The sequence below is a fragment of the Notechis scutatus genome, chromosome 6 (genome assembly GCF_049901735.1).
Source record: "Notechis scutatus isolate UNSWTSFEM ecotype Mainland chromosome 6, rNotScu1.2, whole genome shotgun sequence".
Taxonomy (NCBI): domain Eukaryota; kingdom Metazoa; phylum Chordata; class Lepidosauria; order Squamata; family Elapidae; genus Notechis; species Notechis scutatus.
The window spans coordinates 5,699,823-6,200,419 of NC_142014.1; the positions used below are offsets into that span (position 1 = coordinate 5,699,823).

The 500,597-nt window shown below is 39.4% G+C and overlaps 3 protein-coding genes and 1 pseudogene across 7 annotated transcripts; 3 read left to right on the plus strand and 1 right to left on the minus strand.

Annotated features, from left to right (window-relative positions):
- Window positions 1–12,436: 12,436 nt before the first annotated feature.
- DOCK4 (dedicator of cytokinesis 4) lies at window positions 12,437–380,971 on the minus strand. Of its 4 annotated transcripts, XM_087969278.1 has the most exons (53): window positions 380,404–380,971; window positions 314,871–314,954; window positions 313,763–313,803; window positions 292,632–292,687; window positions 282,000–282,096; window positions 276,124–276,272; window positions 273,045–273,129; window positions 272,479–272,630; window positions 252,883–252,964; window positions 251,999–252,059; window positions 246,389–246,521; window positions 235,849–235,937; window positions 220,568–220,693; window positions 209,190–209,314; window positions 205,504–205,666; window positions 203,895–204,001; window positions 202,348–202,504; window positions 201,262–201,359; window positions 201,081–201,164; window positions 200,894–200,994; window positions 197,615–197,696; window positions 187,612–187,782; window positions 186,852–187,044; window positions 184,737–184,864; window positions 183,230–183,364; window positions 165,968–166,066; window positions 152,628–152,722; window positions 150,820–150,895; window positions 148,759–148,859; window positions 145,316–145,374; window positions 139,228–139,376; window positions 94,004–94,089; window positions 84,992–85,018; window positions 84,738–84,833; window positions 70,552–70,612; window positions 65,030–65,123; window positions 62,838–62,986; window positions 60,768–60,854; window positions 58,765–58,869; window positions 46,715–46,856; window positions 45,572–45,738; window positions 44,250–44,336; window positions 42,412–42,588; window positions 40,472–40,555; window positions 37,575–37,694; window positions 37,156–37,274; window positions 36,167–36,287; window positions 26,634–26,715; window positions 26,325–26,434; window positions 19,586–19,658; window positions 19,266–19,373; window positions 16,023–16,081; window positions 12,437–15,221 (listed from the first exon to the last, which is right to left on the minus strand). In XM_087969278.1, the coding sequence occupies exons 1-53, from the start codon at window positions 380,438–380,440 to the stop codon at window positions 14,799–14,801; spliced, it is 5,892 nt and encodes a 1,963-aa protein (XP_087825404.1). In that variant the 5' UTR covers window positions 380,441–380,971; the 3' UTR covers window positions 12,437–14,798. The 4 variants fall into 4 exon arrangements, with proteins under 4 accessions (XP_087825404.1, XP_087825405.1, XP_087825406.1 ...); XM_087969279.1 differs by lacking the exon at window positions 84,992–85,018; XM_087969280.1 differs by lacking the exons at window positions 313,763–313,803; window positions 314,871–314,954 and having other exon boundaries at window positions 380,404–380,507.
- On the plus strand, window positions 132,255–133,656 carry LOC148130106 (E3 SUMO-protein ligase KIAA1586 pseudogene; annotated as a pseudogene).
- Window positions 380,671–442,310, plus strand: ZNF277 (zinc finger protein 277). Its single transcript, XM_087969282.1, has 12 exons — window positions 380,671–381,090; window positions 396,675–396,876; window positions 402,069–402,157; window positions 403,702–403,784; window positions 410,512–410,603; window positions 411,994–412,104; window positions 418,960–419,092; window positions 428,149–428,216; window positions 435,771–435,867; window positions 439,721–439,763; window positions 440,220–440,394; window positions 441,281–442,310. The coding sequence occupies exons 1-12, from the start codon at window positions 381,048–381,050 to the stop codon at window positions 441,471–441,473; spliced, it is 1,329 nt and encodes a 442-aa protein (XP_087825408.1). The 5' UTR covers window positions 380,671–381,047; the 3' UTR covers window positions 441,474–442,310.
- A 24,001-nt stretch (window positions 442,311–466,311) lies between these two features.
- Window positions 466,312–489,236, plus strand: IFRD1 (interferon related developmental regulator 1). Of its 2 annotated transcripts, none has more exons than XM_087969284.1 (12): window positions 466,312–466,733; window positions 473,843–473,947; window positions 476,008–476,089; window positions 477,050–477,174; window positions 477,271–477,428; window positions 479,407–479,457; window positions 479,540–479,718; window positions 480,190–480,298; window positions 482,271–482,405; window positions 485,467–485,595; window positions 485,844–485,939; window positions 488,402–489,236. In XM_087969284.1, exons 1-12 carry the CDS (start codon window positions 466,682–466,684, stop codon window positions 488,489–488,491), a joined length of 1,311 nt encoding a protein of 436 aa, XP_087825410.1. In that variant the 5' UTR covers window positions 466,312–466,681; the 3' UTR covers window positions 488,492–489,236. The 2 variants fall into 2 exon arrangements, with proteins under 2 accessions (XP_087825410.1, XP_087825411.1); XM_087969285.1 differs by lacking the exon at window positions 466,312–466,733 and adding an exon at window positions 466,759–467,289.
- Window positions 489,237–500,597: the final 11,361 nt, after the last annotated feature.

Here is a 500,597-nt window from a genome sequence, read left to right on the forward strand (position 1 = left end):
AGAAAAAAGAAAGGGAGATGAAAAAGAAAAATCAAAGGGAGAGAAATAAATGAGAGAAAAAGATGGAGAGGAAAACGTGAGAGGGGAGAGAGAGAAATGAGAGCTGGAGGGAGAGAGGGGGGAAATAAAAGGGAAGAAAGGAAGAGAGGGAGGTGGTGGAAAAAGAAAAACAGAAATGGGTGGGAGGGTGAACACAGAGACCTATTTCCCACAGAAAACAGGAAGAAGAAAACCCTTGGTAGGCGTGGCTGGGGGGGTGTTATGTGAGTGGGTGGGAGCGGCGATGAGTTGGCAGTCCAGGCAGTCATTAAAGCAGAGAACCCTTTGCTAAAAAAAATTTGAAGCCCACCCTATTGTTTTCCTTTACTATTGGGCCCCATTGTTTTGTCTGAAATTGCAGAGACTTTGATTAAGATGCTATGTATGATATATATATTGGATGTCACCCATTCAATAATTGCCATTCAGTAAAAAGGCACCATTTGAAAACTTTTGAGATCAGTCATTTCTTCTCTGGAGTATAGCTGAAATTTCTAGGCCCTGATTCAAGAAAAATACCAGATTTGTAACATTTTGATCATGGTAGTGGCCTAAATTATATCCTGTAGTTCAGGGGTCTCCAACCTTGGCAACTTTAAGCTCGGAGGACTTCAACTCCCAGAATTCCCCAGCCAGGGAGTTGAAGTCCTCCAGGCTTAAAGTTGCCAAAGTTGGAAACCCCTGCTGTAGTCCCCTTCTAAGCTGGATGTCGGCAACTTGCAGACCGAGAGATGCATGCGACTCTTTTGACCCCTCTCCTCCTGTGGCTCCCTGCTGATGCGGTCGTACGATCTGCTCTCTGCCCCAAGAAGGCACGAGCTCTCCACAGAGCTGCATGGCTGAAGCGCCCCTAGCATTTTCTCCGCATTGTCTGTGACCGGCTGCTTTTTTGCGATTCCGGCCCTTTGTAGTGCTAACCGCGGTCCCTTTCATGTCATGCTCAGGAAGGAGCCGCCATGGCCGGATGCAGGGAGGGAAGAGCTCCAGCTCCCCTGAGCACATGGCTCTCCTGCGCTGCGCAGCCAGCTAACCTCACTGCGCAGTGGCAGCAGCGGGAGGAATCGCCGTCCCCATTGTGATCCCGGCCCAGGAGGGCATTTCGTTTTGTGCGCGTGCGCATACCAGAGTGAGGTGGGAAAAATCATAGAGAATGGGGAGGGGGGGAAGGGAAATGAAAAGAGATCCGATTGGAAAAAATGATAAGGCAACACATAGATTTGAAACTTGAAATATTGCTATTGGGGATGGTGCCTGAATGTTATAGCAAAGAAAAAGCATATTTAATCATTCGTGTATTAACTGCAGCTAGAATTGTATTTGTTCAAATTGGAAAAGCGAAAAAAATTCCAGTAGAGGAAAAGGCGATTGAGAAAATATTAGAATGTGCAGAGGTGAATTGTTTAACGCTGGCAATTAAAGAAAAAGAAGAAACTGAATATTATATGGTATGGGATTTGTTTTATCAATGGTTGGAAAATAAAACAAGTGAAAATCGAGTAGATGAATATATAGAGAAATAAGATTCTTATAAAAATAATAGATGTATGGGATAATGGTTTATCAAGAAAATGTGATTGCTGTTTTGGCAAGAAAAGTATTAATTATAATTGTTAGCCCTAAATATATGTACCCAGTCGACATATTGTTTGAATTAAGGATGAATTTATTGTAATATAAAATAAAAAACTTTTTTTTTTTTAAAAAAAAAAAAGGAGAATGCACTTGGGGCTTGGAGCGGTAAGCTGCATCCAGGAAAAACTGCAGCAGAGAGAAGTGGCTGGAGTCAACCCTAGCTTTGCTGTCCATTGCAGATAGGAATCTCAAATAAGGCCAAGAATGAAAGTTTGTATTGTAGCCAGCCCGAGCGCTAGATTGGCCCCCTGTGAATTCCTCATCTCTCAAGGAGCCGGCCAAGGTCTCACTCACTAATCACTGAGGCACCTGGACTCCCAGTGACAGGATGGGGTCCTTCAGGTACTTAGCTTGGCCGCCTGTTTAGTAGCTCCAGCCCCTCCCTCTGTCAACAGGAGTCTAGGCACTTCAGTGGGCAGCGAGCGAGGCCTCAGTCGGGTTCCTCGACAGACAAGGACTTCATAGGGAGCCGATCTAGCACCTGGGCTGGCTGCCACACAAACTTTCATTTTCAGCCTTATTAGCTGCAATGGTCAGCAAAGCTAGGTTTGATGCCCCTCTGTGTCAATCCAGCAGACAAAATAGATAAAGGGAGTGGAGAGAAACAGCCCAGTTGTCAAGGTACGCCAGAGTGGGAGGCCAGCGAATCGGAGAGCTTCTTTCCCATCTTTCCGGGAGCATGCAACTTCTCGCAACCGGGGCCGTTGCAATCTGTTCTGCTGCTGGAGGATAAGCTGCAGTGGTTCCAAATTGGGCCGTGCCAGTTCCTTGCAGTCACCCATGATGGGATTGCTTTGGGATCTTTTTGTGTGGGTCGGAGGGGGGGCAGAAATTCCAACTCGGGGTTTGCTTGAAGGCTGGAGGGAAGCACTGCGGGTGGCAAAGAGCCAGTGGGCTTCATTCCAGTGGGACTGCATCATGGCCTGGAACTAGCTGACCATCTCAGTCCACTGAGCTTCCAGGCGCCTGTACCTGGCCTTGCACTCCTGCAGGTCTTCCCTCTGCTTGGTGCCTATGCTCCTAGTCCTCAGCGAGGTGGTTCTGCTGAGCCTCCTCCTTGGTCAGATCCAATTTGAACTGAGGCAGCTATTTTGCCAACTCTTTCTCGTGGCTCTTAGCTCCAACAACTGCTTCCTGTAGGGGCCCTAAGGAGCCAGGATAGGGAGGCAAGGAGCGGCTGGGAGGGGAGGGGTTAGGAGAGGAGAGGATGGCAAGGCATCCCTCAACATGAGTGACATCAAGTAGGCCATGCCCACCCAGTCACATGACCACCTAGCCACACCCACCCAGCTGGTCATTAGGCAGACTATAGCCCAGCCCCCCAATAGTCTGCGGGACTGTGAATTGATCCCATTTAAAAATCTTAAGGATCCTTGTCTATCCAATGGAAAGCTTGCAAAAGTCATCCCATGCAGAAAAGACACTCCCCTGAGAAGTGGAGAGGCTGTGGAGCTTCACCGCCTAGCAAAATTGGGGGAGGGAACTCTGACCTCACCAGCAGAAGACTCTGGCCTGTTTGAAAGCAACTCTGAAGACGACCTGCTGGTAAGTGAACCAGTTGAGTCGGTCACATTGCCCCTAAGACTATTCATCCCCAGCCGGAACAAGAAAATAAAGCACTCAGCCCTTCTAGACCTGGGGTGTACCTGATGCTTAATAAGCCCAACCCTGGTGGAGTAATTGGGCATCCGCCTATGGAAGCTAAAGACTATCCCTTCCTCTAATGAAAGACATGCTCGCTCACCTCTCCAAAGGAATTTTTTTCTCAAAGCTAAATCTACTAGAGTCAGAATTAGGAAAGGGAACAAATGGAAAATGGCTTTTAACACATCATTGGGGTGTTTCCAGTTCAAAGTGCTCCCATTCAGACTACAGGGGGTCCCAGCAGTTTTTATGCAATTAATAAATGAATGCTCCATGAACACCTACACAAAGGGATTCTGGTGTACTTAGATGACATTTTAATATACATGAAATGAAAGTGGAGCATGTAAAACGTGTCCAGGCGGTCCTAAAGAAACTGTGCCGCAAAGCTGTACGCAAATCCAACTGCAAGTTCCACAAAGATAAAATAGACTACCTACAGAATTTCCCACAATGTCATAGAAATGGACCCAGAAAAAGTGTGAGCAGTGATTGAGTGGGGCCCTCCCCCCCCCCACAAACAATTGAAAAGCTTCCTGAGGTTTGCCAACTTCTATCGGCAATTTATCCTGGCATTCATGCAAATTGCACTCCCCATCACCAACCTGCTGAAAACAAAAGGGGGAAACAGCCACTAAATTGGACCATTGAATGCCAAGCGGCATTTGAGAAAGTGAAATTGTTATTTTCAGCAGAACCAGTGCTGAAGCACCCAGATCCAGAAAAACCTTTTGTCATACAGACAGATGCCAGTGACGGTGCCATCAGTGCCGTCCTCCTCCAAGCGAATGAGCAGGGCCAACTACAGCCTTGAAAAAAACTAACAGATACTGAATAGAGATGGGCTATCTGGGAGAAAGAGGCATATGCCATGCAATTGGGCCCTCCTCATAAGGAAACATTTCTTGGGGAGGAATGAAATCCCCTTCCAAATCTGGACTGACCACAAAAATATGGAGGCCCTTAAGACCCCATGGAAGCTATTCCAAAAGTACATCCGCTGGGTTCAGTATTTCAAGTGTTTTGACTTTGGGGTGAATCTACTCACATCTGGTAGCTTCCATAGGGTCCTCCTTCCTCTGGTTGCTGTGGGAGGCCGAGGTTGATGGACAAGTGTAGGAGCTAAGCACTCGGATGCTCAGTGCCCTAGTTGTAATATTTAACATGTGCTAGGTTGCTGGGCCAGTGGTGGTTCAGGAGGTTTCACCGGGGCTCGCCAACCCAGGGATCTTCTTGCCTGCTTCTCCTGGGCAGGTTTGCAGTGAGGAATGATTTCTAGATCCATTGCCATGGCCATAGTGTAACAGTCCTGCAATCAGTTTGATACTTCTTGGATGCCACACACTTTCTTGATCTCTGGGTCAATGGCCTCCTTGAAATAGTAGACAAGAATTGATTCAGGCCAGTGTCTGAAGTTCCTGCCTACCCTTCTGAACTCCCAGAAAAACTCCTTAGGGGAGCAATTGCCCTGTTTCATAGTTTTAATCAGGGTTCTCATTCCTGTGGTCTGTCTCTTCAAATCTGGCCTGGAGCAGCTGGATGAATTCATCAGCATCATCAGTAGGTCCTTCATCGCTTCACCCTCGTTCATCCCATCACCAATTGCTGAGATCAGGTCATGGTCAGACTGCTACTGGTCCCCATGTCAGTCGATGTACGCCCAAACTCGGTTGAGGAAGTTGTCAAGCATCCAGAAAGTATCCATGATATCAATCACTCCGAGACGTTATCTCTCCAATTGATTTATTAGGAACAGATCTGGCATGTTCAAAAGCAATTTCCCAAGTGAAAGTTTTTTGGTGTGTTACACAGAACCCACCTTCTCTCCTCCCACTTCTACACTTCATAAATCACAAGAACCAATTAACTGCAACTGAAATCCTTAATGTGACACACAGAATAACCTTGAACTTTTCAATTCCTCTAACTCTCTAAAAAAAATGTGGCAGCTGAATGTCAAAGCTGACAGGCGTCCTGCCTTGAAAACTCCTCCTCCTAAAAGAAAAGAAAAAACACACACATATAGGGGTTAATACATTGTCCTTAACCCCCTCTCCCCCCCTTCAGTTTGTGGGGAAAATCCTCATGGAATTGGTTAACCAATGGATCAGCATGAACATCCCAACTCTTTATCCAACTAACATCTGAGAGATGGTATCCTTTCCATAAGACCAAATATTGCAATCGGCCATGGTGTAATCGAGAATCGAGAATTTTTTGAATCTCATAATGTGTTTCCCCATGTACCATCAATGGTTTTGGGGGAGCAAGTGGTAGTGGTCTTATCATCAATGTAGTAGCTGGTTTTAGTAAACTACAATGGAACACTGGATGAATTTTCCCCAATAGTCGAGGAAGACTTAATTGGACAGTGACCAGATTGATTATCTTTGAAATTGGGAACGGACCCAAGAATTTTGGGTCCAGCTTCTTACTGGGCAGTTTCAACCTAAGATATTTGGTCAACAAATATACTGTGTCCCCTACTTTAAAAGGCGGTTGAAGGGATCTATGTTTATCCGCCTGTTTTTTATAAATTTTTGCAGCTTCGTTCAAAGCTTTCTTTGTATTTTCCCACCCTTTCTTTAATGAGTTCATCCATTCTGTCAGGGACATGGATGAGGGAGATTGTCTAGGTAACTCTGGCATCAGGACAAAATCCATTCCAGTGTTGATTTGGAATGGAGTCAATCCCGTGCTGCTATGTACTGCATTATTGTAAGCAACCTCTGCAAAAGGTAATAACTCAGCCCAATTTTCTTGTTGATAATTTACATAGCATCTAATATATTGTTTAATCATGGTGTTAGCTCTCTCTGCTGCTCCGTTACAAGCAGGATGGAAAGCTGAGGATAACCCTTGAGAGGAGCCAATGGATTTCAGAAATTCCCTCCAAAATTTTGCAGTAAATTGTACCCCTCTGTCTGATATTACTCTGAGAGGCACACCACGTAGTCTATAGATATGTTTCACGAACAGCTTTGCAAGTTTTTTCGCAGATGGAAGCCCTTTGCAGGCTATAAAATGGGCCTGTTTAGAGAATAAGTCAATTATAGTCCAAATGACCGTATTCCCTTCACTCTTAGGTAATTCAACAATAAAGTCCATTGTGATTTCTTCCCAAGGTTCGGTTGGTTCAGCAACTTGTTGCAGGAGGCCAGGGGGTTTTCCAGTTCTGTGTTTCATTGTGGCACAAATTGAACAACTTTTTACATAGTCGTTGACATCAGGTTTGATTTTTGGCCACCAGAACTGTCTTCTTAGTAAATGTAGGGTTTTTAGGATTCCGAAGTGGCTTCCCAGCCGGGAGTCATGGCTACGCTTTAGTACCAGTAGTCTAAGGGTTGTGGGTACATAAAGCTTAGTCCCTTTCCAAGCTGATCCATCATTTATTGTCAACTCGGTTTGATGGTTCAGGAACCAAGGATCGGTCAATAGGGCCGTTTTCAATTCCGCAGTCAGCTTCCAGGTATTTGGGGTTGCGGTTAGCTTGGGTTCTAGTGGTTACTTGGGCGGCCAACTGAGCGTCTGATATTAAGGCTTGTACTATTTCCTCTCGGTGGCTGTCTAACTGAGGTTTTCTGGACAGAGCACCCGCCAGTACGTTTTTCCCTCCGGGGATATATTTAATGTTGAAATTGAATTGCTTGAAATATTGAACCCAGCAGACTTGTTTGGGCGATAATCTCCTAGGGGTCTTTAGAGCCTCGAGGTTCTTATGATCAGTCCATACCTCAAAGGCCTCTGGTGCACCTTCTAGAAAATGCCTCCAAGTCAATAAAGCCCATCGTATGGTGAATGCTTCTTTCTCCCAGACTGCCCACCTCTGCTCTGCGTCTGTCAGCTTTTTGGACACATAAGTGCAAGGCATCAGTCGGCCATGAGAGTCTTTTTGCAGCAAAACGGCTGGCACCGCTACATCACTTGCATCTGTTTGAACAATAAAAGGCTTGGTCGTGTCTGGGTGCTTGAGGATGGGCTCCATTGCAAAGAGGCATTTTAATGTCTCGAAAGCTTTCTGACAGTCCATAGTCCAAGCCAGGGGTTGGCAGACCCATTTTTAATAGCTCTGTCAATGGGAGGGCAACTTCAGCAAAGGATGGAATGAATTGTCTATAGAAGTTGGCAAACCCCAAGAAACTTTGAAGTCGTTTTCAGGTTCTGGGGGGTTGACAGTCCAGCACTGTCCATTTCAATCCCCAGGTTGGATATTCGGTAGCCTAGGTAGTCTAGTGACTCTTTGTGGAATTCACATTTTGAGAGTTTCACATATAATTTGGCGGCTAGAAGTTTTTCTAGAATCTGTCGGACCAATTGAACATGTTCTTCCATGGTTTCGCTGAAGATAAGGATGTAATCCAGGTACACGAGGACCCCCCAGTAAAGGTGCAGGTGGCACCTCATTGATGAGCTGCATAAATACTGCAGGAGAGTTCGCGATGAGGCATAATTCCATCTTGATTAATTCTGTCAATTGAGTGGCTGGGGGCCCCCCAATTAAGGTTCCATCCACTTGCTCAAATCTGATTGGGCATTTTAGCAGGTTAGTCTTTATGCCCAATTGTTCAACAATGGGGAGTCCGATAAGACATCTGGAACACCCAGTATCAATGACAGCTTCTAACTCCCCAGTCTCCCCCGTGTTTGGTACCACTAACTTGACCTTGACTGTAAAAGTTATGATGGGATCACTCACCATTGGGTCGTCTTTGCAGGTCGGGTTTTCGGGGATGTGGTGTCGGTCTGGTGGTCTATTGCTCCCATCTGCACAGAGGGGGCTTTCCCAGCTGTGTTTGGTGAACCCGTCCCTGCCCAGAGATCTTCCTTGATTCTTCCGACCTCTAACAGCTATATTAGGCTTCGACTGCGGAGCTTGTGGCACAGGAGCAGGGGTTTGACAGTCTGCTGCCCTATGACCAGCTTGGCCACATCGGTAACATTTCAGCACCCTGGTGGGTCGGGTATGAGCAGGTTCAGCTGGTCCAGTCGGCGGTCTCCTCGCCACAATTCTCTTAGTCGGGGCTGCTGAAAGGGGTTTCCTGTGTAGGTTGATGCTGTGATCTAAGCTGAGGGAGGCGGTATACCATGACTGTAAGGTCTCTGGGATTCCCCTAATTTCACAGGCCTTCTTTACTTCTGGATCAATGCCTTTTTTAAAATAGTGTAAAATCATTCTTTCAGGCCAATCCATGAGGTGGCTTGCGACCCTTCTAAAGTCCCAAATGAATTCTGACAATGGTTGCTTGCCTTGCCTCATTTCCGTTAACTTCTCTTCATTCTCTGCTACCCTGTCTGGATTTTCAAATCTGAGCCTTAATACTTGAATAAATCCATTTACATCATGTAATTCGGGGGCTTGTTCGTTGTGTAGTTGGGCCACCCAGTCTGAAGCATCCCCTTCATTCATCCCATTTGTTATGGCCGTAACCAAATCACGCTCTGTGGCATATTGATCTCCAAATTGTTCTATATGGGATCGGATTCGAGTGAGAAAGTAATTGAAATATTTGTGGTGGCCATCGAACACGGCCTCAAAGGGTATTCGGTCCGGCCTGGGTTGTGGTTGCAGAGGTGGCACATGCCAGGCTTCTGCAGGTTGTACTGTATCTTTAAATTGGATTTTGAATAAATGTGCAATTGTTACAATTTTGAATTTTACTGTTACTATCTTCTTTGGTGAGTCGTGCAAACTGCTATTCTGAATAATGCTGTTTATAGGGGGTGGGGGTAGGGGTGGGGAGCACTGAGGATGAGTTTGTAGCACCAAGGGGGAGGTGGACTGAAAAGAAAAGAAAGAAAGAAAGAAAGAAAGAGAAAGGGAGGGAGGAGAAAGTGAATGAGCTATCTAGTCCAACCAGCTGGGCTAGAAGGGTGTGTGTGTGTGTGTGTGTGTGTGTGTGTGTGTGCATGGCTGTCAAAACTCCAAAAACAGGTAAGGTAGCTCTGGAGAGGCCAGTCATAAATTGCTAAGCAACCTGCCATTAAGTGAGGACCACTTGTATTTGGTCTGCCAGTCACCAAACCATGCCTACCCAGTCACGTGACCAGCAAGCCATGCCCACCCAGTCATGAGACCAGGCCACGCCCACCCAGTCACGTGACCCGCAGGCCATGCCCTCAAATTAGGCCACGCCTACAGAAATGTGAATCCCGCCCCTGGGTGGGGGGCACTGAGGATGAGTTTGTAGCACCAAGGGGGCGGTGGACTGAAAAAGTTTGGGAACCACTGCTGTAGAGGAACCAACCATACCCTCCCTTAAGGAGTGGATACACCAACTATAAAACACCTGGCCAGTGGTAAGAAAAGCTCTAAGTGAAGCTAGAGCCACTTTTAAAGCACAAGCTGATAAAAAATAACAGAACCCAAACCATTTAAAGTAGGCAATAGGGTGTATTTATCCACCAAGTTTCTACAATCCTTGCAACCCTCCCAAAAATTGAGACCAAAATTCATACGACCTTTCCCTATCACCTGAATCATAAACCTGTTGAATTACTGCTGCCAAAAACCCTCAGGCAAGTACACACCATATTTCATTGCAGCTTATTGAAACCCGAAATACCTCCCCACTCAGACCACCAATAGACATTCCGCCTCCACCTATCATGATTGAAGGTTAGCAACACTTCAAAATTAAGAAAATTCTAGACTAGCGCACACACCACAGGGTCATGCAATACCTAGTCTCTTGGAAACACCTGAACGAGTGGGTGGCTAAGAAACTTGTTAGGGCTCCCAACTTACTGACAAAATTCCATGCACAATACCCTAATAAGCCCTGATAACTCATTGCTCTGTTTCATCTTTGTGTTTTCTAGGTGGAGTTCTCCTATTCCTAGGGAGGCAGAATATCAGATTCCATCGATCACTATTGGGATGCTGCCATTTTGGTGGGGAGGGGTGTCAGGACTTGGGTGCATTCTTTAGTTTATAGCCTTTTTCCTGGTATCTATTTTTTCCTGTACTTTGATTTACCTTCATGGGAATGTAAGGAGGGAGGGCCCTCTGTTTTGTCTCTGCTCTGGAGCCTCCAGAAAGAGATGCCTGAGAACAGCTTCTTATCACCTCCTCCACCAGCGATTCTCAAAACAACTTCACACTTGTGGATTGGCTTATTCAACATCTGACTGAGGGGAGGGGTTACTGCCTTAATCTAACTGAATTGCCCAGGAATCCTCAGATTCTGCTTCCCTTTTGTCTTGCTCTTTCCCTCAATAAAAGGCTTCTTTTGAAATGCTAGGGATGCAGTGGCTCAGTGGCTAAGATGCTTAGAATGTGAATCAGAAGGTCAGCAGTTCAGTGGTTCGAATCCCTAGCGCTGCGTAATGGAGTGAGCTCCTGTTTACTTGTCCCAGCTTCTGTCAACCTTCTGTCAATGTTCAAAAGCAAGTAGAAAAATAGGGACCACTTTGGTGGGAAGGTAACAGCACTCCGTGCACCTTTGGCATTTAGTCATGCTGACCACATGACCGTGGAGATGTCTTCAGACAGCACTGGCTCTTTAGCTTAGAAACGGAGATGAATACTGCCCCTAGATCCGGAAACGACTAGCATGCATGTGTGGAGGAACCTTTACCTTTTACCTTGAAATGCTAATTGTTTCAAGAGTGGTAGTTTCTTGAATGGAGAGGAGATGCAGGCCCTTACACTAAGCTTGATTTGGGCTTCTTTCTAAGTGTACCTAGGCATCAGCACATACCTACACTGCGAAGGGGTTGATGGGCAAGATGGTTTGCTGAGACGATCTTCTGGTTGTCTGTTTGGCCTGCCCGCCCAGGCTCTAGGTGTCCTTTAGTCTCTGCTTTTTTCTCCTCAGCTGCTTTGCACAACATAGCTGAGCGCCACTCATCAGCTAGAGCAGGTGAATGCTTGCCGGACCTGGTAATTTGTAAGTAATGCGCACACACGCAAAGTGAACCAGTTTTTATGCCGGTAGGATCCCACCCCTGGATGCAATAACTTTGCATCCCTATCTGAATGACATATACTGTATGTTCCCTAACATGCAGTGACACAGTGGTCTAACATAGCCTTCAGCTGCCAGTTTCTTCTTCCCAAGATTATTGTCACTTCATTGTTCTATATAACCAAATGCTTTTCTATATTTGAAATATTCTCATCCAAATTGAATTATGGTGATGCTTCCACTTTCACAGAATATCAGCAAGAGGATCTTTAAGAGATGAAATCAGTTTTACAGGTATAATGCTGACCAATAGTTTTCTGATCTCAATTTAAAGTGCCAGACATATGTATAAATTCCTAAATCCCATGGTAACCAACCATACCAAACGATACAGCCTGTGCAGCTGGATTATCCAGAGCCTCTGCTTAAGGTTCCAGCCTGACATAAAGTGCATTTGATGAAGCAGACCTTTTCAGTTGTACCCCTTATGATACACATGATTCTCCTGCTCCTCAGATGCAATATACATATATAGGTACCATGTTTCTCATATAATAAGGCCGGGTCTTTTTTTTTTTTTTTTGAGCCCCGAAAAAATGGCTAGGCCATCTTTTCGGGGGTGACTTAATTCCCCCCCCCTTGTATCTTCGGGCGGGCGGCGACGGCTTGGATGTTGACCTCGGCGTTGGTGGGGCACTTCGTATCAGGGTCAACGCAGGCAGTACCATATCCGGGTGCGCAACAAAAGTACTTCCTAACGGCAAGCCCCACTGCCATTTCCCCCCCATTTCGCATGTTTTAATATAGGCCTTAATTTGGGGGGTAGGGGCTTAATTTCATTTCATGCCTATAAAACATGCTGGGACTTCCTATTGGGGGAGGCCGTATTGTTGGAGAAACAGGGTAGATTTTCAATTATATTATTTAGTGACAATAGAAACAGGCTACTTGATTTTATGTGGTTTTCTTGGTATTTATTGCAGTCTTGGATAGAGTTATTACCCAGTCATTTGACTAGGATATCATGAAAATGTTAATAAATAATATAAATTATGTAATTGAACTGTGTTGGAGAGAGGGAACAAAAAGATATTGGGTTTTATCTTTGTTTCTTAAAATCATATATGAAGCCTAATAAAAAATAAGAATCTATTTTAATTTCCTCACAAATAGATTTATAATGCACCACTCAGCAGAAAATAAAACTGGACAACGAATTTCAATCAATTTTATTTTGAATTTATGTTTTCTCAACAACCAATATAATTATCTGTAAACAAACTACCATACATTAAAAGGTTTTGCTGCTTACTGACATCAGTAATACGTGCACATGAGTAAAAGGTTTGCTTATTCTCCAGTAAATTTTAAAAATGGACAAGCAGCAAATAATACTGATTCAATCTAAGCTAAAGCACCAAGCAAACACAGATTTAATTCTAAATACAATATAGGAAAGGATCAAAGTAGATCTATTATCCAGTTTATGACAGTTTATTTAAATTACAATATATTTTAAAAGATAAATATGTAGCTAATGACTCAAAAAAGGTAGTTATGCAGACACAAAAAATGTTATGATCAAGCAAATTCAGAAATCTCAGGCCTCAAAATCAGCAACCTTCAAACCTAAATTTTATGTCCTTTTCCAGTTGTAAACACTTTTGCTAAACATAGGTATTTCAACATATATTAATATATTTTTGACATTCAAAGTTATAGAATCAATATGGCAGAATTATTGTTAAAAACACATATATACAAATAGTATTCCCTGTGTCCCTGTTCCCCCAATTACATAAAGTATTTGGCATAATTATTACAATCTTACTGCATACACAACCATTTGCTTTCCTCCCCCAAACATCATTGTACTTATTAAAATTAATCAATTATGTACAAAAATACTTGAACATTTATTATATAAAACTTTAGCTATCATTAACAGTATATACCTGCTGAGAGTTTCTCATTGAGGGAATATAAAAAGTGGTCAATAATGTTCCAGTTAAACTATCAACAAGATAAACTGATAAAATCAACGCAAGTTTTCCAACAAAACAGGGAGGTAACTTTAAAGGTACAATTGAAAAGTACAGACCACATGATATCAAACAAATATTACAAACAGCAAGTTTTGTGAGGGGAATGGAAAAATTGCCTGTATACTTAAGTTTAGTTTATACAGTTATAGGACTAAATGTGAGCTTTCAAAAACACAGGAGCTTTCTAGAAAAATACCAATTAAGAGCACTTTCAGAGAAAACATTTTGCAGGATTGGGGCTGAAATCTGGTTTCCTTTTAGTTGCCAGCAAATTTTCAGTCTCTACCTAAAAACCTCTCTCTTTCCACCATCTGAAATATTACCTCTTAAATTATTTTCTCCACATTTTTGGAGTGGAATATAAGAGCAACGGAATGGAAGAACTTTCATTCAGAAATGTTATATATAATAATAATAGTCTTTAAAAATTTGCTAATGCTACTTGTAAATAGCCTAATTCTTGTGAACATTTGCTTGACTTAATTGCTTTCAGTGTTTTCATCTTAAGAATCTGATAGTGGTTTTTTTCTTGATTCACATTTAAAATGACTTATTCATTTTCGCCATTAAAATAATCTGAGGAGTTAGTTTCTGTGTCTGAAATCAATGATCTTTAAAAAAAATTAACTGTACATATTGGCTACATTTTCTATAGTACAATAAGTATTAATGTTTATTATCTTCATGGAACTGTAAATTGCACCTATCTAAAATAAAATAAAATGGAGGGGGCAAATTCTACAAGCATATAAACTAACCACTGTCAGAATAGCAATAGCACTTATATGTCGCTTTATAGTGCTTTACAGCCCTCTCTAAGTAATTTTACAGAGTCAGCATATTGCCCCCAACAAATTGGGTCCTCATTTTACCAACCTCGGAAGGATGGAAGGATGAGTCAACCTTGAGCCTGGTGAGATTTGATCTGCCAAATTGCAGGCAGCTGGCTGCAGCAGAAGTAGCTTGCAGTACTGCTCTCTTAACCACTGCGGAACCACTCTAGAATGCTAGAAAAAAGATCTCTAAGACACAAGTTCCAATAGCATACATACAAATATTGAATAAAATGCAATAACATGTCAGTAGAAAGAAAACAACCCAAACATTTTTTTTCCTGGAAATTCAGTTACAACATCTTTGTAATAGGACCTTTTCCAATGCAATGTGATCACAAACCACAAGAGTTTTATTGGATTCATTAGCTTCAAATCATTTTTTATTCTGTCATAAAGTACGCTGTTACACTAATATAAGGCTTTCAAGAGAAGGTATGCTTTTGATGTTGTTTGAACAGCTAGGCTCCGGGTTCAAATTTACATGCAGAATCATATTTGCTCTATGCTATGCTAAATATAGAATTTTCAGTCTCATTGCCTCTAGGTTCTGGCTTTTTAAGCTAGTACTTAGTTAAGTACTAAAAGTTAAGCAGTTTTTAAAAATCACTGGAATGATTTGTGAAAAATATTAAAGTGCCTATATCAGATATGTTTTTCGTTTAACACATTCAAAAAATGATTTTTTTGACTTTCATTTATAACTGAGAGACTTTTCGTGGAAGAGGCCTGGGTCGAGGTACATGTTCTGTTCTCTTGCTGCTGTGCTCCAAATTGCTTGGTCTGATCAACAAAGGTTTTGGGGGTAATGCTGGTGCATCTGTAGAAATGGGGATGGAAAGGCTGTGAGGCAGTGGGACGGGACGCCTTAGAGTCTGCTCATAAACACTATAAGGTGGAGGAGTTTTGCTTTCTTTTCTTATTGGCTCTTCGGAAACGTTGCAATTAGAAAAAGGAACTGGATGTTCATTGATGTGAGTTTCAATGCCAGATGTTTCAGATGTGCTACATCGACTAAGCGAAGAAATGCCACTGCTGTAGCTTCCAGACAAGACTGGAGAGTTGGAAATGAGCCCAGACGAATGGTAGTCCATAGATGATGAAAATGATTGCACAGAACCCTGAGTTTAGAAAATAAAAAATTAGTCTGGAAATAGAAAGAAGAGACTAGGAGAGAAAAGGAAGTAGAGGAACATGCTTCTACATTAGTTTTGGGTCCCTGCTATTGTCCATGTTATAACAATACTTATTGTTATAACAGTTTTGTGGTTTGAACATCAAAAACTGAATGGTGCTTATTCACTGATACTATAAAACCTTGGATTACTGTGGTTTGTATCTACTTTTAAATTACAATCGCCCAATCTATATTTGTGTTATTTAGTATATCACATCACAGAAAGTTAATATAGTAGACAAGTGAACTATGCAATATTGGTGGTGCCTTCAAGCTAAAGAGAAAGAGATAGAAACCAAATTCAACAATCTATGAATGTTGGGAGAAATGATAACCCAGAACTTAAAAGAGTCTCCATTGCTCAACAAGGAGATCTTAATATATCTTGAACAACAATAATCCATTGTGAATGCTCCTGGAATTGCATGGATATACTGCTATGTTACAGGGTAGAATGAGAGAAATTAAGATTAAGAAATTAATCTCTTTATATTCATTCCAATTTATGACCACTGTCTCATGAATGTATTCAGCCTATTGTCTTTTATGGACCTTTACATGATCTACTCGTTTATCAGAACAAAAATGACTAAAAAGCTTAGTTCTTTATTCCCATCACACCACACAAATTGGGAAGGCATAAATACACATTTATGTTTTGAAGGTGAAAAGTCAGCCACAATTAATGTAAATGATGATAAATAATGCAGTTCTGCTTCTAAATGTATTGAAGGCAGAACAGTACCTTCATTGGAGATCTTCCAGCAGAAGGGGAAACTGAGGTTATGTGTCGAATTGGTGATGCTGTGGAGAAAATCATTTTCACATAAATTTAACATAGTTTAGAGTAAGTGAGGACTGTGACAGCTTGATGGAAATGAACAGCTTAGCAAAAATGAAGAAAAATGTGTATGAGAGGAGGGGGGAAGGAAAAAATGCATATGTATTTTACACTCAGAGAGATTTATAAAACACATATCTTATAATAAAGATACAGATTATAAAATTGAAACAGGATTAAAAACAGTCAGACAGACCTCAGATAGAAAACATAGAGCTTCCCATTAAACAATGAAAATACTTTATAATAATAGAAATTTTATTAGAAATATGAACGGAGAGTACGTAATAGAGTGAATATCTCTATTGGGGAATCTTGGTTAACCACACAAGTTTGCTCCATTCACTTCTCTCTCATATAAATTTCAAGTAAGAAATAGTATAAGGTAATAAAATGAATTATCAGACTAGGCCCAGACTGGTTTGAATTAATCCCATATTTTAAAAAATATCCTGTAGAAACTACTTCAGTACTGCAATATTTTAGAAGCTTGACAAATAGTAATCAGGGGTTATATTTCCATCTTATCATAAAACCCAAAATACATATATTTGTCTTTCCTGCAGATGAAAAGCTGGTAACAACTAAAATTAAAAGGGTCATTGGAAAATTAATCATTATAAGGTCTTCTCATTTTTCTAAAGAAATTTGGACCATCAGGCCTATTGAAAATTAAATTGTACTGGCTTTGCCACCCACTTGCTCAGATTCACAGCAAAATAATAATATCTCAAAGCACTTTTCTCAATCTACCCCTTGATTTACTCTCCATGACAGGCAAAATGAAAAGTATAGCAAAAACAATAAAATACTTATTAGGAATGCCAGATCAACTATGCCGATGACACAGCAGTGGTGGGCTTATCCAGGATGACGATGAAGATTCTTATAGGGAACAGGTGAAGGCTCTAGTGGAGTAGTGTAATAAAAATAACCTGGTTTTGAATGTTAATGAAACAAAGGAGATCAGTGTTGATTTTAGAAAGAGCCAGCTTAGTCATACCACACTTTGTATCAAGGCTGCAGCTGTGGAGATGGTCAATAGTATTAAATATCTGGGGGTGCATATAACTAACAATCTTACTTGGTCTCTTCATGTGTTATCTTTAGTGAAACAGCAAACCAGCATTTGCATTTCCTGTGTCGGATGAGGAGAACACATCTTTCTCTTTCTGTCCTCGTCACTTTTTAAAGATACACAATTGAGAGCATTTTAACAAACCACATCACTGTTTGGTTTGATGGTAGCAGTGCCTCAGTTAGAAGGTCCATACAGAGAGTGGTAAAGACAGCTGAGAAGATTATAGGAAACTCGCTTTCCATTATTCAGGATACTGCTTATAAGCACTATGTGCTTATAGCTTGAAGCATTGTTAGAGACTTCAAGGTCTGTTTCTGCTGCTTCCCTCTGGGAGAAGGTTTCAAAATATCTATAGTAGGGCTACTAGATTCTGTAATATCTTTGTTCCTTATGCCATTTGTCTTATATTTTTTTTCCACATTCGATGTTAATATTTCTCTGTGTCGATGTCAGATCCGTGTATCTGTCATTTCTTCAGTGGAAGAAGAAAGGGGGGGGGGAGGCTGATAAAGAAATCCTTTCTTGATGTAACCTGAATATATTTAATCTTATATCGAATTTGTATAACCCACACATGATACGATGGAGGGAGAAAAGCCAGATGGCCAGAACTATCACCTGAGATATCATCTGAGAGGCACAACCAGGAGATGAGAAGGTCATAAAAATTCCACAGTGAGATTGTACTTTGGGAATCTCTTGAATCATTCGTTCTAACAAGAGGGGTGGGGAGGAATTAACATACTGGCTTTTGTTTCACTAAATACACATCGAGATAAGGGGAGGGGTTCTAAACTCCCTTATCTATCCCTGTATGCCTGAGAGACCTCAGACGCTGCTTTGAACTCCTACAGGAATTGTCTCATCTCAATAAAGAATTCCTTTGTGATACGTTTGGATACGTTTTCAGAAGTTCATTCTAGTTGAGTGAATGGGAAAAGTTCTGTAGCCTGACAGTCATATACAATGGAACCTCGGGTTCTGACCAAAAAATCCACCCAATTTTTGAATTGGGTCATGATTCAAAAATCAGCTGGCGAACAAACCCGACTGCGGCAGATTCCCTTGCCATTGTGATTTCCCCTTCCACTCAGGCGCAGTCCATCTGCACATGTGCAGTCGGTCGTACTTCCAGTCACAACCAAATCGGATTGCGACCATAGTCCTGGAACGGATTACGGTCGCAACCTAAGGTTCCACTGCATGTGTATTTATGTGGGTTTATGCATAATGGCTATCTTTTGAGAGCTGAATGCAACACAATTTCATTTTACTGTATGCTGATTAGTGTATTTATTCTATTCTATTCTATATTCTATTCTATTCTATTCTATTCTATTTCTAAAATTGCACAATCTAGGGTTTCCAAATCCTTTCAAAACCTCTTCCAGATGATATCACAAAACTATAATTTTTTAATGTGGCAGAAAAGATAGATACTAAAAATCTGGGAAATAATTAAATTTATTGTACTTAATCACTGCTTGAATTTTGTTGTGATTGTTTCTATTCACTATTCACTGTTTGATTGCAAGTCTGTCCAGTGTTGTTGACAAATTTTCTGGAAGTGGCTTGGCATTTCCTGCTTCCTGGGGCTAAGATAGAGTAACTGGACCAAAGTCTCCCAGCTGGTTTTGTGCTTAAGACAAGACTAGAACTCAGTCTCCCAATTTCTAGCTTGGTAACTTAACCATTACACCAAACTATTAGGTTGTTCATGGGCATGTAGAAACATGAACTAAGGACCATTACAGATTACAGATAAAGCTCCACACCAAAAGCTGTGCCTCTATTCCAGAATTTAAGAATATAACTTTTCTTGCTTTCTTGTTTCAATATGCAACATTAGTTGTCCTCTTCAATGTTTGTTCCACTTGCAGCATTTTCTCCAAAATTAATTTTTTCTTTGACCCTCCTGGCTGGTTTACTGTTCCTGTTCTAAAATCATCTGGTATTCTTCTGGTATGTAACAGGAAGCCAAAATCACATCCAGGCAGGATCCAGCTTTAGGTATACGTGTAGAGCTAGTTGTATTAAAAAAGAAGACTAAGGAAATACAGACATACCAGTGGGACGAGGTGGCACAGGAGGAGACATGAGCTTTCCATTTTCTGACATATTTTTGACTTCCTTCCCATTGTCCAGACTCCAACTGCTGGGAGTGCTAGTTACAGCTGTTAAGCCATGACAACAGAGATATTAATTGTTAAAGCTTTTGAGAATTAACATAAATATCTGAAATATATCCAGCATATTTGAAATTACTTGCATATGTTTGGTATTTGAGATACAATATCAATAAATACTGCTTTACATTTGTTTGTTAATTGTCTTTTGTACTTTACAAAAAGATATGGTAGAATATTAAAATAAATGATATGCTTACCTTTCTCAGAGGCAGACAAACTGGGGTCACTTCGAGGCAAAGCACCATCACCATTAAGATTGAACACAATTCTCTAAAAAATCAGAATAGTGTATTTTTATGATAGTTAATTCCAGTTACAGGTATACAAACAAGAAAAGATTAGCTATTTCAGCAGAAATGTCTCTTCAGAAGTAAAGATACAAGAGAGGCTCCCATTAGACATACGAAATGAAATACTTTAAGAAGACGGATATTCATGCAAGAATACAGAGATGTTAAGATGGTACTGCTGAAAAAAAATCTCCTTTTTTCCTTTCTTCAAGAGGACTGAATCTGGATATATCCTGATTTACAAGTCATGTAACCATACATGATTCAAAGTGAAATGATTTTTTTTCTAAGTGCCCAATAAAACCTGAAGCTTCCTTTGACAGCTTACAGCAAGACTCATACTGTAGTTAATTATTTTACTACCTTCTTTTAAAATTGTTTCATAGACATATCTGAAAAACAAATTACCACTTTAGCCAAGTTTATTAAGGAAACTAAAAATTTGCATGTGTTAAAAAATAAATTTTAGCAGAAAGAAGGAAGGAAGAATGCTGAAAGAATACTATACAGTGGAGCCTCAGGTCGTGACCATAATCCATTCCAGGATTTCGGCTGCAACCTGATCTGGTCATGACCAGAAGCATGACCATCTGCGCATGTGCAGACAAAACAAAAACAAAAAATGGTGCAGAAGGGGAAATCACGGTGATTTTTAAATCATGACCTGATTCAAAAATTGGGTGGATTTTTTGTTCGCCACCCGATTTGGCCGCGAACAGAAGCATTCACAACAGGTTCCACTGTGCATTCATTGGTTGCATATGCTAAAAAAAAAGGTTGGGGACCACTGTGCTAAACTACCCACCTAGGACACTAACTGTCAATGCAATTTCTCAAGAGTTGACAATCATATGCAACATTCAGAAGAATACAATGTAACAGCTTTTCAGTGAGAAAATATATAAGACTCAGCCAAAGAACTGAAGTCAGGGATAAATGGTAGAAGCAAACCAATATGTAAAATAGTGAGATATCTGAAGCAAGAATAAAATAGAGCTGGAAGGACTCTTAGAGGTCTTCTAGTCCAGCCCACAGCTCTGACAGGAGACCCTATATCATTTCAGACAAGTGGCTGTCCAGTCTCTTCTTAAAAACCTCCAGTGATGAAGTGCCCATGATTTCTGAAAGCAATCTGTTTCACTGGTTAATTCTCCTCAGTATTAGGAAGTTTCTCCTTAATTCCAGGCTGCTTCGCTCCTTAATCAAAGAGTTTCCAATCATTGTTTCTTGTTCTTCCCTCTGGTGAAAAATTTGGAGAACAATTTGACCCCCTCTTTTTTATAGCAATTTGACCCCCTCTTCTTTATAGCAGCCCCTCAAATATTGGAATATTGCTATCATGTCACCTCTACTTCTTTTCTTTAGACAACCCAAACCCAAATCCTGCAACCATTCTTCATATGTTTTAGTCTCCATGCCTTTAATCATCTTATTTGCTCTTCTCTGAACTTTTTCCAAAGTCTCAACATCTTTTTTGCAGTGTGATGACCAAATTGGTTGTAGTATTCCAGGTGTGGACTTACTAGGACTTTATAAAGTGGTACAAATACTTCACGTGATTTTGATTCCATGCCTCTGTTTATAACAACCCAGGATTGTATTAGCTTTTTTGGCTACTGCCATACATTGCTAGCTCATATGTAAGTGATCATCCACTAGGACATCAAGGTCACAATTACTGTTTTTGAGCCAGGTCTCATCTAAATTGTACTTATACCTTTGATTCTTCCTGTCTAAATGTAAAACTTTGTTTTTTTCCACATTAAAATTCATGTTGTTGGATAGGGCCCATTGTTCAAGTCTATCATTTTGGATCCTGAGCTTGTCTTCTGGGGTGTTAGCTATTCCTGCCAGCTTAGTGTCATCTGCAAATTTGATGAGTTTCACTTCTATTTCCTCTTCAAAGTCATTTATGAAGATATTGAAGAGTACTGGGCCTAAGATGGAACACTGTGGTACCCCACTACTTACTTCCCTCCATGTAGTTGTAGTATCATTAAGGACTATTTGTTAAGTATGATTTGTCAGCCAGCTACAAATCCATGCGGTGGTCCACATTTTTCTAGTTTACCATGAAGTAGGTTGTAGTGTACTTTGTCAAATGCCTTACTGAAATCTAAGTATACTATGTCCTCAATATTTTGCTAGTCTACTAATTTAGTTACTTTATCAAAGAATGAAATAAGTGTTTTCCTATCTGCCTCTGTGCAATTGGCAAACCATACAGAGGTGCAGTATGTTGAAATGCTCTCTATAGTGCAGCGGTAGAAGGTCACCAGCAGTTTTTCATTCAGTTGTTGTTTTCTGAGAAGTCTCAGGTAGTATGATCTCTGCTGGGCCCTTTTGACCAGGGCTGCAATGTGGGCACCCCAGGTCAGGTCCTCTTTTAGGGTAACACCCAGAAACTTAAAACTGGCCACTTGCTCCACTCGGTCTCCATTGATAAGGAAGGGCTGGATGTCTGATCTGTTCCTTCTATAACCACTATAAGCTCCTTGGTCTTATTGGTGTTGAGGACCAAGTTGTTGTCTCCACACCACGAAAGCAACCAGTCCACCTCATCTTGGTAGGCAGACTCATCCCCCCAGAGATAAGTCCCACCACTGTTGTATCATCTGCAAATTTAGCAATAGTATTACTAGCATGAGTAGGAATGCAGTCATGCACATAAAGAGTATAGAGTAAGGGACTCAACACGCAACCCTGTGGTGTACCAGTGTTAAGAATAAGGGCTGAAGAGGTATGATTACCTAATCTTACCCTCTGTGAGAGGCCAGATAGGAAATCCATAATCCAAAGGCAGATTGAATTAGAAAGGCCAAGGTCCAGAAGTTTAGACACTAGTCTATGTGGAAGAATTGTGTTAAACACAGAACTAAAATCCACAAAAAGCGTCCTCACATAGGCCCCCCCCCCCACTGTTGTAGATGAGTCAGAGCAGTGTGAAGAAAGATGGCTATAGCGTCCTCTGTAGATCTATTTTTTTCTGTATGCAAACTTGTGTTTATCAAATGTAGGCGGAAGACCAGAAATGATGTTCCGGCAGACCAATTTCTCAAAGCACTTCATGATGATAGGAGTGAGTGCCACTGGTCTGTAATTGTTGAGGTTATTGATATGGAACTTCTTTGGCAGAGGAACAATGGTGGAAACCTTCAAACAAGATGGAATAGTGGACTGGGATAAAGACCGATTGAAGATCCTGGTAAAGACTCCAGCCAACTGATCAGCACAGTCTTTAAGCACTCAGCCAGAGATACTGTCAGGACTGGCAGCCTTTCTAGGGTCCACAGCCCTCAGAATGCTCCTCACCTCCTGTTCCTCCACAATGAGGTGGGGGCTACAATTGTCTGGTGGTTGTATTTTATCTGTCTCTGATGTCTCCACTTCAAAGCGAGCAAAGAAATGATTCAGTTCCTCTGCCAATGAAGCATCCCCCTCAGCAGGGATGACATTGGTCGGTTGATGGTTTGTAATTTGTTGAATCTCTCGCCACACCTCCCTCATGTTATTATGTTATTGCTATAAAAATTATCTTCAATCTTCCTCTTATACTCAGTCTTGGCCTCCCGAATACCTTTCTTCAGATTAGCTCTGGCAACACTGTATCTTGCCCCATCACCAGACCTAAAGGCCTTGGTCCTGTCATGCAAGAGGCGCTGGACTTCCTTAGTCATCCAGGGTTTCTGATTGGGATAGATCCACAGTGATAGTATCTGTGTAGTGTTTGATATAGCACAGAACAGTTGCAGTGTGCTCCTCTAGGTCAGGGTGGTAAAAGACGTCCCAATCTGTGTTCTCAAAGCAATCCTGAAGTTGTTGGGAAGCATCTTCTGGCCAAGATTTCACTGTCTTTATTATAGGCAGAGACCGTTTCCTAAGAGGGATGTACGCTGGTGCTAAAAGCAGTGACATATGGTCTGATTGTCCCAAATGTGGTAATTGTATAACCTTATAGCCATGTTTGATGTTGGTATATACTTTCTGTGATTAGCAAAACACAGCAGTTCTTGGTGAATTTAGTCTTTGCAATCTGTAGCCTTAATTCATCCATTTTGTTAGTCAGAGATTTTGTAAGAAATATACTTGGAATTGAAGGCTTGTGTAGAAACTTACTCAGCCTAAAGAAAACTCCAGTACGGCATCCTCTCTTCCTTTTCCTGTTCTTCTTTCTCCGCCTCTTCCTCCTTCCTACAGGGATAGTGATCCATGGCTCCCCCAGGGGCCTAGCTGCCTCCTTCGGTATGTTATGAGAATGTATAAAATCGTCCGTAATAGCCTTTTCACATTTCAGTCCAATTTGTAACATGGCATGCTGACTATAGATGCTCCTTGCCCCACAGGATTCAATCAAGGAAAGGATCCAAAACACACACAGAATCATACACTACCATACACTGAAAGAAGGAGCGGTTAGCCGCAGCATCCATGTGCGCAGCCATCTTGAAAACCGTTAATTAGATTAAATACAGATAATTATTAACCATAAATAATAGATAAAATAAGAATGTAATTATGCATAATTTAATATCTGTAAATAACACACAAATTATTATCATAAGAGAATCACTACAAATTGCTGTTGTTGAGTGATACATTTTCTTTTTCTCTTTTTTATGTTATTAATGTAATAAAAGTTTAATAGTGTATTTAAAAATAGTAGTAGTAGTAGTTTTCCTGATTAGCCATACTCAATAGAAACTAAATATAACATCCCAGCACATGAATTCAGAGGATAATTAATTCACACAATATAATATATGGCATCTGGGCAACTAAAGTCTATGATATGATAGCCCACTCTTACATATTTATTCTTAACAAAAGCTGTGATGTGATTTGATCCTTATTTTGTGACATAGAAAGTACAACAATAAAAGGTTCGTATGGAAAACAATGATGGATTTGATGGATATATTTCTGATCCAAATGCAAAAAAGCTGACAGGACAGATCTATGGCCTAGTTTTTAGCATTCTGGAAGGAATGACTTTTTTCCCCCCTGCAGTGATATAACCAAATTGAGTACCAGGACTCTAAGAAAACTATATTTCCAAGCAACATCTATATAATATCTCATAACATCTCTTAACAAAGATATATGCAATTTCAATAGTGTCCCTACTGTATGATAAACCAACAGACCCCATTCAAATGCTGTTTTTTTAAGAAAGGGAGTTCATCTAAACAATCCTCATCTCTTAGATTTAGTTTAAGATAGTAAGGGAAAAATGAACCATCCAAGGCTTAATTAATAATGCCTGCATGAGAAAAATATTTTTTACTATTTATCCTGTGAGGGCTACTGAGGATGTTGACAGATTGGGAAATTTTCCTGCTGAATGAAGAGCAGTGGAAGAGCAGCTTTTGGGCCTACCTGCTCCTCAGGTTCTCTTGGTGAATCTCTAATGCATTGGAGAATGAAACCTTCATTACACTTGGCAAAGAATTTGCAGGCTAGGAGCAAAAATGGCACAGACTTTGTGTGTGGTATGTCTTAAAAGCCACCATATAGAGATTTTTCTCTGCTGTTTCCTGTTCTAGCTGCTCCAGAGGATGGTAGAAAAATTCAGGAAGAATTAGGAATTAGTATCTGCCAAGACATACTGTAACCGTTACTGAGAAAAACTTACTACTGCAGGGGTGTCAAACTTGCGTCATCATGGTGTCATCATGTGATATATCGGGACTTTTTCCCCCTTCGCTAAACCGGGCATGGGTGGGGCCAGCATGTAATGCATCCAGCCCGCAGCCCACAAGTTTGACACCCCTGTACTACTGTAACAGGTCAAGACTGTAAGTAATGATGTAATAAAGTCACAAGGCCAACTATAAACCAGTATTTTCTGTCTTGAAAAATGAATTGCCAATATTTAAGTAGGTATAAGAACAGTACATATTTGTTCTAAATTAAGATCCTCTGAAAGAACAGAGTTCTATGTAAACCGACCTAGGAGTCCAGAGATCGAGAGGAAGTAGATCAAATCTGATCGAAGTCTCAGCATCAGAAATACATGGCTAATTGCATGATAATATGGAAATATGGAAAGAATTGCATAGGTCATGTATTAGATAAAAATAATGTCTTTACTTAGAGATGAGATATATAAACGAAAGATGCCCGTTCATGTCTTTATTTCATGCACACTTTGCCTACTTTAAAATAAAAGGTGATTTTATTAACAAAAGGAACAACAACTTTATCTGACATCCTTAAAGAAATGGCTCAAAAGGTTGGTGTAGGTAAGCCAGAAGTAGACAACCTGGAGTTTTTCATTTTTTTCTGGATCTGAATAGCAATCAACAATCAGGGCATCTAAACTGAGTTTCCTGAAATTGTCACTTACTCTATCTGTAAATTCAAAAACATGTACTCCTCAGAAGTTCATGGATATATGCATGTAGGGTTTTGGCAACAGTATGGAAATGGTTTGTCACTTCATTCTTCCGGAATGGCTTGTTTTTAAGTTCCTGCTGTAACCTGGTACAGCCTCAAAAGCCTCCCATCCAAGCACTAATCAGACCAGCCCCTCCTTATAAATTGAGATGATAAAACTTTAAAATAATAAGAATCAATAAGACCTAAAACATTTGTCAGTTCATTTTCAGGAATGTAGCTCTTTTACTGCACCCTGAATAATGCCTACCTGTGAAGGCTCAGCAGGATTTGGGTAAATGACACTACAGGGCCTCTCCCTTGGAGATAGGCAAGAGTTTTCTCTGGAATGTTTAAGCTTGTCTGATAACAGAGGTGAGCCTGGAATACAAGACAAACCCAGAGAATCAATGCAATCTGCAATATGATGGATTATTTGGGTGGGGGACAAATATTGGATAAAGAATTTACACAGAATTTATATCCCATGTAGAATTTCCATGTAATGTGATTTAGACCTAATAGTATAGTTTTGATCCGTAAAGATTCCATAAGGATCTTTGTATAACAAAACACTAACCTCTGGCACTGGATGGAGCAGAGCTGGTCACATTAGGGGAAGCAGAATGAGTAGAACTCAGACTTGAGGTAGACGGACTTGGCTGGAAATACATAAAAAGCCACAAACTCTCAGTATCATGTAACAATGAAAAAACAGCAGCAACATGTACTGACTAATAATATGGTACATTATGACAGCAGCTCAATGCAAAAATTCTTAGGCTCATGGAAAATGTAATATTTGAAGCAAAAATATGGTTGAATGATACATAAATGATTGAAGATGTAACCTGATGCTTATCTATTGCCTAAAAATAAAAATGGCACAGAGGAACTTGTTTGTATGACTGCAACCTAAATCTAATTCGAATTATTCCATAATGACCAGCTCAGATTTTGTCTAATTTATTTCCTTTAGTAACCATTGATTGATTGTGCCAATATTTATAAAATAACTGTAGATCTTATAAAATAACAAGGTCTTTTTATATTGTTCTAAGATTCTTTAGCAATGTTCCTCCATTGTAAGTCTTTCAGAGGAGAATTCTGTCTTCTATTTTCAATTACATTCTATCCCTAGAAACCATGCACTCACGTGAGTCAAGCTACATGTATGCACATGTGCCCTGGCCCACTGCTCGCATTGCCCAGTTCCTCTCTCCTCCCACCCCATCAGGCCAAGCCACAAAGGTTGGGGAACACTGCATTAGAGAAGCCGGTGTGAATCTCACAAAACACAAACTACAGTAGGAAAATGATTTTTAATGTATAATGAGGAATCCCAGCATTAATATATTAAAACTTTGCAGTTGTGTTTGACTGATAATCTTATATATGATATATATGCTTGGACTTGGTTTTTCTCTTGTTGATACATCATTGAAGATGACGTATCTTACTCATTTTAAAAGATGCATATTTTACATAAACAGGAATTTAAGACTGGCAACTCAGGGCAAAATTCTACACTAGATCTCCAGAGAAGCAGTCACATTCCAAAAGATTCTTGCCTTACATAGTGGTGGTATTCAGCCGGTTCGCACCGGTTCAACAGAACCGTTCGTTAAATTTCTGAGCAATTTGGAGAACCAGTTGTTGGAAGAAATCTCCTTCCAACAGCCTTTTGTTTTTCCCACTTTACAGGGCTAATCCTGTCAGATAACAGATAATCAGAGTTGGAAGGGACCTTATAGGTCATTTAGTCCAGGGGTCCCCAACCACCAGGCCCTGGACCAGTACCGGTCCGTGGATCATTTTCTACCGGGCCGCCGGTTTGCTGGGCGCCGCCATCTTGTTTCGACGAGAAAGTGCTTCTGGGTGAGCTTTTCCGGTTGGAAAGTGGCATTTGGGTCCTGAAGGAATCCTCATGCCTTAGTTTCATCGAAGGGGGGGCGGCTTCGAACAAAGAGCCGTCCCGATGGCGGAGGAGATTAAGAAAGCAGAAAAAAGCACAAAAAAGGTACAAAGGAGGAGTTGAAGGTGGCGGGGAGAAGCGGGGGACAGCTGGCTGGCCGGTCGCTCGGCTCGCCTTGCCTTGTCATGCGTGCTGATGCCGGTACCGGGCCACAGATCATTTTGTGATGCCGGTACTGGGCCGTGGCACAAAAAAGGTTGGGGGCCACTGATTTAGTCCAACCCCCCACCTAAGCAGGAGACCCTACACCATTTCTGACAAATGGCAGTCCAATCTCTTCTTTTTTTAAAATAAAGTTTTATTTGGGGTTTTACAGCGGCTTGGGCTGCTCCAGCGGCGAGTATGGATCAAAACCATGTAGACTTAGACCCATTAAGGACTACTCATTGAGTACGGTTTGTCAGCCAGTTGCAAGTCCATCTAGTGGTGGTGCTATCTATTCCACTTTTTTTCTAGCTTACTAAGAAGTAGGTTGTGGTCTACTTTGTTGAATGCCTTGCTGAAATCTAAATATATTACATCCACAGTATTTTGCTGTACTACTAATTTAGTCACTATGTTGAAGAATGAAATAAGGTTGGTTTGGCATGATCTGTTCTTAACAAACCCGTGCTGACTGCTAGTTATTACTTTACTTGTTTCTAGATGTTGGCAGATCTGTTTACTTATTATCTTTTCCAGTATCTTCACAGGTATAGATGTTAGGTTGATTGGTCTATAGTTTCCTGGGTCTGTTTTTTTTTCTTTTTTTCAAGATGGGAACCACATCAGCTCTTTTCACATCAGCTCTTTTCTCTTCCTGTCAGGAAGGCAGGAAAGAAACATTCTGGTGTGCCTCTGTGTTGTTTCTAGCTAATCCTTATCTTTATTGCCCTGCTTTAAGTGTTTTCAGAAACCGCCTCTCTGGTTAAGCTTGTTGCATTGTAACAGCAGCTAATGGTTCTCGGCAGTATGCCCAGACTAGCTGGAGCTTTTCTGGAGGGTTGTTGTTGTTTTTGCTGGTACTTTTAGGGGCTTGACTTGACCAGGCATGAAGTTTATTTATATATCTGAGTCATGTAGTAATTATTGCGATCCTTACAAGCTTGGGAGACTTGAACCTGGGTCCCCTATATACTTTGTTAATTTATTTCTTTAGCTCAATATTTTGTAGCCTAAATATGCCCACCCACTTTCTGGAGAGTTTAAATGACCTTTCTGTTAAAGGGTTTCACTTTATGGCTGGTGATAGTTATCATTGCACTTTAACTATTTTAATTCCTCAAGGTGCTCTGGCACCCTGCCTGATTTGTAACTCTGGGTTGCAAGTATTGCGGAATGGTTTAGGTTTCCATGATGGCTGTGGCTATCATTGATCTTCAGTGTGTATTCCCCCATTTCTAATCTAATGATTGGTATTTAGGGCAGCTTTTTGCAAGCAAATAAGCTTTTTGTATTTTTCTCAGGTAATCCTGGACTTACAACAGTTCATTTAGTGACCATTCAAAGTTACAATGGCACTGAAAAAAGTTACTTATGACCATTTTTCGCATGATCGTTGCAGCATCCTCACGGTCACGAGAGGCCGGGCAAGGTGAAGCGCCCTCTTGACGTGAGTGACATTGAGTTGGCCACATCCACTAGTCACATGACTACCCAGCCACACCTATCCATCTGGTCATTAGTGCAGAGAATTGGTTGTTAAATTATTTGAATCTCACCACTGCTTACATATCAACAAAATTTAAGTCCCACATGGAAACTGGTCTATTGTTATAACTCTTAGCAGTATAAAAATAACCATTTTCTTCCACCTTCATGGGCATTTTACCCATATCAAGAAATAATCATCTAATAATTACAGTAGTACAAAACCATATCACTTGTTCACATAAGACTATGACTATATGTCAGGTTTTATACAATAAAAAGTATATTTAAACTGGCATTAATAATATTATGGTATCATATTTTAAAGTTTTTGATAATTGTGAGTTTACTTAATACTCTAAGGAGTATTAAGGGCCAAGGAAAACTTCTGGCTGTACTTCTGTCATAGTCAGAACGAGGGCCACGATCGTCTGTGGCTTCACTTTGAGCTCTACGCGTTGGAGGGTCCCAACCGGGATCAGAAGAAGAAAGGGTAACTGCCTGACAGGTAGAGGAGAGCCACATCTCTCCTGCCTGGTAAGGGAAACCCCCTCCAAAGACAAGCTGTAGCAGCAGTCAAAATGGCAGCCATGAAGACAGGAGGCAGTCTGAAAACCTAAGACTGTACTAGAGCGAAGAAGCAGTGAATGGTGTGTGGGCTGGGTGAAAATACTTCGAACTACAAAAGGTAACCCCAACAAAAATAACAGGAAAGAAATCTCATAAAGAATTGGATTGGTGGTGATATTAAAAGTTAGAGAAAAATTGGGAAACGTAAATAATTTAATTTTTAAAATTCAAACAGAAGAGAAATAACTCAAAGACAAAACTTTTACAAAAAAGAACACAAAATTGTAATTGGTGATTGTACAGGATTTGGCATTGGATAGGCATTATTAAAAATGCTGAAATTGACTGTGGAAAAAAATAGCTAATATTTGAAACATTGGCAAATTTGACAAAAGTTTAAAGAAATGGGGGGGAAAAGGTGGAAAGTGAAAATTGGAATAAGAGCATCACCTGCTAGGTATTAAGAAAAAAAAATCCTGTAGATCCCTTAAACTTAAAGACCTATTTAAAGTGTGAATTTAAAAGAAAATAAAAGGAACTGTATTACAACAAGACCCCAGAAAATTGGAACATTAAAACGGTGGAGAAATATATGAAGATACTACTCCTGGATTTTTTAAAAGGAATAGACTGATTAAATTTGGGAAATAAAGATTCAAGGAGATTGGACTTATAAATTGAAGAAAAACACTGGTTTAAATAAATGCAGAACAATTGGATACTTGGACACAAAAATAAAATAAATGAGTGAAAATGAGTGAAATATGCAAAGAAATAGTGTTGGAACTTCAAAATATAAAATATAAAAGAAAGGATAAACAGATGCTTGGAAATACGGAGCATAGAAGAAAATTTTAAAATGGTGATGCAAACTACAGAAGAACAAGGAATGCAGGAGGAGGAGGAGTCAAATAAAAGATAAACTAGACAAACAGGGCAAAGGGAGCAACAAACAAAACAAAAGGACAAAAAGGAAATCAAAATTAAAATGTTAATGATGTATGTAATAAATCAAGGGGAGAATATTTTGAAGGCAAAGCAACAGGAAAGGAAATTACATTAAGAAGATTTGGAGAGGGTGGGAGTAAAATCAAATAACCGGAAAAAGAAACAGTGGAATGTAATAGAGAAAAGAGGAATGAGTAAGATAAAGGGTCAAAAAAATGATAGAAAATGGAAGGCAAGCCAGGAGAGAATAACTAATATAGTAAGGAGAGTAAGAGACGATGGGTGAAGGGAAGGATAAGGATTCCACATGAATGGGTGTATTATTAGTTAAGATATATAATTATTGACTTTGATAAATCTGAAATGAACACGTATCATAGAATTATTAATAAAGATATATAAAATATTAGAATAAAATAAGGATTAATATTGTAGTTGAAATAAATATGAAAATAAGAATTTATTATGGGATTGTTATTTAAGATATATAATTGTTTAAGGAATATATAAGAAAACTAATAAGATAGTATGGGGAAGAAAATGTCATGTGGAACCTGATGGAGAACATATATGTACAGCTGTGTGAAAAAGTCCTGCACGCTTTCAGTTTTAAGCTATATTTACATGTTTAATCAACTTTTCACTCATAGAAACCATGCAAAATTAGTACTTTGATGAAAATTTCTGTAGTCGGATTGAGATGCATAATTTTTATTAACATAACCAAAATCTTTTTAAGGTTTTGAGTGAGTTTGTGTGCAACTTCCATTTTCAAGAATGTTAGGATTGAAAGTAGCCAATCAGCAGTGAGCTTTGGATGACCAATCAAAATGCACAGAGGCTAAATCTATGAGCCTGTTGTGGTTAGCTGGCAGCAGGTGCAGACAGCTGAGGTGAGTGAGGACTCAGATGAGGGGCCAGCACCATTAGGGAGTGGACTGCTGCCTTCAGAGATTGTGGGAGCTGGCAGCAGTGATGAGGAGGTTCCTGAGGAGCCTGTGCCAAGTGCGCGTGCATGAAGGATTGCTCAGAGGAGAGAACGGTTACAACAGCGACTCAGGAGTAAGGCTGCAAAGTAATGGCCCCTTCTTCAAGAACATAAAAGCCAGCTGTGAAACTAACCTTCTTTGCAGAAGGCAAGAAGTTTTGAACTCGCCCTTGTGGACAAGTTGGCATTTGAAGACTCTTGTAAACTATTTCTTATCTGTTGTTTTTTGTCAGACTTGAAAAAACTTGGCAAGGCTCTTTCTTATTGGAGCTAATTAGTTGGAAGCAGCCTTTTATCTGTGAAGAAACAGGATTCTTAGCTAAAACATAAAAAGATTGTACTGCTGCCTTTGTCTTGTGTTTGTTCTATTGGAACTAGGTTTGGGTCAGAACAGAGCCAATCAATGTTGTCATACTCTCTGACTATAAATAGGCATGAAAAGCATCGAGAAATTTAATTTAGCTCTGGCTGTGGGCAAGGATGAAGGCCTTTGCTTTCACCGGTACTGAGCAGTGGCACTGCAACATTGTGCTTCATGAAGAGGATTACTCTTGCACGGAAATAGCCAAGAGAGTGAAATGCCTCGCACCACAGTGAGCAGAGTGGTTGAAAATTGCCAAATAACTGGTTCAGTTGATGACAGGCTCCGCTCTGGAAGACCAAGAAAGTCGACAAAATGGCAAGATCTGGCTCTGCAACGCATTTCGATGGCTGACAGGAAGCTCACCTCACCTCAGATTACAAGAATTTGGGGTGAAACATGTGATGTAAAAGTGTGCACAAGCACAGTGCATCGCAGACTGCTTGCCAGAGGGCTCAAAGGCTGCAGGGCTCAAAGTAAATCTTTGTTCACAGATGCTCACCGCTCTCATTGACATTCGTGGGCCACGAAGTATGCCAAGTGGACCAACGAACAGTGGGCCAAAGTCACCTTCAGTGACAAGAGCAATTTCTACTTGACTGGGAATCAGTGCAATAAGTATGTCAGAAGATTTCCAGATGAAGAATTTAGGCCGTACTGCCTGAATCTATCTGTGAAGCAGAGGTGGTATTCAGCAGGTTCTGACCAGTTCTGGAGAACCAGTAGCAGAAATTTTGAGTAGTTCAGGGAAACAGCAAATACCACCTCTGAATGGAGATTTTACAGTATACTTCCCCACCACGCCCACCAAGCCACGCTCACAAAACCGGTAGTAAAACATTTTGAATCCCACCACTGCTGTGAAGCATCCATTGCACGTGATGATCTGGGGCTGTGTCGCTGCTTCTGGTATTGCTCGGATACAAACCGTGCAGGGAATCATGAATTCCAAGCAGTATGTTGAAGTTCTGGAAAAGACCATGTTTCCTTCAGCTCAGCAACTTGTAGCGAAGGACTTTTACTTCCAGCATGACAACGCTTCTTGTCATCGAGCCAAGTCCTTCCAGCAGTGGATGAAGAAGCATGGTGTTCGACTCCTAGATTAGCCAGCTCAGAACCTGGATTTGTACCCAGTTGAGAACTTGTGGGCCAAGAGGGTTATAAAATAAGCAAGAAGGATCCAAAGACCAAGCAGGAGTTGATTGAATCCATTATTGCAGCCTGGCACCACATTGTCACCAAAGATCATATGCAAAGGCTTACACAGTCTATGCCGAAGCGATGACACCTGGTGATAAGCAATAAGGGCTGGCCAATTTCATATTCGTAACCATGTTTGGTTACCTAAACGGTCCTTTTCAGGGCCACAAACAATAAAAATGTTAACAAAACACTAGCATCGGCCTTAGTAATTGCAACATGTATGCATGTTGGGTATGCATCAGTTAATCTGTTTTCATAGTCATTGTAAGCATGCAAGAAAATTCACAATCCTCGTCCAAACAGTACCAAATTGCAAAAAGCTTATGCTTTTCATTTAAAAACCACCAGTATTTATTTAAATATAACAATATTTGGATAGCAATTAGCATAAAATATCATAAAATCAATGGCCTATCCAAAAAATGTCATAAACCGTAAACCGTAAAGTGTGTAGGACTTTTTCACACAGCTGTATATAGTATATGGTAATAGATAAAATTATATTGTTATTAGAATATATAATTTGTTAAATAAAAAAAGATGGAAAGTATGTGTAATCATTAGATTAGAGAGAACCTAGCATGAAAAATATAATGGTGGCAAAAGTAATATCAAAAAGGGGATAAATATGGATAATATAAATTAAGATGAATTTAGGAATGATTAATTGAATGATAAAATCTGATAAAATTTGCAAACATGATAACAAGAACATGTATAAAAATGATGATATTAAGAATATAGATCGATATAAAGTAACATGAGAATATTGAATGAAAAAATGGTAATAGGTAATAATATGAAATCAGATAAGAAAGTTAATAGTTGGAATATGGAATTATGGTCATGTTTGCTTTAAAACGTTAAAGACCTGGAACCACGCTGTTCACCCAAAGATGTATTTAAAGAAATAAAAAAGAATACTAAGAAAAAAAGGGCCAAGGAAGAGTTAGGGCTAAGTCTCTCACCCATATCTGTAGAAACAGTTTTGTTCCAGTTTTTTTGTGGCAAGCATATTTAGTAGATGAGTTTTTGCCCTTCTTTTAAACTTATATTTTTGTTTGTTAAGAGTTTTTGAAATTTTTGGTGGCAGAGTCACTGAATGTCACATATCAGTATATGCATATGATATAAGTATCATGTATATGAGCCGTGGTGGCACAGTGGTGGCACTAATTCACCTCACTGCCAAAGGAGTTCAATGTTCACTGGCTCAAGATTGACTCAGCCTTCCATCCTTCCAAGGTTGGTAAAATGAGCACCCAGATTATTGGGGGCAATATGCTGACTCTGTAAACTGTTTAGAGCAGAGGTGTCAAACTCGATTTTTCCATTGGTTGGATCAGTGTTCTATTTGTCCTCTGGAGGCCGGTGGAGGAGGAGGAGTTGGCAGGCACACGCATGTGCTGGAGTCAGTGGGCATTTGCATATGCAGGCCCTGCCCCCGTCATCCCAGCCACCTTCTGTGCGTACATGCACATGCCTGTGTGTACATGCGGCCGCTGACTCCTGATGGAATGGGCCAGGCTGAAGCTTTCTGGACGCTCTGCTGTGGAGCCCCTGCTGCCAGACATCTCCTCCCTCCCCCCCCCATGGACACACATACCCTGTGCACACATATGACTCGCAGCCTTGGAGTTGCCCTGCAGCCACCCTCTCCCCGCTGTCCCCACCGCACCAGTCCTTCATCTGGATGGCCAGCTGGAAGTTCCATTCTCCCCCTGCTGCCCCGTGATTCTTGCGCTCCCCTGCCTGCTCTGCACCTGGCAGCAGAGGCCGCTCCAGCTACAGTCTGGGGGCTGCCCTGTAGTCGCCCCCTTCTGTGCCAGCCCTTCACCTGGGTGGCGGGCCAATCCAGCGATGTCATGGGGTGCATCCGGCCCATGGGCCTTGAGTTTGACATCCCTGGTTTAGAGTTATTTAGAGTAAAGTGCTATGATGCAGTATATAAGCGCTATTGCTATAAGATATCACTGCTTCCCTTTGGATGTTTAAGAATAAGTAGTATAGTAAGTGCCTACATGCATACATGTTATGTATGTTATGTTATACATCTTATGTCAGGTTATTTAATAAAGCAACCATACACTATTCATGCTTGACAAAGATATATATTGTATCTTTGGGACTTTACCATAAAAAAGAAACCACTTTCCTCTGGGCTTAATGAAATAGAAATTAACTCCCCCCCCCCCCCGATGTATTCATTAATTAGCTTTTGATTACTAGAACTATATTTTAAAGTTGCATTGTTTTAAACATAATGCTATTATATAATGACTTACAAGTTAACGGACACTTTGCATTGTTTCAACTATCAGTAAATTCGAATCCTCGCAGTCCTTTTTGGATTTGATGCTTTCTCTCACAACTTCCCATCCTATCACAAGTCTTAGAAGATGTACATTTATCCATCTCAGATAAAGTATCATTTGGTACCTGCATGTTGAAAACTTCATCCGAGCTCTCAGATTGTCCAGTTATATTGCTGACCTCTGCCGAAGTTTGAGAGGACAATGACGAGGAAGAGTATCTGTTGATAGCTGGGTAACTTAATGGACTATTTTGCAAGCAGAAAACAGAACAAAATTCATTAATCCCGACTCTATTTTCAGTTTATCATGTCCTACTTTTAATACGGTATTTTAATTCCACAGGATCCATGTGTAAAATATACATCCACATGCAGGTAGTCCACAACTTACAACAGTTCATTTAGTGACCATTTGAAGTTAGAACGGCACTGAAAGAAGTGACTTATGACCATTTTTCACACTTACAACTATTGCAGCATCTCCATGGTCATGCGATAAACATTCAGACACTTGGCAACTGACTCATATTTATATGACATGTGGTCACTCTTTGCAACCTTCTGACAAGCAAAGTCAATGGGGAAGCCAGATTCACAACAATTGTGCTATTAACTTAATAGCTGGAGTGATTCATTTAAAAACTGCAGCAAGAAAGGTCATAAAGGGGAGCAAAAATCACTTAAAATTGTCTCAGCAACAGACATTTCGAGTTCAATAGTGCTTGTAAGTCAAGGACTACCTGTATTGATATTTTTAAATTGATTGTGAAAGATTATGTATGAATGGGTAATATCAGTTCATTTCAAAATGTTTTCTGACATGTCAAAAGAAAATAGTCTATTTCCAAATTCTGAAATACAACTATTTCTCTCCTACATTTTCCCTTCCATCAACAGGGACCTATCCAATCCTTTTACAAATACTTTATAAGTCTCTTAGCAGCTAAGTACAATTATTTTAGGAGATCTGAACTGTCTTAAGTGACAGTCTTAAGTGTTTTGAATGCTACCCCATCCCTGTTATACCCCATCCCTGTTATATATATAAAAGATGTCCCTAAATTAGAAACATGAAGCTTTTAAAAAAATTTGTTTGTTTATAGCTGTAACTTACCTACGTCTAAGAATTCTGCCCACCTCCGGACTCATGGAAATAGGGACCGAATTTCTAGAGACACGTGGGCTTCCATTTGAAAAGTGACCTGGACTAGCCTCGACGCATGCAGCAAATTCCTAAATTCAAATTCGACAATAAGAATTACTGTTTTAAAGATATTTTTTACATTTTAAATGAATATCTTATGGGAAAAGTGAAATATAGTAAACTAAAATTAGATGGTGTTTCTTAATTTGTTTTTAAATCTATTTCTCAGCTGAAGTCATAAACTTTGAAGAAAATCAATGCAGCCATGCAGCCAGAAGATGTCACTGTTTATTGCTTAATAAAAATGTTACTTCAGATGCAGACATTTCTGTATTTGGCTTCAAATGTATTCTGTATTTGGAAGACCTATCAGCATAAATCTCACATACCTGTATTCCTAAACTAGATTTCATCACGAAAAACTGATCCAACAGTTTTTTATGTAAAGGTCTCATATCCTGTGGGACAAACTTCTCGTGTACAGCTAAGCCGAATTCAAGAATCTGGGCCTTAGAACAAAATCCAAAACAAAATATTCAAATACAGAGATATTCAAATACAGAGAAAAGATACTATAGTAATACAATACTATAGTAATAGAATTCAGGAATTTGTACTATACAATGCTATATAATCAGTTCATATTGAGACAGTATGAATGACTCATGATTTAGTGATGGGATTAAAAACCAATGTCAGACATTCATTTATTAAAGATTAGTTCATCTGATCTGAACCCTAATTATATTTTTTCCTCAAGAAGGGAGCATGAAATTTTGATGAAACAACCCAGCTTCCAATGCCAATTGCTAATCAAAGCTTACTTCAAATATATGACAGGTGAAATTAACCGTAAAGCTTGTCTGATTTGGGCAAAGCAATAAGCTACGAATCAAACTGGAAACTTCCAATATAAGACTATTTAATACATTAACTCTAATATAGATAGGTTTCACTTAACAACAATTTGTTCAGTGACCGTACAAAGTTACAAGGATGCTGAATAAGTGGTAGTTATGACCAGTATTCAAAGTTATCACCGCTACACTGTTTCCCACAATCACATGATCAACGTTTAGGCTCTTGATTGTCCACCTGCATTTACAACAGCTGCAGGTACTTCAATTCCCCCACACTTGCCTCTCTCTCCTGTCTCTGCTCTTTTGGCCTTGCACCCTACTTACCATCGCTGCTTTCTTCCTCCTGCTGCTGAGAAGCAGCCTCAAAAGGCGGCGCGCGGCTTTGAAGGGGGGGGGGGGGGGGGGGGGGGGGGGGGGGGTTGGGGGGGGGGGGGGGGGGGGGGGGGGGGGGGGGGGGGGGGGGGGGGGGGGGGGGGGGGGGGGGGGGGGGGGGGGGGGGGGGGGGGGGGGGGGGGGGGGGGGTGCTGCCTTCATTATATGCCTCAAGGCGGTCTTGCAGAGTGTCCTTGAAGCTGCCCAAGGTTGCAGGAAGGATTAAGTGTACCTCAGCAGCAGCAGCAGGAAGAAGACAACAAAAGTCAGCCGGAAGTGGTGGGGAGTAGCAGGTGTAGATGGCAGTGGAGTACAGGGCAGCCTAAAGGGCAGTAAAGGTGGAAATAGCTGGGTGGGGGGAAGTTGAAACCAAAGCAAGCATTGCAAGGAAGCACGAGATCCTTGTCTAATGATGATATGGAATGGGACCTTTAGATACCATCAGCAGCCAAGTTTACTGCTGATGCCCTGCTGCCGCCACACAGCCCCACTGCAGCGCTTGCTTCCTTCCTCCTTCCAGCATCAGCACCAGCCATATGCAGGCAGCGTTTGCCTGCCTGCCTCCCTTTCTGGCTTCCGTAACCTGTTACCAATCGCATCCTTCTTCCAGCCCCCTCAATCACCCTTCAAAGCCGCCTGTCACCTGATTGGCTTGTGGCTTTTTGTCCCATGGAGTGAAACTCTGGGACAAATGGTGTCTTGGAGAAGGGGCCAAGCCAAAAGGCAAGGGGCAAAGGGCCAGAGGCCCATTGGCCAGGGAGAATCGGAGGAATAACGGAGGAGGAAAGCTGGCTGTGAATGGGCTGAGATGGGTGGCTGGAGGCAAAGGAGGTGTGATCAAGGGTGGGAGGCCTGAATGTCCTAGACCCTCACGAGAGAGTCCTGACCTAACAACCACAACTAGGAATACCAGAACTGCTGTTGCTAAGTGATGCCATCACATGTCCTTTTTCGCCTAATAAGTGATTTGCCTAATCCAGGGGTGGGATGCAAATATTTTTGCTACCAGTTCTGTGGGCGTAGCTAGGTGGGCATGTCCATGTGACTGGGTGGGCATGGCTCCTCCTCCTCCTCCTCCTCCTCCTCTTTCTTCTTCTTTTTGCAGCAACCCCCCCACGTGTTCAGTTTTTTTGCCTCCTGGGTCTCAGGGAAGCCCCCTGGGTGAAGCAGTAAGTAAGGGGGTTCCTGGCACAGCTGGTTGTTGGAACAGCTGATTGTTGGGAGGGGGAAAAATACCGTAAGGAATGACTGGGAGGGAGCGGGGGCGGGTGGAGAAGAGCAGGCCAGCCAGGGGCATGATTTGCCGGTTCTCTGAACTGCGCTGAATCGTAGCAACCGGTTCTATTGAATCAGTCTGAACCGGTAGAATCCCACCCCTAGCCACTTAGGGATTTCGCTTAATACACTTATAGATGAAAATTCTGGTCATAATTAGAGTCATTAAACAAGGACTAATTGTATTATGAGATCTAATCAGAATTCTATCTCTTTAGTTGCCTCTTTTTCAATAGCAGTGTTCAGGGAGTGCTTCTGGCTATTCTGAGCTCCATACAAAGACAATGACCACATGTGAAACCCAGCACAAATTAGCACACATAATAATAAATTCCAACAATTTTCTAGTTTAAATATTTCATGATCAATTTTAAAAGAAAAGGGGATTAAACATTTTAGGATAATATTGGGAATTACTTAAAATCACAACTTTATTTCTTCTTTCCTACCTACACTAAGGCAGATGGAATTTATTTGCTCTTTGTACATATTTCCTTACAATACATTTAGATTATTACTGCAATGAGGTATATACAGATATGAAAAGCAAAATCCTATCTGTTTAACCACCTCTTTTTAACATCAAAGAGATAGCTTTTTAAAATCTTGTTATCAGTAACTTAGTTTGCTTTTTCTTCTCTGTCTTCTTTTCTTCTAGATACTTGAAAAATCCTCAGTAGAATCTGAATGGAAAATTGCTACAATCTAATGCTTTTTCCTAGTTATATGCCAGCTCTGTTAAAATTGATTGAAAGCAGCTTGCTTGAATTTTCTTTTACCTGTTCAAGCATCAGTTCTCTTAAGCATGTGATCTTTTCTCCATCCCCTGGATGGTTCAGAACATATTCCTTCACAAAGAATGCCTGAGAAGAACACAAATATTGCACAGTCATCTGTTATTTCAAAGTTATGCATATAATATGTGTATTATACAAAAATCCTGTTTCTAACATTATCTTGACTACTATTTAGACCATTTATGGTTGCACTGAGTTCTATCAGTATATGTTTAAATTACTTGAATTATACAAAAATTTACAAATTCTTATTATATTACATGGAATCATGTTCTATGATCTATTTTGAAATCTAGGAAATCTAGCTACAGGTCTCTTGCATCAGAATTATATGTCGTGAATTGATAAAATGTACTGTACTTATTCTGAGCCTCTTAAAGAAAGAATTAAAAAGCATACATAGTTCTCATTTAATGATGAGTCAAATTAACAACTTTGAAAAGAGTGCTCTGTGGCATATAAAGCACTTCTAAGCATTGCAAAATGTTGCACCATCCCCCACAGTCACAGGAGCATGATCTCTGTGCGCGGCGATTGGTGTATACTTACGACATTGCCAAGCCTCCATACCCCGCCCCCCAATGATCTGGGACCACCATTTGCAATATCCTCTGCGGACTTCCTCAAAAAGTCAGTGGGGAAATCAGCAGGAAAGTTACAGCAGAGGGTATGAAGGTGAGTTGAAATCTTTTGAGGGATTACAGAAATGGAACTAAAATCTTTAGAATTTCAGCTCTGTTCTGACTGCCCCACAAAAGATTTCCCTCCATGCATAGGCAGGGGGGAAAATACTTGGGTGGGCTGCAGGAGTATTTGAGAGCAAAAAGCGATTTCCTTTCACTCTCAGAACTGTGTCCAAGGAGGATTTCAGCTTTGTGTGCAGTTGAAATGCTTTTTAGCAGGCAGCTCTTTCCCAACCCAGATCCGGAGTGCCAGGATTGCAATCACGGAGCAAAGCTGTCACAGGGGTATCTCACTTAATGACTGCTTCACTCAATGAATGAGATTCCAATCTCAATTACGATTGTTAAACAAAGGCTACCTGTATAATAAATATTGCAGATTTGAAGTATTTGCGGTTAATATAACAATAAATTTAAATAAAACATTAGCATTTACCTAAAATTAGTGAATTGGAAGATTAAGATAATTAAAAAAAAAAGTATCAGCAAGGATGAAGACCCATATAATACTTAATAATATAGTATTCTATAGAACCTAATGGACAACTGAAAGCTCAAGCTATAAAGCTACAACACTTTTCTACTATAGCAACTAGTATTTGGGATACTGAAACAAACCAGGTTGGGCTACTAGGGACTCGTAGGGGACTCTGCGGGGCTAGGAAAGCCCCCAATAACCTCAGAAAGACAAGTAGGAAGGGAAAGCTCTTAATAGGCTTAACTGAACTTCTCTGGGCATGCAGTCAAGAGCATTTCAAACCTCATAAAAGTGTTGCAAGCTAGATAAACAATCCACTCAGCGCTTGTGAGGGACAGCCATTGAGAAAATCAGATAACATAGCCACTAGCCTCCGAGGGGATTAATTCCCAATAATAAGAATCACATATCTCACTAGAAACTCCACTAAGACTCCAAGATCCCTCTCAAAGTCACAGCTATTAAGCCTGGTTTCACCCAGTCTTTTATTTAAGTATTAAATGCACGAAATAATAATAAAAAACTTTTTGGTATATATCTTTTTTTAGGTAATTAGGGCAAAGAAGTGATGTGGAGTTGGCCACACCCACCAAGTCACATGATCACCTAGCCATGCCCACCCGATCACATGACCACCTGATCACATGACCACCCAGCGGCGGCCACCCAGCCAGTCATTAGGACAGAGAGCCCCTTGCTAAAAAATTTGAAGCCCACCCCTGAATGCAACCTAACCCCAACACATATGGAATGACACTTACTTCTTGATACCTGGCAACACCCCCATTAACTGCTGCATCAATTACACCATTCAAACACATTGTAAGTGGATTGATATTCTGCATCTGTCGAGTCTGACACTGACTGATCAATGTCCTTAACTGCTGGTTTTTATTTTCCAATACTTCAATAGCATTCTCCAATGGGCTCATTTCCATCTACACATAATTAACAAAAATGGCAAAAATAAAAACAAAGAAGGCTGATTTGCACTGAAAGTCACAATAATGTATGCTGATTTTCAAGCTATTTCACAGTCCATCATCCTGAGATTTTCATGTTAAAAATATTAGTATTATTAAATTCTCTAAATTCTGGCATTCTTTATGGTTTTTAGAATTACTAATATAATTTATGATTACCAATTGGTATAAGTTCTTAAAACAATATATGGGGGGATTACAAATTACCAAATTATTATTTTAAAGTAGCTGATTATGCATAAATGTTACAATGAATATATTTTTTTCTAATCCAGTTCATTCAAACACGACTATTGTTTTTTTTTTCCTTTTTTGAATAAATTGTTCACAAATCAGTTCCAAAGATATCAATAAATTTTAAGTGGTAGCATATAAATCCAATTTTGGAAAAGTCCATGTTTTAGCTTCTACTTTATGTAAGCAGATGAAAATTACATACAAGTAGAAATGGGGAGATAGCTTTGAAATCTTAACTGCATTCATATATCATAGGAAGCGCACAATTCATTTTAATCTCATTTGATGAACAAGCCATTTCTTAATTTGTATTTTTATTTATAAGATTTGGCTGATTTATTTATTGACTGTACTTACTAGATTTATAAAGCCATCCAATTCAAACAAGTGACTCTGGGCAACATACCATATCCAGAAAATAAATAATAAATTAAACCCCATTCCACCCAACAACATGAATTCCATTCAACTGGCTCCAAATGTTTAAGGGAAAAGTCAAATCTCAAACTCTCAACCAAAGTTGAGGCTGTTAGGTCTGGTGCCGCATATAAACCATAACCACAAACTGAAGAATTGTTAGAGAAACCTTTCCCAAATAAGTTATCCACAACTCTCATCATTATATGGCCATATTAAAATACAGAAGTGTTTACTATTGAACATTTAACTGTAGCCAAAATTTTAAAAATAACTCTACATTTTAATTATTTAGAACCTCCAGATGTTATGAATATATTTTGTTATTTATTCATATAATATGTTTCAATAGCTTCTCATAAACATTGAATGAGCCATACTAAAAATATAATTATATCAATCCTAATTACATAGCTACAATTCAAGTGCCAGTTCATCACACTTCTAAATGAGTGTTATTTAATAAATTCCTTAAATAGGAATTCCAAAGACCAGAAAACTCTGTAAGAATGATGCACTTATTCTATGATTAAGGATGATTCTGAAAAAAGTTACTGGACAACATTAGCACTAGGGCTAGTATGAGAATATTTTGGTATTCAGATATTAGAGCAACATATTCAATATACCATCACATATTGTACTATTTATTAATCAACATAATAAAGGAGTACAATATCATGTTGCACCACAGAACACAACATCTTTAAATTTATTTCACTGTAATTATCAATTCATTTTTACACAAGTTTCAAAGCACTAATAATTCTATAAACAAATTTCTTCCTTTCCTTTCCTCTCTGACTCCTTAGACCAAGTTCAAAATCAGACTTGAGCTTTATTGCTATTTGCTATTTTTTATTCTAAAGTAAGCAATTTAAAGCAGCCTGCAAAATATATTTGGCATCCAATATTCTACGATAATAATGGAGGGTCACCTATTTTTCCCAGCTTGTACTCACAATTTCACGTTTCTCCACTTCAAACCATCGGGAAATTCCTGGCAAACTCTGCACCAAGATCAAAGTTGTTCTCTCTACCCATAAACTCTGAAATAAAAAAATAAAGTGTCATTTAGGTATTCTATTTCTGGAGTGAGGCATCATAAAGTTGAGTCCTGGAACATGTATTATAATAATTTATGTATTTAATTTTGAATGACAAAGAGGTAGAAGGAATATTTATCAGTTTATTTAAATAAAACAGGATAGTAACTTTCTTGACAGCAACTCAAAAGTGATTTGGCCCAGCATTTTTCTGAGATTTTTTCCCCAACATCTCAATATAACCTACATTATTAGCAAATTGACTCCCAGCCAAGTACTAATCAGCCCCAACACCTCTTAAATTCCAAGCTCGTTGAAAGTTCTTCAAGTGCTGCCTTCTAACATAGAAGATAGAAATAAAATTTTAAAAGATTTTGATAAGTTAAAAAAAAAACACCAAGAATAACAGAATTCAAAGAATGGCAAAGATGTTGGGGACTCATTATTTGATAAAAGCTTGAAGGAACTGGAAGTGCTTAGCATAATAAAGACTCAAGGGATGGTGAAAATTCTTGGTCTCAGAAAACTCATGATCCACTTCTAAACATGGCAAAGTTCATTTGCTTAAGTTTTAGACAACACATACTCAAGTCTCTAGATCAGAGGTCCCCAATCCCCGGTCTGTGGACTGGCACCGGTCTGTGGCATGCCAGAAACTGGGCTGTGCAAGAAGTGAAGCCCCATCCATGAGTTGCAGGCAGCACATGAAACCACACCCCCTGCAATCTGCAGAAAAACCTCTCACCACGGAACCAGTCCCTGGTGCCAAAAGGGCCATTGGGGCCATGGCTCTAAATGACTCTGCTAGTCAGTTTGACAGAACTGTGTGCCTCTGGCTTCTGTTTGGTAATTTAGCTTAAAGCCTTTCATCTTTGCTGGACCTAGGTTCCTTTTCTTTCTTAATCAGTACTATCAGTCCTCATCACTATTTCTTGTTTCCATATAAGCTTCTTTAGATATGGCACGTGGCATTATTAGGAATGATTTGTAGCCACAATATCGCCAATTTCACACCCTTTCTAATTTATGTCATGTGAATTTGGCATACATTAATTCCCTATATGATGTGGAAAAAAACCAATTTTCATTTTCTGAAATAACAGGAAAAGAAAAGTATGTATTTAACATATAACAAACCCCAGTGAGTCATCTAGTTTTACTTTTCATTTCTATGAATTCTTCTGGAAAACTATGAATGAATTAAATATTTGTTAATGAGAATTAGAATGATAACATACCTTGAATTCATTGTCTTTGTCTTTGGTCCCTTTGTGAAATGGCCTGTCATATCGGAATCGCCAAATATTATTTACTTTATAAAAACTTTTGATATTATCTGGAATGCCTTCTCTTTGCAGTACATCCTGGCTTTCAGGAATTGGTGTCACAGCATAGATTTGCAGATCTATGTATAAAATGTTAAGTACTAAGTAAACAGAAGAAGATGCATTTGCTAGACAAAAGAAAGCAAGGTAAAGTGCATAACAGATAAACAAGCAATACTTCTTTTCTGATTTGGAATTTGCCAAAGCAGAATATCTGGAAAAGAAAAATATGAGTTCGCCTATCTACATAACAGACTAGGACACCTTGTGTGAAAGAAATACTACTATTAATATGACCACAAACTAAGATCTTTAGAAGGGAACCTGCCAGACACATTATCCTGTGTCACTCCTTCATCTTAAGAGTTCTCTATGCAACCAGTTTTCTTTCTGTTTTAGAATATCCATTAGGACAATATTAAGTCATTAGCCAAGCATTTAAAGTACAATGATACTACTTTTTTGTATATATTCATTTTTTTTATTTTTTAAAGCATAAGCTACCTTGAGTTTTCATTTTAATCAAAAGGGAACTTGTAATTCAGCTAAATATTTTTGTTGCTATTATTTTCATTTTTTTCTTTTAGTCCATTTTTCTGTTAGCATGATCATGCTGATCAATGATTATGTCCCATCAAGTAATTTTCATCTCCTAGATACCACATAGATACTCTGCATGACAATCTGTCCCTAATCTGCTCTTTTAGGTTTGGTCATCCAATATTGCATACGTTTCTTCTGTAACTGTCAATTCACCTTACTCATCTGTTTCTTTCCTTTCCTTCCACCTTTCCTTGCATTAGAGCTTTTTTCTGAAAACCCATGCTGATACTACATCACTATTCATGTATCTCCATTTTCTTTGTAATATCATGACATCACTTTTGCATCTGCTATCAGTATAATTTAATTTCCTTTTTTTAATTTACCTTTAAAGTAAATCCAGATTTGTACTGATGGAGCAGATTTTAAATGTGGATTTTACACACACTGCTCCATTTAAAGTTAAACTAGTAGACATTAACATGCACAGCTTTAAAACAATAATAGGGATACACTGTGCCTCCGCTTGAAAGATGGTTTCATCCGGTTGATTGGCATGTTGCATAGCAATGGCATGTGGAAACTCATTTAACATCCGCTGTTGAAAAGCCTCCAGACGCTCATAATCATGTCCTAGGCAAACAAATTCTTTGTTCTGCATAATAAGAAAGAAAATAAAGCTCTTTCTATACATAAATGTGGACAGTTTCCTCTTGTTCTAAGATTCTCTAGCAATGTTCTTCCTTTATAAGTCTTTCAGGGGAGAATTTTGTCTTCTACTTTCAATTACATTCTATCCCTATTAAAATATAGGGTAAAAAAATGCCCCACCCTTTTATTTTGGAGGAATTGTAAGACAGAAATACCCTTGAAAAAGAATTCAAGAGAAACAAAAGATGCATTAATATTAATTCCCAAAATAAAACAATATATTAGAGTACTTGCAGATTTTTGAACTTTGTTTCTTTCAAAAATAATTTTTGTCTGTTAGTTACATGCATTACTAGGGCCAGTTAAATATTCTTTCTGTTAGACACATACCCCAAATAATGATTAATCAGATTTTTATTGAAAGAATTTTAAACTGAAAAGTACCAGTTTAGATGGAAAAGAACTAAACATTTACATTTGCCTTCATATTCAAAATCCATTGGTTGCCACAGTGGCTCCCAATTAGTCATTCCATTAGAGAAGCAGGCATGAATCTCACAAAACAGATTACAATAGCAAAATGATTTTTTAATGTAATCCTATAATGAGGAATCACAGGGTTAATATATTAAAACTGCATTTTTTTGTGTTTGACTGATAATCTCAGAAGGAAAAATAGAATAGAAACAGACAGTTCTCAACTTATGAATCAGCAATGGACTTCTGGCACTAAGCAATATTAAGTGGGTTGTGTTGAATATGGTAATGAGGAGGAAAGCCGAGGAGCGAAGGCTTCCCTCTAGTCTGCCATCTAGGCGGGAAAAGAAGTAATTTAAATTGATTGGTCCACTTTTCCAGGTGGGAAAAAGAGGTAATCTCAGTGGCTGAGCTGTCTGATAGCTCCCTTTAAAAGAGGGAGCTGTAGGACAGGCAATTCACTTCTTTGTACCAGTCTACTGAATAAAGAGCTGTTTGTCACTAGCTGAGAGTCTTGCCTCTTCCTCGACCCACACTTAATACTGGCAATGAAGGTGGGATCTGAAGACAACAAAGGAAAAAGGAGCTGAATTGAACTGGGCATCCTGGTGGCATCAGTGGCCCCCCAAGGCTGTGTGCTTTCTCCACTTCTCTTCTCGCTATATACCAATGACTGCATCTCAAACAATCCATTTGTTAAAATACTGAAGTTTTCAGATGATACAACAGTGATTGGTCTCATTCAAGACAACAACGAATCCGCATACAGACAGAAGGTTGTACAATTTTTCTCATGGTGTAACTGGAACAATCTGGAACTGAACACACTCAAAATAGTAGAAATGGTGGTAGACTTTAGGAGAAACCCTCCCATGCTACCACCTCTTATAATACTAGACAACACACTATCAACAGTAGAAACCTTCAAATTCTAGGTTCTGTCATATCACAAGACCTAAAATGGACACCTAACATCAAAAACGTCATCAAAAAAAGCACAACAAAGAATGTTCTTTCTGCGCCAACTCAGAAAGCTCAAACTGCCCAAGGAGCTGCTGATCCAGTTCTACAGAGGAATTATTGAGTCTGTCATCTGCACCTCTATAACTGTCTGGTTTGGTTCTGCAACCCAACAAGACAGACACAGATTTCAGAGAGTAATTAGGACTGCAGAAAAAACAATTACTACCAACTTGCCTTCAATCGAGGACCTTGATGAATGTATCTTTTATCTTATGTACACTGAGAGCATTTGCACCAAGACAAATTCCTTGTGTGTCCAATCACACTTGGCCAATAAAGAATGCTATTCCTATTCTATTCTATCAGCAGCAAGGCAAGAGTCTGCATCGGCCATTCCAAGATGACCACACGTCCCATCAGCTCCATACAACCCAGCTAAAGAAGATTGGCAATCATATATGGCTCAATTTTAGATGTTCATGGAAGCAAATGAACTTCTGGGACTACCAGACAATAGGAAAAGGGTGATTTTCCTAAACTACTGCGGACCAGAAATTTTCAAAATGGCTAAAGCCCTATTGGCACCAACAGACTTACAGACAGTAACTTGGACAACACTTCAGAACATGCTATGAGCACACTATGCACCCACAGCCTCAAGATTGGTTAAGCAACATGAGTTTTACCACAGGGATCAACAGGAAAGTAAGACAGTCAATGACTTTGTTGCAATGCTAAGAGAAGTCACTGCCGACTGCAAATTCCGTAATCTAGAGGAGGCAATGTGAGATAGGCTCATTTTGAGTTTGAAAGAGGTGTTTATTAGCTAAGTCTAGCCTCACGTTCCAAGCCACACCATAGGAAGCCAGGACATGAGTCCTCCAATAAGTCAGCAGCCGCCATACAGAAATCAAGCAGTGCCCATCACTTGCGTGGAGCAGTCACCATGCATCACGAGAGCACCAAGCATGAAAAATCTACAGAGGAGGAGGATGAAATTCACTGCATTCACTTCAGTAAGAAAGTTGGAAATTCGGAAGTGAGAGAGAGATCTTTCTAGTGTGCTGATTGTGGGGGAAATCACCCTAAATAGGCATATAGATTCAAAGATACCACTTGCCAAAGATGCGAACGGAAGGGGCACATAGCAAAAGCTTGCCAAGCAACCCAGCCAGCTTCCCTCCACCAGAGACAGACTGTTTCCCCAATGCGGCCATATGTTTCACAGACGGGATTCCGGAAGGTGCCGTTTCTAAAGCACCAGTGAAGAAAAGACCAAGTCACACAAACAAGAGAAACTCAGCAAACAATCATCGGGTACTCTGATGCGAATCACCCTAAGAAATTCCATGTCACAGTCCAAATTGAAGGATCTCTGTGTGACATGGAGGTGGACCCAGGGTCATATATGACCATTGTGTCCTGGCCAACTATCAAGTCCTTGTGCAGTATAATGAGACTCTACCCCTCATATTAACCTGAGATGCCTCCTTGTTTGGTATCAGAGCTGTTCTCAGCCACCGGATGCCAAATGGGAATGAGACTCCAATTGCATTTTACTCAAAAATTCTATCGGTAGCCGAATGAAACTACAGCCAGCTGGACAAGGAGGCACTGGCTGCAATGGTGGGGGTCAAGCAGTTTCATGAATACTTATACGGAAGGGACTTTGACTTAATTATGGACCATAAACTACTCCTAGGATCACGGGGGATCACCCCACCCCAAATATCACCGCGAATGAGGAGATGGACAATTTTTCTGGCGGCATACAAGTACCGGCTGATCCATTGGCCGGGCAAAGCCCTAGGACACGCCAAGGCCCTCAGCCAGTGCCCACTACCAGAATTCGTAGAGGACCCTTCCCCAGTTGCACCCATGCTATTCATTGAGGACATTGCATCTGACCCTGTCACATCAGCCAAGATAGCAAGACATTCAGCCAAAGACAAAACTTTGGCACAAGTTCTGAGCTGGGGTTGGAGGGGGTGGCCTGAGGGACCAGTGGGGGGTGATTTGAAACATTTTCAAACTCGTCAACCTGAATTATCAGCCCAAAAGGGGTGTTTGTTGTGAGAGAACCGAGTCATTGTACCACAAATATTAAGAAAACCGGTATTAGAAATGCTGCACATGGGGCACTCTGGCATTGTCAGAAGGAAGGCATTGGCCAGGAGCTACGTTTGGTGACCAAGTATGGAGAAGGACATAACGGAATGAGTTGCTGTGTGTATGCCTTGTCAGGAGTCCAGACCAGCACCACCCACTGCACCTGCATACGAATGGGAGTCCCCCAGACCACGATGGTCATGGGTGCACATTGACTTCACAGGACCCATACAAGGTCAAACATTTTTAACAATTGTAGATGCATATTCCAAATGGCTTGAGGTAATAATCAAGACCACTACAATGGCAGAACCAGTCATCAAAGTGTTACAGAGACTTTTCTCCACTCATGGCCTACTGGACATTGTGGTATCTGGCCCTTATTCACAGCAAATCAATTTGATACATTTTTAGCTGAACATGGAATCTGTCATGCTTTGTCCATGCCATTTCATCCATCAAGCAATGGTCAGGTGGAGAGAATGATGCGGTCAACCAAAGAGGAGCTAACTCAGATGGGTCCAGGGGGCTGGCAAGCCAAAATTGATAAGTTCCTTCTAGTTCAGCACATAAACCCTAGCACTGACACAAACAGGAGCCTGGCAGAACTGCTAATGGGCTGAAAGCTAAGGTCTCAACTAGATAGACTAGATCCAAATTACAATGCAGAGGTACCCACTGTTAGGGATAACATTGTTTACCCTAACTGGTTTGGGTAAAAAAATAATAAATAAGTTATCATGGTTTGTTGGTTAAAGTGTGTGTAACTTTAACTACAAGAATGTAATTAAGGGTGTGGTTGTAAAAGCACCATAAAAGAAGCAAGTCAATTGCAGCTCTCTCTCTCTGGCTTAATGGTCCCTAATTAGTGGATTGATTGATGACTGCGCTTTTCCTTACTGGAACGGAGGAGAGAAAGGAGTGTTGATTTCTCAACGGAGAGAAGAGAATACGGACCGATTTATTGTAAGTGAACTGACATTGGCTATTCAACACGGACTTTGCAAATTGAGTATCCCCGACTGGACTGACTGAAATGATACACGACTAATGGACCGTTTATTTTGACTATGCTATAATTCCTAATGGAATAAACTATATTTTTGATAGCACAAGCGTATCTGTTTTTTACTGCGTGTTAACTAAAATACAAACTTATCTCACACATTTATCTGTCTGCCTATCTGACTACGCTACACATTCTGTTTAGTTTGTTTTCCTTAACACTTGTTGGGGAATTCAGGCATAACACCCACCAATTTGACCAACCAGCACCAGTCATTTATTATAGGGGCCTTGGTGTATGCCCACAACTATACAAGAGGTGCAGCCTGGGTCCCTGCCAAGTTAATCACTATTACAGGTCCCTTATTGAGTGGAATTAGAAGACAGTAAGATATGGAGGAGGTATATTGACCAACTCCAGGGAGGCTTGTGACACTTTGTTCTAAGACAGCCAGAAGGGGAGACAGCCCTAACAACTAAAATCCCTATACACTCCAAACAATAAACATCTACACTAAGCTCAAACCCGAATCTTCAATGCATACACACACCTGAAGAACCAGGAGTCCAGCAAGAGTCCTTGGAAAATCGTTTCCAGTGGAGTCAGCCACGAGCCAAGAAAACTTCCAGGTGCTTCCATTGGCTGACTCCAGAGTGGCAGCAGGCTTGACTTCCCAGGCCGCTGCCACTGAACAAACTGAGGTTCAGTAGCAGGTCAGGTCGCACCCACCATAGCCCCGCCTACCTGCGTGACTATGTCAAGTAACTGCTGATTGAATAACACCCTTTCCAAGAGGGGATGGGTGTTGAATATGGTAATGAGGAGGGAAGCTGAGGAGCAAAGGCTTCCCTCTAGTCTGCTGTCTAAGCAGGAAAAGAAGTAATTTAAAATGATTGATCCACTTTTCCAGGTGGGAAAAAGAGGTAATCTCATTAGCTGAGCTGCCTGACAGGGAACTGTGGGACAGGCAACTCACTTCTTTGTACCGGTCTACTGAATAAAGAGCTGTTTGTCACTAACTGAAAGTCCTGCCTCTTCCTTAACCACACTTAACAGGTTGCATCCAATTTTATTATCATTTTCTCCCTGGGCTTTAAGGGAATCCCACTTCCCCCATAGACTTTGCTTGTCAAAAGCTCCTGGGAAAGGCAATCATGAAATCCCAGGCTGCTATAACCATCGTAAATACATGCTAGTTGTCAAATGCCCCAATTCTGATCACATGACTGCCGAGATGCTGCAATGGTTATGAATCAGTCTTTTCACACCAACATAACTTTGAATAGTCATTAAATAAATTGTTATAAATCAAGGACAATTTGTAGTCTGTTTTCAGGCCTCTCACCCCCAGCTCCTATGAAAAAACATAACTATGGTCTGAAAGAGATATTTTACTTACCTTAAAACTGAGAAAGCAAATCAATTAATAAAGCATAATTAATCACACAAGAAATTACCGCAAGTGATTTTGCTTGTAGCCATTGACAAGAGTATTCTGATGTTGCTAAATCCCACTTTTACTCCAATGCTGCATTATGAATTCTTTTTTTTAAAAAACAATCCAATAATATATACTTCATTTGAAGTGTAGTTTTTTATTTACCTTTTTTTCTACTCTAGGAACATCAAGTTGTGCAATTTAAATAAGATTTCCACATCTTTGATGTATTGTATTTCTTAAATTGGTCATTGTCTGGTTATCAACCATCATGAATTCATAAAGAAAAATACTAAACTTGCATGAGGAGAATTGCTTGGATGGAAGAAAGTGCGCAAGGAAATTGTTGTGGTTTGCTGGCAGCTGGTGCAGATGGCAGTGGAATCGGACAGTGGGGAAGAAAGGGGACCAGTCAGGGAGTCTGGAGAGGATTCAGATGAGGGTCCTGCATCTGATACGGGGATGGGCCAACACTATCTGGGAGTGGGTTGCTGTCTTTGGAGTCTTTGGAGTCTAGCAGCAGTGAAGCAGAGGACCCAGGGGAGCCTGTTCCCAGTGCGCGTGTGTGCAGAGCTGCTAGAAGGTAAGAGCAGCTGAACCAAAGGGGCAACTCAGGAGTAAGGCTGGGAGGAGATTGCCCTTCCCATAAGAGATAAAAGTCAGGCCTAAATGATGAAACCTTTGCAGAAAGCAAAGTAGTTCGATCAGTTTCGAGTCCTCCTTGAAGCTCTGTGTACTTTGGTTGATTTTTTTTACTGAACTTCAGTTGGTTTCTTTTATAGTTAATTGGATACTTCTGTTTTTGGCAGCATTCCACAGAAAGGTGTGTGCTTCTCTTGGGGGACTGTTTAAGATTAGTTCTGACTGGAAATGGAAACAATTCCCAGTGTTGCAATAAAATAGGTTTTGCTTTTAAAACAAGTTTGTGATTAATTATGATTTACAAAGCCTGGGTTAGAACAGAAATACTAATAGCACATATTTAGATATACTGAACATAAAAAGAAAGCGATAGATAGATAGATAGATAGATAGATAGATAGATAGATAGATAGACAGACAGACAGACACAGAAAGACAGACAGATATTATGAAGTGTCTGTGTAAATCTTTACTGAACACAGAATGAAAATAAGTTTCTTAGCATATAGAGTTACTATAGTTACTAAGTATATTATAGTTACTAAGGAGTGCCTTTGACAATGACTGTTTATAGTTAAAACACTAATGAAAAACTATAAAGAGGAAGCAAGGAAAAATCATAATGAGGTGAAAGGTGACTTTGGGGAAATGAAGTAACAGATTCAGAATATGGATGTGAGCTTAGGAAACTTTCAGCAAATGATAACAAAAAATTAACAAAGGATTCAGAAAATAGAGGACAAATCAGAAGAAGCCGAGAAAAAAATGGAGGAAATAAATAAAAAATGGACACAAGCAAATAAAAACCTGGAGGAGACAGTCATAATTCTAGAAATGGAGAAAGTGGCTCATTTCTTAAGATTCCAGAATATAGAGGAAGAAAAAGAAGAGGACCTCCTAGAAGTGATGATAGAGTTGTTGGCGGGTGCCCTAGAGATAGGGAAACAAGAGATTGCGGGGGGGGGGAGATAGATGAAATATTTAGAATCAACATGATTTATGCAAGGAGACATAAGGTCCCTAGAGAAGTGCATATGAGATTCGTTAAAAAAAATCAACAAGACATGAAATATTAAAAAGGGTAAGAGATGATCTATGCAATATAGAGGGAAAGAAATTGTGGTTCTGAAAGGAGGGTAAGAGATTCACGGAAACAGTATCAATTTTTGACTGTTAAACTGATTAAAAGAGCAGTAAATTTTAGATGATTGATACTGCAGGGAATATTAGTTAATTGGGACAATAAAAGATATAGATTGGACTTGTTAGTTAAGGCAATAGAATTTTACAATAGTTACATTGTCACAAATGAAGGAAAAGAAACAAGAGGAGAACTGGAATGTAAAAGACAGGAGGAATTAACAGGAGAAGAGAGAAACACACAAGAAGAAGGAGAAGCAGAGAAAGCAGAATGAGAAGGAGCAAGGGCAAAAGACCAGAGACAAATAAGACCAACTAGGAGAATAAGATATATATATATATATATATATATATATATATATATATATATATATATATATATATATATATATATATATATATATATAAAGTAAAAGGAGATGGATGGGGAAAATGAGATGTTGTCAATAAATAAACAAATATATGCAGATGAAGGAAGAATTTTAATGCTTGAAATAGTGATGAACCAAAACCAGATATTTTTGATAGCAATATATGCACCGAACAATAGACAAGAAGAATTGTATAAAAAACTACACAAGAAGATATTAGAAATGGAATATCAAAATATTTGTGTTATAAGAGATTTCAATGCAATTGTAGATGCAAAACTAGGCCATAGGAGCAGCAAGACAGGAAAAAAGGAAAGAAAGATACCCCCTAAGACATTTTTTAAAATGGCAGAAAAACTTGTATACAGGACACATGGAGAGAAATGAACCCCGGGGAAAAATCAATACACATTCTACTCAAATAGACATAAATCATGGTCCAGAATAGAAATGATATGGATGTCACCTGAACTAAGAACCAAATTTCAAGAGATAGAAAAGAAACCAATATATGGGCCGACCATAACCCTATAAAAGTAAGCTGGAAAGAAGAAAAGAAAAGGCTGAGATGGACATTGAACCAATCTATACTAAAAGAGAAAGAGTTATGAAAACAATAGTAAAAGAAATGGAATTCTTCCTCAAAGAAAACACAAAAAAGATACAACACTGCAAAATTTATGGGATACAACTAAAGCATATATTAGGGGATTAGCTATAATATATAGCGAGAAAGAATAAGAAAAAAGCAACATCAAAAAACATTAAGAGAACATGAAAAACTTGAATCAGAATTATAAATAGATCCACAAAAGAAAACTTTAAAAAATCAAATGGAAATCATAAAACATAAATTACATCTGATAGAAAAATAAGAATTGGCGCAACAAATTAAAAGAGCAAAACAAAACTTTTTGAAAATGCTAATAAGCTGGGAACACGGTTAGCCTATAAACTGAAAAAAAAAGAGAGAAGAAACTGATAAGTAAACTACAAGATGTGAAAGGAAACCTACAGTTTCAAAAAGATAAATAAATAAATAATTGAGGAATTTTATGAAAAATTATATGATAAAGAAAAAATCCTGGAGGAAAAGATAATACAATACTTGGGAAAAGCTAAACTACCAAAAGTGCCTGAAAACATTAAAATTATATTAAATGAAAAAATAAAGATGATGGAGCTGATGGAGGTGATGGAGGTGATAAAGAGACAAAACAAATGATAACTCCCCTGGATGGACTACCAGCAGAAATATATAAACATTTACAAGACACACTGAGTTTACAATGAAGTATTGCTAAGATGCCAAACACTTGGATAGAAGCAAATATTATCTAATCCCGAAAGAAGACTCAGACCTCACAGATAAAGAACTATTTATTTATTGAATTTATATTGATGCCTATTCTCTCATGGTGACTCAAGGCGGCTTACAGAATATAAAACCACATTTAAAACAACAAAAACTAATAAAAAGAATCAAATAAATTAATATAGTAGGATATAACAAAACCACCCCCACCCTGGTGAGAGCAGATCACATGAGCCATTTAATGGGCTCCATCCTGCTCTGGGTTCCCCAGACCTGCTGGCAGAACCAGGTCTTCAGCACCTTCTGGAAGAGTATTAGAGTATTAGCGCGGGCCCTTCTAATCTCCTGGGGAATAATGTTCCAGAGAGAAGGAGCCACCATAGAGAAGGCTCTTCTTCTGGGTCCCACCAGGTGTATCTCCCTTGGGGATGGAACCCACAACATTCGCTGCCTGCCCGCTCTAATGGATTGGGTAGATGTGACTGGCAAGACATTGTCCCTCAGATAACCTGGTCCCAAGCCATGAAGGGCTTTAAAGGTGACAACCAGCACCTTGAATCGCACCTGGAAGCAAATTGGCAACCAATGGAGCTCCCGCAGGAGAGGTGATACATGTGCACATCAGGGTCTGCACAAAACCATGTGGGTCACTGCATTTTGCACCAACTGGAGCATCCAAATGCTCTTCAAGGGCAGCCCCATGTAGAGCACATTCAGGGGTGGGATTCAACCGGTGTTACTACCAGTTCAGTGACTACATTTTGCGCTGCACACGCGTGTAAAAAACCTTAAGCTGTACCACTTGGACAGCTGAAAAGTGCTATGCGCAGGTGCGCAGCTTTTGAAAAGCCACTTTTTTCCTGCTTTTTCAACCTCAGCTGTGCCGTGCAAAACAGCTGAGGTTGAAAAAGCAGGAAATAAAGAGCCCCGGCGGCCAGGTGGGCCAAACAGCAGCAAACACAGAACCGGTTCGGTGTCTGCTGCTCTTCAGAGCTACTGGTTCTATAGAGCCAGGCAGAACTGGTAGCATCCCACCCCTGAGCGCATTGCAATAGTCAAGACGGGAAGTGACTAGGGCATGAGTGACTGTGAATAGGGACTGATGGTCCAGGAAAGGGCACAACTGGCACACAACCCACAGTTGCGCAAACTCTTCAAGCAGGAGTTGTGAGTCTAGGAAAACCCTTAGATTATCCACAGGATCTGTTTGGGGTAGTGCCATCCCATCCAAGGCCAAAGGTGTCAATTCTCCCTGAGCCAACGAACCCCAAACCCAGAGCCTCTCGGTCTTGCAAGGGTTTCGTTTCAGCCCATTGCTCCCCATCCAGCTCCCTTACAGCCTCTAGGCACTGCGAGAGGGAGGGCACAGCATTACTATAGGCCAACGTCACTATTAAATTCAGATTACAAAATATTTGCATCAAATCATGGCAGAGAGACGTAAAAGATTTTTAAATGAATTTATTCATCCAGATCAAAATGGATTCCTGCCAAAAAGACAAATTAAAAACAACGTAAGATTTATTCTAGATAAATTCTAGAATACTGTAGATATTAGAATACTAGAAGATAAAAGAGAAAGAAGACACAGGCTATTTTCAAACATGGGACTTGTTTTAACAAATGGCTAGACAACAGAGGTAGAAACTAGGATCTGGGACAATAGTACTATGTAAGCAAATTAACACAGAAACATGCCGTTCACAAAGCACATATTATGTAAAGAGAAAATGTATAAATAAATGATAATTATAATAATGAAAAGAACTTGTGAATTCTCCAGCACTGGAAGTTTATAAGAAGAGATTGGACAATCATTTGTCTGAAATGATATAGGGTTTCCTGCCTAATCCGGGGGTTGGACTAAAAGACCTCCAAGGTCCTTTCTAACTTTGTTATTCTACGAGGGCTATCCACAAAGTAGATTACGTTTTCGTCTGTAGCAAGAAGGGGTGGAGCTAGCGCGGCCATCTTTGGTCTGTGCGTCCACCGCTCAGTCTGCAAAAACATGTTTCTAATTCTATTATCAAGTTGTCAATACAATGTACAGGAAAACCAATTAAACTACCTTCTTTTCTGGAAATGGAGAACAACCTACTTGGGCAGACTTTTCAAGATTTTACAGCATGTTTTTCATTATTATCTCACCAGTTCTCAGTTTGTGGGGGAGGGTGTTAATCTCTGTGACAAATGGAAAATAGTTCCTAGCCATCTTTTTGTCATTTATGAAAACTGCATGAAACAGAATTAATCTTGAGAAGGAGCAACATCAAGCAGAATACTATAAGCAGCAGAATACCAGAAGACAGATGAAAATTTCAAAATATGTTTAAATGTTACACACAATTTTATTAAAGTGCTGTATATAGTTTTTAATCTGTAAATGTTCTAATAGTATTGGCCTAACATTGTCATGCATGTTAACTTTTGTATTAAAAATTCCATACTCACCCGTAAGAAAAATGGAAATTTCTTTCCATAAAATCCAACTCTGAAAAACTCTGGCTCCAAACGTTGCTGATCCATAATTTTATCATATAAAGAAGCTTCCATCAACTGTGTGGATTTAGATAAATAAACAAATGAGAAAGAAGGACATTTTGTGTACTTTTTATGTACTAATCAAAAGAGCAAAACAAGAAATATAATTCAACTGTGATCTATATACCTATAGATATCAAGAAATTATTTCAATCCAATGGTTATATAAAAATGGTACTAGATAGAGTTTTGGATTTATCAAAAGAAACAGCACTTGTTTGGCTCCTCCTTCATTCTCTCTTTTGATTTGTATTCTTTTTGTATTCTTTTTTTGTATTCTTTTTCAATCATACACGTATGGTATACTATGGTGTTGTGGGGATTCAAAAGTTCAACTGAAGGACTCCTTCAAAGCTATTTCACAAAGTGCTATGGCATAGCACTTCATGATGCAAAGTGTTATATCATGTTGCTTTAACTTCGTTCTGCTTTGCACAGTTACAGGAAAAATGAAGGAAGTGCTACTGTTTGCCAAAGGTTTAGCGTAGAAGCAATGATGGTTGCATCCTCTGGTATGCTTGCCAAAGGAGAAGGAAAAATGGTGCCATCACTGAAGTGTTACAGAGCTCATGTAGTCACTTCCTCCAGGTTACGCAGAAACTTTCAGCAAGTACTGCAGAAGATGTGCCATTCAGTTTCTCCAAATCATTAACTGAAATACTTTGGCGAGCATTATAGAAGACATACCACACACCTCCTCTAACATAGTTTGGATCAGTGGTGGGATTCAAAATTTTTTTTACTACCAGTTCTGTAGGTGTGGCTTGGTGGGCATGGCTTGGTGGGTGTAGCTTGGTGGGTGTGGCAGGGGAAGGATATTGTAAAATCTCCATTCCCTCCCCACTCCTGGGGGAAGGTTACTGCAAAAACCCATTCCCTCCCCCTCCCACTAACCTGCTTTCCAGCTCCATTCTCTTGTGCAGGGCAACAAAAGAAGACCCAGCCGATCAGCTGGGACTCGGGAAGTAGAGAATAGATGGGGTCGGGGCCAGGCAGAGGTGGTATTTGCCGGTTCTCCAAACTACTCAAAATTTCCACAACCGTTTCTCTAGAACTGGTCAGAACCTGCTGAATACCACCTCTGATTTGCATGAATATTTAGCAAGCTGTACCAGAAAACACATTAGTCTGCCTTTTCTGGCTTGTGTTTTGGTGCAATGCCTATAAAAACCCTCTCTTCTATTTTTGGCAAATGACAAATAGAATGTGATGAGCAATTGTTTAAATCAAAGTAACTCAGGATTGATTTTGTGACTGTGGTCTAGACCTCTCATTTCCTGGCTCTATAGTCACCGGCTATCAGATCACTTGTGTATAAAGACAAGAGTCCAGTCAATTGCTGCTCAGTTTCCTATAGACTGTATAGCAAACCACCTTGCCTCTGAAGATGCCAGCCATATTTGCTGGTGAAACATCAGAAGCTCTGTAATGGTTAATGGTTGCTAAATCCTGAAGCCCAACACTGCCCAACAGATATCAGCCACGAAAGCCTACACTCATATAACCCTAGATTCATTTGCACAATCCTAGTTTGTTTATTCATTACATTTTTAAAACCATCCAATAGCTGAAATTCATACAATAGCCATTGATACTATACCTTAAAACAAGACAGTATCACACTTACATTCTTAGTTTCACCCATAGAAGATGAATAAATTTTATATCTCTGTTTGATTATCAAGTACCTGATTCAGCTGGAACTGACAACCCAAAATTAATAAGGCAGGCGCCTTGGGCATCACACAATATTTTTGCCTTTTTAAGGTTACTATTGTCATTTTTATCTACCTTTGCTTCAAGGGATCATCTTAAATTCAGAGCTATCCTCACTGTGGGTAAAAATGTAATATAATTGTGAAAGACTGTACTGTATGAATAATATTTATATTTTAAAAATTCAATTTCATTACCCGCATCTTGCTGAGATTTCTGTAGTCATAATAGCTTTCATATTGCTCAGCAATCTTCCTACATAAAATAATACCATTTTCCCAGCACTGTAGACAAATAAGAAAGAGAAGGTTTCATCAGAGAGAAGAATCTGAAGGTTTTTATCTGTTCCAAACAAATTTTCAAGTGTCTCCTGTTAGCAGTTCAATCTCTACCTTAACAATCACTAATATTATCCAAAAGGAAGGGAACAGTGCTTATGAATATTGTCAATACATTAAATATAATTAAATTTCACTCACAGATGTTCAGAACAACTGACTTGCCAGGTACCTAGACTGTCTCATTCATATACTATTGAATTTGCCATGGGCAAAGCTGTGCACGTAGCCTTATTCAAATATTTGGTATATGTAGCATAGAGGAGAGTCAGAGAAAGTACCACTAATGCTGGTTTAAATCACTTTGCTCCTTGAAGCAGAGCTTATATATAGGCTTTCCTCTCTACTAGGGTCAAAATCTTTGCTTGATTAGTGCTTGCAACATGCTGTGTCAATGGTTCTGTCTACATTAGGTTGATTAAAATATACATGTTTAAGCAGATGAGCATAGGCTAGGTCCATATGATCAATATTTTTCACGACCCAATTCACTGCAAGGGCACAGAGTAGTTCAATTCTTCTCCACGTATATGTTTTTTAAGATATTCACTCCAAACAGAGTTTAATGTAAAAAAATAGTATTATTTTTCTAAAGAGCATACCACAATTAAAGAGAAATCACTTCTACAGTACAAAGATTCTCAAAATCCATCTCACTATCTATGCATCAGTGTAACTGTTGGGGAAACATTTACATGAAACTGCAGAATGATCCAAGAACTGGGAACTGCTGACACAGAAGACTGAGTCTTAGCTGGAAATGGGCAGAGAGAAGGGCATATGACATTGCGTGCATAATGACATTATTTGTACAAATATATACTTGAGCAGGGGTGTAAAACTCGCACCCCGCAGGCCGAATGTGTCATGTGCAGGCCATGCCCATTCCGGCTCCGCAAAGTCAAAAATCATCGCTATACGTCACAATACGTCATGTGACATGACCGAGTTTGACACCCGTGTACTTGAGTCATGTGATGCAAGTCTGTAACTCACTTATTTGCAAAATGTTGGTTTCATTGAGGCTTCTATCAGACCTCTATGCATGGAAAACTATATATGAAACTGGTATTCATTTATCAAGATATTTGTAATAAAGGCTCTACTTCTCTACCTATGTCTCCCAGTTGAAGAGGGAGGAAGAAAAACAAAGTCAAAGATTCTACAATTCTTTCTTATCCATCACACTGAAAGACGCCACTGCATAAATTTCATAAAACAAAACTAGACCCCAAGGAGAGGCTTTTAGTTACAAAAGGGGTAGGAATACCCACAGGGCTTTTCAAACAATCTTACTATGAATTGCTTGTATAGGACTATTTAGTTTCCAAAGTAATTCAAAATAAAATTGCACACCCTGGCATCCATTTTGCTCAAGAAACAAAAAGCCCAAACCCCTTGCAGAAATAGTGTGTGAATTCTTCTATCCCAATTCATCAGGGGCTTAGAATACAACAGAAATCAAACAACCAGTAGATATATATTAAATTCATAATCAAAACCTCATATTTTAGCATTACAATTGAGTGCACAAAATTTTAGCTAAAACAATCAAATTTGAAATATACTTGTTTTTTTATTGAAGTAGACCTTGTCATTTTAAGAACATCATAGAATTTAAAAATACATAATGCAGGACACAGTAGGTACAAATGTTGGATCAAAGATGAATCATCCTTGTTTTTAAAAAAACAATTTGAACAACTTGAACCTATCTGAAAAATATATATTAAATGAAATATGTGTATGGGGTACAGGTTGAGTATTTCCCTTAAACAGTCAACTTCACATTTCATATGACTATATGCAATTTAATTTGCATATCAAATATGCTGTATCTCAAACAATAGATGGCAAGCAATATTAATAATTAATTGTTCAAAAGAGTGTAGTAGCAAATAAGAAAAATAGCAACCAAAACTTTCTTACTTTTCCCCTGTCAAAATTCTGGATGATCGTGAGATGAAGAAATTCTTTGCGCTGCCATTCTGACTGCATGGGATAGCTCAGGAATTCCCGCAATGGTCTGTCTGACCATTCCAACAGTTCATCATACAGCAAGAGTGTATAGGCAGCCTCTATCAAGTTTTACAAACAAACATGAAACAATTTTAATGTACACACAGTTAACAGAAAAATATGTATTTCATAAATAATTGATACGTTACTAAATGATTTGCTCGTTGGTGTTAAGACAGCAATTGTATATAGATGTCAGGATAAAGTAACGAGAATGAAACCAGCTTTGCCTATTCAAGTTTCTCTCCTTTTCTTTTTTTCTGCAGGAGACCAGTGCTTTTGCTTCCGATTTTATTTAACTGTTATTTAGTTAAATAAAAAAACAAATATTAAATTATTATTAATCTTGACATTGGATTATGGAAGGAGAACGGTTTCATTAACGGTTTTAAGACAGCTTGTTTCAGATAAACTACAGTTAAGTTTAGCCATATTTTGCAGAGTTTGAGTAATGATCAATCAAAAATAGATATAAACATTTCTGAACTACTACTCAAAATAGGGATAACAAGAAAAGAAAGAGGAAATGGGTGAGGGAGATGGGCAGGTTTGATATATAAATAAATAAAATATAACATGCTAAATGCAGATGGAGGATAGTGTAATGGAATATAGGCCAAAGTTGCATGAGTGAGATCTCTTTCCCAGCAAGCAAAGAGATAAAGAAACTTGGAATCTTTGATATGTAGAAAAGTGGACTCCTCCTTCAAGCTGTATCTGGTAGTTATGCACATAGGTATGGCAACGTTTGTTTCTATAGGTGAGCAACAATAAGGAAACTACTCAGAAGTCACTCCTAATGTCATTCTTGGTTCCTTGGGCCTAACAGATAGACTCATCCCCCCTCCCCACCCTAGTGGTGGGATTCAAATTTTTTTTACTACCGGTTCTGTGGGCGTGGCTTGGTGGGCGTGGCAGGGGAAGGACACTGCAAAATCTCTATTCCCTGCCCACTCCACTAACCTGTTTTCCAGCTCCATTCTCCTGTTCAGGGCAACAAAAGAAGACCCAGATGATCAGCTAGGACTTGGGAGGCAGAGAATAGATGGGGGCAGGGCCAGTCAGAGGTGGTATTCTGAACTACTCAAAATTTCTGCTACTGGTTCTCTGAACTATTCAAAATTTCCACTACTGGTTCTCCAGAACTGGTCAGAACCTGCTGAATACCACCTCTACCCCACCCCCAAATTATTCTTTTCTGAGATAGTTGAATGCAACATTCATGTTTACATATTTATTTGCAGTAAGGGTTCTTAAAAATAATGTTATAGCCATCTTTTACATATCATTTATGCTTCTGGGATGGCACCACATGGCCTCCACTGTATGGGGTGGTCAAGGAACAGAGAAAAGAACCAGAGATCATATTTGGGAAGGAGAGCTGGACGCTTCACCTCTCAGCCTCCCTATATAATAGCAACCCTTTTGCACCATCCAAGAAGTGGGTGATCTTTCTGAGCAGCCACAATTCATTGCAACTGATTTCAAAACTGGCACTCACTTCCAGAATAGTGGAAGTGGTTTCTGTGTAAGAAGGCCTTGCAGTAAAAAGGTTGCTTCTTGAAAAAGATTTATTGAAAAGGTAAGTGATCAAGTGAGTGGAGAGGTGCTGCAAGTGTAGGCCTGGGCTAGAACAAGGCTTTCTAAGGTTTTCCCCTCTCTGATGCACCCATGCTCTGCTTAACGACCACAGCATGGCTCTCACCATCATAACTTGCAACCATAATGGGCAGGCTACATTACAGTCATAAGTCAACCTATATCATAATGGTCTTCAGCAGGGGTGTCAAACTCGCGATGACATGTTGTCATGTGACATATCGCAACTTTTCCCCCCTTCACTAGGGTGTGGCCAGCATATGATGCATTTGGCCCACAGGCTGCAGGTCGTGATTTTGAAATTCCTGGTTTACAGTATTCATACAGTATCTTATCCAACCAAGTTATTTTGGTACCTGAAGAATAAAATGTGCTTCTCCCACTTCCTGAGATAGAACAATACATCATCATCCAATTTTTTCTAATAACAGAGATCTAGGTAATATACATTTAGAATATTTCCAAAAATATTTTGTCCAGGTTATGTGAAAAAAAATATTTACCTGTAAAGTTTTGTGCTTTTAGGTGCAGATCATATAGTTTATGTATGTACCTAATGTACATCTCTTCTTTATTCAGTTCTGTTTTATAGAAATTCTGGAACCAAAGAAAATTATGAAATATCATTACAACAGATAATATAATTATATTCTACAATCACCCAGCTCAACTCTGCTGCTCTCTGTCCTGAAAAGGATGTGAATGTTTGTTCACAAATCTTAAGCAACTATTATATATTTTAAAAATTAAATAAAAAAGAAAGGAATACTTGTATGTGTGATGACCCAAAGTATACCAGAAATATAACAAAACCCAAAACGTAACTAAAAGTCCTTTAATGCCTTCAACTTGGCTTCACTGTTTAACTGTTCACAGTGGAGGACTAAACTATTTTCAAAATAGCATTTCAAAGGAAAGAAACACAGTTCAAATTCAAAGAGCTGATAACGAAGCAAAAAACTAAAACAAACTGCATTGAATAAAGTTCCATGACAGACCAGGATAGATAATTGCCAACTTCAGGAAGATAACCAGGGACAGTCCATTGGAAGAACGCCAACCAAGATAAACCTTCTTTAGAAATAAAACACTAATTGTCTCCAGCGGCTGTTAGCATGCAGATCCAAACTCTTATGCAAATCTCCCACCTGCAACCCATGAAGGGGATCATGGCCCTCTCCTCCCAAGTAGACCATGTTTTACCCTGATCCTCTCCTCCCTGCATGCCCTAGGATGGATAGGGGATGGGCCTGGATCCTCCTCTGACTTCTCAGCCGACCTCTGCCCTTCCCCAGCTTCCTCCACCACTTCTGGAGCCACACTTCCACCCCCTGTTGGCTGTTCCTCCTCTTCCTCAGAGTCAGTCTCCACCAGGGGCATGACAGTATGACTGACATATGTACATAACATATTAAAAATCCTAATTGATAAATAGGCTACTTTCCTAAGCTTAGGCATTTACAACCTCACAACATACCCCCACAACTACAATCACTAATTATATTATCAGAAGTAGTGGAGCTGTTGTTTGGTTGTTTTTCTTCCTTGCTTGTCACCATTTTTAAAGTGTAGAAATGGGAACAGAATAGCCTAAGGAAGGAAGGAAAGGAAAAAAACTTCTTTCAAAATCATGCCACCTAAATTCAGGAGCAGAATGGCTATTTGAATGAGAGGTCAAGGACAGACTGTCAGATGCCTCTCACTCCCTTGACCATCTTTTTAAAAGCAAAAACAATATTTAGGTTCCAAAAAAATCTGCCAAATGTGATATTCATGATTGGGAATTCAAGGGCCTGAATGCTTTGTCCAGCTTTGTAACAATTTTACTGCAGTTCTGGACTAAAGCTAATGTTACAGCTTTAAACAAATTGAATGGTATTGCAATAGACAACCTATATAGATTTTGGGGGAATTTATGTTGATTAATTATTTGAATGACGAAGCATATGTTACATGTATGTGACATAGAAAGTTCAGCAATACCTGACTATACCTACCAAAAGAACTTTTGTTGATCTTAGAAACCAGGTGTACCTTGTGGATGGATTTATTCCCATCTCTCTACTAGGTATAACTTTTATATTTGTCCTGGTAAGAAGATGGATTTTTTCAAGTAAGAGTCATATTGTAATTAGGAATGAACTCTCCTGTTTGTGGATTTTTCTAGTACTATTTCCTTTGTTTGTTTTGCATTCTGGATTAGAAACACATTTATAACTAATTCACATATGCATGCACACCAACTAACAACTGAAATCTATGTTTGTTCTATCATCACTTAATGACTGCCTAACAATACAAGAGCACACAATAGACACAAACTCAAGGTTAACCACACCAAACTTGACTGCAGAAAATACAACTTCAGCAACAGAGTGGTCAAAGTTTGGAATACTCTACCTGACTCTGTGGTTTCTTCCCCAAACCCCAAAAACTTTAACCTTAGACTGTCTATTATTGACCTCACTCCCTTCCTAAGAGGCCTGTATAAGTGCACCAATCATGCCTACCGTCCCTGTCCTATTGGTTTTTTTATTTTTCTATAAGTATCTATCTCATGGATTCAAAACTATATTTATTCTTATACCTGTATCTTGTAAGTGATTGACAAATCAAATAAATACTAAAACAATACTAAATGATTTGCATATTATGAATGAGGCTTCATAGAAAAACATATTTCTAAACAAAGTGCTACACATAACTAAATTAAAACTTTGAGCATTATAACCTTGACTCAATTTTTGGCCGTTACAAATAGCTATCTTAAATAATAATACTATTTTTAGACACAGAATTGTTCTAAAATTATATTTAAAAAACTCCTGAAGCAAAACTTAGTCTTTTTCAACTAAGTTATATAAAGAAGGAAATGTAGAAATCTGATTATAAAAGTAGACCATAAGATTCATAGTCAAATAGAATTGTTCATTGATATGTTATTTGTCCCGGTGATTATTCCAAAGATTCTGACTTTCACATCTCTTCAGCCTGTAATATTTACAGAAAATCCACATAGGATCCCTATGGGCACAAGCATCGCTGCAATGTATCAAACATATTCTTGTGGATAGTCAGAAAAGACTACATTACATAATGTAAATAAAACAGAATTGCAGAAGAATACTGCAAGCTTAATCTCATGAGCTGAAATACTGGAATAGTCTTTCAAGGGGATAAGCAGGATTGTAAGTCATGCCTATGTTCTTCTACTTCAGGAAAATCTAATCAAAGGTATCTGAGATTGAAGGTAAAGTATTTACCAAATTCTGAGTCCATTTTGAAAAGAGTAATGAAAGAAAACAGCAGTTGGAGTCCATGCCTTAGATGAAAAAATACCCTGCAATTAAAATGTCACCAAGGATTCAGACTCTGGCAAGCTCTTGCTGTTGACAACTAATTGGCTTTTGAAATAAATAGCACAAATTTGGATGTTTCTAGCCCCTTCTTGCTTTTTTCTTTTTTATGAACAAAGGCATTCCAGTTTAGCCTTAAGTCTCACTTTTCTCCCCGTTACTGTAATCAACCCTTTACAATCCCTCAACTAAGGGGTTGTAAAGGGTTTGACAACCCCACTCACCAAAGGGTCTTCGTAGCTCTCTGACTGACTGGGTTCCTCCACTAGAGGGGTCGGGGTTCCTTGCACCATAATTGTGGGAACTCAATGACCGGTGATATCTTTGGAACGCGGTGGTGACTTTGAGGGTTTCCCTCCAACCTGCTTCTCTCCCTTTTGGGTGGACATTCTCACATAGCACTCATTTGCCCGATGACCTTCCTTCCCACAATGGAAGCAGGCGGCTGAGCGCAGTGAGGCAGAGAGAGGTTTGGTTTCCTCCCTTCTCCCTTCTGGCGGGGATCTCTTCCAGGAGCGGTTTGTGTGATACTTGTTTCGAGCTTGGTCAATTTCCACTTCCTCAGCCAAGATAGACCAGCTGTGCAGGCGGACTGGGGCTCCACGGGCAATGCAGGCGTTGTACAGGTGATCATTCAAGCCATCTTTGAACCAATTCATGATTGGTTCTGGCCAATCTATGTGGCAAGTCAGATAACAAAACTCTTCTATGTACTTGGTGACTGGATGGCGTCCCTGTCTGATGTGCCTTATATCAGTGATCCCCAACCTTTTTTATGCCGCAGCCCGGTACCGGCATCAGCTGGGCGCCGCGGCCCGGTACCGGCATCAGCTGGGCGCCGCCATCTTTTTTTGATGAAAAAGATGGCGGCGCCAGCGCTTCCGGTGAGCTTTTCCGGGTAGAAATGGCTTTCTACCGGAAAAGCTCATCGAAGCGCTGAGCGCCGGCATCTTTTGATGAAAAAGTGCTTCCAGTGAGCTTTCTACCCGGAAAAGCTCACCGGAAGCACTTTTTCATCAAAAAGAGGGCGGCGCCCAGCAAACCAGCGGCCCGGTAGGACTTGTTCCGCGGACCGGTACCGGTCCGCAGACCGGTGGTTGGGGACCCCTGCCTTATATGGTCTCTAGCCTTGTGATCAGCTAGGGGGTCCTCAAATCCATCTCAGGGCTATCATGAAATGATTGAAGTTGCGGAGCTCCAGTGCATTATGAAGGCTCACCATCCAACGTGTAGCTGATCCTTCTAGAGCCAGGGTGACAACCCTGATTTTGGCACATTCTGTAGAGAGATCCTTCCCATACTCCTGCATGTAGGTCAGTATGTGGGTGAGGAAAAAATCCCAGTTGCTGGGGATTCCCATTGAATTTGACGCCAAGATGGGGTGCCTTCCATTCTAAGGGTGTAAGCCTCCTCTTGAGTCGCAAGCCTTGCTTTGCGTTGAGATGTCTCCTGGGTGGATCTTCCATGGTGGAAATGTGTTCATCAGTAGCCCCAGAGGTTTCAGCCAATGCCTTTGGAGTTGGATATCCCTTTCATTCATCAGTAGTCTACTTTTGTACTCCTAACTGGCCTGGACATCCTGGATTCGCATGCCATGGATGGTCTCCCTCATGAGGTTCATTGCTTCCCTCAGGAGTTGGTTGGGCTGGTCTGGGGCTCCTTCTAGTTCATCCTTGTCATAAAGGTCTCCTATCTCCTGCTTCCAACCAGGTCATTGGCTCCCACAAATGCGGGTGACATCTTTGGTTCTGCCACCCCAGCCTTCCATTTTCCCAACACCGATTGACCACCTCGGCTTGGTAGCGGTACTTGAGGCAATGTTCTCCTCAACCCAGGCATTGAGGGCCTCATTTGATATTTTGGAGGGTGGGGTTCTCCCGCAGTCTTCAGCTTCTTTATGGTCACTGTCCTGGGTAGACATGGTGTGCACGGTCCCCACAGTAGGGCTGTTACCTCTCCGGGTTGACCAGTTTGCAGTTCTTGCCTAATGTAAGGTCTTGCCTCTCCAATCTTCCCAAGAAAGCAGGACCCTTGAAACTGAAGTTGTTCCAAAAGGAACTTTTATTGAAAGGTTTGTGATAACAAGAGATCCAGGCAAGAACTGAAGCTTCTCACTTAAAACCAGCTATTTAAAGCAATGCTAACCAAACCCCTCCCACACTACATCATTTCAGGGAAACAGAAACTTCATATACAGATCACTCCATTCCTTCTCCCTTTCTTCCACCAAAATGCCAGCGGCTGTGTAGAAGTATCTGGGACCTGACAATTGGATTGGGAAAAGCAGTTTCAGATTCCAGCAGGGCTATCAAGTTCTCTATAAAACATTACGTTTGGCTCGTAGAATAATCTCTGTTGTTTCTGTCCTTTTGAAAAGTCTAGTAGAATATACAAGCTCTCACATATCTCTTTATCCATGGATTTGCACTTTCCTCCCCATATACTTCCAAAAACACTGACTAGGTAACTATCAATATATATTCAATGTAGCATAAATATTGTATTATTTTAAAATAGGCTTTGAATTCATTGCTGTACATTACTTGTGCAGTGGAATTTGCACTTTTAATCTGTCTGGAAAGCAGGCTGTTAAAGAATATACTTCTCAACTAAGCTTTGATATTTTTAATATGAAATAGCAACATATCCAGAATCAAAGAGATACATACCAACAAGCTGACAGTACATCCAATCTTTTTGCCATCCACTTCTCCCATTTTCATGCAGTCCCTGGACAAGGGAAAAGACATTTGAATGAAATATTATGCAGAAGATCTATTTATGGACATCAGATTAAATAATCTATCAAGATAGCTTTTATTAAGAGATTCATCCACTACATCCACTACGTATTCAAGTATATGTTTATACCATAAAATGCAAAATGAATTTAAAAACTAAAGGAATATATAGCTGCCTACTTTTCTTATATATTCCAACTTTCATTCTCTTTCTTTCTTTTGCTATTTTCTTGTCAATTTGTACATTGTACATCAAAGCAGTATTTTAGTGCCATTTTATATAAAACAATGTATACAAGGAGAACATTCATCATCCACTAAAATCAGAGAACTGTTTAATGTGTTAATAAACATATTAAAATATTTTAATATAATAGCAATCAAATACTCTCCCATTAAAATAATATTAATACTTTAATGTATTTAATAAAAATTGCTTATGCACATTTCTCCCTCAGATTTGGTCTTTTTATGACAGTATAGAGCAAGATTCAAACAACATTACATTAGGTTTTCTGCACGTTAGGACTAAATTTCTGTTCTACCTATAAAAGATAGATTTTCTTTTATAGGCAGTATAGATAATTTTCAGCAAAGGATTCTACTTAAAAGATGAAATGGACTATGCTTCAAGCACATATTCAGATATTGAACTTTAATAATTTAATTACATTCCAAACATAAGATAGTACAGAAACATTTAATCGTTATCTTACACAGATACAGTGAGAGGGTTAGAACTCATGTTATCAGAGCTCAGTTTCAATCTATAGACATAAGATTGAAACAAAACAGTTGAGAGTGATGCTGGTTCAACTGAATACAAGAATGATAGTCCAAAGTAAATGTTTAGAAGAAGTTTGCAGTCAGTATCATGCCTGGGATCCTGCCATCAAAGGTTAGGAGGGAAGGGGCAAGGGGAGAGGAGGATAAATGGGCAATAAACATGTATGGGGATGTGATGGGAAATACGGGTGGGGTTGATAACTTGATGAAGACCAGGAAACTACAGGACTAGATTGTGCCACCTCTCCAGGCCACTCATCCTGAGATTGGAAGGTTGACTATCCCAAACATCTCAACATTCTCAAAACATCTATGTGGCTCCTCAATGGCTGAAGACAAACTCGTCATGGGGGGAGGCCTGGGAAGAGGAGAAAAATCTGTAACCTTTTAATGTGGGAAATGTGGTTCTAGCCTGACTTCACTGCAGCCAGCAGCCTTTAGTAAAAGAACTTATCACTTCAACCAAATGCAATCGAAGGTCTTTATTTCTTGAGGGACCTGACTGGGGCAGGTCTGACATTAGGCTAGAACTGCAATAGCAGCCAACCTGGAGAGTCACCTCTACAATGGGGGCTATGCATAGTATATTGGCTGACAAGAGTGACCAGGAGGATGAAGTCTTAGGGGAAGAAGCATCCTCGAGACCCCGTGGTGGAATAGACCTCCCTGAATGGCTGGGAAAGATGGAAGTCTGTGGTGACCAGCCAAGACCCCAAGGTCTCTGGAGGTCAGAAAAAAAGCAAACTGGGAAGAAAAGCTATCTGAGGTGACACGCAGGAACCAGGAGAGCCACCGGAGGGAGTCACACATGGAGAGTGAGGAGGAGGCTAACCAAGGCAAGGCAGATTGGGAAGATGAGATACTGAAGTGAGCAGGGTGCAGGGTGCCTTTGGCAACCTCAAGGTATGTAAAAATCTGCTGTGGATGGCACAGCAGGCTGCCCAATCAGCACATGCCTCTGGCAGTGATAGCATGACTGTACCCACTGCCACAGCTACAGGGATGCCTGCCCCAACAGCTCAGGCACAGGGTCAAGTCCCATAACCAGTTGCTGCTTGCCACTTGTGATGAGCCGCAGTGTCTTAAAAATAACACAAAAACTAAAACATGAATCAAGGTCTTGTAATACCTTCAACTTAGCTTCACTGTTTTATTAGTCACAGTTTAAATTCAAAAAGTAGATAACGAAGCAAAAGGAAACCAAAAACAAACCGCATTGACGAGAGTTCCAAGGCAAACCAAGATAATTAATCACACATTCCAGGAAGATAACTGGGGAAAGTCTATGGGAAGAATGCCAACAAAGATAAACCTCATCCAAGGAAAGCACTACTTTGACTCCAGCATCTGTGAACAGGCAGTTCCAAACTCTTATACAGATCTCATAGCTGCAACCCATAAGGAGGATCATCGCCCTCTCCCCCGAGTAGACCTCGCTTTTCCCTGATCCTCTCCTCCCAGTGTGCCCTAGGATGGATAGGGGATGGGCCTGGATCCTCCTCTGATTGCTCAGCCGGCCTCTGCCCTTCCCCAGCCTCCACCACCACCTCTGGAGCCACACTTCCACTCCCTGTTGGCTGTTCCTCCTCTTCCTCAGAGTTAGTCTCCACCAGGGGCATGACACTATCCCCCCCACAGGGCCCCCTCCCCCAGGACCAGGCAGACGAGGATGTTGAGGAAACCAAGCATGGAAGTCATGGACTAAACGAGGAGCATGAACATCAGTGGTATCAACCCATCGTGGCATCCTCTTGTCCATAACCTTTCTATGCCACCAAATACTGAAATCGGCCCCGCAACTGGTGTGAATCTCGGATGCTCTCCACCTTGTACTCCGCCTCTCCCAGAGGGGCTACTGGGCCCTGCTGTGATGATCTATGCGGACTGTTGGCCGAGGCAGGGACTAGCAAGGACCAATGAAAAACAGGATGGATACACATGGTCCGTGGCAGGGAGAGACGAAAAGCCACAGGATTGATCATCGCCTCAATCGGAAAAGGTCCCAAGTAACGGTGACTGAGCTTTTTCGATGGCTGCGTCATTGGTAAGCATCAAGTAGAGAGCCAAACCCGATCGCCCACCACTAAAGGCAGAACATCGCGATGATGTCGGTCTCAAAACGTTTGTAGTCCTCCTTGGCTCTCTCTAGTTGATCTTGGACCATGTGGTGCACGGCTTTTAACTCTTGCAAGAATGTATCCACTGCCAGAACTGGGGAATCAGATGGGGCTAAAGGGAAAAGTTGTGGATGAAAACCATAGTTAGCAAAGAAAGGGGACACATGGGTGGATGCATGTTGAGCATTGTTATAAGTGAATTCTGCCTCCGGCAGCACTTCCACCCAATTGTCTTGTTGAGAATTGCTGAAACAGTGAAGGTACTGCTCCAAAATAGCATTCACTTTTTCTGTCCCCCCATCAGTTTTGGGGTGATGGGCGGACAACAGACACGCCTGAACCTGCAGTTTCACCAGCAGTGTCTGCCAGAAGCATGCCGTAAATTGTACCCCGATCTGATACTATTCAGTCGGGTAACCCATGCAACTGGAATACATGGGAGATAAACAATTGAGCTGTTATCTTGGCCATCGGAAGACCCGCACATGGAATAAAGTTAGTCAACATATCCACCACCACCAAAATGGTTGTAGCACCCTTTGATGGTGGCAACTCAGTGATGAAGTCCAATGAAACTGCCCCCTCCCCAAGGTCATTCTGGTGTGGGCAAGGGCTGCAAGAGACCAGGGGGCGCACCAGGAGCATACTTGGCTTGTCGACAGATCCACAGGATGCCACATATCCCAACACATCAAGTTTAGGTCTCGGCCACCAAAATGTCCTAGATATGAGGTGCAGTGTTTTGAACACCCCAAAGTGTCCCGTCACCGGACTATCATGACATTGACGTAGGAAAAGGCCATGAAGAGGAGCTCCAGGCACTTAAACGTGATCACGGAACTGCAACAGGTCCCCAATATACGCCCAAGGAGTCTCTTGTCTCCCATTCTCATCCAATTCTCAACGTCGAGCTGCCACAAATGGGTCCTGCTGCTGCACCTCCTGAATCCTCACTCGGAGGTCCACAGGTTCCTTGGTGGCCGCAAACCACTCCAACAGAATCACCGTCAAGATTTTATCCTCCCTTCGGGTATACTCAGGCTTCCAAGAATCCAACAATCAGTGAGTTGATTCCTTCCACTCGGAACATAGGTCATCCGGAAATCGAATTGAGCAAAGAACAAGGACCATCTCACCTGACGCTGCTTCAATGTCTGAGCTGTACGTAGGTGTTCCAAATTGCAATGATCCATCCGAACCTCGATTTGGTGACGAGCCCCCTCCAGTTTGTGCCGCCATGTCTCAAAAGCAACCTTAACCACCAATAGCTCAATGACCCAAGAAATCAATCATGGTTGGTGCAAACTGACACTTCCCACACTTAGCAAACAGGTGGTTATCATGCAAATGTTGCAACACCAGCCGCACATGTTGCCAGTGTTCTTGCAGGGAGTCCGAGTAAATTAAAATGTCATCTAGATAAATGACCACGAATTGATCCAACAAATCACGGAAAACATTGTGCATGAAATGCATGAACACAGCTGGAGCATTGGTTTATCCAAAAGGCATCACGGTATACTCAAAATGACCGTACCTCATCCGGAAAGTCATCTTCCACTCATCACCTGCATGAATGCGAACCAGGTTGTAGGCCCCATATAAGTCCAACTTCATGAAAATCTTAACTTGACGAAGCCACTCAATCAGTTCAGGGATGAGGGGAAGCAGGTACTGATTCCTCACTGTGATTGCATTCAACTTGCAGTAATCACAGTGCAGACGTAGCTCCCCCGATTTCTTCTTTACAAAAAGCACTGGTGCAGCCAATGGGGAGGTAGAAGACCAGATAAACCCTTTCCGGAGGTTCTTGTCAATAAAATCCCACAACACGGCCAACTCCGGTTCCAACAGGGAGTATATCTGACCCACCGGCAATGTCGCATCAGGCAACAAGATGATTGGACAGTCATACAACCAATGCAGAGGCAACTGATCCGCCTCCTTCACCCCAAACATAGCAGCAAAGTCCACCAACTCTGCAGATAGATCCAGGTCCACGGGCGTAGCCACACTCCCTGCACAGGAGCGCAAGCAATGGTTGGCACACTTCCTATCAAGGAACTGCACAGCTCCAGATGACCAGACAATCTGTGGATCATGGGCCTGTAACCACTCCAAACCTGGCACCACTGGAAAATGAGGCACTGCGGCAACGTATAACACGGCTTCCTCCACATGCTGCCCAATACGCATGCAAAGGGGTTTGGTTGCAGCAACCACAGGTCCCAAACGAAGGGGCCGACCATCAATCATCTCCACCATTACTGACGGGGACACCTGTTGCTAAGGAATGAACCACTGCTTGACAAAATGAGCATCCATGAAATTGGCTGTGGCCCCTGAGTTGACCAAGGCTTGGATCTCCACCACTTGCTGTCAGCACAAGATGCTTCACCAATGACGACTGTGGTGGAGATGTCGAAGATGTCAAAGGTGGCGAGGAGAGCAAGGTTGGTGAAGATGGCGGGCCTAAGGACTTTACAACCCAACCTACAGACCATAGGCCGAGTGATGCTCTTGTCCTGCCACCGCTGGCATCTGCTGCTGTGGATGTCTTAACAGGACACTTGACCGCAAAATGGCCTCCGTTGCCAGAATATAGACATAAACCATCACGATGACATCTATCCCTTTCTACTTGAGTCAGGCAAGGGCAGGCAGCCCCCAAGTGCATGGGCTCCTCCAAAGGCACTTCACCAGGGGTGCCGTCTTGCTGGGAACAGATGCAGTCTCCATCCGTCGTCACACCCATCGCTGCTGAAGCCTAGCATCGATACGAAGACACAGATGCATGAGCTCCTGAAGGGTGTGAGGGCATTCAGTGCACACCTACTCATCCAGGAGCTCCGACGACAAACCCTCCTGGAACTAGTCTAATAGTGCTGCCTCATTCCATTGTACATCCTGGGCAACCACCCGAAAACTAGCAATATAATCCATGAATGAACCACGCCCCTGCTTCAACTCTCTCAAATGTCTGTTTACTGTTTGGCTCCGAGCAGGGTCCTCAAACATGGCCTGGAACTGATGGCAAAACACCTGGTTGGGCTGGGTCAACAGAAACATCGCCCAACGTGCTGCAGAGCCTGACAACAAACTAATCAAAAACCCCACCTTATCTCGGTCAGTGGGGAAGTCCTTAGGCCAAAGGCTCATATAAAGCTGGCACTGCCCAAAAATGCTGGAAATTGGGCCAGGGAACCATCAAATTTATCTAGCACTGCCACCGGGCATTTGCAGCGTGGCTGGACAATTTGCATTTGTGCAACCTGTGCAATCAAAAGAGCCACCTGCTGGACTTCCAGTTTGAAGGGCTTCGGAGACAGACAGAAATCCGCGATCGTGCGCGGTTTCTGTCTGGGCTCGCTGCTGGAGCGCCCCGAGCCGGCTGTTTTCGGGGCTAAGCCACCCCGTAGAGGTGGTGAAGAGGGGGGAGACCGCCAGCAGGGTTGAGGAGAGCCGCATCTCTCCTCCTCAGCTGGCCATTACTCCCTTTCCCGAAGGTGGTTGCAGCGGTGGTCAGAAATGGTCACCACAAAGAAGAACTCGACCGGAAAAGAATGTGCAGGAGGAAGATAAGAAGTGAAAGTTTTGGCTGACCGGGTTAAACTGTAAAAGCAACAACTAAGGTACCCTGGAATTTAAACTTACAAAAAATAACATCGCTCCCAAAGAAGAGTCGGAAGCAGCGAAGGAAAGTGAAAAGGGAAAGGTTTGGCTTTTTCCCCCTTTTCTCTCCTTCCCTATACTGACAACTAAGAGACTTAAATAAGAAATCAGAAAAATCCGCTTTGACATCAATAGGCAATTAAGCTGAAAATAAAACAAAATGCCAAAGGGATAATAAAGATTTCTGGACATTAAAAATTTTCTTTTTCATAAGCAGGAAGGGAGAGAAAAAGAATAAGGGCAGGATCTGGAAGAGGGAGGAGACTGCCTGGAATTAAAAAGAATCTACAGTAAAACTTCAACAAGACTTCTAAAAGATACATTTTAACTGAAACTTTGCAACTAAATAGTAACCCCAGGAAGAGAAAGTGGAAAAAAAAGAGCAAAAAAGAAACAGCTTGCGTGTATTTGGATTATTTAGTGATCTTTGGATTCTTGGTTATTATATTTGAATGACTAAAATCAATCGGGTGGTTGTTTAAAAATTTATACAATGGCACCACTTCTGGATGAATTGAAAATGGAACTTAAAAAGTACAAAGAAGATGCACAAGAAGGGAAGGGTTCTTTTGGCTTCATTTTTCAATTCTTAGAAATGGAGATTTGGAACTATGAGAAACAACAAGAAAAGACTGCAAAACAAGAAGACTGGGACAAAGAAGAAGCCATCTTTAATGAACAAGCAATTTTATGTGGGGAACAAGCAATTTTATGTGGGGAAGAAAATTTTATGTGGGGAAGAAAAGGGGGGAAAGAGAATGGAGAATTTAAGACTTAAAAAACAACCAAAGAAAAGAAAAATAATTCGAAAAATAAGTATAATACTGGAAAGCAACAATACAGAAGAGAGAAATAGAGAGAAATAGAGGAAGAGAGACAAGGGGGTAAAAAGGGGAGAGAGATGAAGAGAGGGAAGAAGGAAAGGAAAAGAAATTACAAGGGACTGGAGCAAGATATAGAGAAACAGGACCTATTTAGAGATAATGGGTGAAAATCTAACTGAAAAAGGGATTCTGTAAAGGTACATAAGATTGTATTGTTATATTAGTAATAGAAATAACTTTAGAAAATTGGAAACAACGTATGATTAAAATGAGGGATAAAATAGTTAGTGTAATTTAGTGAAATGTTTGTGAATAAAATAAGTGAAATAAAATAAATGAGAAAATTGAATTAGGAAGGAACGGGAACATTTTAATTAGTTAATGTTTTATAAAATATAAGTGAAGGGGGGGAATTAACTATGGAAAGCTTATAATTATCATAGAATATCATAGAAGTATGATATTTAATTGAAAAATAATGTTAAAGATGTTAAGACTTTAATGAATATTAATCTTAATGATACAATTGAATTGGAATGGAATGTTGTTTTAATTATATACATTTATAATTTTTTCTTTTTTTAAGAATACAGTGTGTATTTTAAGAATGTACGAAGCAAAATCCGAATGGAAGTTATGTATTATATTGAATGTTACAACTTTAGGGAAAAGATATAAAGGCGTCATACTCCAATCAGTAACTACAGGAGAAATTTTGTTTAATGAGAAAAGATAATAGATAATTGAAACAGGACAGACAAAAAATATAAATACAATGATTTGAATTGAGATGAGATAATTAAAATAAAATTGAGAAAATTAAAAGAGGGGAGAAGCTATGCAGAAAATGTAAAATAGTAATAAGATATGGAATAGAATATAAAAATGAGCATGAACCTGAATTTGTGTCTGTACGAAGAAATGTAACCCAGGATTACGCTACTTTCAAAAAAGATGTTTTATTTGTATTTTTTTTTCTCTTTGTGAAACCTCAAATAAAATTTACAAAAAAAGAAAAAAAAGAGCCACTTGCTGGCTTAACTGGGCATTGTCTGCTCTGAGCTGATCCATGGTCACCCCACAAAAAGCAAAAATAAGTTGAAGGGGTGGCTGGAGTCAAAATATGATGTCAAAATGTGATCAAAATGTGATGAGCCGTAGTGTCTCAAAAATAACACAAAAACTAAAACATGAATCAAGATCTTGTAATACCTTCAACTTAGCTTTGCTGTTTTATTAGTCACAGTTTAAATTCAAAAAGTAGATAATGAAGCAAAAGGAAACCAAAACAAACCGCATTGATGAGAGTTCCAAGGCAAACCAAGATAATTAATCACACATTCCAGGAAGATAACCGGGGAAAGTCTATGGGAAGAATGCCAACAAAGATAAACCTCATCCAAGGAAAGCACTACTTTGACTCCAGCGTCTGTGAACAGGCAGTTCCAAACTCTTATACAGAGCTCACAGCTGCAACCCACGAGAAGGATCATGGCCCTCTCCTCCCAAGTAGATCACGCTTTCCCCTGATCCTCTCCTCCCTGTGAGCCCTAGAATGGATAGGGGATGGGCCTGGATCCTCCTCTGATTGCTCAGCCAGCCTCTGCCCTTCCTCAGCCTCCTCCACCACCTCTGGAGCCACACTTCCACTCCCTGTTGGCTGTTCCTCCTCTTCCTCAGAGTCAGTCTCCACCAGGGGCATGACACCACTCAGCCAGCAGCATCAGTTTGGGCTGTGCCACCGAGAAGGCCGAAGACCACCATCCCTTGGGGTGAAGTATGGTGGGGACCCTAAGCAATTAGGGTTCTTCCTGGCTCAAGTCTGGACCTACATGCAGGAATATGGTCCAGAAATAGCCACTAAAGGGGCAAAGGGACAGTGTGTAATCATGGCGCTGGAGGGGACCACAGCCGAGTGGATAGTTACCCTCCACAACAACGATGCCCCAGAGCTACACAACTTCGACCACTTCATGGGGGCACTCTGAAAGTGTTTTGAAGACCCCTTGGCTGGTCACGAAGCCAGAACTAGGATCAAGACCATAAGCCATGGCCGTCGATACGTAACTACTTACACCCAAGAATTCCGCAACCTGGCCTGCTGACTTACTGACTGGCTGCAAGAAATGCTGATCAAGTCTTTCTAGGATGGACTGAATGACAGTGTCTACAACACCTGCCTCTTCAAGGGATGTCTCCCTACCCTAGTATGTTTAGGCCAAAGAGATTGAGATTGACTCGACCTGTGTGTGGGGCCATCCCAGCTATGAGTGGCAGAGATCCCTCCTGGAAAAGAAAGAAACCCTGAAGCCACAAGCCTGTGAGAAGGGCCTGCACTGATGCTCCACCAGCTGTTTCAGGTGTGCGAAGGAGGTGCACTGAGCTGCTGAATGCCAAGCAATGTGTCCAGCCCAGAAGACACCCTTGAGACCCACCAAGAAGCCTGCTAAGCAAGCTCAGAGAACCCGAGAGATGGCCCTGGAGGGAGTGGAAGTCATTGAGTTCACCCCATCCCCCAAAGTTGGCAAGAATACTCCAACTATCCCAGCCGAAGGTCTGATAGACAGCAATACCAATTCTGATGATGACCCCTTGGTAAATAACCCAGTGATCCCAGTAACTATCTCCATAAAACTGGTGGTTTCATCCTCAGGGCGAAAGGGGAACTTGGTAGCCCACCTGGACTCGGGTTGCACCAGATGCCTGGTCAGCCCTGCCCTAGTGGAGAAACTAGGTCTAAGACTTAAGCAGATTAAAGTGCTTGTGGCTTTTTGCCATTTGGATGGCTCAGTAGTGGTAGAGGGCCTCCAGCAATGTTCATCACTGAGCCAATAGAATTGAGAATGGGGGCGTCCACAGAAACCTTAAGCTTTATTGTGGCACCTGGTATGGAGAGAGCCCTCATACTAGGCTTGGCATGGCTACTTACTTAAACTGGAGGAGGAGGATGTTAAACATTCAGCAAGCAGCCCAAAAGGGGGGGCTAGAAAAGAGAATTAAAATCCCTGCCACTAAGTTGCTGTGGGTGAAGCCAAGAAGGGAGGTGGGAACTGCAGTGAAGGAGCACTTCAAAGGCAGTCCCTAGATCCCTAAAGAATTTTGGGACTTATTTTTAATGAAAAGGGATCAGATGCATTCCTCCCCATTGGCCAACTTACTGCTCCATAGAAATCATACCAGGGGGCTGAGTTGCCCAAACCCAAACTGTAGTCAATGACCCCTAGAGAATTAGAGAAATTAGGGAATTGTGAGTGTTCACAGACAAAAACCTGAAGTGCGGCATCATACAACCTCCCCCCTCCCCATACCACAAGTGGCTGCTCTGGTGTTGTTCAGGAAAAAGATAGATCCCTTCATCTATGCATTGATTATCGCAGGCTAAACATTGTTTGCGTTGAAAACATCTACCCACTGCTGGTGAAGGATATGCTAGCCCATTTGGCCAAGGGGAGAATTTTTACCAAACTGTGGGAGCTGTACAACTGAGTTAGGATCAAGGAAGGCAATGAGTAAAAAACAGATTTTAATTACTCCTTGGGGTGTTTCCAGTTCCTAGTTATCCCCTTCAGACTGCAGGATGTCTCTGCTGTATTTATGCAGCTGATAAATGAAGTGCTGCATGATCAAAGAGGTTTTGGTCTAAATAGATGACATTTTAATCCATACCAAAATTATGGCAGAGCATCTAAAATTGGTCAGGGCTATGCTCAAAAAGCAGCCCAATTGTATGCCAAACTGTCTAAATGAGAATTCCACCAAAGTAGAATTGACTATCTAGGGTATCACACTTCCCTTGAAGGAATAGAAATGGACTCTGAGCAACTACAAAACTTCCTGGGATTTGCAAACTTTTACTGTCAATTCATCTCATCATTTTCCCAGATAGCCCTCCTCATCACCAACCTATTAAAGAAAAAAAGGGAAGGGAAAGCCCAAAACTAGGCAGCTGCTGAAATGGACAATGGAATGCCAAGCAGCATTTGAAAACCTCAAGTACCTGTTCACAGCAGAACCAGTGTTGAAACACCCAGACACCAGTGCCCCCTTTGTCATTCAAGCAGATGCTAATGATGTGGCAGTGGGGGCAACGCTCCTGGAGAAAAATGAATGGTGGGGGGTTCCTGCAGTCCTGTGCCTATTACTCCCAAAAGCTTATCAAAACCAAACTTAGGTGGGCGGTTTGGGAAAAGGAGTGTTCTACTTCCTGGAAAGGGGGAAAACCTCTTTCGAGATGCAGGCTGACCATAAAAACTGACCACTGCAAATCGTCATCCAAGAAAGTCTGCTGAGCTCAGTACTTTAACTGATTCAATTTCATACTGCGGTATCTCCCAGGACAGTGGCCCCCAACCTTTTTCGAACCAGGGACCGGTTTCACGATTATTTATTCTTCCACGGACCGGTACCTGAGTAACGTGAGACTCCACCGCCATCGGGACGGCTCTTCGTTCGAAGCCGCCCCCCCCCTTCGATGAAACTAAGGCGCGAGCACCCAAACGCCGCTTTCCAACTGAAAAACCGGAAGCACTTTCCAACCAAAAACCCGGAAGCAACCGAAAACCTGGAAGCGCTGTTGAAACAAGATGGCGGCGCCCAAGCTTTGCAGCCCGGTAAAAAATGATCCACAGACCGGTACCGGTCCGGGGACCGGTGGTTGGGGACCCCTGTCCCAGGAGACGGGAACTTCCTAGCAGATGCCCTATTCAAAGCCAGAAATAATTAGACCAGTTATCCTATCCTGGCAATTGGCAGTTCCAGTCACCGTCAGAGGGCAAACTAAGCTAAAAGGCCAGGTAGCCAAGGACCTAAGGGATGCCTGAAAAGAGCACTAGGGAAGGACAAGTGGTTCCAAACCTATAAGGGTGAATGTATGATGCAGGATGGCTTAGTTCAGGTGGGAAACCAAATTATACATTCCTGAAAGTCAATGATTAATGGTCCTACAGAAAAGCCATGATTCAAAAGGAGTGGGACCTTTTGACTTCATCAAAACCTTGTACTTGGTTAAGCACCAGTTTTGGTGGATGTCACTAAAGAAGGACATAGAAAGTTATATAGCTAGCTGCCCTATTTGTACTGCTGCCAAAAAACAGCAAGGAAAAACGCCAGGACTTCTCCAGCTGGTGGCAGAGCCACCCGGGAGGGCTGGAATGAGGGGGAAAATCTATAACTTTTCAATCAAATGGAGTCAAGGGTCCTTCTTTCCTAAGAGACCCGACTGAGGTAGTCTGACAGTCAGAATCTCCATGCTTATAACATTAATAGAGCTAGAATATGGCATGTACATTGTTGCCAAATGACATAGCCTAGCAATAAAGAGACTGAATTAGTAAATTCCACCTTTGGATATTGCCTCCGCCATGAAGTTGATCATCAGGAAACCATCTATTCAGCATCACCACCCACATTTACAATAGGAATATTTTTGTGACATATTACATGAATTTTTTAAAATATAGCCCATTATAATATTAACATCACTGGCAATGCAAATTAAATTCCTTATCTGTTGTTAAATGTATACCTTTCAGTGATGCCCAATAATGATTTGGAATCTCTTTTAAAAGATTACTGGTAGCAATGAAGCACAGCTTACAACAGAAAGTTGTAAGAACATAAAAATATTCCTGTTCTTAATATTTAGATTCATTGCCATTAGTCGCATGAAGAGATGAAATACAGTGCTCTTGCAAGAACAAATGGAAGCCAATAGCTTTTAGAGGTCAGCAAAGATCTTCTGCTATGCCCAGAATTTAGAGTAATCTTCTCTTTACATGGTTTCTTTGTATATGTGGTACAATGGCTTGTTCTGTTACTTATTTTAAAAAGGATAGTTCAGTGTAACTGGAGAGCATCAGGCAGGTAAAGAGTCTAAGATGATTCATTCTCTATTTATAGTTCTACCACTTGCAGAACCTTATACAGCAAGACAACACTGAATGCTTTCTTTATGTGATAAAGAATCTATGTGACATTGAATTTATCCTTGACATAGTATAGCAAGGACAATCAAGGAGAGGGGAAAACCATTTTCTTGCATAAGGTAAAAGAGTAAATATCACCTTATTCCCACTTCCTGCCAATTTCACGTTAATAGGCACTGTATCTAATGCCAATCAACTTATTTTGTCATCATAGGCAGAACGTTGCACAGACATTCTTTTTCTAACACGAAAAACATAATAATATATTAAATCACTAATTTTCTGTCCTTTCATGAGACCCCAAATCAGGTACCCCTGATTTTAATGGTACTAAAAGCAAGTCTAGCTTTGATTGAAATGCAGCTGGTATCAAACTCATCTACAGATTTTTCATTACTATAAGACTTCTAATTAGAACTGGTTATACATTATGAATAATTAGATTCCATAAATATTTCCTGAATATGCCACCCCTAAATTGGAGGGAAGGGAAGAACTTCCTGAGCACAGAAAGATTGCATGTCATTCTGATGCTGTTAGAAGTTTTCTCTGTGACATGCAAGGTTTCAACACATAAAGAGTCTAAGATATGGGGTACTGTATATATTAAGTTCATCTTTTGCATATTACATGTAGGATGATCTATATGACGACATTTTGTAATGTACAAAACCGAGTATTTGTAATGATATAATAATATGTTCTGTTTATGTTCTTCCCAAAATGATTCATTTCAGAAGAATGCAGACAATACAGTATTTCTTGCTGTAAAGCATGCATCCATTGTTTACCTGTAGTCCAGCAGCCTCTCCATAAGACGGGTTACAGTGGCGATTAATGAAACACCACTTTCTCTCCATGTTTCACGTTCAATTTTCTTCAGCAGGCTAGAAGGAATGAACCCAGAGCAAAATATCAGCATTTATTTTTACCAGTCTCCATAACAACCAATTTATACTCAAAGGTATCTAAAATGTCTTAGCAATATCTGTTCATTTTAATATCTGTTATTTTATACAAAACACAACCGCAAACATTGTCTTACCTGGGATAAGGACCAAAAAGTGGAATTCTACTCCAGGAAGCATTGACAAGGCAAATTGATTTTTTAAGGTTAGCCAACTCCAACTCAACATAGACAGAAATACGTTTATACATATGTGTGTGCCTCTATGTACGTTTGCATGCAAGTGTGCATATACAGACTCACACATGCAGAAAAAAATACAAATATCTATCTATCTATCTATCTATCTATCTATCTATCTATCTATCTATCTATCTATCTATCTATCTATCATCTGCAGAGAAAGAGAAGGAGAGTTCACACTCAAAAGAGCCAGGATTTTATTATATACCAATTACTGTACTTCACTAAACTTGCATTTTGACATCAAGAGAAAAAAATGAAAATTTTGTTACCTAGAAGACAGCATTTCTCATCTCACTGCTTCTGTTCGATGAGATTTCAAATCTTTTCAATGTAAGATTCCACCCCCCCACCCCCAACCCATATTTCAACCATCAGTAGTTTTGCACCCACTCAATTTACTGCATTGCAACTGCCACAGGAAAAGGCTTTTCCTCGGATTTTTTAAAATATACTTCCGTTGTGTTATTTATGCATATTCATTTCATTTATTTAACCATTAAATAATTGACAGGTTCTTGGTGATTATACATTATCCTAATTTCCTTATTTCCTTGTTCTCCAGAGCAAAGAATAAGTACAAAAGTCAGTAGAACCATAACCAATACATACACATTTATTCAATAATTAAATACACACATTTATTCAATAATTAAATAATAGATATCAGAATACTCTTTCCCCAAATGTTCACCCCCAAATCCATATGTATCCTGTTTACCTACTATACAGCTTGAGATAAGTACTTCTGCATATATCTTCTTAATTATTGCTTTCCATATTATAAGATATATGAATTTTTAAATTATCAGATAAAAGATGTTTTTAAGCATGAAACAGGATCGTTGACTCAACTAGCTACACTTTTTGAAGAAGTTGTGCGGAAAAGCTTTAAAATATTATACTAATAGGTACATGTTTTTCAAAAGAAATTCTAGCAGACTAGATCAGGGAGAAATGTTCATTGTCATGCTCATTTCAAGTTATATAGGTTAATAAAAAGACAAATCGTCCCACTTTCAGTTCAACTATTATAATCCAAAAAGGTTCCTTTCAAAAAGTGATAATGATAAAAGCAGGCAAAAATTCCAGACTCAGTTGCAGGGTATAAAAAGAAAAGAAAAAAATCCTGAAAAAATACTAAAGCATAGTTAGCAATGAATAAATGTCTATAGCAAAGTAGCAGAAATAAAGTTTTCTTTTCTTCAGGTCAAAATGGTAATAGATGGTAATAGATAATAGGAATTAACAACACATTACTCATACAAACTATATGATTGCAATTGGAATCATACAAAGTACACCAATGCATGAAAAGTCATCTATACGTAACAATTACTGCATGTACAATATAAATTCCATCACCATATGCTAATATACTGTAGTTCTGTATCACTGCTAACACTGCATGCAGGATGCAAGAAATATATATGACAAGTATATCAAAGTTTAATAATCACTTTGCACAGACTTTTTCAAGATACCAGATAACCAGAAGCTGCTAAATAGCTTTCAGGTGACCTATCTTGGGTTTTGTTGTATTTAATCCTGAAGTGTCAGCAACCAGAAACCTTAGTTTAATTCTAATCTAGTAAACACCAAAAGTCTGCTCCTGGGAATGAATTTCACAGTTATATGCTAAATAAAGGAGTGAAAATATTTAGGTGCGGAGCAGTAGACGTATTGTTTCCCATCCTGTAGCTAAACAATTAGGTCTGTTTCCTGGAAGAGAAGAATTAAAGACTGCACAGTTGATTGAATTCCAGGATTTGTTTAAAGAATGAAGTAGGACTATTGAAATGCTACACATTTTATATCTCAGATTATTTTCCAGGTTCCTATTTCTTTGAAGCTTGAGCTATCGAGTAATTTTTCAGGCCCAGGAACACATTTAGATTATTGAGATTATGTCACAGGTGTTCCCATCAGATTGTTATGGAGCATAGCTTAAACATGAAGGAAAGCTGTAAATTTGTTCTTTTCGTAATAAGGCTGAGTCAACCTTCAGCTGTCAAGATCGAACTCCTGGCAGCAGACAAAGTTAGCCTGCAATACTGCATTCTAACCACTGTACATCATCCTCTGGTCTCAATTTTCTTTACAAGCCCTTAATTATCTTTTTCTTCTTTATCTTAGCAAGTTGACACTGTAATTATCCATTATCTTTATTTTCAAAAAAATGCCTGAGATTATCTTCAATAGCATTACAATAGCACTTAGACTTATATAGAGAGGTGGGATTCAAATTTTTTAACAACCGGTTCTGTGGGCATGGCTTAGTTGGTGGGTGTGGCTTGTAGATCATGTGACTGGGTGGGCATGGCCAACTCGACGTCACTCACATCAAGGGGCGCTTCTCGTTGCCTGGCCTCTCATGACAGTGGGGATGCTGCAATGGTCGTAAGTGTGAAAAATGGTCATAAGTCACTTTTTTCAGTGCCATTGTAACTTTGAATGGTCACTAAATGAACTGTTGTAAGTCAAGGATTACCTGTACAAAAATACAAAAAGCTTCTTTGCTTGCAAAAAGCTGCCCTAAATACCAATCATTAGATTAAAAATACCTGCAAGCCAGAGTTACAAATCAGGCAGGGTGCCAGAGCACCTTGAGGAATTAAAATAGTTAAAATGCAATGATAACTATCAGCAGCCAACTCTTGCTCATAAAGTGAAACCCTTTAGCAGAGAGGTCATTCAAGCTTTCCAGAAAGAGCACACCTAGGAAAAGCAATCCTTAGATTCATTTGCACCACTTAAAGATACCAGCTGGTCTCACTCACAAGATATCGTAAGGAAATTATCCAGATTTAAGGAAAGGTCACATGCCCCCCCAGAAAGGCAGTAAAAATATCAGTGCCAAGCTTGTATCCTGCCTCTTGGAAGTATACCCCAAAAAGACAGTGCCAGATACCACTAAAGCAGTGAAGGAGGACCCCCTCCCTAGATAGAAAAAGAAACCATAAGGCAGGAAAAAATTCAAACACAATACAAATAATTAAATCACAACAGTAGCTGTTGCTTGTTAAACAAATTACCAGAACAAATAGACACAAGAACTAGCCAGGTTTCTCAACCCAGTTTCTTTTCAGGGACAGAGATTAATCTTTTTCCTTCCAAACAAAGCTGAATAGGGAAAATTATCCCATGAATAAACACAGGATTAAGTGTCACAGCAAGCACAGAATTAAACTTCACCAAAAACCAGTTTTAAACCAAAACTCAGAAAAGGTATGTAAACTCATGTTTGAATGTCAATCTTTCTAGCTAGCCAAGAAGTATTTCCAGGGGAGTATTTCCTCCCAACAGCAGTGTAAAAAGCTTAAAATAACCCTTCCCCTTTAAGAAAGTATCACGAAAGAAAAAAAATCCTCCTTCGGAGACAGTAAGTCTAGGCATACTGCCAAGAATGTAATAAGGGTGAAAAAAAACAAAAGGAGATTTCTTCTAACTACCAATTCTCCAAACTGTTTAGAAAGTTAACAAAGGATTCTATAGAACCAGTCAGAACTGGTAGAATCCCACCCCTGTTTATATATCACTTTATATTGCTTTACAGCACTCTAACCCTAACTCTAACCCCAACTCTAACTCTAAATCAAGTATCAAACTTGATTTCATTGAGGGCCACATCAGTGTTGTGTTTGACCTCAGGGGGCCTGAGGGCATGGCCAGCTCAGCATCACTGGCATTAGGGGCACCAGTGGTGGCACAGATGGGGCTGGGAGGATCCACTTTGCTAATAGTTTGTTTTGCTAGCATTCTAACAGCAAAAATGTAGCTCAGGGGACCCACACTCGCCCCCCTTGATTCTGTTTTAGGCTCGGGGCGGCCTCCTACAGCCCTCTGCCAGTGAAAACGGACCTTGAGGGGCTGCATTTGGCCCTCCTGAGCTCCTTTTTCACTGGCAGAGGCACTGCAGGCTGGTCCTTCGCTGTTTCCAGAGTGGCCCCACAGGCCAGATCTAAGCATCCTGTGGGTCAGATCTGGCCCACAGGCCTTGAGTTTAACACCCCTGCACTAACTAGGTTAAAGTGTCAGCATATTACCCCAACAATCTGATCCTCGTTTTTGCTTAGTTTAGTTTACTTTATTGTCATTGCACCTCGTACAACAAAATTCAACATTATCTTCAGTGTACATCATGACCATGAAAATAAACACAAACACACATCCTTCACACTCCACACATTGAACCAAAAAACCCCAACACTACACCAACAATACAGTAGAATTCAAAAGAAACACTGCCCTGGGATAGAAGCTGTTTTTCAGTCTATTTGTGCTTGTTTTTATTGTTCTGTACCATTTGCCAGATGGTAATAGTTCAAAAAAAGGGTTCCAAGGATGAGATGGATCTTTTAGAATGTTTTGAACTTTCTTAAGGCAGCGGGAGTTATAAAGCTCTTCCAAAGAGGGGAGAGGGCAACCAATGATCTTCTGGGCAATGACATTAACCCTCTGGAGTGCTTTCCTATCTGCCTTGCGTTGCAAAAAGAAGTGACTGTCAGGCTGTAGATCACCGCACTCACTTCAGAGAAGCATCATCCCAAGCAGCAGCACACTCACACAGGCACGCATATGCATCCTGCAACTTGTCCAAAGTGGCTGGAAAATATGGTTCTTGGGCACCCCCAAAGATGCTTGGCAGGAAAATATGGGGACAAAACTCCTGCCCCGCATCACCACGACAGCACCTGCTGAATCATTGCAAAGCTGGGCAAGGCGGAGAGAGTCTCCTTCCTCTGACTCTCTTTCGTTGCCTGAGTGGCGGGAAACAGCAGGCAGCGATGTCTGGCTTTGTTGGTGCTGGACACGAGAGAGAGAGAGAGAGAGAGAGAGAGAGAGAGAGAGAGAGAGGAGGAGAAGGAGGGAGGAAGGAGGAAGGAGAGAGAGAGAGAGAGAGAGGCTTAGGAGGTTGGATGGGAGAAATATTCAGACTGAATGGTGAAGACACAGATGCTGATAGAGACAAAGATCCACGAGAGGAGTATGAGAGGCAACCTAAAAAAACGAATAAGAATTGAAGTATTAAAATGAACAAGATATGATGGACAGAAAGGATTTTTTTCTTCTTTTTTCTAATATAATGATGGCCTGATTAAAAACTAGAATAGAGGTAGAATTAAGAACACACACCTTTATATAAAGCAATAAGATGGAAATATTGGAAGTTGAAAGATGATATTATTAGGTATGTTCAGTGGTGCGATTCAATTGGTGTAACAACTGGTTTGGCCTCGTATGTACATGCGTGCTTTGCGCACGTGCACAGCATTTAGAAAAGACTATTTTTAGCTATAATACTTACCTTCTGCTGCAGCCCTGGTGAGTAAACACTGCTCCGCAAATGCAGAGACGTCCATTGTAGGGTATAGAATGGAATCTCCCATATCTGACCATTGTGTCAAGTTGTTCGAATCTCATTCACATAAATATCTCCCTATGATGTTTTGGCAGTTGTAACTTTTTATAAACATATTAATTATAGCCTTACTCCAGGAGGGGTGGAAGGAGAAAGGAAGAAGGAAGGAAGACAGGCAGACAGGCAGGCAGAAAGGGAGGGAGGGAGGAAGGGAAGGAAGGAGAGAGAGTTGGTGAATGAATGAGTACATTTTCAAGAATTCATTCAAGGCATTGGCATTCATTACAGCAACCTTTCAAAGACAATACTTAAAGTAAATATGAATATTTACAAGACTAAGTCTTGTGTTTGAGAAGATCTTTTGTTATGAATAACAAAACATCTTCTCAAACACAAGACTTAGTTAATTCAGGCAATATCTAGACAGAAATCAGAGAATGGCATATTCCAGGTTTTTGCCATGCATATCATGAGGGAAAACCTCCATCACATGTTTCATTATAATATGGTTTATTCTATATTCCTCTAAACTTGTTCTGAAGATTGTTTGCTTTCTAAATACCATTCCTTGCCTTTAGCGCTAATCCTCTCAGCATTCACTGAGCACACACATAGCATATTGTACAGAAACCTACAGTTTAAATAATTAGGTGTTTATTCTCATGTTGGTACAGAAACCGAAGGATGGTTGAGTGCATGACTTTTTATTTCCCTGCTTTTAAATACATACAAATAGTAAAAAGGATGAATATTTAAGACCTTTGTATTTTAACAAGAAAATTGATATCTAGTTGTACCACTATTTGTTTGGATATAAGTTTCTGATACTGTTTTTTGTCTTTTTCTTCTTAAACTCTGTCTTCTCGATAGTGGCAGATCTCATGTATTTTGGGGTTCACCTTTGGGTACTGTACTTGCTAAGGCCTTTATGTGAACATATAATTTTGAGCCTTTTCATGTTGCTGGTCAAACAGAAAAAGGATTCATCTGAACAACTTTCCAGAAGTCTACATTTAACATTTTTATTCAGAAAATATTATCTATCAAAGTCTGTATTTAGTACCAATTGAAGGAAACTTTGTTTGGTACTTCATCAGATATATCTGATGACATTCCAGGCTCCCTAAATAAAACCTGCAAAATAACTGATAATTACAATTTTACAAGATTGCAATGCAAATTAAGTATAATTAATATCCAATTCTTTCTTTTTTAAGACCATGTATATTATATGTTTCTGAAATTAACCAATACTTTTAATGTGCATGAATGCTCTTGAATGGAATTGTTTTAAACTGCATGATTATAAAATTTGGGCAGTTAAACTAAAAAAAATGTTGACACTTATCCAGCACTTTATGTAGCTATCATCCTAAAGCATACAATTTGAGCATTACCTTAATTTACAACATAGTATTATAGAAGTTTATCTAAATAAATTCAAATTGGCTATTCACAAAGATAGTGGAATAGCAGATATTACGGGGTATGTTCCAACAGAATAACGTATCAGTGGCTTTAGGGACCAATTGTGGAGTTCTTGGTGTTCTTGGTTGTTTACTTATAGGTGTTTCATTATCCAATTAGGTAATATCATCAGTTTCATTACTCAACTAGCATTGATGAAGTTACCCAGTTAGGTAATGAAATGTTTGAGGGCAAACAAACAAGAGCTCCAAACTATAAATATGTGCTTTTTGTTTTTATTTGATTAATCTGTATATACCAAATTTTTCGGTGTATAAGACGCACTTCCCCCCCAAAAAAGTGGGCGGAAATGTCTGTGCGTCTTATACATCAAATGTTGCCGAAGCCCCACCCACCTGCTGGCCCCCACCCTTCAGCCTCTGTCTCCCAGCAATTTGCCTCCTTGCAGCAAACAGGAAACAGCCTGGTCAGCTTCAGCACAGCCTGATTTAGCATGAGCAGTTGATTGTCAGTTGGATCTGCCTCCCAGAATACCAACGATCAGCTGTTCCAGTCTGCAGGGATTGCCACCAGCTATCACCGCCTCCCTGCGCCCCATTTTACAGCTTCCATTTACCCTGTTTTCAGCTTCGGGATGTGTGGAGGCCAAAAACGGAGTATGTGGAGGCTGAAAATGGGGTGCACGGAGGCGGTGATAGGCGATGGCGATCCCTGCAGACTGGAACAGCTGATTGTCAGTATTCCGGGAGGCAGGTCTAACCGATAATCAGGCTAAACCAGCTCATGCTAAACCAGGCTGTGCTAAAGCTGACCAGGCTGTTTGCTGCAAGGAGGCAAATTGCTGGGAAGCAGAGGCAGAGGCAGAGTTTTTTTCCCCTTGTTTTCCTTCCCAAAAGGTAGGTGCGTCTTATAGTTTGAAGCAAGGGTGATATTCTACCTGGTAGGACCAGTTCTATAGAACCGGTTGTTACAATTCTGCAGAGTTTGGACAACCAGCAAATCATGCCACTGGCTGGCCCCACCCTGCCCACTCACTCCTTCCCTGGCATGCATGCCATCAAGCTTACCTGCATTTGGTAAGTTGCTATTTTTCCTTTTTTTCCCCAGGTGTTCTGCTGTGCCTGGAGATTTAGATTAGCTAGAAAGCAGGAAATCATTGGATTTCTTGCTTTCTAGCTAATCTAAAAGCAGAGCTTTTAGACTTAGGACTGAAGCTTAGGACTGAAGCTTCTATTTTTCATTGCAGACTCAGGCAGAAGATTGCAGAAAGATAGAAGTGAGTGAATCTGTGATTCTGTGAGCAACTCAATCTGCCTGCCTGCTTTGTCTGATTTTGGGTAAAAGTTGCTCTTTTTTTAAATAAAAAAATCAATATTTACATAAATATTTATAATATTTGCATACAAGCCACACCCAGCCAGTCACATGACCACCTAGCCATGCCCAGTCAGCAAACCATGCCCAGCCAGTCACATGACCACCAAGCCACACCCACAGAACCGGTTGAAGAAATTTGAATTCCATATTTTTGCAAATTCTATTCCTATTATTTTACTATTAAAGATGAGTTCTGTTAATCTTAAACCATTACAAATGAACAGATAAATGTACATGCTTAACTCCAGTGAAATCAATGTTGAATTGAATTTTTACATGTTTAAGTTTTAGACAGATTCAATACACATATCGCCCTATAAGTGTCCAACAGAAATAAATGAATTTAATTTAATCTCATTGGCTAATTTAATTATGTATAGCATTTATTTTATGCTGACATACTAATACATTTTAATGTAAGTAACAAAAAAAACATAAAAACTGATAGTGTTTGTAATTTCATTCCACTGAGAAATGTTCTGAAAATGCTGACTTGAAAACAGGCATTTCACTTTAAAATATTAGTAATTATTTAGGATCTTAATAAGTACTGTATATATTCTAGTCCTAACAATTGAAGAAATACCAAAATTACTGTTTTAAATAGAAAAAAATTCCTTACTCTCTCACAATGTAAATATTATACACAGAGAGAATTATACATCTTTACACATTTAGACAAATATTGTTTGATAAAAGAAACTAAATGAAATAATTTTTAAAATACATTTACTACTCACATACTGTTGAAGAGCTCTCTGTAAGTTTCATCACCTTTTCCTTCTGACATCAAGCTATCCAATTTGTCAATCAGTTTTGCTTCCACCTGTAATTTACACATAAAAACATTTGGAGGTTTTAAACCAAACTCAAGATAAAATCTACAGAGGGACAAGTATTTTCTAGAAGTATGTTCCCTTCATAATGGTTAGATTAAGAGTTTAAAAAGCTAAGGGAATACATTACTACATTATTTTGTCTCCTTGTATAATTGAAATAATTTCATAGTAATAATCATATAAAATGTTAGCATTTCCAATTCTTGAGACAGCTATTCATGTAGGCAAACAAATAAATAAAAACAGACTACCTAAGCCCTCTGCTTGGAATCCTCTCCACGTCTACTAATAAAAAGACACATTGTATTTGCCTCAGCATAAAAACTTTTTCAATCGCTTCGGTCGTTCTTTCTCATTATAATAACCTGTATTTCTTTCTACGCTATTTAACAGTCTGATACTATAATCTAACCCTATTCTCCAAAAAAGCTTGGTGAGAATAACAGAATAGAATAACAGAGTTGAAGGAAAGTTGGAGGTCTTCTAGTCCAACCCTGTTCGCTGCTTAATCTCTTCTGTCTTCACTTTTAACTTTACTTTGAGTCTTTTAGGGTGTTCTCTCCAAAAATAGTAAGTAGGAATTATCTCACCAAACCGACCCACTTCCTCTCCAGCTTTCTTCTGTTCTGGCGCTGTCCCAGCTTCAGCAGCTTTGATGGCTGCCTCTCCACCACCGGAAAAAAGAGCTTCTCCTGGATCTACCAGGGACTTTGCAGTGTCCCTGGGATTGACAGGTTGTGCCCTTCTCTATAACTATCTCTATGGGACTGTTTAGGTCCAAAAGGACCGTCCAGCAGAGAAGTTATTGACGGTGATCTTGGAGCTTCAAGATCATGCGTTGTGCCACCGCCATGCCAGCTCCGCCCCCCAAATGTTTGGGTTTTTTTTATTAAACAATATACAGAGTGAAATGGGATAGATGTGAAAAAAAGGGAAATTATGATAAGATTATTAACACAAGTTTAATGAATTTATAGACTACAGCTGAATTGAAATATGAGGATTGTTGTAAAGAGAATAATATCAGTCTTTATGATGAATTGAATAGATTAATTTTTCTTTTTGAAATTATAATTATTTTATAATTAATGGGGAAACTTGCAGAATCTGACTTGAAAGGTATATATGCAATGCAGTTGATAGAAGATTATTGTTATTAATTTCTTAGTTAAATAAATATTGGGATTTAAAGGGGATTAATTAAATGATATATAAACTATAGGGGCGGCACACTCTAATTGGTAATTGTGGGGGAAACTTTTTTGAAATGTTTGAATTAAAATAGACATTTTGGAATGATGAAATAAGAATATGCGATGAAATTGCAAACTTGATAGATAAAAGCATAAAGTATAATGAATATAAAGATATGAGAGTTATTTAAAGTTTAAGAAAATAGGTTAAGTAATGAATTGAAAAAATATATAAAATAAGCTGGAGGAAAGTATCTGACAAAAATAATAGAAAATATGTAAAGTAATGGTAAGATATGAAATTGGATGTGAAAGATAGTATGAAATTAAAGTCATGTTTGTATGGAAATGTGATAACCTGGAACCATGCTGTTCACTAAAATAAGAAGTTTTTCACATGTGGAAAACTGAAATAAATTTTTATTAAAAAAAAGAAAAGAAATAAAATTGCAGCCCAGAAGACCCTTTAGTGAGGTAAATTTGGGCCTCCATTGTGGTCGTGAGGCAAGGACTATAAAAGAAATATAATTTCTGCCAGAAAGACACTTTAGCCAGATAAATTTGGGCCTCCATTGCGGTCGTAAGTCGAGGACCATCTGTACTGAAGTCTAATTTTCTAACCAACAGGCCAAATCAGAGATACAATCGGGGAAGAGGAGATTTTGCTTTCAATGGCAGTCATAAGTTTGAGGACGCCCTCTATTCAGTCTGAATGCCATATTGGCATCCTGTTGGATGGCTGCCCACTCCTACCTTCTCTGCTCTCTCAAAATCTTAACAATGACTCTTTGAATAAAATGTATATTGTCTATCTTTAGAGTTCATTTCTCTCCAAACATCTCTAATCCTAAGTTTCTCCACCATCTTAAAAAAGGATTTTGGAAGTGTCTTTCTACTCTTTTTATTAAGTTTCTGTGTTTTATAGTCCAATTTTGTGTCTACTACAACATTAAAATCTTCCAACATGCAAATATTATCAATTCCAATTCTACTATCTTCTCATGCAACTTTTTGTAAAATTCTTGTTTTTCATTTGGTGCATAAAGTGCTACAAGAAGCATTTTAAAATTATTGTCCATTATTTCCACCATCAAGATTCTTCTTTCTTAGCGGCGGTCTGTAATGGCCGCCACAAAGAAGACGGCAGCTGGGTAAGACTGTGCAGGAGGAAGAGGGAGAAAGTTTGTGAAGAGAAAGTTTTTCTTGGCTGACCCAGGACTATAAGACGTACCTAACATCCTGAAAGCTATGACTTTTTGAAGGATATTCTGTTTCCAGAGGAGAATTTTAAGTGGCAAATTTGAGGTGCTGAAAGGAAAGTTTACTCTCCTTCCCTATGGAATCAAAAATTTGGCTTCTTGTGATAAGTGGGAAGGAGAGGACAAAAAAAATATTGAGATTTTGTTGGAGGAGATGCCTTGAAGATTTTGAGACTAGAAATTAATTGCAACAAGGCTTTAAAATACAGATTGGGCTTTTCTTTTCTTTTTATTGATATTACCCCAGGAAGAGAAAGTGAGAACTTTGTGCTTTGCTTGGACTGATTGATGACTTTGGGACTGTTCTAACTTTTGAAACATCTTGGTTGTTTTAAGAAGAAGGAAAAAAAAGAAAAGATTTACAATGGCTTTACTTGTTGATGAACTTAGAAAGGAATATGAAAAAATAAAGAAAGAAGGCAAGGATGCTGTGAAAGAAGCCTTTCTCTTTTTAGAAATGGCGCTTGCTATTTACCAGCAAACACAACAACAGATGGAGAAAAGAAGAAGAAGAAGAAGAAGAAGAAGAAGATGCCATCTTTAATGAATCCAAAAATTTAATTAAGAAAGAAAGGAGAAAGAGAGGAAGGAAAATGAAGGACTTAAGACTTAAAAAGCACCCAAGAAAGAGAAAAATAAGATGCAAAATCAACACAATGTTGGAAAGCAAAAAAAAAAGGAATACAACAGAGAGGGGAAGCTAGCAAGGCAGAGGTTGGGGGGGTAAAAAGGTCAGGTGGGAAAAGAAAGGAAGGGAAAAGAAAGGAAGGGAAAAGGGGAAAAGCCACAAAGGTATGAAACAAGATGGGAAAAAAGGAATTTTTAGGGACAAAGGGTAATGTATATTTTTTAAAAAAAGAAGATTCTGCAAGGTACATAAGATGGTATTGTAGTATTTGTATTAGAAATAGAAAACTAGAATGTTATAAGAATTAATAAAAGATTAAAATATTGAAATGTTTAGTAATGATAGACTTTAAAATTTAATAAAATATTAAAGGGAATGTTTAGAATATTAAGTTTAATTAAAGAGTTTAATTGACTATTGTGTTGATGTTATTATAAATTTATTACTGTAGCATTTGTTTTTGAAATAGATAATTGGAATGTCACAAGATTCAATATTTAGATTTATTATTTAATTATGTATTTAACCATTTTGGATTTATTATTATTTTTCTTTTTAAAAGTTAGTAGGTAGAATGTACTAAGCAGAATCAGATTGGGTACTAGGCATTATTTTAAATGTTAATTTAGGGGGACGATAGAAAGGCATCATACTCTGATTAGTGATTCCAGGAGAAATTCTTTTTTTTTCACTATAGGGAATGAGATAAATGGATAATTCGGGAATGGACAAAAGATACAAGTACAATGACTTAAATTAAAATGAATTAAATAAAATAGAATTAAGAAGAGTGAAAAGCGGAGAAGCTATATAGAAGATATAGAATAGTAAATAAGATAGGTAATGGTATATAAGATGAGCATGAATTTAATTGAAGTCCATATAGAGAGAGGTAATCTGGGGCCAAGTTACTTTCTTAAAAGAAGTTTTATGTTTTTGTGTTTTGTGTGTTTATGTCTGTGTGAGAATTAATAAAACCTTGGAGGAATGTTGGATGAGAATAACGGTAATCAAGTCAGAGAGAAATGAAGATGATAACTATAAATTGGATAAATATAGGAAAAAATAATAATAATGAAATTGAATAAGAGTAAAGAGAAATAATGAGAAATTTGCTAAGAGATATTTATATGTTCATATGGAAATGGTGTAAATTAGAATTATGTTGTATAAAATAATGTTTTATTTGACTTGTAAAATTTATAATGGAAAGAGGTTTTATGTATTCAATGGTTAATGATGGTTTGTTTGTCTTTAAAATTAATAAAATTTGTTTCAAAAAAAAAAAGATTCTTCTTTCTTCATCTGTATAGATTAATTTAGCCTTAATTGTATTCTTTATGTATAGTACCACTCCTCTTTTATTTTGTTGAGCCAATGAGGCATATAAATCACCAATTCTTGGATACTTCAGCATTTGGATATGTTGTTTATCTTGGTCGAGAATTGACACGATCTGGATGTCACCGGAAATAATTTCTAATATACAAGAAATTAATATTGAAGCAGTACTTGGGCGGACCACAACCCAATATGGGTCAAATGACAAGGACAAAGGAAAAGATCAAGCTGGACTTTAAATAATGTAATTTTGAAAGAAAAAGAATTCTTACAGAAAATGGAAGAAGAATTGGTGTTCTTCTTTAAAGAGAATCAAAAGGAGGAAACTTCAATGCAGAACTTATGGGACACCATGAAGGCCTATACTAGAGGTTTGATTATAGATTATACAAGAAGAAGAAATGTTAAGAAAAGACAGAATCAACAGATATGAGAGGGTGAATACTGGAAACTTGAGAAAGAATTGCAAAAATGATCATCAAAAAACAAATGGAGGTCATTAAGCACAAAATAGAGTTGACAGAAAAAGAAGAATTAGCTCAAAAAATTAGAAGTGCCAAACAAAATTTCTTTGAAAATGCAAATAAACCTGGTAGATGGTTGGCATACAAATTGAAAAGAGAGAGAGAAGCGAAAAAGATAATACAGCTGATTGATGATCAAGGTGTGAGTCACAATGGAAATGAGGGAAAGAAAGAGATAATACAGAAGTATTATGAGACATTGTATAAGCAAGAGAATATTGAAGAAGATAAAGTTAAACAATATTTACAAGAAGCAGAGTACCTTCAAATACCTGAAGATATTAAGATAATGCTAGAAGGGAAAATAACAATGATGGAACTGACAGAAGCATTACATAGACAAAATATTGGGAAGGCTCCGGGCCCGGATGGTCTCTCAGCAGAATTTTATAAGACCTTACAGAAACTTTTGAGTAATATAATGCTTGAAGTGATGAATGAAGTTTTATTGAAAGCTAAAATACCTGACTCATGGACAGAAGCATATATTACTTTGATACCAAAAGAGGACATTGATTTACAACAGATTAAAAATTATAGACCAATTTCCCTGTTAAATGCAGATTATAAAATTTTTGCTTCAATAATGGCAGAAAGATTTAAATGATACCTGAATAACTTTATACACGTTGATCAAAATGGATTTCTACCTAAGAGACAGATTAAAGACAACATCAGAATAATTTTGGACACTCTGTAATATTATGAAACTCACTCAGAGAAGCAAATGGCATTGGTATTCTTAGATGCGCAAAAAGCTTTTGATAATGTAAACTGGCAGTTTATGATACTACAAATGAGTCAGATGGGCTTTGGAGAAAGATTTATAAAAACAGTTGAGGCAATATATCAAAAACAATCTGCTAAAGTGATGATTAATGGAGATTTGAAAAAAAATATTAATATTGAAAAAGGAACTAGACAAGGATATCCTTTATTGCCATTACTGTTTGTACTGACTTTGGAGGTATTAAATAGAAATATTAGAGACAATAGGGAAATAAAGGGAATGAAAATAAAAAAGGAGGAATACAAGCTACAAGCCTTTGCGGATGACTTGGTTTTTATATTGGAGGAACCCTTGAAATCAATGCCTAAATTGTTGAAGAATATGGACAGGTGGCAGGATTGAAAATAAATAAGAATAAAACCAAGATATTAGTTAAGAATATGACAGGAAAACAAAAGGCTGTTTTGATAGAAGGACTGAACATTCAGATTATAAACAAAGTAAAATACCTAGAAATATATTTAACTGCAAGATGTGGAACTTTGAAAGAAGACAATTATGTTAAACTTAAAAAAACAGATTGCAATAGATCTAAAAAACTGACAGAATCTACAATTATCTTTGATAGGGAGAATATCTACAATTAAGATGAATATATTACCAAGGATACTATATCTGTTCCAGACTATTCCAATTAAATTAGGGAAAGAATTTATGGATTTAAATAAAATAATGTTGAAATACATATGGCAGGGGAAGAAGGCAAGAATTAAACTTAAGTTGTTACAAGATGCTAGAATAAGAGGAGGATTTGGCTTACCTAATTGGGAATTATATTGTCAGGCGGTGGCATTGATATGGGTCAAAGAATGGGTTTTGTTAAGGAATGTTAGATTATTCACATTAGAAGGTCATGATCTATTACTGGGATGGCATGCTTTTTTATGGTATAAGGAAAGTAAAACTCATGGTTATTTCAAGAGACATTATATACGAGATTCTTTATTGTTGATATGGGAAAAAATAAGAAAACAACATTATATGAAAATTCCAGTCTGGTTGTCAACTACAGAAGCATTTGCATACCCAGTTGTTTATAGAATGGAACACACGGTTAGATATGGTGAAATTGTAAATGAAAAGGGTGAACTCAAATCTAAACAAGAACTAGAGGAGCAAGAAATTAAGATGAATTGGTATACCTATATGCAAATACATTCTAGGCATGACAAAGACTATAAAACACAGGGATTTTATAATGAACTTACAGAACTGGTTGAAATTTTAACAGGTACTGATGAGAAAATGATTTAAAAATTTTATGGTTACTTACTTGGAATTAAATTGGAAGAAGAACAAGTTAAAGAAACAATGATTGCCTGAGGGAGGAATTTTGGACATGGGATAGATTTAGATAAATGGCAAAAACTATAGTCTCGAAATTAAAAATTGACAATGTTGGTAGCATATAAAGAGAATTTGTATAAGATGTTTTACAGGTGGCATTTACCCCCAGCAAGGATGTTCAAGAACAAATCAGAGAGATGTTGGAAGTGTCATCAGATACCTGGATCATATTATCATATGTGGTGGACATGTGTGGAAGCTAAGAGACACTAGACTAAGATTCATACATGGCTTGAAAAAATGATAAAACAGCATATAGACTTGAAACCAGAGATATTTTTATTGGGTATCTTGCCTGAAGGATACAGTAAAGAATTGACGTATTTGATTATAAATGTGTTAACAGCAGCTAGAATTGTATTTGCTAGAAATTGGAAGAGCAAAAAAAATCCAATAGAGGAAGAGGTGATTAAGAAAATGATGGAATGTGCAGAAATGAGTAAATTGACATTAGCAATCAGAGAGCAAGAAGATAAAGAATATTATAAAATTTGGGATTTATTTTATCAATGGCTAGATAAGAAAATAGAGAAGTAAACTATGTTATGGAAAGGAACAGTATAATCTGTAAGATAATATGATGTAATTATGTTATATAATTGAATATAAGGAAATGAATTGTATGATTCCAGGTTTGTTAAAATAGAGATTTGCTCGATAAGAAATATATACATTTTTAGTTGGGTCTGACGACAATACAATAATAACACAATATAACATAATATAATATGTATATTTGACTTATGTAATATGAATGTATGTTTGGAAGGGAAGACGGTTGATATTGTGACGTTGCACGAAAGAAATGTACCAACCGGCACACTGTATTTTGGAAGATGGTTTTATGTTTTATGTTTGTGTTTGTTAGTGTTTGTCTTCTAAAAAAGATAAAAAACTTTATTAAAAAAAATCTTAACAATGAAAGGAAATTTTCCACCCAATGCTCCTGTCTGTTTCTCTTCCCCGACCTCTGAGCATGTACCGAGTTCTCTAATACTATTGGATAGATGGCTGGCCTTGATCAGATGGGATTAATTCTATTAATGCCATATGCTTCTGATGGCCACTTGGCAGATCCCAAATTGATCCAATTCAGCCTTTCCCTACAGGTTAGTCCTCCGTTTATGACCACAAATTGAGACCAAGCTTTATGTTGTTAAGTGAACAATTTGCAAAGCGAATTTGTCCCATTTTCCGACTTCTCTCGCCACGTTTGTGAAGGATGTTAAATCAGTCATGCAGTTATTATGTGAATCGGGCTTCCCCGAAAGAGCTGATAGATGGTTCCCATCTTCAAAAAAGAAAAAAAACAGACCCAGGAAACTACAGACCAACCAGTCTAACATCAATAGCTGGTAAAAATCTGGAAAAGATAATAAAAAACAGACCTGCCAACATCTAGAACGAAGTAAAGTAATAACTAGCAGTCAGCATGGGTTTGTTAAAAACAGATCATGCCAAACCAAACTTATTTCATTCTTTGACATAGTGAGTAAACTAATAGACCAGCAAAATACTGTGCACATAATATACTTAGACTTCAGCAAGGCATTTGACAAAGTACACCACAACCTACTTCTTGGTATGGTAAAAAAAAGTGGGATAGATAGCATCACCACCAGATGGGTTATATATGGAGGGAAATAAGGAGTGGGGTGCCACAAGGTTTCATCTTAGGCCCAGTACTCTTCAATATCTTCATAAACAACTTAGATGAGGGAATAGTAGGGAAACTTGCCAAATTTGCAGATGATACTAAGCTGGCAAGAATAGCTAACACTCTAGAAATGTGATGGTGAACCTATGGCATGTGTGCTGGAAGTGGCATGCACAGCAATCTCCGCTGGCACGTGAGCCGTCGTCCCAGAGCAGGTCCACTCCACAGGTGAGCGTGCTGCCCGCCAGCTGATCGTCGAGTACCTGCTGCACATGTGCAGGGGGTGGGACATGCACAGGAGATGTGTGTACATGCACAGAAATGTACAGTGCACATGGGGGGTCACCTGTGCATGCGCAGAGACATGCATTGCATGTGTGGGGGTCGCACATGCATGCGCAGAGATGCACAGTGTATGGGGGTCACATAAGCATGCACAGAGATGTGTGGCATGCACACATGGGTCATGCGCAGGGGGCATGCCCCCCCTGTATGCATTGCCTTATGGGTGAAAAGGTTCGCCATCCCTAGAAGATAGGCTCAAGATCCAGATGGATCTTGACAGTCTTGAACACTATGCCCTATCGAACAAAATGAAATTCAATGTAGATAAAAGTAAAGTCTTACACTTAGGCAAGAAAAATCAAAAGTACACATACAGACTGCGTGAAACCATGCTTAATAGCAATAACTGCGAGAGGGATCTTGGAGTCTTAGTGGACAACCAGCTAAATAGGAGCCAGCCGTGTGCAGCCGCCGCCAAAAAAGCCAATGCAATCCTAAATTGCATTAACAGAGGGATATAATCAAGATCAAGTGAGGTACTAATACCACTCTAAAAAGCCTTAGTAAGACCACACCTAGAGTTTTGGTCACCACACTATAAAAAAGATGTGACTCTAGAAAAAGTGCAGAGAGGAGCAACCGGGATGATTAGGGCACTGGAGACTAAAACGTATGAAGAACAGTTACAGGAACTGGGCTTGGCTAGTCTAGTAAAGAGAAGGACCAGGGGAGACATGATAGCAGTGTTCCAATATTTGAGGGGCTGCCACAGAGAGGAGGGGATCAAGCTATTTTCTTTTTTCTTTTTCCCATAATTTTTTTATTTTTTCTTGTTTTTTACAAACATACCATTGTGTGAACAGTGTGGCACCGGAGTGTCTTACATTTTAAAACAAATATGACAATATTATTCAAATTTAATACAGTTGACAATCTTATAAAATTTAATATTAATACATATATTTTATTAAATTGTAATCTTTCATTCTTTGATTATTCACCATTCAGTACCTTATTTTTGTGTCAATCTCCATATTCTAAGTATTTCTCTTCTTACTAAGAATAAAATATTACTAATCATATTTGTAGTGGTAATAGATTTATAGTATTCTAATAATAATTCACCAATTTATATTGAATTATGATCTTCCATTATTTATCCCCTTTCTGATTTTTAGTTATGCTACCATTATATTTTAAAAAATCACCTTTCTAATCACATTTTGCAACTTATTTAATACAAATAAAATAATATTCATCATAGTTACGTTTAACAGGCTATATAATTCTAATAATAGTACAGTTGTTTTTATTAATTATAATCTTTCATTATTATCTTATTCAAAATTTCAATGTTATTTTTATATCAATCAAATTCTATGTATCATTCCTTTTCTTACAAATAGAATGTTAATATTCATATTTATTACATTCAACAATCTTATAGTTTAACTAATAATACACATATTTGTTAAATAGTATTCAATTGATTATTCCATATAACATATTCAAAATTACCTTCATTAAAATTCTAAATTCCCTTGTTATTAATTCACTTTATAATGTAAAAATATCTATTCCATTAATGCCCCTTTCTCTAACTTGTATTCCTTTATTATTCATCCTCTCTCATTCGCATTAAAGCTTTAATTATTCATTTCTTAGCTTGTCTCCCGTATTCCAATCTTGGATTTTTATCTCTATCTCCTACCACTTCTTGGCCCATCCTCTTATACACCTCTTCCTTCTCTACCCAGTTCCACTGCCTCATTTTCAAGTTCTCTTCTCTTACCCTTGTCTCTCTCCCAAAGAAAACTCCCTGCAGTTCCAATTCCCACTTAACTTCACTTAAAATACTCTCCCCTTAATTTATATCATCAATCATCATCATTTTTATCTCCTTGTAATTTCTTTTTTGTTTGCTTTTTTATCTGTTCTATTTTTCCAGCTGCTCTTTCAGTTAACTCCTCCTCCTCCTGACATCCTGTTTTCTCTTTGTCATTTGTGTCTTGACTTCTGGCACTACATCTATGCTCTGTATTTTATTCAGAATCTCCTCACATCTTCTTGTCAAAGTGTCCTTCATATCCTGGATTTCGGACTCAATTTCTTCCCAAATTCCATGCATCTTTATTTCTGATTATTTTATTTCTTTTTGTCCAATAATCCAACAATCTTTTATTCAAACCAAAATCACTTCTCAAATAAAGAATTCAATGTCCAATGTCCAGGAGTCTTTGTATCCCCAGGTTAATCAGTCTGTTCTTCTAGATAATCCAAAAGTGGAACCTTCATAGATCCTCCTATCAATTCAATCTATATCGAAACTTTCAAGGGTCAGACTTCTGGTGGTGATGTCGCAGCGGTGAGGAGCAAGGAGAGTGATCTCCACTCCCTTGGGTCCAATTTTTGCATGCTCGGGAGCTCTTCGGCATCATGGATCATGGAGAGAAGCATGAATTAGAGGGGAAACCTTAAGGGTAGTAAAGAGGAAAGCAACCTTCCACTACAACGAGAGGAAACCCCTTGAAACCAGTATGCAAGAAACCTGGCATCTATGGCGGGTCCAAAGCCATGACAACCAGCTGCAATCGGGAAGCAGGAAAGTGGAAATCAGTATGAGACATTGGAAAAGAAACGCTGGATTTGGACAATTTGATGAGGTGAGAGAAGAGAGTTCTGAGAAAGGTGTCTAGCAGAGGGAGTTTCTGGGGGAAGTGGACTGTGGCGGGGAATTGGCAGTGACTGCGGAGTGGAGAAAACTAATAAAGGCGAGTAGTTTTACAATCGGAAGGAGGGGAGGCTTGGAAGAACCAAACGTATAAATTTAAATCTCCTAAAAAACTTTTTGGAACTTTTTTGCATATTGAACTGATTTCAAGAAGCAAAGAGGTATTAGAGACAGTAGCTGGGAGTTCTTCGGTGTAGACGAATGGAGAAGAGAAACCATCTCGAAGGAGGGCAGTGACTATGCAAACTGAGAGAATTAGAGACTAAACAGTTAAAGACGGCTGATGCAATAGAAGTGTGGAGAGTAGTTTGACAAGTATGAAGAAAGAAGAAGTGGGAATTGACTAATATCTGCAGATTATTTAAGTATTTAAATAGTTAAACAGTATACATAAATATTTATAACAGCATTTATTCTATATCATATATTTGGTTTCCCCTATTTATACTTGATTAATTGATTTATTTATTAGATATACAATTTATATAGGATAATTTACATCAAAACTGATACACACACACACACACACACACACACATTTATACAACTGTTTTACTTACCCTACTCTATATTATATATACTAAAGTATTAAATTACAACCTTAATAATTAGATAAAATAGTTAATAGAAATACACTGACTATATTTCTTTGATATCTAATTGATAATTGGACATAAATTATACTTATATCTATATTTAGACAAATACATTTATATTTATATCTATACTTTTTATATTTACATATGCATAGTTATATTTAAGTACCTTAGACTTTACCTTCTTTATAGCATTATATAATTAAACAAAGACAAAGGGAAATATAATATATAGAATGGCATAGTAGTAAGGTTGACTTTGATAAAATGTCAGCTGGTGCTCCATTCAAAATCCAAGAAAGAAAATCTTAGACTCTTTTAATTAGAGAAAAGATATCTTTTACTGGAAATGAAGTGGTAGCAACAAGAGAATTCTGAATCTGAGGGAATAGGCGCTTAAATCACATATACAAAGTGATGGCAATGTTCCCACCCCCAATAGTTCAAATGGTTCTTCTAATTAAAAGTTGTGAATATCATCATGTGGACATCTTCAGGTGGTGATGAGGTTTCTATCCGTTGACCTTGGCATACTTTGATAAAGGTTTGCAGCTGCGCAGAGAAGAGAAAGCTAAGCAAGAAATAGAAACCTAAGCAAGAATTCACTCTCCCTCCTCATTTTATACAATGCTAGTTTATACCACCTCCAGCTCGCTTCCCAACTTGTCCCCCCTCCTCCCCCTGTTACTTATGGTAGCCGAAAGATGCAAAGCAATAGTAGACGATCTTAAAGGCTGACATTATATTTCTATGTTACTCAAATCCTTTTCAGATCTTTTAGATACTAAACAATTAATATATACCTGAATTATAGTGATTAGTTTACTTAGATTGAAAAACTGTCAGAGTTTGACACTTTCTGGAGGTCAACTGATAAAACTGATGATAATATTGAAAGACTTTTTTAGGAATTTTGGGAATTTTTGAAATCTTAAAATGTCTACTACCACAACTGTTACTAAAATTGGGAAGAAAACAGCATCCAACTCAGCACTGGCAACAGCATCACCAGCAGGACAATGCTTGATTGAGTGTATGCTGAGCTCTGAGAAGACAAATCCTGCACCAAATATGCAGACAATACAAGCAGCACTTACGACAATACAAAAAAAAACATGATGTGAACCCAAGAAATGATCATAAGAAATCATGAGGACTTTAAAAGTGAAATGGGGGAGATGAAAGGAGAAATACAGAAGATAGGAACAATGCAACAGGCAATAGACAAGACAGAACAAAAAATAAAGGTGGTAGAAACAAAGATCGAACAGATGGATAAGAAGAAGGATACGATTGAACAGAAACTAATGGGAGAAAACAGGAAATTAGAAGAAGCAATTTCCTACTTAGAGATGGAGAAAGCTGATTTTTTCCTTAGATTCCAGAATGTGGTGGAAGAAAGGGGAGAAGACCTACAAAAAACAATATCAGATCTACTGGCAGAGGCATTACAGAGGGATGGACAAGCGATCCGGAGAGAAATCAATGAGGAATACAGAATATATACCAATTATACAAGACGCTTCAAACTACCACGAGAGGCCCACATTTTCAAAGAAATTAATGAGGGATGAGATATATAAAATAAAAAGAGAATGAGCCATTGGTTTTCAAGGGAGTAAAAATTATGACGCTAAAACAAATTCTGAGAAGAATAAGAGAGCATAGAAAGAACTATCGGTTTCTGGACTCGTAGTTGAACAAGCATAACATCCTATTTAGATGGCTCATCCCAGAAGGCATGTGAATATCGTGGCAGGATAAAAAATTTAAAATAGATAGCATAGACAAGGCGAGGTAATTTTTTGACCTCTATGTAATATCAGAAGATCAAACCAGTAAAGAAGAAATTGAGAGTAGGAGTCAGGAGGAACAACAGTCAGAGGAAAGAGAAGTAGAGCATGAGGAAAGGGAACAGGAAGAAACTGGAAAAAAAAAGAGAGAGGGCGTAAGAACAAGGCAACAAAGAGAAACAAGAACAAACAAACATTAATAAATAACACATACAAAATAGGATGGAAGAAGAAATTAAATTAATCTCCATTACTGTCAACGGCTTAAACTCACCAATAAAAAGGACAAAAATACTAACTAAACTACAGAAACAAATTATAGATATTATATGCCTCCAGGAAACACATATTCAAAGACACCATAGCAAACTATTGGAATCAACAAAATTGGGGGAACTGTATGTATCTTTGCCCCCCCACACACAAAAGTGGGGATAGCGGTATATGTTATAATCCAAACAGGTATATGCAATGAGGAAGGTAGAATTCTAACGTTGGAAATATTTGTAAATTATAAGAAAGTATTAACAGTCATATATGACTGAATGAGAAACAGGAAGGATTTTATAATAAATTATATAGCAAATTATTAGAATTGGAGTATGAAAATGTTTGTCTGATAGGTGATTTCAGTGCAATAGTGGACCCCCAAAAAGATGTGAGTAACAACATAGACCAAAAAAAAGGAAAACACTGCCGAAAATATTTTATCAAATGATAAATGAATTGGGACTAAGAGACATATGGAGGGAAATGAATCCAGACAAAAAACAATATACCTACTATTCGACACCACATAAATCATGGTCATGATTGGATATGATATGGACAAATGTGGAAATAGAGCAAAACATAAAGAAAGTAGAAATTGAAACAATTGGACCACAATCCTATCAAAATAAGTTGGAAAGGATTGAAAAGGAGAAGAAGATGGATGTTAAATCAGGAAATTCTAAAAGAAAAAGAATGTGTTAAGATGATGGAAAGGGAATTAAAACATTTTTAAAGAGAAAATAGAAAACAGCAAATGTCAGCTCAAAATTTATGGGACACCACGAAGGCATACATAAGAGGTTTAGCAATTTCATATACTGTACGAAGAGGTAAAGAAAAGAAAGAAAAGCAAACTGGGTTGCAAAATACACTTACAGAATTAGAAAAAATATTACAAAAGAACCACATAATAAAGCAATAAATGAAGAAAGAGTTATGATTAGGCACAAACTGAATATGCTGATGCAGGAAGAATGGATATAAAATATGAGAAAGATTAAACAGACATCAGTTTCACATCAGTTCAGCAGGCAAGCAGAGGAAAGAAGCAGTTTCATCTTCAATAGACAGACTCAGAGCTCAACATAGCTGCAGAGCTGCAGAGCTTAACATAGCTGCAGAGTTGCAGAGCTTAATATAGAGCCATGCCTAGGCTAATTCTAGTTTCAGTTTCCAAAACGGTCCTCATTAGCTGACTTAGTTGCTATGCCTATTCATTGGCTGACCTTGTTACTAAGCTCTATTCCAGTTCATGAATATACTCTGACAAAATGGTAATGAATGTGTTAGAATATTATGAGACACATCCTGGAAAGCAAGTGGCATTGATGTTCCTGGATGCACAAAAGACATTCGATTGGCAATTCATTATAAAATTGGCAATTCATTATAAAACAACTAAAAGAGATGGATTTCAGTGATAAATTTACTAAGATGATTACAGCAACTTATTCGACTCAGATTGCTAGCATGATATAAATGGAGACAGAACAGAAACATTTAAGATGAACAAAAGAGTAAGTCAGGGATGTCCATTGTCACCCCTACTCTTTATCCTCACACTAGAAAACTTATTGACAAATATTAGGAAAAATAAAGAAATTAAAGGGGTTACAATTAGAAATGAGGAATATAAAGCACAGGCTTTTGCTGATGATATAGTATTTTTTTAGAGGAACCAGAGAAAACTGGAATGATTTTCATAAGAGAAATTGAAGAATTTGGCAATGTTGCGGGACTCAAAATAAGTTTTTTTAAAAATGAAGATATTAACTAAGAATATATAAAAAAGAATTAGAAGGGAGATTGGGAATGTAAATTGTTAAAAAAGTAAAATACCTTGGTATTTGGTTAACATCAAGGTATTCATCAATTTAAAAAAATAATTATAATAAATTCATGACACAAATAAAAAAAGAATTGGAGCTATGGGGGAAGTTACAAATTTTGCTAATGGGAAGAATTATGGCAGTTAAAATGTCTATATTACCAAAAATACTATATCTCTTTCAAGCCATACCAGTAAAATTTTTGGATAATTTTTTTGGGGGGAAATTGGATAAAACAGTAATCAAATTTGTCTGGGCGTGGAAAAAAGCTAGAATTAAATGAAATAATTGCAGGATAGGAGAGAAAGGGGTGACTTTAGACTGCCAGATTGGGAAATGTACTACCAGGAAGTAGCCATGGCATGGATTAAAGATTGGATCAACCTAGAAAATAAAAGAATACTGTTAATAGAAGGCTACAATCTGCAAAGTGGGTGGCATAGCTTCGTATGGGATGGAAAAAATAAGCAACATTCCTATTTTCAGAGACATTTAATTAGAGAAGCATTAATTCAGATATGGAGTAAAATCAAGAAGAATCATTATGTTAAAATTCCACATTGGCTGTCAATAATGGAGGCACTAATCTATCCGAATGCAATGGATTTGGCGAAAAAGAGAAACTACAAAGATCTATTAGATGAACAAGGAAGACTAAAGAGCTGCAACAACAAAATATAGATATAGACTGGTGGGCATACATGCAAGTACAGGCAAAGTACAAAAAGGACAAAGAAGATTATGGATTTTATTTGGATAAACATCAATTGGATGAAATTCTACAAGGAACAGGAAAAATGATATCTAAAATATACAATTATCTCTTAAATTTTAAGATGGAAGAGGGGGTAGTTAAGGAAACAAAGGTAGCATGGGTGAAAAATGTGGAACACAATATAGATCTGGAACATTGGGAAAGAATGTGGGGGACAAATTAAAAATTAACTCTGTCTACAGTGTATAGGGAAAATATGTACAAAATGTTTTACAGGTGGCATCCACCCCCTGCAAGATTTGCAAAAATGTGACGCAAAAACCAGAATGTTGGAAGTATAAGAGAGAAAGGGGTGCCTACTTCCATATGTGGTGGACTTGCCCAGAGGCTAAAAAATATTGGAATACAATTCAACTATGGCAGTGGTTCCCAAAGTGGGTGATACCGCCCCCTGGGGGGTATGACTTAGGGGGGTGATAAGAGACAAGGGGGGCAGCAGGGGGTTCTAAGAGGCAAGGGGGTGGCAGAAGCGTGCTGGAGATGGACCCCTTGCAGGGCACAATTCTGCCTGGGGCTCTGTCGGCCGCCAGTCAGCTGAGCACTTTTGGTTCCGGTCTGCATCACCCCATCTCCTCCTGCGCCTGTGCAACTGTACGCTGGCAGCCATGCTAAGCCTCATGCATGCTGTTCTGTTTTCCCTGGCTCAGTAAACTTTCCATATTTTTTTAAATTAAAAAAGCAGATTTCTACTACTCCCCCCACCACTGCAACTGTAACTCTTTTCAAATCAGATGTGAACACACACATATTGTAAGTATTCTGATTTTCAGAGCAGAAATGGCAGAAGCAGAACAATCAAAGAAGAAATATAGACAATATACTGTGGAATATCTGAAGTATGGATTTATACCAGCACCATCAAACCAGCAACTGTCACAGTGCCTACTATGTGAAAAAGTATTTTCTAATGAGGCAATGAAGCCTTCCAGACTGAACGAACATTTGAAAAAGGCACATCCTGACAAGGCAGACAAGAATCTAACTTTTTTTCAATCACTTTGTGACGAATTTCAAAAGCGCCCAACACTGTCACACATGTTTTACAATGCTTCCCAGCAAAACACTGATGGTTTGCGTGCATCATACAACATTTCATTGCTGATTGCTAAGTCTGGAAAGCCACATACTATTGGTGAAGAACTCATCCTACCAGCCATTAGTGAGGTTCTGAGTACTGTTTTGAGTAAGTCACCACATGATATAATTAAGACAGTTTCTCTCAGCAACAATTCAGTGCAAAGACATATAGATGAAACGGCTAAGAAGGTGGAAGATGTATTGTGCAGCATATTACAGACAACAGACTTTGCATTACAGCTGGATGAATCAACTTTGCCAGGCATTGAATCTTTGCTTCTTGCTTATGTGCGCTTTATTAAAGATGAAAGTTTGATTCAAGAGTTGTTATTTGCGAGGAAACTAAAAACAGATCCTAAAGGGGAGTCAATTTTTCATGTTGTTGAGCAGTTTTTCAAAGACAAGGAAATTCCACTTACCAACATACTTGCTTGATGGAGCACCATCAATGACTGGTCACTACCGTGGGTGTGTTGCTTACTTGAAAAAAGCAGTGCCAAATGTCTTTACCATTCACTGTGTCATTCATCGTCAACATCTGGTTGCAAAAAACCTCAGTGATCGCTTGCACAAGTCATTACACATTGTCATTACTGCAGTGAACAAAATTAAAGTACATGCTCTCAATGATCGACTGTTCCGAGAGCTCTGTGTTGAGAATGATGAAGATTTTGATCGTTTGCTGCTTCATACAGAAGTTCATTGGTTATCAAAAGGCAACTGTGTGAGATGATTTTACAAGCTTTTTGAACTGTTGTGGAGTTTTCTGAAGACAAGAATGCTTTGCTCAGTGATGAACTCAGAGAGATCAGGCATGCCATTGCTTATTTATCAGAACTATTTGCAAAGTTCAATGAAGTGAATTTGCAGTTGCAAGGAAATGAAGTCAATTTTATTAAGGCCAAATCTGTCATCTCTACATTTATTTCAAAGTTAACTCAATTCAAGCACAATATAGGCCGTCGCGAGCTATACCAATTTCTGAGCTTGTCTAAGCTAGAAGAGAAAGGTGGGATACAAGATGATGATCTGCAAATTTTTGGTGACCATTTGGACATGCTGAACAAAGATATGTCTGAACAATATCAGGATCTTCTTTTGATGGAAATTCCAGATTGGGTGATGAATCCATTTTCAGATACTGAGGAAGATGGGGTAGTGGAAGAACAACTAATAGAGCTGCAAAATGATATTGAGCTGAAGCCAAAGTTTAAGAAATCATACCAAGAGTTTTGGTTACAGAAGGAAATTTCTGATCGCTATCCTATGGACAGTGGTTAAGAAGCTCCTGTTGCATTTCCAACATCATATTTGGTGGTTTCAGTATGGTCATCCAACTTCTCTCCAAGCAAAGAAATCGACTCCAGATTACTGAACGTGGTGATTTAAGACTCCTGCGAAGTGACTTAAAACCAGACATTGGGAAATCGGTACCGCTTCATCAAGCCCATCTATCACATTAAGAATTTACTGAACAGTGAAGGAGTTACTAAATTTTACTGAGTTTACAAAGTTACTAGTTACTAAGGTTCTTGATAAATGACTATCAGACTGTGAAAACCTGGTATCACTGGATCACGTTCAACAATTTTGTGGAATTAACATTAACTAAAAAGATTTTTAAATTGGATTTTGAATAAATGTGCAATTAATTGTTACAGTTTTGAATTTTACTGTTACTATCTTCCTTAGTGGGTCATGCAAAACGTTATTCTGAATAATGCTATTTATAGGAGTGGGGGTGGGGGCACTGAGGATAAGTTTGTAGCACCAAGAGGGCGGTGGACTGAAAAAGTTTGGGAACCACTGGACTATGGTTAGAAAAAATAATAAAACAAAAGATTGAATTCCATCCAGAACTATTCTTATTAGGTATAATAAAAGGGAAATACAGTAAAAAGGATAGATATATTATGTTGCATATATTAACTGCTGCTAGGATCTCTTATGCACAATTTTGGAAACAGGGAAATATATCATCAGAGTGAGCAGTCATAAAGAAAATATACTGTGCAGAAATGGACAGGCTGACTCTAAAATTAAAAGATAAAGAGGAATCGACATATTATATAGTCTGGGACGCCTGGTATGTGTGGCTTAAGAATGGAAGAAAAGCAATGTTGTGATTAAGTAAAGAATAAGAAACTATATATATATTGAATGTAGAATAAATAGAAATGTACGATGAAAATATGTGATATAAAATTTGGAATAAGAACAATGGAAAGAATATGTAATTGTGATGATAAGATAGTATGTATAGAAGATAGATAAGAAAATGTAAATGATGTCTTGATGTTGACACAATTGTGTATATAATTTTATTTTAAGTTTTTAAAAGTTTTGAAATTTGAATAAAGTTTATTTTAAAAAAAGAGATTTTCAGAGGTCTTTTTAGTGATAAAGTTTTTCTTATTCTCCCCTTTAAATCTCCCAAAACAGGCCTTTCCAGGATTTTGGAAATATATTGTGCCTTACTTTGACAGCAGGTGGCGGTCTTACATCAATTTTCACTTTATCTTGTATTTCTTGTTCAGTTTTACTCAAATTCTCCAACTGTAGATATAATATTAGCTTTTTATGTAAATAGTTCCAGCATTTTACAATGCCTATCCAAAGCCAATGTTTGTCCAATTTAAAAGTCCAATTTTCTGTGCTTCTAGTAAATTTTGTTTTTTTTTCCCTTTTCCTTCCATTTTAGAATCTTAAGGTTTTACTCACAGTGTAAGGTCGCTGCCACTTTGAAGATAGTTCTGAGTCTTTTTCTGAATCTTCTGTTTTGGGGTTGCACTTCAAGTAAAAAGGATTATTTTCATCCAGTTCCAGATGCTGTTCACTGGCTCCGCTCCAGCACATTTCTTGGATAAGCTGTGTCCGGCTATGTGGCAGCCATCTAGGCTGCCTCTTCTTCCTTCCATGGCATAGAGGGCAAAGAAAGCCTTGAGGTTCTACAGGGGAGTTGTGTTCTCCCCTGGAACCTCACAGGACACCCATCTTTGACTTCACCACCCCTCCAAGGCAGCTGTGGCTGCTTCTGGAGTCCACAAACAAGGAGAAGCCAGTGCAGGGGCAGAGAGCTCTGTTCCCTTGCAACTGGTATTGCCACTTCCATTCAGGGTCAAGCTTTTTTCTAAAGCACCTGTAGACCAGACAAGGAACAATGGATGGAAACTGAACAAGGAGAGATTTAACCTGGAAATAAGGAGAAATTTTCTGACAGTGAGAACAACCAACCAATGGAACAGAAGTTGCCTTCGGAAGTTGTGGGAGCTTCATCACTTGAGACTTTCAAGAAGAGATTTGACATTCATTTGTCAGAAATGGTGTAGGGTCTCCTGCTTGGTGGGGGGTTGGGCTAGATGACCTACAAGGTTCCCTTCCAACTCTGTTAACATGTAATCTGTAATCTGAATCTCAGTTTCTAAGCAAGACAGTTGTTCTATGAGCTTGGACACATTTTACGAGCTTTCTTGCCATTGCTGATAAGTGAATCGTTGTTTAAGTCAGTCAGTCGTTAAGCGAAGCCAGCTTCCCAGTGACTTTGCTTGTTAGATGGCCACAAAAGGGGGATCACACAAATCCCAGGACAATACAACTGTCATAAATGTAAGTCAGCTGCTAAGCATCCAATTGTAAATCACATGACCATTGGGATACTGCAATGGTCATAAGTGTGAAAAATAGTATCAGTGGCATTGTAACTTTGAACAGTCACTATGTGAACTGTCATAAATCAAGGACTACTTGTACTGTTTTCCAATTTGATGGCAGTCCTTAACTTATGACCATCACGGTCAGCCTGGACTGATGTATGTCCATACCTAAGATCATGCTGTATGGATGATCATGTATCCTTCATACAATCTTTCTATGATGGTCACATTGTGAGACAGTTGTCAAAAAGGACCATCCAACCATTTTATGACCATTGTTGTGGTTGTTAATCGAAACCTCTAGTTTGCTATTCCCCCAACAACTGGAACTTCAGAATTGGGATGTACATTCGAGTTTTTTCCCCCCCACAGAGATTATAACTTGGAACGGTCACTAAGCGAGTAACTGTAGATTGAAGACTTCCTCTTACAAGACTTATCAAACTGGTTCAATTTCTGCACATCTGAAATCAGCTTGATACACGGTGGATAGGCAACTCTGCCACATAGTCTTTGCAGTACCTCAAGTTTTTTCCAGCCTGCACTTAATTGTAGCTTGTTTTGACTAGCCATGTTTAAACCATAAAAGTTTGGAATGAAATCTGTACATTAAGGAGCGTACACTTCCCAAATACAGGTAGTTCTCAATTTACAACAGTCCACTAAGTGACTATTCAAAGTTACAATGGAACTGGGAAAAGGGACTTATGACCGTTTTCCACACTTAACAACCATTGCAATTTTCCCATAATCAGGTGGTCTAAATTCGGATTTTTGGCAACTGACTCATATTTATGATTGTTGCAGTGTCCTGGAGTCATGTGATTTCCCCTTTGTGATCTCCTGACCAGCAAAGTCCACGGGGAAGCCGGATTCACTTAACAACCATGTGCCTTACTTAAGAGCTGCAATGATTCACTTAATAACGGTGGCAAGAAATGTCATCAAATGGGTGAAAGCTGACTGAACAGCTGTCTTGCTTAACAATGGATATTTGAAGCTCAATGGTGGACATAAGTCGAGGGGTACCCATACCCTTCCCTTACGAGTGTGTCAATCATCCGTAATCTGGCAGGGCTTTGCTCTCAAGTTCTCAGTCTGGTCCACAATGATTGACATCCAACATTGGAGGATGGATTGCATAAAAATGTGGTGAAACTCACTTAACAATGCTCTTGATTAGCAACCAAAATTTTGGGTTCAATTGTAAGTTGAGGACTATCTCTGCCTTCCTCTGCATACAGCCTTGTCCTAGTAAATTCCTTCCCTTTTCTGGGAATTTTCTTATTTGTTAGAGGCACCAAAATAACCCAGATGATATAAGGTCTCCTGCTGGAGCAGGGGCTTGGACTAGATGACCTCCAAGGTCCCTTCCAGCTCTGGAATGCTGTGCTGTTTCAAGGTGTCTTCTGAAGCCAGATCTAGTGCCAGAATTTGTAGTTTGGGCAAACAGACGGTCTTTGTCTGAATGCTGGAAAGTTGTGAGTCTTGGTAAGCAAAGTTGTTAAGGTCAGCTGTCCGATCTAGTGCTATCTTAAGGTGGGAGGTTTCCAGGATCTAGAAGGCTGGGCTGACTGAGTCGACCAACTGCCCTTGAGTTGAAATGGTACAAGGTGGAAGGAGGTCAGTAATGTCGGAAAGGCTGAGGAGGCTGGCTTTGGAGTTAAAGCTAGGAACTCTTTGGATTAGGACGTTTTTTCCTTCCTTCCTTCCTTCCTTCCTTCCTTCCTTCCTTCCTTCCTTCCTTCCTTCCTTCCTTCCTTCCTTCCTTCCTTCTTCCCTCTCTCCCTCCCTCCCTCCCTCCCAGGGGTGGGATTCTACCAGTACAAACCGGTTCTATAGAAATGGTTGTTACGATTCTGCGCAGTTTTGGGAACTGGCAAATCATGCCACTGGCTGGCCCCTCCCTTCCCCACCCTGTTCAGTTGCTTCTTACCTGACATGCACACCATCCAACTTACTGCGTTGTGCCTTCACCTAATGTTTGCTAAGTTGCTATTTTTCCTTTCCCCCCCGACAATCAGCTATTCATCTACCAGCTGTGCCGGGTGATTTACATTAGCTACAAAGCAGGAAATCATTGGATTTCTTGTGTTCTAGCTAATCTAAATCGCTGTTGTACTGCTTCACTTTCCACCCAGTCAGGTGTGGTATTCAGGGGGTTGGGAAGGGGAGGAGAAGTGGCCTGAGAGCGGAGCTGAACCTTCCTTAGGACTGAAGCTTCTATTTTTCAGTGCAAACTCAGGCAGCAGATTGCAGAAAGGTATATCTGTGAATGAAGCTGTTATTCTGCAAACAACTCAATCTGCCAGTCTGCTTTGCCTGATTTTGGGTAAAAGTTGCTCTTTTTTTTATAAAAAAACAAACCAATATTTACATACATGGTATATTGTGAGTTAATTTTGTGAGTTTCCTTGCTAGCAAATTTTATGAGTTTGCTTTGCAAGCAAATTTTATGTGACAGGCTCAGGCAGCAGATTACAGAAAGGTAGATCTGTGAGTGAATCTGCGATTCTGTGACCAATTCAATCTGCCTGCCTGTTTTGCCTGATTTTGGGTAAAAGTTGCTCTTTTTTTTATAAAAAATTCAATATTTATTGTTTACAATATTTACATACAAGCCATGCCTGCCAAGTCACATGACCACCAAGACACACCCACAAATTAGGCCACGCCCACAGAGCCAGTTGTCAAGAAATTTGAATCCCACCCGCTTCATCCCTTTCTTTCTTTTTTCTTTTTTCTTTTTTCTTTTTTCTCTTTTTTCTTTCTTTCTTTCTTTCTTTCTTTCTTTCTTTCTTTCTTTCTTTCTTTTCTTTTCTTTTCTTTTTCTTTCTTTCTTTCACTTTCCCTTCCCTCCTTTCTTTTCTTTCTTTTTTCACTTTCCTTTCCATCTTTTCTTTCTTTCTTTCTTTCTTTCTTTTTCTTTCTTTCTTGCCTCTCCCTTTTCTCTTTCTTTTTTCTTGTCTGTCCCTTTTCTCTCTCTCCTTTTTCTTTCTCTTTCTTTCTTTCTCTTTCCCTTCCCACCTTTCCTTCCTTCTTTCCTCTTTCTTTCTTTCTCCCCTTTTTTTTCTTTCTCTTTCTTTCTCCCTTTTCTTTCTTGTCTCTCCATTCTTTCTCTCTCTCCCTTTCCTTCTAAGGCTAGGATACCCACACCAAACAATTCATCCTTTGGATGAATTCGACCATTGCCAGTGATCTCATCTGGCTGACTCAACCCAACAACACCCCCTCCCGGCTCTTCCCTTCCAACCAAACCCAGCCAGCCTCACTGCGGCAGCACATGCCGGTCAGCAGAGAAGGACCTGGTGCCCATGTGGCAGCCATGAAGGAAGTCACAGCAACAAATGGAACCACACAACTTGTGTGAGGCTGAGGTGCTTCAGTTGGATGTAAAAACTTTCTTAAGCCGCCTTAAAACCACTGGGAATGTGAGCCATGAGCCTTTGCCATTTGGCTGCCACAACACCCCATGCCGGAAGCTGCTTTCTCCCGTGCCTGAGGCCGTGAACCTTATTTGGCTGCTCCACCTCCCCCGTAGCTCCATAGTCCCTGCAATCACCTATCACCCATTGCATGCTGATTGGGTGGTGGCTAATTGTCCCGTGCAGCCAAAGGCCCAGGATGAACGGTGTCTCAGCAAATGGACCGGGCCGAAGGGCACAGGGTGGAGAGCCAGGGTGAATGGCTGTGGGGGGGGGGGGTCAGCAGCGGAGGAAAGCTGGTTGTCAATGGATTGAGGTGGGAGGCTTGAGCGCGAAGGAGGCGCGACCAAGGGTTGGAGCCTGAAGATCCTAGACCCATGTTGGAGCACCCACAACTTCTGGAGGCAATATAAATTGATAAATTGTTCTTAACAGTCAGGAAATTTCTCCTTAGATCTATGTTCTTTCCTTGATTAGTTTCCATCCGTTGCTTCTTGTCCTGCCTTTAGGCCTTTTGGAGAATAGGTTGACTCACTCTTCTTTGTGGCAACCTCTTAGATATTGGAACTCTCTACCATGTCACTTCTAGTCATTCTTTTCATTAAACTAAAGGTATCCAATTCCAGCAACTGTTGTCTATATGTTTTTAGTATCCTGGCCATCTTTGTTTCTCTTCTCTGTATTATTTCCAGAGTCGCAACATCTTTTTTACATTGTGGTGACCAAGACTGGATGCAGTGTTTGAAGTGTGGTCTTACCAAGGCATTATAAACTAATATTAACACTTCACATGATCTTGATTCTTTCTGTTAATGCAGCCTAGGACTATGTTAGCTTTTTTGGATGCTGCTGCATCCTGTTGGCTCATATTTAAGTGATTGTCCACTAGGACTCCTAGATCCCTCTTGCAGTTATGACTATTGAGCCAGGTACCACTTATTCCGTACCTGTGCTTTTGATTTTTCTTGCCTAAATGTAGAACCTTACTTTTTTCTCCATTGAATTTCATTTTCTCATTGAATTTCATTCAGATATAAGATTTATTTGTTAATAAATAAATAAACCAATAAATAAAATATGGGAAATGAGAACAGCTACAGAATGTAATATTTGTAGTTTGGTAGCTGATGATAACTGGTTAAATAAGTGTATAAAAACTGTAACAAATTGTTTCTATATGACTAGTATTACCCTGGAAAATTCTTTCTCATAAAGTATTAGTACTGTAAATGTGAAACTTGGGATAAAGTTTTTTGGACTGTAATCAAACAATATATGGTATGCGAACTCTGAGTTGCTAAAGGCCAGGATAGTTTTCTCTCATCTCCTCTTAACCCACTAGAGACCATTATCTTGAGATGTCCTTGTGAAAAGCAACTGTCTGGAAAACTTTTTAGTGATCTCCAATTTTTCCTTCTCTGGAGAGGAATCATAAAGCGCCAGTCCATTCACCAGCTCTATCTCCAGTCACCAGCTTCCAACCTCAGTAGAGTCACCTTCAGTTTGCTATCACAGACTGAAGATAACAAACAAAGGTAACTATGACATGAATGACTGAGAAACTCCATAGATACTTCAGTTTGCTATTTCTTCCCCATAAGTACTTTTCTAATCACTTTCGAGAATTGGTCCTTAATTGCTTTTCAGTTAATATGAACTTTTGGAATGACACAAAAGTCCCCTTCAATTCTGCACAAAAGAAAATTTAAATATACTTTTAAGGATTTAAAAAAAAAATTAAATAGAAAAGAGTAATAAGCATTGATTTTGGAAAATTACAAATGGACTAAATGCCCAGGTTAATTTGAAATAGGATTTTGAAATTATAATTAAATAATTGTAGAGATCTTCCTTATAGAAAAATGCTATTGTTTTGAATTCTTAAAAAAACTGATAGAATGGGACTTTGAAGATTGGACACTTTTTAATATTGGCTTATAAAATAGACTTGGTAAACTTTTGAAAAATTTTGTGAGAAGGAACAAGATACTTGTTGTGATGAAGAGGGGAGTGATTTATATACGTATTTATTTTTTTCTCTTTTTGCAATAGTCTCATTTTTCTTTTCTACTTTTTATTTATTTATTTTATTTATTTATTGGAATAGAATTTGTCAAACAAAAACAAGAACAAGAATAAGAGAATAAAAATACGATGACAAGGACAATAGGCACGTTAGTGCACTTATGCATGCCCCCTCTATTAACCCCTTAAGTATGAAGTGAGGTCCATGGAAGTCAATTTGTGACTGAAACTATGAAAATTTATAGCTGAGACAACTGAATCAGGTAGGGCATTCCAGACTTTGACAACACTATTACAGAAACCATATTTTTCCAGCCAAGTTTAGAACGATTTACATTGAGTTTAAAGCGGTTGTTTGTGCGTATTAAAACAGAAAAAGTCATTTATAGGTAAAACATGACTACGTATAATTTTGTATGCAATACCTAGGTCTTATCGCAAGCGACACAGTTCTAAGTTATCCAAACCGAGATATTCGAACCAAGTAGCATAAGGAATTCTATTGTGTACAGAAGAGTGCAAGACTTTTCTCGTTGAAGTACTTCTGAACCTGCTCAATTGTACTGATGTCAGATATATGGTGGAGATTCCAAACAGTTGAACAATACTCTAAAATTGGTTTAGCATAAGTTTTATAAGCTCTAATTAGCAATACAACGTCTCCAGAAAAAAAGCTTCACAAAATTACGCTTACAACTCTTAATGCTTTTTTAGCAACGCTGTTACAGTGAGCTTTGGAGCATAAACCATCAGAGATAAGTACATCTAGGTCCTTAACAAAGTGAGGGTCATCTGCTAGATCAGAGGTCTCATTCTCGCGGCCCGCGGGCCAATTGCGGCCTGCAGGACTATATCCTGTGGCCCCCACCGTGATATGAAAGTATAATATTAGTGTATAATATAAATATAAAGTATAATATAAAGTATAATATTATGCGGCCCAGCCTCACCCAGACTCTGCCTCCAGCGGCACCCAGGTAAACTGTGTTTGAGACCCCTGTGCTAGATCAATGCCACTTAGCTTATGGTTGACATTCTGATTACATTTACCAATATGTAAGACAGAGCATTTATTAATCGAAATTTGAAGTTGCCAAATAGATGACCATTCAGATACATAGTCGAGATCACTTTGCAAAACAACAGAATTATCTGTAGAATTTAATAATTTTACACTATCTGCAGAAAGAACGCAATTGCTTTTAAGTCGATCACATAAATCATTGATCTAGAGCAAAAAAAAGCGTGGGATTTTAAAATGCTGCCTTGTGGAACACCACTGTTAACTGATGCAGGATTAGACAGCAAGTTCCCTATTTTGACTTTCTGCACTCAGACAGGAAAGCAGCTATCCATTTGTGCAAAGGTCCAGAAATGCCATGAGTTTAATTTCAATAGTTTATCATGTACTACTGTATCAAAAGCCTTACAAAACTCTATGTAAATTGCATCAACAGCTTTACCTCGATCAAGACATGTTGTGCAGATGTTTTTACAGTACAAAAGTTGTAAATTACAAGACGCGTTTTTCCTAAAGCCAAACTGTTTGCTGGATAGCAAATTATTTGTCTCTAAATGGTGAACGATGGATTGGTTTATAATTGATTCCATAACTTTGCATATAGCACAACACAAAGAAATTGGTCTATAATTTTCAACTGAACTAGGGTCATCCTTTTTAAAAATTGGTAAAACTATAGCTGATGACCATAGATCAAGCAGGGAACTAGTTTGAAACAATACTTCGAAAATTGTACACAAAGGTTCAGCTAGGATGGTAGCAAGCTTTTTCAGGAAAAAAAAGCACATAATCCATATGGTCCTGTGGATAGCGATGGCTTCAGATTACATAATGCTAATTCAACATAATCTGCTGTAAATTTAACATTCAGCAATTTTCTACAACTATTTGTGATTCGACTTGTGAATGAGGGACTGCAACCATTGCTATCCACAAAAACCGAACTAGAAAATGTATTGAAAAGATTGGCCTGACCAACATTGTCATTACAATCAACCCCATTTTGCCCTTGTAAGGGTGAAATCCAGAGGTGTCATTCAACTGGTTTGCACTGGTTCAGGAGAACCGGTAGCGGCAATTTGGCATGGGTCGCTGAACCGGTAATGACTTCTGGCTTGCCACGCCCCCACCCAAGTCACCCGGTCACTTGTTTGCCCCGCCTGCCTGATGCTCGCTTGCACCACTAGCCCCGCCCAGTCACTCCTCCCCTCCTATCCAGCACACTGGGTCCTTGTGGCTTTCCTTTCTAACCAGCAGTGCCTTCCCATGTGGTGCCTGCACCCCAACTGAGCAGCCTTGATCTGCCTGCTCTAAGGTGAGCCTGCAAGTCATGCTAGCCCCTCCCCCACCATCCCAGAACCTTGCTGGGCCTCCCCCACTGTCCCAGAACCTTGCTGGGCCTCCCTGACCATCCCCGGGCTTAGCTGGCTGGCTTGGCCACCAGTGCAGTCCCATCCCACGCGACTCTCTCCCAGCTCTCCCTAGCCGTGGCACAGCGAGGGTGGGAGGAATCATCCTGGGGCTGCACATGCGGTGTGCAATTTTCAGCAGTCCCAGGACATCCACCTGCCCTGCCCTGCCCTCCGCTGCTGCCACGGAGGTACTTTGGAAGGGCGGGAGGGTGCTCTACGGCCACGCTACTGCCACCTGCTGCCCACAGAGGTGCTTTGGGAGGGCAGGGGGGTGCTCCACAGCCACACCTCCACTGCCACTACCGCACACTGCCCCTCACTGCCACGGAGGTACTTTGAGAGGGTGGGAGGATGCTCCACGGCCACGGCACTGCTTCCCGCTGCCCATGGAGGTGCTTTGGGAGGATGGGAGGGTGCTTCATGGCAACACCACTGCTGCCCACTGCCCGCGGAGATGCTTTGGGAGGGAAGGACGGATGGTCCACATCATTGCCCACTTTCTTTCTTTTCACACCACCTGCTGCTGACTGGAGCTCGCAGGATCATTCATTTCATCCCAGACCAGGTGTGTGTATGTGTGTGTGTGTGTGAGAGAGAGAGAGAGAGAGAGAGAGAATGAGAGAGAGGTGTGTTTGTGTGTGTGTGAGAGAGAGACAAGAAAGACAAAGAAAAAGAAAGAAAGAAAGAAAGAAAGAAAGAAAGAGAGAGAGAGAGAGAGAGAGAGAGAAAGAAAGAGAGAAAGAAAAAAAGAAAAAGGAAGGAAGGGAGAGAGAGAACTGTGCTATTATTTTTAATTGTTCCATTATATATCATGTGTTAATATTTTATACTGTCCCTACACCTAGAGTGATTTTACTGCCTTTCTTTTGCCCAGGGCTACCACATATTTTTCAGGGATTTGTGTGCATTCAGTGTCTAGGCCAGAGCATAAATATTTGTGTGTTTATTTTGTACATCAGGTTGCATAAGTCCAGCTTAATAGGCTATTCCTGGTATGTGATGTTTTGTATACATACAGAGAAAGAAGCACTCTTGTGATCTTTGACTTTTAGGCTTCCTATCGAACATCAGCCATAATAATTACTGTTTTGAACAATATGCAGGTTGTGTTACACAAATGGCTATTTTATATGTGAAATCATGAAATAAATCTGAGCAGAGGTCATGGGAAAGGTGTCAGAATAACAGAATAACACTTAGAAGGACCTTGGGGGAACTCTATACCATTTCAGAGAAATGGCTGTCCAGTCTTTTCTTAAAAAACTCCAGTGATTGAGCACCCAGAACTTCTGGTGGTTAATTGTTCTCATTGTCTGGAAGTTTCTCCTTACTTTTAGGTTGCTTCTCTTTTTTGTTCAGTTTCCATCCTTCTGGTGCTTTGGAAAATACATTGTTTGCCTTCTGTTGCTTTGGGAAATACATTGTCCCCCCTTCTTTCTGGCAGCCCCTTAAAAGCCTGTTACCTATCACACTCTTGGCAAAGCATGCGAGCCATTTCCTCCTTTCAGTGGTCCATGAAAGTACATCTGTAGTACGTAGATAATAAAGTCAAAAAAAGGTGAACAACATTTTTACAGATATATAGATATGTTAAGGCTGGGTGTGACAAGGAATGGCTGGGTTGGGCCAGGTGAGGCACCCCTTGATGTGAGTGACATTGAGTTGGCCACATCCACCCAGTCATATGACCCCTTTAAGCCACGCCTACCTAGTCACATGACCAATCCATGCCCACCCAGTCACATGACTACCAAGTCGCGCCCGTCCAGTCACATGACTATCAATCCATGCCCACCAAGCAAGCCACACCAAGCAAGCCACACCATGCCCAGCAAGCAAGCCACTACAGAACCGGTAGTAAAAAAAAAATTGAATCCCACCACTGGTGGAAGTCTTTAATTTTGAGTTAATGAAGTTTTAAAAGGTTCACGTAGAGTTTGAATTTAACAGCTTTTCCTCCTGTTTACAAAAATAATTGGTGCATTCATCTTTAATTTGACGACATTGGAGTCTAAATCCGAGGGAGAAGATAAACAGCTGACAGAGAGCAGGCGAATGGCTCTGTTGGCTGTGGAGGAAACTGGGGAAGGGCAAGGTCAGACTGGCAGAGCAGAGGTAGAACAAGTGAGAGGGGGTTCAACGCCCACCCCCTCCTCATCCTAGGGTATGCAGGGAAGAAAAGAGAAGAGAGAAATGTAGGTTGTGTGGCTTATGAGGAAGCAAAGGGTCCTGATTCCCTCCACAAAGCACACCTGGGGATGGAATTTAAAGGAAAGGCAGTTGGGAGGGGCATTTGTCGGGAACAAACACTGAGTTCATCTAGTTTTGAGAGTTTTACCCTGTATTTCTGGCATTCCTTCTGACTGTTTGAATTATTACTGTGCTTCTGTGTGCTTATCTTGCCTTGCTGGAATGCAGCAAGGCAGGCAAATCTGGCTGGACCATGTGGGAGGCAGTTAGTCTAGGATTCGGGCCTTGTTCGCAGGCTCACCCAGGTATGGCAGTATCTTTCATAAAATATGTATAAGTGTTATCATACACTGTCTGGGACAGTCTGAGGTAAGTGTGAACTATCTTTTATTATTTTTATATTATTTTTCTTTTTCTTTTATATTCTCCTGCACTTTCTATTATTTCTTTTTAATCTTTTATTTTTTTTAGTTTGTATTAGCTTTTATCTTTCTCATTATAATGTTTTATAAAATTACTATAAAAGGGAAATAAATGATAGCTGCTTCCATTAATGGTAAATTATGCAGAGAGAAATCAGAATCTATGAACACTACATATAGAGAAAATAGTCCATATAAAATAACTGTGAATCTACTTGTACAGTGCTGTATATACTTAGTTCTCCTAAAATAATAGTGAATATACAGAATCTACTAATATTGTATATTCATATGGATATGAAATCTTTCTTCCCCCCCACCCCACAGGTATTTTTGCAAATTCAACTCCTTTTATTCTGCTATTTCACCTCAATATTTAAGTGCTTTTGCTTTGTTACATTTGAAACAGCAGGAAAGGGAACATGCAGAATATCTTGATGCTATACCAAGAAATAGAATACAAATTGCTACAGCAGATGGCACATTTAATACTTCCTTGCCTGGCATCTCAAAGAGAGCTTAAGTACAAAAATGAATTGGATTATGGTACAACTTGGCAAACTATTAAGGGTCAGATTTGGAAATATGAATATTGCAGCATATTATGATAGATTCTTACCAAACACTATATTTCAAACAATATGTTCCTCAAGGAGTACTTCTTATATCCCAAGTAATCCTGAATATTTATGGGGATATTTATGTACAATTATTTTTTTAAAAAATCAAAAAGAGTATTTGTTGAATAAAAGCCAAATATTTATCTCAGGTTAACTCTTTAGTTGCAGATATACGGCAATTTCTTGGTATTTACTGCTATTTGAAAGTCATCTGCTATGAGCACCTTTTCAAGAAGAAAGAAGGCAGCTTCCAATCAATAATGCAAGAAAATATTTTGAGACCAGATGAGACCATTCTCAGAAGACTATATTGGTAGCATCCGTATCCAAGGCTTAAAAAGCAAGTAGCAGAAAGTATATCCAGTTGTAAAATCCAATTGTTTTGTATAGATCTGCCTTGAAAAGATGCTGCCCTCCTTTCAGAAGGAGCAAAGAAGATTGCACTTGTGGAGAAGGGGGTTATTTAGTAATGAGATGCCCAATATGCTGAAATAAGTATTTCAAGAGATGATTCAGCTACAATCTCAAAGGGCGCAATGAAAGGAAATCCAATAAATTAATTGCAAGTGACCAAATGACCATGAAAAAGGCATCCAGTAGCCATTCAGAAAGAAGAAATCAAATGTAAATAAGATTAGATTAACAGAGTTGGAAGATACCTTATAGGGTCCCCTGCTTGGGCAGGGGGGTGGGCTAGATGTAGACCAACCCCCCACCCCACCCAAGCAGGAGACCCTACACCATCCCTGACAAATGGCAGTCCAATCTCTTCTTGAAAGACTCCAGTGATGAAGCTCCCACAATTTCCAAAGCCAAGCTGATCCATTGGTTGATTGTTCTCACTGTCAGAAAATAAGGGATGAAGCCAAGCTGGGTCTACTCTGTGAGTCGCTATGCACTCCTTTGGTCAGCTGGTGGCCATGGGAGGGTGATGAGAGAAAATACTTTTCTGCATCTACGCAGCACTCGTCCCTTTCCTGGGGTACCCTGGGACGCAGCAGCCAGCCAGCTATCACTGTCTCTGTTGAAACACATCCTTGCAGGTGAGTGGGCAGAGGGCAGCCAGGAGTTAGTGAGAAAGCAGATTATTATTATTTTAATAATAATTTTAGGTATGGGTTTTGTTTTCTTGAATGATAAAAACAGTAGACCTACTGAAAACCTGCATGCATACATAAATGGAAACAAAATGTTACATTGCTGTTATATATTGATTCTTGTTTCTGCTTTGCTTTTTCCTAAAGCAAAGGAGAAACAAACACCAAGATGAATAGTAAAATAATTTTTATTTATGTATTTATTTATTTATTTAGTATCCGTTTTGTTTTTATGATTAATAAAAACCAAAACAGATACTAAAGAAATAAATAAATACATAAATAAAAAAGCAACTTATCAAAAATGAGACAGGCAACTTTTTGTTACATTGCTGTTGTTATACATTTATAGTTATATTTCTGCTTAAATCAATATATAACAACAGCAATGTAACAAAAACCTGCATGCATACATAAATGGATTTTTTAAAAAAAAAAAAGTTTTTTTTTTTTTAAACATAAACAAAACAAACATAAATCATCTTCAGTTACATACAGTGTGTCGGTTGGTACAAATCACTTGTGCACAATCTTTGCAGTCTTTCCCTTCCAATTTGCATTAATCCTTATATTATAAATGCACTATATATATTTATATTATTACTATTATTAATTACTTACTAGACTTTACTAATATTACATCATTTTATGCGAGCAAATCACCATTTACTTAATCTACTTTATAATGTTCATTTCATCATCACCAATCTATTCTATAACAATATATCCTTACTTTACCTTATCTCTGTAATTCTATTATACTTCTATCATAAAGTATTATAAAATATTTCATAAATAATTTTTTTTTGTTACACTGCTGTTACATATTGATATTTATGTTTCTGCTTTGCTTTTTCCTATTAGGAAAAAGTATCAATAAGTATCAATAAGTAACAGCAGTGTAACAAAAATTATTTAAATTTCTTTGCATTGGCTTATTTTTAATTTTGTTAATTATATCAACATGTTTATAATTATCAACCTTCTGAATTTAATTCATACATAGCAATGATCATTCTCTGCCTAATTTCTACCTCTTATCTCTATCCATTTCTGTACATTGTAATTTTTTAATTTCATTTTCATCTATCTCTTCGTTTTTCCACTGTTGTGCAAACATAATTCTAGCCGCTGTTAAGACGTGTACCATTAAATGCATATTGTACTCCCTTTATTTATGTGGGTACCAACAAAAATATTTCTGGTTTTAAAATTTAAATCTATATGTTGCTTTACCATTTTTGCTAACCTTGACACTACATCCTCTTGAATAGCTACACTATCAGAGCCTAATACTGAATTCATATATTCCAGTTTTTTAAACTGAGGAATAAATTTCAGAAAAAGAATTCAGTATTGCTCTGTGGCTGTGCCTATCAATTCCATTCGTAATCTAACTTCTTAGATGATTCTGTACTATTATCTTTTTTTTTTTTTGTACTATATATATCTGCATAAGGCTGTAAAAAGCTTCAGTACATTTTTAAACTGCATTCTAAAAAGCTTAGGTGACCAAACATGGCTTCCCCTGGCTTCTCTCTCTCTCTGCTATAGAGAGAGCATTCCATTAGGGACTGTTGGTCCAGGTAAGTAGTCTTGGCTAGGAAAGATTTTTGTGCCACTACTGGCAAAAAATAACAAACTCCCTTGGTTTGTTAATAGTATTTCCATTTTAAGTGTTTCTTTTTCAGTTAATGAATTGTAAAATATCAGCCATTCTTTTATATACACAGTGCAACATCTTTTTTATAGACTGTCATTTTCAGTTCCATCTCAGTCTTGTCTGGTGAAACTTGTTCCTTTTCCATAACATCTTTTAAACACTAATTAGCTATAATGTCAGGGACTCTTAAAAGTAACTGAATATTACTGATCTCCGTTCCTCACCTGCTTTCTTCACTTGCCACTGTCTTCACCACTCAACTTACAACAATCAAGTCCAAACCACTACATTGTTGAATTTTTTTTTGCAGCGTAATACCAAGATGAAAAGGCAAATGAGTTTGTCTGCTTTCTTCAGCAAGAAAACAAAAGGAGATCCAAAAGAGTCACAACCACTACCATTGGAGTCTGGGGAAAGCAGTGCCAGCACATCATCCACACTACAACCTGATGGCCTGGAAGTTTCCCAGAAAAAGTTAGGAGGAAGATTTGAAGTTTTGACCAAAAAAAAAGTGTCCACGCAGCAAAGGAATGGAAAATTTTCCAAATCGAGCCATCAGGAAAGAGTAAAGAAGTGCAGCAAACTTCTCTCAGAAAAAATAAATTGAAGGAGCATTTCTCATCTAAAGCTCACAACATTTGTACGGAGAAGTTGAAGCAATGTGAGCAGGATGTGATAAGTAAAGGACTGGAGACGATGACTGAGAAATATTTGGGTAGTACATGTAGAGTGTTTACTACAGTGTACAGTCTGGCACAAACATGCAGACCATTTTCATATATACAGGTGAAACTCGAAAAATTAGAATATCGTGCAAAAGTTCATTTATTTCAGTAATGCAACTTAAAAGGTGAAACTAATATATGAGATAGACTCATTTACATGCAAAGCAAGATAGTTCAAGCTGTGATTTGTCATAATTGTGATGATTATGGCTTACAGCTCATGAAAACCCCAAATCCACAATCTCAGAAAATCAGAATATTACATGCAATCGATAAAACAAGGATTGTACATAGAACAATATCGGACCTCTGAAAAGTATAAGCATGCATATGTACTCAATACTTGGTTTGACCCCTTTTGCAGCAATTACTGCCTCAATGCGGCGTGGCATGGAAGCTATCAGCCTGTGGCACTGTTGAGGTGTTATGGAAGACCAGGATGCTTCAATAGCGGCCTTCAGCTCTTCTGCATTGTTCGGTCTCATGTCTCTCATTTTTCTCTTGGCAATGCCCAATAGATTCTCTATGGGGTTCAGGTCAGGTGAGTTTGCTGGACAATCAAGCACAGTAATCCCACGGTCATTGAACCAGGTTTTGGTGCTTTTGGCAGTGTGGGCAGGTGCCACGTCCTGCTGGAAAATGAAGTCAGCATCCCCATAAAGCTCGTCCGTGGAAGGAAGCGTGAAGTGCTCCAAAATCTCCTGGTAGATGGCTGCGTTGACCCTGGACTTAATGAAGCACAGTGGACCAACACCAGCAGATGACATGGCTCCCTAAATCAACAGAGACTGTGGAAACTTCACACTGGACTTCAAGCATCTTGCAGTGTATGCTCTCCATTCTTCCTCCAGACTCTGGGTCCTTGGTTTCCAAATGAGATGCAAAAGTTGCTCTCATCAGAAGCAACAGATCAGTTCTGTTTTTCTTTAGCCCAGGTAAGATGCTTCTGACGTTGTTTGTTGTTCAGGAGTGGCTTGACAAGAGGAATGCGACATTTGAAGCCCATGTCCAGGATCCGTCTGTGTGTAGTGGCTCTTGATGCACTGACTCCAGCCTCAGTCCACTCCTTGTGAAAGTCCCCAACACTTTTGAATGGCCTTTTCCTGACAATCCTCTCCACGCTGCAGTCATCCCTGCTGCTTGTACACCTTTTTCTTCCACACTTTTCCCTTCCTTATTAATGTGCTTTGATACAGCACTTTGGGAACATCCAACTTCTTTTGCAATTACCTTTTGAGGCTTTCCCTCTTTATGGAGGGTGTCAATGATGGTTTTCTGCACAACTGTCAGGTCAGCGGTCTTTCCCATGATTGTGCTTCCTACTGAACCAGACTGAGAGACCATTTAAAGGCTCAGGACCCCTTTGCAGGTGTTATGGCTTAATTAGTGATTAGAGTGGGACATTTTGAGCCTAGAATATTGAACCTTTTCACAATATTCTAATTTTTTGAGATTGGGGATTTGGGGGTTTTATGATAATCATCTCAATTATGACACATCACGGCTTGAACTATCTTGCTTTGCATGTCATGAGTCTATCTCATATATTAGTTTCACCTTTTAAGTTGCATTACTGAAATAAATGAACTTTTGCACAATATTCTAATTTTTCGAGTTTCACCTGTAGAAGATCTGATTGAATTGCAAATTTAAAATGGCTTAGATTTGGGCATAGTGTTGCATTCACGTAAAACTGCAGTTGCAATAGTAGATTTCATTGCAAAAGCCATTTAGGAAACATTTATTTAGCAAAATTATTGACAAAACTCACAAAATTGCTTTGATCATTGACGAAGCCTCAATGATATCTTCCAAACCAGGTCTTATACTGTACTTAAAAGTTGAAGATCCATTTTTCTCACCAACAATTTTCCTTGAACTAGTAGAATTAGATAAACAAGATGCAGAGACAATATGATGTTCCTTTATGGAAAGTTTAAATAAAGTTGGGTTTAATAAGAACTATCTGGAGAAACATTTAATTGGATTTTGCTCTGAGGGTGCCAATGTTATGCTTGGGAGAAAATCTGGGGTAAGCACTAGGATAGCAAAAGACTTTCCAAACATCATAATATGGCACTGCTTAAACCATTGTCTCCAACTTGTTTTAGATGATTCTATTAGGGAAATAAAGCAAGTAAATCATTTTCAAATCTTTATTGATAAAATATATTCTATTTTTCATCAATCCAATAAAAACCTAATTGAACTTAACAAAATTTCCGAACAACTTGAGGTTGAAATTATAAAAATTGGTGGAGTTTTTGGACCAAGATGGGCTGCCTGTAGTTTAAGGTCAACCCTAGCTGTGTGGTGTGCTTATCCAGTGCTACATCAGTTTTTTTTGTTCAAATAAAAAATACTCCAGTATGGCTGCCTGTCTTGAAAGCACATATTTTCTCACTGATTTGTCCTTGATTATTGATGTCCTAACTGAAATATCTCTTCTTTCTAATGTATTGCAAGTGAGAAACACAGATATTATAAAGGCTGAAAAACTTGTGGTAAGATCAATTAGATCATTTGAAATGCTTATAAAGGAAAAGGGTGCATATGAAAAAAAGGTTGATGGATTAATTACTTCAGAAACCTTTAAAAATATAAATTTTGTACAAAATCATCGATTTGTGGGACTTCCTCATGAAAGACTTGTAGAAAGCATTGTAACTAATCTGAAGAAAAGATTGATGGATTGTGAACAGGCTGCCAATTTAAAGACACTGATAAATTAAAATGTCTAAATTATTTGGAGCCAGATTACTGGAACATTGAGAAAGTGGTGGTTCTATGGAAAGCAGCTGAAGAACAATTGGTTGCATTTGGTGAAATTTTCAATTATGAAATCAATATTAATGATTATTGCAATTTCATAGAAAATGTATTAAAAGATTCGGAAAAATATACAATTTCTTGCAACATTAAAAAGGCTAGATATATTGTTAGGACTATTGCAGTCAGCTCAGCAGAGGCGGAAAGGGGTTTCTCACAAATGAACAGAGGGCAGAAGTCGCCTATTGGTTTCCAATATAACAAACGTCCTGATGATCAATCTAATTGGCTTACCTCTGCAAGAATGGGACCCTGTTCCTATAGTAAAGAAATGGTTACAGGCACATCACACACCTGATGATGCTCGTGTCAAACAAAAGAAAACTGTAACTCAGGACGCCAATAAAAAAGCAATTTGGCAGTACTTTAAATAAGTTTTATTGTTTTTTGTAAAGTTTTGTTATGTAATAGTTTTTGATTAATATTTTAAAATGTTGTAACAAAATCTAGTTTTGTGTCCCTTTTTTGTTATTTAAGCATTAAAGACATGAAATCATAAACTACCTTTTGTTTTGGTATATCTTTTTTTTTAATACTTAAAAAAGTCATTAGGGCAAAGAAGTGATGTTGAGTTGGCCATGCCTGACCGGTCACGTGACCACCAAGCCATGCCCAGCCAGTCACATGACTACCAAGCCACACCCACAAATTAGGCCATGCCCACAGAATCGGTTGTTAAGCAATTTGAATCCCACCCCTGTAGTTGGCATATAGACTAAGAAAGGAAAGGGAGAAGACAATGATTTAAACAATTCATGAAGGCAATAATGTAATAACTGATAATGAGCAAATTAAAAAATAGTTTTATAACTTTTACTCTAACTTGTATAAAATGAAGGAGTTAGATAAGTCAAAAATAGATGAGTATTTGTTAAGACAACTCTTGCCAAAACTTTCACAAATTCAAAGGCAACTTATAAATGACCCAATAACTATCTTTGAAATATCAGAAGCTATAAGAAAAATGAAAACAGGTAAAGCTCCTGGCCCAGAGGGGCTTATAGGTCTATATTATTAATGTTTTGAAGATGAACTTCTTCAGCCATTAAAGGATATAATGAATGATATTTTACAAGGGGGAAGGATACCTGCAACCTAGAAAGAAGCTAATATTGATTTGCTCCCAAAGGAGAGCCAGGATGTCATCATGATAAAGAATTATAGACCAATTTCATTATTAAATAAGGATTATAAATTATTTGCTGCAGTTTTGGCAGAAAGATTTTTAAATTTTTTTACAGATATATATTCATGATGATCAATCTGGATTTCTGCCAAAAAAATTATTAAGGAATAATGTGAGAACTGTCTTCAAAATTATAGAATACTCACAGTATCATAATGAACAACAGGCAGTTTTAATATTCTTAGATGCAGAGGCCTTTGGCAACTTAAATTAGGCCTTTATGTTTAAAGTGCTGGAAGAAATGGATTTTGGTAGGCATTTTATCCAGTGGGTCAAAGCTGTTTTTATTATTGGTGACTTAACTAATGCATGCGAAAACCGAAAGGGTACAAGGCAAGGGTGTTCTTTGTCTGTTGTTTATCCTGGTGTAGGAAGTTAGATGAGTAAGATGAGAGAATAAGAGGTAAGATGAGAAAATAAGAGGTATAAATATTAAGAATGAAGTTTATAAGCTGAGGGCTTTTGCTGATGATTTGGTGATATTTCTTCAAAAAAAACCCATACAATATTTGATGAGGAAATTAAAGGAGTTTGTGTCTTTAGCAGATTTCAAAATAAATAAGAAGAAAATGCCAATGTTGGTTAAGAATATGACCGCACAGGATGGGGATATACTGATTAAAAAATCTGGTTTTAGGGTTGAGGAAAAAGTGAAATGTTTGGGGGTTATGTTAACAAACACAAATCCAAAACTGTTTTGTACCTCCCTGGAATGACATATTAAGATGGGATACACCACAGCTCCAGCAACCCACAGCTCCAGAGCCACATGGGGCAAGGCTAGCCAGTGATGCATTCAACTGACAGGAAGCCACAGTAGGGTGACAAAGGAGCTTCATTTATTTGGGAGCCTGAAATGACTCTCGAATCAATATGGTAAAAAGCACCCAAAGAAGAAGAAAGAACAACAGCAAAAACAAAAACAGAAAACCCAACCCTCACCTGTTTTTGGAAATGGTTCAAGAGGGAACACACACACGCGCAAGGGGGGCGAGAGGGAGGGGGGGAGAAAGACAAAGAGAGAGAAATGAGAGAGAGGGAGAGAAAGAGAAAGAGAGACAGAAAGAGAGAGGGAGATGAGACAGAGAGGGAGACAGAGAGAAAGAGAGAGGGAGACAGAGAAATGAGATGAGAGAGGGAGGGAGGGAGAAAGAGAGAGAAAGAGAGACAGAGAAGGAGAGAGATGAGAGAAAGATGAGAGAGAAAGACGGAGAAAGAGAGAAGAGAGAGAGAAGAGAGAGAGAGAGATCTGTTTCCCAGAGAAAATACAGGGAGCTACAAAACCTGGGTAGGTGTAGCCAGGGTGTGTGTGTGTGTCATGTAACTGGGTAGTGATGTCTAGTTGGCCATGCCCAGCCTGGTGTTTTCTCTTCTGTGGGAAATGGGTCCAAATGGCTCTTTGAGTGTTTAAGGTTGCAGACCCCTGGGATAGACCTGTTCAAATGGGATAAATTGCAGTTATCACTATTGGGCAGAATCTCTGTAATTAAGACGAACGTCCTACCAAAGTTGCTTTTTTTTCTTTCAGACACTGCCAATACTTGCAACTGATATTCCATTTAAACAATGAAAGAGGGATATCTCAAAGTTTATATGGCAAGGGGAAAAAAAACCCCAAGAATTAGATACAGATTACTGCAAGATTCTAAGGAAAGAACGGGTCTGGGCCTACCAGATTTGAAATTGTATTTTAATGCCTGCTGTTTGGTCTGGTTAAAAGAATGGGTGAACCCTCAGAGTAAGAGGCTAATGGACTTAGAAGACCATGAATTAAGATTTGGTTGGCACGGTTACTTACGGCATGACAAGGTTAAAGTAAAGGTTGACTTCAACAATCATTTTGACAGACGTGCTATTTTGAGAGTTTGGAATAAATATAAAACAGTTTTCCACTAAGATGCCTCCTTGGGGTTCCCACATTTAATTTTTAGAAAATAAATGGTGATGAGGCCAAACTGGTAAACTTATGGTAAAATAATATATTTTAACTTAGGGGACGCTACCCTCTTTTTTTACTACCGGTTCTGTGGGTGTGGCTAGTAGGTGGGCATGGCTAGGTGGCCATGTGACTGGGTGGGCATGGCTAGGTGGCCATGTGACTGGGTGGGCGTGGCCAGGTGGCATATGACTGGGTGGGCATGGCCAGGTGGTCATGTGACTGGGTGGGCATGGCCAGGTGGCATATGACTGGGTGGGCATGGCCAGTTGGCATATGAATAGGTGGGTATGGCCAGGTGGCCATGTGACTGGCAAACCAAATATAAGTGGTCTTCGCTTAATAGCCAGTTGTTTAGCAAGTGTTCTAATTTACGACTGACCTCCCCAGAGCTACTTGACCTGTTTTTGGAGTTTTGACAGCCATTCACACACACATACACACACACACACCAGTTACAACTTCCCACAACTTCCCACAGTGTCATGTGACTGAGGTTTTCTATGTTTTTGTCAGTTTCCAACAATTCTTTCTGGTTTCCGGTTAAAAATGCCCATTGGGGAAAATGGACTTGTTTAACAACCACAGTGTTCGCTTAATGACCACAAGGTTCACTTAATGACCATGATGTTTGCCTAACCCAGGGGTCTGCAACCTTAAACACTCAAAGAGCCATTTTTCTATTTTCTTTTAAACAGGTATCTCCCTCTCCGTGTCTCTCTTTCTTTCTCCCACTCTCTTTCTCATCTCTCTCTTTTTCTTTCTTTCTTTTTCTTTCTCCATCTCTCTTTTTCTTTCTTTCTCATCTCTCTCTCTGTCTCTCTCTTTCCCTCCCTCTCCCTCTCTCTCTGCCTGTCCTTGGGGGGGGAAGGAACCTCTGAACTGGTACTGGGTGATGGGAATCTGACATCCAGAAGCCGATGAGCTACGTACTGAAGACCAGGTAGCTGGCAGGGAGGTGGGGCAATCCCGCAATCTCCCCCAAAATAGTGCTTTTTATGAGGAGGAAGAGAAGTGTGGTGGGAGGAGGCTTGGCGGGTGTCAGAGAGGTGGCGAGCGCTTTGTAGTTCCTGAGAGGGATGAGCCTCCCTGCCCACACCTGGCTCCTGTGCCTTCGGCCATGCTGCCCCCTCACCTTTTTCCCTGCCTCTCCCAGCCAATGGTGCTCACGAGTAAAATGCAGCTAGGAATCTCAAATACGGCCAAGAATTAATGTTTGTGTTATAGACGCTGGCTGGAACTATTAAACAGGGAGTCAAACTAAGTGCCTGAAGGACCCCACCCCGTCACTGGGAGTCCAGGCAATTCAGCAATTGGCAAGTGACTGGGATCCTCGAGAGATGACGAGTTTGCAGGGGGCTGATCTACCACTGGCTACAAGTTCACAATGTTCATTCTCATCCGTATTTGAGATTCTCAGCTGCAACAGACAGCAAAGCTAGAGTTGACCTCGGCAGGTTCTCTCCACCAGAGTGCTTCCTGGATGCGGCTTACAGCTCCGAGACCAAAGCAGTAGGAGGCCTTGGCACCACCAGTTTTGGGCTCTCAGCGGTCCGCAGAGGTCACACTCGAATTGGCACTGAGACCAGGGCCCCAGGAAGGCACAGGTGAAGACTTTTACAGCTTTCTTTCTGCCTTCCAGAAGCAGAGATGGCGGGAGACCCAAGAACACACAGCACCCCAGCGCAGTGCTCTCCTAAAGGCTACCAATCACTCACCCCTCTACCTCACTAGTCCAACCAGTGATCTCCCATGCAATTTTCTCACAGGCCAGGTTGGCTTGGGAAATGTCTGGGAAGGGCTCTGGTGCCACTATCTCCTGCACACTTCCCTGGCAGGCCAGGTCAGCTTCGGGAAACGCCCAGGAAGGGCTCCAGTGCTGCGATCTCCTGTGAGATTTCCTTGCAGGCCAGGCAGCTTTGGGAAAAGCCCAGGAAGGGCAAGACTACTTTACGCACAGAAATGGAATGTCACCTCGATCCCCACAATTGATGAATGACTGAAAAAACTTACAGAGTTAGCCAAGATGGCTAAATTGACCATTTTGATTAAAGAAAAAAGTAGAAAAAATTATTTCTACTTGGAAACCACTTTTGGACTTTGTGCTTGAGATGGAAAAAAATGAAACTTTGATTTTGGGTTTTACTGATTAGATAGATTTGTTGTTATAGAAATAGCTAATTTATATTATTATGAAAAAGTAAAAAGTTGAGGATAGATGTTAATGCCTTATTTTGCTGCACCAAAGGAGTCAGAAGTTAATGCCTTCCCCCTACTTGCTTTCCCCCACTATCCACTTCCCTCTTTTCTTCCCTAATTTCTCTAATATTTACTTTTGTATTATCTTTATATGTCACATTATAAATTAATTAAAAAACTATATTTAAAAAAAACTACAGCCAAAAAAGTCATAAAATTGGATAGGTCACGTGATGATCCATTTAATGACTGGCACAATTTATAACTGTAACTCCAGGTTCAGTTGCACTCATAATTCAAAGTCTACCTGTAAAATGAATTTAGGCCAGGGCATTTATAAAATCCACAAACACCTAGGCCATTTTGTAAAATCCGATAAATCTAGTGCTGGTAGTAAATTGTGTGTTTGATTATCCTAAATAACCTTATCCATTTGTCAAATCCATACACTTTTTTTCCTTTTTATCATTTTTAAAACTAGCACATATACTCAGGAGAATAATTGATTAGATTACAATTTTAATTAAAACAAGAAAGCAAGCATAACATAATGATATCATGTTGTCTAAGAATTATTAACTTGAAAAATTAATTTATCTTCCCCTAACGAATTGACAAAAATACCTGTTTAAAGTTGCCACTATGTCTTTGCTCCCAGTTCATCATATCATGAAAAATAGGAATTACAACATTCCGCAGGTCAGGCTGAGGTATCAATGTCACTTCTAAGAAAGGGCCAATCAGTGCTGGGATGAAGTGGATTTTGTGTTCTCCTAAAAGGTAAGAGGATACATTGAGTGGAACTATTCTCAAGAATAAAATACTAGAGGAAAAAACACTGTAGCTTTATGAAGATTTATGTTTGAAATTGTGCTAAGAATGTACAACCTGTTTTGCTCAGTAGTTTTTCCAATAGCTTTTTCTATAAATAAAAATAAAGCAAACAAATAAACAAAAAGGAAAAGTGCAAATTAGCTCAATTTACATAGTTACAATAGAAAAGTAAAAGTAAAGATTTTTTTAAATAAAAGTTTTATTTAAGTTTTCACAAAACATACAAATACAAATAAAATATCTTTTTTTGAGAACAGTATGACCCCGGGTTATCACTTCCCCCATACAGACATAAATTCAATACATATTATTTTATACATTATAATCCAAATTTTCGCAATTTTTTCAATAGCTTTTCCCTTTCATTACTTCCTATAGCCTTATTTTAAATTATCTCATTCCTTTCTTAATTCAATTACATGTCTTTTTCTAATTTTTAAAATCTTTCTAATCAATGTTTTATACTTTCATCTGACCTGTTTACAATTTCATATTATCTTTTCTCATAAAACAAATTTTCCCCTGTAATTACTAAACTGGAATGTAACATCTTTGTATCCTTTTTCAAATCTTGTTTAAAAATTTAAGTTACACCTTTACAGTTATAACGTTCATTTTTTAACCTCTATTTTATAACACATATCTATTTTCAATCGAATTCTGCTTGGTACATTATCTTAAAAATACACACTAAATTCTTAAAAGAAAAAAGTATATATGTACAGGTGAAACTCAAAAAATTAGAATATTGTGCAAAAGTTCATTTATTTCAGTAATGCAACTTAAAAGGTGAAACTAATATATGGGATAGACTCATGACATGCAAAGCAAGATAGTTCAAGCCGTGATGTGTCATAATTGAGATGATTATCATTGTGAAAGGTTCAATATTTTAGAGTCAGTGCATCAAGAGCCACTACACACAGATGGATCCTGGACATGGGCTTCAAATGTCGCATTCCTCTTGTCAAGCCACTCCTGAACAACAAACAACGTCAGAAAAACAGGGCTAAAGAAAAACAGAACTGATCTGTTGCTTCTGATGAGAGCAACTTTTGCATCTCATTTGGAAACCAAGGACCTAGAGTCTGGAGGAAGAATGGAGAGGCACACACTGCAAGATGCTTGAAGTCCAGTGTGAAGTTTCCACAGTCTGTGTTGATTTGGGGAGCCATGTCATCTGCTGGTGTTGGTCCACTGTGCTTCATTAAGTCCAGGGTCAACGCATGCCATCTACCAGGAGATTTTGGAGCACTTCATGCTTCCTTCCACAGACGAGCTTTATGGGGATGCTGACTTCATTTTCCAGCAGGACATGGCACCTGCCCACACTGCCAAAAGCACCAAAACCTGGTTCAATAACCGTGGGATTACTGTGCTTGATTGGCCAGCAAACTTGCCTGATCTGAACCCCATAGAGAATGTGTTAGGAATGTAAGTCACCTAACAGTTGGGTTAGAAATATATAAACCAGGACAGACATTTAATACTGTCTCTTTAAGGGAATGCTAAAATTGTAAATGGGTGTGGTTCCTCAAACGGCCATAAGATGGAGGCAGAAACCTGGGTTGTTAGTTCTGTTCTGTTGTTGGTAGTTGCTAGATGGTCAATGTTCTTGGTTCCTGCATTTTCCCTATTGACTGTTGCTGATTGTAGTTCTTCTTGGATTGCTGTAACACTATTTACTGAACTGTTTTTGATACTGGACTTTGTTTTTGGATTATCCCTGGATTGAATACTGACTGCCTTAACCATGTATGACTTGGACTGTTTGTTGGACTCTGCTTAACCGTTTACTGGAAGTAAAAACCTACATTTTACTATTCAGTGTATCTGTGTGCTGGTTGTGTGTTATTCAACATTAGTCTCACTATGTCTCCCTGTGTGCACTCATTCTCCTAATGGGGAATTACCTCAACAGAATCTATGGGGCATTGCCAAGAGAAAGATGAGACACATGAGACCGAATAATGCAGAAGAGCTGAAGGCCGCTATTGAAGCATCCTGGTTTTCCATAACATCTCAACAGTGCCACAGGCTGATAGCTTCAATGCCACGCCGCATTGAGGCAGTAATTGCTGCAAAAGGGGTCCAAACCAAGTACTGAGTACATATTCATGCTAATACTTTTCAGAGGTCCGATATTGTTCTATGTACAATCCTTATTTTATTGATTGCATGTAATATTCTGTTTTTCTGAGATTGTGGATTTGGGGTTTTATGAGCTGTAAGCCATAATCATCACAATTATGACAAATCACAGCTTGAACTATCTTGCTTTGCATGTAATGAGTCTATCTCATATATTAGTTTCACCTTTTAAGTTGCATTACTGAAATAAATGAACTTTTGCACAATATTCTAATTTTTTGAGTTTTACCTGTATATATATCTGTGTATATATGTATAACAATAGTAAATTTTTCTATTCAAGTACAGCTCTGCCATTAATATTAATAACAATCTTTTACATTTCTATTTCTTTTAACAAACATTACCTAGTAATATCAGTTGTCTTTCACTTTAATCATCTCATATTTTACTTATTACTGTCTTTAAATAAAAAACAAAACAATAGTTATTAACAGTACTCAATAAAATTATTATTCTTATTCAAATTCATCTTGTCAACTGATAAAAATCTTCCATGTTTTTGTTCAGATTTTTTTTAACTTTCTTTTTAAATCATTGAGAGCCTTATTCTCTTTACAAACAAATATTCCATTACACGTCAATACAATTTTTTTTTCTATCACTTTAATCATCTAAACATATTTTCTAACCCTTTTCTATTTCTAATATAACAATGCTATCCCATGCACCCTTGCAGAATCCTCTCCTTAAGTTAAATTTTAACCATTGTCTCTGTGTCTTTTAAATAGGTTTATAACTTTAATTCTTGTACGCTTTTCCTGTACCTTTATATCTTGTTTCTGTCCTTTGTAGCTTCTTTTCCTTTCCCTCTTCCCTCTCTTCTTCTCCCTCCCCTTTTTATTCCCTTTTCTATCTGATTCTCCCTTCTGCGATCCTTCCTTCTGCTTCTTCCTGATATTATGATTGCTTTTCAAATTATAGTGCTTAAGTGTTTAATTCCCTTTCCCCCTTTCCCTTTTTTACCCCACTTAAAATTGCTTGGTCATTAAACATGGCTTCTTTGTTGTCCTGCCGTTCTTCTTCTGCCAGCGTTTCTTGTTGTTTTTCATAGTTCAAAATCTCCATTTCTAAAAATTGAAATACGAAGCCAAAAGATCCTCTTCCCTCTCGTGCTTCTTCTTTTTGTTCTTTAAGACTCATTTTTAACTCTTCAAGGAGTGATGCCATTTTAAAAAATTTAAACAACCCCCAATTGATTTTATTTTGTTTCATTAAGATCCACCATCCAAAATTCCAGGAATCATCCAATAATCCAAAACTGTTTCTTGCTTCTTTTCTCACTTTCTCTTTGCAGGGGTTTTGTTATCTTGTCACAAAGTTTCAGCTACAATGTATCTTTTGCAAGCCTTGTTAAAATTCCACTATCAATTTTGTTAAGTTCCAGATGATCTCCTCCATTTTCCAGATTCCACCCTCTTTTTTCCTTTTTCCCTCCGCTTTCTTTCTTTCTTTTTTTTAAAGAAAGTTTTTAAATTATCCAAGAATCTTTATCCCTTTGACACTTTATTTTCAGCTAGAAATAGCCTATTAATATCAATTTCTTATTCGAATCTCTTCTTCTTAACGTTCCAAGTAAATTAAAACTGTCAATGTGAGAGGAAAAAAAGCCAGTTCCGTTTCCTTTCCCTTTCTCTTTCGTCGCTTAAGATCTTTTTTAGGAATAGTATTAGTCTTTAAAATTCAGGTTCCAGGTACCTTAAATAGATGTTCTCCATTCAACCCAGTCAGTCAAACTTTCTCCTTTTAACTTCCTCCTGCACAATCTTGTCCGGTAGGGTTCTTCTTTGAGGTAGCCATTTCGACCACTGCTGCAACCGCCTTTGGGAAAGGGAGTAATGGCCAGTCGAGGAGGAGACATATGGCTCTCCTCAACCCCACTGATGGCTCCCCCTTATTCACCACCTCTACGGGGTGGCTTCAGCCGCTAATCCGGGCGGCTTGGGGCGCTCCAGTGGCAAGCACGGATCAAAACCGTGCACAATCGTGGATTTTGGTCCATTGCCAAAGAAGCCCGAACCGGAAGTAAAAGTAAAGATTATTGTGTCCATATAATTTCTGGTACTTTTTGAAATTTCAAATTAATATGTTGCATTAATCTAACTATCTAACACCATCCCTTTCCCATAATGCATTTCTGTTCATTCTGGGGAATATAGGAAGTTGGGAGATGGAAGCTGGGAAAGATCCTGCACAATAATGCTTAGAGGCTGAGGGAAGCAGAACAACTAATTAGTAGGATGGACAAAATTGCTGGAACATTTCTGGAAGAGGTACAATGCATTTCTAAAATCAGGCTTTTGGGGAGCATATGCATATACATTATTAGTCAGCAAGAGTCTGATTTGACTTATTGGCACTAAACTAAATAAAATATATTTTTACAATTTCAGTAATATTAATCTAGTATTGAGCAAATATCATCAATCAAGTAATTCCTACTTCATAAAGATCTAAAACTATGTAAATAACACCAATTTATATTTCCTGAAATACATATAAGTTTATTCATTCATGGTACATCTGTACCAGGGGTGTCAAACTTGATTTCATTGAGGACCACATCAGGGTTGTGTTTGATCTTGGGGGGCCGGGATGGGCATGGCCAGTGTGGGTGTGGCCAGCTCGATGTCATTCATATCGGGGGCGCCTGTGGTGGCCCAAGCACTCTGCCAGCAAAAACGGGCTCCTGAGCTCTGCTTTCGGCTGCGACGACCCTCCTGCAACCCTCTGCCAGCGAAAAGAGCACGCGGCCCTCCCGAACTCTGTTTTCACCGGCAGAGTCACCGACCACGGGCTGGTCCTTTGCTGTTTCCAGGGCATCCCCGCAGGTCAGACAGATCTAAGTACTCCGTGGGCCGGATCTGGCCCCCGAGCCTTGAGTTTGACACCCAGACCTATACCATCACATCCTGGTATCTATACCTATGTAAGACAATACCAGTCTACCTTCATTCAGATCTATTACACCCACTTCTTGCTTTTCGTTTTACAAACAGCAAAATATCTATTTTTCTTTATTTCATTCATTAATGCATATATACTCCTCATATATTTTATATGCCATGGTTGCCAATACATGGTAATTAATACTGACCTCCACCTCCCATTACAAGTTTTTCATGTAAAACTTGTACTAACAAGTGTAAAAAGTATATTATTAAAGTACGTTATTAAAGAATGTGCTTGGTTACCAGCCTTTATTATAATCATGCAATATGCCACATTCCCATGTAAGTGCACAATACCAATCAGTTTTGGCACATTTTGCCCATTATGCCTTAAGAATCATTAAAGCCCAGTTTTTGTAAGAAAACCAGGGGAAGAATTCAAAGAACAAATTAGCTTAGAGTCTTTAAATAGGCACAAGGGGGTGAACTTTCTTTGAATGAATTTGTTGAATTTTATCTAGTTTCACCTAGGTGAAAAGATCAGTCTGAGGAGATTCTTTTATATAGGCTTGAGCAATAAAATGGCTAATTAAACTCCTCACATGTGAGTTTAGCTATTTGCACCTGACCATTTAATGCCAAACTACTGGAACTATTGCATGTAAGCTAGTATTTCTAATTCAATGGCTGCCTTGCCCACATTCCATGAACTAGGTGACTACTGACTATTTCTGGATACCAAATAAACAGTTTTGCATAAAACATTTTCTAAACACACATATTGAAAGTCAAACATTTATGCAAATTTAAAGCTTAAGCCATATACTTAATCTTACCTAAATTTTGCCACATGCTGGAGATTTCACACCCCATTGTCACCCGCATATCACCATATCTGTTACATTTTTAAAAAATCAGATTAGATCATTAATAATTTCACTTTATCACAAAACGTACTTTTTGTATGTTTGCAGCAAGTAAGCAATTTGTTATTACAGAGAAAAAAACCCAACAGAATGTTTTCACAAAATATTAAAACAGAAAATGAAAAGCAGCTAGAAAACCACAACACATCACAGAAAGAATATTTCTGAACTATTCAAACACTGTGTCTGCATCCAATAATGGACAAGCATTTGTGGAAGACAATTGCAGATATTATAGATGGTTTGATGTTGCTCCTTATGTTCTTACTACTAAAGAATCAAAGTGGTATCGGTTATAAACAACTTTTTTTCTATAACCATAGGAATCATTGACACAAAGATTTAATTACATACCTCATCATTTCTAACAAGTGCATTCTACTTATGGTTTGAATTGATATTTTCCTGCAAGTTATCTCCATTAATTTCAGTGAGCTATAACCATTAAATCAAAGTGCTGTAAACCAGGTAAGATTTATTCAAGAGCACTGTGCATGTTGTCAGGTACATCCCATTAAACATACTTAAGTAATCAAATGTACTTCAAATCAGTGGTGGGATACAAATAATTTAACATCTGGTTCTCTGCCCTAATGACCAACTGGGTAGACATGGCTGGGTGGTCATGTGACTGGGTGGTTGTGGCCAACTTGACATCACTCACATTGAGGGGAGCTTTAAATTGCCAAGCCTCTCATGACCATGGGAATGCTGCAACAGTTATAAGTGTGAAAAATGGTCATTAGTCACTTTTTTCAGTGCTATTGTAATTTTGAATGGTCACTAAATGAACTGTTGTAGGTCAAGGATTACCTGTACAAAAACACAAAAAGCTTCTTTGCTTTCAAAAAAACCTGCCCTAAATACCAATCATTAGATCACAAATGTGGGAATAAACACTGAAGATCAATGATAGCCACAGCCATCGTGGAAATCTAAACCATTCAGCAATACCTGCAACCCGGAATTACAAATCAGGCAGGGTGTCAGAGCACCTTGAGGAATTAAAATAGTTAAAGTGCAACAATAACTATCAGCAGCCAACTCTTGCTCATAAAGTGAAACCCTTTACCAGAGAGGTTTAAGCTCTCCAGAAAGTAGGTGGGCATATTTGGGCTGCAAAATGCCGAGCTAAAGAGACAAATCAACAAAGTATTATAGGGGACCCAGGTTCAAGTCTCCCAAGCTTGTCAGGATCACAATAAAACTAGTAAATGCCACAGATCTCTAAATAAACTTCAAGCCTGGTGCCATGTTACTAAGCCTTATTATCATGAGAGAAAACTAAAATGAATTGAAGGATCCACATCCCTTTTTTTTTACACCCTTTTTTTGTATCTTACTATCAGTGCCTTATCCACTCCGAAGCAATGAAAGAGACTCTTGTCTCTTTCAAAGGTGTTTTTTCAAGAGGCAACTGGACTTTCTGGAAACCAAGAAAGTGTAGATGTCTCTTGTAGAAAGTTAGCAACCTCCCTGGCAAAAAAAAAAATATTTTGAGAAATATTAAAAAGGCAGAAAATTATATTTCCCTAAATATGAAATAGAGAAACATGTCTTAAAAAGGCAGGAAACAGAATTAGTCTTTCTTAATAGCCCCAAGGAAACTGAAGAGAAACTGCATTTTAAAAATGCAGATTTGGTAATCCATTCAAGATAGAATCAAAACCCCAAGGAAGCCAGCATCTAGGATTAATTACATTAAACAAGATTAAAACCCCCAACTCATTTCCAGCCTTTGCAGGAAAACTAATTAAAATCAAATAACAAAATACACAAAACAAGCCTCTAAATTACAAAATGCTGTAGAATAAACTGTATAAAAATCCATGTACTTATCAAACCAATTGGTCAGCTGCCCAGGGCCTCAAATCCATGTGGTCCACCAAAATAAACCATCTTTCCAATCAACCTTCATGTTTCCAGTGTCTTTCTTCCCACTTGGAACTGAACAGATGGATATTTCTTCCAACGCTTTTGAAAAAAGCACTTTTGGGACAATCATGACCTGGATGAGTGGAGAATCCCCATAGACAAGAGACTCCTGTGCTCAGTGAACTAACTGAAGGGAGGCCCCCTCCCCAGATAGAGGAAGAAGACACGAGATAGCAAATAATCCAAACACAATACAAATAATTAAATCACAAATCTTTAAATCCTTTTTAACTAAAACACAAGGGAAGAAAAAAAAAACTGTCTGGCTCATTGCCAGAGTTTACAGAAGCTGCCCTTGTGAAATCAATTACCAGAACAAATAGACACAGGAACTAGCCAGATTTCTCAACCGTGCTTATTTTCAGAAACAGAGATTAACCGTTTTCCTTCCAAACAAAGCTGAATAGGGAAAATTATCCCATCAACAAACACAAGATTAAACGTTGCCAAGCACAGAATTAAACTTCACCACAAACCAGCTTTAGACCAAAAACTCAGAAAGGGTATATGAACTCATCTTTGAATGTCAATCTTTCTAGCTAGCCAAGAAGCCTTACTGAATGTCACTCATCTTGGTTCCTTGTCATTAAAAGCTTCTTTCCGGCAGTTACCATATGATTCATTATTCAATTATTTCTTCAAAGCACTGATTGTTGCGTCCTGGCTGGAAGAACTCCAACAGGGGAGTATTTCCTCCCAACATGACAAAGCACCCTATCACACCCAGGAGAAGCAATCCTTAGATCCATTTGCATCACTTAATCAGTTGATCTCACTCACCTCACAAGATATCCTAAGGAAATCCAGATTTAAGGAAAGATCATATGCCCCCAGAAAGGCAGTGAAAAAATCAGACAGAGTGCCAAGCTTGCATCCTGCCTCTTGGAAGTTACACCCCAAAAATATGCCCCAAGCAGTGTAAAAAGCTTTTTAAAAGTCAAGCCCCTAACAAAGTACCAGCAAACAACAAACAAACAAACAAAAAACTCCAGAGAAGCTGGCTAGTCTGGGTGTACTGCCAAGAACCATTAGTAGTTGTAATGTAGGAGAATCAGTTGCTGAAAATACTTAAGCAGGGCAATAAATATAAGGATTAGGCTAGAAACAATACTGAGGCACACCTTCCTGACAGGATTAGCCATGTAAAGTGAGAAAAAGAGATTTCTTCCAACAACCTGTTCGCAGAACTGCTCAGAAAGTTAACAAACGGTTCTCCTGAACCGGTGTGAACTGGCAGAATCCTATCACTGCTTCAAACGATTCTGCCTTGAAAAACAAAATTCTGTCTCTCAATAATAATCAACAGCAAATTTCACATAGTTTTGATAACTTTCAATCTTAATAACATTTTGTACAGAAAAAAATGAATGCCACACACACTGATTTTCTCTATTTTTTTAACCAACAATTATACTTACTTTTCTAGTACTTTTTTCTTCTTAGAAGGTGTGAACATTTCTAACTGTAGACACAACTGATTTATAAATATGACAGCAAGATAAAAATAAGAATCCCAAATCTGCAAATAGACAATAATTTTATCATTGCATTTCTTTTAAATATACTATTAGTGACTATTTATTAGTGTAGCTTGTTGTTGTTAGTTGCGAAGTTGTGTCTGACCCATCGTGACCCCATGGACAATGTTCCTCCAAGCCTTCCTGTCTCCCATCTTCTAGAGTCCATTTAAGCTCATGCCTACTGCTTCAGTGACTCCATCCAGCCACCTCACTCACATTCCCTTCTTCTATTGCCCTCAATCTTTCCCAGCATTAGGCTCTTCTCCAGTGAGAATATCTGCGTGGCTACACTAATATGAAACTCAAATACTTTGGCCGCTTAAGAGTAGGAAGGACTTCTCATTAGGTGGCCAAAGTATTTGAGTTTCATATTAGTGTAGCTACACAGACTTACATGCCTAAGTTCATTTTTAAGTTAAAACATAGAATCTAACCAAATTCAAATACCTAACACAAAATAATTCAGATATTTATTTTGACTAATCTATAAGTTGGTTAAATATGATTCATCAAGTGATGTCAGGCACAATCACCAATCCCCCACATGCAGAGTTTGATCTATTTTTTTATGTTTTGCCTATAATTTTGAAATTTCCCCAATCTGACTGCCTACTCCTGGTAACAGTCAACTCCTAGATAAGACTCCAAGGAACTAAAAAGGAATGTGCTTCAATCCAAGCCCTTCAATCCAAGCCCAAGTTGTTCAGGGACTCCAAACTAACTCTACACTTGATCTCTCCTCCGTGCCAGACGCGGTGCTACCCAACAAGTGAATAAGTTAAGAACTGCATAATCAAAGGGATAGCAGTTGTTAACTTACTCACTTAATGAATAGGATTTAACCAACTTATAGATAAGTCAAAATAAATATTTGAACAGAACAACTGAAATGAAGTAATTCAATAATGAGAACATCAATGAATTTATATCGATGTCATTTTGATTTTTTTTCTAATAAATGTTACTGTGTTTGAAACCTCTTGAATTACAATTTGTTATTTTTTCCTCTTTGTTTCTTTCACTTATTTGTAAATGTTACTTTATTTATGTCTCAGTGTGTTTTAAAAATGACTGGTGACTATTTATTTGTTAGAATTTTATACCACCATTATTATTTCTTATCAATAACTCAAGGCAGTGAATATAAAAATACTCCTTCCTCCTATTTCCTGCAGAAAACATCCCTGTTTGGTGTGTTGGATTGAGAGACCAAGATCATCCAGCCAGCTTTCATGCCTAAGACATGACTAAAATTAATAATGTCCTTGTTTCCAGGCCAGGACCTTTACCTCTACAGAAAACTGGCTCTCTTATTATAAACATTAAATTGTAATATTATAAAGACATGTTGTTTTGTATTGCATTGCATATGACCTATTATAAAGATTATTATATCTTATTATAAAAACAGAGCTTAGTACCAATATTGTTCCCAGTTAAAAGGAAGTAGATGCTGTGAAGATGAATTAAAATCAGTTGGGAGCTACCCAGGGTTTGGCATAAACTTTTATTTTCTCATCTGTGGTGCAGAATAGCTGTCACCGCTGACACATACACTGGGGTAAGATGGTTAAACTGGAGAAACAATTTACATTTGACAAAAAGAGCTTCATAATTGGTTGTAAGTCATCTAGAGTTTAATTTAAGAGCTGGGATGGTGGAGTAGTTAGAATGCAGTACTACACGCTGTTTCTGCTGACTGTCAGTTGCCTGCAATTTGGCAGTTCGAATCTCACCAGGCTCAATGTTGACTCAGCCTTCCATCCTTTTGAGGTGGGTAAAATGAGGACCCAGATTGTTGGGGGCAATATACTGACACTATAAACTGCTTAGAGAGCATTGTAAAAGCACTGTAAAGTGGTATATAAGTCTAAGTGCTATTGCTATTGAGATGGGAGGCTACACAATTACTTTAAATAAAAACATGCATAAAATAATGCAAACCAACTGCTAGCTTACCTTGTAATCAAAATTTTCATTTAGGAAATTTTTGCGAAGGGCATCAGAAAGATATAACACTGTTGTAATAATAACACTATTAGAAAAACAAAAGATGGATTATATATTTAATTGTTCACATAGCAATTTACACATTGTTTTATATCTTTGTTATTTTTATTAATACAAAAAACAATTTACAGAGAAAAAGATACACAAATATAAATCTTTAAAATTGTCTGAAATAGGAGTCTATAAGTTTTATAATACAGACTTTGAACCTCACTCTGTGAAGACTATGAAATATTCTCAATATATTTCTTAAACTCACAAAATGAAGAATGGAACAGAATTAGTTAATACATTAGTGTATCGCTAGGTTTGTTTTGTAGCATATTGCTAGTTTGTCCCAACTGCTTTTTTATCTTTTTGGCATGAAATTTAAATTCAAAAACTTATGTTCTCTCTAATGCAGAACCATCCCTTTTGTTCAAAATCATTGACTGCTATTAATATCATCAGGGCTTTTGAATAATTAAATTAAAGACTTAAATACCTAGGCATTCTCAGGCGAATCTATTTTTTGCAAAAAAAAAATCTTTCTTGTGTTTATCCAAATATTAACTCTGCCTTACTTCCTGGATTATTCTGCAGATACACTACTTGATCAAAATACCATAGGATTTGGGGAGATGGGATAGGGATCAGGGAGAAGTAGACGCTGAAGTCCTAATAAATATGCTTTGCTAACACATTGGAAAGACAATTAATTGCAGTGATATAATTGAACTAACATCTAATCAGCATGAAAGCATGATGAGTATTATTCAATGGTGGCCTGCAGAACATTTTTACGTTCACTTGTATAGTATTATAAAACCCAAACATTTGTACAGTATCTGTTCTCAGAGTTTTGTTTCCAGTCAGAATTAAAGCAGCCATTTTTGCTACAATCCCAAAGGTTGATCATTTCATTCAGAAAACAATGTTTTGTAACTTACATTCCAATATTGTAACTGTTGTTGATTAGAACAGTGCCTTACTGCCTGCCCCAGGCCTTAACAGAATAGCAGCAGGAATTGATTATAGCCTATTGCTAATGGGGAAAAACAATAGACATTTAAAATAATTTGACTCAGTGAAAAAAAAAGTGAAGTTGAATGACTGCTGAAGAAATTAATAACTGAAGCTGTCTAGGCATTTCCCCATCCCAACTCAAAATCTTTTCAAATTATATCAAGATCTTGATTTGAATGTGGATGTCATTTAGATCGCACCTCTTTCATCTTGAGTATTTTTTGAAATTTTGTTAGTTTGTTGTGCTGTATTTTCATAGAAGACTTAGGTAACTGTGTTAAAAAAAATTTCTAGTTTGTTGAAGACCCTGAGGAAACAGACAGGCATTTTATTCTATCTAAATAGCCAATATTCAAAGTTTTGTTTCATGAGAATGCCAACTTAGAATTTATTGATGGGACTGTTTCATGCTGATCTTAAAAACATTTTCAGTTTAATACATGTCTTTGTTATTCACTAGAGGATGGGAAATATTTAAGGTTTAATTTGAATAAAATAGATGTCTCATTTATGATCTCATTAACTACCAATCATAAACATAATAAATAATATAGATAGACAGACAGACGGACAATAAAATAGTTATATTATACTCAAATAAGATCATTAGGTTAAAAAAAGCTGTAAAGTTCCTTGGCTTGTATTATAAGGAAATGAATTTTGTTGGCATTTTGCAAACAGAAAGCAATAAGGAACAATTTCAATAAAGATAGACCCATATTATGATTATATTTGTAGTTAAGAAATCTTACTTGTTAGCAACTAAACGCATGACTGTCCAATCTTTTGGAAACATTTCTGGCCGTATCAATATTCGAAAAACAGTAAATATCTGTAACAAGAAATCCTAAGAGAAACAAAAAGCCTAAATTATTTCTTATGATAAGAAAAATATACTTTCAGCAAATTTCTTTAGCAAATACACTAGAAAAATTTCAAATCAAGGGAAAATTATATTCTAAAGGGAAAAAAGACAATCCTTTTTTCCACTCAAAAGAAAATCAAATAATGTCATAGTAATTTAGCTGCTTATAATGAGATGGCGAATGAAGAAAACGAAACAAAGTTTGATTCAAATATCTATTTAAAAAATATTTAAATTCATGGTGATTGCTCTCAAGCACTACTACTATTGTAGATTTTTTTCACCAATTAAATTATGAAAGTATAAATGATTTTAAAAGTCAACGAGGATAATTTCCATTGGATTTCCTTGCCTACTATGATTCTCATCAATTTACACCACAATGAAATTCTGAGTTATAGATTCAAATGAGAACAAGCTCCATCTGATGTAATTTGAGTAATCATCATTTCCACTTAAGCAGAATGCATAGCAGTACAGTATTGAAAATTGTTTCAGAACTGAAGAAGCTTCTTAGATGAGAAGTGAAACATCTTTAAGCAAAAACAAGGAAAGTTGCCTTGTAAATTCATATGAATGCTTCAGCATATGAGACAGGCTTCAGCATTCAGATAAGACATTCAAGGAAAAAAAAATCCCTTTTTTTCTATAAGCTGATTACTACTTTTCCTATGGCATTTGTCCATTTTTTTAAAAATGTGGGTTTTTAAAAATATTGGTAAAAAGAAATTGATGAATGTAAAAAATATTGGATTTAAATCCCATGAAAGTTTGGTAATCAATCATCTAGCAATATTAATTCCACTTTGTAAAATAAAAGCAAGAATGCTTTACTTTAAATGTTTTTTGAAAAAAGAAAATAAATTGTACCACAATACTGAGTGCTATTTACTCTTTCTTCAGCTTGCCTTTATGTGGTTTCCATTGAGCATTTCTGATGACCATATATTACATTTATCTGAATAAATATTTGTCCTGAATTTAAGATTTAATTCTCGCAAGATAGATATAAAGAAATTTTTATATAGACAAAAATGCCGTACAAGGCCTAGAGTTCTCAAATCAAGTTGAAATCAGTCCTGAAGACATTCTTTTCTCCAAATATATATAGGTAGTCCTCAATTTATGATCATAATGGAGCCCAAAATTTCTGTTGCTAGGCAAGGCTCTTGTTAAGTGAGTTGTGCCCCATTTTACAATCTTTTTTGCCACAGTTGTTAAGCGAATCATTACAGTTGTTAAATGATTCATGTGATTGTTAAATGAATCTGGCTTCCTCCATTAACTTGGTTGGTTGGAAGCCGGATGGAAAGGTTGCAAATGGTAATCACATGATCCCAGACCCAGGACAGTGCAACTTGTTATAAATACCTACCAGTTTTCAAATGCCCAATTTTTGATCATGTGACCGTGGAGATGCTGCAAGAATTGTATGTGTGAAAAACGGCCATAAATCACTTTTTCAGTGCCACTGTAACTTCAAACAATCATTAAACAAATGGTATAAATTGAGAACCACCTGTATGCATGTTATATTTGTACATTGATACACACACACAGGCATATACATAAATATATACACAAACACATTCTTGTCAAAAGGCCCATGCCAAAAAAGAGAAAAAGCAGAACAAAATCAAAAGAAAAAAAAAGCTGTAACTGTCTGTAAAATAAGGCAATCCACTTTCAACTATAATTGGATTGGCATATGCCATCTTCCCCTTATACGGATACAACAAACCATTCCCAGATGTACACAAAAACTGCCCTTCCCTTTTCCAGCAGAACGAGCAATTAAGAAAGGGACAAGGAACAAGATGGAGACGGGGGAAGAAGGAGCTGAAAGGAATAAACCTGGATGGATATGATGAATGGGAAAGAGGTCAGAGAATAGGACAAGACAGAAAAGGAAAATAAGACCTGTTCAGGTATTTAAAAGACAAGTCATCATTTCTATAACAATTCATCTTCAGTAGGATTCACTCTTGAAGTAGCTTCACTATAACGATTTGGCATATTTTCATTTTTAAAAAAGTGGATCCCAAATCACAAATTATTTAGAAGTGAAATATTTTCCTATCTAAAGAATGTGGTAGTTACCTTCTTCTAAATTAAAAATGGAGTTATTAATTATTCTATCTACCTAGAGCATAGATGTCAAACTCGCCATGTCATGTTGCCATCACATGACATTTCATGACATTTTTACCATTTGCAGAGCTGAGGTGGGAGTGGCCTTTATGTGACACATCCGGTCCATGGGCCACCAGTTTGACCGCCCCTGACCTCGAGAGAGAAGCACTAAAAAAAAGTTTGCAAACATGCTGGAAAATAATGCTATTCATTTTCCACTACACCTGGTTACAGTCCAGGCTTAACACCACCTTAGCATATGTAGATCAGAGGTGGTATTCAACCGGTTCGCACCTACTTGGGCAAACCGGTAGCGGTTAATTGGTGTGGGTTGCCGAACCGATGACGATCCCTGGCTGGCCACGCCCCCAACCCAGTCGCCCGGTCGTTCACTTGCGATCGCTCTCCTAGCTTTCCTTTCCCCACATCCTCTTTCTCCCCAGGGGAAAGGAAGAAAGGCATGAATCGAGCCGTGGAGCACTTTTGCAACGTAAAAGAAATGCATTTTGGAAGCAGGTCCTTTAAAAACTTCTCCAAGGATTCTCCATGGACGCTGCAAGTATCGCTTTCCCCTTGTGAGTCAAAGTGCTGGAGTGAGAAGGAGTGCGGTCTGACAGAGGGGGTGGGGGAATCCACTCCAGCCTTGGAGAAATTTAAAGGAGCTGCTTCCAAAATGCTTGTCTGTTAAGTGCTCTGTGTGTGTGTGTGTGTGTGTGTGTGTGTGTGTGTATGAGAGAGAGAGAGAGAGAGAGAGAGAGAGAGAGAGAGAGAGAGAGAGAAGGAAAGAGAGAAAAAAGAAAAAATAGGAAGAGATAGAGAGATAAAACTCTGTGCTATTATTTTTAATTGTTCCATTATTTATCATGTGTTAATATTTTACACTGTCCCTACACCTAGAGTGATTTTTCTGCCTTTCTTTTGCCCGGGGCTATCACATATTTTTCAGGATTTACATGCATTCAATGTCAATAGTCCAGAGCATAAAATACACATGTGTTTAACAAGAGTTGAAAGGGACCTTGGAGGTCTTCTAGTCCAACCCCCAGCTCAGGCAAGAAAACTGAGGATGCCAAACTCTGAATAGAAATCCTGGGAAAGGTGTCAGAATGATACTTAGAAGGGACCTTGGAGTGAACCCTGTACCATTTCAGAGAAATGGCTGTCCAGTCTTTTCTTAAAAACTTCCAGTGATTGAGCACCCAGAACTTCTGGAGACAGGCAGTTCCACTGGTTAATTGTTCTCACTCACAGGAAGTTTCTCCTTAGTTTTAGGTTGCTTCTCTCTGTTCAGTTTCCATCCATTGCTTCTTGTTTGCATTCTGCTTCTTTGGAAAATACATTGTCCCCCTTTCTTTGTGGCTGCCCCTTAAAAGCCTATCACACTCTTGAGTAAAGCATGTGAGCCATTTCCTCCCTTCAGTGGTCCATGAAAGTACATCTATAGTATGCAGATAATAAAGTCAAAAAAGGTGAACAACATTTTTACAGAACTATAGATAAGTTGAGGCTGGGTGACAAGGAATGGCTGGGAGGGGAGGGGCCAGGTGAGGCACCCCTTGATGTGAGTGACATTGAGTTGGCCACACCCACCCAGTCACATGACCACCAAGCCACGCAGCCAGTCACGTGACCACCAAGCCACACCCACCCAGTCACATGACCACCTAGCCACACCCACCAAATAAGCCACGCCCACAAAACCGGTAGTAAAAAAAATTGAATTCCACCACTGATGTAGACATAGCTGTTGCTTTATTTTAGGCCTGTAGAAAGAAGATAAAGTTGCATTAAACATGCATATTTTCTGGTGTCACATTGTTTTATATTAAAGGCAAAACAATATAACAGTTCAGGTAGTCCTCAACTTATGACCACAACTGAGCTCAACATTTCTATTGCTAAGCAAGGTACTTGTTAGCAAGGCACATGAATTGTGCTCCATTTTACTACCTCTTATGCTACAGTTGTTAAGTGAACCACTGCAATCATTAAAGGAATCACATGTCATTAAATGAATCACATATCATTAAGTGAATCTGGCTTCCCCCATTGTTTGTCAGAAGCTGGCTGGGAAGATTACAAATGGTCAGCACGTCACCCTGGAACAATGCAACTGTAGTTGCCAAGCAACTAAATTTTGATCATATGACCATGGGACTGCTGCAACAGTGTGAGAATTGGTTATGTGATGACCCAGGGCGTGGCACAAAGGCAACACAGTCACATAAGTAAGAAGAGTCCCTTTCATACCTCCAACTTTGCCCCCAATGTCCAGGTTACCTTTGGCTGAAGAAAAAACTCTCCCAAGAACAGTCTTTAGGTGGAGGAAATTCAGTCCAAAAACAAAGTACATATAAAATGTAAATAAAAATCCACACAAACCATGCTGCAGTAATTAACTTGACAGGGCAGGATAAGGAATTCCAGACTTGAAAGGCCAGCAAAACACATACAGTTGGGGAGACTCCAGGAACCCAGATAAGCCTCAACAATAACAGATAACTCACAATTTGTTTCCAACAAGTTGCTGTGCACAACCTCCCTTTTTAAACACTGTGTTCCCAGCTGCAGCTAATGAAGGGAATCAGGGCCCTTTCCTCCCCCATAAGCCATGCAACTCACATTGCTCCCTTCTCCATTCCTCTCTGTGTGCCCTAGGATGAAGAGGGGGCGGGCCTGGATCTTCCTCTGAATTCCCTCTGCCTTGTTCTACTTCTCCCCTGCTCTGCCCAACCGGACTTTGCTCTTCCCCAGTTTCTTCCACAGCCAATGGAGCCACACTCCCACTTCCTGTCAGCTGCTCGGCCTCCCCCTCGGAATTAGATTCTGACAGGAGCATGACAGGTTTGTCACTTTTTTCACTGCTGTTCTAACTTTGAATGGTCATTAGTTATAAATTGAGGACCACCTGTGTAAAATAACTAGCAATAAAAAATTCTTGCATAAAATGTGAATAGTTTTTTTTAATAAATGTTGTTTCTATCTTCTACTCTTTTCTGTCTGCTTTATTTCATTTGCGCTTTCTTGCAAATGATCTCTGCATGGAGCAGAGTTGTGTAAATTTGTGGTCTGCAAAGAGGCCATATGTACTAATTGAAATTAATGCTCAAAATAAAATAGATTTAGTGAAGAGAGACAGCCAGATCAGGGATGGGATTCTACCAGTTCAGAGTGGTACAGGCGTACCATTTGTTATGATTTTGTACAGTTCAGAGAACTGGCAATTCATGCCACAGGCTGGCCCCGCTCCTCCGCACCCACCCCTCTCCGCCCTGCCCAGTCACTCCTCATCTTGCCTGCTCACCCACCATTGCTACCCTGATCTCCCTGGGTGAGTGAGCTGAGCCTGAAAGCAAGCCCGGTCAAGTCCTGCCGCCACCCTCACCTACACCGCCACAAGCCCTGGTCAAGTCCAAACTGCCAGGCCAGCCTAGGCCACTGCTACTACCCTCAGTGCTTGCGGCCTAGCTAGCTGCCCCCCCATGGTCCCTGCCTGGCTTGCTTCACCACCGGTGCCATGGCTCCATCCCATGCACCGTCCCTGGCTTCCAGATTGCCTGGCTTGCTGGTGGCAGAGAGGAAGGCGAGCCAGGGCTGACCCATTGCTGCTCGGGTCCCCACTAGCCTGCATCTTGCTCCCCTCCTGGATTCTCCGTAACTGCTGGTCCTTGCTTGCCAGAGCGGGGGGCAATCAGGGAGCATGACTCTACACCGCCCCCATTGCCCCTTCTTTCTCCCGCCCATGGGCCTGCGCGCTTTAGCCAAGTGCAGGCTGCCGCCATGAGAATGGTGCGAGCCCCATGGGCTGGAAGGTAATGCTGACGGCGGGAAAGGAAGATCTACACTGGGTTTGCTGCACTCAACCACTGGGCTGCCTCACTGGGGGGGGGGGGACACGGCAAGGCTCGGCTGCCTTTTGAGCTTCGACTTCCACAGGGCCTTCCATGTGGGCATGAGAGAAAATGCCTCCCCTGAGGGTTGTCCTTTCTGCCATCTGACGACCGGGTTGGTCTGGAAGCAGCATGGCCCCTTGTCACGGACTGATGCGGGACCCGAGGCAGAGCGGAGGTTGAGCAGGCGGCAGCCCAGAGCTGGGCCTGAAAGGCAGTCAAGCCTTGCCAGAGTGGATCTTCCTTCCCCACCGTCAGCTTTATCTTCCGGCCCATGGGGTTCACACCATTCTCACAGCAGTGGCCCGCACTCTGTCAAAGTGCTTGGCCCGGTGAGGGAGGGGTGGCTGACAGAGGGGCAATGTTGGCGGCATAGCCTCGTGCTCCCTGGTCACTCCCCGTGCTCCCCAGTAGCTGCGAGAATCCGGGCAGGGGACAAGATGTGGACTAGCAGGGAGCCGAACAGTGACAGCTCAGCCCTGGCTAGCTCACCTTTCCCTATGCCACCAGCCATGAGAGGGAGGCAAGGTCGTAGGCGGTCAGGAAAGCCAAACCGCTGCCTAGGGCAGAGCTGCCAGGGGGTGGGCAAGGCTGTAGTGCGCACCTCGCTTGAAGTTCCCAGCCCTTTGTTTAAAAATCTCCCCAAAAGAAGAAGGGGAGGAAGTCCTGCCTGCATCCCCTTTGTTGGACCCATAAGTCTTTCCTGCTGACCTTTTTGGCCAATGCAGGACTGGGCGCGATCATCCATTTGTGCCTGGTCCCTGGGAGACTAGCTGGGAAGAACCTTCATCACTTTTCTCTCTGCCGCAGGGAATTCCAACGCACAGTCTAAAAAAAATGCCTGCCACTTCCAACTCCCTGTGCAAGTCCACCTCATCAACACAGCTGCCCGGAGAGAGAGGCTTGCTTGCATGGAAGATTTACCGATCCAAGTTTGCCGCCAGCACAGTGCGTGCACCCCAGTCAATCACCTGGGGTTTCCTGGGAGGAGAGTGACACTGCCAGGCACTTGGAAAGTGCTTTGGCAACCAGCCCGCCGCTAAAAGCAAACAATGAGGCAAGGCACGAGAGCTGGTTGGAAGTGTGTGTGTGTGTGTGTGTGTGTGTGTGTAAAATGGCCGGTTTCATCCAAAGGAGTTTTTGTTTCAGGTGGGTCTCTTAGTTTTAGAATAGTGGTTCCCAAACTTTTTCAGTCCACCGCCCCCTTGATGCTACAAACTCATCCTCAGTGCCCCCACCCCCACCCCTATAAATAGCATTATTCGGAATAACAGTTTGCATGACCCACTAAGGAAGATAGTAACAGTAAAATTCAAAACTGTAACAATTAATTGCACATTTATTCAAAATCCAATTTAAAAATCTTTTTAGTTAATGTTAATTCAACAAAATTGTTGAAAGTGATCCAGTGATACCAGGTTTTCAAAGTCTGATAGTCATTTATCAAGAACCTTAGTAACTAGTAACTTTGTAAACTCAGGAAAATTTAGCAACTCCTTCACTGTTCAGTAAATTCTTACTGTGATAGATGGGCTTGATGAAGTGATACCAATTTCCCAATGTCTGGTTTTAAGTCACTTAGCAGGAGTCTTAAATCACCACGTTCAGTAATCTGGAGTCGATTTCTTTGCTTGGAGAGAAGTTGGATGACCACCAAATATGATGTTGGAAATGCAACAGGAGCTTCTTAACTACTGTCCATAGGATAGCAATCAGAAATTTCCTTCTGTAACCAAAACTCTTGGCATCATTTCTTAAACTTTGGCTTCAGCTCAATATCATTTTGCAGCTCTATTAGTTGTTCTTCCACTACCCCATCTTCCTCAGTATCTGAAAATGGATTCATCACCCAATCTGGAATTTCCATCAAAAGAAGATCCTGATATTGTTCAGACATATCTTTGTTCAGCATGTCCAAATGGTCACAAAAAAATTGCAGATCATCATCTTGTATCCCACCTTTCTCTTCTAGCTCAGACAAGTTCAGAAATTGGTATAGCTTGCGATGGCCTATATTGTGCTTGAATTGAGTTAACTTTGAAATAAATGTAGAGATGACAGATTTGGCCTTAATAAAATTGACTTCATTTCCTTGCAACTGCAAATTCACTTCATTGAACTTTGCAAACAGTTCTGATAAATAAGCAATGGCATGCCTGATCTCTCTGAGTTCATCACTGAGCAAAGCATTCTTGTCTTCAGAAAACTCCACAACAGTTCAAAAAGCTTGTAAAATCATCTCTCACAGTTGCCTTTTGATAGCCAATGAACTTCTGTATGAAGCAGCAAACGATCAAAATCTTCATCATTCTCAACACAGAGCTCTCGGAACAGTCGATCATTGAGAGCATGTACTTTAATTTTGTTCACTGCAGTAATGACAGTGTGTAATGACTTGTGCAAGCGATCACTGAGGTTTTTTGCAACCAGATGTTGGCGATGAATGACACAGTGAATGGTAAAGACATTTGGCACTGCTTTTTTCAAGTAAGCAACACAACCACGGTAGCGACCAGTCATTGATGGTGCTCCATCAGTTGCACAAGCAAGTATGTTGGTAAGTGGAATTTCCTTGTCTTTGAAAAACTGCTCAACAACATGAAATATTGACGCCCCTTTAGGATCTGTTTTTAGTTGCCTCGCAAATAACAACTCTTGAATCAAACTTTCATCTTTAATAAAGCGCACATAAGCAAGAAGCAAAGATTCAATGCCTGGCAAAGTTGATTCATCCAGCTGTAATGCAAAGTCTGTTGTCCGTAATATGCTGCACAATACATCTTCCACATTCTCAGCCGTTTCATCTATGCGTCTTTGCACTGAATTGTTGCTGAGAGAAACTGTCGTAATTATATCATGTGGTGACTTACACAAAACAGTACTCAGAATCTCACTAATGGCTGGTAGGATGAGTTCTTCACCAATAGTATGTGGCTTTCCAGACTTAGCAATCAGCAATGAAATGTTGCATGATGCATGCAAACCATCAGTGTTTTGCTGGGAAGCATTGTAAAACATGTGTGACAGTGTTGGGCGCTTTTGAAATTCATCACAAAGTGATTGAAAAAAAGTTAGGTTCTTGACTGCCTTGTCAGGATGTGCCTTCTTCAAATGTTCGTTCAGTCTGGAAGGCTTCATTGCCTCATTAGAAAATACTTTTTCACATGTAGGCACTGTGGCAGTTGCTGGTTTGATGGTGCTGGTATAAATCCATACTTCAGATATTCTACAGTATATTGTCTACATTTCTTCTCTGATTTTTCTGCTTCTGCCATTTCTGCTCTGAAAATCAGAATACTTACAATATGTGTGTGTTCACATCTGATTTGAAAAGAGTTACAGTTGCAGTGGTGGGGGGAGTAGTAGAAACCTGCTTTTTTAATTAAAAAAAATAGGGAAAGTTTGCTGAGCCAGGCAAAACAGAGCAGCATCCATGAGACTGCCAGCGTACAGTACGCACAGGCGCAGGTGATGGGGCGAGTCGGGCAAGAAGCGGAAATGCTCAGCTGACTGGCGGCTGACCGAGCCCCAGGCAGAATTGCGCCCTGAGAGGTGCCCACCTCCAGCATTCCTCTGCCACCCCCTTGCCTCTTAGCGCCCCCTGCCACCACCCCCATGCGTCTTAGCGCCCCCCAGGGGGCAGTACCACTCAATTTGGGAACCACTGCTTTAGGAGGAGAGAGGGAAGGAGGAAGGGATAGAAAGAAAGAGAAAGAGAGAGAAAGAGAGAAAGAGGCAAGGGAGAGAGAAGAAAGAAAAGAAAGAGAAAACGGAAAGAAAGAAAAAGGGAGAGAGAAAGGAAGAGAAAGGAAAAAAGGAATAGACAAAGAAAGAGAGAGGGATGCCAGAAAGGGACAGAAAGAAAGAAAAAGAAAGAAAGAGAGGGAGGGAGGGAGGAGAAAGTGAATGAGATATAGAGGGATGGATGGATGGATAGATAGATGGATGGATGGAGGAAGGGAGGGAGGCACATGACCATTAGACCCAGGAGATGTCATGGATTGAGTAAAATGTGGTGAGGTACGCCCAGCACCAACAAGCATCAAGAGTGAGGGAGGAGAGGGAGGAGAGGAAGGAAGGACACAAACCCTGGCTTCAGAAGACTCTTTGAAATAGCACAGCAATCTAGGGCTGGAAGGGATCTCGGAGGTAATTTTCTGGTCCGGGTGGTCGACACCTGAGGCTCTTTGGGCCCTCGCTGTGGCTCCCTGTCCCATCACCGGCTGGCCCTGCCCCTTGCCCTCCCTCGCCTGGCCTTAGAAGGTAATGGTGACAGCGGGGGATGGAGAAGCGACTGGGGCTGGTTCTTCAGCGCATCATTCTCGCTGCTTGTTGGTGCTGGGCGTACCTCACCACATTTTACTCAATCTACGACATCTCCTGGGTCTAATGGTCATGTGCAGGGTAGGGAAGTAAATCTAAAGGCATGTGTACAGAAGTTCTAATGTACAGGAGTTATAGTTAAATGTGTGGCAGAAAGTGGACTCTGGGTGGGTTTTTCCAAATGTAGTAAGTGGGGTTAAATGTGTGGTTTTAGAAGAGCTGTGTGTGTGTTTGTGTATGTCTACATACACATACAGTATATATAGTAGATAACGTATCTTTTTTGTGTGCCTATACAAACTATACTATGCAATATGTATGTATACATATGGCATATATATGCACAGGATTAAATAGTGCATTTTGGATGTTCAATAGTAGTAAATAAATAGACAGGGAAATTGTATCTCTTTGAAGTGAGGAGAGGCAGGCAAGGCACCCCTTGACGTGAGTGACGTCAAGTTGGTCACGCCCACCCAATCACATGACCACTCAGCACGCCCACCCAGCATGCCCACCCAGCATGACCATCAAGCCATGCCCACCCAGTCACATGACCCACCAAGCCACGCCCACAGAACCGGTTGTTAAAAATCCCACCCCGAGTCAGATATATATGGTTCCTAACACTTTAGCATCCAGGAGGTTTCATTTCAATTGAGATACTGTTGTGGCCTTTCCGTCGCTGGCCCCTCCAGCAACCGAATCAGATGAGGAGGCGTGAGTGTCAGGGTCAGCATCAAGGCAACCTGAGAGCTCCAAGGGAGAAGAGGGAATGGAACTGGCAGAGAGAGAGAGAGAGACAGATGTGGAGCCTGGGCTGTCCATCAGCCCTCAGATGGAGAGTCAATAGCCCACAGGTCTCGAGTTGGCTGATGAGGAAGAGGAGGAACAGCTGGGTCCAGTGCCTGATGCGTGGATGCTTAGAAGGCAGAGGAGAGGAGAGCAGTGGAAATCTATGGGCTAGGCCTTGGGACGGAAGAGTCACCGCTGCTGTGAAGCCCCACCCTAGCTCTGGAGATAAAAGGTGGGGGACAGAGATGAATAAATGTAGCAGACAACTATTCATCTCCCTGCTGGACAGACTTGCTGTGAGAAAGAAACTTTTTTCTGGGATTGCTGGCGCTCCTAATAAACAAATCATTGATTTAAGTTCAGAGAGTTTGTTGTGTTTGGGGAGCTGGGTCAGAACACATACATTTTATAGTTCTCCACATTAATTCATACCCAAAAGATTCCTAGTTGTGGAACATATATGCCATTAGCAACAAAGACAAGGACATTTAGTATGTAATCATAAACTGAAAATGCTGCACAACATGAAGGACTATTGAAATAATGCAATTTCGAGGCAGCAAGCCATAACCAAATTATGACATTATAGTTATGAAGTCATAATAAAATGAGGTTCTGATTTGAGTTAGGCAGTAGAAGTTATGTGGGAAAATACTACCGTTTCCCCGAAAATACGACCTATCCCGAAAACAAGCGATAGCCAGATGTGCATAATATAAGCGCTATTCCAACAATAAGCCCTAGTTAAGACCTACCCATGTCTGGCTGTATGACGTGGGACAAGACACAGGTGTAAAAATCAAGCTAGGGCAGTGGTGTGGGGGGGGGTACCCACATGCCCCACATCCACTTACCTCATTGTGCCGGTGAAGCCACTTGTGGCAGAACGCCATGAGGCTCATTGAGCCAGTAATCACTCGCAGCAGAACATCCTGAGGCTCGTTGTGCCAGTGGAGCCACTCACGGCACAACACCGCAAGGCTCATTGCACCAGTGGAGCTGTTTGCAGCTGGATGCTGCGTGGTGTGTTGTGACAACACACGCACGAGCAGTGGCACCAGCAAGATGAGACTGGTAGGGTTCTGCCATGAGCAGTTCCACTGGCACAAGAAGCCTCGCAGCATTCTGACACAAGCGGCTCCACCCAGCAGGATGAGCCTTGTAGCTTTGTGCCCCAAGTGGCTCCATTGGCGCCACAAGCCTTGTGGCATTGTATCGCAAGCAGCTCCACCAGAGCGACAAACCTCGGCATGTTGTACCATGAACAGCTCTACTGGTGAGACGAGACTCATGCGCAAGTGGAGCTGCTCGTGGCAGAACTTTTCGCCCAGATGGAGAAATGATGGAGACTCCAAGCTTCATGTGCTTGCGAATGTGCTTTACAAGCAGACAAAGCTTTGTCTCCCTCTGGGCAAAAAAGTTTTTGGGCAGCTACCACTGGCCACCGGCCTGTCCGTCCCATTGTCCGCTTGCCCGTGGCCTCAATCGGGGACAAGCTCTCGGCGTGCCCTGGCTTCCACCCACCTTACCAGGAGGGCAAAGAGTCCCCACAAGGCGCTGTGGCTGAGAAGAATCCTTGCAGAAGCAGGCAGGGTGGGCGGAAGCCAGGACATGCCGAGAGATTGGCCTGTTGCAGCTGCAGACAAGCAGATTGTGGGACAGAAAGGGCGGGGCCAGGGGAGGTGAGAAATAGACCAGACAAATCAGTGCTGCATTATTCCAATGCCTGTTCCTTTATTCTGGAAGGGTAATTTTTGTTTCTTTAAATACATACCTAAATGTCTATGGAGATTCTCAGTCAACACATGTCATGATTGTCCCAAATATGCTTTTTTTTAAAGAAACAACTGGGCTTCTTTTGTTTTTCCTTGAAGTTGTTTCAGAACTTTATTTATAAAAAGCTAGTATATTATTGTTTATTATTCTTAAGAGGAACTTTCCAAACATGTTATTTGCTTCTACTAATTATTTTGACCATTATATCAAAGCTGTGCTGGTTGATATGTTATATCACTGACCCTGTGTCAAGAGGACACACAAATTATAAAATAAATAAATAAATAATCCTGGGGAGAGAAAGACTTACTCTCAGCACGTCTCTTGTCTTGAATCTGTTGAGGAGTTGCTGATAATGTCCGTCAGTCATTTGTCGCAATAATGATAAAAGACATGAAACAAACTCCCCCTAAAAGAAATTTAAAAAAACTTTACAGTCTGAAGGGATGAAAAAAGAACTTTTTTCCCTATTGTTTGCTATATATTTTTTAATAGATAAGTAGAAGAAATCCCCTTTTGAACGATTCTGCTTAAATTAATAATTTAAATTTTTTAAAGAATATTAAAATTAGTTATAAAGTGAAGAAGAGAAAAAAAAAAAAAAAAAAAAAAAAAAAAAAAAAAAAAAAAAAAAAAAAAAAAAAAAAAAAAAAAAAAAAAAAAAAAAAAAAAAAAAAAAAAAAAAAAAAAAAAAAAAAAAAAAGAAAAGAAAAAAATATAATAAATTAATTTTGGGGTGGTGGGGATTTTGGTTTTTAAGTAAAAAAAAAAGAAGAAGAAAAAAAAAAAAAAAAAAAAAAAAAAAAAATAAAAAAAAAAAAAAAAAAAAAAAAAAAAAATTTATAAGAGGGTGGGGGGGGGGGGGGGATGGGGGGGGGGGGGTTAAAAAATTTAAAAAAAAAAAAAAAAACGGGGGGGGGAAAAAAACCACACAAAAAAAAGGTAAAACATAAAGGACTACAAAAATATAAAAATTTAAAATATTTATTTATATAAGAAAAAAAAAAGCAACTGAAAATAGCCTAGCAACTATAGGAATTATTCTGGTGAGGAAAGAAACACTAGTTCATAAGTTAGAAGGAATCATTTTATTAACATATGTCAGATACTTCCAAGGCCATGAAGAGAATGTCCAAATAACTTTTGACACAGAAAAAAAGACACTATAGTGACTTGCAAAGTGTGTCATATGTTTCAGCTTATGCCTACACAAGACCCAAACTATGTATGTATCAAATGTAAACTACTTGAATTACTAAAAGAAAAAGTAAAGGGTCTAGAGGCAACTCTAGCCATTCTGAAACTTAATGAACAAAGTGAGAAAATCCAACCTAAACAAGAAGATTACACCAAAATAAAACACAATAGGGAGCAAACAGCTTCTAAAAAATGACCCCATATATGAACATAAAGAAGTAAACCGATACATCCAAACTGAACACAGTAGGGAACAAACAGCTTCAGTAAAAAAGAGTCTACATATGTACCTAAAGAACAAGACCAATGGAAACATGTCACTTTTAGAAGAAAACAACAACCAAGAGTTGCCTCTACTATCCTAACCCACTCCAATGAAGCCCCTCTGGAACTGAACAATCACTTTTGTAGCCTCCCACTGGAATGAAATATACAGACACTTATAAAAGAGCACTCATCAATAGTTTCTAAAAAAGAGGCACAATCCAGCATTCCTGTGACAGGAAGAAAAATATTCCAGACTTCCCTAGGGAAAAAATGGTGAATATTGGTGATAGGAAATTCAGTTCTTAGGGTAACAGAAAGTATAGTCTGCTGACCAGGCAGTCAATCTATGGAGATATATCGTCTCCCTGGAGCAAAAATTAAGGATGTAACTGAATACCTTACTAAAATAATCAACCCCACAGATGACTACCCCTTTCTTCTCCTACTCATGGGGACCAATGACACAACAATGAATCTGAAAACAATAACAAGATTATGAACAACTAGGGAAGACAGTTAAAGAATTAGAAGTACACGTAGTGTTTTCATCTCTACTTCCAACAAAAGGCTAACATCCAATGAGGGAGCAAATTTTAGAATTTTAGATTTTAGAAACAAATCACTGGCTTAAAACTGGTGTCATCAACAAAACTTCAGCTTGCTAGACCATGGTCTGCATTACTGTTGACTAGGAATCTAATGTTTCTATTGAAAGCCTTGAGGAGGAATATGTGCCAATGTCACTATTGCCTATGCAGACCTTCAAGGTCACAGAAAGTTCCTCAGGAAACACCCAAAGCCTCTGAGATGACACCCAATATCCTTGGACAACCTCCAAGGGTGCTGGATGGCTATTTCTGCACTTCTTTATGTTATCTAGAGCGTGCCAGCTTGTCTGGGTGGAGTGTGCCAGTGCTTCTGGGTAGAGAAGTGGACAATGTAGCAAACATATAAATATGGGTGTCAATGTGACTGCAAGGTTCTCCCTTGCTAAGGGAGGCTCGTCCCTTGCTAAGGGAGGCTGATTCAGTTAATCAGCCGAATAAACACATAAAAAAGCTTATAGAGGTAAATACCTGGATTCTGTCTATTTTTATACCAAGCCACAGCTGAAACTGGCAGAACATTTTTGGCATGCCAGCCCAGGAGAGATACTTAGTTTGGAAAGGCCAGAAAGGGAAAAGCATCAAGGTGCTCTGGGATTTCCTGGAGGTGCTTCCCTTCTTGATTCTTCATAGGTCCTAAATTTTGGAGGACCAGGGCTTTTATTGGTTGCCTCTATTTAATTCCTTTTCTACTCTGGAGGGCTGACAACAAGGTAAGCAAGATCTTTTTTTTTTCTTTCCCTCTTAATGTGTGCTTTGAGTAATCTGTGTGATGCAAGAGTATTTGTCTCCCCTAAATTATATCCCACCGTTGACCAGAGCTGGGTGGAACAGTTGGCCTCACTTGCACCTAACCCTCCATGTCTGGAGGTGCTTAGAAAATAAAAGGGGCCAACCTTGTACTCTTGTCTCTAACTGGTTGTGAATGCTTGTGTTGTGTGCCTTTTATATACTTCCTGCTGTTGACCAGGTCTAGGCCTGAAACTGATCTCAGTTGCCTGTGGCCCCCTGCTAGGCTGTTGTGCTGTTGACTTAGGGTGTTCACAATGCAAGGGAGGTCAGTGGATCTCTTGTGGCCCAACAGGATATGTAAGGGGTGTGATTGACTTAGACCCATGGGCTCATCCCAGGGAAAATTTATAATCAGGATGAGTAAGAATAAGGGATGTGCCATCAGCCCTCTTGAATGTGTTATAAGGAAATTTGGTAAGCTGAAGACAAGCTATTCCATTGGTTGATTGGTCTCATCCTTAGGTAATTTCTCCTTAGTCCTAGGTTGCTTCTCTCTTTGGTAAGTTTCCATTCATTGTTTCTTGTTGTGCCGTTTGGTGCTCGGGAAAATTAATTGACCCCCTCATTTTTATAGGAGCCCCTCAAATATTGGAACAATGCTATTTTATTGTGCTATTTTATTGTGAGTTGTGAGCGCTATTTTATTGGGGAGAAGTTTGGCAAAATTGATTAAACAGAAAAAAGGGCATGGTTGAATTTGCTTTTTAAATCTTGTCAGCACTTCTCTTTATCTAGAGAAGTGAAAGATCGTTCAAAAGATCACCAGTATTGTAGAGCTGGGGCAATTTTTGCACTGTCAGTTTGAAATAAACTCAACCTTTCCAATGGAAAGAGCACATAAAAGCAGCAGGGATGACTTTCCTTTCTGTAGTTGACTAGGTTGTGCCAGTTTGATGAAAGGTGGATATCTCAGTTCTCGTCTCCCTGAGATCCTCTGCTTTTTACACTCTAGTGCCTCCACCTTTCTGTCTTAATGTAGCTGCTTAGTGATTTCTGCTGCCGTTGCCTGTCAGTCACATGGATGTGTTTACCTGATGTTTTCCCACATAACCCTGGCATGTGAGACATAACCCTGGCATGTGAGAATTTCACAGGCTATGACATCATTGAAGAATAAACCAAAAAGTAGAGAAAAATAAAGTGGATAAAAATGAAATAAATGGGAACTTCCGGTTTTGCATGGCGGGCAGCAGGAATTCGCTTGTCCGCGATTCCTGCTGCGCTTGCTTGCCAAGGTGCCCCGATCCAAATGGGTCTGGGGGATATGGCTGCCCTGTAGAGACAGCCGACGAGAGAGGGATCCGGACAGGGGTTTGGGGTGTCGCAGACCCCTCCCCAGCCGGAAAACCCCTTTTTCCCAAGGTGGTGGAGCGGTCAGTGATGGCCGTCACAAAGAAGCCTGCAGCTGGGTAAGATTTGTGCTGGAGGAAGCTGGAAAAGTGAAAGTGCTGGCTGAGCCGAGACAATAACAACTCTTAAATACCCTGGAAACTGAACTGTTTGAATTGCCTGAGGATACATTGTTTCCCAAAGAAGATCGGAAAGCTGCGGTGAAAGCTGTTAAGGGAAAAAAATTTTTCCTTCACTCTCCTCCCCATAGAAATAGCAGACGGAGATCTGGAAAATCTACTTGGGCACAGAAGGTAACTCAATTTGAAATTTAAAGCCAAGGGATAAAGGATTTCTGGACATTGGATTTAAAAAACTTAAAATTCTTTTTTATTTTTACAAGGAGAAGGGAAGAGATAAAGACTTATTATAAGATTGTACTGAAGGAGATTGCTTTGAGTCTATAAGAACAGGATTAAAAGACATTAAGACTTCTAGAAGATCATCCTGGAAGTGTGCATTTGAATTCTACCCCAGGAGGTGAAAATATAGAAAGAAGAAAGTGCTAAATGAAACTGTTTGTTCTGATTTGGTTTGCTTTGTGACTTTGAGATTTGTGTGAAATTTTGTTTTAAAAAAAAAGGGACTAAAGACATTAGGGTTGCGTTAAAAAAGAAAAAAAGAAAAAATGGCATTATCTTTTGAAGGACTACAAATGGAATTTCAAAAACTGAAAAAGAGGATAAGGGCTCTTCTGGATCTATCTTTGCTTTTGGAAATGGTGATTTCTACCTATCAAGAAATGCGACGACAGGAAGGCTGGGATGAAGGAGAAGAAGCCATCTTTAATGGACAAACACACTTAGTGGAGGAAGAAAAGCAGAAGTGGGGCAAGGAAAAGATGAACTTAGAACTTAAAAAGCAACCAAGAAAAAGAAAAATGAGATGAAAAAGCGATATGATGTCAGAAAGCAACAGAAAAGAGAAATACAACAGAGAGGGAAGACTAAGAGAGTGAAATTGGAGAGACGGGGGGTCAAAAAGTTAGAATGGAGAAGAAAGAAAGGGGAAAAGGAAAGAGAAGTCATAAAGGCTTTAAACAAGAGATAAGGGGTGAGATAATTTTTTAAAAAAATGATTCTGCAAAAGTACATAAGAATGCATTGTAGACATTAGTATTTGAAGCTGAGTTAGAAAATTAGAATATTATATGATTTAAAAATGTATTAAAGGGAAGTCATGATTTAATTATAGAGTTTAATTTCTTATGAAATATTATCTTTATTGTTTAAGAATTAATAATAGAATTTAATTTCCTATGAAACATTGTTTTTACTATATTATAAATTTAATATTTCTTTTTTATTTGTTTTTAGTTTTATTATTATTTATCAAACTCAATATTATTTGTTTGTTTTACTATTTTGAAATGTAATACTTTGAACATACGGAGCAGAATCAGCACAGAAAATATGTATTATTTTAAGTGTTATTTAGTGGGAAGATAAAAAGTTGTCATACTTCCATCTGGGTTTACAGGAGAAATATTGTATTAGATAGAAAGGATAAGAAGGTGATTGAAAGAAAACGGACCAAAGATGCAAATATAATTATTTAATTGAGATGGAATAAATAAAATAGAATTAAAAGAATGAGTAGGAGAGAGAAAATATATGGAAAATAGAGAATGTTAAATAAGATATGAGATAGTATATTAAGTGAGTATAAATTTTGATTGATGTCTGTATAAAAGAGTTAACTCGGGGTAAGCCTTCCAAAAAGAAGTTTTATGTATTTATGTTTTGTGTAATGTTTGTTTAAGTCTGACAGGATGTGGAAGAATACTAATGAAAATATATTCAATGAGTATACATTTTTAAGGCAGAAGAAATATGATTAAATAGAAGGAAAGGGAGAAATAAAGAAAAGTTTTGAAAAGATATGAAGTTGATTAGATAAGATAAATATATATATAGAAGTGTGATAATTTGGAATTATCTTCTTTTTAAATAAGATGGTTTATTTGTTTCTTCTAGAAAAGATATTTTATGTTATCCTATGTTTTGTTTGTGTGATTAAAAAAAAATTAATAAAGTTTGTTTAAAAATAATAATGAAATAAATGCAGTCGTGTAAGGCATGTGACAAGGCAGTCAGCACCCCTTCGCCTTTAGAAGGACATCATTCTCACAAATGATTTACTTATTTTGTTAGATATTTATCCTGTCCTTATTATTTTATAAAGAACTCAAGGTGAAGAACTTATCTAATATTCCGTCCTCCTCTTAGTTTCCCCACAACCACAATGTAAGAAATGGTTTGGGTTGGGAGAGCATGATTGGTCACTCAGCCATTTTTTTCAAGCCTAAAATTGGACTAGAACTCAAGAGTCTCTCGGTTTCTAGGCCAGTGCCTTACCCACTCCTTCGTTTAAAAAGGAGGAAGGAATGTCAAAATAACTTGTAAGAACTGCATGTGAAAAGAGGGTTGGGGGAAACAAATTTGTAAAGCTTGCAAACATCACAGATAACATTTCAGAATAATCTCCCATAGAATGATGCAAAAGACAATAGATGTTTTAGCAAATTACAATCTGAGATGGACCTGTTAGTAAGAAAGGAGACTAGAATGAGCAGCAATACTTTGCAAGATGCATCAAACCTGAAGTCAAGATGTTTGTTATTTATTTGCGCAAGCCGAGCATTCTTTTTATTTGAAAACTACTCACTCCAGCGAGGTGAGCAGCTGGGCATGACAAAGAGTGGCTGAGAGGGAAGGTGAGGCTGGGCGAGGCAAGGTGTCCCTCGACATGAGTGATGTCGAGTTGGCCACACCCACCCAGTCACATGACCACCCAGCAACACCTATCCAGGGTGGTCATTCGGGCAAAGTACTAGTTGTTAAATTATTTGAATCCCGCCACTGCTTAGGAGTCCATGACACCATGGGAGACTGCTTAAAGGGCCATGAACAAAGATCATGCACCTTTTTGAACTCTTTCAAAGAAATAAAAGGATATTAAAGGATTGTTGGCTATGTTGCCCTCCGGGGCTTAAGCCTTCCATTCCTTAAGCCCCCCACTTTAGAAGGGATCTTGCTATTGGAAGCGGGGGATACCCAGAAGGTCTTAGTTCATAACTCCTTTTCCACTTCCGATCTCTATGCATGGAAGGACTGGCTTGGTTCCTGCATAGCAGCTCTGCATAAATATGCTGATCTGGTCTTGTCCATTATTCGTACTCACAACGCCAATTAGGCAAACCTGCAAGCCATGTTAGAAGTTTTTCTTACATCTGAAGAAAGACATTTAGTATTAACTGCCACAAGGAAAGTTGCTGAGGAAAGAAAGGCCCTTTTTCTGGAAACTGACCCTAAGTGGTCTATTGATAGCTATGACAGCCCACATTATGAACACTTGAAGGCATTCCAAGATCTCATTGTCACCGCCTTGAAAACTGCTGCTCTAAAACAAAAGAACTTAGAAAAAATATATGATATCCACCTGCTGCCCTCAGAAAGCCCGAGTGACTTCCTTGAGCACCTTTATCAGGCCTTTTGGAAGTACAGTGACTTGAATCCAGAAGCCTAAGAGACTTACTGTTTGGTGGATATGCTTTTTATTGGCCAGAGTGCTCCAGACATTAGATGCAAGCTGCAAAAATTTGATGGTGCCTGTCCTCTGAAACAATAGAAAAGCTTCTGGAAGTAGCCTGCAGAGTATATGTGCTAGACCCAAGACTGAAGCGAGGGGCCAAGAGAGAAGAAAAGTGCAGTGTTGTCCTTCTTGCCCAAGCTCTTGGGAAGGCACCTCTAATGGGTGGGGGAGGCAGTGATCTTTGTGGAAGAGGAGAGTAAGAAGTTGGAGGACACCTTAAAGACAAATGTCAACTTGTAAAGCATTTCTGGCCTGCTCTCAAGTTGCCATAGGCAGGAGGAGGGGAAAACTGATGGAGCAGCAGCCACAACCAGAAGCACATTCCACGCATACCTTCTTCAAGGCTGTATTGCAGGCTACCAGGATCAACTGGAGAGGCGTGGTTTCTACAGCCCACAAAAGTGCTCCGTTGGAGAATGAGATTTATGACACACCCTGGGGGGAGGGGGAAACAGGGTCATACGTGGGCCATAAATTACATCAGGGAGATCTGACTTCATCTGGGTATGTGCCGACATGTTGCTCCTAATAAATAATTGGATTTCTTTTGAAACTTTGCTTGAGGCTCATGGTTTAATTTGGGCATCCGTTGGAACCCTGACAGCAAGAATGCACTATCCAGGTTCCAGGTCACCCCAAACCAGCAGTTGCAGCCTTTTGCTTTTAGGCAAGACCATATGTAAGAAGCTTGGCCACTGGGACAGGGAATGCCCTCTGCACAGCCAATAGGTCAGGTTGCTCTGCACCCATGGTTGAGATACCAGGGGCATCAGGGGTTGGGGGACTTTTGCCTTCCTGTCCTTTCCAATACTACTCCCTCTGCACCCCAAGGAAAACTCTAAGTCGGGGGGAGACCAGTGCTCTTTTTATTCAATACCAGAGCTTCACATTCAGTGCTCAATCGTCCATTAGGATGCCCCTCCTCAGAGACTTTGCAAGCAATATGAGCTGGAGGAAAGTCGTTATTGGCAGCCATCTTAGATCCTCTGGAATGTTCTATTGGTGACCCCATCTTCCACACCAATTTCCATACCTTCCTGAATGCCCGATGCCTCTTTTGGGATGAGATTTGCTTGCTAAACTACAAACAATCATCTCCTTCCAAGAGGATCGAATAGAACTCTCAGTGCCTCCCAAACAGGCATGGCAACTAATGGCTCTTCAGATCTCCTCAGAACAGGGCACAATCCCATGTCCCAGGTTTCTGGAATATCTTATGGACCCTGATATATGGTATTCGGGAATCTCTAGACAGGCAGTAAATGCACTGTCAGTGGAAATCCCTTTGCACTCTGATGCACAACCCATCTCCATTCGCCAATACCCTATTAGTCCGGAGGCTTTGCAGGGGTTAGAGCCTATCATTACCAACTTCCTCACCTACAATCTCATTTGGGAGATTGCAAACTCATATAACATGCCGATTTGACCCGTTGAAAAATTGGATGGCTCACTGCTTTTGTCAAGACCTCCAGGCAATTAATCAAATTACGGTGAAACTGCATCAGATGGTCTCCAACCCCTACACTTTGATTAGAAGTTAGGCCCCCATCTTACCTGATATTCAGGTTGTTGGCCTTAAAGATGCCTTTTTCTGTGTTCCCTTGTCTCCTGTGAGCCAGCTGCTTTTCGTTTTCTAGTGGCAGCATAGGAAGCTTTGTTGGACTGTGTTACTCTAAGGCTTTAAAAATAGCCCTATTATTTTTGGCAACATATTGGATAAAGATTTGGTCATATGGCAGCCAGTTGGGGATAGCACTGTAGTAGTCTTGCAATATATAAATGACTTGCCTTTGGCTGCCCCTTCTGAGGGTGATTGGCTTCTAAATTTATTCTAAACTCTCTGTCACTGGGGATATAAGGTTTCTTGAGCCAAGGCACAGCTTGTCCAACAGGAGGTCTGATATTTGGGCTACATTCTGTCATAGGGGAACAGGACATTGTCACCTGAATTAATCCAGGCTGTGTGCCTGCTTAAGCCACCAGCCGTTAAATGGCAACTGTGCAGCTTCTTAGGCATGGCAGATTTTTGCCATATTTGGATCCCCAATTTTTCTCTGATGGTTAAGCCTCTGTACCTGGCAACAAAACACTTGGACAGGGATCATTTTGAATGGACGAAGGATTTACAGAAGACCTTTGAAGAAATAAAAGCTACTTTAATGCAAGCCCCAGACCTAGGGATTCCAGATGTCATGAAACCTTTTACAATGTTTGTCACAGAGAGTAGGGGGAGCAATTGGCATTCTAACGCAGATTTTTTGGTAGTTGGGAACGTCCTCTGGCTTACTTCTCAAAACAGCTTGGATCTAGTAGCCCATGGATGGCCAGCATGTCTTTGGGCCACTGCAGCTGTTGTCCTTCTATTGGAAGCTGTTGAACAATTGACCTTTGGTGCCCCTATTGTAGTAGAAACTCCTCACTCCATCCCAGATTTACTTCCATCAAAGGGAGGTTATTGGCTCACAGCCAATTGCCTTGAAAGATATCAGATAGCCCTCTTTGACAATCCCCATGTCCATTTAAAATGGAGTTGGCAGGTTCAAATCAGTCACTTTTCTTCCCCAGTTAGAACAGGACATTGACCCCAATTGTGTCCAAACCATTGCTGAGGTGTTTTCTGGCCATCCGGACTTGGGTGACCAGCCACTAGAGGATGCAGTTAAGGAGCTGTATACAGATGGCAGCAGCTTTATTTATCAGGGAGAGAAGCTGGATTTGTTATGCTGTGGACACTCCAGATCAAGTACTGGAAGCAGCAGCCCACCCTGCAGGAACTTCAGCCTAAAAGGCCAACCTTATTGCTTTGATGAAAGCCTTAAGAGTTGTCAGAAGGCACAGTTGTAAATATTTTCACAGATAGTAAGCGCCTTTGGCGGTGTGTATCCTTCTGAAAGGAGCAAGAGCTGCTGACAGCCTATGGCACCACTGTTAAATATGGCCCTGAAATAATAAGATTGTTAGATGATGTTTTGTTTCCTAGCAAGGTAGCCATTATGCATGTAAAGGCCAATGGAAAGGATAATAGTAAACATGGCAAAGGAAATGCCCTGATGACCATGCTGCAAAGTCTGAGGCAGAAGACTTCCCCTGTCCCCTTGGTATGTTTGTGAACTCAAGCCTGAGTTTAACTTGGTGGTGGAATCGTATGAATTCAGTTTGACACACTTTAGGACTGGAAGTGGGGGAGACCTGAGGTGGATGAAGCTCCCGCCAAAACAGCATAGCTGGGCGATGAGTCAGCTGCATTCCAACTGCTGCTCAGCCAGAGAAAGGAAGAGCAAAGTTGCCAGGAAACTATTTCATATCCTGGTTGGACAATGTGACTTATTGTTTTGGAAAAATGAGAACCTTTTAATTATAGTGACGTGGAAGCCTGGGAAATTTTCAATACTGGCTTCCACCAGTTAGTGTGAAGATGTGTAATTAAATAAAATAGCTCTTTGAGGAGGTGTCCCAGGCCCTAGGTATTGATTGGCAGCTTTATTTGGCTTACCACCCCCAATCTTCAGGCCATGCTGAATGCGCAAATGGCATCCTTAAACACCATCTTGACAGACTTGCTCAAAGAGATGCATCTCACTTGGGTCCAAGCACTGTCCCTCACTCTCTTGCACATGAGGATAACCCCTAGGTAACGTTTAGGCCTTTCCTCTTTTGAATTAATGTATGGCAAACTCTTTCTTTATCCATGTCCCTTCCTGCCCTGGGCTCCCTGATTATGTTCAATCTTTTGCTAAAAATGTCTCCTCCATTTCCCAAGCTGTACAGGCTCTTAACCATCTGGAGTTGGATCACCAGCTCCACTCCTTCCTTCCAGGTGATTGGGTTCTTGTCAAGTCCTGGACTGATTCAGGTCCGCTGGCTGAGCATCGGAAAGGACTGTTTATCATTTTCCTGACAACCCACAACTGCTGTCAAGGTGGCTGGTATTTGCATGTGGATTCATCATACTTGTCTCAAAGCTTCCTTGCCACCAGATGACCCTGATAACTGGACTGTAACTCTTGGTGCTAAGGATGACCTTGGGCTGAAGCTTCTGTTTAAGTGGCATTATTCCTTTAATGCATGACCAGAAACCACAGAGGTCACTCGTTCACCTCTGGCTGAATGATCCAGTGCCACAAATTCTCCACCCTCTTTCAATGAGTGACAAAGCCATTGTTGCCTCTGCTTCCTCCTTTGTTCTCTTGCTTTGCCAAGCTTTCTTTTTCTTCCCAGGTTATATTGCTCTTCTCCTAGAGCCCAATGCCACCCTTTATGTTTCTTCTCGTTTCCTCCCCTATCTTCTTCATAATTATGTCTCATAGGGACAGGGGTGGGCTGCTGGAGGCTTGGGTGATCCCCTAGCTAAGACACTGCGGGGCTCAGTGAGCCCCCAAATTCCACTCCTGACTGGCCCCGCCCCGGTCGCTAGAGCCTTAGCGCAGGAGCAAAGAGGCCCTGTAATTGCCTTTGTGCCACATTTGCACTCAAGGCAGCCCTCACCTCCTGCCGCACAAGGGAGGAGGAGAGAGATGAGAGAGAGAAAAGGGAATTCTCTTTTGTGTGCGTGCACATGCAAACACAAGGCAGCTGCTCCTCTTTCCTGAGCTGACATGAAGGGGATCGTGGCTGGTGCTGAGCTACCCGTGAAGGAAATTCCAGAGATTCCTTTCTTCCTTCGACCTCCTTAGGAACAGATCAGACATCCAGCCTTTGCTTATTAATGGAGACTGAGTGGAGCAAGTGGCCAGTTTTAAGTTTCTGGGTGTTACCATAAAAGAGGACCTGACCTGGGGTGCCCACTTTGCAGCCCTGGTCAAAAGGGCCCAGCAGAGATTATACTATCTGAGACTTCTCAGAAAATAACAACTGAAAAACTGCTGGTGACCTTCTACCGCTGCACCATAGAGAGTATCTTAACTTACTGCACCTCTGTATGGTTTTCCGATTGCACAGTGGCAGATAGGAAAGCACTCCAGAGGGTTAACTTCATTGCCCAAAATATCATTGGTTGCCCTCTCCCCTCTTTGGAGGGGAGATCTTTATAGTTCCCGCTGCCTTCAGAAAGTTCAAAACATTCTCAAAGATCCATCTCATCCTGGGAATCCTTTTTTTTTGAACTATTACCATCTGGCAGATGGTACAGAATAATAAAAACAAGGACAAATACGCTGAAAAACAGCTTCTATTCCAGTGCAGTAGCTCAACTGAATTCTGCTGTATAGTGCAGTGTTGGTGCGGTGTTGGGGGTTTCGGTTCAATGTGTGGAGTGTGAAGGATGTGTGTTTGTGTTTATTTTCAGGGTCATGATGTGCACTGAAGATGGTGTTTGATTTCGTTGTACAAGGTGCAATGACAATAAACTAAACTAAACTTAGCTTTCCCATCTCATTGCTCTCAGCCTCCCCCCTCCTGATTTGGAAGGGGGCATCCTATGAGTCCAAGAGGGGAGGGGGGCATTCATTGGAGGTGTGCATGGATTGCTTTTTTTGAAAGTGACTTGCTCAGACTGCCGACTTGCTCAGACAGTCGGATAAGCGAACCATAGAGATGCAAATGAAATCTCATTTTCCCTCACTTCCACTCTCTCTTTTAATGATTTGATTGGCACATCTAATTAAATCAGTGATACTTTGTTGCTTGGAATATTCTTTTTTTCCTTTCTCCCTGCTTTTAAAAAATAAATTTGAAGAAAGGCTTTAGTTCCACTAAAAAAAAGAAAATTAAATTGGAAGCAGCCAATGTTATTTTCTAGCATTTTCTGGGATTCTCCTCTGAGTCACTCCAGAAATAAAGGCTGCCCATTTCTATTTCTTTTTCTCTTCTGTTTGTAGTTCTGTCAGAGTATATTCATTAACTGGCAGAGACATGGTTAACAAAGTCAGCAGGTGGATAAGACTAGCCAATGGGAGCTGACAATCTGGGTGTGGTTTGGCTTTGTGTGCTTTGCTGAGAATGGAAACTGACATCTGCTCTGAGTTCCTGAGTTGCTCTTTGTAACTTCCATATTGGAAGAATCTACTACTGATACTGTAAACTTTACTTATTTTTATATAAAAAGAAGTTTAATGAATCCTGCAGAGTCAGTCATCTGTGTGTTTTCTGGACTGGAATTTCTGCTGCAAACAGATTATGGGCCCAACCAGAACCAGAACCAGAACACACATAAAGACTGCATTCTAATTTGAGCTGAGAGAGACTGACTATGTTTTAAAAGGAGAAACAAGACAGAGAAAAGCTTTGCAGGGTGGCTGAGAAAATTAAGGAGAACTCTCTGCCTCGTTTGGGTCAGAAGAATTACATTATTTGGGCTGCAAAGATGTAATGTTTGCTGAAAACTAAAGAGCTGTGGGATAGTGTGGAAAACCCAATCCAAGTGCCCTTAACTGCTGCAGATCAGAGGCAGCATAATAATGCAATGGCTTATATCATCTTAAATTTACAAGATGAAAAAGTTTATCAATGTAGCTCATTTAAAGACTGCAAAGGAGGTCTGGCAAAAATTAAGGACTGTATATGTGAGTGTATCTGCCTGCAATATTGTGCAATTATCATGAAAGTTATACAGAGCCAGTTTGCAACCAGGAGAATCCATTGAGCAGCATCTGGTGCACATGCAAATTTTGTTTGCGGAGTTAGAACAGCATGGAATGCAGATTCCTGAATCTCAGAAAGTGCTTTTGGTTTTGAACAGTCTAGATGACTCGTGGGACATTGTTTCTGCAGTGTTTGAGTGCAAACCAGAGCAGGAATTGCATTTAGAGGTGTTGAAAGCGTGTTTAATCAGGGGAAAAATAAACACCATTTGAAGAGCAGGAACTGCATTTGGAAGCTCTTAAAGCCTGTTTGCTAGATGAAGAGCAGAAATGCCATTATAGAAAAAGCCACAAGGAAGAGAAATCCCTGAGGAGGTCCAAGGAGCAGAATGGAAAATTCCACAGGCTGGCTGTCTCCAGAGAAGAGAAGAGAAGCAGGGGATATCAGATTACAACCCAGCAACAGAAGAGGTGCTTCATTTGTAGAGAAACAACTCATTTAAAGAGAGACTGTTTGCACAGAAGCAAGTTGCAAGGAAGAAACTATTTGCAAGACAAAATAAGCAGTTTGCAAGGAAGACAATTAGCTGATGGACAGGCTGCTGTTGCAAAAGTCAGCTATCGCAATAGAAGAGATCAATGGCTGATTGACAGTGGGGCTAGTCAAACAATTGTTAATAATTCTAAATTGTTTTACAGGATGGATGCAGCTGCTGGAGATGCAGTAGCCTTGGCAAATGCCAAACGAGCTAAAGTCATTGGAAGAGGCAGTGTGCAAATTCCATATCCGGAAACAAGGTTCAATGATGTTTTGTGTGTGCCTGAAATGGAGCATAATTTGCTGAGTGGCTCTAGTTTAGACAAGCAAGGATTTGAGACCACATTTGTAAATGGGAAGTGTTTCATAAAGCACAATGGCAAAATATGTGCAAAGGGCATAAAGCAATATAACCTTTATGTGTTTCAGAGACAAAATATTCAATGTGCACAAACATTTGGCAAATGTGGCAGAGCATGGTTCATGTCTAAGCCTCAAAGTTGTTCAAAAATGGAACAATATGCAGGATTTCGTGTAAAGGGATGTAAGGCATATTTCGACTCTGCAGTATGCAAATCATCAAAGTCCAAGGCATTCCTAGAGAGCAAGAGTAGCACAAGGCAGATAACAAGAACTCTAGAGCTGGTGCATGCAGATTTAGCTGGGCCAATGCAAGCCAGTTTGGGAGGAACAAAATATGCACTGGGCATTGTAGATGACTATAGTGTCAACTCATAAAACATTTTGTATACACATTTTATGGTTGACAACAATTATAGGAGGGGGAAGAGTTTCAAAGAGTAGGCAGCAGTGGGGAATCGAAAGTACATTCCATTCATATTTTCTTCAAAGACTGATTAGATGACTGAAGCTTCTGCCGCGCAAAAATCTAATTGGAGAGCATGATTGATGACTTTTGGCTACGGACGTTTTTCATTGGATGATACACCCAGAGGGGTAGGGGGGAAAAGTAGGATCAAGGGTGACAGTGAATTACGTATCTCAGAATTGGCTTAGAAGGTTAACTTCAAATAAATCTTCTTTAGTTCTGGGAGTGTGGCTCGAGGGTCATGATTTAATTGGAGTAACTGTCGGAATCCCGACAGATAGCCAACTCTCATAATTAATCACCGGGGTGCCAGCGTCCCAGCCTCTTCCATCGCTCCCTGACATCTGGGGTGCGTGGAGAGAAATTCAGGCAGCCATGGCAGAGGCTATCAGGAGAAAGCTTGGCTTCCAGCCAGAAGCAAACAGAAACTGATAGCATAAATACAGAAGGAGGACAGCTCTTCTTAAACTTCAAACAGGAAAAACCTGCTCCATTGGAAGGGGGAAAAAAACAGATAAGTACCTGATGGGGAGATCCATAGAGCAGCTGAGGGAGGGATCTGAACAGGCCACCATTCGAGATGATGGCCACCCAAAACAGAGGGGAATTTTTACAGGGCCTTTTGAAGTGCTGTAGACAAGACCACAGCATTCCTTCTCTACATACCAGAAGAAAAAAGAACCCACAGTGGCAGCCAGTGCTACCCCCATGCAGCAGGCAGTCCCTTCCTGTGTGAGCTAGAGCTGGAGAGGAAAGTCAGCCACCTCAAGTGCAGGCTTATAGAGGGAGACAGGGAGAGGAATGTGCAGAGCCCAATGAACTGCCCCTGTTCAGGAGGAAATTTAATGGGGACCCAGACCAGCTAGCTTGATTCCTTGACTCAGCTGAGATCTATCTGGAATGCTATGGGCCTCGCCCAGCCCTCCTCGTAGCTGCCCAGACCCCGCCCTGCCCTCTCCAGGGTTCCCCAGGCCTTGGAAATTGGCAAAAAACAGAAAACGTTAGTCACAAGTCTGTGTGGGATGTTGTTAGTGGTCATAAGTGTGTGTGCGTGTGCGTGTCTGTGTGTTCATCACTGTCAAAAACCAAAAACAGGTCAAGTAGCTCTGTGGAGGTCAATTGTAAATTAGAACACTTGCTAAGCAACTGGCCATTAAGCAAGGACCATTTATATTTGGTTTGCCAATCACATGGCCACCTGGCCACAACCCCTCAGTCACATGACCACCTAGCCACTCTCAGACAGCAAGTCACGCCCACCCAGTCACATGACCACCTAGTCACGCTCAGTCAGCAAGCCCTGCCCACCCAGTAACATGACCACTAAGCCACACCCACAAATTTGGCCATGCCCACAGAACCGGTTAAGAAATTTGAATCCCACCACTGCTTTTATAACATAGCAGTCCTAACTCTAACATAAAATCATAGACTGCACACTCTTGACAGATAGTAACAGCTCTATAATTTGCCAAAAAATATGTTTATTTGCATCTAATATGAGAAGTTAGCAATACACTGTACTCTTTTGGAACACTTATTATCAGTCCTTTAATCAGTGAAAATACTACATACTGGTACTATAAGTATCCTAACAGTTCAGTTCAGAATAATCACATGCCAACTGAATTTAGTTTCTGATCAATCTGCAAATTCAAATGTGGGTTCTTTCAACGTTTTAATCTAAGAGGAGCAAATGTAAACAGGAGCAACTTGTGTATACATGCACACATTTTTAGACCCAAATTTTGTTTTGTTTTTTTAAAAAAGAATACATAGTAGGAAGGAGATAAATCAATAGTTCAACATTCACGATAGGTATTTCTGCTGTAGTTCTTACTGTAACATCCTGAAACTGAAGCCGCATAGTAGAACCTGCTGCTTGCGGGCAGCTTGTGACCTCCAAGATGGTTCTGAGTAATACATCTAGTAGACTGTTCACAATTACGTCTATTTCTTCCAATACTGACTTATCCTTTGATTTAAAAAAAAAAAGAAAGACAAGATCATACAGATTAATGTACTGAAAAATAAATATAATAATCCCATTTTGTTGTAAAACAAATCATACTATTAATAGGAAGAATTAGATAGTGCATGCTGGAGTAATTTACAATATATTTATTTAAACTTTTTCTATGCAAATACTTCCATGGAGAAAATCTACATGATTGCCAGGAGTCAAAATCAACTGGATAATCAATCAGTCAATCAATGTAAGGATGATATAACTGGTTCCAAAATATTTAGAGACTTTTAGGTCTTAGGAAAAACACTAAACATTATTCGGTAATCATTTGGCAGTCATTTGAGAATGTAAGGGTTAGGGTTAGGGTTAGGCTGATACCTAATACCAAAGACTAGATACTGCATTTCGTATTAGCATTAGCTTCTGAGCCAAACAAAAGAGTAATTCCACATAACCCATGTTACAGTAACACAAGCAGATTGAAATTTAATAGATAAAAAAGTCAGATTCTCAGGAATGGATATGTTTGAAATAGATAATATGTTTGAAAAAGAAATTGAATTGTACTATAATTGATCAAAATAAATGTAATAAGACACAGCTATAAAAATGAAAGCTCTAATACAGGGGTGTCAAACATGCGGTGTCACATTGTTGTCATGTGACATATTGCAACATTTCCCCTTTGCTCAACCAGGGGTGGCCAGCATGTGACGCATCTGGCCCATGAGATGCGAGTTTGACACCCCTGCTCTAATAGCTTACATGCAAGGGAAATATATTTTCAAATTATCAGAAATAATAACTTCATAATACTTGATATTGGTCAGAATTTACTTCAAATATTATAGGAGAGCCACATTAGTTTACAGTGGCAAAAAATCAAAAGTAGTCTAGTATCATGTTTTTGGACGATTAATTTTACTAAAAGGTATTTAAGTTTTTATGAACTTCATCTCACTTCATCAGATACCTCTGATAATATGCCCAGTATTATGAAGTTGATGAACTGAAGCTGAAGCAAACTGATAAAATAAATATATTTTAAATTAATAATTTATTCTCCCTCTTCCAAAAATATTAAGCATTTTTAATATTTCTGAACCATAACTTTTTTTGAAAAAAATCAATACTATTTTATTTTTTTCAAAAAATTGATGAGATATCTAAGCCAGTATCAACCCCACAAAATATAACTTTCTAATAAAAGTATAACTGTCTAATAACCTTTCTACAAGTATTCTGCATGCACAGATACATTATAGACAACAATGAAACATACTAAAGGAGCATCTTAATAATAAACTTTGGTCTTCCTTCCCTTTGAAATAGACTTAACAATTAAAAGCCCATTTTCTGTGATGTTCCTTCTACTTACAGAACTATTTTTCTTAACGAAGGAAGATATGTTGCTAAGGATATGCGCACACATGATCAGATCTTTTTGCTCTTGCAGGTGCATATAAAGGTGATGCAGAACTACTGGAAGCAAAATATACCGAGACTCTGGAAGACAAAATATATACTGTGGATACTATCTTTTTATGATCCAGTCTTTTCAGTGGTTAAGGATGCAAACTGAGCTATCAAAGGACTACATTTAATTTTTGACATATAGGTAGTCCTTGACTTGCAACTACATCTGGGATCAGAATTTCCATTGTTAAGCAACATGGTTGGTTGTTAAGCGAGTTGCACCCAATTTTACAACCTTTTTTGCTACAATTGTTTAGCAAATTACTGCAGTTGGTAAGTGAATCACGCAGTCGTTAAGCAAACTAGCTGCTCCCATTGACTTTTCTTGTAAACTGAAAAGGGAAAAGCATTATTAATACTTTCTTCACTAATTTTAATTTCAGTAACATGTTGATAAAACACTATTCTATTTTGGTAAATTCCAGCTTAATATATTTCTTTTTAATGTGATGTACTATTTAAATATAAATATTTGAATAATAAGAGTATTGCCTGGATGAGTACATTCTTCATGTAATTACAAGACAAGTTTGACTCTTGTCTTTGGGCTTTACTATGGAATATGCTCAGTACCTTCAAAAAAGGTACATTTAAAAATATTTATAAATATTTGAGTTTGAGCATGTAGTAAATCCAGTCAAAGCTAATGGGGAGCCATAAATCAGTTTTGGCAGCAAGGCAAAGTTAACTTGATGTTGTGCCACAGAACATCAACTGTTGTGCCCTGCAACTCCACTTGTCTCTACACTTCTGGCAAAGAAAACCCCAAAACATGTTCCCCTCCCCTTCAATGCTATACAAGTCTGACTAGCAGATAAATAGCTTTAGAACAGAAAGATATTTGTCTTTCAAAGCTTTTTGATCAGTTTACAAATGTATTCATCCACATATGTGCAACATATGTGAACAACTGTAGAACATATTGGTTCTACAGTTATGTTTCTGCACTCTGTATTGAGTCTGTATTCCTGAGATGAGCATGGGAAAGGCTGTGTATGATCCACTTTAGGTCTTATGAACAGAAAAGAGGAGAAAAGCAGCTCAGAAAATGGCAGCATTCTGAGATTTGTTCCATTAGGAGTGCACAGAAAAAAAAATGCTGTACTTTTTTTATCCATAGTACCAGGCCAAACTTGATCCTTTTTTTGTGTCCTGGCTTCCCACCATACCAAATTTGGTTCCTTTCTGTTTGGAGAGTTATCTTTCTGATAGACAGACAGGAAGACAGAGTTCCATCCATCCATCCATCCATCCATCCATTCATCCAGGGGTGGGATTCTACAGGTTCGCACCTATTCGCTAGAACCGGTTGTTAACATTCTAAGCAGTTCGGAGAACCGGTTGTTAGAAGAAACTACTGGCCTAATCCCGTAAGGAAGGCAGGAAAGAAACATTCTGGTGTTGCTTACAGAAACTGCCTCTCCGTTAACCCTTATTACATTCTTGGCAGGACTAGACTTCCTGTCTCAGGAACTTCTCTGGAGTTTTTTTTTTCCTCCTTTGCTGGTACTTTGCTTGTGTGGAGTGACCATTCAAAGTTACAATGGCACTGAAAAAAGTGACTTATGACCATTTTTCACACTTACAACTGTTGTAGCATTCCCACAGTCATGAGAGGCCAGGTGAGGAGATGCGTGCCTCAATGTGAGTGATGTTGAGTTGGCCACACCCAGCCAGTCACATGACTACCAAGCCACGCCCACCAACTAAGCCACACCCACAGAACCGGTTGTCAAAAAATTTGAATCCCACCCCTGCATCCATCCATCCATCTATCATATTTGTATAGCTGCCACCTCACATGAAAGTAACTCAGGGCAGCATACAACACGTATATAATTGGACTGCTGGACTTCTGGTCCTGCAAAAAATTATTCAAGGGCTTCATGCAGATTCACCATACCAACTTTAGTATAAAGTTCAAATGTGATTACATTTTATCCGCTTTATATACAATCAGCATGTGTCAGGAGCTATTTCAATATTAGTTAATTAGCAATGGTATTTGCGTTTCTACCTGGATTGGTATACAATTGGCTTTCCACTATTTTTCCAATGCACTGAAGTTTCACTGCTTGAAGAGAATCATCCGCATTTGTAATGATTGGCAAGCTCCTTAGAGTATCACATACCAAATTTGCTACTTCCCTCACATCAAAGAGCTTTAACAATTCCGAATATATAGCTGGGAAAGAACTGAGAAATATTGCCTGGGAACAAACACAGAAAAAGTTAAGTATAGTACAAATCTTCAAACAGACAGAAAAAGGAATTAAAACTTTATTTGAATTTAATTTTAAAAAGCATACCTTTTCTAATTTTCCAAGAAAAACAGATACTTGGAATTTGCTCTTAATAGTTTTAATTTGTTCCAAGGAAAAAAAAGAGTATAAATAATATTATGAGTTAATTTGCAGTTTTAAATAAATATGAGAAATCCAAGGACTATGGTGAAAATAGAGAAAGATTAGAATTAAAAAACAAAACAAAAAATAGCTAACTGCAAATTGCTGCATCTGAATCATGGAAGACAACTGGAAACAAAACAATACTATAGCTTGTTAATTTAGCCAAAAGTTTCATACAGAAAGACAGTACTGTCAGATGTTTGATTCAACTTTTGTTACCAATACATGAATAAAATGAAATGAAATGAAAATAGATCCGAAGCATTAACATGTCACATTTAAACACTACTATGTTTTTATGTTTCAGTTACCATGCACAGAAGCCAAGTGAAGAGTAACTGTGTAAGGCACTATTTTTGCAGAACTTACTTGGGCCTGAGATAAAGCATTGGTTCCTTTAGTTTCTTGGGAAAGGAAGAATCGTACTGACATCAAAAGCTCTTGAATACAACAGCTGAATTCCTCCTCATTTTGTCCACCAGTAGCAAGAGAGAATAGCTTCCGAGACTGAACTATATATTTAAATATATATTCTTGGGCCTATAAAATAAAAATGTGTGATTGTATATCATTCCCGCTTATAAATAATAAACATTCTTCTAAATAGCACTAGTTAGATAGCGTATAGCCTAAACCTGAAAATGCATAACTCATATCACAAGAGGGCAACTTTCCATATTAACTCTTTGCTAAATTCATTGATTTTTTAAAATGTCCAGCCTTTCTAAATTAAGGGGAATTGAAAGCCAGTGTTAGCCTGGTCATCTACGCTTCACTTCAAGCTTGCTGCCAACTGCCATGGAAACAATAAGGGGGAGGGAAGCAATGGGTATTTGGGAGTTGGGAAACATGTAGGAGGTAAAACTGGAATTTCTGAGAAGTGATGGAGAGGCCTGGACTCCGAGAGGTCGGCTTGAGTTTTTATAGCTTACCAAGAAGTAGGTTATGATCTACTTTATCTAATTCCTTGCTAAAGTCTAAGTATACTATGTCCACAGCATTTTGCTGGTCTACTAATTTAGTCACTTTATCAAAGAATGAAATAGCAATAGCATTTAGACTTACATACCACTTCACAGTGCTTTACAGCCCTCCCTAAGTGGTTTACAGAGTCAGCATATTGCCCCCAACAATTTGGGTCCTCATTTTACCCACCTCGGCTAAGTCACCTTGAGCCTGGTGAGATTTGAACTACCAAATATCTGGCAGTCAGCAGAAGTAGCCTGCAGTACTGCACTCTAACCACTGTGCAACCAAACCAATAAGATTGGCTTGGCATGCTCTGTTTTTAACAAATCCATGCTGGCTACTAATTATAACTTTATTTGCTTCTAGTTGTTTTCAGATTTGTTTTTTGATTATTTTTTCCAGGATCTTCCCAATCATATTAGACTGATTGGTCTGTAGTTTCTTGCAACTGTTTTTTCCCCTTCTTGAAGATGGGAACCAAATCAGGTCTTTTCAAATTCCTGAGTGCTCCAGCTCCTTCAGAACTTTGAGGTGTGATCTGTCAGGTCCTGGTGATTTATATTAATCAAGGTCAGATAAGTGTTGTCAATTAGCTTGCTGCTTGGTGTCATAAAAAAGTGGGGAGGGATCAGTGGAGAAATTTTCATTGCAGCTTTGCAACTACGGCCTATCTCTCCAAGGTCATTTCTGTTAACTCTGGTATGCAGTAGCCTCTGGTTGTCTAGCTACAAGGGATTTGGGCTGTACAGTTTGTTTCAAGTTGCTGTTTTCACGTGCTTTGTCTCAGAGCTTGACTGGAATTTCTTGCTTTCGGTTCGTTCCTACTAAAAGTACTTTTCTCTAAATCTATGGAGCCAAGGATTTTCCTTTCCTAGAAATGGACAGATGGAGCCCTAACAGGTGTTCTCTTACCATTTTCTTGCTTATTTTAATTTTTATTTCTAGTTTGTCTTTTATAGTAGGTTTTTTTGGTAAGTTGGGCTATAATTTCAATACTTCAATGTATAATAGCAATACTTACGTTGCTATGTAAATTACCTGCAGACCAATTGGGTGGAACTCCTGCCTTTCGCAGAAGTAGCTTTTAATAACTTGGTACATAATAGCACTGGGCTCACCCTATTCAAGGTAGTCACAGGAATTGAGTTCATACTGATGCCAGAATTTATGAGGGAGCCCCCACTTCCATTGGTAATGCTAGCTGAATGAATGGACACCCTAAAATCTGCCGGGGGGAATGTGCAAAAGGCACTGAATAAAGCCAGAGAGTCACAAAAGAAACAGGAGAAGAGCTGGCTGGAAAAGAGCTCTCCAGAAGGAATTTAGGATTGGGGAAAAAGTATATCTATCTACTAAATACTTAAAGTTGAGGCAACCCTGTAAGAAACTGGGTCCCAAATACATACGGCCTTTTCCAATCATTCAGATTAGAAACCCAGTCACGGTAGAATTGTGGTTGCCAAAGGTACTTAGGCGAGTTCATCCAGGGTTCCACTGTAGTTTGTTAAAACCCTTCCTCAGTTCTAAGTTGAGACAAAGATGAAAGGGTGCCTCCACCTTCTGTTATAGTGGGAAGTGAAGAACACTATGAAATAAAAAAGTTACTAGACCCACTAGAAACAGCATCAAAATTGATAAAAAAGATAGAGACATATGGAAAGGTGGCTGGTTTGAAAATAAATAAAGATAAGACAAAGATCTTGACAAAGAATATGCTAACAAGACAAAAGGAAGAACTGGCAGACCTAATGAAAATTCAGGTCACGAATAAGATCAAGTACTTGGGGATATACTTGACAGCAAGATGCAGTACACTAAAAGAGAATAATTATATCAAACTTAAGCAGCAGATAGCGCTAGATTTGGCGAAATGGGAAAATTTACAACTGTCATTAATAGGGAGAATATCAACAATCAAGATGAATATATTACCCAGAATTTTATATTTGTTTCAAACAATTCCAATTAGGCTTGGAAAAGACTACTTTGAAGATTTAAATAAAATTGTGTTGAAATATATATGGCAGGTAAGAAAGTGAGAATAAAGTTAAAACTTTTGCAAGATGCTAGAATAAGAGGAGGATTTGGTTTGGCTAATTGGGAGTTGTATTACCAAGCTACAAATTTGATGTGGGTTAAGGAATGGATAACATTAAGAAATACTAGATTGTTGACATTAGAAGGACATGATCTGTTGTTGGGGTGGCATGCTTTTCTATGGTATAAAGAAACTAAAACACAGGGGTATTTTAGAAGATATTATATACAGGAGTCTCTGTGGTTAAACTGGGAGAAGATTAAAAGACAATGTTGTTTGAAAATTCCAGTCTGGCTATCGACTATTGAAGCATTTTCTTATCCTATAATATACAAAAAGGAACAAACAGATATGGTGAAATATTGAACGAAAAGGGTGAACTCAAATCTATACAAAAACTAGAGGAACAAGGTATAAAGATGAATTGGTTTTCATATGTGCAAATACATTCAAGGTATGATAAAGATTCTAAAACAGAAGGTTTCTATGATAAACTGACTGACTTAGATAAGATTTTGACAGGTACTGATGAAAAGGTGATTAAAAAAATTGTATGGATACTTATTAGAAATTAAACTAGAAGAAGAACAAGTTAAAGAAACTATGATTGCTTGGGGGAAGAATGTTGGATATGGGATCGATTTAGAGAAATGGCAAAAATTGTGGTCTCAAAATTATAAAATGACAATGTCAACAGCATATAAAGAAAATTTGTATAAGATGTTTTACAGGTGGCATTTTCCCCCGACAAGAATAGCAAGAATGTTCAAGAACAAATCCGAAAAATGTTGGAAATGTCATTAGACACCTGGCTCATATTACCATATGTGGTGGACTTGTGCGGATGCTAAAAAATACTGGACTAAAATCCACACATGGTTGGAAAAAAATGACAAAAAAACATATAGATTTGAAACCAGAGATATTTTTATTGGGAATTTTACCTGAAATATATAGTCAAAACTTGAAATACCTGATTGTAAATGTATTAACAGCGGCTAGGATTGTATTTGCTAAAAACTGGAAAAATGAGATAATACCATCACAGGAGGAAATCATTAAGAAAATATTGGAATGTGCTGAAATGAGTAGATTGACATTTGAAATTAGAGAACAAGATGATAAACAATTTTATAAAATTTGGGATCTATTCTATCAATGGTTAGACAATAAAATATAGTAATGAAATATGTAGACTTTTAGAAAATAATAAATATATTAAGATATATTCTTTTCTTATTATATCTACAAAATGATTCTAGGATAGATTTGGGATGATAATATGAACTGTCATAAAACAAATTAAGTAAAACATGATTATTTCATAAAACATGAATGAATAAAAGTATAGTCAAATGATTGATTAATAATGATATTAATGTATTTAATATTTGATTGAAAATACGAGATTATATACAATGTAATTGTAATTGAAGACTACGAAATGGAAGCACAAAACAATTTGTAAACCAACCGGCACACTGTATGTATATATATATGGAAGATGACTTGATGTTTTTATGTTTTGTTTGTTTATGTTTGTTTTAAAAACCAATTTTAAAAAAAAGAAATAAAAAAATTACTGGACTCAAGTTATTTTTATTTTATTTTATTGAACTTTTTTCTGTTTACACATCTCAATCATCTTTAATAGTACTGAGGTATCTTTGTTACAAATACACATATACATTTCTAATTATTCTCTCTAATTATTTATATACATTTCTATACCTTCTTCTTATCTCTACAATTCTTATTCCTATTGTCCATCCATTCATACCAATTTTCTCATACAGCATAATACTCTGAATCTTCTTTACCTTTTAACTCTAGGGTGAGTTTATCAATTTCCGCACATTCTAAAATCTTTTGGATTACTAGACCTTCTGACGATATGCTATCCTTTTTCCAGCATTGTGCAAATGCGATCCTCACTGCTGTAGTTATATGCAAGATCATATATTTTATCTTTTTATTATATTTCCCCTTAATTATCCCTAAAAGGAACAATTCTGACTTAAATTCTATTTGACAGTTTGTTATTTTGTACAACCACTTTTGTATTTTAATTCAATACTTTTTTGCTTTGGGGCATAACCACCATGAGTGAAAGAAGGTACCTTGTCCCTGTTTGCATTTCCAACAACTTGGATTCAGATTTGGGTACATTTTTGCCAACCTTGTAGGGGCCAGATGGCAATGAAAAAACATCTTATATTGATTTTCCTTATATGCAATGGATTTTGTTCTTGTATAGTATTTTTATCCAGTCCTCAAGCTCAATTTTATGTACGAAATTTCGGACTTATTTTAAAGGGGGATTACAATACTTAGTGCATACTTAGTGCAGTGGAAAGGATACCCCTCAACCGAAGCTGAGTGGGTTGCTGCCCATAATGTTAGTGCAGATGAACTAGTCAGAAAGTTCTATGCTAAATACCTGCATCATCCAAGGGGACAATTGACAGCTAAAGATTCCTGAATAAAGATGTTAATCTGTGTTTGATATTTTTCTAGGTCTAACCTTCCTCCAGAGGGTTGGTATGCCAAGATTGAATTGCATGACTTCCTCTGAGCTTCTATCGCTATTCAACTTGTCATTCAAGTGGGACGAGGGAGGGGTGGAATGGAATGCTAAAATTTTGTCTATGGACCGTGAGAGCCTGAACCCCATCAAGATTATTACTGCAGGTGTTAGATGGAGGAATGAATTGCTCCCATAACAAAAGGAAGTTTTATAAATGGACAATATGAACACTTAGACGTGGGGAGAAAGAATCTGTTGTTTAACTAAGCAGTTATTTATGCAGGAGACCCAGAACTATTTTTGCTTCTGCAGTTCCAAGAGGGTGTATCCAATATAGTTTTACTTTTGGGAATTCAAAACTCTCCAGAGCATTTACTTTTTTTTGGGTTCGCTAAGTCAGACAGAAAGCACAAAAAAATTTCTGGATTTTATAGTTGTACCAGGAATGGAGAGACCCCCCCTCCTGCTTGAACTGCCTTGGCAGTTCCAGAAATGGAAACCTTGTGTGAACTAGAGAAGAGGGCTCATCAATCATCTGATTGCATCTATATTCAAAGGTGGCCAAAAAGGGGAAAGAAATTCCAATATCCAGAGGCAAGAAAACCAAAGAACCAAAAGAGCTGGGGCAGTTGTGCAGGAGCACCCAAAAAGTGAGCCCAGAATCCCCAAGGACTACTGGAATCCATGGGATCGGCTAGACCACGGGTGGCAGGCCCAGTGTTGCTGCGGGAGAAAAAGGATGGAACTCTTCATCAGTGCATTGACTATAAGGAGCTAAATGCAGTGTGCATGGAAAATGTCTGTTGCCCATGACAAAGAACATACTTGCCAAAGGCAAAATATTCACTAAATTAGATCTGTGGGAGGCTTATTACTGAGTTCAGATCAAGGAGGGCAATGAATGGAAAACTGCCCTCTGGGATGTTTTCAATTCTGAATACTCTCTTTGGACCCCAGCTGCAGTGGGCCCCAGCTGTGTTCATATAACTGATTAATGAGACGTTGCATGACTACTTGTACAAGGGGGTATTGGTATATTTGAATGATATTTTAATATATACTGAGACTATATTGAGACTGGAAGAGCATGTGAAATTAGTGTGGGTGGTCCTAAAAAGACTCCAAGCAGCTGAATTGTATGCAAAGCTTTCTAAATGTGAATCTTCACCAAGATAAGATTGATTACATGGGTTACCTTAGGCCCCTCCCCGCACTAGGAAGCAATTACAACATTTCCTAGGTTTTGCCAATTTCCATTGGCAATTCATCACTTCATTTGCCAAAATTGCATTACCAATCACCAATCTTTTAAAAACTAAGGGCGAGGGCAAGCTGAAGCCGAGTCTGTCACTTGTGGACTATGGAGTGCCAAGAGGCATTCAAAAAACTCAAACAGCTGTTTGTGACAGAGCCTGTGCTAAAGCATCCTGATCCAACTTCTCCTTTTGTAATTCAGGCAGACGGGAGTAATATAGCTGTGGAGGCTGCACTATTACAAAAGAATGACCATGGGCTGTTACTATTCTGCACATACACCTCTAAAAGTCTTATGGGAACTCAAAGTGTCTGAGAGGGCTAATTCGGTCTTGTTACGGTACCTGAGATGCTACACTAATTACCAACAAGACAATTGGACTGACCCTTTACCTTTTGCAGAGGTGGCATAGAATAATTCAGTGCATTGTTGCACAGAGTTTATCAAATTTAAGGTGGCCTCTGGTCACTATTTTGTAGCTAAGCCAGAGCTGCCTCAAGAGAAACCTCAAATACCTTCCTTGGGAGAGTGGATAGCCCAATTTCAAAATATTTGGCCAATAGCATGTAAGGTGCTGAAAGTATATGTCAAGTACATAAGAAACAAGCTGACACTGGTTTTGGACTTCCCCGAAGATGGACTGCTGACCGTGATCATCCATGGCTTTGGTCCATGCTTCTTCGTCAGAGAAGCCCGATTGGCTAGATTTGGGCAGAAGCCACCTCATAGGGGCAGCGGAGGAAGGGGAGACCATCAGCCGGGTAGAGAGGAGTTGCAAATCCTCTCCCTGGGTTGGCAAATGCTCACTCCCGAAGACGTCTGAAGCGGTGGTCTAAAATGGCCACCCTAAAGCTGAAGAGTAAGCTGGAATAAGATTGTGCAGGAGAGAGAAATAAGCGGACAGTATGAGAAACGGGACGCTATAATTAAATGAAAGGTACCCCAGGATTAATCTTTAAGAATTTTTAAGAAAGTATTTAAAGTGGCGAAGAGGAAGGAGAAAAAAAATTGAATTGTTTCTGACAGCGGGGGGCTTTGAACCGAGAAAGGTACAAGCTGGAAGAAGAAACAATTTAACTAATTTGGATAAATATACTTTGATTTTACATAGGCACTGATAAAGCTGAATTTGAGACTGTTAAAGGGAAAACTTAATACCAATTGGATTTGACATTTTTCTTGGAAGATTGTGGTTTAAAAAGACCTGAATAGTTGAATAAAAAAAAAGGAGGGGTGAAGATTTGTTATAATAAAGAGTGCCATCTAATGGTTAAATCTATTTTTAAATCTAGTTACGGAATATGTAACTATGGTCATATTTGTATGTAAATGTGGAAACCTGTAATCATGCTGTTCACTAAAAAGAGATGTTTTTAAAATGTGGAAAACTGAAATAAACTTGTTTTAAAAAAAGAAAAGAAACAAGCTGACAAAAACATGTGAAACCAAAAGATTTTAAAGTGAGTGACAGAGTTTACCTTTGCAAAAATATCTACAGTCCACCCAACACTATAAAAACCTAGGTCCTAAATATGTTGGACCATTCCCCATCATTAAAATAATCCTGTTACACTACAATTGGAATTGCCTATGAACCTTAAATGTATTCACCCCATGTGTCACTGCTGTTTACTGAAACCTAAAACTGTTTTTCCTCTTCGCCCTACACCTAATGCCCCGCTGGTGCCCATCTTATTAATTGAACGAGAGCAGCATTTTGAACTTAAGGAGATTCTAGATCAGGCTGTCAAACTCGCGGCCCACGGGCAGATGCATCACATGCTGGCCATGCCCAGTTTAGCGAAGGGGGGGGGAGTTGCAATATGTCACATGATGCTGCTGTGATGATGCGAGTTTGACATCCCTGTTCTAGATTCTAGGAAACATAAAGGGAAAGTCCAATATCTAGTTGTATGGAAGCATTTCCTTCCTTATAGTCTGAGTGAGTAGATGCTAAACATGTCTGGGTACCTAAACTCCTCCAAACCTTTCCCTGAAAATACCTTAACAAGCTCCGGATTGAGTAGTGGTACTTGGTTTATATTGCTTTACCTATCTGTATGTTGTTTTCTTGTTTTAGGGATAACACCTCTGTTACGGGGGCCCGAAAGTCAGCCTGGTTATCTTCGCTTTCCTTCAAGCTTTCTGCCAGCTGCCATGGTGAAATGTGTGTGTGTGTGGAGGGGGGGAAACAATGGATATTTGGGAAGGAAAGTGTGCAGAAGGTGAAACTGGAATTTCTGAGATAGCGAGGCTTTGAGTCAGCTTGGATTGTGTAATATCTTCAAGGCCAACTGTCCTGGGATTGGCACGCACAAAGGAGTGATGCACCTGCACCAGATGTTCTCGAAACATCTTCCTGGCTGATGATTGAACTCTGGTTGCCTGGCTACTGGGGTGGGTGGAGGCTCTGGCAGCCCTGACAGCCAGCTTGTATCACTAAGATTTCTTTTTATTTCAGTCACTTTTTTATATCAGGTCATATAACCAATTGCATTTGTCCCAATATGAAACCATTTGCAACATCATCCAAAATATATTTTAATACAGAAAAATAGCTCATATTTGGAGATATCTCATGCTAACTACACTTTCACAATTAACCAAATAATCTTCATTAGAATAATAAATGCCAATTTCCCAAAGTGATCTCAATCTAATGAAAAATGTAGTCCAACTGTCACAATACAAATATTTTTAATATAAATCTAAACCCAAATTTTTATCATCGTAAATAGTGATTTTGTCCATCACTATAAGTAAGGCCCCTTAAATTGTGTCTTACACATGGGCTAGTCAACAGGTTAAATCTATTTTATATCAGAAGTGCTATTTGCCAAACTACTTTCACAATAATTTCCATATGCTGCTATGAGAGAGATATTAATCAAAAGTTTTGCTTTTAGTTCTTTGATATCTTTATAGTTATACAACAGACTATGATAAGTCATGGAAAAATATTAATATTTACTAGTTCCCAAAGATATGAAAAAGTTGTTTTTCTTGCTATCTTTCTATCATTATAACTTAAGCAGTAAATGCTACATACCCCAGGAATTATCTATTATCTTCTATTTGCACTTCTTCTCTATCCATTTCCAATATCAATACAATTATCTATGTGAATACGATTTTGTTCTTGTTTGTTTTGTTCTTTACACTGTAATCTACTAAACAGAACCAATCCATTTTGTGCTCATATTAAGTATCTATCATGCACCCATATAGTTCTTTCACAGTTGCAATCTTTCACTCACACAGGTTTCAGGGTGAATCACTGGGATGAGAGGTTTGAGAAAAGCTAATAAACATAATCTTGAACAGGAAAATGCAATTGACTCTACTCTGGATACATGCTATGGTAACTTCATTTGTCACGAATTAGCATTTTTATTTTTATATACAAACAATATTAACAATCATATTAAATCAACTTCTTCAATTTGCTTCTAGTCAGATGTGTCGAATAAATGGAGTTGCCCTAACTGGAAATGATAGCAATTGTAATCTAGTAAAAACCTTTGAATAGAAGCAGATTAGAAAAAACTAGATGAGATTACACCATCTCTTTCAGTTTTATTACCTTTAATACTTCCTGATTGTGTGTTTGCCTTTCTACTTCAGTAAATCGGTCAACATGCCACTTCAATACCTTTATGAGATCTCTAAAATATAAAAGAAAACTTAGTTCTACATTGAAGTCTTAATTCATTGTTAAATAGACTAATAACTGACATGAATAATAATTCATAATTTAATCAGTACATATATCTACTGAAAATTAAGCCTCAATAAGCTATTCCTAGGAAAGTGAGCAATTTTGCAGAACAATTCAAATAAAATGTAATTGGAAAGAAAACTATTTAGTGGATAATCTATATTTAAATTGCAAAATTATGAATATAGAGTATAGAACATTATTATTGGCATACATTTTCACAAATATAATAAAGTTTGGTTGCTTTTAAGGTACTAATATACCTTGCTTTCTAGGTAGGAAAGAAAGTTCATTAGCCAACCTCATTGTAGTATGTGCAAGGACACTGAATTCTTCTAAATAATGAGACACCTCCAATGAATGAAATTTTGTCTGAGTCTGGCATGATACATAACCATTTTTTTTTGCTTTCATCTCCAAATCTTAGAAACTCAGACATCGTCAATAATCTTTGCTCTCACAGTCTGAATAGGACGATTCTCCTCACTCAGTATTTTCAGTAGTATAGTATAGTATAGTATAGTATAGTATAGTATAGTATAGTATAGTATAGTATAGTATAGTATAGTACCGTACCGTACATAATTTGGCCTTGAACTGGGGGCAAACATTAAAACAGCTATATGTACTTTCATATAAAATAATACTCTATCCTGAAGCAATGTGGGCCAATAGTCTGATTTGGTATATAACAGATATTTGTTTAATGAATATACTTCATTAGCTATGAAAATGTGTACACATTCCTAGAGAGAACATTTTAATCAATACAATGTTGGGTTCAATGAAAAATCTTATATGGAAATAAAGGGAGAAATTCTCAAAATCCTTGAGAACTGCACCATATCATTAATTCTGAAGGAGGCAAATTATACCAAATAAAGCAGACCAAGTTAGGACTGGGAGTATGTATTGTTTTATGAGAATAACCAGTCCATGATTGCTTTCTATATGGACAATAAAATATATATTTCACTTCCCGTGTTAGGTATACAGGTAGTCAGGGGTGGGATTCAAATTTTTTAACAACCGGTTCTGTGGGCGTGGCTTAGTTGGTGGGTGTGGCTTGGTGGTCATGTGACTGGTTGGATGTGGTCAACTCAACATCACTCATGTCAAGGGGTGCTTCTCCTCATCTGGCCTCTCATGACAGTGGGGATGCTGCAATGGTCATATGTGTGAAAAATGGACATAAGTCACTTTTTTCAATGCCATTGTAACTTTGAATGGTCACTAAATGAACTGTTGTAAGTCAAGGATTACCTGTAGAACAATAAAAAAGCTTCTTTCCTTGAAAAAAGTTGTCCTAAATACCAATCATTAGATTAAAAATACCTGTAAGCCAGAGTTACAAATCAGGCAGGGTGCCAGAGCACCTTAAGGAATTAAGAGTTAAGATGCAGTGATAACTATCAGCAGCCAACTCTTGCTCATAAAGTGAAACCCTTTAGCAGAGAGGTCATTAAGCTCTCCAGAAAAAGCACACCCAGGAGAGCAATCCTTAGATCCATTTGCACCACTTAAAGATACCAGCTGGTCTCACTCATCTTACAAGATATCCTAAGGAAATAATCCAGATTTAAGGAAAGATCACATGCCCCTCAGAAAGACAGTAAAAAACTCAGTGCCAAGCTTGCATCCTGCCTCTTGGAATTACACCCCAAAAGGACAGTGCCAGATACCACTAAAGCAGTGAAGGAAGACCCCCTCCCCAGATAGAAAAAGAAACCATGAAGCAGGAAAAAATTCAAACACAATGCAAATAATTAAATCACAACAGTAGCTGTTGCTTGTTGAAGCTGAATAGGGAAAAATTATCCTATCAAAAGGAGATTGCTTCTAACTACCGGTTCTCCAAACTGCTTACAAAGTTAATAAGGGGTTTTATAGAACCAATCAGAACTGGTAGAATCCCACCCCTGCAGGTAGTCCTTGACATATGAACATAATGGAGACTTCCGATTATGATTCTAAGTTGCAACTGTTGTAAAGAAGATCATCATGTGACTGACCCAATGTTATGAACTTTTTTGTGGCAGTCAGAAAGCAGATATAGCAGTCATTAAATAAATCCATTGTTGCTATCAGTAGTTTTTGCCAAGTATACAAAATATGATTAAATGAACGCAGGGCGTGCATTCATAGGAACTTCGTTTCTGGGTCCTATGTAGTTTGGGAAGAGATATGTTGTAAAATGGTTACTAAATGAACAACAGTAAGTCAAGCACTACATGTAACAATCATGGCCCATTAAAGTGTACTATAAGACCATAAAAGGTCTGGTATCTATTAGTGCAGCACAGCAGTTCAAAGGCAAAAATGTCCTGCATCACACTTGGAATACAAATCCAGTACATTTCTACAACTCCTTAAAAGCAGCCACAACTTTTTCTAGCTTCAAATAGGTATTTTTCCACAGTTGCTGTATGATGCCATCCCAAATCCAAGCCTCCAAATTCAAAATGTTGCATTGGCCTACTTGATACTTCATCATTCCTTTTGTACTATCAGAATTGATTGTGCTCTAGTTTACTCATACATATTCAAACCATGTGGTTTATAAGGGCTATTAATAAATCCTTTGAGAATGAGGGGGAAACTACTTAAAACCCTAGAACCATAGGGCTAGAAGGGACTTTGACGATCTTCTACCTAGTCCAACCTCCTGCTCAAAGCTGAAGGCCTTATATGGCTATCTAATCTTTTCTTGCAAACTTCTATTCCACTGATTCATTGTTCTGAAGGACGACGTTTCTCCTTATTTTCCAGTTTGGATCTCTCTTTAACAAGCTTCCACCCATTGCTTCTTGATGTGCCCCTCAAGTGCTTTGGAAAATAAATCCACCCACCTCTCTAAGTTTGAATTTGGTTTAATATTAGTCATTTTCCCAGAAACAGCTAAAGACACGTACAGTATGAACTTAGGTTTATATAAAAGCAAAACAATTATACGTCAGATGATTGATTTAGTATCAATAACCAAATGCTCAGATCAATTTTTATAACAAAGTATAACTAATTTAAAATATCAGTTTATCAGACTTTGGTTCTAACCATGGAGACTACAACACATTTGAACTAAAGTCGATGTCAACTGCCAATCATCTGATTGCATCTATATTCAAAGCATTGAAACCTTTCTACCTGTAAGCAAGAGCTCCTGCAAAATGACTTTGAATGTAGGTATCCATAACTGGCCTAAAATGATGAAACTTGCTGTCCTGCAGCAAATTAATTATGTGAACCTAAGGGGGAAAAAAATTCATATTAGTTTATTTTAGCAAATTTCAAAAATCAAAACAAACACAAGGAATAATAAAATTTGCCTTACCAAACAGTCAAATACTTGGGAGCCATACTTTTGAGAATTTTCATCTAAAATCCCAAATAAAGTGTCTAGCGTATCTTGAAGAAACTAGGTGAAGGAAGACATATTTAAGAACTATATATTTTGGAAATGTTACTCATATTTTATCTCAGTGAGAAAAATAAACAGTGCCAGTTGTATTCACCTTCACTATTTCAGAACCATCAATTTCTTTCAGTTTCGAGAGGCAACCTGCAATTTTTTCGGGGTGAGCTCTCCATTTAAGAAGGTCAAGCATATCCCCTACAAAATAAAGTTTAGCAAAAAATACAAATGTAAGCAAACAATTTACTATATATACACATTAATTTTAGAAACAGCAAAAAGGAAAAGGTTATACAGTATATCTAAGTTTCCTTAAATCAAGCTTAAATCATGTTTTAAGCTGAAATCTGTATATGCTATCAAAAAGATTGTGGCACATGAAATTAACATTCATTTTATTCACTCACAAGTGAATAAAGAATTTAATGCATTTAACTTCTGAGTAGAGAAATAGAATTGCACTGTTCAACATGAAACAGCATTTTTGTTCCATTTATTTAAATCTGGGTCATGCATTATATTCGATGCCATATATTTAATAATATTCCTCAGAAGTCCTCATATTTCTCACTATATTTTATCATTTTGGGCAATAAACTGAAAAACACAGTAAGGGCATTTTTAAAAAATCTGACAGCATTGAATGGTAATTTAAAAAACAACAACAACCCATAGATGTGCTACTTAAAATATTGTAACATTAAAACTGCTACATTTTTAATCTGCTTACAAACAGGTCAACCAATAATTTATTTGTGTTTTGAGCCAATCAATAGTTTATTAAGTATGTTCTGCATAAATATTGCTAATATTGAATTATAAAACATATTTGTAATACTATATTATGCCTGCAAATAAGCTTATCCATGAATAAGACAACCCTCAAATTTTTAACCAAAATATCATGAAAAATGCACAAGCTGTGGATAAGCTTACTCAGTTCATGTATTTTCGTTTAAAATGTGAGGGTCTGCTTAACCACAGATAGGTTTATACATAAGTATACATGGGAAACAGAAATACTAAGAAAATATTGCTGTTTATACCATGGACAAGTCCATTTGTGGATAAGTGGAACCTGATTTGCGGTGTATTTTTGCACTTAAAATTCTTGGCTTATCAACAATATATAGTATATCATAATAATAAGCTCATCTACTATATTGTATTATGCATTATACTTTACCATTCTGTGTGAGTTTTGTTGAACACAGAAAAGACGTAATCCAGAAAGATTCCTTAGTAGATTTTATTGCTTGGTGGTTGTTTGCAAGAAGATGCCCTTTTGAAAAGGGAAATTTGAGATAGCGACTAGAATCCCGAAGGCTTGTATTTTCTTCACACTGAGAGAACAATTACATTTTAACTCACTACATCTAATTAAATAAAATGCAGCACAGAACTGTCATCTAAAGCCATTAGAAAAACAATCTCCACTGCTAATCAACTGTATTTTTTAACATTTTCTTCCTATGTACTTTCTAGGTATCTTCTTTGTTTGCTGTGCTTTAGGATATTTAACCATTGATAATATTGTACCGTGTTTCTTCAACAATACGCCCCCCCAATAGGAAGACCCAGCATGTTTTCTAGGCATAAAATGAAATTAAGCCCCTCCCCCCAAATTTAGACCTATTTTAAAACATGTGAAATGGGGGGGAGGGTGGGGGGAACTTGCCATTAGAAGCGCCCCGCAGGCAGCCACACCTCGCTACCAGCCGCTCCTAACGGCCGATCATGGCAGAGCGCGGAGGGCTCCCTACCCCCACCAAGCGCCTTTGCTACAGACCCAGGTATGGTGCTGGTTGCAGGCCGGGTCATCAGGCGGGTGGATGTCAGCCTCGGCAGGGCACTTTAAATCACGAGACCTTCAGCGCCCGCCACTGTGCTTCCTCCACCCCTGTTGCTTTCCCTTCATATTCCTCCACCGGCAGCATTTCAGCCGCTTCTTGGGTGGGGGAGCTGCTTCTGTAGCTTCCACGGTTCCTGCCGGCGCTGGCGAGAGAACAGTGGCAGTACCGGCGGGAACTGCGGAAGCTACAGAGGCGGCTCCCCCACCTGAGAAGTGGCTGAAACGCTGCTGGTAGAGGAATGTGAAGGGAAAGTAACAGCAGCGGAGGAAGCACAGTGGTGGGCACCGAAGGTCTTGTGATTTAAAGTGCCTTGCCAAGGCCGACATCCACACCGCCGCCACCCGCCCGCTGACCCGGCCTGCAACTAACACCATACCAGTCTGCAGCAAAGGCACTTAGTGGGGGTAGGGAGCCCTCTGTGCTCTGCCATGATTGGCCGTTACGAGCGGCTGGTGGCGAGGCATGGCTGCCCGCAGGGCGTTCTAGGTGAGGGTGCATGGAGGGGGGAGAAATTAATTCACCCCCAAAAAGATGGCCTAGCCGTTTTTGGGGGGCTCAAAAAAAAATAAGACCCGGGCTTATTATATGAGAAACACGGTATATCTATATCCACTTCCTATGCTCTAAAATTTCCACATCCCGCATGTCCCAAGTTTGATACACAACTGATATTCATCTTTTTCCTCATGTGTGAGAGAGCTAAACTGATTTATGCCCATGTATGCAGGTGTAATATAAAGAACCAGCAACATAAGCTGGAAAAGATATGATGGTAGGAATATTACAAAATGACAAATCTAGTATTCTTCTGACAGTTGAATCAATCTAGGATTTTTCTTTCTGAATAAGCTATTTTTTTCTGGCTTCTTTTTGAAAATACCTTGTGTACAATGAGCTCATGAATGCCATCTGGCAGGGTCCTTCCGTTTTCTTGCATCAGAGGGATGAAAGAAAAACCAAAAATCTTCTTCTCTCCCTTCTCTTTTGCTGAAACACACATACACATTACAAATACACCATATTCTAAGCTACAAGTGAAAGTTCATAAATGAAAATAATATAAAATTGCACATATATTTGGCAAGGCTAAAGGCAATAATATAATTTATAAGTTATTATAATATATAATAAGCTATATAACAATTTGATTGTTATATAATCAGTCAAATGTGCAGATATATTAATTACACAATACAGTTAAAAGATGACCAATCTGATTTCTGTTGACTTCAATTAATTCAAGATTAGAACCAGACTGGTGAACCAGACTGGTGTAGCCAGCTGGAAGACCTTAGGCCAGTCACTCTTTATCTCATCCCTAGCAAGAAAAAGGTAAGGCAAACCAATTTTTAAAATCTTGCTACAAACACTGCATGCATTTGCCAAAGCTGGAAGGATATATATCCAGATCACACAATTATACCTATAATTTAATGAATAGCAATAGCACTTAGACTTATATACCACTTCATAATGCCTTACAGCCCTCTCTAAGTGGTTTACAAAGTCAGCATATTGCCCCCAATAATCTGGGTCCTCATTTTACTGACCTTGGAAGGATGGAAAACTGAGTCAACCTTGAGCCAGTGAGAATCAAACTGCTAAACTGCTGGCAGCCAGCAGTCAGAAGAATTAGCCTGCAAACTGCACTCTTCAGGATAACTTATTTTTATGTTAGAATACATAGGAAAAGCATGCTGCTATTAAGTTAAATATGTTAATAATTATATCCACATTTTTTCATTGAAAGATACATTAAAACTACAATAGCCAACTAGAAATTACTTCAAATTTAGCTATTAGATTCACTAAAATAATTAAATGATCCAAGCGGCTTAGGGGATTCTATACAAACCCTTGTGACTTTAGGAAATAAAAGAGATTGAAAAGGAAAAGAAACCACTCCCATCCACTAAAATCAAAATGATTTTTTTTTTTTGAAGAAAAGAAGCCATAATCTTCCAACAACTCATTTTGTATAATCCTTTTGGCAACTTTTTTCTCTGTTCTGAATTAAACTGGCAAGAGATTCTAATCCAATATCAGCTACTCTTCCCTTTTTCTTTCAATCTACAACCAGCTGTAAGTGTGAACAGGTTGCCAAGCTTCCTTCATGTGATTGCCGGAAGAGACACAATGTTTTACAACAGGGCCATTGTACCACCCAACGGTCATTAAACAACCAGTCGTAAGTTTGAGATTATCTATACATTTGCCTCTTGGATCATTAGTGTTTAAAAGCATAATTCATGTTCAGTTACAGGCAACCATACATTTATTTTTGTGGAATATTCTAATACAAAGCTGTTGTTTTCAGTGCATACTTGGTTTTTTTTTTTTTCATTGTGCTGCCCTATGAGAGCCTTTCCTCTACTAACTCTCATTTATAAGGTTGCCATTTAAGGTGGCAACCAGCAGGTGTGAAGAACATTTGGGTGAAAAATGTTGATTGTAATTTAAAATAACTACCACTTCTGAATAGGTCTTACTGGAACAGTGGCGGAATTCAAACCGAAGGTGTGCTCCCCTGAATTTATCCACTGGAATAGGTAGTTTCAGCAGTTCAGCCCACCTGGGACTGTTGTTATGATACAACACAAAAGAATGGAATTCAGAGGCTGGTGGCTCTCCACAGCCGAAGGAGATAAAATCCTTAAAAAGAAAGCATTTTAAAAAACCAAATTACTTCAGTTGTAAATCAATGGTCAGTATTCTGAAGGATCTACAGTAAACAGAACAAAACATTTCGTTTTCCATAGACTTTTGGAAGGCATAAGCAGGGGCAAAGACAGATAATGAGATAAATTTAATTTACATACTAGTAAGGGCAGGAAAAATGCTTATTGTTCATTCAGGAATAAAGCATGAGGAGAATCCTTTATCATTGTCCATGGTATTATCTCATTCATCAACCTACTGTGCCCAAATGTCTATGGAGATTCTCAGTCATCCAGGTCATGGTTGTCCCAAAGGTGCTTTTTTAAGAAGCAACTGGATTTTCTGTTTTTTTCTTTGAAGATGTTTTGCTTCAGCTGAAGAAGCTTCTTGGATGAGAAGCAAAACGTCTTCAAAGAAAAACCAGAAAGTCCAGTTGTCTCATGAAAAAGCATCTTTGGAACTATTATGCCCAATATTTCCTTTGGGCATGCGCATGTGTTATATTATTTTCAGTGTTTCTCATTTTTCTCAGTTTACGTTTATTTTGTCTTAACATCAGTCTGCAACTTTAATATTAGATTTATTACAACTTATTGCATTGCTATATTTTATATGCATTTTTATGCAAAGGAATTCTGTAAAAAAATATATCAAGTTTTCCAATAGTCATGGGGAAGAATATTCATTCATTCATTCATCATTCATTTGTTCATTCAATAAATATACATAACCACCCACCTTACCCATTCACTCTATTCTGGGTATTTCTCTGAAATTCACTATACCACAATAAGTCCTTTTTTATTGATTCAAAATATCAATAAGGCAAATAAAAGACAGCAAATCCTTTCGTGTGTGCATGAGGGAGAGTAATTTGACTAATATTCTCAACTGTGTGGAACAGTTACTTAATGTTTCATTTCAGATTTTATTTAAATACTATTCGTCTCTTTGAAAAAAATCCAGAGATAGGGAAAACATCTTGTGGGTGATAAAAGGCAAGCCTGGAAGAAATAATGCGATCATCTGAACCAGTTTTTGATTCTTTTGAAATAGTCCTCAACTGACAACAGTTCATTAAGTGAGAGTTTGAAGTTACAACAGCCCTGATAAAGTGACACGACTATTTTTCATAATTACAACCACTGCAGCACCCCCACAGTCACATGAATAAAATTGAAACACTTGGCAACTGTCTCATATTTATGATGGTTGCAGTGTCCAGGGGTCATGTGATTATCTTTTGCGACCTTCTGATAAGCGAAGTAAATGGGGACTCCAGATTCACTTAACAACTATGTTACTAACTTAACTCACTTTTAACTCTTTCATTTAGCAACAGAAATTTTGGGGTCAATTATGGTCATAAGTCAAGGACTACCTGCATTTATTACTCTTCAAAAATCCAGCTTGGGAGAATGTTGCTCTAATGCAGTGGTTGAATGTGTGCAGAATTAAACTGTGCCCTGTGGAAAATGGAATTCACTTTGGGTATGCGTGACGGATTTATGCACAAGTCCACTGAGTGAATATGATCACAGACTTCTTCGTTAGCTGATAAGACTGCCAGTTCCAAAGATGTCCCTGGATAATATGATGGCAATGAGGAAGGTCACTTTCAAGGTAACATATTTACATTCACTTGGTTTATAAGTTTGAAAGGATGATTTCTAACATTTTCAGAATCAGGTGATCAGGTCCCTTAGATGGGGACATTATATGAGAAGGGACTCCAGTAGCATGTATATCTTGATTTATGGGCATTCAGAGACAGATAATCCCTCAGAGTGTGTTGGGTTATAGATGATTGACTTGACTGGAAAAAAACCCAATACTTCAGGAACAGGGACCACCAGTTTAATTTACTTCCTCCTTCTCAAGGAAAAAGCATAGGTGATATCTTAAATTTGTCTGTCAATGTTCCATGGGAAGCTAAGATGATCTGGACAAAAACTACATTATTATCTATATTGCTATTTAAATCTCCAGGTATGTAAATATAACTTGTTTAGATCTGAGGTGAAATTATGTTCCCTGGGGAGACAGTCCACTCTAACTGATAAATCAATGGCAAGTGCGCTATCTCAGAATGCTAGTATCTTCTGGAACATGGGTGTCAAACTCGATCACGTCAGGCGACATATTGCAGCAGTTTTTGCCTTTGCGGAACCAGGGTGGCATGGCCTACACATGATGCATCCAGCCCACAGGCCGCCAGTTTGACACTCCTGTTCTGGAAACATCAACATATTTTCTGCCTCTTCACCTGCCTTTTCAACTAGTCAAATTTAAAAAAGGAAATGAAAACATTGAGCTACTTGTATTTTGAGGCCATCCTTTTGATATTCACCATCCAGATTGATGATTCTGTTCTCAGGACTGATTAGCTTAAAATGAACTTTAATCTCTCCAAGAAAAACTGATAGTACTGCCATACTAATTTAGCTACTTAAAATTCAGGATTGTTCTCCAATCCCTATTCTTTTTAGGCATTATGAAGGCAATTTAGTGCACTTAAAAGATTGTCAGCCAGTGGCACCCTTTCTATGGCTTTCTCAGCTAGGAATTGGTCACTGGGTTTCAAGATCTCCTTTTGTGCACTGGTCTACATTGAAGATAGAAGGAACAAAAAAACTCAAAAACTTAAACTTGGATCCTAGAAAGGCTATTTGTCTTACCTTTGGTGGCCAGAACAGCATTCTTTTTTTTCCCCATTGTTTTGACCAGAGCCTTGGGTAAAGCCCAAAATATCTATCATTTGTGAAAGCACTGAAGGCTAGTACTGAACTGGATGGTGTCTATGTTCCAAATAATGATCCAAAAATGTATGGCTGCCTAGGCAGATCTAGCCAAAAATTGTAATTAATTTAGGCCAGAATCAGCCATGAAGGCCTCATAATTGCCAGTTAGTTAATGCTCTGGAACAGTGGATTAAGACTGGGAATCATCAACTCTGTTTGATCATAGTATCACTCTTTAGACATTAGGGATTTGCTGTCATTCTTTTGCCATGTTAAAGAGAATGCCATTAAGTTTGTTACTAGGAAATATGAGTATATCAACTCCACTTGGAAATTAGGGAGATTTCTAGGATTTCCATCAATGGTTTGTATCTTGGATACAGCTTTCATTGGTTGCAACAGACAGATCCTCAGAATAGAATGTCTGTGCATCTTTCACTAAGAAGCTGATCATTGCAATTCAAGTTATTGGGAAGACTTCAGACAGACCCAGCAGCAGTTTAACAGATCCAGTCCAATATCAACATAATTCATGATCTTTCAGTTTCATTACATTAATTATGCAGACCTAACAACAGATTGTTTGAAACTAATGTAATGGTATGTCAGTACCTAATATATAGATTTCTCGTTAGCAGAATCAGCAGAGCTTAATTCAGACATTAAAAAATCCTACAGTTAGTCATCTAGGAGCATAATTTCTGGGTTGTTCCTCATAAAAATTGTAATTTGAAATAGTATTTATAATTAAAAAGAAAAAGTTAAACAGAAATTACATTCAAAATTTGTCCACTGCAGTCCACAATGTACATTGTGACTTCCACATTTCTGGCCACACTTTTCCCTCCTTTTTCAAATTCTCCTCTTTCTATTGTGATATATAGATCATTTCTCATTTCACCTATAGGAGAAAAAATAAAACAAATCAACCAAAACAAAAATATCACTTCAGCGTATCTTTAAACATATAATGATGATGATGATGTTATAATAATAACAACAACAATAATATAAAAAACAAGTAATGACGAACAAGCTGAAGAAACTGCTAAAAAAACATAGAAAAAGACTACCTACCATTTGTGAAGTGCTTAGCAAAAGAGTGAAAGATTTGTTAACTGCCGTGAACAACATTTTAACTTACATCCCATCCAGCACACTATATGAAACCAACCAACTAATGTATAACACAGCCACTGTTATAACTGCAGAGCTGGGTTATAAAATGCCAAAAAAGAAACCACTGGAACACCAAAGTGGAAAATTTGACTTGAAAATAAAATAAAAAAACTACGAGGGGATGTCAGCAATTTAAAGTATTTGAAAGAAGGAAAACTAAAGAACAAAAAGCTGAAAAATAATTTACACAAAAAATACAACCTGGAGGAAAAAACAATAACTGAAATCATGGAAGAACTAAAACAACATGTAATAGCAACAGCAAAGAAAATTGAAAGATACGAATGACAAATAAAACAATATCGTGAAAATGTCCAGTTCAGAAGAAATGGAACTTCTTCTACCAGTCCTTTGATGAAAATCGAGTCCAAACTAATGTTCACCCATGTAAAGAAAAAACTTTGAACTTTTGGAAAGAACTGTGAGAAAACCCAGTGGAATACAACAAAACTGCCTCCTGGATCAAAGATATTCAACAATGAACAACACAAAACAAAATGGAAAATATTGTAATAACAACTGACATGGTTGCAAAACAAGCAAAGAAGGTCAAGAACTGGAGTGCACCTGGCCTGGATAAACTGCATGGATACTGGCTAAAACACCTGACCAGCCTCCATCATCGCATGGCCACTCAATTTGATGAAATGCTTCAAAATGTAACAAGCGAAGAATGGTTAACAGTTGGCCGAACATACTTGATCATGAAAGATCCAGAAAAGGGCACAGAACCAAGCAACTATTGCCCAATTATTTGTTTGCCACAACGTTCAAACTTTTTACAAGAATACTGGCAAATTCAATATTCAATGATCTGATAGAAAACAGCTTGTATCCAGTAAAACAAAAAGGAAATTATAAAAAACTGAGAGGAATAAAAGATCAGCTGCTCATTGACAAAATGGTACTAAAAAATGCAGGATGAAGAAAAATGAATTTTAATATGGCATGGATTGATTGCAAGAAGGCATTTGACTCACTACCCTACAGCTGGATTAATGCCTGTCTGGAAAACTTTGGAATCAGCAAAAAATATTTGTACATTTTTGAAAGCAAACATGCAAAAATGGAAAACAATTCTAATAACAAATGGGGAGAACACTCACTTTTGCCACTACTGTTCAACATTGCATTAATTCCACTGACAATAATCCTACAAAACACAAAACTGGGATACCAAATCTCAAACCAACATGGCAAGATAAACCAAGTACTATACACTTAAAACCGTATGCGAAAAGTCCCACAGAACTTGAATCAATACTCAGCACAGTCCAACTGTTCAGCAGTGACATCAGAATGAACTTTGGACTTGAAAAATGTGCCATATTATCCATGCAGCGAGGAAAAATGGAAAAAATAAAAGGAATACAACTGGTTGATTGTTCTCACTGTCAGAAAATTTAAATTTATTTCAACACAATTTTATTTAAATCTTTAAAGTAGTCTTTTCCAAGCCTAATTGGAATTGTTTGAAACAAATATAAAATTCTGGGTAATATATTCATCTTGATTGTTGATATTCTTCCTATTAATGACAGTTGTAAATTTTCCCATTTCACCAAATCTAGCGCTATCTGCTGTTTAAGTTTGATATAATTATTCTCTTTTAGTGTACTGCATCTCGCTGTCAAGTATATCCCCAAGTACTTGATCTTATTCGTAGCCTGAATTTTCAATAGGTCTGCCAGTTCTTCCTTTTGTCTTGATAGCATATTCTTTGTCAAGATCTTTGTCTTATCTTTATTTATTTTCAAACCAGCCACCTTTCCATATGTCTCTATCTTTTCTATCAATTTTGATGCTGTTTCTAGTGGGTCTTCTAAGATGAAAACCAAATCATCTGCAAATGCTTGCAACTTAAATCCTTCCTTTTTAATTTTCATCCCTTTTATATTCTTTTCATCTCTAATATTTCTATTTAGCATTTCCAAAGTTAACACAAACAACAGAGGTCACAGTGGGCACCCTTGTCTTGTTCCTTTTCTTATATTGATAGAGTCTGTCAGTTCTCCCTCTATCATTACCTTTGCCGTTTGCTTATGATATATAGCTTCTATTGCTTGAATAAATTTTCTAGCAAAGCCCATCTGTTCCAGCAGTAATAACATGAATCGCCAATTCACATTATCAAATGTCTTCTGTGCATCTAGAAATATCAGAGCCATTTGTTTTTCAGGATGTGCCTCATATTATTCCAAAGTGTCCAAGATTACTCTCATATTGTCTTTAATTTGTCTCTTTGACAGAAATCCATTTTGATCAGGATGAATAAAATTATTTAAATATTTTTTAAGTCTTTCTGCCAATATTGAAGAAAAGATTTTATAATCTGCGTTTAGTAGGGAAATAGGTCTATAGTTCTTGATTTGTAATGGATCAGCGTCCTCTTTTGGAACAAGTGTGATATAAGCTTCTGACCATGATTTAGGTATCCTCTTCTTTAACATAACTTCATTCATAACTTCTAGCAATGGAAGATTCAATGATTCTTGTAATGTTTTGTAAAATTCTGCAGGAAGTCCATCTGGGCCTGGTGCCTTTCCATTATTTTGCTTCTTGAGTGCTTCAGTTAACTCCATCATCGTTATATTGCTTTCTAACATTGTTTCAATCTCTTTAGGTATCTGGCATTCTGTAATTAACTCTTTCCTCATCAATATTCTCTTGTGTGTATAGTTTCCCATAATAGTCTCAAATTATTTCCTTCTTCTCTTTACTCCCATAGCAAACTTGGCCTTGGTCATCTATTAATTGCAATATTTTCCTTGATTCTTTCTCCTTTCTCAATTTATATGCTAACCATTTACCTGGTTTATTTGCATCTTCAAAGTAGTTATGTTTAGCACCTCTAATTTTTTGTGCTAATTCTTCTTTTTCTATTAGACCCATTTTATGTTTGGTTATATCCATTTTTAACTTAATGTCCTTTTTCTGTGGCATTTTCTGTAGCTCTTTTTCAAGTCCTTTATACTTATCCTCTAATGCCTTAAAGGCTAATCTTTTCATGGTATTTCTTTTCCTTGTATAGTCTATTATCAAGCCTCTGGCATATGCCTTCATTGTATCCCATACGTTCTGGATTGATGTATCTTCTTTTTTGTTTTCTCTAAAGAAAAAAGCCAGTTCTTTCTCCATCCACTGTATGAAGTCTTTTTCCTTTAAAATAGTATTATTTAACGTCCATCTAGATCTTCTTCTTTGTCCTTTCCATTTAATTGTCATTGGATTGTGATCTGCCCAAGTACTTGTTTCAATATTTATTTCTTGAATATTAGTTAACAATTCTGTTGACATCCATATCAATATCTATTCTGGACCATGATAAATGTTTATTTGAGTAGAAGGTGCATTGTTTGGTTTTAGCATTTCTTTCTCTCCATGTATCTTTTAAGTTTATTTCATCTACCATTTTAAAAAAAATATTTAGGGAGAGTCTTTCTGTTTTGCTTTATTGTTTTCTGTGCTGTATAGTCCAGTTTATTGTCTACAATTCCATTAAAATCTCCCATCATAACTATATTAGCATAGTCCAATTCAATTATTTTCATATGTAATTTTTTATAAAATTCTTCTTGATTGTCATTTGGGGCATAGATTGCAATCAGGAGTGTTTTCGTATTATTGTCCATTATTTCCATCATTAGTATTCTTCCGTCATCATCAGTATAAATCAATTTCGCTGGGATGGTCTCTTTAATATATAAAACCACTCCTCTTTTCTTACATTGTGTCAAGGAAGTAAATATTTTCTCTAATTTTGGCTGTATCAACAATTGTTCATATTGTTTTTTAATATGTACTTCTTGTAGACAGATTATATCAAATTTTAATTTCTCTAATTTATGGAAAGTTTTCCTTCTTTTAATGGCTGAATTAAGTCCATTTATATTAATTGTAATCAATTTTTTCTCTTCCATGGTTATATTTTGTAGTTAGGTTTGACAGTTCTCGTGGATCTTGGTTCACATTGTTCTTTGGCTTCCTCCTTTCCACCTACTGCACCTTCTTTTTTTTCAGTCGTCATTTGGAATTCAATTAGTGAAATTTCTTTTTCTGCCTTTTCTTCTTTCCCTCTGAAAAATTCTGTGTAAAATGATTCAGCTTTCTCAATTGAGTCAATTCTATATCTCTGTTCTTGCCATGTGAACATTAAACCTTCCAGAATCAGCCATCTATAATTCACTTCTTTTTAAAGTAGCAATTTGGTCAAGAATCAGTATTCTCTTCTCATCTCTCTCACTCTTCTGGGTACTTGTTTCAAGACCACAATCTCCTTATCTTTGTATTTCAATGTTTTGTCTCTTGCCATTTGCAGTATTTGCATTTTAATGGCTTTCTTTGTAAATCTGATGTGAACTTCCCTTGGTAAGCTATTTCTCATTGCATATCTTGTGAAGACTTGTGCGGATGCTAAAAAATACTGGACTAAAATCCACACGTGGTTGGAAAAAATGACAAAAAAACATATATATTTGAAACCAGAGATATTTTTATTGGGAATTTTATCTGGAATATATAGTAAAGACTTGAAATATCTGATTGTAAATGTATTAACAGCGGCTAGGATTGTATTTGCTAAAAACTGGAAAAATGAGAAAATACCATCACAGGAGGAAATCATTAAGAAAATATTGGAATGTGCTGAAATGAGTAGATTGACATTTGAAATTAGAGAACAAGAGGATAAACAATTTTATAAAATTTGCGATCTATTCTATCAATGGTTAGACAATAAAATACAGTTATGAAATATGTAGACTCTTATTAAATAATAAATATATAAAGATGTATTTCTTTCTTATTATATCTACAAAATTATTTTAGGATAGATTTGGGATGATAATATGAACTGTTATAAAACAAACTAAGTAAATTATGATTATCTTGTAAAACATGAATGAATAAAAGTATAGTCAAATGATTGATTAATAATGATATTAATGTATTTAATATTTGATTGAAAATACGAGATTATATACAATGTAATTGTAATTGAAGACTACAAAATGGAAGCACAAAACAATTTGTAAACCAACTGGCACACTGTCTGTACATATATGGAAGATGGCCTGATGTTTTTATGTTTTGTTTGTTTATGTTTGTTTTAAAAACCAATAAAAATTTTTTAAAAAGAAAGAAAATGATCTATCCATAACAAATGATCTTGGGTATTGGGGAATTCTAGGAAGTATCAGCTGATCACAGAAGTCTTACTTAGTACCCTTTATAGTTTAAAAACAGGTAATAATCTGGGTCAATCAGCTAGATGTATTATCACCGAAATTCATTTCATTCTACTTTGGAACAGGGCATCTCTTTTCTTAAAGAAATGATATTTATCCCCATGACGATTATGGTATGGTGGCCTTGGTTAGAATAACTTCCTAGATGTGCATTCTGCCTTTCTTTCCCAGACAGTATATCAAAGTAGAGAGTTGTGATCAGTCCTATGGATCCTTGGGAACAGGACCTACCTACTCTCCCCTTCATCCTCGTAGGTGTTCAGCTGATTCTGTTTCTCAGTAAGTAGGTATAAAACACTTTCAGAATGAGCACAATTATGATAGTAGACATACATTTTTGTTAAAATAGTAATTAAGGACTACTGGTATGAAATGAAGTTTAAGTTTCTATTTCTGATTGATACAGTGTTTTTGTGTCATTCTCATAATATTCCAGGCAGAATCAGACCACAGCAAAAGACTGCTATCAACCCTCTACTCCTATGGCATAACACCAAAAAAAGAAAGAATAGGGAAGAATCTATACAATTTATGAAAGGACTTGGTTTGGTTGTTGCAATTTTAAAAATAATTAACTATTGCTAACAGCAATAGCAATAGTATTTAGACTTATATTGATCCATAGTACTTTACATACTGCACTCTCTGAGCTGTTTACAATATTGTCCCCAACAATCTGGGTCTTCATTTCAAAGGATAAAGGATAAAGGCTGACTCCTTGAGCCTGCTAGAATCAAACTCCAGGCTGTGGGCAGTTAGCCTGCCGCATTGCATTCTAATCACTTTGCCACTCAATATCCAAATGCTTATCTTGTGGAAATAACTGGCTATGAACTATTGTCAATTTTTAAGTCCCATAGATAAAGAGGTCAGAGTTCTAGAAAGCACAAATGCCAACTACTGTCAGTCTCTGAAACCAGAATGCTTTGATGACCAATTTTTCTACTTCCTGACTGTCAGCTTGTGCTTGCTGCCATAAAATTGTGGGGGGAGGGAACTATGGAGAGTTTTAAATGGCAGTTTTGCAACTGTGCTTATGTTATCTATCTTCAAGGACAATGTAGTTGGCTCTGGGAGGCGGTGGCAGATAAGACGAGTAACCATGTCCCTGGAAGGGGCGGCGGGGGAGTGGATGGTGTCCCTCCACAATGACAATGCCCCCCAACTGTGGAACTATGATCACTTTATGGCAGCCCTTCTCCAATGATTCAAGGATCCACTGGCTGAGCACAAGGCTAGGATCCGGATAAAGACCATCACCCAAGGGCGACAGTCAGTGACCATGTACACGCAGGAATTCTGAGAATTGGCATGCCAGGTGGCCACATGGTCTGAAGGCATCCTCATTGACTGCTACAAAGATGGCCTCAATAATAACATCTACCACACCTGCATCTTGCGTGGGGCCCCACGAACCCTGCAACACTGGTATGTATTGGCAGCAGAAGTGGAGATCAACCTTGCCCAGGACCGATGCTGGAGGGCCAGAAAATGGGTTAAGTCCTTCCCTCCCACACGTAAGGAACACCCAAGGAGCCTGATGTGCCTCAAATGTGGGGAAGAGGGGCACCGAGCTGCAGCATACCAATCCAGCAGAACCAACCTCAGTGCCATGGCAACCCTGAGGGAAGAGGCAATGAAACTAGCTCAGAGGACCTGAGAGATAGCACTGAAAGGTCTGGAGGTTATAGAGTTCACCCCTCCTGGCTCTGATGAGTTAGGAACTCTGACCAACTCGAGTGAGGCTGACAGTGACGGCGATAATGGTCTCTTGGTAAGTCAATGGGTGACCCCTGTAATCCTCCTTGTGAAGTTAGTGGTACCCTTTTGGGGGCCCAAGGGAAGATGCTGGCTTTATTGGACTTGGGTTGCATTAGGTGCAGCCCTAAAGTCATCAAAAAAATGGGATTGAAATTCAAATGGCTGGGAGTGCCCATAGCATTTTGCCAGCTAGATGGAGGGGGCCCAACTCACTTTATAACTGAACCAGTAGAGATGAGAATGGGAAATCATAAAGAGACTCCAAGTTTTATAGTGGCACCAGGGATGGAGAGGCCCCTCCTACTTCGACTGTCTTGGCTGCAGAAATGGAAGTTTCACCTGAAGTGAATTGGAGGAGGGTTTTTTTTAAAGATTCTGCAGAAAGTGGCCAAGGAAGACGAAAAGATCCCAATGCCCGATGGTGAGAAAAACAAAGGGCAAAGGGAACTGGGGGCAGCAACTCAGGATCACTCAATGAGCAAATCCAAAATCCCAAAGAAGTACTGGGACTTGAGAGATGTATTTAGTGAGAAAGGCTCTAATGCGCTCCCACCCCATCGCCCCACGGATTGCAGTATTGAAATCCTTCCTGGAGCTAAACTCCCAAAGCCTAAACTTTACTTGATGACTCCATGCCAGCTAGGAGAGCTTTGCACCTTCATAGACAAGAACTGAAAACATGGATTTATCCAACCAGCAAGGCCACAGGTGACAGCCCCAGTTTTGTTCTGGGAGAAGAAAGATGGGACTCTTTGTCTATGCGTTGATTATAGTGGGCTAAATGCAGCGTGCATAGAAAATGTCTGCCCATTGCCACTGATGAAGGACATGCTGGTGCATCTCGCCAAAGGAAAAATCTTCACTAAGTTAGACTTGCTGGAAGCTTACTACTGGGTGCGAATCAAGGAGGGTAATGAATGGAAAACTGTGTTTAATTGCCCCCTAGGATGTTTCCAGTTCTAGGTGCTCCCTTTCAGCTTACAGGGCTCCCCCGCAGTGTTCATGCAACTAATCAATGAGGTGCTGCATGACTTTTTGTACAAGGGAGTATTGGTGTATTTGGTTTATATTTTAATATACACTGAAGTGAGGGAGGAACATGTGAACTTGGTGCAGGCAGTCCTTAAAAGGCTCCGAGCCGCTGAACCAGAGGTGGGATGCTACCGGTTCGGCCCAGTTCTGCCGAGCTGGTAGCTCGCAAGATCAGCTGAGACCAAACTGGTTCTCTCCAATGATCTGCTATTGGGCCCACCCGCCTGCCTGGGCTCCCATACTGACCTTTATTTCCTGCTTTTGAAGTGCAGTTGCACAGCACATTGCCACACGGTAGCTATTAAAGACACAGGGAGAGTGCAGGATTGCAGGAGGTGTCTAGATTGCCCCAATACAAAGGTGTTAAAGCTGAAGTGGTCATACCTGTTATTCCCTTGAAGCAGCTAGCAACCCCAGTAACCACTAGAGCTCAGGGGAGGGAGGAGTCTGAGATTCCAAATGAACGGTGTGAGAAGCTCAAAGAAGTACTAAAAGCTGATGAATGGCTCACGACTCACAAAAATGACTGCACCATGTGTGATGGACTGGCTTGGGTCGGGGCCAAATTATACATGCCCTCATGCTTGAGAAACACTATATTAAAGGGCACCCATGACTCTAAGTCAGCAGAATTTTGGATTCGTAAAAACCCCGCACTTGGTTAAGAGGCAGTTTTGGTGGCCTTCCTTGAAGAAAGACATTGAAAGCTATGTGGCCAGCTGTCCAATTTGTGCTGCAGCAAAGAGACCTCCGGAGAAACGCACAGGACTTTTACAGACACCGTGGAAAAAAATAGCTATGGACTTAATTGTGGAATTGCCTGAAAGTGGGGGAAACACTGGTTTTTGGGTTGTTATGGATCTCTTTTCAAAACAGGTGTACTTTGTTCCCTGCCCCAAAATTCCCTCTGCAAAGACATTAGCTAAACTCTTGGTACAACACACATATAGGTTGCATGGTGTCCCTGAGTGCATTATTTCCGATAGAGGAGTGCAATTTACATAGCAGTTTTGGCGAGAATTCTTGAAGCTGTTGGGAACCACCCAGGGCTTAAGCTTGTGAGACAACTAACACAGTACCTGGAACAGTACCTCAAATGCTACATTAATTACCAACAGGACAATTGGGCTGACCTGTTGCCTTTTGCAGAGGTAGCATATAACAATTCTGTGCATAGTAGGCACAGGTTTCACCCTATTTATGGTGGCTTCCGGTCACAACTTTGTAGCTATGCCAGAGCTGCCTCAAGAGAAAACAAACGTACCCTCCTTAGTGGAGTGAATAGTACAACTGCAGAACACTTGACCAGTAGCCCGTAAGGCACTGGAGGAGGCACATCAGGCACATAAGAAACAAGCTGACGAAAAACGTGTCAAGCCAAAAGTTTTTCAAGTAGGTGGCAGAGTTTACCTCTCCACAAAGTATTTACAGTCTACCCAACCATCTAAGAAACTTGGTACTAAATATGTGGGGCCATTCCCAATTGTTAAAGTAATTAACCCAGTCACTGTGCAACTGGAGTTGCCCAAGAACCTAAAGCGTATTCAACCCTGTATTTCATTGCAGTTTGTTGAAACCTGAAACTGTATCACCCCTTTTCCCTGCACCTGACACTCCTCCTGTACCCACTCTGATTGAAGGAGAGCAACGTTTCGAAGTTAAAGAAATTCTAGATTCCGGGAAACAGAGAGAGAGAGAGTCCAGTATCTCATTTCTTGGAAACATTTTCCACCTGCGCAGTCCAAATGGGTGGATGCTAAACATGTCCTGGTGCCTAAACTCCTCCAGACTTTTCATAGAAAATACCCCAACAAACCCTGAAGGGATCGCCAGTTTTGGTGTGATGTATTGTATGTTTTCACTTTATAATTTTGTATGGCTCATGCCTCAGTTACAAGGGGCTGAATGTCAGCCAGCCTGTGCTTGCTGCCATAAAATCGGGGGGAGGGGACTGTGGAGAGTTTTAAATGGTACTTTTGCAAATGTTATTTATCTTCAAGGACAATGTAGTTGGTTTTGGTATGCGGTGGCCTCTGGTTGCCTGGCTACAGGGGCTGGGCTATATAGTATATTTCAAAATGTTCCCGCTCTGTGCCAGAGCTTGCTTGAAACCATTTGCGTTCAGTTTATTCCTAGTAAAAGGACTTTTCTCTAAATCTATGGAGCAAGGATTCTCCTTTCCTAGGAATTGAACAGACGCAGCCCTGATACTGACCCAGTAATCTGCATTTCTTTACTTTGCCTTGCAATCATACCAATGTTTAAGACATATTTAAAAGAGGCACACTAACATATTTAAAAATGGGAATACATGATCAGCAATTTGAGAAACAAGCTCAGTGAACTGAAAACCATCCAAAAATTTAGTTGATAAAGAAATGTATGAGCCATTTCTTTGCTGAAGAACATAAGGTCATATGCATATGAAACTATTTAGTGGGGCCAGTTAACATTTTTTTCTCAAATAGTTGTTTTTGAGATCATTTAATTGAAATAGAATTTGCCATGCCAAACATAACTCTACTTTATGATATTCCCCTTCCCGCACAAAGTACAATGAAAAGAAACTTTGAAATGAGCATTTTCTGCAGGAACTCCTTTCTTATGGAATGTCCTCCCATCAGAAATACTGCTGTTTAAGATAATTTTTAACACCACACTACAAAGAAAATTTGGTTGCTGAAATGTTTGGTTGTCCTTCAAACAATAGCAGGCATTGGTAATATGCACACACACATACACACACACACAATGATTATTAGGTTATTATTTTATACTTGTTTGGAGTTACTGCATGTTTGTCCTCTATCATTTTTCTGCTTGGAAACCACTTAAAGTTGCAAATGAAATGGCATCGAAGTCTTCATAAATAACCAAACAAAGTTATTCACACTTAAATATTTGTGTTAAGGTAAGGATTTTTTTTTACAATATACCTGGCATAATAATATTGGAAAAGCCCAACTTCCTTGCTATTGAAACTCCATGGGTAAACATGGATGTATAGTCTCTCCTGATTTGTTCAATGTCTCCATGGAGTAGCTGAACAGAGACAGCTAGGCCTAAAAACAAGAAGAGAAAAATAGATCACAGTCAGTAGATTGTTACTTTGTAAGATTCAGACACTCTACATGTTTATCAACTAATATGGGAAGTGAAGAAACTCAAACAAGAAACATATACACTATTAAAGATACATTCAACATAATGAATCTGACCAGCATCCATCTGCTGGAGTCCTCCTATTTTCAAGTAAAAGTCTATGGAGTAAATTTTGCTATCCAAAGAGATTGCAGAGGTGTTTAGTATTTGTATAAACTTCATTTGTACATAAAATTAACACTAACCAAAATAGGAATTTCTACCTATTTTGAGGTGATGATTACATAATAAAGAAATAGTATAAAGGAAAAGGGAAAAAATCTTTTCTTTCTGCTAATATGTTGATTCATTTTTAAATGCATTGCATTAGGAAAACATTCCTAGATGCAATATTACAATCATTATGGTATTTAATTATTTTAAAAATCTGAATCATTTCCCAGCACCTTGTAATATTGTTTTTCTTCTGAAAATGTGTAAAACTTCATATTTAATTGTCATCTATGAAAGCATTATTTAGCAAAATTAGCAAAATCAAAAGTAATTGCTTCCTTATCACATTAACCTAAAGCTATTTTTACTTGTTCAGATTCGACATTTAGTGAATAAGACTTCAATGAGTGAAGACAGGGCAGCTTCATACTGATTCTGCCCCACAGAAACTTGTTGCTTGAGAATGTGTAGTGATGATGTTTTTCTGGAATATAATTAAACTAAATAGAAAAGGGATTGTGACAATAACTGGAAGCAATATTCCAAATGTGGCCTCACTAGTCAGAGGTGGTAATCAGCAGGTTCTGACCCAGTTCTGGAGAACCGGTAGCGGAAATTTTGAGAAGTTCGGAAAACCAACAAATACCACCTCTGACTGGAGATTTTACAGTATCCTTGCCCTGCCACACCCACCAAGCCATGCCCACAAAACTGGTAGTAAAATTTTTTGAGTCCTACCACTGTCACTGGTACAGTATAGAGTGGTACTATCACTTTCTTTGATCTTGATACTATTCCTCTCTTGATGCAGTGCAGCATACTGCTGAATGATACTTAATAGTAGTCCACTAGGATAGCGGTTGCCAACTGGTGGATCTTGGCCCACTGGTGGGCCGTGAGAAAATTTTGGTGGGCCGCAGCATGCTGAGGTGGGGAAGTGGGGCAATTCTGCAGTCTTCCCGTGTGGTGGCTGCTGCCTCCTGCCTCAGCGCATCGAGGAGGCCAAGCAGCAGTGGGAAGAGGTCAGACCTCTTGAGCCGCAGGAAGCAGCTGCCCTCAGGTGAAGCTGTTGTGAGGGGGAGGCTCGACCCCCTCTTCCTCCTCACCAGAACACGCTCAGCGGGAAAGAGGCGACTTGTTGGGGGCCAGAGGAATGGTGAGCGCTTTGCGTGTGAGCGCTTCTGGTGAGGAGGAAGAGAAGCTCCTTGGGGGGGGGGGCACAGGAGATTGCACCCTCTCCTCACAGGCCAGGAAAACACCCAGGAATGCCACGATCCCCCACACCCCTGCCCTCAGGAGCTTTGATTTCTCCTCGCCAGAAGCACTCACACGCTCAGCGGGAAGGAGGCAGCTTGTCGGGGGCCAGAGGGGTGGTGAGCGCTTTGCGTGTGAGCGCTTCTGGCGAGGAGGAAGAGAAGCAACATCTTCCCCTGAGGGCATTGCTGGCAGTCGCTCAACCTCCTCAATGTGCAGAGGTTCCTTTCCCCTCACACCCCCCTCCCTAACAGGCCAGGCCTATGCCACGATCTCCCGTGCGTATAAGTCCGTCTGCCGTCAGTATCATCCCTGTTGCCCCATCTTCCCGACAGCCATCTGGTCTTCAGCACGTGGCTCGTCAGCCCAGAATGGAGGTTGCCTGCTGTGCTGAACCGTGCATGCCTGTGTCCGCTGCTCTTCCCAGCAGGGGGAAGCGACCCCTCTCGGCTTGGACTCTGGGTTTGTGACTGGTATGTATTAACTGGGACAAGGATGACTTTGCCTCACCCACGGGACCATGAAGTAGCAGCTGCCAGCTCCTTTCTCCACATGCCAAGTCTTACCACGGGAAAGAGAGCAGCTGGGGTATCAGTGTAGCTGCTCAGTTAGTTCTATATTGCCCTAGCAGGAGAAGGAGGTGCTGGAGGAGGAGGAGAAGGCAGTAGTGGAGAAGCAAACCAGGTGTTGAAGACCCGGGTGGGGGGGAGGCTTCCAGGTGGGGGGAGGCTTCCAGCCTGGCCCTCCTTCCCTCCCCAACTCCAGGCAGCCACACCTGGCAAAGGAGGGAGAGGTTTCCTCTGATTTGAGGGAGATATGAAATGACAGGAGACCAGTTTGGGGGGTTTCTGCTTTTCTTGTTATATTTTTGTTATAATTAAATAAATATTTTATATTTAAAATATATATTTATATATATTTATATATTAAAATTAATTTTTAAATAGTACATTTATATTTAATAAAAAAAATAAAAATATATATTAAATATATTATCTTTTTTAAAAAATTCATATTAGCGGTCCTCTGGATTTAAAAGTATGAGTTTGGTGGTCCCTGAGGTCCAAAAGGTTGGCAACCCCTGCACTAGGACACTTAGATCTCTCTCGTAAGCATGACTGTTTAACCAGGTACTGCCTATAAGTATTTGTGCATTTGCTTTTTTTCTGCCTAAGTGCAGGACCTTACTGTCAGGTCCCTATCGGAATGCTGCCATTCTGAAAGGGAGGGGGAGGCATTGTGGACCTCATAGTTTGCATGCTTTCACTTCGGCTGTAGCTGTAACTGCTTGGGAGCTTAAGGAAGGGAAAGATCTCACCATCTGCATCAACTCCCTCTTGACCAGTCTGGGCTGGGGATCCAAGGTTGCAGAGCCCTGTGCGCAAGCTCTTACCCTCCACCTTCAGAAATTTCCTAAACACCTTGCAACGTGTTATTAGTTGATGGTGGACACAAGGCATCAGGGTTGGGGACGAAAGGGGGGATAATAGCCTAGTGCCTGGGTCCTCAAACTTTTTAAACAGGGGGCCAATTCAGACTGTTGGGGGGGGGGCGAACCAGAAGAGCAAATGGAGGTGGGGAAGAGAAACCAGGACATGGAATGCTTGATGGGTACAGAGATGAGACTGGCTCCTGGGGCATCTTCTGCAGGTTCCCCTTCAATCCTGGCAGTGCCCTGGGATACCTCCTTGAATTCCATTCCATTCCATCCTATTCCCATTGCCATTCCCACTCTATCCTATTCCCATTGCCATTACCACTCCATCCTATTACTATTGCTATTCCATCCCATCCCATCCCATCCCATCCTATTCCTATTCCCATTTCATTCTCTCCTATTTCCATTCCATTCCATTCTATTCTATTTGCATCGCGGTGGTCTCAACCCATTTTTGGAATCTCACTGGCTGCCCCAGAGCTTCCTCTGCACGTGCCAAATCCAAGCAACAGGCTCCAGCAAAGGATCCCCATGTCTGGAAGGCAGGATCAGACCAGGCAGGCATTGCTTGGAGCAGATCTGGCAAGGAAGCCCCAAGGCAGGGACTCTGTGGCACTGATCTGCTGGCCAGCCAGCCCTTCCTACCTCAATCTCCAGGGGCGGAGATGGCTGTCCTCTTTTGGGGGCTGGCAGCCTCACCAGCAACTGCCCCGGAAATGCTGAGTGGGAGAAGGACGGGCAGCCAAGTGACTGTGTGTGTGTGCCTCCCCAGCCCCCAGTAGCACTCTGCCAGCCAAAAATGAGATGCACAGAGGCACCCCGCGGCCTCCGCTTGTCCCGTTTTTGGCTTTCTTGGCCTCCAGAAGCCTTCTGCCAGCCAAAAACGGGCCCATTTTTGTCCTTGCCTGCCTCCAGTAGCTCTCTGCCTTATCTTCCAGTTCCAGCTCGTGAAGGTACGTCCTGTGCTTGGCTGAAAGGAGAGTCATGTGAGAGAGGCAGCCTCATGGTCCCGTGCAGGCTGGATTAATGGTTTCAGTGGGCCGTATCCAGCCCACAGGCCATAGTTTGAGGACCCCTGGCCTAGTGCTTTGTCCTGAATTTTGCACTCTACCTGACTTCTCTGTAATCGCTATCTCTCAGTAGAAGTTCCTTTTGAAATGTAAATTGCTTCAAGAGTTTTACTTTCTTGGGGAAGGTAGCTCAGGCAGGTCTTTACATTAGACAGGATCTCCAAATTGGTCAACCCGGAGAGGCAACTGCTCTACCAAAGGGATTGTGCAAACGATGTCAGCCCAAGGCAGCGACCAAGGAGAAACTGAATGCTGATGGATGGAGGGAGGAGGCTGCTAGCCTGGGGGGACTCAGCCAAGCCTAGATGGTCCATAGCCATCGGGGAGAAAGGTGACTGTGAAGGGAGGACAAAAGGAGTCATCCTCACCAGAGGCAGTCGTCGGAAAGAATGGAGAGAGGAGGAGCTGACAATGCTGGAGAATGAGGAAGAGAAAGGGGGTGAACCCAACTGTGCCGATCTCCTTATGAGGCAAGCCATGTGATTCGTGATAGATGCTTTTCAAAATCTGAAAGCAAGAGAGGCCCGGGCTTGCATGTCAGGGAGCAATGGGCATTGGAATCAGCCAGAGGAAAGGGATTGAGAGCCCTCATCCTTGGATACCATGGCTGCAGTGATGCCCCTCCCACCCCCGGCAGGGACAGCAGCAATAGTGGGAACCCCACAGAGAGATGCAGGGTCCGGGAATGCCCTAAGGCTGAGAGATAGTGCAGCCCCTACAGGTGGAAGCCTGTTCTGTATTAACATACTCCAAATCCTGAAACCTGATTGGCCCACATGGGCCGCAACCTGATTGGATAACTAAACATGTTATTGGCGCGCTTAGAATCTACCGCGATTGGCGCGCTTAGAATCTACCGCGATTGGCCGAGCCGATCGCGGGAGATTCAAAGCGCTGTCATTGGCCGCTGCGCCGCGGACAGCTCCTATATGAAGGGCTGCCGCGAAGCGCAGGTTTTGTACAGAACTGTATACTCAATAAAGAGCTGAATGTTCACTTTTGGTCTCGCGTCTCTATGGGGACCGATCTACCCGATCTAACAAAGCCCCTCCTCAGCCTGAAATTTGATGAAGATCCTCAACAGCTGAGATTTTTTTCCTAGCCCAGGTTCTCACCTACATGCAGGAGTATGGAAATGAAATCCCTACCAAGTGGGGGTGAAGGTCTGAGTCGTTACTTTGGCCCTTGAGGGGGCGGTAGCCAGATAGATGGTAACCGTTCACAACACTAATGTCTCGGAGCTGAGGAATGTTAACCAATTCATGACTGCCCTGAGACGGTGATTTGAGGATCTCTTAGCTAATCAGAAAGCCAGAGAGCACATCAGAACCATGAGATGGGTGCAGACCAGCAGCTGAGTATACCAAGGAATTTTGAAACCTGGCCTGCTGACTTGATTGGCTAGAGAAAAATCCCCATTAGTTGCTTCAAGGGTGGCCTGAATGATGACCTGTACAATGTGTGTGTTGCGGGGTGGGTGGGGGTGGTCCTGTTCATCTCCACAACTGGTGTGTGCTAGCTGAGTAGGTGGAGATCAACCAAAACTGAAACAAGCATCGTGGTGGCAAGGTGTGGGAAGAGACGTTTCCCCTGAGAGAAAGCGAGAAATTGCAAGGAGCCAACGTCAGCTGCAATGTTCCTCCGCCTGTTTCAAGTGTGGAAAAGAAGGTCATCAGGCAGCAGAGCGCGGAGTAAACCACCCAATCAAGAAGGGAGAAGCAACTCTGGGAGGAAAAGTAGCAAGAGCACAGCCTCGGGCAAAGGAGGCGGCTCTAAAAGGCTCTGGGGCCATAGAGTTCACTCCCTTCCCCAACTGAGAGAATTCTAACCCCACCAGAGAAGACCAGGGGCTGACCAACAGTGATTCAGATAGTGATCCTTTGAAAAGTGGCCCCATTGCCCCTCTAACCATGCCCATAGAATTAAAACTCCCTGGAACTGGATATAAAGCCCCTTCTAGACTCTGGGTGCACTAGATGCCTAATCAGTCTGGCTGTGGTGGAGAAACTGGGAATTTGCTTGAGGAGACTTAAAACTCCAAATTACTTTTTGCCAGTTGGATGGATCAATTGCAGGGAGTATTCCTGGCATTTTGCTACCAAACCTTTGGGGATGCAAATGGGGTCCCACTGAGAGGTTTTATAGTTGCCAAAGAGATGAAAAGATCCCTAGTCCTGGGGTTAGCCTGGCTGAAGCAATGGCCTAACGTCTAGTCCATCCCCAGGGGGACTGGAGAAAGGGACTTAAAATTCCCGCCATGTGGAAAATCCCAACGCAACCATGAGCACCTAGCTAAAAGAGTTAGGAATCACGAGGGACGAGCTGCAGGGCAAGAGAGACCCCTACTGGCTGTCCTGAAGGAACATTTTACTAAGATAGTTTTGTATCAAGAGGCAGAAACCACAGTACAATAGAGGGAGACCTCTACTGGCCATTCCAAAAGAGTATTGGGACTAAGTCTGCAACCTTAAACAAAGAGCTACTTGGGCCCACTTCCCACAGGAAAAAAAACAAAAAACATTGGGAGCCACAAAACCTGGGTGGATGTGGCCAACTTGATGTCATTCACTCCCACCCACTCATATGACCTAGCCATGCCTACGGAGCCACAAAAATCTTCTCTCTCGCTCTATGTCTCGCTCTTTCCCCCTCTCCCCTCTCTCTGTATCTCTCTACCTCTCTGCCCCCACCCTCCCTCTCTCTCTGTAACTCCCTGCTCTCTCTTCCCCTCTCTCTGTATCTCTTTCCCTCTATTTCCCCGTCTTTCTCTCCCTATCTTCCCCTCTCTCACCCCCTCTCTCTGTATCTCTCTCCCCCGTATCTCTCCCTCGCTCTTCCCCCTCTCTGTGTATCTTTCTCTCCCTTTCTCTCTTTCCCCCTCTCTTTGTATCCCTCCCTCCCTCCACTTCTTTCTTTCCCTCTCCCTATATTCCCCCTCCCCCCTCTCTCTATATCTGTATTCCCCTCTGTATCTGTCTCCCCCTCTCTGTATCTCTCTCCTCCCCCGTATCTCTCTCCCCTCACTCTTCCCTCTATCCCTTCCCTTTCTCCCCCTCTTCCTATCTTCCCACTTCTTTTTCCCCTTCCTATCTTCCCCCCTCTCCCTCTGTATCTGTCTCCCCCTCTGTATCTGTCTCCCCTCTCTCTGTATCTCTTCCTCTCTGTATCTCCCTTCCCTCTCCCCTTCTTTCTCCCCCTCTTCCTATCTCCCTATCATCTCTCTCTCTGTATCTGTCTCTCCCCCTCTGTGTATCTCTCTCCCCTCTTTGTGTATCTCTCTCTCCCTTCTCTCTCTCTCCCTCCCCTTTCTTTCTCCCCTCTATCTTTCCCTCTCTCCCCATCTCTCTGTATCTCTCTCTCCCTCTCTGTATCTCACTCCCTCTCTCTATCTCTCTGTGTCTCTCTGTCCTTCTTTCTATCTTCCCCTCTCTGTGTGTATCACTCTGTGTGTGTCTGTCTGTCTCTCCTCACCCCCCCCCCTTTTTGCTGTGGCGAGGCTGGGAGGGTGCGCACGCACGGGGAGACCCTCCTCAAGTGAGTGCCAAAGTGCAGCAAAGGTGCACGCGGGGACGTGACTTCTCTCCTGCACTAAGGCTCTGGTGATCCTCCTCTTGGCTATTCATTTTATTTCTTCTTTTTTGAAATTCGGGCTGGCTGAGGAATGATTGCTAGCCACGCCTGGGCTTGGCCAAGGGGCGGGGTGTGGATGGCGGCGCTGTTGTTTAAGGGGGTCTGCGCACCCACCCAGCGCACAGCAGCCAGGGAGTCACAAGAGGAGGAGGAGGGAGCTGATGGGTGAATGCTTTCTCTGAGCCTGACCCCCGGGATGGGCGTGTGAGGTTTGGGGGGCCAACCCCTTTTTCCTGCTGCCCTGAGCTTCTTAAAGCTGTGGCTGGGCACTGTGAGCCTGTCACAATTTCTGATGTCCCTTCCTCCTGGATCCCAATCCCACCCCGCCAGCCCTTGTATTAGCAAGGCTGGCTTCGGTTGCGAGGCATGCCCAATACCAACAAGGGCCAGAAGGTATGCCCAGCACCAACAAGCAGCAAGATTGAGGCACTGGACAATCAGCCCCAGCCGCTTCTCCATCCCCTGCCGGTGCCATTACCTTCTAAGGCCAGGCAAGGGAGGGCAAGGGGCGGGACTAGCCAGTGATGGGACAGGGAGCCACAGCAGAGGGTCCAAAGAGCCGCATGTAGCTCTGGAGCCGCAGGTTGCTGACACCTGGATTAAGGGAAATTTTCAGTGAAAGGAAGTAAGATGAGCTTCCCCCCTACCAGCCCACAGATTGCGCCATTGAAATTGTCCCAGCTACTGAAACCGAAACTCTACTTGATGACTGAGAGAACTAGATAAAAGGGGAGAAAAAGAGAGAAATGAGAAAATGATGGAGAGAATGAGAGAGAGGAAAAAGAAAGAGAAACAAATGAGAGAGAAGAGAGAGAAGGAGAGGAAGAGAGAAATGAGAGAGAGCTGGAGGGAAAGAATGAGAGGGAAAAGAGAGGTAAACAGAGAGAGAAGGGGGAGAGAAAGAAAGAAAGAAAGAAAGAGAGGGAGAGGAAAAAAGAAAAACAAATGAAAGGGAGAAAAAGAGAGAAAAATGAGGGAGAGAAAAGGGAAGAAAAAGAGAAATGAGAAAATGAGGGAGAGAATGATAGAGGAAAAAGAGAAACAAATGAGAGACAAGGGGAGAGGAAGAGAGAAATGAGAGAAAGGAAAGAGGGGGAAAATTAAGAGAGAAGGGGAGAGAGAGAGAGAGGGAGAGAGGGAGAGGGAGAGAGAGATCCCCGGTTCCCACAAAAAACACCTGGAGCTACAAAACCCAAGTAGGCATGGCTGGGGTGGGTCATGTGACTGGGTGGGAGTGATGTTGAGTTGGCCACGCCCATCCAGGTTTTGTGGCTGCCAGTGTTTTCTTTTCTGTGGGAAATGGGTCCAAATGACTTTTTGGGTGTTTGAGGTTGCAGATCTCTGACCTATACAAATGCATTTTGTTCTATTTGGTTGACATTTTAATCTACTCAGAAATGAAAGCTGAACACATAAAACTGCTTAGAGCAATCCTACAGAAACTCTGTGCTGTTAAGTTGTATGCCAAACTGTCCAAATGTGAATCCCATAAAGACACATTTGATTTTTTGGATACAGAATCTCCCATGAGGGGATTGAGGTGGATCCAGAGAAAGTATGGGCAGTGCTGGAGTGGGCACCACCCTCAACCATGAAGCAACTGCAGAGCTTTCTAGGGTTTTCTAATTTTTACTGGCAGTTCATTGCTTTTGCACAGAATGCCCTACCAATCATAAACTTGACAAAAAATGTGCGTGCTTGCACGCACACACTCTGCGTGCCAGCACCCAGAAGGCAATGCGTGCCCCCATGCCCCCTACGCATGCACGCACAATCCTCCCCCCCCCACCGCCCTCTTACCTGCACTGCACCTCACAGCTGATTTTCGGCGGGTTTGAGGCCTTTTCGGCCTCCAAAGGCTTGAGGAAGGTTTCTGCAGGCTTTGCAGGCTGAAAACTAGCCGCGTTTCATCACTTATAGTATTTTTGGAAAAACAGGAAGTGATGAAACGGGGCTAGTTTTCAGCCTGCAAAGCCTGCAGAAGCCTTCCTCAAGCCTTTGGGAAGCCAAAAAGGCCTCAACCCACCGAAAATCAGCTGTGAGACTGCACATGTGCAGTGAGGTAAGTCTGCCTGCAGCTCGTGTGCCGGCACAAATGGCTCTGTGTGACACCTGTGGCACACGTGCCATAGGTTCGCCATCAGGGGCCTATGGAATGCCAGGCAGCATTTGAAAAACTTAAAAGGTTCTTTTCCGCCGAACCAGCACTAAAGCCCCTAGACCCAAACAAGCTGTTTGTCATCCAAGCTGATGCCAGTGATCTGGCAATGGGGGCCGTACTATTGCAATGACCAAGGGAAGCTACAGCTATGCGCATAAACTTAACTGAAACAGAACAACATTGGGCTGTGTGGGAAAAGGAAACCTATGAAGTCAGATGGGCACTTCTCTCCTGGAGGCACTTTTTGGAAGGAAGTAAAGTTCCTTTCCAGATTTCAACTGATCACAAAACTAGGAGGCGTTTCAACTTCACCTTACACCACCTACCGGGGGGGAGGGATTTCCTGGCAGATACTTTGTCAAGGATGCCTCAGCACAACAGCTCCAAAGTAGAAGTACAGTAGTTAAACTGATGCTTCCCTCATAGCAGCTAACCTCACTCAAGTAACCATGAGAGCACAAGAAGACAGTTTTAATGGCCTTCCCTCAAAAAGGACATCAAAACTATGTATCTAGTTGCCCTATTTGTGTTTCAACAAGGGAAAACACCAGGACCACAGCACCCTGGACAGAAATTTTTATGGATTTTATTGTAGAACTCCCAGAAAGCTCGGGGAACACAATGATCTGGGTAGCAACCAACCTTTTCTCCAAACTTTATTCCATGCCAGAAAATACCCACAGCTAAGGCTCTAACAAAAATGTTCCTGCATCACATAATATATTGACTACATGGGGCTCCACAGAGGATATTTTCAGACCGAAGGGCTCCAATTCACACCCAAGTTTTGGAGGGCCTTTTTGGAGTTATTTGGTACCAAAAAAGGACTAAGTTCTAGCCATCATCCTCAAACCAATGGTGGGATCGCGAGATCTAACTCGCTTCTGGAACAGTATCTATGATGCTTTATCAACTACCAACAAGACAACTGGACTGACTTCCTGCCGTTGCTGAGGTGGCTGACAACAATGTGGTGCATAGTAACAGCACTGGCTTCACTTGATTCCAAATAGCTAATGGACAGGAATTTAAACCTATGCCTGAATTACCCATTACCAATTAAGATCCTGTGGTCCCTTTGTTGAAAGACTGGATCACTCAGTTACAAAACACCTGGCCTGTTGTATGAAAGGCCCTAGATGAAGCTGCTTACAAAATCCAGGCAGACAAAAAAATGGATTGAGCCCAAGGAATTTAAAGTGGGGGATCATGTATATTTATTTGTCTACACATTTCCTCCAATCCTTATAACCCCTCTAAAAATTAGGCCCTAACTTTATAGGCCCTTTCCCTAGTAAATATATTATAAATCCTGTTACAGTAGAGCTATAAGCTAAGTCCTTATGGAAGGTCCACACAGTTTTTCATTGCAGCCTATTGAAACCTGCATCTATCTTGCCTTTATGGCACAAATCCCCTCCTGTCCCTGAACCTTTTATGATTGAAGGCGAACAACATTTTGAGATTAAGCAGATCCTTGATTCATGCATGCACAGAGGAAAAGTTCAGTACCTAGTTGCATGGAAGGATTTCCCTAGTTCCCAGAATGAGTGGATTGATAAATTCCATGTTAAAGCCTCTGCTTTACATAGACACTTTCATTACCAGTATCAGTGGTGGGATTCAAATTTTTTTACCACTGGTTCTGTGCAGTGGTATATTAACCATTAAGCAGACTAAGCACGTGCTTAGGACACCAGGCCCAAAGGGGGTGGCACCACAAAAACTTTTATGTAGCCTAAGCTTGGCTTCATTTGTACAGTATGTACAAGGGAGGGGGGCATCAAGATTTATCAGTGCTTAGGGCATCAGTGAGCCTTAATCCGCCATTGGTTCTGTGAGCGTGGTTTGGTAGGTGTGCTTTGCACGCATGCAGACGGTTTGCTACTGACCTTCTCCTGCAATCTTGCACTCTGCCTGTGTGTTAAACAGCTGACGCGCGGCAATCCGCTGTATCACGCAAAGCAGCTGAACTTCAAAACCAGGAAATAAAGGTCAGAATAGAGCTGGGCCCAGGAGCTGATTGTCGGAATGAACCGGTTCACTTACAGATGATCCTCGGAGCTAACGGTTCGGCCAAACTGGGCCGAATTGGTAGAATGCCACCCTTGACCAGTATACCGATAAACCAAATAGGGCCCAGTGCTCAAATCTGTCAAGATCCTTTGGAATCTTGAGTCTGCCTAATAAAGTATTAGCAATTTCCAGAACTACTGCATATTTCCTTCCATATAGATACAGTTTCATTAAGGATAACTCACTGAATGTGGTTAGTTAGCCAACTGTAAATTCCACTGACAATGGTTCTATCTATCCCACATTGTTCTATCTTAGCAAGAGGTAAGCTGCTACTTTATCAAATGCTTCCGTGAAATCTAAACATACTATGTCCAAAGCATTTCTTTGGTTTACTAATTTAGTCACTTTGTCAAAGAAGGAAATAAGATTTGCTTGGCATGATTTGTTGTTAACAAATCCATGATCACAATTAACATTAATAGGAGCTTATTTCCTAGCATATATTGGTTGCATTTAGGCATCATTTATATGCCATAGGGCTATAAATATATTTGGCTCATGAACTCATCCTGTCTTTTAGTTTTCCACCATGGGCACAAGGGATTTTTTTACTAGTTTCATGTCTTAACTAATTGTGGTTAGCTATAATACCCCAAACTAAAGGTTAATTTCAAACACAGATTTAGGGCAAATTGTTTACACATAAGTGACAAATTGAGATAAATCCAAAGTAGTAAAACTTTACAAATTCTTTCCATCAGTTAAGGAAATGTGTTTATTTGCATAAACCATAGTTTATAACTAAATCTAGCCATTGGTTGAGAATAATAAGGCTTTGGGGCTTCTTTCCCTGAGAATTGGTAAGGGTCATATAACTGTAACCACAAAAGCAACTGTATTTTGTGAATAGGCTAGAACCCTCTTTTTCCTCTATACAAATTATAAAATACTACTTAACATTTTCCAAAGTAGGTCTATGGATTCAGAACATTTGAACTTCTAAATACTTTTTTCTCATTATCAAACTCTGATTAAAATTAAGTGAGCAATTCTTACTGAGCAAAAAAGAAAACTTATTAAAATTTGTCTTGGCTTTTGATTTACTATGTTTATTTTAAGTTATATTAATGCTGAATCACAAGAGCCCATCTTAATTTTTGCTTTCTTTTAGATAGCAATCTGCAGCTATTCTCATGAAAAGCTGCTGTTTGCTAATATTTACCAAGACACAAACATACTTATCAACATTATAATATACAACTTATCACAGATGTTTTATGTTTAATACAGAAGATTCTTAAAATGAATATAAAGCTGAAACCAGAAGCTTTTCTTTTAGAACTACTGGAGAAGGAACTTCATTATTACGTATGTTGACTGCAACAAGAATTTTAAATATGCAAAAATGTCAATTCCCACAGTGGTAGAATAAATGGAAAAAGTGATAGAGCTAGCAGAGATGGCAAAATTAACTATTTTAATCAAATAAGTGAATATATTTAGCTTTGTTTCTACTTGGAAACTGCTTCTAGAGCAGCAGTCGCCAACTGGTGGGCCGCGAGAAAATTTTGGTGGGCCGCAGAGAAATCTCACCCCCAGAGTACCCCCACAAAGCAATTAATCCAGGCTACACAGAAACACAAGGCTGCACCACCCACATGGCCCGTGGGAACCCTCCCCACCCACTCACTCCTTACCCGGTAAACTTGTCTACTAAGTTGCTATTTTTCCTTTTTCCGACCATCATCTGTTCTGCTGTGCCAGGAGATTTTGATTGAAATCCAATGGTTGGATTTCTTGCTTTCTAGCTAAGCACAGCCAAATCTCCCTTAGGACTGAAAGTTTGCTTGCAAGCAAATTCAGTGCAGACTCACAACAAGCAAATTTGAGAGACTGAGCTAGCCAAGGGCAGATAGCTAGATCACTGAATGATTCTGTGAGCAACTCAATCTGCCTGCTTTGCCTGATTTTGGATAAAAGTTTCTTTTTTATATAAAAAAATTCAATATTTACATATATGGTGTGTTGTGAGTTCATTTTATGAGTTTGCTTGCAAGCAAATTTTATGTGACAGACTGAGCTAGCCCATAGCAGATAGATAGATTTCTGAATGAATCTTTGATTCTGTTCGCAACTCAATCTGCCTGCCTGCCTTGCCTGATCTTGGGTAAAAGTTGATCTTTTTTTATAAAAAAAATTCAATATTTATATAAATATTTATAATATTTACGTACAAGCCATGCCCAGCCAGTCACATGACCACCAAGCCACACCCACAAATCAGGCCATGCCCACAGAACCAGTTAGTGGTCCCTGGGATCTAAAATTATGAGTTTGGTGGTCCCTGACGTCCAAAATGTTGGCGACCCCTGTTCTAGAGCAGGGGTATCAAATTGGATTTCTTCAAGGGCCAGATCAGCATTGTAGTTCTCTGCAGGCCGGTGGGAGTGGTGGTGATAGGGTGGCTGGACAGATGCCTCCTGTAGCACCCTGCTGGCCAAAATGGGGTAGTGGGGGGGGCGCATGGATTGAGCCTCATTTTCACTCTCCATTGTCTCCTGCATTACCCTGCCAGCTGAAAATGGGCCACGTGGGCCATTTTTCAGCCCGTTTTGGGCCAGTTTTTCGGCCATTTTTCAGCCTGTTTTTGGCGGGCAGAGTGCTGCAAGGAGGCCATGGAGGGTGAAGAAAGGGTCCCTGCACGTGGCTCGTTTTAGCTGCCAGAGGCACCGCAGGCTGGTCCCTTGATATGTCCAGACTAGCCCCACGGGCCGGATTTAAGCACCCCCTGTCCTAGAGTGTGCTTGAAGCAGGCAAAATGAAATTCTGACTGGGTTTGGCTGATTAGATTAGTTTAAAAATTAGTTTACTACATATGTAAAAGTAAAAAAAAAAAAGAGGTTGCAACATTTTATTGCACAAAAAAAAAAACATTGGAAATCAATGTTTTTTTTTCATCTTTATCCCACACCTCTCTTCCCTCTTCTCTTCCTCCCTCATTTACCTATTTTTATTTTCTTTTGTATTTTATATTACAACAATATTCAGTAAAAACATATTACCCAAAATATAATAAAAGTCAACCAAAGCACTCTACAATGCATCATTTTTCCAAACTGTGACATGAGAAGAAGACTGTGGAAGAGTTTTAGAAAATGCCTGAAGAAAACCACACGTTTTAAAAAGAATAAAGTTACAAAAGTCTAATTTTTTAAAATCAGGAAGAGACTCTCTACCCTAAACAGCTTCCAAGCTGAACAGGAACCATATGTTTTGTAACACATAGAAAGCAAAGTGTTGTCTGTAAACAAAACCAGAAAATATATTTACCAGCATTGGATCCTGTCAGATTATAGCGTGCATTTAGTTTTTTTATGATGCTTTCATGAATTTGAAACCAGTCACTCTCTGTGTTACACCTGTAAAAGAAGTAACATTGTTAAATATTGATCAGAAGTTAATGCTGTATCAACAGGAAAAATAAAAAATGTGAATGATCTAGTCAGCACCAGATTTAAGGATGTCCTGAGCAAACTTTCCCTTTGAAGTAACTATTCAAATAGTTACTTTTAGCAACAACTTTAATCCACTCACACATCATTTTACCAGATTTATCAGCTGAGAGAGCAGCACAAGTTCTACTGTCTGTTTACATAATATAAATATGTAACATGCATGCAATGCAAAACCTTGACACAGTATTGTTTCATAACATTGTGTGCAATTCTAATTGGTATATGAATTACTGCTATTAGGCAAGTTTGCACATGAATATCGACTATATCAACTGTTATTGCCAGAGGGATATGAATTTACAATAAGTGAATCTATCAGTAAGTCCGAGATATTTTAATTTGGATTTCTGCAAAGATCAGAAGTTGGACTTTGTGGCTTGACATGGTCCCTTCCAACTTCATGATTCTAGATCTTATTCTCTGATTTATTTATTTATTTATTTTCCAATGCTTTATTGGGTTTTTTCATTTATACATATAACCATTACTTAATAAACAGTACTGTGACATTTTGTATACATTTCTGTATCCGATCTAATACTTTCTATACATACTACCTCCATACTTCCATACCATCATATCTATTATATACATTATTTACATTGTCTTTTCTTATTTCTATTGTCAATCCAGATATACCATATTTCCCATATTGCACAGAATTCTGCATCTACTTTTAATTCCATGGTTAATTTATCCATTTCCGCACATTCAAATATTTTTTTAATTATTAAACCTTCAGGTGGAGTGGAGTTTTTCTTCCAATACTGCACATAGGTAATTCTTGCTGCTGTTAATACATGTAACATAAGATATTTTAACTTTCTATTATAATTTCTTTTTATTATTCCTAAAATAAATAATTCCGGGACAAAATCAATTTTGCTTCCAATTAACTCCTGTAACCACATTTGTATCACTTTCCAATATATTTTTTTGCTTCGGGGCATGACCACCAAGAATTAAAGAAGGTACCTTGTGGTTGTCCACATTTCCAGCAATTTGGTTTTAAGTTTGGATAAATCTTAGCCAACCTTGAAGGTGCCATATGCCAACAGTAGAACATTTTATGTTGATTTTCCTTATAAGCCGTAAATTTTGTTATTTTATAATTCTTATTCCAAATTTTTTGCCACTCTTCTAAGTCAATACTATGTCCAACATTTCTACACCATGCAATCATTGATCCTTTGACAATCTCTTCTGCTCTATCAAATTCTAATAAATATTTATACATCTTTGATAATAATTTCTCATCTGGGCCAATCAAGATTTTATCTAGTTTTTGTGGTTCATTGTCCTCACTATCTTTTTAATATTTCGCTTGTATTTGCATATAGGGCCATCAATCTAATTTTATTCCCTGCTCTTCCAATTCCTGTCTACTCTTTAATTTCCCTTGTTTATCTAAAATTTCCCTATACCTGGCCATTTTCTTAACATCCATTGTATTAGGGTGGATCACTGCTTCCATAGGAGATATCCAACTTGACATTTTCAGATAATGTTTATTCTTTATTTGTCTCCATTATTGTATCAGCACACCTCTTATTTTATGTCTATAGAAGTATAAATATGGTTTGTTTCCTTTATCCCACAGAAAGGCATTCCACCCTCTTTGTAAGTCATGCCCTTCTATGGTTAGTATTCCTTTGTTTCTTAGATTGATTCAATCTCGTATCCATACTAGCATTGCCGCCTTATGATAGAGTTCCCAATCTGGGAGTCCAAGGCCACCTCTGCTCTTGCTATCCTGTAAGTCTTATAGCTTTATTCGCACTTTCTTACCTGCCCAGACAAATTTTAATTCTGTAAAAAAAAATTTTTTCTAATTTTGTTGAGGATGTTTGAAATAGGTATAAAAGCTTTGGCAAAACATTCATTTTAATAGTTGCTATTCATCCTAATAATGACAATTGTAAAGTCCCCCATTTTTCCAAATCTTTTTTAAATTTGATTAAATAATGTCATATAGTCTTCTTTTATTGAGGAACATCTTGCCATTAACCATATTCCTAGATACTTAATGTTTTTTGTAATTTGTAGTCCCATTATGGTTTCTAATTCTTTCTTGTTTTTACTAGCATTTTGTTTTTGACTCTGTTAATTTTGAGTCCTGAGACCTCTCCATATTTCTTTAATTCATATATCAAAATTGGCCCTGATTCTAACGGCTCCTTAATAAAAAACACCAAATCATCCACGAATGCTTGTAATTTGTACTCTTCTTTTTTTAGGTCTTGTTCCTCTTATTTCTGTTTTTTTTTTCTGATTTTTATTAATAATGTCTCTAGTGTCAAAATTAAGAGCAGAGGTGACAATGGACATCCTTGGCAAACTCCTTTTGTTATTCTAAATACCGTAGTTATGTCTCCGTTTATTATTACATTGGCCTTTTGAAAAGAGTAAACTGTTTCTATTAATTTTTCAAATCTATCTCCAAATTTCATTTTTCTAATCTGATGTATCATAAATTCCCAATTTAAATTATCGAATGCTTTTGGGGCATCCAGAAAAACAAGGGTCACTGGATTTTTTAATATGATGCACTTCATAATATTCTAATATATTCATTACTATTCTAATAGTATCTCTTATTTGCCTTTGTGGCAAAAATCCATTTTTGTCAGTATGTATAACCTCATTTAGAATTTTTTGGGTCCTTCCTGCCATAATACTCATAAAAGTTTTGTAGTCGGCATTCAAGAGCGAAATTGGTCTATAGTTTTGGATTTGATTTAGATTGGTACCTTCTTTTGAAATCAAGGTAATGTACGTTTCCCTCCATGATTCAGGTATTTTTACATTTAACAGAGCCCCATTGCACCCCTCCAATAATACTGGTTCCAATAATTCATCTAATTCTTGATATAATTCTCCTGGTAGACCATCTGGTCCCAGGGTCTTGTTTGCGTTTTGTTTTTGGATCGCTTCTTTCAATTCTATTAATGTAATTTCTCTATTTAATATATTCCTTTTTAAGTACTGATCTATTTTCTCTGTTACTGTTATTTTTTGACTATAGAAATCTTCAAAATATTTTAGAGCAATCATTTTTTTTCTCTTCTTCATTATTTTCTAGTAGTCCTGATTCATTTTGAAGCTGGTATATTATTCTTTTTTCTTTTTCTTTTTTTAATTTATAGGCCAGCCATTTCCCTGGCTTATTCACACTTTCAAAAAAGTTTTGTTTATAAATTTAATATCCTTTGCATTGTCCTCCTGTTGTAATAAGTTTAATTTATGTTTGGCCAGATTCAATTGTTCTTCAATTTGATCACTCCCCGGATTTTTTTGTATTTGTTTTTTCTAGATCTCCAATTTCTAAATGTAATATATTATGTTGCCCCCATTTCTCCTTATTCCTTTTTGCCATGTAGGCTATTGTTACCCCCTGGTGTATGCCTTCATCGTATCCCACAGGATTTGCAATGATGTATGTTGTTTTTTCAAAAAATAGTGCCAATTCATTAGAGATTTCTTGAATATATTATTTTAATAGAATCCGAGAGTTCAATGTCCTTCTTCTTTTCTTTTCCTGTCCTCTCCAAATTACTTTAATGGGGTTATGGTCAGCCCAAGTGTTTGGGGGAATTTCAATTTTCTCTATTTCTTTTCCTAAATCAAGATTTGTCCAGACCATGTCAATCCTTGAATAAGATTTACGTGGGTTTGAATAAAATGTAATTTTTTGTTCTGTGGGATTTAATGCTCTCCATACATCTATTCGATTTAATTCCTCCGTCATATCAAAAAAATGTTTTAGGTAATATATTTCTTTTCTTTAGTTTCTTATTATCACAAATGTAATCTTTTGCAGTATCTACTATTCCATCCCACAATGCATATGTCTTTTTGGCCTATTTCAATAATTTTTTCATGGAGTTTTTTATAGAATTCTTTTTGGTTTTTATTAGGTGCTTAAATATTTACTAGTAGCATCTGTCTTCATCCCATCTTTAATTCAGTCTTTAATATTCTTCCTTTAGTGTCTGCGTAAATTTGCTATGCTTCTATCTCTTCCTTAATGTATATCTCCACCCCTCTTTTTCCCCCCGCCAATGCAGTATGGAGTTTCCCCAATTTATTGAATTCTAAGTACTTTTTATCTTATTTCTTAATATGTACCTCTTGGAGGCACACAATATCTATGTTTTGCTTAACCAATTTTGAAAATATTTGTTCTCTCCTCACTACAGCATTTAACCCATTTACACTTATTGACAATAGTTTTAGTTCTTTCTCCATACTCTTATTGATCTATCTGTTTCTAGTTTCTACTGATTTTTTTTTTGTTTCTTTGTGTTCTGGTTCTAATGCCTTCTTCTTTCTTGGTTTCTTGTATCTCTTTTGCTTTATCTTCCTGGTCTTCTATTTTGGATCCTACCTGGCCTTCTTGACTTCCTTCCTCTAACTTCTCTCTACTACTATAATTTTCTTCCATTCCTGTCAATTGGTCGTATAAATCTTGGGCTTTGTCCAAGTTATCTATGTTTATCTTTTTTTCCCTGCCATGTTTTCTGGGATGATCCACCAAAACAAAATATTCTGTTTGCTTAATTGTACTGCCAGGTAACGATAGTCTTTACGTTGTTCTCTAATTTGCCTTGATATTTGTTTCAAGGTAATGACTTCTTTCTCCTTGTACACTATGGGTTCTTCCCTTGTTATTTTGTATATGATTCCCTGACGTTCTTTTGGACGAACCTAACATGTACCTCTTTGGGTAGCTGGTGTCTTTTGGCATAGTTCGTCTGGACCTTGTAGACCTCATCTAGCTCATTTATAATCTCTGGTGTATCCCTTTGCAGGGTTTCTGCTATCAGTTCCACCATCAATCTTCCTAGGTCTTCATCTTTGGTTTTTGTTATATTCTGAAATCTTAAATAGAAGGAGGCACGATCCATTTCTAAATGGATCAAGGAATCTTCCAAATTCTTGTTTATTGCCATCATGCATTGGTCAACCTGCTCCAATTTTTTCTCTGTTTGTTCTGCTTTTGCTTCTACTGTTTTAATTTTCTGCTCATTTTTTTTGGATCACCTCTTGTATAGAATCAACCTTGTTGTTCAGCTTTTGAATGTTGTTTGTCAATTACCTATGGTTTTTGGACATCGTCTCCTGTAGCTTCACCATCGTTTCTTGGATCATTATCAGTGTTGTTTGCATTGTTGGAGTGTTTTGTGTGGTTGGTTTGATTTTTTTGTATTTAGCATCCTGTCTATTGATCTCTGGGTTGATGGAGATGCTGTCGCTACTGATGGGTTTGAAGATGTTTTCTTCCCTGCCCTCAATATGGTCATAGTTATGCTGGTCATTTCTTTCAAAAAAAATATCTGCTCTCCTAAGATTTTATAAATACTTTCCCAAATTATCATACAATCGCTTTGTGGTTAGTAATATGAATTCTTGCTGTTCTTCCTTGTTTCTTTTATATCCAATATATTAGGTTGTATTGAATTACCTTAATGTGTTGTCAGGTTAATTACTGCTATTCTGTTTCTGTTCCTATTTGGATTATCAATATTATATCACTTACTATCTTAATCTCTTAAATATTTGATTTCTATTTCAGGTTTATGAAACTATCTAGTCAATACTGTGTTTTTATATATCTTAATAATTAATTTCCGTTTGTATACCTCTATTAGATATAATATACAATATAATATAATTGATGCTTAATATATGCTTAAAGTAGGTATTAATATAAGTATATAAATATATAAATCTTAGTTATAATTTAAATATAATTATATCTATATATGTTCCAAGAATTATGATCTGTTAATTAAATTATAATACATATACTTAACTACGGTTGATAATTGACATTTGGTATAAATATAAATTAATATAAACTAATATAATTAATTCTATAAATATTATAAGACTTATCTGTATTTTCTTTCCTAAAAGTATTTCAATCATTAAAATTAATACAAGTATTATAAGTTATATATAAATATTATAATCAATATAATCAGCACTTTCAAGGCATTTAATATAGTAATCCAATTTACTTCAAAGTTATTCCTCTAGTAAACTCAATCTCCAATTAATATAAAGTTACTTGATGTTAGATTGTTCATTTCCAGTTCCGAGTCAGCTAATAATCCTATTTTCCTTTCGTTGTTAATTCTAGGTTTCTTATAGTTCTCCTGCTTATTCGGTTATTGAGTTCTGTAGTTCTAAAGTTAATTTCTTCAGACGTTCACAGTTTTCTCCTGTTCTTCTTTACTCGTTTTGTTGTTCTCTGAGCCGCCGAAGGTATCCACTTCCTCTCCTCTGCTCCCGGGGCTTTCTCTAACAAATCCACAGTCATCTCCGAAGTTCTTTTCTTAATTTCTCTGTCTGCCTCAAACTTTCTATTTCTTTCAAGTCAATCCACTTGACTGTTACTTCGTTGCTTATGGCACCAATCAAATCAATTCGCAGGGTTCTCCTTTTCCCCTCTCTCTCCCAATTCTGAAGTCTTCTACTCTCTGGCTTCCACTTTCGTCATTCTAGTCTTTCCTTTCCTTTTTTCACACTCTCTCCGACACTTTTACTATCAAAGATTCTTCCATTTTTTTTCAGTTTTAAGTTCAATAAATTAAAGCTCTTCCTTTTAGGTCACGGCGAAGCTTTTCAGGGTTAAAACCCTCCCCTTAGAGCTTCCTCCTTTACCAAAAATCTCTGGAAATTACTCACTTTAACAGTTCAATCCTATGTGCTACGATATGGGATTTTCTCAGAATGTCACAATCCGTTCATTACAATTGCTTCTTCCTCTTCAGTTGTGACTAGTCATGGTTTCGAGTCCGCCATGTCAAAATGACAAAGCAGGACACTCTCCATGCCGGATTGAGAGAAATCCTTCAGTGCAGTGGGAAGTTGGCTTCCTCTTCACTGCACCCCGGGAGTCCCCTCTGCTTCGCTTCACTCTACAAGCTTCCTGGGCCTTCAAAGAGTCCCTGATCACAGAAAAATCAGAGTCAAAGGACGGAACTCGTCCATTTCACTCTGCACCACTCAGACATTGTCACTGGAAGTCTCCCTATTCTCTGATTTAAAGAAAAGCTTAAAAATATGTTGTCAATAAAAAACTTAGTTGGAAAACAAAACTTGTCCACTGCTGATACATTCAATAGGGAACATTTCCAACTGAATTTTAACAAAAGTAAAAAGAATCCATTACACTACTAGCATTGCTACATTACTACATTACTAGCACTACATTGTTGTAAAGTCTTCTCAAATCCATTGCTTCCCACCGCACTAATTCAGGATCCTGGGGACCATAGCTGGAGAAAAGTTGCCCATGAGACACATAATGGTTCCTAATCCAAATACTAATTTTAAAAATAACAAACATTTCCAGAATTTGGCTGATTAATAAAAGCCATAGAATAAGGTCTCAAATATTCCATCATTTAGGCTATCCCAAAACACAAACCTGCTATTACTATACTACACTTTTTACCTCAAAAAACCATTTTAAAATAAATAAAGTACTTGGAAGAGATTGGTGATGAATGCACGGATGAAGATGTCCTACTGTTTTTTCTGTACTGTTTTTCTAAAATTGTAATATAGTCATATGATACAATTTATTGTATTGTAGCAAATTTGCTAAGAATGGCCTACAGGGAAGAAGAGATTAAAGCCTTTCTCTAACCTTCAAGTGTTGGATTTCAGACTTTGAAACTTTACTCCTCCAGAAATTGAACCACATTCAGGAACTAGACAAAAATAGAAATTTCCCATTTTTTCTCAACTTTCAGAGTGGAATGAATATATTCTATTTCCACAGTTGTTCTGTCTGATTGAGTTGTGCTGATCATCTTACCAGCCTCATCTCTTATACTCAATAAGCAAATCCTTGCTGCAGATGGTAGGGAATAGAAAACGTTAAGTCTCTTCTTAGTTGTTATCAAGATTGCTATTCTCTGTTAAAAGTAAACTGATCCATGACCCCAGCTGATGGGTATACTGTATATACTGATATATATAAATAAAACATGTTTCCCCATAAATAAGACCCAGTCTTATTTTCTTTTGGGCTCGAAAATAAGCACCAGGGCTTATTTTTGGGGATATCATTTTTTTTTCACCTATAGGAGGCAGTGAGCGTGGGGACCAATGGGAGTGGGAGCGCTGCTACAATTGACCCCATTCTCCATCCCACCATCTCCTTGCCTGTGGCTGCAACAGGACAAGCACTTGACGTACCCTGGCCTCCACCCGCCCTGCCTGCTGGCCTTCCTGCTCCTGGAACACTGGAGCTTGGGTCTTGCTCAGGCTGTTGCTTTGATGAGGCAGAAGGCCATGCAGCACATCAGGATCAGCTCCCCCCCGTGCCTCTGCCCAGCTACTGGGCCTGCTGCACCTTCTGCTACCGGCCTCGTGGGGGCTCTTCATCCTGGCTGTGCTGCTCTCAGCCGCCCTGCTGGGCTGCTCCTGTCTGGTACAGGGCAACTCAGCCCAAATGTACAACCTCCAGAGCGCCTCATCTGTTTTCACCTTTGGACTGTACCCCTCCCTCCCCCATGTGATCTCTGTGCCAACCCTGTAGTAGGATGGAGAAGGGAGGGGGAGAAAAAACCCCAACTTCCTGGCTGCCGAGCCCCCACCTGTACCCCTGTGCTGGAAAGGCAAGCAAGACACACAACTCAATGTTACCGGTCTGCCATGCAATGCAAGCCATGAAAAGCAACCTGCCCAACCATCTTGGCTCTGGGGACAATCCCGGATGGAGGGGCATGCGGGATCCCCGGGGTGGAGGCTTTCTGCTGCAACACTCTGCCACAGCTCTGGAGCAAACCTTCACCTTCCCTGAATAGGATTGCAAGACTGGAGGTCTTCACAGCCTCAGGAGGCTCCACTGGTGACTGCTGGTAAAGGGGCCATGACAGGCCAGCAGGAGCAGCCCAACTGAGAGTAGTACAAGATGGAGCCATGCCATCTTGCCTGTCATCACCTTCAGGCTGTGCCCCTCCCCTGCCCTGGCAAGCTCTGTGGTGGCAATGCAGCAGAATGGAAAAAGGAGATCGCCCCTGCTTCTTTGTACCCCAAACCCCATCTTCTCTGGCCACTGAGGAAGAGAGGAGAGGGGGGGGGGGAGCCCAAAGGGGGGAAAACCCGGGGGGAAGGACGGGTGGGGGGGGGGGGGGCGGGAGAGGCGGGAAGCCGCACTGCGGGGGGGGGGAGGAGAAGGGGAAAAAAAGGAGGGGAGGAAAAAGGGAGGGGGAGAAGAAGCTCTCCCCAACGGGGGGGGCGGAAGGGACCCCGAAGCGGGGGACGCGAAGAAAGGGGGGGGGGGGGGGGGGGGGGGGGGGGGGGGAGGGGGGGGAAGGGGGGGAGGGGGGGGGGCCCGGGAAGACCCCCAGGGCCAGGGGGGGGGGGGGGGGGGGGTTTGGGGGGGTTTGGTGGGGCAGGGCACCGGGGGAATTTTATTTTTGTTTGTTTGTTGGTCCGGGGGGGGGGGGGGGGGGGGGGGGGGGGGGGGAGAAAGAGGGGTTTGGGGGGGAGAGGGGGGAGCAATCTACCCCTCCATTCTCTGATCTACTGCAGGGCCGCCATGGAGCTCCTGCCCACTGAAGCCATAGGGTGGCCAAAAGCAGTGCAGTCAGAAGGACGAAAAGGCCCTGCAAGGCCAGCTGCAGCAGGTGTAGCAGGCAAAAGCAGCTGTCCAGAAGCATCAGGGGGAGGAGCAGGTGGCCTTCTGCCTCATTGTACAGTAGAAGCAGCCTGAGCAAGAAACAAGTTCCAGGTCTGGCAGAGCACCAACCATGGTTGTCGCCTGCTGCAGAGCCACAAGGTGAACTGTGGAAGAGTGGGGCCCTTAACTGCGAGTTTGCCAGGTACCGCGAACAGGACTGGGCCTGACAAGAGTGCGCCAAAAATGCCTCCAGGTACCCAGACAGAATGAGAGGCAGCTCCTGGCCCTCTCTGGTTCAGCTGATCCACGAGACCGTGATTAAGGGGCCAAACCTCCATGAGGTGATTGGGGAAGGAGTCATTGTGCTAAGCGCTGCCTCAGGAATGACTGACCGTATTTGTGAGGAGACAAACTTCCCTAGTGAAGGGTGTGGGCGTGGCTGCCTCCTGTGCTGGTCATGCACACCCCTTCACTAGGGCTTATTTTTGGGGTAGGGTTTATTTTAGGCACAAACTTAAAAATCAGGCTAGGCTTATTTCTGGGGTAGATCTAATTTTCAGGAAAAATGGTGTTTGTGTGTGTAGTTTAAGATAAAAAACTAATTCATTTAATCTATAGAACTTGAAAGGAAAAATTATCTACAGATTATATTTCATTGATAAAATGTGATCCAAATATTGTTGTAATATATTATAAATATATGTATTCTTACATGTATACTTTTAAAATAAGATCATCTTTTGTATCACCAGTCAGTAGATCTGCTACACTGAGGACCGCACAACCAAAAGGTCGTCGATATTGTACATTGCAAGCATTTTTCTTTTCACCTGCTCCCATTCGGCCTGTCAAAACAAAATATATTGTGAAAGAAAAAAAACAAGAAACACTAAATAAATACATATCTTCTACCACCACCAGTTAATTTAATAACTTTATTGGATGCTAACTGTGCCAACATTTAAGAACACCTTCAATCTGTATCTTTCTGAATTGGCCTAGTAGTGTGAAAAGTAGAAAAAATGCCTATATTAAACTATGTGAGCCAGCATTCTAAATTTGACTTTTCTTAGGAGCATCCACAGTTCACTATAAGCCCTTTATTGACATCACAGAGGAACCTACATTCAATTTCTTAAGCTCCAGCTGTATATATTCACTAAATATTTTATCAGAAAAAGAGGTGTGCTCATACTCTCAATCTCTGCCTTAAATCCACATGAGCTATATATTTAAATTATGGAGCAACAAAAGGCACATTCTTATTAACAAATCACATACTTCATCATTGTTGTCACATCTTTGTTTTAAAATAGCCTACACTTTTGCCCCTAAAGTTGCATTGGAATGTTTGTAGTAAAATTAAAAAAAGAACAACTCTAGGATCTAGTCTTGGCTTTGCAAGACAGAAATCATAGGCAATTGAATAGATGCACTTCAAATAGGAAATGAACTCAACAGAATACTTACTATTCCATTTACACTTGATACTCCACACACACGCACATAGACAAACACACATAAACACACAAACACACACATACACACATGTACATATATATATTTTCTTCCAGAGTAACTAGCTTAAGTGAACTTTAATAATTTTTCTGCATATATGAACATTTCAAAGTTTTAAAAAGCAGTAGTAACAATAACCTGTCAATTCCGGTGACTCTGCACTATAGTTTGATAGGATAGAAAACTGTTTATATCAGCCCTAAAAAGGATATGAGACTGACAAGTAATACATTTAATATAATGTATATGGCTCCTTAACAACAATTGCTGTACAATTAAAAGTTATCCTTCTTTAAGGATAAATTAGGAAAAATTAGTACATGCATACCTGTGGTAATATATTTTATTGATCATTTTATCATTTTCTGTAAGGCCTTTGTATAACTAGCAGTAAGTCTAGGAAGATGTGGGCATTCTTGGTGGGGTAGGAGTATCTTTGCTCAGAGTGCCTCATTCTGTTTTGATTCTGCCAGTTTAGAAGGAATAGGAAAATGGGTGAAAGTTCAAGGTACAAGATACACAGTTGTGCTTTCTCATGGGACTTTCCAAACTTTCCCATGAGACTTTCCGTGGCTGAATGATCTCACCTAGCAAGGTAACATCTGGGACTTTCCAAGATTGTGTGTTCTCATGCTGGTGAAGTAATCTCTGTTGAGGTCATTGTTTTCTGAATATGCATACTGTATATTTTGCTTGTGTTTTTCTCAATAAATACTGCTACCTGAGTTCTCTCAGGGTTGGCATTTTCTCAGAGACAATTCCTGTGTCTCATTTCAATGTCAAACCACCATAAATGGTGACCCGACGTGATAGCTTGGAAGGCTATCGTTTCCCGCATCCTATACTCATCGTCGCGGACGTCGACTGGGCCCTCATCTTCTTCGCTGGACGAAGATAGATTCTTTCGTGAGTATGGGGAGATCTCTCGAAGGCTCAGAAAGAGCACATCAGGGAATTGAGAGGGATCATTGGGAATAGTTTTGGGTTTGGAATTGGCAGTAGGGGTTGTGCTGTAGGAAAGAAAGAAATTGAGGATTTACTACAGTATGTTTGGAAAAATATTAAGTCATATCCGGAGGGAGGTAGTATTAAAGTAGAGTCCTGGAAAAGATAGGGAAATTTTTGCACGAGGAACCCGTGCCCCTTCTTCAATTTTGTTAACCTGGAGAGTGATTATGGATGCATTAGCTACTTATGAACAACCGCTCCTATCACCCCCGAAGAAGGTTTGCCGCTTTACCATGCGGTGCGTTTGTTGCCGCCCGGCACCTCCAGATAAATCTGGGAACTGTCTGGCGCTAGAAATACTTTGTCAGAAGATAAGAGTTTACCTTTAAGGGTTCAGGTGGATGCAGTTACTGCAGCTATTCAAGAAGCAAAGAATAGAGGGGAATTATCAGGAGATGATTTGGTGGAGTTTGGAGTAGAAGTTCAACTTAATCCAGTGGAAATTGTCATGGATGCTGCATTAAATCCGGGCGGGAGTGGAAGCCTTTACAGCTCAGAATTTTGAGGGAAGTTAAGCAAGCAGCAAAAAGAATATGGTGTTAGAACGCCATATACTCAGGCATTGTTAGAAGCAGTTGGTTATGGAAATAAAATGATTCCGGCTGACTGGAAAGCTCTGTTGAATATGATTTTAACTCCAGCTCAATATTTGGTGTTAGATCAGAAATGGAGACAGCTGGCAGTCAGAGGGGAACAGCAAATGTTACCCCAGATCAGCTTTACGGAGCTGGTAATTTTACAACAGTGGAACAACAGAGAGATGGTATGCCTGAGGAAGGGTTCATTCTTCTCCCACAAATAATTTTTCAAGCCATAGGGTCTCTCCCTGACGGCGAAGGTGGTGAGAAGACCTTTACTAACATCAAACAAAGGGAACAATGAACCCTATGAAAATTTCATTAGCAGATTGAAATTGGCTATTGAAAGACAAATTGATAATCAATTCGCCCAGAAAGAGTTGCTTTTTAAGTTAGCAGTAGAACAAGCTAACACAGATTGCAAAAGATTTTAAATCCACTGGTAGCAAGTGGGGAGCGAGAAATCGCGGATTTGATTAATGCATGTAGAAAGGTAGGAAGTCAGTCTTTTAACATGGAAACTTTAGCTCTGGCTTTACAAACAGGACATGCTCAAAGGGGAATTGTTTCAATTGTGGGAAGCCTGGACATTTTAAAGCGCAATGTCGGGCTCCTGGAGGGGTCAAAGTCAGCAGAATAAGAGATCAATGGGACAGGGTGTTCGTCCTAAATCAGTGTGCCCAAAATGTGAAAGGATACCATTGGGCATATCAGATGCTCCTACAGTTTTTACTGATGGAGGGAAAGTTTTTGGTGCTTGTGTTTGGAAAGATAAATCTGGAACTTGGCATACAAAAGTGACTTCAGAGCAGAAGTCTGCCCAGCAGGCAGAACTTGCTGCTGTAGTTTTGGCTTTTCAAAATTTTCACAATCAGGATTTTAATTTAATAGTGGATTCATTGTATGTGTATAATTTGTTACCCTTTGTAGCAGGTTCTTATTTGTCTCCTGGAATATCACCTGATATTTTAAGATTGCTTTTGCTGTTACAAGGATGTTTGGAGCAGCGTGTGAATGTGTGTTTTGTTGCTCAAATGCCACGCTCAAGACCATGTTGACTAAATTAAATAAAAAGGAGGGAAGCTCCTGGGGCTTCCGGCGATTCAAGATCAATTAAATCTAGCTTTGTATACTTTAAATTTTTAAATTTGTCTGGTAACCCCCTGCGGCGCGGCCAGCAGGCATTTTCTTCTCCTTCTACAGATGCGGTGAGACCTCGGGTGTTGGTGCGGTTCCTTCCAGATCCGGCATGGGTTCCTGCTGAGCTGATAACATGGGGACGTGGTTATGCAGCAGTTGAACATCTTGGTCAAATTCGTTGGGTTCCTGGTGGTGTGTTCGGCCTGATCATTCGCAGGCACCTGTGAAGGAAGTTTCGGAGGAGCAGGATGGCGCATCTGTGGTTCCTGATCCTGCTGATTCTGCCTAATCTGTCCTGGGCTGCTCGGGTGCGGAGAGAGCAGCGACAGCATGTTCAGCGTGCCGGAGATTTGGGCGATGATTTGTGGACCGATAATAATTACATTAAAGATTTGCGCACAACTGCCAAAAACTTGAACATCACCAATTGTTGGTTGTGTATGCACCTTCCTGGGAGAGTGGGAGAAGGACTAACATTGCATGGAGTGCCTTTTGAGGAAAAGATTTAATAAAGAATGCAACCTGGAGAAAACAGTTGTCTTGTGCTACAACAGAGCAATTCCAGATGTTCAAAAAGAAAAATGCACACATTATAATCGGAATGTGACGGCTAAGGTCAAGGTGTCCTTAAAGGGAAGGGCGTATGTATGTTTCACCGAAATGACTCTGGAGGAACTTTCCTAGGGAATTGGTCCAGGTGTAATGTCATTTTTCAAATGCCAACCATCTGTTATAATAGCAGTGTGCAGAATTATACCTGTCTCCCTCAGTTCAATTCTCCTCAGTGCTATATGTGTCAATATCTTGAGAAGATGAAGAATGGTTCTGAGGTAGCCGGGGAGCCTTGGGCTATGGGAATGATGTGTGGTTCCTATGTGGGGAGTATGGGTATCGGGAGGTTCCGGAATTGGTCTGGGATATGCACATTGGGGTATGTAATACCTGTAATTTATAAACTGGATCAGTTGCCGGAAGGCAGAATCCATAACAAGCGTGAGCTGGAATCAGATCCTAGCCATGGGAGGTAATCTATGGACACAAATTTCTCGAGGTCTTATCCCGCCTTTGGGAATTGCTATGAACTATAGAGATATTCATATTTTAAATAATTTTACTGTTGCTATGTTTAATGATACTATAAAGAATATTAAGATGATTAATGTAGAAATGTCTGAAATTCGTACAGTTACTTTGCAAAATCGATATGCTTTAGATATTATGTTAGCTGCCCAAGGAGGAGTTTGTGCTTTAATTCATTCGCATTGTTGTGTTTTTATACATAATTATGAGCCAAACATTACAAAAACTGTTCAGGACATGGAAGATCGTATTGCTCAGCATCAATCTGGAGCTGATGGGTTTAATGCATCATTCTGGGACAGTCTGTGGTCCTGGCTTCCTGATGGATCATGGTTTCGTTCCTTATTGCAAGGGGTTGTTATTATTATTGCTATATGTATCTTATTATGTTGTTTTATTCAATGTATTCCTAATCTATTACAAATGTGTACCTCAGTCTTCCGGCGTGTGGGATCAGGTCATGAGGGAACTGTGTACTATGCCACTAAAACACCCCCTATCTTTGAATAAATAAAAAAGGAGGGAATGTGGTAATATATTTTATTGATCATTTTATCATTTTCTGTAAGGCCTTTGTATAACTAGCAGTAAGTCTAGGAAGATGTGGGCATTCTTGGTGGGGGTAGGAGTATCTTTGCTCAGAGTGCCTCATTCTGTTTTGATTCTGCCAGTTTAGAAGGAATAGGAAAATGGGTGAAAGTTCAAGGTACAAGATACACAGTTGTGCTTTCTCATGGGACTTTCCAAACTTTCCCATGAGACTTTCCGTGGCTGAATGATCTCACCCTAGCAAGGTAACATCTGGGACTTTCCAAGATTGTGTGTTCTCATGCTGGTGAAGTAATCTCCTGTTGAGGTCATTGTTTTCTGAATATGCATACTGTATATTTTGCTTGTGTTTTTCTCAATAAATACTGCTACCTGAGTTCTCTCAGGGTTGGCATTTTCTCAGAGACAATTCCCTGTGTCTCATTTCAATGTCAAACCACCATACATACCAATACGTATAATGTGCACAGTAATGTAGATGTCCTTCCTAAGCTCACTGCTTCCCAAATCCTGTGAAGAATCAGAATAATCCAAAATTATCATATGATTTTTTACGGATTATTGATATAAACAATTGGAAAATTTTAAGTGTGCTTCTTCCTAGCATACTTGAATAGCAGTCAAGAAAAAAAATAAAATATGGGGTATTCAAATAGATTTCATTAACACAACATTTGTACATGTTCATGGTCCTGAGAAATGTTAGTAAAAATGTTAATGATGTAACCATCTTCTTTTTGGAGGTCTCCAACTCTCCAAATCTGCATTAAGTCAAGATTTCAAGTCAGAGAATTTGGAATGACTATTTCTAGGCTTCTAGCAGAAATAAGTCTCACTGTGCAGTTATGGTTGCAGCTCTAAGCATCGAAAACTTGTTATCCAGTTGCAGTTTTACTATGGTGCTGCCAGGAGTGCCAGCCAACTTTAAACCATAAATCTGTTTCTATCCATGAAAATAAATCCCATTCAGATTATTCTTAATACTTAATTTAGAAACTGTTTCTCCCAGAGTCCCACTGAAATGTTAAACATCATGTTTCATATTGGAAAACAAAAGACTCCTTTAATTCCGAACTAAAATACATCTCAGAAGCAAACAGCTATCTTTTGTGCCTATCATATATTTAAATATAAAAATGCTCTACTTGTTAGATACTAGGCCAAATGGACAATTAAGTATATTATTATTATGTTGCTTTGTTCTTATAAACTTCTTAGATATTAGTCTGAAGCATCACTATTGCATGCACTCTGGTCATGTATTTGGATTACCAAATAAGTAATAAAAAACCTCATTAAAATACAGCAAATAAGGACAAATATAGAAACTCACCATAAAAAGAGAACAATATCTTTCTGGCTTCTCTGGACATTTTGGCAAACCATTCCGATTGAGTTTTAAAAAAAATCTCTCACTGTAAGATAAATATTATAATTGGAACAGGTAAATTTATTTGTCACAAAAATATGCAAAAAAAATCCTTATTCAAGATTTGGATAAATAATATTTTTATCACTGTTTCCAAAACAATCTTTTCTAAAATTCTAGAACACGGTTGCAAAACCAGCCATTTTTAAAAATTTACCACAGTAACTTTGATACTTTGCCACTGATCTGGAATCAAAGCCCAGATGGCTCTTTAAAATAACCCATTGAATGAAGCAGCAACTCCTTAATTCTATTTTTCATAATTAAGGAGTTGTTGCTTCAGTCAATGAATTATTTTAAATTCATTTCACAACTAATATGTTACTGAACATATGAGGATCTATCAGGACTTCAACAAAGCTCATTCATTATTATATAGTAAAGTTACTGGTAGAAAAATACTTGCTTTTTTAGTCCAAATCATAGTTGTATAATAAAGAGGAGGAGAAGTGACAAACAATTGACAAAATCATCTTAGATAAAAATTATTTGCCATACTTGTTTGGATGTTCATTTTTTTTTAGTAAATAAGAAAAGTAAATTATGGTTATCTTGTAAAACATGAATGAATAAAAGTATAGTCAAATGATACTAAGGTATTTAATTTTTGATTGACAATATGAGATTATATGTAATGTAATTGTAATTGAAGACTACGAAATGGAAGCACAAAACAATTTGTAAATCAACCAGCACACTGTATGTACACCTATGGAAGACAGCTTGATGTTTTTATGTTTTGTTTGTTTATGCTTGTTTTTAAAAACCAATAAAATTAAAAAAGAAAAGAAAAGAAAAGTGAAAACTAAAAAGGATATTATTACTTGCTCTGTATTTTTAACCAAGAATTTCTATTCCCATTCTGGCTGATTTATCCTGATACAGGATAAAAGTGTGCTGAAAATTTTCTTGCAAGATAAAAACAAAAAAGGGAAAAAAGGAAAAAAAATTAAAATAAGTACATTCTACTTTAGTATGAAGTTCGTTTTCTTATATTTTATGAAAAAGGGAACAAATTATAAATCATTTATTCACTCATCAACTTTTCAGTCAAGAAAATCAATTAGAAACTGAAAATGCAATTTTAGGCTGACATTAAAAGAAATAATCAAAAGAAACAATACTGACAGAGTTAAATCCATAATTTGAGGAGTGAAGGGGGCTTCCCTTTCTGTGCCTTCTAATCATTCCAAACTTTTGTCATAAATAAGAGATTGCTCTGTGCATTCTTTTTTAACTAAAGCTTTCTCAGCTTTTTCTTCAGCTCTTCTCAAGGGCAAGTAATATGTCACCCATATATTTTTTTCCCATATGCAACAGTAAAAATAGCAGCCAAAACATCTATTTAAGTCTTTTAAAAAGCAGAATAAAAGGGCTAATATTAACAGCTGCATCTTGCACATTTTCCCAACCTTTCATAAAGTTGAACAGTCTTCAATGAAGATTCCATTCTTATCACTTAAATTCAGATGGAATGCTTTAATTAATTCAAATTCAATATTAGAAATTCATAGGTCTGAAATATTCTATTTTCTACACAGGTTCTAATCTTTGGTGCCAAAATTCAGAGTCTCATGAGAAGTCATAGTTTGAAGGTAAGTAATTTTCATATTGACAAGGACAGATGAAAAATATTATCTGCTAAACTATTGTAAAAGAGTTAAAGTCTTCTAAAAAAACAACAATCCAGAGCAGTTAGGTAGACTAGTCAGATAAATTCTTTATTGTGAAAAAATGTGGGGAGTGGGGAATTCTAGATTTAATAGGATCCTGTCTCTACCTCTGCTATAGAAACACATTAGGTCTACAGGTAAGAGAACCCACTAACTAATACCAAATAAGGCCATGGCCCTTCTATCAAGACTCCTTCTATCACTAAATCTTAAGGGTTACCTAGCAGCCATAGAAACAATTATTAATTTCTCATAATGCCTCAGAAACAATGCTACATCAAGTGAATTATAGGAAATGAAATATTATATAGACAGACAGTTGGTGTTGTTCCTGGCAATGAGTTAAAAAAAAGGCACAACACAAATCCCTATCACAGAGATCCTCAATTCAAGATCACCCATCCAAGTTCTTAATAATAAATACTATTACACCAAGCATGTCTAGAATTATTTCAGTATTGATGTTAATAATTATTGAACACTTTTGAGCAAACAGCAAATGTGAGCTTTTATTTTCAAAACTTTGCATAGTACCATGGATGTAATTTACACTGTATGCACAATTATTAGGCAAGTGAGTATTTTGACCATATCATCATTTTATGCATATTTTCCACTTCCAAACTGTATAAACCTGAAGCTTAGTGAATATAAGCATATCAGGTAATGTGTATTTGTGTAATGAGGAAGGATATGGCCTAAGGAGATCAACACCCTATATCAAGGTGTGCATTATTAAGCAGCTTCTTTAACTCAGGCAAAATGGGCCAAAAAAAAAGATTTAAGTTTGAGTTTGAAAAGTCAAAATCATAAAAAGTCTTTAAGAGGGATGCAGCACTTGAAATTGCTAAGATTTTGGGGCATGATCACAGATCCATCAAACATTTTGTTGCAAATAATCAACAGGGTCGCAAGAAATGGGTTGAGAAAATAAGACGCACATTAACTGCCAAAGATTTGGGAAGAATAAAATGTGAAGCTACCAAGAACCTATTATCCTCCAGTGCTGTCATATTCCAGAACTGCAACCTACCTGGAGTACCCAGGAGTACAAGGTGTTCAGCACTCAGAGACACGGCCAAAGTAAGGAAGGCTGAAACCCAATCACCACTGAACAAGACAAGTTGAAATGACAAGACTGGGCCAAGAAATATTGGAAAATAGATTTTTCAAAGGTTTACTGCCAATTTTTACAAGACTCTTTCTTCAAGCAGTGGTACAGGAAAAAGTCTCCATCTTTTAAGAAGACCATGATTTTTATGCAGGACAATGTTCTATCACATGTATCAAAGTTCTCCACTGCATGGCTGGCCTGTAAAGGCCTTAAAGATGAAAGAATAAGTACATGGTCCCCTTCCTCACCTGATCTAAACCCTGTTGAGAACTTGTGGGCCCTTCTTAAATGGGAGATTTACGGTGAAGGAAAACAGTATGCCACTCTGAACAGTGTCAGGGAGGCTGTGGTTGCTGCTGCACAAAAAGTTGATTGTCAAGAAATCAAGAAACTGACAGAATCCACAAATGGAAGGCTTATGACTGTTATTGAAAAGAAGAGTGGCTATATTGATCACTGTTTTTTTTAAAATGTCAGTAATGTTTTTTATACATTTTGAGTATTATTCTCACTTTAACAGATGCAAATAAGTGTGTGAGATGGGAAAGATCATTTTTCAATTAATTGCATAATCATTCTGCACACTAATAGTTGCCCAGTAATTGCTCACATGTAGATATTCTCCTAAGAAAGCCAAAACCTCACATTTACTTTCTTAAATATTCAGGTTTGAAGTTTATTCACATTTTGGATTGACTGAAAGCATTGTAGTTGTTCAATAATAAAATTCATCCTCCAAAATGCAACTTGCCTAATAATTGGGCACACAGTGTATAAACTTGTTAGAATCTGTGACACAGTAATTGCTCACAGTTAGGATTTATGCAAACAATTCAGTCAAATTATCAAGTTTCTTCATTCACTAAACATTCACTAAATGACAATTTTTAAAAAAATCAATAGTGAAAATGGCTAAGTAAGACATAAATGGCTAAATAGCTATCAGCACAGAAAGAACTTTCAATGAAGCCACAATTATTATTATAATCGGGTATTAGCTTATGATTTATAATCAATCACCAATAATCCAGCTTTAAAAACTGGGTCTAAGTAGTACAATACCATTTATGAATGAAAACACTTTACTCCTAATATTTTGCTGCCATAGGATGAGAGGTACAAAATTGATAATTTATAGGGTAATGGAATTCAAATTTTACAGAGCTTCAGGCTCCCTCAGTAACAGTTCTGATAGATGTATAGTACAAATTTTGGGAATGTCACATCATTAAAAATTTCATGGTTAGTTTACCTTTAGAAAAAAAAGCAATTTGCAACTATTTTCATATATTTATATTTATTTTCCTTCACTATACTTCTGGGAACACAGACACAAATACACATATCTGAATGTGCACATGGGTACTATTATGCAAGTTGAGCATTTGAATCTTACAATGATGAACCAGGATAAAAATGCTTTTTATGCTGTTACTTTTCAATATTCACACCATAGTAACTTAATGAATAGAGAGCCCAATTGGAGAAGAGTATCAATTTGAGCAAGGTCATCTAATTAATTATTATTTGGCTTTTACATAAGATGTTTTTGATTAGATCTTCTTTGGTTGTTGTAAGGCATCCAGAATCAATATCCAAATTGGGTAGTCATATAAATTCTATAAATAAATGAATAGTAATATTGACAAAAAACAAATAAACCCTCAAAATCTTGTGTCAACTGAGACCTGAAAGGAAGGAGAAAAAGTCCATTTTTATCTCTAAGGTGACTCAACCACTTGCAATCTCAATAAGGGGGGGGATCACAACTCCTAGCTGGCAAGAGGAATTCTTAGCCAGTAGGTTAAGAAATTACAATATTCAAAAAAATCTGAGTAAAGAAATTGCAAAAAGGAAATGAGTTGAAAGAAAAAGTTTTTTTAAAAAAGAAATCTTTGAGACCCTTAAAACAGCAGTCAGAAATAAAAATACAGACTGTGCACTATTTGAACTCAAATCAGAAATTAAAACATAGAAAGCTCTATAAAAAAGGTATTTTTTACAAATTTATAGAATACCTGGGGTAAGTATAGGACTTGGTGAAATGTTTGTACTATTAAAATATAAGCACTATCAATGAATTTGTTAAACAATACAGATCCTTAAGAATGAAATCTATATTTGTTTGTCCTGCCTATCCCCAAACTATCCAAAATTGAACCCATGATACATATCCTTTAATTTAAAAAAAAACATTTGTTTTAGAACTCAATTGTGTTGGTTCATATTACAGTGGATCACTGCTTCTTCCACAATGCTACAATTCTAAGAGATGGAGGGAAATCAAAGCAGACGTTTATCTCTCTCTGATCAAAAGTAACTACTGCTAAACTGACTTCTCTCTAAAAAAAGGTACACCTATATGATGTTGAAGCTCTGAATAAAACTCATAAGAACAAAGTAAAATCATAATGTTGCTGCTTCTGTAATTCTCTACACTGAGTCACCTTTTCCACTTCATAAGGTTATACTAACTGAAAGAACAAATTGTTTCTGTTGCAGGAATGTCATTTGGCTTTCTTTAAGATGCTTAAACACATGACAGCTGACATATGCTATGCCAGTTTGCTCTGAATGTCTTGAACAGAGAAAGAGAAGAGAAAGATGTCCCAGAGGAGATTAGTAAGAGGTCAGTAATGTATCTGAATATTGAAATGTTGCTTCTACCATTAAATCAGCAATGTACTTCTAGTATGTACCTAATAGTGTACCTAATGCTCCTATCAATTCTGCAGCTATTTCAAATCACTCTTTGTAATGTATAAGGTAGCTTCTACATTGCTAGGATAACAGATCAGACTTCTCTTAAAGACTTGCTTTATTCAAAACATCACAAATAACATAAAAATGTACACAATATTTTCTGATAAAGATGCCCTCTATTCAAATATTCCAACCCAAATGGATTGTTGTCTATCTACTTGGTGCTCTTTCATGCTCTATAAATCATGTCTGCTTATGCTACAGTTTCTGACAATTATTGAAAGAGCTGCTAGAAATAGCTTACCTTCCAGTTAGTAAATAAAACAGAAGTTTCACACTATTCCTACCCACGCCCTCAATTTATATTGCATTGATACATGCTTCTCCTAAGTGAAATATGAACAACATACAGTATATAAAAGCATAACCATCCTTAAAGGATTTAACAGATTAATAGAGATGGAAGGGACCTTGTACTGTAGGTCATCTAGTCCAACCCACACCCAAGCAGGAGACCCTACACCATCTCTGACAAATGGCAGTCCAATCTCTTCTTAAAAGCCTCCAGTGATGAAGCTCCCACAACTTCTGAAGCCAAGCTATCGCATTGGTTGATTGTTCTCACTGTCAGAAAATTTCTCCTTATTTCTAGGTTGAATCTCTCCTTGATCAGCTTCCATCCATTCTTCCTAGTCTGGCCTTAGAAAATAGCTTCACCCCTTCCTCTCTATGGCAGCCCCTCAAAGATTGGAACACTGCTATTATGTCTCCCCTAGTCCTTCTCTAGTCATGCCCAGTTCTTATATCCATTCTTATATGTTTTAGTTTCCAGTCCCCTATCTTGGTTGCTCTTCTCTGCACTAGGTTAGGGTCAATGGGACCCTGATTTTAGTAAAAGTTCTGCTTGAAGTCACAAGGTTATTTTTTATGTATGCATTGTGTTGAGGTAATTCCCCGTTAGGAGAATGAGCGCATACAAGGTGACGTATTTGAGAGAAGTGTTTGAATAATACACACACAGTACACAGATACACTGTATAGTAAATGTAGGTTTTTACTTCCAGAAAGGTTTAAGCAAAGTCCAAAATAAGCAGTCCAAAAGTCATTCACAGGTTAAATCAGTCAGTTTTCAATCAGGGATAATCCAAATGTCAAAGTCCAGTGTCAAAAACAGTTCAGTAACAGACTTACATTACATTCATGAATATCAGTCAATTAGAAGAAATGGAGCAACGGCAATACTTTCCAACAGAAGGAAACAGAGATACACTTACACTCTCTTCTGAGACTCAGACTAAGACAAACCAGGTTTCTGGCTCCATCTTATGGCCGTTTGAGAACCCACACCTAATTGCATGCTCTTGCATTCCCTTAAAGATATAGTACTAAAATGTTTATCCTGGTTTATATATTTCTAATCCAAATACCTGTTAGGTGACTCATATTCCTAACAGGTTGCAAGTTTGAAGCTTCAACTTCCAAGCATTGCTTTGCACATATGCAACTGGTATGCTATTGCCTAATTCTAGAAAGTTCCCTGACCAGTCTACAGCTTTTCTGAAATCAGCCAAGATCAGTTAAATGGTGCCTAGCTGCAGCCTTATAAACATGAAACCACAACAGCTATCCAAAATGATATTTCTTTCTTACAAACAGTACATCTTAATCAATATTCTGGTGTAGTAATATTTTCCCCTCTTTAACATAAAAGTAATAGGAGAGGGGAGTGGGAGAGAGAGAGAATATGACCTCACGGAAATTTGTACTTCTAATACTTTTAAGTATATCTGGTAACTGTTAAAACTAATCACTTAAACAAAGCATAGGCATAAAGAGGATTTTTGAATAAAATAAAATAGAATGAAGAAACAATGATTAAAGAAGCTAGTCTCAAAAGTCAGAGAGATAGTGCTTTCCATTTTTAGTTAAATAAAAAATATCATTGTTCTATATACCAATGGCAAAACTTAAAAGGCAACTAGTCAGCTTACAAGAATTATAACTATAATCCAGGTCAAGGGTGGGATTCAAAGTTTTTTTGATGATCATGTGACCGGGTGGGCATGGCCAACTCGACATCACTCATGTTGAGGGACGCTCTCGTGACCATGGGAATGCTGCAACGGTTGTAAGTGTGAAAAACAGTCATAAGTCACTTTTTTCAGCACCATTGTAACTTTGAATGGTCACTAAATGAACTGTTGTAAGTCAAGGATTACCTGTACAACAATACAAAAAGCTTCTTTCCTTGAAAAAAGCTATCCTAAATACCAATCTTTACATTAAAAATACTTGCAAGCTGGGATTACAAATCAGGCAGCGTGCCAGAGCACCTTGAGGAATTAAGAGTTAAAATGCAATAACTATCAGCAGCCAATTCTTGCTCATAAAGCGAAGCCCTTTAGCAGAAAGGTCATTTAAGTTCCCCAGAAAGAGCACACCCAGGAAAAGCAATCCTTAGATCCATTTGCACCACTTAAAGATACCAGCTGATCTCTCTCACCACACAAGATATTCTAAGGAAATCATCCAGATTTAAGGAAAGACCACATGCCCCACAGAAAGGCAGTAAAAAAAAATCAGTGCCAAGATTGCATCCTGCCTCTTGAAAGTACACCCCAATAGGACAGTGCCAGGAACCACTAAAGTAGTGAAGGAAGACCTCCTCCCCAGATAGAAAAAGAAACCATGAGGCCGGGGAAAAATCACACAGAATACAAATAATTAATCACAATAGTAGCTGTTGCTTGTTAAACCAATTATCAGAACAAGTAGACACAGGAACTGGCCAGATTTCTCAACCCAATTTCTTTTCAGGAACAGAGATTTTTCCTTCCAAACAAAGATGAATAGGGAAAATTATCCTATCAATAAAAACAGGATTAAACATCACCAAGCACCGAATTAAACTTCACCAAAAACCAGTTTTAGAGCAAAACTCAGAAAGGGTATGTAAACTCATGTTTGAATGTCAATCTTTCTAGCTAGCCAAGAAGCCTTGCTGAATGTCACTCATCTTGGTTCCTTGTCATTAAAAGCTTCTTTCTGTCAGCTCTGCTTCATTATTCAATTATTTCTTCAGAGTGCTGATCCCAGCTGGAAGAACTCCAACAGGGGAGTATTTCTTCCCAACAGCAGTGTAAAAGTTTAAAACAACCCTTCCCCTTTAAGAAAGTACTAGCAAAGAAAAAAAAACTCTGTTCAGCAAAGCAATAAAGATTATGCTGGAAACAACACCAGAATGTTTCCTTCCTGCCTTCCTTACAGGATTAGCCCTGTAAAGTGGAAAAAACAAAAGGAGTTTTCTTCCAACAACCGGTTGTCTGAACTGCTTAGAAAGTTAACAAAAAGTTCTAGCGAATAGATGAGAACCGGTAGAACCCAACCCTTGTATAGAATGAATTGATTTGATTCAATGATTCAATATTTGGGAATATATTTTTTTTGCACAGAACTATTAGGAGGAGAATTTAATGCAATGATAAGCGTGAAAAATAATATATTACAAGCAAGGGTGTTTTCTTCGCTTAATGTCACCTTTCAGTCTGGAATTACCGTGACACAATCTAGTAACCCATTTGAAAATATAACTAGAACGAGTGGGTTATGGACGGATGTGATAACTCTTAATTGGCATGCTCCAGGTGGCTTCTTTTGGATTTGTGGAAAGTTTGTCTATGTGCAATTTCCTGGCCGATGGTATGGAGTATGTGTATTAGGCACTGTGAAACCTATTTTTTTTTCTACTGCCCATACAACAAGGTGACCAACTGGGTGTACCTGTTTATGAGAAAGGATGTTGTGTGGCATCCAGAAAGAATAATTCAGGTATATAGACCAGCCACCTGAGAAGAAAATGTTATGTATGGTTATAGAACTCCCATTTATATGCTGATTGGATTTATAAATTATAGGCAGTGCTTGAAATAATAACTAATCCCATATCTAATCATCAAAGCCCAGATCAAATTTTAATTTCAGTTTCTCACAAAAAGTCCAGTAATGGTTCATATCGCTTTAATCACTATTTGTTAAGGAAACCACAACTGTTTTATTTAATTGCATCAAACTCTAAATAAAACAGGAATGGAAAATCCTAAACTGTAGTGTAGACCCATGCTTCTCCACTTTGGCAATTTTAACATGCATGGACTTCAATTCCCAAAATTCCCAAGGCAGTATATAGTTTGCCCATCTTAAACTTGCCAAGACTGAAATACACTGATCTACAAAGAAGGATTTTTCCATTCCTCTTGTACTGGTTCTTACTTACTTATAAGCCACCATAATGCAAAATCCTCACTTCCACCCCATTCCAGAGCAACCACCATTCTCTCACTAACCTGATTTCCAACTCCTGTGTCCAGGGCAATAAAAGTAGACCATGTGACCACCAGTTTTTAAAAAAAAGAAGTTCTTCCAAAAAAGAAGTTCCAACTTCTTTTTTGGAAGGTCTGATTGACCTTGTTTTAAACTGGTAATCACATGGTCTTTTATTGCCCTGCATGGAGGAGAAAGGAGCTGGAAAACAGGTTAGTGAAAGAATGGTGGGTGTTCTGGAATGCCTCCCTGCAGGGCAACAAAAGAAGACCACGTGGCTACCAGTTTAAAAAAAGTTCAGTCAGACTTCCAAGGGGGAAAAAGATCTCCTGAAGTTGTAAGGTCTTACTGAAATGACTGATTAGTCTCTCAGCTGATCAAGACTGCTGTTCCATTGCCGCCTCATGGCTTCCAGCCATGCAGCCTAGTAGGCCTCCATGCAGCCTCCTGGAAGCAAGAATGAGATGAGGAGTGACTGGGCTGGGCAGGGAGGGGCAGGGCCAGCCAGAATTTTTATTACCAGTTCACCCAAATGTCCTGGCTGAACCCCAATAAATCCCCCTCCCAATAAACTGGCAAATATCATGGTCCTCCATACGATCCCCGCTAAATATGCACCCCTCATTCACCACAATAGAAAGCATTCATGGGATTTCCGGTTTGTCGGCTTCGCGGCGGCAGGGATTTGCGAAGCTGCGCGATCCCTGCGCGCTAGCCGTTTTGGGGCTCCGACCCAGACGGGTACGGAGCTAGGCTGCCCTGCAGGGGCAGCTGAAGGTAGGGGATCCGGAGAAGGGTTTGGGGTGTTGCAGACCCCCTCCCGGCCGGCAGAACCCCCTTTTCCCAGGACGGTGCAGCGGCGGTCCGTAATGGCCGCCACAAAGAAGCTGGCAGCCGGGTAAGAATGCGCAGGAGGAAGTGGAGAAAGTGCTTGAGAGGAGAAAGTTTTTCTTGGTTCCTAGGACTCTAAGATATATTTGACAAAATTCCTGAAAAGTACGACTTTCTGAATGATACCTTCGAGAAGAGGAAAAAAGCGGCAGTTTAATGGTGCTGAAAGGATAGCTTACCCTCTTTTTTTACGGAATAAAAAGTGAATATTAAGAAACCTATTTTTTTTAGGTGAAAACTGGCTTTAAGCGATGAGTGGGAAAAGAGAGGACTAAAAAAAAAATATTTGTATGCTAAGACTTTGTTGGAGGAGATGCCTTAAGGATTGAAAGACTAAAATATATTGCAATAAGATTTTAAGAAACAGATTTGGACTTTCTTTTTCTCTGATTGATACTACCCTAGGAGGAGAGAGTGGGAACTCTGTCTTGGTTTGGACTGACTGATAACTTTGGGATTGCCTTATTTTTCCTTTGGAATATTCTGACTGTTGTAAGAGAAAAGAAAAGAAAAGATTTATAATGGCTTCTTCTATCGAGGAACTGAGAAAAGATTATGAGCAAGCAAAACAAAATGGTAAAGCTGGTTTGAAAGAAGCCTGCCTTTTTTTGGAAATGGCGTTTATTAACTATCAACAAACATTGCAACAGATGAAGACAGCAGAAGAAGAACAAAGAGAGGAAGCCATCTTTAATAAATCTCAGAACTCGACCAAGAGGGAAGGAAGAGGGAAAAGAAGAGAAATAAAGGACTTAAGATTTAAAAAAACATTTAAGAAAGGGAAAAACAAGGTGCAAAATCAATATAAGGATGGTAAACAAAAGGGAAGAGGAATACGACAGAGAAGGGAAGCCAGTAAGGCAGAGGCTAGAAGAAGGGGGGTAGAAAGGTTTGTTGGGAGAAGAAAGAAAGGGAAAAGGTGGAGAAAAGTTACAAAGTTTTGAAATTAAATGGAAAAAAAGAAATTTTTTTAGGGATAAAGGATAAGTATAATTTTTTCAAAGAGATTTTGCAAGGTACATAAGATGATATTGTAGTATTGTATCAGAAATAGAAAATTTAAATGGCTTGAGGGTTGATAAGAGATTAAAATGTTGAAATGTTAATAATGATTGGTTTGGAAATATAATATGAGGGGAGATTTAGAATATTAAACTTTAATTAAAGAGTTTAATAAGATTATGGTATTGATGTTATTATAAAACTTTCATTATAGTATTTTGTTTTTAATATTTAGATCTACTGTTTAACTATATATTTAATTGTTTTGGATGTATTATTCAGTTAGAATGTACCAAGCAAAATCGGATTGGATATTTTAAAGATTAATTTGATCAATTTAGTGGGGAGATAGAAAGGCATCATACTCTGATGAGTGATTTCAGGAGAAATTTCTTTTTTTTAAAAGGATTGAGACAAAGGTACAATAGAGAATGGACAAAAGATATAAATATAATGACTCAAATTAAGATGATTAATTAAGATAGAATTAAGAAGAGTGAGATATGTGGAGAAGTTAATATAGAAGACTTAGAATGGTAAATAAAATAAGTAATGATATGTAAGATGAGCATGAATATAATTGAAGTCCATGACAAGAGAGATACCTGGGTCCAAGTTACTTTCCAAAAAGATCCTTTTTATGTTTTGTGTGTTGTGTGTATATGTTGTTGTTTTTTTTGGGAGAATTAATAAAACCTTGTAGAAATATAGAATGAGAATAATGGTAACTAAGTCAGAAAAAAAATAGATGAAATAATAATAATAAAATTGAATAAGAGTAAAGAGAAATAAAGGGAAATTGGATAAGAGGTTTTTGTATGTTTATATGGAAATGGTTTAAAACAGAATTATAGTTTATCTGACTTGTTAAATTTATAATGGAAAAAGGTTAAACATGTAATGGATAATGATGACTTGTGTGTTTTGAAAATTAATAAAACTTGTTTTAAAAAAAGAAAGCATTCTATCATTTAAGTAAAAGGGAGGAATGAAGGAAATAGTAATAAAGATATAATAAATGAAAGCAGAATGTTAGCCACCAAGAATCCTTCTTTTGCTTGTCTTTCTGGCTGCCATAGAAACGGGGGGAGGGAAGTATAATTGGGCTTCATGGGAGGAAGGGTGCTGGAGGTTTAAGTTGGTGAAATGTAAAAGTTGGGGTGTTTTCTTGACTATGCTTACTTGCTTACTGCACAGATATAGGCCTTATCTCTCTAGTCCGAGGTCAACCATCTTGGCATACCAGATATGTGAAATGCCACCTGAAGATGCCTCACATGACATTATATACATCTCAGATTGGATGGCCAGTTTGAACTATTGGGGGTGGGAACATGGGATAACTTTCTATATGTGACTTTCATGCCTATTGCCTCAGATCTTGTATTCTTCTGATGTTACCACTTCAATTTTCAGTAAAAGTCCTTTTCTCTATAACAATTGAGTCTAAGGTTTTCTTTCTTGGATTTTGAATGGAGCTTCACCTGACATAGAATACAATATAATAGCATTAGTACAAACTTGTTATTCAAGCATTTACTTATTAAACATTTGTTCCCTGTAACAGATATATGATATATATATATATATGTAGGTCTAGGTGTGTTCGGGTCTTTTCCCGTGTAAGATTAAGAGTATCTTGGCGACGTTTCGGCAAGGTTTCACTCGCCATCCTCAGGCTGGTGCTTTCGGTTTCGTGCCAGTGCAAGCAGTTTGTGATCAGAGCTGCCATCTCTCTATAAATACTGGTGGTGGGGGCTGGTGTGCTGGGCTGGTAGGCTGCGCTGCTGCCTCTTGATTGGTTGATGGAGTTGATGTTGGTATAATGGGCTGTGTGATGGCCTTGTGAGTTTTGTTGTGGAGATATCCTGGATCTTGTGCTGTAATCTCCTGGGTCGTTTGTTTTGTAGTGATCTTTTTTCCATTAGCCTCTCGTGTTTTAACGGCTTGGGTAATGGGTTGTGTGATGGGCTTGCGAGTCCTTTTGTTGTGGTATCTTGGGTCCTGCGTTGTAATCTCCTGGGTCGTTTGTGTTTTGATCTCTTTTCCATTAGCCTCCTGTGTAGTAACGGCTTGGGTAATGGGTTGTGTGATGACCTTGTGAGATTTATTGCTGTGGTATCCTTGGTCTTGTGCTGTGATATCCTGGGTCATTTGCTGTGTTGCAACTTCTTGAGTTCTTGTGGTGTAATTTCCTAAGTTTTCTGATGTGATATCCTGAGCGGGTGGCTGTGATGTAGCATTCTGGGTTTTAGTCTGGCTTCGAGTTTGGAGTCTGGTTCTGTGTTCTTGGCGTGTGTCAGCTTGTTTGGTTTTGGGGTCGGGGGTGCGACAGCTGGCGCAGCAGCCGTAGTCTGTTTTCTGGATGGTGGTTGTCCTTCATTTATAGGATGGGCTTGGGCCTTGGTCTGATGAGGGGGATTGGCGGTGGTATCCCATGTTGTTTTGGGTCTGGTGTTGGTTTTCGTGGCTGGGACTCGTTTGTTGGTGAGGGCTAGCTTCCAGATGTCTGGTAGGCAGGAGGTATCATCCCGTCTATTCATGTTATGGGGGTGTTTCTCTATCTCGATGGCTTCCCTGATTATTCTCTTGCTGGAGTGTTCAGTGTTGGATATTAATTTGGTTCCTTCGAAATTAATTTCATGTCCTGTGGCTTTAAGGTGCTGGAAGAGGGAGGAAGTGTTTTCTTCTCTTCTGACTGCGATTTTGTGTTCTGCAATGCGTGCATTTTTTCTCCTGTTGGTTTGTCCAATGTATGTGGCTGGGCTATTGTTGCATGGTATTTCATAAACTCCTTAGTTTTCTAGCTGGATCTTGTCTTTGGGGTTTCTTAGGATGTTGGCTATTTTTTGGTCAGTGCCAAAGGCTGTCCCGATATTGTGTTTGTGGAGAATTTTGCTGATTTTGTCTGAGGTGCCTTTGATGTAGGGGAGGAGTGCAATACCGTTGTCTTGTTCTGTGTCTTGGTCTTTTTGGGGTATCTCTTTTCGGATTAGGTTGGTAATTGTGTTTCTTTGGAATCCGTTGGAAATTAATACGTGAGGGTGTGTAGTTCTGTTCTCAGGTGGTCTTTGTGGGCTAGGCGTTTGGTTCTGGAGATGAGGGTCTTGGCTACGGAGTTGATCTGTGCAGGGTGGTGATGGGATTGTGCATTTAGGTAGCGGACCACAACAAAACTCACAAGGCCATCACACAGCCCATTATACCAACATCAACTCCATCAACCAATCAAGAGGCAGCAGCGCAGCCAACCAGACCAGCACACCAGCCCCCCACCAGTATTTATAGAGAAACGTCAGCTCCGATCACACACTGCTTCCACTGGCACAAAGCAGAAAGCACCAGCCTGAGGATGGCGAGTGGGTTAAGAAAACATACACACACACACACACACACACGCATAATCTTCAAAAAATCTTTCAGGACCAGCTCCTTGCCAAAACTACGGTCACAAGCCACAGTCATCCCCATCTTCAAAAAGGGAGACCCCAGCCTAGTTGAAAATTACAGACCAATCTCTTTATGCTGCGTCACCTGTAAAGTCATGGAATCAATTATTAAACAATCCATTATCCTCCGCTTGGAGACAAACAACCTACTCTCTAATAAACAATTTGGTTTCAGAAAAAAACTATCCTGCAATTTGCAACTCTTACACTGCAAAAATTTATGGACTACACAACTCGATCAGCAAAGCAATAGACACAATCTACACAGACTTCTGTAAAGCCTTAGATTCATTGGCACACAACAAACTACTACTAAAACTAAAATCTTATGGTATCTCTGGACACCTACATAACTGGATAGAAGCATTCCTGTCAAACAGACAACAAATGGTCAAAATTGGGAGCGTCCTATCAAATTCTGTACCTGTCAACAGTGGGGTCCCCCAAGGCAGTGTTCTAGGACCAACTCTCTTCATACTCTACATAAATGACCTCTGTGATCATATTAAAAGCAACTGTGTTCTCTTCACTGACGATGTAAAGCTATTCAATACCACAGGCAATACTGCTACCCTTCAAAAAGACCTCGACTATGTATCAGAATGGTCAAACAAATGGCAACTTCAAATCTCAACAAATAAATGCTCTGTCTTACATATTAGGAAAAAAAATCAGAAAATAAAATACAGGCTGAATAGTCAAGACCTTGTTGATGATCCAAACTCTGTCAAGGATCTTGGAGTACTCATCTCTAATGATCTAAGTGCTAGAGCCCACTGTAACTACATAGCCAAAAAGGCATTAAGAGTTGTTAACCTAATCTTACGTAGCTTATTCTCTGGTAATATTACACTACTAACTAGAGCATACAAAACATTTGCTAGACCAATACTTGAATACAGCTCATCAGTCTGGAACCCACATTACGTATCTGATATTAACACAGTTGAGAAAGTCCAGAAATATTTCACAAGAAGAGTTCTCTTCTCCTCTACTTGTTGCAGAATACCTTATGCAACCAGACTTGAAATTCTAGACCTAGAAAACCTAGAACTACGCCGCCTTCTGTCCGATCTAAGTATAGTGTATAAAATCATACATTGCAATGTCCTACTTGTCAATGAATACTTCAGCTTCAACCATAACAATACAAGAGCACACAATAGATACAAACTCAAGGTTAACCGCACCAAACTTAATTGCAGGAAATACGACTTCAGCAACAGAGTGGTCAATGTCTGGAATACTCTACCTGACTCTGTGGTTTCTTCCCCAAACCCCAAAAACTTTTAACCTTAGACTTTCTACTATTGACTTCACCCCTTTCCTAAGAGGTCTGTAGGGGGCGTGCATAAGCGCACCAACATGCCTACCATCCCTGTCCTATTGTTTCTTTTATTTTTCTTATATGTATCCATGTATTCATAACTATGTTTTTACTTATACCTATTATCTTGTAAGCAATTGACAAACCAAATAAAATAAATAAATAAATAAAATAAAATGCCAACTTTATACACATAGCACGTAGAATCTCCACCTAATAAATTATAATTTATAATGCTTATGCAATATTTTACTAAAATGATACTTTCTTCTTTTTGGTCCATGATTTATTTTTTGGCAGTAATAAAGTCTCCTGCCACATGAAAGTGATTGTGCAGGCCCTGGATTTTATACTTTTATACGGACAACTATCCTACCAGCTATATCCTAAGTGAAATTCTACATCAGGGATGTCAAACTCATGTTGTCATAGCAGTGTCACATGAAGTATCAAAAATTCCCACCCCCCCTTCGCTAAACTGGGAGTGGGCATGGCCAGGTGACACATCCAGCCAGTGGGCCAGAAGTTTGACAGCCCTGTTCTATACAGTGTAATGTAATGGTTCTCAATCTTTTCTTTACAAGAGACCCTTGTCTTGTAGTCTTGGGAGTCTATGGCCTCAAAAGGTATTTACAAGACTTAAGATTTAAAACATAAAAATTTTTTCAAGCCTTTGTGGCATCTTCCCCACCCCACCTCCATGGACTACAAATTCAGAACCAGTCGTATAATGAAACTTCCACTGCTTTCATAAAGATGGGATTAGGATCATGTACCTGAGTTTTCTATTCTATCTTACAACCCATGTAAATCTAAGCACTGAGTAGTTCTGTGACTAGAAAAATGAACTTTACTCTGATATTGGGTAGTTTTCCAATTATTTATTAGAACTGAAAAACTCTGCCTTTCTTTCCCCAAATCACAAACACATATCCATCATAAACAGATCTGGTAAATAAAAGGCTCAGTAGGTAGCGGATGTAATACTGCTTAAACCCTTATTAATGGCTTTCAATAAGTGCAGAGGAAAGACAGGATATCAGGTCCCATAGATCTCTATCAGGACCTTGCCATTCTGGTGGGAAAGGGAAGGATTTGGGTTATGTTTGCATGGGATTTTCCTTTGTTCCTTTTCTCTGCTTTGATGTACCTTTGGGATGTTGGGAATGGGGAAAGAATATGCCTTGAGCCACCTGTTTTGTCTCACCACTGGTGGAGCTGAGATCATGGCACCTGGGAACTGCCTGTTATCACCTTCTCAGCCCGAAATCCTCACAACATCTTTGCACCTTTGGATTGATTCAAAGATGAACTGGAGATCTGGACGGGGCTTGAAAGGAGCGGTTTTAACCTTATGCTCCAATCTGCGAAATTCAGATTCTACCTACACTCTCTCTGCTATCACTATCTTCCAATAAAAGTTCCTTTTGAAATGTCATTTGTTTTAAGAGTTCTGCTTTCCTGAGAAGGCTGGTGAGATAGAAAAATTATAACTTGGCAATAAATAAAAATATATTATGTTATGTTGTGTTTCATAGTATCAAATAAAATCATGCAAAGCGTTCAAATCAATCACAGACTGTAAAGATTGGAAGGAATTTAGAAATCACCCAGTCCAATTATATATACCTAGTCCAGTACAAGAATCTACTGCTACAGCATCTCCATAGATGAACATCCTGCCTCTGTGTTTAAAATGTCTCCAGTGAAGGAGAATCTGCCACCTCTGTCCCACAGTTGAACAGTTCTTACTGTTATCCTTAAGTTTTTCTTTCCAAGATCTTTATCACTGGATATGCTTCCAGTTTGTCAGGATCTCACTTAAATTGCAAAATCCAGAAGTGGACACAAATTTTAGATGTCATTAGGCCAATAATAAGGAAGAACCAGAGATTCCTTGAGCTATGAAGTATCTTTGTTTTTTTGCAGTAAAGCAAGAGTGTTTTTTTTTCAGGGAAAAAACAAGTGGCTCTCCATATACACAAAGGCAGAGACAGCTGGATACAGTTTTCCAATTAGCCATGTGAGTCTTCCAAATGTGCTGCTGTCGCTCCACTGTCTGTAAAAGTGAAGGTATAGCAAGACTTATATACTACTTCAGAGTGCTTTATAGCCTTCTCTAGGTGGTTTACAGAGTCAGCATACTGCCCCCAACCATCTGGGTCCTCATTTTACTAGCCTCAGAAGGATGAAAGGATGAATCATAGTAGCCAAAAAGAAAGGAGATTGGGAAGGAAAGGCTAGCCAAGCCTATATTTTGTGTGACTGCATCCTAAAATATGTTTTCTAAGACCAAGATTAATTGGTCAATATCAATTAACTTAACCTGTTTGGGGGAATTTCACATACCCAAACATATATAACACTGCAATAGCCTTCCATTTATGGCCTATTAGCCACTTTCATCCTTGTGGTTGCTATTCCAGAATTTAAGGTATAAAAACTACAAAGTTTGACACTACTCAAAATTGCTTCTCTATTTCCTTATCATTCATTATTTTTAAAAAATATATATGATACTTTCCAGAAAAAAATTAAAAACACATGAGTCAAAATGGAAACAATTATGTGAATGTAGGAAGAAAAAAATGTGTCGGTGATATCACTGGCAATATTTAATCAGATTATAAGGTATGTAACCATTTTATTTACAGCAAAACTATGTTCCACAGAAACTATAGTTGTCTATTATAATTGTCTATTATAAGTCACAATGTTGTACTCATTCTAAGTAAAAACCAAGCAAAATATCTTTATGACTCTGTTAATTTATTAGATCCATTAGCCAACACTTTTGGATCTCCAGTATAGTGAGTAAGAATTTTCTGTATCTACATATTCAGTGATTAAGAGCCAGATTAAAAGCATTCAACAGCAGCAACAACATGAAATACATGTGGGACTATATTTATGGACTACAAGATTCAGTATTAAAAAGTCAAAACAATTTTGTTATCCAGGTAAATGCAAGAACTGATGAAATTGTATATTTCTTCATTCTTTATTAAAAAGAGGTGCTACCTGATTGGTCGATTCTCTTTACTATCAAAAAGTGAAAAGATAACTTCTAGTTCTTCTCCTAGATTGGAACACATCAAACTCTTCATCTGCAAAAAGAGATGGTGGCTGCTTGCTGGGATTGGTGTGTCTTTTTTGCGATGACGATGCTCCATCTAAATATAGAGTGCCACACAAATATCAAACCAGTTTATGCTAATTTTAATTCATGAAATATAAACATACAAAAAGGCATTTTCTTGCTCATCACTTTATTTTGTCAACCACTTATGATTGTTTAAATCAAACACTTGAAGTTGTTCATCTGTTTCTTGTGAGACAATACTAGACAATATCTTATTTCTAGATTCATTAGCCAATCATTATTTCAGATAAACACAAAGGTCACTTTTTCACATGTTCATTACATTTTTAGCACCCTTTCCCAGGAACCTCTGGGTAGATTTAATGCTTTTCTTTTTGCATGACAATCTTGTAAATTAGGGGAGAAAGAGAGAGAGAGAGGGAGGGGGGAGGGAGATTGTAACACAGCAGCATTCACCCATAAATAAAGTGAGTTATTTGCTTACCAATCTGTACAACTCTGTAATACTGATTTCCTCTGGATCCACCATTGCATATTCCTTTCTTGGAACCAAATCTAGCCCTAGCTGTCTGCAAATGTATAAAAAATGTCTAATTAAAAGAGCAATTTAAAATCCTTAGCTGAAATCTATAGAAAACATAGGACTTTAAATCTGAAACAATCAGTCATTCTTGTTACCATTATCTCTGCATACTTAACAGGAAAAATATGCAATGTACCATTTGCTCTATGATTACTGCAAATTACAGATAATAAAAAGCAGTATTAATATACCACATTTATACTATTTCTATTGCATGATTTTATTCTTTATTCAATCTCTACCTATTATCCAGCTTTAAAAATTATGTACTAAAACACCAGTAAGGGATTAATAGCAAATAACTCACATTGTTGACAATACAGTCCAGGAAAAGAACAGCTTAGGAAAGCAAAATAGAAAGGCTATGTTTTTATCGTGAAATCAATATAAAAGTTAGAATTAAAATAAAGAGCTGCTTTTAACTAAAGCCAATATCCTGTCAGTTTCCAATACTCATAAGAGCTGTGCAAAAGTTTAAAAAGGCTAGTTTTTAGGCAACATTTGGGAACAACTGCATCTTCTTCCTATCTATCTTTCTTTCTCTCTTTCTTTTTCTCTCTTTCTTTTCATCTATCTATCTATCTATCTATCTATCTATCTATCTATCTATCTATCTATCTATCTATCATCTATCTGTAAACAAATCAGCTGTGTACAAACACACATTTGGGACAGAGATCTGGAAGAAGATGCAGTTCTTCCCAAATATTTGTATGTATGTATGTTTGTATATATGTGTATACAGTTAATTTGTTTCCCTTTTTTCCTAGCTAGTTGACCTTGGCTGGTCTCAAAAAGGTAAACAGATTAGAATATTCGGTGTAAAATCATCAGATAATCCAGAGCAGTGGGCTCGACTGCAAAATAAAATAAAAAAATCTTAGAAGTCAATGATAATATTTCTGGATTGCATACTTCTGAAATAGAAATTTACTCATATGACATGGTTCATTTTTAAGGCCTGTCCATTTATCTGTCAGGAAACATACATCACAGAGACATAAAACATAGTCCTAATATATTTGGCATTTTTGAAGAATGAACCAAAGGAGCTGTACATCCACCACCTTACTATTGGAATGTAGATGTTAAAAGGAAATGAAAGCACCAGAATCTTTTACAGACAGCTCTTTTTTCAAAGATTATCAACCAAGAGAAACCCAGTTTTTATTCTTTCCAACAAGCTTCATGCTCTGTTCTATAGAGGCTCGAGTTAATCTTTCAAATTCAGCAAGGTACTATCAAGATCAGCAGGAGCTATGCCTGGCAGCATTCAAAATATATCCAACAAAATATTGTTCTATGAATTCTTCACTTTCCAAAACATTTAACAGTGTTATGTATTCAGTAATAAGCAAAGTGAAAGACTTTGATATGGAATGCATTTAGTAAGCATAAACACATGAACAAATACTTGTTTATCATAACAATTCTAACAGTGGGCCGATTTATTCAAGGTTTTCAAGCAAATATTCAGGTAACAGCAAAGACACAGATTTTTTGAATGCTTTAAGTGAGCGGGGGTACTTTTCTTACTTTGTAACTTTTTCTGACTCTATCCAAATAGAAATTCATCTCACTCAGTGCAGCAGAACAAATGAAATTTAGATGCAATATCAGCCAAAAGCAATAGAAGCACGAACAATATTTATTTTTGAAAATTAAATAGCAAGTCTTTGAGATAGGTCTAATAGTGTTCCTCTTCACCTAGGGACATCTAAGGAACATTTTGCCCCTGGCACAATCCCATACGATAGGTAGTCCTTTATTTACAAACACAATTTGGACCAGAATCTTGGGTGTTGAACGAAGTGATCATTAAATGAGATGTGTCTCATTGACTACAATCCTGGTTGTGGTCATTAAGCCGACAGAATGAAATAGCTACATGCTTCAGTTCAGCTCTCCTTCGTGCACAGAAGGAAACTGTTCCATCAGGCTTTTGGATCAGAGCTTGGATCTTCATGATCTCAACTTCGTTTCTCCACTCCCCAGGAGGAGTTTGTCTCCCCTCAATGCATTGAAAAGAACTGCTCTGGTGGATTGCAGGAATAGAGGTTGGATCTTCAGGATATGAGCTCCATTCCTCCACCCTGGCTGAGGAATTCAGCTGTTCTCAGTAAGCAAGTGACAAGAGAGAGTAGGCCACAGCAATTTGCAAACTTCCCTCCTGGCCTCCCCACTGACTTTCTGGGGAAGCCAACAGATGGTGACTACAAATGGTCATCATATGATCACAATTATGTGACAGGGGAGGGCGGAGATCACAATTATGTGACGGGGAGGAGGGACACAGCACATTTTTTGATGGCTGGGCAGGAGTGCTTTATGGACCATAAAGTATATTTCAGAGTCACTGTAATTTTGAATGGTTGTTAAATATTTGGTTGTTAAGTCAAGGACATATATTTGGTTGTTAAATCAAGGACACACTATTTTATAGAACAGATATGATGATCTTTCAGGATTTCCTTGCATAGTATCAACATGATGAGAAAGATCTACATGGTCAGCTCCTATTGTCTGTCTGGAACATCCAAACCATAACATGGTGCCATCCTATGTTACTGAACAAAGAAGGGTATAAATTCAGGCAATTGGCAGCATTCAAAGAACTATAGGACTTTTCTTACCATTTCTTTTTGCCTGCAGCCTTCACAATTTAAGACAAACTTCTTCTGATCTCCTACAAAATTGTCTCAAATGGACAGAAGACTTTGGCAAGTAAAGAACTGTCTTCCAATTAAGCAAGAGGTTTACTAGAAATTGTCTGTTGAGTTTAAATAGCCTAAGGACATCAATAAATATTTTTTTTTAAATCTTCTTACTGAAAAGCTGCTTATTCTTTATGTCACAGCCACTTGCAACAAGCTGTCACCATACAGCAAAATCCACTACCTTTTTGTCATCTTGCCATAAACATTAAAGTAACAATACATGGCAACCAATGTAACAGTTTTATCAATTGACTCTTACTCACTCATTGCCCCAGTCTAAGCGAGCAGTAATGTGCCTTTTTACATCCTTCATCCGATCAAGGGTCAGATGGCCCACCAGCACCTGCCGTCGCAGATCTAAGATTTCATTCATTATATGCCACAGTCGATGAAATAGATCACCTTCATTTCTCTGTCAAATACAGAAGTATCAAAGTCATGTAGCTTATTCAAATCTGTTGCTGTTCCAGAAGTATAATTCAGGAAAAGAGGGGAAACCATGCTTATTAAGATGGAAATAGTCAAAATAAATTATGTTTTTCTTTTTAAAAAAACTCTTCTTTATTTAAATACACATTTATGGATGTATACCGTGTTTCTCATATAATAAGGCTGGGTCTTATTTTTTTTTTGAGCCCTGGAAAAATGGCTAGGCCGTCTTTTCGGGGGTGACTTAATTCCCCCCCCTTGCATCTTCGGATGGGTGGTGACGGCTTGGATGTTGACCTCGGCGTTGGTGGGGCACTTCGTATCGGGGTCAATGCAGGCAGCACCATACCCGGGTGTGCAACAAAAGTACTTCCTAACAGCAAGCCCCCCCACCATTCCCCCCCATTTCACATGTTTTAATATAGGCCTTAATTTGGGGGGAGGGGCTTCATTTCATTTCATGCCTATAAAACATGCTGGGACTTCCTATTGGGGGGAGGCCGTATTGTTGGAGAAACAGGGTAGTTTGCTTTGATAGTGAGTTTCTTCTTATTTGAATGCAAATAAAAGGTAGGCTATTCCATAAATAATCCTCTTCCTCCCCTCCCCTCCTCTCCCTTCCGTTCCTTTCCTTCCCTTCCCCCTTTTTCTCACTACCTTAAAAACTTATTCCCTCATTCATTTACTTCTGGACAGATCAAATTATTATAGGAAGTGACAAATATGTTAAGCATTACAATTTTCAAAGGCAAATACATACTTCTCAGCTCACAGTTCAGAATAAAAGTTCAATGCCTTCATAATACTGAATAAAATCTATATGGAAGAAGATCTGGGGAAGACTCATATATTAGAGCCAATATAGTGAATGCCAGGTTAAATAAATAACTGGTTTAACAATGAAATAAGGCAGCATTCTATATTTCTTTGTTTTTAGAAAGTGGATAAATATTTTAGTACCTCACATTCATTATTGTGTTCAATGTCTAGCATCTCCTAAAAGGTGAGACAGTTCTACAACAGCTTTTGACTGAGATGTCCCAAAGGTGCTTTTTCAAGAGGCGACTGGACTTTCTGGTTTTTCTTTGAATACGTTTCGCTTCTCATCAGAGCCGAAGAAGCTTCTTGGATGAGAAGCAAAGCATCTTCAAAGAAAAACCAAAAAGTCCAATTGCCTCTTGAAAAAGCACCTTTGGGACCGTGACCTGGATGACTGAGAATCTGCAGACTTTTGACTGAGAACACTTTGATAAAAAATCTAGCATTATTTCTTGTTTAACAGCAATTAAAGAAATGGGGAAGATTATTCTGTTTGAGCTACTCAATCTCAGTCTTAAAATTAATACCAATATACAGACTCCCAGGCACCATAAACAGCTCAGCATCTTTTGAGATAACTATTATATCACATTGAACAGAAATGTGATCCATACTATGACACAAATGACTGGCATATTAAAAGGTCTGATCTACAGGCAGGCCTTGTCTTCAGCTGCATATAATCTGTTTCATTTTGATACTGGCAATATCAAAATGTCTCTATAATCAAAATCAGTGGAAGAAAATATCATATAAAGTATTGATTAAAATCCATGTGTACTATTCATATACGAGTCGTGATCCTTCTCAGTTCTTCTTTCTGGACTAAGAATCTACATGCTGTTCCACAAATAATATAGTCTGCTTTGACTGCAATCATGACTTGTTATAGAAATTGGAGATCAATCTAGGGGTCTTCCTTACCCCTCTCAGTCCACCATCAAATCACTATTAACTTTCCACCATCAGGTTACCAACAGCAACTACTTAAAGGAACAATCGTAACTCACTTTGTGAATTGCTTTCTAAAGTTACAGTATGTTTTTAATAAATAAGCCAATATTTGTTTGGACAGCAGCTAAATATAAAAACCTTCTGTGAGGAATGTGTGTATACATATAAGGTTGCATTTACTTAGATGTCTATCTTGGATTCACGCCTGATGTCAACCCTGAATCGAACCTGGATGAGGCCATCTTGGAGGCTTCAGGGTTGCCACATAACAGAGGGAGGGGGAAAATAGTTAGATGGGGTTTTGTAGCCAAAACAATAAAGCTTTTCAAAGACATTCTCACAGGTGGCTAGCCAGAGGAGGAATGAAATAACCAAGCAACCGGCAAGCACCTGGATTGGACAGCATGAGCAGTGACTTGGGGGAAAGGGGAAACTTTTACTTTTAATTAGGTGAAAGCCAAGGGAACTTTTAGAATCAGCTTTCACCAGTTAATATGATACATCCAATAAAACTGTTATTTGAGGAATTTGCCTGCCTCGGAGTTCTTTCTATGGGTGAATAGAACCTGAATTTAGAAACTTTGAATAAAGGGGTCTAAACATGCTTGTTGACAAAAACATTCTAATAAAAAAAGTTATAATTTATTCATGTATTGATTCTTTCCACATTTAAGAAGAATGGAGGAACCAGACTTCCAGTGGCACTTCCGTTGATGATGAACCAGAGACCGCGATTGTGTGAGGCTTTGATCCGTGCTTACCCTGTTGGAAGGGTCCCTACGGGACCGGATCCATCTGACCCACCTCGGAGGGATGGGGGAAGAGGGGGAGACTGCCAGCTGGGTTGAGAGGAGCCGCATCTCCCCTCCCTGGCTAGGCATACTCCCCTGGAAGACAGGGAGAAGTGGAAGTTTAATGGCTGCCCTGAAGAGGGGAAGCTGCCGGGACCTAAGTGTCTGCTGGAGTGGTGAAGTGGTGAGTGCCGTGTAACCAGATAAAAGAATTTGAACCTTTTTTCAATAACCCCAAGAAGCAGAAAGAAAGAACTCTCACTTAAGAGTATGACAGCGGCGAATGGAAAATAAGAGGAAAATATAAGGTAAACAAAAACCAGATTATAAAAGAGCTACAACAAAATTAGAGACGAAATTTGGAATAATATATAGAATTTGGCATTAATTAGGCATTGGATAGAATGCTAGACTTGCCTGGAATTGATTATATTTGAAAAAGCCAATGGTTGAAATGGTTGAAAATTAACGTTAATATAATTGAAAAGAGAAAAGAACTTTGAAAAGTGGAAAGCGATATAAGCGCCATCTAATGGTTAAAGACTTTTTTCCTTTATCATTTTATGGAAAATCACTGGTCTTATAAATGTGTGAACGAAAGACTATAACATAGCAAGAACTCTGGAAACCTAAAAAAAAAGAGGGGGGGAACTGCAGCAAGAGGATAAACGAATGCAATATCTTGGGACTGTTGGGTGTTGACTGTGACAAAGAGACAGAAGGATTAATAAGGGAAATAGAGACAAATGGAAACTTTTGGCAAGGATTGCAATAAAAATCTTTGAACTTCAATAACTCAATTGATTTTTTTAAAATGGAAGAAATAAGCAAAGAATTTAAGTCGGAACTGCAAAATGTGAGAGGAATGCTAAAAGAAAGAATGGGATTATTGGATATACTGGCGAAAAAAAATAATGGCGATGCAGTTCACAGAAGAACAAAGGAACCCTAGAGAGGAGGAGTTAAAGGAAGAGGAAAGTGGCTCAGGTGAGCATGGAGAACAAGAGACATTGCCAAAAGATATTTAAGGAACCAAAATTATGACACTGATGACAGAGGTAATAAATAAAAGAGAAAATGCTCCCAGGATTAAACAAAAGAAGAAATTGTACAAGAAGAAACTTCAAAAAAGAGAACAGGAAAGGGCGGGGGAAATGATGGGTGACTGGCAGATGGAAATAAAAACAATGTTACAGGAAAAATGAGGGATAAAGAGGAAAGACCGGGAAAACCTAGAAAATGGAAAGCTGGCTAAAACTAAGAGAAATGACAAGGCCAAGAGATTTAGAGATAAGGGTTAGATATAGTATAAAAGGGGGATACCACATGGGAATGTATTTTGGTATTTTTTATTAGAAAATATGGGGAGATTTGAAGTTTAACATTTACTGGGAATTACCCTAAGAGTATTATATAATTATATATGAGAAAAGCGAAGATAGAGTGAGAGACATTAAGAGGGTTCTATTGTTATTAATCTGTTCTTTTTTATATATACATATCCTAAAATATGCAATTGATTGTTTAAATGACATTAGGAAAACAGTGATTATGATAAACTGGGTGAAAATATGGTATTATGACTAAAAGTGTGAATTATATAAACTTTATAGATTAAAATTGGTTAAAGGGAAGTAAAAAGGGAAACTTAATCTTCTGTTTTTCTTTTCTTTCGTTTTATACATGAAATAGAAAATATAACTGATTAAATAAAGGATAGAAAATAAAAAATATGATGAGTTAGAAGGGATCGTACTGAAATGTAAAATATTTATAATGAGAGTATTATAATTAAAAATAGGGGATTGGAAATTTATTCAAATTACATGGGTAAATTTTGGCTAAGTGAAAACAAAGAAAAAATATGAAATGGTTATATGAATATCACTGGAATAAATATAAGATATGTTGTAGATTGGGGGATATACCATGTGGATCCTATATATATTAATTTTACTTTATTTTTACTCTTTTTATTGTTTACTATATATCCGTCTTGAGAAAGCTAATAAAGATAACAATGTACAATGTAAAATAAAATAGGTGGTAAGCTGAAAATGGAAATAATAGGTGATAAAGAATTGAAGATATATGTGAGGAAATGATTTTGATATTGAATTAATGAATTGAAATATGAAATGGAAATTTATTTAAAGATTAGTGGAGTAGATAATAATTTGATGTGATATTAAATAAGAAAGTTGAAAATGTAATTATGACTATGTATAAATGTTGTAATCTGGAATCACGTTGCTCATGAAGAGATGTGGCAAAAATAAAAATAAAAAAACTTTTATTGGGAAAAAAAAAAGAATGGGGGAACCAGAGTGGAGCTGTGTATTCTATCCAATGTTACTACAGAAGCAAGAAAACCAGTAAACCCCATATCACAAATATGTAACCCATGAATAAATGTTTTAGTTACACCCTAAGAAATTTATCTTGCATATCTGTCTCCCTAAAAATTCCCAGATGAGGCATACATAATCTTTTCTAAAATAAATTTATTTTTTAAATGGATTTTTAAAAGTTGGATCATTAAAGAATCATAGAGAAACCTCTTGATATTTAATGATAGTTATTGATCACCACATGAGCCATGGGGATTTCAGCCTTTTCTTCCAGCACCTGATTCTAAAAATTATTTTACTATACTCTGAAGTTCTTTAAAAGATCTTATAATGCTTGCCCATTACCATTGTTATGCTTTCTTTTGATATTATACACTGCATATGTTTCTTCAACACAGATAAGATTACATTGTTTTCTTCTGTTGCATATTCTGTTTTGAAGTATTGTGAACATATTGTCAAAAAGCAGTAAAATGGAACCTCGAGTCACGACCGTAATCTGTTCCAGGACTTTGATTGCAACCCGATTTGGTCACGAACAGAAGCGAAACTGACTGCGCATGTGCCTATAGTTCAGCGCATGCGTGGAAGGGGAAATTGCTGAGGCAGGGGAAATCGCTGCGGCTGTACTGATCAGCACCTGAAGATCTGTTCACGACTAGAAGCGACTATTTCCCCAAATTTTTGGTTGTCACCTGATTTGATCACGAACAGAAGTGTTCATGACCCGAATTTCCATGGTACTGTATACACAAATACAGTATATTTTTTATTGAAAAATAATGATTTATTTACCACATAAAGCTGTTTCCACATTGTTCCCCAGTCTCTTAAAGTGGAAGTCATCTCTGTAATAACAGAATCTTCTGCTGGAATAATAATTTCAAACTGCCTATTGAAATCAGAAGAAAAAAGTGTCAAATAAAAATTAAAAAAGTAACATTACTTTATTCAACTAAAAATATTGCTTTGGTAATTGAGTGTGGAATTTCTGGAATTTCTTGCAATTAGCCAATTAACGGAGTCATAAACAAATATTTAAGAGTGCTTATAAGGTCCTGCCTCTCCAGTTTTCTCAAGAAAGCAGAACTCTTGAAATGATTATCATTTCAAAAGGAACTTTTATTGAAAGACAGTGATAACAAAGGAAATGTAGGCAGGATCTAAGCATGAGGTTAAACCGCTACAAGCAAAGCCCCTCCAAATGTCCAACATTGAGCCAATCTCAAGATGCGAAGATGTTTTGAGAACCTCAGGCAGAAAAGATGATAACTGTCAACTCCCAGGTGCTTTGGTTTCGTTTTCTCCAATGGTGACATAAAGCAGATGGCTCAAAGCACATTCTTCTACCCCTCCCTAAGATGAGCCAAGGAACATTCCTTCCCCCGCCCTATTTCCCACAAGGTACAGCAAAGCAAAGGAAATGAAACCCCATGCAAAGAATCTCCTCCAAGCCTCCCCCCTTCCACCAGAATGGCAATGTCCCAATAGAGAACCATGGGATCTGACAGTGCCTTGAGGAGGGTATTACGTGATAACTCATCAATACATCAATTCAATACATCAATGGCATGCAACCATTTGGTGCCCAAAACTTTACAAATGGCAGCATCTAGGACAGGGGTGTCAAGCTCAAAGGCCTGCAGACTGGATCCAGCCCACAGGGTGCTTAGATCTGGCCTGTGGGGCCGGCCTGGAAATAGCAAAGGACTGGCCTGCAGTGTCTCTGCTAGCAAAAATGGTGTTTGGAGGGGCCCGCAGTTTTGACCACCAGAGTGCTACAGGAGGCCTTCCAGGCCCAAAACAAGGCCTCTGGAGTGCTCCAGGAGGTTGTCCAGGCCCAAAATGGGGCTGTCATGGTTCCAAACCAAGCCAGCAAAAGAAGAGGCAACACTGTAAACAGAATGGGTCTCTTTACTGGAATCTCAGCTTGGCATGTGGTGAACAATACCAGTAAAAGGGTTTCTAGCCAGCATTACTGGCTTCTGCTAGCCAGCTATATAGAGAGTCTGGTTGCTCCCTGGCCAGCTCACTCAAGTATTTTTGGGGCCTGGCTCCAGCAAGTACTCTTTGAGCCCGGTTGCTCCCTGGCTGGTTCCAGCAGGTCTGGATGGCTTTTGAACTGACTGCAGCTGGCTTGCCTTCCTGGCTCCTCTCCCAGCGTGAGTCCCATCACCCAACACCCATCTGTGATCCCATGCAGCCTCCTCCCCCTACATGTGTGTGGCAACTCCGAAATGGCGTGTTGTGGCAACTTTAAATGGTGCGCAGTTTTGGACATTGACAAGACGCCCTCTCTACGTATCTGGAAAAGATCAAGCACATACACAGATTAGTGGACCCGTGGCCCACCCTGGGTGAAGGGATTTTCCTTATGAAACTTTTGATCAGTCTTTCAGCCTGTATGCCTCGGCTCCTCACCCATGAGGCCTCACCCATTCCAACAGACTAAGTGGTGCAGGATCCCCCTTTACACCCGAGAATCTAATACTTAAACCTATTTCATACTGGATGTCCCCATCCACCATTATGGGTCTGGGCGGGTGTGGGGTCGAGGGTCTACTGTTTGATGCCACCACTGGCTTCAGCAGGCTGCTGTGGAAGACTGGATGGACCTTCCCCAGTAGGAGTGGGAATTTTAACTGCACTGCCACGGGGTTGATTATTCTGACTATGGGGAATGGACCCAGGTATTTCGGACCCAGATCTTTGCAAGGCAGCTTCAGTTTAAGGTATTTTGTGGTGAGGTATACCTTTTTCCCTATGCAGAATGGCTCTTGTGGTGACCTTTTCTTATCCGCCTGGAGTTTTTGTGTCTCAGCTGCTTTTATCAATGCTTGCTTGACATTCCCCCAAACTCCCCACAGGTTGTCCATCCACTCCATCAGGGTGCCTAATGAGGAGCCTTCCCTAGGGAGCTTGGGAATAGGGATGAAGCCCACCCTGTGTACCACCTTAAAGGATTTTTGCCCCATACTGCTGTGTATGGCATTACTATATGCCACCTCTGTGAATGGCAGAATGGCCCAATCATTCTGCTGATAGGTAATGTAACATCAGAGATACTGCTCAACCATCGCATTGGCTCTCTCCGCAGCTCCGTTGGTATTCAGCTGAGGCCTTGTGAGGAACCAATTGCCTGAAGAAACTCCCCCCCCCCCAAATTTGGCCATAAATTGGACTCCTTGGTCCAATATTATCCTTCTTGATACCCCGTGTAGCCAGTAGACATGCATCAGGAACAATTTGGCCAGCTTTCAAGCTGAGAGCAAGCCTGGATACATGATGAAGTGGGCCTGCTTGGAAAACAGATCTATCACTGTCCAGATAACTGTGCTCCTGTCCAAATAAAATCCATGGTGAACTCCTCCCATGGCCTAACAGTGTTGGCAACCGGCTGCAGCAGGCCCGGCTGCAGCAGGCCTGGCAGTTTCCCCGGCCTGGTTTTCATAGCAGCATAGGTCAGGCAACTTTTTACATAGGCCTCAATGTCCTTTTTCATCCATGGCCACCAGAACTGCCTATTGGCCAGGTGTAGTGTCTTCAGGAAACCGAAATGACCAGCTTGTTTGACATCGTGGCAGCATTGCAGCACCTGTGTTCTTAGTACACTGGGAACATATAGTTGACAAAGGGTTATTCAGGATCGGGGTGCTTGAGGATCTGCTCCTGGGCAAACAGGCCTTTAAGGGTTTCAAAGGCTCACTGGCACTCCACAGTCCACTGAAGGGGCTGGTTGGGCTGGGGTTTGGTCACAGCAGGTTTTGGTTTTAGTAGGTTGGTGATCGGCAAATGAGGGTATACACTGCCTATAGAAGTTTTCAAACCCCAGGAACAGGGGTGGAATCCAACTGGCACAACAACCAGTTCAGGGAGCGCACGCATGTGCGTCAAGCACACACAGCATATGAGTGTGCACTACCAGCTCTGGCAAGCATTTATCTTCTCCAGCTGATGAGCGGCACTCAGCTGTGCTGTGCAAAGCAGCTGAGGAGGAAAACGCAGCCACTAAAGGACAGCCTAGAGCCCGGGTGGGCGGGAGGGCCAAACAGCAGACCAAAACCTCATCCCAGTGAACCGGTTTGAGGTCAGTTGCTCTTTGGAGCTACCAGTTCTATAGAACTGGACCGAACTGATAGGATCCCACCCCTGCCCAGGAAGCTCTGCAATTGCTTACACGTCCTGGAAGCCTGCCACTCCAGGACAGCTTTCACATTGGCAGGATCCATCATCACTCCTCCACTAGATATCCGGAAACCCAAATAGTCCAAATTGGCAAAATGAACCTCACACACTTAAACAGTTTTACATACAGATGTGCCATGAATAATTTTTTCAACAACTGCTGAACCAGTTGAAAGTGCTTCTCCATTCTCTCTGTATAAACTAAAATATTGTTCAGATAGACCAATATGCCCTTGTACAGGTACTCATGCAGGACCTCATTGATAAGTTGCATGAACACTGCAGCCCCCCCCCTGCAACACAAACAGCATCACCTTGAACTGGTAGCACCCCAGGGGGCAGTTGAAGGCCATTTGCCACTCGTCCCCATCCATTGTGCAAACCCTCTAGTATGCCTCCTGTAGGTCCAACTTAGTGAAGATGTTATTCTAGCCAATTGGGCCAACATGTCCTTCATCAGGGGTAGCAGGTACATGTTTTAAATACACATACTGTTTATGCCCCAAAAGTCGATGCACAAGAGCATGGATCCATCTTTTTTCTCCTTAAACCAGGGGTCGCCAACCTTTTGGACCTCAGGGAACACCAAACTCATAATTTTAAATCCTGGGGATCACTAATATGAATTTTGACTGACGGTGGCTTGCTGATGTTGGTGGGAGAGAGAGAGAGAGAGAGAGAGAGATCTAATCTAACCTCTCTCCCTCCCTCTCTCTCTCACACACACATACACACACACACACACACACAAACACACAGAGGCAGGGATGAGATTCAAATTTCTTAACAACTGGTTCTGTGGGTGTGGCCTAATTTGTGGGTGTGGCTTGGTGGTCATGTGACTGGCTGGGCATGGCTTGTATGTAAACATTATAAATATTTATGTTAATATTGAATTTTTTTATAAAAAAACTTTTACCCAAAATCAGGCAAAGCAGGCAGGCAGATTGAGTTGCTCACAGAATCACAGATTCATTCAGAGATCTATCTTTCTGCCATCGGCTAGCTGAGTCTGTCACATAAAATTTGCTTGCAAGCAAACTCATAAAATTTTATAGTAAGCAAACTCACAAAATTAATTCACAACACACCATGTATGTAAATATTGAATTTTTTATTTTAAAAAAGAGCAACTTTTACCCAAAATCAGGCAAAGCAGGCAGGCAGATTGAGTTGCTCACAGAATCAGATTCACTTAGAGATATCTGTGTTTCTGCCATCGGCTAGCTGAGTCTGCACTGCTTCAGTTTTAAGGAAGGTTCAGCTCTGCTTAAAAGCAGAGCTGAAGATCTAAAGATTAGCTAGAAAGCAAGAAATCCAACGATTTCCTGCTTTCTAGCTAATCTAAATCTCCCAGCACAGCAGAACAGCTGATGGTCGGAAAAAGGAAAAATAGCAATTTAGCAGGCAAGTTTGCCAGGTAAGGAGTAAGTGGGCGAGGAGGGTTCCCTCGGGCCATGTGGGCAGTGCAGCCTTGTGTTCCTGCGCAGCCTGGAATAATTGCTTTGGGGGGTGCTCTGGGGGGGTGACATTTCTCTGTGGACCACCAAAATTTTCTCGCAGGCCACCAGTGGGCCATGGCCCACTAGTTGGCAACCACTGCCTTAAAGAACAGTAGAGCAGCAATCTGGGAACGTGCTGGCTGGATGAATCCCCTGGCCAGGTTCTTGTCAATGTATTCCCATAGTTCCAGGGGGAGGAGTCATTGAGTACATTTTGGGTTTAGGCAATTTCACCCAGGGAACAATTTCAATAGCACAATCCATCGACTGGTGAGATGACAGGATGTTGCACTCCTTTTAGCTAAACACGTCTGCCAGATCTGCATACTCCGAGGGGTATAGGAGGCTCCCAGTTCTCTGACGCACCGGCCCTCTGGAGCAGGTCATCTCCTTATGGACGTGCTTGTGCAGTGGAGGGAAGGCCCCCCAGCCTATCCTCAGCCTCCTGTACCCACCTTCCCACCATATAGTTGGGCCCCATTTGTCCAACCAAGCCAAGCCCATGATCATCGCTTCAGACATTTTTGATATGAAGTGGATCATCTCCCAGTGCATAGCCATCTCCAATCTTATGGGCTCCATGATATGGGTGGCAGGGGCTCCCCCCAACAGGGACGCATCCACCTGCTCAAAGCACAGTGGCTTGGTCAACTGCCATGTCTTAACCCCTAGCTCATTGACTGCCAACAAGATAATCAGGCATCGGGTGCACCTGGTCAATCAATGCTTGGTCAATCAATACTCCACGAGCCCTCCTTCCAGAGACTGCAAAACACACTGGGACCATGAAAGGTCGGATGGGGGCACTCACCATTGGATCTTGGTCCCCTAATCATCGCTGCTGTCTGGAACCTATGGATGCTCCACCTCGGCGAATGTCTCCCCCTTGAATGGTAGCATTGGCAGGGCCCCACCCATCTGGTGGGCGTCACCACTCCTCACCTTTGGTGTGGGGGCCAGGCACTCAGCCACTCAGTCACCAGACTGACTGCATCTAAAGCACAATATAGGCAGGCAAGCGGGCCGCTCTGGGACTCTGACCAGGGCTCCCCCATGAGCGTGCATTTGATGGTCAACTCTGCTTAGCAAACATGCATAGCCTAGGTCCCAGGTTCCTCTTTGGGCAGCACTCCCTCAACTTAGCATCTAACTCTGTGACTGCCTGGTACCACTCATTTGGCCAAGAGGGCAGGTCACGGTATGCACAGGCCTGCTGCAGGCCTCGATCAAGTCCCACTTTGAATTGATGAACCAGAAGCTGTTCCAGCCAATGTCATAATTTGCCGGCAAGCCGGCAAAACTCCCGTATATAATCCAGCACCCGGCGAGGCCCCTGCTTTAATGCCATCAGCTCCTCTTAAGCCCTATGGGTCAAGTCATCTCCTTAAAAAAGGCATTGTAAAGCTTCCAGCAGCCGGTTGACATCTCCCAACTTCTGAATGTTGCCACTGTACAGATCCACTAATCAGTCTGCTGCTTTCCTGTTTAGTGCCACTGTCACCACATCCACCATTGCCCACTGGCTGGGGTATAGGTATGCATGTGATTAATCACCTGGCTTATGAATAGAGCCAATCTGGCGGGGTCCCCATATCTGACTCTCAGGGGTGGCGGTTCCCTGGTCCACTGATGTGGCTGCCAATAGTCTAGAGGGGGCCCTTGCCCCGAGGAGGCCACATCAGACTGCTGATGGTCAGGGCCACCTCCTGGTAGTTGAGCTCTAGTCCCAGCAGCAGCATTGAAATATTTCATCCACTTTTCAGAAGCCTGTGCCGCTGGACCTCCTAACACGGTCGTCTACAGGGGGTTTGCCCACATGGGCTGTGGCCCCCTCCACCATTCCCATGTTGGTCTCCTTTGCTGGTTCTTTGGCCATCCCACCGGTTGGCATTGACATGCAGCTGCCTCCGGAATCAGCAAGCTGCCCCGACAAACAGCTGATTCTGAACAAACTGACAGACAGTTGACTCCATAAAACTGACCAGAATCAGCATGCAATGGCCAACGATCACCTGCTCCTTACAAGCAGGCTGGAAGCAGCTAGCAGCCCAGAATGCAAAAGAAAGATGGTAGGAATGCTGGCTACCTGTCACAGTTCCAAACCAAGCCAGCAAAAGAAGAAGCCACATTGTAAGCAGAACCATTTGGGGCCCAGAACCTTACAAATGGTAGGATCTAGGACAGGGTGTCAAGCTGAAGGCCCGCGGGCCGTATCTGGCCGACGGGATGCTTACACCTGGCCTGCAGGGTGCGCTGACCTAAGGTTCCCCAAAAGCACGAAGTCGACTGTATGTCCCGATAAAACCCTTTTTATTTGGTTTATAGTGAATTCCTCTCCAGGAATTCTGTGCCCCCATGCAGCCCCCCACACACACGTGTGGCACTCTGAAATGGCATATAGTGGCAACTTTGAATGGCGCACTGCCTCGGACATTGATTGGGGCCTCCAGAGTGTTGCAGGAGGCCTTCCTTGACTCAGAAGATTATAAAAGGGAAGAAAGGCAAAATATTTAACCTTTCATGCTAGCAGGATTCAGCTACTATTGCCTCTGTCAATAATTGATAAGTTTCTTGATTTGGTCTCTCACTCACAAGGTGATCAAGTAGATCAAGTAAGTATTAAAGTATTAAAAAAACAAAACCACAGAAATGTTCACCTCTCTATATTTATAAGTGTATAAAACTATGTGTGTAGAGGTGTCCACCACCATGGCCACCACCCCGCCCTCCAGGATCAAACACAACCCTGATGCGGCCCTCAAAGAAATAAGAGTTTGACACCCCTGATCTAGGACCCTCAGGCTCTTACCCTTGACTGCACCTCATTCACCCCCAGCCTCCCACCTCAGCCCATTTACAATTAGCTTTCCCCCTCCGCTGGTTAGATGGGACCTTGAAGGTCATTTAGTCCAACCCCCTGCTCCATCTGAGTTATTTTGGTACCTCTAACCAGAGAGGAAAATTCCCAGAAAAGGGAAAGAGTTTCCTAAGGACAAGACTGCCGTGCAAGAGGAAGGCAGAGGTAGTCCTCGACTTATGACCACAACTGAGCCCAAAATTTTGGTTGTTAAGCAAGAGCGTTGTTAAGTGAGTTTCACCATATTTTACTCAATCCAACAGTGTATATCAATCACTGTGGACCAGATTGAGAACTTGAGTGCAAAGGCCTGCCAGATTACAGATGATTAACATACCTGTAAGGGAAGGGTACGGGTACCCCTCAACTTATTGTCCACCATTGAGTGTCGAGACACCTGTTCAGTGACCTTTCACCCATTTTACGACCTTTCTTGCCACCACTGTTAAGCAAACAGTTGTGGCTCTTAAGTAAGTCCCATGATCATTAAGAGAATCTGGATTCTCTGTGGACTTCATTGGTCAGGAGGTCTCAAAAGGAGATTGTGTGACTCTGGGACGCTGCAACTGACAAAAATATGAGTTATATGAGCCCAGCGTCTGAACTTGGATCATGGGGATGCTGCAATCGTCGTTAAATGTGAAAAACTGTCATAGGTCCCTTTTTCCAGTGGCATTGTAATTTTGAACAGTCACTAAATGGACTGTCATAAGTCGAAAACTACCTGTATTTGGGAAGTCTAGCTTCTTTAATGTACAGATTTTACTCCAAACGTTCATGGTTTAAACCTGGCTAGTCAAAAACCAGCTAAGATTATGTGCAGTGTGAAAAAAAACCTCAAGATACTCCAAAGACCATGTGGCAGAGTAACCCATCCACCCTGTACCAAGCTGATTCCAGATGTGCTGGAATCAAACCAGTTCAATAAGTCTTGCAACAGGACGTCCTCAATCTATGACCACTCATAGTGATTGTTCCAAGTTATAACGTATGTGTGTGTGTGTGGGGGGGATACGAACGTATGTTCCAGTTCTGAAGTTCCAGCTGTTGAGGCCATAGCAAACCAGGGTTTTCACTTAGCAATGATTATGTTTGTTTAACCACGGCAGGATTTGCTTAGTGATCACCACAACAACGGTCATAAAATGATTGGATGGCCCTTTTTGACAATTGTCTCACTATGTGACCATCAAAGAGCCTTGGTGGCGCAGTGATTAGAATACACTACTGCAGGCTACTTGTGCTGACTGCTGGCTGCTGCAATTTGGCAGTTCAAATCCCACCAGGCTCAAGGTTGACTCAGCCTTCCATCTTTCCGAGGTCGGTAAAATGAGGACCAAAATTGTTGGGGGCAATATACTGACTCTGTAAACCGCTTAGAGAGGGCTATAAAGTACTGTAAAGCGGTATATAAGGCTAAGTGCTATTGCCATTGCTATCATAGGAAGGTTGTGTGAAGGATACATGATCTTCCATACAGCATGATCTTAGGTACAGACATACAACATCGGTCAAAGTTGGCCATGGCGGTCGTAAGTCAAGGATTGCTGTCAAATTGGAAAACAGTATAGGTAGTCCTCGATTTACTACACTTCATATTGAAGCTGTTCAAAGTTACAACGCCACTGATGACCATTTTTCACGCTTATGACCATTGCACTATCCCAATGGTCATGTGATTTACAGTCGGGTGCTTAGCAACTGACTTGCATTTATGATGGTTGCAATGTGCTGGGTCCCATGATCCCCCTTTTGTGACCGTCTGACAAGCAAAATCACTGGGGAAGACGGCTTCACTTAACAACCATCTGACTGACTTAAACAACGATTCACAGCAGCGGCAAGAAAGCTTGTAAAATGGGTCCAATGGCTCACTGAACAGCTGTCTCACTTAGCAATGAAGATTCAGGGAAATCAGATTCACTTAACGACCATGTGACAGATTTAACACCTGCAGCAATGATTCCCTACACAAACATGGCGAGAGAAGTCAGAAAATGGGACAAATTGTTCACTCAACAATGTAAAATCTCAGTCTCAATTTGTGGTCATAAACGGAGGACTAACCTGTAGGAAAAGGCTGAATTGGATTGATTTGGGATCTGGCCAAGTGGCCATCAGAAGAAGCATGTGGCATAAATAGAATTCATCTCCCCTGGTCAAGGCCGGCCATCTGTCTGATGGAATTAGAGAACTCGGTACATGCTCAGAGGCAGGGAAGAGAGACAGACAGCAGTGCTGGGTGGAAAATCTTTCGTAATTAAGATGTTGGGTTTTTGAGAGAGTGTAGAAGGTGGGAGGATGGGCAGCCACCCAAAAAGGATGCTGATGTGGCATTTGGACTGAATAGAGGGTGTTCTCGGACTTACATTGTCATTCAAAACAAAATGCCTCTTCCCCAGATTCTATCTCGGATTCTCTGGATTGTATCAGATGGTTGTCACCATGGCTTCTGCCTGCCACCTGATTGGCTGGTGGCTAACTGTCCCATCTGCCAAAGGCCCTGGACAAATGGTGTCTTGGTGAATGGGCTAGACCAAAGGATGCGGGGTTGAGGATCAGAGGCCCATTGGCCAGTGCGAATGACTGGGAGAGAGCCAGTGGAGGAGGAAGGTTGGAGGCAAAAGAGGTACGGCTAAGGGTAGGAGCCTAAAGGTCCCATTCTGGACCAGCATGCTCAAAAAAGTAGTGGGATCAGGTTAAAAAGAGTAACATTTGACAAATGTAAAGTACAATGAAGTAATTTAATTAAATACAGATATTTCCCTATGCTTAATTATTTGTCACATTAAATATATTGCCACTCAATTAGGAATGCTATAAGATACCAAAGCCTTTTCCTTATCTTTTGCTAAAATTCAGGGTTTTCAAATTTCCACTTACCCTTTGTTCTTAACACATGCATTTTTCAAGTGAACAAAACTGGTTGGGAAGATACCCTGAAAAAAAAAAAAGAAGTTAAATAAATGCAAGAAACCATCAAGAGTGATATAAACATGTATTTTTAAAAAGTCAATCCTTTCCAGACAGCAATTATTGTGTATCTTTATATATTCAGACAATCCATGACATATGAAATGTGCCTGGATAAACAACATTTTGAAAGCAATTATACATCTGATTTTGGCTGCTGTTGTGGGGGGGGGGTGGTATCTGAGAATGCGATCAGTCAAATTTTCAAGCAACTTTTAAAGTACCTCAGAACAGTACTTCTCATTTGCAACTTAAGTTCATAAAGCTGAAAAAAAAATCTAGAATCTCTCTGGAATCATTTTTGGTTCTGAAAGCCTTTTCTCACAGCTATTTGTTATCTGCTGTCCCAAATGCCTTGCAACTACTGGCATTTACTGCAATAAGATATTTTTTTCTAGGGCTTCCGGTTGGGTGCAGAGTTGAAGCCGAGCTGAGAAGCGGATCGCCGCTCTGAAAGGATCCAATTTTCGCTGTTTGGTGGCTTCCAGGAGCGTGTTGGACCTTGGAGGGATAGACAGACGAAAGGGGAAGACCTGGAGATCTCGGGGAGGTGCCGCAATCCCGGAGACTACAAGAGAATCCCCCAAAAACCAACAGCAGAAGAGGGAGATTGCACAGATTGGAACCAAAGACGTGGCAGCCCAGCAGTTTAAAGAAGAAGGAAGGAAGCAAAGAGTGGAGAACAGCAAATTGAGTAGTGGAAAGATGAGATTAAAGAAGATTTCCAGAATACCGATTTATACTACAAAGGGAAATTGAAAATTGAAACTCCAAACCGAACAGTGTAGCGAAGCGGTAGAAACATCAGAAGGAGTACTAACTAAAGAAATGGCAGTAATTTGTGTTGATTGATGGAGTGCTGAAAACGGAGGAGCTGAAGGGTGAGACAACAGCATTTACTTTTATCTTGGGAGTTGAAAAGTGGGTTGTATAATTATATTTCTTGGCGTTTGACATTTGAGAACTGTGGGAAGAAGGAAAGAGAAAGTGACAGTGATGGTGTCCAAGTGAGACAGAGAGATCGGAAGAACAGCTGAGAATAAAAACTTGAAAGGAGAACAATTGACACTTTGAAAGATTTAAGGAAAGGATTGAGGAAAGAAACTTTATAATTGCAATATTTGTCTGATAACTGTGATAATGAAAAAAGGAAGAAATAAGACAACTAAGATTTATAAGTGGAACTGGGACCGTGTCGAGAAAAAGAATAAAGGAGCAAGAAGAAGAAGCCAAAACAGAAAGGAGAAACGAAACGGTGGAAGTGACTATGCAAATTTTAAGAGGACATTTTGAACTCGAACTAAGAACTGTAATAAGGTATTTTTCAAAAAAGAAGAAGATGATCATGGACATCACTCAACTGGTCAAACATAGATGTAACTAAATAATATTGGTAAAACATAATCTTAATAGATATATATGTGTTAGAAGATTGAGCTAAGAATACTGGTTAATAATTTTTGAATAACTGAACAATTGAAAGTGTGTTGTATAAATATAGAACTCAGACCTTTAAATAATAATCATATAGTAAGAAACGTAGATATTTTTATTCTGAGATAAGCATATAATTAAGAACTCTAAAGAAATAGAATAATTGATATTTATATATAGATAAGAATTTAATTACTTTAATGAATTGGCTGCTTCAAATTAATTAATTAAGCATATAAGAATGTTGATTCTGTGAGTAAATATATTTGTATATGATTAATATTGAATTCTCTTAAGTATTGTAATAGTTGAATAAGTTCAATAACTAAAAATAGAAATAAGAGCTGATTGTGAATTTCCATAATAGAATTTTGGTAATTAATAATATAATAATATATGTATTAATATTACTATTGAAATGAAAAGGAGAGGAAAATAGTGCTCTACTAGGGATAGTTGATGGTAGATTGGAAAGAGCCGCTACAGATAGTTAAAATGGCGACAACATCAATTACAAATGTAAAATCAGGAAAGAAAACTACAACAACGATGTCTTCACCTATGGGGCAGAGATCTATAGATGCAATGCTATTGGCAGAAAAAACTAGTTCAGCTCAAAGCCTGCCTGCAGTACAGACAACGCTTACTATGATGCAGGAAATGATGACAAAAACCCACAAATTGATAGCGAGGAACCTCGAAGACATGAAAACAGAGAACTGAAATAGGAGAAGTGAAAAATGAAATACAAAATTTGAATAGTAAGATTGGAAAGATGCAGGAAGAAGTGATAAAAAATGAACAGAAATTAAATTTAGTAGAGGCAAGAATGGAGGTGGTAGAGAAGAAATTAGAGGATTCAGAACAAAATTGGAAAGTTCTTTACTGCAAACTCCGGGATTCGATGGTACACATGGAATTAGAGAAGGCATCATTTTATCTTAGGTTCCAAAATGTGGTGGAAGACAGAAAGGAAGATTTACGTGCAATTATGATGAATCTGATAGCGGCGGCCTTACAGAAACCCAAACTGGAAATTGAAAATGATGTAGACGAGGTCTACAGAGTATATACACACTATGCTAGGAGACATAGACTACCCCGAGAGGTTCACATTCGATTTGTGAGGAAGACAACACGAGACCTGCTCTATAGTAAGACCAGAGATGAACCACTTGTACACAAAGATCATAAAGTGGTTACATTGAAACAAATACCCAGGAGAGTTAGAGAGCAAAGAAGGGGCTACCAGTTTTTATCAACTCAACTTATTAGAAATGGTATTCCATTTAGGTGGCTCACCCCAAAGGGGCTTTTAGAGGGGCTTTGATACAATTGAAAAAGCATAGGAATTTTGTGAACAACACCTAGGACCCGAGGAAGAACAAGAAAGTAGAGATGACTTAAATACAAGAAGGCAAGAGGAACAACTCTCCAAAGAAAAAGAATCTGATCCACACTCTGAACCCAAAAATCTTAGAGAAGAAGTGGAAGGCAACAGACTAAGAAGAGAGCCTAGAACAAGGAATGAAATGAGAAATGCCTCGCACAGTCAGTGACACTGATAGAGAAATCACTTTATTTTCAGTCAATATCAATGGTTTAAATTTATAATAAAAAAGAAAACAGATATTAGAGAAACTCAAAAAACAAAACGCTGACATAACTTGTATCCAAGAAGTGCATATTCCAGACAACCCTCTTAAAGAGTATAAACTTGGGTAAAATGTATTCAGCACTTGCAAACAAAAAAAGGGGGGGTATTGTAGTATATGTAAAGGATTGGTTGCAACATAAACAAATATACAAAGATCAAGAAGGGAGAATGCTCTTTATAGAAAAAAATGTAAAGCAGAAAAAGATGTTATTAGTCACAATATATGCCCAAAATACAAACCAAAAAGACTTTTATAATAGGCTTCACCATAAGATAATAGAATTTGAGTATGCTAATGTATGCATTGTAGGAGACTATAATGCAGTCCAAGACAAAGATAAAGATTATAGAACTTCCAAAAAAAGAAAAAAAAGGAAAGGAAAGGAGAATACTCCCTTCGTCTTTTAATAATATGGTAAGAGAACTTAACTTGAAAGACGTGTGGAGAGAATTAAACCCAAATAAAAAAACAATATACTTTTTTTTCAAACCCCCACCACTCTTGGTCCAGAATAGATCAGATATGGATGGACCCTGGGTTTATGAAGAATATTGAAAGGATTGAGATTTTGCCAAACCTATGAGCTGACAATAATCCCATTCAAATTAAATGGAAAGGAAAGAGAAAAATTAGAAGATGGACATTTAACAATACCATACTAAGAGATAAAGAATATATTGAAATGATAAGGAAAGAATTGAACATATTTTTTGAAATAAACAAAAGAGAACATACCTCCCTAAAGAATCTTTGGGATACGACCAAAGCCTATGTGAGAGGTCTAACTATTGCTTACTATATTAAAAAGAATAAAGAAAAAAGACAGCAACAAAATATATGGAGGGACAAACTGAAAGATTTGGAAACAAGTAGACAAAAGGACCCGAACAATTCAAACATAAAGAAAGAAATAGATCTGGTAAAACATAAGATAATACTAAACGTACAGGAAGATCTGGCCAAAAAAATTAAATTAGCAAAACAAAATTATTTTGAAAATGCAAATAAGCCGGGGAGGTGGTTAGCCCATAAAATTATAAAATAACAAGAAAAGAGAACAATCATAGCTCTCCAAGATCAGGAAGGGAAATTTTGCATGCAGACCCAAGAAAAGAAAGAAATTGCTAAGGAGTTCTTTATGAAATTGTATAAACAGGAAGAAATACCAGAAGAATCTATTGATCAATATTTGAATGAAAAGAACTTGCCCGAAATTACTGATGAAGAGAAACAAAATTTGAATAATAAAATATCTATAGAAGAAATTAGGAAGGCAGTCGGAACACAAAAAGCAAATAAGACCCCTGGCCCAGATGGAATTCCTTCAGAATTCTATAAGGAATTCCAAGAAACAATAGAGGAGATATTGGTGGACTTGTACAATGAAGCCACGGAGAATGCTAACATGCCTAAATCATGGATGGAAGCATATATTATCCTTATTCATAAAGAACAATCAGACCCACAAAAAATTCAAAACTATAGATCAATATCACTTTTAAATGTAGATTACAAAATAATGGCCACAATATTGGTGGAAAGATTAAAGAGAGTATTAAGTAGAATTATCCACACTGATCAGAATGGCTTCCTCCCCCATAGGCAAATAAAAACAAATACAAGAACCATTATGGATATATTAGAATATTATGAAGTATACACAACCAAGACAATGGCATTGATATTTTTAGACACCCAGAAGGCATTTGACAACCTGAATTGGAACTTTCTTATTAAACAACTGATAGGCATGAAATTTGGTGAAAATTTTATAGGATTCATTAAGACAATTTATAACATGCAAACTGCAAAAATATTAATAAATGGGGAAAATACAGATACCATAAAGATAAATAAGGGAGTAAGACAAGCAGGGGTGGGATTCAAATTTTTTAACAACTGGTTCTGTGGAAGTGGCTTAGTTGGTGGGCGTGGCCAATTCAATATCACTCACATCGAGGCACGCATCTCCTCGCCTGGCCTCTCATGACTGCGGGGATGCTGCAACAGTCGTAAGTGTGAAAAATGGTCATAAGTCACTTTTTTCAGTGTCACTGTAACTTTGAATGGCCACTCCACACAAGCAAAGTACCAGCAAAAGAGGGGGGAAAAACTCCAGAGACGTTCCTGAGATAGTCCTGCCAAGAATGTAATAAAGGTTAACGGAGAGGCAGTTTCTGTAAGCAACACCAGAATGTTTCCTTCCTGCCTTCCTTACAGGATTAGGCCAGTAATTTCTTCAAATAACTGGTTCTCCGAACTGCTTAGAATGTTAACAACCGGTTCTAGCGAATAGGTACGAATTGGTAGAATCCCACCCTTGAAGACAAGGCTGCCCCTAGCTCCCCTATTGTATGTATTGGTAGAAGAGACTCATTTAGTACAAATTAGGCAAAACCAAGAGATTAGAGGACTAAAAATTAAAAAAGAGGAATATAAACTCCAGGCATTCGCCAATGATATGGCATTTATGTTAGAAGAACCCTTAGAAGCGAGCCCTATACTACTAAGAGAAATAGAAGAATACAGAAAGGTGGCAGGATTAAAAATTAACAGAGGAAGAAACAAAAGTGTTAACAAAAAACTATACAAAGGAGCAGAAGGAAGAACTAGCAAATAAATTAGGTATGCAGGTGGTAAATAAAGTAAAATACCTAGGGATCTGGTTGACTACTAGATGTTTGTCAATTAAAAAAGATAACTATGATAAGTTAATAACACAAATAGTTAAAGATTTAGATAATTGGGTCAAATTGCAGTTATCGCTATTGGGACATATTTCGATAGTAAAAATGAATATTTTGCCAAAATTGTTGTTCTTGTTTCAAACAGTGCCAGTCAAGTTGGAAAAGAATTTTTTTGTAGAATTAAACAAATGTATATCTAAATTTATATGGCAGAGGAAGAAATCCAGAGTGAAATATAAATTATTACAGGATGCCAAGAAAAAAGGAGGATTTGTCCTTCCAGATTTTGAATTATATTATGATGCCGCTATAGTAAACTGGTTTAAGGATTGGGTTAAATTAGAAAATAGAAGGTTATTAGTATTAGAGGGTTTTGATCTCCAACTTGGCTGGCACGCCTTCATGTGGGATGGAAAATCTAAGCAACATTTATATTTCCAAAGGCACCATGTAAGAAATGTGTTGTTTAATATCTGGGGAAAGATTAAAAAAAAACACTACCCAAAGGTTCCATTGTGGCTATCTACATTGGAAGCAGTTACACATCCAAATGTATTGGATTATGAAAATATTGTCAGGTATAAAGATTTATTATATGATACAGGAGAGCTTAAAAATAGGAACCAAATACAAATTCAAGGAAAGGAGTTAGCATGGTGGCCCTTTGCACAAATACAAACCCATTATAAAAAAGATAGAGAACAATTTGGCTTTAATATGACTCCACAAGAATTAGATAAAATATGGCTAGAAGAGGAAAAGAAAACAATTAGTAAAACATATAAATATCTTTTGGACTACAAATTAAACGAAGAAACAGTTACAGAATCTATGATAATTTGGGCTAAAAAGTGGGTCATAGTATTGAATTAGATAAGTGGGAACACATTTGGCAAACAAATTATAAATTAACTATGTCAGTCTCGTATAAAGAAAATTTATATAAAGTGGTTCATTGCTGGCACCTACCTCCTGCGAGACTGGCTAAGATGTTCCCCAACCTACCACAAAATTGTTGGAAATGTAACTACGCACAAGGAACATATTTTCACATGTGGTGGACTTGCCTATGTGCTCAGAAAGATTAGAAATTGGATTTTAAATATAACAAAACAAAATTTAAAACTTGATCCCGAAACCATTCTGCTAAGTATGATAGATTCAAACATGGAGAAAAAATATCAATATTTAATTTTGCATATCATAACTGCGACTAGAATAACCTACGCACAAAACTGGAAACTTTCTTCCATTCCTTCAGAGGATATGGTAATTAAAAGAATACATGAATGCGCTGAGATGGATAGCCTAACCAAATTGTTAAAAAAATAAACAAGATAGTGACTATTATGAAATATGGAACATTTGGTATGAGTGGTTAAAGAAAAGGTAATATTTGATATTTGGATAAGTTATGGAAATGACAGAAGACGTGCATTTAATCACAAACTATATAGAGAAATTAAAACATTAAAAGAATGAAGGAGTTATAGTAACAAGGCAGATCACGTCAATGATAAAGATAAAGGAAAAAAAATTAACCATTGCTCCATATATGCTGTAATATATATATGTATGTATGTATGTATGTATGTATGTCATTCAGCTTTGTTCGGGTATTTTCCCACGTCATTGTAGTTGTGCTTTTAAAGTTGTAGCAACATTTCGGCAGAATCTCACAGAAGCCTGATGATGGCAGATGAGATTCTGCTGAAACGTTGCTACAACTTTAAAAGCACAACTACAATGACGTGGGAAAATACCCGAACAAAGCTGAACGACATACATGTAAGTACCCGGGAAAACTTGAGAAAACTATATATATATATTGATATATATATATCTTTGGTTATTTGGGTTTTCTCCCGCGTAAGAAAACCCGCGGGAGAAAACCCGAATAACCAAAGATCCATATACAAATACCCGCGAAAACCTCAGAAAACAAATATATATATATATATACACACACACACACATATACATATACATACATAAATACATACATACATATATATGTTTTCTTAAGTTTTCGCGGGTACTTACACGTATGGCATTCGGCTTTGTTCGGGTATTTTCCCACGTCATTGTAGTTGTTCTTTTAAAGTTGTAGCAACGTTTCAGCAGAATCTCATCTGCCATCATCAGGCTTCTATATAGTGTTCGTCTGTGAGTCAGACTTTTACAGTGGTTTCAGATTTAAATTTGGGGCAGCCTATTGCTGTGCCAGAATGGTTTTTTCTGCACTCACAAACAAAAAAATCTCCACACCACAAGCCAGGCAAACACCTGGGCACAAACAGATCCCCCCTGATACCTCCAGCTCAAACACACCCCAACCAGGCACCCAGATGAAACCCAGCTTCCTAACTAATGATAGCCATCCATTTACCCGAAGCCAAGCTGCACTAAAGGCCTCCAATAAAGTAACACAATGCTGCCAGCCAATCAAGATACAAAAAGAGCCAAAAAACAGACAGAAGATATTAGAGACACCAATCAAGCAGAACACAGCAAACTCCGAGACCAATAAACACAGACCAAGACTCCCAACCAATCAGGATGAAGAAAAAACCATTCTGGCACAGCAATAGGCTGCCCCAAATTTAAATCTGAAACCACTGTAAAAGTCTGACTCACAGGCAGAACACTATACAGAAGCCTGATGATGGCAGATGAGATTCTGCTGAAACGTTGCTACAACTTTAAAGAACAACTACAATGACGTGGGAAAATACCGAACAAAGCCGAATGCCCTTCGGCTTTGTTCGGATTTTCCCACGTCATGTAGTTGTTCTTTAAAGTAGCAACGCTTTCAGCAGAATCTCATCTGCCATCATCAGGCTTCTGTATTGTGTATTCTGTATTCTGTATATATATGCAGGTCTTGGCATTTTCGGGTCTTTTCCCGTGTAAGATTGAGAGCATCTTGGCAACATTTCGACGAGCAGACAAAGGCAATGCCACAGTTGTGATGAACACATTGGACTACCTATCCAAACTATCCAACCTACCCCAAGACCTAGCTTACAAACCTTTAAATACTGACCCCACCACCTACCTGGAAAAAATCACCAAATCCAAAATAAAAGCCTCCCCCATCAGTGAAGAGATCCAGCAAAGAATCATCCCCAGAGAATAATCCTCCAGATGCCCTAAACTCTATGGCCTCCCCAAGATACACAAAGAAGGAACACTACTCAGACCCATAGTCAGCTCCATAGGCTCACCTCTACAGAATCTTGCCAAATTTCTCACCAAACAACTCCAGCCCTTCCCCAGAATCCATCACCTCACACGTACAAAACTCTTTCCACTTCATAGAAACAATAAAGAAACAAAACCTACAACCCCGCGACCTACTCGTGAGCTTTGATCCCTCTTCATCCAAGTACCTATTAAAGACGCCTTGACAGCCATCCAAAACAAATACAACCCCCTAAGCACATCCTAGATCTGACCAACCACTGCCTAATCAATACATACTTCATCTACAATAGACAAAGATACAATCAGATAGAAGGAGCACCTATGGGATCACCCCTCTCACCTGTCATCGCTAACCTATACATAGAACACTTTGAAACCAATGCTCAAGACAAATCCGAATACAAACCCAAACTCTGGCTTAGATTTGTAGATGACACTTTTGTAATTTGGCCACATGGGAAAGAAAAACTGGACAACTTCCTCACACACCTCAACAGCCTACACCCCAAAATACAATTCACCATGGAAACAGAAGTCAACAACCAACTTCCCTTCCTGGACGTCCTAATTTACAAAAAACCCAATGGCTCCCTAGGATACACCATCCACCAGAAGAAAACATACACCAACCGCTACTTAAATGCACAATCCCATCACCACCCTGCACAGATCAATTCTGTAGCCAAGACCCTCATCTCCAGAACCAAACGCCTAGCCGACAATGACCACCTGAGAACAGAATTACACACCCTCACAAACATATTAATTTTCAATGGATTCCAAAGAAGCACAATTACCAACCTAATCCTAAGGGAGACACACCCCCAGAAACCGAGACACAGAACAGGACAACGGTATCGCACTCCTCCCCTACATCAAAGGCACCACAGATAAAATCAGCAAAATTCTCCACAAACACAATATCAGGACAGCCTTCAGCACTGACCCAAAAATAGCCAACATCCTAAGAAACCCCAAAGACAAGATCCAGCTAGAAAACCAAGGAGTTTATGAAATACCATGCAGCAATTGTCCAGCCACAGACATTGGACAAACCAACAGGAGAATAAATGCACGCATCGCAGAACACAAGAATGCAGTCAGAAAAGAAGAAAATACTTCCTCTCTTTTCCAGCACCTTAAAGCCACAGGACATGACATTAATTTTGAGGAAACCAAATTAATCTCCAATACTGAACACTTCAACAAGAGAATAATCAGGGAAGCCATCAAAATAAAGAAACACCCCCATAACATGAATAAACGGGATGATGCCTCCCACCTACCAGACATCTGGAAACTAGCCCTTATCAACAAATGAGTCCTAGCCACGAAAACCAACACCGGACCCAAAACAACACATGACACCACCACCATTCTCCCTCACCAGACTCAAACCCAAACCCATCCCATAGACGAAAGACAACCATCATCCAGAAACCAGACCACAGCTGCATCACCAGCTGCCACACACCCCGACCCACAAACCAAGCAAACGGACACACGCCATGAACACATATCCAGGCCTCAAACTCGGAGCCAAACCAAAACCCGGAATGTCACATCACAGCCACCCGCTCAGGATATCACATCACAGAACTCAGGAGGTTACACCACAAAACCTCAGGATGTTGCAACACAGCCAACAACCCAGGAGATTACAGCACAAGACCCAGGATGCCACAACAATAGAACTCAGAAGGTCATCACACAGCCCATTACCCAGGTTGTTACAACACAGGAGGCTGATAGACACACAGCCAATACCTCAGCCACACATGTTCTTACGAAAAAGCCAGCTAATCTGCAAACATCAACTCCATCAACCAATCAAGAAATGACAACACAGCCAACCTCCCCACCAGTATATATAGGGAGACGGCAGCTCCGATCACGCTTTGCTTGCACAAGCATGAAGCCGAAAGCACCAGCCTGAAGATGGCGAGTGGGACCTCATCGAAACGTTGCCAAGATGCTCTCAATCTTACATGGGAAAAGACCCGAACACGCCAAGACCCGCATACCTGTACCCATGAAAATCTACGAATGAATGAAAATATATATATATATATATATATATATATATATATATATATATTTTCTGAGGTTTCATGGGTATTTGTATGTGGATCTTTGGTTGTCGGGTTTTCTCCGCGTAAGATTGGAAGTATCTGAAGGCAGCGTTTCGATGAAGTCTCATTCATCATCTTCAGGCTTCTGTCTTCAGCTCTGTGCTTCTCACTCTGCATTCACTCTGAGAAGCACAGAGCTGAAGACAGAAGCCTGAAGATGATGAATGAGACTTCATCAAACGTTGCCTAGATACTTCCAATCTTACGTGGAGAAAAACCCGATAACCAAAGATCCACATACAAATACCAGCGAGGCAAAGAAGATTATAAGCGGTTTGCAGATCGGTCCCGTCGAGATACACCTCCGTTAGTTGTGGGTGATAAAGTGTGGCTATCTACAAAACATCTGAAGGTCGATCGCCCTATTAGAAAACTTGATCATCGGTTTATTGGTCCGTTCCCGATTGAGGCAATTATTAATCCCGTGGCATACCGCCTCACTTTGCCACGATCCATGCGTATTCACCCGTCTTTCATCGATCTCTTTTGATTCCTGATTCTTCTGTTTGTCGATTACGTGATTCTGCTGAACCGGGTCCGTTATCATTGCCTTCTGAGGAGCCTGCTGTTGACGATACGGTGGTCGACGTCCTTGATTCCCGTTGGCTCAAAGGTCGCTTCCAGTATTTGGTCAGGAGGAGGGTAGATGACTCGGAGGTTTGTTCCTGGACGGATGCGTCTACACTTCATGCTTCGGATCTGCTTCGAGACTTTCATGCACGCTTCCCTTGAAACCGCATCCGGATCGCCAGACCCGGGGAAGGGCCCTGCGGTGAGGGATAGTGTTGTGATTCCGGCATCTGCTACAGGTTTTTGAATGACAGCTCCAGCGAGGAGGACTTATATGAATCAGCAAGTTCTAACGATGAGGAGGAGATGAATGCATTTGATTTGCAAGATCGGCTTGAACCTTCAAACTCCTCCACCCTTCAATTAGGTGGTCAGCCGGGAACGGGTGATAATGAGGAACCAATGATATCTTCAGGTGAAGAAGATGATAATTTGGATGATTGCTGGGTAGATGTCAGGACAAGACGTCTCCTGACAAGGAGGAACCAACGAGGATACAGTAGGAGAGCAGACCAGCAATTAGACTAATTAGTTACTCTATAAAGGGAGAGATATGACTTTGCACTTTGTCCGAACAAAGTGTCTATTTGCAAGGAGAACTGAAGAGCACAGTTTGGAGGATTTTGATCTGAAATATCTTGTTGGGATTTGGATTTAATTCGTTGGAACTTCTACTTATTGGAATTATTTTGTGAAGGATTTTGATCTGAAGAATCTTGTTGAGTCTTGGATTTAGTTCGTTGGAACTTTTACTTATTGGAGCTATCTGTGAAAATTCCTGTTTGCTGCCTTTCTTTACAAGGACTGCTGCTTTCAGCCTTAACTGTTTATTTTAGAAGGTGGGACATAACATTTTTGTTCCGGACCTAACAGACCATCTTTGCAACGATGGATTCAACTCAAATGCAACAATTGGTGGAGCAGCAACAGATGCAAATAAATCAATTACTTCAGAGCAACGTATCCCTTCAAAATCAGGTAACACAATTATTATCGTTCGTTGCCAATTCTCAAACTGTTTCAGCTGCAGCTGGAGTTCCCCTGCACCCCCTGTGAGAAAAATTCGATAGCTATGCCAGATAAATTTTCTGGGCAAACGGACATGTTTTCAACATTTTTGGGTCAGTGCCAATTGTATTTTTCTGTGAGGCCGGAGGATTTTCCAACCGATCGAAAGTTAAAATTGGCTTTATTATTAGTTTGTTAACCGGGCAGGCTGCCAAATGGGCTACTCCCTTATTAGTACAAGTTAGTCCATTACTGGACGATTTCCAGGGGTTTATTCAACAGATGAACGTTATGTTTGAGAATCCAATTAAATCTCAAACTGTGGACAGAAAATTGAGGATATTATTCAAGGTAAACACTCATTGCAAGAATACGTTGCAGAATTTCGCTTGTTGTGTATGGACTCCACCTGGAATGAACCAGCTCACATGGCAGCATTCCAAGAGGGTTTGTCCGACATTATCAAGGATGAACTAATTCATGCAGAGCGTGCTTCAACTTTGGACACATTGATTACTCAATGCTTACGTATTGAAGCTCGCCTACAACATCGTGGGTGTAAACGGACCGTTGCAGAGCCACCTGTGTTTCCTCGTTCACGCACCCGTCTATGAGGGTTTTCCAATCCAGAATTCCAGCAGAGGAGCCGATGGAGATAGGCGCACTCCGCCCTCGTTTAACAGTTCAGGAACGATCGAGAAGATTTCAGGAAGGTTTGTGCCTTTATTGCGGGGGTTCGGGACATTTTGCAAATTCCTGCACTCGGAAGGGGACTCGTGGACCTGTATCAAAACCCATTGCTGGTCCGTCGGGAAGCAGGGTAGGCCCGACCTCAGGGAAACCCTAGGTCGGGCACAGTATTCACTTTCATCTCAAATTGCTGAAGTTAATTCTGGCCCTCCTCGACATTTACTTTTGGACACTCGCATATTCTTGCAATCTCGGAAGGAGGGAATCCCTGCCGTGGCACTGGTGGATTCAGGGGCTACGACTAGCTTTATGGATTATGATTTTGTAAAACATTTCAAAGTTCCTTTAGTGCCTGTGAATCCCCATGCAGGTGGAAACCGTAGATGGGCGCGAACTCAAGTCGGGACCTATTCGCTTTGCCACCCAACCACTGCGTATGCGTATTGGGGATCACGAGGAGGCGATAAGTTTTTATATCACTTGAACCTCCATCTTCCTTTGGTGCTCGGAGTATCCTGGCTGCGGCTACACGATCCGTTGGTGGCTTGGGCGCAGAACGCTGTTTCTTTTCCAAGCCTGCAATGTGTGGACCACCTGAGACATGTCTGCGCAGGCCAACATATTGTCGCTTCTGCTGCCTCGATTCCTTCAGAGCTGTCGGATTTCCCGATGTTTTCAGTGAACAGGAGGCAGATCAATTACCACCACATCGTGTTTACGACTGTCCCGTGGATTTGATACCGGACGCTCCATTACCAAAGGGGAGGTTGTATTCTTTGTCTGAGCCTGAACTAGTTGCACTTCGAGAATTTTTGAATAAAAATCTAGCTCGGGATTTATTCGACCTTCGTCATCCCCTCTTTCAGCACCCGTTCTCTTTGTCAAGAAGAAGTCGGGAGAACTTCGTCTTTGTTGTGACTATAGACGCTTAAATGCTATCACTGTGAGAAATAGCTATCCTTTACCGCTCATCTCCGAATTGTTGGAGCGGTTACGGGAAGCTACAATTTTCACGAAACTTGACTTACGTGGAGCTTACAATTTGGTTCGGATGCGTAAGGGAGACGAGTGGAAGACGGCTTTTGGCACTCGTTATGGTCATTTCGAGTACACCGTTATGCCATTTGGTTTGACCAACGCTCCTGCTGTATTTCAACATTTAATGAACGATATCTTTCGAGACATGTTGGATAAGTTTGTTGTCATATATTTGGACGACATTTTGATTTATTCAAAATCTAAAGAGCAACATCTTCAGCAGGTGCGTCAAGTGCTTCAGCGTCTTCGGGAACATAAACTTTATGCTAAATTAGAAAAATGTTTCTTTTTCAGTCGTCTATCGAATTCTTGGGACACATTATTTCTCCTGTGGGCATTGCTATGGACCCCAAAAAGGTTGAGGCGTTGTGTAGTTGGGAAGCTCCTCGTCGGGTTAAAGATGTGCAACGACTTTTAGGATTTGCCAACTATTATCGGACTTTCATTCCAGGTTTTGCGAAGATAATGGATCCCATAACCCAGCTTCTTTGTAAGAAGGTTCCATTTGTGTGGGGGCCTCCACAACAACAGGCTTTTGACACTTTGAAAAAGCATTTATAACTGAACCCATATTGAAGCATCCTGATCCGGATCGCCCATTTGTGGTCGAGACAGATGCTTCTAATGTCGCTATCGGAGCAGTGCTGTTACAAGCTTCGGAGGATGGCGCTCTTTTGTTTCCTTGCGCTTATTATTCTAGGAAGCTTACAGCTTCGGAACGCATAACTATACCATTTGGGAAAAAGAGTTGTTAGCTATTAAGGTTGCTTTTGAGACTTGGAGACATCATTTGGAGGGAGCTCGACACAAGGTGGAGGTTCGGACAGATCATAGGAACCTGGAACATTTGACCACGGCTAGGAAATTGAATCAAAGGCAGATTCGTTGGTCGTTATTTTTGCCAGATTTAATTTCTCGGTTACTTACGTTCCAAGTGGTCAGAACCGGAGGGCGGATGCATTATCTCGAAACCGGAGTATACTTGTGCCGAAGATCCTCTTCCTTTACGGACAGTGTTACCACCGGAATCTCTAGCCGTACTGCAGGAACCGGTAGATTTACGGGCCCAACTACGAGAGGCGCAACGTTTGGATGCGTGGACGCAGCAGAGACGGGAGGACATTGGCCCAACTTCTCCATGGTCTTTTGAAGACGATCTGCTTGATATCGGGGTTTATTATATGTGCCTACCAGACCGTTGAGGGCTCTCATCATGACACAATGTCATGATAACCCAGCCGCTGGTCATTTTGGATTACACAAGACCTTGCATTTGGTCACTCGGACTTTTTGGTGGCCTCGAGTTCGTCATGATGTGTCTTCTTACGTCGCTTCTTGCGTTCAATGTAGGCAAGCGAAAGCAGCATCCGGTGCACCTCCTGGACTTTTGCAACCCTTGCCGACTCCAAGTAGACCATGGGGAGCGATCTCTATGGACTTTCTGACACATTTACCGTCTTCATCGGGTTCACAACAGTGCTTGTGGTAGTGGATATGTTGACTAAAATGGCCCATTTCATTCCCTGTCGGAAATTACCATCGTCCCGCACTACGGCTCAGTTATTTTTGCAACATATCTTCCGTCTACATGGACTGCCTGATAGAGTGGTTTCTGATCGTGGGGTCCAGTTTACGGCAGAATTTTGGAAACAGTTAATGGCGGCTTTGCAAGTGAAAGTATGTTTAGCGGCCAGCGCACTTCATCCGGAAACTGATGGCGGGACGGAGAAGGTGATTGGGATTCTTACTCAATATTTGAGATATTTTGTTAATTTGCGACAAACGATTGGGTGAAATACCTCCCGTTAGCAGAATTCGCGTTTAACAACTCGGCAGTATACCTCCACCCGTGTCACGCCATTTTTGCAAATATGGGTTATCATCCGCGTTTCTTCCCATTAACTATGATGGATTCCCGGTTCCTGAGACCCGAGAGTTTTTGGAAGAACTACACGCAGTTCGCCGTCTACTGATACAACAATTGAACAAGGCAAAAGAAGATTATAAGCGGTTTGCAGATCGGTCCGCCGAGATACACCTCCGTTAGTTGTGGGTGATAAAGTGTGGCTATCTACAAAACATCTGAAGGTCGATCGCCCTATTAGAAAACTTGATCATCGGTTTATTGGTCCGTTCCCGATTGAGGCAATTATTAATCCCGTGGCATACCGCCTCACTTTGCCACGATCCATGCGTATTCACCCGTCTTTCATCGATCTCTTTTGATTCCTGATTCTTCTGTTTGTCGATTACGTGATTCTGCTGAACCGGGTCCGTTATCATTGCCTTCTGAGGAGCCTGCTGTTGACGATACGGTGGTCGACGTCCTTGATTCCCGTTGGCTCAAAGGTCGCTTCCAGTATTTGGTCAGGAGGAGGGTAGATGACTCGGAGGTTTGTTCCTGGACGGATGCGTCTACACTTCATGCTTCGGATCTGCTTCGAGACTTTCATGCACGCTTCCCTTTGAAACCGCATCCGGATCGCCAGACCGGGGAAGGCCCTGCGGTGAGGATAGTGTTGTGATTCCGGCATCTGCTACAGGTTTTTTGAATGACAGCTCCAGCGAGGAGGACTTATATGAATCAGCAAGTTCTAACGATGAGGAGGAGATGAATGCATTTGATTTGCAAGATCGGCTTGAACCTTCAAACTCCTCCACCCTTCAATTAGGTGGTCAGCCGGGAACGGGTGATAATGAGGAACCAATGATATCTTCAGGTGAAGAAGATGATAATTTGGATGATTGCTGGGTAGATGTCAGGACAAGACGTCTCCTGACAAGGAGGAACCAACGAGGATACAGTAGGAGAGCAGACCAGCAATTAGACTAATTAGTTACTCTATAAAGGGAGAGATATGACTTTGCACTTTGTCCGGAACAAAGTGTCTATTTGCAAGGAGAACTGAGGAGCACAGTTTGGAGGATTTTGATCTGAAATATCTTGTTGGGATTTGGATTTAATTCGTTGGAACTTCTACTTATTGGAGCTATCTGTGAAAATTCCTGTTTGCTGCCTTTCTTTACAAGGACTGCTGCTTTCAGCCTTAACTGTTTATTTTAGAAGGTGGGACATAACATATATATATATGTGTGTGTGTGTGTGTGTGTGTGTGTGTGTGAGATATTTTTTCTAGACTTCCAATGCTTAGCACTTTTTAATCCCCCCACCCCGCTCCCTAGAGATAGTATCCGCAATAACTGATTCCACATCCCCTTACTCAATATTGAACTGTATTATATTGTTATTGTATGGCAAGAGAAAGGGGTTGCTTAAATTCAACTCAATCATTTAGTGGATTTGTCTCCTAATATGTGAGATTTGATTATAATCTTATTTTACCCACTTAAAAAAAAAAAAAGTAAGTGGGCACTTTTAATGATATTTTGAGTGTCATGACATCCATCTTGGGATATATCACCAACCCCTCTTTAATTTAAGGCTAGATAACAGATGAGTGTCAAGATTGAACCAGTTTGCTTGTTTCAAACCTTAATGCTTTTCAACTTGACAATGAAGTGGGGGGAGGGCAGTGGGAAATAGAATTCTGAGAATGGGTGCATGGACCATGAGAACCTGGCAACCATCAAGGTCACCACTGCAGGTGCTTGAGAAAGAAATGGACTGTTCCCATAACAAAAGGATGTTTCATAATTGGACAATGTGATCACCTAGGAGTGGGGAGAAAGGGAAGTTATTGTTTAACTTAGCAAGCACTTGAATGGGAAAACCAGTGCTGGTTTTGATTCTTCAGTACCAAAATGGTGTATCCAATAAAGTTTTACTTTTGGGAATTCAAAGCTCCCATAGAGTGTTTCCTTATTTTGGGTTCACTAGGTGGACAGTGTCAAGATTGAACCACTTTCAAACCTAATGCTTTTCAACTTGCCAATGAAGTGGGTGGGGGGGAAGGGAAATGAAATGTGGAGAATGTATGCCGAGATTGTGAAAGCATGGAGCCAGCAAGGTCACCGCTGCAGGTGCTTGAGAAAGACCGTTCTCATAACAAAAGACCATCTCATAATCAGACAATGTGATCAACCAGGGATGGGGAGGAGGAGAAAGTATTGTTTAATAGGCCAAGCATTTGCATGGGGAAACCAGAGCTGGTTTTGTTTCTTCAGTACCAACATGGTGTATCCAATAAAGTTTTACTTTTGGGAATTTAATTCTCCTCAGAGTGTTTTCTTGTTTGGGGTTCACTAATTGGACAGTTGACAGGCAGCTGACATTAAACCAACTCTCTTTAACTGTCTTTAACACAGTCTACTCAGATGCCTCCAAGAGAGTTGCAACCTAATGATGTCCAGAACAGAGTGGTAGGTTGATGCTGTAGTGGAGTCTGGATCAGTCCCTCTATGGGACTGCACCATTGAAATACTGCATGGGCCAAACCAAAGATGTCATCGACGTCCTCAAGGGAGATGGAGGAACTCAGAAGCTTCAGGGATAAAAATCTAGCTAGAGGCTTCATCCAACCAGAAAAATTTAGAATGGCAGCTCCAGTGCAAGAAAAGAAAGATGTGTGGATTTTGGGGGGATTAATGGGGTCTGTGTGGAAAACATGGATCCTTCTCCCTTATGAAGGACATGGTGGGATACCTGGTCACCAAGCTGGACTTGAGAGAAGTGTACTACTGAGTGAGAATTAAAGAGGGCGACAAGTGGAAAACAGCTTTCAATTGTCCTTTAGGGTAGGGTGTCAAACTCAATTTCATTGAGGGATGGATCAGCATTATGGTCACCCTCAAAGGGCCAGGCTTGGCTGGGTGGTCACGTGACTGGATGGGTGTAGTCAACTCAATGTCGTGCACATCAAGGGGCACCTGTGATGGGCTAGGCAAGGCTGGGAGGAGTGATCCAGGATGAGTACCAAAGTCTGGGGGGGCAGAAGAGCATCAGCATTTGAGCGTAGCTGGGGAGGGTTGAACAGTGCTGGGGCACGGTGATGGAGCAGCCGAACTGCCTTTTTGGTTTTAGGCTGGAATCCAGGCACAGAGGCAAGAGAGAGGTCAAAATGTGAAGCCTCTGCCCATTGCTGCCTGTCCATTGACCCCAGCAGCTTCCCATTTTCACCCCCCTCCCTGTTGCAGTTCGCGCAGTACTGTTTGGACTCCCCAGGCACCCTCCTCAGCCACCCATGATGATGAGTTTTTGGGGCAGTGAAATCCCTTGCTGGAAGCCTGCCATCGGCTTTCAAATGCCTTTCATATCATTCCAGTTTCAGCCCAAAGAATGTTTACAAGCCGATGGAGGTTTCAAGAAAGGGATTTCACTGCCCCATAATCTCGGCTTGCAAATGCTTTCCATACCAAGATTGGGACAGCACGAAAAGTGTTTGCAAGCAGACAATACTTTGGGGCAGTGAACTCACTTGTTTCAAGCTTTGAGTTTTACATCCCTGTTCCAAGATAAGGCCAGTTGAAGGGAAGTCTCCATCTCCTGTTGTAGTGGGGAGGTAGGAACACTATGAGATCCAGGAGGTAAAAGTTCTGGATTCAAAGTACTTTAAGGTGAAATTACAATACTTAATGCAATGGAAATAATATCCCTCAGCTGAGTAAGTAGGGACCCAAAATGTTAGGGCGAACAAGTTAGTAAGAAGGTTCCATGCAAAATACCCTCAATGACTGAGGAGATTAATGAAGACAAAAACTACCTGGGTATGGAATTAATCTATGCTTAATATTTTCCAGATGTCCTTTTCCTTCAGGGAGGGGGGTCAGCATTCCAAGATTGAACTGCTTTGCTTCTTTCAAACCTTAATACTTGTCATCTTGACAATGAACAGTGGGGAGAGAAGGGGGAAATGGAATGCTGAGAATGTGTGCTTGGACTTTGAGACCCTGGCAACCATCAAGGTCACCAACTGCAGGTACCTGAAAAAAAGATGGACTGTTCCCATAACAAAAGGATATCTCATAATTGGACAATGTGATCACCCAGGGGTGGGGAGAAAGGGAAGTTATTGTTTAACGAAGCAAGCTAGAAAACAAGAGCTGGATTTGATTATTCGGAACCAAAATGGTATATCCAATAAAGATTTACTTTTGGAAATTCAAAGTTCCCAAGAAAGTTTCCTTATTTTGGGTTCAGTAGTTGGACAGTTGACACTGGAGCGCCAACTTTATAAAATCAGACTTCCAAGCAAGGGAGTTGATGTGGTGTAGTGACCTTACCAATAATAAAATGAATGACATTTTCTACTTTGAGTGGGGAAGGTAAATTATTCAAAGTAAGTACTTTAAGACTTAATGCCTTAGCCATATTTGACCTTTATTTTATAAAGCATGGACAACATTAAAACTTGCACTACAGAATTACACATTAATGGCTAAAATCCAACAGGACCCTGGGGTGTGGTGTTTCTAGGTATTGCAGCAATGGCGTTGAGAGACACAAGTAGAGTTAGTTTTTTTCTTAGTGCATCTTAGCATAGTCCATAGTGAACTATAGTTTCCCTTCAGCTCTTATCAAATAATTATCCTAGACATAAACATTATTCCCACTTGGCATACATTTTATATGACTGCTCAATAAGCGATGTACTTTTACTTTTGTATGAATACCTCAAGTTTACATACACATTTTAATTTAGAAACAAAAATTAATTTACCTTGAAATGTGGGTTTTTTAAGGCAAATCCTCTGTACCAGCCTGAAAAGAAATATTTTATATTTCATTTTACTATATTTATAGAGTGCCTGACTTCTCTAGGCAGTTTCCAACTAAAAATCAGTTTATCAAGAGAAAAGTACAACAGAAATACAACTTAAGAAACTATAGTTCAACTTCCATATATATTTAGTATGAAATTTTACCTCTATGTATCTTCCCCAAATAACAAAAATAGGCAGAGGTATTTATAGAATACTACTACTGTATCATCAGTTACAAGCAGATCAGATTCATACCATTCAATAGCATTTCTACATAAAGAACAATGCAAGTTTAAGAAGTGACACAGGTGCTTCAATAGTTTAAAAATTCTTTTAAGCACTATAATTTAATATCTTTAATTCCGTGTTTAACATTATAGAAAGAAAATATACTCAAATTTAGTGGCTAGAACTAAATAAATCCAGATTTAAAAACTATCCTAATTAATCTTGGGGTAATCATGTTTACACACTTGCATCTCTGCTTCAGAAGCTGCTCCTAACTGTCTTTGCATGCATGTGACAAAGACTTAGCAAAATAACTCCAGAGTATTGTAGTATTTCTACAGCACTCTATTTTCTACCCTATATGTCATTACATTATACAAATATATGTACCTTCATACAGTAACGCTCAATCTAACACAACTTTATGAACTTAATTCAAAAACATAAACTAATCTTTTTGAGGAAAGAGTTTAACAGTTCATTATAAAGAAGTAATATATACCCCAATCAAATCTTAATCTATAATTATTGCTGGAATAAAAATATGGAATAAAAATACTATATACAGAATAATTATTTTCTTGCAGTTAGAGCTATCTTTTTACAGCAACAACCTAGATAGTTTATTTTGAGACTTTTCAGACTGGATAAATTTTACTGTTATTAAAGCATCTGTTTTTCAATAACATTTTGCTCATAGAAAATTAAATTTGGCTATTATTATTTTGAAATAGGTTTTCAACTTTAGCAAACATTTCTATTTGCTTTAGTATAACTAGGTGAGTTGATTTTGAAGTCTCTTGTCAAGTGACAGTTGCTTGCTTTTCCAACACTTACCATCACATTTTTCTAGTATTTGAACAGTGTCTCCAATCTCCAGTGATAAACCATGAGGGGTTGTTCCTCGAAAACTTGCAATTGCTAGAAAAGATATTAAATTCTATTGAACCATATTTTAACAAAAGAAAAATCACATGTTTGATATTTAACAGTGTGCTATTGTAAGCAAAAGCACCTCAATTTGCACTGAAATTTCACATAACTAGATTTATAGATACAGTAACAGCCTCCTTTTATAATCTAATAATATAATATTATATAAATAATATAATTTTTATAAAAAGGGATATTTGTTTAATAGCATTGGGGGAAATTCATCAATAAAATAATTTATGGTTCACAAAGTAGATTTTTTTAAATTATATTGCATATTTAAAGAAAATTGTTGGATGAAATATCCATCTGGTTCAGTTCCAAGCTGGGATAAAGACACTGGAAACATGGAGGCTAATTGGAAAGATAGTTTAATGATGAACAGAACCACCAGCATTGGTACTCTTACCTTTAATTGTCATTAATCTGAACTTAGATTGAATAACTCTTTAGATATAAGTGTGCTTTCTGATAGCCAAAACCTTTAGATACAGAGTTGGAAGCTACCTATCAGAAGTCAACATAAAGGCAAAATGAGCAGGAATATATCCATAAATTATGGTATATGGCTACAGCTGAAGCCAATTACAAAAGCTCAAACAAGGTAGTATAGAGGGTAATCAGTCTGGAACTGAACAATCTGGTACTGAACACACTCAAAACCGCAGAAATGGTGGTAGACTTTAGGAGAAACCCTCCCATGCTACCACCTCTTACAATACTAGACAACAGTATCAACAGTAGAAACCTTCAAATTCTAGGTTCTATCATATCACTAGACCTAAAATGGACATCTAACATCAAAAAGTCATCAAAACAGCACAACGAAGAATGTTCTTTCTGCACCAACTCAGAATGCTCAAACTGCCCAAGGAGCTGCTGATCCACTTCTACAGAGGAATTATTGTGTCTGTCATCTGCACCTCTATAACTGTCTGGTTTGGTTCTGCAACCCAACAAGACAGACTTCAGAGAGTAATTAGGACTGCAGAAAGAACAATTACTACCAACCTGCCTTCAATCAAGGACCTGTATACCACACGAGTCAAAAAGAGGGCTATGAAAATATTTACAGACCCCTCACATCCCGGACATAAACTGTTTCAACTCGTACCCTCAAAACGACGCTATAGAGCACTGCACAACAGAACAACTAGACAAAAGGACAGTTTTTTCCCGAATGCTAAACAAATAATTCCCTCAACACTGTCCAACTATTTACAAAATCTGCACTACTATTACTATTAATCTTCTCATCACTCCTTATCACCCATCACCTCCCACTTGTGACTATATGACTTTGTTGCTTGTATCCTTACGATGTATATTGACTGTTTCCTGGTATGATTTGATTGCTTATTGTACCCTATGACTATTATTAAGTGATGTACCTTATGATTCTTGACTCTTGACAAATATATCTTTTCTTTTATGTACACTGAGAGCATTTGCACCAAGACAAATTCCTTGTGTGTCCAATCACGCTTGGCCAATAAAGAATTCTATTCTACTCTATTCTCTTGAAGACTCCTGGCTATTGTAGAAAGTTAGCAACCACCTCTCTCCTAGAAGAATGAAATATTCTAGGATATATTAAAAAGGCAGAATATTATATTTCCCTGAATGAGAAAAGGAGAAACTTTTTTTTTAAAGACAAAGCAGCTTCCTGCAGCTCCCTGCCCCTCCTTTCAGCACCAGGATGATGGAATCAGGACATGATGGGATTAGCCCGCTACCCATTTTACCACACGGCACCTGGGAAGATTGCATCACCCAGCAAGATCCAACGAAGCTACCCCTGCATGGCCCCATGGGAGTCTGACAACCAATCAGGTTACATTTCTTGCCATAGGAACAGGAAGCAAGCTCAAAGCCCAAAGAGGGCATAAAACCCAGGGACTCTCATCATCTCTTCCCTTTTCACAGGATCTCCAAGGTATGTGATCCTGTTCATCAATAAACCTTTCCAAGCAACTTCCATGAATCCAGTGTCCTTTTCCCCACTTGGAACTGAACCCAGATGGACATTTCTTCCAACACTATCTTTTGCTATGTACTCTTTTAAATTAGTTCAATCTTGACATTTCTTTTAATTTGAATTAACTAACATGTGGCTTCATCTGTTATTTCAACTATATACAAATATCATTGGACTTGTGAAAGGAAATTAACAAAAAATTATGCACATTCAGACATCATGTTTGTGGTCAGCAAGCTAAGCAAATTACATGATAAACTGGCATTTTTCAGCATACCTGAAGGCAACAGATTAGTTTTGAAGAAGTTAGACAATTTGTATGTGATAACTATACCCTCCAGCATGAGAAAAAAAATTAGAGTGCTGGACTTAATGCCTTCCTATATCAATTATCCAAGATGATTTCTCACTCATTATGATAGGCATTCCTGGATAAAATTCCAAATTCTGAGAGGAGAGGATGGAGTCCGATTCTCTTTCTTTACACAAATCAATATATCACACTGAATTAACATGCATGGTTTAATGATTGGAAAAGGAAATGATAAAAATCTGAAAATAAATTTAATTGATAAATAAGACAATAAATTCTTTAACATTTGGATAAAAGTTTATAGCATATTACATAAATGCAAAGTAGAGAAAAGGACAGAAACTGAGATAAATGAAACTAAAATTTTCAACTAGACAAGTCCATGGGTGTGAAAGAATGAAAAACCATTAAATTTACACGAGAAAGCAAGGTTTCAATGAGGAGGAAGCAGCTGTGGAACTTCAGATGTACACGGAAAATTATTTATCAACCCAATCAAGGAACAGCAATGATATTTCAAGCCCAGCTACATGACAAATTGCCTTTAGAATACCAGCTGTTCTCTCACAATGGAAAGTGGAGTGGATAGCATGCAAGGTCAAGGACCTTGAAAAATCCTGAAGGTGCTTCTTCTCAGTTATGGGATGAACAAAACCAGTATATTTATAGAAACCTTCCCCCGAACAACCCCTCCCCCCTAACATCACCCACTTCTGATATAAGCAAGGTTTTTTATTTTTAATTTTCAGTTAGCAGTTTTTCAATCAAACATTTCTATGCGGTCAAAAAAGTGAATGCAAAAAAAGTATTTCAAGACACTTGCTGTTGATAAATAAGTGTGTCTCCTGTCTTCCAATGAATAAGCAGATTCACAGATAATATCAAGAAACCTCTAATGATAAAAAATTTGAGTATAGTACCACCATTTGAGACTGAAGGCTTATTGATAAAAGAACCTGCTTTAAGTATGAAACTGCAAAAATACAGTAACACAATAGTGGGTGAGATTTTATGATAAGCGAAGAAAGAAAATTCATAGAGGTTAAGTTTTCTGTGTTCTAGTTATGTTTACCATTACCAGAGTAGCAGATGTAGCACAACTTTATAAAAAGTTTAAATTGTTGTTGTTGTTAGTTGCGAAGTCGTGTCCAACCCATCGCGACCTCATGGACAACCCCATGGACATCCTCCAGAGTCCATTTAAACTCACGCCTATTGCTTCAGTGAGTCCATCCAGCCACCTCATTCTCTGCCGTCCCATTCTTCTTCTTTTGCCCTCAATCTTTCACAGCATTAGGCTCTTCTCCAGTGAGTCCTTCCTTCTCATTAGGTGGCCAAAGTATTTGAGTTTCATTTTCAGGATCTTTTTCTGAAGAGCAGTCAGGGTTGATCTCCTCCAAGACTGACCGGTTTGTTTGCCTTGCAGTCCAAGTGACTCGCAGGAGTCTTCTCTGGTAGCATAGTTCAAAGGCCTCCATTTTTTGCCACTCAGCCTTTCTTATGGTCCAACTTTCACAGCCATATATTGCAACTGAAAAATCTTAGCCTTGACTATATGCACTTTTGTTACCAGAGTAATGTCTCTGCTTTTTAATATGCTGTCTAAATTTGCTATAGCTTTCCTCCCGAGGAACAAGCATCTTTTAATTTCTTGGCTGTAGTCTCCATCTGCGGTGATCTTGGAGCCGAGGAAAATAAAATGTGTCACTATCTCCATTTCTTCCCCATTTATTTGCCAGGAATTGAGAGGGCCGGATGCGATGATCTTAGTTTTCTTCTTTTTTAAAAATTTTTTATTGGTTTTTTAAAACAAACATAAACAAACAAAACATAAAAACATCAAGCCATCTTCCATATATACAGTGTGCCGGTTGGTTTACAGATTTTTTTGTGCTTCCATTTCGTAGTCTTCAATTACAATTACATTGAATATACTCTCGTATTTTCAATCAAATATTAAATACATTAATATCATTATTAATCAATCATTCGACTATACTTTTATTCATTCATGTTTTATGAAATAATCATATTTTACTTAATTTGTTTTATGACGGTTAATATTATCATCCCAAATCTATCCTAAAATCATTTTGTAGATATAAGAAAACAATACATCTTTATATATTTATTATTTTCTAAGAATCTACATATTTCATTACTATATTTTATTTTCTAACCATTGATAGAATAGATCCCAAATTTTATAAAATTGTTTATCATCTTGTTCTCTAATTTCAAATGTCAAGCTACTCATTTCAGCACATTCCAATATTTTCTTAATGATTTCCTCCTGTGATGGTGTTTTCTCATTTTTCCAGTTTTTAGCAAATACAATCCTAGCCGCTGTTAATACATTTACAAACAGGTATTTCAAGTCTTTACTATATATTTCAGGTAAAATTCCCAATAAAAATATCTCTGGTTTCAAATCTATATGCTTTTTTGTCATTTTTTCCAACCACGTGTGGATTTTAGTCCAATATTTTTTAGTGTCCGCACATGTCCAACACATATGGTAATATGAGCCAGGTGTCTCATGACATTTCCAACATTTTTCGGATTTATTCTTGAACATTCTTGCTATTCTTGTCGGGGGAAAATGCCACCTGTAAAACATCTTATACAAATTTTCTTTATATGCTGTTGACATTGTCATTTTATAATTTTGAATCCACAGTTTTTGCCATTTCTCTAGATCAATCCCATATCCAAAATTCTTCCCCCAAGCAATCATGGTTTCTTTAACTTGTTCTTCTTCTAGTTTAATTTCTAATAAATATCTATACAATTTTTAATCACCTTTTCATCAGTACCTGTCAAAATCTTATCTAAGTCAGTTTATCATAGAAACCTTCTGTTTTAGAATCTTTATCATACCTTGAATGTATTTGCGCATATGAAAACCAATTCATCTTTATACCTTGTTCCTCTAGTTTTTGTATAGAAGGAAGCCAAGCTCGGGTCGGCCCGGCTCTTTCGCTTGGCAGGTGGGCGCGCACCCACGGCTTGCTTTCCCGGCTCTGCCCAGCCCGCATGGCTCTGGCACGGCCCTGGTGGGATGAGCGGAGGGCCTGGCGGGGAGGTGCTCACTGCTTTGGTGAGAGCTCTGCCACCAGGCAGGAGGGCCCGCCTGTCACCTGTGCTGGGCACCCCAGGTGAAGCTCTTCGCGCTCTGCCTGGCGCCAGGCAGGAATGGCGGCTGGGCGCTTCTGCTGGGGTGGGCCGATCCTGTGCTGAGGCCCCGGGAGATTCACCTCCCCACGTGGGGTTGGGCTGCCCTCTCGGGCAGGGGAGGCGTCATTTTTAAAAGAATTGGCTTTGCCTTCGAAGGCGAAGGGAAGGCGGCAACAGGAGTGCCTGAAGCCGAGTGTCTCTGCCGGGCTCCGGTTGCAGGGAGGAGTCCTGGCTGGCTGCGTGTGGCTGTGGCAAATGCTGCAGTGTTGCTCTAAACGCCGCGGCAGCATGGGAGAAGGGAAAGCAACAGTGACGGAAGGTCTCCTGCTACGAAGTGCCCCACCAACGCCAAAGTCAATGCAGGCAGCACCATATCCGAGTATGCAACAAAAGTACTTCCTAAAGGCAAGCCCCCCTGCCATTCCCCCCCCATTTTGCATGTTTAATATAGGCCTTAATTTGGGGGAGGGGCTTAATTTGATTTTATGCTGATAAAACATGCTGGGACTTCCTATTGGGGGAGGCCATATTGTTGGAGAAATACGGTAAATAGAAACATTAGAGAAGATAGGGAAATAAAGGGAATGAAATTTAAGAAGGAAGAATATAAATTATAAGCATTTGTAGATGACCTGGGTTTTATTTTGGAGGATCCATTAAAAAAATTGTCTACATTGATAGAAAAGATTAAGGAATACAAAAGACAAAACGATTTTGATGAAGAACATAGTTGAAAAACAAAAGAAAGAGTTGGCAGAGATTTTGAAGATCCAGGTCACAAATAAAGTTAAATACTTAGGAAGATATTTAACAGCTAGATGTGGTACACTTAAAGAGGATAACTATTATAAACTCAAACAACAGATTATGACAGACTTGGCAAAATGGGAAAATCTGCAATTATCTTTAATAGGAGAATACCTACAATTAAGATGAATATATTACCAAGGATTTTATATTTGTTCCAGACAATTCCAATTAAATTAGGGAAAGAATATTTTGAAGATTTAAATAAAATAGTATTGAAATATATTTGGCAGAGAAAGAAGGCGAGAATTAAATTAAAATTATTGCAAGATTCTAGAACAAGAGGCGGCTTTGGCTTACCCAATTGGGATCTATATTATCAGGTGACAACATTGATGTGGGTTAAGGAATGGATAACATTAAGGAATATTAGATTATTGACATTAGAAGGCCATGACTTGGATGGCATGCCTTCTTATGGTACAAGGGACTAAAAACACATGGGTACTTCAGGAAGTACTATATATGAGAGGCTTTACTATTAATATGGGAGAAAATTAAAAGATAACATTATCTAAAAATACCAGTCTGGACTTCCGGTTTGAGCTTCTTCAGCGACAGACCAAAACCTTGTCTCTGTGAGGCTTTGATCCGTGCTTGCCGCTGGAGTGCCCGAGCTGGCTGGTTTCGGGCTAAGCCACCCGTAGAGGTGGTGAAGAGGGGGAGACTGGCAACAGGGTTGAGGAGAGCCACATCTCTCCTCCCCAGCTGGCCAGTACTCCCTTTCCTGAAGGCGGTTGCAGCGGTGGTCAGAAATGGCCACCACAAAGAAGAACTCGACCGGAAAAGAATGTGTAGGAGGAAGATAAGAAAGAAAGTTTTGGTTGACCGGGTCAAACAGCAAAAGCAACAAATAAGGTACCCTGGAATTGAAACTGTTAAAAACAATAACATTGTTCCCTAAGAAGATTTTTAAGCTGCGAAGGAGAGAGAAAAGGGAAAAGATTTGGTTTTCTCCTTTTCCTATACTGACAGCTAAGAGACTTAAGCAAGAAATTGGAAAAAATCCACTTTGACATCAATAGGCATTTAATGCTGAAAATAAAAAGTCAAAGGGATAATAAAGATTTCTGGATAATTAAAAGCTTTTGAAAACAGGAAAGGAGAGAGGAAGAATAAAAGGGCAGGATCTGGAAGGGAGGAGACTGCCTGGAATTAAAAAGAACTTACAGCAAAATCTCAACAAGACTTCCAAAGATACATTCTAACTGAAATATTGCAACAAAAACCCCAGGAAGAGAAAGTCGAAAAAGAAATAAGAAGATATAACTCGGGACTATCTGGATTACTTGATGATTTCTGGATTCTTGGTTATTGTTTTGAATGACTAAAATCAATCGGGTGGTTGTTTAAAACTTTTTAAAATGGCTCCACTTTTAGAAGAACTGAAAATGGAACTTAAAAAGTACAAAGAAGATGCACAAGAAAGGAGAGGTTCTTTTGGCTTCAGTATTTCAGTTTTTAGAAATGGAGATTTGGAATTATGAGAAACAACAATAAATGCCTGCAGAACAAGAAGATTGTGACAAAGAAGAAGCCATCTTTAATGAACAAGTAATCTTAGATGGGGGAAAGAAAGGAAAGGGGAGAAAGAGAATGGAAAGTTTAAGATTGGGAAAAACAACTCCGAAAAAAATAGAGTGAAAAATAAGTATAAAATCAGAAAGCAACAGAAGAGGGAAATGCAGAAGAGAGAATTAGAAGTAGAGAGACAAGGGGGTAAAAAGGGAGGGAGAAAATGAGAGGGAAGAAAGAAAGGAAAAGAAGTTATAAAGGACAGAAGCAAAATATAGAGAAACAGGGTCTATTTAGAGATAATGGGTGAAAACTTAATGGAAAAAGGGGTTCTGCAAAGGTACATAAGATAGTATGGTTATATTAGAAGCAGAAATAATTTTAGAAAATATGAAACAATGTATGATTAAAATGCCTGATAAAATAGCTATCGTAATTCAGTGGAATGCTTGTCAATAAATAAATGTAACAAAAGGTATATTTAATGATTTATAAAACATATGTGAAGAGAAATAAGGAAACATTAATTATGGAGATTATATGTGTTTTTAAGGAAGTATGATATTTAATTGAAAAGAAGGTTTTAATGATTATTAATGATAGAACTGAACTGGAATGGAATGAGGGTTTATAATTACATATATTTACAATCTTTCTTTTTTTTTTTAAAGAATATAGTGTGTATTATAAGAATGTGCCAAGCAGAATTCGATTGGAAGTTATGTTTTATGTATTATATTGAAGGTCATAAACTTAAGGTATATATTGAAGTTTAAATAAGAGTTGAATGGATGTAATTAAAAGATATAAAGGTGTCATACTCCAATTAGTAACTACAGGAGAAAATTTGTTTAATGAGAAAAGATAATATGAAATTGAAACAGAACAGACAAAAGTATAAATATAATGATTTGAATTGAGATGAGATAATCAAAATAAAATTGAGAAAATTAAGAGGGGAAAAACTATTTAGAAAATGTAAAATAGTATAAGATATGGAATAGAATACAAAAAGGAGCATGAAATTGAGTTTTGTGTCTGTATAAAGAAGTTCAACTTGGGACCATGCTATTTTCAAAAAAGATGTTTTACTTGTATTTTGTGTGTGAAAACCCAAATAAAACTTTATTAAAAAAATAAATAAAAATACCAGTCTGGTTTTCAACTATTGAAGGATCTGCATATTCAGTAATTTATAAAATGGAACAGAAGGTTTTTATGATAAATTAACTGAGTTAGATAAAATCTTGACAGGTACTGATGAAAAGGTGATTAAAAAAATCATATGGATATTTATTAGAGGTTAAACTAGAAGAAGAACAAGTTAAAGAAACAATGATTGCTTGGGGAAAGAATTTTGGATATGGGATAGACTTAGAAAAATGGCAAAAATTATGGTCTTGAAATTATAAAATGACAATGTCAACAGCTTAAAAAGAGAATTTGTATAAGATGTTTTACAGGTGGCATTTACCCCTGGCAAGAATAGCAAGAATGTTCAAGAACAAGTCGGAGAAATGTTGGAAGTGTCATCAGATACCTGGATCATACTATCATATGTGGTGGACATGTGTAGAGGCTAAAAGATACTGGATTAAAATCCACACGTTTGGAAAAAATGACAAAAAAGCACATAGATTTGAAACCAGAGATGTTTTCATTGGACATCATACCTGAAATATACAGTAGAGAATTGATATATTGGATTGTAAATGTATTAACAGCAGCTAGAATTGTACTTGCTAAAAACTGGAAAAATGAGAAAATTCCAATGGAAGACGAAGTTATTAAGAAAATAATGGGAGTGTGCAGAAAATGAGTAAATTGACATATGAAATTAGAGAGCAAGAAGATAAACAATTTTATAAGACATGGGATTTATTTTATGAATGGTTAGATAAAAAAACAGGGAAATGAAATATTTTACAATACTCTATAATGTAAGTATAATAGAATTGTAGAGGTAAAGTAATGTAAGGATACATTATTATTGAATAGATTGGTGATGATGAAATGAATGTTATAAAATGGGCCAAGTAAAAATGGTGATTTGCTCGCATAAAATGATGGAATGTTAGTAACAGTCTAATAAGCAATTAATAATGATAATAATGTAAATATATATAGCTGATTTATAATATAAGGATTAATTCAAATTAGAAGGTAAAGACTGCAGAGATTGTGCACAAGAGATTTCTACCAACTGACACACTGTATGTAATTGAAAGATGGTTTTATGTTTCATGTTTATGTTTTGTTTATGTTTGTCTAAAAAATAAACACTTTTTTAAAAAAAAGACTAGACAAGGACCAGAAAGTGATAAGAGATAAGAAAGTTCAATGGGAGGATAACATGATGAAATGCTAGAGGAATATCTCAGTTTATGCAACTATCATGAATGCTTCTCTCTTCCCCAATCTCCACACATCATTTAACTATAATATAGCAGAGCAATTAAATATACTCTTGTGATGATAATTGTTTAAAGTTTACATACAAAAATATAATTACACTTATGTACCTTAACAAACTCTGTGTATGTTGTGTGTTCCTTTGAGCATTTCATTCATTAGTGCCTAAGAACCTGAACTTCTGTAACTCGGCTGAAAGTGTTTTAGTGTATATACTAAATTTCCCTCCCCAAATGATGTAGCTTAAGCTTAAGTACCAGCCTCCCTATTTTACTCTACATTGATTAGATACTGAAGATCACAGGGGAAGTGACCTGCACATGTATCTCAATGGAAAGCTCCCAAAATCAGTTCCTTTTTAACTTCCTACATAATGTTCCTAAATCTTGGATTTTAAAAATAAGTATAGGCTCTGGCAGAGGCTTAGATCTTGAAATAAGAATGATTACTTCCAACTACAACAATTTAAACTGTTTTTATGCAAATAAGTTATGCAAACTCTACTATCCAATGTTCCAAGAGTACTAGAAAACTGTCATGATTCTACTTCCAATGAAGATGGCCGACTAAATACCTGCTCAAAGAGGACTCCCTGAAGGGTTTTTCTCTCAGCTGTACTTCAACTACTAACTGAAGGGACTGATATTCCTTCAGTTTTTATGACCCACCCAAATCATGGAGAGTCTAAGAATTACCCCTCAAGATCCTCCAATACAGCTCAAGATCTCCCAAGACAAAAATCATGTAGATTTTTGCTTTCATTTTTTCTCATAGTATACACACACACACACTCTTTTGGAAGTTAAAACCCACCTCTCTCCTAGGAAAATGAAATACTTTAGGATATATTAAAAAGGCAGAATATTTCCCCTAAAAGAGAAGTAGAAACTCAAAGAGCCAGAAACTCAGCCCCTCCCACCTTTGTTAATGGGCCATTAAGGACTGGGCCAGTATATCCTACATAACAAAGATCTACTTCTTTCAAGCAGAGCCATAATAGGAATTACCTAAAGTCAGCGTTACAGCAAAACCAGATCCCAATCAGCAACTCCAAGACAGGCATTTTCTCAAAGTTTCTTTTTATTGGAAAAGTCATACTGGCACACCTGGGAAAACCCAAATCGGATAGTTCTGGGTTTCCCTCAGTAAATCAAAATCCAAAATCCAACCACTGCACCCATCAGTCCATCACATGGTCCAAACACCATCTGCCCAAACAAGAGACATCTCTTCAACCACTCCTCCTCCAGGTGCAGGAATAACATGACCTTGACCGAATAGAAGAATGCTATTATGTCTACTAACACTTTAAAAATCCCCCCTCCTAATTTCCCAAACACAGGAAAGTGGCACCGTGGCAATTTCTAGTGTTAATATGGCTTCCAAAGCTGACAACCTTTTCATTACATCATCATCCAGCAAGAGTCAACCAAGCCTGCGACTCAAAAGACAACCTACCAAGTTACCTCTGCATGGCCCAATGGGAGTCTGACAACCAAGCTCAAATTCAAAGCCCAGAGAGGGCATAAAACCCAGGGACTCTCAGCATCACTCTCTTTTCTTCATCCAACAGCTCTAAGGCATGTCCACCATTAAGCCATCTTTCCAAACAGCCTCCATGTTTCCAGTGTGTTTTTTCCCCACTTGGAACTGAACCCAGAAGGATATTTCTTCCAAAAATACATACATATATTGCTTAAGTAATCTTACAGTTACTTAAACTCCAACTACTGGTGTCGAAGAGAATGAAGTTGACCGGTTCTATGAAGCCCTATAGCACCTTATAGAATTTACACCAAAAAATCATGTCCTTATCATCATGGGGGATTGGAATGCTCAAGTAGGAAGCCAAAAGATAACAGGAATAACAGGCAAATTTGGCCTTGGCGTACAAAATGAAGCAGGCCACAGGCTGGTAGAATTTTGTCAAGAGAATACAATGGTCATAGCAAACACTCTTTTCCAACAACCCAAGAGACCACTCTACACATGGACATCACCAGGTGGTCAACACAGAAATCAGACTGACTATGTGCTCTGCAGCCAAAGATGGAGAAGCTCTATACAGTCAGTAAAAATAAGACCAGGAGCTGACTGTGGCTCAGATCATGAGCTTCTCGTTGCAATATTTAGGCTTAAATTGAAGAAAGTAGGGAAAAGCACTAGGAAACTCAGGTATGAACTAAATCATATCCCTGTAGAGATACATTAGAGATGACAAATAGATTTAAGGAATTAGATCTGATAGACAGAGTGCCTGAAGAACTGTGGACGGAGGTTCGCAACATGGTACAAGAGGTAGCAACTAAAACCATCCCAAAGAAAAAGAAATGCAAGAAAGCAAAATGGCTGTCTGAGGAAGCTTTACAAATAGTTGAGGAAAGAAGTGACGTGAAAGGCAAGGGAGAAAGAGAAAGATACACCCAATTGAATGTAGAATTCCAGAGAATAGCTAGATGGCACAGCCAACGGTTGTCTTGGTGAAATGCTAATATATTTTTTATTATTATTATTCTCTGTGATTCACTATGGATTTCATACTCACGAGACAATCTGCTAAGAATTGGGCAACGTTTCTTTAAGGAACAGCTTTCTGGTACTTCACCCCCTCTTTTCTCTGCAAACATGGAGGAAAATTCCCCCGAGCTATGGATTATAACAAACAAAGGAAAGAAGTGGCAGTGCCAGGAAAAGGTGACAAGGTAAAAGGGCAGGAATCTTGAATAGACAGAAGAATAGGGGGGGAAATCCCCTTTCCCTTCAATCTTTCTAACTAATATATGCTCACTTGCAAATAAGATGGATGAAATTCTTTTAAATAGGTGCAATTCTGAGTTCTACAACTCAGCAGTTCTCTGTTTCACTGAAACCTGGCTTAATGCAGAAATTCACGACAACAGCATAAATATATCATGATTTCAGATATTTAGATCAGGCAGAATTGCAGAAATATCAGGTAAAAAGAAGGGTGGAGGCTAATGTTTATATATCAACAACAGCTGGCCTCAGCATATAACTATAATATATACATTCTGTGATAAAAACTTAAGAGTCTTTACCAGGGGTGGGATTCTACCAGTTCAGACCATTTCTATAGAACCAGGTATTATGATTCTGTGCAGTTCAGAGAACCGGCAAACCGTGCCTCTGGCTGGCCCCGCCCCTCTCCGTCCGCCCCTCTTCTCCCTGCCTAGTCAACCCTTATCGCGCATGCGCAATATTGCATGCATGCCTGACATCACTGACTGTGTTCTTCCCTGCCCAATCACTCGTTAAGCCATTTCTTTCTTTTTCCCTCCTGACAATCAACTGTTCCTATGATCAGCTGTGCCGGGATTCCCCTTGCTTACTTACTGCTTCGCCCAGGCTTCCCTGAGGTCCAGGAAGGCAAAAAATGGAGGGGGGCGCAGCACCCACCTCCTCTAGTCACATGACCACGCCCACGGAACCATTTGTTACAAAATTTGAATCCCACCACTGGTCTTTACATATCAACCGCAAACCATTTTATTCTCCACAGGAATTCTCCTCCTAATAGCTATGTATGTTCCTCCACAAGCTTGTGTAAACAAAGCTTTACGAACTCTAGCTGACCACATTATGGAGGCTGAAGCCAAACATCCAGATTCCCATCCCATCATTTTTGGAGATTTCAATCAAGCAAATTTAAGGAAAGAGCTCCCAAAATATTTCTAGCATGTCAATTGTCCCACCAGAGGCAAAAATACTTTAGACCATTGTTACACAACAGTAAAAGATGCTTATAGGTCTTTACCACAAGCAGCTGTGGGACACTCAGATCACTGCACGATTCACCTTGTACCTGCCTACAAAGACTTAAAACCACAAAACCTACATTTTAATCAGTGGACTGAGGAGGCAAAACTAAAGCTACAGGCTTGCCTTAATTGCATTGATTGGAATGTTTTCAAAGATACTTCTGCAGACCTAGATGAGCTCACAGATACTGTAACATCATATGTCAGCTTCTGTGAAGACCTATGTGTACCAATCAGGAACCTGCAAATATACAGTAACAATAAACCTTGGCTCACAACTAAACTTAAGCAGCTATGTCGTTCCAAAGAGGAAACCTAAGAAAAGGTGATAGAATGCTATACAATCAGGCCAGAAACGTCTTAACAAGAGAGATCAGAGCAGCAAAAAAGAAGCTACTCTGAAAAGTTAAGGAATCAGTTCTCAACAAATGAACCAGCAAATATGTGGAAAATTCTTAAAAACATTACTGGCTAGAGCAAACCTCCTTCCAGACAGAGGAAACCAACAACTAGCAGACGACCTGAATGTGTTTTATTGCAGGTTTGAAAGGAAACTACAGCCACCTACCTATCTCCACAACTCCCATCTCAGACACACCAACAACAGCCAAGCCTCCTACAACTGACCACATCTCAAACACACCAACAACAGCTAAACCTCCCACAACTGTGCCCAACCCATTGGGTTCACAACCTCAGAAAAAGAAGTGCAAGATCTACTTCTCAGACAAAAGCCAGGAAAAGCACCAGGCCCAGACAAGATAACACCTTCTTGTTTAAAAGTCTGTGCTGAACAATTGGCTCCCATCTTCATCCAAATCTTCAATAAATCACTAGAGATGTGCTTTGTTCCTTCTTGCTTCAAAAACTCTACTATCATCCCAGTGCCAAAGAAGCCCTCCATCAACGAACTGAATGATTACAGACCAGTTACTCTAACATCTGTAGTTATGAAACCTTTGAAAGGCTAGTGCTGCCCCACCTGAAAACCATCATGGATCCACTATTAGACCCCATGTAATTTGCATACCGAGCAAATAGATCGACAGATGATGCTGTTAATATGGCTCTGCACTACATCCTGTAACACCTTGAATCTCCAAATACCTATACAAGAGTCCTCTTTGTAGACTTTAATTCATCATTCCAGACATTCTTCTAACTAAACTAAATCAGCTAGCAGTACCTGAACACACTTCTAAGTGGATCATAAGCTTCCTAACAGACAGGAAGCAGCAGATGAAACTAGGCAGAATCACATCTGATACCTGTACAATTAGCAAGGCTAATTAGCACACAAGGCTGTGTGCTTTCTCCACTATTCTTCTCCCTATATACCAATGAGTGCATCTCAAATGATCCATCTGTTAAAATACTGAAGTTCGCAGATGATACAACATTTGTCGTCTCATTTGAGATGACAAATCCTCATACAGACAGGAGGTTGTACAACTTGTCTCGTGGTGTGACCGGAACAATCTGAAACTGAACACACTCAAAATAGTAGAAATGGTGGTAGACTTTAGGAGAAACCCTCCCATACTACCACCTCTTACAATACTAGACAACACAGTATCAACAGTAGAGACCTTCAAATTTCTAGGTTCTATCATAAGGCCTAAAATGGACACCTAGCATCAAAAACGTCATAAAAAAAACACAAAAAAGAATGTTCTTTCTTTCAGAATGCCTGCTTTGGGCTATTGTGTGCATGGTATTTATATGTGCCTGGTTGTGTGTGGCTTTTTAGTTGTTGATTGGGATGTTGATGGGTGACTATTAAGCTTTTGGCTATTGTTTCCTTGTGCTGTCTTGGTCGCTAAATAATTGATAAGCTGATGGTAAATCTGTTTACTGTTTATTGTTTCCCAGGCTGCAATCAATTCCCTGGCTATTTTTGTACCTGTTCGTCCAACAATCCTAATAGTGCAAAATTGAATGTGTGTTCTTGCAATCTGATGGTTAGCTTCCCCATTTGTTCTACATAGTTCTGGGGCAATCCATGAACGGGATCCAGTAGATTACATTGGAAGTACCACTTTATTGGTGACCCAAAACCCCATGTGAACTTTTTGCACAAAAAGGAAAGACTGAAGTTATGATTTATGGTTTTGATGATCAGACAGGATAGATGATAGAAAGAAGACTTTATATTTCTTTTTCTTCTTTCTACTTTTCTTCTACTTACTTTTCTTTCTGCACATTTAACTTTTTCCTTGTTTCTTTCCCTTTCTTGTTTTCATTCTGTTTTAGTTAGTATTAGTTCTTATTATTGTTGTTCAAACTTTCAGTGAAAATACTTTTTTAAAAAACAGCATCTGTTCCCATGTGAACACTCCCCCCCACCAATTTTTTGCCATAAAAAATAGGATGATTTTTTTTTTTTTTTTTTGCTGTTGTTTGGATGGGCAACTGAATTTTCCCAAATGAAGACTATTAAAAAGAAACACTCCACTAAGATGTAGGACAGCATTCTAGGTCAGTATGCCAAGAGCAGAGAAAAACGTTATAGGCGAGACAACTGGGGTACTGTAATATCACTCTTTGCTGGTGGGTATTGCTATGGTTACAGAACTCATTAAAGAGTAAGATTAGTAAGCAGAGGCCTTTCAACAAGTGGATAGCGCAGTGATAGAACAATGCAATGTATCCATGTGGAATTCATTGGGAACAGCTAGAAAGTTATCAGATTCTGTCAGTGACCGAAACAAAATTTTAAAAAAACCCACCCACCTCTCTTTCACACCACCATTTCACTTCTTTAAACTTATTCCTCCCCCTCCCCCTGCATAACAATAGCAGCTTCATTAACAGTCATTCCAGGCTTTAATTACACTTTAATTTGCATGTGTCAGGCAGGAAGGAAGAAGGGAGGTGTTTTCTGGACATTAAAAACCAATTCAGTTCCTAGATCTGAAGATTTATTATGGGAAAGAATGTGTTGCTTAACCTTCTACCAGACTATGTACGTTTTTTTTACTCCGTGCACTGTTTTAGCTATCAAATTTCCCCCAAATGCTCACAACTCAGAATCAGTTCCCAGTAAAGGCACAATTGTAAATGTGGTATATGGTTTCCAAATCTCTTATTTTCTTTTCTCTCTCTCTCTTTTCTCCCTGCTCCTTTCAAGTACTGGAGTCATATGAGGCAATGTTGATGGGTGTCCTGCTGTCAAGGTACGAATCTTTAAGAGTTATTGAAGATGAGAAAAACTTAACTCCGTCCCAGGCAAACTGGTGCAATGTCAATACTGATGTTATACTTCCTTATTTTTATTTTGTTTAAAATGGGCAGTCAACATTCCCTAGTCAGTGGGCATATTCATTCTTAATCAGACTCTGCTGGATAAATTTGAGGTAGTCAACTGCTTTTTTCTCTCCCATATTTTTGCAACGTGCTGACATATTCTTGTCAATGGATAATTCCATTTTTACTATAACATGTTCCATGATTAGACAGTTTGTTATTTACATGTAAGTTTTACAATAGGTATGGGAGGGTGAACCAGTCTTCATTCCAGCTTCACAAGGCAATTTGTTATAAGGTCATTAACTCACAAGCAAACCAGACTTTTCAGACCCATTTTTCACAGCACCTAACTTGTAGTTTGAAAAGAATGCTTATGATTAGGCAATCAATATCAAATGGGACAATTTAAATTTGGTTCTACCTGATAGTTTTACGCTTGTATTTTCAGAAGGTAGCCATTTGTAGATTTTAATAAATCTGAAACAGGTAGGGCTACCACATTTGAGATGGAAAAATCTAGATGTCAACCCTGGAGCCATCTTTGAGCATCTTCAGGGTTGCCACAGCAAGGCTGACTGGAGCTGTGGGAAAGGGAAGGGGGAGAGAGATAACTGAGAGATAACTGAGGGGAATATGTAGCTAAAATAACAATCTTTCTTCCTTTGTGATTCAAAGACACTCTCACCAACACCTGGAGGGGCGTGGATGGGAGGCATCTAGGATAGTGAGAGAAACCTGATTGGGGCATATGATGGTTGTGTGTAAATGTGGGGAAGAACTTTGGATTTGAACTGGGTGGGGAAACCCGGGGGATTCCTTCAGATGTGGTATTTTACCATCTGTGGTCCTGGAAGGAGCTGCAGCGAGGTGGATGGTCACCCAACTTCAGGGTTGTCAAACTCATGGCCTGTGGGCTGGATGTGCCACATGCTGGCCATACCCATGCCTGGTTTAGTGAAGGGGAAAGAAGTCCCAATACGTCACATAATGCCGCCATGACGACGTGAGTTTAACACCCTTGCCCTACATAATGATGCCCTGTAGCTGAGGAATTTCAACTGCTTCATGGCAGTGCCTCATAAATGCTTTGAGGATCCTTTCACCAACTGCAAAGCCAGGGACTGCATCAAAGCCAGCCAGGGCCAGAGAAGTATAGTCAAATATATCCAGGAGTTCTGTGACCTGGAATGGTGAGAGAACTCCAAGCGGCCCAGCAGGAAATCCAGGGGAGAGCAATACTAACTCTAATGACAACCCCTGGTAAGTGGCTTGATCATCCCGATGACAGTCCCCATTGAACTAATAATCCAATCCTCTGGATTAAAAGCTAGTTTAATGGCCCTTCTGGACTCAAAGTATACCAGATGCTTGGTCAACCCTGTCCTGGTGAAGAACTAGGGATGAGACTTAGACCACTCAAAGTGACAGTGGCATTCTGCCAGTTAGATGGCTCCCTAGTGAAGGGGCATCCCAGCAACATTTGTCACTGAGCCATTAGAAACACAACTGGGGAAGCACACAAAGACTCTGAGTTCTACAGTGGCATGGAGAATGGAGAGACATTTGATGTTTGGATTGGCATGGCTCTGGAAACGGAACTCCTATATGAACTAGAGGAGGGGACAGGGGTGGGATTCTACCGGTTCAGTCTGGTTCTATAGAACCAGTTGTTCCCGTTCCTGGTAGTTCGGAGAACTGGTAAATCGGGCCTCTGGCTGGCCCCGCCCCTCTCCGCCTGCTTCTCTGCTGCCTGCCCGTCAGTCCTTATCACGCATGCATGATATTGCATGCATGCACAACTCTCCTGCTTGGTCTTGCGCACCTGCCAGGCCAGTCATTGCTGCCTGCCTTCCACTGCAGCCCTGCCTTTACTGATCTCCCTGGGTGCAAGCCCAGGTCACCTTTCCCCCCGCTTGCTTTTTGCTGCCGCTGGTGGTCACCTTTCCACCACTTGCCTTCCGCCGAGGAACATGTGGAGAGGCTTGTATAGGATCCAGCCAAGTCCTCCCTCTCCCATTAGAAATGGCTGCGGTGCAATCAGAGAAGCAAACCAGGTTGAATCCTGCTTCTCTCTGCTTGTCCGGCAGCCGTTTCTAATGGGAAGAGGAGGGGGGCACCTGCTGCCCCAGCCCTCTGAAAGCATCTCCCAGTGAAGTGAAGTGGCGATGGCTGAGGTGGGGGGTGCTCAAGGTCCCGTTGCAGTTGTACACCACCCCCTCCTCCCCCTTCTTCCTTTTCCCACCACCCGCAGCTGACTGGAGCTGTTCGTCCCAGACCAGGGCTCTGTGTGTGTGTGTGTGAGAGAGAGAGAGAGAGAGAGTGAGGGGGGGGAAGGGGAAGGAAGAGAGGAGGGAAAGAGAGGAGGGAGGGAGAGAGAGGGAAAGAGAGGGGGAGAGAGAAAGAGAGAGGGGAGAGAGGGAAAGAGAAAGAAAGAGAGGGAAAGACAGAATCCCACCCCTGGGTGGCTGCTCCCAGAGTGACAGAGATGGAAGGAATAATGGGGTCATATAGAAAGTCAGCATACAGGCATCCGATCCTGGTTGCATTAGGAACCTTTTGTTTACAATATCTGTAAATTTGGAATTTTCCCTTCTGTGCTACAAATTCATTTTTGTTAAGAGCATGGGACATTTGAGTGTTACATTTCTGAAATGTTTTTTTGTGTGCATTCATGGAAGTCGTTAACTTTGATTTGTCAGTCTTGGGTTGCCTGATTATTACCTTCAGGTGAATTCTTGAAGTTATAAAGAGTCTAAGTAAGTAATAAAAGTTTCTCCATTCACAGTTCCTAATGTCTGGTTTTTGAAGAAAGGATCATTTCTAAACATGTTATTTTTCTTGTAAAGTTTGTTTTGTTTGTGTAAGTTCTCTGCAACAATGCCACATACAGAGACACAATGAAGAGAAAGAATATCTGGTTATGAGTGTCAGGGGGATAAGAGTATTGAGCATGAGGCTCCTGTTTTGCCTGCGATCTTGGATTGGGGTTTGAAGGCTGTAAACTCTCCAGTCTCTTTTACATCTACATAACTGCAACTGTTGTTCTTGGTTCTGATCTGGTTCAATAGCTTGTGATCCAATGTAAGAAGGCTGTTGAGGAAGAAAGGGTGAAAGGGTGCAGAAGTATTCATCCAGAATTGAAGATTGGGCTCCTGGGGAGAAGGAACATCTTTGGGACTGAAACTCATGTACTGTAGATACAATAAGAAGCACCAGTTGGGTCTAGGAAAGGTCACCAATCTGAAATGTTAAAGGCTGCATAATTCTGCAGCCCTCAGTAGGGTGGTTCCTTCCTTCCTTCCTTCCTTCCTTCCTTCCTTCCTTCCTTCCATCCATCCATCCATCCATCCATCCATCCATCCATCCATCCTGCTATTACCTTTCTTCTAGACTGTTCTTATTCTATGATACTGTAGAACTGGGATTGCTCTGAGCATCCTCTTGTTTCTAAGCTGCCTCATTTGTTTCTGTTGATTGCATGGTTTTTTTTATTTAACTTAATAGATTAAGTTATTTTGATTTAACTTAATGGATTAAGAGTCTTGCTTTCCTGAGGGACTAGCTGAGGCAGTTTCTTACAGCAGCAATGAAAGCATGGGAAAGCATATGGTTGCTTTAACCATTTGAAGAGAGGTGTTTCTGATCTTCTGTACTTTAAGGAAGGAAGCAACACAATGACACAATTCAGTTTCTATATTCTGGGAAACTGCTCTTGTCAGCATACCCACTAGTGGAACTGATTCTCAGGACTGAATGCAATATGATGATTCATATGATTTCAAAGATTAAACAAAGCATCAATTAGCTATAGAATATGTTTTGTTTTATATGAATGTACCTCATGATTTGGTCAATATTAATTACATCTTATTGTAGTGTAAACCATTTTATGGTGTGAACCATTTTATGAGAATGGTTGTATATTTCAGAGTTTGTATCTGTCAGAGTGCTTCAAGCATTTCATTTTTTTCACCCTGCAGTATAAACCATTATTTTGCTTAAAATTAATAAACTAAAGTTATGGGAACAAACAAACCAATTAAGCAGGACAATTTCATACACACCACCAAGCAGCCTTATGTGTCTCATCAATTTATTTATTTTTTTACAAAATACAGGTAGTCCTTGAGTTATAACTGTTCGTTTAGTGACTTTTCAAAGTTACAATGGCACTAAAAAGTGATTTATGACCACTTTTCACACAACTATTATAGCATCCCCATGGTCATGTTATCAAAATTTAGACGCTTGGCAACTGGTTTATATTTACAACAGTGATATGATGTGATCCCCTTTCGCGACCTTCTGACAAGCAAAGTCAATGGGGAAGCCAGATTCACTTAACAATCGTGTTACTAATTTAACAACTTCAGTAATTCCCTTGGCAATAAAGATTGTAAAACGGGGCAAAAGTCAACAACTGTCTCCCTTAGCAACAAAAATTTTGGATTCAATTGTGATCGTAAGTCAAGGACCACTTGTACACTTAGAGTCACCACTGCATTGCTGCCACTAGTTCCACCACTTTCACTGCTCTGCTGGATGTGGAACAGCTGACTGGCACTTTTTCTCATTGTGGCCCATAAGAATTTTGAATTGATCAAATTCTTTTTCCTGTAAAAGAGTTGCATAGGCCTGATAGACAAAAATGAAAAGAAATGAGCAAAAAGGCAGGAAATACGGGAAGTGGAAAGGCAGTCTATCTTGCTTACAACCATACATTCACAGCACTTCTCCAAAGCTTCCTATATTTCCAAACCAACTTTGAACATCATCCTCTTTTGTTCTTTCAAGTTCTCATTTCCCTTTTTTGGTGGATCTCATTCTCATCAAAACATACTTTTCTCACTTTCTTCTCAAACCATTCCCGCTTCTTTCAGAACCATGTCCTGTAATTTGATTGTATTCTTTCTATATGACTACACAACCACAGAATTGTTTCATGTTGGTCACCCACTTTTATGTTCAATAAACCATTTAGAAGCACTCATTCCTTCTTGATCCAACTTTTTCCCCAAAACGCTCCTTGAGTAATCCATTCAACATTTATGTTTAACTGACATGTCTTGCATCCAAAATAAGCAGAAGCACATATACATAGCCATATTTACTTTTTTCAACAAATATTCATCGCTAGCGATACACTACATACTATCTATTACGATTTCCAAACTGTAGTAATCCTAGCAAAAAATACTAGATTACATTTTTTTATATTTTATATGAAATAGTTCTTTACTGGTTTTCAGCATTGTATCTTAATGTTCCATTCTACAGCCCCACATATGGTGACACTTATACACAGATTATTTAGTGTATGGTGATGTTACAATTAGCCAGAAGACTACAATACTAGTATATATTAGTTATTTGTCTGCTGAAGAGAATAGTCCATGGTGAACCACAGAGGGCAAACCAGGTCTGCACCAGAAAGATGAGTGGTCTCATGTGGCATTCTCTCATCACCAATGTGACCTTGTAGTCGGGCATCCCATCCGGACAGGTCCAGCACTGGCAGGGGTCTGACCAGCCTCACAAAACACCATCACATTACCCACCAAAGTGGTACCTATTTATCTAGTCACATATAGCATGCTTTTGGACTGCTAGATGGGCAGAAGCTGAGGCAAGTGACATGCACATCATGCAGTGCTAGCACTTGAACCGCCAGAGTACAGACCATCTCCAGCATCTAAGCTACTGAGCCACCACATCTCTCATCTATACAGAAAAATTCAGATTAACACTGGCAGAATAAAGACAGGTTCTTGTCCATGTAGTTGGTTTTGAAGCTATGCTAATGAAGTTGATATGTCTTCACGTTCCAGGCGATGCCTATTTTTAAGGTCTTTAAACATACCAACATCTATTTCTTAATGCTGATAAAAAAATCTTCCATTAGTCTTAAAACTATAAATTAAATTTCTGGAAACTGTTATACAAGGAAGTCCTGGTCTGCTTCCTGCTCATTAAAAAAACAACAACAGAGACTCCATCATGTTTAATTCCATTTCAGCTTCATTTATTGTGAACACAACTCTATATCTTTAGGAAATAAAAATGATATCCAAATACAGAGGGGTCAGGAATGGCAACTATATGTAGTTTTTATATTAGAAGAACCGTTAAAAACTGGCTCCGGATTGATAGGGAAAATTGAGGAATATGGAGAAGTTGCAGGATTGAAAATAAACAAAGAAAAAAAATGAAAATAACAGTAAAAAATCTTACAGATAAACGGAGAAAGGAACTGACAGAGAAAATAGACCTTCAAATAGTAAAGAAAGTGAAATATTTAGGTATCTATTTAACAGCAAGATGTGAAACAATTAAATATGATAACTATACAAAATTAATGTAACAAATTAAGTTGAATTTGGAGAAACGGAAGAATTTACAACTATCAATAATAGGGAGAATAGCCATAAAAATGAATACATTACTGAAGTTTTCTTATTTCAAACAATACCGATAAAACTAGAGAAAAGGTATTTTGAAGAATTAAATAAAACAATTTTGAAGTATATCTGGCAAGGGAAAAAAGCAAGAATAAAATTGAAAATGTTACAGGAGTCTGAAGGCAATGGGGGTTTTGGTTTACCAGCTTGGGAGCTATACTATCAGGCATCTGTACTTTCATGGGTAAAAGAATGGATACATTTGAGGCATAGAAGATTATTATTACGGGAGGCGCACGATCTTCAATTAGGATGGCATGCTTTTCTATGGTATGGAAGGAGTACTGTACATAGATATTTATGCGAGGAAACTTTACTCTTGGTATGGGAAAAAATCAAATTACAAAATTATAGGAAAATATCAGTGACTTTCTACAATGTAAGCACTGATACATCCAAATCTTATCAACTTGGAAAAAAATGTATTCTAAGATATTCTAAATGAAAATTGTTAGGGATAACATTGTTTACCCTAACTGGTTTGGGTAAAAATAATAAATAAGTTATCATGGTTTGTTGGTTAAAGTGTGTGTAACTTTAACTACAAGGGTGTGGTTGTAAAAGCACCATAAAAGAAGCAAGTCAATTGCAGCTCTCTCTCTCTGGCTTAATGATCCCTAATTACTGGATGGATTGATGATGCGTTTTCCTTACCGAACGGAGGAGAGAAAGGAGTGTTGATTTCTCAACGGAGAGAAGAGATAATACGGACTGATTTATTGTAAGTGAACTGACATTGGCTATTCAACACGGACTTTGCAAATTGAGTATCCCCGACTGGACTGACTGAAATGATACATGACTAATGGACCGTTTAATTTGACTATGCTATAATTCCTAATGGAATAAACTATATTTTTGATAGCACAAGCGTATCTGTTTTTACTGCGTGTTAACTAAAATACAAACTTATCTCACACATTTACCTGTCTGCCTATCTGACTACGCTACACATTCTGTTTAGTTTGTTTTCCTTAACACTCGTTGGGGAATTCAGGCTTAACACTGGTTATGGGCCCAGAGAGACTGCAAAGTCAGTATAACTAGGATAAAAAACAGGTTTATGTAAAAAGTGAGATTTTGTGTTGTTACATCGTTACAGTAAACAGACAGCTGTGTTTTTATTAATTATAGTTTTATATCCATATATTGAAACATGGCACAAGTCAGTCTACAAAGTTTGTCCCTTATATCCAAGCTGGATGGAACAAACTATGTTTCATGGTCTATGAAATGTAGTCTACTTCTACGAAGAGAAGGTCTGTGGAACATAATTGAAAACCCACCAAACGTAGAGGAATGGGATACTGAAAATGAGGAAGATAGTCAAAAGATAGAAGACTTTAAACAGAAAATGAACAAGCTCTTTGCTTCATAGAACTAACACTATCTGATCAGCAACTTGTTCATATACGCGGAGAGCAAACAGCTGTTGGGTGTTGGCAAAAACTGAAGAGGATTTATGTCCGAGATAACGTTGGTGCTCACATAAATCTAACACGGAAGCTTTTCCGGACGCATCTCCAAAAGAATGGTGATATGCTGAGTCATTTGAATACTATAAAAAGCATTTTTCCAGAACTGCACGAGAAGGAGCTTATTTTCTCTGAACTACACCAGGTCTACATAATTCTATCTTCATTAGACGAAAGTTTTGATGACTACGTAACTTCCCTTGAAATTTTACCTAAAGAAAGCCTAACTTTAACTGATATCACTGGCAGATTGATTGAAGAGGCCAGAAGAAGGCTTGAAAGAGATCAGTTAAGGAGGGAGCAACCTCAAAAGGAAGATAATGAACCTACTGCATACGCTAATTAAAAAGTGTTTTAATTGTGGAGGAAGAGGACATTTGGCAAGATTTTGTAAGAAAGCAAAGCGCCAGAATGCAAGCCAGAATACTGGAAGTCATCAAAGAAAAATAAAAATTTTGAGTTAGCCATGTATAGTAATGGAGTTGTAAAAATAATTTATGGGTGGTTGACAGTGGAACATCCCACTGTATAACAAATGATAACAAAAATTTGTAAAAATGTCCATGAGTTCACAGCATATCTCATTGGCAAGCGGCTGGAAAATGAAAGCAAAAGGTGAAGGTATTGCACATTGTTCTTGTATAAAAGAGAACGTAAAAATGTTATATGTACCTCAACTTAAATTTAATTTGCTTTCAGTTAGAATGTTGGTTAGATTAGGATACGTAGTTACCTTTAGGGAGATACTTGCTTAATTGAAAAGAAGGTAAGAAAATTACTGCATCTTTAAGAGGTGAATTGTATGTGTTAAATGATAATGGTTTAGAGGTGGCTAACACGGTTTATGATAATAAGAAACCTCATGATGAATGTATTCACTTGTTACACCGACGGTTAGGTCATTTAAATTTTAAAATGATTAAGAGAACTGTTCAACTATCTAAAGGAATAAGTTTGAAACCTTGTAATAAGTATTTGCAATGTTCTGCTTGCAATCAAAGCAAAATGCAAAGTCATACCGGCAAATAGAGTTGATGGATTTACTACCAAAGAGCCTTTAGAGGTAGTATTTGCCGATATAATAGGTCCTAAAAAACCAAGTGTAGGTGGTGCTAGATACATATTAAGCATAATGGACCACTATTCTAGGTATGGTTTCTGTTTTCTAATGAAGAGAAAAACTGAAACGTATATAAATTTCTTTAATTGGTTAAAATTTGCAGAGAGGAAAACTAAAAAGAAATTAGTAACTCTTATAACAGATAATGGTGCGGAATTTACAAATAATAAATTCCAGAGTAGACTTAGGATGGCAGGTATTCAACATAAAAAGTCTGCACCATATAGGCCTCAACATAATGCCTTTATAGAGAGACGAGGCCAAACACTGCAATCAATGGGACGGACTATGTTGTCTGATTCAGGATTACCTGACAATTTGTGGGGAGAAGCTATAATGTGTGGTAATCACATATTAAATAATGTTGTTAATTCAACAACAGGTGAATTACCATTCACACTGTGGCATGGTAGGAAACCTGATTTAAGTTACATTCACACATTTGGTGCACCAGCATGGGTGCATATCCCTACACAACTCAGAAACAAAGGACAGCATAGAGCTAAAAGATTATTTTTTGTTGGATATCAATCAAACCATAGATCTTATAGATTCTGGGAACTAGGTACATCTAGAGTATACTGCAGTGCTAGTGCACAATTCCTAGAACATATAGGATGGAAAGATTAGAGCAAGATTCAGATAATGATGTAATTATAGAACCCTACAAGAGGCAGAAAGAAAAGACTAGTTATAAGAAAAGTCCAATTAAAGAAGAAGTCCACGAAGAGCAAATAGAACCAGAACAAGAGGAAATAATTGATCAAGAAGAGATAGATAGTCAAGAACAGGAAATAAAGGAAAGTCCACCTGTAAGTCCTGTTATACCTAGACGCACAACACGTGTAACCAGACCACCTGAAAGGTATCAGGCAAGTATAGTTTGCCAAGTAAATAAAGTTCCTACTAGTATAGATGAACTTAGGATGTATCCTGTAAAGGATCAGGAGAATTGGCAAAAGGCAATGGAAAAAGAGTTACATTCATTAAAGGAAATGAAAGTATATGAAGATACCAAATTACCTCCAGGAGAAAAATCCATTGGGTGCAAATGGATATTCAAAGTAAAGACTGGAAATAATGGGACAGTTACTTATAAGGCTAGGTTAGTAGCTCAAGGATTTAATCAAAATGCATTTGATTAAGATGAGGTATTTGCACCAAATTTAAAGGCTATAACTTTAAGAGCAGCTTTAGTGTGGGCAGCTAAGAAGAATTATATCGTTAACCATTTAGACTTAGAAACTGCCTATCTACATGCATCATTGCAGCATACAATATATTTGAAAAAAACAGTTGGTATAAATGATAATAAAGCAAATAGCAATGATTGTTGGAAACTCAAAAAGAGTCTATATGGATTGAAACAATCTGGCTATGAATGGAACCAATATATTGTGAAAGAATTAAACAATATAGGGTTTAAATCTGGTTTAGCAGATCCATGTATGTTTAAAAGAGAAAATAATGGAACGGTGTCATTATTGTTATTATTTACAGATGATATTGCTTTGATTACTAAGACCAATAATGAAGCTACTGAGATTATTTCATTATTAGCCAAAAGATAAAATTAAAGCATTTAGGTGAAATTAAAAAGTATCTAGGATTGACAATTAACAAAACCACAAATGGATTTAAAATATCTCAAGAAGATAAAATTTGCCAATTAATTAAAATGTATAAAATGGAACTTTGTAAGCCGCAAAGACTCCAATGAGTCAGGAAGTTTGCAAAACTGATGCTCAAAGTCCCAAATTCGATAAGACCATCTATCAATCTTTGATTGGTAGCTTATCATATATAAGCAATTGGTCAAGGCCAGATATTGCTTATAGTGTTAATCAGCTGGCACGATTTAATAATGATCCACATCAATGTCATTGGCAAGCATTAAAGAGAATTTTAAGATATCTTAAAGGAACAATGCACCATGCATTGTATCTAGAGCCAAAAGGTGATTTGATTCTTAGTGCCTATGCAGATGCAAGTTTTGCAACTGACATAAACACTAGAAAATCAACATCTGGGATGGCTATATTATTTGGTAAGACACTAATAGGGTGGAGGTCAATCAGACAACAGCATATCAGCTTGTCCACGATGGAAGCAGAATTTTCATGTCTGTCATTACTATGCACTGAGTTAATTCTGTACAAACAGTTATTATTAGACATGGGTATAACTGTTAAAGATTCCATTATTGTGTACGAGGACAATCAGGCAGCCATACAGTTAGCTACTAATATTGCTGTAAAGACTAGATCAAAGCATACTGATTTAAGATACTTAAATGTTAGAGAATCTGTGAAAAATGGTCTAATTAAACTAGAGTACTGCATGACTAAAAGAAAACATTGCAGACCAGTTTACAAAAGCTCAAGGTGTAGTAAAATTTAAAGAGAGCTGTAACAATTATGATTTAAAGGTGTAAATGGTTATATTATTATTATATTATTATTATTACCCAAAAGGGGAGAATGTTAGGGATAACATTGTTTACCCTGACTGGTTTGGGTAAAAATAATAAATAAGTTATCATGGTTTGTTGGTTAAAGTGTGTGTAACTTTAACTACAAGAATGTAATTAGGTGTGGTTGTAAAAGCACCATAAAAGAAGCAAGTCAATTGCAGCTCTCTCTCTCTGGCTTAATGATCCCTAATTACTGGATGGATTGATGACTCATTTTTCCTTACCAGAACGGAGGAGAGAAAGGAGTGTTGATTTCTCAATGGAGAGAAGAGATAATACGGACTGATTTATTGTAAGTGAACTGACATTGGCTATTCAACACGGACTTTGCAAATTGAGTATCCCCGACTGGACTGACTGAAATGATACATGACTAATGGACCGCTTAATTTGACTATGCTATAATTCCTAATGGAATAAACTATATTTTTGATAGCACAAGTGTATCTGTTTTTTACTCGCGTTTAACTAAAATACAAACTTATCTCACATATTTACCTGTCTGCCTAGCTGACTACGCTACACATTCTGTTTAGTTTGTTTTCCTTCACACTTGTTGGGGAATTCAGGCTTAACAAAAATGATGAAAAACTGATAAAAATATATATAATTATTTATTAAGCTTTAAATGGAAGATGAAAAAGTTATAGAAACATTGATAGTATGGGGAAAAAACTTTGGCTATACAAATGGCAAAACCTTTGGGATAGAAACAACAAACTGACAATGGCTACTTGCATATAAGGAAAATCTCTATAAAATGTTTTATATTTATGATACATGACAACTAACCAGGATGCACCTCTAAACATTTTCACAAGAATTCTTAACAGAAACAGAAAGGTGTCAAATCTGTCATTCTAAAGCCTAGAAATATAGAAAACATTTTGTTTCAATCCTATAATACAAAATGTAGTTGTCTAACCATGTATTGGGAAAAACTGTAATGAGAAACCAAATTTCTAGATATAAAACTGAGCTTATTGGGATTAGGGAGATGCAGAGAAAACCAAAGGAAGCAAGAGTTAAAAATTGAATCCTGATAAAGTCTATACACTGAAGGGGTTTAAAGCAGTGGTGGGATTCAATTTTTTTTACTACCGTTTCTGTGGGTGTGGCTTAATGGGCATGGTGTGGCTTGGTGGGCATGGCTTGGTGGGCATGGCAGGGGAAGGATACTGCAAAATCTCCATTCCCACCCCACTCCAAGGGAAAGATACTGTAAAATCTCCATTTCCGCCTCACCCCACTAACCTGCTTTCCAGCTCCGTTGTCCTATGAGGGCAACAAAAGAAGACCCAGCCGATGAGCTGGGACTCGGGAGGCAGAGAATAGATGGGGACGGGGCCAGTCAGAAATGGTATTCCGAACTACTCAAAATTTCCTCTACCAGTTCTCAGAAGTACTCAAACTTTCCGCTACCAGTTCTCCAGAACTGGACAGAACCTGCTGAATACTACCTCTGGTTTAAAGGTAAAATATGAGCACACAGGGTGAAAACAGAGTACCAACAATTTTCTAGCAAAGAAATGTGGGGAGAGAGATAGGACAAAAACAGCAGCAATTGCTCAGCATATTTTATCTATTCCTGTAACAGAACATTGAATGGCAAGAATGTCAACCCAGATTTTAAGGAAGTGCTACTTTATTAGTGTCTTTTTTATTTTAGTTTGCTCAGTGCACATAATCTCTGCATAAAAAATTCAAGGCAAAACAGCTAATGCTAACCAGATGGGTAAAATGAGAGTTCTATTGCAGTTTGCATTAGTGTTCATTACTGCATTAGAAGATTTCTTTTAACTGAACTGTGATCCTCTGATACAACAGTACAATGATCATCATGGCACAAAAGTTTTATTTGGTTCTAAAGATTCAATTCTGCCCGGTGCCAAGCATTCTTGGCTCTTATAGATTTTTATGGGTGTCATAGACAGCTGAAATCAGGACAAACTAAGTCTAAAATAAATAGCAGCTTTGTTCAGGAGCATAAATGAGAGATATTTGTTAGTTATATTTAAAAGAATTTGGTTTCCTATGTCTCCAATCCCCATTAAACTGACATGTCTACAGTGACAATTGACAGTGAGTTGATAATGTCTAAAGTGACAACTGTAGACATATCAACTCTAAATACAATCCTTACATATAGGTTAAAAGGATCATACTTAAAGAAGCAGATAGCCTAGGATCATTGGTCATCAACACCCTAAACTCCAGAGTACTTTACTCAGCAAAGTGTATTTTCTAGCTCTTTATAGCATATGATTTTGCACTCAGTAAAATTGTTTTTATATTTAGCATTGTGATACTCAGCATTTTCATGTATTTTAGGATCTAAGCAGACTTCTTGTTTTTTTGAACATGAAATAAGGTTGAAAATGTAAACTTTACTACAATGATTACATCTATATACAGCAATGAACTATATTTTTATACATAAATAACCCTTTAGCAATTCTGCTCTTTTCTTTAGTATTGCCAAAAGGCAAGTGAAGCTTTTAAACTGTATGTATGAATCTTAAGTGATTAATATTAACCAAAGTTTATCACAAAAGCTAGCTTCATAAAACCAAGTTTTGAATTTAGTAAATTTAAGCAAAACATTGACTAGCCATGATTTCTTAAATTTAGCATTTAATGCAGAATTAGGGTTAATTGAAACGATATGTCAGCATTCTAGCAAACCTCCATTCCGATCAATAACTCCAAAACAGACACATCTCAAAGGTACCTTTATTTGGATAATAAACTGGCACATCTGTTGAATCCGAAAACTGAAAGTTCCAGGCTTCCTTGCAAAAGTCAAAACCACAAATCCATCCCCCCTTAGCCATCACCACATCACATGGTCCAATTATCATCTGTCCTAAAGTAAGATTTACATTTCATTATACGCCACACTCAGTGACCTTAAACCAAAGAAAGGGATTTTATTTTGTCTAACTAGACATACTCAAATGAATTCCTCCCTCCCACTTTCTCAGACCCAACTGTGGCTGCGTGGGAGCATCGAATTTCAATATGGCTTCTAAAGCTGACAGACATCCCCCCTTGAAAAATCACATCCTAGAAGATACAATAAACAAAACATAACCCTTAACCCCCTCTCTCCCCTCCAAGGGGACCCTTTGGCTTGTCAGGGAATTTTTCATGGAATTGATTAACCAAGCTATCTCCATGTATATCTTAACTTTTTACCCAAGTAGCGTCTGACAAAGGGTAGCCTTTCCATAACACCAAATATTGTAATCTTCCTTGGTGTAATCTAGAATCGAGGATTTTCTTTATTCCATAATGTGTCTCACCCTGTACAATCAGAGGTTTGGGGAACTGCTGGTATCAGCCTTAGATTTGACCCTACAGCAGGAACACTAGATGTATTTTCCCCAACAATTGAGGGAGACTTAATTGGACTGTCACTGGATTGATTATCTTGGATACTGGAAAGTTTCAACTTGAGATATTTAGTTGACAATATTTAGTTTGTCCCCTACTTTAAATGGTGGTTGGAGGGAATCTATGTTTGTTTGCCTGTTTTTTATATTCCTCAGCAGCTTCAGTTAAAGCTCTTTTCGTATCCTCCCAACCTTTCTTTAATGAGTTCATCCACTCCGTTAAAGACATGGATGTTGATGGTTCCCTAGGTAACTCCACCATAGGGACAAAATCCATGCTGGTGTTGATTTGGAAGGGAGTCAAGCCTGTGCTGCTGTGTACTGCATTATTATAAGCAACTTCTGCAAATGGCAACAGTTCCACCCAGTTTTCCTCTTGATAATTTACATAGCATCTAATGTATGTTGTTCCAACATGGTGTTTGCTCTTTCCTCTGTCCCATTGCATGCAGGATGGAACGCTGATTACACTGCTGTTATATATAGATATTTGTTTCTGCTTTGGTTTTTCCTAATAGGAAAAAGCAAAGGAAAAAGAAACATCAAGCTGAATAGTAAAATAAATGTTATTTATGTATTTATTTAGTATTTGTTTTTGTTTTTATGATTAATAAAAACAAAAACAGATACTAAAAAAATAAATAAATACATAAATAAAAAAGCAACTTACCAAAAATGAGGTGGGCAACTTCTTGTTACATTGCTGTTGTTATACATTATCTGTTTCTGCTTAAATCAATATATAGCAACAGCAATGTAACAAAAACCTGCATGCATACATAAATGGAAATTATTTTTTAAATAAAAGTTTTTTATTTTTTTAAAACACAAACATAAACAAAACAAACATAAAACATAAAACATCTTCAAAATTGCAAGACGCTATCGCGTTTGCTATTTATCTTGTCTTTAGAAGTGTTACTAGCGGCAACCAGACAAAACGCAGACATCCAAGGGATTAAAATTAGAAATGAGGATTATAAAGTTCAGGCATTTGCTGATGATTTGGCACTTATAGTTGAAGACCCAATAAACACGGGACCAATATTGTTGCAAAAAATAGAAAAATTTGGGGAAGTGGCAGGATTCAAAATAAATAAAAATAAAACTAAGATGATAGTTAAAAATTGTACAGCAAGCAGAAAATAGAATTAGAAAACACAATGGGACTGCAGATAGTAAAGAAGGTGAAATACCTGGGAATTTGGCTATCACCCAGATGTTCATCATTAAAAGAGGATAATTATGTTAAATTGGTTAAACAAATTAGGAAAGAATTGGAACTATGGGTGAAACTGAAACTATCTTTATTAGGAAGAATAGCCGCATTGAAAATGAATACTTTACCAAAATTAATATACCTATTTCAAATGATCCCAATTAAATTAGGGAAACCCATCTTTACAGAATTAAACAAAATGATGTCTAAGTTTGTCTGGTTGGGCAAGAGGCCACATATCAAAATGAAACTATTACAAAATAACAGGAGCAGAGGCAGTCTTGGACTACCAGAGTGGGAGCTCTACTATCAAGCAGCGGTGCTGAATTGGGTCAAAGATTGGGTCAAACTAAGAGATAAGAGAATTTTAACACTAAAAGGACATGACCTCCAGATAGGTTGGCACGCATTTTTGTGGGAAAACAAAAGTAATATACATACCTATTTTAATCACCATTTAATAAGGGTTCACTGATTACAACATGGAAGAAAATAAAAAATAAACATTATATGGAAATACCACGATGGCTGTCAACCATGGAAGCCATGATCCACCCAAATACATTAGATTTAAGGAAAATGGTAAGCTATGGGGAACTATTAGATAATCAAGGAAAATTAAAATCAAATCAAGAGCTAAAGGAAAATGAAATTATAATTGATTGGTGGCCATATTTGCAAATCCAAAATAAATATAAAAAAGATTTGAAAGATTTTGGATTTGATAAAGGGCAAAACCAAGTAGACAAAATTTTAATGGGACCGGAACAAAAATTTATAACCAAAATATACAAATATTTACTAGACTTTAAAATGGAAGAGGAAACAGTGAAAGGTACAATGATAGCATGGGCCCAGAATTTTGGATACAATATAGAATTAGGGGAGTGCGAGAAAATATGGAGCATAAATTATAAATTAACCATATCCTCAGCATACAAAGAAAACATGTACAAAATGTTTTACAGATGGTATTTAGCCCCAACGAGATCACAAGAATTTATCCCAACACAAGTCCAAAATGCTGGAAATGTAAGAAGGTTGACGGTACATTTTATCATATGTGGTGGCTATGCCCCGAGACTCGGACATTCTGGATTCAAATTAAAAACTGGCTTCAAGAGATTACTGGTTATCAGATTGAGCTCAGACGGAATCCTTCCTTTTAGGAATTATTAAAGATAGAATACCAAAAGAAACAAAACATTTACTGCTACATATCACAACAGCTGCCAGAATAGCCTTTGCACAGGTATGGAAAATTCCCAATATTACAAAAAGTAACAGAAAGTGCAGAAATGAATATGTTAACGTTGAAATTGAAAGAAAGAGATGACTCTGATTATTACCTAATCTGGAATAAATAGTATGATTGATTAGCAAACAGAACTAAAAAATAAGACAAGAAACTTAACTGTAAGAAACCTTAAGAATGTGAAATGTAAATTTGTAAATTATGTAAGAATATAGGAATAACGATTATAGTTAGTTATTAATTAATATTAGATAAATATAAATATAATGTGTTAAGATATTTATGATAAGAACATGTATAGATGTCAAGTATATTGTTGAAACTATGATACTTTATATTGAAAATTAGAAACTCAATAAAACATATTAAAAAAAACATAAGCCATCTTCAGTTACATACGGTGTGTTGGTTGGTACAAATCACTTGTGCACAACCTCTGCAGTCTTTCCCTTCCAATTTGCAATAATCCTTATATCATAAATCCACTATATATATTTATATTATTACTATTATTAATTACTTACTAGACTACTAATATTACATCATTTTATGCGAGTAAATCACCATTTTTTACTTAATCTACTTTATAATGTTAATTCCATCATCACCAATCTATTCTATAACAATATATCCTTACTTTACCTTACCTCTGTAATTCTATTATGCTTATATTATATTATAAAGTATTATAAAATATTTCAGAAATGAAAATTGTGCAAAGCAAAGCAGAAACAAATATCAATAAGTACAGCAGTGTAACAGAAAAATTATTTAAATTTCTTTGCATTGGCTTATTTCTAATTTTGTTAATTATATCAACATGTTTATAATTACCAACCATCTGTATTTAATTCATACATAGCAATGATCATTATCCACCTAATTTTTACTTCTCATCTCTATCCATTTCTGTACATTGTAATTTTTTAATTTCATTTTCATCTATGGGTATCTCTTCATTTTTCCACTGTTGTGCAAACATAATTCTAGCCGTTGTTAACACGTGTAACATTAAATATGTATTGTACTCTCTTTATTTATGTGGGTACCAACAAAAATATTTCTGGTTTTAAAATTTAAATCTACAGTATATGTTGCTTTACCATTTTTGCTAACCTTGACACTACATCCTCTTGAACAGCTACACTAGCAGAGCCCAATACAGAATTCATATATTCCAGTTTTTTAAATTGAGGAATAAATTTCAGAAAAAGAATTCAGTATTGCTCTGTGAATGTGCCTATCAATTCCATTTGTAATCTAACTTCTTAGATGATTTTGTACTATTATCTTTTTTTTGTACTATATATATCTTTATACGGCTGTAAAAAGCTTCAGTACATTTTTAAGCTGAATTCTAAAAAGGTTAGGTGACCAAACATGGCTTCCCCTGGCTTCTCTCTCTTTGCTATAGAGCAGTGGTCCCCAACCTTTTTGTACCAGGGACCAGTTTCAAGCAGAAACACTTTTTCAAAGACCGGCGGCGGGGGGGAGGAGAGATTCTATTTTCCATTCCCAAAACTTTATGTTTACCCTACAACTAGCATTAAAGACACCTGACTGCAGTCTCTAGTTCTAGGTTTTGCCCAGCTGTGTAGCTACAAAATTTCATGCAGATGTTTCTCTTATCTCTGTTTGGTGAAAACAGGAATTGAATGAGGAGCATTTAGTCAGTGTGTTTTCCTAGGAAGCTCCTGTAGTCCTTGTTTAGGGATCATTCAGAGCTACGATGGACTTAACATCCAGCCCAGGAAGAAACTGCTTCAAAGAAGCCGGGGGTGGCTTTTCCTGTCGGCGCAGCTCTTCCGAAGCGCCCGTTCACCCCTGCCATCGCCCGCCATGGTTCAATCCAGTGCTCCATTCTGCCTGCCTGCCTGCCCGCGTTCTGGTTGTTTCGGAGCAGCTTCGGCTGATAAAAAGAGGCGAATAGTTATTATTCTCGGCCGAAACTGCTCCGAATCAACCAGAAACGAAGGCAGGCAGGCAGAATGGAGCACTGGGACTGAATTGGCAGCTGGGCGGGCGGGGTGGGGGTGAACGGGCGCTCTCGGAGGAGCTGCGCCGACAGGAAAAGCCACCCCCGGCTTCTTTGAAGCAGTTTCTTCCTGGGCTGGTGGAGGAGCGAGAGAGTGACTGAGAGAGAGGAACAGGCGGGAGGAAACCAAAGCCGCTGAGCTGGAGAGCAGGACAGGCTTTGGTTGCTTCCCTCCCTCTCCTTCTTTCATTTGTGTCCTTGATCCCTGATCCCAGCAGCATTCACCGAAGGCGAAGAAAGCCGCCATTTTTTTTTTATTTTTTCTTTGCGGCCCGGCACAGAGTGCTCCACGGACGTGCACGGTCCGTGGCCCGTGGCTGGGGACCCCTGCTATAGAGAGAACATTCCATTAGGGACTGTTGGTCCAGGTAAGTAGTCTTGGGTAGGCACTACTGGCACAAAATAACAAACTCCCTTGGTTTGTTCGTAGTATTTCCATTTTAAGTGTTTCTTTTTCACTTAATGAATTGTAATTATGAAAATATCAGCCATTCTTTTATATACACAGTGCAACATCTTTTTTATAGACTATCATTTTCAAATTTACTTTGAGTTCCCTGTAGCTCACTGTAGCTGCCCGAGCCTTGCCTTGCCCTCCCCGTAGCTCCTCGTAGCTGCCCGGGCCTCACCCTGCCCTCTCCAGGGCTCCCCAGGCCTTGGAAACTGGCAAAAAACAGAAATCCTCAGTCACAAGACTGTGTGGGATGTTGTAACTGGTCATCATAAGTGTGTGTGTGTGTGTATGGCTATCAAAACACCAAAAACAGGCCAAGTAGCTCTGTGGAGGTCAATTGTAAATTAGAACACTTGCTAAGCAATTGGCCATTAAGCGAGGACCTGGTCATTAAGCAAGGACCACTTACATTTGGTTTGCCAGTTACATGGCCACCTGACCATGCCCACCCAGTCACATGACCACCTAGCCATGCCTACCCATCACGACCACCTAGCCACGCCCAGTCAGCAAGCCATGCCCACCCGTCACATGACCACCTAGCCACGACCAGTCAGCAAGCAAGCCATGACCACCCCAGTCACATGACCACCAAGCCACACCCACAAATTAGGCCACACCCACAGAGCCGGTTAAGAAATTTGAATCCCACCCCTGATTATGACTCAGTTCCTCCTATGATCATAACCCTTCATGTTAGCAAATATGATACAGGGTGTGACCAAGTTACCTTTTTGATGAGAGGAACTCAAATCATAGCTTAGTGCTCCATTAGATATGTGCTGCTTTTATTCTTTGTTTTTGTTTTAAACACCAAAAGAGGGGACAATTCATTTCCCCATGTAATACCTGATGGGAAAGAAATTAATCTCTCCACACACATATATGTAGTCCTCTACTTACAATTGTTTGTTTAGTGATCAAAGTTACAACAGCACTGAAAAAAGTGACTGATGATCATTTTTCGCACTTATGACTGTTGCAGCACGCCCATTATCACGTGATTAACAATTGCTTTGTATTTATGACAATTGCAGTGTCCCAGGGGCATGTGATGCCCTTTTGTAACCTTCTGACAAGCAAAGTCAATGGGGAATCCAGATTCACTTAATAACTGTTACTAATTTAACGACCACAATGATTCACTTAACAAATTTAGCAAGAAAAGTTGTAAAATGAGACAAAATTCAATTAACAAATTTCTCACTTAACAATATAAATTCTGGGTTCAATTGTGGTTGTAAGTCAAAGACCACCTCTATTATAACCCATCATAATGTTACTGAGGGACTAGACCTCCAATAACAAATTTATCCGTCTGTTATTATTTTAATGGCCCACTGTGTGTTGATTATTACTCTTGCATTTGGTCTACTTGTTTAAATGACAGGAGATATTTAAGAGAGGTAAACATGAACAAGGGAAGTAAATACAGATAAATGGGGACAGTAAGACAGGAATGGTAGGCACACTGGTGCGCTTATGCACATCCCCTTTACGGACCTCTTAGGAATGGGGTGAGGTCCACGGTAGTTTGAGATTGAAGCTGTGAGGGTTTGAGGCTGTAACAATGGAGTCAGGTAGAGGATTCCAGGTGTTGACCACTCTGTTGCTGAAGTCATATTTTCTGCAATCAAGTTTGAAGCAGTTTACCTTGAGTTTGTATCGATTGTTTGCCAGTGTATTATTGTGGTTGAAGCTGACGAAGTTGTTGACAGGCAAGATGTTGTAGCAGACAATTTTATGTACTATGCTTAGATTGGGTCAAGGCAGCGCAGTTTCAGATTGTCCAAGACCAAAATTTTGAGCCTAGAGGCATAGGGAATTCTTCTTTTTTTTTTTTTGCAAGTTTTATTGGTTTTTAAAGACAAACAAAAACAAACAAAACATAAAAACATCCAACTTTCTTTCATAAGTGTACAAGCAGTGTATCGGTTGGTTTACAATTTTTTTGTGCATCCATTTCATAGTCTCAATTAGTTACATTGCATAATAACTCATATTATCAATCAAAAATTGAATACCCTAGTATCACTATTAAACAATCATTTGACTGTAATTTTGTTCATTCATACTTTGCGAGATAGCTATAATTTACTTAGTTTATTTTATAGCAATTCATATAATCCTCCCAAATCTATCCTAAAGACATTTTATAGATATAACAAAAAGAGAAAAGAAATACATCTTTATATATTCATTATTTCTAAAATTCTACATATTCTATTATTGTATTTTATTATCTAACCATTGATAGAAAAGGTCCCAAATTTTGTAAAATTGTTTATCCTCTTGTTCTCTAATTTCAAATGTCAATCTACTCATTTCAGCACATTCCAATATTTTCTTAATAGTTTCCTCCTGTGATGGTATTTTCTCATTTTTCCAATTTTTAGCAAATACAATCCTAGCCACTGTTAATACATTTACAATCAAATATTTTAAATCTTTACTGTATGTATCAGGTAAAATTCCCAATAAAAATATCTCTGATTTCAAGTCTATATGTTTCTTTGTCATTTTTTCCAACCACATGTGGGTTTTAGTCCAGTATTTTCTAGCATCCGCACAAGTCCACCACATATGGTAATATGAGCCAGGTATCTGATGACATTTCCAACATTTTTCGGATTTATTCTTGAACATTCTTGCTATTCTTGTCGGGGGGAAATGCCACCTGTAAAACATCTTATACAAATTTTCTTTAAATGCTGTTGACATTGTCATTTTATAATTTTGAGTCCACAATTTTTGCCATTTCTCTAAATCAATCCCATATCCAAAATTCTTCCCCCAAGCAATCATAGTTTCTTTAACTTGTTCTTCTTCTAGTTTAATTTCTAATAAATATCCATATAATCTTTTAATCACCTTTTCATCAGTACCTGTCAAGATCTTATCTGTCAGTCAATTTATCATAAAAACCTTCTGTTTTAAAATCTTTATCATACCTTGAATGTATTTGCGCATATGAAAACCAATTCATCTTTATACCTTGTTCCTCTAGTTTTTGCATAGATTTAAGTTCACCCTTTTCATTCAGAATTTCCCCATATCTAACTGTTTGTTCCTTCTGATATATTACAGGATAGGAAAATGCTTCAATAGTCGATAACAAGACTGGAATTTTCAAATAGCATTGTCTTTTAATCTTCTCCCAATTTAACCACAGAGACTCCCGTATATGATGTCTTCTAAAATAGCCCTGTGTTTTAGTTCCCTTATACCATAGAAAAGCATGCCACCCCAACAACAAATCATGTCCTTCTAATGTCAACAATCTAGTATTTCTTAATGTTATCCATTCCTTAGCCCACATCAAGTTTGTAGCTTGGTAGTACAACTCCCAATTAGGCAAACCAAATCCTCCTCTAATTCTAGCATCTTGCAAGAGTTTTAATTTTATTCTCGCTTTCTTACCTTGCCATATATATTTCAGTACAATTTTATTTAAATCTTCAAAATGGTCCTTTCCAAGCCTAATTGGTATTTTAATTTTTTAATTTTCATTCCTTTTATACTCTTTTCATCTCTAATATTTCTGTTTAACACTTCCAAAGTTAATACAAATAGCAAAGGTGATAGTGGGCATCCTTGTCTTGTACCTTTTCTTATATTGATGGAATCTGTCAATTCTCCCTCTATCATTACCTTTGCCGTTTGCTTATGATATATGGCTTCTATTGCTTGAATAAATTTTCTGGCGAAACCCATCTGTTCCAATAATAATAACATGAATCTCCAATTCACATTATCAAATGCCTTTTGTGCATCTAAAAATATCAAAGCCATTTGTTTTTCGGGGTGTGCCTCATAATATTCCAAAGTGTCCAAAATTACTCTCATGTTATCTTTGATTTGTCTCTTTGGCAGAAATCCATTTTGGTCAGGATGAATAAAATTAATTAAATATTTTTTGAGTCTTTCTGCCAGTATTGAAGCGAAAATTTTATAATCTGCATTTAATAAAGAAATAGGTCTATAATTCTTAATTTGCAATGGATCAGCCTCTTCTTTTGGAATAAGTGTAATATAGGCTTCTGACCATGTTTTAGGTATCTTCTTCTTTAACATAACTTCATTCATGACTTCTAGCAATGGAAGGTTCAGTGATTCTTGTAGTGTTTTATAAAATTCTGCCGGAAGTCCATCTGGGCCTGGTGCCTTTCAGAGAAATACCTCTGAACCTGCTGAAGTATGTTAATGTCTGATATACAGTGTGGGTTCCAGGCAGACAAGCTGTATTCAAGAATTCCTCTGGCAAAGGTTTTGTATGCCCTAGTTAGCAATTCAAGGTTACCAGAGAAGAAGCTCCGCAAAATAAGATTAACAACTCTTAATGCCTTTTTGGCAATGCTGTTACAGTGAGCTCTGAGGCTTAGATCATAAATTGTCCATAAATTGAGTTTAAACTATTGCAGAAGATGAGATCTAAGCAATTGTTGACTCTAGTGTTGTTCGTTACCAACTGCTCTAGCCCCAGCCTCCAGCATTGTACAGCAGTGATCCCCAACCTTTTTTATTCCGCGGCCCGGTACCAGCATCAGCTGGGCGCCGCGCCAGTCGGCATCAGCTGGGTGCCGCATCTTTTTGATGAAAGCTGGGCGCCAGCTTTCTACCCGTGAGCTTTCCAAAGAAAGCTCACCTGGAAAAGCTGGCATCGCCATCTTTTTGATGAAAAGTGCTTCCAGTGAGGTTTCTACCCGGAAAAGCTCACCGGAAGCACTTTTTCATCAAAAAAGATGGCGGCGCCCAGCAACCAGTGGCCCAGTAGGACTTGTTCCACGGACTGGTACCGGTCCGCGGACCGGTGGTTGGGGACCCCTGTTGTACAGGGTTGCATGTATAGGTTCAGTTGTACATTCATTTAGGGTCCAATTAATAAGAGGCAAATTGAGGTCAAGAAAGATAAGAGGGTGCAGGCAGCAAGCTGCCCACGTTAGTACTGTAGTTAGCTTGTTTGTATGACCAAGGTCATAATCAGGGGCTCTATAACATAGAAGAAAACGAACTGTGGTATTTAGGGACAGTTCACAGACAATGGTCTCAGGAAGAGCAAGCTCCTGTGTAACATATATCTTTTTCAGACCTAGGGACATTTTATAGAAGATTGCAACACCACCCCCTCTATGATTATCATGGTCAGACCGGAAAATGTGATAGTCACTTACTGTAATAATGGAGTCTTGGAAAGACAAAAATAAGGTTGAATAGGGCTGCATTTAGAAGCAGGAGGAATTCAGGCATTTTGTTTGTGAGGCTTCTTGCATTAAGTAGCTTGCATTTTAGGCCTGTAGGGGTGGACCTGGAGGAAGTTGGGGCGTGCATGCCTAGTTTTGGTTGTTGGGGGGTGGGGCGGTTGCGGGACGTAGGCCACTGATCTTGTGTTTGATATAGTCAGCGCAATAGTCTATTGTACAGGTCAGTCTCTCCTTGGTCCTGGCATCTTTTGAGCTCCGAGCAGAGTTCATGGGCACGGGCACATAGCAGTATGGACAGGCCGGGCTACAAACAAAGTTTTCTATGGTTAGTGCAGCTTTTGGTGAGTGAGGTTTTTTTTTTAAATAAAAAAATTATTTGGGTTTTCACAAAACATAATACAAGTAAAATTTCTTTTTTTGAGAATAGCATGGTCCCGGGTTATCACTTCTCCATACAGACACAAATTCAATTTCATATTCATCTTTGTGTTCTATTCCATATCTTATTACTATTTTAACATTTTCTCAATAATTTTTCCCTTCCCTTAGTTTTCTCAACCTTATTTTTAATTATCTCATTTCTTTCTAAATTCAATTATATATATCTTTTTCTAAGTTTCAATACTTTTCTAGTCATCATATTTATACTTTTGTCTGTCCTGTTTCAATTTCATATTTTCTTTTCTCATTAAACAAATTTTTTCCCCTGTAGTTACTAATTGGAGTATGACACCTTTGTATCTTTTAATTTTTATCCATTCAGCTCTTATTTAAACTTCAATTTATGCCTTTACAATTATAACATTCAATATAACACATAACTTCCAGTCGGATTCTGCTTGGTACTTTCTTAAAGTACACACTAAGTTCTTAAAGAGTATATATATATATATAACAATAATAAATAAAATACTTATTCTATTCCAATTCAGCTCTATCATTAATATTAATTATAATCTTTAACATCTTCAACATTTCTTTTCAATAGGATATCATACTTCCTTAGGAACACTTATAATATTTCCATAATTTTTTCATATTTCTTTCATATTCCTCTTCACTTAAATTTTTATAACACATTTATAATTAAAATGTTCCCCTCCTTTCCTAATTTTATTCTCTCATTCTCTTTATTTCATTTATTAAACATTCCATTACATTTCAATGAGTATTTTATCTATCATTTTAATCACACTTGTTTCATATTTTCAAAGTTCATTTCTATTTCTAATATAACAATACTATCTTATGTACCCTTGCAGAATCTCCCTTTCAATTAAGTTTTCACCCATTATCTCTGTGTCTTGTACGTTTTCCCTGTTTCTCTATGTCCTGTTTCTGTCCTTTATAATTTCTTTTCCTTTCCGTCTTCTCCCTCTTCTTCTCCCTTCCCTTTTTGACCCCTTCTCTCTCTCATTCTGATTCTCTCTTCTGTAATCCTCTCTTCTGTTTCTTCCTAATGTTGTAATTACTTTTCAAACTATTCTTTTTTTGAGTTGTTTTTTCAGATCTTAAATTTTTCACTCTCTTTCCCCCCCTTTCCTTTCTTCTCCCCACATAGAAATACTTGGTCATTGAAGATGGCTTCTTCTTTGTCCTGCCCTTCTTGTTCTACAGGCATTTCTTGTTGTTTCTCATAGTTCAGGATATCCATTTCTAAAAATTGAAATACGAAGCCAAAAGAACCTCTTCCTTCTTGTGCATCTTCTTTCTGTTTTTTTAAGTTCCATTCTCAATTTTTTAAAGAGTGATACCATTTTAAAAACTTTTAAACAACCACCCGATTAATTTTAGTCCTTTAAATCCAATAGCCAAAAATCCAAAAATCACCGATAGTCCAAAGCTGTTTCTTCTTGCTTCTTTTTTCCACTTTCTCTTCCTGGGGTTCTCTTATCTTGTTACAAAGTTTCAGTTAAAATGTATCTTTTAGGGATCTTGTTAAAGTTTCGCTGTTAATTCCTTTCACTTCCAGGTGGTCTCCTCCATTTTTCCAGATCCCACCCTTTTGTTTTTTTCCTTCTTTTAAAAGTTTTTGAGAATACAGAAATCTTTATTATCCCTTTGACATTTTATTTTCAGCTTAAATACCTGTTAATGTCAAAGTGGATTTTTGCCAGTTTCTTGTTTAAATCTCTTAGTTGTCAATATAGGGAAGAAAAGAAAAAAAACACAAATCCCTTCCCTCTCTCATTTGCCACTTCAAAGTTTTCTTTGGGAACAATGTTGTTCTTTATAATTCAAATTCCAGGGTACCTTGTATTGTTGTTTTTCCAGTTCGACCCGGTCAGCCAAAACTTTCTCTTCTTATCTTCCTCCTGCACATTCTTTTCCAGTCGAGTTCTTCTTTGAAGTGGCCATTTCTGACCACCACTGCAACCGCCTTCGGGAAAGGGAGTAAGGCCAGCTGGGGAGGAGAGATGTGACTCTCCTCGACCCTGCTGGCAGTCTCCCCCCTCTTCACTACCTTTATGGGGTGACTTAGCCCCAAAACCAGCCGGCTTGGGGCGCTCCAGAGATGAGCACAGATCGAAACAGATCGCAGATTTCAGTCTGTCGCCGAAGAAGCTCAAGTCGGAAGTCGCAGCGAGTGAGTTTATTGTGGAAATGAATTTGCGTTTGCTGGTTTCACTCTTGCAAACAACTCTGCAGAAGCATGGAGCCAAGCCATCATGGTTCTTGAACTTGAGGCCATCACAGGAAACATTGATGATTTCATCTACAGCGATGGTTGATGCCTGGAAGTTGCTGATGAGATGTTACAAACCTTTGCAATGTCGTCAGATTCATTGGTGTCCTCAAGTTCAAATAAGATAGCATTGGGATGCTTCTGTTCATGTTCAATTGCGTCTTTAACAAGGATGGAAATGGTACTTGCAGGGTTAGTGGTTTCCTGTGACTTGGGTTGTTGAGCTATGCCATGATTCCGGGATACTGGTGCTTCACTTTTTTGTGTTTTTTCCTTTTCTTCAAGGGATGCTAGACACGCTTCCAAAGTGTCCATCTGTTCAAGCAAAACAATAAGTTTGTCAAGTCTGGGCTTGCAGGATGGACAGAATAGTAGAAAGGCAAACTGGGAGGTTTTTAGTGATGTTGATTGAAGAAACTGGGCTACATCTTTGGTTAACCCCAAACACTTGTAGTGGGCATATGAGTCACATAGGGAGCACTTCATAGTACTCTCATCCTCCTCAAATGTTTCATCACAGACAAAGCACGTGCAGGAGTCATAAGGCACACCGGTAGCAGTCCCCTTCTTTTTGGGTGGGGGCTTGGAGCGATCCCTGCCACGCTAGCCGCTTTTGGTGCTCCGATCCGGATGGGTCCGGAGCTAGGCTACCCTGCAGGGGTAGCTGAAGATAGGGGGATCCGGAGAGGGGTTTGGGGTGTTGCAGACCCCCTCCCCGGCCGGCAGAACCCCTTTTCCCAAGACGGTGCAGCGGCGGTCCGCAATGGCCGCCACAAAGAAGCCGGCAGCTGGGCAAGTATGCGCAGGAGGAAGAGGAGAAAGCTTTTGAGAGTGAAAGTTTTCTTGGTTGATCCAGGACTCTAAGATACATTTAATATAATTCCTGGAAATGATGGCTTTTGGATGATTCTTTCCACAAGAGAAAATAAGCGGCAATTTTGAGGTGCTGAAAGGAAAGTTTATTCTCCCTCCCAACGGAATTAATAAGTGGATATTGAGAAACCTGTTTTTTTCAGGTAAAACGAGCTTTATGGGATAAGTCGGAAGGGAGAGGACAAAAATATATTCATCTGGTTTGATTTTGTTGGAGGAGATGCCTTAAGGATTTGAAGACAGAAATATAACTCCAATAAGGCTTCAAAATACAGATTTGGACTTTCTTTTTTTCTTTTGCCTGATACTACCCCTGGAATAGAAAGGGAGAATTTTGTCTTGGCTTGGATTGATTGAGGATTGTGGATTTTGGGATTGTTTTACTTTTTTTGAAATATCTTGGTTGGTGTAAGAAGAAAGAGGGGAAAAAGAAAAGAAAAGATCTATAATGGCTTTTTCTTTTGAGGAACTGAGGGAAGAATATGAACAAACAAAAGCAGCCGGTAAAGATGGTATGGAAAAAGCCTTCCTATTTTTAGAAATGGCGCTGGTTAACTATCAACAAACAATACAACAGATGGAGGCAGAAGAACAACAAGAAGAAGAAGACAAAGACGCCATCTTTAATGAATTCCAAAATTTAACTAAGAAAGAAGGAAGGAAGAAAGCGAGGAAAATGAAGGACTTAAGATCTAAAAAAACATTTAAGAAAGAGAAAAATAAGATGCAAAATAAATATAATGATAGTAAACAAAAAGAAAAAGGGAACACAACAGAGAAGGGATGCCAGCAAGGCAGAGGCTAGAAGAAGGGGGTAGGAAGATTTGGTGGGGGAAGAAAGAAAGGGGAAAGGCGGAGAAAAGCCACAAAGTTTTGAAATTAGATGGGAAAAGAGGAATTTTTTTAGGGACAAAGGGTAAAGTACAATTTCCTTAAAAAAGATTTTGCAAGGTACATAAGATGGTATTGTAACATCTGTATTAGAAATAGAAAATTAGAATGGCTTAAGAGTGGCTGGATTCTTCAGAGCAGCCAGTTCTTGTCAGCTCTTGGGAAGTTGGTCTCCCTTCAAAGCAGTAGCCCACTCCCCAGCTCTTCCTGTCTGCCCAGCTGTTTATTGACATTAATAAGTTTTATTGCTTACTTTTCACTGGAGTGACTCCTCGGATCACCTCAGCTTCCCTCCCGTTAGCCTCCAGTAGGGAATCGTCTTGCCATTTGTTTGGCGTCAGGGGCCCTCCAATGTTACCAGCTAGTCCCGGCTTCCTTCTTTTTGGACTCTGTGGGGATTTATTGCACTGATGGCTAGAGTTGAGGAACTGCTCCAGTTTGCCGATTCCTCACTAGATGGCTGCAGATTGGCTTGTATTCTGCCCTTTTGGATTCATTTCTTCATTTGTTTGGAGTCGCAGGGCCTCTGGGATGACTTCCACATGGGCAGCTGGATTTGTGGTTGATTTTTAGGGTCTTATTTGTCCGAATTCTTTTGCTGGGGCTTTGTAGATCCCTAGGATCTAATCTTTGTACTTTTTGTTACTTTTGTTACTTTTACTCCTATATCAGAATTTGTTTACTGGTACTTTTCTCTCCTTCAGGCTCCTAGTGGTGTGGCTATGCATCTGCCTTGGACACCATCTTGTTGCTACTCATCTTTTCTTTCTTTCTTTCTTTCTTTCTTTCTTTCTTTCTTTCTTTCTTTCTTTCTTTCTTTCAATTTTCAAGGAAAATTGGACAGCCGTTTGTCTGGGATGGCATATAAGGCCTCCTATCTTGGACAAGGGGCTGGACTAGAAGACCTCTGAGGTCCCTTCCAGCCTTGAGAGTCTATGACTTCAGGAGGGAGGGAGGGAGGGGTCTGTGCTGGCATCCTTTCTAATTATTTCAAATTATTTCAAAAAATTATTAGCCAGCTATGTCTGCTTATTCCAGACAAAATAGATAAATGCTCTTAAAATCATACTTTGTTTTTTAAAAAGGAAGAACTGAAAACACTGACAAGTTCTGCAGTTTAAACCCTTACACAACAAAAGGCAAAAAATAACTAATTGGAATCACAACTTATGAAACTTCCTCTGATTACTCAACATCCACTATTTGTAGTTCAGAAAAGCTTCTTTTTCTTTAACTTGCTTAGTCAAATCAGCCTTCTTGTAATTCATTCTATCAAAAACTGCTTGGTTCAGCATCACTACATAAAGATTCTAACTCCATTCAGAACTACCTCAACAAATGCTCCAAAATATATTAAGACTAATATGTAATGAAATGGAAACAGTTCTTCACAGGGCATGATAAAAATATTTTGACCAGATGTGCACCCTAATCATGTACTATAAACTTCTGCATAAGTCACATTTAAACTGTCCACAATTATCTATATTTAAAGATTTTTTTCACCCTGCATATTTTCAAGATTGCATAAAACATTGGTTAATTAGGTTTCAACAGATATAAAGTATGTACTACAAAACACTGTTAAAAAGAAATTGCCAGTTCTCTTTTGAGACATTCTAGTAAGAATTAAAAATCTAAACGCAACACTTCATTTACCCATCAGACACACATCTTAATATTACTGTGTTGCAATTTCAAAACAAAATATACAGTTTCATGATGAGGTTTACATATTCTTATCAAAAAAACAGATAAATATATTTACTATTCAGCCAAAAAAAATCTAAATAATGTCCAATTCATGCTTTCTTCCTCTTTTTCTGCAAAGAACTATAGTTATTAAATATAGGCTGAGAGTTGAACATATAGTTTCCAGGAGTTGATTTTGATTCAAAAAAGTTTTTTTTTTACTTTTAGGCAACTGATAATTGTATTTCTTTTGATATAATTTATATAGCATCACAATAAAGAACCAGCAACAGATTGTTAGAGGAGAAATTGGAGACCACATCTATATGCTCCAGCAACTATTCTGGGACCAGTTATAAATTATACATTAATAGATTCAAATTCTATTTCATGCTGAAATAATGTTATGTGGGAAATTGGAAGTAAAACATGCTATTCTGAAGATTTAGTTTTTATGAATGGTTTCTTCTATTAGAGATAATTACAAATTATAGATACAAAGAAGAAGCAAAATATATCAATTGAATTTGAACTATTACCTGTGACTTTGAAGAATAATCTCAAATACTGCATATAATTTAAAATGATTATATAGGATGTACCTTTAAACAATTGACAAAATTTAGTTGTGATATATCCAACTAAACCTGATTTTTTCCAAACTTCCCACTAATATATTTGCTAGGCTTGAATGTCTACTTATTGTTTCATTAATTTAACATAGAAAAACCTTCTATATATAGGGCCATCATCCTAAACTTACAAGTTTGCTTTATGAGGGGCAAATGACATGGATTTTGTAATTTGTTAACTAACATAGCTATTTTGTATTTTAATCTGATTGATATTATCTCTTTTAAAGTTATGTTCAGGTTTATTAGCTTTTAAAATTCCTAAATTGATAAAAAAGCTAGAGATTAGCTCCAGATAAGAAAAGGTTGTTAGTACAAATTGGGGTCTGACTTATCTCTTTTTGTGAACTCTAAACAATTTTTCTCCTTACAATATATGCCCCTTCAGACTTCATTTTAATAAACATGTATCCTATTATACTGTCCAATCAACTCTCCTCTTTCAGATGTCTTTGTAATTGTTAGAAGTGTCCATCTGGGTTCAGTTCCAAGTGGGAAGAAAGACATTGGAAACATTTAATGTCTCTGCTGGGTTGAAACACCACAATGCCTCCACATTTTAATTAATTTTGGATATTTTGGCCTGCTGTTCATAATGTGTTTTCTTATACGTGGTATTTGCCTGGTTTGAGGCTTTTCAATTGGCATTACCCTCCTCATTTCTGCATTGCTTGTAATCTATGCCCATATTACTGTCAGTGCCATTAAGATACTACCTACTGTGAAAAGGCAAAAGATTTATACGGTCTGAAGAGAAACCCGAGTATAAGATAACCTACTGAAGTCTTCCCTGTGTCTTTTAATTGCTATTTGGCCTCACAGGGCCCTAGCTTTTTATCAGCAAACATAAACAATGTAGGCCATTCACTACTTCTGATTGTTATGCCCATTGTTATGCACAGGGTTAGGTTTTTTTTTAATGTATTTTCACTTAGGCTGTGTTTTATATTGTAGTATGTGTGGATGTCTATTTTGTTTCTTCATTTTTTTTACAGAAATTTATTATTTCCTGGTTATCTATTTTGACATAATTGACACCATTTTTGGTGTTTGTTATTTTGATTGATATATTGGGGGTTTTGTTTTCTTTCTTTTTCCTCGGGGTGCCTGACCAGTACCATGTGATTTTTGTGCACTGGTTTTTACCAGGCTTCTATTTATTTTTCCCCCCCAAATTGACTCTTCTGCATATTTGGTCCCTGATCCTGTTGGTCCAAACTTCGTTCTTTTTGGTGATGCTGAAAGGACATCTTTTATTTGCCCTTTAGCATCAAAGGGGGGAGTATGAGGGGCAAATGACATGGGTTTTGTAATTTGTTAACTAACATAGCTATTTTGTATTTTAATCTGATTGATATTCTCTCTTTTAAAGTGATGTTCAGATTTATTAGCTTTTAACATTCCAGATTAGCTCCAGATAAGAAAAGTTTGTACAAATTGGGGTCTGGCTTATCTCTTTTGTGAACTCTAAACAACCTTTCTCCTTACAATTTATGCCCCTTTGTGCCTCATTTTAACAAACATGTATGCTATTATTCTGTCCAATCAACTCTCCTCTTTCAGATTTCTTCATTATGTGAACTATAAAAGAGAACGTAAACTAAAGTTTGGGATTCCTTCTTTGAGAGGAACCCCTTTTGTCTGAATATTCTGATAAATTGTAATAAAATGAACTTCCTGTCTTGCTTTGTCTTATTGGAAAATATGCACGCCTGAGAGACCTCAGACGCTGCTTTGAACTCCTACAAGAATTGTCTCATCTCAATAAAGTATTCCTTTTTGATATGTTTTCAGAAGTTCATTCTAGTTGAGTGAATGGGAAAAGTTCTGTAGCCTGACACCCAGTCTAAGTAAACAACTCCAGACATTCATAATCTTGTCACTGGCATGGCCCTCAACCTATGATCACAACTGGAACCAGAATCTGGGTTGTTGAGCAAAGAAGTTCTTAAAAGAGACATCAAATGGCTACTTCACTCAATGATCATAATTCTGGCACTTCCAGTTGTAGTCGTTAAACAATCTCATGGGTCTCTTAAAGTTAAGGAGGGCGGGACGACTCAAGCAGGTAGGGAAAACCCTGAGGAGCTTTGCTCTGGTGCTGAAAATCTAGATAAAAAAAATTATCCTCACTGCATACAGGATTTTTCAGTTCAAGAGCAAAGAGACCAATACATGAGGCCTGCAAAAAGCTTCTCGGGGTCTCCCCCTCCCATCTGAGATGGTCGATCTCCTTGTGTTACAGCTCTGCCTCTCTCCATATATTACACTGCTAATTCTCTACTCAGTCACTTGCTGAAATCCAAGCACCCAACTGATAGAAATTTACTGAAAAGGACTTGCAAAGAAGTTTCCCAGCAAGGAAAAGGTTGGATCGGATTATTATTTTCAAAAACTATTGCTACGTGGTGCCAATTTTCCTGCCCTCCCCCCTCATCCTAAGAACAGCATGTGTGTGGTAGGAAAGGTATGGCAGAGCAGGAGGGAACTAGAGAAGAAAAGAGTGACAAAGCTAGCTCCTTCCCCCTTCATTTTCTCCTCTTGTCTTTTTCTTCCAGCTGGTCTACACCTCCTTTCAATTGTTGGAAGAAAAAATCCAGTTCCAGTTCCAAGTCGGGAATAAAATGGAAGCTGATTGGAAGAAAGTTGGTTTATTGATGAAGCAGAACCACCACCAGCATATGGTTCTGGGAAAGCTGATCAACCAACTAGGTGAGTGGAAAGGTTCTTATATGGTTCCGTAACTTTGAAGTTTGGGATTTGTGCAATATGGGCTTTGTGTTCTGAAAGGGTGTTGGGTAATTCTTATTGTCACTGATGGTATGTCCTGTGTTAAATTTTTGGGTGAGGAGCTGCTTGCTCTAATCCTATCACTCTGCTTTTGTCAGCTGTCAAAATTGCTGTACGGGGTTTTGAAATATCCTGTCTTGAATGGACTTCTGCTGGCAGTATTAGCTTTGCTTATGAATGGAGCCATCTATATAGTTGGGTTCTTCTTTCAATAAGCTTATCTCAAGTGTCGACATCAGCAGTTAGCTTCTTGTTACAATGTTATAAAATGATGGCTTCCGGTTTTGAACTTCCCTGAAGACGGACTGCTGACTGCGATTGTCAGCGGCTTTGGTCCATGCTTCTTTGTTGGAGAGTCCCAATCCGTTAGATTTGGGGCAGAAGCCGCCTTGTAGGGGTGGTGGAGGAAGGGGAGACCGTCAGCCAGGTAGAGGGGAGTCGCAAATCCCCTCCCTGGCTTGGCAATTGCTCCCTCCCAAAGACGTCTGAAGCAGTGGTCTAAAATGGCCACCCTGAAGGGGAAGATTAAACTGGAATAAGATTGTGCAGGAGAGAGAAAAGAAGCGGAGAGCAGGAGGAACGGGACATTATAATTAAATGGAAAGTACCCCAGGATTAATTTTTAAAGTATTTTAAAGAAAGGATTTAAAGCGGCGAAGAGAAAAGAGAAAAAAAAAGGTGTGAATTGCTTTTGACAGTGGCGGGGCTTTGAATTATGAAAGGTAGAAGCTGGAAGAAGAAAGCATCTAATTAATTTGGATAAGTATATTCTGATTCTATATAGGGACTAATTAAGCTGAACTAGAGATTGTCAAAGGAAATTTAATACCAATTGGATTTGATTTTTTCTTAGAAGACTATGGAACTGTGGTTTAAAAAGCTCTGAACAGTTAAAAAAAGGGGGGAGGGTGAAGATCTCTTATAACATAGAATGCCATCTAATCTAACTTGTTTTTTTTCTAAAAGACTCCGTTTCTTAAAAATTGTAAGGAAAATTGAAACAATAAAACAAGAACTTTGAAAAATTGAAACACTGAAACAAAGAAAGAAACAGGACGATTCTGCCCTTGGACTAACTGTTGATTCTGGCATGGATCTGGTATTGGATTAGCTGAGGACTAAAACCTGAGAGGAATAAAACAAAAGCTGACTGTTGGAAAATATTAAAAGCCATGGAAATGGCGATTGAAGAGCATGAAGAAGAAACTTCAGAGAAGCAGGAGTTAATCAAGAAGAAGCCATTTAAATAGACAATCAATGCAAAGAATACAACAAAGAGGAGGGAAAAGAAGAGGGGTTAAAAATAGGAGATTCCAAAAAGTAACTAAAAAGGGGAATACCTGTAAAAGTGGGAAAGACAGAAAGAAACAGTAGAAAAATAAAAGGTGGAAGGAAGATATAAAGAGGGAGAGGGATATAAATCAGAGGGAGAAAAGGATTGGGAAAATAAAAGGGAAGAGAGGTAATGAGGAACAAGACCAGGAAAGAAAGAAATATGGGAATTGTAAAATAATGGAAAAAATGTTTATTTAGAATACATAGGAATAATGGTTAATGAATTAAGAAAGGGGATTCCGCATTGATATGAGGGGTAATAAGAATGTATTTGTAATTACAAGTTATTTAGATAATAGGGGACTATAGATCATTGAGAGGGGAAGGGCACTGGTATATTTTTTTAAATAGATGAATGTATGTTCTTTTTTTTTAATGTTACAAGAAAGGTTAATGTTTATTTTATATATATATATATATATATATATATATATATATATATATATATATATATATATATATATATATATATATATATATATATATATATATATATATATATATATATATATATATTTGTTTTCTTAAGTTTTCGGGTACTTACATGTATGGTGTTCGGCTTGGTTCGGGTATTTTCCCACGTCATTGTAGTTCTTTTAAAGTTGTAGCAACGTTTCAGCAGAATCTCATCTGCCATCATCAGGCTTCTGTATTGTGTCCGTCTGTGGGTCAGACTTTTACAGTGGTTTCAGATTTAAATTTGGGGCAGCCTATTGCTGTGCCAGAATGGTTTTTCTTCATCCTGATTGGTTGGGAGTCTTGGTCTGTGTTTATTGGTCTCGGAGTTTGCTGTGTTCTGCTTGATGGGTGTCTCTGATATCTTCTGTCTGTTTTTGACTCTTTTGTATCTTGATTGGCTGGCAGCATTGTGTTACTTTAATGGAGGCCTTTAGTGCAGCTTGGCTTGGGTAAATGGACGGCTATCATTAGTTAGGAAGCTGGGTTTCATCTGGGTGCCTGGTTGGGGTGTGTTTGAGCTGGAGGTATCAGGGGGATCTGTTTGTGCCCAGGTGTTTGCCTGGCTTGTGGTGTGGATATTTTTTGTTTGTGAGTGCAGGCTTCCAAATGATTGACAGCCTGGTGGAATCATCTCTTCTGTTCATGCTTTCTGGTCTTTTTTCAATCTCTATGGCTTCTCTGATGACTCTGTGGCTAGGGTTTTCCATAGTGGCCAAGGTTTTGGTGCCATTGAAGTTGATGCTATGACCTGTAGCTTCCATGTGTTGGACTAGTGAGGAAGTGTGTTCCAGCTTTTTGACTGCATTTTTGTGTTCATCCAGGCGGGTACTTATTCTTCTATTGGTCTGTCCAATGTATGTGGCGGGCATGATGCACAGGGGACTCTTCGTATATGCCTTGGTTTTCCAGGTCAATTTTATCTTTGGGGTTGCTAAGGATGGCTGCTATTTTTCTGTCTGTTTTGAAGGCAGTCCTGATGTGATGTCTGTGTAGTACCTTACTAATTTTGTCTGTAGTACCTCTTATGTAGGGCAGGACAGCTGTTCCATAGGTCTGAACAGTCAAAAAGCTGGAACACACTTCCTCACTAGTCCAACACATGGAAGCTACAGGTCATAGCATCAACTTCAATGGCACCAAAACCCTGGCCACTATGGAAAACCCTAGCCACAGAGTCATCAGAGAAGCCATAGAGATTGAAAAAGACCAGAAAGCATGAACAGAAGAGATGATTCCACCAGGCTGTCAATCATTTGGAAGCCTGCACTCACAAACAAAAAAATATCCACACCACAAGCCAGGCAAACACCTGGGCACAAACAGATCCCCCGATACCTCCAGCTCAAACACACCCCAACCAGGCACCCAGATGAAACCCAGCTTCCTAACTAATGATAGCCGTCCATTTACCCGAAGCCAAGCTGCACTAAAGGCCTCCATTAAAGTAACACAATGCTGCCAGCCAATCAAGATACAAAAAGAGCCAAAAACAGACAGAAGATATCAGAGACACCCATCAAGCAGAACACAGCAAACTCCGAGACCAATAAACACAGACCAAGACTCCCAACCAATCAGGATGAAGAAAAACCATTCTGGCACAGCAATAGGCTGCCCCAAATTTAAATCTGAAACCACTGTAAAAAGTCTGACCCACAGACGGACACAATACAGAAGCCTGATGATGGCAGATGAGATTCTGCTGAAACGTTGCTACAACTTTAAAAGAACTACAATGGCGTGGGAAAATACCCAACCAAGCCGAACACCATATATATATATGGATCTTTGGTTATTGGGTTTTCTCCGCGTAAGATTCAAAGTATCTAGGCAACGTTCGATGAAGTCTCATTCATCATCTTCAGGCTTGCTTCTTTGACTCTGTGCTTCTCAGAGTGATGTGAGCTTTCAGCTGCTTCTTCCTTCTAACTGCCAGTGGGGTGTGACTTGACTGGGTGGGGGCTTGGCTGCGTTCCGATTGGGTGGGGGTGTGTTCTCATTGGTTGGAGGCTTGGCTGTGTTCTGATTGGTTGGGGGCTGGCCGTGTTCTGATTGGCTGGGGCGTGCTCTGTTCAGGTGGGGGCTTGGCCGTGCTCAGGCTAGTCCCAGCTGCTGGGGGATTTGAGCTGGTGAGCAGGGATCTTGCTGTTTGGCTTTGAGTTCGTGGTCGTGCCACATCTTCATGGTGGGGGTCAGTTCGCTTCATGTATGGCTCAGATGGGTTTGAAGTGGGTAGTGATGCAGCTGCAGTGCGGCTTCTGGTCTGTGGTCGTGTCTCATCTTCTGTGTGGGTGTGAGTCTGATTTTTACGTGGAAGTGTGGTGGTGGCATCTTGTGTGGCCCTCGTGGGTGTGGGTCTGGTGTCATTCATCATGTTGGGTACTCGTCTGTTCATGAGGGCGGGTTTCCAAATGGCTGGTAAGCGGGAGGTGTCATCTCTTTTATTCATGCTGTGTGGGCGTTTTTCTATCTCTATGGCTTCTCTGATTATTCTGCTGCTGAAGTGTTCAGTTTTGGCGATAGTTCTGGTATTTAAATCTGAAACCACTGTAAAAGTCTAACTCACAGACGAACACTATACAAAAGCCTGATGATGGCAGATGAGATTCTGCTGAAACGTTGCTACAACTTTAAAAACACCACTACTATGACGTGGGAAAATACCCGAACAAAGCTGAATGCCATATATATATATATATATATATATATATATATATATATATATATGTATGTATGTATGTATGTATGTATGTATGTATGTATGTATGTATGTATATATATATATATATATATATATATATATATATATATATATATGTGTGTGTGTGTGTGTGTGTGTGTGTGTGTGTGTGTGTGTGGTATGTGTATGTGTATGTATGTATGTATGTATGTGTATATATACATATAACCTCAGAAAACAAATATATATATATATATATATATATATATATATATATATATATATATATATATATATATATATATATATATATATATAAAATGAATTGCAAGAATGTTTTAAAATGAGATTAATATCAGTGACCAGGACTAGCTAAATGGATTAATCGCTTTTCTTTCTGCTATTTTTCTTTTGGTATTATAAATAAAACTCTGTGGAAGTAAAAGGGGAAAATATATTGCGGAATCTGACTGAAAAGTACAATGTTATGTAGTTCTTTTTTAGGGAATTAGTATTATAACTAATTAAAATAAATGTATATTGGGAATTAAGATGAGGGAATTAAGGTATATTCAAACCACTGAGGTGACATTCCCAAATTAGTAAAAGGGGAGGGGAAATCCATGTTTTATTTTGTGTGTAAAAGCTTGTATAAATTTAGAATTTATGGAAAGAATATGCGATGGAATTGCAAACCTAAAATTGTAAAAGAATTAAAAGTTAACAAGTATGAAGATATGGGAATTATTAGTGATTTAAATGAGAAAAGAGTATTATGGAAGAGGTCATGCTTAAAAGAAATGTTAATGTTTAAGAAATATTTGAAATAAATTGAAATGAACTGAGAAGATATTTAGAATGAAAGTAATATTAGTGAACAGGATTAATTTGTTTGTTCCTTTTCTTATGTAAAAGTTGGAGAATTAAGTTAAAAATGGATAAGATAGGAAGTTGAGTGTAGAAAATGAATAGATAATTATTGTCATATTTGCATATAAAAGTGGTGATCCGGAATTATGTTGTACACCGAAAAAAGCTTTATTATTTCTTTTTGTTTTGGAAAAAAATAAACTCGGAACTAGGGCAGGTTCAGGAAGCAACCCTTGGAAATGGGCAGCCTGTGGTTAAAGCAAAACCATGGCTGTGAAGAATTTTGGGGTTGTGCTTGCTTCAAACCTGACTGGAAGCTCACAGAAAGTGACATTAAACATCTGAAAATAATTGACACAGAAAATTGGATCCTGTAAATTTCTTTCCAGAACTTTTGCCCTGGCTGCTAGACCTTCATGGGTTGAAAGCTTTCCTTTTGGGAGCCACTGAAGGGATACTTTTCTGATACCTCTATCAATGTTTCCCCTTTTGCATCTACAGTCTGATCAATTTTTAATCTTTTGCCAGAAAAAATGTGTGTGTCATGCACACATATTATGGCAAAAAGGGGGTATATTGTGGGAATCTCCCCCCTCCCAGGGGGAAAAATATTTTGGGAAATATTAAAAAGGCAGAATATTATATTTCTCTAAATGAGAAATGGAGAAACATGTTTTTAGAGGCAGAAAGCAGCTCCCACCTTTTCTTAATAGCCCACAGCAGATGTCAGCACTTAAGAGCTAAAGTGCTTGTTGAAAGAAGACAAGTATCTAGATAGCTCTATTCATAAGCAAATACCCTCACCCAAGAGACAAAACAGGACAAAAGCTATTAAGACACAATAGGAATTGCATCACCCCCCAGAGCAGTCCAAACTTCAACCAAACTTGGAAGCTCAGACAAACACCTAGGATTTGCATTTCCTCTTTTGCCTGCTATGACCCCTATATAACCTCAACATTACCCAATAGGAATCTGTCAACAGCCAATAAAATACATGTTCTTGCACAGGAACAGGAAGCTCAAGTGCAAAGCTCAAAAAAGGTATAAAAAGCCCTTTTTCTCAACTCCATTTTGTCCAGAACCATGTGCTTGGTGCAGTGATGGGATTAATTTTTTTTACTATCGGTTCTGTGGGCGTGGCTTGGTGGGCGTGACCGGGGAAGGATACTGCAAAATCTACATTCCCTCCCCACCCCACTAACCTGCTTTCCAGCTCCATTCTCCTGTGTAGGGCAACAAAAGAAGACCCAGCTGATTCGCTGGGACTCAGGAGGCAGAGAATAGATGGGGGCGGGGCCAGTCAGAGGTGGTATTTGCAGGTTCTCCGAACTACTCAAAATTTCCGCTACTAGTTCTCCAGAACTGGTCAGAACCTGCTGAATACCATCTCTGGCTTGGTGGTTCTGTTCATCAATCAGCCTCCATATTTCTAGTGACTTTCTCCCAGCTTGGAACTGAATCAGATTCTTCCCACAAAGCCAAAGTTAAAGATAGGAAAAATAAAACTACTTAACACTCACAACATGACTCAAGCAAATATTCAGAAAAGGGTTCCAAGAATAAAAAAAAGATCTTCACTGAAAAGATCTTTTTCACTCAGAACACATAAAGTAGATGCCAAGTTAGCTTTTTTGGTGAACTATTACTAAAGATTCAAAATAATTTTTCAGCTTAGTTTTAGTATGTGAGGAAACCTAAAATAAGAGACTTCAAACTTAATAGTTTGAAGAGAAATGTGTAGAAAGTTAGAGTTTGCAACTGTTACCCCTGTTGAAAGAAATGTCCATCTGGGTTCAGTTCCAAGGGGGAAGAAAGACACTGGCAGAATCTCAATTCCAAAGGCTGTGCACTGAAATTTGGGGGACATAGTAGTCGTATAACACTCTTAAAGGGGGGAAGAAATAGCCCTCAGGCTTAGGAAAGTTGATTTACAAGTGGAAGTTTCCTTTTTTCTCTCTCTCTTCCCTGCCAAATCTCTGGGTAGAAATAAAAGCTGTTGGGAGTTTTTGAGCTGGAAGATCATTTACAACAGGGGTCCCCAAACTTGGCAACTTTAAGACTTGTGAATTTCAACTCCCAGAATGCTCCAGCCAGCTGGAGCATTCTGGGATTTGAAGCAGGGGTGGGATTCTACCGGTTCTCACCGGTTCTATAGAACCGGTTGTTAATGTCACTGGTAGTTCTAAGAACCGGAAAAACTGACCCCTGCCTGGCCCCGCCCCTCTCCGCCGCTCCTACGGGCTAAAAACCATTTTTTACTGCGCATGCACGAAAATCCTTGCCTCATTCTTCCCTGCCTGCAGGGGAGTGAGGCGCCAGAGAATCAGCCCCAGCTGCTTCTCCATCCCCCACCATCGCCCTTCCGTTCTAAGGCCAGGCGAGGGAGGGCAAGGGGTGGGGCCAGTCACTGATGGGACAGGGAGTCACAGCAGGGGGCCCAAAGAGCCGCATGCAACTCCAGAGCCATAGGTTGCAGACACCTGACTTAGGTTCCACAACCAATTTGAAGATGAAACCCACTTCAGTGATTGTGTTATTGAATGATTTTCTAAAGGGTCTTCTAGCAAGTGTACAAGCAATCTCCTCAAAATAACACTGAGTCAACACTACAACTATTCTACAGTTATTGTAATTCTTTTTTTTCCCTCATTAGTCTACACTCAGTACCCCATAATGACAAAGTGAAAACAGAATTTTAGAAACATCTGTAAAGGTATTAAAAAGAAAAAAACTGAAATATCACATTGGCATAAGTATTCAGACCTTCAGTCAGTGCTTTGTTGAACCACCTTTGGCAGTAATTAGTCTTTTGGGGTATGATGTGACAAGCTTTGCATACCTGGATTGGGAGATTTTCTGCCAGACTTACTTGCAAATCCTCTCAGAATGAATGGCGACCTTCAGTGGACAGCCATTTTTAGGTCCCTCCAGAGATATTCTATAGCGTTCAAGTCAGGGCTCTGTCTGGGCCACACTAGGACATTCACAGAATTGTCCCTAAGCCAATCCTGTGTTGTCTTGACTGTGTGCTTAGGATTGTTGTCATGTTGGAAAGTTAACCTTCTTCCCAGTCTGTAGTCCTGAGCGCTGTAGAACAAGTTTTCATTGAGGATATCCCTGTACTTTGCTTCATTCAGCTTTCCCTCAACCCTGACCAGTTTCTCAGTCTCTGCTGTTGAAAAACACCCTCACAGCATGATGCTGCCCCCATCATGCTTCATTGTTAGAACAGAATTCTTTATTGGCCAAGTGTGATTGGACACACAAGGAATTTGTCTTTGGTGCATATGGTCTCAGTGTACATAAAGGGAAAAATACATTAATCAAGAATCATAAGATACAACACTTAATGATAGTCATAGGTAATAAACTAATAAACAATCAAATCATACTAGGAAACAAGTAAAACAATATAAATTGTAAAGATACAAGGAACACAGTTATAATCATAAGTGGGAAGAGATAGGTAATAGGAAGGATGAGAAGAATAATAGTAATACAATTTTTACTAAGTAGTTTGACAGTGTTGTGGGAATTAGTTGTTTAGCAGAGTGATACCATTCAGGAAAAAATTATCCTTATGTCTCATTGTTCTGGTGTGCAGTGTCCTATAGTGTCGTTTTGAGGGAAGGAGTTGAAAACAGTTTATGTCCTGGATGTGAGGGGTCTGTAAATATTTTCACAGCCCTCTTTTTGACTTATGCAATATACAAATCCTCAATGGAAGGCAGGTTGTAGCAATTGTTTTTTCTGCAGTTCTAATTATCCATTGAAGTCTGTGTCTTGTTTGGTTGCAGAGTCAAATCAGACCGTTATGGATATGCAGATGACAGACTCAATAATTCCTCTGTAGAATTGAATCAGCAGCTCCTTGGGCAGTTTGAGCTTTTTGAGATGTCACAGAAAGAACATTCTTTGTTGTGCTTTTTTGATGACATTTTTGATATTAGATGTCCATTTTAAGTCTTGAGATATGATCGAACCTAGAAACTTGAAGGTCTCTACTGTTGATACTGTGTTGTCTAATATTGTAAAATGTGGTTGTATAGGAGGGTTTCTCCTAAAGTCTACTACCTAAAGTCTTTCTACAGTTTTGAGTGTATTTAGTTCAAGATTGTTCTGGTTGCACCACAAGGCTAGTTGTTCAACCTCCCGTCTGTATGCAGATTCATTGTTGTCTCATATGAGACCAGTCACTATTGTATCATCTGCAAACTTCCCCCGTATTTTAACAGAGGGATCTTTTGAGATGCAGACATTGGTATATAGAGAGGAGAGAGTACAGCCCTGAGGAGTTCCTGTGCTAATTGGATAGGTATTTGATGTGATTTTGCCTAGCCTTCACCTGCTGCTTCCTGTTTGTTAGGAAGGATGGTATTGAATGCTGAGCTGAAGTCTACAAAGAGGACCGTTGCATAGATCTTTGGAGATTCATGGTGTTGTAGGATGTAGTGCAGAGTCATACAGGTGAAACTCGAAAAATTAGACTATTGTGCAAAAGTTCATTTATTTCAGTAATGCAACTTAAAAGGTGAACCTAATATATGAGAAACTCATTACATGCAAAGCAAGATAGTTCAAGCAATGATTTGTCATAATTGTGATGATTATGGCTTACAGCTCATGAAAACCCCAAATCCATAATCTCAGAAATTAGAATATTACATGCAATCAATAAAACAAGGATTGTACATAGAACAATATTGGACCTCTGAAAAGTAGAAGCATGCATATGTACTCAGTACTTGGTTTGGGCCCCTTTTGCAGCAATTACTGCCTCAATGCGGCGTGGCATGGAAGCTATCAGCCTGTGGCACTGCTGAGGTGTTATGGAATACCAGGATGCTTGAATAGCGGCCTTCAGCTCTTCTGCATTGTTCGGTCTCATGTCTCTCATCTTTCTCTTGGCAATGCCCCATAGATTCTCTATGGGGTTCAGGTCAGGCGAGTTTGCTGGCCAATCAAGCACAGTAATCCCATGGTCACTGAACCAGGTTTTGGTGCTTTTGGCAGTGTGCTGGAAAATGAAGTCAGCATCCCCATAAAGCCTGTCTCCGGAAGGAAGCATGAAGTGCTTCAAAATCTCCTGGTAGATGGCTGCGTTGACCCTGGACTTAATGAAGCACAGTGGACCAACACCAGCAGATGACATGGCTCCCCAAATCAACACAGACTGTGCAAATTTCACACTGGACTTCAAGCATCTTGCAGTGTGTGCTCTCCATTCTTCCTCCAGACTCTGGGTCCTTGGTTTCCAAATGAGATGCAAAAGTTGCTCTCATCAGAAAAGAGGACTTTGGACCACTGAGCAACAGACCAGTTCTGTTTTTCTTTAGCCCAGGTAAGATGCTTCTGACGTTGTTTGTTGTTCAGGAGCAGCTTGACAAGAGGAATACGACATTTGAAGCTCATGTCCGGGATCCATCTGTGTGCGGTGGCTCTTGATGCACTGACTCCAGCCTCAGTCCACTCCTTGTGAAAGTCCCCAACACTTTTGAATGGCCTTTTCCTGACAATCCTCTCCAGGCCGCGGTCATCCCTGCTCCTTGTGCACCTTTTTCTTCCACACTTTTCCCTTCCACATAACTTTCTATTAATGTGCTTTGATACAGCACCTTGGGAACATCTAACTTCTTTTGCAATTACCTTTTGAGGCTTTCCCTCCTTATGGAGGGTGTCAATGATGGTTTTCTGCAAAACTGTCAGGTCAGTAGTCTTTCCCATGATTGTGCTTCCTACTTAACCTGACTGAGAGACCATTTAAAGGCTCAGGAACCCTTTGCAGGTGTTATGGCTTAATTAGCTGATTAGAGTGGGACACTTTGAGCCTAGAATATTGAACCTTTTCACAATATTCTAATTTTCTGAGATTGGGGATTTGGGGTTTTCATGAGCTGTAAGCCATAATCATCTCAATTATGACACATCACGGCTTGAACTATCTTGCTTTGCATGTAATGAGTCTATCTCATATATTACTTTCACTTTTTAAGTTGCATTACTGAAATAAATGAACTTTTTCATGATATTCTAATTTTTCGAGTTTCACCTGTATTAACAGCATCATCTGTAGATCTATTTGCTCAATAGGCAAACTGCAAGGAGTCTAACAGTGGATCCATGATGGTTTTCAGGTAGGCAAGCAGTAGCTTTTCAAAGGTTTCATAAACACAGACGTTAGAGCAACCTGTCTGAAATCATTCAGTTCCTTGATGGAAGGTTTCTTCAGCACTGGGATGATAGTATAGCATTTGAACCAAGAAGGAACATAGCACAACTCTGGTGATTTATTAAAGATGCAGGTGAAGATGGAGGCCAGTTGATCAGCACAAGCTTTTAAGCAAGAAGGAGTTATCTTGTCTGGGCCTGGTGCTTTTCCTGGCTTTTGTCTGTGAAATAGACCTTGCACCTCATTTTCTGTGATCACCAGAGGTGGTGGGCCCAATGGGATGGGGTAGGTTGTGGGAGGCATGGCTGTTGTTGGTGTGTCTAAGATGGGGATTGTGGAGATGGGTGGCAGTAGTTTTCTCTCAAACCTACAGTAAAAACACATTCAGGTCATCTGCCAGTTGTTGACTTCCTTCAGCATGAGAAGGAGGTTTGCTGTAACCGGTGATATTTTTTTAGTTTTCCACGTGTTTGCTGGTTCATTTGTTGAGAACTGATTCCTTAACTTTTCAGAGTACCTTCTTTTCGCTGCTCTGATCTCCCTTGTTAATACATTTCTGGCTTGATTGTACAGTATTCTATCACCTTTTCGGTCTACTTCCTCTTGGGAACAACGTAGCTGTTTAAGTTTAGCTGTGAACCAAGGTTTATTGTTACTGTATATTCTCAGGTTTCTGGTTGGCACATTTAGGTCTTCACAAAAACTGACATATGTTACAGTGTCTGTGAGTTCATCCAAGTCTGCAGAGATGTCTTAGAACACATTCCAATCCAGACTGGCCATGCCCACTCTGGCCTCCTGAGATCAAACCCAATCCTGATGCAGTCCTCAATGAAATTGAGTTTGACACCCCTGCTGTAATTCAATCCTGTATGTGTTTATCAAGAAGCTTCAATTTGCTAGTAAGGATTACTTCCATGCAAATAGTCTTGGGGTTCATTACTTTGCTTATCAGTTGAAAAGTATCTGCATTTCCAGCTCCAAGCCAGAAATAGAAAATTAATCTAGCAAAAAAACCAGTTTATGGATTAAAACTTATGCTGATGCTCTTGATGTTTTTTGTCTGGATAAAAAGTGCATGGTAGAAAGTGTTATCCCAGACACCCAGCTTTAAAAAAGCTTAGTTACATGATTGTATTATTATTTTTTGACAGTTTCCAAAGTTATCAAATAGAGAAAGAATAAAAGGAGTAAGTGGTTTTAAGGATTCAAGCAGATAGGTGAACAGAGAAGGATGTGAAATTCCAGTCATCAGTCAACATCTAATTTTCTTTGTTGTTCACCTTTTGTAGAGAAGATGGAAATAGCTTTTCTTCTGCTCTGCCCTGTATCTTCCTTGACAATACCCAGTCTATTTTCTTGTGTAACCAAACACTTTTTGTATTCCGAAAAGCAGAACAAAAACATCACCAGCATTAGAAGTAGGTTACTATCCGATTTCAAACTAAACACACACTACATTCAACCGTCCGTTGGTGCTGTTCACGATTTACAAAGGAGGTGACAGTTTCAAGTTGTAAAGACACTCGACAACCAAATATTTTTAAAAGCATCGCGACGTTGCTTAGACCGCTTTTTCTGGACGTGGACTGAAGGGACCTACAATCCGCCTTTGAAAGAGGCGGTTCAATCGGACAACCGGTTAAAAAGCATCTTTCCAATACAGTATATTCCAAAAAGGCATTAGTCTTCCCCCCACGACAAATAATAACCACGACTGCAATTGAATACATTATCCCTCCTCCTTTTTCTTTATTCTACATTTTTAAAACCCAAAACCTGTCCAAACGACACTTCGGGGACGGGGGGAAGGCAAAAAGCAAGAAGGGGAAACTGCGAGAGAGATCGATGACGAAACCAGTTACAGGCTCTTTCTCTCGAAAGCTAGGAACCCGTTGCGGGAGCAAAAGGTAAAGAGTGCACGAACGGAAATTCCTCTCTGATCTATTTCCCGAGACCCACACACAGAACAGCCTCGGAGATGGCAAAAAAAAAAAAGGAGGAGAGGGAGGCACCAAGTGCCAAAGGGAGATGTCACTCACCGACTCCGTATTTCTCGCGCTCTGTAGGAATCCACATGCTCAGGAGTGCGCCTTTGGGTCCTCTTTTTGCAAACAATACCAGAAACAGCTGCAGATCCTCTCCAGCTCAAAAAAAAAAAAAACAGCAGCAGGAGCTGCTTGCCGTTGCCAAACTCCCTCCTCCTCCTCCTCCTCCTCCTCCTCGCCCAACGTTGCCAGCCCCAATACAGCCGCGGTTGCTTTTGCGCGCAGCTTCAGCTGCTCTGCACAGCCTTCAGCGGCGAAGCCATTGTTCTGATTGACTAAACCAGCTCGAGCTCTGGGACAAGAGACAACACAGCGAGCTCTGTCTCCGCCCCCACCGAACCTTCAGGGAGCCCGCTGCATGCTGGGAAACGGAGTATTTTTTTTGCTCACCAGCCACCCCTCCGAAAGACACGCCTGTCTTTCTTGGCAGCTCTTCTTCTTCGCGGAGCCCGCTTGGTAAACCAAAAAGACGCCTGGCTCCCGACGTGCTTTGTGCCAGGGAAGGAGGAAGGGTTAGGAAAAAGGAGACGCGCCTTACCGCTTCCTATTGGTTATAGGTGCCAATCCAAGCCTTGGAAAGGCGGCGCTTTGGGGGAGAAATTGCTGTACCTACTTGTGTACATTTACGACCTGGCGGGATGGCTTGTTCGCGGGACTTGGCGGTGGAGGGGAGGAAGAAGGGTAAGTTGGATATTCTTCTTCCCGGCGCTTTTCCCACGTTCCGGGGGGAAGAAGAGGTGGCGCGCGTGCCTCGAAGTGTCAAAAGATTCCCGGGGACTCTGTTTAGAACAGGGGTGTCCAACCTTGGTAACGTTAAGCCTGGAGGACTTCAACTCCCCCAGCAAAGCTGGCTGGGGAAGTCTGAAGTCCTCCAGGCTTAACGTTACCAAGGTTGGACACCCCTGGTTTAGAAGCTCAAAAATGAAACGCTGGGCAAAGTTGGAGGACTGGGTTTAAAGGCTTAAAAAAAAAAAAATCCTTTCCCGCGTAGCAGCGAGAAGTCCTTCAATGTCGATGTAACTCCATAAAAATGGCCCCTTAATAGAAAGCGAAGGAATCGGGTTTCCAATGGTGTTTTTTTTTATGTTATTAAAGGGCAGCGTGGCATTTTGGGGAGGAAGAACAGCCATTAAAAGTGTTTGAAATGAGTCCTTGAGTAGAAACTAACCACCCTTCGCTGTTCCTGATCATGAATACGGAAGGCCAAATAGGGCTTGTTCAGTCTCGTGCGTCGGCATGCATATTTTCCAATGAGACAAACCGAGACAGGAAGATCATTTTATTATAATTTATCAGAATATTCAGACAAAAGTGACTCCTGCCATTCAAAGAGGGAACCCCGATCTTTGGTTTATATCCCTTAAACCTGGCAAAAGACAACACAGTACAGAATGGAAGGGGACTTCCATTTAGTAAGAGGGTTATGTATATTTCGCTTAATGCGAGAAGCGGAGTTGTGATTCCCTCTTAAAAATGAAGTATTCAGAGTTTGTTGCAGAAAATGAAAACCAGAAAGCACACACATAACTGATTCAGTAGGATTCATTAACATCTTTATATATACATAATAACACATGAAGTAAATTTACAATGCCAACAGCAGATTCTTCCAACGTGGTAGCAGTTACAGGCAAAACACAAGCAAAGGAGAGAACAGCAGAGAATAGTTTGCAGCTTCAGAGCTTAATACAGAGCCTTAATACAGGCTCCTTCTAGTTTCAATTTCCAAACAGTCCTCATTGGCTGACTTTGTTACCATGCCTCTGCCAATTCATGAATATTCTGACAAGAAGGATCGCTAGAATCAAAACCCTCCAAATAGAAGTACCATACCATTTAGGAGGCAGTGCTTTATAAGCAGAGGTCCCACACATCCAAAACCAACCATCCTTCGGAGTTTGTTTGGTTTTCAGTGCAGCAGAGACATTAAATATCCAATTACAGTGTGTCATATTCCCCACAAAAATTGCTTTCACATGAGACATGCAAGATATGCAATAAATATAACATCATCCATACATTTATGTCTTTATGAGTCACTCAGTAGAGTGAAAAACGTGAAAAATAATATGCATCAAAGAAAGTATTGTCATTAAATGTTAAAGGGGCTCCTAACAAAGGAACACCCTCCATTGGATGAACTGGCATTTTAGTACACACCCAACAATCTTTCAATTTCAAATTGACAGCAAGGTTGGAAGACATATTATCAAGAAAATCATCCTTCCAACTCAATTGATGATCATGGTGAAAAAAAGTCCATTAAAAGTCTGACAGTTAAGAATTCTACATCCGGAGAACAGTGTGTTTAACTAACTCAGCTGTTAGTATACCAGTCATGTGTGTAAATACAAAGTCCTCCACCTTTGCTTTTATCGGAGTTGCCATTTCTGTCAAAGCTGTTCTCCACTGACGCATCTGGTACAAGTGGATGAAGCCAGGTCTCCGTGATAATCATCACACAGCAGTTGCGAATGAACTTATGCGCCGCCATCCATGACTCAAGTTCATCAGTTTTGTTGGCAAAGGATCTAGCATTGGTTAGAAAAATACTTGGTAATGCTGGTCTGTGAGGCTGCTTCCGTAACCGAGCTAGCAAACCAGCTCTGCATCCCCGCTTCTGCTTCCTCTCTCTTTGCTGTTGATGCTGCCTCCCAGGCCCAACAATGATCCATGGAGACACTCTTATTACATCTCTTGATATATTATGAGACTGCTGGAAGTCGCTGGTAATATCTAGTTGACTAGAAAATCCAATCTTTAGTAACTCCCTGTGGGTATAGATTAGTTTTTGCCCACTCACTCCATTATAACACCAGGAACTCAAAACCGCAGCGCCTATGCGCGCTGCCATCTTGGGGGGGAAAAACCAGCCGGTCATTAGGGCAGAGAACTGGTTGCTAAATCATTTACCGTGCCCAGCCACGTCTCATCCTCCCCTCCCAGTCGCCTTTTGCCACACCAGGCCTCGGGTGTATTATTCACCTTTCTATCTCTCTGTTTATCTCTGTGTCTGTCTCTTTCCATCTCTCTGTGTGTGTCTGTCTGTCTATCTCTCACTCTCTGTCTCTCTCTGTCTCTGCCGCCACTGCTGTTGCCAGGGGCGAGTGGAGCAGGGTTGCATTGTGGCTCTGCATTGTAATGGGCTCCAGGAGGAGGAGGGGATCCCGTCTCCCCCATTGTGAAGCGTGTTAAATTTCACTGTGCTGTGCAAGATGCTGCAAGAGCAGCGGGCAGGCCATGGGGGCGGCAACAGCTCTGAGCCCAAAGTGGCTTACAGCTCCAAGCATGAAGTGGCGGGAGGCAAGAGCTGCGTTGAGCACAAATGTACCACAACGAAGGCGGAATGCTGTTGCCCCGCAAAGGCAAGTAGAGGGGCGCTTCACTCCCCTTCTGGAATCTGGAGCGAGTTTCCATCCCCCGCCGTCACCCTTACCTTCTCAGGCCAGGCGAGGAGTGGCTGAGAGGGGAGGGGTGGGGCCAGTCAGTGGTGGGATCAGCTGACAGGGAGCCACAGCAGAGGGCCGAAAGAGCCACATGCGGCTACAGAGCCGCAGGTTGCCAACTCCTACTTTAGCATACTTGGTGTCCTCCTTTGAATGGCCCCTAACATAAACAACAGCAACATTTTTAGAGTCCCAGATGACATCTAAAATCTGCAATATTTCTTCACTATATTTAATCTGACTACCTTTGGCTGTAATTAAACCTTTTTCCCGCCATAGGGCTCCATGGGAATGTACAACATCAAAACATATTTGCTATCCAAGAAAATATTGCCGTTTTCCCTTTTGCCAATTTCAAAACATTTTTTAAAGCAACAAGTTCTGTCTTTTGAGCAGATGTATTAATAGGCAATGCTTCCTGCTCAAAACATTACAAAGAGTGATAACATCATACCCAGCTCTTCGCTGGCCATCCAAAACATAACGGCTGCCATCAATAAACGGTTCCAATTCAGCATTTTGTAAATCTGTCAAATCTGGTCTACTGGAGTAGATTGCATCAAGAACTTGCAAACAATCATGTCATGAGGAAAATCATCAGATAAATCATCTAGATGTATCAAAGAAGCTGAATTAAGCTGATTAACAGTCACAAGTCTGACATTTGTAGAGGAAGAAAAAAATAGCTTGATATTTTGCTAAACAGTTGGTGGTGAGCCGATGGCTGCTTTTAATCTGTAAAAGCTCTTTAACTGCGCGTGTCACTCTCGCTTCTAAGTCCTTTCCAAAAGTGAGCTTCTCTGACTCAACAATTAGTACCGTAGCATCAGCACCCTTCTAACAGGCTGGCCATCCAAGAGCAACATGATGTAATCGTTTAGAAAAATATGCCACAGGATGCTCCTACCTGCCTAATTTCTGAGTTAAAATGCCAGTTGTGATCCCCTTTTTTGTCTACTGAAAGGTAAAGCAGTTTATCTAAGTTTGGCAAGCCGGTGTGGACATTAAGGCTAGTTTAAGTTGATGAAATCCATGATCACACCGAGAGGTCCACTTACAAGAATCTCTGTCCTCTGCTTTTGTGGCCTCATAAAGAGGTTTGGATAAAAGAAAATTTGGGATTCAAACATGACAAAATCCTGCCATCCCCCAAAATACTCTGAGTTGATGGCGAGTTTTAGGAGGTAGAATTCTGTAGACCGCTTCAATACGTTGGGAAGTAAGCTGTTGCTGCCCTTGACAGATTTTGAATCCCAAGGAGAAAACAAGTTACCTCTTAGCCTTCCTAACCCTCTCATTCCTCTCTCTCCTAGGGCTCCTCTTCTGGGAAAAATACTGGTCCTACCTTTGCCTTGCAAAGCCTGTGCCAAAAACACAGTATTTTGTCTTGCATGTACAATTTCCTCTTTATCCCTATTCACAAATACTTTATAAGCACTTTCTACAAGCTGGCTGACTGGGAGAGTCGCTGCTTCCTTCAACTTCTGTAACTTTCTTCTAATATCTTCACAGCTGTTTCCCATGAACAGTATTTTTTATTTTTATTTTATTAGGTTTGTCAATTGCTTGCAAGATAATAGGTATAAGTAAAAACATAGTTATGGATACATATAAGAAAAATAAAAGAAACAATAGGACAGGGACGGTAGGCACGTTGGTGCTCTTATGCACGCCCCCTACAGACCTCTTAGGAAAGGGATGAGGTCAATAGTAGAAAGTCTAAGGTTAAAGTTTTTGGGGTTTAGGGAAGAAACCACAGAGTTTGGTAGAGTATTCCAGACATTGATCACTCTGTTGCCGAAGTCATATTTCCTGCAACCAAGTTTGGTGCGATTAACCTCGAGTTTGTGTCTATTGTTTGCTCTTGTATTGCCATGGTTGAAGCTGAAGTATTCATTGACAGATAGGACATTGCAATGTATGATTTTATATACTATACTTAGATCGGACCAAAGGCGGCATAGTTCTAGGTTTTCTAGGTCTAGAATTTCAAGTCTGGTGGCATAAGGTATTCTGCAACGAGTAGAGGAGAAGAGAACTCTTGTGAAATATTTCTGGACTTTCTCAACTGTGTTAATATCAGATACGTAATGTGGGTTCCAGACTGATGAGCTGTATTCTAGTATTGGTCTAGCAAATGTTTTGTATGCTCTAGTTAGTAGTGTAATATTACTAGAGAAAAAGCTATGTAAGATTAGGTTAACAACTCTTAACGCCTTTTTGGCTATGTAGTTACAGTGGGCTCTAGCACTTAGATCATTAGAGATGAGTACTCCAAGATCCTTGACAGAGTTTGGATCATCAACAAGGTCTTGACTATTCATCCTGTATTTTATTTTCTCATATATTTTTTTGCCAATATGTAAGACAGAGCATTTATTTGTTGAGATTTGAAGTTGCCATTTGTTTGACCATTCTGATACATAGTCAAGTTCTTTTTGGAGGGTAGTAGTATTGTCTGTGGTGTTGAATAGCTTTACATCATCAGCGAAGAGAACGCAGTTGCTCTTAATATGATCACAGAGGTCATTTATGTAGAGTATGAAGAGAGTTGGTCCTAGAACACTGCCTTGGGGGACACCACTGTTGACAGGTGCAGAATTTGATAGGACGCTCGCAATTTTGACCATTTGTTGCCTGTTTGACAGGAATGCTTCTATCCAGTTATGCAGGTGTCCAGAGATACCATAAGATTTTAGTTTTAGGAGTAGTTTGTCATGTACCACTGAATCAAAGGCTTTACAGAAGTCTATGTAGATTGTGTCTATTGCTTTGCCCTGATCGAGCTGTGTAGTTCATATATATCAAATATATCAAATGATATATTTGATATATATCATATATCAAAGCAATGGTATTTTGCTGCTTCTAAAATGGTTATTGTGTTATAGAGACCCTTTTGTGCTTCCTAAATTATGCTAAAGCCTCCCTAAATAAATGCCAGATTTAATGTTTCTACCAATCTTATTTCCTAATAAAGTAGGGGCTAGTCTTGTGAGTACTGAAACTAAAAAGCTAAGCTGCCAGAATTGCCACTACAAAGAAAGCCTCTCCAGACTGAAATGCCAATAAAATAGTTGGCTGTATTCAAAGTTTCACTGACCTAGAATTAAAGGGGATCTGTGTTGCTTCAAATGAGAATAGGATTTGTCATGCTAAAACACAATATTTTCTTATTCTAACTTCGGCCTCTGTGTGTGTGTGTGTTTTGAGGAAGTGATTCTCTCTTATATAATTTAGGACATTTTGAAAAATCTGGAAAGTAACGTTTAAAAGATACCCACTTATGAAAGTAAAGAATATAATGCATGGCTGCTGAGAAATTCTAGTGTTGTTCCCAGTTCGGGTCTGACCTTGGTGCCAAAGCCAATGAAGAACACCAGACAAGGGATGCAGGTTTTGTTTCCCTTTATTGAAGCACTCCAGAAAAGGGGTCTCAGCCAGAAATGCCAAGGAACCCTGAACAATAGAGTTAAGAAAGCTTTATATAATTTCACTAAAGCAGAAGGCAGGATAAAGTGAGATATATAAGAAATATCATCTAATAAACATCTTAGTAATGATCTAACAATTATTCTATTGGTCTCTAGCCATCCCTATTCCTAAGTCTTAGCTAATGAATGTATCAGGAGTTATCTAATACAGGGGGCCCCAACCTTTCGTACCTCAGGGACCACTAAATTCATAATTTTAAATTTTCCCGATCTACCTCAGGGACCACTAATATGAATCCAGCGCACCGCTGGCTGAAGCATCTGGACTCCCAGTGATGGGATGGGGTTCTTCAGGCACTTAGCTTGGCCGCCTGTTTCTGCAACCTCAGCCATTTGGACCCATTTTCCACAGAAAACAAAATACCGGGATCTCTCATCTCTCTCTTTCTCTCTCTCTCTCTTTCTCATCTTTCATTTCTTTTCTCTCATCTCTCACCTCCCTCACCTCTCTTTCTGATATCTTTCAGTATCTTATCTCTTTCTCTCACCTCTCTTTCTGATATCTTTCAGCATCTTATCTTTCTCTCACCTCTCTCTGTCAGTATCTTTTCTCATCTCTCATCTCTCTCTGATCTCTTTCTCTCAGTATCTCTTTTTCATCTCTTTCTCTGTCTCTCTCATCTCTCTCACCTCTCTTTCTCTCACCTCTCTCTTTCAATATCTTTCTCAGCTCTTATCTCTCTCTCACCTCTCTCTCTTTCTCTCTCTCACCTCTCTCTCTCTCTCTCTCTCTCTCTCTCTCTCTCTCATCTCACTCGGCTGGGCCAGCCAGTGTTTGGGGGTAGAGAGAAAGTTGTGCATCTCCGAGTTCGCAGCACCAAAAAGGGCCGGAAGAAATGCCCGCAAGACCCAGCAAGAGATGAAGCTTCACTTCCGCTCTGGAATATGGAGCAAATCTCCATCGCCCATACTTCCCTTCTCAGGCCAGGCAAGGAGTGAGAGGGAGGGGTGGGTGTCAAATACCTATGTCTCAAATACCTAGTTCCGCTGCCATCTTAAAAATGATTTTGGTAATGTCTTTCTATTTTTTTTATTTATCTTCTGTGTTTTGTAGTCCAACTCTACATCTATAATAGCATTAAAGTCTCCTAGAATGCATATAGAATTCCAATTCTGTTATTTTCTTGTGTATTTTTTTATAAAACTCTTCTTGTCTCTCATTTGGTGCATATATTGCTATTAAAAGTATTTGCTGTTTATTAACTATTATTTCCACCATCAATATTCTCCCTTCTTCATCTGTAAAAATTAATTTAGCTTTTATTGTATTCTTAATATATAAGACTATACCTCTTTTATTTTGTTGTGCCAATGAAGCATATAAATTCCCAATTCTAGGATAGTCCAAGAGTTGAACATGTTTTTTTTAAATATATACTTCTTGTAGACAAATTATATCTGATTTTAGTTTTTCTAACTTATGAAAAGTCTTTTTTCTTTTGATGGCTGAATTTAATCCATTTATTCTTTATTGATATAAGCTTCTTTTCTTCATTCATTATTTACACTTTATATGTAGGATTTATTGCTCTCATTGTTCTTTGTTCGCTTGCCTCTTTTGGTTCCAGCCTACCATCTATTGCTCCTTCTTCTCATATTCTTTCTTCTCTTTTCTCTTTGTCCCTTTCTTAAGCCATTTCCTCTTGAAATTTGATTATGTCCTCCTCTCTTGTTCTCTCTTCTTCTTTTCCTTTGAAGCATTCATCGTAAAATAACTCTACTTTCTCTATTGAGTCCAGTCTGTGTCTTTGTTCTTGCCAAATAAGCATCAAACTTTCTGGGATCAACCATCTATAATTCACTCCTTTTTTAATTAGGATCTTTGTCAAGAATTGATACTCTCTTCTCAAATCTCTCACTTCTCGGTACCTGTTTCAGAACTTTGTATTTCAATGGATCATCTCTTGGTTTCTGTAATATTTCTTTTTAATTGTTTTCTTAGTGAATCTCACATGTACTTCTCTGGGTAGTTGTGTCTCATAGCATATCTAGTATACACTTGAAATACTTCATCGATTCCATCCATCATTTTTTCTTTGGATATATCCATGGCTTCTGCCAGCATTTTTGTCATTATTTCTGCAAGATTTTCTCCTTTTTCTTCCTCCACATTTTGAAATCTTAGGTAAAAATCAGCTTTATCCATCTCTAGGACAATCATTCCCTTTCCCTTATCTTGCTCCACTACCGTCAATCTGTTGTCTATTTCTCCAACTTTTTTCTCTGTCCGGTCTCCCCTTTCTTCCATCTTTTGCATTCTTTCTTCATCATCATCTGTTGTATATTTTCAACTTTCTCTTCAACACGCTTTCATTGTTCTTGTATTGCTTGTATTGCTTGCATCATTTTTCTTAACTCCTGCATTGGAAACTCCTTTTCTTTTCTCTTTCTCTTTTTCCTTTTCCTGTTGTAACATAGCTTGTATTGATCTCTGACCAGCTGGCCTTAGGGAGGAGGAAGTGGGAATGGAAGATACTGTTGCAGCTATTTTCCTCATCTCAAATTAATATCATTCCAAGCAAAGAATATCTACCAATTAATCCAAATTCTGCTTTCTTCGGGTCCTTCTTTACCTTAATCCAATTATAAAGGGAACAAGCTTTCCATATAAAAAAACAAAAATGAAGAAAAAAAATAAAAGATAAATTTTTTTCCCTTTTTAAAAAAAATATAAAAATAGAGGAATCAAAAATATTAAATCCACAAAGAGGCAACAGTAAAAAAGAAACAAATTAAAAAAGAGTGGGTTTCAAAAATAATCCACTTGTAATAGTCCAATAATAAAAAATAAAAATAGGAAAAATTAAAATATTCCAAATAGAAGGCTAGCCAAAAAGAAAAAGGAAGCAAGCGGCTGTAAGCAAAGATGAAATAGTAAGAGGCCCAAAAAAGGTACCAGCAGTAAAAAATAAAACAAAATAAAATAGCCAGCAATTATTTTAAATAGCAGTCACAAAGCAAATCTAAGCCACCATATTGTATCCAAAAAGCCAAGTCAAAACATAGTCCAAGGTCACAGTAGTCTTTCTCTTCTTCTATCTCCAGCTATTTAGATTACCAGCACAGCACCTGTTTCAACAATCTTTCAGCACTCTGCTTTTGGATCTAAATCTTCCTTATGGTTCTAAACAACCTACTGTCAAAAAACAGTTCTTAAATTTTTCCAATTTTTCTGTAATCTCTAGGTGTCATTATTGCTTTGCTTTCACTCCTTTGTTATACTGTATCCAAAAAGGTTTTTTTTAAAAAGGTTTCACTTTTAAAGTTATAGGTTACTAAATAGCAAAATAAAGGGAAAAATAGTCCAGGATTTAAAATTAAAATTAGGGTTTTGTCTTTTCCAAATTATTAGTCCAGTCCAGTTAAAGAGAAAAAATTGATCTTTCTGTTAAAACACATAATAAAATAGCCCTAATTAAATCTGACAGTTATAAACATACTTTCCCGTCGCTAATTTTCTCTTCTGTCTTCAATATTCTTAAAGTTTCTTTTCCCCCTAGGTTGCTCTTTAATCCTTAATGATTTTGTTTAAAATCTCACCCAGTTCCGACACACTTTCCTTCTACTTTCCCTTTCGTTCCGGAGCTGTCCCAGCTTTCCAGCAGCCTTAATGGCCGCTTTCCTCTGTTCAGGAAGCTTCTCCTGGATCAACCAGGGACTTTGCGATGTCAGGGACAGGGTGTGTCCCCCTCTGTTACTGTCTCTCCAGGATGGTTTAGGTCCAAAAGGACCGTCCAGCATCAGGGATATCAACGGTTCTTTCGGGGTGCTCCCAAATCCCTGTCTTCCTGCTGCGACGGCAGCTCCGCCCTCCCAGCAAAAGAGCCAGGTCTTAACAGCCTTCTAAAAGGCTAGAAGAGTAAGGACCTATCAAATCACCAGTGGGAAAAAAGTAGGGACAGCCACAGAAAAATTACACTACCAATCTCCCACCAAATGGCAAAATTTCAGATGAGCAAGCCCACCGTATCTGATCTAATAGGACAAGGAGATATTGTTATTTGCAGTCCAGCAAATAACCAGGTACTGTGTTTTGTAGGGCTTTAAAGGTAATACTGTAACCAGCATCTTGAATTGTATCCAGAAGGACCTAGGAGCTAATATAACTCATGCAATAAAAGTGTAATATGAGCAAACCTATGGCACCCCAATATGGTATGCACTGCCACATTCTATATCAGTTGTAACTCTTGAGTGATCTTCAAGAGCAACTCCACATACAGCACATTGCAATAATCCAACTAGGAGGTGACTAAGGAATGAGTGACCATGTATAAGACCTTCTGTTCCAGGAAAGGGTGCAATAGACTCACAGACAGATCTCTTAAAGGCCTCTCTTAATTATGATTGTCACTTACTCAAGCAGGAGCCATGAGCCCAGGAGAATCCCCAAATTGAACACTAGTTCAGTCTTTAGGTGCACAACCTCATCCATAGTCAAAGATGACAAATCACCAGAATTTTTGGAGCCATTCCATGTTGTCAAATAATATATATGTTTCATTCGTTCATTCATATATACTTACACATACCTGACACAAGCAAGTTAAAGGTAATGCAGGAAAAGTTATTTTAAGCTGATAGAACTGTAATTAGGCCATATGTCTACTACTCAAAATGCTAACAGGTTAATAGAACCATGTTGTTCTGCCATAAAATTACCCTACAAAAAGATCTTGACTATGTATCAGAGTGGTCAAACAAATGGCAACTTCAAATCTCAACAAATAAATGCTCTGTCTTACATATTGGCAAAAAAAATCAGAAAATAAAATACAAGCTGAATAGTCAAGATCTTGTTGATGACTCAAGCTCTGTAAAGGACCTTGGAATACTCACCTCTAATGATCTAAGTGCTAGAGCCCACTGCAACTACATAGCCAAAAAGGCATTAAGAGTTGTTAACCTAATCCTACGTAGCTTTTTCTCTGGTAATATCACACTACTAACCAGAGCATACAAAACATTTGCTAGACCAATACTCGAATACAGTTCATCAGTCTGGAACCCACACTACGTATCTGATATTAGCACAATTGAGAAAGTCCAGAAATATTTCACAAGAAGAGTTCTCCACTCCTCTACTCGTTGTAGAATACCTTATGCCACCAGACTTGAAATTCTAGAACTTGAAAACCTTGAATTACGCCGTCTTCGGTCTGACTTAAGCATGGTATATAAAATCATACATTGCAATGTCCTACCTGTCAATGAATACTTCAGCTTCAACCATAACAACACAAGAGCACACAATAGATACAAACTCAAAGTAAACCGCACCAAACTTGATTGCAGGAAATACGACTTCAGCAATAGAGTGGTCAATGTCTGGAATACTCTACCCGACTCTGTAGTTTCTTCCCCAAACCCCAAAAACTTTAACCTTAGACTGTCTACTATTGACCTCACCCCTTTCCTAAGAGGCCTGTAGGGGCGTGCATAAAGCGCACCAACGTGCCTACCGTCCCTGTCCTATTGTTTCTCTTATTCTTTTATTTTTCTTATATGTACCCATTTCATGTATTCACAACTATGTATACATTTATACTTATTATCTTGTAAACAATTGGCAAATCAAATAAATAAATAAATAAATAAATAAAATGGCAAATATTTAGGAAAATCCCTAGAATTGAAGTACAGTGGAAAGCACAATTGCCATATCTAAATCTCTGCACTTTGTCTCAGGTCCCTTTCCATTACCTTATTATAAATAGACACAGGAAACGGGCAGTACTTATCAGGAATCAACATAATTGGATTTAACATAAATTTAGTTGTCTTTTTTATAAATATCAATAAAACAGCATAGTTGTTGTCTTGTTGTCCCATAATCAAATCTAACACAGATTTAGGTTGTCTGGATAGCAGTGGATAGGTTGATGTATAGAGTTAGTGAATCTTGGCACACATTAGATTGATAAATGATCTTTTGGGATTTATTGGGAATATGCCGAGTTGTTTTTTGTTTTTTTTTTGAAACTGTTAAGCCTACATGTGGTTGGGGGGAGTATTTTTCTTCTCAAAAATTAGAGAAACTTCCACCAATTTTTGACATTTGTGATAGGAAGAGATTCTAGAAGCCACACAAAAATCTCTGATACTGAGAATTTACATGTTTCCAGAGGCAAAGATAAGGCAAATATAGTCCCACCATGTTAGCATATTTCTCCAATAAATGCTGCACATAGTTGCTTAGTCATATTAATGTATTCTCTAGTTCTATTCTCTTAAGTTAACTTAAGTTATAAGTATTACGTGCTATCATTATAATGTAAAAATAATCAGATCTTAAAAATATTTGCTTTATAGAATGTATATTTGGAATTTTGTAAACTTAGAAAACAGATGGAGAATTCGAAGGGATTCTAATTTCATAATGGTGGCCTTTTCAGGATCATGGAAATGTAATAAAGCCAATCTCATTAAAATGATCATAGAAATCATCTGATCTTTATTCCATCCCCTCAACTCTTGGTAGCAATTTGACCGACATTATTTCTTCTTTTTTAATATATTTGGTACGATAAAGCATATTTTTTTTTGGTCAGATAAATACTAGAGAAACCATTTCCCCCTCTTTTTTTTTGTTATACACATCTTTTTAATATATGAGTTTCAGAATTACTGGAAAACATCCTTCTCATTGTCTGTAGAGATTCTCAGTCATCTAGGTCATGGTTGCCCCAAAGGTGCTTTTCAGGAGGCAACCATGACCTGGATGACTGAGAATCTCTACAGACTTTTAGCTATACAATTTGGGATGAACACCCTTTGAATGGTGTGGGAGTAGGAATGGATTTCCAGAGAAAAATTGCAGACTGCAGGAACCAGATTCTTGGATGAGAATGAAATGTCTTCAAAATAAAAACAAGTCCAGCTGCCTCCTGAAAATGCATCTTTGGGACATTCTTCTCATTATACTGATTTGTTTTCTTGGCTGTTTATTTCTTTGTAATGCATTCCTTTTTGTCCCTTGTTTAGGGTATTGTTGTCAAGTTCTTCAACTAATCTCTTGTACTAGCTAGCTATATTAATGAGATAATAAAGCAGGCTTGTTGCTAATGAATTTATTCATTCAACTGCTGAATTTAATTAGAAAGACAATAATGCAGCAGATGTGCTTATTGTTTTTGTACAATTATTTCAACACGGTGAGCTGACAAGCACATCAATACCCATATTTATATATCATATTCTTAAGAAAATTTTTATAACACAAAGTCTACAAGATGCCATTATAATCTGCATCTATATTTCCAGTGTTTGTGAACAATAAAATCTAGGTTTCAGTTTGGTTTTTTTACTTTTGGTTTTGGGTTTCTACAAGGTGGTCTAATTTTTCTTGCTGCACTTAGTCAAATGCAATATCTGCTAAAGTCATATGGGTGCTTCCAGATTAATAGAAATTAATGAGAGGATCACAAAAAATGTATCATGCCTAATCTTGTTTGATGAGATTGTTCTGAGAATTTCTGGCATTCTTCAGGAGCAGAGATATGCAATTTCCATCTGTTTGAGCATTAAACCAGACATTATACAAGAGTTCAAGAATTATACATGGAGGTGGCCATGATCCAAGATGAATTTAAGGGATAAGGGAAGTTGGGAATTGTAAATGGATTATATTTCTAGTATTTAAAACACAAAAAAACCCTGAACATTCTTTGTTCTCCTCACTTGGAGAAGCAAAATAAATTCTGACAAGTATGCCTTTTGCAATTCCACTAGGTAAAGTATCTGAAAGAACATATATACACAAATGTGGCTTGTTCTAAATTAGACTAGCTAATCCATCCTGCAGACAGGTTCATTTCTACCTGAGGATGCCAGGGATCAAAACATAGCCCCTCATATGTGAAGCTTGCTTAGTGATAAACCCATCTAAAAACTGACATCTGTGCAAGGATGAATCCATCTTTTGTAAGATAGCATTTTAATTATATATGGCCCTTTCCTATTTTGAAATTATTTATTAAATGGAATAATGTTTGATTAGGTTTTCCCTAAAAAGAGTTTGTTTCAAGAAGACAGGAGTACTGTGCATGTGGATGTGACATATGTTACGCTGGATTCCATATTTATTCAAGTGAATTGAAATTACAATCATTCATTTAATGACTGTTCAAAGTTACAGTGGTGCTGAAGAAAGCAACTTAAGAACATGCCTCATATTTGTCCCAGTAGTCACATGATCAGAATTTGGGCCCTTGGCAATCAGCATATGTTTATAACTGTTGCAGCATCTTGGAGATATGTGATCTCCATTTCTGACTTTTCCAGGGGGCTTCCAACAAGCAAAATCAATAGATGAAGATGGATTTGCTTAATAATGATGGTAAAAAAAAGACTATGAAATCAAGTGCAACAATTTCAAGTCCAAATTGTGGTCATAAACCAAGGACTATCTGTATAGTTTATGAGTTTATGCTAAAAGTGAATTAGACATTCTTGCTTTGAAACACATTTTTTCAGGCAACCCCATCTCTTCCTCAAATTGTTGACACTTTCTTTCTCTTTCTTCTAAGTCCATTTTTGGAAGAAGGTGATATTGTTATTCCCAGAGGCCTGAACTGATCCTTTGTAGATAATTTCTCAAGGATTAGTTGACTAAACCAAGAGCCCAAAGGGCCTTATTTTCCTTTGATTTAGACTGTTATCTGTCATATTAAAGAGTAAAGTATCCAGTTCCTTAGCAGTAGCTTCCAGGAGTGCTATTGTGGCTCAGTAATAAGAATTTAATAATTTGGTAGAAAATGTGTTTTTCTTCCTTGTTAGACAGTAAGGATTTTACTCAGAACGGTATATATTTCATGAGTTTTGTTTCAATATGGACAATACTTGCTGGTTTGGTTTGAATATAGCCATTTTGAATGGAATTGCCTCAAATGTTAGTGCTATTTTAAAAATGATGTAATTATAATTTGTCTTCTGTTTTGCAATGGAAGTATTATTCGAATTTTCTTCTCTGGGCTATGACAACAGGAAGCAGCAAGTTGTGTCCCTATTGCTTATAGTTTAGACTGGGTGTGCAAGGTGAGTTGGGGGTTGAATTTTGGAGCAGAATGACAGACATTTAAGGAATATATTTCATGGTGACACAGCTATTCTGTTTTTGTTTTCCCATTCATTATACCAGTCCTTGGGCACTAGAATGAAAACCACTGCTTGATTGTTTAAAATAGATTCCTGCATATGTGAGTTTATGCATATATGAGTTATATTATTGATTATACTTCAAGAAAAATGCAGATAGAATGTACGTGCAAAAATGTATGTTTGTGTTATGTATTAATCCTGATCCTGATACTATTATTCCCTTCAGGCCACCAAGACTATATTTTGGAACCACTTTCCCTGCCAGAAAGTGCATGTGGCATTTCTGCTGAAGAAGAATCTCCAGCTGTGCCTTGTCTATTCTGTAAAGAATATTATCCAATATCAGAACAAAATCAAATTCTGAAACACATGATCACAAAACACAAATTTGTCATAGCAGAGGTCAAGCTGATTGCAGATTTTAGAAGGTATGTTTCCTTAAAATTAGGTAATAGATCTTAGCACAGAGATGCCATGATCTTATTCTAATATGTCAACCATTGTTTCTGCTGGTACACTACAAATGGAAGAAGAGGATTGATGAAGATCAGTGGAAACTTTAATGATTGGTTTAAATAAGGGAAATAATAACAGATAACTCTTAATAATCAATATACATGCAAACAATAAAATTATATTTTTTCATAGTTTTAAAATTGTGAATGTGAAAGTCCATCCTGGACATTATAGACACAGGACTAGAATTACTCATGGTGAATATATGTGCCAAATAGTTCTAGTTATGAAAAAGTGGAGAGTTAGGCCATTGTACAAATGTAGACCACATTTTGGAATTTTAAACAAAATGTCCAAACTTAAAACTGAAGACCCAGAAGAGAAACAGAACTTTAAAATTATTCTATGAATTTGCACCAACTCTACATAGTAGTACAAAATATATTTGGTTCTGATTTCTTTCTGACTTTCTGCCATTTTATATTTAAATTTCATCCTGTTAAAACAGAGGTGTCAAACTCAAGGCCCATGGGCTGGATCCAGCCCGTGGCGTGCTTAGATCTGGCCCACGTGGCTGCCCTGGAAGCAGCAAAGGACCAGCCTGTAGAGCCTCTGCCAGTGAGAATGGAACTCGGGAGAGCCGAGTGCGGCCCTCCCAGGCCCCGTGTTTGGCTGTGACGACCTCTGCTAGCAAAAACGGAGCTCAGGGGGCTCACGCGGCCCTCCCGAGCTCCATTTTTGCTGGCAGTGGCACCGCGGGCAGATTCTTTGCTATTTCCAATGCAGCCCTGCAGGCCAGATCTAAGCATCCCGTGGGCTGGATCCGTTTTTGCTGGCAGAGGGCTTCAGGAGGGCGTCACGGCCAAAAAGGGGCCCAGGAGGGATGCATGCGGTCCCACCTGAACTCCTTTTTCGCTGGCAGAGGGTTAGCAAAACAAACTAAAAACAAAACGAAAGGAGAAATGTTTCCCCTTTTGCATTTGAACATGCAAGAAGGGACAGGAAAGGAGAAAGAAAAAGAGGAAAGAAAATGAAAAAGAAGGAAAGATGGGAATAGAGCAAGGAAGGAAAAATAAGAAAAGAGGGGAAGAAAGTGGAAGGAAGGAAGGAAGGAAGGAAGGAAGGAAGGAAGGAAGGAAGGAAGGAAGGAAGGAAGGAAGGAAGGAAGGAAGGAAGGAGATGAGAGTGAGGGAGGGACTGAGGGAAGTTCTTGGCTATCACAGGTGCCCCTGACATGAGTGGCGTTGAGCTGGGCACAACCATCCCGGCCATACCCACCCTAGTCCCCGAGGTCAAATACAACCCTGATGTGGTCCTCAATGAAATCGAGTTTGATACCCCTAGGTATTCAAACGTAAGTATTTTGGAGGTGATTTTAAACACAAATAAAAATAATTTAATAAGAAAACGTAAAAAATAACCTTAGTAAATAAATAGTTATCTGCCTATACAATAGCTCTTTTTCAAGCACCATTCTCACAGAATCTCTAGGAAGATTTATTGAAAGGCAAAAGGGAGTATTAGAGGAATTCCATCAACTAAATTATTCCCCATCTAATAAGCAGGATATACCTAAATGCAACTAGTCCTTGACTTGTGGCCACAAGTCAAATTTCTGTTACTAAGTGAGACATTTATTAAGTGAGTTTTGCCCCATTTTATGACCTTTCTTGCCACAGTTGTTAAGTGAATCAGTTATTGAGGTAGTACAGTTGTTAAGTGAATCTGGTTTGATTGACTTTGCTTGTCAAAAGATTACAAAAATGATCACATGACCCCAGGACACTGCAACCATCACAAATATGAGTCAGTTGCCAAATGTCTGAATTTTGATCACATGATCATGAGGATACTTTAATGGTTGTGTATAAAATGGTCGTAAGTCACATATTTCAATGCCATTGTAACTTTGAACAGTCACTAAATGAACTGTTGTAAGACAAGGACTATCTGTACACTTACAGCAGGACTTTTTCACATATTACTGTCTTTAGGTGAACCACAAAGTGGTAGGTCTCTTTACTGATAACACAGAAGCTTGCATCTGATTGTTTACTAAATATCATTTGTAGTCAGAGTGACCTATAAGCCCAGTAAATAAATAAAACTTTTCAGTTGTACACTGGTATCGGCATTATGTGTTAATTATGAGAAATTAGAATTACTGAATGTTCATAAATTTACCAGGGATGTTGTGGAAACTAGTGAATATTCCTCAAACTTAAAAAGATTAAGAATATCCAAAACTATAAAAATATTTTTTTTTAGAAGAAAACTATATTCTAGTGTGGAAAGATTGAAGAAGGATTAGACTCGATGGGAGAAATATTCATTTATACAAGGGATAAAATAGCTGGAATTAAAATTCCAGATATGATAAATTCTCAATTTTATAATAAAGTAGGATTAAATTAATGTAGAATTCAGAAACTCCTGCAAAAAATGAAAAATAGAATAACATAAAAATATATACCTTTTCCCCAAAAACCTTTATTGTCAATGCACAACGTGTACAATGAGATTGGCTGAGCCTCCCTTAGCTTAGTGCACCCCCACAACACAATATTTCTGAATAACTCACAGTGAAAGAAAGAAAATCATACTAACAATACCTTCTGAAGATATTGTATAGAAAGTATAAGTGTATATGTATTAGTGGCTTTGTCACTTAGCAATTGCATACTTAGTTTGTCCCAATCTGTTCCTGTTCTCTTTATTGCTGAATTCAGTTCTGATTTATGTAAAGTTTACCTCAGTTTTTAAACATTTATATCAGTTCTGGCAGCAAAGTCAAAAATCTTTCCTTTACTACTTGCTTTCATTCATTAGTGACAGAATTGAATTACATGATTTTTATCTAAATAAAAGATTATTTTATTTAAAAATACTATAGCTGAATAAAATCATTCAAAAGAAACAGTATATTCTTATCTTCGTATGTCAAGACACAAAACACATTTACAGATCAGGAAGCCGCTGCCCTTGAAATAAAGGGAGTTCAAACAAACAGAATCTACAGAAATAAAAATAGTAGAAATAATTTATCTAATTTTTCTGAATGGTTTCTTTAAAAATAAAATATATTTTCTGTATGTAACTCATGTGTTATATTAAGTAGTTTCTAGATGTAGGTATTTTCATCTGTAGGAAATTATCACCTACCCCTTTCCTAGAAAAATGAAATATCCTAGGAAATATTAAAAAGGCAGAATATTTCCCCTAAAAAGAGTAGAAACTCAGAAGCAGAAACTCACCTCAGAAGGAGAAACTCAGCCCCCGCCCTTTGCTAATGGGTCATAACTCTAGCCTAGGCCTGCATATTTTATATAACAAAGATCTCCAGGTAGAGCTATAATAGGAATTACCCAAAGCCCTTTCATTACATCATCATCCAGCAAGGCTCAACCAAGCCTGGAACTCAGGACAGCTTACAGAGTTACCCCTGCATGGCCCCATGGGAGTCTGACAACCAATCAGAATACAAGCTCAAATTCAAATCCCAACAGAGGGTATAAAACCCAGGCATTTACAGTATCTCAGCCCTCCCTCCCTTCCTTTTCCTTCATCTTGAAGCATGTGATCGTTCTTTTAACTTTGGAGCTCCAAGCCATGTCTTGTCCACCATTAAACCATCTTTCCAAATAGCCTCTATGTTTCCAGTGTCTTTTTCCCCACTTGGAACTGAACCCAGAAGGATATTTCTTCCAACACATCCTTAGCAGAGCTTAACAAATATATTATTTATTTTGAACAGGTGTGCAGTGTTCATTCAACAGATATGTCTTGTGCATTGTAAATTGGCATGAGCAAATGGAATTTCCTACTTTCACGTCTGTTGTACAAATTAAAATATGTACGCAATCAAATTATCTATAGTTTTCAAACAGATTTTTCTATATATTTTATAAAAGTCTACTAGGAATATTTGATTCATTTTTCCTTTTCTTGGCGTATTGTATTTCTAGTATACATACATCCAAAAGTTGACTTCTTAGATAGAAGGGCCATATGGTAGCACATGGTATTGTGGCACATAGCTGGATCCTGCATAACTTTTCATTATTTATTTTGTTGTATAATTAAACTGCTAAGTAAGGCTCAGCATTCATAACAGCATACATTTTTCAAAGGCTTGGGTTGGGATCAAGCTTGCACAAAGGATCCATTTATGTCGTAGGCTTATGTCAAGACTTAAAGCAAAATAGACTTAAAGACTTAAAGCAAAAGAAAGAATGTAGACCAAATAAAATCCTTTAAATAGTTGGCTTATTCAACACAATAAGTTTCCCATGTATTGGAAGAAATATCCTTCTGGGTTCATTTCCAAGTGGGAAGAAAGACACTGGAAACATTTTGACTGCTTGGAAAGATGGTTTAAAGGTGGACAGGACCACATGGTTTTGATGTCCTGGGCAAAAAAGCACATGGGTGAGAGAGGGAGAGAGATTTATAACCTCTGTTGGGCTTTGAACTTGCTTCCTGTTCCTGTGGCAAGAAATGTATCCTGATTGGTTGTCAGACTCCCATGGGGCCATGCAGGGATAACTTTGCAGGTTGTCTTTTGAGTCCCAAGCTTGTTTGAATCTTGCTGGGTGATGTAATGAAGGGGCTTTGGGCAATTCCTATTATGGCTTAGTGGCTTTGCCCTGAAGGATCTTGAGTGAGGGCATTTGCTTATGAATAGACCTAGCCATCTCTTTATCTCTTAAGTGCTGACATCTGCTGTGGGCTATTGAGGAGGGTGGGGGCTATTAAGAGTGAGTCTGCTTCCTGCCTAAAACCATGTTTCTCCATTTCTCATCCAGGGAAATATAATATTCTGCCTTTTTAATATTTCCTAGAGTATTTCATTCTTCTTGGAGAGGAGTGGGTGCTAACTTCCTACACATGTTTAAAAACAGGGTTCTGTGTGTAAGTTGTTCATCTGAAAAATGTTTAGCAAAGGATTCTCAATTTGTATCTTATCCACATGTTGGGTATATTATTATGGCTAAACAAAAGTGTTTAGTTTGAAGAAATGCCTTCATAGAAGACTAGTAGTACTAATGAAGTTTCCAAATACTGCAAGGAAAATTATTTATTTAAATGTTAATAGAATTAATTAATTGTATAGTGAGACAATTATAGAGTTGTTTATAATTTTTCTTATTTTTCTCCCCTGAAGGTATGTTTTGTACTGGAAGAAAAGATTCACAGAACAGCCTATTACTGACTTCTGTTGTAGAATAAGGACAAACTCTGAAGCAGCTTTAGGTAAGTGAGTTTTGTAATAGAAGCTTTGTAGGCCTGATGTGAAAAATCCCTGTTTTTACTAATCACCAAGTGACACATTATCTACTTAATTACCTTACATGCAAAAACACCTGTTTGAGGACTTATGTACCATGAATCCTTTGATTTAGTCTTTGGCTGTGAAATACCATAAAGTTAAAGGTATATGAATAGGATTGGGAAAGCCTAAATCACACTTTATTGTGATTCCCAAAGTACTTTAGGAATTGAAATGCAGCAGGAAATAGTCACATTTGGGGGCATATCTTCTCACCAATATCTATTTGGAAATCAAATAATTAAAATGAGTTAAGTCTTTGATCAGGTTTTGCACTTTAAGTTGAAAAGAAGAACCCATGGAGAAAAAAATCAAGATGTTCAAAACTGAAGAACAAAGAAAGTCCAGCTGTCTATTGAAAAAGCACCTTTGGGACAACTATGACACGGAGACTGAAATCTCCATAGATTTGCCTGGGGTAGGCAGTTGCAAATGGATAACCACAGGGCTGTATTGATCTGTGATAGGAAATAGGCCAATAAACTTTGAGACTTATTCTTTGGATAGATTGGAGAAAAGTAAAAACACTTTATGGATAGCTAAACTAAATCTCCAACAGCAATCTTAGTGTCTTCTTGCCTGCATGTACCTGCTATATGTCTGTACACATATTAGCTAATCTGACTGTTCTTTTAAAAGGAACTATGCCATCTGTGTCTTGGAGGAAATCAGGGAATTATGGAATCATAGAAACAAGATTTTTAAGGCAAGCAGTGAGGATTGTTTCCATAAACTGCTTGAAGGCAGAGGTGGTATTCAACTGGTTCGCACCTATTCAGGCGAACAGGTAGCGGTTATTTGGCATGGGTCACCCAACCAGTTGGCTGGCCATGCCCTCGACCCAGTCGCCCGGTCGCTCACTTGCCCCAGTCACTCTCCTAGCTTTCCCTACCACGTGGCAGCTGTGGCGCAGCTCGGGCAGATGTCCCAGGGCTGCTGCACATGCACATGGATTGCTTTTTGAGTCCTCCCCATCTCCGTGAAGAGATTGCTTTATGAAAGACAACCAGCTGATCCACCCATAAGCCTTTTTATACAGTACAAGGCCATCTGATGATGTTCTGGAAGCGAAGCTGTTTCGGAATGGCCAAAATGAATTGTGGCCCCTCCCAAACTGGGGCCTGCTTCAGAAGCCACACAGCCTCTGTGTATGTGGTTAGGGCATCGCAACTCAATCTTGAAAGCCTGACAAGCTCTCCTCTATTTCAACTTATAGCTAGCCCATTAAGGAACAAGTTGTTTTGAATGCCTTTGTTTTGCTTTCTAATTTCCCAGGATTTAAATATATTTTCAGTTGCAGCTCCCTCTTCTGCTCTTATCTATATAGGAGAGTAGGATGAATGACCACTTCATCCTTTCATATTTGCATAATTTGAGGCCTCAATGCAATGTGTCATTTAAGAAGTATCCTAGTATACTAACAAAAGTTACACATTTTGCTTTGATACTTATCTTTACTTTGTAACAGAGGATCAGGACAATTATTTTCTTTTATGTGATGCCTTACCTGAAGACAGAGAACTAAGGGAGAAACTTCAACAACAAAGACTGGTAAGATACTATTTTGTTTAAATATATTGAGATTGTGAAATGATTTATACAGATAAATTGGAAGTCAACAACTCCTAGATCTTCTCTTTCAATAGTATGTTACAGACTGACCATAACAGTTTAATAAAGAAAATTTAGCCCAGTGGCTATATCACTATGTTTTGGGTTCTTTTTTTAATATTTATAGATATAGTGACAAAATGCTTAGCCGACGAACAACACCTAAAAACCGAACTACACACTCTCACCAATGTACTAACAGCCAATGGATTCCAAAGAAAGAAGATTACCCACCTAATCCAAAAAGAAACCCCAACCAAAATCCAAGACAGAGAACAAGAGAACGGCAAAGCCCTCCTCCCATATATAAAAGGCACTACAGACTGTCAGACTGGGAGTTGTACTATCAGGCCTCAGTACTTAAAAGGATGAAAGAATGGATTAGTTTGAGGCATAAAAGATTATTAACTTTGGAGGGACATGATGTTCAACTGAGGTGGCATGCCTTTTTATGGTGTGGGAAAAACAAAATGCATAGTTATTTCCAAAGACATTATATTAGAAATACACCTATTGTTAGTATGGGCAAAAACTAAAGAACAACGCTATTTGAAAATACCAGTCTGTCTTTCTACAATGGAGACATTGATACATCCAAATATTATTAATATGGAAAAAATTACAAGATATAAAGATATTTTGAATGAAGAGGGGGAGCTTAAAACTAAGCAAGAATTGAACAGTCAAGGGATTGATATAACATGGTGGCCACAAGTGCAGATACAATCTCAATATGCTAAAATATATGGTTTTTATAAAAACCAATAGAACTAGATCAGATATTAACAGGGATGGGTGAAAAACTAATTAAAATATATAGTTATCTATTGAGCATTAAAATGGAAGGGGAGCAAGTAAAGGAGACAATGATAGTATGGTTATACAATAGAATTAGATAAATGGCAGAAATTGTGGGATAGGAATTATAAATTAATGATGTCAACTGCATACAAAGAAAATCTTTATAAAATGTTTTATAGATGGCATTTTTCACCCACAAGATTGGCAAAGATGTTTAAGAACATGTCTGCAAAACATTGAAATGTAATCAGATACCAGGTTCGTATTTTCATATGTGGTGGACATGTCCAAGGGCAAAAAAATAATTGGACAAAAATACATACATGGTTGGAAAAAATGACAAAGTAACATATAGATTTAAAACCAGAAATATTCTTGTTGGGCATCTTACCGGAAAAATATAATAAAGGAAATGCATACTTGATTTTACATGTGCTAACTGCAGCTAGAATTGTACTTGCACAACAATGGAAAAATGAAGAAATCCTTACTTTAGTTTACTTTATTGTCATTGCACCTCGCACAATGAAATCAAGCACCATCTTCAGTGCACATCATGACCATGACCATGACAATAAATACAAACACACATCCTTCACACTTCACACATTGAACCGGAAACCCCTGACACCACACCAACACTGCATTATACAGCAGAATTCAAAAGAGCTACTGCCCTGGGATAGAAGCTGTTTTTCAGCCTATTTGTCCTTGTTTTTGTTATTCTGCCAGATGGTAATAGTTCAGAAAAAGGGTTCCCAGGATGAGATGGATCTTTGAGAATGTTTTGAACTTTCTTAAGGCAGCAGGAGCTATAAAGCTCTTCCAAAGAGGGGAGAGGGCAACCAATGATCTTCTGGGCAATGATGTTAACCCTCTAGAGTGTTTTCCTATCTGCCACTGTGCAATTGGCAAACCATACAGAGGTGCAGTATGTTAAAATGCTCTCTATGGTGTAGCGGTAGAAGGTCACCAGCAGTTTTTCATTCAGTTGTTGTTTTCTGAGAAGTCTCGGGTAGTATAATCTCTGCTGGGCCCTTTTGACCAGGGCTGCAATGTGGGTACCCCTGGTCAGGTCCTCTTTTTTTAGGGTAACACCCAGAAATTTAAAACTGGCCACTTGTTCCACTCGGTCTCCATTGATAAGCAAGGGCTGGATGTCTGATCTGTTCCTTCTGTAATCCACTATAAGCTCCTTAATCTTATCGGTGTTGAGGACCAAGTTATTGTCTACACACCACAAAAGCACCCGGTCCACCTCATCTTGGTAGGCAGATTCATCCCACTCAGAGATAAGTCCCACCACTGTTGTATCATCTGCAAATTTAGCAATAGTATTACTAGCGTGAGTGGGAATGCAGTCATGCACATAAAGAGTATAGAGTAAGGGACTCAACACGCAACCCAGTGGTGTACCAGTGTTAAGAATAAGGGCTGAAGAGGTACAATTACCCTCTGTGAGCAGCCAGACAGGAAATCCATGATCCAAAGGCAGATTGAATTAGAAAGCCCAAGGTCCAGAAGTTCAGACACTAGTCTATGTGGAAGAATTGTGTTAAACGCAGAACTAAAATCCACAAAAAGCATCCTCACATAGCTCCCCCGCTGTTCTAGATGAGTCAGAGCAGTGTGAAGAGTGATGGCTATAGCAACCTCTGTAGATCGATTTTTTCTGTATGTAAACTGGTGTTTATCAAATGTATGCGGAAGACCAGAAGTGATGTACTGGCAGCCTAATTTCTCAAAGCACTTCATGATGATAGGAGTGAGTGCCACTGGTCTGTAATCATTGAGGTTATTGATAGGGAACTTCTTTGGCAGCAGAACAGTGGTGGAAGCCTTCAAACAAGATAGAATAGTGGGCTGGGATAAAGACCGATTGAAGATCCTGGTAAAGACTCCAGCCAACTGATCAGCACAGTCTTTAAGCACTCGCCCAGAGATACCATTAGGACCGGCAGCCTTTCTAGGGTCCACAGCCCTCAGAATGCTCCTCACCACGTGTTTCTCCACAATGAGGTGGGGGCTACAGTTGGCTGGTAGTTGTGTTTTATCTGTCTCTGATGTCTCCACTTCAAAGCGAACAAAGAAATGATTCAGTTCCTCTGCCAATGAAGCATCCCCCTCAGCAGGAATGACATTGGTCAGTTGATGGTTGGTAATTTGTTGAATCCCTCGCCCCACCTGCCTCATGTTATTGCTATAAAAATTATCCTCAATCTTCCTCTTATAATCAGTCTTTGCCTTCTAAATACCTTTCTTCAGATTAGCTCTGGCAGCACTGTATCTTGCCCCATCACCGGACCTAAAGGCCTTGGTCCTGTCATGCAAGAGGCGCTGGACTTCCTTGGTCATCCAGGGTTTCTGATTGGGATAGATCCTAATACGTTTATCCACAGTGATAGTATCTGTGCAGTGTTTGATATAGCACAGAACAGTTGCACTGTGCACCTCTAGGTCAGGGTGGTAAAAGATGTTCCAATTTGTGTTCTCAAAACAATCCTGAAGTTGTTAGGAAGCATCTTCTGGCCAAGATTTCACTGTCTTTATTATAGGCAGAGCCCGTCTCCTAACAGGGATGTAAGTGCTAAAAGCAGTGACATATAGTCTGATTGTCCCAAATGTGGTAATTGTATAACCTTATAGCCATGTTTGATGTTGGTATATACTTTGTCCAATATGTTTGTCCTCTAGTAGCACACTAACATGCTGATAGAATTTAGGAGCATCTTTTAAATCAGCTTGATTAAGTCCCCTGCTATGATACACAGCATCAGGATACTTATTCTGCTGATTACTAACAATACAAGAATACAAGAATCCCAAGGTTTTGATTGGATAGATCCTAATACGTTTATCCACAGTGATAGTATCTGTGCAGTGTTTGATATAGCACAGAACAGTTGCAGTGTGCACCTCTAGGTCAGGGTGGTAAAGATGTCCCAATTTGTGTTCTCAAAACAATCCTGAAGTTGTTGGAAGCATCTTCTGGCCAAGATTTCACTGCCTTTATTGTGAGCCCATCACCTAAGAGGGATGTAAGGTGCTAAAAGCAGTGACATATGGTCGGATTGTCCCAAATGTGGTAATTGTATAACCTTATAGCCATGTTTGATGTTGGTATATACTTTGTCCAATATGTTTGCTCCTCTAGTAGCACACTTAACATGCTGATAGAATTTAGGGAGAACTTCTTTTAAATCAGCTTGATTAAAGTCCCCTGCTATGATATACACAGCATCAGGATACTTATTCTGCTGATTACTAACAATACAAGAATCCCAAAGCTATCGTATTGGCATCAGATGGGACATAGACTGCAGTAATCAAAACCACACTGAATTCCTGCAGAAGATATATGGGTCTACATTTAAGAGTCATATACTCCAGATCCATGGAGCAGTGGCTGTCTACAGTCTTTGTATTGATACACCAGCTTTTGTTCACATAAAGGCTTAAACCTCCCCCTTTGATCTTGCCAGAATCTCTACTCCTGTCCTGCCGGTGAGCTATGTAGCCTTCCAGCTCAACAGCTGCATCTGGAATGAGTGAATGAAGCCAAGTTTCTGTGATTAGCAAAACACAGCAGTTCTTGATGAATTTAGTCTTTGCAATCTGTAGCCTTAATTCATCCATTTTGTTAGTCAGAGATTTTGCATTGGTAAGAAATATATTTGGAATTGAAGGCTTGTGTGGAAACTTACTCAGCCTAAAAAAAACCCCAGTACGGTATCCTCTCTTCCTCTTCCTGTTCTTCTTTCTCTGCCTCTTCCTCCTTCCTACAGGGTTAGTGATCCATGGCTCCCTCAGGGGCCTAGCTGCCTCCTTCGGTATGTTATGAGAATGTATAAAATCATTCATAATAGCCTTTTCACATTTCAGTCCAATTTGTAACAAGGCTTGCCGACTATAGATGCTCCTTGCCCCACAGGATTCAATCAAGGAAAGGACCCAAAACATACACAGAATCATACTCACCATACACTGAAAGAAGGAGCGGTTAGCCGCAGCATCCATGTGCGCAGCCATCTTGAAAACCGAAGATATTAAATATTTATATATTTATATATATTAAATAAAAATATTAAAATGTGCAGAAATGGATAGATTAACACTTAAAATTAAGGAAAAGGAAGAAACTGAAAACTTTTTAATGTGGGACTCATTTTACAAATGGCTAGCCAATAAAACAGAAGTTAGAAATATGGAAATATAAGAGAAGGATTAATTTTATAAGGAAGGTTTATTAAAATGGATAAGTAAATATTATTATTATAAGACCAATACCAATGTAATGAATATTATGGTAAATATTATAATTATTATTTCTCAAATTATTTGTAAACAGGCAACGCACTGTTTAAATAGAAACGAAATTTTTTATATGTCATAAAACTTTTCAAAACAAACAACCAAAAAAGAAAGATTTTTGCTCCCTTGGTCTTCTTTGAACTGATTTGTGCATGTGTTTGTGTTTTACCATTTTCATTGAATAGAAATGGAGAAATGGCAATTCAGGCAGAGTAAAAGAACAGAGCTCAACTTTGTGAATCTTTCACAAAAACTATTCTCAGAATGGTGCCTCTCAGCTCATTGCATGATTTGTTCCTGATGAAATAGCAGTGGAGTTGTTTGTGTGAAGGAACAAATGGTGTGGAATTTTCTCATTAGTGAATCTCTGTTTTTGCAGCCATTGAGAACTAGACATGCATATGTAAAACTAGTCTTCAATGGTGTTCTACCCAGTCATCCTCTTCCTTTGTAAATAAACAGAAGCAGCAAGAATGAAAGGTCAAGGCTAGTAGGACATTAGAGGAGAGAAACTTTGGTACATGGAAGCAGATCAGACCCTTATAAACAACATGAATAGGCTTGAATTATTTCTGTTCCCATTATCAAAATGGTCAAAGGCAATGTGAATAAATGGGAGCCTTACAGAGATATTATGGTCATTTTGATAGCTTTGAGTTTTTCTTTGGGGATAGAGGTTTATCTGTAAAGCATTTTAATTTCAAGTATCCTACAGTCTTTATATAAATCTAAATATCTTCAACACTCCCGGTTGCCCATTTCTTGATCATTTCCTATTACTGAAATATAAATGATTTATTCCTTTGGTTTTACATGGCAAAATATACCTTGATTCTCTCACACTCAGTTTGTTGCCCAAAACAACATGTAGCTAAGCACTGAGTACCGAGCTGTAAAATCCAGCAAAAGCAGTAAAAAAAATAAAAGCAGGAATAGAAACAGTACTAAAAATAGTGGGATGCCTTTTTGCTTTTAAACATATTTTTAAGAGTATAAAATTGATTTATGTTTGTGCATGTGGGGATTTTTAATTTGCATTGACATGCAGTGATATCTAACACAATACAAGACATACTTTTTCTCCATACAATCCCTCTGTGTTAAATAGAAAGGCACCCTACTTTTTTTCACAGCAATCCGCCTACTTTTCAAGCTTCCATTGACAGACATAATAACTAACTTGTTTTGTAGATGAAGTCCATCGAGTCATATTTGTATAACAGATCTTCTAACTATTTTTAGGATTTAATGGAGTTGGAGGGTTCTTCAGTTTGCATTCAAAATGCCTAGTTTGTTCAGTCTTTATTTGTTTCTGTTATTGCAACTTTGTACTATAGGAATATATTTACTTAATAAATAAGAGCAAAAACTTTTTTCCAATGGTCAAATGATATTGCACCACATATTATACACTATATTACAAGAATATGTTGTATATAGTTTAGCACAGTGCAACATTATATTATAATCATGGAAGAAGCAACATTTTTTTAGGAATACTTGCAACAGGTTCTTATTAAAAATGTGATGGAATATTTTGTTTTTCAATCAATAGAAAAGTATTCTGGATCAACAGCAGCAAGAAAGATATGATGCAGATTTTCATGGCATATGCATATTTTGTGACCAGCTTTTTTTGGGTAACAGGTTAGTACCGAACATTTTACAGTGGTGCTTTTATGTTCATGAGCATCCTAATTCTGGGTAATTGGGGAAAGTTCAGATGGGATATCACAGAACAGTTTTCAGACGTTGTTGTTATATTATGCTTACAAATTAGTAACCTATAGCAAAAGTGCAAAACATATGACTCAACAGCTATTGGCTTTCATTAGCTTTAGCCGATAGGTTAATTGTAACCCTATGGGAGTTACAATTCGCCATATCTGAGGACAACATAAAATCACAGAGTCTAGTGGTCTGTTTCATGCATTATTCCACCCAATGCTCCTAAAAAGCTTCTCCGCACAGAGGTGAATCTTGTTTTTAAGAATTTGCTGAGAACAGCACAGAGAAACCAATCTGATCTCCAGGGGGGAGGGGAGGGAGGTGTTGAGGTAATTCCCCCTTAGGAGAATGAGCGCACACAGGGAGACGTAGTGAGAGTAGTGAAGAATAACACACAACCAGCACATAGATACACTGTATAGTAAAATGTAGGTTTTTACTTCCAATAAACGTTTAAGCAAACAATGGGTAGAAGAATAGGGAGGTAGATTCTGCAATGTAATTTGTTGTGGTATATAAGAATAAGGATTTAAAAATAGATAAGACTGGAACTGTTTTTTTTTTCTCTTTAAGGATGATTATTAAACAGGATATAGATTTTATTGAAATAGATATGGAAATGGGAATTTATTATAACAATATTAACTGATATTTAATAAAGCAATGAATAAAGTTAAGATGAATTATGAGAATTGTAATGGAAAGGTTAATATGAAATAAGTTAAGATATGAACGGGAATTGGATAAAATAAGTATAATGAATTTAATATTTGAGAATATTTAAAGGAAAATAGAATAAGTAATAATGTGATATGAAATTGAATAAGAAAGACGAATATGTAACTATGGTCATGTTTGTATTGAAATGTAAAAACCTGGAACCACACTGTTTGCCAAAAGAGATGTTTTTTACAATGTAAAAATATTTTTTTAATTGGAATCCTAGGATGATTGTCCTTGACAGGGTGTAAATTCCACTCAGCAGCACAATAATTCTTGAGAGCAAACCTCTCTTTTAGTTCACATGGGATTTCACCTCACAAGCTCACTTCCCCATCTCAAACCCCCCCGTTACTTTGGCAATCAATAGCAAGCATGCATCAAAGTAGAATCCCATGCTGGAGATCCAGCTGATAGCTGTTTACAGTAAAATTAGAAATCTAAGCAAAAAGATATACTACCTTCCTTCTAGCAGCACTGCTTAATTCCAAACATTATGGTTTTCATTTGAATATATTTAATTGTGCCCTAGAATGTAAGTAGAAGGGGAAAAAAGAGACACCTGTATTCTGTTTCTTTTATTTTGTAGGTCAGTTCTTCTCAATCACATGGCAAAAGATCATGCATTCAATATTGGATTGCCAGACAACATTGTGAACTGTAAGGAGTTTTTGGATGTTCTTCAAAAAAAAATTGACAGGTACCTATTTGTATATAGCCAAGAATTAAAACAGCGCTTCCCAAATCTGGATAAATTGGAAAAAAGTGACATAGGAAAGGATAGCCCAAGCACAGCCAGGACATTCCAATTTATTTAAAGTGGTTTACTAATATTGGGTAAAAAGGATCTTCTGATAGAAAAGTTTGAGAATGAAGGAAAATGTTTGGAAAGCACCAGGGGTGGGATTCAAATTTTTTAACAACCGGTTCTGTGGGTGTGGCTTAGTTGGTGGGCATGGCTTGGTGGTCATGTGACTGGGTAGACATGGCTTGGTGGTCATGTTACTGACTGGGTATGGCCAACTCAACATCACTCACATTGAGGCACGCATCTCCTTGCATGGCCTCTCGTGACTGTGGGGATGCTGCAACAGTCATAAGTGTGAAAAAGGGTCATAAGTCACTTTTTTCAGTGCCATTGTAACTTTGAATGGTCACTCCACACAAGCAAAGTACCAGCAAAGAAGGGGGAAAAAAACTCCAGAGGAGTTCCTGAGACAGGAAGTCTAGTCCTGCCAAGAATGTAATAAGGGTTAATGGAGAGGAAGTTTCTGTAAGCAACACCAGAATGTTTCCTTCCTGCCTTCCTTACAGGATTAGGCCAGTAATTTCTTCTAACAACCAGTTCTCTGAACTGCTTAGAATGTTAACAACCGGTTCTAGTGAATTGGTATGAACTGGTAGAATCCCACCCCTGGAAAGCACTGAACTAAAGTATTTGCTAGATAAGGGGTGTGTGATATTAGTTTTGTCTATAGAGATTCTCAGCCATCCAAGTCATGATTGTCCCAAAGGTGCTTTTTCAAGAGGCACCTGGACTTTCTGGTTTTTCTTTGAAGACATTTCACTTCTCTTCCAAGAAGCTTCTTCAGCTCTGACTGGATGGTGGGGAATAGAAGGATTTATACTGCTTGCAGAAAATTGGTCATTTGCATTCTTTTAGCAAGTCATTCAGGCCACCTGGAGATTTATCTGTGTCATCAGGATCACCTGTTTAGTGTAAATGGGTGTGGAGCAGTGGTGGTATTCAGCCGCTTCGCACCGGATCTGGCGAACCGGTAGCAAGGATTTGGCATGGGTCGCCGAACCGTAGTAAGTTTTGGCTGGCCACGCCCCCGACCCGATCACCCAGTCACTGCTGGCTCACTTGCCCCACCCACCCGATGCTCGCTCACCCTGCCTGCCTGACACTCACCCCTTAAGGTATTTCTTTTTTTTTCCCTCCCGACAATCAGCTGTTCATAAAATCAGCTGTGCTGGGATTCCCTTTGCTGAGACCCAGGAGGGGGAAAAAATGGCAAAAAATGGAGTGAGGGGCTCAGTCCCCCCTCTCCATTTTTTTGCCTTCCTGAGCCCCAGAGAGTCTTCTGGGAGCAAAAACGCACCTTCTGAGGCCAGAAAACTCCCAAAATGGAGTGTGGAGGGTGCTGCTTGCCCCTCCCATGCTCTATTTTTTTTCTTCCTGAGCCCCAGAGGAGCCTTCTGGGAGCAAATACGCCCCCTCAGAAGCTCTTCTGAGGCCAGAAATCTCCCAAAATGGAGCGTGGAGGGTGCTGTGCCCCTCCCATGCTCTGTTTTTTTTCTTCCTGAGCCCCAGAGGAGTCTTCTGGGAGCAAAAATGCCCCCCCCGGGGCTTCTAGGAGGCCCAGAAGGCAAAAATGGGGGGGGGGGGTGCAAAAAAGCAAAAAAAAAGCAGAAGAAGCAGCCACCAGGCCACACCCATAGAACTGGTAATAAAAAATTTTGAATCCCACTACTGGCAGTGGCGCCTTCTTGGAACCGTTGAAAGGACTGGTTGTAGACTGGAGATAGATGATGGCATATCCCTGCCCCTGATGACACAGAATAACCTCCAGGTGGCCTCAATAACTCACTAAAAGAATGCAAATGTCCAGTTGACTTCAAGGAGTATAAATCCTTCCATTCCCCACTATCCAGTTAGCTCTGACTAAGGTTCTTGAATCAGTAGTGAAAATGTCTTCAAAGAAAAAACAGAAAGTCCAGTTGCCTCTTCAGAAAGCATCTTTATGGTATTAGTTTTGTTTTATAATGGTAGCTTCATGTTCTGTTTTAAATTTATATATTTATTTCTCTTTTTTCTTCACTTGTTTAATGAATAAAAAGATGAATTATCACTGTTCTGAATGTTATATCATTTCTGAAACTCTCTATTACTGATTTTCCTGACACCTATTTAATTATGGAAGGATTTGGGAGGCTTTTAATATTGCTGTGGGTAGTGATGTCACAGCAATAGCAACAGCAAGGGAACGGAGCTCTCCTTACCCTGTGTTGGCTTCTGCATGTTCGTGGGCTCTGGAGGGAGCCAAAACCACCTTGGAGGGGTGGTGAAGCAAAGGAGAAGTGCCTTGTGAGGTTCCAGGGGAGAACACAATTCCCCTGTAGAGCCCCCAGACTATTACTCTCTAAGCCATGACACAAAGAAGAGGCAGCCAAAATGGCCACCACACAGCTTCAACCTAAGAAAAGTGCAAGAGCAGAGTTAGTGACAGTGTGGAACTGGGTGAGAACTATCCCTTTTGCTTTAAAATATAGCCCTGAGAAGAATATTCAGAAAAGAGGACTCAATTATATTAAGTGGCTGCGATCTAGCTACTGGAGTAAACACTAACATTATAAAAATGGAAGGAAGTGAAGAAAGAAAACCAAATTTGTTAAAAATATAAAAAAATGGATTTTTAGATTAAATAAACATTGGCTTTGGATAGGCATTTATAAAAATACTGAAATATACTGGTGAAACTCGAAAAATTAGAATATCGTGCAAATGTTCATTTATTTTAGTAATGCAACTTAAAAGGTGAACCAAATATATGAGATAGACTCATTACATGCAAAGCAAGATAGTTCAAGCTGTGATGTGTCATAATTGAGATGATTATGGCTTACAGTTGATGAAAACCCCAAATCCACAATCTCAGAAAATTAGAATATTGTGAAAAGGTTCAATATTCTAGGCTCAAAGTGTCCCACTCTAATCAGCTAATTAAGCCATAACACCTGCAAAGGGTTCCTGAGCCTTTAAATGGTCTCTCAGTCTGGTTCAGTAGGAAGCACAATCATGGGAAAGACTGCTGACCTGACAGTTGTGCAGAAAACCATCATTGACACCCTCCATAAGGAGGGAAAGCCTCAAAAGGTAATTGCAAAAGAAGTTGCATGTTCCCAAAGTGCTGTATCAAAGCACATTAATAGAAAGTTATGTGGAAGGAAAAGGTGCACAAGCAGCAGGGATGACCGCAGCCTGGAGAGGATTGTCAGGAAAAGGCCATTCAAAAGTGTTGGGGACTTTCACAAGGAGTGGACTGAGGCTGGAGTCAGTCAAGAGCCACCACACACAGATGGATCCTGGACATGGGCTTCAAATGTCGTATTCCTCTTGTCAAGCTGCTCCTGAACAACAAACAACATCAGAAGCGTCTTACCTGGGCTAAAGAAAAACAGAACTGGTCTGTTGCTCAGTGGTCCAAAGTCCTCTTTTCTGATGAGAGCAACTTTTGCATCTCATCTGGAAACCAAGGACCCAGAGTCTGGAGGAAGAATGGAGAGACACACACTGCAAGATGCTTGAAGTCCAGTGTGAAGTTTCCACAGTCTGAGTTGATTTGGGGAACCATGTCATCTGCTGGCGTTGGTCCACTGTGCTTCATTGTCCAGGGTCAACACAGCCATCTACCAGGAGATTTTGGAGCATTTCATGCTTCCTTCCGCAGACGAGCTTTATGGGAATGCTGACTTCATTTTCCAGCAGGACTTGGCACCTGCCCACACTGCCAAAAGCACCAAAACCTGGTTCAATGACCGTGGGATTACTGTGCTTGATTGGCCAGCAAACTCGCCTAACCTGAACCCCATAGAGAATCTATGGAACATTGCCAAGAGAAAGATGAGAGACATGAGACCCAACAATGCAGAAGAGCTGAAGGCGCTATTGAAGCATCCTGGTCTTCCATAACACCTCAGCAGTGCCACAGGCTGATAGCTTCCATGCCATGCCACATTGAGGCAGTAATTGCTGCAAAAGGGGCCCAAACCAAGTACTGAGTACATATGCATGCTTCTACTTTTCAGAGGTCCAATATTGTTCTATGCACAATCCTTGTTTTATTGATTGCATGTAATATTCTAATTTTCTGAGATTGTGGATTTGGGGTTTTCATTTGTCAATTATGACAAATCACGGCTTGAACTATCTTACTTTTCATGTAAATGAGTCTATCTCATATATTAGTTTCACCTTTTAAGTTGCATTACTGAAATAAATGAACTTTTGCACGATATTCTAATTTTTTGAGTTTCACCTGTATATAAAAAACCAACGTAACATTCATTTTGATATATCTGGAATTTATTAAAATCTGATTAAAAGACGAGACAAAGTGAAAACTGATTTAAGACCGCCACCTTCTGACAAAGAAAAAAATAACATCCCCAAAATTTTGAAAAGACATAGTGTATGGAGAAATAAGAGAATTTTATTATTAAAAGACCCTTGAAAGCTACAATATTAGACTCAACTGATAGAGGGATGTATGAAGATCTCACCCTTGGACTATTTGAAAGAACAGATTGATCAACTTCAGGACATAAAGATCCCTGGACATTGGATATTTGGGGTTTTGTTTCAGTTTGAAAAGTGGCTTTGGCTTGGATAAAGGACAGTTGGACAATTGGTTGGGAAGAAATAAGAGACAAAAATAAAGATGAGAAATTGCGTTGGATTTTCAGGAAATAAAAGATGTACTAACAAGAGGATTTGAGGAAATTTTGAATAAAATACAAAACATGGGTGCGGTGTTGGAAATTGAGACACAAATGACAAGAAGAAAGCCAGGAGGTCCACTAAGAGGAGGAGCCAACTGAGAGAGCAACCAGATAAAGAGGAAATAAAAATAAATATAATGATTGGTTTAAACCAGGGTATCCAACCTTTCACCTTCCTGGGCCACATTAGAAGATGAAAATTTGGTTTGGGCCGCACATATAATAAATTATTATAAAATAATTATATTATAAAATTATATAATAAATTATAAATTATTTTTATTATTTATTATTAATTATTTATTAAAAATTATTTATTTTTATTAATTTTCGGCCAAATTTTGCGGGGGAGGGGGGAAGAAAGCTCGCCCGCCTCGCGCCTACCTCTCCTCCTGCAAATGTCCCGCTGGATGCGGCAGGACTGGAAGACGAGGACCGGGAGGCTCGGTGCAGCAGCAGCAGCGGTGGCAGCAGCGGCGGCAGGGCAGAAGCGGCAGCGGTGGCGGCGGCGGGGCAGAAGCAGCAGCGGCGGCGGGGGCAGAAGCGGCAACGGCGGCGGCGGGGCAGAAGCGGCGGCGGCGGGGCAGAAGCAGCGGTGGTGGTGGGGGCAGAAGCAGCAAAGGCAGCGCCCGCCTTTTCTACAAGCCTGGTTTAAACCAAGGGGAGAGTATTATAAGGGAAATTAAACAGGAATTGGAATTGCAAAGATAATTTTTTGGGAGAAAGATAGTGGTGAGAGTAGATAACTTGAAAATGATACAATGGAATATAATAGAGAAGGGAGACAGAAATGTAAGAGAGGAATATGGGAGACAAGCTAAGAAGCGAAAATCTACAGCTTTAATGCAAGTGAGAGACCATGGTTAAAAGAAAAAAGAGTATGATTTTATAGAACTGTGTATTATTAGTTAAGATAGATAACTGCTAAAGGTAATAAATAATATTAACATGCTATTGTAGGAAAAGGAATGATATGGAATTTGATTGACGTAAAAATAATATTGTGAAGTACTGTATAAATAATGAAAGGCTATAATTTAACAAAAAAACTGTATTATTAGAATTGCATAACCTATTAAATGTAAATATGATGAATACTATTGTATTTTTATAAAAATGTGACTAGAAAGGGGAAATTTTTAAAAAAATATAATAGTGGCATATTTAGAAATTAAATAGGGGATAAACAATGGAAAATTATAATTTAATATTAATTTGTGAATTGTTAATAGGCTATATAATCTGGTAAACACTGCAGATATGATTATTAATATATAATTGGAAGTAAAAGGAAGAAATTAAGAAAATATAAATTGATACAAAATAACATATTGCAATATTGAATAACTAAGATCGATAATTTAACAAAATATATGTACTAATATCAAATTTTAAAAGATTGTCAACTATATTAAACAAGAGGAATATTGTCATGTTTGTATCAAAATGTAAGACACTACGGAACCACAATGATATTTTTGTAGTTATAAAAAATAAAACATTTATTACAAAAAAAACATTGCTGTGGTTTAATTATAAAATAAGTCATATTGTTATGGGTTGGTAATAAAATAGGTGATATTTGAGCCTCGATTCCGGGCACTTTAATTTTTATTTTTAGATTTTTTTTAAATTCCATCTTTTTTTCATATGCAGCTCATGACACAAAAATACCAATATTCTTTTCTTGTTTTCCCACTACAATAAGTTGTTCCATGAGGTGAGTTGGGCTAAGAGAGAGAGATGATTGGTCAAAGTCACCCAGCTTGGTTTTTCATACCTAAAGTGGGATTAGAATTCAGTCTCTTGGTTTATAGTCTAACACCCATTACATTAAACTGCCTCTCCAATGTAATAATTGAATAGAGTTGATTGTAGATGCTGCAGAGGTTGCTTGAATGATTTATTAATAAACATTTTTCTTAAATGTCTTTCTGATATGCCTATATGTCTTACATATTTAAAAATGAACTATTTTGGTTAGCATCACAAGTAATTTTGCTAATTGATAGTATTATAATAATTTCATTTTTCTTTTGCTAACTCTTAGTTTCCAATGTTTATACTGTGAAAAAACATTTGGGGATAAGAACAAACTCAAGGACCACATGAGAAAGAAGCAACATCGTAAAATCAATGCTAAAAACCAAGAATATGACAGATTTTATATTATTAATTATTTGGTATGTATTTAACTTATATTTCCTTTTAATTATATTGAATTAATACCAAGTTGCATTTTAGATCAACAATAAAATATGTCAAGAAATCCTTGATTAATTATACTTGATTAATTGCTTGGCAGCCTTAGGTGGTTGAGATATACTTAAATAAAGAATCTCAGGTTGCAAACCTTCGTTAGTTAATACAATGTATTACAATTCTTTATTTCAGAACTCCTACAAATAATTAAGCAATATTTTAAGTTGTTTAGAAAAAATATAGTAAGCATGCAAAACATGTGCTATGTTCCAATCCTCATAGTAATTTCAGAGTTTTAGATCCTGTTGATATTTCTGGACTCATGAAATGAAGAGGTAATTGGATTGAATATAAATACTTTGCTATTTCACAATTTTAGGTAATACAGATTCCTCCTGCATAAAATCACATGTTTTAAATTGGCAGTGAAAGGCCAAGCTCTTGTCACAAAAATCACATACGGTAGTAGCTATGTATTGATTTTTTTTTTGTTGGATCACTTGCAGTACCTAGAGAAATGTATAAAAATTCCCAGTGATAAAACTGAAAGTCAGGAAAGTTAACAATGCCATCAGATTATTTGTACCTTGTTCATTTTGAAGTACAGGTAATCCTCGAATTACGACAGTTTATTTTGTGGCTGCTTGAAATTACACAACAAGTGTTTACGAAAAGTCCTGAAATTATGAATGTTGCTGCAACATGGCAGTCATCTGCCGTTACAAACAACCGCAGAGACGCTGCAACATTCACCCTATTCCCCCCTTACTTGCTAAAACTGCTTCCCCCCTCCAATCCTACTGTGCCAGCCTCACCTTGCAAAGAACCTGTGGTTTCTTTTACCTTGAGGTTTTTGAAAGCTCCCTGCATGAATTTGATGGCTTGCTCCATCATCCAGTCAGCTTGGCCCTGTTCTCTGCCCATCTCTTCCTCCACCTCTTCCAGTTTTTCCAGCTCCATCCTCTGTTCTGCTCGGGATTGCCATGGTTTCCGCAGGTGAAAGTCACCGCCAAGGTCTTCTCTTCCCAGTCCTCCTTTCTTCCAACTCCCAGGGACCACCATTTGGAGAGATCCAACCCGGGAAGAGGCCTAGATGAAGCCTTCCCCCAGCATTCGATCTCTGGTCACTCCCTCGAGCCAAAATTGTGTGCATGGTCCCCACATTAGAGGTGATGTCCTCTCCAGGCTGATCACAATTGCAGATTCCACTTAATCTCAGACCTGCTCCAGTTTGATCCCTTAAGGAAGTAAAACTCTCAACTCCAATTAAAGTGAAAAAGGCACTTTTACTAAGGAATACTGATTGCAGTAGAGTCCAGCAGAATCTGAATTCCCACGCAGAAATACAGAACTAAACCCCCAGTTTCCCTAGCCCTTCCCCCATAGTCCATAGCATAGCCAATCCAGCATCCCCCTGAAGTTATGAGAAATTCTTGAGATGCTTGAGTTTGTGAAATTCTACACTTTAGGGCAAACGGCCTTGAGGATGCCAGGGCACCAGCACAAATTGGATTCCAGGTGGCTTTGTTCTTCAACTGCCAATTTCCCCTCTCAATTCCCCTCTCAGTCATCATAGAAGTGTACAGCAATCTCACCATTTCCCCCCTTGACAAAAAAACTTTTATTGTCACTTTAAACGTACATTATTGGCATACATTAAAATGAAATTTTATTGCATACAGCTATCAAAGGGTCACCACCTCCAACATACACTACATAAACATGACAAATAAATAAATAAATATGTCTATACCCATACATATTATATGACACAGAGAAACAACACAATCTAGTTCTTCTCCAGGTGCACCAAGCTAAGATGAAGCACACAGGAAATTCCATCATCTATAGAGTGGTATTTCTGATAGGGAAACTGTAATGAGTCAAATGTGGGGAAGGGATGAAACCATATAATCCTTTATCAATCTTTCAAAACATTTCATCATAATGGAAGTGAGCGTAATTGGACGGTATCATTAAGGCATGTATAAATTTTGGGGGCACTGGGTACAATGATTGCAGTCTAAAAACATGATGCAACTAGAGACTGAAAATGTCTGTGAGAACTGCACACTCTTTAAGTACTCAGGGATATTATCAGGACCCACAGCTTTTTGAGTGTTGACTTTCCACAGCACCTTTCATATGGCAGTTGTATCAAACCTGAGTACCTGTTCATCAGGAAGGGGAACAGCCTTCCTTGCTGGAACATTGTTTGCAGCCTCAAAATAGGCCAAAAAACTTATTTCGCTTGTTTAGAAAATAGTGTCAGTCTTACGTGTCAGGGAAGATGCCTTATAGTCAGGGGTGGGATTCAAATTTCTTAACAACCGGTTCTGTGGGCGTGGCCTAATTTGTGGGTGTGTCTCGGTCATGTGACTGGCTGGGCGTGGCTTGCTGACTGGCGTGGCTAGGTGGTCATGTGATGGGGTGGGCGTGGCCAGGTGGTCATATAACGGGTGGGCGTAGCTAGATGGCCATGTGACTGGCAAACCAAATATAAGTGGTCCTTGCTTAGACATTTGTGTATATGCATCCAATACTTTCTTCCTTTACGCTATATATTCAAAATGGGCAATGATTTTTGTGTGTGTATGCATGTGTGTAGCATGTGTATATGTGTGTTATGTATGTGTATGGATATGTATATAGATTTAACTTTTAATGTGTGCCAGTGTACTTATAGTAAAAAAATGACAATAAAAGTTATCTTATCCTATCTTCGTTCTTTCCTTCTCAACCCCATTCCTCCTCACACCCTATTTTGTGTTGGCTTCCCAGCCAAGTACTTACCAGGGCTGATCCTGTTTAGCTTTCTAAAATCAGTTTACTGAAATAAATACCAAACTGAACTGCCCAATAATTTACCTACCATCACTAATTTGATTTCAGTGTAAACAGCCAATCTGTAGTATTACTAAATTTTGCTAGGCATCTGCTGCATATTATTCTCTCTTCCTTGATAATCTAGATGAGAGGTCCCCAAACTTGGCAACTTTAAGACTTGTGGACTTCAGCTCCCAGAATTCTACAACCAGCTATGTCCACAAGTCTTAAATTTGTCAAGTTTGGAGACCCCTGACATAGATCAACCACATGTACATGAAGTACATACAAAGCACTTCCACACAATACAAATGGGTTACAAAGACAAAAGGATGAAAAATGGGAGACACTGATTATAGCATAGACAAAAAAAATCATATATAATTATTGGGTAGGGGATGATAGCAAAAAAGTAACATAAACCACTCATGGTTAGAACTTGAGGAGCCAAAATGAGGGAGAGGGGCAGCTTTAAATGCTTTCTTAATGTTACAGTAAGCTAAATCCAGGGTATTCCCACCTCTAGCAGCAAAGTCCACATATTGATGGAAATTAGGAAGGGTTGCTTTAAAGTCAGTCTGATTGAAATCCCCTACCACAGTGAAAACTCCCTCTGGATGGATAGTTTGCAAGTCATTGATAGTGCTATAAAGAACACTCGCGGCTTCATTCTTGTTGGCACTGGGGGGAATATACACAGCTATGTTTAGAATGACAGTGAATTCTCTTGTCTACATTTAACAGCCAAACACTCAACATCAGGAAAGCACTGGCTGGAGACTACCTTAGCATTAGTACAACAGACATGATATTCTTCCGATTAAAATCGGAATTCTGATTTTTTAGGGAATCGCCCCCCCCCTTCCCCCCCCTTCTTCTCCTCCTTCCCCTTCCCTCGGAGGCCCCGAGTCAGGAGTTGCTACCACTGGCGCGGCTCTGCGTGGCTCCAGTCCCGCGTTGCCTCAGGAAGGGAAAGGCAAAAAGGAAGAGCCGCGGCAGCGCTTTGCAACGGCAGCAGCGGCTCCTGGTTTTGCCTTTCCCTTCCCGAGGCAACGCGGGACTGAGCCGCGAGCCGCGCCAGCGGTAGCAACTCCTGACAGCCCCAGCCGGATACCTGAGCGGAGCCGGGCGGGCGGGCAGTGCGGCGGAGCCCGGGCGGGCGGTGCGAGCGGAGGCCGCTGAGCGGCAGGAAAAGGGAGCTGGGCAGCGATTTCTTGGCGCGCGGTGGGGGTGTCTCTTTTGGCCGGCCCCGATTTTTTTTTCAGAGGGGAATATCATGCCTGGTACAACCATCTCTCATTAATATAAATACATACACCCCACAACAGGATTTTCCACTCAAAGCACAGCTCCTGTCCAGCTGAAATGTTGAAAAGCCCATCATACTGATGGCATTGTCTGAAATAGATGACTTTAACCATGTCTCTGTCAGGATAATAGCACAGCAGTTTCTCACTTCCTTGTTCATGGCCAGCTCAAGATTCAGATCATCCATTTTAGTTTCTAGGGAGCAAATGTTGGCAAACAAGACAGTTGGAAACGGTGCTCCATGCGGATTAGCCCTCACTTCCCCCACTGATGATACAATTCTGGTGAGGCGTGAAGCTGGAGCTGGTGGTTCTGACAGAACACTTATTTCCTCAACGTACCCTAGCTTTTTTCCAGCTGTTATCTTTTTATTTAAAAGTAAATAAACATGGGAAAATGTGTAGTACTCTTGACAGAACCCTGCAGTTAGAGATGTTAACACCTTACTGGCCCGGCAATATTAATAAATCTTACTGCTCTCCAACAGTTTATCCTAGAGAGTAAGGCATCCCTCACTTAATTACAGTATTTTATTTTCCCAAATGACATAATGAAATCTTGTTATGAGCTATTTTAATGGATACACCATTTACCTGACATGTTTTAACAGCTCTGAAACTTCTGAATACAGTATACTGCATTCTGTGCCTGCCTCATTTGACATAATTACCCCCAGAAGCAATATATAACAGATTGATGCCTTCACATTTTTATCTCTTTCCCCTGGTGTTTTTCCTAACCCTAACTGCCATGTCCGAAGTCTTCACTCCGGTCCGAAGCAGACAGGGGACGCCATCCTGAAACCTGATTGACTGCCTCGTCTGACAGCCCAGTATAAAAGTGCCGTCAGACGGCATGTTCAATGATGCTTTACGATCAACCAGAGCTGTCACTGTTAGCGTTAATAAACCGTTGGCAACCGATTAGCTTGTCTCACCTCAATTCTTCCCACCGATGTTCTCGGAATACAACACTAACCCTGGGAGGCTATTAGCCTTATGAATTCCTGCTAGAATTTGGCTGTAAATTGGACCCCTCTGTCCGAGATAATGCAGTCACTTCATGCAGTCAATAGATTTTCTACAGAAGCGTCCTGGCTAACTCCTTGGCTGACGGGCAAGCTACAAAGTGAGCTTGCTTGGACAACTACAGTCAACTACAGTCCAGATTATAGTATTCCCCCCACTTTCTGGGAGCTTCTCTATAAAGTCCATGGCTATTTCCTCCCACGGCCAAGTTGGCTCAGCCACTTGCTTGTAGCAATCTCAGGGTCTTTCCCGGTCTCTGCTTCATGGAAGCACAGTGCAACTTTTTACATTGCTTTCTATGTCTCTTTTCATGCCTGGCCACCAGAACTATTGTTTGGTCAAGTGTAGGATTTTTAGGAACCCAAAGTGGCCATCTTGATTAGCGTCATGGCTGCGTTGCAAGACTTGCATCCATAGCCTTTCAGGAATGTACAGTTTGTCTCCTTTCCAAGCCAATTCCCCCCTTAACGTTGACTCCCTTTGGTGGACCCTCAAACTTGTATCTGTTTGTAGTTCTTTTTTCATCTATTGGGTCAAAGCTTCACTGGGGTTCAGGGTTTTCTTCTTCACCTGCTGCCAAGAGGTCACTTGCACGGCCAACTGTTTCGTAGGAATAATAGAATTAACTACTTCCTCTTGGGTGCTTTTATATTGGGGCATGCAGAATAGTGTGTCAGTGAGGAAATCTTTCCCCAGGGGATATACTTCAATGTGAATTCAAACCAATTGAAGTACTGGGCCCACCACACCTGCTTTGGGGGAAGTTTGCAGGGGGTTCTCAATGCTTCCAGATCTTTGTGGTCGGTCCATACTTCAAAAGGGATTTTACAGCCCTTTAAGAACTGTCTCCATATCATCAGTAGCCACAACAGGCTTCTTTCTCCCATATCACCCAATGTCTCTGTCCCAGTCAGTTTCCGGGATGTGTAGACTCATGGTTGCAGGTTCCCCTCTTTGTTCTTTTGGAGGAGGACTACCGCCACTGCCACATTGCTGGCATCTGCCTGGATCACGAATGGTTCCTCAGGGTTGGGGTGCTTTAGGATCAGCTCATCTGTAAATAGTCTCTTAAGTTTCTCAAAGTCCACATGGCATTTCATTATCCAGTTTACCAGTTGGCTGGGCTGGTTCTCCCCCCCTCCCCCAATCTTCAATAGCTCCGTGATCAGTAAGGCAATCTTCACAAAGGACAGGATGGATTAACTATAAAAGTTTGCAAAGCCCAGGAAACTTTGCAATTGTTTGCAGGTCCATGGGGATTGCTTTCACCTTCCCCAGGTCCATCTCCATCCCCTCACATGACACTATATTCAAGAAGTCTAGGATGGTCTTATGGAATTCTCATTTTGACAGTTTGGCATACAACTTGGTGTTCAGGAGTTTTTCCAGTATTTTGTGTACTAATTTCACATGTTCCTCCATCATCTCAGAATAGATTAGAATGTCATTCAGATACACCAGGACCCCTTTGTATAGATGCTGGTGCAGCATTTCATTTATTAGTTGCATGAACACAGCTGGGGCTCCCTGTATTCCAAAAGCCATTACCCTAAACTGGTAGCATCCTAACGGGCAATCGAAGGCGGTCTTCCATTCGTTGCCTTCTTTGATTCTCACTCAGTAATATGCCTCCCTGTTCTGACCCAATCTGGTCCCAAGAGAGCAAACATAAGACAAAGGCAGCAGCTCACACCTTTTAAGGTTTCATTCTGTTTCTTCACAGATAAAAGGCTGCTTCCAACTAATTAGCTCCGACAAGAAAGAGCCTTGCCAAGTTGTTCTTCAAGGCTGCCAAAAACCCACAGATAAATAGTTTACAAGAGTTTTCAAATACTAACTATAATGTCTACAAGGCTGAGTTTCAGAGTGTCTTTGTCTTCTGCAAAGAATTCTTCTTCAAACCTGGTTTTCTTGAGGGAGGGGCCATTACTTTGCAGCCTTACTCCCGAGTCGCCCATGCTGCTGTAACTACTCTCTCCTACGAGCAATCCTACGTGCACGCGCCCTTGGCACAGGTTCCTTGGGAACCTCCTCATCACTGCTGCCAGCCCTCACAATCTGAAGGCAGCAGTCCACTCCCTAATGATCCTGGCCCCTCATCTGAGTCCTCGCTCTCCTCCACCGTCCGCACCTGCCAGCTTACCACAGCACTCTCTGAGGTCCAGTTTGATGAACACCTTCTTTTTGGCTAAATGTCCCAGCATATCTTTCATAAGGAGGACCAGGTATATGTTTTCCACATGCGTACAGTTTATCCCCTAAACTCTACACATCAATGATCCATCTTTTTTTTCCTTGAACAGCACGGAGGCTGATTTTGCAGGGTGAATGAAGCCCCCGGCCAGGTTTTTATTGATGTACTCTCTCTCAACTCCCCCATCTCCTTCAAGTCATTGAGTACATCTTGGGCTTCGGGAGTTTTGTCCCTAACGGGATCTCAACTGAACAATCCATAGGATGATGGGGGTTAGAACGTTGCATTCCTTTTCATTGAACGCCTCCACTAATTCTTTGGGGATGGTTTGTGCTTTTCAGTTCAATTGTATAGAATGTGAAGGATGTGTGTTTTGTTTTATTTATTTATTTAATTTAATGTATAATGTACACTGAAGATGGCATTTCATTTCATTATATGAGTTGAAATGACAATAAAGTAAACTTAAATTTAAGTTATACTGGGGTGTTCTGTCCCACCTGTATCCACAGATGAAACTTCAAGTTACAGAGTTCAAATACTTTACGTAAACAAAACCAGAGACAGAAGATTCAATTGCTCTGTTATCACAGTCCTTTGGCAATCCTCCTAGAATCTGTCCGGCAATTCTGTATCACAACGCAGTAGTCAGACGCATTTCTTTCCAAGGCAAAATCCACTTTGTTTCCAGCAAAGATTGCAAAGTCGTACGCTCCCTTATATCCTCTAAGAGAGGGCGTGTCAATCTCATTAATTAATCCTTTGCTGGACGTCTCTTTTCTAATTGAGATTGACATCTCAATCTTCTCCTAGTTCTGGCATCCAGCCAGCATCCGGCAGTTTCATCTCTGCTTGAAACCTCCGACACACTTTCCTGATTAACAGTTAACACCTGAGGTTTAATTAGGGAAGTAGATTCAGGGGAGAGAGTGGCCTCTGAATCCTCCAATAAATCAGGTTCATCTCTCAAATCCAACTCCTCTCCCTCTACTTGACTCCCCTCTAAGTCACTTAATAATGCAGGCTCGAATCTCAGTGCCAGATCTTCTTCCTCGCTCGAACCCACATCTGCTGACTGATCAGGTTCAAATCTCGGAGTCACAACACTGGGGAATATAGGAAATTGCTCAATTCCTCCGGACACTCATAATCTTCTAGCTTGCCAGGAGTACTTAATTGTTAGGATCGTTTTTTGAATCACACAAATTTATCATATGAGTCAGGAATACAACCATTACAAAATTCAGTAAACCTAAGAAATGAACTGAATTTGCGTTCCATCAATTTGCGTCCCACTGTGATATGGGTCAAAATCTAGTTCCTGTAAGGGATTGTCATGCTTGTTGTGCACTCTTGATGAACTCCCATCTTTCCTTGCATTTGAGTTCTTTTCACAAGGAGAAATACATTTCCAACTGAGAGAATTAATATTTTACATACAAAACTATAAAATTATTTTATCTTAAATACCCCATCAGATAAAGTACAGCCAAAATGTAGATCAGATAAAGGTGAACCTGTGACTTCAGATGTTACTAAGCTGCAGCATTCAAGTTCTTCAGTGGATATTGCCAAGGGAAAGGATAGCTGAGAGTTTCCATTTCTAACTTAGAATGTCGTATCTCTGAATAAATCCAAAATTTTTAGTTTGCTTAACACATTTTTATTTCATTTTTTTCAGGAATTTGGGAAGTCCTGGGAACAGGTTCAGTCAGAAGATGATCGAGAATTGTTCCACAATCAAGAAGAGTATTAAGAATTTTTGTTTCATATTTAAGGGCTAGTTACCTGGGGTTCTTTAGGCTTGATGACATAATAATGATAAGACAGAATAGCAGTCACTGAAAAAAAATAAAAATGAGATTTTCAACATGTTGAAGTAAGAATAGTAATTATGGGGAATGGTAATGAATTGGGATAATCAGATTAAAAAGGCGCAATCTAATATCTTTTATTTAATTTTTTAATGATATCTGTACGGTCCTCACCACATGTTAGTCTGTGTGCAGCTCAACATACAGCTAAACCCATCTATCCTCCAATAAAGCAGACCATGTGCATAGTTCTGGATGCTTTATTGAAAGAATAGGATATGGTGAAACTGGGGAAAATAAGAATACATACAATGAGAACCAAATACAAGATAGGCAGTATTGAATAACTGCCGAACATACCAATGAATGCAAGCAATCTAAATCTCACCAGTGATGCTCTGTGTGTGGGATGTGGGTTTGTCCTTGGTTAAACATGTGCCACAGATTAAGTTGGATTCTTTTTTGTGCTTCTGTCTCCTCCAAATGCTAAAGGAAAATGGGGTCTGGCTTCCCAGCATGCACTTCTTTTGATAGTGCGGGCTGATAGATAAAGGGGTTGGGTCAGCTTCAAAACAATATAATTGGTATTTTTCCCTCCAGTTACTAGATGGGGCTAGAGAACAACACAGTATATACATCTTATATGTTGGGGCATGACACTCCCTGCCTGGTATCAACCGATACCACTATTTGAGTACTGAGATAGTAGTGTTAGGTGAACTGCCATTGCTTTTTTGCTGATATGGTTGTCAATGAGGTGGAAACTGCAGTGTCCAATGAGGCTTCTGGGAACTTGACCGTGATCTAAGTCCAGAATATAACATCCCATTGCTAGCTTCTCTGTTAGAATTGCTGAGATCATCTGATATATATCCAGCACCATTCTCTTGGACAGATGCTATGGAAGACATTGCAGAAGACTGATTCAATTGCTTTTTGAAGCTTGCTGGTGTTTCTGATGTGGGTGTAGGCTGCTGCACCATTTGAGCCACAGTATTTTCCATAGGTTCTGTTGTATGAATAACATAGATAAGCTCTGGAAGCTGTGGCAAGAAGCATGCTACAGTTCATTCTTTATTGCTAGATAGGCATCGCCTTTGTGGTCTGAAGGGAAGAGGGTTGACCTGGTTATCACTATCTTCTTTGACTAATCCCTGCTCTGTCATTTCTAAAGGGATTTTTTTCATCAGTAGATATTGCCACCCGACTGTCATCTTTTGGAAGACTCTACCTTAAATGACCTTGGTCACTGTCACAGGCAAGGTTGTCGCTAAAGGGGCCTATGAAGGGGCAAGGCAAATGGGTAATATGCAGTAATTCCTTTAAGAGGAATTGGTTGTGGCTTGGCTGAAAAATAGAAGGATGTCTATTCTCTAATGTGCTTGTGAGCATGCTGTTAACAGGTTGGTTTGTGTATGCTGCCTACACAGACCTCTTCTATAATGACCCACCTAGGTCTAATGTCTGAGTGTACAGAGCATTGTGGGGACCATTGATCTGAGCTCTTGCTTTGTGGACTTGTAAAATATCTCTCCCTGGGAGCCAGACTATCTGAGCTTGAGGATTGAGCTCTGGTATCAGATGTGCTATGCGGTTCAAATATGGGTGATGAATCACTGCATGTGGTGTAGGGATTTCAGATTGATGGTCAGGGATCTGGTTGCATCCAATAAGAGTTGATAAAGGCAGGCATGTTTTCTTATCTACCAACTCGACTTAATAACCAGGTGCACTTCTTCCCGCTGTTTCCACAATTCCTGGACAAATTTTTAAGGAATATGGAGTGCTGGGGCCTTTAATGCCAAAGGCATCAAAGAAGGTTGAGTTGGCTAAAGACCGGTTATTTGGTCGTCTAAAATGGCATGAAGCTTAATGGCTGTGTCCCTTTGGCCTGCTGGGTAGACTCTGACTAAACAGATTTTGGAGCAGGACTTACCCACAGTCTCTTTGCAGCCTTCTGTGCATTTTGCATTGATTTCTGTTGTGGTTGTAGCAGTGTATTCTTCTTCTCTGCCATGCTCAACTGGCACTGTAAATGTGTTGTAAAGCAGAGGTCACCAACCAGTGGTCCACGGTGGTCCATGAGAAAATTTTTGTGGTTCTCTGTGGAGGAGCTGCTCTGGAATGACCAATGGGCCAGTCCTGTGATTAGAGCTCTGGAATATAAGACCGGCCAGACAGCTCTTGGTGGGGCTGGAAATCTCCGCCATAGAGGGAGGTATGTGTAACTTGCAACTTTGCAAGTGGTGCAGTGTGCAAGGGGTAGTGCAGACCTCACTGCCTGGAATGAGGTAATGGTGCTGTTGTGGCAAGGGAGGGCGGTGGCACAGGTGGGCCAAAGCAACGGGTGTCAACAGCCCATGGCTTTTTTATCCCTCTGATGTGGTTCCATGTCAGATGATCCCACCTTGCCCTCCCCTTCCAGTCACTTGCTCCGCCCCTTGCCCTCCCCTCCCAATCACTCCTCACCTGGCCTGAGAAGGTAAAGGTGCGGAATAGAGATTCACTCCATATTCCAGAGCGGGAGCAAAGCTTCATCTCTTGCTGAGTCTCGTGGGCATTTCTTCTGGCCCTTTTTGGTGCTGCGCACACCTCAGTTGCTCGGGGAGACGCACAACTTCCTCTCCGCCCCAAGACACTGGCTGGCTCAGCTGCAGCTAATGCCATTGCTCTCACCACCTCCATGGCCTGCTGGCTTTTATTTAATTTTTTAATGATATCTGTACGGTCCTCACCACATGTTAGTCTGTGTGCAGCTCAACATACAGCTAAACCCATCTATCCTCCAATAAAGCAGACCATGTGCATAGTTCTGGATGCTTTATTGAAAGAATAGGATATGGTGAAACTGGGGAAAATAAGAATACATACAATGAGAACCAAATACAAGATAGGCAGTATTGAATAACTGCCGAACATAACAATGAATGAAAGCAATCTAAATCTCACCAGTGATGCTCTGTGTGTGGGATGTGGGTTTGTCCTTGGTTAAACAGGTGCCACAGATTAAGTTGGATTCTTTTTTGTGCTTCTGTCTCCTCCAAATGCTAAAGGAAAATGGAGTCTGGCTTCCCAGCATGCATTTCTTTTGATAGTGCGGGCTGATAGATAAAGGGGTTGGGTCAGCTTCAAAACAATATAATTGGTATTTTTCCCTCCAGTTAGTAGATGGGGCTAGAGAACAACATAGTATATACATCTTATATGTTGGGGTATGACACTCCCTGCCTGGTATCAACCGATACCACTCTTTGAGTACTGAGATAGTAGTGTTAGGTGAGCTGCCATTATTTTTTTGCTGATATGGTTGTCAATGAGGTGGAAACTGCAGTGTCCAATGAGGCTTCTGGGAACTTGACCGTGATCTAAGTCCAGAATATAACATCCCATTGCTAGCTTCTCTGTTAGAATTGCTGAGATCATCTGATATATATCCAGCACCATTCTTTTGGACAGATGCTATGGAAGACATTGCAGAAGACTGATTCAATTGCTTTTTGAAGCTTGCTGGTGTTTCTGATGTGGGTGTAGGCTGCTGCACCATTTGAGCCACAGTATTTTCCATAGGTTCTGTGGTATGAATAACATAGATAAGCTCTGGAAGCTGTGGCAAGAAGCATGCTACAGTTCATTCTTTATTGCGATGCGCCTTTGTGGTCTGAAGGGAAGAGAGTTGACTTGGTTATCACTATCTTCTTTGACTAATCCCTGCTCTGTCATTTCTAAAGAGATTTTTTTTCATCAGTAGATATTGCCACCCGACTGTCATCTTTTGGAAGACTGTACCTTAAATGACCTTGGTCACTGTCACAGGCAAGGTTGTCGCTAAAGGGGCCTATGAAGGGGCAAGGCAAATGGGTAATATGCAGTGATTCCTTTAAGAGGAATTGGTTGTGGCTTGGCTGAAAAATAGAAGGATGTCTATTCTCTAATGTGCTTGTGAGCATGCTGTTAACAGGTTGGTTTGTGTCTGCTGCCTACACAGACCTCTTCTATAATGACCCACCTAGGTCTAATTTCTGAGTGTACAGAGCATTGTGGGGACCATTGATCTGAGCTCTTGCTTTGTGGACTTGTAAAATATCTCTCCCTGGGAGCCAGACTATCTGAGCTTGAGGATTGAGCTCTGGTATCAGATGCGCTATGCGGTTCAAATATGGGTGATGGATCACTTCATGTGGTGTAGGGATTTCAGATTGATGGTCAGGGATCTGGTTGCATCCAATAAGAGTTGATAAAGGCAGGCATGTTTTCTTATCTACCAACTCGACTTAATAACCAGGTGCACTTCTTCCTGCTGTTTCCACAATTCCTGCACAAATTTTTAAGGAATATGGAGTGCTGGGGCCTTTAATGCCAAAGGCATCAAAGAAGGTTGAGTTGGCTAAAGACCGGTTATTTGGTCGTCTAAAATGGCATGAAGCTTAATGGCTGTGTCCCTTTGGCCTGCTGGGTAGACTCTGACTCTAAACAGATTTTGGAGCAGGACTTACCCACAGTCTCTTTGCAGCCTTCTGTGCATTTTGCATTGATTTCTGTTGTGGTTGTAGCAGTGTATTCTTCTTCTCTGCCATGCTCAACTGGCACTGTAAATGTGTTGCAAAGCAGAGGTCACCAACCAGTGGTCTACGAGAAAAATTTTGTGGTTCTCTGTGGAGGAGCTGCTCTGGAATGACCAATGGGCCAGTCCTGTGATTAGAGCTCTGGAATATAGGACCGGCCAGACAGCTCGTGGTGGGGCTGGAAATCTCTACCATAGAGGGAGGTATGTGTAACTTGCAACTTTGCAAGTGGTGCAGTGTGCAAGGGGTAGTGCAGACCTCACTGCCTGGAATGAGGTAATGGTGCTGTTGTGGCAAGGGGGGGCAGTGGCACAGGTGGGCCAAAGCAACGGGTGTCAACAGCCCATGGCTTTTTTATCCCTCTGCTGTGGTTCCCTGTCAGATGATCCCACCTTGCCCTGCCCTTCCAGTCACTTGCTCCGCCCCTTGCCCTCCCCTCCCAATCACTCCTCACCTGGCCTGAGAAGGTAAAGGTGCGGAATAGAGATTCGCTCCATATTCCAGAGCGGGAGCAAAGCTTCATCTCTTGCTGAGTCTCGTGGGCATTTCTTCTGGCCCTTTTTGGTACTGCGCACACCTCAGTCGCTCGGGGAGACGCACAACTTCCTCTCTGCCCCAAGACACTGGCTGGCTCAGCTGCAGCTAATACCATTGCTCTCACCACCTCCATGGCCTGCTGGCTGCTCTTACAGCACCTTGCACAGCACACTTAAATTTAGCACACTTCACGATGTCCCCTCCTCCTGGAGCCCATTACGACGGGGAGCATCGGCTGCAGCCTGGGTAGACAAGTGTCTCGGGACGGAGAACAGGTCGTCTCCCCGAACGACCAAGGTGCGTCCAGCACCAACAAAGGCCAAAGAAGCACCCGCAAGACCCAGTGAGCTCGAGAATCAAAATGAGAGAGAGAGATGAGAGAGACAGATACAGAGAAAGAGAGACAGGGAGACAGATACCTGTTTCCCATAGAAAAGGAAACACTGGGAGCCACAAAATCTGGGTAGGCATGGCTGTGCAGCACTTTGAGGTCAACGGGAAAGTGTTCCTTGAAGAGTGTGGGGACATTCACCTATTCAAGGCATGTCAAATTTTTGAACTTTCAATTTCCAAACATTAGGTGCTCAAAAGTTGTGGCATCAGGGGGTGGAATTCTACCGGTTTGGCCCGGTTCTATAGAACTGGTTGTTACCGTTCCCGGTAGTTCGGAGAACCAGTAAATCGGGCCTCTGGCTGGCCCCGCCCCTCTCTGCTGGCTTCTCTGATGCCTTCCAAGCTCTGTTCCCCGCAGCTGCTGTCAGCTGTTCCAGACTCGATCAAGGGGCGCCTTGCTGACACGAGCCTCTCTACATGTTGTAGATGAGAGAGAGAAAGAGAAATAAGAAACAGAGAGAGGGAGAAAGAGAAAGAAAGATGAGGAAGAAAGAGAAAGAGATGAAAAAGAGAGATGAGAGGGAGAAAGAAAGGAAAAAAAGAAAGAAAGAGAGAGAGAGAGAAATAGCTGTTTAAAAGAAAATAGAAAAATGGCTCTTTGAGTGTTTAAGGTTGCAGGCCCCTGGGTTAGGCAAACACCATGGTTGTTAAGTGAACCTTGTGGTCATTAAGCAAACACTGGTTGTTAATCCATTTTCTCCAATAGGCATTTTTAACCTGAAACCAGAAGTAATTGTTGGAAACTGGCAAAAAACATAGAAAACCTCAGTCACAAGACTGTGTGGGATGTTGTAACTGGTCGTAAGTGTGTGTGTGTGTGTGTATGGCTGTCAAAACACCAAAAACGGGTCAAGTAGCTCTGGGGAGGTCAGTCATAAATTAGAACACTTGCTAAACAACTGGCCATTAAGCGAAGACCACTTATATTTGGTTTGCCAGTCACATGGCCACCTAACTACAACCACCTTAGTCACATGGCCCCCTAGCCACGCCCACCCATCACATGACTACCTAGCCACACCTAGTCAGTCACATGACCACCAAGCCCAGTCAGCAAGCCCCACCCACTCAGTCACATGACCACCAGGCCACACCCACAAATTAGACTACGCCCACAGAGCTGGTTGTTAAGAAATTTGAATCCCACCCCTGTGTGGCATGCCTTGAGGATTGTAAAGATATTTTGGTTATTTAGATGTTCTTGGTAATTACATAAATGTCATAACTTTGTAACATTTTGTTTGTTTCTATGTGTAACTCCTTAAAGCAATTGATGTAGTTTAGTTTTACATAAGCCATGTTTAGAACTGCAATATTGGGTTGGCCAAAGACCACAATGGAATCAGAATATTATGGTGGCACCATTGCAGTAGATGGAAAAGAGACGGGGGGAGGTGTTGATTTTTGGTAGGATAAAACTACACTTAAGCTTAAAAACATGGCATTTGCTTTGTTTTGCTGCTAAAAATTAACCACTTAAATTTTGGTAACTGCAAAAAAAACCATTCTGGGATATGTTATTTCTTTCTTTCTTTGAAATAAGCAGCATCCAGTCATAAGTACCTTTGCCCCGTTTGCATGATATAACAACATATTGTTACAGCTTGTAACAGTTAATAGATGGAATAGTTATCTCATCAAAATATTGGGACCAAGAACAAGAAGAAAATACCAGCGTGCTTTGTAGCTTGCAATGCTACAAAAATAATATGCGGAAAAAATGTATGCATGGCAAAACAACTTAGGGTGGATTAAACATGCTCAGTGATAACAAAATACTGAGTATCTTCAGGGGTAGGAAGAAGGATCTAAAAGCCAATGGGGACAGGTATGTAATAGGAGATAGATTTCAGCTGACTGATGGGAGCAGAATGTCAGCTTTCTCCTTTTTGCAGGAATAGATGAGTTAAAACAGATTTTGTTTTCATGCCTACAGTTTTTCTAGACAATTCCAAAATGCCAGTTACAGATGGTTCTTTACATTATTTTTTTTATAGGGACTGGTCTGATTGGGAAGAACATCCTGTTTGTGCAGTCTGTCTCTTCTGTGAAAAACAAACTGATACCACAGAAAAACTCTATGTTCACATGGAGGTGAGAAGAATATAGTAATGTATGTTTAGATTATATTAAATATTAAATTACATATTGTGGGTTTATTAGGGATCTATTTGTTTTAGCAGGTTCTTTATTATGAATTTCTTTATTCCATTTAGGTCCAATTTTTCCCCAAGAGCTCAGCGGAACTTTCATGAGGTTCCCCTTCATTTTATCTAAAATAAGCCTGTAAAAAAAGTTGGGCTGAGAGATGAACTGGCCCAGTGAATTTCCCTGATTAAGGATAAACTTAAACCTACATATCCCCAGTCCTTAACACCTTAGCCATTATAACACACCGGGTGTTTGTTATTTCTCTGTTATTTTAATGGAACTGTAGTCTTAGATTTCCAGATTAGATCCAGAGCTACTCATGCTAGAGAAAGGAGGAACACCTTGACTCAGGAAATCTGTTTTAAATTCTTTAGGGATTTAGGTGAATGCATGGTGGGCTTCAGATTTAGTAGAGAATGATGTATAGACACTGATCTTGCTCTTAAAGGGCAGCTCTGCTTTCTATGAATGTAATGTAGCATTTTTATTTGTAGTCTAGGATTCCACTTAATTACATTCTAAATGTGTGGACAGGATACATGTGCAAATAATGTATCTCCATAAAACCTTCAGTATCAACCCATGAGGTTTGAGAGAGACAATCCATAGAATCAGAAGAGAACTGGAAGGTACTTTGGAGGTCTTCTAGTCCAACCCCCTGCTCTAGCGATGAACCATCTACAACTTCTGAAGGCAAACTGTTCCACTGGTTAATTGTTTTCTCTATCAGGAAGTTTCTCCTTCATTCCTGGTTGCTTCTCTCCTTCAGTAGTTTCCATCCATTGTTTCTTGGCTTGCTTTCTGTTGCTTTGGAGAATACATTATAACCCCCTCTTCTTTGTGGCAACCCCTCAAATACTGATATACTGCCGTCACCCCTAGTCCTTTTTTTCTCTAGACTGGTCATACCCAATTCCTGCAACTGTTCTTCATATGGTTTTGTCTCCGTGTCCTTAATCATCTTAGTTGCTCTTCTTTGCACTTTTTCCAAAGTCTCAACATTTTTTTTGTAATATGGTAACCAAAACTGGATGCAGTATTCCAGATGTGGTCTCACTAAGGATTTATAAACCAATACTAATACTTCACGTGATTTCGATTCTATGCCTCTGTTTATACAGTCAAGGATTGTATTAACTTTTTGGGTTGCTGCTGCACAGTGCTGACATGATCATCCTCTAGGATTTCATGGTCCCTCTCAACAGTTGCTGTTTTTGAGCCAGGTTTCACCTAATCTGTACTTGGACCGTGGTTTTTCCTGCCTAGGTGTAACATTTTGCTTTTCTGCGCATTAAATTTCATGTTGTTGGATAGGGCCCATTCAAGTATGTGAAAATCTTTTTGGATCCTGAGCTTGTCTTCTGGGAAGTTGGCTATTCCTGACAGCTTTATCATCTCCAAATTTGATGAGTTCCCCTTCTATTACCTCATCTAAGTCATTTATGAAGATATTGAAGAATACTGGGCCTAAGACGGAACTTGTGGTACCCCACTGCTTACTTCCCTCCATGTAGATGTAATACCATTAAGGACTACTCATTGAGTACAGTTTGTCAGCCAGTTACAAATCCATCTGGTGGTGGTGTTGTCTATCTCACATTTTCCAGTTTACCAAGAAGTAGGTTGAAGTCTACTTAGTTGAATGCCTTGATGAAGTCTAAGTATACTATATCCACAGCATTTCACTGGTCTAGTAATTCTGTCACTCTGTCAAAGAATGAAATAAAATGATCTATTTTTAACAAACCCATGCTGGCTGCTATTTGTTTCTAGATGTTCACAGGTCTGTTTTTTAATCATTTTTTCCAGTATCTTTCCAGATATTGATGTTAGGCTGATTGGTTTTTAGTTTCCTGGGTTTGGTGTCCTCCCCCCACCCTCTTTTTTTTTTTTTTTTGAAGATGGAAACCACATCAGCTCTTTTCCGCTCCTCTGGTAGTTCCCCGGTGTTCCAGGATTTTTTAAAGATATCATATAATGATTCTTGAGATAACATCTGCCAGCTCCTTCAGAATTCTATAATCCATCAGGTCCAGTGATCAGCCGAACCAGTAGCTCCAACGATCATCTCTGAGCGAACCAGTTTGCTCTGATGATCAGCTGCTGGGGCCTCCCACGTGCCCCAGCTCTATACTGACCTTTATTTCCTGCTTTTCAACCTCAGCTGCTTTGCACAGCACAGCCAATTTGCCACCTGTCAGCTGTTTTACATACAGGGCTTGCAGCAGAAGGTGAGTTGCAAAGCGTGCACTCACACCGAATCGGTAGGAAAAAGTTTGGAAACCCACCACTGATCAGGTCCCAGTGATTTATATCAGTGGCCCCCAACCTTTTTTGTACCACGGCCTGGTACAAAATGTACAAAATGATCCACGGACCAGTACCGGCATCAGCACGCACGACCAAGGCAAGACGAGCCGAGCGACCGGCCAGCCAGCCGTCCCCCGCTTCTCCCCGCCACCTTCAACTCCTCCTTTGTACCTTCTCGTGGTCGATGGGCTTTTCGGGCTCTTTCTTAATCTCCTGAGTAACGCGAGACTCCACCGCCATCGGGACAGCTCTTCGTTCGAAGCTGCCCCCCTCTTCGCCGAAACTAAGGCGCGAGGATTCCTTCAGCACCCAAACACCGCTTTCCAACCGACGACCGACGACCGACAAGCTCACCCGGAAGCACTTTCTCAAGTGCCGTCGAAACAAGATGGCGGCGCCCAAGCAAAATAGGTGGCCCGGTACAAAATGATCCACGGACTGGTACCGGTCCGGGGCCCGGTGGTTGAGGACCTCTGATTTATATTCATCAAGATCAGACAGGTGTTTTCCTACCAATTTCTTGCTTATTTTAATTTTTATTTCTAGTCCGTCTTTGCTTTTCGTATGTTGAGCTATAGTTTCTTTTTGCGTGAAGACTGATGCAAAGAATGAGTTAAGCAGCTCTGCTTTCTCCCTATGTCCTTTACTTCTTTGTCATCTTCTCTCTTTAATGGATCGACTGCTTCCTTGACTTTTTTCTTATTATTTATATGTTGAAAGAAACTTTTTTTTACTGTCTTTGACTTTTGTTGCAAGCCTTTGTTCATTCTGAACCTTTGCTTTCCTGACTTAATCTTTGTTGATTCGGGCTATCTGATGGTATTCTGCCTTAGTTACGTGTCCCACTTTCCATTTTTTGTACTTGTCCTTTTTTTCTTTCAGTTTATTGGAAAGATCAACAGTTTCTTCTTGGATTTCTTGTTTTTCTTTTTCAATGGTGTTGGGTTGGGATGGGCTTTTATGATCATATTTTTCAGAATTTCCCATGCTTCTTGAGTTGTTTTAATTCTTGAGAGGGTAGGAAAAGGGCTGTATCTGTGATCCAGTTGCCTGTTCAGTTTGAAATAATTTATGTGTTAAACTGACAATCTGAGAAGGGCTGAAGTCTGCATTCAATCCAGAATAGAGTTTGGGATAAAGTTTAGTGACTAAAAATATTCACCTAAGAGGCTGTGGCTGGGTTAAACTTTGTGCTAAGACACAATTTATATAAACATTGTTTGCTGGATAAAAGTGATAGTCCCTAATTCTAAAACTTTGAGAAGGTAACAAACATTTTGAAGAATTAATGTTTTTACTGTGCTTATTGTATTTTTTGCAACATTTAAAATTGCAACAAATAGTTGGGTAAAAAATAATACAGCAGTATATTTCAATATAATATTGTATAGTACAATTATATTATTTCTGGTTTTCACAAAATTAGCTTTACTCAAATATAACTAATTCAAAACCTTTCAAAACCTTTTTTTCTTTCCAAACCTAGGAGGCTCATGGATTTAACTTGTTAAAAATTAAGTCTGAGCATAGTAAGTAATCCATACTTGTTTTACAGAAATTGCTTTTTATAAAAAACTGGGGGGAGGGGGGTGTTAGAATATAAATCAATCTATACAATTCATTTTTTTTAATTATCTGGACTTTTATCGCAGTTTTCCTTTCTTAAATGTTAATATCAAATGTTTTCAATGGTTCTCAAGAAATCACTGTATAAATGAGCTGCATGATTTCTTAATAGCTGCTCAGGTTTTAGCACTGAGATAATAAATATCAAGTATTGACATGCCACTATTTGCTTTATTCCTCCTTAAGCAATATACAATTACCCTTCTATATCAAATGATCAAAAGATATGCAGAACTTTAACTTATTTAAGAACAATAAATGAAGTTTAAACACTATAAACACAAGATTATTTGGTACAAGAATCTTATTTGGATATATCATCTACTTCTTCCCTAAAACATATTTTTTTTGTTCACTAGATCTGAATTTCTATCAACAAGTAAAACTAATGAATTTCATCAGGAGACAGGTGCACCAGTGTCAGTGTTTTAAATGTGAGAAAAAATTCCAGTTGAAAGAAGAGTTAATATGTCATTTGGAAGATAACAAACATATAGCAGTTCTGCCTGACAGATCTGTTTGGGATCAACCACAGTAAGTTACGTATGCGTGCTCCATCAGTATTGTAGACAATGCATTATAAGACTTAATTTGACAGCTAAGGTTTGTATTCTCTTAATCTGTGCAGGCTACAAACCAACCAGTCATTCAGAATGCTCTCTGATCAACACACTTTCAAACTAAAAGTGCTAATACAATTTGCTAGATATTTTTACTTGATCTAAAATGGAAAGGATAGAATATTTTCATTAGACAGGGTATGTCACTTAACAAGTGACAAATAGAGAACAGTAGGTTTCTATTCAATGTGTTTAAGAATGCAAGACACTTTAAGGTTTACAAAAAGTAGGAAAACAGAATTAATTAACTATAGACATGAAATTCAGAAACAAGCACTATCAGCATTGTTGGTTTGTACCTTCAAGAATCTGTAATGATTGAATATATTGATTATATGAGATAAAGGAGATATACATGCATGTGAACATATTCATTGTGTGCACATATCATAAATTGTGAAGCAGTTTCCCAGTAACGCTTTCCATTTCATTGGGAACTGTGTTAAGAATTGGAATCAGGGAATAGGATCCAATTACATGAGTTCTTTTTTTGGTGTGTTACTTACATGCAGTAACAGTTATTGCTGCCCTGCCATTCTTTCATTAGCGCTGAAATAGTAATAGATCTATGGTGCACTCCACATCATTTCAGTCCACCCTAACCAGTATCACACAAACCACAGCAGTACCAAGAGATAGCCGCAATTATTGCACTTTCTGCTTAAATGACAGGCTATTGCTGTTTATGGGGTTGCAATGGCCACGTCCATTTCAGTAATGTTATGTTCGGTCATAATGCTATAAGAGATGTGGGCAAAGAAAACATTAATTAGATATATTACTTTTTTTGTTCTGTTTAGGTACTATTTTCCTACCTATGAAAATGACACCCTTCTCTGTACACTTTCTGACAGTGAGGATGAACTGACAGCTGAAAAACGAACAGATAACATACCTGTCTTTAGTGAAGATGTTTCCAATATAGAGGCTTTGAAACAGAGCAGTGTATTAAATGAGCTTCTTCATGAGGAGTTAAATAACATAGAAGCATGATTACAATGAAAAAAAAATCTTAATAACTGTTTTTCAAATTGAAAAAGGGGTAAAATATGTGGGTGTTACTATGTACAACATGAATGGCATATTATTTCAACACAATTATATTACAGTATGGAATGAAATTAAGCATGATCCATCAAGATGGAAAAAGATGAAATTTATCCTTCCTTGGAGAAATTTCTGTGATAAAAATAAAAGTGATATGTAGAGTGTTGTTTTTATTTTACAATAATAATGCCAATTTTGAAAACTGATGTGTCTTTTAAACAATGGCCAAATTATTATTTAGATTTGTATGGCAGAGAAAGAAACCAAGGATTAAATATAAATTCTGTAGGATACAAAAATTGATTAGGATGACCTGATTTTAAATTGTATTTTGCAATATGTTGTTTGGGTTGGATGAAAGAATGGGACCTGCTGAGAAATAAAATAATGACGTTTGGCAGAGATGGGTTTTTTTATGGTACAATAAAGTTAATATTAATGTAGATTTGAAAAATCATTAAGTGAAAAGCGCCATATTGAAATATAAACCCAGATTGTGTCCAAATATATCTTATCAACCTCTGTACAGGAAGCATTTTATAGAAGAGAAACTGCAGATAGAAATAAATGGTTAACATACAAAGATTTATTAGTACAAGCAGGTGAAGAAATTGAGATAAAGTCAAGAGAACAATTAACTGTAGAAGGACATTGTTTCTGATTATATGCATAGTTAAAAGAAAGATACAAAATTACAAAACATAATTTGAAATTGAACTATATTGTGTACAAATGATGAACATGTAATAGCAAAAATTAATACAATTTTATTAATATTTGAAATAAGACCAAGTTAAAATGGGCATGACAAAATGGGCTATTTGAGGTAAAATATAGAGATATTTGAGAAAGAATGTGGGCAACTGGTATTAAATTTAGATTCATAATTTATGAGAAAAATTGTAAAATGATGTATCATTAGTCTATGACATCAAATAAATTATCAGAAATGTACAAATGTTGAAAATGTGAAAACATAAGGGGCATTTAATTATGCATGGTGGGTTTGCACAAAAACTAAGAAATTTTTGATATAAATTTAGGATTTATAAAGATTACGAAGGATTTTAAAGATTATTGTAAAGAAAACAGAATTTTTTTTATTGGGACTCGGGGATAATTAATTAGAAAAAACATGATAGATTGATTTTGTATGATACAATAGAATGAGCTGGAAGGGACCTTGGAGGTCTTCTAGCCCAGCCCTCTGTTCAAGCAGAAGAACCTATACCTCTGGTGCAGAGGTATAGGTTCTTAACCGGTTATGTGGGCGTGGCCTAATTTGTGGGTGTGGCTTGGTGGTCATGTGACTGGATGGGCATGGCTTGCTGACTGCATGTTTAGGTAGTCATGTGATGGGGTTGGCATAGCTGGGTGGCCATGTGACTGGCAAACCAAATATAAGTGGTCCTCGCTTAACGGCCAATTGCTTAGCAAGTGTTCTAATTTATGACTGACCTCCCCAGAGCTACTTGACCTGTTTTTGGTGTTTTGACAGCAATACACACACACACACACACACTTATGACCAGTTACAACACCCCACACAGTCTTGTGACTGAGTTTTTCTATGTTTTTTGCCAGTTTCCAACAATTCCTTCTGGTTTCTGGTTAAAAATGCCCATTGGTGAAAATGGACTTGTTTAACAACCAGTGTTTGCTTAATGACCACAAGGTTCAACTTAACGATCATGGTGTTTGCCTAACCCAGGGGTCTGCAACCTTAAAACACTCAAAGAGCCATTTTTCCATTTTCTTTTTTAAAGGTATCTCTGTCTTTCTTTCTCCCTCTCTCTTTCTCATCTCTCTCTCTCTCTTTCTCCCTCTCTGTTTTTCATTTCTCTTTGGCTCTCTCATCTATAACTGCTAAGATTGGAAGCTGTATTTTTATAATCCTATTTCTTTGCAGTTTTTTTCACACACATTTGTGTATATGTATCCAATACTTTCTTCCTTTACGCTATGTATTCAAAATGGGCAATGATTTTGTGTGTGTGTGTAGCATGTGTATATGTGTGTTATGTATGTGTATGGTATGTATATATATTTCACTTTTAATGTGTGCCAGTGTACCTTCAGTAAAAAAATGACAATAAAAGTTATCCTATCTTCGTTCTTTCCTTCCCAACCCCATTCCTCCTCACACCCTATTTTGTGTTGGCTTCCCAGCCAGGTACTTACCAGGTCTGATCCTGTTTAGCTTTCTAAAATCAGCCTACTGAAATAAATACCAAACTAAACTGCCCAATAATTTACCTACCATCGCTATCTTGCACCTGATTTCAGTGTAAACAGCCAATCTGCAGTATTACTAAATTTTGCTAGGCATCTGCTGCATGTTATTCTCTCTTCCTTAATAATCTAGTCGAGAGGTCCCCAAACTTGGCAACTTTAAGACTTGTGTACTTCAGCTCCCAGAATTCTACAGCCAGCTATGTCCACAAGTCTTAAAGTTTGGAGACCCCTGACATAGATCAACCACATGTACATGAAGTACATACAAAGCACTTGCACACCATACAAATGGGTTACAAAGACAAAAGGATGAAAAATGGGAGACACTGATTATAGCATAGACAAAAAAAAAATCATATATAATTATTGGGTAGGGGATGATAGCAAAAAAAGTAACATAAACCACTCATGGTTAGAACTTGCTTGCTTGAGTCCCAGCACTTTTTGAATTGTGCAGTCCATCGGCAGCCGTGCAAAGCCATCCAGTCCCTTAGAATTATCCATTCACTCTAGACACACATACACACACGCCCTTTATCCTTGCATGAAGGTGTCGAGCTCCGAGGGAAGTTCACCTGTTCGTGCCCCAGGTAAACTGAAAGTCCTGCAGGGGGTGAGGGATGCAGCAGCAGCAAGGTGACGATGGTGATTCTGGCGGCGTAGGGGCTTCCAGGATCTTTCCCTGCCCCCCCCCCCGCCATCCATGCGGCTGCACATGTGGTGCATCAGGGCTTTTCAGGCTCTGCTCCCCACAGCTGCTGTCAGCTGTCCTGGAGTTGATTAAGGGGCACCTTGCTGACACGAGACTCTGGCCAGGGAGAGGAGAGAACTCTATTTCCTCTCCCTGGCAAGCACGGCCTCAGCCCCGCAGTGGCTTTTCTGTGGCCAGCGGGGGCAAGAGAACAGCTATCTCCTCTCACTGGCAATCACGGCCCCAGCCCCACGGCGGCATTTCCGTGGCCAGTGGGGCAAGAGAACGCTATCTCCTCTCACTGGCAATCACGGCCCCAGCCCCACGGCGGCTTTTCTGTGGTCAGTGGGGGCAAGAGAACACTCCTCTCCCTGACAAGCATGGCCCCAGCCCCGCGGCGGCATTTCCGTGGCCAGTGGGGCAAGAGAACGCTATCTCCTCTCACTGGCAAGCATGGCCCCAGCCCAGGCAAGCTCGGGGATGGGGCGGGTTGTTGGGAGACAGCGCAGTAGCCTAGGCTGGCTCGGCTCGGGTGTCGACTCGACCGGGGCTTGCTTGTAGGCTCACTCACCCAGGGAGATCAGGGCCGCAGTGGAAAGCAGGTAGCAGTGGTGGGAAAAGGCAGGTTAGCAATGGCGGGCAAGATGAGGAATAACTGGGCAGGGCAGGGAGTGGGCAGGTAGGAAGGGGCCGGGCCAACCAGGGCCACGATTTACCGGTTCTCCAAACTGCTCAGACTCATAACATCTGGTTCTATAGAACCGGTCTGAACTGGTAGAAACCCACCCCTGCTCTGGTGGCGAACCTATGGCATGCGTGCAGAGGTATAGCATGCAGAGCCTTCTCTGGGCATGCGTGCCGCCGTCCCAGCACAGAGTATGTCACAGGGCGGGTGTCAGCAAGTTGCAGGCTCTTTTGTCCCTCTGTTGTGGCTCCCTTTCAAGTAATCCCATCACTGGCTGGTCCCACCCTGTGCCCTCCCCTCCAAGTCACCCCAAAAGAGCCTCTGAGGTTTGAAGGTCAAGAGGCACAGATTTTCTCCAACTTCTGCATTCCCATCCCGTGCTGAAGCGAACCAAACGGGCCAGGGTCTCCCTCTCGCTTGCAAACTCCACTGAGCATGGCTCCAAATGTTCAGCTCGCACATCCTTCCTGGCCCCCTGCCTGCTCCGCTCTTGCTGGCCAGAGGTGGGGCTCCACGCCGCTACCTTCCAGCTGGAGCACCACATTTGTTTGCTTGCTGGTTGCCTCCAAAGGAGGGAGCTGCGCTCAGGCTGCCTGGGTCCTCGCCACAGGGGAGAGGGAAGGAGTGGGGGGTCTCCCTGACAGGATCCAGGTTGGAGTTGCCTTATTTTGTGTGGATCTCTAATGCTTTGCTTTGCCTGCCAGTCCCCACAGCCCAAGTGGTTGGATTCATACCTGAAGCTGGGGAGGAGAGCATGGATAGATGGATGGATGGATGGATGGATGGATGGATGGATGGATACTCTGTTTCTCCAAAAAGACGACCCACTTTGAAAAGCCCTGGGGTCAGGATTAGAGACATTTAGTGATTGGTGTTGTTCAATTGTGACTCCTTGAAGTGAGGCAATTGAAAAGAAAGAAAAAATAAGTGGGTATTGTAAGTCTTGGTTTGATAATTTTTCCTCTCTTTTTTTGGTTATTTTGTACTTTAATTTCTTTTTTTGAAGTTTTATAAAGTTTTTTAAAAGGCTTGGTTTAATCAGTAATTCAAGGACTGGTATCGTTTTCTTTTTGCCTTTTTTTCTCTTTCCTCCTTCCCCTGCTCTTCATTTTCCTGGCCAGTGAGGATGGGGTAGTTGGTGTAATAAAGACTTGTTAGTACTCCCCTGTTGCAAAATATTAATGGATTTTTTTTCCAGGGCTGTTTATCTTAATTCGGTTAGCATAATTAGGAGTTGCTGAAAACAGTGATAAAGAACATTGACTAGATGGTTAATTGGATCAGATGCATGGTGGGAATAGAGCAACTGGGTTTTGAAAAGAGTTGCAATGTAGTATGCTTAAATTAGTTTTTCCCCCCAGATTCTTCAGTAGCTGGGGGTACTGTATAGGATGGATGTAGTTTATACAGTATTTAAAAAGGTGAATTATTAATATTTTCTTTCCTAGTTGATAGTGGCTTCCATCCTTATTTGTATCAAACACATTAGGTTTTGACAACTTAAACTAATAATGTATTCTGTTGACATCATAAGAACCAGTATAGATGTGATTATATCTCTCAGAAACATTATCATCTACAACTATTATTTTTCTAAGCTGTTTATATTTACATTTTCATTAAATTCGTTTTATCGTGGAATTTATGAAAATAATTGTTAAAGTACAGAAAATGTTTGGTGAACTACCAAGCCTCTAGTATCATATTAGTTAATTAGGGCAATGTCAATCGAGGAGACAGAGCATTTGGTAACATAAATATTACTTTGGCTTTATCTGTAGGAGGAAGAATTAAGCATATTAATACACAACTGAACAAAGGAAACTAAATAAAGGGTATCTGACCTTTTAATACAAATATGTGGCAGGAAATGAAGGTGATACAACCCTTTGAAGTGTGAATCCCCAAGTGAAGATTATAATGATAAGAGCAGAGAGGTGTTAACTAAAGGTATTACTGAATTAGTCATTCTTGGTCATAATTAAAAATGGAAGCAATTTTTTAAAAAAATCTGTTATTGCAGAGTACTATTGAGCAAAATGCAAATGCTTAACTAACATTTGATGGTTTTATTTGTCAGCATGATTTATAATATATCATTAAATATTAATTGTAAATTTATAATTGGATAGATCAACTTTAAATATATCTCTATAAGATGAAATTGTATTAACTATCTTTTATAAAAGCTTTCCTTTGTTTGCTATATTGTCTTTTATAGAGGTTAGTTCACATATCGCACAAAGCCATAAGATTTACAAACCATGGAAACTAGATTGACACAACACACTAGCCAAAGCTAGCAGACCATTTTACAATTTAGTATGCTGTTTGAATCAGCCAATATTGTATATGTGGCAACCTAGCTTCATATGACCATGAGCTATCTGCCAGCTTATAAAAAGCACCTAAAAACAATGTTGGCAAATCTAAAAATATATTTGATTTTTTGCTGCATTTGATTCCTGATGACTTCATATATGTGTTCATTTAGCAACAATACAAACATCATTTGCCATTGTTTTCTTTTTCTTTCAAATTCCAGCCTAAACTATTTTTTGTCTTAATAATACCATAAATAATAAAAATAAGCAAGCTATAAAAATTAACTTGAACTGAAAATGTATATTTGTCACAGAATCAATTACCTTTTGCTCAGGGGTAGGATTCAAATTTCTTAACAACCGGTTCTGTGGACGTGGCTTAATTTGTGGGTGTGGCTTGGTCATGTGACTGGATGGGTGTGGCCAACTCAATGTCACTCACGTCAAGGTCTGCCTCACCTGGCCCCTCCCCTCCCAGCCATTCCTTGTCACACCAGCCTCAACTTATCTATAGTTCTGTAAAAATGTTCATCTTTTTTTGACTTTATTATTTAGGTACTATAGATGTATTTTCATGGACCACTGAAAGGAGGAAATGCCTCACATGCTTTGCTCAAGAGTGTGATAGGCAACAAGCTTTTAAGGGATTGCCAGAAAGAGGGGGAGCAATATATTTTCCAAAACACCAGAAGGCAAACAAGAAGTAATGGATGGAAACTGAACAAAGAGAAGCAAACTAAGACTAAGGAGAAACTTCCAGACAGTGAGAACAATTAACCACTGGAACTGCTTGCCAGCAGAAGTTCTGGGTGCTCCAACACTGGAGGTTTTTAAGAAAAGACTGGACAGCCATTTCTCTAGAATGGTATAGGGTTCCCCCCCCCCCAAGGTTCCTTCTAAGTGTTATTCTGTTATTCTGACCTTTCCCAGGACCTCTACTCAAGAGTTTGACATCCTCAGAATTTTCCTGCCTGAGCAAGGACTTGGACTAGAAGACCTCCATAGTTCCTTTCAACTCTGTTAAACACACCTGTATTTATGCTCTGGACTATAGACATTCAATGCATGTTAAACCCTGAAAAATACCTGGGCAAAAGAACGGCAGTAAAACCACTCTCGGTGTAGGGACAGTGTAAAATATTAATATATGATAAATAATGGAACAATTAAAAAAATAGCACAGAATTTTCTCTCTCCCCCTTCCTATTTTTTTTCTTTCTCTTTCTTTCTCCCCCTTCCTCTTTCTTTCTTCCTCTCCCTTCCTCTTTCTTGCTTTCTTGCTTTCTCTCTCTTCCTCTTTCTTTCTTTCTCTCAGCCGCTCTATGGCCAGCCACACAGATGAAGCAATAATCACAGAATCCAAAGAAATAGCAGTGTTTTATTCCATCATGGATGGTAGCAAGAAGCAACGAGCATATATAAATAAAGTTAGCGCTGAGAGTTCACCGATCCCAGCATTCTATTTATCCCACCCGGTAATCACCTTCCCACATCCAGCAGCCCCTCCCCACAGCTAGCCAGCATCCCGTTCCTAATTGGTGACAGCTAACTTCACTGTCCCACACCACAATTCGCCCATCACCAAGCTGTGCTACATTATGAACCCCTAACACCTCCACCAAGTTAACACGCTTCCAGACGTCCCTATCGGCTCAGTGATCTCCGACCAGCTCAGTTGCCTCATGCTGCTTCAATTACCATGGCTAGTCGATGCCCTGCTGATGCATACTGTTAGCACCTGCCGCTGTTGTGGGGGGAAAGTGGATCTGAAGCTCCGTTGCTGAGCTGATGCTTTAGCTGGCTAGGAGAGTTCATGGCAGGCTTTACTCACAGCTAGCCATCACCAGCTGGTACATCTGGTGGTGTCGAGCTGCAGCTCTCTTTCTCTCCCTTCCTCTTTCTTTCTTTCTTTCTTTCTTTCTTTCTTTCTTTCTTTCTTTCTTTCTTTCTTTCTTTCTTTCTTTCTTTCTTTCTTTCTTTCTTTCTTTCCCTGCCTTCCTTCCTTCCTTCCTTTCTTTCTTGCCCCCCCCTCTCTCTCACTCACTCACTCACTCACACACACACACACACACACACCTGGTCTGGGATGAACTGAATGATCTGGCGAGCTCCAGTCAGCAGTGGGGGGCGGGAAAAGGAAGAAAGGGAGGGTGGGGTAGTGTGCAGCTCCAGTCCTCCCAAAAGTAAAGCACCTCCATGCAACAATGGCAATGGGGCGTTGAGCACTCCCTCCCCCATCCCGGTCCTCCCAAAGGCAAAGCACCTTTGAGTGCAGTGGTGATGGCGGCAGCGGGCCTTGAGCAACGCCCCCAGGCCACAGCCTCCCAAAACACCTCTGTGGGTGGCAGAGGTGGCAGACCTGGCTCTGGCTGCCTCCCGTAAGCCGCCCTGGCCTGCGAGGGAAGCAAGCAAGCATGGGGAAGGGCTCTGATCAGTGCCATGATTTCCTGCTTGCTTCCCAAACTGCCCTGGCCTGCGAGGGAAACAAGCGGGAGATCGCTGCACCGGAGCCCTTCTCCGTGCATGCTTGCTTCCCAAGCCAAAGTACCTCCACGTGTGGTGGCGGGGGGACAGCAGGGCCTTGAAGAACCCCCTCGGCCCTCCCAAAGTACCTCCACATGCAGCAGTGGCATCCTTGCTTACGGGAGGCAGCCGGGTCCACCGCCGCCGCGGCACATGGAGGTACTTTGGGAGGGCTGGGAGGAGGCTCAAGACGTTGCTGCCATCGCCACTTCATGGTTGAAGAGCACTGCGTAGTGGCTTAGCCAGCCAGCCGAGCCCGGGGATGGGGGAGACAGGTAAGTAGGCTGGGCAAGGGCCGGGGAGCCCCGGAGATGGCTGTGAGAGGCCGCGAGAAGCCTGGGGAGCCCCTGAGATGGCCGCAAGAGGCCCAGAAATGGCCATGAGAGGCCCAGGGAACTCCAGAGATGGCCGCAAGAGGCCCGGGGAGAGTGGGGGAGGGGCTAGCACAACTCGCAGGCTTACCTGTGCAGACAGGAGCCATTTCCTGAAGGGAGGGGCCAGAGTCTTGCAAACTTTTAGGTCGGCAGCAATGGCTGGCCTGGCGGGCAGGCAAATGCAGGCTGCAGGTATGTCACGCATGCGCACGATGTTGCGCATGCGTGATAGGGACTGACTGGGCAGGAGCAGAGAAGTGGGTGGAGAGGGGCAGGGCCAGCCAGAGGCCCAATTTACCAGTTCTCCAAACTACCCAGAACCATAACAACCGGTTCTATAGAACCAGGCAGAACCGGTAGAATCCCACCCCTGCTTTTGCTCCTAGTTGAGATTCTGCTTAGTCCATAAGCATTCAGCTCCTTACTTAAGGTCTAACCTTGTCAAGAAAATCCCAGTAGCTCCACTTGTTGAAAAATATCTTGACATAGGAGTTTTATGGGGAAGTACAACAGTTCCTGAGGTAGCTGGGTTTCTGGCAAACTGATTGGAACTCCCCAAACGTGGTAAGTAATTACTGAAAAATTAAAAAGCAATTGTTGGACAATCTGTAAGGACCTGCCTCAGCTAACGTCCCAGGAAAGCGTGGCCCTTGAAACAAATGGTATTTTAAAAGGAACTTTTACTGAGAGAAGTGATTGAAGAGAAGTCAGGCGGAACCTGAAAATATCCGCATGAAGTGTTAAGCTAATTTTCGCTGTTAACCCCCCACCCAGTTCCCCATGTCCACCAGTAGCCAATACAATGCTGCAAGAACTCAGAAGCAGGATGGTGATAAGGCATCCTCAGGGCCCCATGGCCATGGTTAACAGGCTGGAACCTACTGTGAGGGAACCCGTCCTGATGGCCCAGTCCCACTCTCTAATTCCCATGCAGTTGCAGCAAAAGCATTCAACTCCAAGAAGCATCCCCCATGCCTTTCAGAATGATACCAACTCGCAAACCCTGGCTGTTATTTCTGTATTACAGAATTACAGAATACAGGCTTAGGGAGATGATCTGTTTCTCTTTTGGAAAGATTTCTGGCATATTCTAAAAAACTATCTTACTCACATTCAGATAGACAGCTACGTCAGTTTCTGTCAAGCACATTAAAGAAGAGGAAATGCTTCTGTTAACCAAGACTTTGTAGGTGAGAAGTGAAAAATGTAGAGAACAGAAATATTACTTGGATATCAAGAATGTCAAATGGAACTATTTAAATGTAGCAGTTTTAATGAGCAAAGTACTTATAGATACTTATGGAGACAGACAATTCAATTCAGACATTACTTAATCCCAGACAAATTTTACAATTTCATTTTAAAGTAATTATGTAGAGCAGAAATGAAGAAATACTTTACGTTTTTCCCTGATGAAACTGCTGATACCAATGTATTATAACCCACAATTTTCTGAACGAGACACAATTCGCTAAGCTCAGCCATTGAATTGATCAATAAATCATGGTGTCAGCCTCGGATCCATCTTTAATCAGATGGGGCTGCCACAAGGGAGGATGGGGAAACCATGAGAATGGAATTAAACTGAAAAGGGAAGATAGCCACAACAACATTCTTTCACCAGAGCTCAAGGTCGAGTTGCTGGTTGGAGAATGGAGGTGGATTGGAGAGTGTGTGACTTGTGGGTCATCAGAAAGGGGGTTGGATGTTCAGGGGAAAACGTGGGAATTCAGATTCGGGTTTTCCCAGATGTGCCAATATGACTTCTCGAATAAATTCTTACTTGGATGGTCTTTGTTTCTGAGTGCTGATTTTAGATGGAGAGTTTGGTTGGTACGCTGACACGTGGTATTTTCAGTGGTAGGCCCAAATTATTTATTTCTATTCTTTTGCATTCTGCCATGCACATTGTGCGTGAAAATAATGCAGCACTACATCTTGTGCCAGAAGCAAACACAAACTGCTTAATGGACTATACGACTACCCTGGATTCTCCTATGAACTCATTGCCTTTTAGTCTCTTTTTTTATATATATAACTATTTTCTGCAGTTTTCTGCCTGAATTACCTTTTTTTTAGGATTTAAACATTTTATCAGATTATAGAATAAAATACAAAAGCAAATATACACAGTGGGGAAGAAAAGTGGAAAGGCAAGTGAGGAGGGGAGGAAGAAAAGGGGGTAAAGTGTTGATTTCCTACACTCTGTTGCTGTAGAATAAAGCATTAACATTGAACATCAACTTTTTACTTTTCCATAATAATATAAACTAGCCATTTCTATAACAACAAATCAATCTAATCAGTAATCAAAGTTTCCTTTTTTTCCACTTCAAGCACCAAGTCTAGAATCGGTCTCCATGTAGCAACAAAAGTACTTATATCAGGGATGGGATTCAACCGGTTGAAAAAGTGGGAAATAAAGGAGATCCCAGGCGGGCGGGTGGGCCAAATAGCAGCAAACACAGAACCAGTTCAGTGTCTGCTGCTCTTCAGAGCTACCGGTTCTATAGAGCCGGGCAGAACTGGTAGCATCCCACCCCTGACTTATATGCTTTTCTTTGATCAAAACAGTGGATTTAGCTATCTCTGCCAACGCCATCAACTTCTGTAGCCATTCATCCGTGGTGGGAATCAAAGCGTCCTTCCATTTTTCTGTATGCCTCTTGCTGCTGTCAATATATATAAAATCAAAAGTTCCATTTTTTTTCTTTTTCCATTAAATCCCAAAGAAAAGTTTCTGATTTCATCTTTATCTTCATTTTAAGAATTTTCTGTCTTAAAATATGAATCTTACTCCAAAATTTCTTTTAGTGTGAATTTTAAACCTTTCATCCACATATTTTCCCATTGTTCAAGCATCACATTATATCCAAAGTTCGTTGCCCACTGAATCATACAATGTTCACTTTCCAAATTCAGTTTCAGTAAAGTTTTAAAAACTTTAGCAACAATATGTTCATCACTACCTACTAGTTCATCACTAGTAGTAAGATTTCCAATTCATTTTTAACAAAATCAAACCCATAACTCTTTTTATCTAGTTTAAATCTTTCTTTCAGTTGTAGATAACCATGCATCCAAACCTTAATTCATGCTGTCTAAACCAAGTAGCCTCTTGTTCTGAAGGTTCACCCACTCTTTTAATTAAGCCATACAGCATGCATCAAAATACAATTTTAAATCTGGTAAACCCAAATCCCCTCTTTCCTTAGCATCTTGCTATAACTTGTATCTAATTCTAGGTTTTTTTCCTCCTTGCCATTGTTTAAATGGATTATTAGTTGCAAGTATTGGTAATATCTGGAACAGAAACAGCATCTTTGGTAAAACATTCATCTTAATTACAGAGATTCTACCCAATAATAATAAATGTAATTTGCACTATCTTTGTAATGGAATAGAGTAGAGTAGAGTAGAGTAGAGTAGAGTAGAGTAGAGTAGAGCGGAGCGGAGCGGAGTGGAATGGAGTGGAATGGAATAGAATAGAATTCTTTATTGGCCAAGTGTGGTTGGATACACAAGGAATTTGTCTTGGTGCATATGCTCTCAGTATACATAAAAGATACATTCATCAAGAATCATATGGTATAACACTTAATGATAGTTATAAGGTACAATAAGCAATTAAATCATGCTAGGAAACAGTCAATATAGATCGTAAGGATACAAGCGACAAAGTTACAGTCATAAGTGGGAGGGGATGGGTGATAAGGAGTGATGAGAAGATAATTGTTTATGCTTAGATGGAGCATTTGCCCTGTTAATATTCCATGTAATAGACTTAATTTTCATCTTTGCCACGAAGTAGTAGGTTCCTGTAGAACTATCTTAGCCTGCCTTCTTCTTCAATACCAGCTTTCTGAGATTGTTCCACCTCCAGCTTCTTTTCTATATCTATTTCTTCACCTAGATATGAAATTAGGTTGTGTCTAATCAAGAAATCCTTGACTTTTTCTATAGAATTCAGTCAGAAGAGAAATTTTCTCTTTTTCAAGATGTCAATAACGAAAGCATAAGATCTTTTTCTCAAAATTCTAACCAGAATTTCTTTTAGAGCAATTATATCCATGTTTTCCATTCTCAGTTTATTTTTAAAATAGCAATTCAAAACATAATCTCTTGTTATTCTTTTTGCAAAGTGACTTATGATGTCCCTTGGTAATTTTCTTGTGGTGGCAAATCTAGAATTTACTCTGTGTACTTTGTCTTAGGTCCATATCGAGAAGTTTTTCTTCTTTATTAATTAACTGAGCCAAAGCCTTAACCATCCTTAGTCTGATTACCTTCTCCTGGTTATTCAGCAATTGCTCAAAATATTAATTGTAATTCCTTAATCTGGGTTTCCAAAATTGTTCTCTCATCCAATTCAGCTTCACAGAAAGCTGGATTTGTCTTCTCTAATTTGTGCACCATAAGATCCACTCATAAGATCCACTTCACCTGTTTGATATCTCCATTTAGACATTGGATTTCCTCCCAGAGTTCCCTTGGCAGAGCATCAATCTTGGACTCAAGTTTTATTTCCATAGATTGAATTAATTCATGTGTTTTAACTGTATATTCATTCATAAACAGCGGTAGAACTTCTATATCCCCTAATAATCTCTCTAATTTTTCTATCTTCCTACGTGTGGTCATAATGATATAAATCTGACATTTAAATTTTTAAAATTAAAAGTTTTAGAGTTGTAGATTTTTAGACTTTTAAATTTGTAGCATAAAATCCATTTGGTTTAATAATGCTTGTGAGACATTAAAAAGAATTAGCAATACTATAGTCTTTTGGCTCCCTTTTGTGGTGAATCAATGCTATAATACAAAAAGAACCAAAAAGCTTAAGCTCTGCCTCTTTGTTTTAAGCTAGTCCAATCAAACACAGATAAAATTGTAACTATTTCACCCCCTCTTCATAGCAGGCCCAAAACACCATTGGAGCAGTCCTTATCTTAAACTCAAAAAGAAAGTTCTGCAGAATTGGCTAGCACTATGAAATCCACTAAAAAAATTTAAATCCAAAAGATTAAAAAAATATTTCAAGTATATCAAGTATATTTCTTACCAATGCAAGATCTCTGACCAACAAAATGGATGAATTAAGGCTACAGATTGCAAAGACTACATTCATCAAGAATTGCTGTGTTTTCCTAATCACAGAAACTTGGCTTCATTCACTCATTCCAGATGCAGCTGTTGAGCTGGAAGGCTACATAGCTCACCGGCAGGACAGGAATAGAGATTCTGGCAAGATCAAAGGGGGAGGTTTAAGCCTTTATGTGAACAAAAGCTGGTATATCAATACAAAGACATGGATCTGGAGTATATGACTCTTAAATGTAGACCCATATATCTTCTTCAGGAATTCAGTGTGGTTTTGATTACTGCAGTCTATGTCCCACCTGATGCCAATACTACCATAGCTTTGGGATTCTTGTATAACATTGTTAGTAATCAGCAGAATAAGTATCCTGATGCTGTGCATATCATAGCGGGGGACTTTAATTAAGCTGATTTAAAAGAAGTGCTCCCTAAATTCTATCAGCATGTTAAGTGTGCTACTAGAGGAGCAAACATATTGGACAAAGTATATACCAACATCAAACATGGCTATAAGGTGACGGGCTCTGCCTATAATAAAGACAGTGAAATCTTGGCCAGAAGATGCTTCCCAACAACTTCAGGATTGTTTTGAGAACACAAATTGGGACATCTTTTACCACCCTGACCTAGAGGTGCACACTGCAACTGTTCTGTGCTATATCAAACACTGCACAGATACTATCACTGTAGATAAACGTATTAGGATCTATCCCAATCAGAAACCCTGGATGACCAAGGAAGTCCAGCGCCTCTTGGACAGGACCAAGGCCTTTAGGTCCGGTGATGGGGCAAGATACAGTGTTGCCAGAGCTAATCTGAAGAAAGGTATTCAGAAGGCCAAGACTGATTATAAGAGGAAGATTGAAGATAATTTTTATAGCAATAACATGAGGCAGGTGTGGCGAGAGATTCAACAAATTACAAACCATCAACTGACCAATGTCATCCCTGCTGAGGGGGATGCTTCATTGGCAGAGGAACTGCATCATTTATTTGCTCGCTTTGAAGTGGAGACATCAGAGACAGATAAAATACAACCACCAGCCAATTGTAGCCCCCACCTCATTGTGGAGGAACAGGAGGTGAGGAGCATTCTGAGGGCTGTGGACCCTAGAAAGGCTGCCGGTCCTGAGAGTATCTCTGGCCGAGTGCTTAAAGACTGTGCTGATCAGTTGGCTGGAGTCTTTACCAGGATCTTCAAACTGTCTTTATCCCAGTCCACTATTCCATCTTGTTTGAAGGTTTCCACCATTGTTCCGCTGCCAAAGAAGTTCCATATCAATAACCTCAATGATTACAGACCAGTGACACTCACTCCTATCATCATGAAGTGCTTTGAAAAATTGGTCTGCCGGCACATCATTTCTAGTCTTCCACATACATTTGATAAACACCAGTTTGCATACAGAAAAAATAGATCTATAGAGGACGCTATAGCCATCATTCTTCACACTGCTCTGACTCATCTAGAACAACGGGGGGGGGAGGCTATGTGAGGATGCTTTTTGTGGATTTTAGTTCTGTGTTTAACACAATTCTTCCACATAGACTAGTGTCTAAACTTCTGGACCTTGGGCTTTCTAATTCAATCTGCCTTTGGATCATGGATTTCCTGTCTGGCCACTCACAGAGGGTAATTGTACCTCTTCAGCCCTTATTCTTAACACTGGTACACCACAGGGTTGCGTGTTGAGTCCCTTACTCTATACTCTTTATGTGCATGACTGCATTCCCACTCACGTTAGTAATACTATTGCTAAATTTGCAGATGATACAACAGTGGTGGGACTTATCTCTGGGGGGATGAGTCTGCCTACCGAGATGAGGTGGACCGGTTGCTTTTGTGGTGTGGAGACAACAACTTGGTCCTCAACACCAATAAGACCAAGGAGCTTATAGTGGATTATAGAAGGAACAGATCAGACATCCAGCCCTTGCTTATCAATGGAGACCGAGTGGAACAAGTGGCCAGTTTAAAGTTTTTGGGTATTATCCTAAAAGAGTACCTGACCTCGGGTGCCCACATTGCAGCCCTGGTCAAAAGGGCCCGGAAGAGATTATACTACCTGAGGCTTCCCAGAAAACAACAACTGAATGAGAAATTGCTGGTGACCTTCTACCGCAGCACCATAGAGAGCATTTTAACATACTGCACCTCTGTATGGTTTGCCAATTGCACAGTGGCAGATAGGAAAGCACTCCAGAGGGTTAATGTCATTGCCCAGAAGATCATGGGTTGCCCTCTCCCCTCTTTGGAAGAGCTTTATAGCTCCCACTGCCTTAAGAAAGTTCAAAACATTCTCAAAGATCCATCTCATCCTGGGAACCCTTTTTTTTGAACTATTACCATCTGGCAGAAGGCACAGAATAATACAAACAAGGACAAATAGGCTGAAAAACAGCTTCTATCCCAGGGCAGTAGCTCTTTTGAATTCTGCTGTATAGTGCAGTGTTGGTGTGGTTTCGGGGGTTTCCGGTTCAATGTATGAAGGGTGAAAGATGTGTGTTTGTGTTTATTTTCATGGTCATGGTCATGATGTGCACTGAAGATGGTGTTTGATTTCATTATATGAGGTGCAATGACAATAAACTAAACTAAACTAAACAATGTGGCATGGCATGGAAGCTATCAGCCTGTGGCATTGCTGAGGTGTTATGGAAGACCAGGATGCTTCAATAGCGGCCTTCAGCTCTTCTGCATTGTTCGGTCTCATGTCTCTCATCTTTCTCTTGGCAATGTCCCATAGATTCTCTATGGGGTTCAGGTCAGGCGAGTTTGGTAGCCAATCAAGCACAGTAATCCCACGGTCATTGAACCAGGTTTTGGTGCTTTTGACAGTGTGGGCAGGTGCCACGTCCTGCTGAAAAATGAAGTCAGTATCCCCATAAAGCTCGTCTGCGGAAGGAAGCATGAAGTGCTCCAAAATCTCCTGGTAGATGGCTGCATTGACCCTGGACTTAATGAAGCATAGTGGACCAACACCAGCAGATGACATGGCTCCCCAAATCAACACAGACTGTGGAAACTTCACACTGGACTTCAAGCATCTTGCAGTGTGTGCCTCTCCATTCTTCCTCCAGACTCTGGGTCCTTGGTTTCCAAATGAGATGCAAAAGTTGCTCTCATCAGAAAAGAGGACTTTGGACCACTGAGCAACAGACCAGTTCTGTTTTTCTTTAGCCCAGATAAGATGCTTCTGATGTTGTTTGTTGTTCAGGAGCAGCTTGACAAGAGGAATACGACATTTGAAGCTATTGTCCAGGATCCATCTGTGTGTGGTGGCTCTTGATGCACTGACTCCAGCCTCAGTCCACTCCTTGTGAAGGTCCCCAACACTTTTGAATGGCCTTTTCCTGACAATCCTCTCCAGGCCGCGGTCATCCCTGCTGCTTGTGCACCTTTTTCTTCCACACTTTTCCCTTCCACATTAATGTGCTTTGATACAGCGCTTTGGGAACATGCAACTTCTTTTGCAATTACCTTTTGAGGCTTTCCCTCCTTATGGAGGGTGTCAATGATGGTTTTCTGCACAACTGTCAGGTCAGCAGTCTTTCCCATGATTGTGATTTCTACTGAACCAGACTGAGAGACCATTTAAAGGCTCAGGAACCCTTTGCAGGTGTTATGGCTTAATTAGCTGATTAGAGTGGGACACTTTGAGCCTAGAATATTGAACCTTTTCACAATATTCTAATTTTCTGAGATTGTGGATTTGGGGTTTTCATGAGCTATAAGCCATAATCATCTCAATTATGACAAATCAGGGCTTGAACTATCTTGCTTTGCATGTAATGAGTCTATCTCATGTATTAGGTTCACCTTTTAAGTTGCATTACTGAAATAAATGAACTTTTGCATGATATTCTAATTTTTTGAGTTTCACCTGTACAAAGTGATGGTAATGTTCCCACCCACAATAATTCAAACGGTCCATCCAGTTAAAAGTGGTATGTAACATCATGTGAGCATCTTCAGGTGGTGATGTGGCATCTGTCCGTTGACCTTGACATATTTTGATAAAGAGGTGTGCTTGCACATAGCATAAGAAGCATAAACAAGAAACTTCCCCAACTTATACAGTTTATTCTGAAACCTCCAGCTCACTTCCCATGACTATTTCACCCCTCCTCCCCTCCGTTACTTATGACAGCTGAAAGATGCAAAGCAAAGAAATCTTGAAGGCTGACAAAGTCCTAGTGATCCACCAAGTCTATCCTCTGAGAGGTTTTTTTTTTTATTTGTTTATTATGGTTTGTCGCAGTCAGCCTAATGTTCATACTGGATTTGGCATCTTTGACCACCTATCAACTTCTTCCCAAAGAAGAAGCCTGGTATAGGCAGATGTGGATGTTTGATGGTTTTAAAAGTATTGTCACAAGAGGTAAGCAATTCTGAGGAAAGCAGCCTTTTGAAACCCACTGATGGTGATTTGGTCCATACTGATGGCATTCAATTGGTGCCCCAGTTATTTTGGGATTATGAATATTTATTTATTGAATGTATATTGCCGCCTATTTGCCCATGGCGATTCAAAGCAGTTTACAGAATGTAAAACCAAATTTAAAACTATAAAAACTGACAAAAAGGATCAAATAAATTAATAAAGTACAATAGAACAAAATCACCCCCCAACTCCCACCCCCACCCCAATGACAGCAGATCACACAAGCCATTTCACAGATTCCCTAGGCCCACTGGCAGAACCAGGTCTTTAGTGCCTTCCGTAAAAGTATTAGAGTGGGGGCCATTCTAATCTCTGGGGGAATGATGTTCCAGAGAGAGAGGGAGCCACCACGGATAAAGGGTCCCACCTTCTTCTGGGTCCCACCAGGTGTATTTCCCTCAGGGATGGGACCAGCAACATTCCCTGCTTCCCCGCTCCGATGGGTTGGGTAGATGTGACTGGCAAGAGATGGTCCCTCAGATAACCTGGTCCCAAGCCATGAAGGGCTTTAAAGGTAACAACCAGCACCTTGAATTGCACGTGGAAGCAAATTGGCAACCAATGCAGCTCCCGCAGGAGAGGTGAAATGTGCACACCGAGGTCTGCACAAAACCATACGAACCGCTGCATTTTGCACCAACTGGAGCTTCCTACAAAAATTTTAGTTTTTTAATTGTCAGGTGATGGATGTGTGTTTATCCCAAGCCTGTTTAAATCTGTTACTGATGGCTGACCTTACTAGAGTTACTCTAGTACTTACAGCTCACTATAGGTGGCAACTTAAGAAAGCTTATGACATTGTGGATTGATTTCTCTCCAACATGTCCTCACTTGGTGATTAAATGCAATTGAAACACTAGATGGCAGAACAATATTGTGATGCATTTGCCTAGGTAGTACCCAATGTATTTACTAATGATCTGTACAAAAGTGGCTTGCAAATGATGCTCATTATCTATTTTTAGTTGCTAACTCTTATTACAATCTGTAGAAATATTTTCTATCTTTATTTTTTCCATTAGTTAAACAATCTCTCTGGTTACAATCAGATAAGACAGACAAATGCATAAATGCTGTAAGAAGCTGAGGTCCCTTGGAATAGAAGAGAAGAGAAGAGAATATTTTATTGGCCAAGTGTGATTGGATACACAAGGAATTTGTCTTGGTGTAAATACTCTCAGTATACATAAAAGAAAAGATACATTTGTCAGGAGTCGAGAATCATAAGGTACGACTCTAAATGATAGTCATAGGATACAATATGCAATCAATCATACTAGGAAACAGTCAATATAAATCGTAAGTATACCAGTGACAAAGTTACAGTCATACAGTCACAAGTGGGAGGGGATGGGTGATAAGGAGTGATGACAAGATTAACAGTAATAGTAGTGTAGACTTTGTAATAGTTGAACAGGGTTGATGGAATTATTTGTTTAGCAGAGTGATGGCTTTCAGGAAAAAACTGTCCTTGTGTCTAGTTGTTCTGGTGTGCAATGCTCTATAGCATCGTTTTGAGGGAAGGAGTTGAAATAGTTTATGTCCAGGATGTGAGGGGTCTGTAAATATTTTCACAGCCCTCTTTTTGACTCGTGCAGTATACAGGTCCTCAATTGAAGGCAGGTTGGTAGTAATTGCTTTTTCTGCAGTCCTAATTACTCTCTGAAGTCTGTGTCTGTCCTGTTGGGTTGCAGAACCAAAGCAGACAGTTATAGAGGTGCAGATGACAGACTCAATCATACCTCTGTTGAACTGGATCAGCAACTCCTTGGGCAGTTTGAGCAGTTTGAATTGGCGCAGAAAGAACATTCTTTGTTGTGCTTTTTTAATGACGTTTTTGATGTTAGGTGTCCATTTTAGGTCATGTGATATAGTAGAACCTAGAAATTTGTAAGGTCTCTACTGGTGATACGGTGTTGTCTATTATTGTAAAGAGGTGGTAGTATGGGAGGGTTTCTTCTAAAGTCTACCACCATTTCTACGGTTTTGAGTGTGTTCAGTTCCAGATTGTTCCGGTTACACCATGAGGCAAGTTGTATAACCTCCTGTCTGTATGCGGATTCATTGTTGTCTCAAATGAGACCAATCACTGTTGTGTCATCAGCAAACTTCAGTATTTTAACAGATGGATCATTTGAGATGCAGTCATTGGTATATAGGGAGAAGTGGAGAAAGCACACAGCCTTGGAGGCCCCCTGTGCTGATTGTACAGGTATCGGATGTGATTCTTCCTACTTTACCTGCTGCTTCCTGTTTGTTAGGAAGCTTATGATCCACTTACAAGGGTGTTCAGGTACCGCTAGTTGGTTTAATTTTGAGTGTCTGAAGATGGTATTGAATGCTGAACAAAGAGGACCTTTGTGTAGGTATTTGGAGATTCAAGGTGTTGTAGGATGTAATGCAGAGCCATGTTAACAGCATCATCTGTCAATCTATTTGCTCGGTATGCAAACAGCATGGGATCTAACAGCGGATCCGTGATGGTTTTTAGGTGGGACAGCACAAGTCTTTCAAAGATTTCCGTAACTACAGATGTTAGAGCAACTGGTCTGTAGTCATTCAGTTCCTTGATGGAGGGCTTCTTTGGCACTGGGATGATAGTAGAGCTTTTGAAGCAGGAAGGAACATAGCACATTTCTAGTGATCTATTGAAGATTCGGGTGAAGATGGGGGCCAATTGGTCAACACAGACTTTTAAGCAAGGAGTTATCTTGTCTGGCCCTAGTGCTTTTCCTGGCTTTTGTCTGTGTAATAGATCTTGCACTTCTTTTTCTGGGATCACCAGAGGTTGTGAATGCAATGGATAAATCTATTACCTAATTACTTAGTTCATAGATTTTCCAGAATGACAAATATATGAGAAAAAATGGTACATAACCTGGTATGTATCATTGCCTTTAAAATCCATTATGAACATTTCTTACATTATCTTCTCTCATATAATTAGTTTTGCTTGATTTTTATATTAAATAAAAACTGACAAAATGTATGAAATCTTAATATTTTTACTGTTTTTTCCCGATATTGTATTTTTTTGATACTATGAATCCTATATGCATATGGGACACTTATTTTCAAATAATGAACAAACATTTCATCATTTGATATTAAGATAGATAGAAATTTAATCTTTGTTTATAGCTAAAAGCCAACCATTTCAATTTTTTAAACAAAATAAAACTTATTTTATTTATTTCTCTATTAAAAAGAGTAAAATGTACTTCACTATCACAATTCTGTAGTAGCACCTTGAGAAACCATTAACTCCTTTTTAACTTTACAAGTATTTACACAATGTTTTACTACATTGTATTAACAAATGAGAAAATTCAATCCTTCAGGAAAAATTAATTATTAAAAAATTACTGCCAGGATGCCCCAACCATTTTTTTTGAATACCAGATGTTTTATTTGGATTCCAAATCTACACTAGTAGTTTTACTTGATGGTTAAAAAAATCTGAAATGTTTCTTTGTAGGAATATCATTAAGTAGTTTCTGAATAACAGAGTTGGAAGGGTCATCTAGTCCAAACTTCTGCTAAGCCAGAGTCCCTTTTGTCCCCAATTCGGGTGTGAGCCTGGTGCCAAAGCCAATGATAGACGCCAGACACGAAGTGCAGGTTTTCTGATTGCTTTTTATTGGAGTACTCCAAGGAAAAGGGCTCTTGGTCAAAATGCCAAGAGCCAAGAACAAAGAATTGAGTAAGTTTTATACATTTTCACTAAAGGAGAAGGTTGGACAAAGAGAGATAATAAGAAATATCATCTAATAAACATTTTAGTAATAATTCTACAATTTGTTCTATTGGTCTCTATCTGTCCCTATTCCTAAGTCTTGGCTAATAAATGCCCTAGAATTATCCAATACACATTTGATTTGCTGAAGGCCTAACTTTTAGCTGAGGTCTGCAAGTTGGAGAACTCGTGTTACTTTTGTTAGCTTTCCAATTAGCCAGGATTGCTACAAGATTTATACATGCGTACCTCCTGCGGATAAGCATTCTTTGTTCTTCAGGCATGATATTCCCCCCTGAAAAAAAAAATCGGGGCTGGGCAGCCGCTTCCCTGGGGGTGGGGCTGAGGCCGCCGCCCGGGAGCGCCCGCTGCTTTCCCTCGCCAGGGCCGGGCGGTGGCGTGTTGCACGGAGAGACGGATGGTCCGTGGCTGCCCAGCTCCCTTTTCCTGCCGCTCAGCGGCCTCCGCTCGCACCGCCCAGGCTCCGCACAGGTGTCCGGCTGGGGCTGTCAGGAGTTGCTACCGCCGGCGCGACTCCGTGCGACTCTAGTCCGCGTTGCCTTGGGAAGGGAAAGGCAAAACCGGGAGCTGCTGCGCCTGAGCCTCCGGTGCCGCTGCTGCTGTTGCAAAGCGCCGCCGCGGCTCTTCCTTTTTGCCTTTCCCTTCCCAAGGCAACGCAGGACTGGAGCCGCGCGGAGCGCGCCGGCGGTAGCAACTCCTGACTCAGGGGGCCTCCGAGGGGAGGGAAGGAGGAGAAGAAGGGGGGGAAAGGGGGTGGGCAATTTCCAAAAAATCAGAATTCCGATTTTAATCGGAAGAATATCATGTCTGGTTCTTGCCAGACTCCACAATTACAGGCTTCCTGATTTACTTTCAAGCGTGTGCCATGACCTAGCTTTACTTTAGCACAGGGGTCCCCAACCACCGGTCCCTGGACCGGTACCGGTCCGTGGATCATTTTTTACTGGGCCGCAAAGCTTGGGCACCGCCATCTTGTTTCGACAGTGCTTCCAGGTTTTCGGTTGCTTCCAGGTTTTTCGGTTGGAAAGCGGCATTTGGGTGCTCGTGCCTTAGTTTCGTCGAAGGGGGGGGTGGGCGGCTTCGAACGAAGAGCCGTCCCGATGGCGGTGGAGACTCACGTTACTCAGGTACCGGTCCGTGGAAGAATAAATAATCGTGAAACCGGTCCCTGGTTCGAAAAAGGTTGGGGGCCACTACTTTAGCAGATCGCCCATCAACCCCATGTCATTTCTGGCAAGTGGCTGTCCAGTCTCTCCTTGAAAGTCTCCAGTGATGAAGCACCCATGTCTGAAGGCAAGCTTGTTTCGTTGGTTGATTGTCCTCACTGTCAGAATTTCCCCCCCTTATTTCTAGGTTGAATCTTTTGTTGTTTCCATCCATTATTCCTTGTCTGGCCTTTGGGTGCTTTGGAGAATAAATAGGTTGTCTCTCACCTCGCTGTGACAGCCCCTCAAATATTGAAACACTGCTATCATGTCACGCCTGGTCCTTCTCTGCACTAGACTAACCATGTCTAGTCCTTGCAACCGTTCTTGATCATGTTTTTAGTTTCCAGGCCCATAATCATTGTTGCTCCTCTTTGCACTTTTTCTAAAGTCTCAGTATCTTTTTTTTTTTAATAGTGTGGTGACCAAAACTGGATCCAGTATTCTAGGTGTGGCCACTGCGAGCCACTCTGATTAGTGTAGGGTTTTTTTTGTAATGAGAAGAAATACTGATAAAAATTCATGTCATGATTTGATAGTCGATAATCATTGTTGCTCCTCTTTGCACTTTTTCTAAAGTCTCAGTATTATTTTTTTTTATAGTGTGGTGACCAAAACTGGATCCAGTATTCTAGGTGTGGCCACCGCGAGCCATTCTGATTAGTGTAGGTTTTTTTTTTTTTTGTAATGAGGAGAAATACTGATAAAAAAAATCATGTCATGATTTGATAGTCGAAATCCTTAACCTCGCCCCTCATGTTATATGTAGCAACCATTTAATAGTCTGTAAAAATGTTTTTTTTTTCCTTTTTCTTCTATGATTTCTCTACTTTATGATGATTGCAGCTATTTCGTTTCTCATATTGCCACTTTTTGCTACACTGCAAACATAAACACACACACACACACACCGTTATTAATTACTCCAATAAGTTTTCTGGGAGTTGCTGGAGCCGAGAAAACAAGAACCGTAACCCGCCGCGTCTGCGAGGTTATTCTTTTCTTTTCTTTTTTTTGCTTTCAAAAGGTACACCGGTAGAAGCAAGACCGGCGACGTGAGAACTTTGCCTACCGTAATGGCGCTAAGGCTAACAAACTACATTTCCCAGCATGCAAAGCGGCCTAGAAACTTCCGTCTAACCGGGGAAAAAATCGACGCAAGTCGACGCCCTGTAAACAAAAGCGGTCATTAGCGCAGGGGGTCTCCAACCTTGGCCGCTTTAAGACTTGGGGACTTCAACTCCCAGAATTCCTCAGCCAGCTGGCTGGCTGAGGAATTCTGGGAGTTGAAGTCCCCAAGTCTTAAAGCGGCCAAGGTTGGAGACCCCTGCATTAGCGAACAAAATGGAACACTATAGAGGCCGGATATCCACGCACGACCTTCTCGCTGAAATGTCACTTAGAGCCATGGGTTCTATTGGCTATTTTAAGCCACTCCCCTAAATATCATTGAGCCCGCCTCTGGTCGCTTCCAGGCCATGTATAAAAGTTGCGTCGGCAGTCGCGCTGCGTCTTTAGTTTCTGGCGTATGAGAGGAGAAAGATGTATCGATTCCGTTCACGGGCATCCACGGGGATTTCTACCGCTGCTTCAGCTTTGCTTCTCACCTGCCGCCTTCGATCCCATCCACTGGCTCGGTCCGGGAAGCCGGCCTCCGAAAGACATTTCTGTAGTAAAAAGCGCTCCTGGTCTTCCATCGGTTGATTGTCGCTGCCGCCCGACGAAGAGGAGAAAATAAAAGACAAGAGATCTCGGTGTGCCCGGAACCACCAATAAGAAGCCGCGCGGAGATAACTACCGTTGTAGGCCGCTGCCATGCCCAAATCGAAGCGGCGAGGAGGAGGGGGTACCCCGCGCGGAACATCAGGTGAACGGATTGGCTGTTACGAGTTGCCGCCGCGAGACATGCTGGGTAGTGTAGTTCCGCGCTGCGTCGTTCTCTGACGGGCGGTTAGGTCTGAACTGCGACCCCCATTAGCTTGTGTTACAGAGCGGGCGTGGGGAAGGGGCGAAGGCGGCCTGCAGGCCGCGGTGTATATTTCTTCGCAGATTGTCGGGGTGGTTGGCTGCGGATGTGGGCGACGCCTTGGACTCGGCCCTGCCCTGGCTTTCCATGGCGTGTGTCATTGGGAGGGCTAGAAATGTGAAACGGCGACGCCTGAACTCCTCTGTCCGTTTGTAATTCATGTAGGGATTCGAGATACTGTTGAAGAGTATGATTTCAACGGAGCTTTTATTTTTTCATTTGTAAAACTGAGCTGTTAGCTTTTAATTCGCTTCTTCCATGGTCTCAGTAGTGGAGGTCAACGGAAATGACCTTTTAATGTAAAAGACCTTAAAGAGCACTTTTAAAAGGAATAATAGAAAAGTGACGATTGCAAATCTGAAAATCTCCTGTCCCAATGCGTTTTCCCAAGATATTGGTAACGACATTTTTACAAGCAGTGGTTGCTACTGAATATATAGTCAATACTTGTATGTAACTTTCATGGTTCCATTTTGTCCTAAATAGCCACATATTCGATTTTTAGAAGTGTTTATAAAAATATAAATCTGAAAGCCAATGCCCAGTTCACAGAAACAAACCATTTTTAAGAAACCATTATTGCCAGAAATAATCCTTTAAGGTTAAACTTGAATTGCTCATGACAGATGACCCAAGTAGTATGCAGAACTGTTATTTTAATGAATACTAATAGTGGCATTCAGAGGAATAAAATCCTTTAAGGTGTGTATGCCTTCCATTTTTTGTAAAATCTTTATAGTTGAGCAAGAACCTCTCTCATGTTGGAAGAGAACTTTGATTTTTCCTAATACTGCTTCCTGTGGGAAAGGATGCTCTGACTTCCTTAGTTTTGTATTGTTCTGGGACAGGCATGTGTGAATTTCATCTGCTATTCAAATTCCAGTAGCTATTTTTCAGCATGGTGTGTGCATGTGTGTGGTACTTGGCCTCTACATTTTCTTGCTGTACTTAAGAATTCCTTAGTGGATAAATGGCAGAGCTGCTTCCAGAGCTCATAGTGAATGAAAGTGGAGTGAGATCTGGAAGCACCCAGAGTAAAGAGTACATTATAGTACATGATTTGGCTTTCCTCTTGGGAACTAACTCATCCCTGTTGAGTGGAAATAGAGCTTGAATAAGATAGCCAAGACTGTCTTCATTGCAAAAGCTAGTTTAAACATCATATACACCAGTGCTTAGCTAGAAGCATGATAGTTAGCATAGATCAGTGGTGGCTAACCTTTTTGGGCTCCTATGCCAAAAATGGTGTGTGCGCTTGCATGCTCGTGCTCATGTGCCAGCACCCAGAAGGCAATGTCTCCATGTGTGTGCAATCCCTACCCCTACTGCCCTTACCTGCACTGTACCTCACAGCTGTTTTTTGGCTGGTTTGAGGCCTTTTTCAGCCTCCCAGAGGCTTGGGGAAGGCTTCTGCAGGCTTTGCAGGATGAAAACTAGGCCCCATTTTGTCACTTCTGGTATTTTTGCAATGAGGTAAATTTGGCTGCAGCTCATGTGCCGGCACAAATGGCTCTGTGTGCCACAGGTTCGGCATCACGGGCATAGATTCTAGGAGACAGATTTGACTGAAAGATAGGTAAGTCAATATTGTCAGTTCAAAAGTTGGAAATTCTTTTAAGGTGAGACCTAATGCACAGTTAAAGACAAAAATCCAAGCAATTGGAATCCTGAAATCCAATTTATTCAAACAAGCAACTTTAATCTTTGGGGGATCAGTGAGAGATTTCTTGGCAGCACCTGCCAGCTGCAGGGATTACAAATAGTATAAAAATGGCCATTGGTCCAAGGAGTTACTATATTTATAGTTGGTCAACAACTTATTCTAATTGGAAGGATACCTGGAACTAAGTGATGCAGTAATTGAGTCTTGCCCAATTTTATGACTGTATCATATGGTTAAATGAATCCTGCTTTCCCATTGCTTGGGACACTGCAACTGTTGTAAATGCATGTCAGTTGCCAGGTGCCTGCATTTTGATCACATGATTATGGGAATGCTGCTACAGCTGTAAGTGCAAGGACCAGCCATAAGTTGCTTTTTTCAGCTATTCATAATTTCCAATGGTTGTTAAAGTTAAGAACTACCTATATTTTTTGTTGCTACTAATTCATGTGAAACTAGGGAGTAATAATACAGAGAATCCCCAACTGGCCCAGAAGTCTGATGGTCTGCTAATGGAATCTCTTGGCATTCCTAGATCTACTGAATAAATGAAGCTTTAGTTACTCTAATTACTCTAGTTACTCTAATTACTGCTATATACCTGAAGATTGAGTGACCTGTATTTATAATACAGGATTCCTGATGGATCGGCCTACTTAAATCATTAAGCATTATTCTTCATGGGTTTTCATGTCCCATTAGAGCCCTTATATTAGCCTATAGTAGAGGTCTCAACCTTGGCCACTTAAGATTTGTGGACTTCAACTCCCAGAATTCTCCAGCCAGCTATGCTGGCTGGAGAATTCTGGGAGTTGAAGTCCACAAGTCTTAAAGTGGCCAAGGTTGGAGACCTCTGAATAGAATGCCTAATGTGAAAAATTGCATTTCTAATTGCTACAATGCAGATTCTAAAAACAGAGTGCTATGGTAGAAAGGAATTATGTATCATCCATCCAGACAGAATAAAAACACCCACCTTTATTTCTGTAGTATACTGTACTTACTATTTCCTTCCTTTAACCCCAAACCCAACTTGAAATAAAATAGCACAAATTGCATGCTTTTTGAGTTATCTTCAGTAGAACAGAATTGACAGCATTAGATAGTCTACTCTTATAAGCTAGCTTGCTCTTCAAAATTTCACCAGTCACGCATTAGACGAGAATTCAGGGTCTTCAAACTTGACAGCTTTAAGACTTGTGGACTTCAACTCCCAGAATTCCTCCTCCAATCATGTTAGCTCAGGAATTCTGGGAGTCAAGTCCACAAATCTTAAACTTGCCAAGATTGAAGAGCCTTGGACTAGATTATAAAGAGACAGAATAATTTTATCTTGCAGGAATCCCCAAAGCTGCTTTTTCAAGTGGCAACTGGACTTTCTGGTTTTTCTTTGAAGATGTTTCGCTTCTCATCCAAGAAGCTTCTTCAGCACTTATAAGAATAGTTCATTTATTTGTTTATTCCTTTATGCAATTCATATGTCTCATTTGAGAATGACCTGATTCCATTGTTAGGAAATAGTACAATGTGCTTACTTTGAAAAAAAAAAAAAACTTCTGCAACAGAAGTGGAACATTCAGTAATAAAAAAAATACCTACAGGCAGTGTATACTTTTACTTTCCTCAAGTTTTTTGTTTTTGTTTTTTCTGGATTATTCTGAAACTAAAAGAAGCTATTATTTCCCAGATAATGTAGGATTAGAAAAAAAGTAAACCCTGCCTTCAAAGATAGAAGAAAAATATTCTGTTTGTTGTGTCAAAATTAGATCTTCACTGTAAATCCAAGGTACAGGTAGTCCTCTGTTAGCAATTGCAATTGGGACTGGAATTGCTGTCGGCAAGCAATTCATAAAGCACAGCTTCACATGACTGCTACTTAGCAACAGCAATTCCAACAGTCCTGGCTGCCATTGTTAAGCAAATCAATGTTTAAGAATGTCACGTAGCTGCCATTTTTGACCTTCTCCTGCCTTCCCCATTGACTTTGCTCATTGGAAACTGGCAAAAGATTGCACATGACCATTGGATGCTACAGTGTTGTAATCATGATCAGAGGTGGTATTCAGCTGGTTCACACCGGTTCTGGCGACCCAGTAGTAAGAATTTGGCATGGGTTGTGGAACCGGTAGCAACTTCTGGCTGGCCACGCCCCCAAACCGATTCCCCGGTCCCCCAGTTGCTCCCCACCCGATGCTCGCTCACACAGCTTGCCCGCTGGTTGCCCTGCCTAGTCACTCCTCCCTTCCTATGTGGCACGCTGGGCTCTCATGGCTTGCCTAACCTGACTTCCCCACGTGGTGCCTGCACCCCAACTGAGCAGCCCTGATCTGCCTGCTCACAGGTAAGCCTGCGAGTCCCGCTAGGCCCTCGCCCACCGCTTGGGGCCTTTCCGTGCTTCTGCCCCACCGCCTGGGACCTTTCCGGGCAGGAGGAAGCCAAGGTGGGATGCTGTTTTCCGGCCAGTCCAGAGGGCGGGGGTGAAGCAGCGGCGGCGGCGTGGCTATGGGAAACAGCCCCAGGAGTTCCCGGCCTCCCTTTCAGGGCTCCTCCACACCCCCTCAGCCCCAGCAGAGGAGAGAAAACGAATGGCTTTACGTTGGCTTTCTCCCTCCCTTTCAGAGCTCTTCGGCGCCCCTCTCCGCCCCAGCAGAGGGGAGAAAATGAACGGAATGCTGCTGGCTTTCTCCCTCACTTTTCTGCGCCTCTACCATAGCCGTGCTGCTGCCGCTGCCCCCACGCCACTGCCCCCCCACACCACCGCCGTTCCCCCTACACACCACCGCCGCTGCTGTTGTGCCCCGAAAGGGCGGTGTGATCTGGGGCTGCTTCCCATAGCCCTGTCTGCCCGCCACTGCCGCTGCGCACGTGCTTTGAAAGGGATGTTCCAGGGGTGCTTCTTTCTTCATTGTCTTGCCGCTCGCAGCTCTGGAGTTTGCCCAATAAGTTCTTCCCAGAAAAGGTATGTTTGTGTGAGATAGAGACAAGGGAGGAAGCACAAGAAGGAAAGAGCAAGAAAGGAAGAAAGAGGAAGAGAAAGAAAGAAAAGAAAGAGAAGAAAGAAAGAAAGAAAGAAAGAAAAGAAAGAAAGAAAGAAAGAAAGAAAGAAAGAAAGAGCAAGAAAGGAAGGAGAAGAAAGAAGAGAAAGAAAGAGCAAGAAAGAAAGAGGAAGGGGAGAAAGAAAGAGAGAGAAAGAAAAGAAGGGGAAAGAGAAAATTCTGTGCTATTATTTTTAATTGTTCCATTATTTATGATATATTAATATTTTGCACTATCCCTACACCTAGGGTGATTTTACTGCCTATCTTTTGCCCAGGTATTTTTCAGGGTTTACGTCAATAGTCTAGAGCATAAATACAGGTGCGTTTAGCAGAATTGAAAGGGACTACGGAGGTCTTCTAGTCCAACCCCCTGCTCGGGCAGGAAAACTCTGAGGATGCCAAAATCTGAATAGAGGTCCTGGGAAAGGTGTCAGAATAACATTTAGAAGGGACCTTGGGGGAAACTCTATACCATTTCAGAGAAATGGCTGTCCAGTTTTTTAAAAAAAACCTCCAGTGTTGGAGCACCCAGAACTTCTGGTGGCAAGCAGTTCCACTGGTTAATTGTTCTCACTGTCAGGAAGTTTCTCCTTACTTCTAGGTTGCTTCTCTTTTGTTCAGTTTCCATCCTTCTGGTGCTTTGGAAAATACATTGCCCCCCCTCTTTCTGGCAGCCCTCTAAAAGCCTGTTGCCTATCACCCTCTTGGGCAAAGCAGGTGAGCCATTTCCTCCTTTCAGTGGTCCATGAAAGTACATCTATAGTATGCAGATAATAAAGTCAAAAAAAAGGTTAACAACATCTTTACAGAACTATAGATACGTTGAGGCTGAGTGTGACAAGGAATGGCTGGGAGGAGAGGGGCCAGGCGAGGCACCCCTTGATGTGAGTGACATTGAGTTGGCCACACCCACCCAGTCACTTGACCACCAAGCCACGCAGCCAGTCATGTGACCACCAAGCCATGACCACCCAGTCACTTGACCACCAAGCCACCCCACCCAGTCACGTGACCCTAAGCCATGCCCACAGAACCGGTAGTAAAAAATGTTTTGAATCCCACCACTGATCATGATCCACATATCTGGATTGCAATCACATGACCTCAAAGATGCTTTGATGGCTGGAACTCCAAGGATCAGTCATAAGTTGAACAATTGCTGAGTGAGTGGTGGTCATTAAGTGAGGACTTGAACTATTTTAGGCTTTCAGATTTATTCTTTACTCATGTTTGTTTTAGGTAGCATATTTTAAATAGCTAGCAGGCAGAGATAATAATTGTTAGTCTGGAGCAAAATAGAATGTTCTTATAGTATACTACTGCCCTTAAAGAGCATCCGGAAGCTCCAGTTGGTGCAAAATGCAGCGGCCTGCATGGTTTTGTGCAGACCCCGGTGTGCACATGTTTTACCTCTCCTGCGGGAGCGGCATTGGTTGCGGGTTTGCTTCTGGGTGCAATTCAAGACGCTAGTTGTCACCTTTAAAGCCTTTTGTGGCTTGGGACCAGGTTATCTGAGGGAACGTCGCTTGCCGGTCACATCTACCTGACCCATTAGAGCGGGGAGACAGGGAATGTTGTGGGTCCCATCCCTGAGGGTGATACACCTGGTGAGACCCAGAAGGGCCTTCTCTATGGTGGCTCCCTCTCTCTGGAACATCATTCCCTCAGAGATTAGAATGGCCCCCTTTCTAATACTCTTCCGGAAGGCACTGAAGACCTGGTTCTGCCAGTGGGCCTGGGGAACCCAGAGTGGGATGGAGCCTAGCAAATGGCTTGTGTGATCTGCTGTCATCGGGGTGGGGGTGGGTGGGAGTTGGGGGAGGTTATTTATTTTTTCCCCAGATTTTGTTCTATTGTACTTTATTAATTTATTTGATTCTTTTTGTTAGTTTTTTTTTTTTTTTAATTTTAAAAATGGTTTCACATTCTGTTAGCCGCCTCAAGTTGCCATGGGCAAATAGGCGGCAATATAAATTCAATCAATCAATAAATACACATTGATCTTTTTATGTGGAAGTGGAATGTTTGGATGCTTAAAATCTGAACAAATATAAGTACAGTTGTAGAAATATATGCTGGGAAAGTACTGTGGTAGCTAGTTCAAAATTTAAGTAATACTTGGTCTCTAACAAAGTTCCCAGCATTCATTTTACTTCCGGGGGGATCCTAATTTAATAAATTAAAAGATGTAGCAATGTTTCTTCATGCTGTTTCCCGTCATTAATGTGAATTATGTATTACTTTTTTAGGTGCCCAGCACAGAAACATGCAGTCTTTTAGTGATGAAGATGCATCAATTGAAACTATGAGCCACTGTAGTGGCTTCAGTGATCCTGCCAGCTTCAATGAAGGTGGTATGTCAGCATTTGAGCCCATATGAAAAAATGCTTCTGATAGTATAGCCTCCCTTTAGAGATAGTTTGGGTGGGGAATGTAATACATCATTTTAAGTCAGTTCATAAACAAAACAAGATTTGCAAAGTATAAGGGCTGTTTGCAGCCCCCTTGTGCATTTATATCCTTCCAGGTATTTGTTCATGATTCTTTTCCATTTCTTTCTGAACACCCTTCATTCTAGACCCATCAAAGGTGAATTTGAGAATGGGAGGGTCTTAACTTCATTGTTACAAAATTGAAAACTTCAGTTTTGATACTGAAAATATTGGCAGAGGAATATTGTAGAGCAAAGAGATAATTTATTAAAATGATAAAATGTTGTCATACATATGTACCCGCTATTACCATGTTTCTTCAAAAATACGACCTGGTTTTATTTTCTTTTGACCCCTGAAAAAATGGCTAGGGCTTCTTTTCAGTCTTAATTTTTTTGAGGTGCAGAAAGCAGGAAAAGTGGGGGGGGGAATACTAAATCAAAATATTTTCCTTGTCCAGTATGAAAATAAAAAAAATTCAGAATACAGCTCTCTTTTTTTTCAAGGAAGCTGAAGGAACTAAATCAGTGGTCGGGGAACAGGGGTAAATTACCCCAAATGGGGTAAAACTGAAAATCCTGGGGGTAATGAGGACGGTCGCGCTGGCGCGACCGTTCTCATTACCCCCAGGCATTTTATTTCCGACATTCTGTTTGTATAGTTTACATACACAAGGACCTTCCTTTCAAATCAAGGGGGTAACGTAGGCGTTTATAAATTTTTTGGGGGGTAAAAGGTAAAAAAGTTCCCTGACCCCTGAACTAAATCAATTCTATTTCATGACGTAGTGCTGCTAAGATACTGTGTAGATATTCTGTTTTTTAAACAGTGATAGAACATCCATAAATTTTAATGACAGACTTAGCATACATTGAATGCAGTTTATATTCATGTATTGTATTCATTCTGCTTTTATAAAAACTATAGGCATGTCTCATATAATGATTAATCTATCATTAATAGAACATAACAAGATCTGTGATGAATAACTGGCCAGATAGAATTAGAAAAATTACACTCAGTTGAACTTATCGTGTTTCCTCAAAAATATGACCTACCTCAAAAATACGTCCTAGCCTGATTTTTTGGGGTGGGCTTAATATAAGCCCTACTCCCCCCAAAAAGCCCTAGTGAAGGGGTGGGTGTGGCTAGCACAAGAGGCAGCCCTTCCCTTCCCCAGTCACCTCATGGCTGCTTGGCCCCTTAATCATGGCCAGCGGATCGGCTGAGCCAGCGCGGGCTGGGAGTTCTGCCTCTCCAGGAGCCTGGAGATGTTTCCGGAGCAGTCTTCCCAGCCCAGCCCTGCCCATGGCATCAGGCATCCTCACAGCCAAGGATCCTTCTCTTCCACAGCTTACCTTGTGGCTCTGGGGCAGGCAGCGACCGCGGTTTGTGCTCTGCCAGGCCTGGAGCCAGGTTTTGCTCAGGCTGCTGTTGCAGTGAGGCAGATGGGGGTGGATAGAGGCAGGTGGGGGAGCTGATTCCAACGGGCCGCATGGCTTTCTGCCTCATCATAGCAGCAGCCTGATCAACACCCGACTCCAAGCCTGGCGGAGTACAAACCGTGGTTGCCGCCTGCTCCAGAGCCACAAGGTAAGCTGCAGAAGAGAAGGGCCTTAGGCTGCAAGGTTGCCTGGCATTGTGGCCAGGGCTGGGGCTGGCAAGAGCGCACCAGAAACATCTCCAGGCACCCGGAGAGACAGAACTCCCAGCCCTCACTGGCTCACCTGATCCGCAGGATATAGTTAAGATGGCGAGCAGCCATGAGGCGATGGCATGTGCCTCCTCCTGCACCTTAAAAAAATTAAGACCCCCCCCCAAAAGAAGCCCTAGTCATTTTGGGGGGGGGGTGTCAAAAGAAAATAAGACCAGGTCTTATTATCAGGGAAGCATGGTAGTCATCAGTTTTGCATAAGTTGTGCTTAAATTCAAATGTTAATATACGTTATATTCCATTTTCTAATGGTTTTTGTTAATCTCAGGTCCTGAGATTGATGACGAACCAACCCAAGAAGACTTGGAATGTAAACTAAAAGGGTTTATTGACTTGACTTTGGACAAGAGGTAGGGAAAATCTGAGAAGTACACTTGAGTAACTCTCTAGTTCATGGGTTGGAGGTCATGATAGCTTTATTAAATGTCCCTGAGGGCTTTACTGCTCAAATCATCTGCAAGATTGTTTTTGAAGCTATTGACAAATAACTTTTATGCCACCATTTTTACTAGTAATTTTAACTATTAGTAGTGTTGTAAATGTATCTAATTTAAATTTAGACTTCACAGTTTATTGCTTTCCCCCTTATTGTTTGTTGTTATTTCTCTCTCAGAAGTTTTCTAATAAAACTTGGAATTTTCCTTCGGACTTGTAAGAAAGGAAAATGCTGTGGGAGTTTGTAAAAAAATTGTCTTTCAAGAATGCGTTTGATACTTTACAATCACTATAGAACAGAGATTGAGTATTTGAGGCAGTTATCACAATTGGGACTATTTGGGAAGTTTTGATGAGCATTTTTCAAACTTAACATTGCAAAGTTTAGTTTCAGCTTACTAATAGACAATCCGGGATCTTTTTGGTCATCATTTCAGAGATAATTCCTTATCTCATGTTGACCATAGGAAATGTTTTCTGATATTTTATATCATAAAATGTTTTGTGATCATTTTATTTGCCAAACTTGTTAAATTTCAATATTATGGAAATCATGGGTTGTGTAAATTAGCCCATTTCAGGTACATTAGGTGAAAAATGCAGTGTTTCTCCAGGTTACAGACACAAGTTTTAGTAGTTTATAGCAGGGGTCTCCAACCTTGGCAACTTTAAGATTTGTGGACTTCAATTTCCAGAATTCCTCAGCCAGCCCACAAGTCATAAAGTTGCCAAGGTTGGAGACCCCTGCTATATAGATAGATAATATGTAATTTATAATTATGTGTTATTTACAAATGCGCAAGAAATCTACAAGAGGATTGTGTAATTTTTATAACTGATATTTTACCATGAATTTCTTCATTTTATCTCAAAAGTGCAAAGATGAGACAGTTTGTTCTTGATGGTCTTAAAAGTGCTTTGACATCAAAAATGCTATATAAGTTCATCCTGGAAAGGAGAATAACACTCACAGACAGCATTGAACGTTGTATCAAGAAAGGTAATACCATTCTGTCTTTCTGAGAAGTAATAGTCTGTTAATGAAGTCCATTTTTCAGATTATTTTATCATGATTTCTTACTGATTTTCATTGTAGGCAAGGGTGATGAACAGTGTGCAGCTGCAGGACTGGCTTGTCTGCTGTGCATACAGCTGGGGTCAGGAATTGAAAGTGAGGAAGTTTTTAAAACCCTCGCACCTCTCCTAAAGAAAATACTCTGTGATGCCTCAGCAAGTACGAAAGCTAGGCAAGCTGTAAGTATATCGATGCTAGTTATTATTCCCTAGTGATATTTCAGTAAGCTTTTAAAAGTCCACATGCTTTCTCTTAAGAGAAAGTAAAAGAAAATGATGTATTAGCTTAAAGAAAAGCTCTATGTTAAAAAAAGATGTTTATAAAATAAAAATAATAATTATTCCATAAGAGTAGTTTGGAGGGAGGGAGCTAAATGCAGTGTTGAAATGTAAAACTTGTATGTTAAAGAATAAGATGTATTAGACAGTTTTGACTCAAAAGAAAAAAGGGCTTTTTTGTTTTTAAAAAAGTTTAGTACTTTGAAGGAAAAAAGCAGGGTGAAACTCCCTCCTTTTTTAAGGCCAAATAATTTTTAAAAATATAATAAACTTTGTAAATAAAAATGGTGACAGTTTATAAAGATTGCTAGGTGCAAATAAAAATACACATTATTTCCATAGACAAAGTAATGGTTAACTTGATTACTTAATTTAAAAAAAATATTCTTATTTGGATATCACTTCTGGAATTTATGCTTGTGAAGAAAAAAATGAATCTTTGATCTTGGTTTTGTTGATTAAAAAGATTTGGGGTTATAGAAATGCCTAGTTGTATATTAATGTGTAAAAGCAAAAAGTTGAGGCTGGAGGGTGTTTATCTTGTACTGAGTTAGGAAGAGTTGGAAGTTAATGCTCTTCTTCTTTTTTCTCTTCTCCCTTGTATTTCACACCCCCTTTTCCCATTCCCTTTCCCACCTTTAATTTCTTATTTTCTTCTCTTTTATATATAATAAAAAATTTGGGTATAAAACATGCCTATTACCTAGTCAAATATTCCAAAAACAAGCACTTTTGTCCTCTTTGTTGCAAGTCTGCTGAATATAATTCATGATGGAAAAAATTCAAAAGATTTCTTGTCAGACAGGAAAACAGATTATCTATGGGAAGATTAGAATGAATTCAGCAAGCAAACAGCTCTTGAAAGTGGAAAACAGTAATGAATATATAATGTACTTCCTTGAACTTCAAAATCTGGTCAAAATAATAGCGAAGAGGTTAGACTTGGCCTAGTAGCATTCTTAGTCTGTTGCATTTTGTGTTGCTAGTTTCCTCTTAAAATACTGTAGTTTAGCACTGCTTGATTGGAAGTGTGATGACCCAGGGCAAGGCATGGAGGCAATAAAGCCAGCTGATAATTTGAACTCCCGTTTATTGCTCCAACTTTCCCCCAATCGCTCCCATGTTTATGGCAAGTCCCGGGAGCAAAGGGCTCACACACACTTCCAGCAGCCTCACACACAGTCCAGCAAAATGCTGTTAGCACAATGGTTTCAAGGCAAGAAGTCCAGCGAGGCAAAGAAACAGCAGCAAGAAGGCAAGAAGTCCAGTGAAATCCAGACTTTGGCAACAGCACACAAAACTCCATGAATTCAGTGCTTGTTCCTGACAAGCGCCCCTCCTTAAAGCATCTCCTTAAATCTCAGTCCCCAGGTGTGCCTTAGGAAGGTGCTCTCCTCCCAAGTCATCTGGTTGGCCTGCATTGCTCCCACCTCTCCACTCTCTGTGCTTGGGGTTCGGGGGTGGGGTGTCCTTGCTCATCTCCTGAGATCTGTCGGTCCTCATCTCCACTGCCTTCCTTCTCTTCTCCCCTCTCTTGGTCATCCCAAGCCCTGTTTTTCCTGCTGGCAAGCCACCTCAGACCCGAGGGACCCAGGGCTGCCTTGTCTTGCTCCTCCCTGCGTTCCTCCAGAGCCAATGAGGCTGCCCTCTTGACCTCCGTCAGCTCTGGCTTGTCTTCCTCTGCAGACTCAGGCTTCTAACAGGGCCATGACAGGAAGTATATAGATAATGTTGCTGTTCTAGAATGGGTTTTTTTTAGATTTCATAATCCAATTTTAAGCCAAATAAAACTAGGTCAGCTACAATGGACTTATGGATATTGATCACTGTTATGAAAGTACTAGAAAAATAAACATGATTTTTAATTTCTCTTTTCTAGTCTGCTACCTGCTTAGGTGTCTGTTGCTTTATTGCTACGGAAGATATCATGGTAAGATTTTTTTTTGTTAAATATTACTGTTTAATGCTCAGTTAAATGTTTGCTTAATAGTGTTTTATTAATTTCCAATTAGGAATTATATTTCACTATGGATTGCTTGGAAAGTATATTCACAAAATCCTACCAGGAAGAGAGAAATCAAAATGGTATTTCGAGCACTCATAACACAGGTCTTTATATAAGCACTCTCTTGGCATGGACCCTTCTGTTGACCATCTGCCCAATGAATGAAGTGAAGAAAAAGCTTGAAATGTATGTATTGTCTTCCTTGATAGTCATCTTGGGAGTGAAATGTGCTGAATCATTCTAATTATAGGTTAAGGGTAGGAAGTAGCCTTATCTAAAACCCTATTGGTTTACTTTAACAGGACACAAAAGGAAGAAGAAATGGCATTTTTTCTCCTTTTCTCTATTTTAATGGTTTTCCTTTGGTTGCAATTGTTATGCCAACAGGTTATATTTTGGGGAAATTGGAAGTTATAATATTACAGAGATTGTGATACATAAATGGAATGTTCTCTTTTGATCTCCATCAATATAGAGATTTTGGTATGCAAGAAAAAAAAGCAGAAATTCTAGTTGGAAAGACTTTCTCTTTAGTCCTGGAAGTAAATCAGAATATCTGAGGGCCCTTGGAATTTAATTCTGTGCGCCATAACACTATATCTCAGATCTGCTTTATCATGTTCAATGTATTTATTGTAAGTATTTTGATTTTCCTAGACATTTGCATAAATTTCTTAGCCTGCTGTCCTGTGATGATGTAAACATGAGGATTGCTGCTGGGGAAACGTTGGCTGTTTTATTTGAACTTGCAAGAGAATCTGATGAGGTATATCCAAAGAAATAGAAGGCAGGAAGTAGGGAGAGATAGTATTTGGAATGGTACTTTTATAATATTGTTTCATTCAGATGGGAAAATGAAAGGTATTGGTAAATCTACAACTTCTCAGGTAGTATTGAATTATAATATTGCAATATTGGTATGGAGGAATTTTGAGAAATCTTCAACATTTGGAGAGTTACAGATTTCTCCATCTGTATATATGGTCACTCTTAAATAAAAGCATGCTAAACCCTATCCGTGTAGATAGCTCAAATTAAGCATACGAATAACTTTTTTGGTAGTAATCATGATACATAAATTATTAAAATTCTGTTATAATGATTTGCAGTCCTTAATTACAACCTCTTAAATGTATTAAACATATGCACTGTTTAGTACAAACAGTAAACTGAATCATAAACTTTTGAAAGTTTTGAGTCTTTTAAACTATATACAGGGGTGGGATTCAAATTTTTAACAACCAATTCTGTGGGTGTGGCTTGGTGGTCATGTGACTGGGTGGACATGTCTTGGTGGTCATGTTATTGGCTGGGTGTGGCCAACTCAATATCACTCACATCGAGGCACGCATCTCTTCCCTGGCCTCTCATGACTGGGGATGCTGCAACAGTCATAAGTGTGAAAAAGGGTCATAAGTCACTTTTTTCAGTGCCATTGTAACTTTGAATGGTCACTCCACATAAGGAAAGTACCAGCAAAGGAGGGGAAAAAAACTCCAGTAAAGTTCCTGAGACAGGAAATCTAGTCCTGCCAAGAATGTAATAAAGGTTAACGGAGAGGCAGTTTCTGTAAGCAACACCAGAATGTTTCTTTCCTGCATTCCGTACAGGATTAGGCCAGTAATTTCTCCTAACAGCCAGTTCTCCGAACTGCTTAGAATGTTAACAACCGGTTCTCGCGAATAGGTGCGAACTGGTAGAATCCCACCCCTGACTATATAGATTGAGACTTCAATAATTTGTTTAGTTTTAAGTAAGTCTTTATTAATATCTGAACTATTTTTTTTAACAGTGTTGAAGAATAGTCTCAGATTATTCAAAAACCTATATTTGGAAAATAGCTAGAAAAAAACATGGCAACAAAGGATAAGAGAAAAAGAATAAAGGAGTCAAGAAAACTATTGTGCTGCACGGTTTTTAAATATTACTGTGATGTATGCAGTTGAAACTTGCAATTTCATGTTGAGCTATGGCAGTTTAACTTTGAAAGAAATAATAATGAGCATGCAAAGCTTTCATCCTTTATGGTAGTATCTGACTTTAGTTAATGGAAATTGATCGTAATATTTTCTTATATATGGTTGTCATTGTTCTTGCTGAAATAACAGGTCTTCTTTTTCATATTTATAGTTAATAAATAATAGCCAGTATAACAGCTGTTAAATTTTCCATTAACCATAACTACAGTGATTGGGGAAATTTATACATAAAATAGAATAAATGGCAAGTGAAGGTGAGTGAGATGAGATGAGATGGAGCAGAAGGGAGCAAATACTTGGCACTGAATAATTGATATCCATAGAAGTAAAAGGTGTGGGACAAATGGCTGTTTCAGAAGCAATATACAGTATTTAGAATCTGTTTAACTAGAGTTCTTGAATCAGCTTTCTAATACAAATGCTATTCATTTGGAAACATATTAATGCAATGGAGTATGATTAGCTTATACTAATATAAGTTTAAACTGCCTCTGCTAAAGTCCAATGTTTGGAAATGGGTAGAACTAAAACATTTACAAAAATCTCATTCTGCTTAGAGAATTCAAAGGAAACTGCATTGGTACCAATCCTTTCAATATTGTGATGCGGTTAACTTAAATAATGATATCCTGTTGTGTTATAGCTTAATGATTTTAAACAATAAATCATAATTATGACAATGTGCAAGTTTACAGCTTGGTCCTTGAAACTTGAGTGCACTTCATTAAGATGCAACAAACAACTTCTGTATTTCTTTAGGATTTTTTTAATGAGGATATGGAGCTTCTAACACAGAAATTGAAGGCTCTAGCTACAGATGGAAATAAGCATCGTGCTAAAGTAGACAAAAGGAAACAGCGATCTGTCTTCAGGGATGTCTTACGAACTATAGAGGTAAACTAGAACCAGTGGTGGGTTTCAAAATAGTTTACCATGGGCATGGCTTTGTGGGCGGGCACACACTTTGCGCATGTGCACAAAATGCACTTTGCGCAGGCTCAGAGGCCTTCCGACTCATCTTCTGCAATCCTGCACTTCCTGTCACTTCAGCAGCTGACATGTGGCAATCTGCTGTGCCGCACAAAGCAACTACGATTCAAAAGCAGGGAATAAAGGTCAGTATGGGTGGACGGGTGGGCCCAACAGCAGCTACAGCAGCTCCTTAGAACTGGTTCGGTCTCCACTGATCTTCGGCGCTACCAGTACCCCAGAACCGGACCGAACCGGTAGAATACCACCACTGACTACAACGAGGAATATGTTTTTTTCACCTTACCTCTTGAAAGTAATTTTAAGGCCTGATTTCTTTATACACTTGCATGCAAAGATATTAGACTCCTTGCTCAAATTCTGTTTCAATTAATCCTTAAACAAATAGAAGCGGAGATAATACCTACATGGGGTGCTAAGTTAAGATTTTCCAAGATGGCAGCAGTGGAGGAAGCAGATCACGGGGAGAGAAGAGTGGAGGTATTCCCCGTTAGGAGAATGAGTGCACTCAGGGAAACGTGGTGAGAGTGGTGAGGAATAACACACGACCAGCATACAGGTACACTGAATAGTAAAATGTAGGTTTTACTTCCAGTAAACGGGTAAACAAAGTCCAACAAACAGTCCAATTCATAGACGGTCAAAGCAGTTAATATTAGTCCAAGGATAGTCCAAAAAGGAAGTCAAGTATCATAAACAGAGTTCAGTAAATGGAGTTTGCTAACAGTTGCAAGACTCACAGCATTCCAAGTAGAACGATGATCAGGCAATACAGCAAAACAGGAAATGCAAGGAGAAAGAAGCCAGGTTTCTGGCTCCATCTTATAGCCGGAACAGTTCATGCCCCAGAGTTCTGAAGGAGCTGGCAGATGTTATCTTAGAACCATTGTGCCATATCTTTCAAAAATCCTGGAGCACCGGGGAAATACCTGAGGATTGGAAAGGGAGTGATGTGGTTCCCATCTTCAAGAAAGGGGAAAAATAAAACAAACTCAAGAAAAAACAGACCAATCAGTTTTGCATCAATACCCAGGGAAATACTAGAAAAGATAATTTAATCTGCCAACATCTAGAAATGAGTAAAGTAATAACTAGTAGCCAGCATAGGTTTTTAAAAAACAGATCGTGCCAATCTTACCTCATTCTTTGATAAAGTCACTAAATTAGTTGACCAGTTAAATGCTGTGGACATCGTATACTTAAGATTTCAGTAAGGCATTTGATAAAGCAAATCCACAACCTACTTCTTGGTAAACTAGAAAAATGTGGAATAGACAACATCACCACCAGATGGATTTGTAGGTGGCTGACAAACCATACTCAATGAGTACTACATCCACAAGGAGAGAAGTAAGTAGTGGGGTATACTAAACCAGCAAGAATAGCCAACACCCAAAAAGAAAAGCTTAGTATCCAAAAAGATCTTGACGAACTTGAACAACGGGCCCTATCCAACAAAATTTTAATGTGGAGAAAAGCAAAGTTTTACATTTAGGCAGGAAAAATGAAAGGCATAAGTACAGATTAGTCAAGGCCTGGGTCAAAAAACAGTAACACAGAGGGACCTTGGAATCGTAGTGGATGATCACTTGAATATGAGCCAGCAGTAAAGCTAATACAATCCTGAGTTGTATAAACAGGCATAGAATCAAGATCACAAGAAGTATTAGTACTGCTTTATAAAAACCTAGTAAGACCACATCTGGAATACTGCAACCAATTTTGGTCACCATACTACAAAAAAGATGTTGAGACTGGAAAAAGTTCAGAGAAGAGCAACTAAGATGATCAAAGGCTTCGAGACTAAAACATGATGAACGGCTGCAGGATTTGAGTTTGGCTAGTCTAAAGAAAAGAATTAGGGATGATATGATAGCAGTATTCCAGTATTTGAGGGGCTGCTACAAAGAAGATGAGGTCAAATTATTCTCCAAAGCACCTAAGGGCAGGACAAGAAACAATGGTTGGAAACTAATCAAAGAAAGAAGCAATCTGGAATTAAAGAGAAATTTCCTAACCGTGAGGACAATTAACCAGTGGAACAGCTTGCCTTCAGAAATCTGGGTGGTCCACTGGATGTTTTAAGAAGAGACTAGACAGTCACTTATCTGAAATGTTATAGGTTCTACTTGAGCAGGCACACACTGGGCCAATCCCAGTGAGACAAGATAGTCCCTGGACCCATGCCATGAAGAGTTTTAAAGGTGATTAACACCTTGAACTGCACTTAGCTAAATTTATGGATACTGTTTTAAAGATAAAATAAATTGGGAGCAGTTTTAGTAGTGAATTTTCCTGGACTTTCCTTGACATCAATGGTTCTGTGGAACTTGTGTTTCTGAACAGTGTTACTTAATAATTCTATCTGCTAGCCAGAAGCATTTAGAACTTTTTTAATGGTTTACTCTGCTCAGGAAGAATGAAGCTTCTGTTCATTGCTTATTTTTTGCATGCCACTGTATGGAAAAAATGCTTTACAGAACCAAGATATGCCCTTTTGTAATATGTCTTATTTTCAATTCGTATTACTGGTAGCATCCATCCATATTTGTTTAATGCTAAGTAGTTGTATTATGTAGGAAAAACTTGTACTATGGTGTGTCTTTTGTGAAAGGTGATACTTGTCTAATGAAAACAGTCAACTGTTCAATTAAGTTGGCAAAAACAAAAAAAACTTTTCCAAATCTTGGATTCTTGTTTTAAGCACTAAACTTTAGAATATCTGCAGTATTAACCTTTTGGGAGTAAGTTTTAGTTTAAAATGTGACTACCGATGTTTAGGATGAACAAGAAGAGTGCAAGATTTTCAGCAGTGTTTAGAACGTTTTGTGCATTTCTGTATTAGTAAACAAGTCTCTTAAGAGAAAAATCTGTTGTAGCCCAAAATATTAGAAGGATGTTCAAGGAAGGATGGCTTAGAATGTAAAAAACAGTAAATTTGATACAGGTGTTTTTTCCTTAACAGGAACACGACTTTCCCACAGAGACAATCAGGTTTGGACCAGAGCGCATGTACATTGACTGTTGGGTTAAAAAGCAAACATACAATACTTTCAAGGGAATTTTAGGATCGGGAATGCAGTATCATTTACAGGTATACATTGAAATGAAATTATTTTGGCACCCTCTTGAATCTACTCTAAATAGCACAATGCAAAATCCCTAAACCAGTTTTTAAATTAGACAATGCATGTCTGCATAATAAGGGAAGAAAAATATATGGGTAACAGATATATTAAATTTTAGCAATACGGAAGGCGGCTCTCCTATTGCTTTGCAAACATATTAAAAGTTTTTTGATCAAACATTTGCACAATTGTAATGACAACATGTTTTATGCAGTCCAATGAGCTCCTCCGGACTATCTTTGAACTTGGTCCACCACTGATGCTTGATGAGGCAACCCTTAAGTCCATGAAGATAACCCGTTTTGAAAGGGTGAGTGATTCATACTCTGTTGTGTTAAATTATCTTAAATGCAATTCACTCACAGAATTATTCAAAACCATAATGACATGATAATATTTATGTTGTGAAAGAGGGAGAGTGTCAGATCCGTGTATCTGTCATTTCTTCAATGGAAGAAGAAAAGGGTGAGGACTGATAAATCCTTCTTGATGTAACCTGAATATATTTAATATCAAATTTGTATAACCTGCACGATACAATGGAGGGATGAAACCCAGATGGCTGGAACCTATCACCTCTGGGAGAGACAGCCAGGGGATGAAGAGACCATAAAAATTCCAGTGAGATGTGTCCTGGGAAACTCTGAAAAAGATCCTTCTAAAAAGTGGTGGGAGGAATTAACATGTTGGCTCTTTATTTTACTAAATACATATCAACATGAGGGGAGGTATTTTAAACTCCCTTATCTATCTCTGCATGCCTGAGAGATCTTAGACGCTGCTTTAAATCCCTACATGAATTGTCATCTCAATAAAGGATTCCTTTTGATACATTTGGTTTTCAGAAGTTCATTCTTGTTAATTGAATGGGAAAAGTTCTGTAGCCTGACAGAGAGGGAGCAATGGGAATCGAATTACAAGGTTTTGTGAGACCTGCTGAATTGCAGATTTGCACTTCTATAGTATTCCATCACTGCACAGACTTATTTTTTACTTAAAAGTTTAGTTCCAGTTAAAAGAATGCTAAGATAATCCAGGGAATGATCCGGTATCATTCCTTTATTCTATCCTATGTTCTTTGTATAAGATATTTCATTGCCCGTGTTATGACTGAAGTGGTACTGTCTTGTATCTGACATTGGAGAAATGTGATGGGTGTCAGAATAAGAACTTTTTCAAGGCTGAATTTTAACTTCTATACATAGTACTATAAAGAAAGAAGTGCGTGATTGTATTAATGTTTAATACTGTTAATACTCAGCTGTATGTCTTGGCCCGTGGTGAGTAAAATGTTGCTGTGTCCTCCCTCTCACAGTGCCTGGAGGCTGTTAGGGGTTGGATGGGGAGCAATGGGTTGAAACCAAACCCTTGCAAAACTGAATGGCTCTGGTTTGGGGTTTGTTGGCTCAAGGAGAATTGCCACCTTTGGTCTTGGATGGGGTGGCACTACCCCAAACAGACCTGTGCGTAATCTAGGGGTTTTCTTGGACTCATGACTCCTGCTCGAAGAGCAGATGGCAGTCGTGGCCAGGAGGGCCTTTACGCAACTGCAGGTTGTGCACCAGTTACGCCCTTTCCTGGACCAACAGTCCCTACTGACAGTCACTCATGCCCTAGTCACTTCACCTCTTGATTATTGCAACGCACTCTACATGGGGGCTGCCCTTGAAGAGCATCCGGAAGCTCCGGTTGGTACAAAATGCAGCAGCCTGCATGGTTTTGTGCAGACCCTGGTGTGTACATGTTTAATCTCTCCTGCAGGAGCTGGAAAATTGCTGATTTGCTTCCAGGCGCAATTCAAAGTGCTGGTTGTCACCTTTAAAGCCCTTCATGGTTTGGGACCAGGTTATCTGAGGGACTGTCTCTTGCTGGTCACATCTATGTGACCCATCAAAGCAAGGAGGCAGGATATGTTGCGAGTCCCATTCCTGAGGGACATATACCTGGTGGGACCCAGAAGAAGGGCCTTGTCTATGGTGGCTCTCTCTGGATCTTCATTCCCGCAGAGATTAGAATGGGCCCATCTTCCGGAAGGCACTGAAGATCTGGTTCTGCCAGCGGGCCTGGGGAACCCAGAGCGGGATGGAGTTCATCAAATGGCTCCTGTGATCTGCTGTCGTTGGGAAAGGGGGTGGGACTTGGGGGTGATTTCCCACCCCCAGATTTTATTTATTTATTTATTTATTTATTTGATTATTTGATTCTTTTTGATAGTTTTTATTGTTGTTTTTTTTAAATATAGTTTTACATTCTCTAAGCCGCCTCGAGTCACCATGGGCGAATAGGTGGCAATATAAATTCAATAAATAAATACGTTCATCTTGAATGCAGTTGGAGTTGGTTATCACCTGGATTTGAAATAATTAGAAAATTCGGGGTGCATTACTACCAAGGAGATTGCAGATTAACTTGAAAAGCTGCCTAAAATTTCTATGTCAGTTCTGCCCCTGCGTGTTTTCCAAGTAATTTTGCATATAGAACTTTTGTAAACTGGGATCTCTTGATAATAAATATTCCAATGATTTTGCTTTAATTTAGGATTACTGAATGAAAACATCTGTTAGGATTTAGTACAGAAAATAAAGCAAATTTAAAGTTGGGAGTGGAATGTAATTCTAGCTCAAAATAAAAAAAAAATCTAATTTACAATATATGCATTAATGGAAAATATGTTAAAATGGATTTGTTGAATAAAACCCAAAGTTGTCAGAAAAATATTTAATGTTGGCTAAGATTTATTATGATTATGATTGTACTTTCCTGTTTTCGTAGCATATGTACAACTCTGCAGCATCCAAAGCTCGGACTAAGGCTCGCAGCAAGTGCCGTGATAAAAGAACAGATGTGGATGAGGTGTTCTAGAAGAAGTCTTCAAAGCCCTTTAACATTTTTTTTGTTAAATCTACTTGTTTGGGTACAATTAATTTTAGCGTACAGAGTTAAATAATCTTTTTAATTGTGTCAGTTCCACATTTTGTACAGCACTTGATGTATGTTAAATTGGCTTATATAGTATAAATGAGATAGGATGGTAGGAGAGAATTTCCTGATAAATATATTGGGTAAAAATCAACTTTTTACTTGGAAAAATTCTTAATATTCAATTAGTACTGAGGACACTCCTGATTCACTTTTTAAAAATTTTCATTGTAATGTAATGAAATCTTAAGAAGCACATTATTTGGAGATGAGTGTCTCTTGATAAAAGCTGCTATTTGACAATCAGTTAAACATTTTAAAAATAAATATCCAATTTATTACAGTGACATGAACATAATAGGGCAATATTATCAAATTCAGTTGATATATTGTTAATGAAGTAGCACACAAATGTTTGACATTTATATGCTGAACTTGGGGAATAAAAATATCTCTGAATTTTTGCATGAAATGTGTATGAATAATGAAAATTTTCAAATATAAAAAAATTGTCCTGGCTTTTGTTATTCATTCAATAATCATTGTCAAATATACTCCACAACATTCTGCTTGGTCAGCTATTGGTACTATTGCTATGTACCTGTATCTGCTGGAAGGGTAAGTCGCATAGTTAACTACAGTAGTTAACTGCTGCCTAAATGCAAATTGGGCATTTTGAAAAAAAGTACTGAAGCAAAATATTTTCCTTGCTTATTCTTTATTATCCAGAATTGTGCATGCAACTTCCTACTTCAGCATTTTTGGCAGCATCTGCCTCTGAGCATATATTTAATATGGTTTCCCACCCCAGTTCTATCTACCCTGTTTTAATTTGGTCAACAGTAGCAGGAGTTAAAATGAATGATGCACCCTAACTCTATTGTAAAAATGGGAAAAACCGAGCTAATCGTGGAATGAGAAATGCACCAAACAAGTGTTAGAAATTCTTCTATTGACCTGACTCTGAAACTTGATTTGATTTGCTGTGTGTCTTCTATGGATTTGCCCTGACAGCATCCTTCATTAAATATCAAGTAGTTTGCAGTCTTAATGAGTAAGAGAAATAAAAGTAAATGTAAAAATATAAACAAAAAATTGTAAAAAACCTGTAATATAAAAAAAGGAAAGTGGAAGTACTTGTAATAGAGCAGTGCAGTGTCCTCTTAAATGTAAACAGTTTGCCAATTCTAATCAAAGGAAAGAAAAGGCAGGTGATACTATATTAACAATTATCTGCTTCAAGAGAATGAAATACACATTAATAACCTAAGCATTGTTTTCAACTGCTTCCTAAATGTTGGCTCACCCATCACTAACAGATAACAGATAATCAGAGTTGGAAGGGACCTTGTAGGTCATCTAGTCCAACCCCCCGCCCAAGCAGGAGACCCTACACCATATCTGACAAATGGCAGTCCAATCTCTTCTTGAAAGTCTCAAGTGATAACACTCCCACAACTTCCGAGGGCAAGCTGTTCCATTGGTTGATTGTTCTCACTGTCAGAAAGTTTCTCCTTATTTCCAGGTTAAATCTCTCCTTGTTCAGTTTCCATCCATTATTCCTTGTCTGGCCTACAGGCGCTTTAGAAAATAGCTTGACCCCTTCCTCTCTGTGGTAGCCCCTCAAATATTGGAAGACCGCTATCGTGTCTCCCCTGGTCCTTCTCTTTGCTAGACTAGCCAAGCCCAGTTCCTGTAACTCTTCTTCGTATGTTTTAGTCTCCAGTCCCCTAATCATCCTGGTTGCTCTTCTCTGTACTTTTTGTAGAGTCTCAACATCTTTTTTATAATATGGTGAACAAAACTAGATGCAGTACTCTAGGTGTGGTCTTACTAAAGCTTTATAGAGTGGTATTACTACCTCCCTTGATCTTGATTGTATCCCTCTGTTAATACAACTTAGGATTGCATTAGCTTTTTTGGCTGCTGCTGCACACTGCTGGCTCCTATTTAGCTGGTTGTCCACTAAGACTCCAAGATCCCTCTCACAGTTACTGCTATTGAGCCTGGTTTTACCCAGTCTACATGTGTACTTTTGGTTTTTCTTGCCTGAGTATAGGACTTTACTTTTCTCTACATTGAATTTCATTTTGTTAGATACGGCCCAGTGTTCTAGTCTGTCAAGATCCATCTGGATCTTGAGCCTATGTTCTTGGGTGTTAGCTATTCCTGCCAGCTTAGTATCATCTGCAAATTTGGTAAGTTCCCCTTCTATTCCCTCATCTAAGTCGTTAATGAAGATATTGAAGAGTACTGGGCCTAAGACAGAACCTTGTGGCACCCCACTGCTTACTTCCCTCCATAGAGACTTAGACCCATTAAGGACTACTTGTTGAGTACGGTTTGCCAGCCAGTTGTGAGTCCTTCTAGTGGTGGTGCTATCTATTCCACTTTTTTCTAGCTTACTAAGAAGTAGGTTGTGGTCTACTTTGTCGAATGCCTTGCTGAAATCTAAATGTATTATGTCCACAGTATTTTGCTGGTCTACTAATTTAGTCACTTTGTTGAAGAATGAAATAAGATTGGTTTGGCATGATCTGTTTTTAACAAACCTGTGCTGACAGCTAGTTATTACTTGTTTCTAGATGTTGGCAGATCTGTTTTTTTATCATCTTTTCCAGTATCTTCCTGGGTATTGATGTTAGGCTGATTGGTCTATAGTTTCCTGGGTCTGTTTTTTTCCCCTTTTTTGAAGATGGGGACCACATCAACTCTTTTCCAGTTCTCTGGTAGTTCCCCGGTGCTCCAGGATTTTTGAAAGATATGGTGCAGTGGTTCTAAGATGACCTCTGCCAGCTCCTTTAAAACTCTGGGATGTAATCCATCAGGCCCCGGTGATTTGTTTTCATCAAGATCAGACAGGTGTTCTCTTACTATTTTTTTTTTTTGTGTGTGTGCTTATTTTAACTTTTATTTCTGGTCTGTCTTTTACAGTTATGTCTTTGGTGGGTTGAGCTATAGTTTCTTTTTGTATGAAGACCAATGCAAAGAATGAGTTAAGCAGTTCTGTTTTCTCTCTGATGCCTGTTACTTCCTTGCCTTCTTCTCTCTTTAGTGGACCAACTGTTTCCTTGATTTTTTTCTTGTTATTTATATGTTGGAAAAAACTTTTTTTTATTATCTTTGACTTTTGTTGCAAGTCTTTGTTCGTTCTGAGCCTTTGCTATCCTGGCTTCGTCTTTGCAGATTCTGGCTATCTGCTGATATTCTGCCTTAGTTCTATGTCCTTCTTTCCATTTTTTGTACTTGCCCTTTTTTTCTTTCAATTTGCCAGAGAGATTTTTGTGCAGCCATGCTGGTTTCTTCTTGGATTTCTTGTTTTTCTTTCTCAGTGGTATTGGGCTGGTCTGGGCTTCTATGATCATACTTTTCAGAGTTTCCCAAGATTCTTGAGTTGTTTTCCCCTTTAAGATTTTCATCCATGGAATCTTTCCCAAGTTCTCTCTGAGTTTATTAAAATCAGCTCTTTTAAAATCCAAGACTGGTGTCATTATGTTCTATTGCTTGTGTTTGTGTTATGTTGAATTCTAGTATGACATGGTCACCCTCACCCAAGGTTCCTGAAGTTTCAACTCCCTCTATCACTTCTCTGTTTGTAAGAATTAAGTCCAATATAGCTGTCCCTCTAGTTTCACCCTCTCTACCTTTTGGACAACAAAGTTGTCAGCTAGGTTGGTTAGGAATTTATTTGATTTCTCACTTGGTGCAGAATTAGTTTTCCAATTGATATCAAGATAATTGAAGGCTCCCATTACTATTGTTGTGTGTTTCCTGCATATGTTTGTTAGTTGGTTGGCAAAAAGGACATCTATTTTTTCTCCTTGATTGGGTGGCCTATAATATACACCTATGGCCATGTCATTCTTTTTTTTTATTTTATATTGACCCATGTGCATTCTAGGAGGTTTTCATCTTTGGTTTCATGCATTTCTGTAGCACTTTCTCCTTTCCAAAGTAAGTTGTTCTTCTAGGACCATGATCCCTGGCTTATTTGAGTTATTGTTATCACAACTACCTTGACCTGTCACTTTAGTGTCCCTATTAAGGTCAGCAAGGGCACTGTAACTGTTATGCTGGGACACAGCAAAAGCTTTGTGTTTATGGTCCACAGCTCTCACCCTGCTAGATCCCACGGTTGTCCATATTGCCCTTTTCCTGTAGGATCTTTGTGGTAGTGGGGGCTGATAGCATGGCAGCTCAGTAGATGGCTGGATTGGGCACCTAATTTCTGCTTGGAGAGCACAGATTAGAGATTCTTGATAGGTAATCTGTCCATGTAGACTGGTAAAGTTTTTTACAAAGAGGATAGTATCCAAATTTGAAAAGAGTACTGCAAAAGACAGCTGTAAAGCAATTATTGCACTGAACTAAGCCAGTCATTTTGAAATAAAGTCACAATCTCAAGTGCATTAACCCTAAATGTATTGTTGGTATTTTTGGTTTATAGTTAGCCGCTATCTTTCTCCTTTGTACTCACCTGCTGTCTCCTCACAAGCAGCCAGCAGCTTCTCCCACCAACCTCTTGGAATTTGAAATGCAATGGAAGCAATTCAAGCTGCCTTTCTCCTTTGTACTCAATGTCTGCCTCCTCACAAGCATCCAGCAGCTTCTCCCACCAACCTCTTGGAATTTGAAATGCAATGGAAATGAATTACACTGAAATGCAATGGAAATGCACTGATTGAGCCTTGTTCTGCTTTTAGATAAATGCTATAATCTTAGGCTAAGATTGATTTATGTAGCATACCCTATTGTTTGCAGATAATTATCTGTATAAGGTATGGTTATTATAAAACTTTGAAAACAATTGGTCACAGTTAAACTGCTTCTGATGTGCAGGTGCTTACAATATATTGTGCACGCTACATTGTCTTCACATACTGTGCAATTCATTCAGTCAAAAACTTCTGTCTTGAATCCATAAATGGGAGATCTCGTAAATAAAAACATTTTGCTACTTTGCCACCCTATTACAGACCCCTCACATCATGGACATAAATGGTTTCAACTTCTACCCTCAAAACAACGCTATAGGACTCTGCATATCAGAACAACAAGACACAAGGACAGTTTTCCCCCGAATGGCATCACTCTGCTAAACAACTAATTCCCACAACACTGTCAAATTAACTACTAAGACTATTACTATTCTTCTCATCCTTACTAGTACCTATGTCTTCCCAATTATGGCTATATCCATGTTGTTTGTATCTTTACAACTTATATTGTTTTTATTGTTTCCTAGCATGATTTGATTGTTTATTAGTATCCTATGACTATCACCAAATGTTGTATCTTATGATTCTTGACAAATATATTTTATTTTTTCTTTATGTACACTGAGAGTATATGCACCAAAGGCAAATTCCTTGTGTGTCAATTACACTTGGCCAATAAAGAATTCTGTTCTATTGTTTACAACAACTTTCTGAAATAGTTTTTGGAAAACTGGCATTTTGTTTCCTCATGATAATGTCATTTTCGAAGTACTGGAAGAACACATAATGCAAAAGCATTGTGTTGCATTGAAATTGGCTTGGCTTGGCCTTGACTTGGTTCCTGACTTGGATTTTTTAAACCCTCTGGCTTCCATGAAAACATCCCATAATTATAAACCGCTAACCATGGAGAAATAATATGGGGTGGGGTTTTTTTTGCTTTACTTTATACATATTGTACATACAAACTGACTATAATAGTATAATGTGACTTTTATGGTAAATGGATATAATTTATTTAAATTACAATGTTTTACTATTTTCAAATAAGTGTTATTTAAAACATTTACTATTAGCAGAGGATGTTACGTAGGGTATGTCATTTAATGGAGTGAAAATTAATTTGCATTTTTTTTTCAGTGAGGGGTTCTAAAAATAGGTGTTTTTACACCAAGAATTCAAATCTGTTATTTTTGCAATTGCACAATGCTTAGCATGGTATGGTAAATCCACGTCTGATCATATACCCCACAAAAGCCTCTTGTAACTCAAATAGTGTTAACTTTATCTTCTCAAAACTACACCTTGTACTACAAAAATTAGGTTTTTTTCTGCATAAATCTTATCTAGCTAAGCAAAAAAGAATCCATGTAATCATAAACTAACATCAGAAAGCAATTATCTGAGTTACAAAAATGTTTAAACGAGTTTCATCAAGTCTTGTTTTGATTCGTTCTTCAATATCACCCGCCCACTTGCTTCTTGGCCTCTTATATAACCCTCACATTTTTCATGTGTATACACTCTGCTTACTGCCTCTGTGACCTGTTTCACACCTCTCTATTGGTTGGGCATGACAGAGCCACTATGATACTTGCATTACTTCATCAACGACCTTTTTCAGTTCCACTGTAGTCAATTTGAACATCAAAGGTGGCTCATATACATCTTCAGACCAGTCAATTAGCTCCAGCAGAGTGCTGCAGCTGTGGATGCAGGGTGTTTTTCATGCATATACAGAAAAATCTTGCAGCGCATCTGCACCTCTTAAGTCAATTATCTTTTGCACACCAACTCTCCTCTCTCGAATGTCATCTGAACACAAGAGTGTCGGGATTATCATTTCACTGAAAGCATATCATGCTGAATGCTGAATGGTTGGCAAAACAGTATCTAGTACAGCCTTCTTTTGCAGTCTGACTTGTTGCTACTGGAACAACACTTTACACAAGCCTTTAATCCAGGAATGTTTTACTACTAGATGTTGAACCAGCAAAAGTAGTACACACGAACAATGTATTCCACTATCATTCCTACATTTTGGAGAGTTTTGCCTTTAAAGCCATGTTTTGTAACCCATATTTGACAAAACCTATTTGCAGTTGTCAACCAGTGTGAATAGCTCACAGAGCCAATTCAGAACTACTATGAAAAATTATATAATCAAGAAAAGGTGGCAGAAGAAAAAATAAAATATTTGGAGACAGTTGAACTATCCAAGGTACCTGAAATAGTGAAGGTTGTGTTAAATGAAAAGATAACAATGATGGAATTAATAGAGGCAATCAAGAGACAAAATAATAAAACACCAGGACCAGATGGATTGCCGGCAGAACTTTATAAATTTGTACAAGATACTTTAGGTACATCAATGTTGGAAATTTATAATGAAGTATTGTTAGAGACTAAAATACCAAATACATGGAGGGAAGCAAATATAACTCTAACACCAAAAGGAGAATCAGATAGTACAAAGATAAAAAAATTACAGATCAATATCATTACTAAATGTGTATTATAAAATATATGCTTCAATAATTACAGAGAGACTAAAAAGATTTCTGAATGAATCCAGATCAAAATGGATTTCTACCGAAAAGGCAAATTAAAAATAGTATGAGAATTATCCTGAACACATTGGAGTATTATGAAGTACATTCTGAAAAACAAATGGCGTTGATATTTTTAGATGCACAGAAAGCATTTGACAATGTAAATTGGCAATTTATGTTATTACTATTAAAATATATGGATTTTGGGGAGAAATTTATTAACATGATTAAGGCAATATATTCTAAACAAATTGCAAAAGTGATGGTTAATGGGGATATGACAGATAATTTTAATATAAGGAAAGGCATGAGGCCAGGATGCCCTCTGTCCTCTTTACTATTTATATTAACATTGGAAGTATTAAACAGAAATATTAGACAAGACCCAGAAATAAAAGGAATGGAAATAAAAATACAATTTCATGTAGTTATTTTCTTTAATAGTTGCACACCTTGCTGTCAACTGAATTTCTAAGTGTTTAACTTTCTTCACTATCTGAATATCTATCTTCTCTACCAACTGTTTTTTGTTTCTCAAAAATACAAATTACAGGCATTTTCAGATGACCTGGTGTTCATTTTAGAAGAACCACAAGAAACTGGACCCAAGCTAATAAAAATGACAGCATAATATGGTGAAGTGGCAGGACTGAAAATGAATAAAGAGAAAACTAAAATACTAGTTAAAAAACAGTTGGTAGAGAAGATAGATATTCAGATAGTGAAGAAAGTTAAATACTTAGAAATTCAGTTGACAGCAAGGTATGCAACTATTAAAGAAAATAACTATATGAAATAGCTACAACAAATCAAATTAGACTTGGAGAAATGAGAAAACCTGCAGCTATCGTTGATAGGAAGAATAGCTACAATAAAATTGAATATCTTGCCGAAACTGTTATTTCAAACAATTCTGATAAAATTAGAAAAAAAAATCTTTGAAGAACTAAATAAAATGATATCAAAATATATTTGGCAAGGGAAAAAAACAAGAATAAGATTGAAATTGCTACAAGATACTAAACACAAAGGGGGCTTTGGGCTGCCAGATTGAAACTATACTACAAGCCTCTGCACTTGTCTGGGTGAAATATGAGACATAAATCTGAGACATAAAAGATTATTAAATTTGGAGGGGCATGATCTCCAATTGGGGTTGCATGCTTTTCTATGGTGTGGTAAAAACAAAATACATGAATATTTTCAGAGACATTTTGTTAGAAATGCATTACTGTTAGTATGGGGAAAAGTCAAAGAAAGACACTAAATGAAAGTACCAGTACCATGATGGAGGCATTGACACATCTGAATGTGATTAATATGGAAAAAAATTGTAAGATATAAGGACATTTTTAATTTATTTTATTTATTTATTTATTTGATTTGCCAATTGTTTACAAGATAATAAGTATAAATGTATACATAGTTGTGAATACAATAGGACAGGGACGGTAGGCACGTTGGTGCGCTTATGCACGCCCCCTACAGACCTCTTAGGAAAGGGGTGAGGTCAATAGTAGACATTAATGATAAAGTAGACATTAATAGTAGACATTATTAGTAGACATTAATGATAAAGGGGAACTCAAATCTAAATAGGAACTGATTAATCAAGGGATTGATTTAGCATGGTGGCCACATGTGCAAATACAATAAAGATATGAGGAAGACATGGGAGGCGGGGCTGAAGTTGTGGCAATACAACATGTCCCATGGGGCTCCATGGGATCGCACCGAAATCTGAATGCCGGGAGGTCTAGAGAAACCTAAATCACCTCAGCGGGGTGATGAACAGAGAGCACACACCACTTATCTCAGGGAGCCCGCAATCTCCCTGATTGATCCGGAGAAGGCTCTCAAACTCGACAGGAAGGAAAGGACAGCTATCACAGGCCTGACCAAAGCTGTGACAGAAGACCGGAAAGGAAGACCAGAAGATGGAATAACAGTGTGATCGTTCTGGTGAGAGATTTCTAATTTGGAACTTTGTAAAAAAAGTTTTCATTCATAAACATTTTTGAATAGCAGTGCATTGACAGAGCATTATTTACTAATAGAACATGACCAACATAAGTTGGTAATAAATCTCAATATACAAACTATTAGCAATAATAATGGTATAATAACAATGCTAATAATATAACCAAAAAAGTTGATCTAGGTTTCTTCTTATGCTAGATTAATTACATTTTTATAAATTAGTACATTTATATTTATCTACCTCTTTACTTTCAATACATATAATATTAACCTTCATAATCTTACTTTCTCTAATTTCTACCTCTTTTCTCTATCCATTCATAAAATTTATTCCATGTCTAATAGTATTCTGAATCATCTTTGTCTTTAATTTTTAAAATTAATCCATCCATTTCAGCACAGTCCCAAATTTTCCTAATTACAACCTCATCTGGTGGAGTATTCATAGTTTTCCAGTATTTCACATATGTAATCCTTGCTGCCATCAATATGTGTAACACTAAATATGTGGTCGCTTTGTCAAAATCCTCTGATAGTATACCTAAAAGTCACATTTCTGGTTTAAACTCAATATTTTGTTCAGTTGTTGTTTCCAACCATTTGTGTATATTCTCCCAATATTTTCTTGCTTTATCACATATCCACCACATATGGTAATAAGTGCCTGCGACCTGGTTACATTTCCAACATTTGGCAGATACATTTTGCTATACATTTTGCCAATTTTGCAGGTGGCAAATGCCACCTGTAAAACATCTTATGGAAATTTTCTTTGTAAGATGAGGCCATAGTCATTTTGTAATTTCTATCCCAAAGTTTTTGCCAATTCTCTAATTCTATATTATAACTGAAGTTTTTTTGCTAAGGCAATCATCTTTTCTTTGACTATTTCTTCCTCCATTTTGTAGTTCAATAAATAATTGTATTTTTTAAAATCAATTTTTCATCCATCCCCATTAAAATTTTATCCAATGCTGTAGGTTCTTTATTTACACCCCATGTTTTAACATCTTTCTCATATCTTGACTGGATAGAGAAAATACGGCCAGAAAGCTAGTTTACCCCTTTGCTCCTGCAGTTGTTGTCTTGATTTAAGTTCACCCCTCTCATTTAAAATATCTTTATAAATTACATCTTTTCCAAGTTAATGAGATTTGGATATATTAATACCTCCATTGGAGAGAGCCAGACTGGTATTTCCCTATACTGTTGTGGTTTAATTTTTTCCCATATGTTAAGCAATGCATTCCTCACATAATGCCTCTGAAAGTATTTATGTGCTGTGTTTCTACCGTACCCAAGAAAAGCATGCCAGCCTAATTGCAGATTGTGACCTTCTAATAATAATAAACTTCTGTGTTTCAGATTTACCCAATCTTTTAGCCATGTAAGAGCTACTGCCGGTTAATACAGTTCCCAATCTGGGAGTCCAAAGCCCCCGTTATTTCTAGATTCTTGTAACATTTTCACTTTTATTCTCAGTTTTTTACCTTGCCAAATATACTTCAAGGTTTTTTTATTTAATTCATCAAAAGTTTATTTTCTAATTTTTCTAATTTTCACAAGAAGTGGACTGAGGCTGGAGTCAGTGCATCAAGAGCCACCACACACAGACAGATCCTGGACATGGGCTTCAAATGTCGTATTCCTCTTGTCAAGCCACTCCTGAACAACAAACAACGTCACAAGCGTTGAAAATGTTTTTAATTGTTTTCTATCTTTTTCTTTCTATTTTCTTCTTCTTTTATTTTTCTCTCTTACATTTATGTATGCGTTGTTGTTCTGTTTTAATTGTAAAATCAATAAAACATTTTTTTAAATGAATATACTGCTGAGACTATTGTACTTATTTCAAACAATTCTAATAAAACCAGAAAAAATATTTTGAGGAACTTAATAAAATAATATTAAAATATATTTGGCAAGGGAAAAAAGTAAGAATTTGCTTGAAAATGCTGTAGGATTCAAGAAGTAGAGGAGCTTTTGGAATACCAAACTGGGAATTGTATTACCAGGCAGTGGTATTAACATGGATGAAAGAATGTGTAGTATTGAGGCATACATTGACTTTGGAGGGACATGATCTGCAACTGGGCTGTCATGCCTTCTTGTGGTATAAGAAAAGTAAGATACATGGTTACTTTCAGAGATATTATATAAGGAACACACTATTGTTAGCATAGGAGAAGATTAGAGAGCAATACTATTCGAAGATACCATCTTGGCTTTCAACAGTGGAAGCATTGATTCATCCAAATATTATTAACATGGGAAACATTGTTAGATGCTAAGACATTTTGAATGAAAAGGGAGAGCTCAAAACTAAACAAGAATTGAGTGATCAACATGGTATTCGCAAGTGAAGATACACTCTAGATATCAGAAAGATTCTAAATCATATGGTTTTATAATGAATTAACAGAATTAGATAAGATATTAACAGGGACAAAGAAAGATTGATAAAGAAACTGTACAGCTACCTATTGGGCATTAAACTGGAAGAGGAGCAAGTAAAGGAGACAATGATAGCATGGGCAATTTTTTTTGGTTACACAATAGAACTTGATAAATGGCAGAAATTGTGGGACAGGAACTATAAATTAACAATGTCAACTGCATATAAAGAAAATTTGTATAAGATGTTTTATAGATGGCACTATGCACCAGCGAGATCAGCAAATATGTTTAAAGATAAGTCAGCTAAATGTTGGAAGTGCCACCAGATACCTGAATCTTATTATCATATGTGGTGGACATGTGCAGAAGCAAAAAAATATTGGACAAAAATACATGTGTGGC

What these genes read in the sequence shown, in the direction of transcription:
- ZNF277 (XM_087969282.1), top strand. Translation starts at nt 381,048, where the DNA reads ATGGCTTGTTCGCGGGACTTGGCGGTGGAGGGGAGGAAGAAGG. An exon ending in GGTGGAGGGGAGGAAGAAGG is followed by an intron (nt 381,091 to 396,674) that starts GTAAGTTGGATA and finishes TATTCCCTTCAG; the next exon opens with GCCACCAAGACTATATTTTG. An exon ending in TCTGTTTGGGATCAACCACA is followed by an intron (nt 440,395 to 441,280) that starts GTAAGTTACGTA and finishes TGTTCTGTTTAG; the next exon opens with GTACTATTTTCCTACCTATG.
- DOCK4 (XM_087969278.1), bottom strand. Translation starts at nt 380,440, where the DNA reads ATGTGGATTCCTACAGAGCGCGAGAAATACGGAGTCG. An exon ending in TTCCAATATTATTATGCCAG is followed by an intron (nt 209,315 to 220,567) that starts GTATATTGTAAA and finishes TTTCTCCTATAG; the next exon opens with GTGAAATGAGAAATGATCTA. An exon ending in GTGTTGCCAGGTATCAAGAA is followed by an intron (nt 40,556 to 42,411) that starts GTAAGTGTCATT and finishes TGTTCTTCTCAG; the next exon opens with GCATTCTTTGTGAAGGAATA.
- IFRD1 (XM_087969284.1), top strand. Translation starts at nt 466,682, where the DNA reads ATGCCCAAATCGAAGCGGCGAGGAGGAGGGGGTACCCCGCGCGGAACA. An exon ending in TACCCCGCGCGGAACATCAG is followed by an intron (nt 466,734 to 473,842) that starts GTGAACGGATTG and finishes TTACTTTTTTAG; the next exon opens with GTGCCCAGCACAGAAACATG. An exon ending in GACTTGACTTTGGACAAGAG is followed by an intron (nt 476,090 to 477,049) that starts GTAGGGAAAATC and finishes TTATCTCAAAAG; the next exon opens with TGCAAAGATGAGACAGTTTG.